The 509,788-nt window shown below is 42.2% G+C and overlaps 3 protein-coding genes, 3 non-coding genes and 5 pseudogenes across 12 annotated transcripts; 5 read left to right on the forward strand and 6 right to left on the reverse strand.

Moving 5' to 3' along the window:
* Positions 1-28,068: 28,068 nt before the first annotated feature.
* On the reverse strand, positions 28,069-52,027 carry LOC136377065 (developmental pluripotency-associated protein 3-like; annotated as a pseudogene).
* Positions 52,028-76,258: 24,231 nt separating this feature from the next.
* On the reverse strand, positions 76,259-86,105 carry LOC136376279 (small ribosomal subunit protein eS4, X isoform-like; annotated as a pseudogene).
* Positions 77,799-78,554, forward strand: LOC136375858 (ATP synthase F(0) complex subunit C1, mitochondrial pseudogene; annotated as a pseudogene).
* Positions 86,106-114,820: 28,715 nt separating the features above from the next.
* On the forward strand, positions 114,821-115,129 carry LOC136376573 (cytochrome c oxidase subunit 7C, mitochondrial pseudogene; annotated as a pseudogene).
* A 53,575-nt stretch (positions 115,130-168,704) lies between these two features.
* On the forward strand, positions 168,705-168,811 carry LOC136377754 (U6 spliceosomal RNA). Its single transcript, XR_010746387.1, has one exon. It is a non-coding gene; the product is annotated as a U6 spliceosomal RNA (small nuclear RNA).
* Positions 168,812-174,140: 5,329 nt separating this feature from the next.
* On the reverse strand, positions 174,141-182,562 carry SKOR1 (SKI family transcriptional corepressor 1). Its single transcript, XM_066342874.1, has 9 exons — positions 182,456-182,562; positions 180,055-182,233; positions 178,931-179,021; positions 177,890-177,997; positions 177,306-177,377; positions 175,799-175,873; positions 175,474-175,548; positions 174,900-174,965; positions 174,141-174,269 (listed from the first exon to the last, which is right to left on the reverse strand). Exons 1-9 carry the CDS (start codon positions 182,560-182,562, stop codon positions 174,175-174,177), a joined length of 2,868 nt encoding a protein of 955 aa, XP_066198971.1. The 3' UTR covers positions 174,141-174,174.
* A 20,342-nt stretch (positions 182,563-202,904) lies between these two features.
* Positions 202,905-483,369, reverse strand: MAP2K5 (mitogen-activated protein kinase kinase 5). 7 transcript variants are annotated; one of them, XM_066342714.1, is made up of 22 exons: positions 482,244-483,362; positions 475,894-475,942; positions 460,548-460,615; positions 441,661-441,730; positions 437,432-437,472; positions 436,257-436,324; positions 427,875-427,923; positions 419,231-419,295; positions 393,445-393,484; positions 379,791-379,859; positions 379,615-379,696; positions 365,168-365,229; positions 357,925-357,973; positions 322,760-322,833; positions 321,744-321,794; positions 311,288-311,359; positions 287,726-287,755; positions 268,804-268,830; positions 268,460-268,492; positions 242,559-242,620; positions 239,496-239,541; positions 202,905-203,363 (listed from the first exon to the last, which is right to left on the reverse strand). In XM_066342714.1, the coding sequence occupies exons 1-22, from the start codon at positions 482,376-482,378 to the stop codon at positions 203,259-203,261; spliced, it is 1,347 nt and encodes a 448-aa protein (XP_066198811.1). In that variant the 5' UTR covers positions 482,379-483,362; the 3' UTR covers positions 202,905-203,258. The 7 variants fall into 7 exon arrangements, 5 of the variants coding, with proteins under 5 accessions (XP_066198811.1, XP_066198813.1, XP_066198812.1 ...); XR_010746199.1 differs by lacking the exon at positions 202,905-203,363 and adding an exon at positions 265,050-265,110 and having other exon boundaries at positions 239,518-239,541; positions 482,244-483,367; XM_066342716.1 differs by lacking the exon at positions 287,726-287,755 and having other exon boundaries at positions 482,244-483,364.
* LOC136377837 (U6 spliceosomal RNA) lies at positions 275,864-275,969 on the forward strand. The gene has a single exon (XR_010746459.1). It is a non-coding gene; the product is annotated as a U6 spliceosomal RNA (small nuclear RNA).
* LOC136377676 (U1 spliceosomal RNA) lies at positions 326,596-326,757 on the reverse strand. The gene has a single exon (XR_010746353.1). It is a non-coding gene; the product is annotated as a U1 spliceosomal RNA (small nuclear RNA).
* On the forward strand, positions 386,377-388,572 carry LOC136375859 (small ribosomal subunit protein uS4-like; annotated as a pseudogene).
* A 16,111-nt stretch (positions 483,370-499,480) lies between the features above and the next one.
* Positions 499,481-504,628, reverse strand: C6H15orf61 (chromosome 6 C15orf61 homolog). Its single transcript, XM_066341966.1, has 2 exons — positions 504,164-504,628; positions 499,481-499,707 (listed from the first exon to the last, which is right to left on the reverse strand). Exons 1-2 carry the CDS (start codon positions 504,597-504,599, stop codon positions 499,580-499,582), a joined length of 564 nt encoding a protein of 187 aa, XP_066198063.1. The 5' UTR covers positions 504,600-504,628; the 3' UTR covers positions 499,481-499,579.
* Positions 504,629-509,788: the final 5,160 nt, after the last annotated feature.

Here is a 509,788-nt window from a genome sequence, read left to right on the forward strand (position 1 = left end):
GAGAGAGCTCTTTCAATAAGTATAAAATTAAAAGTATGAGTGATAAGAAAGTATTGTGTCATAGTTTATTTGGCAGCATTTTTTTTTCATTCTTAGTCACACATAAAATGAAGACGTATCTTATAATGGTTTCATAGATTGAGTGACTTAAAGTGGTAGTATTTGGATTTAGTATATCTGGAGATTTTGAAACACTGTCCTTATGAATGAAATAAACTTAATTTATTTGTTCTTTGTTTCTTTTTTTATTGTTTTCTTCCTGATTCAAACATATGTATATGTTATCATGAAAGATAAAAAATAAAATAAAAGAGAAAATCCCCCTAAGCCCATATACTATAATATATTTTAAATATATCAATATTTAAGTATTTGATACTTTTATAAGAATATATGTAATGTATATATAAATTATGAAGCATAAAACCAATAATCATGAACCCATCTCCCACCTCAAGAACTAGTATAACTTTCTTATAGATTACATTTCTTATATATTCTTTCCCAAGCACATTCCCCAGCCTCCCTACTGAGGAAGCTGATTTTTTGTTGTTGTTATTTCTCTTGCTTTCAGTATAATATTACTAATATATATATCAGAGTTTCTCAACCTTGACACCACTGACACATTGGCCTAGATAATTATTCGTTGTAGGGGCCTGTCCACTGCTTTGTAGTCTCACGTTAGAGTCTGAGACATAGTAGCTTCACAGTAAATATTTTCTCTTTGTAGTTAATACAGTGATTTGCACATCAAAGTGCTTAATAATATTTGTTGAATGAATGAATGAATAACCTAAGTTTTACTCTTCTGGGGGATTTTAGTAGGGCAGGTGCTGCTCTACCTCATCACTATTGGCTTGGTTCTTTTTCTTAACCTTTGAATTCCAACTGGATCTGAACTAAATAGTGCCCTCTCCCCACAGCTCTTCTGTCTGGGAGATATCACAGCAATCAGAAGAGTACTTGACCAATCCAAAAAAGTAGCTTCTAGGCAGCTCCAACTGAGTGTCAAAGGCCAGAATCTGCTGATTATTAGGAGAATTCCCAAGTTCTGGGTTACATAAATATCTTTGATACTTAAACATTGGCATAAGTATATCATGATTTTTTTTTTTTTTAACATCACACAGTACGAACTGGAAGTGTCTAAATTTGGCTTTGGCCAGCCAATTTATAGCCTCCATTTAGAGCCAGCCATCCTAGGTCTGCTTTCATGGAATCGATGTAATCGTGGAGGCAATAGCCCTTGGTCTTGAGAATAAGACCCTCACGCAGGGCTCCTAAACCTACCCTTTCCACTAGAGTTTCTCTGGGCTAAAAACTGAGGGAGGGAGAAGAGGACCAATATTTGTAGATGTACCCCAGCAAAATACATCTCCTTCAATTCCTACAGCAGCCTTGCAAGGTAGATATTATCATCCTCATATTGACAGAAACAGAAGATCTAAGACATTCTATCACTTGTTAGAGTTCCATTTTGCTACAAACTTGTGGGATTAGGGTTTGAGCTCAAGACTGACTAGATTATAAAACAGTGACTTATTCCTCTCAGAATCTTCCAAACACAGGCCTGAGCACGAAATCCATGCTCAATAAGCATTGCTGATTGACGATCAATTGACTAAGTCAAGGCACGCTTGTGCCTCTATCTTCTCAACACTTAAACGAGAATTTGAAATTCAGTTTGTCTATACCAGAAACACACACCTTGGTACCAAACAAGAAAAACACCACACATGAACAAATAAATTAAGTGATCTGAGTTGAATTGGTATCTAAAAGATTTAAATGAATAGAGCTGTGATTACCTACCAGCTTCTCATGAGCTTTTCCCATTTTCTCTGTTCCTCATCCACAGAAAAAGAACACATTCACATTAAAAAAAAGGCTCCAGTTTTTGTTTCAAAAGTATATCCTGAATGGGATTCCAAATACTATTAACTTCAGTTAGTATAAGTGGCTGGTGCTGATGACAATGATACCTTTAACTATGTACAGTGATTACTATCTCAATGTCAGTATTTCACAATATGAAGCTCAAGTTATAGACTTAATCCAATGAAAAAATATGAGAGGTATTTGTAATCAAAATACTTGTTGAAAGACTCCTCACCTATAGAAATATACAGAATAGCTCCAGGGGAGTATATCATGATTTTCCTAAAAATTTGGCAAGAAGCTGGTAGGAGTCACTACAAAGCTGGCAACATGGAAGAATATTTTCTCCTCATGGTAGCACCCAGCCAGCTTTTGACAGCCTTGTGCCAACTTTCCAGAGTTGCAAATGGCTTGGGGTGATTTTATCTTGTCTTTATTATCCAAATTCACAACCTATAGAAGAAAAAAAGAAGCAACACAACGGATGAAATGTGAAGCAATAGCAATGAACCATGACCAATTTAATTAAAAAAAAATTTTTTTTTTTATTTATTCATTTTAGAGAGGAGAGAGAGAGAGGGAGAGAGAGAGAGAGAGAGAGAGAGAGAGAGAGAGAGAGAGACAGGGGGGTGGAGCTGGAAGCATCAACTCCCATATGTGCCTTGACTAGGCAAGCCCAGGGTTTCAAACCGGTGACCTCAGCATTTCCAGGTCGACACTTTATCCACTGTGCCACCACAGGTCATGAGCCATGACCAATTTAAGATGAAGTTCACAATGTATAACCAAGCAACAGACTTCCTCCAAATTCAAGCTATAGGTACTAAAGTAGACAAGCTCCTAAAGAAAGTAGTGGCATTAGAAAAATACAAGGACCCTGGTGGAGTAGCTTAGTTGATGAGAGTGTCATCCCAAAACATTCAGGTTGTGGTTCAGTCCCCAGTCAGGGCACATATAGGAATCAACCAGTAAATGCATAAATAAGTGGAACAACAAATCAATGTTTCTCTCTCTCTCCCTCCCTCTCTTTCTAAAATCAATAAATAAAATTTTAGAAATACAAGGAAAAAAGGTAAACTATTCTTTTGATTCCAAGTGGGCCAGACAGGTAGAGATTCTTTATTCTCCCTCTTGGGAGGCTTAAAATAGAAGTCATGGATGATTAAAAAAAAAAAAAATTTCCATATAACTCATTGCACTGAAATATTATTTATAGTGATATCACACAAATATTAAAATATCATGAGACTGGCCATAATTTATTCATGCATCCATTTATGAAATATGTTTCAACACCCATTGTGCTATATTTCAGTCCTCAAATCAGTCACAGTCCAGGGAGGGGGCTCAGTCATGAAGACAAAATGTTAACTTATGAAACAGAAAGGTAAGACACAGAGGAAGGAACACACTGACTTCTCTGTTGAGAAGGAAAACTGGGGAAGCATCTGAGAATCTCAGGCTGGGCAGGGAATTCCCTATCATAGATAGTTGGGCCCCCAAACCAGAACTTTGAACCAAGTCTAGGATCTATGCAGAAAGCTAAAGTCTAAAACCAGAATGAAAGTCCTCAGCTACACAAGACAAAGGTCTCGGGGCAACTCTCAGTGCTGAAGCTCGGAACCCTAAATCTGGAGAACCAGGGAGGCCAGATTGACCAAAATCATCTGAGTATCCCCTACTGTTACTACACCCCTGTCTCTCCTCTGTGACCCCCTCCCCCAATCGAGCAACTGATGGATACATGAATTTACCAAAACTTCCAAACTGCCCTTTTGCTGTTCTGCTTGGCTATCTGACCCCACCCTTACTGGACTATCACCCCTGAAGCAGAAAAGTTCTAGGAAGCTGGTCAGCCACCCCGAGGAGAAGCGTTCCAAGAAGCCGATATCATAAAACTACAGAAGGGAGCATACCAGAATTGCTGACGCAACACACACTTGCTCAAAGCTCTCCGTTAACCCTATAAAAAATTTGCCTCAGAATCTGTTTGGGTGCACTTCTCCTGGAGTGGTGCCCCAGCAGGTCTTTCTCCTCTAATAAAGCCTGCACACCTGGTGTTCGAGTGCTGTCTCATTCTTCCAGCAACCAGTAGGTTAAGATGGCCCACCAGGGGCTTCCAAAACTGAGTTGCATGCTAGGTCTGCTTCTGTTTTGACTGCTTTTACATACCTGTCAGTGGTGTGTGGTGTGAGTGGATCAGCCAAGTTTAGGGATTGAGGATGCGATGAAGGGAGTATCTTGCTCTTTGGGGGGGGAGTTTCCTTAGAGACATTGGTAAATAGGCAGATATGGGCTGGTGGAAATGGTGGGAGGTGAGTGTGTAAAGGCAGTAAGTGTGTGAGGGGCTGGGCTGTTGGCTAGATGGACCATGACTATCAATGAGCCAGGGCCAGTGGCCTTGAACGGTGTGGGGGAGCCTCAGCTGCAGGTCTAGGGCTTAGACTTTATCTCAGGGGTCCCCAAACTACGACCTGCGGGCCACATGCGGCCCCCTTAGGCCATTTATCCGGCCCCCGCCGCACTTCTGGAAGGGTACCTCTTTCATTGGTGGTCAGTGAGAGGAGCATAGTTCCCATTGAAATATTGGTCAGTTTGTTGATTTAAATTTACTTGTTCTTTATTTTAAATATTGTATTTGTTCCCGTTTTGTTTTTTTACTTTAAAATAAGATATGTGCAGTGTGCATAGGAATTTGTTCGTAGTTTTTTTTTATAGTCCGGCCCTCCAATGGTCTGAGGGACAGTGAACTGGCCCCCTGTGTAAAGTTTGGGGACCCCTGCTTTATCTTGTAGACAAAGAGGAGAGCAAGGCTTTAAGAAGGAGTGGTTCTGAACCCTTGGGTTCCCAGGAGCTCTCATTGCCTTATGCCTGAATGCTGGCCATCACCATACTCTTTTCTGTGTCCCCTAGAACGAGCACAAGGAAAGAGAAGCAAGTTGTTTGCGGCTGTGTCACTACTTCTGGTCTTGAACATCTGCAGATGGAAGCTTTGCTGGTCCCCAGCAGTAGCCAGGGACCACACCAACCGGCCTCAGGAGGGTAAACAGTTCCTTTGTCCCAAGTCCTAGGATACAGCCATTTCTCTGGGCCTTGCCCTTTGACCTCTCAGGTCCCCAAGGGCTAAAGAGTCTGTAACTGCCCAGAAGGTAGTTTTCACAGGCCCTTTGTGGCAAAACAAAGTATCTTCACAATGAAGGAATGCTGCCTTACTAGGGCCACAGCCATCTATCTGTCCCTGGTTTGTCCCTTGGGGAAATAGCTGAATTATATCCAAAGTAAAAATATATCATCTGAGAATCCAGCAGACTTTCCTTCCTTCCCATCTGTGCATGAATTCACCTGTCCCACTACTTTGTCTCGCTCAGTTTCAGGGACTCCAAAGGACTCTTTGATGCTGCCGCATTGTCATCACCCCGTCCCACAGCAAAGGAAACTGGGCTCAGAGAGGGTAAGTCTCATCATTTGTGAAGCTGAGACAAACCCAGACTTGCCAGAAACCCCAGTCCACACACTCCACACTGGCCCAGAGGCCCGGCCAATGCAAGGGCCTGGGGTTCCTTCGAATGCTTACTTGGCAGGTCAGGTGCATTTAATAATCTTATAACTCAAATCATTCAGACTGGGCCTTGAAACATTTCATGAAGGTGAAAAGTGTGCGGGGAGGGGGTTCATAATAATATTTTGCATTTATAGGATGCTCTATGTTCCCAAGCATTTTACAGTTTCTACTGCACTGAGTCACCCAGTCCCGCTGTGAGGGAGCTGGATATTGTCACCAGCTCCATCTGAGGAGCAGGGAGGCTGCTTGAACTGGGCTGTTCCCAGCTTCATTGGCTTCCACTTTCAGGATTCCAGTCCTCTACTGGACATCAGATAAGAGAGATTTTTTTTCATGGCAGGGACCGCCCCTGCTCCAAGCACCATTCACTCCTCCCTGACAACTTCCGATGCCTGGAACCTTGCTCATGGTCCCCTTGAGATCAAGCTGCATTTCAAAGGGGGGCAGGCCACACTCACCCACTGCCCCCTCACTTTATTTTCCATGATGTCATCCTATGAGGCTAAACTGGGGTGGAGGATGTAGGCTAACTAGAGAGAATAGCAGTGTGGCAATGGAAAAAATTTTAAGCATGCATGCTAAATATTTTTTCCCCATAGATTGAGAGAAATCACCAAGAAGTTAAGCTCTTCATCCCAAGTACGTCTGCGGGGACTACAAGCCCCCAAGGCTGCCTCATTGCACAGCTCAACCCCACCTGGAGCCTTTCAGTCCCTAATCCTGTGCCCTCATGTTTCTCCGAGAATGTTTCCTCCTTTTTACTTCTGCCTGCAAATCTTTCCACTCTGCCTTGCAAATCTGCTCCTACTTTTTAGGAAACCCCACCTTCAAACCCTCGGGCTTTATCTCACCCCAAAACACTTCCTAACCCAGCAGTACAATTCCTTAAGTCTGAGTTATTTAGTCTGGAACAATGTCAGCAGGACAGAGCACAGAGGTAGTGGCACTCTGTTTCTCAAAATAGTCAGAGAGGTTGAGGTCCACCTCACCGATCTCCTGAAGAACTTCGCCTCCCCCACTGCTACCACCCTGTGAGTATCAGATATGCTTTTTCCTTTTTCTGATTAACCAGTGGATAACTATTAGATCAGATCACACATATTTATTTTTTCTTTTTATTGATTTAAATTTATTGTGTTTACATAGATTCAAGTGTCCCACCAAATACATCCCCCCCACCCCCGTGTTTCCCTCAACATCCTCCTTGTCCCCCTCCCACCAATGCCCTTCCCACTTCCCTCCAGGATTTGCTTCTCTGCTCTCTATAACACTGCAGATAACACATATTTCTAATGAACAGAGTTTTCAGTCTAAAGCCCTAACACTAGATGAAGTCTGCAAACATCTTTTATTTTGCCAGGGCTGTGTTTTTTTGTGTTTTTTTTAACAGAGTCAAAGAGAGAGTCAGAGAAAGGGATAGACAGACAGGAACGGAGAGATGAGAAGCATCAATCATTAGTTTTTCATTGCGCGTTGCAACACTTTAATTGTTCATTGATTGCTTTCTCATATGTGCCTTGACCGTGGGCCTTCAGCAGACCAAGTAACCCCTTGCTCGAGCCAGTGACCTTGGGTCCAAGCTGGTGAGCCTTGCTCAAACCAGATGAGCCCGCACTCAAGCTGGTGACCTCAGGGTCTCGAACCTGGGTCTTCCGCATCCCAGTCCGACGCTCTATCCACTGCGCCACCGCCCAGTCAGGCCAGTGCTGTGTTTTAATAAATGTTTGATATTTTGAATTCTTTTATGGAGAGCATGCCCTCTTAATTAGCCACAGTCCCCACTGTTCTTTTCACCTAGACTGATCCACTCATTTGTATCATCTGTGTTGCCCCTCTAGGCATCTGTGTTTCCAACCACTCTTCCAAACCCACAATGTAGTACTGGCAACTACCAGTGTTGCGTGAAAGAAACCTACTCAAGACACAAATTTACCTCAAGAGGGAGAGGGGGAGGCCTGCCAAAGGGGGCAAAGAAGACCTCCTGAATTTCCTTCTCCCTTAGCTTTTTATTGATCAGAAGCAGAACAGAGGTAACAGGATTACAAGGGAAGGAGGTCAAGTGATAAGGGGAAAGAATGATTAATGGCCATTTTTCTGACATAGAGAAAGGGCTAATCTGGGTCAGTACATTCTTTTTCTTTTGCTAACTAACAAACACAAAGAAGGGGCAATCTAGAGCCTCTAGGCTAACTTTCTAAAGCCCTTTAACATGCATTCCTTTGTGTCTGCACAAAGGTCACTCACACAGTTTCTTGGTGTTTGCATCCAAGAGACATTCACTCAGGGCTTTTAACTAAAGTTCCCCAATCCAAGTCTTGGAGGGTTCCTATCACAAGGAAGAAAAGAAACATTTTCCCAGTTGTCTCCTAATTTGCAAATCTACTTTTCTCTTAGTGGAGTTGGAGTTGGTACTGCACATTATTTCCGACATTGTGCTCCATCTTTTCTTTCAATCCCCTCCATCCTTTCAAAGAGGCTTTCTTGGCTCTGTTGGAATCTTAAAGTTCCATTACTGTGCTACTATCTCTTAAAGGTTGTTCCTCTCATTACACAAACACTTCTAAAGCTTTGAAACCAGCTGTGGGGTTGGAGCAAGATGATGGGGAAGGTAGGCTGTGTGTCATCCCTCTCACAAAACCAAGTGGGTGAGAGGTCCTGACCTTCAGATGGTGGTGGTATTCTTTTCCATGTGAGCACAAAGGAGTTGCCTGCAATCAATTCACTAAGATTGGGAGAGTGAGGGGGCAGCCACATCAGATGTAGTGGAGGATTCAGGTCAGGGTAACCAGGATCCCAGATGCTGCCATGTGAGCCACTCTTCACCCCCCCCCCACCTCCTTCCCACAGCCTAGCAGTCATGGTTTAACCATCACCGCACTCTTTCCCACCAAGCCGGCTACCCTTTCATGAGCCTTCTCAGTCCATCACTCTGGGAAGCCACCACAGTTTGAGCAAAGCCAACAGTAGTGATGAAACCCGTTCCCCATCCTTGATGTAATGGGAACACTGGTTGGATAATCAAAAGACCTGGATTCTGGATTCAGTGTTGCCATTGACTCACTGGACTACTGGGGCTTGGGCAAGGCTGTTGACTTCTGTAGACGTGGGTTTTTTTTTTTTCTAATCTTTTAAATAAGGTGGTTGGGCAGGTAATTAATTAGTTTCCAGCCTCACATCAAGGCTGAGTGAGTAGAGTGATGATTTAGGTGAGGAGGGCTGGAAGAGTACAGAAAAAAGAAGGGATCCTTGTGGGTCGGTGGCCCTGGAGAGGGTCCGTAAGTGAGTAGAATTCATGCCAAAGCTGCTGGCCACATTTAGATGAGCAGAAGGCTATTCCAGCAGGCATAACCAGCAAAGGCATGGAGGTGAGAATGTACTGAACAGGGAGAGGGCCCATAAATTAACAATAATCATGTAAATTTCTGTGTTAGATGCATGCATGCACTCTCTCAATAAACATTTTCTGTGTCTGCCCATGTGTTGGGCGTTGTGCTAAGTGCTGAGATCCTTCCTACTGTGAATAAAAAGCACCTACAGAGCCACCAGAGCTGTAAGCTGCCTCTTTCCCCACTCTCAAGGCACACACAAGACTGGAAGCCACTTGCCCGGTGGCCCCTTTCAGAGGAGTCCGATGATGCATTTCAATGGCTGACTGCTCAGCCCATTCACCTAACCTCTCTCAGCATTTGTGGAGAAGGTGAGTAGGGCACTTCATGAAAAAAGGCACCTTGTAGACTGGATGATCCTCCACAGATGTTGTCAATCAATCTTAATTGTAATAATAATAACAATAGGATGAAGCGCTGATGGTGGAATTTCAGGCAAGAGCCCTCAAGTGGCAGAAAGCACTCAAAGTCCCTGGAAACCAACTCATTAAAGTAAAGCCAACATCGATCTTTGCTTTCTGACCTGCCACCTTCAATGTTTTGACCCAGTTTAGGCTTCTCTTTTAAAATCTCATAAGAAATATTTCCTCACTATAATTACAGGCGAGGCTCAGGATCTCTGTCGTAAGGAGAGCTGGTAGAAAAGGGACAATTAACCAAGGCACATAATTGAAGGGTAGATAAATATATCCGGTGGCAGATAAGGCCCATTCTTATTGGATACTATTCTCAGTATCCAAGGGCAAAGATAGGAATGTGCTTCATTTAGACCAGAGGATGCTGAGTACTTTGTTATTAAAGGTGCCTGTCAAGAAGTGAAGTGCATGTGAATGTGGGCGATGGAGACTTCCGGGTGCCTCCCGCATGGACTGAGTCAACACGCTCCCTTCCCTACCCCTAGGCTTTCCATGCTGCTGGCTGTGGCTCCATTTAAAACCTCTGCTAATAATGAGACTGGAATGAATATTGGGAATAGAGACAGTGTGACTCTTGTTCTCTGAGCAGAACAGTGAAAAGTTCAAAAATTGTAGTATCTGCTAGTGGAAAGCCAATAAACATATAACTTCCAGGTAATAACCATCACATAATTAGCTCTCTGCTTTTATATGCCACAGTGGGAATTGGGTCGAGGAACAACTATAACATAGCTTAATAATCACCATATAATTCCACAGCAAAATGAAGACTTCCCCCCCCCCACACACACACACACACAAAGATGGAAGGCCAGAGAACACAGACACGGGCCAAGGCTAGGCCCAGTTCATGTTGGCTAGCACCTTGGTGAGCAAGATTTCTGGGTGAAGTCAAATGGGCTCTGAACTTGAAATCTGAAATGCTGGTGCTTATTCCAGCTCGGCCTATCCCCATGGGTGACCGTTCCGTCTAGCTCGCAGTGTCCTTTTAACTGGTAAGCTGATGATGTTGGCCTCATGCATTCATTCTCATCACACCCGTGGGGGTGGAAATTGGAGATTCTTGGGGAGGCAAGTACATCTTAGATATTACAATGGTTTGTGGCCCTCCAATGCTCAACCCTATCAGGCAAAATCTTATTCCTCAGTGTTTATTTCCCTTATCAGATTTTCTTTGGTATCAAATGAACAGCACTGACATTAAGTTCATGGAAAATACACAAGATGTGCTGCGAATGTTAGTGAATAGTTGGCTATTATTGGAGGGCTTCTCTTCATCGCTTGCTCCATCAAAACGTCCTCTCACCAGAGATGGCTTGTATGTTCCTATTGGCTGCCATTCGCTGTCTCTTGGGTGCTATTTATTTCTCGATACTTTTATGTGTGACTTGGGCTTTGAGAATTAAATAAAAATAGTTTATATTTTACAATTTCATTCTACAAAGTTATTCAACCCATCAATAATTATGTCAAGAGCTGAAAAGGAAAAATGTCAACAATATCTGAAAAAATATCTAGCCAAACACACACACACACACACACACACACACACACACACACACACACACCACAGAGGATATAAATGGATATACAATATATGTATGGTATAAAATTTCATAGGGGCAGTGATTAAAAATAAAAATGTCTAAAAAGTCCTTAGGAAGGTAATATTCAATAATAGGTTGGGAACACCAAATTAAATGATTCTGAGTTTCCTTCTAGCTATGAGATTCCACAATTGAGAATTGTCCTGTGAGTTGGTATCCACTCAGCACAGTAATGTCACTTATTGTCTTGTGAATTTGGGAGGGTTCTTTAACCACTCTGAGCCTTGAATTTCTAAACTGGAATGAAAGAATGCATATTTACATGAGCAAATAACAGCATCTTCTTTTGGGGGGAGAGAAGTAGACCAGTTTGACAAGTGTCTTAATTTGTGTTGTCCTAAAAGCAGAGCGTGAGACAACGACTTGAGTGCAGATAGTGTTTTGGGAGATAATCCCAGGAAGCAGGAGTGAGCGAATAGGGAGAGCAAGACAGGGAATTGAGAAAAGCCAGTAAAGGTGTGAGTTGGTTACTGCTGTGGACAGGTGGATCTCAATCCTAATGGTGAAACTGAGGAGTCATGTAGAATGCATCTCAGGATTGCTCCTTTGAAGGCTGGGAGGCTGGGGCATTTAAGCCCTGATTTTCATCCTCTGTGGCAGAAGATTACCCCTGGGGATGCTGACTCTTCTGCCCTTCAATGGTGCTCTGCATTTAGGCTGAGTGAGCTTCTGCAGTTAGTTTTAGAGAAAGATTTAAGGCACAAAAAGGGGTAAGATGCCTGAGGTGGGGCATTGTGAGTGTGTATGGAAATAGCCTTCATGGTTGCAGTGATGGCACAGAGCACCCAGAGCCTCTGCCATAACTACAACAGAGTGTTACTAAATAGTAGTCCTGGCCATGTACCATCTACATATTCATTCACCTATCCATGTATTATCTATACATCCATCCATCCTATCCTCCATCCATCCATCCATCCATCCATCCATCCATCCATCCATCATGCTCCTTCTTATTATGAAAAAAGATTTGAGGTGAACCACTAACATGTGCTAAAACCCTGGAAAGTAATTTCCTATTTCTGGCATTGCCTTCTTTTCTGAAAAAAAAAAAAAGAAGAGGGGGGATATTGGTATGGCTTGTCTACAGCTTCCTGCCAGCCTTAGGTTCTAAAGTCCAATTAAAGAACATGGATTGAAAAGGCAGGTGGTGAGGCACAGAGGTTGCTGGTTAGATTCCCAGTCAGGGCACATACAGGAATAGCTCGATGTTCCTGTCTCTCTTTCCCTTCCTCTCTCTTTAAAAGTGGAGGAGGAGGAAGAAGAAGAAGAAGAATGAAAAGGAAGAAAGGAAAGGAGGAAGGAAGGGAGGAAGGAAGGGAGGAAGGAAGGAAGGAAGGAAGGAAGGAAGGAAGAAAGAGAAGAGAAGAAAAGGCAGGTGGAGTATGCATTGATGAATTGTCAGCAGTCCACCATAGCAGGAGAATTGAAATAAAGATAAGTTCTGGTGAGGCTGGATGATTGTCTAGGAAAGGCCCTGGTGCAGTTCCTCCCTCAAGAGTCTTGTCCTCTGCACCAGAGCTTGGTATCCTCTGAACACTTGGTTAATTGAATCTGTCTGTGATTGAGCCCTGAAAATAAAAGTAAAGGTGGTTGAGAAGCAATAGCATGAACCCTGATTCAGCATCCCCAAGTTCATCAGATACACAAGAAACCAATTTATTAATTTACAATGAGCTATAACTGCCAAGAGAATCAGACACCTTTATGAGCTGATTAGCAATATTCTCTCTCTACAGAGAAGCTGGGAAATCAAATGCTAAATGCAGGCTATTTGGGGAGGGGTCTAGATTCAGATCCATGGGACACAGCAAGTGATCTTCCTGATGCATCCATCTCTCTTTGGGGGCAGGCTTGCAGGATGGTGACTTTATCTCTCCCAAACACTGTTGAGACATATGGCCAAATTCAGTTCTCTGATTCCTCACCCAAGCTGAGAGTTGTTTTGTTGTTGTTGTTGTTTTGAGAGAGAGAGAGAGAGTGGAAGTGAAAGAGATGAGAAACATCAACTCATAGTTGTGGCACTTTAGTAGTTCATTTATTGCTTTCTCGTATGTGCCTTGACCAGGGGGCTCCAGTCGAGCCAGTGACCCCTTGCTTAAGCCAGAGATCTTGGGCTCAAGCCAGCAACCTTGGGCTTCTAGCCAGCAACCTTTGGGCTCAAGCCAGTGACCATGAGGTCATGTCTATGATCCTGTGCTCAAGCCAGTGACCCCTTGCTCAAGCTGGTGAGCCTGGCTCAAGTCAGATGAGCCTGCACTCATGCTGGTGACCTCAGGGTTTCGAACCTGGGTCCTCAGCATTCCAGGTCCTCTGTCCAGTGCACCACCACCTGTCAGGCAATGCAATCAATTTTCAATCAAGTTTCTTAACTGCAATCCCATCTCAGTTCTGCATCCTGGGAATGACATACAAAACACGGTGGCTGTAGTCCTGGGTGCACTCAACCCTTTCTGTCACCTACCCAGGGTTACTTTAGATGGCTGATGACATCCATCATGTGTAAGTTTTTCTAGGTGGGCTCTCAGAGAGTGTGCTGGTTAACCATCCCCTGCTCCCTGGAAACATATACACATCTTACCCAGAACTGGTCGCTGCCCTACTCTGTTCCCCAAAGTCTACCCTTGTGGATGTGTCTCCTGGCTTCCCTTGCCAGTTTGCTTCTAGTTGGCAGAATATTGGGGACAGGAGAGATATAGGTCATGTTTTATCTTCTGCTCCATCTCCCTACTGTGATGGCCTGTCTTTGGCAGAGGCTGCCTCCCTCCATGGGCATAGCTCCTGACAGGCAGCCCCTAAATCCAGGTCCAGCTCATACTGGGCTCCATACCACTACTTACTCCTTTTGTTCCTTCATGCCTAAGGGTGGCAGCGGCTTCCCTCTCTCCCTCAGATGCTAGTCTCTGAGTGCCCAACATCCCTAATTGGTTCCCTGAACTTTGGTCATATCACTGTATCTCCTGTTATATGTATTAATTTGAACCATCTGGGGTGAATCCTACTTCTTGCTATAACCATGACCATTACTGAAGGTATCCTTAGTCTCAAAGTCTTTGTAGGCACCCATAGTAATTTTCCATATCTTCATGAGAAGGCCACTATGTTTTTATGTGACAACATGTAGAGCAAAAGCAATTGACATTGACAGGTTTAGAAACTCTCAATGAGTATAAAGTGTTTCAAGCAATGTCTTAGTTAGGCCAGAACATAAAAAGGGAAGAAACACTTATGACCATCAGTGACCTTCTCAATGTCAAACCAAGGAGGGCATGCCCATCCTGAAAGTAATCCCATCACATTTCACTTTATGAGAAAATAGAGGTATCAGGTTTAGAAATTAAATAGCTTATCAAATTTTAACTCTCAATCATAGATATTAAAGTTATTAATTATTAAAATTCTAATCAGGCATCAAAGTACTTTAAACATTTAAAAATACACTGAGCTCCTAACAAATTAAATTTTACATAAAAAACATTGGTTGGAGCAAATGGAAGTTAATTTCTCTGGGCCTCCCTTTCCTCTTTTGTTTGGCAGAACAATTTTTATTATCCTTCTTACTAGCTAAAAAGTCTAAGTCATTGTATGCCCTCTGCCACTCTGAACAAGGGGAAGTTTGTATGTATTACACATCCATTCACAGAACATTTATGTAACACCTACTATGTGCCAGTCATAAGTCTAAACTTTGGGTATATAAAGACGACTTAGATAAACTCTTATGCAACTCAGAATCTGAAAAAGACAACAGACTTGTAAATACAAAATTATAGTATGTCTTGATAAGTGCTCAGATGAAGTAATGATTATGAATAACTTATGATCATGGATAACGGAGAGCAAAGAAAGTGAAATTTGGCATAGATGTTGAAGATTAAGAAGACTTTTTCAAGAAGGGCAATGGTGAAAGAGCACTCCAGTAATGGAGAATAATAGGTGAAAAGACCTTGTGTCTGCAGAATAGCAAGATGTGGGGGATTTGGGCATTAGGGTCTCGAAGGGGTAGGGAAGGTGTGCGGGTGGGAGACGTGGCTCTGTAGAAGCCCTTCGTGGCTTCCCGGAGCTGTAGTCCTAGGATATAGGTCTAAATCCTTTTTTGCCTTTCCTCCTGTGCCATTGGGCACATCAACCTTGCAAGCCACCATTTCCTTATCTCTAACATGAGAACAATAACACCTATTTCTTACTGCTGTTGCAATGAGCCAATAAGATGATGAATGGGAAAGCACCATTTAATTTACTGCCATACCACTTACTGGTTATAGGACGTTAGTTACCTAATCATTTCGAGCCTCTGTTTCCTCATGAGATTATAACAATACTTACATTAAATTATGTTTAGCATTTCATGGCAAGCTTTCCTCCTTTGCATAACTGGTATTTTTTATTTTTATTTTTTTAGTGCGCACGAGAGAGAGAGAGACAGAGACAGATAGACCGGAAGGGAGAGAGATGAGAAACACTACTTGTTCATTGATTGCTTCTCATATATGCTTTGATGGCAGTAGGGGGCTCTAGCTGAGCCAGTCACCCCTTGCTCAAGCCAGTGATCTTGGGTTTAAGCCAGCAACCTTGGGCTTCAAGCCAGAAAGCATGGGATCATGTTGATGATCCCCTTCTTGGTGACCCTACACTCAAGCTGCTGAGCCAGCACTCAAGCCAGTAACTTTGAGATTTTGAACCAGGGAGCTCAGGGTCCCAGATCAACACTCTATTCACCATGCCACCACTGGTCAGGTGGTGTGCATCTTTCTTTCTGCTAAGAGGCATTTTGGAAGGGGTTGTGTTTTCCTTTCCCCTCCCCAGCTCTCAGGAAGCTCGAAGCAAGTCTGATGCCTGTCCCAGCAAACACATCACCTCTCTTGTGAGTGTGTCTGCCAGCTCCTCTTTCCAGACCACACTCACCATGGTATTGCTCTTTATTTGTACTTTGTTTAAAATTTTGATTCTTCCCTGACCAGTGGTGGCACAGTGAATAAAGTGTTGACTCAAAATGCTGGGGTCACTGGTTCGAAGTCCTGAGGTCTCCAGCTCTGACCGTGAGCTCATCAGTTCAGGGTCACTGGCTTGAGTGTGGGAATCGTCCACACATCCCGAAGCTTGTCAGCTTGAACCCAAAAGTCACTGGCATGAAAAGCCCAAGGTTTCTGCCCTGGTCAAGGAATGTATGAGAAGCAATCAATGCACAACTAAAGTGAAAACAACCACAAGTTGATTCTTCTCACTCTCTCTCTCCCTTCCTGTCTCTCTCTCACTTGTTCTTGCTAAAAAATAAAATTGATTTTTTTTGGGGGGGGGTATTTTTCCGAAGTTAGAAGTGGGGAGGCAGTCAGACAGATTCCTGCACGCGCCCAACCAGGATCCACTCGGGATGCCCAGCAGGGGGCAATGCTCTTCCCATCTGGGGCGTTGCTCTGTTGCTGCCGGAGCCATTCTAGTGCCTGAGGCAGAGGCCATGGAGCAGTCCTCAGCTCCCGGGGCCATCTTTGCTCCAATGGAGCCTTGGCTGTGGGAGGGGAAGAGAGAGACAGAGGAAGGAGAGGGGGAAGGGGGAAGAAGCAGATGGGCATGTCTCCTGTGTGCCCTGACTGGGAATCGAACCTGGGACTTCCACAGGCCAGGCCCATGCTCTACCGCTGAGCCAACCGGCCAGGGCCAAAAATTGATTCTTGATTCTTTTTCACTTAACCTGCTTTTTTCTCATGAAAATATATACTCTTAGGAGATGAAAGTTTTAATGCTTGCAGAATATTCTTATGAATGGAAGCAACTTTATTTAACTAATCTCATGTTGCTAGAAACTTAATGATTTCCTATCATAGAGGTAAGACAAATAGACTGACAGAAAAGTAGGAAAATAAAGATAAAGAAGTATAATCATATAGCTATCAAGATGCCAAATTATGGCAATGCAGCATTAAATAGCACCTGAACCTTTCAATTTATTATTATTATTAATATTTTTATGTGAGAGGGGTGATAGTGAGACAGACTCCCACATGAACCCTGACAAGGCTCCACTGGGTAACCCCTGACTGGGGATAATGCTGAAATCAATTGAGCTATTTTTAGCACTTGAGGCTAAAGCACTTGGACCAACAGAGCCACTGGCTGTGGGAGGGGAAGAGGGAGAGAAGGGGGAGAGGATGGGGGAGAGAAGCTGATGGTCGCTTCTCTTGTGTGCCCTGACCAGGAATCAAACCCTGGACGTACATACACTGGGCCCATGCTCTATCCACTGAGCCAACCGGCCAGGGCCTAATTTTTAATTATACAAATAATATATGGATAAACTCTTTCTGTAAAATGTTGAACATTGCTGATAAAGCTAAAGTCCTTTTGGTGTCCCTGACCCCAGATTTCTCCCTGCCTCCCCAGAGGAAACTATCATTAACAGTTTGGTGTGTAAATTTCTCTGCCTTTTCATATATACACAAACACACACATTTTAACAGCTAATCTTCTGGACTGTGTCTACGATTGCCCTTTATGTTTATGATTACTTTTTTTGTTGTTGTTGTATTTTTCTGAAGCTGGAAACGGGGAGAGACGGTCAGACAGACTCCCGCATGCGCCCGACCGGATCCACCCGGCACGCCCACCAGGGGCAATGCTCTGCCCACCAGGGGGCGATGCTCTGCCCCTCCGGGGCATCGCTCTGCCGTGACCAGAGCCACTCTAGCACCTGGGGCAGAGGCCAAGGAGCCATCCCCAGCGCCTGGGCCATCTTTGCTCCAATGGAGCCTTGGCTGCGGGAGGGGAAGAGAGAGACAGAGAGGAAGGAGGGGCGTGGGGTGGAGAAGCAAATGGGCGCTTCTCCTATGTGCTCTGGCCGGGAATCGAACCCGGGTCCCCCGCACGCCAGGCCGATGCTCTACCGCTGAGCCAACCGGCCAGGGCCTATGATTACTTTTTAAGACAGACCCCCATGTATATAAGTAAAATAATTTATGAACCTAAGAGAAAAAAGTTATCCATGGGAAATATCTTTTTTTTTTTTTAAGATTTTATTTATTGATTTTACAGAGAGAGGAGATAAAGAGAAGTGGGGGAAGTGAGAAGTATCCACTCATAGTTGCTTCACTTTAGTTGTTCATTGACTGCTTGTCATCTGTGCCCAGGGTTTCGACCCAACGACCTCAGCATTTCAGGCCGATGCTTTTTTCACTGCGCCACCACAGGTCAGGCGGGAAATATCTTTATTGAAACTCCACGACTACAAGAAAATAGCAAGTTTATATTTGCCCAATAACTTCTGGCTATTTTTTCTTTTCTGGTTTCATCTCTGAGTACTGAGGGCTTTCAGGAGTCCCCAGGGCAGTCGACATACTTTGTGCCAGAAGGATAAATGTGCAAGAAGAAAAGATCCCTGGAGACATTCCCAGCTTCCATTCTATAGACGTGTATATCAAAGCCCAGGGAGGAAGAAATGAATTTCCAAGGCCACACAACTCAGAATCAGCCAGGCTAAGGTAGAAACCCAGATTCCCAATTCTGTCAGTGCCCTTTCCACACTCACATAACCAGTTCTTGCTTTCCCTTTGTGAACTTGCCCACAGGCCAACCTGTGTGCAATCACTTAGAGATGCTAATCTAACAGATTGATCTTGTACACTCATTGCACACATTGCAGAGGATGTGGGAAAACTGTGAAATTGAAGGTTATTGTATGGACAGGTTCATTCATTCACTTATCTGGATGTTCAGGGAGTGTATTCTTTATGATAGAAGCTGTGATAGGTGACCTAGAGATATAGAGATGCATCAGACCAGGTCCCGCCCTGTAGGAGCTCACGGCCTACTTGAGGATACATGACAAGTACAATAATAGCTGCAGTGTTAAGTCTAAAGTGCACGGTGCCATGGGAGAGGTGGAGAGTGCAGAGAGAACTCAGATACCACTGCATTTACGAATGGGGAGTCAGAGAAGGCTTCTTAGAAGAGGTGGCCTCTGACCGGGCCTTGAAGGATGATTAGGTTAGATGAGGGGCAGTATGTGAAGGGAACTCCAGGCATGACAAGGTGTTGAGGAAGAAAAGCAAGGAGAGTTTCAGAGAAAAAGCAGAGTTCAGGTTAATAGGCAATGCAAGGATGCTTATAAAAGGAGCTGGAGCCAGGGCAAACTTAACCCCTTGCCCTGGAATCTAATCTCGTTGCCTCCACTAGAGTGTATGCCTCTGAATGAGAGACAGCTGGCCTCATATCTCTGAATACCCTTGATGCCTGGCAAAGTTGTGCATACATTATATTATTATGGGTTATATTATATTATACTATATAATATTACATCAATAATAATATTTAACATTATATTACAATGCACAAGTTATATGTTTATATTACACCATATATTATCTATGCATGTATATAGACTGCTCACAAAAATTAGGGGATTAGGGAACGTGCAGATACTTCAGTACTTTCAGCCTTTTGTATAGTGTATTTTCACCAATGAAATAAAAGTTGGTTTTGCATCTCATTTGCATAATCAAATAACTTTCTTTGATTTGTCATTTGCTTTTCTGATGTTCTTGTTTAATTAAAAAAAATCAAATGCTTCTTTTTTTTATTGTTTAATATTCATTTTTAAATATGCCCTAATTTTTGTGAGCAGTATATTTAGAAGGGGAGGAGACGTGTAGAGGGAAATAGGGGAATAAGTAAACAAACAGGCAAGGAAATTACCTCTTCCTGTCACCCACTCTTTCCCCTTCCCTAGAGATACTGTCAGTTAAACTGTCAGTTCAATCTTGTGCCGTAATGTAGATGTGTCACAAGTGATTTGACTAGGTGCTCTAGTATGATAATCACTATGTATTACTTCTTAGAAGTTACAAACAGCTTTGCTATTCTCACCCCCAACAAGTATGTGTGACTGTCACGAATCCCTCAGGAACAGGAACAAACATTTATCAAATTCATTATTCTTAGGGAAAAAAACCCATCCTCTCTAATGATCAAGGAAATGCCAGTTAAAACAATATAAAATATAATTCCCCTCAAATTAGCAAAACTTTTAAATGAATGAGACTGTGCATGAACATGATTGGGTTATTTTAATTCATATAACTAAAGTATGTATAAAGAATCTTAAAATGTTCATATCCCTAGAAAATAATTAACACTTCTACAGATTTATCCAAAGGAAAAATATCTGAAAAGTTGACAGAGTTTTAAATATAAGGGTGTTCATTTCACTATTGTTTATCATAGGGAGAAATTAGGAAATATAAAAATGTTTAACATGGCCCTGGCTGGTTAGCTCAGTCGGTTAGACTATCGTCCTGAAACACCAAGGTTCAGGGTGTGATTCACCGTCAGGACAGACAGGAAGCAACCAACGAGTGCACGACTGAGTGGAACAACAAATGAATGCTTCTCTCTCTTTCTCCCTCCCTTCCTCTGTTTCTCTAAAATCAATTTAAAAAAAAAGTCCAACATGAAGGTTATGATTAAGAGGCCCAACAATAAATATTACTAGAAATTTCTTTTTTCTTACAGAAACAAATAGGAGGGGGAGAATGAGAAGCATAAATTCTTCATTGCAATTCCTTAATTGTTCACATATTGCATTCTCATATATGCCTTGATGTGGGGGGGGCAGCCATAGCAGACTGACCCCTTGTTCAAGCCAGCGACCTTGGGCTTCAAGCCAGTCACCTTTGGGCTCAAGCCAGTGACCATGGGATCATGTCTATGATCCCACTCTCAGGCAAACCCACACTCAAGCTGCAGGCTCAAGCCGGATGAGCCCATGCTCAAGCTGGCGACCTTGGGGTTTCGATACTGGGTCCTCCGCGTCCCTGTCCAAAGCTCTATCCATTGTGCCACTGCCTGGTCAGGCACATGGGAAAATTTTTAATGGCATAAAAAGAGGTGCACATGTGGTTTGTTTATCCCTAAATACTTCATTTTTTTTAAACAGAGACTTTTTTTACATAACAATAATCATATCAGAAAATCAATAATGATATATCATTATTTAATCCATAGACATAAACATATCACCATTGTCCCAGTAATGTTTTAAAGCAAAAGGGAAAAAGAAAGTTTCTTCTGGTCTATGATACAATCTGGGATCACACGAAAGTTTCTTCTGGTCTATGATACAATCTGGGACATTCGAAAGATAGGGGGCCTATTTAAAACCCTGCCTTTCACCACTAGCGCCTTAACCATCGGAAGCCTTGCCTTAACTGGTACCCCCTTCCTAACAGGCTTTTATTCTAAAGACCTCATTATTGAAGCAGCTAACATCTCATACACCAACGCCTGAGCCCTGCTATTGACCCTTCTAGCCACTTCCCTCACAGCTGTCTATAGTACACGAATCATTTTCTTTGCACTTATAGGACAACCACGATTTCCTACTCTGATCCTAATCAACGAAAACAACCCCCTACTAATTAATTCTATTAAACGTGTGTTGCATTTAGTAGTCACATCTCTTTAGTCTTCTTTAATCTAGAATAGATTCTTACTTTTTTCTTGTCTTCTATGCTTTTGGCACTTTTGAACATTACAGGTCAGTTTTTTTGTGGAATATCACTCACTTTGGGTTTGTCTGATGTTTCCTTATAATTAGATTTTGGTTATGAATTTTTGTTAGTAATATGATAACTATGAAGTGTCCTTATCAAGTCAGGAGGCACATGATGTCTACTTGTCACATTACTGGTGATGTTAACTTTGATCACTTGATTAAGGTGGTGACTATTAGGTTTCTCATATGCAAACTACTTTTCTTTCTTTCTTTCTTTCTTTTTTATTAAGTGAGAGGCGGGAGGCAGAGATGGACTCCCACATGTGCCCCCACCGAAATCTACCTGGCAAGCCACTTACACGGCGATGCTCTGTCTGTCTGGAGCTGCTGCTCCACAGCTCAGCGACTGAGATATTTTAGTGCCCAAAGTGAGGCCATGGAGCCATCCTCACTGCCTGGGGCCAATTTTGCTCGAACAATTCAAGCCATGGCTACAGGAGAGGAAGAAAGAAAGATAGAGAGAAGTAGGAGGGGGAAGGGTGGAGAAGCCAATGGTTGCTTCACCTGTGTGCCCTGACTGGAAATCGAACCCAGGACTTCCACACACCAGGCCGATGCTCTACCACTGAGCCAACTGGCCAGGGCCCAAACTACTTTTCTCTTTATAGGCATCTTTTGGGGAGAAGCTTTGAGGTTATGCAACTATCCCATTCCCTGCTCAATTTTTACCCACCAGTTTTAGCAACTGGTGATAGTATTTAGTTGAAAGATTTATTACTATAGTGATTTTCTTTTTTTTTTTTTTTTTCTTTTTCTTTTTTTTTTGTATTTTTCTGAAGTTGGAAACGGGGAGGCAGTCAGACAGACTCTTGCATGCACCCAACAGGGATCCACCTGGCATGCTCACCAGGGGGCGATGCTTTGCCCATCTGGGGCGTTGCTCTGTTGCAACCAGAGCCATTCTAGCACCTGAGGCAGAGGCCACAGAGCCATCCTTAGTGCCCAGGCCAACTTTGCTCCAATGCAGCCTTGGTTGCGGGAGGGGAAGAGAGAGACAGAGAGGAAGGAGAGGGGGAGGGGTGGAGAAACAGATGGGTGTTTCTCCTGTGTGCCCTGGCCGGGAATCGAACCCAGGACTCCTGCACACCAGGCCAACACTCTACCACTGAGCCAACCGGCCAGGGCCTATAGTGATTTTCTGATTCCATCAATCCTATCTCATTTAAATTTTTTGTTGTTGTTGTTTATTTTTTTACAGGGACAGAGAGTGAGTCAGAGAGAGGGATAAACAGGGACAGACAGGAACGGAGAGAGATGAGAAGCATCAATCATTAGTTTTTCGTTGCACATTGCGACACCTTAGTTGTTCATTGATTGCTTTCTCATATGTGCCTTGACCGCGGGACTTCAGCAGACCGAGTAACCCCTTGCTGGGGCCAGCGACCTTGGGTTCAAGCTGGTGGGCTTTTTGCTCTAACCAGATGAGCCCGTGCTCAAGCTGGCGACCTCGGGGTCTTGAACCTGGGTCCTCTGCATCCCAGTCCGACGCTCTATCCACTGTGCCACCGCCTGATCAGGCAATCCTATCTCATTTATTAGCTGTAATTCTACTCTAAGGGAGGACTTTCCCTTTACCCCCATTTATTTATTTATTCATTTTTAAATATCAGCATAGATTCTTATTTTATTTATTTTTATTCTATGAGTCACTTATATCATTATTTATTTTGATGTTCAAATAATCTCAGATTCGGCCAGTGGGAACTCCTTCAGCTAACTCCTGTGTTGTTGTTTTTTTATATAACTCCATCATTTTTTTATGGCACTTCCATAATATCTTAAGCAACAAAATGTTCCAGGCTTATCTTGTACTGGCCTCAGTTCTAGAATTAGTCATTGCACCAAAGAAGCATGGTTACTTAGATTGGATAACAGAAGTAACAGCTAAGAAACACACACACTTATACTTGCATATCTGAAAATATGTTTTAATATAAAATTAAGTGATTTAAGTGGAAAAATATAGAAATATATGTGTATATATCATATATATATGGCAGGCTAAGCCCACTCACAACCTTAGAAAAGATAGGACAAGGTACATGTTCAAAATCCAGTAAGGTTTTTCTTTTTTTATTTTATTTTAGAGAGAGAGGAAGAGAGAGAGAAAGACAGGAACATCAATCTGTTCCTGTATGTGCCCTGACCAGGGATTGAACCAGCACCCTGCGTGCTTCAGGATGATACTCTAACCAACCGAGCCATCCGGGAGGGCAAGTAGGGCTTTTTTTTAATGGTCTAATAGTGTGGAGAATCTCTGTGATACTGAGAGTAGACAGGATTGGGTTAGAGAAGAAATCAGCAACAACAGTAGATGAAGTGAAAGGCCCAAGATGAGGGAGCAATACCAGGATGTTCTGTGTCTAGAGGTGATTGGCCAATCGAGGAGGAATTGATAGGGGAAGTGTAGCAGAAACAGCCAGGCCTATTGGCCTTGCATTTCTGCAGGTACTATGTGGGTAAAAGCTTAGGGGGTAAGTATGTAATCAGATTAATGAGAAAGGGCCATATACTGAGTGGTTGTCAAAGTCCAAAAGGAATGAAAAACATCCAAGCCTAGAAGACCAGCTGCTGAAGTTTCCACTCAGCAGCAGGTCTTGCCCATCAAAATAGTATGGAGTACACATTCTAGCAGCTGTCTTGCCCTTCCTTAAGCAAACCACTCAACCAGGGGCAGCCATCAGCCTAACAAGACATTACAACTTCAAAAATGTACATACGATCAAGAATCACCAAATATGTGAGGTGTATATTATTATTATTATTATTATTATTATATATTTTATTTATTTATTTATTTATTTATTTATTTTGATAGAGGCAGGGAGAGAGACACAGGAACATCAAGCTGCTCCTGTATGTACCCTGACCAGGAAATCAAATTGGCAACCTCTGTGCTCTGGGATGATGCTCCAACCAACGGAGCCACATGCCCAGGGCTTAATCATTTTTTAATTATTTATTATTATTTATTCGTTTTAGAGAGGTGTGGGGGAGAGAGTGTGAGAGAGAGAGGAAGAGAGAGAGAGAGAAGGGCAGGAGGAGGAGCAGGAAGCATCAACTCCCATATGTGCCTTGATCAGGTAAGCCCAGGGTTTTGAACCAGTGACTTCAGCATTCCAGGTTGATGCTTTATCTACTGCACCACCACAGGTCAGGCCCAGGGCTTAATTTTTTTTTTTTTTTTTGTATTTTTCTGAAGCTGGAAATGGGGAGAGACAGTCAGACAGACTCCCGCATGCGCCCGACCGGGATCCACCCGGCACGCCCACCAGGGGTGACACTCTGCCCGCCAGGGGGCGATGCTCTGCCCCTCCGGGGCGTCGCTCTGCCACGACCAGAGCCACTTTAGCTCCTGGGGCAGAGGCCAAGGAGCCATCCCCAGCGCCCGGGCCATCTTTGCTCCAATGGAGCCTTGGCTGCGGGAGGGGAAGAGAGAGACGGAGAGGAAGGGGCAGGGATGGAGAAGCAAATGGGCGCTTCTCCTATGTGCCCTGGCCGGGAATCGAACCCGGGACTTCCGCACGCCAGGCCGACGCTCTACCGCTGAGCCAACCGGCCAGGGCCGGGCTTAATTTTTATTGATTTTTTTAGAAAGACAGAGAAAGGGCCCTGGCTGGTGACTCAGTGTATAGAGCAGTGGTAGTCAACCTGGTCCCTACTGCCCACTAGTGGGCATTCCAGCTTTCATGGTGGGCGGTAGCAGAGCAACCAAAGTATAAATAAAAAGATAGATTTAACTATAGTAAGTTGTTTTATAAAGATTTATTCTGCCAAACTTAGCAAAAATCCGACATAAAGTACTTGGTAAGTAATTATTATTATAACTTGCTGTAACTCTGCTTTATAAATTTTATAAAGTAAAGTTACTTCCCTACTTTATAAATCACCATTACTGTGGAACTGGTGGGCGGTTAGAAAATTTTACTACTAACAGAGATACAAAAGTGGGCGGTAGGTATAAAGAGGTTGACTACCCCTGGTATAGAGCGTTGGCCCAGCATATGAACATCCCAGTTTCAATTCCTGGTCAGAGCACACAAGAGAGGCCATTATCTGCTTCTCTCCCCCTCCCTCTCCTTCTTCTCTACCTGCAGCCAGGGGCTCGATTGGTTCGAGCGTGGCCCTGGGCACTAAGGATACTTCAGTTGGTCCAAGTGTGTCAGCCTCAGGTACTTTAAAAATAGCTCGGTACACGAGCATGGCTCCAGATGAAGTTGCTAGGGTGCACGTGGGAGTCTGCCTCACTATTTCCTCTCCTCCCACCTAAAAAAAAAAAGGACAGAGAGAGGAAGGGAGAGAGAGGGTTAAGAGGAAAGGAAGCATTTATTATACTCAGTTGTACATATTTTTTGGTTGTTTTCCATGTGTGCCCTGACTAGGGTTCGAACCCGCAACCTTGTTGTTTCTGGAGGGCACTCTTAACCCACTGAGCTAACCAGTCAGGTTCTAGAGTGGTATTTAAAAAAAAAAGTATCGGCCCTGGCACAGTAGCTCAGTTGGTTAAGAGAGACAGAGAGAGGGACAGATAGGGACAGATAGAGAGGAAGGGAGAGAGATGAGAAGCATCAATTATTCATTGTGGCACATTAGTTGTTCATTGACCAGGTGGGGGGAGGGGCCTATGGCAGAACGAATGACCCCTTGTTCAAGCCAGTAACCTTGGGCTCAAGCTGGTGAGCCCATGCTCAAGCCAGATGAGCCTGCTCTCAAGCTGGCAACCTCAGGGTTTTGAACCTGAGTCCTCTGCATCCCAGTTCAATGCTCTATCCATTGCGCCACCACCTGGTCAGGCCCTTCATCTTGTCCCCTGTATCACTGTTGTCATTTATTTCCCTTATATATAAGCACACATAAGAATACACATAATGCCATGGTCAGATAGTTTGGTTGGTTATAGTGTCGTCCCAAAACACAGAGGATGCTGGTTCCATCCCGGGTCAGAGCATAAAGAGGGACAGATCGATGTTACTGTCTCTTTCTCTCTCTCTCTCTGTTGTTTTTGTTGAGAGGTGGGGAGGAAGAGAGACAGACTCCTGCATACACCCCGACCAAGATCCACTGGGCAAGCCCTGTCCAGGGCTGATGCTCTGCCCATCTGTGGCCTTTGCCCATCTGTGGCCTCTGCACAACTTGTTGCTCTGCAACCAAGCTATTTAGTGCCTGAGGCGAGGCCATGGGGCCATCCTCAGTGCCCAGGGCCAGCTTGCTTGAAACAGAGAGAGAGAGAGAGAGAAGGGGTAGGGATGGAAAAGCAGATGGTCACTTCTCCTGTGTGCCCTGACTGGGAATCGAACCCAGGATACTCACATACCAGGCCAACACTCTACTGCTGAGCCAACCAGCCAGGGCCTCTCTCTTGAAGGAAGGAAAGAAGGAAGGAAGGAAGGAAGGAAGGAAGGAAGGAAGGAAGGAAGGAAGGAAGGAAGGAAGGAAGGATATAGGTAAAATATATGCATAAGTATACATAATGGACTATATCATTGCTATTATTTTGAGCAAACTATTATCTGTTAAATCAATTAAGAACAATAAAAATGTTTTATTTTACCTTCAGTTGTTCCTTATTCAATGCTCTTCTTTCCTTTACGTAGATATGAGTATTATTTTTTCTTTTTAAAGATTTTATTTATTTTTAGAGAGGAGAAAGAGAGAGAGAAAGGGGGTAAAAGTGGAAAGCAACTTGTAGTGTCTTTTTTCTTGTGACAGAGACAGTGAGAGAGACAGAGAGAGGGACAGATAGGGACAGACAGACAGTAAGGGAGAGAGATTAGAAGCATCAATTATTTGTTGCGGCACCTTAGTTGTTCATTGATTGTTTTCTCATATGTGCCTTGACCAGGGGGCTACAGCAGAGTGAGTGACCCCCTGCTCAAGCCAGCGACCTTGGGCTTCCAGCCAGCGATCATAGGGTCATGTCTATGATCCCACGCTCAAGCCAGTGACCCCGTGCTCAAGCTGGTGAGCCTGTGCTCAAGCCGGATGAGCCCACGCTCAAGCTGGCAACCTTGGGGTTTTGAACTGGGTACTCTGCATCCCAGTCCGACAATCTATCCACTGCACCACCACCTGGTCAGGTGCTTCTTGTATATGTCTTAACTGCGGAAGCCCAGGGCCTCGAACAAGTGACCTCAGCATTTCAAGTTGATGCTTTATCCACTGCACCACCACAGGTCAGGCTGTTTTTTATTTTTAAATAAAGAACAATTAAAAATAATTTTTTAATTTATTGATTTTAGAGAAAGAGGAAGGGAGAAAGAGAGAGAGAGGAAGACACAGGAACATTGATCCATTCCTGTACGTGCCTTGACCAGTGACTGAACCAGTGACCTCTGTACCAACCAAGCTACCTGGCCAGGGCATAAAGAATAGTTTTTAAAAGGTCCCAAATTGGCCTCAAATTTTAATAAGATTCTCTAGACACACATTTAGTACCACTAAAAAATAAAAAAAGGAACTGAAGCCATTCAAATGCAAACTACACAGATTCCGTATAAGTTATGGACATCAGGTTAGACAAGGAAAAGATGCAAGAAAAAGACATCCCAGAACTTCTATCATAGGTTATCAGCATACTGGCACAGGCTGTCCTAGCAAAGTAGCTCCCAAGCTGCTGCCTAATACCTTAAAGCTACTGGCAAGGAAACAAAAAAAGTACAAGAAACAATAATGGCTAAATTGACTCTATATCCAAATTATTTTCCATGATAATATTATCAGAAGGATCTCCATGATCTAGGCACTAATGGAAGGTACATCTGTATCTTCTGAATCTTGATTCAGTCTCAAGTTTCCTCTCCTCTGGGATTGTTGGGTTTGGGGTTTGGTTTTTTTTTGAAGCAGGGAAATGATGCGGTATCTAATGATTTGTAACATCCTTTGCATCCTTTCTTTCTGAGCAGTTGCCAGAGTCCTCACTCCATGTCTCCTCCTGTAGATCATGCCTTGACCCAGCCCTGGTCTAAGCCCTTTTAAGTTTTTTGCTTCATTCTGTTGTTGGGCTTCTGGTAGAAGGAAAGGGAACTTGATACTGGGATTGAAAGTCAAGTTACTGAAGTTCTTTGCTAGTACTTCTGACTCAACTTGAGTGCCAGCTGAATCTTCTTCATGGGGCATCTCAGATGACTCCAGGGTTGAGGTGGGGCTAACCATTGGTGAGTCCATTGGAAGTCTAGCTAGAGCCTGAAGTTCCTCTTAGATCCTCACAAAAGGTTACAGCAGAAGGTGAGCTCAAAACTCTCAAATTGCTACAAAGTAGCAGCCTGGAGAGATCTGTATAGCCCAGAAATAGCGAAAAGAATTCCAAATTCAAACAAAAAAAACTAGATATGAGTTGTTTGATCTGTATTATTTTCCTTCTCTCTAAAAAACTTCTTTTAAAATTTTTTTTTCAAGGCAGATCTACAGGCAAAAAATAGCCTCCATTTTTGTTTATCTGAGAAAGACTTTATTTCTTCTTCACTTCTGAAGGCTAATTTTGCAGGATACAGAGTTCTAGTTTGCTGGGGTTTTCTCTCTCTCTCTCTCTCTCAACACTTGAAATATTTCACTCCACTCTCTTCTTGCTTCATGGTTTCAGAGAAGTCAGCTGTAATTCTTACTTTTGTTTCTCTATCAGTAAGGTGTTTTTTCCCTCTAGCTTCTTTCAAAACTTTGATTATCTGCAATTTGAAAATGATATATATATGTAAAGCCAGTTGCTGCAGCCACCATCACAGCAGCCTGGCCCATGCAGGTTCACATTGGATTCAGACAGATGGTAATGAAACAAAGGAGCCACAAACTGGTGGGCCATTGTAAGGCCAGAAGGCACGGCCAGGGCTACCATCACAGCAGCCTCCTGGCCCATGCAGGTTCACATTGGATTCGGACAGTCAGTAAAGAAACAACGGAGCCAAAAACTGATGGGCCATAGTCTTTAATTCTAGCTTGCACCCGGCGGGCAAGTAAAAATACACACTGGGCTCCAAAACCCACTCACATTCAGTGCTCACAAAGCCACTGACTTATCCGAGTTTCCTAGAATCAAAGGTTTCTAGCTCACCAGCCTTATTCTCCTCAGTTCCCCATCTCATTCCTTATCCCAGATACAAACACTACACAAACTGGCATCTCACTCAGCACTTCGCCATCTTGGCTGCTTCTCCTGGCCACATGGCCTCTTTCTGCTCTCTGCTCTGCTCCCTCTGCTCTCTCATGCTAATCATCCCAGGAACCAAGAGAGCAAGCTCCCGCTCCGTCCCCATTTTATAGTGTAGAAATCCAAACCCTTAATCCAATATACAAAATAGGAAAGTCTCTAATACAGTCACTTCTCTGAGGCATGATTGGATTGTACCACCCCACATCAAAACGGGTGGGAAAGGCTTAATCCCAAAACAAAGCCCCAGGCTACAAGAATTCTACCTGCCCACAGAGACACACATTAATATCACCTGGGCAGCGCCGTCTTTAACAAAGTGAGCATAATACAATTTATCTGCCCAAGAGCCATTATCTTTAATCCTAGCTTGCACCCGGCGGGCAAGTAAAAACACACACTAGGCTCCAAAACCCACTCATTCAGTACTCACAAAGCTACTGACTTATCTGAGTTTCCTAGAATCAAAGGTTTCTAGCTCACCAGACTTATTCACCTCTGTTCCCCATCTCCTTCCTTCTCCCTGCACAAACTGGCTTCTCATTCAACACTCCACCATCTTGGCTGCTTTTCCTGGCCTTCTCCACGTGGCCTTTCTCTGCTCTCCTCTCTAATGTTAATCTCAGGAACCAAGAGAGAGCAAGTTCCCGGTCTGCCCCACTTTATAGTGTGGAAACCAAAAATCTTTAATCCAATATACAAATAAGGCAGTCTCTGATACAAAGTCACTTATCTGAGGCATGATGGGATTGTACCACCCCACATCAAAAAGGGTGGGAAGGGCTTAGTCCTAAAAACAAGCCCCAGGCTACAAAGATCCTGCCTGCCCACAGCCTGCCTCCAACACACATTAATATCACCTGGCGATGGGCATCCACGTGGGCAGCGCCATCTTTAACAAAGTGAGCATAATATATACATATTTTATCTGCCCAACTATATATATATATATATATATATATATATAATTTATATATATAAAAAATTTCTTACTTGGTGTTCTCTAAGCTTCTGAGCTGAGTTCTGGGTTTCCTGAATCTGTGGATTTGTATCTGATATTAATTGGGGGAAATTCTTAGTATTGTTTCAGATATCTCTTTTGTTCCAACTTTCTTTTCCTTCTGGTATTCTCATTATATGTATGTCATACCTTATGTAATTGTCTCACAAACTTTGGATATTGTTTTCTTTTTTCAGTCTGTTCTTTCTGCTTTTTGGGTATCAAGGATTCTATTGATATCTCCTCTAGCTCAGGGATTCCTTCCTCAGTCATGTCCAGCCTACTAATAATCCCATCAAAAGATTTTTTCAATTCTGTGGGTTTTATTATTTTTATCTAGCATGTTTTTGTTCTTTCTTAGTATTTCCACGTCTCTGCTTACATTGCCTTTGTGTTTTTCCATGCTGTTGGGCCAGGAGCTGCCGCCATCGTGGCCATGCAGTGTTGTAAGGTACCAAAAGCTGAAAATTGATATTAATATACTGGGAGGAAAGGTCAGGCTTTCCTGTCCCGTCCCTCCTTTAGGGAGGGGAGGGAGAAGAATGTAGAAGTTTCTGGCTTGCAAGAACAATAGATCATTCAGTTTTAAATCTAAAATAAAGGTTAACCTAGAAACTTCTTCTCTTTCAATGGAAGACAACATTTACATACCACCTTGCATTGACTATAGTTCCTGCCCCCCCCCCCCTTCCTGGAATCTTGAGGTTGAATCTCTAGGCTAGTGTGGGAAGAGGAACCCTGAAAGATTTGTAAACATCTTTGATTATGTTGCCTTGAGAGTCTTTTTTTTTTTTTTTGTATTTTTCTGAAGCTGGAAACGGGGAGGCAGTCAGGCAGTCAGACTCCCGCATGCGCCCGACCGGGATCCACCCGGCACGCCCACCAGGAGGCGATGCTCTGCCCATCCAGGGCGTCGCTCTGTTGCGACCAGAGCCACTCTAGCGCCTGAGGCAGAGGCCACAGAGCCATCCCCAGCGCCCGGCCTTCTTTGCTCCAATGGAGCCTTGGCTGTGGGAGGGGAAGAGAGAGACAGAGGAAGGAGAGGGGGAGGGGTGGAGAAGCAGATGGGCGCTTCTCCTGTGTGCCCTGGCCGGGAATTGAACCTGGGACTCCTACACGCCAGGCCAACACTCTTCCACTGAGTCAACCAGCCAGGGCCTGTTGCCTTGGGAGTCTTAATGTTTCTGTGTATCCCCTAAACAAATGTTGCCAGCTCATACCATGATGTCATGCTCTCCCCTGCCGGTGTGTGATCAAGGATATATAAGCAGCCCCTGAACTATTTTGGGGGACTGTACGATTTGGGCTTGCAGATGCCCCGTGTCAGCCATATGCAGCTAGCATATTAAAATTTCCTCCTCTAATAAAACTCTTCAAAATTCATCTGGACTGGGTGTCTCTACGTGAACTCGATGAAATAAGGTACAGTGCCTTTCAGAATCTGGGGTGCCTTACTTTATAACAGCAGGTTCACACTGGATTCGGGCAGATAGTAAAAGAACAGTGGAGCCGAAGGATGGTGGGCCATTCTGTTTATTAAAGTCTCCAAACGGTGGACAAGCAAACGGGCAGGGCTCCCAAGCCCCTCAGCATTCTGGACTCAGTCAGACTCATAGGCCCCCTCCAGCCACAACACGCCTCACCCAAACAGGCCCGGTGGAAATCAGGGCTCCAAAACCCTGACTCGGTCTCCAGTTCCACAATCCAGACTCATTCTCCGGACTCACCCTCTGGCCTCCTCAGCCCCCACAAGCCTCAGCAAGGCTCTTTCTCTCTGAGCCCTCCCCCTCCCCCATCCTGGATTCTCTCTGCACTCCTCTGCCCAGCAAAACAGTCTAGGGGGAAAAAAACACTTCTCCAGCAAACAGTCGCAACAACAGCCCCTCTCAAGCAAGAAGGCAATTCACAATTTGCAACCTGCTGCCCTGAGGGCAAGTACCTGCAGCCTTCCACAGATTATACACACATGGCACATCCCCAATACAAGCAAACAAATCTAAATAAACTTAATACAAACTTGTTTGCCCAACACATGCATACTGTCTGCTTTATCTGTTAGAATCTTTAGCATATTAATTATAGTTGTTTTAAATTTTCAGTCTGATAATTCCTACATCCCTGCCATGTCCTGTTCTTTTTTTTTTTGAAGTAAGAAGTGGGGAGGCAGTCAGACAGACTCCCGCATGCTCCCAACCAGGATCCACCTGGCATGCCCACCAGGGGGCAATGCTCTGCCCATTGAGGTGTTGTTCCGCTGCAACTGGAGCCACTCTAGCACCTGAGGAGGAGGCCATGGAACCATCCTCAGCGCCCGGGCCAACTTTGCTCCAATGGAGCCTTGGCTGTGGGAGGTGAAGAGAAAGATAGAGAGAAAGGCGAGAGGGAAGGGTGGAGAAACAGATGGGCGCCTCTCCCATGTGCCCTGGCCAGGAATTGAACCTGGGACTTCTACATGCCGAATCAATGCTCCACCGCTTAGCCAAACGGCCAGGGCCCCATGCCCTGTTCTGATACTTGCTTTGTCTCTTCACATTGTACTTTTTGCTTTTGGTATGCTTTGACATTTTTCCTAGCCACCATACATGATATACTGGGTAAAATAAACTGTTTTACTAGTCATTAAACACAATTATTTATTTATCTATTTACTTATTTATTTTAGCAAGAGACAGACAAAGAGAAGAAGGAAGAGAGATAAGTATCAACTCAAAGTTGCAGCATTTTAGTTGTTCACTGATTACTTCTCATTTGTATCTTGAAGTAGGAGGCACTCCCCTGGAACCAGGGACTTCTTGCTCAAACCAGCAACCTTGGGCTTTAAGCCAGTGATCTTTGGGCTCAAGCAGGAGACCATGGGGGTCATGTCTATGAACCTACACTCAAGCCAGATGAGCCTGTGTGCAAGCCCGTGACCTTGGGGTTTTGAACCTGAGATCTCAGCGGTTCAGGTCAACACTCTATCCACTGCACCACCACCAGTCGAGGAAACAAAATTATTTTAATTACAACATCATTACTCTGTACAAGGGAAAAAGTCCAGAAAAAAGACTGAAAGGAAATATACAACAATGCTGAACAGTGTTGTTACTGGGTGAAGTGTTTATGGGTGATTGTCTGCTTTTTTTTTTTTTTAATTTGTTTTTGTACTTTACACATTTTTTGAAATGGCCATGTGTTGCTTTATAATTAGCTATGAAAATGGGAAATAAAATTAAAGGGCCTTTTAAAAACCCACTGTCAAATTCAATCTTTAAAGAACAGTGTTTACTCCCTTTTCCCCTAAAGGAGGCCCTGACATTTAGAAACAATATAAAACAGCCTGAAGCACCATTTAATCCTATTACTGTTCTGGACCTCTTACAAACCAGGGGATGATCCTTTGGCTCTTTAAAACTAAATCTCCCAAGGTCATGGGGCCTGTCTGTAACGGAGGGGGGTGAAACTCCCAGGCCAGTGCTCCTCCCCTGCACCATCTGGCACCTGAGAATTTCATTAAAGACTGCTTGAGCTAGCCAGCCACATGTTTAAGTTCGTCTAATAAGGGAGTATTACTCCCTCTTAGGATCATTCTGCTAACAAGCCACTGCCCTCTCTCTGGGCTCACTTTCCTCCCCTATAAAATGGGGGAGTTTGTTGTTCCAGCATTTCTGGCAACTCCAGGTTTCTAAGACAACCCATGCCTCCATTCTTTTCCTGCTCCCCCAAGGGTTCTGCTTCTCTCTGCTGGTACTTTCATGGTCTTAGCAAGCCTGTTTCCCATCCTGGTTCGGCCACAAACTCATGCGTTGAGTGTCCTTGTACAAATCAGTAGCTGTCAGGGGACTTCAGTTCTCCCACCTGTACAAAGTTTGGGCCCCGACCAAGTGTTTGCACATTTTGGGTGGTGCAACCCTGGAGTCCTGGAGAGGATGGATGGGGTGAGCAGCCCACTAGGTGTCTGCTTTGCATATTGAGATTCTGGGTAAAATTTCCTTTGAAACAAGGATCTGTTGCTACAAATCTACTTGAAAGTCAGTGGAGGCCCTGGCCAGTTGGCTCAGCGGTAGAGCATCAGCCCTGGGTGTGGAAGTCCTGGGTTTGATTCCCTGTCAGGGCTCACAGGAGAAGTGATCATCTGCTTCTCCACCCCTCCTCCTCCCCATCTCTCTCTCTCTCTCTCTCTCTTCCCTTCTTGCAGCCATGGCTCAAATGGTACAAGTTGGCCCTAGGCACTGAGGGTGGCTTCATGGCCTCGACTCAGGCACTAAAATAGCTCAGTTGCTAAGCAATGGAGCAGCAGCCCATAGAGGTAGAGCATCGCCTGGTAGGGGGCTTGCAGGTGAATCCCGTCCGTGTGCATGTGGGGGTCTGTCTCTGCCTTCCTGCTTCTCACTTTATAAAATAAAGAAAAAGAAAAAAAAAGACAGAAAGTCACTGGAAAGGCAAGCCCATTTCCAGAGCAGAAATTCTATTTCTCACTAGCTTCTGAAATCTGGCTACCAGGATGAAAGAATGGGGAAAGCTCCCTGAGTCCAGGACTCCTGCATGCTTCCCCCTGTAGGGAATGAGTTCTGGAAGCAGAGGAAGCTGAGATGGGTGCTACTAGATGGTGTTAAGATCTGAGAAGCTCAGATCCACTCAGCCCACTCACCAACTTCTCCCTCATCCTCCGCCCCTCCCTGTCACCTAGGCAACATGGCCAGGCACTGGGCCTGCAGTTCCTCCTTCCCCCTCCTTTCCCACCCACTCAAACTCCAGGCCCAATTCTCACTCCTCTGTCTCTGCCCATAGCTTCTGTGAGTTCCACCTTTATGGCTGCCTTTTGTGAATGTTCAAACCACATTCCACGCAGGGGCAGAGCACATACAGCCTGTGACTTCCCTTGACCAGGGAGCCTAACAACAAATCTGCTCAAACACAGAGCAGCCTCCAACCCCACCCCACTGCAGAAAACAATTGCACATCCCCCCACCTCTCCGCCCAACCCCTAAAATAATCCTGATTTGTATACTGAATTTGCCTGCTTTCCTGTTTACACGCAAAGGGTGTGACCTCTCCAGGGCAGCGTGTGCAGGGAGCTCTGGTGGGTCCGACTTAGTGCTTGAGGAGACCAGGGTTACAGGGGAGTGCGGGAGCAGAGGAGTTGGGTGACCCCAGCAGTTCTCTGCTCCAGGTCAGGGCCAGAGGGCCCTGGGGCTATTTTTCTTTTATTATTTTATTCATTTTTAGAGACAGAGGAGAGAGAGAGAGAAGGAGGGGGGGAGAAGTAGGACAAGCCCAGGGTTTCGAACCAGAGGCCTCCACGTTCCAGGTCAAAGCTTTATCTACTACGCCATGACAGGTCAGGTCCCTGGGTTTTAATTTACCTCCAGTTATCTCTATGACCAGGCAGCCAGAGCTGGGGGGCCAGGCTAGGGTGGAGTCCAGCTGGGCTCATGATAATAGTTAAATGGGGCAAAGGATCCTGTGTGTGTGTGTGTGTGTGTGTGTGTGTGTGTGTAGATTAGGGAGTTGCAAGAGATGGACAGGGGGTTTTGTAGAAGGAACTTGCTGTAATTTGTCCCAACAAATTACACTGAAAAAACTCCTGGTTCAATTAAGGGAGTGAGCTGGGGCTCTGAATGAATACTGAAGGGAAAGCCCTAAGCTGGGCTGAATCTGAGCCATAGGGGCAGCAAGACCTCAGGCAAGTCCCAGATACTTGGTTTCTTTGACAATTAAATGAGAGTGGGAGGACTTGAGCAAGGGACAAATATTAATAGCAATTAGAACTAATAAACAGATTTAGCCATGTTGTAGCATACAAGATGAATACAGAAAAATCAGTTGTATTTCTATATACTAGCAATTAAAAACCCAAAAAGGAAACTAAGAAAACAGTCCCATTTATAAAGCATCAAAAAGGGTAAAATAAAGGGGAATTTTAAAAAAAATGTATGAATAAATTTAACCAAGGAGATGCAAGACAGATGATAAACTTTGCTGAAAGAAAATAAAGGAGATCTAAATAAATGAAAAAACATTCAGGTTCAGGGATTCAAACATGTAATATTGGTAAGATGGCAATACTATGCAAAGCAATGTACGGATTCAGTGCTATTCTTATCAAAATCCCTGTAAGGCCAATAGGCAGGGCCACTATCACAGCCGCCCGGCCCATGCAGGTTCGCATTGGATTCGGACAGTCGGTAAAGAAACAACGGAGCCAAAAACTGGTGGGCCACCATCTTTAATTCTAGCTTGCACCCGGCAGGCAAGTAAAAAACACACACTGGGCTCCAAAACCCACTCACATTCAGTGCTCACAAAGCTACTGATTTATCCAAGTTACCTAGAATCAAAGGTTTCTAGCTCACCAGATTTATTCACTTCTGTTCCCCATCTCCTTCCTTCTCCAGCGTCAAACTGCACAAACTGGCCTCTCACTCAATACTCCGCCATCTTGGCTGCTTCTCCTGGCCACATGGCCTCTTTCTGTTCTCCTCTCTGCCCTCTCCTCTAATGATAATCTCAGGAACCAAGAGAGCAAGCTCTCGTTCTGCCCCCATTTTATTTATTTATTTTTTAATTTTTTAATTTAATTTTATTTTTTTGTATATATATATTTTTTTGTATTTTTCCGAAGCTGGAAACGGGGAGAGACAGACAGACTCCCGCATGCACCCGACCGGGATCCACCCGGCACGCCCACCAGGGGGCAATGCTCTGCCCCTCCGGGGCGTCGCTCCGTCGAGACCAGAGCCACTCCAGCGCCTGGGGCAGAGGCCAAGGAGCCATCCCCAACGCCCGGGCCATCTTTGCTCCAATGGAGCCTCGCTGCGGGAGGGGAAGAGAGAGACAGAGAAGAAGGAGAGGGGGAGGGGTGGAGAAGCAGATGGGCGCCTCTCCTGTGTGCCCTGGCCGGGAATCGAACCCGGGACCCCTCGCACGCCAGGCCGACGCTCTACCACTGAGCTAACCGGCCAGGGCTCTGCCCCCATTTTATAGTGTAGAAATCCAAACCTTTAATCCAATATACAAAATAGGGAAGTCTCTAATACAAAGTCACTTCTCTGAGGCATGATTGGATTGTACCGCCCTACATCAAAAAGGGTGGGAAAGGCTTAATCCCAAAACCAAGCCCCAGGCTACAAGGATTCTCAACACACATTAATATCACGTGGGCAGTGCCATTTTTAACAAAGTGAGCATAATACATTTTATCTGCCCAACAATCCCAAAGGCATTTCTTTGCAGAAGTGAACAAGGTGATCCTAAAATTCATATAGAATTGCAAGGGACTGCAAATAACTGAAATCATCTTGAAAAAGAACTAAGTTGGAAGAGTCACCCTTCCTGATTCCAAACTTACTGTAATGCTATAGCAATCAAAACAATGTGGAACTGGCATAAATTGAGAGTCCAGGAATAAACTCACACATCTATAGTCAATTGGTTTTCAAAGGATGCAGAGACCACAGAGAAAGAGTCTTTTCAACAAATTGTGGTGGGAAAACTAAATGTCTACATACTAAAGAATGAAGTTTGAACCCTGCTTCATACTATATTAAAAAACTAACTCAAAACGATTCAAAGACCTAAATGTAAGAGTATAAAACTCTTAGGAGGACGCATAGGGCAAAATCTCCATGATCTTAGATTTGCAGTGTTTTTTTTTAATGACACCAAAGAAAAAACAAGGAATAAAGGAAAAAAGGGATAAATTGAACTTTCTAAACATTAAAACTTTTATGCATCAAAAGATGCTATCAACAGAGTGCAATGACAACCCACAGAATGTTTGCAAATCATATATCTGATAAGGAACTTGTACCCAGAATAGATTAAAAACTCATCAATGAAAGATAAACACCCCAATTTAAAAATGGGTAAAGGTTGGCCCTGGCCAGTTGGCTAAGTGGCTAGAGCATCCGCCCAGGGTCTGGAAGTCCCAGGTTCAATTCCCAGTCAGGGCACACGAAGAAGCAACCATCTGCTTTTCTTCCCCTTACTCTCTCCCTTCTCTTCCTCTTCTCCTCCCACAGCCAGTGGCTTGATTGGTTAGAGTGTCAGCCCTAGGCACTGAGTGTGGCTTGATTGGTCCAAGTATTGGCTTCAGGTGCTGAGGATAGCTTGGTTGATTCAAGCATCAGCCCCAGACAGGGGTTGCTGGGTGGATCCCAGTCAGGGCACATGTGGGAGTCTGTCTCACTATCTCCCTTCCTCTCACTTAAAAATAAAATGAAATAGGCCCTGGCCGGTTGGCTCAGTGGTAGAGCGTCGGCCTGGTGTGTGGAAGTCCCGTGTTCGATTCCTGGCCAAGGCACACAGGAGAGGTGCCCATCTGCTTCTCCACCCCTCCCCCTCTCCTTCCTCTCTGTCTCTCTCTTCCCCTCCCACAGCCGAGGCTCCATTGGAGCAAAAGATGGCCCGGGCGCTGGGGATGGCTCCTTGGCCTCTGCCCCAGGCGCTAGAGTGGCTCTGGTCGTGACAGAGCGAAGCCCCAGAGGGGCAGAACATCGCCCCCTGGTGGGCATGCCAGGTGGATCCCGGTCGGGCGCATGCGGGAGTCTGTCTGACTGCCTCCCCGTTTACAGCTTCAGAAAAATACAAAAAATAAAAATAAAATTAAAAAAATGAAATGAAATAAAATAAAATGGGTAAAGAGCCTGAATAAACATACTCTAAAGAAAACATACAATGACCAATAAGCACATGAAAAAATGCTTGATATCATTAGTCATTAGGGAAATACACATAAAAACCACAATAAGATACCCTACTGGAATGGCTATAATTAAAAAAAAAAAGAAATAAAACAAGTATTGACAAGAATGTGGAAACATCAAGAACTCTCATACATTTCTGGTAGGAATGTAAAATGGCGTGGCCATTATAGAAAACACTTTGGTAGTTCCTCAGTAATTTAAACGTGTGACCCAGTGATTCCTCTCTTGGATATATATCCAAAAGAATTGAAAACAAAAACTAGTACACAATTGTTCAAAAGGTGGAAAACAATTGTCCATCGACTGATAAATGGATACAACAGTGGTATATCATACAATGGAGTATTTTTTTCCATAAAAAAGAATGAAGTACTGATGCATGCTACATCATAGATGAAACTTCAAAACATTATACCAAGTCCTGGCCAGGCAGCTCAGTTGGTTAGAGCGTTGTCCTGATACACCAAGATTGCAGCAATGTGTGTCTGAAAATTTAACTCAATTCTGACATCCCTACCCAGAGATAGGATCAGATTGCACAGGTTAAGGATTCAGTCCTATAAGACTTCCTCCCTGTGTCCTCCCCACCAGATGCCAACAGCAAGCCCAGGTTGTTACCTGTGCTTCTAACCATCTGGCTATAAATCAGAGGTGCCCAAGACCTCCTCCTTCCTTGAATTTGATCAGTTTGCTAGAGTGGCTCACAGAACTCAGAGAAACATGTTACTTACTAGGTTATCAGTTTATTATAAAATGATAGAGCTCAGGAAGAGATGCATAGGGCAAGGTATAGGGAAGGATTCCGAGCTTTCAGGAGCGCCTGTCTCCTAGCACCTCCAGGAAGTTCTAGCACTGACCAGGAACTTCTCCAAACCCTGTGCTTTTAGGCTTGTCTGGAGGCTCATTACATAGGCGTGATTGATTAAATCATTGGCCACTGGCAATTGATTCAACATGCAATTTTCTACCCTCTGAGGAGGTCAGGAGGTAGAACCAAAAATTCCAACCCTCTAGTCAGGGTGGCTGGCTCCACTGGCGATCAGCTCCCATACTTTGGTGCTTCCAGAAGTCACCTCAGTAACATAACAAAAGATGCCTTTATCACTTTTAACATTTAAGAGATACCAAGGGTTTGGGGAACTGTGGGCCAGAAACTCCAGGCAAAGACCAAATATATTTTGTATAAATCAGAATTTCACAGGAACCAATCTGCCTGGCTTTGATTCCTGCATGTGTACTTATTAGCTGTTTCCTGGAGGTTAAATTCTCAAACTGTCTGTCCATCAGGAATTAATAATACTAATTAATAGTACTACAATATATGGCATGATGGTGGTGTAAGGATTCAATAAATTGATTGGACTAAAGTGCTTAGAACAATGCCTGGCATATAGGAAACCTTCAATAATTAATCTTATTGTTATTCTAGAATCATCTTTGCTCCCTTTCAATCATATGATTCAATACAGTTAACCCTATAGTTACTGAGAATCTCTTACCTAGGAGGATCTGAGAGAGGGCCGTGGACCACAACTTGCCCTTCATTCTGGTTTCTCCTCTCTTACACATGGCTGTGGCATACTGAGGCATTCTCTCCAAATGTCTGCATCATTTGGTTGTCTTAAGTGTTCTTCAAACTGCTGGTCTTAACCCATTGGTCTGAACATCAACTGAGTGAGTTGCAAGCAGTTACAAACATTTCAAACAATGAAAAAGGAAAGAATAGAATGGAAAACAATCAAAGTTCATCATGGATGATTAAGATAAGTATTAAGTATTGTGTGTTAAACTTCTGTTTCAGTGTGCGTGTGTAGACTCATGCACTCTCAGGAGCACTTGGGTACCAGGTTGTGATATAACATGTATTCCTTGGTGAGGGTTGCAGTTTAAAACATTGGAAGGCTATAATCTAATCTGGTAACACCCAAGGACTGAGCTGAGGGAAAGAAGACCTGATTTGGTGGGCAGGACTGAAGGACCTTCAGCAATTTTTCTATCCCTAGCCAAGCTGGGGCATTGGCCTGCACTGGGGACTGGAGACAGGGAGAAGGAAAGATTCTTCAACTGGAAGATGGAGGGATTCAAAGGGTGAGAAAGGTGCCTTAATATTTGAATCACGTCATCAGAACTTGGAAGACTGCACTCCATACCCGCACACCCACACATACACATACATGGACCATTTAAACACAGACCAAGGGCCTGTCTCAGGTGTTTAGCTGTCTCTTTCATAGTATTTTGTATTTCGTAGGTTCCCTTATTACCCACAACTGGTTTGCGGCTCCAGAACTGCACACATACACACACACACACACACACACCTCCCATTTTTGTAATAAATCATGCAGACTCATTTCATAATTAATGGCTTTCCTGCTCTCCTTACCCCCTCCCTTCTCAGATGTCACCTGTTCCCCTGGTTCTAGCTCTTCCTGGCAGCTTTGGCCCTACACAGAATCCACCCTCTCCCCCAACCCCAGTATGAAAGAATAGCACTCCCTCTGCTGTATACAAACTTAGACTCATCAGAGGTCTGGAGTCGTCGCCACAGGCCAGGGCAAAGGCTGCCTCCCTCATGGCAGGGGGATTCTAGGGATTTCCCAGCTGGCGATGTATCCTGAGAAAAAAGTGGCAAAAGAGCTGGGAGTTAGAAGTGTTGTTGAAAATGGGGGCAGTTGACGAACTGAACTATCATTTGGTATCGCTTAATCCAGGATTAAGGGGGTGGGAGGTGAAGTTGCCTTTTAGTGCTTGGGACCTCAAGGCCTACTCTCCCTGCACCCTCACTTGTGTCCCCTGGCTGAAGTATGGCAATTCTGTGGACCCAGGACATTAAAAGCCGTAAGTAGAAGAACTTGACAGCTGGAGAAGAATACATTGAGACCCAGTTTTTAAGGATATTTATGTACTTCAAAGGGTAGTTATGAGATTGGAGGCTTTAAATCCACTTCTTACAATAACCTGGGTGTCACCTATGTTATCTACATCTTTATTTTGAATTGCCTATAAGCCATGACCACAGCCAGAGTCTATGGACCAGTCACTTTAACTCTTAAAGTTCCATCTTAACCTGTAAAATGGTTCAAAGGCCTCTATGGAGCGATGCTCTACCCATCTGGAGTGTTGCTCCATTGCTCCATTTAGTGCCTGAGGTAAGGCCATGGAGCCATCCTCAGCACCTGGGGCCAGCTTGGTCAAACTATTTGAGCCATGGCTGCAAGAGAGAGGGAGAGAGAAAGAGAAAGAGAAAGAGAAAGAGAAAGAGAAAGAGAAAGAGAAAGAGAAAGAGAAAGAGAAAGAAGGGGGGAGGGGTAGAGAAGCAAATGGTCACTTCTCTTGTGTTTCCTGACCAGGAATTGAACCTGAGATTTCCACACATCAGGCTGACACTCTACCACTAAGCCAATAGGCCAGAACCGTAAAATGGTTCTAATAGTATCTTTCATATGGACTGTGAGGGTAAAACTAACATGTGGAAATACTCTTATACTGTACAGTGCCTAAAGCAAAACAGGCAGGCCATAGATGGATCCATTTTCACAAACATCTTTGCAATGATATCACGTTTTATAATTGATATCACATTTTATAATTTGGTTGAAAATTAGTGAAAACACATAAAGAAAAATCACCCTTAACCCAACTATACTTAAAAAGAAAGAACTACAAATATTGATCGACTTACAACCTATGCAACTTACGACCATTCGACTTTATGACCATAATCGCTAGCCACGACTGCTCCACGTCTGGCAGCACAAGCGTTGCCCAGCTGGGCGTACAGCTTCTGGCAGCACTACCATCTCTGCGTGCACCATTTTAACTGTTATCCCAGACTCGGTACAGCAATTTGTGTTTTGTGTCTGGATATTTTTCATCAAACCCCTCCCAAGATGTCTACCAAGAGGAAATTGTCTTTGCAAATATTAAACCAGTTATACTGGTAATGCAGTGTTTTACTTAAACCTGACGACTGTAAAAATAAGAAACAAAATGGTGTAGAGATGATACAAATGGCATAAATTGAACAAAGAAAATGATGATATATAATAATAATGAAAGAAAATTATGATAAAATATGACTTAAAGATTTTTATAACATCATTTCACAGTACTGTACATATAGCCTACTCAACTTATGACCAAATCGTGTTACGACCGGTCTGTGGGAACCAATCGTGGTCGTAAGTTGAGCACTAGCTGTATATAAAGACACTTCCTAGATTAACAATTTGCTGTGTATCCTTCTTTATTTTTTTTCTTCAAGTGTAAAAGGGCCTACTCATTGACCATTCTCTGTCTCTTCATGTTTTTTAAAGTACCTGTACAGAAATTGAATCATGCTATCTGTCTAATTTTTCAACTTGCTTTTTTTCACTTAATATAGCATCAACAGTGTACAAGTGCAGCCACTTCCTTACTGGGTATTATCTGTCTTTTCAGTTTTTTCCTATCTCATGGGCAAAAATAGCATCTCGTTGCTTTGTTCTGCATTTCTCTGTCCCAAGTAAGGTCAATCATCATTTTCTGTCTTTTGGAGGTTTATATTTTCTCTTTTGTGAATTGCCTGTTCAAACCACTTTTCTATTGGGCTTTTCATATTTTTCTTATTGAACTGGAGAGCACTTTTTGCATAGCACATTTATCTTTTGTCTGTGAAAAATATTTTTGTGTCGCTAATAGTGTTTTCCACTCTGTCATTGTCTTCTGACTTTATTTATGGTATCTTTTGCCATTCAAGAATTTTAAATGTATTATGTAGTCAGATGGGTCCCTTCTCCATTAATGGCTTCTAGGTTTCTCTTTGGATAATTTAGAAAGCCTTTCTTTTCTGGCTTTCCTGCATACATTGTTGTGGATGTTCTCCTTCCGCTTCTCAGTGACAGCTGGCAATGAATGTCTTCACTGAGTCCTGCTCTATCCCTCACACCGGCCCCTTGGGTTCTTACCTGTCAGCACCCTGTAATAATGTCTGGTTCTGGGAAGCATTACATTGTATCAAAAGAACACAGAGAAAGGCAGGCCTGGAGGAGCCAAGACAGTCTGAGCAGGCAGTGAAAGAAGTGGGGTGGCCCATAGATCTAGAGAACAAGTTGAGGTTGCCAAAGGGAGGGAAATAATTTTAAAAATACACACACACACACACACACACACACACACACTTTTTTTTTATTTTTAAGTGACAGGAGGGGAGATAGAGAGACAGACTCCTGCATGTTTCCCCTACTGGGATCCTCCTGGCAACTCCTGTCTGTGGCCAATGCTCTGCTCATTTGGGATCATGCTCTCAACCGAGCTATTTTTAGTATCTGAGGTGGAGGCTGCACAGAGTGATCCTCAGCGCCTGTGGCCAATGCACTCAAATCAGTTGAGCAATGGGGAAATCAATTGAGTGGGAAGGGGAGAGAGAGAGAGAGAAAGAGAAGGGGGAGGAGGAAGGATGGAGAAGCAGATGGTTGCTTTTCCTTTGTGCCCTGACCAGGAATTGAACTCAGGACTTCCACATAGGCTCGGTTGGTCTGAGCATCTACCCCAGGCACTGAGGATAGCTTCATTGATTTAAGCATCGGCCCTAGATGGGGTGGCCCAATGGAACCTGGTCAGGGTGCATGTAGGAGTATATCTCACTATCTCCCCTCCTCTCATTTGGAAAAGGGGGAAAAAAAGAATAACGTAAGTTTTTGATTATTGATCTGCCATCCCCCCTTCATTCCACTGAGAAAAGTCACCTACAGGCCACCTACTTGTATAATCTCTGTGTGGTTATCATCAGGCTTATAGTGCTTTTTCCTGGTCTGTCGCAGACCCTGTTAGGACTGTGCCTTCAGACATGGGCTCCTGGCATAAATTTGAACTCTAGCTGTCAAAACATGTTTATGTTCCATACCCATTATCTTCACTCATAACTATAGCTTCTGCTACCCCTGCTGTTGAAAATAGCACCTACTAGGTATCAGCACTGTCCCAAACACTTTACATAGATAAATTCTTTGACAGCTTTACAATGCCCAAGCAAGGTGCCTGTGAAGGTGTGCTAATTCCACAGTAGGACAGATGGTAAAGCCTCGCAGAGAGTTAGCTGGGTAGGAACAAAATGACCTTTCCTAATCCTCCAGGCTGGATTGGAAGCAGTTTAACTGGGTGGTTCTTGCTCAGGCTCTCTCCTTTTTATTCTCGTTAAATATTTATAAAGTTGCTTTTTATTTCTGTTGTTGAAATCCCAGAAGAGAGCATTAAAGGAAGCCGCGGCGACCTGGGAGCAGGAGGGCCAGGATTGAGAGTGAGAAACGTCCACTTGGGGAGCAGAGTCAAGGCCAAGCCAGCATCCTCCTCCCACTCTGCCTCTCTGCTCGCCACAAGGCTGTTCCGGAGCTGGCCTTGGAGGTCCTGGCTTTGTGTTTATAAGGGAAATACGGTCCCTTCCATACATACAATACATACATTAGCCAGAGGATTCAACTCAGGATATTCTCAACGACCATTTGTTTAAAGACTTTCTAAACTCAATCTTGCATTTATTTGGATTCTTAGCAATCTTTTGGATTTCACCTTTTTTTTAAATCCAAAATCTTTATTAAAAACAGCCATATCTAAAAATTCTATGTCATTTCTAGACTGTATGTGTTACTCAGGATCCCTGCAGAGAGTCAGTGTAATTTAAGGAGAGTTGAATGAGGAGACTGTTTACAGAAGTGGATCACCCTGGGGCCAGCAACAGAGAGGAGCCATTACTACCCCTAAGCCTGGAGGAAGTGGTGACTAGTAACAAGACAAGGAGTGTATAGAGGAGTCCCCTTCATGGGCTCTGGCCTTAAGTAGAGACATGAAGTCCAGCAGAGAGGAAATCAAGAAAACATCTCTCTGTCACTTTCTTCTAGTCCTCCTTTCTTTGACCAGTATTTCCCATTTGCCAAACCCAACCCAAAGTCTGAGTGCAAGAGATATGAAGGTCAGTCTCCAAGGGCATAGAATAGAATGGAAAAAAGATGAGGGGTGAATATAGAGGGACAAATAGAAGATATTCAATGTTCCTGACAGCAATATTAATAATAGTTATATTATTATATTAATAAAGCCATGACAGCAATATTAATAACAGCTTCTGTTTAAGCCCTTGCTTTGTGCTCTTTATACCAGTCTTGTCTTTTGCAGATAAGGAAATGATGGTTCCAGGCTACTGTGCTCTTCAGTTCCCTGGAGAACAGAAGTTATTACCCTCTGAGAAGAAACTTCATAAGAATTAAAACAAAAAAAGCATGATCTCAGCCATCTGGGGTATATTAGTTATCTGTTGCTGCTAATAGATTACCCTAAAACAGGGGTCCCCAAACTTTTTACACAGGGGGCCAGTTCACTGTCCCTCAGACCGTTGGAGGGCCGGACTATAAAAAAACTATGAACAAATCCCTATGCACACTACACATATCTTATTTTAAAGTAAAAAAACAAAATGGGAACAAATACAATATTTAAAATAGAGAACAAGTAAATTTAAATCAACAAACTGACCAGTATTTCAATGGGAACTATGCTCCTCTCACTGACCACCAATGAAAGAGGTGCCCCTTCCGGGTGTGCGGCGGGGGCCGGATAAATGGCCTCAGGGGGCTGCATGCGGCCCGTGGGCCCTAGTTTGGGGACCCCTGCCCTAAAACTTAGTAGTGTAAAGTAATAAGCATTTATTGGTTCACGTGGTGTCTATGGGATAGGAGAAGTTTGGCTGGGTGGTTCTAGCTCAGGGTCTGCCATGAGATTGTCAAGAATTTGTCAAGGGCTGCATTCATCTGAAGGCTGGACTTGGGCTGAAGGATCCACATCCTGTGTGACTCATTCACTTGTCTTACAAGTTAGTGCTGGTTTTTAGCGAGAGGCCTGAGATCCTCCCCACATGGACATCCCACAGGTAGAGTGCCCTCAGGACGATGTGGTATTTGACTTCTCCCAAAGTGAGTGATCCAAGAGGGCAAAGCAGGGAGGAACCACATCTGACCTAGTCACAAGTTACACATGATTGCTTCTGCCATACGCTAAACATTAGAAGCAAGTCACAAAGCCCAGTCTACACTCAAGGCAGAAGGTGAGGTGGGGGTTAAACTCCATTTCTTTTTTTTTTTAAATCCATTTCTTAACGAGAAAATTAGTAAAGAATTTGTGGATATATATATATATATATATTAATACTTTATTCATTTTAGAGAGGAGAGAAGAAGGGGAGAATGAGAGGAATAGGAAGTATCAAATCCCATATGTGCCTTGACCAGGCAAGCCCAGGGTTTTGAACCGGTGAACTCAGCGTTCCAGGTCTACACTTTATCTACTGCGCTACCACAGGTCAGGCATGTGGATATATTTTTAAACCACCATAGATCATAATAACTATATCAAAGATCCTGGGGTTATTTGATTGAAGAGTTTGGAGAAGACTTGAAAGTACACTGTAACTTGACTGTCACCAGTTAAGGTGGAATCTCCCAAGCATATTGCGCTCTGTCTGAAGAAAGAACATGCTAACAGATGGTGCAGGAGATAACGGTGAGCGGAGAATGGTGAGCCCGGTGGACACAAGTTACCTGAGAAGAGGAGAGCCACACTCAGTTTGGGGACAGGGACCTATGATATTGGATGAAATATCTTTCAGAATTATTCAGTTCCCTGGGTAGGAGACACCTTTTGAGAAGGCAGTCAGCCTGAAGATTTCAGTAAATCTAAAGAATCGCCTCCATTTAATGTCAATTAATTGCTAGTTTTGGATGTTCATCAGTGCCATAAGAGTGCAACTAATATGATGTGGGCCAGAATATTTTTAGACCTGTAATGGTAGGGACTGGATAGTGCCATGAAAGTAGAGATCTCACCCTGTAGAGCAGTGGTCCCCAACCCCCGGGCCACAGATCGGTACTGGTCCATGGGCCATTTGGTACTGGTCCGCAGAGAAAGAATAAATAACTTACATTACTTCCATTTTATTTATATTTAAGTCTGAACGATGTTTTATTTTTAAAAAATGACCAGGCCCTGGACGGTTGGCTCAGCGGTAGAGCGTCGGCCTGGCGTGTGGGGGACCCGGGTTCGATTCCCGGCCAGGGCACATAGGGGAGGCGCCCATTTGCTTCTCCACCCCCACCCCCTCCTTCCTCTCTGTCTCTCTCTTCCCCTCCTGCAGCCGAGGCTCCATTGGAGCAAAGATGGCCCGGGCGCTGGGGATGGCTCCTTGGCCTCTGCCCCAGGCGCTGGAGTGGCTCTGGTCGCGGCAGAGCGACGCCCCGGAGGGGCAGATCATCGCCCCCTGGTGGGCAGAGCATCGCCCCTGGTGGGCGTGCCGGGTGGATCCCGGTCGGGCGCATGCGGGAGTCTGTCTGACTGTCTCTTCCCGTTTCCAGCTTCAGAAAAAATACAAAAAAAAAATAAAAAAATAAAAATGACCAGATTCCCTCTGTTACATCCATCTAAGACTCACTCTTGATGCTTGTCTCGGTTATGTGATATATTTATCCGTCCCACCCTACAGGCCAGTCCGTGAAAATATTTTCTGACATTAAACCGGTCCGTGGCCCATAAAAGGTTGGGGACCAGTGCTCTAGAGTAATTACTGCTTTGGGTGACATCCTCATCCCACTGCGCCTTTCATTAATGATGAGCCTGGTAAGGCCTGTGGTTGTGGACAGGAAAGTTGACATTAGATTCGGGCAGATGGTAAAGAAACTGTGGAGCTGGAAAATGGTGGACCATTTCATTTATTAGAGTCTCAGAATGAGGACGAGCAAGCAGGCAAGGAAGACTCCTTCACTTTCTCAGGGTTGATAAGCCAACAGGCCAGGGAAAACCCCTTCTCTGGCAAACAACAGCAATAAATGGCCCCTCCCAATAATGGCAGGCAATCAATCCCCAATCTACAATCTGCCGCCCTGAGGACAAACACCAATTAGGCAGAGTACAAGGGGAGCAAGTCTAACACAATTGTTTGCCCAATATTCCACCCCTTTTGTGTTCCTCGCTTCACAATTTACCCAACAGGTATCTTCCTCAATGATCCCTCTGTGAGGAGTGAGGTATGTTACATAAACAAACAGACTACAGCAACAGCACAAGTTATACAATCACAATAATTACAAAGGTGCCCTTCACAATGTCTCCCTGAGCACTCTGCCCAAGGCGCTACCTGGAGGCCCATCTCTAGCCCTCTACCCCACGGTAGGTGGGAGGGCCTGTATAGTCCAGGGCTGTGTCCTTGGAAACCATAAAGTGTCCTTGTTAGGTCTCTGCACCTGGACGAGAGCAGCTTCCTGGTGCAGGAGGCCCTCCACTGGAGCTGCCCTCCACCCCACCAGGGTCTCTCATACTGTCCAAAAGCGACATGTCCATCCAACAAGGGAACTGGTGCCCCTCTCTGGCTGCAGCCCAAGAGTCCATTATACCACTCAGTGATGAGTCTACAATAGACAACCCAGCTGTCTGTGCAAATCACCAAGGTAAAGGTCCATTACAGGCAACTAGGCATACAATTCTTTATTAATGAACCTCAGTGCCTTTCCATAAGCACTCTGTGCATTGCCACAAGCCCCATCCAAACCCCTTAGCATGCTTACAGGGCCTGGCGGGGTCAAACACATTCAAGACCTGTGCCGCCTTGATAGTTCTCTGTTGCTGCTGCTGCTGCTGCAGCAAAAAAAAAAAAAAGAACCTATTATCTTTTAATGCCAACACCTGCTGTACATTAGAAGGTGATCAATGGATTGTCAGTTTCACATGGGGCCTCAGGCTTCCCCATCCATCCCTATTAGGCAGGTCCCTCAGCCTTCCCTCTACTCAAACAGGAACAATGGGTCTTGGAGAGGATCTTTCTCTTCTGCAACAGTCTCCTGCACAACAAGTAATCCTGCAACCATGCTGCCTGCACATCAATCATATTATTGGTAGCTGCTGGGGCCTTTCATCTCAGCAGCTGGAACTTCTGTTCTGGCTCAAGCTGCTGCCAAAGCTCTAAGAGGACTTTATTAGACCTGCCATCCAATTTCTCTCTATCTGCCCCAGCTGCAATCAAATCTACCCACATCTGTGTTCGGGTAACCTTTACAGGCTCATTTCCCTTGTTAGTCGGGTGGGGGGTGTGGTGCAGCACGGGCAGCAGCCCTCCCTGCTTTATGATCCCATGCTGCCTCCAGCTCCCTGAAATCTGCTACCATCTGTGTAACTGTGTTGATGGGGTGTCCCATATAGGGGCCCAAGTTAGCCACTAGTGCCCCAAAAAGGGCTGATGGGGCTCTGCAGAGAATGAGGTTCTTCATCCCTGCTGTAAATACTTCTTCATATGGCCCATGGGACCTCGGGTTGAAAGCAACATTCTTCATATCTAGTTCCTGAATGACCTTTACTAGCTCACTATAGCATTGCCACCTACTCATTGCTCCTGGCAAGCCTCTGGCATTCTGCCAGACTGTATAAATGGTGACCACTCATTCTAATAGGGTATGGTTTCCTGGGTTGTCATGGTAGTTCTGAAGACGCTGCCTTAAGAAAGAGTGTGTGGTAATGGCAGCCCATTTCTCCCTCTCTGTTCTGGAGAGCATGATGCCATCCACCCTATGTCCCACAACCGCAGCAACCAGGCTGCCAGGGGCTCAGTGAGTTTATGCTTGAATTGTGCCCCCAACTCCATCAGCTCTGCCTAGGTGTAGGGCCAGACCACAAAGTGCTCCTCTACCTGTGGAGAGGGCTGTGGCTTCTCGAGGGACTCTTGGCTGCTGGGTTTTTACCTTCTGGGTGACCACCAGCTGGGCTCTGAGTCTGTGGACAGCAGCTTCAGCCCGAACCTCCTCATCCTCAGAAGAACTGGAAACGTCTGCTCCTGCTGGCTCAGAGCCACTCCACTGGCATGGGTGCTTTTCCTTTAGTGACCATTTTGGCTCCAGTGATTGCCAGCTCTCAATCTGAAGCTGAGACTCGAGCTCTTGACCCCGTAGTTGTGTCTCTACCAACTGTCAGTGCCAGCATTCTGCTTCTAGGACAGGGGTCAGGAACCTATGGATCGCGAGCCAGATGTGGCTCTTTTGATAGCTGCATCTGGCTCGCAGACAAATCTTTAATAAAAAAAATAGTAACGTTAAAAATATAAAACATTCTCATGTATTACAATCCATTCATTTCCTATTGTTCGTGTTCATGGTTGCAAGTGCCTGGAGCCAATCACAGCTGTCCTCCGGGATAACACCAAATTTTTATTGGATATAATGCCTAATGTACACGGGTTGTTGTATGGCTCTCACGGAATTACATTTTAAAATGTGTGGCGTTCATGGCTCTCTCAGCCAAAAAGGTTCCTGACCCCTGTTCATGGAGCACATGAACCTGTAACTCCTTCTCCAGAGATCACTCCAGTTTCAGGCACTGTTGGTGTTCTGCCTGTATCTCACACTGCAGCTTTCAAGAGCAGTGGGCCTCCTTCTCCAGTGCTTGCTTCAGTTCAAGCCTTCGCTGGTTCTCGGCCTGTAGCCTGACCTGCAGTTCTTAGACCTGCAGCCCTTTCTCCAGTGACTGTTCCAGCTCGTGCCATTGTTGCCGCCATGTCTGTGGCTCGTGCTGGAGCTTTCGACCTCAGGCAACTTCTCTCACAGAGTTCTTGGTTTCTCTCACAGGGTTGTAAAAAATAGCCAGCCCATGGTCCCCAAAAGTAGAGCCATGGGGAATCATACACTGGAGAGCAACAACCACTCCTCTACCTCACCCTTCAAGGGTGTTGGCAGCTCCATACCAATCTGATCTGAACCTTTACTGCTGCACTAGATGTAAGGCTGGTGGCTGTGGCCATGCAGGTTCACACTGGATTCTGGCGGATGGCAAAGGAACTGAGGAGCTGGAAAATGGGAGGCCATTCCATTTATTAGAGTCTCTCTACTGCGGATGAGCAAGCAGGCAGGTAAAACCGCTTCTTTCTTACAGGGCTGATGAGCAAACAGGTCGGGTGGAAAAACCCCTTCTCCGGCAAACAATAGCAACAAATGGCCCCTTCCAATGGTGGCAGGCAATCGGCAATCTACAGTCTGCCATCCTGAGGGCAAGCACCTGCAGCCTTACACAGACTATACACACACATGGTGCTGCCCTGTGCTCATGCTCCAATCAGGCAAAATACAAGCGAGCAAGCCTAACACACTTATTTGCCCAACAGATAGTGTTCTGCAATACATTGATATTAGATGACCTCCAGGATAGATTGTTAAGTGAAAAAAAGGGATGCAGGAAGCATCGGCCAGTGTATAAAGAATGTTACTTTTAGGTAGAGAAATAAAAAATTATTTATATTTGCATTAAACCACTGAAAGGATAAATAAAAATGATTACTTCTTGGACAAGGGGAACATGGTGGATGGGGATAGAACGAAAGTGATACTTCTCAGTGTATCCTTTTTCATATTATTTAGATCCTCAGACCATACAAAGGTATTGTCTATTCGGTAGGTAAACTAAAACAGAAAAAAACGTTGAAGGTAAAACGGAGAAAAACCATGTGAGGAAGTACTCAGCATATAAGTGTTTAGAATAGATCTCTCTCTTTTTTGGGTGCTCATTGACTTTCTGCTATTAGATAAGCAAGACAAATAAATCCCATACTTTCTTTTTGCCTTAGTTGCCTGGTAGAACAGAGCAAAATTTAAGACTTAGCTATCATGTCTTACATTTATCCAGGTCTTTCCCCACAGTCTTTCCCTGTACTTGGCTTTTGTTCATTTATCTGTCCTTCTTTTGGAGTTTTTATTGTAAGCCGATTTTTAATAATTTTAAGGTAAAATAGTTCAAAAAGGGAAAGAATAAACATAAAAACACTTAAGAAGACAAGAAAGTGGGCACTGTTGCACATTTCTGATAGTTTTAAATGATCATCTTTTTAGAATGTAATTTGAAAGTGTCTATTAATTTTTTAAATGTACATGGTCTTTGATTCACCAATCCTTCTAGGAATTTGGCTTACAAAATATTTGCGAAATTGTGTAAGATGTAAGTACAAACGGCATTCATTGTTCATTACAAATAATAATGAAAATTTATAAACAATCTAAATGTCCAACCATAGGGGAGTAGTTAAGTAAATTATGAAAAAATGTACACTAGCTAAAAATAGTGAGCTAGATTTGTGTTTACTGACATGTAATAATATCAAGTTTGAAACAATATGAAGGGCAACAGTTCTCTAACTCTTTGGTCTCAGGACTCCTTCATACTCTTATAAATTGATGAGGAATTTTTTGTTATGTCGGGAATGGCTATTGGTATTTACCATATTAGAAGTGAAAACAGCTTCATCTGTGGTGGAGCAGTGGATAAAGCATCAACCTAGAACGCTGAGGTCGATGAAACCCTGGGCTTGCTCGGTCAAGGCACATACAACAAGCAAGCAATGAACAACTGAAGTGAAGCAACTATACTTCTAGCTTCCTCTCACTCCTCTCTCAGTAAAATCAATAAATAAAACCTTCAAAAAAAGAGAAAGAAATGAAAACAAAGACATTTTAAAATGTACTTATTAACTTACCTAAAGTTACAATAATAAACTCATTACATGTTTACATTACATTGGTCACATCTTTTTAATGACAGTGAACTATATAAAAATATAATTTAGTGAGAAGGCTGGCATTGCCTGACATTTCTGCAAATGTATTAAATATCTGGCTTAATAAAAGACTGTTGAGTTTTCATATCTGCTTCTGTATCCAATCTTTTGCGATATATTGTTTTGGTTAAAGTACAAGCAGAAAATACAGCTTTATACACTTGTATATCTAGAAAAAGGGAAGATGATTCTAATAACTTTTTCAGGTAATAGTGGATATAGTTCTTGGTTGATGATCAAAATTCAACAAGTGGTATTTTGTTAAAGGTTAGTTGCCATGTAACTCTGAAACCATATCAATGAACTTTTCCTCTTCTATTACATTAAAACCCATTGGTCTTTCACTTTAAATGATTCTTTTACCCATGTATGATTTTATAACATAATGTTATGATTATTTGAAAAATATTGGTTCACTGAGTTATATAGATGTAATATTAACACATTTTATTAATAATATTAAAAAAACATATTTGTTATTATCACCACCAATCTCATCACTAAAGTCTTCAAGTGTTGGGGAGCTGTTGATGTGACATATAATTTTTTTGTTTAAAAATTTTTCTAAAAAAGAATATTCTAGATTTTGCTTGAAAGTTTTAATTTCATCACTAGTAATAAAAACTCAGTTTTCCCTGAAGTGATAGGCTCATATCATTTATTTTTGAGAAAATGTTGGAAAAATTCCCGAATTTGAACCATCAAAGTTTACCTGTTAGTCATTATTTCAAGTAAAAATGGTATTCCATGGGGGGAAAAGGATAGCTGAATTCAGTTTGCCACTCAAACAGTTGCATGAGCATTGCTCCTCCGGCGGGAATGCCGCTGAAGTGCTCGCTCTGTGTCTCCTTCTCACCCTGTTATACAGAACCTTAAAAATACAGGTACTTGGCCCTGGGCGGTTGGCTCAGCGGTAGAGCATCGGCCTGGCGTGCGGGGGACCCGGGTTCGATTCCCGGCCAGGACACACAGGAGAAGCGCCCATCTGCTTCTCCACCCCTCCCCCCCTCCTTCCTCTCTGTCTCTCTTCCCCTCCTGCAGCCAAGGCTCCATTGGAGCAAAGATGGCCCGGGCGCTGGGGATGGCTCTGTGGCCTCTGCCTCAGGCGCTAGAGTGGCTCTGGATGCAACAGAGCGACGCCCCAGAGGGGCAGAGCATCGCCCCCTGGTGGGCATGCCGGGCGGATCCCGGTCGGGCGCATGCGGGAGTCTGTCTGACTGCCTCCCCGTTTCCAGCTTCGGAAAAATGAAAAAAAAAAAAAATACAGGTACTCCAGGGTTGAAATTTAATAAAATTCATCTCCAAAGACATTCTTAGGGAAACTGGCATTTCTGTTGTCCTGAGTGTGTGGTGGCTAAGGATATGATGACCACTAGGACAGTTTGGTGCCAACACCTTGATAGAAGGCACCAGCCATTCTACTCTCTTTTGCATTTTGTAACATCAGTGCAAACGTCAACACTGTGGGGGAAAAAAAAGGCAAATAATGCCTTAGTATTATTATAAAAATAGCCCTGGCCGTGTGAACTCTCTGAAAAGATCTCTGGGACCTTCGGAATTCATAAGCGCGCCCTTTGAGAATAGCTGATGTAGCGTATAAATCCTTAAAAAAAAGGTGGGGGGCAACAAAAACCCCAAACTGAGATACACACCCAAGTGCTAACAGTGGCTACCTCTGGCAGTGGAAAGTGATAGAGTGATGTTTACTTTTCACTTCATATACTTTTCAATTTTTTTAATCCTGTACAATGAGTATGTATATATTTCTTAAGTAATTAAAAACACTAAAAAAGATTAAGTTAAATTTAAATGATAAACAATTACAACACACTCAGGAATGTAAAATGCCTTTAGAACTATGTTCATATTGAAAATATGAAGATTAGAAACATAAAGCAGGGAGCTTAAATTATTCAAAAACAAAACAAGGCAAAACAGAAACCTCACCCTAAGAAATACTTCATTGCCCACCGGGCTAGAGGAAGGAAGTGTCGCTGTGAGTGAAAGCTGAGGCCCCCACCGGACCCAGGTAGCTGAAATGAATGACCCAGCTGATACCTTTAGGAGCACTTAGAAAATAAATCTAAAACACATTCTCTTTAGAAGGCAACAGGATTAGACTTGAAGAGTGATTTGACACATTAGAAAGCTCACAGCTTCCTTCCCAGAGGAAAGAGAAAATCAGGTACAGGATCCAGGGCCTATACAGAGCAGGTATTAAATTTCTCTTTGGTGTCTTTCCCAGCTCTGTGCCCTTCCCTCTCTGAACTGGGCCCCAGTCACCTCTTGTCTTTGCAGGATCCAGTGCCCTTCTGATCTTCTCTACTCCCCTACCTAAACTTTGTGGTGTCAAAAACCATGATATCAGTCATCTATGCCCTACCATAAATGAGTCTCCTTTATCAAGCTCTCTCCCTGGTACATTAGCTTTTTAGGCAGATCACTGATGATGGCATAAAAGGCTGGGTCCTTGCCTGACCTGTGGTGGCGCAGTGGGATAAAGCGTCGATCTGGAACATTGAGGTCGCCGTGGAACCCCTGGGCTTCCCTGGTCAAGGCACATATGGGAGTTGATGCTTCCTGCTCCTCCCCCTTCTCTCTCTGACTCTCTCTTCCTCTTCCCCCTCCCCCTCTGAAAAATTAATAAAAAGTCCTTAAAAAAAAAAAAAAGGCTGGGTCCTTTGCAAGGCAGTTTAGGCTCATTAGCAACTGGTGGGGAAGACTCTGAAGTGGAAGCCTCTTTCCAGAGCTTCTGAATTCATGCTCCGTGAGTGGCTATCTTGAGCAAAGCTTATCCTTTCTGCCCTGTGACATCAAAGAACATCAAAGAAGTTTCTTCCCCTTTCTGGGCTCTGTAACCGGGTGGATTAGACTAGTGACCTCCAAGGTGGCCCCTGCTCCAGGGTTTTGTGACTGAGCCCCTTTAATGCAGGGTAGTGCTAACTCAGGGGGCCTAGGGAAAGGGCATCTTGTTTTCAATTCCTGAATTAAAAGAAGATTCAGAGGAAACTCCCCACATGCTCATTCCCTGCAGTGTGCCCCCTCCCCTTCTCTTCCTCCTGACCTGTGTCTCCAGGGGGAAGATCAAACAAAGAGGTTGCCGAGGATGGTGGAATGCTGTGTTTGGTTAAGTCCCAGGCTGGATGTGATTACAAAGTTCCTGTGACTGGGGAGACTTAGTGGGGAATGTGATGGAGGGATTCCGATCTCTAGGAACACCACCCACCACCAGCCACCACATATTGGCATGCACACGATCCTCAACATAATTATGAGTTGCCAGAGTTTGTACTCCAACTTTTACCCTCACCCCATGAATGCCGCCACTTCCTCTTTTTTTGAAAATTGATTACTAAATTATAGTTGACATGCAATATTATATTAATTTTGGGTGAACAATATAGTAATTTATATACCTTACAAGGCAATAACCACAGTAAGTCTAGCAACCATCTGTCCTGGTACATAGTTCTTATGGTATTATTGACTATAGTCCCTGCGCTGTACATCACATCACCACGACTTATTCTATAACTAGCAGTTTGTACTTCTTAGTCCCTTCACCTTTTTCACCAATCCCTCCACATCCTCTCCTCTGGCAACCATCAGATAGTTCTGTGTATCTATAAGTTTGTTTCTGTTTTGTTTTATTTATTTGTTTGTTTGTTTGTTTGTTTGTTTATTATTTAGTTAGTTGTTGTTTTGTGTCTTTAGAGTACACATCTCATCTAAGTGAAATCATATGGTATTTGTTTTTCTCTGTCTGACTTATTTCACTTGCTATAATTCTGTCTAGGTTTGGAACAACTAGTTGATGCCTCTCTCTTTCTTCTCCACCTTCCTTTCTGCTTTGTCTCTCTCAAAATCAATAGGAAAAGAAATAGCCTACATCTAGGTTGCCACATATGGCAAGAGTTCATTATCTTTCTGTCTGAGTAGTATTCCAATGTGTGTATATGTATATATGTGTATGTACCACACCTTCTTTATCTATTCATCTATCTATGGGCACTTAGGTTGCTTCCATTTCTTGGCTATTGTCAGTAATGCTTCAACTGAACATAGGAGGTACATACACCTTTTCAAATTAGTGTTTTTGATTTCTTCAGATAAATATCCAGAAGTGGGATTGCTGGGTCATGTGGGAGTTCTATTTTTAACTTTTTGAGGAAACTCCATACTGTATTCCATAGTGGCTACGCCAGCTTATAATCTTACCAACGGTGCAAAAGGGTTTATTTCTTCTATATTCTCACCAATACTTATCTTTTTTTAATATACTAGCCATTTTGACAAGTGTGTGGAGGAGGAATACACTTTCTTCTACCCTTCTACCCTTCCAGGTTCTTCTGGCTAATCTAATAATTAAATTGACATGAGACAAATTAACATGAGAAAAAGAACCAAATTTAATTACATATGTATATATTATATATGGGAATCCCATATATTATACGTAAGAGAGTCAGAGACCTCACATACATGAGAAGTTCAGGTATAAAATGTTAAAATGGGGGTATTTATGGCATTCTGAGCTAAGGATGAGGTATGGCACCGTAAGGTTTCAGAGGGGAGAAAGATTATTTGCAGGAAAATAAGAAGAGCAGATGTTCAATAATTAGATGTTTGTTCTGCCCTATACATAGGTCAGAAAAAGTGATCTCTGGTAATAACTCTTATTATGGGCATGGCCCCAAATTTAAATTCTTTAAGGGAAAGGAAAAAGTCTCTCTCGAGCCTGTGATCTTGACTGCCTTCAGCTCAAAATAACCCACATACCAAAGTAGCACATCTTGGGGAGGCCTGTTATGAACCCCTTCAGATGTGAACTGATATCTCATTGTTGTTTTGATTTACATTTTCCTAATGACTAAACATCTTTGCATGTATCCATTGGCCATATGTATGTCTTTTTCAAGAAATGTCTATTCATGACCATTGTTCTTTTTTAAATTGGATTGTTTGGTTTTTTGATGTTGAGTTGTATGAGGTCTTTATATATTTTGGATATCAACCCGTATTTGGTATATCATTTGCAAATCTCTTTGTCAGTAGGTTGCCTTTTTGTTTTATTGACGGTTTCCTTTGTTGTATAAAGCTATTTCATTTGATGTAGTTCCATTTGTTAATTTTTGCTTTTGTTCACTTTTGCCCTAGGAGACATGTGTCCAAAAAAATATTGCTAAGACCAATGTCAAAGTATTTACTGCCATTGTCTTCTAGGAGCTTTATGGTTTTAGGTCTAACATTTACGTCTTTAATCCATTTTGAATTTGTTTTTGTATGTGGTATAAGACAGTGATCTAGTTCCTTTTTTTTTTTTTTTTTTGCATATATCTGTCTGGTTTTCCTAACACCACTTATTGAAGAGACCATCTTTACTCCATTGTATATTCTTGCCTCCTTTGTAATAAATTAATTGACCATATAAGCATGGGTTTGTTTCTGGACTCTCTATCTGTTCCAGTATTCTATGTCTTTGTGCTGGCACCATACTGTTTTTATTACTATAGAAGAGGTCTTCTTATTTTGGGCATTTGTTTTTCTCATATGGATTATTGGAAAACTGAAAAACTTGCACAAATTAAAGGAATAAATAAGTGACTTTCCTCTGTGGTTGTGCCTCAATGTCTATCTTCCTGGTAGTTTCTGAAGGGCAAGAGTCATGGCCTATTTCCTTTCTTTACCACCCACGCCCTTCTCATTATGCCTAGAACAGTTTTATGCCTCACAGAATTTTGTTTGGTGTACAAATGCATGAACACATCAATGCTTCCACTAAGACTGGGAAAACAAAATGTTTTTTAAAGGTAATGGATTATTCCCCAACAAGTGTTGCCATGCTACTCAACATGTTATCTTGTCTCCATTTCCTTCACTAGAATTCACAAGAAAACTGGCCCTGGAGAAGTGTTGGTGTTCACTAAAGAAGAGTGAAATAAAGAGCCTGTGCTGGCACTTTTAGCTGTGTCATCTTTAGAAAGTCACTAGCCCTCTCTAGACCTCAGCTTCAAATCAAAAATAGGGTTAAACCTGTCTCAAGTCTACAGGGAAGCTATGAGACGCCAGATGAGTGAAAGAGCATTGCAGCCATTATGACTTACAATTATATTATTAGATGAGATGTCTAAGGCCCAGAGAAGCCAAGAGACTTGTTCAGGGTTACCCAGTGAATTAGTTATGGGCATTGACACCTTCAGGCTGTACTCCCCAGTTGGTGCCTGGTTTACCCACTCTCTTGAAGACTCACAGCAATGTAAGAGGAAAGTGTGCTTTATCTCATCATCCACCAGCTCCTTAGAGCAGTTGGGAACATCAGCTCAATGGAACTTCCTGGAGCTGTATGTAGGGAGATGGCTATCTGGCTGGGATGAGGCCAGGGTCACAGACTCAGGCTGTGCCCATCAGATAGCCTTCTGTGCACATGCTCCTGCAGACAGCTGGGGCTGGTAGTGAGGGATTGGGGATGATAGTGTAGACACACTGTCAGTGTCACACCCACATTCCCATAGCCCACCCTGGAGGTCACCTACAGCTGTGGTGTGCACTTCCTGCATTCATAGGCTTTCTATTTCAAAGCTTACTCCTCTCTGCCTGAGGACTTTCCCCAGAAGAGGGAAATGGGGCAGGCTGAAAGTGTGGAGCATCAATAGCCCCAAACTTGACCCAGTGAGGAGCAGTTGTTGATGGAAAACAGCTTCCTGGTCTCTCAGAGGATCTCTGGTGGGACTGAGCCCCAGCTGCCCAGAGGAATAGCCTCCTCATCAGTGCCCCTTAATAAAAAGGGTAACTTTCTTATCTTCCCTGTCTCACTTCCCCACTCCCTCACCTTGACTTCCTGGGATCATCTTCTAAAACAGTAATTACCAACAAACTCTTCTCTTAAGAGTCTGCTTTAGGAAGATCCAAGTGAGGACAATCGCCTCCATGCTCTCCAAGTGGAGAAATAGCTAAAAGGGCAGAATGAATATCTTCTTCATAAGCCCATTTGACAAATCCATTCAGTGGGCACACTTCCTCTGTGCATCTTCTCTGCAAACGCTACTGTGTTATGCGATGGGGACACCAAGATACAGATTCAGCTGGTGAAGACACAGGTAGCAGCTTGAGGGGCTTAGCTGCCACCTGGGCAATTGGTTTGACTTCAGTTCTCAAAGTGGCTCTTTGAGAGGTGAGGCAAGGTCAAGGAAAATCACCTAATTGAGAAGCAGGGCAACCACATCCAGGTCTTGCTTGGTCTGTTCATTCCTTCATCCATTCAATCTTCACAAAATTTTTGAGAGCAAACTATGGGTAAAGCCTTGTGCTAAGAGTGAACACACAGCAGTAAGAAGGTAGACACAGCTCCTCTTCCATGTGGCATTTCAACTCAGGCCTTGCCTAGCCTTGGGGTCTCAAACAAGCCCTTCCCCTCTCTGGTCTGAACTAGACCATCCAGGCATTTCCGGGCTGGAGCCTCTGTGCTTCTAAGACATACCCCCTGCCCTCCAGCAGCAAAAACTCTAGTGGTGCCTTGGCTGGGTAGTCTAACCTCAGTTGGTTAGACAGTCATTCCAGTATGCCAAAGTTGCAGGTTAGATCTCCACTTATGGCGTATAAAAGAAGCAACCAATGAATGCACAACTAAGTAGAACAACAAATTGATGTTTTTCTTTCTCTCAAATTAATCAATACATTTTTTAAAATCAACAAAACTCTAATGGTCCTTTGAGGACTTGAATATTTGTTGGGAACACTGCACAGCATAAAAGTGGTCGATGTTACAGTGCACAGTAGAATTTATTCTTTCAAAAGAAACATATAGCCTGACCAGGCAGTGACACAGTGGATAGAGCATTGGACTGGGATGCAGAGGACCCAGGTTCGAGACCCTGAGGTTGCCAGCTTGAGCGCAGGCTCATCTGGTTTGAGCAAAGCTCACCAGCTTGGACCCAGAGTTGCTGGCTAGAGCAAGGGGTTACTCAGTTTGCTGAAGGCCCATGGTCAAGGCACATACGAGAAAGCAATCAATGAACAACTAAGGTGTCACAATGAAAAACTGATGATTGATGCTTCTCATCTCTCTCTATTTCTGTCTGTCCCTGTCTATCCTTCTCTCTGACTCTCTCTCTGTCCCTGTAAAGAAAAAAAAAAAAAGAATTGATGCTTCTCATCTCCCTATCTGTCCCTACTATCTGTCCTTCTTTCTGACTTCCTTTGTCAGAAAAAAATAAAAAAGAAAGAGACATATAATAGACAGGAAGTTTTAAAAAATATTTAAACTTGCTGGATAAAGAAGATGTGGCACATATACACTATGGTATACTACTCAGCCATAAGAAATGATGACATCGGATCATTTACAACAAAATGGAGGGATCTTGATAACATTATACGGAGTGAAATAAGCAAATCAGAAAAAAACAAGAAATGCATGATTCCATACATTGGTGGGACATAAAAACGAGACTAAGAGACATGGACAAGAGTGTGGTGGTTATGGGGGGAGGAGGGAAGGAGGGAGAGGGGAAAGGGGAGGGGCACAAAGAAAACTAGATAGAGGGTGACAGAGGACAATCTGACTGGGTGATGGGTATGCAACATAATTGAATGACAAGATAACCTGAACATGTTTTCTTTGAATATATGTACCCTGATTTATTGATGTCACCCCATTAAAATTAATAAAAATTTATTTATTAGCCTGACCTGTGGTGGCGCAGTGGATAAAGCGTCAACCTGGAAATGCTGAGGTCGCCGGTTTGAAACCCTGGGCTTGCCTGGTCAAGACACATATGGGAGTTGATGCTTCCAGCTCCTCCCCCCTTCTCTCTCTCTCCCCCTCTCTCTCTCCTCTCTAAAAATGAATAAAGAAAAAAAGGAAAAAAAGATTTAAAAAAATTTATTTATTAAAACAATATTTAAACTTGGCAATAAAGCAGCCAACTCTGGCTCCTCCATGTAGAGGGTACCACAATCCCAGATCCCCAGCTGCTACAGTCCCATGCTCAGGGTTTACTGTACAGGACAAAGGTCTCTCTCTCTCTCTCTTTTTTAATTTTTAAATTTTATTAGGAAAATTAACTTTAACAGGGTGACATTAATAATAAGAGTACATAGGTTTCAGGTAAGCATTTCAATAGCTTTTAAACTTGATTATGTTGTATACCCATCACCCAAAGTCAAATAGTTTTTCATCACCTTACATTTGTCCCTCTTTATACCCTTCATCCCATCCCTATTCCCATCCCCCCAAAACACCCCCTTCCCCCTGGTAACCAGTTCACTTTTATCTTTGTCCATGAGTCTCAGTTTTATATCCCACCTATGTGTGAAATCATACAGTTCTTAGCACTTTCTGATTTACTTATTTCACTCAGTATAATGCTCTCAAGGTAAATGGCAATATATCGTCTTTTCTTATGGCTGAGTAGTATTCCACTGTATATATGTACCACATCTTCTTTATCCAGTACTCCATCGAGGGACACTTTGGTTGTTTCCATGTCTTGGCCACTGGGAATAATGCTGCGATGAACATGGGGATGCATGTGTCTTTATATACCAATGTTTTTGAGTTTTGGGGGTAGATACCCAGTAGAGGGATTGTTGGGTCATATGGTGATTCTATTCTTAATTTTTTGAGGAACCATCATACTTTCTTCCATAATGACTGTATTAATTTACATTCCCACCGACAGTGAATGAAGGTTCCTTTTTCTCCACAGCCTCTCCAGCATTTATTACCTGTCTTGTTGATAATAGCCAATCCAACAGGTGTGAGGTGGTATCTCATTGTAGTTTTGATTTGCATTTCTCAAATACCTAGTGAAGATGAGCATCTTTTCATATATCTGTTGGCCATCTGTATGTCCTCTTGGGAGAAGAGTCTGTTCAGGTCCTCTCCTCATTTTTTAATTGGATTGTTTGCTTGTTTGTTGCTGAGCTTTGTGAGTGCTTTATATATTTTGGATATTAATCCCTTATTGGAGCTGTTGTTTGCAAATATCATCTCCCGTTTAGTTGGCTGCCTATTTGTTTTTTGTTTTTTTGTTTTTTTGTTTGTTTTTTGTATTTTTCTGAAGTTGGAAACGGGGAGGCAGTCAGACAGACTCCCACATGCACCCGACGGGGATCCACCCAGCATGCCCACCAGGGGGCGATGTTCTGCCCATCTGGGGTGTCACTCTGTTGCAACCAGAGCCATTCTAGCGCCTGAGGCAGAGGCCACAGAGCCATCCTCAGTGCCCGGGCCAACTTTGCTCTAATGAAGCCTTGGCTGCGGGGAGGAGAAGAGAGAAACAGAGAGGAAGGAGAGGGAGAGGGGTGGAGAAGCAGATGGGTGCTTCTCCTGTGTGCCCTGGCTAGGAATCAAACCTGGGACTCCTGCACGCCAGGCTGACGCTCTACCACTGAGCCAACCGGCCAGGGCCCCTATTTGTTTTGTTGTCAGTTTCTTTTGCTGTGCAGAAGCTTTTTAGTTTGATATAGTCCCACTCATTCATTTTTGCCTTTACTTTCTTTGTCTTTGAGGTCAAATTCATAAATTATTCTCTATGGCCTAGGTCCATGAGCTTAGTACCTATGTTTTCTTCTATGTAACTTATTGTTTCAGATCTTATATTTAACTCTTTGATTCATTTTGAATTAATTTTTGTGCAGGAAAACAAACTAGTCAAGTTTCATTCTTTTGCATGTGGCTTTCCAATTTTCCCAGCATCATGTATTGAAGAGGCTTTCTTCTCTCCATTGTGGGTTTTTGGCTCCTTTGTCGAAGATGATTTGTCCATATATATGTGGTTTTATTTCTGGGCTCTCGATTCTGTTCCACTGGTCTGTATGTCTGTTTTTCTGCCAATACCATGCTGTCTTGATTATCATGGCTCTATAGTATAATTTGAAGTCAGGTAGTGTGATACCTCCAGCTTCATAACTGTTCCTCAGGATTGCTTTGGCTATTGCAGGTTTTTTATGGTTTCATACAAACCTGGTAATTTTTTGTTTTATTTCTTTAAAAAATGACAATGGAATTTTGGACAAAGGTCTCAAGGTCTGGGCAGGTCTAAATGTTATTTCTTGCTAAATGTTAAAATGTAGCATAGTATTTTGTGGCTGCAGCTGTAAACAGGAAGCACTGACAGGAACTCAACTAAGAAAAGTAGCCAACTGCAAAGAAATCAACATGTAATTGACCAAATAGTATATCTAAGCAATGGTTAAGTCTCTCTCTGAAGGCAGAGCATTAGGTACAAACCTCCTGCCTTTTTTACTTGTTGCATATAAATAAAACTACTTTGTGACAACCACATCTCATTTTTAATAGAGTACCCCCAAGTGGCAAACCCCTTGAGCTGGCTAACAGGTTCAGGGCCTAGTCACAAGGGATGTCTACATTGTTGGTTTGAACACAGTTAGCTGCACAAGACATCCTGGGAAAGTGGGAGTGGGTGGCAGACAATACTCTCACCACCAAGGGGACTTTGGCAAGGAGAAGTCACTACCATGGCCTCCAACTCAGGAGTCCAGGAAGGGTGTTTTGTGGTCCTGACCCGGTGCTGGGCTCCCAGGCCAGCAGTGTCAGGGGAGAGCCAGGAACACCTGCAGCATAGGCACTTAGGGTCAAGATGAGGTCATAGGAGCAAGTGACTGGGTAGCAGGTTTGGCCAGAGCAAGGCTACCAGCCCCTGTGCACAGCCTCTTCATCATTAGCTTCTCTGTAATTGATGATAATTTGCAGGCCGCTTGATCAGATGTGGGAGGTGTAGCAGCTGCCATCCCTATTTGTAAATACACTAGGAACAGAGTTGGTTTTGATACCAACTGTGGCGTCCAGAACCTGTGGCTTGCTGGTAGTGGGGGGCTCCTCCCCCTCGGTATGCCTTGCTTTGTCCCTCTTGTCTATACAATAAGTAGGAGAGGAGAGTCTCAGATCCAGCTGTTTGTCCTCAAAGCCCACAATCTTAACCTCTACAGGACAGGGTCACTGGGGGGAATTGTCTTCAGCTCCCACCGCCTCTCTGGGCCTCTCTCCAGCACTCCCCGCCCCAGGTGGCCAGGTCCTCTCGGTAAGCAAAAGCCTCCCATTGGGAGGAAGGCAGCAGACAATAAACCCATTCAGGCCGAAGTTTTGTGGACTTAATGTGTTCCCCATTCAGATCATGAGTGTAATATCAAAAGGGGAGATGGAATAATGTTTATTTATTTTAATTTTTCTATTGATTTGAGAGAGAGAGAGAGAAATCATTTCATTGTTCCAGTTAGTTGTGCACTCATTGGTTGCTTCTCATATGTGCTCTCAGTGAGGAACGTGCAACCTCCTCATGCCGGGACAATGCTCTATCCACTGAACAACCCAGCCAGGGCAGAATGATATTTTTTAAAAATGGCCAGATTTGCTGTGTGACTTGGGGTTACTTACTCAACCTCACTGAGCCCCAGTATCTTCATCTACACCATGAGAATAACATTATCTGTGCATTGTGGTTGAAATAATTAAATGTGAAAATTGCCCAGGACAAGATAGGAATCCACAGATTTAGAATCTTGGACAAATGAGAGATTTGGGCTTTCTTTACTGATCCCTCCATTATAAGACTCGTCACACTGATTTTAAGCTTCCTGCATTTACCCCATAGGAGCAAGGGCTGTCTTTCCTTAGTGAATGATTTTTAACAAGGATGCCTATTTTTAGCAAGGTAGCAGTAGGGTCTGTGAAAATCTGTCAGGCTAACAGGACTCAGAGAGGCCCCCATGCCTAGCCCAACTTAAAAGAAATTTGAGGGTAGACAGAGCCTTTGCAGTGCCATCAAAACTCCTAACACCACTGGTCTGTGTTTCTCTACATTTTTACCAAAGAACCCTTTATAGCTGCAGAGAAGAATGTACCGCCAAGCGGTTCAGATATGCATATGGAATTGGCTTCCTGCCAATAAAAAATTTCTTAGAATACACTTGTGTTCTCATAAAAATTCCTGCAGATTCTTATATTCTATGCCAAAATATATATGTATTTAATTTAAAATAAAACTAAAGAACATGTCTCCCCACCCGCATAAAATCTTCAGATTGGTACTTCCAGAAGGTGCAGTATGTTCAGCTTGCGGCTTCCTACGCTGCCTGGATGCACCACAGTCCCCCTTCCCAATCCGACACGTCGCTCAGGAATCAGTGTATGACTCCGACTGACCTCATCATCTCTCTTAGCTCCTAACTCTGGGCCTGGCCTGCTCAACCACTGCCCACTCCACATGCACAGCATAAATAAAACAACCACAGTGAGCAAAAATACACATACAAACTGAAAAATCTAACCATTGTTTGGGGAGAAAAGAGGGCTTGAAAGACCTGGATGGTATGGGTCCTGTATTAGTCAGGGGTCTTAGATGGTAAGCAACAGAAGCTGACTCTGGGTAACTTACTCAGAAAGTACTTTATTTTCCACTAGGCATTGGGAGCTGGGTCCAAGGTGAAACCTTGGGCTAGGTGGGGTGCAGACTGGCTTACAGGCTTGGGGGCTTCTGAGCAGGCTCTGGTCACATGGGCAGGCTGGTGGTGGGAGTGCAGAAGCCGCAGCAGCCAGGCTGCTGGAGGTGCTGGGGTCAGAAAGTACCTTATTGGAAGATGTGTGACAACGGAAATAGCAAGAAAGGCTGAAGCCCCGGGCTCCAGAAGAACAGGCAGGAGGGCAGGGTCAGACGTCTGGGAAGCAGATACTGAGGGTAGTCACTAGAACTAAGATGAATGGGCCCCAAACAGTTTTGGTTTCTGTATCATCCACTCAAGATACAACTTTCTAGAAGAAATATCTGGTTGATTTAACATGGCCCATACCTGGCCAGGAATGGTGGAGTCCCTCGATGGGCAGTTCCACCAAGAATACCAAGAATAAGGAGTCAATTACTGGGGCAGACTGTGGGCATAGAATTCTGGGCAGGAGCAATTCAAGGGTATACACGACAGATCCTACGACTTGTCTCCAAAGCCAGCCTGGCTCTCACCAGGGGATGCACAAGTCATCTCCAGGGAGGGCCTGCCATCACCAGACAGCTAACATCATTGGCTGCTTCTGTGTGTTCCTTTCTCAGACCATGGAACTTTTACCCTGAGCAAGAAGATCCAACAACAATACAAAGGGCCCTGGGGAAAGAAAGCCCATCTGGAGAAAACTTATCCTCGGAGGATGACCCACAATCATAATCAGAGCTATATAATACAGATATTAAAGACTATGGACTTTGAAGTCAGACAGATCTAGATTTTAATCCTGGATCCACCACTTGCCAGCTCTGTTTTTTGGGGCAATTTATTTAACCTCTCTGAGACATAGTTGCCTCATCTATAAAGTGGCATATAGTAGACACTTCTGGTGCCCTGTGTCACATCCCCACAACCTACCTGTGATATTAGCTGCAGCTGGGGGGGACAGTTTCATTCAAGCTTAGACTCACCGTGCTGGCAATGTCCCACCATTTGGAGGGGATGTCTGGACTTCTGTATGCTTCTGATTTCCCACCTTCTCTAGTGAATGCATCATACTTGCCACTTCTTGCTCATCTCGTCTCATTAACATGATGTCATTGAGATGGTGCGCTAAGGTGATGTTCTGTGAAATGTCCAGATAGTCTAGGTCCCTTCAGACTACATTATGATGGAAGGCAGGAGAGATTACATGGACCTGATGCAAGACACAAATATGCCCTCCATGTGAATGTGAACGGCTTTTGATTTTCCTTTCTGACAGGGATAGAAAAGGAGGCAATAACAGGCACCAGGTATTAGAGGCTGTGTTGACCTGCTCCAGCACAGATACATACTTAGCACATGGCAAACACTGGGGCTACTACTTGATGAAGTCTGTGGTGGTTTACTCTATCAGACATTTTATCCAGTGAGTTAAATGGGAATATGCTAGAGACCATCATCCCCGCATTCTTTCATCTTTGAAGGTGGTGCTAATTCCTGCCATTCCCCTGGGCATAGTCTTGTATTTGATTTCTGATCTTGGGCAGGGAGAGGAGGCAGTTTTTAGAGACTTTAGTTGGCCTGTCTTACTATTCCAGCTCTTATTCCATAAGCCATGGAACCAGTGTTGAGGTTCTGCCAACAGCTAAGTATGTTTATTCCAATAATACACTCAGAGGCAGTGATATAACCACTGTAGATTCATGGACCCAGTGAACTCACTGTGAGCCAGAGCAAGGCCAGGCCTCCATTATTACCTGGTCCCATACCCTCTTATTCACTGTCAATTCACACTTTAGGGTCAATAATTTTTCCTCCTTTCTCATGATCAGTTATACAACTAAATGGACATGGATTCTTTTTGGAAAGAACTGGGGGCCCTGGCTGGTTAGCTCAGTCGGTTAAGAGTGTCATCCCAAAACGACAAGTTGTGGGTTTGATCCTGGTCAGGACACACAGGAGAAGGCACCAAAGAATGCACCACTGAGTGGAACAACAAATGAATGCTTTCCTTTCCCCTCCCCTCTCTGTCTTTCTAAAAATCGATAAAAATTAAACCCTGGCCAGATAGCTCAGTTGGTTGGAGCTTTGTTTCAGAATGCAAAGGTTGCTGGTTTGATTCCCTGGTCAGGGCACATACAGGAGCAGCTTGATGTTCCTGTCTCTCTCAAAAACAAACAAACAAACAAAAAACCCCACAACCCCCTCCCTCCCCCAATAAAACTGGGGAAAATAGTACTGAATACATTTGCCTTGATGTTGCAGGTTCTTTAGTCAATGGCTCAGGTCCAGAAATAGGATAAGAAATTCTGACAGTTTACTGGGGGTGGCTGCTTTTAGCCCCCTGATCATCCATCCTTGATATCTTTTGATTGTCTAAATTAAGCAGTACACTGTTGGCCACCCATCTGCTTTGCCTGTAGGAACACTGTGTTCTATTAACCATATCCATAGCCCTCTATGGGTCAGGCTCTCCTGAATGCCACTCCAATTTGGCTGTTCGTTGCAATAATTGTACCCACCTGGGTTCTAAAGGTTAAGCGCCGCCACCTGACTTCTATTATTTTGGAATTCTATAATCCCAGTAATAGCATCTTCTGCTGTTAGTAAAAGCTGGTGTGCACTCCCCCCACCCCCATCTCATTCCTTATTGCTTTAGAAATAGAGTGTTCTCTAGGGCCCCCCACAGAACTGGGTTGGCTGGTGGGTTTTCTGGCCTTGTGTATGTTAAAAAACAAAATTCAACAGATTAAATTTGAAGATCTAATTTGCTTTATTAAGCCATTCCTGAATTGGGCGGCATCCCAGCTAGCAAATAGAAGGGTGCTCCAAGGAGTTGTAAAAAATGGAAGGTTTTTAAGGGCAGAGAGAGGGTGGGACTAAGAAGTTAAAGAAACAGACTCATAGATACAGAGAACAAACTGATGGCTGCCAGACAGGAGGGAGTTTGGGCAACTGGGAGATAAAGTGAAGGGATTAAGAAGTACAAATTGGTAGTTACAAAATAGTAATGTGACCAAGTTTTTTACAATGAAAAAGAGGGCAAAAATAAATTGAAGAAAGCAGTATCATAAATAAAAGATATATTGTATACATTGCAACAATAATATACTATATGATAAATGCATAATAAAAATATTTGTAATATTTTATATTGTAAATGATGCCTACATGCCTATTAATTTTTAATAATAATTGTAAGAAAAAAGTACTCATTTAGTAAAACTAAAGATCAAACAAAACCACTAACGGAGTGATATTCGGGTGTAGTTATTTTCTAATTAAAGAATGTCTGTTTTATACAACTAGTTAATCAAAATGCATTATTAACAGATATGGTTTGAAGTTAGATTCCCATTTTAAAATTCAAATTTCGGGAAAATACTTGTAAATAAAATTATATGTATTTGGAAATTATTAAATAGATGATGAATTAATAAAACGTGAATTGTGCTTAACTGTCTGTGATTGAATATTCACTGAGAAAGAAATAATCGTGAGTCTACAATGTCATATGCGCTGTGTCATGTTTCAGTAAGAAATACACAAAGCCATTTGCGTGTTCGGTAGATCGCACGCACTCTCAAAGTCTCCCGTGCGGAGCACATGCGTCTCATAATCGCATCTGGCCGCACTGTACTGATCCTTGATGAATCATCATGTCAAATACAAATACATTACATCACACGCAATGGATCAACTCTGCATCCATCGAATACGGACACTTACAAATTAGTCTTCCAATATCAAAAAGGAGGACATGTAGGAGGACACTTTTTAAGGGAGGACGGAACTTACAAAAGAAGGACTCTCCTTCTTAAAGGAGGACGATTGGTCACTTTAGTCACAGGGATGTAAAATACAGCATAGGGAACATAGTCAATATTGTAATAACTGTGCATGGCATCAGAGGGTACTAGACTTACTGGGGAAATACTTGGTAAAGTATGGCTGTAACCACTATGCTATACAGCTGAAACCAATATAAAATAATATTTGATGTCAATTGTAATTGACTAAATAAATAAATGGGAAAAAGTGGATTACTTCAGGCAAAGGAAGGGTGGCGGGCTCTTATCAAGCAGATAACCTCACTTTAATCAGGAAATTCCAGTCTGATTGATTTAACACTTCACTCCTGGGAGAGGCTAAAACTGCAATTAGGTTAATTATTAAGTTTTGGTTTGGGGCTGTACGCACCAACAGTAACTCCATTTTGGTTTATTCCTTTAAAAAAAAAAAACGTGCACTAAAGCGCTCTTGCATGCCCACCTCCATGAGCTGTTTGATCTCTCCCTCCCGTCTGCCACGGCAGTTCCGACATTTCTGCCTCACTTCATGTTGACCACTGCTCTCCCTACGCTTCTAAAATTCATCTTTTAAGTATGTTGGCACCATCTCCTGGGTTCCTTGCCAAGATATTAAGTCCTATATCATGGGAGAGTATTTCCATATCAATACCTGCTCTTGTCCAACCTTACCCTCCTCTTTTTTTGATCCAGCCCCCTCAGGATTCATGTCTGTGCACACTCCCTGCCTGACGGCATTAGCCAGATCCTGTAGTTAACTTCAGAGTACAGTCCTTCTCCTCCCTGAGCAGGCCAAACCCAACTGGGGTTTGATTCTTATTGTCCCAACAATCAGAAAGGAGGTGAAGGTAGGTTCTGAGGGAGACAAGCATTACCTCGTCGGGCACCTGCCTCATTTGAAACCATGTGTGGTCTTCCAACAGGTGACCATTTGTCAATAAGAAGTGCATCACTTCTGCAGGCCCAGAGGGTTCAGAAAAATCTGAGAATTCAAGGTTCTCCACTGCATTTACTCATATAGCCCAACCCAACTCTCAGGGCCCCACCTCTTTCCTAAGGGCTGTGACTGTGGCATAATAAGGCCTGTTAGGACTAAGAATTACACCTGCTCTGGAGCTCTGCTACTCTTACCATTAAGTCCTAAGGTTGGGTCTCCCTTTGCAGGAAGCATTTCCTTAAATGTTGTCCATAGGCCCTCTGGCTTTTGCCTTGGTGATTTTTCACTTGGAGACTTATTACTGCTTTTTAGCACCAATGGGCTCAGCAACAGTCATTCATTTCCATAGTTCTTAGACTCACTGCTTCCCTCAATTGCCAAAGTCACTGCACAAGCCAGTGACCCCCTTCCTTGCATATTGCTCCCCAGTTCACCAGCAGTGAGCTCTAACAAGCATGAAGTTACAGCACACCAGGGACTAACCTTCCTCTGTACCAGTAATGGGTCTTCACTAATAGCTGGCCTTCAAGGACAACTCTCCAAATCTTATCTCTGCCTCCCAGGGCCCCCTCTGGTACCAACTGTCTTGTTTTGGGTTTGCTAAAAGAAGCCTTAGAGATGGAGGATTGTCTGCAGGTTTATCAGGCAGTGCTCTTGGGAAATAACACCTGTAAATAAGTGAGAGGACAGCATTGGGAAGAGAGAAAAGCTAATCCCCAATGTGGCTGCACCTGAGACCTCAGCGGATCCTACAGGAAGATCTGGATTGGGGTGAGCTTGCAAAGGGTCCCAAATACAGGCTAGGAGGCCTGCTCTTTACATTCCCCCATTGGCCAGTCATTGCCCGAAGACTGCCCTTGGGCACTTGGCCTTGTTGGTGGAGGCAGCAACCTATGGCCAGGACAATTTCTAGAGAGGAAAGGAGCTGTGAGACATCAATAGCCAACATTGCCAGCAGCTGGGAATGGGTGTGTGGGCCCTGAAGGGGGAGACCAGGAGGAATACTGCTGTATCCATCCTGGTACCCATTTCATCAAGTTCTTGTGAGAGTTTAACAAGATAAAATGAGCTGTGAGCTTAACAATATGCCAGATACATAATTTTAATTTTTTAAATGGTACCTATTGTTCTTGTTATTTATTATAATAATCATAGTTATAATTTCATAGTAATATTAAACTGAACCATATAAATTGTTGACTTTTAACTACATTTGACATAAATATGGAGATTTTTTTTTTTTTAAGTGAGAGGAGGGCAGATGATAAGACAGACTCCGACAGACTCCCGCATGTGCCCCAGCCAGGATCCATCCAGCAACCCCTGTCTGGTGTGATGCTCAAATCAATTGATCTATCCTCAGTGCCAGGGACTATGCTCAGACCACTGAAGCCACTGGCTGCAGGAAGAGAAGAGGGAGAGAAGAGGGGAAGAGAAGCAGATGGTCGCTTTTCATGTGCCTTGACCAGGGATCAAACTCACGATGTCCGAACGCTGGGCTGACGTTCTATCCACTGAGCCAACTGGCCAGGGCCAATATAGAGTTTTCATATTGTTCATCCTGGTAATTACTAAGAACAATTAATCTAACAACTCTCTGCACATCTTATGGAATTATTTGAGGACCAACAAGAGATGGGTGTATATACAGACTGTCTTAAGTTGAAAGTTCTATTAAAATGTTGACACACTACATTATTGGTATTATCAATTTTTACTACTAAAACATCTAATGGAATGGCTATCGTCAGCTTCCCCAGCCAATGGTAATACACTGTCTTGTCTCCATCAAACATTCCAACTACAATGTACTTTGAACCCTGGCCCACACAGGAACTCGACCCCTGCAGCGTCCCTGGCTGTCCTGCGGAGCCCCTCAGGTCTGGGTTACACCAGCCCCGGAGCTTTTCCTTTATGTTCTTCCCCTCCAGCATCCTCAGTAGGTCCCCATACCCTCTGTGACTCTCACCCTGCTGGACAAGGCTACTCTCAATGGGTGGCTGCCACCACTGAGCCCACCACTCAGCCCCAGGTATGGCTAGGGCCCTTTGCTCAGTGTAACATACTTAATAGAAGCCAGGCACAACCCCTGGCAGGAGCTGACAAAATTTGGGGACCATGGTAAAAGAGTAAAACAAGAGAGATCCTCACAACCTTGATCGGTGTGGTTTTTCTGAGTTCACAGATCCCGGGCAGGTAGCCAGGTGCACCTACCCGTCCAGCACCAGCCTGCTCCACGTGGCAGGATGCAGCTCAACTCACCTGTAGGGTTGCTTGGAGCATATCTTCCTGAATAGGGCAGACTCAACATTCTTAAAACAGTGGGAGGGAGAGAGAGAGAGAGAGAGAAACGGACTTCCCAAAGGCCCATACCTTGAGTCCTCAATTTCTGCCCCAGGACAGTCTTCCTTTGGTGTGACCTTTCCTTTGGTGGCATTACCCTCTTCCTAAGGCCATGGCCTTGCTCTTTGTGAACAGCAGGATAATTACAGAAATAAGGAATAACCCAAAACCTCTACAGTCCAGGATACTGTGTATATGCTATGTGTGTTCAGCCCAGCCTGGTCCAGGCCCTTTCCATAGTTTCCAAACATGCTGTCCACAGTCCTCTGGATTGGAGTTTCAAAAATCTTCCAAAACATTTATTCAAAGTATCATATTTCCCCACGTATAAGATGTTCCCATGTATAAGACGCACCTTAATTTTGGGTCCTGAAATTTGGGGGAAAAAAATGTATTACATAAAGTTATTGAACTCCAGTTTTATTCATCGTAAAATTTATACAACTCCTCATCACTGTCAAAACTCCCATCCAAAAAAAACAAAAACAAAAAAACCAAAAAAACCTCCCATTCATTAGCTTGTCCTCATCAGTGTCTGATGATGAATCACTGTCTTCAACAATGAGCGCAAAAACAAGCTCGAAAAAGCAGGAAACGTAAGTAAAATAATCCACAATCACTTTATAAGACGTACCCAATTTTTAGACCCCAAATTTTTCCCAAAAATGTGCATCTTATACATGAAAAAATATGGTAGCATCAAGTCCATATGAACAAGTAACAGTTTATCACCCAAGTACACTTTTAAGACAGAACCAAGCAAACTTTCTCTACTCTCTGCATCCAAAAAGAGCACAGTATCACCTGAGCATCAGCTATATGCACCATATGCACAAGATCTCTGCTGTTTGAGCTTCCCAGTCATTCTGGGTAAGAGACATTAACTCATCAAGCTATCATTAAAGCCTTGGTTAAAAGGACAAGGGCCTGCCCAATGGACTGCTAAAGAACTGTGGTGGGCAGCTTCTGAAATAGCTCCCAGTGATCCCTGCCTCCTGGGATTTACACCTTTGTGTAATGCCCTCCTTGTGTGTTTGAATGTGTGCACCTGTGCATGGTGGTTGGGGTGGATTGGAGGTGTGGGGGGACGCTGGACCTAACAGTTTATTCTAAAAACCAGAACACAGCTAAAGCGCTGGCTGTGACTAAACTGTGAGAGCCTGGGACTTCCACCTTGCTGCACTCTCTTCTTTCTCAGCATGCTCACTTGAAGACATAAGCTACCTGCCATGTTGGAGAGGCTCAGGCAATGGCCAGGACTGGAGAAGAACTAAGTCACTGGTCCAACAAGGAGCTGAATCTTGCCAACAGCCTCATGATTGAGCGTGGCCTCTGATCTCAGTCGAGCCTCAAGAAGACTGTAAACCCGGCTGACACCTGATGCCAGCCTGTGAGAGGCCCTGCGCAGGGCACCGAGTAAAGCAGTGCCCAGATTCCTGACCTACAGAAACTGAGATATAAATGTTGTTGTGAGCCACTAAGTTTGGGGGTTATTTGTTATTCAGCAATAGATAATTAAGATGGGAATAATCTTTATTGATATATGTAAGTAGAAAAAAATCAAGGTACAGAAAAATGTGTATAATGTTATTATTTATATTAAAAGGTGAACTATATATTTTCGTGTGTGTGTGATCCATCTATGTGTGTATCCTATATTTTTTCTTCTAGATGCATAAAATATCCCTGGAATGATATATATTAAATTCATAATTTGAATGGGGGAGACATGCTGTGTTAGAAGGAAGGAGGATTTTCACTATATATCTTTTATATCTTTATTTTGTATCATGTAAAATTATTGCCTATTCAAAAATAAGCACAATATATATTTTTTCATGTTGCATTATCTTTAATTAAGTACAAAGACTCTTCCAATCATGTCAGTTAGAGCTCATCTCACCCACTGTTCTGTTTGGTTGCCAGTCTCCTGTCTCTCTCTTCAGTGATGAGGAGGTGATACCCTTTACATGGGGAAGAGAAATACAGGTTTTGTTGCCCTTGTCAATAATAAAAATGTTGGAGAGCTGGGTGGCAAAGCTGTGGCATCTTCACATGAACTATGTCAATGGAAGGAGTGTCTCTCTGTTGGAGATCACACCAATGCTTCCCAGGTTAGCACCTCTAGTCACCATACTCAGGTTACCAGTGTCAAACTTGATGAAATCAGTAATTTTGCCAGTCTCCAAGTCAATCAGAATGGTATCGTTCACCGTGATAAGGGGATCAGGGTAGCAGATGATGTGAGCATCACGGGTCAGCAGATGAAGGTTTCCTTTTGTGTCCACAAAGATCTTTCTTAATTTGCATTGTACCTGGCCTCCCCAGGTGTAATACAAAGAACAGCAAAGAAACCCTTGGTGTCACAGATCAGACGGAAATTGTTTCTAGTCTTGTCAATGCAGATGACATCCATAAAACCAGCAGGGAAGATTTTATTGGTTTGGACCTTGCCATCATTCATTATTTAAAATTTTTTTTTTTCCATTTATTGAGAGAGGCAGGGGAGAGGGGAAAAATAAGAGAGAGAGAGAGAGAGAGAGAGAGAGAGAAGCATCAACTCATTGTTCCCCTTAGTTATTCCATTTAGTTGTGTACTCATTTATTGCGTCTCATATGTGCTCCGACCAGAGATTGAACCTGCAACCTTGGTGCTCTGGGCCGATGCTATATCCATTAAGCAACCCAGCCAAGGCGACCACCATCATTTATTTTTATTTTTATTTTTTAATTTTTTTTAGCGAGAGGAGGGGAGATAGTGAGATAGACTTCTTCATGTACACTGCTGACCAGAATACACTCCACAACCCCCATCTGGGACCGATGTTCAAATCAACTGAGCTACCTTCAGTGGCTGGGCCAACGTTCAACCAATGCAGTCATTGGCTACGGGAGGGGAAGAGGGAGAGAAGAGGGAAAAGGAGGGGAAGAGAAGCAAATGGTCGCTTCTCATGTGTGCCCTGACTGGGGATTGAACCTGGGACGTCTGCACACTGGGGCGATGATCTATCCACTGAGCAAACTGGCCAGGGCCTACCATCATTTTTTTTTTTTTTTTTGAGAGAGTCAGGGAGAGAGAGAGAGAGAGAGAGAGAGAGAGACAGGAACATCAAGCTGCTCCTGTATGTACCCTGAGCAGGGATCAAACCGGTAACCTCTGTGCTCTGGGATGACATTCCAACCAATCAAGCTAACTGGCCAGGGTGCCATCGTTCTCAATAAACATCTGCATGCAAGTCCTCTTTATTTCATCTCTTGTCAAGGTGTACTTAAGCCTGTTCTTTAGGAAAATGATGAGAGGGAGACATTCTCTCAGCTTGTGGGGACTGATAAATGGATGAGGAGCAAACACACTGGTCAGTCTATCCAGCATCCAATGGTTTGGAGCTACTGCATGCTTCAGATGCTTCTTGGAATCACCACCATAGCTGTGCTAGGCATGGAAAGAGGCAGCACAGTATATTTTTATATAATAATTTTTAAAAATGAGCCAAGAGGCCCTGGCCAGTTAGCTCAGTTAGTTAGAGCATTGTCCCGAAACATCAAGGTTGCAGGCTCAATCCCCAGTCAGGTCATATACAGGAAGTGCCCAGTGAATGCACAACTAAGTGGAACAACAAAATGAATGCTTTTCTCTCTCTCCCTCACCTTTCCTCTCTCTGTCCCTCTAAAAATCAATCAATAAAAATTAAAATCAGTCAAGAAAGCTCCCAGGACAAGGAAACTGAAGATAAATTTTAAGCCCTGCTGAAATCTCGAGCTAAATCTGGGAGACTGGAGAAACACAGCCCTCTGGGGCACTATTCAGCCCTCTGCTCTGATCTGCTGTTGTACTGCGGTCTAGTCAGGCCTGTGTCTGCCTCCTTCCTGAGTAAGCCGGAGACCCCATCTCAGCGGCCTTCCTACAGTAGCTCCCCATTCCAGGGGGCCTGACGGGAGTTCCAGAACAGTGTTACCTCCAGGGACACTGACACAGAGGCCAAGTTTATTAGTGCTGGGGCTGCCACAGGGGTGTCACTGGTTCAGGGGCCGGAATTAGTACAGTGTTTGGCAGTTTGATCATTGGCTATTCCAGGGACCCGTCTCTCAAGCAGCAGCTCTTCTCCTATGCCATTCTGGGCTTTCCCCTGTCTGAGGCCATGGGGCTCTGCTGTTTAGTGGTCACCTTCCTCATCCTCTTCCCCATGTGAGGCTCTGTGGGAGGTCATCTAACCATCTCTGCTGATTCAACTCCAGGCCATGCCCAGTGCTGGCACGTGCTAAGCTTTACCATGAAACACAAAACTTCTCTTAAAAAAAAAAAAGTTAAGCCCCAAACTGAGGAACTATCGATATTATTTATTTGTGCCTGCTTTTCATTCCCCACCTTCAAGTACTATCAACTGTACTTTCAGATGAGCTCAGATCAGTCTCGCTTCTCTTTTTCCTACTACCCTAGACCAAACCACAGACATCATTTGCTTGGACTACTATTGCAATAGCTTCCTAACCATGCTGCCTGCTCCTGCTCCTACCTCTTTTTCTGATCATGTTCCGCTCAGCTGCCCGCAGGATCTTTAAAAATTAAAAATTGGATCATGTCACTCTATTCAAACTGGAGTTTTCAGGACAAATTTTCACTTTCTCTTCTGCTGTCTTCGGTATAGGAGATAGTGTCCAGTTTTTTAAATACTCCTGAAAAAAACAAAGGGAAAGGGGTGCTAATAGATATTAGGTGCTTATGTAAAGCAGAGTGTACATGTATTATGCTGTTTACTTTTCATAGCAGCCCTGTGGTGGGGCACAATTACTGTTCCCATTTTACAGATAAGGAGAGTTGAGGTCAAGGAGGCTGCAGTATATAGCTTTAGGAACTGTCTGTTCAGCATCCGCTTCTCCTGAGATTTACCTTCCCTTACCTCCATCCACTTGCTTATTATCGGAGCTGTCATCATCTGTAATTATCCTGCCTCCTGGTCACAGCTGATTGATTTAAAGGCAGTCATCTGACCCAATCTGGGCAGCAGAGACACCCTCTCTTGTAGGGACCGCTTCCCCAGCTGCTAGCAGCTACAGGGAAACACATGAGCCAGAACAGGAGAGGGGTCTTTGACAATCAACCCTCAACTGAGGAGATGCTGAACTGCGGTGGTCAAAATTCCCTGGATTTGAACCAGGAAATCTAGCTACTCCTCCCCCCTTCTACTCTGCAATTGAGTTTGTCACTTCTCTGCAGCTCTGTATCAGTGTTTGTAAAATAAGGGGATGGGGACCAGGTGGGTGGCTCTGAAATTATCTCGGAGGATCCTAACTGGCTATGTGACCTTGGGAACTTTGTATACCCACTCGGCCTCTGTTTCCTGAACTGTAAAATGAGTACTGAAGATGGGAGAGGGGAGGTGGGGATGGATAAGACGATCTTTACAAGGACTTTCCAGTTCAAAAAATCATGAGATCATCAGAAGTAAGAGCCTGCCTCCCTTCTCAATAGGAGAGACATAAGTATTTTCCCCTAACTTTTTTTTTCATTTTAGAGAGGAGAGAGAGAGAGAGAGAGAGAGAGAGAGAGAGAGAAAGAGAGAGAGAAAGGGGGGAGGAGCAGGAAGCATCAACTCCCATATGTGCCTTGACCAGACAAGTGCAGGGTTTTGAACCAGCCACCTCAGCATTCCAGGTCAACGCTTTATCCACTGCACCACCACAGGTCAGGCTCCCCCTAACTTTTTGGCTGAGCCCCTTCTGGCCTCTTTAAGGACAGGATGGTGGATCTTCTAATCCAGGACTTCTGACTTGGAAGGGGCTGATCCCACTCAGAACAAATGAACCACAGAGACGAAAACCATCTGTGGTGTGGTGGAGACCCTGCCAGAGGCCCCTTAGCAGCCTGCCTCTTGCCAGGACCCGAGCCCCCACCCCCAGCCCTCTCTGCAGCTCCCCCTATATTTGATTAAATGTTACATTTCCCATCATGCACTAGGGCCTGCTGCTCGGAGGTTATAACTGCTCTTTAGAGTTCTTTATACAACTGCGCTTGGGCTCCCAGCCACCAAATTCTTCCTGCTCATGCATTACTTAGATTAGCTAAGGATGTTGGCATTTAGAGCCAAACTCCAGCGTTTATCTCAGAAGGAGGCCTCATGACTGCCGCGGCTGTTATTCCGGGCAGGTCTCCTCTGCAGGACTGTTCTTTGTAAAGTGAGGTGTTATATAGGCTCTTGCTGTATCTATAATTCTGCATAGTTTTACAATTATTTGGCTATGAATACATTCCACCGTCGGCCTCTAGCATAGCAATTAGTCCAGGAGGTCAGGCAGCAGACTCGAACCTCTTTGTCCCCTGGCTCCTCTTCAGACGACCCAGCTAGTCTCCCAGCTGGTGCCCTCTGCTGCCCAGGACACAGAGAGGCCCTCACATTTGTATGACGTTTGACACTTTACGGAACTTTCACTTACACTCATGCTTCTGTGGTTGCCATTTTACAGATGAGTAAATTAGGTCTCACAGAGAAAGTCTTTTGTCAACTATGAAGCGAAGTACAAAATGTTCCTAATTTTCACTAAGCAGTCCAATTTCTTGGTGACTAGGGCTTTTTCCACTGTACCAAACTGCCTACTGTTTATTAAAAGAAAACCAGCTTTGAGAAATAGATGCCCTACCCAAGATGGTTTACACCAGATGTTAGGGCAAGCAAGGGTCAGCTGCTATAACAAAGAGCTCTGAGAAAATCATGGTGTAAGGAGTGAAAGAGTTTATTGTCTCTCATATAATAGTCCACGATGGCAGGCAGCTCTGCGGTTCAGAGCTGTAAGGGTTCAGAATGAGTCACCCAAGATGTACCTCTGTGGTATGCAGATTATTTTAAGGTAAAGACAACCAAGTCCTGTGGGCTCATAGGAAACTTCTGCCTGACCCTCCTTTAACTACTTAGAAGAATTTAAATTAGGGGTCTTGCCCATAATAAGAAATTATCAGAGATAATCTTTTGACCTATCTATATGGCAAAACAAACTTGTCATCTTGAAAATAACTTTCCTCTCCTCTGAAGCACCCCCCCTCCGTTGATCCTTCACTCAAACATCATATACTTCATATTTCCTTTCTGTCCTGCATATGGGGTCTCTGACTCTCTCATGTATGTAGGGTTCCCATATGTTCATACACAATTATATTTGGCTATTTTCTCTTGTTAATCTGTCTCATGTAAATTTAATTACTAGACCAGCTGAAAGAAACTTGAAAGGTAGGGAAAAGTTTCTTCCTCCTCCATACTGTCAAGACCCAGGTTTTTTCCAAATTGTTGCTCTGCTATCTCTAGAGCCCATTTATGATCTGCATGATTGAAGCTGGTTTTGCAGCCACATCTGGTTTGCAGCTGGTGGGAAGGGAAAAGAAGAGACATATTCACGGTCTTAAGGCCTGAGTCCCCAAATGCTACATTTCATTATCACTCACAAGTGGGTGATCACTTGGCCACCCTTAACTGCAAGGGGGGCTGGGAAATATAATCTAGCTAATTGCTCAGGAAGGAAGGGGGATGGATTTGGCTGAGTAACTAGCAGAATCTCCCACACAAAGCCTTGAAAATCTCCAACTCTTCTTTATACTCTTCTTGACCTTCTCCCGAGACAATAACTCTCTCTTTCTCTCTAGCTTCTACTTGTACCAGAAAACCAACCATTTAAGGAACCTCTTTAAATTTCGAAGTCCTTTTGGTCTTCTAACAACTATTATTTAAATATTTTTTCATTCTTTCAATTATCATCTATCCTCTATACTAAGCAACTAGTAGCATCATCTTTAATTCTCAAAATACCCTATTAAGAGACCATTATTATCCTCCTTTTTATTAGTGAGAAAATGAAGACTCTGGAAAACTGTCTGATCCAAAGCAGAATCAGAATTTGAATTCAGATCTGTTCAATTTCAAAGACCACACTCTTCCTGCCACATCATAATGGTGCTAGATGGGTGTATTTTGTCACTATAACTTTTCTTCTTATCCAGAAACAACTTCTGAAGATTGGGTGTTGGTCCAAAATCAAGGTCTGTGGGTAGCAGAGGAGCCAGGCAGGTGGATGCCTGTTTTTATAGACCTCTTTGAAGCCTCTTATAGACCCTCCTACACTGCCATGGGCCTGGTAGGAGGTCTATATATACCCCAGGATAGTAGCATACTGGGAGCATCTTTTATTTTGGGACAATGTTGTAATTCCCATGCAGAAATTCTCCAGGGCTATGACCCAGACTCTTCAAATTAAAAACCAATTTTTTTTTTTTGAAGCTGGAAACAGGGAGAGACAGTCAGACAGACTCCCGCATGCGCCCGACCGGGATCCACCCGGCACACCCACCAGGGGCGACGCTCTGCCCACCAGGGGGCGATGCTCTGCCCATCCTGGGCGTCACCATGTTGCAACCAGAGCCACTCTAGCGCCTGAGGCAGAAGCCACAGAGCCATCCCCAGCGCCCGGGCCATCTTTGCTCCAGTGGAGCCTTGGCTGCGGGAGGGGAAGAGAGAGACAGAGAGGAAAGCGCGACGGAGGGGTGGAGAAGCAAATGGGTGCTTCTCCTGTGTGCCCTGGCCGGGAATCGAACCCGGGTCCTCCGCACACTAGGCCGACGTTCTACCGCTGAGCCAACCGGCCAGGGCTAAAAACCAATTCTTAGCGAAACTAAAGTGCATGTTTTAGTTCCAGATATTGTTTTACAGAAAAAAGATAAAATAAGAAAAATATTTTTCAAAATCCCTGGAAAAGCCCACTTCTCATATTACCTGTGGATCAATCAATATGACTTTCAGCCGATGTCCACTGTGTTTTTGGACATTCTTGTAATTAACTCCTGGGACATCAATACTGGGCTCCCTGGCAAGGAGGAGGGGCCACATGTTTCATACCTTCATGTGACAAACTGTTTCTGTGCCTGCATCGGTCAACAAGGCTGAGAGTTTCCAATTCCAGACTAGAGAGAAGCTAAGGGTTATGTAGAATGAGACCCATGCAGAATTATCCTTTTTTTTTCTCACTGTACAAACCTCATTCTTTGGGCTCATTCACTCCTAAGTCACCACTGTACCTCTGGGCTGCTCCTGAGGCCTCAACATTTTTCTTTCAGCTGAACTGAAATCTTTTCCTGCAACATTTGTCTGCTAGTCCTGGTGTTTCCTCTTGCAACATCTAAACTAAATCTTATTCCTTTCCCATATGACAGCTCTTATCGGATATGGCCCCGTCTCCCAGAGGCTCCTTTCTCTCAGGATGAAGATCCTAGTTCCTTTAACCCTTTCCTGGATGAATAGCTCTGAGTTTCCTAACCCCACAAGAAGCTTCTCTGAACTCATTTTTCTTTTTTCTTTTTTTTAAGTGAGAGGAGGGAAGGATAGACAGACTCCTGCATGCACCCTGACCAGAATCCACCTGGTAACTCCTGCTGGGGACAACGCTCTGCCCATCTGGTGCCATGCTTGCATGGAGCTATTTTCAGTGCTTGAGGCAGAGGCTCCATTGAGCTATCCTCAATGGAGGAATCGCCCAGGGCCAATTCACTTGAACCAATTGAGCTACGGCTGAGGGAGGAGAAGTGGGGGAGGAGGGACAGGGCAGGAGAAGCAGATGGTCACTTTTCCTGTGTGCCCCGACCAAGAATTAAACCCAGGAAGTCCATGTACCAGGCCAATGCTCTACCACTGAGTTAACCGGCCGAGGCTCACTTTCCTTTTTCTTTTTCTTTATAAATTAAATTTGGCCCTGGCCGATTGGCTCAGTGGTAAAGCATTGGCCTGGCACATGGATGTCCAGATTCAATTCCTGGTCAGGGCACACAGGAGAAGCAACCATCTACTTCTCCGCTCCCTCCTTCTCTCTCCCTCTCTCTCTTCCCCTCCCTCAGCCATGGCTCAATTGGTTCAAACGAGTTGGCCCAGGACACTGAGGATGGCTCTGTGGCCTTCACCTCTGGCACTAAAAAAATATGGCTTGGTTGCTGAGCAATGGAGCAATGACCCCACATGGGCAGAGCATCACCTCCTAGTGGGCTTGCTGGGTGGATCCTGGTTGGGGCACATGTGGGAGTCTGTCTCTCTGCCTCCTCTCCTCTCACTAAAATAAAATAAAAAATAAAAATAATGTTTTAAAATTTAATTTAATGGGGTGGGGTGACATTGATCAATAGGAGTACATAGGTTTCAGGTAAACATCTCTATAGCATTTGAACTGTTGATTGGGTTGTGTGCCCATCATCCAAAGTCAGATCATTTTCTGTCACTGTCTATTTGTCCCTCTTTACTCCTCTCCCTCCTGCCCCCTTCCCCCACGTAACCACTTTACTTTTATCTGTGTTCAAGAGTCTCAGTTTTATATCCCACCTATGTGTGAGTGAGTCCACTTTTCATTTGTTCATCTCCCTTATGTTGCTCAGGAATCTTTCGGTAACAGGTGATAGATATCCAATTTAAATCAAAGTAAGACTAAAAAAAATAAATAATGGCGGAGTAGTTGAAAATGTATTGGCTCAGGAAGCTGAAAATTCCAGGAAATGGATCTTTGCCTTCAGGCCTGGCTGGATTCAAGAGCTCAAATGGTGTTATTAGGACTCAGTTTCAAAGAAAACAAATACCTCCTGCATCTCTCTTACCCTCTCAGCCACATGAGTCTCACTGTCTTATCTTTCTATCCCCCAGAGTGCTCAGCACAGTGGGACCCAAAAATTGCTTGCTGAATAGACAAGTCATGCTCAGAGAAAACCAGCTCTACACAAAAATGGAAATTACCCCAATAGGAGGCAAGCTACTCAACAAATTTATTGCATGCTTGCTCTGTGGCCAGGCATTGCTTTAGCTTGTATTAGAAAGAAGGGTGCTGTAATAAACCATAAATTTATTTCTTTCTTTTTTATGTGAAAGGGAGGGAAGCAGGGAGGCCGGGAGACAGATTCCTGCATGTGCCCCAACCGGGATCTACCTTGCAACCCCCCTACAGGACGATGCTCTGCCCATCTGGGGCTGTTGCTCCATCACTCAGCGACTGAGCTATTTCAGCACCTGAGGCAAAGACATGGAGCCATCCTCAACGCCTGGGGCCAACTTGCTTGAACCATTTGAGCCACAGCTGCAGGAAGGGAAGAGGGGGGAGGGAGGGAGAAGTATGTAGATGGTTGCTTCTCCTGTGTGCCCTGACCAGGAATTGAATCCGGATATCCAAATGCTAGGCTGATGCTCTACCACTGAGCCAATTGGCCAGGGCAATAAATTTCGAACTGGGCAGGTCATGGTGGGTAGTCATATCCCAGGCCTATCACTTTTTAGTAAAGGTTTTTATTATTATTATTATTATTATTATTATTATTTTGTATTTTTCTGAAGTTGGAAACGGGGAGGCAGTCAGACAGATTCCCGCATGCGCCCGACTGGGATCCACCCAGCATGCCCACCAGGGGGCGATGCTCTGCCCATCTGAGGCATCACTCTGTTGCAACCAGAGGCATTCTAGCGCCTGAGGCAGAGGCCACAGAGCCATCCTCAGCGCCTGGGCCAACTTTGCTCCAGTGGAGGGGAAGAGAGACAGAGAGGAAGGAGAGGGGGAAGGGTGGAGAAGCAAATGGGTGCTTCTCCTGTGTGCCCTGGCCAGGGATCAAACCCAGGACTCCCGCATGCCAGGCCGATGCTCTACCACTGAGCCAACTGGCCAGGGCCTTTAGTAAAGGTTTTTAAGCAAGCCCTGTCCTTGCTCTACTGTAGGGGTCAGGAACCTTTTTGGCTGAGCGAGCCATGAACGCCACATATTTTAAAATGTAATTCCGCCTGACCTGTGGTGGCGCAGTGGATAAAGCATCGACCTGGAAATGCTGAGGTCGCTGGTTCGAAACCCTGGGCTTGCCTGGTCAAAGCACATATGAGAGTTGATGCTTCCAGCTCCTCCCCCCTTCTCTCTCTCTGTCTCTCTTTCCTCTCTCTCCCTCTCTGTCTCTCTCTCTCCCCCTCTCTCTCCTCTCTAAAAATGAATAAATTTAAAAAAATAAATAAATAAAAAGAATCAGAATCCTTCTAATATTTCTTTTAAAAAAAATGTAATTCCGTGAGAGCCATACAAGGACCCATGTACATTACGCATTATCCAATAAAAATTTGGTGTTGTCCTAGAGGACAGCTGTGATTGGATCCAGCCACCCACAACCATGAATATGAGTGGTAGGAAGTGAATGGATTGTAATACATGAGAATGTTTTATATTTTTTAAGTTATTATTTTTTTTATTAAAGATTTGTCTGCGAGCCAGATGCAGCCATCAAAAGAGTCACATCTGGCTCACGAGCCATAGGTTCCTGACCCCTGTTCTATTGCATCTAGGTTAACACTCCTTTGAAATGCCAGAATACCCCCTGAGGGTATAACCACCTTTAAGAAAGCTCATTATCTTTTTTTCTTTTCTTTTCTTTTTTTTGTATTTTTCTGAAGTTGGAAACAGGGAGGCAGTCAGACAGACTCCCGCATGCGCCCGACCAGGATCCACCCAATATGCCCACCAGGGGGCGATGCTGTGCCCATCTGGGGCGTTGCTCTGTTGCGACCAGAGCCATTCTAGTGCCTGAGGCAGAGGCCATAGAGCCATCCTCAGCACCTGGACCAACTTTGCTCCAATGGAGCCTTGGCTGCGGGAGGGGAAGAAGAGAGAGACAGAGAGGAAGGAGAGGGGGAGGGGTGGAGGAGCAGATGGGCGCTTCTCCTGTGAGCCCTGGCTGGGAATTGAACCCGGGACTCCTGCATGCCAGGCCAACACTCTACCACTGAGCCAACCAGCCAGGGCCAAGAAAGCTCATATCTTAACTAACCTATAATCCAATTTTGCCTTGCTTTCTCCTTCATAAAATCTTCCTTTTGCTCCCTCCTTAATTTCAAATGTGTATAAGAAACTGCAAAATGTTATTCTTCAACACATTTGAGATCTTTCTCCCTCGTATATGTTGTCGGTTTGGCTCAAATACACTTTTTTTTTTTTGAGAAAGAGAGAGAAAGGGAGAGAGATGGGAAGATCAACTTGTAGTTGTTTATTAATTGCTTCTCATATGTGCCTTGACTGGGGACTCAAGCCAAGCAAGTGACCCCTTCCTTGCTCAAGCCAGCAACTTTGGGCTCAAGCCAGTGACCATCCCACATTCAAGCTTGCACTCAAGCCAGATGAGCCTGCGCTCAAGCTGGTGACCTTAGGTTTCAAACTTGGGACCTCAGTGTCCCAGAGTGATGCTCTATCCACTGTGCCAGCACAGTCAAGCTCAAATAAACTCTTATAAAATTTATCTATGGGTCTGACCTGTGGTGGCTCAGTGGATAAAGCACTGACCTGGAATGCTGAGGTTGCTTGTTTGAAGCCCTGCACTTGCCCTGCACTTGCCTGGTTAAGGCACATGTGGGAGTTGATGCTTCCTGCCCCTCCCTTCCTTCTCTCTCTCTCTCTCCTCTCTAAAATGAATAAATAAAATATTTTTTCAAAATTTAAAAATTATTTATGGGTCTGGACTTTCTTAAAGTTAACAAGATAAAGAAGCAAAACAGACAAACCTATTGTCCTCACACTTTACCTTCTAGTGGGATGGGGGTTGGCGGCCAACAATAATGATAATAAGTATGTGAACAAATATATAAAATGACAGGTAGTATGAAATTCTGACACATGCTGCAAGACTGATGAACTTTGAAGATATCCTAAGTGAAATAAGCCAGTCACAAAAGGAAAAATACTGTATGATTCCACTTACACGAGGTATATCTAGAGTAGTGAAATTCAGAGACAGAAAGTATAGTGGTGGTTGGTAAGGACTGGGAGCAGGAAAAATGGGAAGATGGCACACTGCTCACAAAAATCAGAAGATATTTTATCACTTAATATTCATTTTTGAAATATCCCCTAATTTTTGTGAGCAGTATATTTTATGGGTAAGAATTTCGGTTGGGGAAGACGAAAAGGTTTTATTATTATTATTATTATTTATTTATTTATTCATTTTAGAGAGGAGAGGGAGAGACAGAGAGAGAGAGAGAGAGAGAGGAGAGACAGAGAGAGAGAAGTGGGGGAGGAGCTGAAAGCATCAACTCCCATATGTGCCTTGACCAGGCAAGCCCAGGGTTTTGAACCGGCGACCTCAGCATTTCCAGGTCGACGCTTTATCCACTGCGCCACCACAGGTCAGGCCAAGGTTTTAGAGATGGATGGTAATGATGGTTGCACAACAATGTGAGTGTACTTAATACCATCAAACTGTACACTTTAAAATGGTTAAAGTGGTAAATTTCATGGTGTGTACATTTTACCACAGTTGATTGTTTTTTGGTTTTTTTTTTTACAGAGACAGAGAGAGTCAGAGAGAGGGATAGACAGGGACAGACAGACAGGAACGGAGAGATGAGAAGCATCAATCATTAGTTTTTCGTTGTGCAGTGCAGTACCTTAATTGTTCATTGATTGCCTTCTCATATGTGCCTTGACCATGGGCCTTCAGCAGACTGAGTAACCCCTTGCTTGAGCCAGTGACCTTGGGTCCAAGCTGGTGAGCTTTGCTTAAACCAAATGAGCCCGCGCTCAAGCTGGCGACTTCGGTGCCTCAAACCTGGGTCTTCCGCATCCCAGTCTGACGCTCTATCCACTGCGCCACCGCCCGGTCAGGCAGTTGTTTTTTTTTTAAAGGCAGATAATAATAAATGCTATAAAAAATAAAAACAGGAAAAGGGGATAGGAAATGCCATGGAGAAGAGAGGAAATGTTATTTTAGACAAGAACGGTCTTTCAGATTGGCTGACATTGAAGCAGAGTCGTGAATGAGACAGAGAGGTGGCCTATTGACTACGGGGATCCTGGGAGAATGTGCCAGGCAGAGGCAACAGTAAGTGCAATGGTCCTGAGGCAGCAGTGATGTTTTTGGTTAGAACAATGAGGAGGCTGGTATGTGGCATTGAGATTCAGGGGCAGTTGAGACCAGATCCTGACAGGGCCATGAAGGCCACAATAAGAGCTTTGGGTTTTACTTTAAGGGCTTAGAAACCATGGGAAGGCTTAAATAGCATATACTCCATTTATTTATTTATTTTTTGTTGTATTTTTCTTAAGTGAGAAGTGGGGAGACAGAGAGACAAACTCCTGCATGTGCCCCGCCTAGGATCCACCTGGCATGCCCACTAGGGGGCGATGCTCTGTGCATCTGGGGCTATTGCTCCATTGCAACTGGCACCATTTTAGTGCCTGGCGTGAGGCCATGGTGCCATCCTCAGCACCCAGGCCAGAAGCATATGGGTGCTTCTCCTGTGTGCCCTGACCACGAATTGAACACGGGACATCCACATGCTGGGCCAATGTTCTACCACTGAGCCAATTAGCCAGAGCCTATTTTTAAAGTGTCAAACATATGTAAAAATAGGGAAAGTAGGATAATGCATATTTACCACATGGCTTTAAAACCGATTAACATTTTGCCATTTTTACTTCATCTCTTTTGATGAGTTTTTGAAAGCAAGTTTTTCGACATCATGACATTTCATCAGGATGCAATATACAACTCTACAAAATAAAGACATTCATTATATAACCATGTTTATTACTTTAAAAAGTTAATGATTTTTTCATATCTATTTTCAAATTTTGCCAATTGTCCCAAAATGTCTTTTGATAGTTGGTTCGTTTAACTCAGGATCACGCACTGCAATTTTAGTTTTAAATTATTAATTAATTTTAATTAATGAGAGCAAGGGAGGCAGAGAGATAAACTCCTGCTTGCCCCCAGCGAGCCCCCTTTTGGGTGATTCTCTGCTCACCTGGAGCGTTATTTGGCAACTGAGCCATTTTTGTGCCTGAGGCAGAGGCCATGCAGCCATCCTCAGCACAAGGGATGGAGGACGTAAATGGTAGTTTCTCCTGTGTGCCCTAACTGGAAATCGAACCCAGGACCTCACCTTGCCAGGCCGACACTTTACCACTGACCAAACCAGCCAGAGCCAATTGATTGATTTTACAGAGAGAGGAAGGGAGAGAGAGAGAAACATGGATTTGTTGTTCCACATAGTCATGCATTCATTGATTGCTTCCCATATGTGCCCTGACCAGAGATGAAACATGCAACCTTGATGTCAGGAGGACACTCTAACCAACTGAGCTACCAGGCCAGGGCCCATGCACTGCAATTTTTAGAATGTCTCCCAAATATTTTAAATCTAGGACAGTCTCTCTTCCCATTCCCCACTCTTCTTTTTATTATGCTTTGACTATCAAAGAGGTTAGTGCAGCCCTGGCCAGTTGACTCAGTGGTAGAGCATCAGCCCAGCGTGTGGAAGTTCCAGGTTCGATTCCCGGTCAGGACACACAGGAGAAGCACCCATCTGCTTCTCCACCTTTCCCCCTCTCCTTCCTCTCTGCCTCTCTCTTTCCCTCCCATAGCCGAGGCTCTATTGGAGCAAAGTTGGCCCAGGCACTGGGGACGGCTCCATGGCCTCTGCCTCAGGCGCTAGAATAGCTCTGGCTGCAAAAGAACATCGCCCCCTGGTGGGCATGCAGGGTAGATCCCGGTCAGACACATGCTGGTCTGTCTGACTGCCTCCCTGCTTCTAACTTCAGAAAAATAGACACACACACACACACACACACACACACACACGAGGTTAGTGCACTGCCCTATGGAATGTCCACATGTGACTTACATGTTTAAAGCAACTCTCTTGCTTGTGTGTGGATAACAGACTGTAGAGGAACAGGATTGAGGTCAAGAGACCTGTTAGAGGACATTTTAATGTCGACATAAGAAACATCCAGCACTGGCCAGGTAGCTCAGTTGGTTGGAGCATCGTCCCAGTACACCAAGGCTGTGGGTTTGATCTCCAGTGAGGGCACATATAAAAATCAACCAGTGGCCCTGGCCAGTCAGCTCAGTCAGTTAGAGTGAGTTAGTTGTCCCAAAACAACAAGGTTGTGGGTTCAATACCCAGTTAGGGCATATATGGAAAGCAATCAGCAAGGGCACAACTAAGTGGAACAACAAATGAATGTCTCTCTCTTTCTCTCCCTTCTTCTATCTCTCTAAAATCTATCAAAAAAAAAAAAAAAAGAAAGAAAAATCAGCCAATGAATTCATAAATAAGTGGTACAACAAATTGATATTTTTTTCTCTCTCTAAAAATCAATACATTTTTTAATTAAAAAATGTTTTTAATTTATAAAAAGGAATGTCTTAACCCACAGAGAATTTTTTTTAAAAAACCTTATTTATTGATTTTAGAGAGGAAAGTAGAGAAAGAAAGAAAGAAAGAGAGAGAGAGAGAGAGAGAGAGAGAGAGAGAGGCAAAACATCTATGTGTTTCAGTATGTGCCCTGACCAGGAATTGAACCTGCAACCTTAGTGTTTCAGGACGATGCTCTAACCAACCAAATTTTTCAGCCAGGGCTGTAGATAATCTTCATAAGAGTTTATCTGAGACAAACTGACGACCTATGCCAGGCAATAAGCTCTCAAATACTCCAAAGAATAACAATTTTTCAGTTTCTTTTTTGCATTTGAAATTAAGAAAGAATTTAAAGAAGATTACATGAGGATGGGAGAAAGCAAGGTAGGGAATGGATTACTTGGTAGTTAAAATTATGTGCTCTCTTAGAAAACTGTTATGGCTTATTTCAAAGGCATCTTAACCTAGATGCACAGAAACAATAGACAGAACTTGCTTAAGGCAAAGATAAACCTTTTACTAAAAAGTTATATGCCTAGGGCATGGCAACGCACCATGACCTGCACAGTTAGGAATTTATGATCAGATCATGTTATGAGGTTACTCTCCATAGAACTCCCCTCCTTTTTTGGTCCACAGTAAGAACAAACTCTAAGCCTACAAAGACAGGATTACAAGATTGGAAACAATAGAGGAAAAGAGTTGTCATCACGTTGGCAGAATGAAAAGCTGAGAGAGGAATCTGGCTTTATTATCAGAGTAGAAGAAGCTGTCTCTTTTAAGAGACTATACATTGGTGATACCATGAGAAGCAAGCGATTCACCCTGCAGAAACCCCAAAAGTCTTGGTAACCAGAGACACCACGTTACATTGGAGAATAGGAAACCTAAAACAGCAGACTTAGTTAATAATCACTCTTAGGGGTTTCCTTCAGTAAGCTCTGTCTCCTTCAGTGAGAGGCTCACCAGTTGACAACCCTTTCTGAATACATACAGACTTTCATAATGCTTTTCAGTGTCTCATTCTTTAATAAGAATAGACAAAGATTATCAATAAGTTGAAGAAAATCTTCAACATTAAAGACAGAATAGGACAAATACAAAAACAGAAATTTGAGGCCCTGGCCAGTTGGTTCAGTGGTAGAGTGTCAGCCCGGTGTGTGGAAGTGCTGGTTCAATTCCAGGTCTGGACACACAGGAGAAGTGATCATCTGCTTCTCCAACCCTCCCCCCACCTTCCCCTCCTGCAGCCATGGTTTGAATGAACAAGTTGGCCCTAGGTGCTGAGGATGGCTCCATGGCCTCATCTCAGGCTCCATATGGGCAGAACATCAGCCCCAGACAGGGTTGCCAGCTGGAACCCGGTTGGGGAGATGCAAGAGTCTCGTCTTTTCACCTCCCTGCCTCTCACTTCATAAAAAAGAAAAAGAAAAAAAATAGAAACTTGAAGAAAACAAGGACAATGCAGGAAAAATACAATTTATAAATAAAAAAGTCCCACCCATACTTAATATCCTCAGAAGAGTAAGAGAAAAGATACATGAGCATGTAAAAAGAACACAATACTATAAAAAGCAATAGAGAACAATACAGAGCCTTGAGAAATCAAAAGTATGGTAGCTATCCTGACCAGGCAATGGCACAGTGGATGGAGCATTGGCCTGGGATGCAGAGGACCCAGGTTTGAACCCCGAGGTTGCAGGCTTGAGCACAGGCTCACCAGCTTGAGCGTGGGGTTGCCGGCTTGAGTGTGGGATCACAGACATGACCCCAAGGTCACTGGCCTGAGCCCAAAGATGCTGGCTTGAAGCCCAAGGTCGCTGGCTTGAGCAAGGGGTCACTGGCTCAACTGAAGCCCCCCTGGTCAAGGCACATATGAGAAAGCAATCAATGAACAACTACGGTGCCGCAACAAAGGATTGATGCTTCTCATTTCTCTCTGACCCTGTTTGTCCTTCTCTCTGTCTGTCTCTCTCACTAAAAAACAAACAAACAAAACAAAGTATGATAACTAGAATAAAAAATAATTTGAATAGAAGGGTTGGAAGATATAGTTTAGGAAATTACTCCAAAAGTAAATTTAAAAGATTAAGGCAAAAGATTGGGGGAGAAAATACCATAGTTTTCGCTTCATAAGATGCACTTCTTTTCCCCCCAAAGGGGAGGGGAAAATGCCTGTGCGTCTTATGGAGCAAAACATACAGTATTTTAATTTATTTATTTTATTTTATTTATTTATTTATTTTTTGTATTTTTCTGAAGCTGGAAACGGGGAGAGACAGTCAAACAGACTCCCGCATGCGCCGACCGGGATCCACCCAGCATGCCCACCAGGGGGGCGACGCTCTGCCCCTCCGGGGCGTCGCTCTGTTGTGACCAGAGCCACTCCAGCACCTGGGGCAGAGGCCAAGGAGCCATCCCCAGCGCCCGGGCCATCTTTGCTCCAATGGAGCCTCGGCTGCGGGAGGGGAAGAGAGAGACAGAGAGGAAGGAGAGGGGGAGGGGTGGAGAAGCAGATGGGCGCTTCTCCTGTGTGCCCTGGCCGGGAATCGAACCCGGGACTTCTGCACGCCAGGCCGACGCTCTACCACTGAGCGAACCGGCCAAGGCCTTTATTAAATATTTAAACACACCATTTGGTTCAGAATATTTTTTTTAATTTTCCTCCTTAAAATCCTAGGTGTGTCTTATGGTCAGGTGCGTGTTATAGAGTGAAAAATACAGTAATTAAGGGATAAATCCAAGAGGTTTAAAGCTAATGAAATGCTTCAGAATGAAAGAACAAAGAGGGGAGGAAATTATGAAAGAAATATTACAAAGAAATTTCTCAGAACTAAAGGACATGAATTCCAAACTGTGAAAGGGTCCACTGAGTGCCCAACCTAATGACTAGAAACTGGGCCTTGCCAAGGCACATCATGTTGAAATTTCAGAACATTAAAAGAAAGAGAAGTACATAAAAAATTCTGGGGAAGAAAAAACAAATTGCATACAAAGAATTAAAAATCAAAACTATATCACAAAAAATGCCTTATCTATTAAAAAAGTTGAAAAAAAAATGTGTGTGTGTGTGTATATACCGTATTTTTTGCTCCATAAGATGCACCCCCCCCCAATGGAGGAGAAAATGATCGTGCATTTTATGGAGTGAAAAATACAGTATTTTATTAAATATTTTAACACATTATTTGGTTCAGAAAAATTTTTTTTTCTTATTTTCCTCCTTAAAACCCTAGGTGTGTCTTATGGTCAGCTGAGTCTTATGGAGCAAAAAATATGAAATATATATATATATCAGACTTCTAACAACCTGTAGACTTCAAAATATTAAGGAAAAAAACTGATTTAAATCTAGAACTCTACACCCTGCAAAACTATCATTCAGGATATTTTCAGCTCTACCAAATTTTAAATTTTTATGTCCCATATACTTTTTCATAGGAAGTTACTAGAGGATGTATTCCAGCAAAATGAGAAAGTAAATCAAAGAAGAAGAGATTGGATCTGGGAAAAAGTGACCTAACATAGAAAAGAGGTCAAGTGGGTTTCTTTTTTTGGGGGGGAGGGCAGGGGTTCTTCTTTGTAAGGGAAAAGAGGTCAGAGGGTAGGAGCTGAGCTCAAGCCTAGAATGCCCTGAGCTTATGCTTAGTACCCAGTTCACACTGATACAGGGCACTAAAAGAAAAAAATAATAGATACACTATCTGTTTAACCTTGTAGAAATTTGTCTTAGAGACTCTGTTGAAGGTCAAAGAAACTATGCAAATGAAGAAAGAATGAGATAGTTATCAACTTCATATAAAAACAAAAGTTGTATGAGAAAGGAAATGTCACATGGTGTACTACCTAACTCAGCAGAGAACAGTATTTATTCAGTCATAATAACGCAAACATCGAATATTGATTTAACTGACAATATAACCCTGTTAGATAACTTAGGAGGACAAACAAGAAAGGCAAATTTTTGTCTAGCATAATAACAAGTGAATGGGTAATGCTTAAAATCGCAAATTAGGAAAATTAAGAAACAGGAATTTAAGCAATTAGAACAGATGTCAACAAACTATATCCCACAGACTAAATCCATCAGTGTAAATAAGTCTGCTTTTGTAATAAAGCAGTACTGGGACAGGTCCACTTCTACTCATTTATGCATTACCTATGGTGGCTTTCTAGCTACAAGCTGAGTTGAGTAGTTGCAACAGAGACTGTATGACCCACAAAGCTGAAAATATTTATTATGTGGCCCTTTACAGAAAAAAGTTGCCCTTTTACAGAAAAAGTAAACCCCTGATTTAGAATAATGGAGTTAAATGTATGAAGAAGTAGCCCCAAAGATTAAAAGTGGTTGTTCTTGGATGCTGTCTTGTTATAAGGCTCCAAATACTATTTAACTTTTTAAATTATGTGCATTACTACTTTTGATAAAAATTTTAAATTGTTGTTTTTAAGGAGTTGTCCTGATGCCCCTGGAGGAACAGAGAAGGAGGCACTGGGCTGACGTCAGGGTTCGTGCCTGAGCATCGCCCTGCTGTCTCCTGCTCTTTGCCAGCTATCCACCATCGCATCTAATTGGGGCTGAGTGAGTCAGAGCTGCCTGGCCAGAGTTTCACAGGAATTGGACCAAGGACTGTAGATATCAGACTTGGGAGGAACCACTCCCGGCCGCTTCCTGCCTGAAGCCATCATTCAGTATAGTCAATATCATCAATGAGTGGCAGTATAATACCACAGTCATCTAAGTGACTGTGAACTCTAATGTTAAACGGCTTAGCTTCATAAACCTCGGGCTCTCTCTCTCTGATTAGCCGTGATCTGGGCAAGTTACTTAATTTCTCTCTGCCTCAGTTTTGTCATTGATAAATGGGGCTAATAATGCCTCCTTATAGGGTTGTGGTCAGCTTAATTCAACTAATACATGTGAAGGCACTTAGCACAATGGCAAGCACGTATAAGTCTAATGAATGTGAGCAATTAGTGTTGCCATTTCACAGGTGACACACTGAGATCTAGAGAGGCACAGTGTCACACAGCAATTAAAGGCAGAGTTGAAACAGGTGCCTGGGACTCTTCTGTTCCATTGCAATCCTGTCTCCTCGCGCCACACCAAGAAGCTAATACACACCTAAACATCTGTGAAAAGATTTCTGAGAAATGAGCAGTGGTGGTTACCTGTGGGCAGGTGGAGACTGGGAGGATGGGGACAAAGTGGAAGGGAGAGTTTATTTTCACTTTGAAATGTTCAGACCATGTGACTGCATTATTAGCACAACGCAGGAAACAAATAAATGGATTAATTAAATAAAGGAGATGAATGCCTTTCTCATGGTGGAGATCAAAGAGGATAACAGAAGGGAAAGTCTTCGCTATACTAAAGTGGTATCTAGACCTAAATGGTTGTTACTGATAATCATGGTGCATTTTAGTAAAAGCAAACTTTGCTCTGGGTGTTTTTGGAACAACCTGTAGGAAAGGACATCAATTTCAGGATGTTCATTAGCCAAGGTCTCTCCTCTTTGAAGACAGAATAGGTTTCCTTGGCCACAGGTGAAGCCATCTTGGAATGCAATGGAAATTTCCACCTTGGCACCTTGCAAATGTAAGGGCCCCTCCCCCCAAGCTGGCTCTCCCAAGCCCAGCACTTTGCATCCGGGCCCCCAGTTGGACAACTCTTCTGGAAAACATGATTAAGGCTGCAAAAACTGGGGGTTTTATTGGGGATGACAGTGAGGGCCACAGTTTGTTTTTCAAGGGAGGGAACGAAGTCCCAGAAATAGCTGAGCTCGAGCTGGCAGGCGGCTGGCAAAGAGCAGGAGGCCCCAGGGCAACGCTCCCAGGCCATGTTGACTTTGGACAGGCTGCTTGAGCATTGTAAACAATTGCAGAAATGATTTCCTACCCTGGCAAATGTCTTGTTTGGACAAGGGGTCCCCCGCCCCCACTTCTTTAAAAGGCAGTTTTATCATTTGTTTGCAAAAATGCTCAATCCTCTCTTTCTTTTCTTGTTCTCTCTGTGGTTCTGGTCTCCTCCAGAGCCAGATGAAAAATCTTTGTGTTTCTTTAATGTTAACCAACCCCCCAATCCTTTTTTAAACTGTTCCAGGTCTGTTGGACAAATACTACCCAGCAACAGGACTTACAAGGGTCTGTTAAGAATTTTTTAGACTGGAGTCTTTAGCCAGAGTAACTTAAAAAAAATTTTTTTCTCCTTGTTTATTACATTTTAAGCTCCTAGCACAATAAAATCTGCACACAAGGATTGGGAAAGCAATAAAAATACAGCTCATAATGCCTTGGCCTGAACCAGCTAATGCTCCATCTAGACACTGAGGTAACAGACTTGGTATCACCCACCTTCCCCAAATGCCAGAGTAAGAAATAAAATGAGTTTTCTGTAAGGCAGAAAGCATAGGACAGAACTGTGAGTTCTGTCTGGCTGCTGGCGAGGGTGGGGTTTCTGGGGCTGGACGATGGGCTGCATACTCTGACAATCAGCCAGAATCTTGAGCAGTGCAGAATGAAGGAATACTCTGTTCTTGACCACCCAGGGACAAGAGCAACCACAGACCAGATGAGGAACAAGATATACTAACCTATGTACTTGCCTGTCACCTCGCTCCAAAAGGGAGAAGAAAGGAGGAGAATAGGGAGGGGAAAGAGTAAGGGATGGCCAAAGAGCCAAGGACCCGGGGGGCAAAAGGCATATGGAAGAAGAGGAAGCGAAGGCTGCTGTCAGTCATAGTTCCCATGGGAAACACGCCCCCCTCAAGCTGAGTGACTGAGGAGAGTTCAAGGCAGGGACTGTTGACAAGGGGTCGGCAAGAATTGAGGGAAACCAAAAAGGGATGGTGGCTGACTACTCCATAGTGAGTAATAACAGAGAAGCTGTGTCCATCCCCAGGCGGGAAGGGGCCTCCTCCAAAGACACCGCACAAGAGGTAGTATTCTTATCATTCATTCTATCATTAAGAAATCAATCACTCTATTTAAAGACATAATAAAAACCATCAAAAGATGAATCCAAATCAAGAACTCACATAGGAGGGAACTGAGGTATAATAAGAGTAGTAGTAAGCAGTACATCTATTTAAGCATATAATTAAGCATATTGTAACTGCAATGATTATGTCTACCAGGAAAATAACACAGTTGTTATAGTTAGTTTGAAAAACAAACTTACAGATTTTTTGTTGTGACAATAGGTTACGAGGGGTGGCAAATAGCAAAACCATCGTTGAAAAAGGAGATGGGAAAAAATAGAAGGAAAAGCAGTTAATGTTTGTTTTTTATTATGGTAAAATATACATAACATAAAATTAACCATTTTAATGATTTTTTTTGGTATTTTTCTGAAGTGAGAAGCAGGGAGGCATAGAAACAGACTCCCGCATGCGCCCGACCAGGATCCACCCAGTAAGCCCACGGAGGTGGGCGAGTGGGAGAGTGGGGGAGTGGGGGGGGGTGAGGGGGTGATGCTCTGCCCATCTAGGGTGTTGCTCCATTGCAACCGGAGCCATTCTAGCACCTGGGGCAGAGGCCATGGAGTCATCCTCAGTGCCCGGGCCAACTTTGCTCCAATAGAGCCTTGGCTGTGGGAAGGGAAGAGAGAGATAGAGAGAAAGGAGAGGGGGAAGGGTGGAGAAGCAGATGGGTGCTTCTCCTGTGTGCTCTGGCAAGAGATCAAACCTGGGACATCCACACTCCGGGCCAATGCTCTACCACTGAGCAAACTGACCAGGGCCACCATTTTAATGATTTTTAAATGTACAATTCCACATCATTAAGTACATTAACATTGTTGCACAATTTACATTATCATCCATCTCCAAAAAGTTTTCATCTTCCCTACTGGAACCCTGTCCCCATTAAATGCCAGCTCCCCATTCCCTCTTCCCCAGCACCGGGCAACCAGCTCTTTACTTTCTTTCTAAAGGTATTTGACTACTTTAGGAATCTCATCTAAGAGGAGTTACACACTATTTTCCTTTTGTGACTGGTTTCTTTCATTTAGCAATGTGTCTTTCAGGGTTTATCCCTGTTGACTCATGTGTCAGAATATCTTTCATTTTTAAGGCGGAATAAATAAATCCCACATTTTGTTTATCCATTTTTCTGTTGATAGATACTTTGGCTGCTTCCACCTTTTTGGCTATTGTGAGTTTGAGTCCCTGCTTTGAATTCTTCTGGATATGTACCCAAAAGTGAGATTGCTGGGTCGTATAGTAATTCTTTAATTTTTTGAAGAATTGCCATACTGTCTTCCACAGCAGCTGTGAGGAAGATTGTTTTTAAATCAGCAATGTCCTTATTTTCCATAAGAGAGAGTAAACGATATTGTTTCTTTCCCAGATGATAAATTGAGAAATATGGGTTAAACATTTTTTAAATGACAAGGGTAACCACCAGTAGAATGGAAAAGTCTGAATACCTTCCAAATTGCCAGAAAGCAATAAACAAAAACAGACCACACAGAAGCATAAAAGCAGAGAACACAAAATATGACAGCAGACTAACCCTATCTGATATATGGATAATAAAACTAATATAAACTCACTTTTTAAAAGAGAATAAGCCCTGGCCTGAAACTGGTGGCACAGTGGATAAAGCATTGAGCTGGAATGCTGAGGTCACTGGTTCAAAGCCCCGGGCTTGCCGGGTCAAGGCACATACAAGGAACCAATGAATAACTAAAGTGAAGCAGCTATGAGTTGATACTTCTCGCTCCTCCACCCCCCTCTCTCCTCTCTCTGTAAAATTATAAATAAAATCGTTTTTTAAAAGCGAAATAAGCCCTGGCTGGATAGCTCAGTTGGTTAGAGCATTATCCCAATATACCAAGGTTGTGGGTTTTATCCCCAATCAGGGCACATACAATAATCAATCAATGACATGATCGATGGTAGCGCTGTGGATAGCAGCAACCTGAGATGCTGAGGTCCCAGGTTTGAAACTCTGAGGTTGCTGGCTTGAGTGCAGGATCATCAGCTTGAGTGTGGGTTTTCCGGCTTGAGCGTAGGATTATTGACATGATCCCATGGTTGCTGGCTTGAGCCCAAGGTCATTAGCTTGAACAAGGGGTCACTGGTTTGGCTTGAACCCTCTTCTCCCCCGGCCATGTCAAGGCACATATGAAAAGTAATCAGTGAATAACTGAAGTGACACAACTACAAATTGATGTTTCTCATCTATCTCCCTTCTTCTCTCACTAAAAAAAAAAAAAATTTCAACCAGTGAATACATAAATAAGTGGAACAACAAATCATTCTCTCTCTCCCTTCCTCTCTCTCTCTCTCTCTCTCTCTCTCACTCTCTCTTTCTCAAGTCAATAATTTCAAAAAAAAGTAGGCTCTGGCCAGTTAGCTCAGTCAGTTAAGAGTGTCATTGTGGGTTCAATCCCCAGTCAGTGCACACAAAGGGAAGCAACCAAAAAATGCATGTCTGAGTGAAACATAAAAATGAATGCTTCCCTCCCCTCTCCTCTCTCTGTCTTTCTAAAAAAAATTAATAAAAATTAAGCCGTGGCCGGATTGCTTGATTGGTTGAAGCATCCTCCTGGAGCGTGGAGGTTGAAGATTTGAATTCCTGGTTAGGGCACATACAGGAGCAGCTCAATGTTCCTCTCTCTCTCTCTCTCTCTCTCTCTCTCTCTCAAAAAAAAAGTAAAGCCAGTTATTTATTATCAACAAGAAATACACCTAAAACAAAAGAACTCAGAAAGGTTGAAATTAATGGAAAAACAAACATATTCATATTACAGGCTATTACAAACTAACAAAAATGGGAAAATTTTGTTAATAATAGCAAGCTAAATTCAGGCTGTTAAAGAAAAAACAACAAAAAACCCCACAAGACCAAAATGGCATCACTCATGCTAAAAGCCCATGATACCAAAATCTAGATTTTCTAGCTGAACTAATTGCAATTTCAACCCCTTCCAAGTATAGTTTACTTTTAAATAATGTTTTATTTTTCAATTATACTTGACTCCCCCACCCTCAAAACATAATCTCAATCAAATGCTATGGAATTTTCTGGTCTAGCACTAGTAAAGTTATCTGTCACATGGGGCCCCTTCATCTCTCATACATAGAAAAGGCAGTCTACATTATGAAAATCTTTCCTTGGCCCTGGCCAGTAGGCTCAGTGTTATAGCGTCAGCCTGGCATGTGGATGTCCTGGGTTTGATTCTCGGTCAGGGCACATAGCAGGAGTGACCATCTGCTTCTCCACCCTTCCCTATCCCCCCCCCCTTCCTCCCACAGCCATGGCTCGATTGGTTCAAATGCATCAGCCCGGGTGCTGAGGTGGTTCTGTGGAGCCGACACCTCAGGCACTAAAAATAGCTCAGTTGTGAGCATGGCCCCAGATGGGCAGACCAGTGGCCCCAGACAGGGATTGCCAGGTGGATCCCAGTTGGGGCGCATAAAGGAGTCTCTCTCTGTCTTCCCTCTCTCACTTGGAAAAGAAAAAAAGTAAAGAAAGAAAACCTTTCTTCTTCTCTTTTTCCAAAGGAAAGATCCCCTAACCCAAACTCATCCTTTCTTTTCTTTTCCTAGTACCTCCCTTGCCCTCTATCCTTCTTCCTATAAAATTCTTCTATTTTGTACAAGTCCTTGTAGTGCCCTTGCAGTAGCTACATGGATGCTGCCCGATTCATGAATCACTTAATAAAACCAATTAGATCTTCAAAGTTACTTAGCTGAATTTTTTATAAACAAAGCTAAGAAATATTATAATAAATAATAGCATTAAAATATTTAAAGTAAAAATATAAAAATTATAAAGATTAATTTACAGAATGCAATGCTGAAATAACTACAGAAATAAAATTTTAATAAGGTGTTTTAATTCACCTCTCTCAGACCTTTACAAATTAGAGATAGAAAAAATGATATGATTCTGAGATTCTGAATAATACATATATATGTTATATATATATATATATTTTTTATTTTTTTCTTAAGTGAGAAGTAGAGAAGCAGAGACAGACTCCTACATGTGCTTGGATGGGGACCCACCCGGCAAGCCCCCTATGGGACAAGGCTCTGCCCATCTGGGGCTGTTGCTCCATTGACTCAGGAACTGAGCTATTTTAGTGCCTGAGGCAGAAGCCATGGAGCCATCCTCAGCGCCCAGGGCCAACTTGCTCTAACCAAGCCATAACTGTGGGAGGAGAAGAGAGAGAGAGAGAAAGGGGGGAGGGGGAGAAGCAGATGGTCACTTCTCCTGTGTGCCCTGAATCAAATCCAGGACATCCACACGCCAGGCCAATGCGCTACCACTGAGCCACTGAGCCAACTGGCCAGGGTCCCTGAATAATATTACTATATTTAATAAGGTTGATAATAGATAGCTAACTAGCTGGCTAGACAGGTAAACAAGTATCCTGAATATAGAGACCATTTCTTATTTGTAAGCCCCTATGAGACATTTGTAAAATTTGATAATGCAATAGGCCAAGAAAAAAAATAACATATAAAAAAATGAAAATAGAATCAGTCCTATTCTCTGACCACAATGCATCAAAACTGACAATAAATAGTAAAAATAGAACAAAAATTAGGAAAGCCTCTTAAGTGCCTTCTGTGTGAAAGAGGAAATGAAAACAGTAACTGTAGAATGTTTAGAAAACAAAACATCACATATAGAGATCTATGACCTTGAAAGTATTCCAAGTGATAGATGACAGACACAAAAAGCCATATGTTGTTTGATTCCATTTGTATGAAATCTCCAGAACAGCCAAATCCATAGAGACATAAAACAGATTAGTGGTTGACAGGGTCTGGGGGGAAACAGAATGGGGAATGACTGTTTAATGGATCTGAGGTTTCCTTCTGAGGTGCTGAAAATGTTCTGGAACCAGATATAGGTGATGACTGTACAACAATGCCACTAAGTTGTACACTTTATAATCGTTTAAATGATAAATTTATTTTCATGTGCATTTAACCAAAATGAAAAAAAAGAAGAAAAATCTATGAAAAGAGGGATTTATGTTTTCATTAATGATAGACTGGATAATGCAGACCAAACTGAGGATAACTGGAAAATCTGGACAGAACATCAAAAACATCTGATTGGAGGATTGAAGACCTAACAAGGCAATAAAAACCTACAGGCCCAAAATTCAGGAAAAGGAAATCTAGAGAGGTAAGCTCATTATGTCGTGTTGCGTGCAGAGTATTTGTCAGCCTTTTGGGGCCAGGGATGGAAACTGGAGTCTGTTCTGACCAGCTGATGCACTGATATCATTGCTAACCACCTGGAGTTAGCATCAGACTCCACAGGTTTAAGGACACAGTCAATTATCAACAAGACTATCCTCACTTCAGACACCAGCCACACTCTGGAAGTCCCCAGGCCACTCACACATCTGACCATCTGGTTACAAAATTCAAGGCTTCCCATGAGTCCCTCAGGTTGAATATTTCATTAGAATGACTCACAGAACTCAGGAAAGCAATATATATATATATATATATTTTTAATTTTATTTTTCAATTACATTTGCCTCCAATATTATTTTGTATTAGTTTCAGGTATACAGGCATAGTGGTTAGACAATCATACGCTTTACAAAATGTTGCCCTCAGTATTTCCTGTACCCACCTGGCATCATTCATAGTTATTACAATATTACTGACTTTATTCCGTATGTCGTACTTTACAGGAAAGCACTATACTTATGATTGCAATTTTACTATAAAGGAGCAGTCAAATGAAGAGAAACGTAGGGTGAGGTTTAGAAAGTCCTCAAACTCAGAGGTTGTGTGCCCCTGTCTCTCCATGGAATCAGCGTGTATCATTCTCCTGGAACTTCGGTATGTCCACCAACTGTCAAGTTCCACAAAGTTACAGTATCTAGAGTTTTTGTTGAGTCTTCATTACATAGGCACGCTTGATTGAATCACTGGTCATGTGACCAAACTCAACCTCCAGTCCTCATCTTCTCCCTGGAGATTGAGAAATCAGACTGATACCAGGAGGCTCAAATCCTCCTTAGTCTTGAAGCTATCTAGAGTCTCTCCAACAGTGACCTCATTAACACAAACTCGGGTGTAATCCCCAAGGGCACAAAGACACTGACCACGTGGGAAATTCCAAGGGTTTTAGAAGCTCTGTTCAGGAACCCAGGACAAACATCAGACAAATTCTCAGTTCCCTGATAACAGAATGATCAACCCTGTAAGAGCCTCTAAATTTGGTGGAACATTTATAGAACATATATAGCAATAGTCCAACATAAATATGCCTAATATTTAGAGGAGTCAGTGTGGAATAAGGATAGGAGGATTTTTACTCAATTTCCTAAAATATTTGACCATCACTATAATTAATATTACCTTGCCAACAATGCTATATCATTTTCACACTATAACAGATGTAACCTGAAAAATAAAAGTGAAAAGATATTGGCACATTACTAGAATCCCCTTCAGTTACTGATCATTGGTCTAGTCCAGTGGTTCTCAAACTTTTTGAAGTTGGGAAGCATTTAAAATCCTACAAATAATTGTAGGTGTACTATATACAAATTTCTGAGATATGTTATAATAATTAAGTCAAATATTAAAGAAAAAATATAAAGTCCAAGCGTGCTTTTATGATAATTAAATGAAATAAATATGACAAAATTAAATTTATTCTGACATTAAAAAACATTTTTGTTACATTTTTTGAATTATGCTTTTTAGAATTCATAAAAAAGAGGGGTTAAAAATAAAAAAACAACAAAAATGTTATCTTTTTATATATAGATAGATACATTCTTAGTAAGATTTAGTAAATTCGGCAAGTCCCAGCACAAATGTGTTAAGTTTTTTCATTCTTGTGTTTATGAGAAACAAGAGCCTGATGTGTCCTAGCGATTTCTTCAATATTTGGGCATATATTTGAAAGGCAAACTCTCATTTCCTCGTCAATACATTGAAGAATTCCTCTCTTTTTACTCTTAATTGTGTTGAGGGTAGAAAATCCCAATTCATATAAATAAGATGTTGAAAATTGTAGTAAAATGTTCAAAGCTTTTTTAGATATTGCCACATATTCTTCTTTTATAGAAATCCAAAAGGCTTCAAGAGACAATTCCTTATGTTTAATCATCAATTCAAAACCCCCATCATACATATCATCTTAACTTTACACCAAACAAAGGATAGAAGAAACTTGCCTCCAGTCTTTCCAGGGAACATGGGAGGTAGTGTAAAGTTTACACAAACAATCCAGCACCACAACTTAACAGCCTTTTGCAACCTAATCAGGCAAGTGAAGTGAGGGGTTGGGCAGACTGTCATCTTACAGCCAATTCCCCACACCTCTGTCCCCCCAAAATCTAAATTCCAAAAACCCTGTTGGTTTTTGGTCCCCAACAGGCACATATTTCTCTGGAATACCATAGGGTGCACCTGGAAATCTTCTAGGGCACACCAGTGTGCTCTGGCACACACTTTGAGAACCACTGGTCTAGTCCATTATCATAATATATATATATGACCAAAATGTGTCCTAGGGCAAGGTCACTCAGGTTTGCAGCTTTCCATTCCACTTAGTCAGGTTCCAAAAGCAGCAGTGGTCTCAGAAGTATATGGCTTCCCTCTTTCAGGTATCTCATGTAATTGAGCTAAGAGACAATATCATCTCTTGCTTTAAGCCTCTTTTGAGGTGTTAATGTGATATTGGATTTCCCTCATTGAATGCATTCATTCATTTCTTTTTAAAAAAATTTTAAATTGAATTTATTGGGTGACATTCATTAATAAAATTGTACAGGTGTCAGATGCACAATTCTACAATACATCATCTGTATATTGCATTGTGTGTTCACCACCCCAAATCAAGTCTCCTTCATCAACATCTGTTGGTCAAATAAGTTTGTAAATATGATATATATGTTTGCTCGCTTATAGTTTGCATTGGGTGTGGGGGGACAGGCTGTAAGCTGGCAGGGTCATTATAGCTTAAGGCTTAGTTTTAAGACTAACCCTTTCCCACCCTTTTAATAATAACATCTTTTCAAAACTAAGCTTTTCCCCACACCCTTGACTGTTGCATGTTGTGGGGTGATGCACTCTTATGAGGAATTCTATCTATGCCTCAGATAAGTGACTTTGTATCAGAGACTTCCTTATTTGTATATTGGCTTAAAGGTTTTGATTTCTACAATATAAAATGAGACAGACCAGAGGCTTTCTTGCTCAGTTCCTGAAATTAGCTTTGCAAGGAGAAGCAGCCAAGATAGCAGAGTGCTGAAGGAAAAGCCAGTTTGTGCAGAGTTTGTGCAGAGAGAAGGAGATGGGGAACAGAGGTGAATAAGGTTGGTGAGATAGAAACCTTTGATTCTAGGAAAACTTGGATGAGACAGTGGCTTTGGGAGCCCTGAATGGAAAGGGAAGTGTTTTCCCACTGTGTGTATTTCTTGCCCACCAGGTACAAGCTAGGATTAAAGGTAATGGCCCACCAGTTCTTGGCTCTGTTGTTTCATTACCGTCTGTCCAAATCAAATGCAAACCTGCACGGGACAGGCGGCTGTGATGGTGGCCGTGGCTACTGGCTTTACACCATCTATTCCCCCCCACACCTTCTTCCACCTCCCCCTTTCCCTCCTCCAATCCTCACACTATTGTCCATCAGTTTTTTTCTTTGCTTAATCCCTTCACCTCAGCCCCCCACACCCCATCCCCTCTCACAGCTGTCAGTCTGTTCTCTGTATCTATTAATCTGTTTCTATTTTACTTATTTTGTTCATTAGAAATCATATAATACTTGTCTTTCTCTGACTGGCTTATTTCATATAGCATAATGCTCTCCAAGTCCATCCATGTTGCTGCAAAAGGTAAGATTTTCCTCTTTTTTACAGCTGAGTAGTATTCCATTGTGTAAATGTACCACAGTTTTTTTATCCACTCATTTACTGATGGGCACTCGGGCTTCTTCCAAATCTTGGCTATTGTAAATCATGCTGCAATGAACACAGCATATATTTCCATGCCTATATTCTTTCAATTAGTGTTTTGGGTTTCTTTGGATAACTGGGGAACAAATTTTTTTTCATTTTCTGTTGCATAAGGTTTTAGAACTGTTTCTATATATATCTGCATCACTGATTCCAAATTTGAAATCCATTTTTTGGTGCATGTTCTAGGTTTTGTGCAATTTTAATTTCTTTTTGTTACAGTTAATGGCATGCATTTGTTTTTAAACTGGTGTTAAAGGGCAACGACTCTTGGATTGAACATAACCACAAGGAAATTAATGTTTTACAATGATTACTTTTACATAATTGCAGTTGTTTTTAAATGTAAAAAGTTATTATCTGATAAAAACACCTTCTTATTTTGTTTTAAGATCGAATCATGGCTTCTTCTAGTAGGCGTAGATGTAAGAATAGTCCTGACACCTTCTGTTATATATGTGGCTGTTACAAACTTCAACGTCAAAGGCGCAATATTTCATCATTTGTGACACATGCGTATATTGCCTATTTTCAAGTTTCCCTTGGCGATCAAGACAAGAATTGGGCTCCTCATATTGTGTGTCATAATTGTAAGGAAATGCTTCATAACTGGACAAAACAAAAATGCAAAGAAATGCCTTTTGGTATTTCCATGGTTTGGCGTGAACCTAAAGACCACAGCAGTGACTGTTATTTCTGTCTGATCCATACAAAGGGCTTCAGCAAGAAAACACGGCATATGATCGCATATCCTAATATTCCTTCAGCAATACGATCTATCCCACACTCTGAGACACTCCTGGTTCCAGTTTTCAATGGTTTTATTTCTTCTAAGGATGAAGAAAGTGAACAAGGTGATCAAGTGTATTTTGATAAGATGCATGAGGAAATGGTTGTAGAACCTGAAGGGTCTGCATCTGTTGCCAAGCAGTCATTAACCCCTCAGCAATTTAGCCAACCCGAATTGAATGACTTAGTAAGAGATTTGGGCCTATCAAAGAAAGCAGCTGAGTTATTAGCCTCCAGGCTTCAAGAAAAGAATGTACTTCACCGGTCAGCTAAAGTATTCCATTTCAGGATGCGTGAACAAATATTTGTGGACTTTTTTTCCAAAGGCAAACACGTTGTTTACTGTCATGATATCAGTAGTCTTCTCAGTCAGCTAGGTGTTACCACTTACAGTCCAGCAGAATGGTGGCTATTTCTTGACAGCTCTAAACGAAGTCTGAAATGTGTTCTCCTACACAACGGTAATGTTTATGCAGCAGTTCCAATTGGTTATTCAACTCATCTGCGAGAAGATTATAATGACATAAAAATTGTCCTCAACTTTCTGAAGTATGAGGAGCATAACTGGATCATTTGTGTGGATCTTAAAATGGTAAATTTCCTGCAAGGACAACAGATAGGTTTCACAAAGTATCCTTGCTTTCTGTGTTTGTGGGACAGCTGAGCTCGGGAGAAACACTGGACACAGAAGGAGTGGCTGAAACGTGAAGCTGTGGAAGTGGGGTGCAAAATATTGTGAATGAACCTGTAGTTAATCGAGACAGGATCATTTTTTCCCCACTTCACATCAAACTTGTCTTAATGAAGCAGTTTGTTCAGGCTTTGCATAGAGAAAGTGAATGCTTTCAACATATTATTTCTGCTTTTCCTGCTTTGTCTTTTGAGAAGATAAAAGCAGGTGTATTCGATGGACCTCAAATTTGAACCCTTATACGTGATGAAGAATTTGCCAGGAAGATGAACAAGGAGGAGAAAGCAGCATAGCAGTCTTTTGTGGCAGTTAGAAAGAACTTCCTTGGCAACAAAAAAGCAGAAAACTATGAACTTCTGGTTCAAAGGATGCTGTTGGCTTTCTGCGACATTGGATGTAACATGAGCGTTAAGATTCACTTCCTGAACAGTCACCTTGATAAGTTTCCTGAAAATCTTGGAGCTGTCAGTGATGAGCAGACTACTGCTGGAGCATCAAACGAGTTTGTTCTCAACAAGTACACAAACGCAAGAGCTACAAATGCAAATTTTTGCCTGAATAGAATTTAAATAAGTTTTGTACAAATTTTATGATTTAATAAGTGTTTTAATGTGTTCTATTTTGAAATTGTAGACAAATTCTGATGCAATTATATCTTTTAGTGTATTAGTGTATTTACTGCATTATACATATTATTATATTTTCACAAAGATGGTGCCCAAGAAGACATTCTACTTCATTATGTTAAACTAAATGTTGAAAATTTTACAATAAGATGAAAACCTAAAATCTTGAATTGCAAAAAAAACTGTAGCTTACAGAGAAAAACTAATGTCAGATTTGAGATTAGCACACTCGAATTAGGTAAGAACAAGTGTTTTTGTGGATGCAACAAAAATTTTGTTCCCCAGTGTTATTCATTCATTTCTTTACCCTCAGCTACTACTATTCCTAGTTCTCTTCATTTATACCAAACCTTTCCACCTTTGGAAGGGATGTTAGGCTGGGCCATTGTACTGGTCGAGATCAAAGGGAGAGATATTAGTCTAGCAACTGCCTCCTTCTCAGTTCACTCTCATTTATCTAGAGCAGGGTTGCATGGACATGGAACTAGTTGGCAATTTCTTTCTTTCTTTTCTTTCTTCTTGATAAATTAAAAAATGTTCAGTTACAGTTGACATTCAATATTATTTTAAATTATTTTCAGGTATATGGAATACTGGCTAGATATTTATATAAATTACAAAGTGACCCCCTGATAATTCTAGTACCTCTCTGGCACCATACACAGTACTTACAATATTGTTGACTATACTTTACATTCCTGTGACTATTTTGAAACTATCAATCTGTTCTTCTTGATACTATTTCTACCACTAAGCAATAGAGCTGCATTCACTGTTGACCTCAATTTTGCCCGATCAGGTGAAGGAACAACCTGTTCCATCAGGCCTGTCAAATGAAATTAAAAAGTCTGGAGGCTCTGGCTGGAAATGAATGATAAAGATTTATTCAAAGGTCTTAGAGTTTGCAACCTAGAAACACATCTGGGCAAAAACCCAGAAATGCTCTGAAAAAGAAAGAAAAGTTAAGAGTTCTTATAGTAAAAAGTATATTTTTGAGAATAATCAGTCCTGCATTCTTAGCCTATTTTCCCAGGATTGTTATCAGGCAGATGTCAAGAGGCTGGGTGATGAGAGCCTGGTGGTCTGGTCATGCCCGATGGACTGGATAATGGATATTAGGTGTTCTGATATGTGAGCCCCTCAGGGGGTAATCAGAACTTATCTGGAGGTTTTATGTATATCCGGGTATTTATGAAGGGCTGGAAAGTTCAAGTTTATAGTCTCAGGCTTGTTAAATCAAGAACAGGATCGTTTTCTCATGTCTCAACCTACATGATTTTAGTAATTTAGCAGATTGAGTACAGTTGACTCCACTTTATTTCTTCATTCTATTCCTCAGTCCCTAGGAATTCAGACTATAATAATTTTTGTTCTTTAATTTTTTTTTTATTTATTCATTTTAGAGAGGAGAGGGAGAGACAGAGGGAGAGAGAGAGAGGAGAGACAGAGAGAGAGAAGGGGGGAGGAGCTGGAAGCATCAACTCCCATATGTGCCTTGACCAGGCAAGCCCAGGGTTTCGAACCGGCGACCTCAGCATTTCCAGGTCGTCGACGCTTTATCCACTGCGCCACCACAGGTCAGACTCGGACTATAACAATTTAAAAAAAATCTTTATGTTTTCTCTTGTTGACATAAGAAGCATCCAAACCTAGAGAATTTGTATGTTTATTTGACCAAACTGATGACAATTGCCAGGAAGCAAAATCTCAATGTATTGAAAAAATGCTCCAGAGAATGGTAGTTTTACAGCTTATTTTATACATGATAATCGAAGGTGGAGATATGAGGGAGGGTTACATGAAATTCAGCAGTGGTCTTAGATTATGGAGGGAGGAGAAAGCAAAGCAGGAAAATATCTGAGACTGGATAAAGAGTAAAACGAAGGACACATATTTTTTACATTGGCAGGTATAGGATAGTTAACAATGTACATTTATAACACATAGAGATGGTATTCTAATCACTTCTCAGCCTTTTGGCTAAGACCAAGTGTGGAGATGGTATATGGAGCACAAGGTAACAATGAGAGGTTCTGTGGGCTCATGCCCTGGTGTGGTGGATGTGCCCTGCGAAATCTGGAAACGGAGATTACATTGAGATTCCAAAGATACATTATCCTAGATGCAAAAAGACAATAGACAGTTCGTTTAAAGTTAAGACTGGCCTTTGCCAAAGAAGCTACAGGCCTGGGATGTGACTACCCATTAGCCACTTTCAGTTAGGAAATTTTATGTCCAGACCACCCTATGTGGTTACTTTTGGACTCTGAGTTTGCAGGGCCCGCCATGCTGGCTGCCCCTCTGTTTGTCAGGTTTAGTATGTGTGAGGTCGGTTGGCAATGGGGGAAGGTCATGTGAGGAACCAGGCCCAGGAACTTTGTCTGGAACCGCCCACACCCATACGCGCCAAAGAAAACTTCCCAGGAGCCCTTAGAAAAAGAGCACTTTGCCCTGGCCGGTTGGCTCAGCGGTAGAGCGTCGGCCTAGCGTGCGGAGGACCCAGGTTCGATTCCCGGCCAGGGCACACAGGAGAAGCGCCCATTTGCTTCTCCACCCCTCTGCCGCACTTTCCTCTCTGTCTCTCTCTTCCCCTCCCGCAGCCAAGGCTCCATTGGAGCAAAGATGGCCCGGGCGCTGGGGATGGCTCTGTGGCCTCTGCCCCAGGCGCTAGAGTGGCTCTGGTCGCAATATGGCGACGCCCAGGATGGGCAGAGCATCGCCCCCTGGTGGGCAGAGCGTCGCCCCATGGTGGGCGTGCCGGGTGGATCCCGGTCGGGCGCATGCGGGAGTCTGTCTGACTGTCTCTCCCCGTTTCCAGCTTCAGAAAAAAGAAAAAAAAAAAAAAGAAAAAAAAAAAAAAAAGAAAAAGAGCACTTGTCTGTCAACCAATGAAATTTCACCACGTCATATCAACTTGACCACCCTAACAACCCTATAAATTACCCTCACGCAGGAGAATCCGCACTACTTCTCTGGCCCCTGTCTCCCCGACCAGAGAACATCGTCCGGGAACCACTCTACTAAATAAAGCTTTTGCTATTCCACACTTTGTGGCTATGCCCTTCTTTCTTCCTCAGTGGGGAAAAATACCTTACAGTATGTGGCTCTTTTTTCATCCACACTCCTTAGGAATCATCCCTTCTTTTGGCACTTATAGTTGCAGGCCTGTTCCTGGGACTACTTCATCAGTCAGGTAAAAGAAATTGAGGTGATACGGGAAAGAAAAAAAGTATAGTCATATCACCATCTTCTCCCCATAGAAAGACTGTATAGTTATACCAGCATCCTCCCCTACCAGATCTCATTCTCCAAATCCATCAAAAAGCAGAGGAATCTAGGGAGTGGGGATACTGCCATGGCATCTGTTATGCTGAGTGTGAGCACACACTCATGAAGGCATGTAACCAGCACTGCATGCCTATATCTCATCCCATTTTAAACAACCAGTGTTTTGACTGTTTATTTCAATTCTCTATCAAACTATTACTCTGAGGAGGATGTTGCTCTGACCACTGTTGAACATCAGGGTCTACAAAGCATGTTCCTTGATCTGAAGAAATGTGACCCGGAGGTTCAAACTAGTATAGTATCTTCAATTCCAGTTCTTTTATAGTACTCCGAGCATTTGCATCCACCACTAGGGAGGCAAGGCCCCGTCCAAAGTAAGTGTCTTGCTCTTGTCAGGACCCAGCGAGAGCCTCCCAGTGCTACCCATATCAGTCCCACTTGCCAGCCATGTTCAGGGCTTTCTCCCCAGAGAACCTTCCCCACAGTCATCTGCAACCTCTGCCTCTCGGTTCCTAATGGCATTTTTGTGCTTCAGGGTGTAAAAAAGGGAGGTTTCTAAATTCAGCCCGTATCTGCATTGTTGCAGCCCCCAACATTCATTCATAAGCCGAGGTGGCCATCTCAAGTGAGTACACCAGGAAATCCACTCACTTGGTTCCAGTGACTAGAATTTTGATCTTGAAAAGAGGTTCCTCATAGTTAGAACACCTATGTTTTCTTAGAGTCTGTATTTGTCTGTTTGGCATCCATTAATTACAGGGCCAAACTCATGGCCAAAGTTGTTTACATCTCCCCTGTGATCCAGAGCCCATACTCTGAACTACCTCTTTACCTTACTCCCATATGCCAAGTCAACAGTTCCCCTGCCTTAAACCAAACCAGAAAAGGTACCGTACAACTGGGGACAGTTTCTATGCCCCAAAGCCCACCAGAACTATTCAAATTAGCTAATCCTAAACTGTTTACCCTGCCCTGCCTTACCTTTCCCATTGAAACCCAAATAAAGGCTCTGGCCTAGGCCTTCCCCTCATTCTTTTCAGCCTCCTGAACCAACACTGGTGCTTTTCCCTGTGAACATGTATGGTATAGCATGCCCCCTCCTCTCAAGAAATATAAATAATAATTTTCTTCCAATGGCGCAGGCCTCTAAGTGTCATCACTCAGTCACTATTATAAATTACAACACAGGCACAAGTAAGATGGGCATTGACATTTTCTGCTTTAATGCACCCTTCAAACTCCCATGGTGGTTTTCATAGGGCTACCTATGCTCCATATGGGCATCCCCTTAATTGGCCAGTTTTTCATTGCCCTCCTGCCTGACCATATAGCCAGGCCATTGACTACTGCTTATTAGTCAATAGAAACTCAAACATCGGGGCAAACAGCAGGCAATTCAGTCCACTGAACTGACTTGTTTTGACCATTTTTCAATCAGAGTAGCAGCCTTCCAAGCAGGATGCTGTCCATTCACTTTGGAACCTCCATCCATAAACTAAGAAGCTCTTTGTTGGTCAATAGAGAGCTGTTCATAGGGCACCATCCATGTTGCAATAGGCTCCAGCAGCTCCTCAGATAGTTTCAAAGCCAGTCTTAGGGCAAGAGTCTACCTGCTTATGAATGTGCTGAATAACTCTTTGTATCCCTTATAACTTTATTAAAAGAACTAGGAACCATAAAAGAAGACCAAACAGAAATTCTGGATATGAAAAATACCGTAGCCACCAAATAACAACTCAATGTGTGGAATTAATAGCAGATTAGACAAAGCTGAGGAGAGAATTAAGGTACTAAAAAATAGAACTATAGAAATATCCAGATTTCAAGGAAAGAAAAAAAGGGATAAAACATAGAAGTAAAAGCAAGCAATACATTAAGAAGGCCTAGATTTCCTCTGCTTCTGGTGTCTGTGCCTTTTGCAGAGCTTCCAACAGTACAATGTTGGGACAGAGCATTTGGAGTTTCACAACCTCTGTGGTTTGTGAGAGCCACCATAACAAGGGCCCCAGGAAGGATTTGCCATTATCAGTGGGAAACAAGTTGCAGTTACCAGTTAGGATGACTGTGTACTTTGCATCTGGATTTGCCGTACCTTTCTTTATAGCAAGACACTGACTGCTTAAGAACTATGGATGTTTTAGTTAATCCATGGAACAGATATGAAAAGGAGCATTTTAAGAGATGCAATCTCTTTGAAAAACATACCAAACTGTTGAACTCAACATACTAGATGTGTTTGTAAGTAGACTTATGGCAGGAATCCTTAATGCCTCTTCTCTGAAATATAAAATGTGATAATTGAGCATGTGCATACTTTTTTATTTTGGTACTATTCCAATATTAGTTTCTTGATCAAAATATGTGTGATGCCATTTGCTTCTTGGTCTTAAATTCTGAGATTTTATTTTATGTTTGACTCCTAGGCCGTGACCTTATTGTTAATTTATGTTATAAAAGAGAATGTAAACTTGGGGGGAAGGGTTTAACATATGTGTAATTGGAGTTCCATCCATAAAGGAGAGAAAAATGAAACAGAAACAATATTTAAAGAAACAACAGCTGAGCATTTTAAAAAATTGATTGAAGATATCAAGTCACAGATGCAAGAATTCCCACAAACTCCCAAAGAGGATGTAAAAAAGATAACCACACCTGGACAAGTCATAAACTCAAACACAAAGAAAACATTAGAATAGAAAACAGTTTTCCTTCAAAGGAATAATAATGAAAACGACATATAAAATCTCAACAAAACAAAAACGTTCAAATTTTAATGCAATATCATCAGCGTGTTGACTACTACATCTAGCAGGAACACTCTTCAAGATTGAGGGTGAAATAAAAACATTTTCCAACAAATGAAAATGAAGAGGATTCATCACCTTCAGATATGATTCAAAGGAAACATTAAGGATGTTCTTCAAGCAAATGGAAAATATATCAGTTGGAAGTACAGAGATGTAGGAAGAAATAAAGAGCAATAAAATAAACAAATATATAGATATTGTGAGGTCGGTTGGCAATGGGGGAAAGTCATGTGAGGAACCAGGCCCGGGAACTTTGGCTGGAACATCCCACACCCATGAGCGCCAAAAGAAACTTCCCAGGAGCCCTTTGAAAAAGAGCGACTGTCTGCCAGTCAAAGAAATTTTGCCACGTCATATCAACCCAACCACCCTACCGACGCTATAAATTACCCTCCAGTGGAAGAATCTGTGCTACTTCTGTGGCCCCGTCTCACGGACCAGAGAACCTCATCTGGGGTGCGCTCTACTAAATAAAGCTTTTACTATATCCACACTTGGTGACTAAGTCCTTCTTTCTTCTTGGGGGTGGAAATACCTTACATTTGGTGCCAAAACCCAGGAGGAGTTTGAAGTCCACAGGGGACCGCTCCTCTCCCCTTCCTTGCCAAGGAAGAATAGGATCTCTGACCTCCCACCCACTTCGGCATGTGGTGCGGTAATTCCCCTGCCTCCAGCCTCCCCTCAGTTCTTTCCCCTGAGACTCTGGTCCGTAATCGCAGCTGCGTCAGGGACCTCTTATTCGGTCTGAGTGCATGTGTGCCCGTGGAGATGTCCCAGACACACCCACTCTACCTAACCATCCGGTGGCCAGACCTTGAGTTGCGGGATGCCAATTCTCATCTCTGATCACTCCGAGGGCTGAGGGCGGCCATAGAGGGCACAGGAATCTAAACCTGACTCAAAAAAACTCCTGGAGTGCTTTATCCGGAATATCTCCCACCCTAAAGAAGAAGAAACTGATCTTCTTCTCTGATGTGGCCGGGCCACAGAACCCACTGGATAATTGAACCAGGTGGCCTCCTGAAGGGACTTTCAATTTTAACACCCTCACCAATTTATTGCCAAGGAACTGAGAAATGGGTGGAAATCCCTTACATTCAGGGCTTCTAGTATTTGCGCTCCTGTCCTAAACTCTGTGCTGCCTGTTCTATGGCGCAGGCCCTTTTTGGCCAGAAAAACCTCAGCTAAACCCTCCACTCCTGATCTTTCTTCCTTCGCCGACCCCCAACTCTCTCCCCCTCCGCCCAACCCCTGGGGGCGCCCCACTCTTGGGACCCCTCTCAGGTCCCTCTGCAGATCTCTCCCGCTCTGGTCTCTTCCCTCCAGGAAGCCCCTCTCCCCTGCCGGCCAGGAGCCCCTCCCTTCTCTACTGTGTTCTTAAGCCCCTCCCCCATCAGGCCCTCCTCTGCTGGCAATTGGCCCTCACGTGGGTTTGCAGGGCTCCTGTCCCCACAGTCCAACCCAGGTCTTCTTGCAGGAAGGCCTGGCCCTATCCTGCCTCTGGCTCTGGCGTTTCCGGCTGGATCTGAGTGCCAGGCTCCCCAGGAGCCCCCCTTCTCTTCTTCTCAACCCCCAAACCCCTACCTAAGACCTGATGAAGATGGCATTTAAAGTTTTTAATGGTCACAACTAGTAGAAAAGGCCAAGGCTGCTCTCCAGGCCCACATGCAGCAGAAGGTAACGCTCCAAACCCAGGCTCTTGTGGCAGCCCTGAGGCCGGCAGAGCAACAGTGGCAAGGCATAGAAGGTGCCCGACCCAAGTCTGGGCTGCAAAGAGGAACCCCACCAGGAGCTTGCTTTAAATGTAGCAAGGAGGGTCACTGGTACCGGCAGTGCCCCTGCCCACGGCTGCCCACTGAGCCCTGCCCTAACTGCAAGCAGCCCGGTCACTGGTGGAGCGATTGTCCCTTTTGGGCAACAGGCTCTTACAAACCACCCAAATGGGAGGCCAAGCTAGCCAGGTGGGCCCATCGCTCGAACTCCTAGATCTCATGGATGACTGATGCGGCCCGGACTCAGAGACCCTCATCACCCTTGCTGAGCCCAGGGTAATGCTGCAGGTAGCGGGTAAGTCCATCTCATTTCTTGTGGACATGGGAGCTACCTTCTCTGTTTTGCCATCACACTCTGGACCTCTAGTTCTCTCACAGGTCTCAGTTATAGGAGTTGAAGGGACCCCTTCTTTTCCCCTTCGCATGCCACCTGACATGTAGTTTGGATGGATTCCCCTTCTCGCACTCCTTCAAATTCTTTCTTTCCTCAATCTAATTTTGCTCTCTTAGCCAAACTCCCCTCCTCTTGCCACCTACCTCCCCTTTCTGTCTTTACTCCGCCATCTTCTCAGGGAACACGTGGACCGGACCCTCCCTCCCATAGGGGGTCCAGATGAAGCACACCCAATGGTCCCCCTCCAGCCAGAAGACAGGGTTCTTCTGAGGGAGCTCCAGCCCGGCTCCCTACAGCCCAGGTAGATGGGACCCCATATAGAAATATTGACTACTCCTACTGCAGCCAAGTTCCTAGGGCAAACACCTTGGTACCATGTCTCTCGCCTCAAGCTTGCCCCCATGCAGGACTGCTGGCAGTCGGAACCACTGGGCCCTACCCGCCTCTGACTCACTAAAAGGTTGGGCCCTGCAGACCTTCCTGTTGCTTCTGTCCCTTCCACCAGAAACCTGCATCCAGAGTGAGTTAAAGCAAGAAGCAATTTTGTTCAATGAGACTGGCCCAATGGAAGAATACATCAATGTCCTCAACCGTCTGCGAGAGAAACTGAGCAAAAATCTCTTCTCCTACAACCCACTTAACTCCTGGTGGCAGCCACCCATCCTCACCTGGTCTGTCCCTATCCTAAATCCTCTTCTAATTATCAACATATTACTCATATTTACTCCTTTTTAAATCCTTACAGGACCGCATCTGAGAAGTTTCTCGAGTCACAGACAAACAGATGCTCCTACATTCATATACATGATTCCCCTCAGAGCCACCACCCCAAGACGCCCCTAACCAGCAGGAAGTAGCCAGACAAATAGCGGCGCCTCTATCTAACATAAAAGGTCAGAATGTGAGGTCGGTTGGCAATGGGGGAAGATCATGTGAAGAACCAGGCCCGGGAACTTTGGCTGGAACCGCCCACACCCATGCGTGCCAAAAGAAACTTCCCAGGAGCCCTTTGAAAAAGAGCGACTGTCTGCTAGCCAATGAAATTTTGCCATGTCATATCAACCCGACCATCCTACCAACCCTATAAGTTACCCCCCAGTGGAAGAATCCACACAACTTCTCTGGCCCCGTCTCGCTGACCAGAGAACCTCATCCGGGACACGCTCTACTAAATAAAGCTTTTACTAAATCCATACCTGGTGGTTAAGTCCTTCTTTTTTCCTCAGCGGGGAAAATACCTAACAGATATATCTAATTGATTATTGATTGACAAAAACAATAAGAATAGTTTTTGAGGTATAAAATACATAAGGAACTAAAATGCATTTGTAAAAAAAATCATATAACTTGCCTGACCAGGCAGTGGTGAAGTGGATAGAGTGTCCAACTGGGAAGCAGAGGATCTAGGTTTGAAACCCTGAAGTCACCAGCTTGAGCACGGGGTCACTGGCTTGAGTGTAGGATCATAGACATGACCTCATGGTTGCTGGCTTGAGCCCAAGGTTGATGGCTTGAGCAAGGGGTCACTTGCTCTGCTGAAGCCTCACACACACATCAAGGCACATATGAGAAAGCAATCAATGAACAACTAAGGAGCTGCAATGAAGAATTGATGCTTCTCATCTCTCTCCCTTCCTGTCTGACCCTATCTGTCTCTCTCACAAAAAAAATAATAATCACATAACTTGAGGTGGATGATAAATGGAGTTAAAGTGTTCTAAATTTCTTACATTATTTGGGAAGAAGGTAAGACTGCCAAGTAATATTAAACTTTGATATGTCACAGATTTATTTGTAATCATTGGGATATCCACTAATAGAATAATAAAAGTATATAATTTTCAAGTTAATAGAAGGCAGATATAGAATGACAATATATATCAATCCTAACATAGATAAATAAACCAATAAATAAAATCAGGCATACCTATTTGGTCACCTAATTTATAGCAAGGTTAACATTGCAGTACACTGGGGACAAGAAAGATCTTATATGGTGCTGGGCTAATTGTATGTCCATACGGAAAAAAGAATTTGTCCTCTATTTCACATCACACATAAAAAATAATTCCAACAGACTTCAGATCTAAAGTGAATGGAAAAACAAAAGAGCTTTTACAAGGAAACTTAAGAGAACATCATCACAACCTTGTAGAACGCAAAGATTTAAAAAACAGTACCAAAATAAGGGGCTAACTACAGAGTGAAAAAATTACACATCGGACTATGTTTCCATTTCTTTTGGGTATATTTAGGAGTGCAATTACGAGTCATATAGTAACTCAATGAACCAAATTGCTTAAAGTATAAAGGAATCCATAAAGAGTAGAAATGAATACAACAAAAAACAAACATACAAAACAAAGGATGATTCAAGTTGCTGGGCAAACCAATGTGTTTCAAGTGTGAAATGAGTTAGATTTGCTAGCTAGTATTTTGCATTGGTGGGGGAAGTGCCTTGGGTGTGTGTTGTTTGTAAAAGGCTGCAGGTGCTTGCCCTCAGGCTGGCAGACTGCAAATTGCGGATTGGCTGCCTCCATGGGGAGGGGCAATTGCTTGCTATTGTTTGCCAGAGAAGGAGTATTTCTGACTAGTTTGTTTTGCTTGGTGGGGGCCTATGAGTCTGCGTAGGGGGTCGGGGCTGAGTGAGAGGGAAGCAGCCTCCCCGCCTATTTGCTGGTCAGCCTACAAGACTTTAATAAACGGAATGGCCCACCATTTTCTGGCCCCACAGTTCCTTTACTGTGTGCCTGAATCCAATGTGAATCTGCATGGCCATGGCCACTGGCCTTACAAAAGTCAAAAGACTTTCTGTGAAAACTTGATAATAAAATGTAAAGTCCCTAAGAAAATTGATAAAGAGTAAAAGCATGACTTACAAATATTAGAAATGAAAAGACAACGTTGCTACAGATCTGATAGACATTATGTTGGTCAAATAAGTTTGTAAATATGATATATATGTTTGCTCGCTTGTGACTTATATTGGGTGTGGGGGACAGGCTGTAAACAGGCCAGGTCGTTGTAGCCTAAGGTTTGGTTTTGGGACTAAGCTTTTCCCCACACCCTTGACTGATTGTGTGATCTGGGTGGTGCACTCTCATGAAGAATCCAATTATGCCTTGGATAAGTGGCTTTGTATCAGAGACTTCCTTGTTTGTATATTGGATTAAGGGATTTTGGTTTTCTACACTATAAAGTGGGACAGACCAGGAGCTTGGACACACAGTTCCTGCTATCACAATTGCAGGGGCTTCCCTGATCCCTGGCCCTTCATGGGAAGAGCTGGTTTTCTGCTTTTCCCTTGTCTTCTTTTGTGGTTTGCCTGTCTTGGTGAGACACCAATAAATAGGATGGCCCCCCATCCTCTGACTCCGCCATTTCTTTATCGTCTGCCCGAATCCAATGGGAACCTGCATGTGAATGGCCACGATGGCGCCTCCTGGCCTTACACATTATAAAGATAAAATTATGAACAACCTGATGTCTTCAAATAAACTGAAATTTTAAGTGAGTTGAGAAAGTTCCTAGAGAACTACAACACAATAACCAAAAAAGGAAGAAATAGAAAGTTGGAATACAGTTGTCCCTAGCCATGTCGCGGTTCACTTTTTGAGGTCTCACTGAATTTTGGATTTTTAAACTGTATATATCTAACATTGTATCATGGATTTTTTTTGCTATATCACGAGATTTTGCAGTATATAGGTATTTTTATATATTTATTACTTAAATTATTTTTGCAGTAAAATAAGCATTTTCTAGCCTAAAAAATTGAAAACAATATAAATATATAAAAATATTAATTAAAACATATTAAAAGAATATTAAAGCAAAATAAAGCCTTAAATATATATATATATATATAATAAAATAAGTATAAGGTCGCTACTTGGCGGATTTTCACCCACTGCAGAGGCTTCTGGAACCTGACCCCTGTGATAGATGAGGGACCACTGTAGTACTCTATCCATTAAAGAAATGGAATAGATAGGTTGATTGATTGAGACAGGAAAGGAGAGGGGGAGGGAGAAAGATCAACCCGTAGTTGCTTCACCTTAGCTGTTCATTGATGGCTTCTCATAAGTGCCTTGAGGTGAGGGGGTCTCAGGCTGAGCCAGTGAACCCTTACTCAAGCTGGAGACCTCAGGGTTTTGAACCAACAAGCTCAGTGTTCCAGGTTGATGCTCTATCCACTGCACCACCACTGGTCAGGCTAAAGAAATTGAATTTATCATTTAAATTTTCCAACAAAGGAAAACAAGTCCAGAAGGCTTCACTGGCATATTCTAATAAATATTTAAGAAAGACAAATACTGTGATTACACATACTTTCCAGAGACTAGTGTAGAGACTAGATAAGAGGAAACATATCCAAATTCAAATTATGAGACCAGCATAACCCTGTTACTAAAACCTCACAAGGATAACAAATGGAAGGAAAAATATAAGTTAATCTCACTGAAGAGCACAGATGCAAAAAACTCTCAACAAAATAAAAGCAAAGTGAATTCAACAATATACACAAAAGATAATATATCCTGAAAGTTCAATGTAAGGTTGGTAAAAATTTCTAAATTATCACTAAAACTTACCTTATAGACAGGATAAAGAATCATATAATCATACAATACATTTTCAGTAGAAAAAGTAATAAATTCAACATCCATTGATGGTCATTCATCATCACCCAGACTCTTATGCACATCCCTTAATCTAATTTAATGTCTCGTTCTTCCTACTTCTCTCATTCTTCCACTGTGACCTTGGAACTCATCATCCACCCTGGGCACAATGCCCTAAATCCTCAACCTTTTCTGGGAACATTCATTTCCAGAACATAAAGCACAGAGAAAACAAAGAGTCAGTGTTACTGTGCTTTGTGTTATTCCTCACAGTGGGAGATGAACCAGAGTTCCTTGAGGGTAAGATTACACAGATGATTTAGTCTTTGATAATTTCCACAGTGCCTAGCTCAGGACACACAGTAGGTGTTCAACAGATAATAAATAATAAGAGCTGTATTTTATGGGTTTACACGTGGCGGTTTCTAAATGCTCCAAACTCTTTACATGTATCAGCTCATTTAATTCTCACAATAAGGACAATTATTATTCCTATTTCACAGATGAGGAACCAAGTCATAGGGAAATAAAAACATTGCCCAGGGTCACACAGTAAGTAAGCGGGGTGTCTGAGATTCAAATGCAGGGCTTGGGCAACTGAACCTTAACTACAAGATTCTGTCAGTGTAGACCAGTGGTAGTCAACCTGATCCCTACCGCCCACTAGTGGACATCCCAGCTTTCATGGTGGGCGGTAGGGAAGCAATCAAAGTATAAATAAAAAGATAGATTTAACTATAGTAAGTTGTTTTATAAAGATTTATTCTGCCAAATAGCGAAAATCCGACATAAAGTACTTGGTAAGTGTTGGACATGGGAGTCCGAAAGACCAGAGTAACAGCCTTTATTGAAAGGAAGAAAGGAACCCTGCCGGGCACTTCTCAGGGGAGAAGAGCACCGGTTACAGACTAGGGGCGAATTATATAGTGTTTGGGAGAGCCTGAGGGGATACTGAGGCAAAAGTCCTGGTATGTCCAGAGCCCCTTCTTGGGGCGGCTTGTCAGCTTTTTGGAATTCCTCTGTCTCAGGGGCGATAGTCCAGTAAGGGTGAGGTCTGACAGATAAGCGGAACATCAAGAGGGCAGTTTGGAATACACATATCTATCAGTAAGTAATTATTATTATGTGCTTTAACTTGCTGTAACTCTGCCTTATAAATTTTATAAAGTAAAGTTACTTTTCTACTTTATAAATCACTGTTACTGTGGAACCGGTGGGTGGTTAGAAAATTTTACTACTAACAGAGATACAAAAGTGGGCGGTAGGTTTAAAAAGGTTGACTACCCCTGGTGTATACAAACTACAATGGGGCAGGTTTAGAAGCTCAGAATAGGAGAGAACAATCTATATGGTCAACAGCGGGGCTGGTTAAATAAACTGTGATAGAATCTTATGTTGCCATCAAAATGATGATCTATATCTGTACTTATAATACCAAAAGCCATTCATAATATAACTGAAAAGAGCAAACTAGAGAAAAGTATAATAAACCTGCATATGAATGTTTATAGCAGCCATACTCATATCTGCCAATAACTAGAGGTAACCAAGATGTCCTTCCAAAGGTGAATGGATAAACAGACACATTCACACAATGGAATATTACTCAGTGATTAAAAAAAAAATGAGTGATCAATCCATGAAAAGACATGGAAGAACCTGAAAAGCAGTGGTGGGATTCAGCCAGTTCACAGTGGTCTGGCAGAAACAATATTTAATTTTTTGTTCAGTTTGGCGAACCAGTTGTTAAAATGGCACTTACAATCAGGGTTCTCTCTAAGGTGGGTGTGAGGTCGGTTGGTAAGGGGGGAAGGTCACGTGAGGAACCAGACCTGAAAACTTTGGCTGGAACCGCCCACACCCACGCACACCAAAAGAAACTTCCCAGGAGTCCTTTGAAAAAGAACAACCGTCTGTCAGCCAATAAAATTTCGCCACATCATATCAACTTGACCCCCCCAACAACCCTATAAATTACCCCCCCCACGTGGATCCTGCCCCACATGACTTCTCTGGCCCATCTCTGGGACCAGAGAACTTTGCCTGAGATGCGCTCTGAATAAAGCTTTTGCTACTCCACACTCCGTAAATACGCCCTTCTTTCCTCCTGGTGGTGGTAGGGAATACCTTACAGTGGGCACCTGGGCAACCAGCCGCCCAGTGTGGAAATCACAAATGTACATTCCTTACTCTTTTTTTTTTTCATTTTTTCGAAGCTGGAAACAGGGAGGCAGTCAGACAGACTCCCGCATGCGCCTGACCGGGATCCACCCGGCATGCTCACCAGGGGGCGATGCTCTGCCCATTTGGGGCATCGCTCTGTTGCATCCAGAGCCATTCTAGCGCCTGAGGCAGAGGCCACAGAGCTACCCTCAGCGCCCGGGCCAACTTTGCTCCAATGGAGCAGGAGGGGAAGAAAGAGACAGAGAGGAAGGAGAGGGGGAGGGGTGGAGAAGCAGATGGGCGCCTCTCCTGTGTGCCCTGGCCAGGAATCGAACCTGGGACTCCTGCACGCCAGGCCGACGCTCTACCACTGAGCCAACCGGCCAGGGCCTCCTTACTCTTTTTTTTTTTTTGTATTTTTCTGAAGCTGGAAACAGGGAGAGACAGTCAGACAGACTCCCGCATGCGCCCGACCGGGATCCACCCGGCACGCCCACCAGGGGTGACGCTCTGCCCACCAGGGGGCGATGCTCTGCCCCTCTCGGGTGTCGCTCTGTCGCGACCAGAGCCACTCCAGCGCCTGGGGCAGAGGCCAAGGAGCCATCCCCAGCGCCCGGGCCATCTTTGCTCCAATGGAGCCTTGGCTGCGGGAGGGGAAGAGAGAGACAGAGAGGAAGGAGGGGGGGGTGTGGAGAAGCAAATGGGCGCTTCTCCTATGTGCCCTGGCCAGGAATCGAACCTGGGTCCCCCGCACGCCAGGCCGACGCTCTACCGCTGAGCCAACGGCCAGGGCCTCCTTACTCTTTTTTAACGTTCATCTGTGCAACAGTGTATTCTAAACGCTCATAGTAATGTTCATTCCATCCATAGGTGAAAAAAATTTGATGGAACTATGCTTGTAATATTTATTTATTCACTTCATAAAATTCATTCTATCTTTGATGAAGTACTACATTTTAATTTTCTCGCATTTGTTACTTCAGTAAACAAACATATAACTTAAAAAGTGCTGAACAACCAGGGGGTGACAACTTGTATTATTTTTGTCAGGTGTTGGGCAGATAAAATGTATTATGCTCACTTTGTTAAAGATGGTGCTGCCCAGGTGATATTAATGTGTGTTGGGGATCGTTGTAACCTGGGGCTTGATTTTGGGATTAAGCCTTTCCCACCGTTTTGATGTGGGGTGGTACAATCCAATCATGCCTCAGAGAAGTGACTTTGTATTAGAGACTTCCCTATTTTGTATATTGGATTAAGGTTTTGGATTTCTACACTATAAAATGAGGACGGAGCGGGAGCTTGCGCTCTTGGTTCCTGGGATGATTAGCATGAGAGAGCAGAGGGAGCAGAGCAGAGAACAGAAAGGCCATGTGGCCAGGAGAAGCAGCCAAGATGGCAGAGTGCTGAGTGAGATGCCAGTTTGTACAGAGTTTGTATCTGGGATAAGGAAGGAGATGGGGAACTGAGGCGAATAAGTCTGGTGAGCTAGAAACCTTTGATTCTAGGAAACTCGGATAAGTCAGTGGCTTTGTGAGCACTGAATGTGAGTGGGTTTTGGAGCCCAGTGTGTGTTTTTACTTGCCTGCCGGGTGCAAGCTAGAATTAAAGACTATGGCCCACCAGTTTGTGGCTCCGTTGTTTCTTTACTGACTGTCCGAATCCAATGCGAACTTGCATGGGCTGGGCTGCTTTGATGGTGGCCTCGGCTACTGCCTTTACACCAGGTATTATTTAATATATTTTCATTAATATTTTAAAACTCTTATAACATAGTCTAGCTTTGTATACCTCATTTACTGTTCTTTTTTAAGTATTAAATGCATATGAAATAGTAAACTACCTTTCGATATATCATCTTTTTATCCTTAAAATGGTCATTAGAGTAGAAAACCAGTTGTTAAATTATTTGAATCCCACCACTCCTTAAAAGCATACTGTTTAGTTCAAGAAACCAGCCTGAAAAGCCTACTTACTATATGAGTCCAAATATATATGTTCTGGAAAAGGCAAAACTAGAGAGGCAGCGAAAAGATCAGTGGTTGCACCAATCAGAGAGGGAGAGACAACAGGTGGCACATAGGGGATTTTTAGTGAAACTATTTCCTATGATACTGTAATGGTGGATACGTAACATCGTACATTTACCAAAACTGAACTTCACAGCTTCAGAGCACAATTAAGTTATGAACTTTAGTTAATAATAATGGATCAGTATTGGTCCACCTATTGTAACAAACCAACCGCACTAATGTAAGATGTTTATAATAAGGAGAACTGGGGGGGGAGGGGGGGGCAAAAGTGGGAGTAAGGAAACTGCGCTCTCTTGGATTTTCTGTAAACTTAAAACTGCTTTAAAAACCTGAAGTCATTAAACATAAACAGTATAATAGCATGATCCCTTTCATGTCACTATACCTCTGCGTTTGGAGGCATAGAAGAGTCTAGAAAGACATAATCAAAATTGAGTTGTCTCAGAGTAGAAGGATTCATGAGATCTTTCTCTTAGTTCGACTTGTCCTTATTTTCCAAACAAAAGTATACATTAATTTCATATAAAGGAGGAAAGTAAGTAAGTGGCGCTGGCCGGGCCCAGCCCGGCCAGGGGCAGGAGAAGCCTAGCGCTGGCGCCACCGAGAATGCAGCTTTCGCTCAGTCCGCTGGGCATACGCCATCCCCAGCATCTGCTCCGCCCACCGCGTCCCTCGGTCTCCTCAGTTTTGCGTGCCCCGCGGCTAGGAAAGAGGGAGAGCATTCCTCCGGTGCAATTGCGTCTGCACAGCGGGCGGCGCAGGGGCCGGGAAGGGGCACAGGGGCTTGGCCCGGGGCGCAGACGCCGGGTGCAGTCGTGGGGGCGTGGCCGCCGCGCTGCCGGGCCATCAGTGGGCTGGAATGTTCCCGCGGCAAGTGTACTTTGTTCTGGGGGTGGGGGAGGGTGGAACGGGGGCAGGGCTCCAGGGCCCCTGGGTCTTGGAGGGCAGCCAGCTTTCCGTTCCCAGGGAGCTGGTGGGGGCGGGGAGCCGTCTAGTTCCCAGTCTGGGCAGCTGCGGGGCACCGGCGGAACCCCTGGATACTAGTGCCAGCCCTGCAGCCAACTAATTGCATGCCCTTGGCATGTGGTCTCTTAATCTCTCTGGGCCTCAATTTCCTCATCTACAAAACGGGGATAATAATAACAACAATAATAATGGTGCTTAGTTATTGCCAGGTACTGATATAAAGCGCTCTCAACGCTGTTACTATAATAAAATAATTATCCTATTAATAAACAAATACTCCTTCACTGCCCAGGCCCTTTGGACAGCACAGATACTCTGGCTGTAGAAAGCCAGGCCCAGCCAGCCTCCTTCCAGGGAATGACATGTGCACTATTATTATTTTTTCGCTTTATAGATGAGGAAAGAGAAGCTCAGGAAAGTTAAGTAACTTGCCCAAGGGCACACAGGAAATCCAGTCAGACCAAGACCCTTCAGATTGACCTTACTAAGTAGGTCAATCACTCTACTTAACCAGCTTCAGGAGACCCTTAAAATCTGAGTATTTGGATATACTGCAATCGTGCAACAATTCTGAGATAAGTATTACTACCAATAATAATTATTAAGTAATGATAGTTATAACCAGTTGAGGGCTGTATCCTGCATTATACCCTACTAGATAGGTGCTACTATTATTCCCGTTTTAGTGATGAAAGACCGAGGCACTGAGAGGTCACTCAGTTCTAAGGAGCAAAACTCATTCATCCTGAAGCCAGAGCCCCACAACAGCTTAGCTCTCGCCTCCTTTTGTAGTATATACATATTTTATAGGGAGGCGGACTCCACCAGAGTCTGATTATAGAGGCTAGCTAGGAAGGACAGGCCTTTCTTCTCCAAACTTTGTCAGAGCCAACTTTGCCTGGTAATCTGAGGACTTTTGGGAAGTGTAATGAGTCTCAATGATATCTAACGCCGCTGGGGAGATGCTCCTCTCTCTTGTGTCTGCTGCTTCCACGAGCCCAACTGCCTAGTGCCTGTGGAAGCATCTTCACCCAGAATCTTGGCAGAAGGCAGGTCAGTTGCCTAAATTGTGGATGATGGAATGCTCTGCAGTAAAATCTCTCTGTCCTGGTATCATTGTGTTCCCTTCCCTTTACAATCCTTCCATCACACTGACTAGAACGTCATTATTGGACTCCCTTCACTTCCCCCACTAGGGGCTGCCTTCCTTTATTTATTTATTTTAAAATTCCCATTGATTTGAGAGAGAGAGAGGAAAAGAGAGGGAGAAGTATCAACTAGTTTTTCACTGAGTTAGTTGTGCACTCATTCCTTGATTCTCATATGTGCCCTGACCTATATACACCTAGGATTGAACCCGTGACCTCAGCGCACTGGGACAACACTTGATCCACTAAGCCACCCGGCTAGGGCCGGGGCTGCCTTCCTTTAAAAATGCATGTATCACCTGACTAGGCAGTGGCGCAGTGGATAGAGCGTCGGACTGGGATGCAGAGGACCCAGGTTCGAGACCCCGAGCTCGCCAGCTTGAGTGCGGGCTCATCTGGTTTGAGCAAAAGCTCACCAGCTTGGACCCAAGGTCGCTGGCTCAAGCAAGGGGTTTCTTGGTCTGCTGTAGCCCCATGGTCAAGGCACATATGAGAAAGCGATCAATGAACAACTAAGGTGTCGAAACAAAAAACTAATGATTGATGCTTTTCATCTCTATCTGTCCCTGTCTATCCTTCTCTCTGTCTCTGTTAAAAAAAAAAAAAAAAAAAGGAAAAGAAAATAAAAATGCATGTATCCCGGTGTACCCTGAGCCTACTACCTTCTGGGAAAGAAAAAAACTCTCATTCTTTTTTGTTTTCCAATTGATTTTTAGAGAGAGAGAAAGAGAGAGAGAAACATTGATTTATTGTTCTACTTACTCATGTATTCATTGGTTGATTCTTTTATTTTTATTTATTTTTTTAATTTTTTTTTTTTTTGCTTAGAGAGACAGAGACAAAAAGAGAGGGAGAGACAGAGAGGGAGAGAGATGAGAAGCATCAACTCATAGATGTTCATTGATTGCTTTCTCATATGTGCCTTGACTGGGGGGCTGCAGCCGAGCCAGTGACCTTGGGCTCAAGCCAGAGACCATGGGGTCATGTCTATTATCCCATGCTCACTGGAGACCCCGTGCTCAAGCTGGTGAGCCTGTGCTCAAGCTGGCAACCTCAGGGTTTTGAACCTGCATTCTCAGCATCCCAAGCTGACACTCTATCCACTGCGCCACCACTTGGTCAGGTCATTGGTTGATTATTGAATGTGTCCTGACCGGGGATTGAACATGCAACCTTGGCATATCTGGACTATGTTCTAACCAACTGAGTTACCTGGCCAAGCCCCCCATCCCTTTTTTGAGAATTTTTATAAAAGTATATTTGAGCCTGACCAGGCAGTGGCGCAGTGGATAGAGCGTCGGACTGAGACATGTAGGACCCAGGTTCGAAATCCCAAGTTCACCAGCTTGAGTGCAGGCTCATCTGGTTTGAGCAAGGCTCACCAGCTTGAGTCCAAGGCTGCTGGTTGAGCAAGGGGTCACTCCGTCTGCTATAGCCCCCCCCCCCCCGCCCCCGGTCAAGGCACATATGAGAAAGCAATCAATGAACAACTAAGGTGCCGCAATGAAGAATTGATGCTTCTCATCTCTCTCCCTTCTGATCTGTCTGTCCTTATCTGTCCCTCTCTCTGTCTCTCCCTGTCTCTGTCACACACACACACACAAAAAGAGTATATTTGAGCCAAACTGACAACATATGCCGGGAAGCAAGATCTCAAATGCTCAAAAACTTTCATTCTCTGTAATAAGCACTCAGTGTTTGTTAAAGATGCTTTGGCACATAGCCACATATTGCTGCTGTTGTCATGTGGGCACATAGTAGGCACTGAATAACTCCTTTGCTATATGTTCCCTCTGCCTGAAATGCTCTCCCTCTATTACCTACATGGCTACCTCCCTCACTTCCTTAAGTTTTTACTCAAGTCACCTTCTTCTTGGGGTTTTCCCTGACCACATTTAATTACATCCTACACTACTCCTGATGCCTTTTTCTTCTTCTGTTCTTTCCCTAGCACTTATCACTGTCCTATACACTTGATTGTTTTTACTTATTTTGTTTATTGTCTGTCTTGCCTCACTAGAAGGTGAGTGCCATGAGGTCAAGGGTTTCGCTCTGGTTAGTTCATCACTTATGAAATGATCAACCTCACAAGCCTAGGACCTATCGGACATCAGAGGCCCTTAGTTTTATAGCATCACAAATGACTACAGCAGACAGAGGAATTTGTCCTTCCTTTCTCTCCCTGCGTTTCCCCAGGGTTGGCTGTGATGTGGGCTGGTGTCACATCTGACTCAGAAGTGGAAGGGACTGCTTGAAAAAGACAATCTAGTGGATGTGCAATTTTTATTATCTAGGAAAAATCTAAAATGTGCACAAATAAGCAGGTACCACGTGATTTGAATATGACATTTTATCATTATATTGCATGTGTGATGATCTTGATACCTGGCATCTGTTAAAATGATAGTAAGAGGTGTCATGGTGATTGGCTTAATTCTAAGAAAAGTACAGAATGGTCCTGGTTACAAAAAAGAACCGCAGGGTGCTCAGAGCTGTGTGGGAGAGGAGGACTGGAAGAAAGAATGGGGGGATGATAGATGAACTGACCTATGTATAAGTGGGTAAATGAGCAAATGTGTGAATGGCTGGAGAGCTGCACAAATGATTGGATTTGCTGGGCTCCAAATGTCCTTGGGGCCACCATAGCACTGACCATATGATTTCAAAGATCTTTTTTATACAATGGTCTTCCCTACCAGATATTGAGCTCCTTGAAGACAAAAAGTTAATTTATCAGTTCTTAAATTTATTGATTGAGTTTAGAGAGACAGGCAGAGAGAAAGAGAGAGAAATATTGATTTGTTGTTCCACTTATTTATGCACTCATTGGTTGATTCTTGTATGTGCCCTGACCAGGGATCAAACCTGCCACCTTGGTGTATCGGGATGATGCTCTAACCAACTGAGCTCCTCAGCCAGGACCAATTTATAATTTTTTGTATCCTGGGCCCAGCACAGTATCTAGCACACTGATGGAGGTATTAGGGTGTAGATTTGTTTGCTATTACACGCAGTATCTCAAAGTCCACTGTGTGGCCAACAGGAAGGAAAAAAAGAAGGAGGAAAGGCACATGGAAGTCACACATATCACTTTGGCTATCATCCCAAAGGTCAGAAAATTCATCATTTGGCCACACCTTGCTGAAAGGATGCTTGGAAATTTAGTCTTATCCTGGGTGGCCTTGTGTCCATCTAAAAATCAGTGGTTCTAAGAACAGCAGAAATGGATATTGGAAGGCAGTTAGTCTCCACTACTTCAGTGAGCAACACATTCTTGTTTGTTAAATAAACATAAACAAATAAATGAATCTCACTGATATCGCAAGTCCGTATTCTGAGAAGGAAAAACATGTTGAATCACATAGTTAAGTGGAAAAAGCAAAGTAAGATTGATGGAGATAGCATGCAATTCTTGCGGGCCTTCTTTGCTAAGAGACGTTTTGTCAAAAGTGGCAATGGGCCCAGATAAAATATTCCACTTCCCAGACTCCTTCCAAGTGGCCAGGTGACGCCACTGTAGCCAATGAGATATAAATGGAAGACAGCTGGAGACCTCTGGGGATGTTTTCGCTTTCAAGCATCACTTTCCCTCTTTCTTCCTACTTCTTGATATCTGAAATACAGATGTGAGGGTGAAGGTGGAGCAGTCAACTTGCGACCATGAGACAATAAACAAAAAAGCAAAAGCCACACATTAAGTTTGACAGTCAAAAGATGGAAAGTAGCTGGACATTGATGATGTCATGACAATGCTGCCTGACCTTGATTGCTTGCCTCCAGACTTCTCATTAATGAGAAACAGAAGCATGTACTTGGCTCAGCTGGGATAGTGGCCTTTTTGTCTCAGGCAGCCTAACTGATATACATATATGAAACTTACTGACTATGTTGAATGTCTCTGGCAGGATATACAAGAAACTGTAGCCAGAGCTGCCTCTCCTGGGAAGAGCAGTCATGAGAGATTGAAGGACAGGGGTAGACAAGAGAGTTACTTTTCATTTACAGCCTTGTATTTTTTAATGAATTGTTAGCATTTATATATTCAACAAAAAAGTGTTGCAATAACATCTTACAATGAGGACAGTCAAAAGACACTGTCTCTTTCATCAGTTTGATAGCTCAAGAAATACAATGTCTGGTAGTCATATTATTTCAATACCTTCTTATGCCATTATCAGAGGCAAAGTTGTCCCAAGAAATTTACAAGTGATACACCAAACACTGAATTTTGAAAATTATTTTTTTCCTCATTGATTTTGAGAGAGAGGAAGGGAGTGAGAGAGAAAGAAGCATCAATTCATTGTTCCACCCACTGATTGTTTCTTACACATGCCCTGACTGGGGCTCAAATTGGCGACCTTGGAGATGAGCCAGTGCCCATCTGATTGAGCTGGCAACCCTGGGATCAAACTGGCAACCTTGACACTCAAGGATGGTGGTTTACTCACTGTGCCACCGGCGAGGGTTGAAAATTATTTACTCATTAAAAATAAATTAGCAAATGTATGCTATACTTCAATAAAAATAGGAGGGTTTTTTTTATTTTTGGCTTATTTCTTTTATTTAAATCAGAGAGACTGAATAGTCTTGGACTTTAATTGTATCTCTAATGTTTTATCTCTTAAACTAGATGAAGATTATACTGTTTTTTGTCTTATCATTCACTATATATATATGTATATATACAGTGTGTCCGTAAAGTCATGGTGCACTATTGACCAGTCACAGGAAAGCAACAAAAGACAATAGAAATGTGAAATCTGCACCAAATAAAAGAAAAACCCTCCCAGTTTCTGGAGGATGTGGCAGCATGTGTGTATGCGCAGATGATGACATAACACCGTGTATACAGTGGAGCAGCCCACGGCCATGCCAGTCGAGATGTGGATGGTACAGAGGAAAGTTCAATGTGTTGTGTGGCTTGCTAAATTCGAATCCGTGACCAAAGTGCAACGTGAATATTGGTGCGTTTATAACCACATAGGAATAACATTACTCAGTGGGATAAGCAGTTGAAGGAAACCAGTAGTTTGGTGGAGAAACTCCGTTCTTGTAGGCCATCAGTCAGTGACGAGTCTGTAGAGGCTGTACGGGATAGCTACCTAAGGAGCCCTAAAATATCTGTGCGTGAGCCCACATCGAACTGCACTGGATAGGTATGAAACTGGGAGAGTTTTCCTTTTATTTGGTGCAGATTTCACATTTCTATCGTCTTTTGTTGCTTTCCTATGACCGGTCAAAAGTGCACCATGACTTTACGGACACACTCTGTGTGTGTGTGTGTGTGTGTGTGTGTGTGTGTGTGTGTGAGCTACCCCAAATTGCACACGACCCACAACTTAACTCAGCCACAGCTCATGGCAATTACTCCTAACAGTGGCACCACAAATCGTTGTGGGGATAATGAATGGTCTTGGTGCTTGTTGAGTTGTGATTCTTATATTCACTTTCATTTTCTTCTTATTTTACGCACAGAAAACTTCTTAATAGGGAAAGAGGCAGGGGAGAGGCATCAAACACAAAGGCTGCATCCACATCTAGAAGGCACAGGAAGGAGCATGTCCCAAGGATCATTGCTATTAGGAACCGCTTGGCAGTGATGATCACCAGGTCAAAAACAAACTGCTGGTGCAAGTGCAATTCGTCATAATCATAGTCACCTGGGTGCACATGTTTGAATTCTATTATAATTTTAAATATTGTAAAATTAGATTAACTCACATTTATTCTGCACAAGCACATACTTGTTTCTTTCCTAAGATTACCTATGGAGTGAAGACATGGGAAAAATGAAATTTATTAAAAGGTAAATTTAAATTTTTTTTTTTTTTGCAAGAGAGAAAGAGCAAGAGACAGACAGGGACAGATGGGAAGGGAGAGAGATGAGCAGCATCAACTCATTTTTCTCACACCTTAGTTGTTCATTGATTGCTTTCTCATATGTGCCTTGATGGGGGGGGGACTCCAGCTGAACCAGTGACCCCAGTGACCCTCAAGCCAGCAACCTTGGAATCAAGCCAGCAACCTTGGACTTCAAGCCAGTCCAAGTGACCTTTGGGTTCAAGCCAGCAAGCATGGGGTCATGTCTATGATCCGATGCTCAAGCTGGCAACCTTGGGGTTTCAAACCTGGGTCCTCAGCATCCCCTGTTGATCCTCCATCCACTGCGCCACCACCTGGTCAGGCAAGGTAAATTTTAATTTAAATAAAGCTTCATATTTAAAAACTCAAGTTGGGTATATTTATGTACCTTCCTTATAAAATGACAAGGTTTTGAAAAATCCTTGAAAGGGCTCATTTTACCACTCATATGTTTACAAAGTGCTTTTATAGCTATCATGCCAAAAGAAGTATGAGGGAGTATTTATTTTACTTCTCTGTGAAATGTTTACTATTCCTCAAAGATAGATTATGTGCATGAGAATGTGATGTTAGTGGGGTAAATAAGGCTGAGAAATAAAAGAAAAATTACCACACTATCAATAAATTCTAATAAAAATAATAGGCTGCCATTCAAAAGGGTGACTGAAAAAGATTACAGCTGTTCTTCTGAGTAGCAGTATGTGTGGTAAATTACATATTTATTTTGTATCAAGTTTAAAATCCTTACCATACTACCTGTAAGCCAAAAAAATCTCTGTCATCTCATTTGGAGGTGATTTGCTGAGGTACAGACACAAAGAAATATATTTTTTAGAAGAACACTAATATTTTATTAGGCTTTGAACAGGCTTAATAGTAAAGACGTGTGGGTCTTCTTGAAATAAAAAAAAAAATCATTTTAAACACTTAAACCTGCCTGACCAGGCGGTGGCGCAGTGGATAGAGCATCGGACTGGGATGCAGAGGACCCAGGTTCGAGACCCCAATGTCGCCAGCTTGAGCGCGGGCTCATCTGGTTTGAGCAAAATCCCACCAGCTTGAGCCCAAGGTCGCTGGCTCCAGCAAGGGGTTACTCGGTCTGCTGAAGGCCCACAGTCAAGGCACAGATGAAAGAGCAATCAATGAACAACTAAGGTGTTGCAACGTGCAATGAAAAACTAATGATTGATGCTTCTCATCTCCGTTTCTGTCTGTCTGTCCCTGTCTGTCTCTCTCTCTGACTCACTCTCTGTCTCTGTAAAAAAAAAAAAAAAAAAAAAAAAAAGATTTAAACACTTAAGCCTAGTAGAATTTAAAAATAGGCTATCTATCCTCCACATCACAGCAAGATAGAAGCAACCCAAGCACAATCTGCACAATTAAAGACAGGAAAAAGTAATTAGAGTCACAAACAATCATGAATCATAAGCAGATTACCAAAAAGGGTTACAGTTTTACACTGTGTATTACCAGATACCAAATACATAATTTAAACAATACATGTAAAGGCTCTGGAGGGGTAGCTCAGTGGGTTGGAGTGTCCTCCCGATATGCAATAATCAACCAATGAATGCATAAATTAGTGGAACAACAAATTGATATTTCTCTCCCTCTCCCTCCCTTTTTTTCTCTTTCTAAAATAAAAATAAAAATGTAAATCAGTTAAAACACTGATTAAAAGACAAAGGCTTAGCCTGACCTGTGGTGGCGCAGTGGATAAAGCGTCAACCTGGAAATGCTGAGGTCGCCGGTTCGAAACCGTGGGCTTGCCTGGTCAAGGCACATATGGGAGTTGATGCTTCCAGCTCCTCCTGCCTTCTCTCTCTCTCTCTGTCTCTCTCTCTCCTCTCTAAAATGAATAAATAAATAAAAAATAATAAAAGACAAAGGCTTAAAGTTTGGATTTTAAAAAAATCAATCATTTGCCTCTTATAAGAGATGTACCCAAACAAAATGACACAAAAAGATGAAAAAATACACACAGTACAACGCCCTGGCCGGTTGGCTCAGCGGTAGAGCGTCGGCCTAGCGTGCGGAGGACCCGGGTTCGATTCCCGGCCAGGGCACATAGGAGAAGCGCCCATTTGCTTCTCCACCCCTCCGCCGCGCCTTCCTCTCTGTCTCTCTCTTCCCCTCCCGCAGCCGAGGCTCCATTGGAGCAAAGATGGCCCGGGCGCTGGGGATGGCTCTGTGGCCTCTGCCTCAGGCGCTAGAGTGGCTCTGGTCGCAATATGGCGACGCCCAGGATGGGCAGAGCATCGCCCCCTGGTGGGCAGAGCGTCGCCCCTGGTGGGCATGCCGGGTGGATCCCGGTCGGGTGCATGCGGGAGTCTGTCTGACTGTCTCTCCCTGTTTCCAGCTTCAGAAAAATGAAAAAAAAAAAAAAAAAAAAAAAAAAAAGATACACACAGTACAAAACTGTAACCCCAACTTTCATGTGAGTTATGTCACCATGGTACTTCTCTGTTTGGGGGATGGCAGTGGTGGTAAATAACTACTGGTAGAATGCCAGAATATAATGATTAAGTATGGACCTGCTTATATTAGCAAACTGCCCGTCTCTCCTCGATGTGCCAGGAATCCAGTGTGTGTGAGCTGTCAACGTGCTGGTGGAGGGGCTGAGTAGGAGGGCGCCACTCACTTTCATCTTTGCACCACAACTAGCACTTGGATACATACTCTTTGAGGCCAGAGAAGGCCACAAATGCCAGAGACTGTTCCGGAATGGATTAATGGGCCTCCAGAAAGCCAAGCCAAGAACTATTTTCATAGTCATTAAGAGTGAAGACCATGGGAGGACTGGGAGGGAAGGGTTGCTTTTTAGGGAGGTACAATTCCTGATGTCACTCAGCCTCAGCTTGCCTCCACTTTGGCGATTCCCACCAGTGCTGCCGGAGTTGGGCCTTTTGGGAAGAGTGTGTGGTCCCAATTCCTCATTGTTACGCTGTGCTTCTCAATGTCATGTAGGAACCCGGACAAGGGAGGCAACTCTGCTATCTTCAGAACATGGTTTTTATACCTGCTTCACTTGTGGCTATTTCTGATGAGCAGGAAGGCAAGAAGGTTGGAGTACAGAGAAAGTGTCTTTAAGAATATGAAATCAGAAACAGCACCGTCACTTTTACTCATATCCTATTGGTAGAACTTAGTCACATGTACAAGCAGCAAGAGGAGGGGGGCAAGGAGGAGGTGGTGATGCTGAGAAATGTAGTTTCTAGCTGAGTTGAGGGGGCCCAGGAAGAAGGAAAGAAGACTTTAGCCATCAATCTGCCAAACATTGATGGCTTGTGCAACACCCCTCATTTGTTTCCATTCATTCGTTCGTTCATTTGTTCATTCATTCATTCTCTTTTATAGCCAGACCACACACTCTGTTATGCCTTGGCAATCGCTCAACTATGTTTAAAATACATACTTTTGTTTATATTTTGAAAAATATGTATTTCTTTGTGTGTGCATGATTTTTTTTAGTCAATTTTATTGAAGTAAAAATTTTTTTGTGTGTGTGGCAGAGACAGAGATAGAGTCAGAGAGAGGGACAGACAGACAGGAAGAGAGGGAGATGAGAAACATCAATTCTTTGTTGCGGTTCCTTAGTTGTTCATTGATTGATTTCTCATATGTGCCTTGACTGGGGGGCTACTGCAGACCGAGCCCAGCTACCGTGGGCTCAAGCCGGCGACCTTGGGGGTCTCGAACCTGAGTGTTCCACATCCCAGTCCGACGCTCTATCCACTGCGCCACCGCCTGGTCAGGCTGAAGTAAAATTTAAATTAAGTAATAGTCAACTGATCTTTGCAAAGGAGCAAAGGTAATTCAAAAGGATAGTCTTTAATAAATGTTGCTGAAACAACCAGATGTCCATAGCAAAGAAAAAAGAATCTAGACATAGGCTTTCCATTTTTCACAAAAATTAACTCAAGATTGGTACTAGACCTATGTAAAATGCAAAACTAAAAAACTTTTAGAGGAAGACAGGACAAAATCTAGGTAATTTTGGGGGTTAGCAATAAATTTTTAGATACAACACCAAAAGCATGAGTCATGAAACAAAAATTTGGTTGGACTTCATCTATTTTTTAAATTTTTATTTATTTATTTTTAGAGCGAGGACAGAGAGAGAGAAAGAGAAGCAGAAAGCATCAGTTCATAGTAGTTGCTTCCTGTATGTGCCTTGACCAGGCAAACCCAGGATTTCAAACCAGCAACCTCAGCATTCCAGATTGTCGCTTTATCCGCTGCACCACCACAGGCCAGACTGGTTGGATTTTATTAAAATTATATAAAAAACTTATGCTTTGCAAATGACACTGTTAAGAGAATGGGAAAGTCCCAGCCTGAGAGAAGATACTTACAAAACACTTATCTAATAAAGGGCTTGTATCCAAAATATACAAAAATTATTTTTTAAAAAATGTTGATTGATTTTAGAGAAGAAGGGCTAGAGAGAGAAACAGGAGCATTGATCAGTCCTTACATGTGCCCTGACTGGGGGATTGAACTGGCAACCTCTGAGCTCTGGAACAAAGCTCTAACCAACAGAGCTAACCAGCCAGAGCAAAAATATGCAAAAAATTCTTAAATCTTAACAGTAAATAAACCAAACAACCCAATTTAAAAACAGGTAAAACATCTCAGCAGACACTTTGCCATGAGGATAAGCAGATAGCAAATACAAAAGGATGCTCAACATCATTTGTCATTAAGGAATTGCAAATTAAAACAATGAGATATTCATAAGTGTTTATTTAACTTTATACAAAATTGCCAAACTCTATTCCAAAGTGATGAATCACCTTGCATTGCATTCCCACCAGCAAGGCATAAGAAGAGAGATACTTAACGGTGGTTGGTATTGCCAGATTTTTTGATTTGAGTCATTTTGTAATGTAGTAGTATCTCATTGTGGTTTTAATTTGCAATTCCTAAGGACTAATTATATTGAAACTCTTTTTATGTGCTAATCTGCTGTCCATATATTTTATCTGGTGAAGTGTTTGTTTAAATCTTTTGTTTGTTTTACTTATTATTGAGTTGTGAGGTTTCTTCAGCTATTCTGGATGTTGTCAGTATTAGATTGGAGTAATGGGAAATTGACTCATAAGAGTTAAAGACAATTCTGACTGATACAGAAATAGCAAAGACAGGGACAGCTACTACTGGCAGGCTGAGCTAGAGTGTTTGAGGAGAAGCTCCAGACCTTTTGGAAAGAGCACAGCATGGCTCACCAGAAATCTGCCATTTGGGTATTAGGGATGTTGTCCACAGGGATGTTGTCCATAGGGACGTGCCATACCTGGAACTTGTACAATCACCTGAGGGGTCCTGACAGAAGCAGTTCGCAGTCACATGCCTTGGGGGTCATACCACTTTGAAAAGGTGCTGAGGGAAGCTTCTAGCAGCTGGGCATTGCAGGTTGCTCTGTGCTACCAGAATTGGGAGCTGGGGGAGCTGGAGCTGGGCAACTGAGAAAGCTGCTTTCTTCAGGAGCCCAGGGCAGGAGAGCTGTTGCAGGACATGGCGAACAGGAAGAGAAATTCCTTCCTCCTTCAGTGTCTCGCCAGCACCCTCTACTGCCTGAACAGCATCCCAAGTCACAGGTGAAACCTTCCCTCAGCCCACCTCCATTATCACAGTGCAGGCAAAGAAAGATGAATTTGGAGCTGAGAAGCAATAAATTGATGACTGGCACAAAATTCTTCATCATATGTGTGTTCTTCCAATATTTCTTCCAGGCTGTGGCTTACCTTTTTATTTTCAGTGACTTTTGAAAAGCCTATGTGTGTAATTTTGATGATACTCAATGTATCCATTTTTTTTCTTTTCCCATTCATGCTTTTTTTTATAGTTGGGGGAGAAGTGGGAAGCATAAACTTATGGTAATTGCTTTCTGTATGTGCTTTGACTGGGCAAGCCCAGGGTTTAGATCCGGCAACCTCAGCATTCCAAGTCGATGCTTTATGCACCGTGCCACCACAGGTCAGGCTATTCGTGCTTTTTTTAATCCTAAAAAATCTCTGCCTCAGCCATGGCCAGTTGGCTCAATGGATAGAGCGTTGGCCTGGTGTATGGACGTTCCAGGTTTGTTCCCTGGTAAGGGCACACAAGGGAAACCACCATCTGCTTCTCCCCCTCTTCCTCTCCCCTCTCCTCTCCTCCTACCCTCCCGCAGCCAGTGGCTCAATTGGTTCCATCCAGCATAGCCCCAGGAGCTGAGGATAGCTTGGTTGATTTGAGCATCAGCCCCAGACAAGGTTACGGGTGTATTCCAGTTGGGCCACATGCAGAAGTCTCTCAGTATCACCCCTTCACTCACTTAAACAAACAAACAAACAAACAAACAAACAAACCTCTGCCTCACTCGAATTCAAACATTTTCTATTTTTTTTTCTAGAAATTCAACAGTTTTAGCTCCTAGATTTATGAACCATTTCAAGTTGTGTGTACATGCACTCTTTAAATTTTACTTTAAAAATATTAAAGGAATTTTTTTCTTTGAGAAGTTCTAGATTCACAGCAAAATTAAGTCAGGAAGGTACAGATTTCCCACACATGCATAGCCTCCTTCACTTACAACATCCCCCACCAAAGGGTACATTTGTTATAATTGATGAACCAACATTGACACTTCATAACCAGTAAATTACTAGAGCCAGTAATTTACATTAGGATTCACCCCTAGTATTATACATTCTATGGGTTTGGACAAATGTGTAAAGACATGTATCCATCATTATGGTGTCACAAAATATTCTCACTGCCTTAAAAATCCTGTGCTCTTCTTGTCTATCGTTCCCCCTGCACCAAAAGGTTTTTTTGTTTGTTTGTTTGTTTAGGTGAGAGGAGGGGAGATAGTGAGACAGACTCTCGCCTGTGCCCTGACCAGGATCCCTCTGGCAACCTAGTCTGGGGCTGATGCTGAAACAAGCAAGCTCTTTTTAGTGCCTGAGGCTGTGGCACTGGGAGGGAGCTAACCTCAGCGTCCAGGGCCACACTTGAACCAGTTGATCTACTGGCTATGGGGAGAGCAGAGGGAGAGAGGGAGGGTGAGAAGCAGATGGGCACTTCTCCTGTATGCCCTGATCAGGAATCGAACCCGGGACGTCCATACGTCAACCCAATGCTCTATCCTTTTAGCCACTGGCCAGGGCCCTATATGCATTTTTAAAAATTGATTTTAAAATGTATGCAATTAAATGGTATTTAGTTATTTATCTCATTCTGCTTCTTTTGTCACTCAGCACTTTTTTTTTTTTTTTTTTTTTTTGGTGAGAGAGAGAGAGGGACAGCAGACAGGAAGGGAGAAAGATAAGAATCATCAACTCATAGTTGTGTCACATTAGTTGTTCACTGATTGCTTTCTCACATGTGCCTTGACACAGGGGAGGGGCAGCTCCAGCCGAGCCAGGGACCCCTGGCTCAGGCCAGCAACCTTGGGCTTCAGGCCAGCAACCATGGAGTCCCCTGGCTCAGGCCAGCAACCTTGGGCTTCAGGCCAGCAACCTTGGGCTTCAGGCCAGCAACCATGGAGTCATGCCTATGATCCCAGGCTCAAGCTGGTAACCTGGCAACCCTGCACTCAAGCTAGTGAACTCCTGCTTAAGCCAGCAACCTCGGGTTTCGAACCTGGGTCCTCAACATCCCAGGCTGACGCTCTATCCATTGCACCACCACCTGGTCAGGCACTGAGTGCTCTTTTAAGGTCCACTCATGTTGCTACATCCCTTGCTTCTCTAACTGCTGCCTAGTAAATAAACCCTCAGTGAAATGAGGTATAGAAAAATCAGTTTTACTATATGCTAACTGATATAAGTAAGAGCTAGGTTTCTACAGCATCTCATTGACATTATAATGAAACGACATTGGGCAAAACATGTGCATCTTCCCCATTTTACTCATCTACCCCCTCTGCAGATGGACAATGGATTGTCTATGATTGCCCATTATTGGACACAGCAGTGAATGTTCTAATCCATATCCCCTGATGGACCTCTGTGATCATTTGTACAGTAGGTAGATCCGCCCAGGAGCAGATTCACGGGGTCCTCAGCTATGCAAATATCTGTTCTGTCTATGTAGTGCCAGACTGCTCTCCAGAAGGTTGACTGTTCTGCATCCCCACCAGGAACTCGTGAGGAGCCCACATCTCCACACACCTGCCACACTTAGCTTTCTCCAGCTCCTAAATTTTCAGTTTAATAGGTGTAAGGTGATTTCATTGTTGTCTTTATTTGAAACTCTCTGATTACTGATTATTTTAATTCTTAATAATTCTCTTCATATGCCTGTTCAGGTTACCAATTTTATAAATTGCCTGTTTTTCTTTAGGCCTGCCACTTTTTGCTTAATTTGGATTTACTTTGCTTTGCTTTTCCTAGTTACCTAAGATGGAAACTTAAAACATTGATGTTAGATCTTTCTTTTCCCATTACACATTGATATTATAAATTTCTAAGCACTGCTTTTGCTATATCTCACAATCTTTGATTAGTTCTATTTATATTTTCATTGAATTCCAAATATTTTTAAAGTTCTCTTGAAATTTCTTTCTCTTTGACCCATGTGTCATTTAGAAGTGTGTTGTTTGATCCCTAAGTATCTTGGGATTTTCTGGCTATCTTTACTATTGATCTCTAGTTTAGTTCCATTGCCTTCTGAGAACAGAAACATTGTATCATTTCTATTTTTAAAGTTTATTAAGGTGTATTTTATAACCCAAAATGTGGTGTATCTTGGTGAATGTTCTGTATGAGGTTTAGAATAATGTGTATTCTTCAGTTATTGGGTGAAATAGTCTATGGATATCAACTATATCCACTTGATTGATGATGTTGAATTCAACTATGATTTTCCGCCTCGTAGAACTGCTACTTTCTGATACAGGGGTGTTGAAGTCCCCAATTCCCTGACATATTAAAGAAGAGTTATCTATTTTTCAATTTGTTCAGCTTTTCACTTGTTGAGACAGAATGCAGACTCCTAAGTTTCTTACTTGCTAGACTGAAAAGTCTCTCTTTTGTTTATTGGTCTTCATGAGTCACTTGTATATTCTGTGTTAATCCCTTATCATTTTTAGATTTACAAATATCTTATCCCCTTCTGTCACCTATTGCCTGTCCATAGTATCCTCTTTTTTTTTTTTTTTTTTAATCTATTGATTTTAGAGAGAAAGGAGGGGAGAGAGAGAGACCGGAACACTGGTCTGTCCTGTATGTGCCCTGACCAGGGATCACACTGGCATCCTCTGTGCTTCAGGGTGATGCTCTAGCCAACTGAGCTATCAGTCAGGGCCATAGTATCCTCTTCTGAACAGAAATCTTTAATTTTAATGGCATCAAATTAATCCACTTTTCTTCTGGTTTGTGCTTTTCAAGTTTATGCAAGGAGTCCCTCTCCCAACCCAGGTCCCAAAGATACTCTCTTATATTTTCTTCTATTAACTTCACAGTTTTATTTTTCATGTTGAGGTCTTTCATCATCTTTTTATTTGGTGTCAGGCAGGGATCCTGTTTTATTTTATCTTAATAGTGAATTCGTTTAATCTGCCCCTTCTTCATTGATTGGTGATGCCTCCCACCATATACTCATATTTGATTGTCTGACTTTGAGTTTCCTATTCTGTTCCATGCTCTGTTGGCCTGGTTTTGTGCCAAAACAATATTGTTGTTTGCTTTTTCAGCTTTTTTTTAAAAAAACATGGCTTTGTAGTGTGCTGCTCCTTACTCTTCTTTTTTTTTTTAAGGTTGACTTGGTCCTGTTCGTCCATATACAGTTTAGAATAAATTTAAGTTCTTGCAAAGTACACATGGAACCTGACTTGTGGTGGTGCCATGGATAAAGTGTCGACCTGGGACACTGAGGTCGCCGGTTTGAATCCCTGGGCTTGCCTGGTCAAGGTACATACAGGAAGGAACTACTACAAGTAGATGCTTCCTGCTTTTCTCCCGTCTTTCTCACTCTCACTTTCTTTCTCTTTCTCTCTCTCCCCTCGCTACAAAAATCAATAAATAAAATCTAAAAAAAAAAAAGTACACGGGGAATTTTTATTGGAATTTCATTGCATTTATAGGTTAATTCATAAAAACCTGACTCCTGTATAATAAATATTAAGTCATTCCATCCAAGTGCATAAAACTTCCTCCATTTATTCAAGTTAATTCTTACATCCTTTATTAGTTTTAAAGTTTTCTCCATAGGTTTTTTTTGTGTATTCTTGGTTAAGTTCATTCCTAGATATTGTACATTTTTTTTTATGATTGTGAATAGAAATTTGTTATGGATTTATTTTCTTACATTAATCTTGTGGGTAATGATTTTACTGAATTCTCTTAATAGTTTTAACAGTCTACTTGTTGATTCTGTTTTTCAAAATGAATGAGAATATTATCTTTACATAATGATAGTTTTATTTCTTCTCTGCTAATCCTTCTATCTCTTATTCTTTCTTCCCTGATAACTTTGTCTAGAACTCCCATTATTATATACTAAATGGTAGTAGCATTGTTGGATTCCCTTTTTATTCCAGACCTTAAAGAGAATGCACTTAAAGTTTCTTCATTAAGTGTAACGGTTATTTTGAGTTTTTGCTATATAACTTTTAGCAAGTTAAGGATGTCTCTCTTATATCCAATTTGCTCAGTTATTATTTAATTGTAAATAGGTGATTTATCAAATGCTTTCTCTTCATCATTTGAGATAATTGTATGAGACTTTTCTCCTTTAATTTTTTTTTTTTTACAGAGACAGAGAGTCAGAGAGAGGGACAGATAGGGACAGACAGAAACAGAGAGAGATGAGAAGCATCAATCATCAATTTTTTGTTGCAACATCTTAGTTCAGCGGTTCTCAACCTGTGGGTCGTGACCCCGGCGGGGGTCGAACGACCAAAACACAGGGGTCGCCTAAAGCCATCGGAAATGCACAAGTTGAGAACTGCTGTCTTAGTTGTTCATTGATTGCTTTCTCATATGTGCCTTGACTGTGGGCCTTCAGCTGACCGAGTAACCCCTTGCTCAAGCCAGCGACCTTGGGTCCAAGCTGGTGAGCTTGGCTCAAACCAGATGAGCCCGCGCTCAAGCTGGCGACCTTGGGGTCTCAAACCTGGGTCCTCCGCATCCTAATCCAATGCTCTATCCACTGCGCCACTGCCTGGTCAGGCTAATTTTAATTTTAATTTTATTCTTTTATTAAGTGCGAGGCGGGTACGCAGAGACAGACTCCCACATGTGCCCTGACCAGGATCCACCTGGCAAGCCCCCTACCAGGAGATGCTCTGCTTGTCTGGATCACTGCTCCATTGCTTGGCAACCAAGCTACTTTAGCGCCTGAAGTGAGACCATGGAGCCATCCTCAGCACCAACTTTGCTTGAACTATTTGAGCCATGGCTGGAGGAGAGGAAGAGAGAGAGAGAGAGAGAGAGAGAGAGAGAGAGTTAGAGAAGAGGGAGAAAGGTAGAAAAGCAGATGCTTGCTTCTCCTGTGTGCCCTGACCAGGAATTAAACCCAGGAATTCCACATACTGGGCTGACACTCTACCGCTGAACCAACCAGCCAGGGCCTTAATTTTTATTTACTGATTTTATACAGAAATGAAGAGGGAGAGAGATAGAGAGAGAGAGAAACATCAGTTTGTTGTTCCACTTATTTTTGCATTCATTGGTTGATTCTTATGTATGCCCTGACCAGGAATAGAGTCCACAACCTTGGTGTATCAGGATGACTCTCTAGCCAGCTGAGGTACCTGGCTAAAGTGACGTCTGTTCTTTATTAATGAGGTGATATCTGAAGTTGAGCCAACTTGTAATTCCTGGAATAAACCCTACTTGATCAAAATTTATTTTTTAGGCCATGGCGTGGTAGAGCGTTGGCTGGCATATGTATGACCAGGGTTCAATTCCCAGTCAGGGCACACAGGAAAAGTGACCATCTGCTTCTCCACTCCACCCCCTCTCTCTTCTCTCTCTCCATCTCTCTCTTCCTCTCCCACAGCCATGGCTCAGTTTGAGCAAGTTGGCCCTGGGCACTGAGAATGACTTCATGGCCTCGCCTCAGGTGCTAAAAATGGCTCAGTTGGCAAGCAACAGAGCAACATCACCAGATGGGCAGAGCATTGCCTGGGAGGGGCTTGCCGAGTGAATCCAGTGGGGGTGCATGTGGAAGTCTGCCTCTCTGCCTCCCCACTTCTCACTTAAGAAAAAAAATATTTTTAGAATATATAACTATTAGTTAACTCTTATTTAGGATTTTTCTATCTAGATCTTAGGTAAAAATGAGCCCATTTTTTTCATTTATTGCTTTGTCCTTACAGATTTTGGAAGCAAGATTACACTCATTTAAAATAATCTGGGCAACCTAAGAACTATATGACTTCACACACAAGTGGGATATAAAACTGAGACTCATGGACATAGATAAAAGTGAAGTGAACACCAGGGGAGGGGGGAGTAAAGAGGGACAAACATACGACAATGGAAAATGATTTGACTTTGGGTGATGGGCACATAACGCAATCAACCGTTCAAATGTTATGAAGATGTTCACCTGAAACCTATGTACTCTTATTGATCAATGTCACCCCATTAAATTTAATCTCTAAATTTAAAAAAAGAATAAAAAATAATCTAGGCAGATTTTGCTCTTTTTAAAATTTTCTGGAAATACATTAACTGTTCCTTGAAAGTTTGGTAAAGTTCCAGATATACCTAAACTTTTTACTACCTTGACTCCCCCAATACCATTGTTTTCTACTATTAACGCATGTTTTGATTTGATTAAAATTAATAATACTTTTCCTTTCCCCAGATGGCTATACCCAGTAGAGAAAACACACCGAGCCTTTAAGAATGTTGCCACAACAAAAATATCAATCACTGTGACCCACTGTCAACCATTTTGTTCTCCTTAAGTAAAAAAGTTGCATCCCTCTCCTCAAGTCCCCTCCCTCTCTAAGCCTGACCTTTTACCCTTGCATAGGTGACTGAGCTTCCAGCTTTACTGAGTCAAGGGGACCCCTACGGACCAGCTCTCTTGAATCTCTCCTACTCATTTACAGCGACTACATAACCACGTCCAATCACACTTCTTTCCATCAGTCTCAGAAGATGAGCTGTCCTTTCTCAAGTCTAAGGCAAGCCCTATATAAGTGTGCTCCAACCTCCTCTCCCATTCTCCCAGGGACTGCACTCCTTCAGACATCCCCTTTTCTTTTTCCTGAAATTTAAACTCTCTTTCCCTACAGGACTTCTCCTCAGTTCAACAACATGATCAAATCTCACTCATCCTCCCCAAATCCCTCCTTTGTGTGCAGTGGGCCAGGCATTCTCACACACGGCAGGTGGGAGTGCAAACTGGCACGATCTCTCTGGGAAGCAATTCTGTAACCTGAATCAAAGCCTGAAAAATATTTGCACCCTTTGTCCCAGTAATCCTACTTCTAGAAACCCATCTAAAAAAGTAATCAGAAATGCTGACAAGGAGAGATGTTTAAAGATGTTAATCTCATTGTTATTTTAACAGCAAAAGTTGGAAACAATCTAGAAGTTCAACGATAGGGGATAGGTTAAAAAATTGTACTCAAACAGGATGAAATTTGTGTAATCACTAAGAATATAATTTTTAAAGAATAGTTGACATGAGAAATCGTTCCTGAAGCAATGTTACAAGTGAAAACAGCAGCATATAAATGATATATATAGTATGGTGCTGATTTTGTGATACATAAAATAGCTAACACTTCTGGAATGTTAGCTATTACTTACATTCTCTCACTCAGCCTTTACAACATTCCTGTACAGTTAATACTGTTATTTACATTTTGCAGAGAAAGAAACTGACTGGAAAGAAAACCATCCATATCTATGGGGGAGAGGATCATTGGCAATGAAATTTATTTTCTTTATTCTCTTTTGTGTTTTCCATTTTTTAAAGAGCATGTATTACCTTTTATCAAACAGAAATAAAGAATCTTTCTTCTTTCTGGTTTACATATGCTAGGAATAAATAATTTGAACAATACAGAGAAAATTAAAATCCTCTTCCTACTACTGCTGCTATTCCAACCACCAGAGGCAGCCACTGTGGACAGTTTGGCTTTTTCTATTTATATTTGCTCTTTATATGTGTATATGAACATATACACATTTTAAAAGCAAATGTAATCATTTTATCATGTCAATACGTAAAATTCAAACTTTTAAATCTCTGTATTTTGGTCTCTGTCCTGAGAGATGTACTGGGCCCCTTTCTGCTGGAACAGCCGAAGTTTAACTTTGCCTGTCACCCCAAGGGCTCTGGCTTTGGGGCCTGGAGAACTGAGTTTCTGTCCTATTCTACCATTTACTAGCTGTGCGACCAGAGGGTAATTAATCACTTCTCTTCAGGGAGGAGGTAATCACTTTCTCCTCTGAAAGATGGGGAAACAGTCCTTGTCTTGCTCACTTTAAGGGGATATTGCGGTGTTCCAAATGTCTGATGGCTGTGACTGGTTAAGTGCTGCGCCCTAGCAGCATTCTTGGGGCTCTTCCTTTATGCCTCTCCCTCCATTCCCCAGATGCCTCAGGGATCCCTCAAGTCTCTAGAAGGGCGCAGGAGAGCCGCAAGAGGGGAAGGGACCTTGTCCGCAGATAAGCACTAGCGGCCCAGAAGCTGGAGGCTGGCTTTAGGGCCCTGTACCCCTCACTCACACAAGTCTTGTGAGGAGCATCAGCAAAGGAAGTCTGCACTGGTGCAGGAGCACGCAGACGGCCCTGGGATGAAGCGGGGAGCAGAGGAAAGCAGTAGAGGGAACTGGGGAAAGCGCTGGAGGGCGGAAAGCCCCGCGTTATGGCCCCTTCCAAAGTGCGGTGTAAAGGCTTTGCAGAAGCGAGGTGGCGCAGAGGCGAGCGCCCTCCTCCGCGGAGCTGCCGCCCCCTGGTGGCCGCGCGCACAGCTACAGCTGCTCGCTCGGCCCCGCCTTCCTGCACTGGGATGGAAGGGCTGCGTTGCCACTCACACCTGCTGACAAGCAGCCCTCCGCGGGCCCTCCACTGAGACTTGACGCCTGCCCCGCGGGTGAGCCAAAGCTGGAACCTGGGACTCTGGATGCCCACCCAATTGACGCTTACAGCAAGCTCTGGTAATTGCGGAAGCAATTTATTCAGACTATTCCAATATGGAGAATGCTCATTAATGAGGAAGGTCTCTAAGAAAAGGAAGGGCGCCTGACGTTTAGAGAGGCAAGTAAACAAGGCAGGCATCTACGAGTCTTCTGAGTCTTACGGTAATAGAAAGGACGGAGAGGGTTTCTTTTCTTGGCCAGAGCAAGGTGGTTCTTTGCAGTTAGCTATTCCCCCAGAACTTAAAGGCATGGGGGGAATTTCTTAATCATTGCTGCCTTTCGGGAGCCCAGGACCCAGGTGAATTCAACGTTGACATAATAAATGATGTGTGCTGCAGGATGGCCATTTAAGAGGTGAGGAAAGTGTTGCCCACTTCACCCAGCTGTGAGTTTTAGTGGCTGAGGTAAAATGCCAACCTGACGATAACAACCTGAAGTTTAAAATTCCTGCTAAGAGTACAATCAGCAAGTCACAGTGCAGTGGATTCAGCAGTGAGGTGATTTTTTCAGAAGTGGGGCCCAGGACTTCCTTTCCAGTGTTTCTCACACGACTCAGGGTAGCAAGACAGCCTGAGTTTCAGTTCCCACTTTACCACATACTAGTTGGGCAAATGACCTCACCTCCTAAGTTTCCTAACTCCCTCAGTTTCCTCGTATGTAAAACGGGAATACTGATAGTACCTCCTTCAAAGAGTTGTTGTGAGAGTTAAATTGGGCACTTCTTAGCACAATTCCTGTAACACTGCATATGCTCATTATTTCATGATTATTATTTCTATTACTACTATCAGATGCCCCCTTGCTCCCCAGCAGAACTTGCTGCCAACCCCACGGGGCATGCAAGGGTCTCCAGCCCTTCAAGAACCATAAAACCATCATTACTCCATTCATTAAACAAAGGCTTAGACTTTTGCTTCACTGGACTTCTGTAATCAAGGTACCATCACCCCATTTAAAAAATATTTTGGAAAATATAATAATGAAAAATATCAAGCAGTCTAACACATTGGTTTGTCTTTTTTAGTCTTTTTTTCTCATAAGAATGTTAAATGTAGTTCTAATTATACTTTATATTTTAATTCTACTGTTCATAAGTAACATTATATCATGCCTGCCATGTTGTTATAAATTGCATTACTGAACTTTTCAAGAAGGAACTGTTAAATGATAGTTTTTCAAAAACCACAAAATCATGACACTTCTACAAATACAAAATGAACACATTAAAGATTTTATTTAACTAATTATGACCCAGGGATTCAGTAAGATGTTATAATCAATTCAGAGATGAATGCAAAGAACAGGCACATTTATAGGTAAGAAATGTTGAAATCAATGGGCCAATGGAGACAAAACTGGTTTCTCCTACAGTGAGAAGTCAATTGAATGTCCACAGGACTGAATTTTTGTAGGTCCCTAAACATTCCTGCTGTTGGTTGGACTTATCCATTGTACTGTGAAAGAAGTGACCCAAGAATATTCTACACAGTTGGTTTGCTATTCAAGGATGAAGGTATTATACAATTTCAGATGAATATAGCAGATCTAGCTGGTCACACACTATTCTTGATTGCCAGGAGGAAGCACAGATCACGTAAAAAAAAAGTGGGGTAGAAAGGGAACTCACTTCCATCAAGCGTGTTAAAAAAAACAGTATAGATAGTATGATCCCATTTTATTTGTTTTTTTGTTTTTTGTTGTTTTTTTTACAGGGTCAGAGAGAGAGAGAGTCAGAGAAAGGGATAGATAGGGACAGACAGACAGGAATGGAGAGAGATAAGAAGCATCAATCATCAGTTTTTCGTTGGGACACCTAGTGAGTTGTTCACTGATTGCTTTCTCATATGTGCCATGACTGCGGGCCTTCAGCAGACTGAGTAACCACTTGCTCGAGCCAGCAACCTTGGGTCCAAGCTGGTGAGCTTTTTGCTCAAGCTAGATGAGCCCGCACTCAAGCTGGCAACCTCAGGGTCTCGAACCTGGGTCCTTCCGCATCCCAGTCCGACGCTGTATCCGCTGTGCCACCGCCTGGTCAGGCTGATCCCATTTTAGAGTAATAAAAACATATGCTAGGTGGAGCTAGTAAAGATTTTCATTACCTTTAAGAGTTTTTTGGGCAATGCTTGTATTATTTAATTCAAACATTTAATGTAATTATTTAATCATTACTTTTATCATTTTTAAACTAAGAAAGACTATGGCAGTTTTACATGCTACACATTAAGACTTTTTGGATGCTTTCAAATAGTCACTCATGAAATCTTACAGAAGAATTACTGAAATATATACTATTAACTACCTGAAACAGAAACCAAAATCAAGACTTCAAGGAAATGCAGTGTATTTTTCAAAGGTGGCCTCATCTACACATATATGTTTGTATGTATATTATTTAAAAATATACAATAAATGGAACCACTTTAAAATGGAGTAAGAGCTGCCATGCCAGTGGAACTGCCTTGCATGTCTCATGTCTCAAACTTTAGAAGTGTTGCCTGACCAGGCGGTGGCACAGTGGATAGAGCGTCAGACTGGGATGTGGAGTACCCAGGTTCGAGACCCTGAGCTTGAGCGTGGGCTCATCTAGTTTAAGCAAAAGCTCACCAGCTTGGACCCAAGGTCGCTGGCTCGAGCAAGAGGTTACTCGATCTGCTGAAGGCCCACGGTCAAGGCGCATACGAGAAAGCAATCAATGAACAACTAAGGTGTCGCAGCGAAAAACTAATGATTGATGCTTCTCATCTCTCTCTCCGTTCCTGTCTGTCTGTCCCTGTCTATCCCTCTCTCTGTCATTGTAATAAAATAAATTCATTAATTAATTTTAAAAAAACTTTGGAAGTGTTAAAACAGGGCAAAATAACCTTTGGACTGGGCCTAAAGCAACCTTGTGTCCCAAAGAACTATTGGCAAGAATGACAAGAAAGCAAGTATCATGACTACTGAACTGATGACTATCAGACTGAAAATTAAAACATGTTTAGAATTAGTGTCACTATGTTATATTATCTGCAACAATAGGAATGTCTTCCTTCTATAGACGTACTTGTTCCCTTCCCTTTCTCATAAATACCCTTTGCCTTTGTCTAGTGATTGGAACATTATTTGGGCTTCTGCCTGAATCAATACATCCTGAATGACTATTCTTTTTTATCTCAAATAAATGCTCATTGCCTCTCATTTTGAAAGGCCTTTAATTATTAGGTTAAAAATATGTTCACGTACATGTGTGTATGTGTGAACATCCCACATGTTGATCTTACAAAATGAAGTTGACATACTTCCATTGAATCTGGGCAGAACTTTGTAACTGCTACAACCAAATGCAGCGGAAGTGACAATGATTTCTGAAGTTTAGACATAAAAAGCAATATGGCTTCTACCTGGCTCTTCCTGTCTCTGTGAAACGTGCCCTTGGAACTCAGCCTCTACTACCTTGCTATACTATGAGGAAGGCCAGGCTACATGAGGGTTCATGTGTGGGGTACTAGTTAATAGCCGCAGCCAGGGCCCCCAGCTGACTGACAGCCAGCACCAACTATAGGTGAACATGCCTTCAGATGATTAAAGCCAAGCTGGAGCTTTTGAGTCTTCTACTGAGGTCTCAGAAAAACATAGAGTATAGACAAGCCACCCTGCCTGTACCCTGTCTAAACTGCATAGAAACTGCAAAGGATAGTAAGAGAGTATTATTTTAAACCATTATGTTTTGGGGTAATTTGTGCAGCCATAGTAACTGAAACATGCAGTATACATGAAAACCACTTAAACTCAGAGAAATCAATATAATTATCATAAACATAGTGAAAACTTGAATATCAAAATCAAAACCAGTTTTTAAAAAAAAGATCTATTTAGTTTTTTAGTTTTTTCTGAAGCTGGAAACTGGGAGGCAGTCAGACAGACTCCCGCATGCGCCCAACCGGGATCCACCTGGCACGCCCACCAGGGGGCGATGCTCTGCCCATCTGGGGCGTTGCTCTGCTGCGACCAGAGCCACTCTAGCGCCTGAGGCAGAGGCCACAGAGCCATCCCCAGCGTCCAGGCCATCTTTGCTCCAATGGAGCCTTGGCTGCGGGAGGGGAAGAGAGAGACAGAGAGGAAGGAGCGGGGGTGGGGGGGGTGGGGGGGGTGGAGAAGCAGATGGGCGCTTCTCCTGTGTGCCCTGGCCGGGAATCGAACCCGGGACTTCCGCACGCCAGGCCAACGCTCTACCACTGAGCCAACCGGCCAGGGCCCTATTTAGTTTTTTAAAAGAGAATGATAACCTGAGCCTTTAATGGAGAGGCATGAAAGTAGAGAACTGGAAAATGCCTCATCTTATTTTTTTTAACTAACTGGTTGATTTTAGAGAGGCAGAGAGAAAGGGAAAGGGTATGAGGGACAGAGAGAGAGAGAGAACCATTCATTCATTGTTCCACTTAGCTGTGCATTCACTAGTTGCTTCCTGTGTGCCCTGACCAGGGATAGAACCCGCAACCCTGAGAGTTCAGAACGATACTCTAACCGACTGAGCTAACCAACCATAGCCTTCCCACCTTATCTTGTAAGGAAGCAAAAATTACAGATTTATCTGGGGTCTGATAGTTAGAGAAATGTGGGTTCAAGAAAGTTTTTAAGCAATTTTGAAGGTGTCAAAGAATTAAAATAGGCTATACTCCTTCCAACTCACAGAAAATAAAAACAAATCATTGTGCATATCACAGAAGACATAATGCTAAAGCAGCACAGGAAAGAGGAAGTGTAGAAACACCAAAAATGAAAATAAAGTCAAAACATGAAAATAAGACCAAACTTGCCAGAATAAATATAAATGCATTGTACTCTCCCACTAAAAGCCAGACTCTCCAATCAAGTTAATACAATGTAATTACTACAATGCATCCATATAACTGTAGTATATAAGATAAAGCTAAATAAAACTATTCTCTTTCCATCCATAGCATTTGCACAGTAGGCCAGCACACCTTCCAGCCCCCTCAGCAGTCCCACCTTGCTCCCTGTCCGCGGGTGCTGAGTGTTAGCCTCCAGATGGACGTGGGCAGACTCAGCCTAATGGAAGGGCCGCGGCTGACAGAAGTGACCACCTCCGAAAGCTATACCTGTGGAATAGGAGGTGCTGCTCACTTTTCTGACGCAGCAACCCCGAACAGTGAGTGGGGGTGAGATCTTCCACCTACAGATTTTGTATTTCCTGTCAGAGGTCCTGGGCCAGTTTAGAGAGCAAAGCATGTGTGGGCTACTGACCATGTGACTCTGTCCAGACCCACTGGCATGGCATTGAGGAACATTCCTCCTGGACCCCTGCCAACAATTTGACACTTTTTCTGAAAGGCGCTAAGTTTTTGTCTTTTTCTATGTCTTAATTAGCTTTTAAATTGAGAAGCTGGAAGATGGTATATAACAAGGAAGATTGTTCTAATGATATCTTAACTCTTTTTTTTTAACTCTTTTTTTTTAAAGGTGAGAGGAGGGGAGATATAGTAAGGCAGACTCCTGCATGCACATGCACCTGGAGGGGGATCCACCTGGCAAGCACCATCTGGAGCCAATGCTCCAACTAAGCTATTTTTAGCGCCTGAAGCTGATGCGCTTCAACAGAGCTAACCTCAGCACCTGGGCCACGTTTGAACCAATCGAGCCACTGGCTGTGGGAAGGGAAGAGTGAGAGAAGGGGAGGAAGGAAGGGGGAAGAAGCAGGTGGTCACTTCTCCTTTGTGCCTTGACTGAGAATTGAACTTGGGATGTCCATGTGTGGGGCTGTTGCTTTATCACCGAGAATTAAGGGCCCATCTTAATTCTAAAATCCTATTATCTGTCATTTTTAACAGAAGATGCTTTTTAAAAAATGTGTCTATTAAACATCAGGTGTTGGCTTCTTGCCCTGGGGAGGTAGGTGCTCAGGATCTGGGCAGGGGCAGGGGAGGCAAGCAAGTAAAAACTAACTCTAGGCCCTGGCCTGTTGGCTCAGTGGTAGAGCATCGGCCTGGTGTGCAGGAGTCCCGGGTTCGATTCCCAGCCAGGGCACACAGGAGAAGCTCCCATCTGCTTCTCCACCCCTCCCCCTCTCCTTCCTCTCTGTCTCTCTCTTCCCCTCCCGCAGCCAAAGCTCCATTGGAGCAAAGTTGGCCCAGGCACTGAGGATGGCCCTGTGGCCTCTGCCTCAGGCACTAGAATGGCTCTGGTTGCAATAAAGCAACGCCCCAGATGGGCAGAGCATCACTCCCTGGTGAGCATGCTGGGTGGATCCCGGTCGGGCAGATGCGGGAGTCTGTCTGACTGCCTCCCCGTTTCCAACTTCAGAAAAATACAAACAAACAAACAAACAAACAAAAAACTAACTCTAATACCAGGCAGGAGAAAATAAATGCTAAATATAGGTGCTGGGTGGTAAGAACAGGGAAGAGGAAGCAATGAATGCTGACAGAACAATGAGAGAAGGCTTTATGGCTAGTTTGCAGGGCTTGCCAGGAGCCCACAATAGTAACTATAAATGGAGAAAACTGCCCACATGCCCAAAGTGCCGTCAGCAGGTAGAGCCCAGGCCGTCCAGGGGCAGTTGAGCCACTCTGAGGGGAAGGCCCCTTCCCCTGGGGCAGAGAGGTAGTGACCCTTGGCAGGGGCAGGGGAGGAGGTGGATGAAATGGGTCACATTTTTCCGGGGGGAAGTAGTGGCCCAGGATGAGGCTGCATGATGCAGGAAACCCAAGCCCTGCGGATGCCGAGGGTTCTGACAGTTACCTACGGTGAAACAGTGGTAATGACCAGAAGGGCAAGTGTGGGCATTTTCTTAGTCGCAGGTTGGGGCAGGTGCTGGTTGGGTGCAACCCCAGGAAGTATGGGTGCGGTCTCAGCTAAAAGGGGAGGAGGAAGCCAGCACTGTCCTTTCAGTGCCAGGCACTCCAGAGTATTCTAATCTTTGTAACTGCAAATATTTATTGAGCACCTGCTATGTGCCAAACACTAGAGGTGCAGTGGTAAACAAACAGACAGACAGACAAAAATCCTGCTCCTCGGGCACAAATATTTGACATAATTTTAGTGATAGGCACTTATCACCAGTATTAAGTGCTGTGAAGAAAAATTAAAAGGAAAAAATGAAAGGGAATGCTACTGTTAAGAAGTGGGTAGGGAAGGCCTCCTTGAAGAGGTGATATCTGAGCAGAGACCTGAATTAGCAAGAGTATGAGCCTTTCACTTAGCGAGGTTTCCAGGTCTGAAGAAAAAACACACCTCAGAGAAGGGCAGTGGCTTTCCCTAGATTACAGAATTCCTAAGACATCTCCAGGAAAGGATGTTCCTCCTGCGATTCTGGATCAAGTGATGCACTCAGACGGAGCACCTGACCCTCAGGCCCTTCATTTACAAGTAGCTGTGGTCTCACAGACCCTTAGACCAACCTACTTGGTACTGTGGTAGGCAGTTAGACAGGCGAGCAGAGCAAGGACTATCGGCCAGGCACAGAAAGACACGATGGGGGGTGGGGGGAGAGACCTGAGTTCCTAGCAATGGGCAAAACTGGGAAAACAAGGACCTCACCTCCCAGGGTGACCTCTCCTCCCTTAGCTGGTCATGCAGTTTAGACCCCCTGATTTCATATCACTGGTCACGAATTTAGACCCTCCCTGACCTTTCCTTGCCTGCCATATCATAAGTTGTGGGTTAAGGAGGAACAAACAAGAAAGCCAAAGAATAGTGGTTTAGCATTAACCCCTAGAGATAACATCCAGGCCTCAGTTGTGTTTTAGCTCCAGGCCCAGAAAAGCAGCAAAACCAAATAACAGAAAGCCACAGCTAACCTCAGGACCAACTGCAATGATTGACCCCCTGTCTTAGTACTGCTCAATCATTGGAGAACATGACCCGGAAAGAATACACCTGGAAAGCTAAGGAATATTCTATTGAGATCCTCCCCTGGGACCTCCCCTTAAGATCCTTTAGAACAGAGGTCCCAATGAGCTCTCCCTTCCAGGAGCTTGCCCACACCTTTCTCTTCCCTCTTTTCCTCTTCTTACCCATTGGCGCATACTCCTGGCCCCTCTCTTTCTCCTAAACTCTCAGGGGCCCTATGAGACTTGCAATTAAGGGAACAGTGGACAGCAGCGTCCTGGACTAACTCCCTGAACCTGTTTCCAAGGCCCCCTTTCCCCTAACTTTCTTGTACAGCCAATAAAGTCTTCCTTTACTAGCTGTATTTTGTCTCTCGATTGAATTCTTTCTCTCAAGAAGAATCGAGGTCTCGCTGCTTCCCCGTAACAGTATCAGGTTAGCCTATTGATTCCTTCATTTCTCCCCCTCTCCCTTCCTCTCCCTTTCCTCTCTCCCCTTTCCTCTGTCTTCCTCTTCTTTTCTTTCACCCCCACCTCCTCCTTGTTTTTACATTTTATTATAAACTCTGGAAAGTGTATTAACCATAAAAATTCAGTTTAATGAATAATTATAGGGAGAACACCTGAGTAACTGGCACCCATGTGAAGAAGCAGAATATTGCAGCCGCCCCAAGAAGACTTTATGTGTTCCTACCCTTGTCATTTGTGGCAACCTCCTTCTTGCTTTTCTTATCATTTAACCACCTATCTGTGTGCCCTAAACAACATGACTTAGTTCTGCCTAATTTTGGACTTTATATAAATGGTATTGCTCTGTATATATTCTTTGTGTCTTACTTCTTTCACTCAGCATGTTTACAAGAGTCATCTGTGTTTTGGGGTATACTAGTTTGCTTAGGGCTTCCTTAACAAAGAACTGTAGACAGAAATTAATTTTCTCACACATTTGGAGGCTAGAACTCTGAGATAAGTTGTCAGCAGGGTTGGTTCTTTCTGAAGGCCACAAGGGAAGGATCTCTTCCAGGCCTCTCTCCGTGGCTTATAGATGGCCTGTCTCCTCACTGTGTCTTCCCTCTGCACCTAAGTCCGGCTTTCCTCTTTTTATAAGAACATGAGTTATATTGGATTGGGGCCCACCCGTTTGACCTCATTTTAACTTAATTACCTATGTAAAGACCCTATCTTTAAATAAGGTCACACCCTTAAATATGGCCAGTTAGAGCTTTGACAAATTAATGGGGATACAATTCAGCCCATAACAATGGATATAACTGTGATTGAGTCCTTTTCAGTACTGCAAAGTATTCTATTGCATGAATACACCACAATGTATTTATCCATTCTCCTGATGATGGGTGCTTAAGTTGTTCCCAGTGGGGTTATTATAAATAATGCTGCATTGAACATTTTTTACCTGTAACTCAGTGTATATGTGCATGAGTTTCCTGGGGTTTATAACTAGAAATGGAATAAATTAGTCATATGGTCAGCTTATCTTTTATTTTAGAAGATATGCAGTTTTCCAAAGTGGTTGTACCAATTTCTCCTCCCACCAGCCATATAGCCTCATATCTCCATCCTCCTAGTTCCTCACCAGCACTTAGTATTATCAGACTTCTCAATGTTAACTATGAGGTAGTATATTTTGCATTTCCCTGATAACTAATGGGGTTGAGTATGTTATCTGGAACTCCCATTTTGTGAAGTGCCTGTTCAAATCATTTGCCAGTTTTTCTATTGTTATCTTTTAAATTTATTTTATTTTCATCATTTTTTATTAATTGCTTTTATATTTTAACAACCTTTTTTTAATTTTGAGAGTGAGAGAGAGACAGGAGAGAGAGGATGAGAAGCATCAATTCATAGTTGTTTTCACTTTACTTGAACATTGAGCTTCTCCTATGGGCCTTGACAAGGGCCATGCCATGGCCCCTTGCTCAAGCCAGTGACCTTGGGCTTTTTATGCCAGTGACCTTTGGGCTCAAGCTAGCAAGCACTGGGATCATATGATCTCCTCACTTAAGTGAGCAACCCCACGCTGACAAGTCCACACTCAAGAGCCAGTGACCTTGGGGTTTTGAACCAATGACCTCAGCATTCTGGGTTGACGCTTTATCCACTGCACCACCACAGGTCAGGTTTGACTGCTTTTAGAGCAGCGGTTCTCAACCTGTGGGTCGCAACCCCGGCGGGGGTCGAACAACCAAAGCACAGGGGTCTCCTAAAGCCATCAGAAAATACATACTTCTGATGGCTTTAGGAGACCCCTGTGCTTTGGTTGTTCGACCCCCGCCGGGGTCGCGACCCACAGGTTGAGAACCGCTGTTTTAGAGAGAGAGCAAAAGAAACATTCATTTGTTGTTCCACTTAGTTTTGCCTTAGTTGTGCATTCATTGGTTGCTTCTCATATGTGCCCTGACTAGGGATTGATCCTGCAGTCTTAGTATTTTGGGATGATGCTCTAATAATCCGAGTTAACTGGCCAGGGCCTAAGCTATTAAAAAAATTTTAAAATATCTTCCCTTTCTATACTCATGGCTATTTTATTTTAAGGGCATAGTATTCACTTTCCTGCCAACGGACTTTGTTCAGTACTATCTGATCCACCCTGAAAATTTTTAATAACATGAACCTCAAAGAACAAGCTTTAGAGGTTTAACCCCTTCCTTTCCAGAACCATTGGGTTTCTCATGCAAACATTCAAATTTTCCCTCTCCAACTTCCTACCTCCACATGTGGATAGAGCCTCATACCTAGTTACAGCATTCTCTCTTACCTCACCAGCGGCTATGCCTCCCACACAGGATTATGATTATTGAATGAGATAATGTGTTCATGTCCAGCATGGTCCCTGGAACCCTGTATGCTATTAGTAAATAGTATTTCCCTTCCCCCTTCTTGATGCTCTGCAGGAAGGAAGAGCAACAACCAAGAGTAGCACTGACCAACTGCTACATGAGTGCCAGGTTGTGTGCCAAGGACTGCTCATTGCCAATTCTTTGCTATTTCCTTCTTTCTTAGCTATAGGTTTTGTTCAGGGCAGCCATGTGTGTCCTTTGCCCTTGCCACCTCCCTCCTTCCTGATGCCTGCAACTTGGAGCTCCAGCAACTATCTTGGACCATGAGTTGTTGCCCTAAAGCAACGGTCCCCAACCTTTTTTGGGCTATGGACCGGTTTAATGTCAGAAAATATTTTCACGGACCGGCCTTTAGGGTGGGACGGATAAATGTATCACGTGACCGAGACAAGCGTCAAGAGTGAGTCTTAGACTGATGTAACAGAGGGAATCTGGTCATTTTTTAAAAATAAAACATCGTTCAGACTTAAATATAAATAAAATGGAAATAATGTAAGTTATTTATTCTTACTCTGCGGACCGGTACCAAATGGCCCACAGACCAGTACGGGTCCGCGGCCCGGAGGTTGGGAACCACTGCCCTAAAGGGTAAAAGAGCCTAACCCTGTACCACAATGAAGCCATCAGACCAGACCTAGAAAGACAATTTTTTATGCAAGACAGAAATTAACCTCTATCACCTTAAAGCCACTGTTATTTGGTTTTCTATTATATGAAAAAAATACATGTTTTCAGTCAAATATAAACATTGGTTTGCTTGAGGTAAGTTTTCCTGCTTCCATTAAAATAATTTTTGCTGGTCAGTAAATGATATATATTTGTTTCCACACTCAAATATGTATTTTTCAAACAGGCCAGAATCAGTATTTTCAAGCTGATATCAAAATAAGACACAGTTTCTTAAATAGCTAAGAAATAGGTATTCCTGAGGATAGAAAGTACTGCTTACTCTTTTTAAGAAGCTGACTTGTTAGAACAGCTACACATAGGTATATATCAAGATATCAGGACGCAATGAACTCATTCTTTTTGAATTACATTAGCAGCCTCATCCTGCTCAAAGGCAGACTCTCAAGTCATGGTCCTTATTCTCCACGACTGAAACGTGATAAAGATATAGGTCATAAGTCACTGTCAGATAGCAGGCTAATGTGTTTGGTCACTGACTCATTATTAAAATAGCAACTGTTGAACACATGCACACACAGAAACACGCACGCACATGTGCACACACATGCACATTCTAATGAGGTCATGTGTGATGCAGGGGTGAACACTGGATTCTGACTGTGAGACCTTAGATGATTCACTTAGTCTTTTTGAGCCTCAGTTTCCTCATCTGAAAACAGTGACTTATAACTTGGATGCATTATGAAGATTAAATGAAAACATGCATATAAAATGCCTGGTATATGCATTATTATTAACACTCAATAAATGTTAGATAGGGTGAGTTTCTTTTTTCATTGATTTCAGAGAGACAGAGAGAGAAAAAGAGAGGGAGAGAAAGCAAGCAAGCATTTATTTGTTGTTCCACTTAGTTGTGCATCACTGGTGGCCTCCTGTATGTGCTCTGGGGAATCAAACCTGCACCCTTGGCTCTCGGGGCCATGCTCTGACTGAGCTCACTGGCCAGGACCAAGGTGGCTTTCTTTTTATTTTTAATTTGTCTATAGGCTAATTTGGGGCAAAGAAAACCAATATGTCACTTCAGCAGAAGACCTTACTCCTTACTCAAGCCACTTGAATCATCCCTCCAGCCAGGCCCAAAGAAGAGGCAGTTGAAGCCCTAACCCTCACACCCTACTCTGGGGTGGGTCTCAGAGCCCTCTACCTCCCCGAAGGCAACGCCACTCCACATCAGGAAAACCCAGAAGGGCTGGGTGTAAGTACAGATTAACCTTCAGTTTTTATTTAAAGATTCTAATTTCTGGACATTTATTTTGGGGATTACAGTGGTGGCTTAAGCTACTTTATTATAAGTTGAAGTCTTTCCTTCATTTGGCTGCTAAAGTTTAATTCAGTCTAATTATTTCATATGGCACCGACGATAATAGTTTCATAATTTCTAGTATATTAAGCGCTTAATATGTTGTGTCATTTGAAATCACATATTAAATTCAGCAAAGTACATTTTAATGAGAGTTAAGTGGTGTGAAAATATTAATACAATGTGATGGTTCATCTTGGCGCTCACACTTTAGAGGTGTGCTCCTGATGCACACATGCCTCGCTCACCAGGTAAGGGACCCATTTAACTGCCTGAGGCTAGACTCGTGTCTACCAAGCCAATACTCCTACCTTCTGCCATAGTGCACTTCACAGTGGGACGTCTCACTGGGCTCATGACCTTATAAAGCAAGTAGGGAAGTCATTATTTCCATTTCAGAGATGAGGAATCTTAGGCTTATTGCTGGGTTGTAAATGTGGCCTTTCTTGGCACAAAGTCATTGCAGTTTTCCCTGTACCACAGCCATTGTCAGCATAACCTGGAGGGTGAGTGCAGTCTGGACTCCAGGGCAGCGATGATTTGGAAGGGGTGTCACACTTCTCCTCCCACCCTGAAACCCCACATAGAGAAACTGACAGAACCACAAACTTGCAGGCAGACTTCACACTTGGACTTGGCAATTCATTTTGCACCTTCTTTCAGAGCGTACTTTTCACGACCTATACCTAAGCACCTTATGCTCTCAGGCCACCCTGGGATTGCCAGAGAAAAGAGTCTTGAACTAAATCACAATGGACCCTTAATATAGAAACAGCTCAAAATAACCATGTATTGTGCTGGCTCAACAGCTCGGTTAGTTGCAAAGTTAGTCCTTGGAGTCAGAGAGATGCGAAAGCAAATTCCAGTATGACTGACTAGCTGTGTCACTCCACCTCTCCAGGCCTAAGTTCTCCCCATCAGTAATACAGAAATCATAAACTCCCCTGTGCTTGGCTCTCTGAGACCCTGAAATGAAGCAGAACATCAGAAAACCCTGTGTTGAGCTTAAAGAGCCGAGTGAACAGGAGTTAGCAAGTCTACATGGTGTCCCCTCCTGGCAATATAACTGCATTTTAACAAGGGCCTTTGAGAACTCAAACTCAAAGGATTCAAGACTTCTGTGTGAAAACAGTCTCCATAGTAGCTAAGAAAAGGAGAGGAAAAAAAGTTAAGAGAAGGAGGTACCAGAAAATAAATTTTCATTGTAGCTAAGAAATAGTCCTTATAGTGGTATTTTAAAAAATGGAGCTGTTTACACTTTTCAAAAAGTTTGTTTCATCCACAGCTGCAAAATTCAGGAGATGAAAAATGAGTAAGGAAGTGGTTAATGTATTGAGTATTTTTATACCTACATGTACTTCCCACATGCCCAGGGTCTATTCTAAATACTTCACATGAATCACCTCATCTAACATGCTGGGGCCCTTCACATACAATCCTGCATTATTATTATTATTATTATTATTATTATTATTATTTTGACAGAGACAGAGAGTCAGACAGATAGGAAGGGAGAGAGATGAGAAGCATCAATTCTTCGTTGCAGCACCCTAGTTGTTTAATGATTGCTTTCTCTTATGTGCCTTGATGGGGGGGTGGGGGGCTACAGCAGACTGAGTGACCCCTTGCTCAAGCCAGCAACCTTGGGTTTCAAGCCAGTGACTATAGGGTCACCTCTACGATCCCACGCTCAAGCCAGCAACCCTGCACTCAAGCTGGTGAACTCGGGGTTTTGGACCTGGGTCCTCCATGTCCCAGTCTGAGGCTCTATCCCTTGAGCCACCACCTGGTCAGTCCAATCCTGCATTTAATCTTCAAATAAACCTGCTAAGCAGGCAGCCGACTCCTATCCTGTAGGTGGGGAAACAGCTAGATACTTATGAAGTTCTAGTCACAAAGAAGAGATCTGGGGTCTAGTGAAAAGTGTGGCTGGGCTGTGCATCCCCTCCAAATGCAAGCTAGGGAATGGGCTGGATTAATGTGCGCCATTGTAGTTGGGCATTCGGGCTGGGTTATGATTGATCTAACCACAGCAGGGGCCAAGCCAGAAAAGCAAAAGCTCCAGGTGTACAGGTTAGGAGAAGCTCTGTATACATGGTCTGTTGGCCACAGCTGACCCCGCCTCTTCCCTCAGGCCACCATCTGAGCTGTGGACACACAGATCCTGTTTTAGCTGACCCACCCTCCCTCCCAGCCTCCATTACTGGGAGGCAAAAGAGAAGACTTTGGAACAACTCATTCACCAGAGGTGATTTAGGTGAGGTCACAGCTGAAAGAGATGTTAAAACAACAAGGCTTAAGTCAAAGCATGAGCTGCTCAAAGGGACTTCTGGCTGCCTAGGGTGTGGGGCTTCTGTCACAGCCAGGCCCCTCCAGCTATGCTGCCTGGGACCTTTGGAGCTTTTGGGTCAAGCCTTTACCTCAGCATGTCCCTGCCCTACAATCTGGGAAAGCTATAAAGGCCTTTCACCCCAGAGCTCCCAGTACAGAGAAGGCCAAGGCTGCTTCTCTCCACATCCCTGCTGCTTCTTCCCTCTGACTGGGCTGGTGGGAGTCCCTGGCCCTTCTTACTTGAAATGAAATGATAGATGAAAACACTCAATGCTCTCTAGCTGTAGGGGAAATACTATCACTTTAGAGAATCGTAAGATCTCATGTCTTCAGACATATTTTCACTATGAAACAACCCAGTGCTTCATTGTTCAAAATCTAATTAAAGCTGGCTCTGTCCTCTCCCACTAGAGTGGTGGGAAGTATCACTTCAGACAGGATTAGCGGAACCACTCATCTCTTGGGGTTCTGCAGCTCACGACATTCAAGGAAGACTGTCGGGACTCATGCCATTTCAGGTCTAGGGTGGCGAGGAGTTGACAGCTCTGAGAGCTGGCAGGAGCGGGGCTCCCACCACACTCTGAGACTGTGACTAGTGCCAGTCCTCTCTGGCACCTACACATTCCTTTAGCATCTGTCCCCTCAGTCTATGGAAGTTTGAACTTCCCTGGAAGTCATGATCCCCTTGGCTTTTCCTGAGTCCCTCCATGTGTCTCCTTTCCTCAAGCTTCATGCCACATAAAATCCATTTCTTCCCTTCTCACCGCCCCACTCCCTTCCTCCACACTGGGCCTTCAGGGCTCAGGGGCAAGTGTTACATGGTTCAGCTGGCCCAGACCCTAGGTCCACAACAGTCCTGGTGGACTTCTTGGAGTCCTCATACCCCAAGGATGACCAGCATGCCCCACCTTTCTAGAATAGAAAACCAGGCCCTGGCCGGTTGGCTCAGTGGTAGAGTGTCGGCCTGGCGTGTGGAAGTCCCGGGTTCCATTCCAGGCCAGGGCACACAGGAGAGGCGCCCATCTGCTTCTCCACCCCTCCCCCTATCCTACCTCTCTGTCTCTCTCTTCCCCTCCCGCAGCCAAAGCTCCACCGGAGCAAACGATGGCCCGGGCGCTGGGGATGGCTCCTTGGTCTCTGCCTCAGGCGCTAGAGTGGCTTTGGTCACGACAGAGCAACGCCCCGATGGGCAGAGCATCGCCCCCTGGTGGGCGTACCGGGTGGATCCCGGTCGGGCGCATGCGGGAGTCTGTCTGACTGCCTCCCTGTTTCCAGCTTCAGAAAAAGACAAAAAAAAAAAAAAGAAAAAACGAAATATTGAATTTTTACTTCTCGTTAATTATGGTCTCAAATAAGTTTTGTAGTTATCTGTAAGGACCAAGAGAAGATCAGAAAATAAGCAGGGCACTAATGGAACAGGGAACTTAAAGGTTACAGGCAGGTCCTGCTCCTGTTCTGTTAGGAATAACATGCCCAAGGTCGTTCAAGAAGCAGAGACAGATAGGGACTCTGGGAGGCTGAGAGAGAAGAAAAAAAAAAGAAAAAGAGACAAACGTTTGCATTCTATTGGTTAAAAGACCCTTATCAGAAGTTTAGGTTTGGAATTCGCCAATGAGCTAGACCCCAGCCCCTGTTGCTATGCTATGTGCAGCCCCCCTTAGCAAATAGGTTACCACCACATCTGCTTCTGTATTAGGCTTGCTTGCTTAGCTTATAAAAAGATTTAGTTGTGAGCGCTAGGTGCGATTCCCATCTGCAGCTCCTTGTGAGCACAGTGTCTCTGGACACCTCGGGAATTTGCCCCTGCGCAGGTAAAACTGGCCAATAAAGTTACATCTATACTCCTGAAAGTCTCCGACGTTTGTTCTTGTACCCGGTGGATGCTACATTATCTAGTTATAAAATCACAGCATGTCAAAGTTGAAAGAGATGTTAAACATCATCTCTAGGGAAGTGTCCTCACTTTGCATAAGACAAAACAAGACCAGAGACGGTCTGGGAGTCGGCCAAGGTCACAAAGACAGGTATTCCGAGGAATAGGAACTAAAATTCAGCTCTCTCTCCTCTGTACCATAATTGCTCAATAAGAAAAAACAAACAAAAACCCACCTCTGGTTCAAAATAACACATGCCTGTGTCCTAGAAATGGCTGGATTCTGCAATAAGGCAGTTATGAACCCACAAGATGTACCTGTCACCATTACACGTGTGTGTACGGACTGTGTCGAAAAGGCTCTCCTTCTAAATAAATGAATAAGAACATTGATCCTAATTGAAGATTAGCATCTCCTGCCATCAGTGCTAATACGCTTTTTCTGTTTTTCCATTATTGGCAATTCCCTTTTGTAAATTTGAGGGAAACATCATTGCCCAAATTAGCTCTTCTCACTCAATAAAGGCCAGGTTGGCATTCTGAGGTTTGCGTTTACTTACGGCTTATTTAGGGAGAGGTCAGATGAGAAGTTGGGCAGCCTATGCCTCATTTCCACTTCACTAAAAACAAGTGTGTGTGTGTGTGTGTGTGTGTGTGTGTGTGTGTGTAGGGGGGGGCTCCAAGTCCCCAGGAGCCAGGCCCAGTGCCCCCTGGCTCTCTTACAAGTGCACCACCAAGTGCTTCCAGAGTGGCTCCTCTGAAGGGCTGACCCAGATGGGTGAAACTGACTCAAGTGGCTCCAAAGTCTACCTGTCTGGAACTTTCGGCTGCTGCCCAATCAGCGAATGACAGCTCAAATGCCCCCTCTTCCCTGCCCACCCACTAAAGTGGCCTCATTCCCTTCTCACTTTCTAACCCCCATATTTTTCTTCCTAGCCAGGCTCAGCCCTGAGAATGCTTTTCTCCTGGCTCCCTTGCTGGAGCGGAAGCTCCATTTCCACAGCAACTCTAACGTCACGGGTGCGCCCTATTTGATGAACAACAGATGAAGGCAGTACGGAAAGTCTGGGCCGATAAGGCCTCGGGAGTATGTCTAGGAGGTAACAGGGATGCCGCAATCCTGGTCCCAGATCTTAGTCCTGAGTTCCACTGAGAAGAGGAAACGATCAGTATTTGAAAGCAGACTTGCATCAGAATCCCAATTCCTTTCACCACTGGCAGGATAATTAGGGCCTTGATGGTTTAACCTCTCAGAGCCTCAATTTTCTAATCTGCAAATTGAGGGGAACGGCACTGATTACGTGCCTGGCCCACTGCTAGATCAAAGGGTGTGACCTCTCCCAGACAGCCACCAATCCCCCAGTGACCCTACGGAAGGCCGGAGGGACGGGACGGGGGGTGGGAGTGGGGGGGACGCTGGTCCTGGGAACCCAGGGGAAGCGGCCGGGAGCCCTGGCCCAAGCCGAGGTGGCGGCCGGTCCTACCCAGCCCCCTCCGGTTCACGATTTGTGGCTCCAGCCCTCCCAAAGGTCACGGGGTCGCGGCGCGCGGACCGGCCCGACCGGCGACTCACAACCCTTTCGGGGTCTCGTTCCGGACTTCTGTGGGGAACTCGTTGGCACTATAGCTCCTCTCTACAAAATGCACTCGCGCCGCGCATAGGCTGCGCCGCATAGCCTCGGGGACACTTCGCTGCGGCGTTCCGGAGTGGACCCCCAGGACCGACCCCTCCACGCGTATTAGGACAGTCATGGAAGAGACGCGCACCAACACGCACCACGTGACAAACGTGACTGCTACTGCCCTCCGCGAGCCTCGCAGAGGTACGGCGGGAGGAGGGCCAATTTCCCATGGTCCCTTCATTTGCATATAGAATGAAGGACGGTTAGGGAAACAATTAGACTTAATTTGGACATAATTGCAAAGATATAATTACAGTATGTATTACACAAGTATCCATAATTTCTTGGATGTTTTGAAATTTCAAAAAATATATATATATTTTGCAACTACTGTCACCATAAGTGTAAAAGGTTTTATGTTTTGGCCTTTATATACTGTCTGGTACCACTGAGTTAACGTGCTCGCTTCGGCAGCACATATACTAAAATTGGAACGATACAGAGAAGATTAGCATGGCCCCTGCGCAAGGATGACACGCAAATTCGTGAAGCGTTCCATATTTTGTACCGGCCACAAGCAATAGTCAAACTCCTCTTTCATTTGCCTTTCTTTTTCCGTATTCCATTTGCCTTTCTTTTTCCGTCTGGCCTTTGGGCCTCAGTCTTCCATCTTTTCCATCCTTACTCTGCTTCCCTCAGCACTATCCTGAGTTTTACCATAGCTTACACTTCAGGAAATGGTCTTGCCAAAGTTGATCCATTTTAGGTTCAAAACATACAGGGCTTTAGTGCTACGATTAACATAAAGCAATCTCAAACAGGAACTTGCAACAAGACTAACTCCTAATACTGCCCCTGAATCAAAAAAAGCATAATGCCCACTCCTTATCGGGCACCTACCACGAGTCAGGGGCTTCACCAACACCTCATTTTAATATTTCTGACAGCCCAGCCTTGCGGGTGTTACTGTCACTATTTTACAGAAGACACTGAGAAGTAAAGTAACCTGAGCAAGTTTATATAACTAGTAAGTGGCCTGAGATGTTTAAAGACAGAATCTGAAAGAATGAGGGTCCTGCTCCAAGGTCATTCAGTTGCAAAAAGTACACTTCTAACTAGTAAGACGAGAAGAAAAAGTCCATCAAAGTTCAGGTTTTTTGTGATGACTCAGTCAATGTTTTTTTTTTTTTGAAATATCAGTTGTTTTTTTCTAGGAAAAAAGTGTTGGTGCTTAATCTTTGCTGGTGCCTGAGCACCACTTAGTCCTCCTGGCTGTCCCTGTAGCCTCTGGGAGACCAGTCGGTGGGCCTCCTGCGCTCGCAGGGCCACAGCTTGGACAGGCAGTCAGAGGCGGAGCCCCAGCGCCCGTCCAGGGGCAGAGGCGGGTACTCTCCCCGGGTCCTCGCAGCTGCCACGCAGCGTTCCATTAGGGATCCATTTCTGTTTTCTTAACTGAAGGTGAAATGACCCTTTCGAGGTAACAGTCGAGAATAAGGGTCTGTGGGACTTCTCGTTGGCTTCCTCCTCGGCTCACAGGCCTCAATGCATAGAGTTAGAGGGCAATTTTTGGCTTTTCTCCCCCCCCCCCCCAGATGCCTGTGGTTCTTTTCTGGATGCCACTTGGGCAATTGGGTGAGTGGTTTTAAATGTCTTTTTCTGGGATGCCAGATAAAAAAACGACCAAACGTTTGTGTAGCAGCTTTCTCCTTCTTCTAAGAAACATCATTCTTGTCATGACTGTTGTCTGAGAGAAGAAATTAGATAAGATGGGCAATTCCTCATCCTGGAAAAGCCTGAGAGACCGGGCCGACTCTCCTGGCTATGCACAGTTCCATGAAGTAGGTACCCTTTCCCCTTCTTTTATAAATGAGGAAGCTGAGGCACAGAGAGATTCAACAACTTGCTTGATGTTATACTACTAATTGGTGGTAGAGAGGGGATTAAGACCCAGGAAATCTGGCTCTAGAGTTTGTGCACTTAACCAAACACTATGCACCTTGGGGGGAGGGGAGAGAGTGGTAGACAAAGATGTTTAGAATAAATGGAAAGAGCATGCAAGTCCATGCTGCCTTTATTGGTGTTCTGAATTCAAAGTCAGAAGTCGCCCTTTTGCAAAGGATGAAGGCTATACTTTAGATCAGGGTAGCTGGAAATGGGTGAACTGGTATGTGCCCAGGGACCTGGCAAAATGTGAGAGTGAAGGAGCACCCTCTTTGGGATGCATTTGGAAGAGGAAGAAAGTTTTCCTATTCTAGGTTGATAATCCCTCACCTGACACTTGCTCCCTTAAACTAATCCTCTTGATGAAGGATCTTCTGAGCAGTAAACCTGTGCTTAATTAACCTTATGCAAATAAGCTTAATTGCTTCCCAGTAGCTATTGTCCAGAAGCATCTAGGGATTCCTTCCCTCAGACATTTCCAGTACCTAGATTAACTACAAAGTTAAAACCCATTCATCTAGACAACTCTTAAGCACCTATGATGCACTGGGCCTTATGTTGGACGTCACAAAGAAGAGCAAGATGTGGCCCTGTTACATACACAATCAAGGATAAGTCAGGGAAATGATCATGAACCAAGTGCCTCATGAACCAAGTGCTATGGGAACACAGAGGTTAGTCACAGGAATCAGGGGTCTTTTGCCAACAGGTTGCCCCAATTTACAGAGGTGGAGAGCAACCTACTGGCTTCTCCCACAGGAGTGAAAAATCAAGCAACCTGATGTGGTCTCCACTAGCTCCTGCAGCTTCTTTCAGTTTCTCACCCTGGATTCACCGGGACAGGTGACGATAGAGGCCACCTGTCCCACAGCGCCTCCCTATAGGGGACCAAAGTTCCTCTTAGAATTCCTCTACTGAAAAAGGGAGTGGGAGGTCGAAGGCGCATTTCTGGTACTTTACCCCCAGCCCTCAGACTACAGAGCCAGATCTCCCGTGGGCACAGCCGGGGTCGAGGTGCAGAACCAAACACCCAGCAAGACCAGCCGGGAGGACATTCTGTGCCCTCCAGCCCTCTCCCAATTCCCCAAGCCCCACTTTTTCTCCCGTAAGGCAAGGCGCCTTAGTCTTGGGCCTTTGGACGCTGGATGTAATGTCTAAAATGTGTCGCAAGGTGGCAACATTGTGGCGAGAAATCGACCCCCCAAAAAATCCTGTGGGTTTTTTTTTTTAAAGCATATTTTCCCTATTAATGTTTCATTTAACTTAATTAGAATCTGGTAAACTAATTAAAGTAGCTACGAGCCCTACAATCAGCAATAATTCGTATAATTATTGATAATTACATCCATACCAATCGTTTGGTTGTTAACATTTAGTGGAGAACAAACCACTTTTGAAAGGACGCGGAACTCAGGAGGGTTTTGCGACAGAGCTTTCTGGGTCGGATCCGCCTCCACTTCCAATCCTCAGGGATTCCGTCCCAGATAGGGCGCCCTCTCAGTCAGGTCCCAGCTGCCTGCGGTTTTTCCCTCCACTTTGGGGAATTCGGAAAGGAAAAGCGAAAAGGAGTGTTTGCTAGGCTCTTTTCTGGGAGCCGCAGCCACTGAACTTCCTGCCTGGGTAGTCACTGCTTTTCCATTTTACAGAGAAGAAAGCGCGGCTCCCAGAGGCGCGGTTCCGCCGCGGGGAAAGGTTCCCGCACCCTCCAGCCCTGCTCCAGGTGCGCTCGCCCCCCGCACGCCCTGAGGACGCGAGTCACTTCTTCTGTGGACCCCAATTTCGCCTTGGGCGCAGCGCAGACGGACCTGGTCCGTTCCACCGATAGGACAAGCGCCCGCTCCCTGAAGGGTCCCTGTTGGGAGATCGTGCGTCTCGGGGCCACTTCCCTTTGCGACGTTTCCCTGTTTACCCGGCGCCCCCACCGCCCTTGTCTCTCGTGTCCCCTCATTGTCTAGGCCTCGGAGAAACTTGGGGCTTGAGGACTCCGAGCCTCGGCGCAGGGTGCCCTGGGGACCGGTTTCCCGCCTTGACAGCGCGATGGGGCTGCCCTTCCTGGCGGCTCCGAGCTCGACCACGCTCGCTGGCTCCGCTCCCGGCCAGTCTAGACCACCAGCCATCAAACTTCCCGGCCCCAGCCGCTGTGCGGGCGGCGTGGAGCCGCACGTCCGCTTCCAGGGTCTCGGTTGCGGGCGCCCCGAGTCGCCCCGAGCCCTACGCGCAGGGAGAGCCTGGGGTGGTGTCGGGAGGGCGGGGTCGTTGGGGCGCGGGTCCCCGCAGAGGACCGTGCTGCCTCACGCTTTGCTTCCCTCCCAGGGCGCTTCCGCGGGAAGAGGGGACTATTATTCTACAGAGATGGACACCGAGGCCTAGGAGCGACATGTCACCCTTGCTAGTCAGCCAAGGAGGTGACACTGGACGCCTGGGCTGCAGGGTCCCCAATTCTGTGCACTCTCCATTGCATTTACACTTTCCCCTCCCCGCCCCCCACCGCAAAAAGTGCGCTGCAGTTTCCATCCTTCATCTGCAGCCCCACTGGCAAGTGAGCTGTGGGGACGGAGCCCAGCCCGGGAGGCCCCTGGCCGGCTGAGGCCTCAGCAACCGCGGCCTCGGCGCCCTGCCACCCTCACACCGTCAGGGCCTGGCGAGCAGGGCGACCCGAACTGGCGGCTGGTGGGCTTCACCCTCCACGTCCTCCCACTCGGACTAAAATGGATGGAACGGTAAACTCTGCCAGGGCTCCTTCCCTTCGGGGAGTGGCAGGACTGGTGAGAGGGCGTCTGTGCCCTAGGGTGGTCTCGCCCTGCCTACCCAAGCCCACCCCTCCCAAGTCCAGCCAGCCTACCTCACCCCCCACCCCGCCCCACGGTGTCTGCGCCTCCTGGCAATTGTTTGAATCTAGGATTCCGGGCAGGGCCCCGTCTCTGAGCGCCCAGGAGGTTACTTCCCCGGTGGGACAGTCTGGAAATGGCTTGAATCAACTCTCCCGTCCCCTGCGAGCACTCTCAAGAATCAGAGACCAGGGCCACAGGAACCATGCCATCGTAGTCCCCTTTACCCGGGCCGGGCCCAAATGAGGGTCCTAAGTGAGGAGAGAGCGTCACTTGTGGGGCAAGCTGGGTGCGTGTTGAGAACTGGTGGAGAGGTCAGGAGCTCGCTGCTGCCCACCCGAGGGGCTTCGATTCTCAGCCTGGGTGGCCCCGGACCCTCGCTGCTGTCCCCACGCTCCACCTGTTGCGCAGTTCTTAGCCCATCTACGATCACCCTGCCCCAGCTTCCACTTCCACAACCTCAGAAAGTGACAGGTTTTTATTATTATTATTATTATTATTAAAAACAAAAGTCACGGATACAAGGTGGTCTCCATCTCGTGAGTCGTCGCCCTTTTTAAAGTGCTGTTACATCAAGAGGTTATAACAAATAATAGACAAAGCAAAACCCAAGAGGGACTGCAAAACGGGATAGGAAGTAGGCCCAGGAGAAGGAAGCAAAATAACCTCCAGAATAAATAAATGAAACTCAACGCTGAACCAGGAGACTCACAGTACACTTATATCCATTGCACGTAGCCACTTTGTCATTAGGAACAAGTTTCGGAAGTGGACGGGATGGGGAACGCGGGGCCAGCGCCAGCGAAGTTGCTACATTGTGATCACAATTGGGTGTCCGAGACTGTACAGGGGCGGAGAGAAGCCGCCCTCTTCCCTTTATTATCCCCTTCTGTTCAGTTAACCCCAGAGGTCCAGTGCCCGGGGGTTCAACCGCGGGGCGAGTAGTATTTACACTTGGAAACGGAGCCGGGGCCCTGGGCTGAGGCGCCCTGGAGTGGGCGGTCCTGGCCCAGGACCCCGGAGGAGGGCGGGCGGGAGGCTGTATTTACATCGGTCCGATCCCAATGGCTTGTTCCTCGCTCTCGGCCGCCTCGGCCGCGGGTATTTACAAGAAGAGAGCAGCATGGCTTGAGGGCGCGCGGGCGCGGCCGGGCCGGCCCTAGGGCAGCAGCGGGGGCTTGAAGGAGCAGTTGCCTGTGCAGTGGCGGGGAGTCAGCATCTTGCAGGAGAAGTGGTGCAGGGCGTCGTGGGCTTCTGGAGAGACAGTCAGGCAAGCCGTGTGGGTGCCTCACCTGCCTGGCTGTCGGGGTGGGGCCCACCCGGGGCCCACCCGTCCCTCTCCTCTGCCCGCCCGGCTCTCGCCCACCCTCTTCTGACTTAGGGGTTTTCAAGGGAGCAGATCAGACAGGAGGGTAGGAGAGAGATCCCGATGATTCAAAACCACTGCTCTGGTTCAATAGCCCCGTTTTACAGAAGAGGAAACTGAGGCACAGAAAGAGAAAGGTCCATCTGCCCAAGGCCAGATTTGGATCTGAGGGCAGATTTTCTAATGCCCAGAGCCCAAGGGGCTCTTTCTCCGTATCCCACCGGTTCTGAACTCATTTCCGCATTAAAAGCAAATCCTGTTTTCCTCGTTTCAGCTTCTGATCCATGTAGACCGGGATCATGTAGACTTTCCCCTCTCTATACCTGCCATCCATCCATCCATCCACCCACCCACCCATCCATCCATCCATCCATCCATCCATCCATCCATCCATCCATCCACCCATCCATCCATCCACCCACCCACCCATCCATCCACCCACCCATTCGATCGTTCGTTCATTCTCTGGCACAGCCAGCGCCTGGCACCCCTCCTATCTCTGTTCCTAGGCTTCGCACCTTTTAACTTCTGCTGGATGGCATAGCGCGCCTTCCGCTCCTGGTCGAGCTCGTTACACAGCGTGTCTGGAAGACAGGGGGAAGGGCGGGTGCTGAAATGAGCCCACCCTCTGGCCGGCAGGCGGAGTCACAGCCCCAGCTTCACCCTCTTCCCAGCCCTTCGCAAACACAAGTCCGGGGGACCGAGGGAGGGGGCATCAGCGTTCCAAACTGCAGCCTGGTGGAGGGAGGAAATGGCCTGGGATGGCGCTTCAAGGCAGACGGATCTAACCAAAATTAAAGCAAACTTAGGCATTACTTCCCAGGTAATTTTACGCCTCGATTTTTAATTTAGAAACCATGGAAATTGCCGCGATAAGAAGTTCAATCACTCCATGTAATGATGCCTGCAAGCCGTTTGCTGGGCTCGCTTGCCATTCTGAGGCTAATCAGAGTATACAAAGGATATTAAATAAGAAAAATAATTGTTAAATTACCTTCAATTTAAATCCAAATGACTGAGCCAACATTGCGGCTCCTGCCAGAGGAGAGGCAGTTACGGCCTGTGCACGCGCTCACCTGACTCCCGTCTTACCTCTGACAATTTGCAGCTGTTGCACCATTTCTTCTCGATAAGCCAATTCCCTTTTCATTTGATCCTGAAAATTATCTGTGCAAATTGATTAAGTGGGAGCTGTTAAGCATGGCCCCCTCCCTGGGCCCCGTTTCCCCACTCCCTATCCCCATTCCCACCCCCTCAGGCTTTGGCCTGGCTGGAAACTCCAGGAAAAGAGGGCTCCGCGGCTTCCGCAGGGCGCGCTGGGAAAGCTGCTTGCACTGGGGTCCCGGAGCCAGGCCCGCAAGCGGGAAGAAGGTTCTGGCCACGAGGGGTGGCGCAAGGTGCGTCGGGATGGGGGTACCTTTGAGGCTCTGAAATTCTCGCTCCAGCTTCTTGCGGAGCTCCATTTGCTCCAGGAGCAGCTTTTGCAATTCGTCTATAAAGGGGCGAGAGTGGGCGGTGAAGGAGGAGAGGATGTGCAGAACTCTGGAGGACCAGAGGCATGCAAGTCCTGCCCAGGCCAACAGTCCTGAGATGGGTGTGTGTGTGTGTGTGTGTGTGTGTGTGTGTGTGTGTGTGTGTGTGAGGGGGCGTAGGTAGAGGCCCTCAGAACTCAGTTTACCCATTTGCTTCCACAGGATTTGGATGAGGAAAAGGGGCTAGGAGATAGATTGCCTGGGAGAATCCAATCAGAATGGTAGAATGCATTTTCCACTTTTAGGTCCTGGCTCAATGCACTAAGCAGAGTGGCATCTGCTTTGGGTTGTTCCTAACTCCCTAATCTTAGAGGCTAGTCAAGGAGGACTCGATTTATCCCTTCAAAAGTCAGATCTAATCCCTCCCTTCAATAATACAGTGGAGAGAGAATCTGGTCAAAGCCTTGGACTCTGGCCCTGGAAAAATACATATACTCACAACAGTTTGTTTACCATTTCAAGAGGTCCCCAGACCCCAAACCCATGCTAAGAACACGCATATAAAGCACCGATGATTTTGAAGGTAATTGCATATCCTGGAAAATCTGTAACTATGCAGAGTGAAAGACCACCAAAGCTTTTCTTTCTCCCCACAACAATTTCCAAGCTCATCCCTGGCCTGGTTTGGAGACAGAGGAGAAAGCAGGTGTGGAGAACTCTGCTCGTGCCCTCAATAACCAGCTCCAGAGAAGTGGCAGGGGGCTGTCCTCCCCGTGGAGCTACTGGCATCTGGGTCCTCCCCAGGAGAAGAGGCTCTTTGAGAGATCCTTCCCTAACAGGTGCTCAACAACACGAAAATGGAAGATAAAGGAGTAAAGTGGAGTTACAGGTTCCCTTCTTTTGTGCCTGAAGTCACACTTTCCTTTGTAGGCTGAGCAACAACCCCAGGATCCTAATCTGCAAACAAGCTCCATCCTCACCCCCATTTAGGGTGGGGTGAGTGGTTATGCATTAATTCCGGGGGGGAAAAAGTTAACCTCTTGGACATTCCTAAAGTAAATGCCTCGTAGGAATCTTGCTATTCAGAAAGTCGTGTTTCCAGTGAGTTTGAGAGACCCAGGTTGTCCTATCTGATTCCCCATGTGCATCTAGTTCCGAGGGTCTTGACTAATTTCGCTTTCTCACTGGGCTGTTCAGACAGACCTGGCCTTAGAAACTCAAACTTCCAATGAACTTCTGGGGATTTGGTTCCTTCTAGTCACCCCTACTCACATACACACACCTCTGTGCCCAGACAATGTGTTTAGGGGGTTATCCTTTCCACTCACTGAAAATCGATTTCCCAAGAGCTCTATCTTCTCACACACACTCCTACAGGAATAACACCCCTCTACAAAAGGGGCCCATCTCCTACAAGCACAGGGTAGCCCCATTTCACAGATTTAACCTCACCTCTGGCCAGGTTCTCGATATCTTTCTCCACTAGTTGAGTTGCTGTCACATCCAGGGTGAGCCCATCTTCACCTGGGATACAAGGGCAGGTAAGAGGGGGTTCTGTCCTTGGAGAGGCCTTGGGGGAGGACGGATGAGCTTCCTGGGGACTATGTTAAGTCAGGAACCTACTTCAGACCCTCTGCCACTACGAGAGACAGTTGCAGGAATCTAGCACTACCCATTTTCCAAGCTATCATTTTAGGGATTGATTCACTATAGGAAATCCAGGAAGATAGGCTGTCTTAGGGCAGGAAGTGCCCTTTGACCTGCTTTATACGGGTAATGGTTCCCCTCATTTCCTTCTAAAGTGCCCTCTTCTCTTATCTGAAAGCGCCCCAAATCTAGCAAGGAGGTAAGCAACTCAAACTTGGCCTGCACCTTGCCCGCGCTATTTAAATATTTATCTACCAGCCGCAGAAGGGGATACACAGCAGCTTACGCTTGATTGAAAGCCTTCCTCACAAGCCAAAGCTGGTGGGAATCTAGACCACCAGGGCCCCCACTCCCGACTGGGGGTGGTGCGCGAGGATCCTAGGGCTCACCTCGGTCTGTATTTGCAGGACTTGGCTGGGAGATACTCCTTTGGTCTGGATAGGATTTCCTCGTTTCCAAATCGTCGGCGGTCGAGTGATTGTCTTCCTTATCTGGCTCTTAAGGCAATAAACCGAGTTTCAAAGAGAGGCAAAGAAACCGTGACCCGGATACGGCCAGAGCTGCCGCAGTCCGGGCGCTCGAGCCCTAATTAAAAGCTCCGTGGCCGCCGCTGTTTCATGCTGTGCGCTTGGGCTCGCACCCTCAGGCTTTCCGCTCGGCGTGCCCTCCCCCGCGCGCAGTTTGCTCTTCTCGGGCTCCACGCCCCTTCCCCAGCGCCTTGGAAGAGAGCAATACGAGCAGCCGAGCCCACCAGGGACAAGCGACCTACATCGCACGCAGATACTGGGGCACCGCGAGCGCGTGTGGCCGCGGGTCCCTCTGCGCCACTCCCGCGGAGAACGCGGCCCAGGCAGTGACCGCGGGGTGGAGGCGGCGAGGGAAACAGGATCCTAGGCTCGGCAAGTCTGGATTCCCTCAGCCTCCAGCCCCTCATCTGCGAGCCACGAGGTCCCTCGCGCACGTGCAGGGCTTCCCCACCCCCAACAGCTCTGGGCTACAGCTACCAGCGCGCTGCAGGGGGACCCAAGTGCGCAGCCAAGCGCCCCCACCGTTCGCGGGACCGGGCCTGACCACGGGGGTACCTCACGGTCGAAAACACTTGCTTTATAAATGAAAGCACTTGACAGGGGTTCCAGTGGTGATTTAAAAAAAGGTTTTAACCCAGTGTTCGAAGTGTACATGAGCATGTTTCTGTGCGGGAGAGGGAGGTTTGTTGTTAGGTAACCAAACGATGAAGTTGCTGAAAGTTCTCGCTTAGCTTCCTTTTTCTTTCATTGTCTTTCTTTCCCTCTCGTTCTGTCGCTTTCCCTGCCTGTCTCCATTTGACTTTCCTCTCAGACCTCTCCTGGCCCGGCCCTCTGTCGGCCCTCTGCCTGCTGTCCCCGCATCACATTGGCCAGAGACCTTCTCGGAAGGGCTGGGGGCGTTACCGTGGGCCTCAGGGGCGCAGAGGTAGGAGGCCGTGGGCCCCAACGCCGCAGCGGCGCTCTTCACGTGCTCGTCCCGGTCGGGCGCGTACACCTGCGTCGGCCGAGAAATGACAGGCGGTTAGAGAGGGGCGTTTGGCGGCGTCCGGGAGCTGCCGAGCCCTGCGCCACGGCTGGGAGGGAACGCGGAAGGGGTGGCGGAGGCTGGCTAAGCGGGTGGGACTGGAGCGCCCCGGGCGGCGGTGACGGACACCGCACAGCCTCGCGCCCTTGGGGGCCGCAGCACGGTGGTAGATTCAGGATAATTATTTGCACCTTCGAGAAAATCATCCGACACACAAAGCGGTTCCGAAAACAAGAGCCGTTCAAAGCTGCCCCCTCTTTCTTCGCCTGCCTCCTTTTCGACATCTCGCCTCCCTCCCGCGCCCGGTCCCGGGCATAAATGACGCCTTTTGCATCTGGCTAACGATTCGTGTTTTAATGGACCGAATGGAAAGGTACAAGTGTGCGCACCCACTTTCAAATGGCCAACAATTCCGCTTAGCTTCACCCACCCACCCCGTCCCCGAGCAGCGTCTGGACAGAGTCACACCACAAACCCTGTAGTTTTCAAGGCGGGAATTTGAAGAGACCCAGACAGCTATGAGTTGAGATGGAAGGTTCTGGGGCCGGCTTTGGGAAGAGGCGCCCTCTCCGAACCGGCAGCTCTTCCTCGGGGCTCCGACCCCCACTCGGACGGGGGTGCTATGGGCCCGGCCTCACCAGCGCTACTCTCTGGCTTTGGGTCCCTCTCCTCCGCTTTCTTTCTCCAGACCCCTTTTATTTGTCATTTTCTGCTTCTGTGTGACCAGCGGTCCCTCCCTGTCTCCCCCTCACCCCCATCAATGGAGACACAGCACAGGCGTTTCTCAGGCCCGCCTCCCGCCCCCATCTTCCGACACTCTCAGCGGAGGGTTCCCGTGCGGGGCTCCTGAAGCCGGGCACACTCGGAACAGCGAGGCCTGCTGCTCGAACGCTCGCTCGGAACGAAACTCCCGCCCCCCACCCGGCCGAGGCTGGCCGCGCATCCCCGCGGGGCCGAGGGGTCAGCAGGGAGGCCCGACCCGCGGGGCTCGCGCGGGGCTCACCTTGGCCGGCGCGGGGCCCCCCGGCGGCCCGCAAGGCTCTCGCAGCTCGTACCCGCCGCTCGGCGGGCTCCGCTCCGGTCTCCGCACCGCGTCGTCCACCGCCAGGTCTCCAAACACGGACCGGCTGGCTGGGGGCGGCCCCGGGCGGCGCCGGAGGCGAGGACTGCCGCCTTCCGGAGAGTCCGTGGGGCCGTCGGGGCCCGAGGAGGCCGTAGACGGGGGCCCGGGGGCGCGGTCGCCCTCTGGGCCGCCGGGCTCGGGCTCGTCCGCCGGGCCCTCCTCGTCGGGGAACCGGTTGGACTCCACGTCCACCTCGGGCTCATCCGCCGTGTCGACGTCGGGCGAGGCGGAGTGGTAGCTGGAGCTGCCCTCGCTCAGAAAGTCCGGGCTCACGTAGCCGCCGCCGGAGCCCGCCCCCGGCCCCGGGCCCCGCGCCGGCCCCGCGCCGTAGGCGTCGCGGGTGCTGCCGTAGAGCTTGGCGATGCTCTCCGTGTCCTTGACCACAGGCCGGAAGGCCGAAATGTACGAGCCTTTGCGGGCGGGCGGCGGCGGCGGCGGCGGGGGCAGCGGGGCCAGGGGCGGCGGCAGCGCCTCGTCCGCGCCGTCCTCGTCCAGCGGCCCGCGGGACAGAGCGCTCGGGCAGCGCTCCTCGGCTCCCAGGCCGCCCTCCTTGGCCGTCTCCGCACCGTCCAGGGGCTCGGGGCCGCCGCCACCCGCCGCCGCCGCCGCTGCCGCCGCCGCCGCCGCCACAGCCGCCGCCACGGCCTTGGCCTGGCTCTGCGCGGCCGGGTAGGGCGGCACCGGGAGGCTGCCCGCCGCCGGCCAGAACATGGGGAACGTCGGGTACACGGTGGCCGCGGCGGCGGCGGCGGCCACGGCGGCCGCGTCCTTGGCTGCTCCGGAGGACTGGTGACCCCAGAACATGGCGCCGCCCCCGGGGCCCGCCCCAGCCCCCGGGGGCAGGTGGCCGGCTCCTGGGCCGCCCGCGCCCGCGCCCGCGCCGCTCCCGGCGCCTGGGCCGCCCTTGGGCTCGCCCGCCCCCAGCACCGGGTCGTCCTTTTTGGGGCAGAGGCCGAAGGCCGTGGGGAAGCCGTAAGGATGAGGGAAAAGCGGCGGGGGCAGCTTCTGCAAGAGGCCGAAGCCCTTGCTGGGCACCGGGATCACCGGGTAGCTACGTACGCCCGCGCCTCCGCCAGGTCCTCCAGGCCCCGCCGGGCCGCCCGCTCCCGCGGCCAGACCGAGGCCCCGCTGCGGGTGGGGAGGCGGCGGCCCAGGAGGCCCGGTGGCCTCATCTTCGCCGCAACGCAGGCTTTTGTGGGGCGGCGGGCCCGGAGCCATCTCCGCGCCGCACCCGGGGCCACCCCCGCCGCCGCCGCCGCCGGCTCCACCTTTCACTTGCCCGCCCGACCCTCCATTAGCACCGCCGCCGCTGCCTCCTTGCAGCGAGAAGGTCCGCTTCCGAGTGCCGCCATTGAACATGGCCTTGACGTCCTCCCAGGCGTGGCTCAGTTCGTCCGTGGCCGACTTGTCACTGAGTTTAAGGTGACGACGCCACGAGTTGAAGTTGGCGGCGTCGGGCTGAGTATACTTGGCGTCGGGTGTGCGGTGCGAGTGGAAAATGAACTTGTTAGGCGAGAAGTACATGCTGCAGTAGCCGCACTTGATACACTTGGCACGCGAGCTGTTGTAGCGCGCGGGGATGAAGCTGCCGCGCGAGCCCCACGCGCACTCGTGCACCACATCGAAGGCGAAGTTCTCGGGCAGCTTGGGCGGCTTGTGCTCGCCCAGGAACGACTTGCACAGGCGCTCGGCCTCGCGCTTCGTGATCATGCCGCAGCGGCGCGAGGAGATGGGCATGGCCCCGGCGCGACGCAGGATCTCCAGCTGCACCGGCGTGCACTGCACACACGTGATGCCCAGGGCCACGCGGCGGTTGTGGATCTCATTGTAGCTGTAGTTCTTGAGGAGGGTGTTGGAGATCTGCGCCAGACACAGGCGCTCCTGGCCGTCGATGACCAGAGACACGATAGGCACCCCGTACAGCGACGTCTCGCCCACCTGGTTGGGTTTGAGAGCGCTGGAGCCCGAGTAGGGCTGCAGCTCCTGCTTCGAGTTGGGCGAGGAGGTACCCTCGCGCCCCGGCCCCAGCTGCGTGGTGAGAGCTTCCATGCCGCCGCTCCTGCGAAACAGAGAAAGCAGAGAGCAGATGAGCCATTTTCAGCGCCGCCGCGGCTCGGGCCCGCCCAGCGGGGCGCGCCGAGTCGGGCGCGCGGGGGAATCTTGGCAATGGGGAGTCCAAGCTCATTCGCCCCCTAGACGGGCGCCTTTTGTTATTCAGACGCGTGCTGGCGCCGGAACAAAAGCCCCCAGGGTCTGGAGGAGCAGAAGGGGTAATCGAGACCTCAGGAATGCCCAGGCAGCTAAGAAAGCAATCCTGTTTTCGGAATGGGGAAGAAGTGGAGCCCAGAGACGGAGAGTGACTTGCCCAAGGCCACACAGCAAAGACATTGCTGAACCCCGGCTTCTGGGTGCCGAGATCCGTGCGCCTTCCGACACCCTCTCAGCCTGCCCTACCGGCCCAGGTCCTCAAGCCCGGACTTCGGGGACCGGCCGCCCCTCAGCTCAGTGTTGCGTGCACGCGGGAGGGAGGGGGTAGCGCGAAGAGGGGTTGGGGGAGGGGCGGTCACTGCCCAGCTACCGACAGCAGGGGGCGGGAGGGGGGAGGAGGGTCTCCGGGCTGCGTGCGAGAGGGAGCGAGTCTGAAGCAACCGCTGTTCACGGTGCTGAACCCGGCTCCCTCCGAAGCACGCCGTGCGCGCCCAGCCCCAGGGCGGCCCCAGGTCACCAGCTCCGGCCCAAGCCGGCTCCCCGGGAAAACAACACTGGTTTCTACAAACGCGAGATTCTCCTCTCACGTCCGGAGCACCGCGTTCGTTAGTTAGAAAGATTTCAGCTGGGAATAGAAATCGTTTTCTTTCCAGCCATCAGTGGGACCAGGGTCACGCAGTTTCTAACCACATTTTCTGCATTTTTAGCTGCGTTCTAGACCAAAGCTGGTTTCCATCCGGGTCAGCGCGTGAGACTAAGAGGTTCTAAAGGAAGTTTCTTAGAAGCCACTTTTATCCTTCGCTTTTAACTGCCCACTCCCTAAGTTTTCCTCTTTCAGATACACCGATTTCCCAGGCCGAGAGCAGTCTCTCTAGTCTCTGGGCTTCTTCTTTTTTGGGGAGGCGAGGGCCGTCTCCTTTCTGAGTATCATTCGTGCTGGGCTCTCCCGGCTCTTACAGGCTGAAGGGAATCCTGGCCAGTCTCCGGAGCCACTACAAGGTTTCAGGTCAAAAGTTGCTGCGTGGTCCATGCTTTGCTCGCTGGCTGAGGAAGGGAGGCATTGGGCCCTCGGACCTCAGCAGTGGGAGGACGGGGGAACTGGTGTTCGGAGCTCTCTAGGTGGCCAGGGCCGGCCACGTGTCCTCAGACACAGCAGGCTCCCACCCGACCCACTGCTGCAGGTGTTCCTGCGGCCCAAGCAACCCAACACTGAGGGCCCCTCCTCTAACTCGGTAGAAAAAACAAACCCATTTTCACAGGGGCAGCTTCAGCCGGACAGAGGATCCGAGTTCAAAAGACTTCATTCATCAAGAAGACTGGGACCTTCTGTCTCCTTCCCTCTCGGTCTTGGCGCCCCTCCTCTGTCGATTTTATCCTCCTTAAGCTGTCTCTCTCTCTCTCTCCCAGCTCCCTCCTCGTTCTCCCATCTGTCTTCAGACCTTCTTCTAGTATCAAGCTAATTATCTGTTATCTGCCTATTTCATCTGTATCTCTGTGGATCGAATGGAAACAAGTTGACCCTCCTTTGGCGTTGAAGTCCCTTGTAACATTTTAAGAGGTAAAAACACTGTCCGAACTCCCCAGCAGGACAAGCCCCGCACCCCCCCCCCCCCCCGGGCTCTCAGGCAGGCTGGGGAAGCGGCCGGGGGTGGGATGGGGTGGAGAGCGCCAACGCTCCGGGAAATGACGCTATCTTCTCGGTTCCCCCAAATCGGTGTGTCCTGCCCGCATCCAGTGAAGGGGCCGCTCCGATCCGAGCTCGTCTTCTCCAAGCTGAGGGTCTGTGGTCCCCGCGAGGATTTTCCTAATGGAAGGAGGGGTCCCCGGGCCCCAGGGCCAGGAGAAGGGGGACCCTAAGAAAGGAACCGAATTTCGAGGGCCAGAACAGAAAGCCCAGGCGAAGGGCTGTACTCAGCGACAGGGAGCCGAGGCTAAGGCGGCGCGGGGAGCCTTCGCCAGCTCCCGGGGCTCGAGAGGTGAGCCGGGAGAGGACGGGAAGCGGTGAGAGTGAGGCGATAGAGTCTTTAGGTGTCATAATAAAAACAGCCACAAATCGGAACTAAACGAAAGAAGCTCTAGAAGCAGGGTGTGGGGGCGAGGGCGACCGGACGCGGATACTCACGGTGCGGCGGCGGCGGCTGGAGCCGGGCGAGCGGTGAGCGGAGGTGCGCGGCGCAGCCCAGGATCCGCCGGGCTCTCCGGGTGACGGCGCGGCCCCTCCCCGCGCGCGCGCACAGCCGCGCTCCCGGACTCCACGCGCTCACACCCGCGGCCCCGCCAGCCCCTCCCGCGCCGCGCCGGCTCTTAGCAGGTGCGGGGCGCCAGGGCCCCGGGCGCGGGGCCGTGTGCCCTGCGCTGCTGTCCCTGAGGCCCCGGGAGGGCCCGGAGCGGAGGCCGAAGCTTGGAGTTCATGGTGTGGCGACGGACCCGGCGCGGTCACAACCCGAGTGGCGAGGCCGGCGCGGGGCTGGCACTCCTGACAGCTGCTAGCCGGGGCGCCACACCCACCGCCCGCACAGTCACTAGCGCCCTCCCGGGGTCCGCCAGCCCGCGGGCCACGCGCCGCGCCTGCCTCCTCTCCGCAGCCCTTGGCCCGCGCGCCCCAGGTAAGCGGTCGCACACCTGCGCCCTGCGCCCGGCACCTGCGGCCCGCGCTCGCCAAAGGGGCAAGGACAGAGGAAGGGCCCGGGGCCGCAAAGTTAGCCCTCAAGAACGGAGTGGAGAGGTGTCCCCCTCCTAGGGGCCAGGATCGGTCCAAGCCAAGGCCGGGCGTCGGGCTAAGAATAGCTCAGACAGAGGGGTCGCAGGGAGGGGTACCGCGCTTTCGGGGCCGGGCTGGGGAGTCCGAGAGTGGCCCTGGACAGCCAGTAGAACTACCAGCGACCGGGCAGAGCCCACGGGGGTGGGGGGTGAGGGGTGGCCGCTGTGAAGAGGCAGAGCCCATTCCCCCGCCGTTTCTGAGTGGGATTGGAGGTCTCGGGGCGGCCCCAGCCCGGTCCTGCCTCTTTCAGTGAGCGTTAGACTCGGGAACTGGGCCTTTTTTGGGGGGCGGGGGAGGCCCCTTGGGCAGGTGCCAACGCCTCGCCGGGAGGCCGCTCGCTAGTTGACTGCTAGACTGCTCCCTAGCTCTCCTGCTGGCTCAGTTTCCCTGGGGTGGGGGCTAGCTCTCTGACGCTGCACACACCCCTTGGCATCTTCTCTCTTCCCACAACTTCATTTCTCTCCCGCTTCTCTGTGCCTGCCGGTTTCTGCCTTCGTTCTTTCCGCCCACAACCCCACTGGGTTCCCATGTTCTCCCCCTCTTAATCTTGGTCTCTGCTTCATTTGAGTTACCAGTCGCACTCCCTTCCTCTTTGCCCACCGGGCACCCCCTTTTCCTCCCCTCCCCCAAGTGGTATTAAGTGTCCTTAATGGACACGTTAATTAAACTGTAATTAATCATAATGTCCAGCCCAAGTTTGAACAATTACCCTAATCAAACAGAAGTTAATAATGGCAAGGATAGCCTGGGGCACGGCGGGCCCCCCGGGCAGGGGGCGCAGCGGCCACCGCGGTGACTGACTTCGGCAGCAGCGGCGAGCGTGGCCCGCCCTCGGCGCCCTTGGAATCCGGGCGGCGCCATAAATCTTCTCCGGCCAGCAGCGCCAGGTCGCCCGCCCCGCCCCGTTCTCCTTCTCCCTTTGGATTACAGGCCCTTTCTTCTCCTTCTGCGTTCCAACTCCTCTGGGGTTAGTCTCCCCTTCTTCACTTCTCCACTCGTGTTGTTCCCGTCTCCCCTGTCTGAAGGGACCCTGGGGAAAGCCTCTGGGGGTGCGAGCGGACCCTTCAGGCTTAGTCCTCGGGTGGAGGGGGCGGCCAGGGTTAGCCCCTTGGCTAACGAGTTCAGAAAACTATCCTCAAGTTTTTTGTTTTTTTTAACTTAAAAAAAAAATTTTTTTTAAACTACCCTCAAGTTTGAGGGCTGTTATCTCTGCGGAGTTCTTGCTCTTTCGCCTCCTTCGGTTTTCGTCTTTCTCTCTTTTGAATCTCTTTGCCTCTCTTTCTTTTCTCCCAGAGTTTGCTCAGCCTTTTCCTCTCTCTGCCTCCGGCCCCTCCGTCTTTCCTAGGCTGTGCCTCTGCCCCTCTCTAACTCTGCCTTTCTTACCCTCTTCTTTCCGAGAAAAAACAGAAACCTCTTTTCCCTCCCAGTGCGAGAGCCGCCCCCAGCTTCCACCTGCTCAGCCCCGCTCCCTCGGTCGTCCTCCCCCACCCCATAATTACAATCCCGGTCGGTAATTATTTCTAGCCTCTTAATGATTTTTTAAAAGGCATCTCAGACACTAGTGTGGTGGTTGACAATGATCACAGAGCCAGGACGCCCCCGGGGTGGTGGGGGTTTAAGAGGATGGGCAGGGTCCCCCCACCCCCGGCAGAATCTGCCAGTCCTGCCTCTATTGTACTATGAAGGCCAACAACGACCCCAGGGCCGGCCTCTGGGGCGTTCCCAGCAGCCAGTCCGCGGGGCGCCGGGGACTTCTCGGACAAAAGATCCCTTTCCGGGTTACTGCCCTAGGCGCGCACAGGATCCCCCTCGCGTCTCCGTTCAGCACCACGCTGCGGACAGCTCCCCACGTCCAACTCCGGCTTCGCGGGCGCGCCCGACGCGCGCACCCAGGTCTGGAGAAAGACTGAAGGCGCACGGAGGCGCCACCGCTCGCTGGAGGGGTCGTGGTCTCCAGGGAGCAGGTCTTGGGGGTCGAGCCTGGGCTTTGCTCTTGACCAGCGTCCAGTTGGTTAAGTATTAGCGCGAACCTCATTTGCAAAGCTGGTTCTCACAATGACCCTGGCAGTAAGTAGAGATAATTTATTCCCATTGTACAGGCAGGAACTGAGGGCCAGGCCGTGGAAGCCAACCCAGGTTCCTCGGCCAATAAGGGACTCAGGCTCATGTCCCAGACCCTTGCACCCTGCCGGCAGGCGCTCATTTAGGGAAGGGAAGGAGGATAAGGAGCTTTTATTATTACCACGAAGGAAACGGGCCTATCCAGGTCTTTTGCTTGGGTTCAGGCAGCCACTGCCCGGCAGCACTGGGACTTGAACTCAGGCTCAGAAGTGGCAGGACGGGACTCTTCTTCCCCAGAGGGGGTTCTGGGTCCTTCCGCCCTGACCAGAGCCTGGGGAGCCTGCGGGAGTCGGGGCCCTTGGCCTTCCTAACTCGCGTTAGTTCGGATTCTTTCTGTTTTACCCACTGCCAGTGGCACTAGGGTCGGAGGGTCGGAGGGTCGGAGGGTCGGAGGGCCGGAGGCCCGGACTCCGGATCACGCGCTGCCCCCACCCCAGCGAGGACCGCGCTGCCTCCGCGTCCCCGGCGTCACGTCCACGCTGCCCGGCGTCCCGCGCCCATTCCGGCTTGGGCTGGGGCTGGGTGGCCGCGCCTCCTCCGCAAGCACATATCTTTTACCAGTTGAATTAACGGCAGTTTTCGTCAGTTAATTAGGTTTAATTTACATAATTAGTACAGTATAAAGAGGATTGGGGATAATCATGGGGTACGTAGCGCTTACTGTGTAAACACGTATTCTGAATTAAAAATCAGATGTAATTAAGGCGCGCAGGCCCTGTTTAGGCAGGGTTTTAATTGTAATGAATTTCTAATTAACACTCAATGATTGCCAAATGCAAAGGGCTGTAAAATTTTCTTGTAGTTTTGCTAATTTATTGTTTACTTAATATCTGGATATTAATCCGACGGCCAGCTAGACCCGAGGCCCGCGCAGCGGCCCCTGCTCAGGCAAGCGCAGGCAGCTGGATGAGGCCTGCAGGGCTGTCCGAGAGCAGAGGTGAGTATGCTCCAAGGTGCTCAGAGCTTTGGGCCCACCTCACTCCGGCTGCCAAGGGGAAGACTGAGGCCCAGAGAGGCCGGGAACCAGCCGGAGGCTGCGCACTCCGGATTCCAGCTGCCTAGAAAGTCTCCTCGGGGTCAGAGGCCAGGCCAGTGCTCCTCCCAGCGGAGGACTCGGAGTTCTTAGGACATCAAAAGGAGCGAGAAAGGTCTCCGTTCAGATCCAGTTCTTCTACTGACCACTTGGTTCCTAACCTGGCCTCAATACCTGCGTCTGTAGGATGCACACGCTAATTGGCACTTAGTGGAAGTGAAACTGACTTTCAAGTCAGCACAAAAGAGGCCCAAGAACACTGCAGATGAATCTCTTTCTTCTGGAGCCCTGAGAGGGGAGGCCTGGCTGAGAGGAGGTCTCTTAAACTTGGGGTGGGTGTGTGGTGGTGGTGGTGGTGGTGGTGGTGGGGAGGTAGAGCCAGGGGCCTTGGGAGTGGTTTGAAGGTCATGGGGACCGGCTCTGCCCACCCTGGGGCTCTTTCTGCACTTGGGGAATGCAAGTTAAGCTGAAAAGGACTGAGGAGGGAGCTCAGGACCAGACTTTTTTTTTTTTTTTGCCCGAACCAGACATAGAAGCCCCCAAGACCTGAGCATTTGGGAACCAGGGTAAGTAGCTCATCTGGCCCCAGGACTCCTTCCCCCAAGTCTCTAGTTTGGGGTCTACCCATATTTCAGCCATATCTTCCCATACCTCACCCGTCCACCCAAGAGCTCCCCTCCTGTCATCCCCAGCTTAGCCACATTCTCTTTCCAAGTCAGCACAGAAGACACTCTGTGGGCACCTTGAAATTTCCAACCAACTCAGGGAAACACATCAAGAAGATTCCATGGCACCTAGAAGCTTGTGTCCCACAGAGCAGACTCTTCTCCCTTCAGTGCCTGCCTCTCAGAAGCTGCAGAGTGCCCCTGGACGCTGCCCAAGGCCTCCTCTGAGCCCGCCTGCGGGTCTGCACCCCTCATCCTCTCTGTCTCATGCTGTTTTTTCATTATTGGATTGCTCACTGGTTAATATTTCCTGATTAGTTATTTGTTTTGGAGCGTTTTCTGTCTCTCTCACTGGGATGTTTTGTTAGCTGATACATTCCTGTGGCCCAGAACAAGGCCTACTTAGCACACAATAGGTGCTCAACATGGTTGTTGAATGAATGAGTGAACAGCATTTAAGTGTAAGGGTTTGTGAGTCCCAGTCCAGATCTCAGCTGACTTACTGGCCATAGTGACTGAATGATGCCCTTGGTATCTAGTGACCAATCTAGTTCTTCCAGAGTAGAAGGTTCCTTGTTCCCTGGTGATGACTAGGGGGTCTTGGGATTCCCACCTTTCACACAGATTCAGGCAAGGCTCCTCAGGCAGAGACCTGAAGGCTGGTTCTATTAAGAGGTGGGCATGGGTGCTGGTGGGTCAGTGCGGAGGTCGGGGGGCAGCTGGAAGGCTTGCTGAGCAGTCCCTGGTTGCAAGGGCTTCCTTCCCAGGACCTCCTCCTCCACCAGCAACATGGGGAAGGGCTGGAAAGAGAACAGACTCAGGAGCCAGCAAGACCTGGGTTCATGCAAATCCCAGTTCTGCTTCTTTTGAGTCTCCAAACCTGCATCTGTAAGGTACTCTGATAGGTCTTATTAGGGATGTCATAATGACTAAATAAGGTGCTAAGTGTACATCACATAGCTAGGCCTGGGACTAGAGTGAGGTGCCAAGGGTGCAAAATGTAAGGAGGCATTCACTCTCAGGTCCTGCAAACCCTCCCCTAGTCACAGCCTTGCACAAAGCAGATGACACAGAGGAGGTGCTCAGCATGGGGGAGGTCCCCCTCCCTGCAGCCTGAGCTCACTTCAGCATAGCTACCTGAACATTGTTGGAGCCCGGTCGGCTTGCTGGGACAGGTAGAGCTTTATTGGGATATAAGTCACACACCACATAATTCACTTGTTTAAAGTGTACAATTCAATGGCTTTTCATATATTCAAAGAGGTGTGCAACCATCCCATCACTCTTAGAACACTTTCCTCACCGCAAAGAGAAACTCCATACGCGTTAGCTATCGCCCATCTCCTTACCTTGGCCAGCACTGCGCACCCAGGCCTAAGCCACCACTACTTTCTGCCTCTAGAGATGACCTATTTTGGACATTTCATAAAAAAAAAGAAAGAAACATGGGCTCAGTGGTAGAGCGTCGGCCTGGTGTGCAGAAGTCCCGGGTTCGATTCCCGGCCAGGGCACACAGGAGAAGCACCCATCTGCTTCTCCACCCCCCCCCTCCTTCCTCTCTGTCTCTCTCTTCCCCTCCCGCAGCCGAGGCTCCACTGGAGCAAAGATGGCCCGGGCGCTGGGGATGGCTCCTCCGCCTCTGCCCCAGGTGCTAGAGTGGCTCTGGTCGCAACAGAGCAAGGCCCCGGAGGGGTAGAGCATCGCCCCCTGGTGGGCAGAGCGTCGCCCCCTGGTGGGCGTGCTGGGTGGATCCCGGTCGGGTGCATGCGGGAGTCTGTTTGACTGTCTCTCCCAGTTTCCGGCTTCAGAAAAATACAGAAAAAAAAAAAAAAAAAAGAAACGTGCAATATGTGGCCTTTTGAGACTGGCTTCTTTCACTTAGCATTATGTTTTTAAAGTGCATCCAGGTTGTAGCATGCATGAGTATTTTACCCCCTTTTATTGTCCAATAACGTTTTATTGTATGGATATCCCACATTTTGTTTATCTGTTCATTCATCAATATTTATGCTGTTTCTACTTTTTGGTTATTATGAATGATGGTGTTATAAACAGTCACATACAAGTTTTTTTTTAATTTATTTATTAAATTTAATGCAGTGACATTGATAAATCAGGGTACATATGTTGGGAGAAAACATCTCTAGATTATTTTGACATACGTACAAGTTTTTGTGTGGTTGTATGTTTTAATTTCTCTAGGGTATACATTTAGGTATAGAATTGCTCGGTCATATGGTAATGCTACTTATCTTTTTAAGGAACTTCTAGACTGATTTTTCCCAAAGCACTGCACCATTTTACATTTCACCAGCAATGTAGGAGGGTTCTGATTTCTCCACATCCTTGATGACACTTGTTATTACACTGGGGAACAATTTTTTTTCATTTTCTGTTGCATGAGGTTTTAGAACTGTTTCTATATATTTCTGCATCACTGATTTCAAATCTGAAATCCGTTTTTTGGTGCATGCTCTAGTTTTTATGCAATTTTAATTTCTTTTTGTTACAGTTAATGGCATGCATTAGTTTTTAAATTGGTGTTAAAGGGCAACAACTCTTGGATTGAACATAACCACAAGGCAATTAATGTTTTACAAACATCACTTTTACATAATTGTAGTTGTTTTTAAATGTAAAAAATTATTATCTGATAAAAACACCCTCTTATTTTGTTTTAAGATTGAATCATGGCTTCTTTGAGTAGGTGTAAATGTAAGAATAGTCCTGACACCTTCTGTTATATATGTGGCTGTTACACACTTCAACATCAAAGGTGCAATATTTCATCATTTGTGACATGTGCATATATTGCCTATTTTCAAGTTCCTTTTGGTGACCAAGACAAGAATTGGGCTCCTCATATTGTGTGTCATAATTGTGAGGAAATGCTTCGTGACTGGACAAAAGGAAAATGCAAAGGAATGCCTTTTGGTGTTCCCATGGTTTGGCGTGAACCTAAGAACCACAGCAGTGACTGTTATTTCTGTCTGATCCATACAAAGGGCATCGGCAAGAAAAAACGGCATATGATCACATATCCTAATATTCCTTCAGTAATACGATCTATCCCACACTCTAAAACACTCCCGGTTCCAGTTTTCAATGGTTTTATTTCTTCTAAGGACGAAGAAAGTGAACATGGTGATCAAGTGTATTTTGATAAGATGCATGAGGAAATGGTTGTAGAATCTGAAGGGTCTTCTTCTGATGCCAAGCAGTCATTAACCCCTCATCAGTTTAGCCAGCCGAATTGAATGACTTAGTAAGAATGACATAAAAATTGTCCTTGACTTTCTGAAGTATGAAGAGAATAACTGGATTATTTGTATGGTTCTTAAAATGGTAAAATTTCTGCTAGGACAACAGAGAGGTTTCACAAAGTATCCTTGCTTTCTGTGTTTGTGGGACAACTGAGCTTGGGAGAAACACTGAACACAGAAGGAGTGACCAAAACGTGAAGCTCTGGAAGTAGGGATGCAAACTAATGTGAATGAACCTGTAGTTAATAGAGACAGGATCATTTTACCCCCACTTCACATCAAACTTGGCTTAATGAAGCAGTTTGTTCAGGCTTGGAATAGAGAAAGTGAATGCTTTCAACATATTATTTCTGCTTTTCCTGCCTTGTCTTTCGTGAAGATAAAAGCAGGTATATTCGATGGACTTCAAATTCGAACCCTCATACGTGATGAAGAATTTGCCAGGAAGATGAATAAGGAGGAGAAAGCAGCATGGCAGTCTTTTGTGGCAGTTACAAAGAACTTCCTTGGCAACAAAAAAGCAGAAAACTATGAACTTCTGGTTCAAAGGATGCTGTTGGCTTTCTGCAACATTGGATGTAACATGAGCGTTAAGATTCACTTCCTGAACAGTCACCTTGATAAGTTTCCCGAAAATCTTGGAGCTGTTAGTGATGAGCAGACTACTGCTGGAGCATCAAATGAGATTGTCTTCAACAAGTACACAAACGCAAGAGCTACAAATGCAAATTTTTGCCTGGATAGACTTTAAATAAGTTTTGTGCAAATTTTATGATTAAAATAAGTGTTTTAATATGTTCTATTTCAAAATTGTAACAAATTCTGATGCAATCATATCTTTTAGTGTATTTACTGCATTATATAAATTATTATATTTTCACAAACATGATGCCCAGGAAGACATTCTACTTCATTATGTTAAACTAAATGTTGAAAATTTTACAATAAGATGAAAACCTAAAATCTTGAATTGCAAAAAAAACTGTAGCCTACAGAGAAAAACTAATGTCAGATTTGAGATCAGCACACTCGAATTAGATAAGAACAAGTGTTTTTGTGGATGCAACAAAAATTTTGTTCCCCAGTGTTATCTGTCTGTTTTATTATAGCATCCTAGCACGTGTGAAATGATATCTTATTGTGGTTTTGACTCGCATTCGCTGATAACTAATGATTTTGAGCCTCTTTTCATGTGCTTATTAGGTATTTGCACATCTTCTTTGGAGAAATGTTTATACAAAGACTTTGCCCACTTTTTCTTCTTTTAAATTATTTTTAAAACACTTTATTTATTCATTTTAGAGAAGAGAGAGAGAGAGAGAGAGAGAGAGAGAAAGGGGGAGAGAGAGGGGAGGAGAGGAAGCATCAATTCCCATATGTGCCTTGACCAGGCAAGCCCAAGGTTTTGAACTGCTGACCTCAGTGTTCCAGGTCAACGCTTTATCCACTGCACCACCACAGGCCAGGCCTTGTCCACCTTTTCAGTTGGGTTATTTGTAATGTTATTATTGAGTTGAAAGAATTTCCTTTATATTTTAGATACAGTTCCTTATTAGATACAGGTTTTGCAAATATCATCTGTAAGTTGTCTTTTCAGTCTTTTCACTTTCTTAATGATGTCCTTTGAACATTACAAAAGTTTTTATTTTTGATGACATCCGCTTTAGCTATTTTATTTTTTTGCTGCTTGTGCTTTTGGTATCGTATCTGAGAAGCCTTGTGGACCCCAAGGCTGTAAGATTTACATCTATATATTTACATCTTCTAAGAGCTTTATAGTTTTAGCTCTTATATTTATGTCTATGAACCATTTTGAATTAATTTTTGTGTATGTTGTGAAGGACACAAATTCTCTCTTTTGCTCATTGACATCCAATTGTCTCAGCACTACTTGTTGGAAAGATTACTCTTTCCATTAAATTGTCTTGGCACCTCACTCTCTTTTCTGATCTGTATCAGTGACTATCCTCCTTTCCCCAGGAGAGATGGGGGTCTCCCCAGAGGAGGGTTCACCTAGCCTTCTTCCTCTGTAAATGCAAATGGATGTTCACTGTCGTCACTCAGCAATCAGGAACCAGCCATTCTCCAGCAAAAATTGTTGAGGCTTTCTCCATTCCCCCCCATCAAAAATCCCCTTCTTCCTACTGCCTTCCGATATATGTGGCACTATGGCACCTGCCTCTACAGTGTGTCCATAAAGTCATGGTGCACTTTTGACCAGTCACAGGAAAGCAACAAAAGATGGTAGAAATGTGAAATCTGCACCAAATAAAAGGAAAACCCTCCCAGTTTCTGGAGGATGATGTGGCAGCATGTGCGCATGCGCAGATGATGATGTAACACCATGTATACAGCGGAGCAGCCCCCGACCATGCCAGTCAAGATGTGGACGGTACAGAGGAAAGCTCAGTGTGTTCTGTGGCTCGCTAAATTCGAATCTGCGACCAAAGTGCAACATGAATATCGGTGCGTTTATAACGAAGCGCCACCACATAGGAATAACATTACTCGGTAGGATAAGCAGTTGAAGGAAACTGGCAGTTTGGTGGAGAAACCCCATTCTGGTAGGCCATCAGTCAGTGACAAGTCTGTAGGCTATACAGGATAGCTACCTAAGGAGCCCTAAAAAAATCTATATGTGAGCCCACATCGAACTGCACTGAGTAGGTATGAAGCTGGGAGAGTTTTCCTTTTATTTGGTGCAGATTTCACATTTCTATCGCCTTTTGTTGCTTTCCTGTGACTGATCAAAAGTGCACCATGACTTTATGGGCACACTGTATTACTACACCAGCCTGCGATGGCATTCTGTGGGGTGCTCTGTCTCTCTTACTAGAGTGAGAGTTCTTCCTTTTATTTTGACCAGGCAAGCCTAGGGTTTTGAACCGGTGACCCCAGCATTCCAGGTCAATGCTTTTTATCCACTGCGCCACCACAGGCCAGGCCTGGTGTGAGAGTTCTTAGAGAACATAGTTGTATCTTACATAAAGGCAACTGTTGCTGAGAAAATAGCCTTCACTTCAGACAGGTCTGGGTTTGAATCTTACGGGTACTACTTACTAGCTGTGTACCTTTGGGTGAACCACTTCACCTCTCTGATCCTCTGCTTCCTCGATCATAAAATGGGAATGCTGGCATCATAGGACTGTTGGGAGAATGAACTAAGACGAGAGATGCCAGGGGCCCAGCATAGTGCTGGGCACACGGTGGGGGCTCAGTTCCCTTAGCTGGTATCCGTGGAAATAGGAACATGGCCCTCTTCCCAGCACCACTGCTGTCACCCAGCAGCCCTAATCCTGTCTTTCTCTACCCCTTTACCCTGTTTTATTTATTCTTCATAAAATTCTGGCATTCTTTCTTGTCTGTCTGCCTGGCTGGAATGTCAGCTCCTGAGCACAGGGACTAGCTTGCCTCAGTTGCAGCTCTGTCCTCCGTTCCGGGCACACAGGAGGGGCTGAGGAAGTATTGGATGAATAAATAGTGCCTCCAGTGCCTGTGCTGGGCCCTACAAAGAATTCAGAGAGGCCCTGAGGATGTCCCCACCCCTGCTGGTACCCAGAACTGGTGAGGCTCTGTAAGCACCCAGCCTCCAGGGCTGAAGGGGCCTGAGCTCTGGAGAGGGAGTGGGGAGGGGAGTGGAGCTGGAGGCCAGAGGGAGCCTGCCTCTCGAAGACTGGGAACTGTGGCGCTGGGTGCATGGTGCTGGCGGAGAGTGTGTGGAGGTGCAGGCTGGTCGGTAGGAAGGCAGCTAAGGATGGGGGCCTGGAACATGGACTTTGTAAACTGTAAAAAGATGGACATATGGACGTATTTGTTCCAAAGGGATTGGGACTGCCTGTGCTGGGAAATGAAGAGGAAACCATGTATTAGTTTGCTATTGGTGCTATAACAAATTATTACAGTATTTTAAACCAGCACAAATGTATTATTTTACAATCCTGAATGTCGAAAGTTGGAAATGGGTGTCACTGAGCTAAAATCAAGGCATGAGCAGGGAAGGCCGCATTCCTCCTGGAGGCTCGGGAGAATCGTCCCCTTGCCTTTCCGGCTCCTAGAGGCAGCTGCGTTCCTGGCCCCGTTCTTCCTCCTCTTCAAGGGCAGCAGCACAGCCTCTCCAGCTCTCTCTGATGCTGCTGCTCCTCTCCTGCCTCCCTCTTCCACTTTCAAGGGCTCTTGTGATCACATTGGGCCCACCTGCATAATTCAGGATAATCTTATTTCAAGGTCAGCTGACCAGCAACCTTAATTCTATCTACAACATTAATTCCCCTTTGCAATATAATACAATATTAATATAATATAACATTAATATAATATAACATTAATATAATATAACATTAATATAATATAACATTATAATATAATATAATATAATATAATATAATATAATATAATATAATATAATATAATAAATTTATAGTTTCCAGGTATTAGGATGCGAATATTTCTGGTGGGGAGGGTGGTCATATTCTACCTATACAGATACGCGAACAAAAAGAGGCCATTGGAAGCTGGAATGTATGTGGGGAACTTGATTAACAGTTTATGGTGAGAGTGTCTCCATACTGGGATTGGAGGTGGGGGCACTTCTGTCCTCATCCTCGGCCCCCTGAGTCACTGCCTGGAATCCAGAGCTTTGCTCACATTGGGTGTGGCTAAAGCTGAGCTGGGAGCTACTGCACTGAGTGGCACAGACCTCCTGGGGAAGCAGAGGCAGGCCTGGGTGTGGGCTGGAGATCACACTGGTGGGGGCCGGTGTGGCCACCCGCAGGCACTGCCATTAGCGCCCAGAACACACATCCAGGCCCTGACTGGAGGTGATATCCTCCAGGCCCTCACTGGAGGTGACACATCCTACGGACAGGCCCTGACTGGAGGTGACACATCCTACATCCTCATCAAATGGAAAGTGGGGAGTCACATGGTCTGAGGAGTGGCTGTGTGTTGGTCAGTGCAAGTTGGGCAAGGGTGCTGGCAGGAGGAAAGGGAAGGGAACTAGCCCTTCGGACATGTTTTGTACATGTCATGGTGAGAAAACTCACATTGGATGCTGCCTCTCCCACTGCCTTGTTGACTAAGAGATTTAAAATGTTTGAAAAAAAATTATTATTTTATTTTATTTTATTTTATTTTAGTGAGAAGTCGGGAGGCAGAGAGACAGACTACCGTATGCACCTGACCGGGATCCACTTGGCAAGCCCACTAGGGGGCGATGCTCTGCCTTTCTGGGGCCCTTGCTCTGTTGCAACTGGAGCCATTTTTTAGTGCTTGAGGTGGAGGCCATGGAGCAAGCCTCAGTGCCTGGACCAACTTGCTCTAATCGAGCCAAGGCTGCAGGAGGGCAGGAGAGAGAGAGAGAGAGAGAAGCAAGAGGGGGAAGGGTGGAGAAGCAGATGGGCGCTTCTCCTGTGTGCCCTGACGGGGAATCAAACCCGGGACTTCCACATGCCAGGCCAATGCTCTACCACTGAGCTAACTGGCCAGGGCCTGAAAAACAAATTATTTTTATTATAAAAAATAATGCATGTTCATTGTGTTACATTAGAAAAGTACAAAACAGTAGAGAGGAAAGGAAAGAGCACTCACCCCCATCTTTGCAGTGTTTAGTTGGGATGGCGGAGGCCAGGTCACTGAGTTCTCTGAAGCCCTGCCCACGGCACTCCGTATTTAACTGCTGTTTCTCGAGAGCATCTCCCGAATGGCAGGCGCTGAGCCAGCTCCTGCCTTCCTGGGGCTCTCACTGGAACGAGGCGAACAGACAGACAGATGGTGTCAGAAAACAGTTAAGGACAATGCAGTGAGGTTGGACAGTGATGGGGAGCCCTTGGGTCCACAGGTGAGGTGTTGGAAAGACCTCCTCAGAGGAACTGCATTTCAGCTGAGTCTTGGAGGATGACCGGGGTTGGACATGAGACAAAGGGGTGGAAGGGAAAGGTACCTCGGGCTGAGGGAACAGCCTGTGCAGTGGCTCAGAGGCAGAGAGGGCTCGGCTCATTCAGGGAGCAGAGCATCATGTTCTGTGATGGAAACATGGAGTAGGGACAGAGGTGGGGTAACCATATGCTCACCCTGCATGGGCTGGGAGGACCAAACGAGCAAAGTGTGAGGAGTTTGCCAGGCTCAGGTATAGGATATTACAAGACAGCAGTGTTCCTTTTCTTTCTCAGAATTAGAGTGATCTGGACACGGGAACACAGTGAACCCCATACTCTGTACCTATCCTGCTGCCCTTATTACTTTTCCCAGTGTGTGCCCTCATTTTTCTCTCTATAACCCCACCACCACCACCACCACCACCACCACCACCACCAAAGTCGGGGAATAACAAGCAAATTCTTAGGAAGGACCAGCAGCCCAGCCTGACTTCCCCCAACTGGATGCTTTTAACTAAGTCTGCGGGCAGGAGAGACTTTTTATCCCTTGCAAGTTAATGCAAACTGTTAGGGAGATATATAAATGACAGAGCTGCCGATGGACTGTTGGGCTCAAAGGAGGGAAATTTGTCTCACTTTAGAAGAAGGACCTGGAGGGCTCAGCCCCATCGACTCGTTCATTGTGCTGTTATCTGCCAGAGAGGTGGTGACACCCTGGCAATTAAGACAAACTTTAGTCTATAAGTTCGCGCTTGCAATCTCCTGGCTTCAAAACAAGACAAATGATACCGCCAAGGGAAGAAACGAAGGCTTTTTCAGACTCTGTCCGAAGTCACTGGGAATATTTGCAGTTGTTCAACAGAAAATTTGTCATGACAAGGCCTGGGCTCTGCTGCCCCCCCGCCCCCCAACCTCGCACCACATTATAATCCATCTTGGGGGCTTGTGCCGGGCCAGGCTGTCTCTGGCGACTCCACCTGGCCTCCCACCCACTGTCAGTCCCAGCCACTTGCCTGCCCCGCGGTTTCCGAGCATCTCTGGTGGATCAGGGACACATGGCTGCCCACCGGAAAGGAGTTATGACAAAGCCAGGAAGTGCCACTGAGACTCAGCCCTGCCACGAAGGGCTGCTGGCCCCCTTCCACGTCTCTACAGCTGCCCTCACCCCCTGCTAGTGGCCAGTGCCCACAAAGGACTAGGCTCTGGGCTCCTTCCTGAACCATGTGCTGCTTCCACCTGCCTGGGGCGCCCCACTAGTTCCTTCTCACACCTGCTGGCCTTCGCCACTCACTCTGGGGAGAGCCGTGTGCTGCTGGCTCCAGCCTCCCTCCTGCCATTGGATGGAGCTATTTCTGGCCGCTAAAAGTAGAAACACCCTGACCCCTTGATTTGGAAGTTGGGACCTGGTCAGGTACAGTCTGGGAGTCCACCTGGCCCTAGTGTGGCGTGAGGACACTGCTGGCTGCCTGAGCCGCTGCGAGCTGTCAGCGCGGCCTCCCTCCCTGCCCTCCAAGGCTTGCCTGGCACTGCCCCGCCCCCATCCCAGGACTCCAGTCCGTCTGCTCCCTGCCCCGCCTCCCTCCAAACCGGAGAACAGAGACTCCAGTCCTGACTGGGGCCCAGACTTAGCTACGGGATGAAGCTCCAGCCCGCAGCCTGGGTCTCTGAGGCAGCACGGAGGCCCCTCTGGGCTCCCTGGCACACGTGGAAGCAGCTGCCCATTCCCAACCCGTATTAGACGGGCGCGCCTGGTACCATTCAGGGCTCATGCTGAGCTCATCTTCTGCTTCAGCCCTGGGTGTGCAGAGGTCGGGAGCACATGCCTTTCCCAGAGGACGCAGGTCTGTTCAGCTTGAGCACAGGCCTCCAGGAAGGAGTCCTGCAGCTCCCCTCACTCAGCCAGGTGACAGTGGTCAGCGCACTTTTCAGGCCTCACCGCCCCCTAGATGGGCTAAGCCCCAGGCTGGGGCCTCTGGGTCACTCGCTCTGGGCCACAAGGACTGCCTAGCCACACTTAGGGGACAAGGGTCCCACCTGCCCTCCCTCTGTCCCCATTGCCTTTTTAGAGGCTCCCCAGAGCCCTGGCATTTGGGAAACTTTCCCAGATGGGAAAACCAAGGGACAGAACCAGGAAGGGACAGTGGGCTCAGTGCAAGGGGCCTCCAAGCCTCCAGGGTGGGGTTCTGAGTTCCAAACTGTGCTTTGCTACTTGCTGAGTGACCTTGGATAAGTTTCTTGACCCCTCTGTGCTTCAGTTTCTGCATCTGTAAAATGGGCAGAATTCCACCTGCCTCTTGAGATGATTGTGAAGATTAAATGAGCTGATAGCAAGTCCTCAGCACAGCACTGGCACGGACCTGCTCATTTTCTTCCCCATCTCCCTGGCTTGGGATTTGGGAATGACAGGCTTGCCGGGTCCATCTTCTCAAAGCATGGACAAGAGTTAAGTCTGGGCGGTGGTGGTTCACATTCTGGGGTGGTCAGGACCCCCTGGGGAGCCCAAGTATTCCGCACGCACCGAGCGCGTTTTCTTCGGGAAGCGCACAGCCATGGCCCTGCAGCTCTCCCTGCGCTGAGCACTGACCCACGGAGCAGCTGCTGCGTGGCCTGGGACTCATCCAGTTCGGAGACCTTCCTAGCCCCACAGAACATCGGGTGCTCAGTAAGGAGACGAACACTGTGTCTGGGGCCCGGAGACAGCTGGAGGCCTGTACCACCCTGAAAAGTGTCACTAAAATGACGACGACTCTAACCCTGCCTGAGAGAACAAAAATGATGCCTCCAATAGGGTGGTCCCTGCACGGGTGGCACACTGAGCCTGGGCTGGAAATCACAGCCCTGTCACTGGCCACTCAGCCAGCGAACATTGGGCACTGGCTAGGCCAGGCTCTCCGTTCTTGGCACTGGGGATACTACGTTTAGAAAACACCAGAATCTCTGCCCTTGTGGAGTGCACATGGGGGTGGGGTGGGGAAGCAAGGAGACAGAGGATAAAAGAAATTGTAAAAAAAAAAAAAAAAAATCAGTGGCTGGTCACGTGGTTACAAAATGCAGTGGAGGGAATGGTACCGGCAAAGCGCGCATGAGCCCAGGGAACAGGTGTGGGAGGGCTGCCATTTAAAATAGAGTGGGCAGGTCAGGACTTACCGAGGTGCCATTTGAACAAAGATCTGAAGGGTACAGAGGAGCCAGGTGGATACAGGGGGAAGAGTGCACCCACTCCAAGTACAAAGGCTGAAGGTGGTTGGCATAACACCACCGTCAGTAACATATCAACAGCATGGTTTAGGTCTCTCGTTTGCCAGCCAGTGCAGGTGTTCCTGGGGTGGCCCGTGTGGTGGTTCAGGGATTCAGGCTACTTGCATTTGTGACTCAGCCTTCCCCGACCCTCTGCAGCAGGCATTTTACATTGAGCAGGGGGGTGGAGAGAGGGGGAGTGGAGAAGGCACATCAACATCGTAAGCTTCTCGGTCAGGAAGCAACATATCTACTCTTCCCATGGAGAAGCACTGGTCACATGGCTCCTGTTAAACGCAAGGGGGACCCTGGGTGATGTTGTCCTGCGCTGGGCTGTCCAGGGCTGGTGGTGGCTTCCCAGGAATAGCCCTCACTGCGGAGGGACATGAACCTTTGGGAGTTGGATAGCTGTCTCTTACATGGCCTGATGGGGGTATGCTTGGATGTTCAGGGATCAGTAAGGAGGTCAAGTGGCTGCAGTCGAGTTGGAGGTGATGGGAGTTGAGAACAGAGATGATAGGGTCAGACTGTGTAGGGTTACACGAGCCATTCTTGGACCGTTGTCTTGTCCTCTGAGTGAATTAGGAGCCCTGCACGTTCTGAGACTGGGAGGGACATGATCTGCCCTGGTTTAGCTGGCTCCCTCTAGTGGACATGTGGAGAAGACACTGAAGGGGAGGGGACAGAGTGGGAGCAGGGCCTGGTAGGAAGCTGTTGCATCAGTGGTCCAGGCATGGGGCCTTGGATAAGGATGAGTAGTGGAATCAATACATTTTGAAGGTGAAGACAACAGGACCTCCAGGAGGGCTAGATGTGGGTGTGGAAGAGAAGGAGTCACGGCCGAGTCCCAGTATGTAGCTGGGCCCGGGAAGATGGAGATGAGAGAGTGGTAGAGAAGGTTCTGGATGTGTGTGTTATCTCAGTAGTTTCTGGTGGGTTGGGATGCCACGCAGACCTCCAGGCAGAACCCGAGCCTCTCTGTGGCTCAGTCCCTCATCTGTAATATGCGGTAATGGCACTTACCCGGCAGGTGGTTGAGATTTCCTGAGAGGATGGCTATGAATGGCGCGAGGTGAATGAGGTTCACAGGGTGTGGGGTCAAGGACAGTGGGGGGCAGCCTGCTGTGGGAGGAGCTGGTGGTAGGGAAGGGGGGTGGGAGGTAGAAGAAAGGCCTCTTTCCAACTCTTGTGCTCCTGCTCCCCCCTCACTCACCAGCCACGGTCAAATCACCGTGGAAGCCTCTGTTGCCCTTCGGACCACCCAGCCCTCACATGTGGGACACACCTCAGGCCAGCAAGGAGCACGTGACGGGGGTCTGAGACCCCAGCCCCACTGCTGGCTCACCTATTCTTTGCTAAGGGACTTGGTTTGAAGACTCCATGCCTCGGTTTTGGTCTGCCAGCGGGCTGGGCTGTGGGCCCCATCCCAGAATGTCAGGAAGCACTCGGGCCCTTGCAGGTGCCCGGGGAAGGGCAGCTCCAGGTCCTGGGGCCTGGTGCTGCCACGTGACCCTAACAAAGTGGAAGCCCACACCCCGCCCCAGCCTTGGGTGGATAAGAGACACCATGAACAAAGCCGTAATACTTTTATTCCCATCAGTGACGCTGATGGCGCCTAATCCTCTACAAATAAAAATGTTAGGAAAAAGGAAGAGGGGCGGGGGCATAGCAGCCTCCATTCTCCATGCATCCCCCTCAGTCAGTGCCTCCGGACTGGAGGGGCGGGGCTCGCTCTGCAGCCACGCCCACCTCTGCTGGCTCCCCGGGCAAGGGCAGCTGCCAGCAGGGGCAGCGCTGAAGGTGAGAGCGGGGAAGCTCGGGCCCAGCAAAGCTCTTCTGCTGAAGACAGCAAATGGAAAGGGGGTGTGACAGGTGGGGTTTCCCCTCGGTGACCAGTCCTGTGTTTTCAGTCCCAGTGAAGCCTCAGGGGGGCCCCTGCTGGCTCCGCCTCTCCTCCAGCGCCCTGCACACCCACATGGACACCACGGTAGCGTTTCCATCGTTGAACTGCACGATGAACGGGTGGCCCTGTGGAGAGAGGAACCGGCTGTGACAGGCAATCCCCAGACTCTGTACTTCATGACACTTGCCAAGGCCTGTTCTCAGCCTGGATCTTATTTCTTCTCCCCAATACCCGTGCGAGGTAAGGAGGGCCGCGATCAACCCCAGCTCACAGCCGGAGACTGAGGCCCACGGCAGAGTGGACATGCCCCGTCCGCAGCACTCACTGCACACCTCAGACTCTACCTGGTGCTTGGCTAGGTCTGAAATCCCAACCAGCCCCGAAGCTCCCCAGGGGGCAGGGAGGGGCTGCCCTCACTCCACACCGCCCGCCCCTTCCTGGGCCCAGCATCACCCCAACAGCTGGCAGCCAAGGCCTGGCCCCGAGTCCAGTCCAGGTGCTGCCCAGAGACCACCCACCCATTGTCAGAGGTATGTTAACCCTTCCAGTTTTCTCTATGAATAGGTCCCAATCTACGAGTGGAGGGAAGGCAGGTGTGTCAGAGGGACGACGTGCTGGGTGTGCAGGTCTACTCTGGGTCCAGGGGGATGGATTTTGGAGGGGCCGGGTACTGTCCCCCCAGGGCTTGTCTCAGGCTCTAACCTACTTAGCCCACAGGCAGGCCGATTTATTTTTAGCCAGTGCCTCCCTGTTGCCCTGAAGAATCAAGATTCACATACAATTTTAGGGCTTCCTGGGAGTTCTCACGGAAGGCCAGGAAAAGCAGAGGCAGCCATAGGGTCACCCTGGCCACAGGTCAAAGGTTAAAGGTAAAGCATTCTCTTCCCTCCCCCTTCCCAAGTGGTTCTGCAGCTGAGGGATGCAGACCCAGCAGACCCCCCCCCCCCAGCATTGTGGGTCTGTGTGGCATCCCAGCCCACCAGAAACTACTGATATAACACACACATCCAAAACCTCTCTACCACTTTCTCATCTCCATCTTCCCGGGGCCCAGCTACATGCTGGGACTGGGCCCTGCCTCCTTTCTCTCCCACACCCACATCAGCAAGCCAGCGCAGGGGCACAGGGGCAGTGAGCAGAGAGGAGGCGGGCTTGCTGCACAGCTCCTTCCCCAGCTCCTTCTCCCCTCCTCCAGATTTCTGGCTCCAGCTGCCCTGTTCCCTCCTGCTCTTTGTGCCCTTCCTGGGCCTCTTCCTGCCCCCTGAGCTGGGCTCTCACGGCTGCTTTCCCCGTCCACAGCCATCTTGACTCAAAGGCCTGGGGGACGGCCCAGCCCTGGCCACATGCTCGAAGTCCCCAGCTGCTTCCAAATGAACTCATCATGTGGCTGGAGGGATAGGGGCGCAGGGTTCAGATGGCCCAGGTGCCCAGAGACTAGGCCAGGGAGGGGAAGGAAGAAAGCCCAGGCTCCTCACTCTGGGCTGACACTGTGTCCCTTTACCCAGCTTCCCCAGGTCAGGCCAGATAAAGCACCCTGGAGAATCCTGCATGGCCTAGCTCGGAGGCACACAGAACCTGTCAGAGGTGCAGGAGGAAGGACAATCAACCTACAGGGTGCTGAGGGCCCCCGGCCCAAGGCAGGAACTCACTGAGCCATCAGGCAGCTAGGCCGGGAGCCCAGCTGGGCACCTCCTGTGACCTGCCCACAGCACTCTGTGGGGGCTCCCAACATACCCGGGCCCCAAGGGAGCAAGCACCTGGTTCAGACTGCTGCAGGGACAGGGAAGCAGGGACCATGTTGGGAGGGTGTTCTGCAGGCAGCAGAGGCCGGGCGGGGGGGGGGGGGGGAGGCAGGAGAGGCCCAGAAGGGACTGACCGTGACTCCCATGTTCTCCCCCAACCCCATCTATTCACCCTGCCTGCACCTGCCTTCCTGCATCGCTGCCTTGATAGAAGGATTTCTTCCTGAAGTCAGTGTGCATTTCCTTTTCAGGAGGCTCAGGAGAGGCGATCTTGCGCCCTTGTGAAGAACAAAGGGAGAACCTGTGCTCTGGGGCTGAGGGCCCCGCCCGCCAAGCCCCGGGTAGCAGTGTCACTTTCCCAGAATGCCCGGTGACTTTGGGGCCCATATGCTCCATCTCTGTTATCATCTGTTCGGGAACAAGCAGAGCGGAACTGCAGGAGGAAGAGTAAAGGCATTCCTCTAGTTGGGCAGGCTGATGGCCACACTGCAGGGAAGCATTTTGCCCAAGTGCCCTGGGAGGTGGGAGGAGCCAGGAGGAGAGGGTGGGCATCCAGGGCTCTGGGGAGACTGCCCCTTCCAGCGCTCTTTGGCTGGGAGGTGGGAGGAGCCAGGAGGAGAGGGTGGGCATCCAGGGCTCTGGGGAGACTGCCCCTTCCAGCCCTCTTTGGCTGGGAGGTGGGAGAAGCCAGGGGGAGAGGGTGGACATCCAGGGCTCTGGGGGAGACCGCCCCTTCCAGTGCTCTTTGGCTGGGAGGTGGGAGGAGCCAGGAGGAGGGGGTGGGCATCCAGGGCTCTAGGGGAGACTGCCCCTTTCCATAGCTCTTTGGCTGGGAGGTGGGAGGAGCCAGGAGGAGAGGGTGGGCATCCAGGGCTCTGGGGGAGACCGCCCCTTCCAGTGCTCTTTGGCTGGGAGGTGGGAGGAGCCAGGAGGAGAGGGTGGGCATCCAGGGCTCTGGGGGAGACCGCCCCTTTCCAGCGCTCTTTGGCTGGGAGGTGACTGCATCTCCTGTGTGTCCCTGGTGCTTTACACCATCTTGCAAGGGAGTGACCTGGACAGGTGGTTCTGTCCCCAGCTACTGTTGACTGGTCTGGGAGGGATGAGAAGGGGAATCACAGAGGGAGAGAGAGGAGGGAGACAGACAGACAGACATGGAGGGGAGGCCCCAGCCTCTCCAGGCATCCAGGGCTGTATCCTGACTTTGGAAGCTGCTGGCAGCGTGGACCACCATGGGACTGAGGGTACCGAGAAGCCGGTGTGTGGGGTGTGAGGGCAGAGTCAGCTGCCTGAGGAAGCGGAGCAGGGCCAAGGGTGTTGGAGACCCCGGGGCCACACCTGGGCCTGCAGCATCTCTGCCTACGCTGTAAGGATTGGCATAGCAACATGTCATACACACAGGGCTAGTGTGAGGGGTAGGAAATTTTTTCATATTTTTTCATATTCGTATCAGTTGGTCGTATCGGAATCGATAGGAGCACCTCACAGTGGGCAGAGGTTCCAGGTCACATGGGTGTGGGCTCTTTATAGATAAGGAAATGGTGGACCTGCCTGGGCTGCACGAGCTGGGACTGGATCAGAAATCTGTAACCCAAACCCACTGGCCAGGGCTCGGCCAGGGCTGACTCGGGGTGGCAGAGGTGGGAGAACGAACATCCAATTGCAGTTCCCCCTCACCTTATCTCCACAAGTGACTCAGGCCGCCTAACCAGGGGCCTGACCGAGGCTGCAGGCTTCAACTCAGATTGTCCCAGGTCCTGACCTCTGACAGCACCATCCCATGGATACACTGGGAGAGTGCTGTCACAGGGGAGGTCACTCTGACTCAACTCTCCCTCCTCGCATCAGCCCAGAGAGAGAAGCAGGGAGAGTCCGCCAGCACCCGTCTCACAGAAGAGGAAGCGGAGCCCGGGAGGGGAGTGACTAGGTTAAGCGCGGGGGCTGAACTCAGGTTTCTGGTTTCTACTCTGGTACACTCTCAGGGGTGCACTCACTGTGTCCCTTGTGACCCTGGCAGGGCGTGTGTGCCCCCGCCTCCCCAGAGTATAGCTGACACCCCTCCAGTTGTCAGATGTGATGCCAGGATTCCGCAAGCAAACCAAACTCGATGGACATTTTTGGGGAGAGTATGAAAATCACTCGGCCACCTTGAGGTGCCTGAATCCCAGATGGCCTCCAGATAGGCCCGAGCAGACAATGGCCAGCCAGCTAGTTTAGGGGTCCTGGCAAGGCCGATGCCTGGGGTCAGATGGGGACACACACTGAGTAACACTGGAGAGCTGCACCACAGACCAAAGGAGGTGGGCCAGGCGTTTGCCGAGGGCTTTGTCTTGATTTTCCCACTGAACCCCACACTCACTCTGGAAGGGTACACAGTTATGCATCCCCACCTAGCAGGCGAGGACACAGACACTCAGGGACCCATCCGAGGTCACTGAAGCAAATGGCTGGGCTGGACTCACAACATGCGTCTCCTGACTCCAGATGCCACGCTCAGCCCCATGTATCCACTTGCACCTGCAACCAGAGAGCCGACCTCACAGGATCCTTCAGGTGCCGCTGAGGCTCTGCGAGGGCTCCAGCCCCCTGCAGCACTTGGATGAACCATATGTCCCCCCCCCCCCCCAGACAAAGGAACCAGGTGTGGTCAAGCTCTCCGCCCCATCATGCCACAAGGCACAGTGGGAGCGTGGTGTTGTCTCCATGGAGCCAGCATGCCCACACGCTGCTTGTCAAGAGCCTCTCGCACTCTAGCGGCTGCCCAGACACCCAGGCCTCTGTCCTCCTCATGGAGAGCGTGCCAGCGCCACTCTGCAGCGGCTGGCAGGGCGCACGCCGGGCTGGGGCCACCGACTGCTCTCGCTGGCCTCAGCGCCAGGCAGTGGGAGCCACACTCATTTCCTCGATTCTCTCAGGGCCAATTGTGACAATTAAACCGGTGTGGGATGAAGTAACATGGTCCACAAACTTCACCACAGAAGATGGAAGCATAATGAAGGGAAAAGGATGGGACTGTAAGAGGCAGGATGGATTCAAAAGTGGGACACGGGGGAGAGAGAGACAGCTGGTGTCACCTGGTGCAGACACCCCCGCCATGGGGCAGAGCAGCAGATCGTGCAGGGGCAATGAAGGGTGCCGGTGGAAACCCAACGACCCCTGAGAGGAGCTGCAGGTCAGTACACGCCCCCTTCATCTGGGCTGCAGAGCGTCCATCGTTTCACAAGTCTGACTCTCCTTCAGCAATACTGTCCCGAGTTTTTGCCCACTCACTGCAAGGTGATGCGATGCCTTCCCGATAACTGACAGCAGGACACTTCGGGCCCCTCCCACGTGGGAGCACTCGACCTGTCCCCTGAAGGAGGAGTGGGGGGATTCGTGTGCCCACTCTGCAGGCAGGAAGCGGGGCTCTGGCCTGCTGCGGGGGTGCGACCTGGGACTCAGCGTCTGGATGTCTAGTCCAGCGCTCATTCACTGGCACCTCACTCTCTGCTCTCAGTTGGTTTTTGAATTTCTTCCCGAATAGGAATTTACCTGTTTGGGGTCTCTACACGTTACTTCTCTCACATAACTTCTTAAAGAACAACATGCACTGAGTCATTTAATAGCTTGCTGATGCGGCTGCAAGGCCTGGCCGGTGGCAGCCCCTCAGTGAGCAGAGTCCTGGGGCATGAGGAAGGCATCTGCACTTCTGACGCCTGCATCTACTAACGGAGCGCCTGTGCGCCTCCTGGCTGCCTCACACCTGCACGTGACCTTGAACCTCAGCACCCCATTTACCGACAAGAGAAACTGAGGTGCCAAGACACGTGAGCGGGGCCAGGTTCCAGAGCCAGCAAGCAGCATAGTTAGGGTTTGCATCCGGACTCTTCTGCCATGAAGGACACCAACTACTGTGCTGAGGCCGGGAACAGTGAGCTTTAAACTTCTACTGTTTAAAAAGGGAATGTACATTGGCCCTGGCCGGTTGGCTCAGTGGTAGAGCGTCGGCCTGGCTCTACCCGGAAGTCCTGGGTTCGATTCCCGGCCAGGGCACACAGGAGAGGCGCCCATCTGCTTCTCCACCCCTCCCCCTCTCCTTCCTCTCTGTCTCTCTCTTCCCCTCCCGCAGCCGAGGCTCCACTGGAGCAAAAGATGGCCGGGGCGCTGGGGATGGCTCCTTGGCCTCTGCCTCAGGCGCTAGAGTGGCTCTGGTCCCGACAGAGCGACGCCCCAGAGGGGCAGAGCATCGCCCCCTGGTGGGCATGCCGGGTGGATCCTGGTCGGGTGCATGCGGGAGTCTGTCTGACTGCCTCTCCGTTTCCAGCTTCAGAAAAATACAAAAAAAAAAAAAAAGGGAATGTACATTATAGGTGCTAAGTAATTGTTAACTGATAAACCAAAGTTAGGGTAGCAAAAAGGCGTATCTGTCCTCCCAGTTCAAAGCTGTATGGGTCAGGTGCTTCCAAAACTCGCAACTCTATTAAAGTATTAAAATTGTCCCCATTTACAGATGAGGAAAGTAAAACACAGAAAGATTACACAACCTGTCCAAGGCTATAGACCTTGACTGTGCCCAAGCCCGCAGTTACTACGCTGCCTTTTCTCCTCAGGGCTGGAGCCAGAGGATGGCGGGGCCCACTCTGCAGGGCACCCGTCCTTGGAGGACAAGCTGGGCGGTCTATTTGATAATCCCAGCATCCCTGGTTCTCCACTCCTTCCCTTTGGGTCTAGACCAGGGGTCCCCAAACTTTTTACACAGGGGGCCAGTTCACTGTCCCTCAAACCGTTGGAGGGCTGGACTATAAAAAAACTATGAACAAATCCCTATGCACACTACACATATCTTATTTTAAAGTAAAAAAACAAAATGGGAACGAGTACAGTATTTAAAATAGAGAACAAGTAAACTTAAATCAACAAACTGACCAGTATTTCAATGGGAACTATGTTCCTCTCACTGACCACCAATGAAAGAGGTGCCCCTTCCGGGTGTGTGGTGGGGGCCGGATAAATGGCCTCAGGGGGCCGCATGCGGCCCGTGGGCCGTAGTTTGGGGACCCCTGGTCTAGACCCTAGAGAAGCAGGGCATGAAGGAAATTTTTCAGAGCTACAGAGACCAGACACTAGAGGTAAGGGCAGAAAGAACAATTAGAAACAGGAGATGCCCAGCAGTAGGCCACACCCCTAACCTAAGATCTACCTCTATGGAGCCTTCCTGCTGCCTCCAACAGATGCCATCTCTCCCAGATGGAACAGTACAAACTCCTTGTCTATCTCCCTAGAGCACGCACTTATTCTACTGCAGGTCAGCATGTCATCCTCATTCGAGCCCGTCTGATCCTAACACCAGACTGGACGCCGCCTGCGGGGTAAGCACACAGCAGCCGCCAGGAGTGAGCTGACTGCTGGAATGGGACTCGGGAGAAAGCTCCACGGGCCGAGGCTGCTCGAGACCCACCAAGGACTCTGCATGGGAGAGAATGCCAAGGACCCACAAGCCTGTTTTAAAAAATCGGGCCTGACCCAGTTATACCCCAGCCAAGTCCAAAACAAGTAATGAGCCCATCAAGCTGCTATGGCAAAGGGGCAGAGGCAGCGCCTGCAAGAGGTGACGAGAGAACCTGGAGGGGCCCCAGGGTCAATGAGATGCCCGTCACTTCACGTTTCCTTGCTGAGCCTTCCATTGTGGGCCTGTCTGAAGGCTCTCTGCACGTCCCTCTAGGATCCCCGCCCTATGGCAGGGGTCACAGTCCCTTCTCAGCAGTACTGGAAGAAGTAGGATTAGATGGGACCTCAGAGATCTGTGGAATCAGAGGATATGAGGTGGGTGGGGTCTTCTACAGATGTTTGGTTCAAATTGTTAAGAAGTATTTCTAACTGTATTTGTACAAACCCAATTAAAAATAACAAACACTCATCTATGTTCAACTCAAAATGTTGAAGTCCAATGGGTGACTTTATAAAGAATCTACGATGAGTATGGATACGTTCAGGCTAAAAAAAAAAACCCACCTTTTTTTTCTATATTAATATTGAGGCTCTGCATTAATTTTACATAATAAAAAGCACTTCACAGCTAAAAGGTTCACAACTATGTCTCTAATGCCTGTTTACCCAGGAGATAACTTCAGATTAGAGAGGTAAAATGATTTATGTAAGGATGCACAGATGTCCAATGTCTGTTAAACGGCTGACAAGTGGCAGAGCGGAGGGTAGCCTTTATAGTATGAATTACAGGAGCAAATAAGCCACCATCATCCCTAGGGGCAACACCTTCTCTCACCAGCCCAGGAGTCAGGATGGTTTGGGAAGGGCCACAAGTGCCTCACACACAGGAGAGACTGCTACAGGGCCAGCCTCCATTCCCTCGGCTCCACCATTCATTCTACAAGGAAGGCCTTCGGGTATCACAGGCGGAACCCTGTCCCCAGGGAGGTGTGGCCAAACTGGCAGGAAGGAGTGAGCAGGTGGGGCTCAGGGATCCCCAGCCCGCAGGCAGGGCACGCTCTGGCCTGCTCTCCAGGCGGGCCCTGAACCTGACGGGGCCTGCAGGTGTTCACCTCTGGGACTCAGAGGTAAATTCCCAGTCAGGCCATGAGGGCCACAGAGGTGAGTGCACCATTCAAACCAGATCTTTACAGAAGTGACGCCGTTACTTCCCTTCTGTCATTTCTTGAACACGGGGCGGCTGTGTGCCAGCCTCCTCACCAGCGGCACACTCCACTGTTCTCTCTTCCTCTCAGGGTGGGTTGTGACGACCAAACGGGGTGCCTGTCTGCAGGCGGCGCTTCACAGACACGCGGGGCAGCGAGGGGGTGGTTATTACTTGTCCACACAGAACACACTCGGGAGCAGCTTGTGCGGGACCTGCTGTCCCGAGCTGCGGGGCAGGGCTCTCTGAGGGAAGGCGTCTGGTTTGCTCTGAGACTGCTTTCTTAGCTCCTGGTTTCTAAATCTTTTCCACGGCTGGAGGTGGTGGGGGTTGGGGGTGGGATCCCTTTCCAGCCCTTCATTTTCTTTTAAGACCTCAGAAACGGTTTACAGCCGTGACATGCCTTTTCAATCAACCTTCTTGAGTTTATTCTTCACAACTGCTACAGAAATAGATGTTTCTCCCCAAATATTCAATTGTTAGCAGCAAATTGCTTACCTCTAGCCATCCTAGACTGTACACAGGCATCTAAGGGGGTCAAGGAGCTCTCCACCTTTCATCTGAGCAGATCTATGTGTTCCTACACAGAGTAATTGGTCAGAAAATGGCCCATCGAGAGAATGCAATGTCCTGAGGTCTCTGTGAGTCATTCTAGGGCTTGTGCTGACAGGGCAGCCGCAGGACCAGAGCAGTGCGGTTTGGGGAGGGGCAGGGGATGGCTCCAGCGAGCCTCAGTGAGGGGGGTGAACATGCGGGTGCCAGCATTCACGAGTTGATGTCAGAGGGAGTGTAGCGGAAATGAGTTTGTAGAATCTGTATTTTTGGGGTTTGCTCACTTTTATTGTTAAAAATGGCCGCTGCTCAGGTGAAACTGCTAATTACCTTCCTGCTTGGGAAGGGGCTTTGTTATGCTAATGTGTGCTGGAGGAGGGGTTTTCACACCAAAAGGTTTTAAGAAGAAGGAGGAAGAAGGAAGCCATGTTTTGCAGAGTTTGTGCAGAGAGAAGGAGATGGGGAACCAGAGGGGACTGAGGCTGGTGGGGGGGCCTTTGATTCTAGGAAAAACCGGAAAAGATTCTCCTGGTTGTGGAACCGGAGAATGTGTGAGGGGGTTTTGGTGTCCCGTGTGTTTGTTTTTACTTGCCGGCTGGTTGCGAGGCTAGAATAAAGGGATGGCCCACCAGTTTTTGGCTCTGCTGTTTCTCTACCGTCTGTCCGAATCTAATGGGAACCTGCACCTGCCTGGCAGTGACGGCGGCGATGGCTGAGGCTACTGGCCATACAGGGAGTCAGGCTATGTGAGTGGCAGGTGGTGCCTCTGGCCCATTTAAGGTGAACTGTGGGGGCTGCCTGGCAGGGAACTGAGACAAGGCTGGGGGGACAGCAGGGAGGATGTCAGCTCCCCTAAGGCAATCTCAGGCTGGGAAGATGCTCAGAGGAGTCAGGGTCAGAGGGTGCCAAAGGAAGAGGGGGGGCCTTGCTCCAACAATTCTGAGGACTCTCCTGGGAGGCTGAATCTGCTGCAGGTTCAAGCAGCATGTCAAGGTCCTGGGAAAAACTGTCAACCTAAACTTCTAAACCCAATTAAACTAACAACCAAGAGTCCAGGCAAAGTGAAGGCAAGAACAGAACAAAAACTCAGTTTTGCCACTCACAGACTCTCACTGACAGACTCTTAATGTACTTCTGAAAAACATAAGAAAAAATAACCCCAAAACCAAAATAAAACCCAAAACAAAACTCAGGAGGAGGAAGTAGGATACACTACCATCAAGGAACAAATACCAGGCAAACACATGGATAAATCTAAACTAATTTTGAAGATCTAAAAACAAGGTGACAATAAAATCCTGGACTATAATGACATAAGAAGGAGGGGCTGAGCTGACACTCGTAAAGTCCTCATGTCTGGGGGGATGGGGGAGAGGGGTTGTGGCAGACACAGTTAGTGTCTTTCCATGTGCATTCCCTCTGTCTCCTGAGTGATACGACTCCTGATTTTAACAAAGAACACTATCACCTAGCAAAGCAACTGCCTTCCCTGCCTCTCTTGCAGCTATTTTTGGCTCATGCCATGTGAGCACATATGCTGTGTGCCAATTCCTAGAATTAATTGTCTTCAAAAGAAGTGACCAGCTTTTCCACTTCCCTTTCTCATTTCTGCTGGCTGGAGCTCAGATGCCCCTCGCCTGGCAAGCTAGAAGGAGCTGCTAAACTAGTCTGGGTGCTCTTATTTCCTGCTTTCTTTTACTCAACTGGGAAAGACCCTGATGTCTTACTTCAGCTGCTGTTTATTTCTTTGTCATATGTGGCTGAAGCTAATTCTACCCAATATGAAAGGCAAGAGATTGAGCCTAAGGCTGAGTACGTTTTGGGAAGAGGGCATATTTAGTGATTAACTTTAGATGTTGCTGAATTAAGTTGAAAATTCAGGAGTAATCAATAAGGGCTAGAAATAGAATATAATTTCTAAACCAATGCAAAGAATAAAAGGGAAGACAAAGATTAATCTGACAGAGTGGAGGAAGGAGAAAGAAAAAGTCACGAGTATTATAAGTACAAAATGGATAGCAGAAAAATATTTATATACATTAATAAGCAATAAAAATAAATTAATCAATTATAAAACCCTCATCAATAAAATTAAAAACAAAATGCCTAGAGTCATTTAAAATAAAAGACCACAGGAATGATGAAAGCCAAGGGCTAGTAAAGCACAGAGCAGACAAATACTAAGCAAAAGAAGTGTTTTAATATCAGATGAAATAAAATTTAAAGCAAAATACATTAGAGATAAAAGTCACCACATAAAGATAAAAAAAAACCACTTTGAAACAAAGCTATAATGTTTTGACAGAGGTAACTAACATCACCACCTTAAAGCAAAACACTGACAGAATTCCAAGGAGAAAGACAATATATTTCAACACATCTTCCTAACTGATAGAAAAAGCAGGCAGAAAGTAGGAAGGTCATAATGCATTTGACTAATACAACAAGTTTAATCTACAGGACGTAAACAGAACATTCAGCAATTACAGAATACACATTCCTTTCAAGCAGAGGAAAAAAAAATAGACCATCTAGTAAAGGAATCTCAACAAATAAAGATCTGGTATTATATGGACCATTCTCTCTAGCCATGGTGCATGAAAAGTAGACAGCAGCTACAAGAAAACAAATACCTCTGAGTAGTTGCAAATAAAAAATATTTTAAATAATTCATGGGTCAAAAAAAAATCCTCACTGAAAGTGGAAATTAGTTACAACCGAATGACAATATAAAGACTACATATCAATACTTGTGAGATGCAGCTAAAGTAATACTTAGAAGGCAATTTATAGCTTTCTAATAGATCATTAGGGAAATGAGTGAAAACTTATGAGCTAAGTATCCAATTCAATAAATTAAAACCAGAACACAAAGTAAGTCCAAAGAAAACATAAGATAGCAAGTAATAAAAACACAAAAGAATTAAATAGAAAAATATCAAAGAAGTGAGCAATTCAATAAAATCCTGGTTCTTTAAAAAGATTAATAATGAGAGGACATAAGCAAACATTAGGAATGAAAAAAAGAATATATAACCACAAATACAGTAAAAACTTAAAAATAATGACGGTGCCAAGAAACATTGACAAAATATCACCCCTGACAGGTGAGTCACAGATGTAAAGCCCTGGTATCACACTTCTAACTTTTCAAAGCACTTCACATCCACTGGCTCACCTCACTTCAAGAAGCATCCAATTAAGTAAAGGCCGTTCCTCTTCAAATCTACCTTAGTAACAGCTTTCCTAGTTTCTTTTTTTTTTTTCTAGTTTCTTAATAAAGAGAAAAAACCATTCACACAAAGACTGAGGCTAAAGTGGACATTTTTATTGTTATTAAATCAACAACAACAAAAACAGATAAAAATATTGCTAAAGACACTACACATCAAAATTTTGGGCAATTAACTTTAACTGATAGGTCATCTTTTTTTTACTGTTTTGACCTACATTGCCCCAGTTATGTGAGCCTCATTCAATTCAACAGAACGGGTTACTGAGAGAGAGGCAGGCTGGGGCAGTCCTTATGGAAAATTTGAAATATGAGAATTAAGACCAAAGCCATCACACTGTCTGTAAAATACAGGACTGAAAATTTCGTTACTCTAGAGTTTATGTCAGCAACCAGCATTTTCTATTTGAAACTGCCCCTTGCTACCCCTTTCAAAAGAAGGTCCACAAAAAGGAAGCAAACCACTTGAAAATTCTGATCATTTTGTGTGTCAGCAGCAAATAATACTCATCAATAGAACCTACTTTTCGCCTTGAGCAATATTTCCTAAGACAAAACACAAAGAACCTGTGGTACTTAACTATTTTGTTATTGATTCACTGTGGTTTGCAAGGTAATGTTGAAGAAAATTAAATGTACAGAAGCCTGAAATGCGTTTTCTGTGGCGGTGAACGGTGTGGCCTGTGTTCGGTGAGGCGGTGTCGCCGGTCACGCGCACACTACATGCGAAAGGTGTGCACTTCATCTGGTTACAAATAAGCTGGCTGCCTTATGAAACCAAAGTCTGTCTTCACTGTTAGGACAGTTATTCAGTTACAAGCTTGCTTCTTCTGGTAGTTTTGCTCCAGTTTACAAGGAGACTTTAATTCAATAAAATTTAACATGGATGTGTTGAGAGGCTTCTATGTGCCAGGCTCTGTAGCTGATTTTTAGAGCCTAAAAACTTCCCTCGGTACCTTCCTGGCTTATCTGGTCCTCTCAGAAAACAAAATTAACATTTTGAAGTCTACCTTAATTATTCATTCAAGAGCAAAGTGGTCATATTGAGGTGGTTTTTTTTTGTATTTTATGAAGTGAGAAGTGGGGAGGCAGAGAGACAGACTCCCGCATGCGCCCTAGCGAGATTCATGTGGCAAGCCCACCAGGGGCCGTTGCTCCATTGCAATCCGAGCCATTCTAGCACCTGAGGCAGAGGCCATGGAGCCATCCTCAGCACCCGGACCAACTTTGCTCCAATGCAGCCTTGGCTGTGGGAGGGGAAGAGAGAGATAGAGAGAAAGGAGAGGGGGAAGGGTGGAGAAGCAGATGGGTGCTTCTCCTGTGTGCCCTGGCCGGGAGTCAAATCCAGGACTTCCACATGTCGGGCCGACGCTCTACCACTGAGCCAACCAGCCAGGGCTGGTCATATTGTTTTAAATTTGGGCATTTATATGCAACATTATCAAGCAATATGTTTTCTATTTAGTAAAACAGCCTATTTTCAAAACTAACTAGCTAGCACTTTACAGTCACCGTAATTTGATACCCTTAGCTAAGACCACAAATCTGAAATTTAAACTAAAATTGGAACACTACTTTTAGCTTGTTCCTCAGGCCTTACTTCAAGTAAATTTTCTGGTATTTTAGACTTAATGCTAACAAGCTTAGTATCTGGTTTCCCAAAATAAAGCATAAAAGAGAGTCAAATGGAAGAGAAGGAAAAGAGCACTGAAATAAGGACAGGGTTAAGAAATGACACCTATTAGCAACACTACCCAACAAAGACAGAAAACCAGGTTGGGGTCAAAGGCCTTACCCATGTTAATACCAGGGGATACTGGTATAGCAGCGCAAAGCAAACAGGCAATGTTCATGATGATGAACTAAAGAAATTTTTTGAAAGCTCCAGTTAGCTCGGTTGGTTGGAGCATCATCCTGAAATGCCAAGGTTGCAGGTTCGTTCCCCAGTCGGGGCACATACAGGAAGGCAACCAATGAATGAATAAAAAAGTGGGACAACAAATGAATGCTTCTCTCTCTCCACCTCTTCTCAAATCAATCAATAAGAAATAATAATCAATCAATAAGAAAAATTAAAAAAAAGCTAAATCCTGATGAACATAATCTGTTTAAGAGGGTAGGGAAGTATATCTTACATTTAAGAAGCCCTCTTACCTATACAGGGGTCCTCAGGTTACAACAGTCTCGACATACAAAGTTTCAAGTTTATGACACTCTCGCCCATAAAAACTTTAAAAAATCGAGACATTGCGGCTTACTCATTTTTTTTCATTTTTTTCTGTTACTTACTACAATACAGTGTACAGTATATTTATGTCTTTTTCCTTTTTCTGTGGCTTAGTTGGGTTTTTATGTTTTAGATTATTTCACAACTGTGTTAGAATAGGTAAGAGACAGGGTAGGGTGTGTTTCGACTTACACCAAAATTCAGGGTATGTCACTGTCATAGGAACGGAACTGTGTTGTACCCGAGGACCCCCCTGTAATCTTTTTTTAACGAAAGTTTTAATTTAAAAAAGAATAAATTTCAGTTATCTGAATAATTTCCTCACAGGGAGCTGCTCGCTCACCGATGGTGCTGAGTACGAGACACGTTGCCTGGCGGCTTTAGAATGTCAGAATTAAACACGGTGCAAGGTCTCACTGCACCCAGCTGCCTCCCTGCACAGTGTGATGTCACTGCACAGACAAGCCTGTAGATCTTCTGAATTCATGAAAGACATATGGGGCCATTTAGGGCCCAAGTTTATCTTGGCTTCCTTTGCAGAGTTTGATTACTTCTAAGATTTACGGTCAAAGTGGAGGGGAAAAAAAATACCTTACAGAGCAGACTTATAACCTCACCTTGTTTTTTCCCCCCTCTAACAATGTTAGCGATGACATCCTATGGCAGAGTCTTAGCATGATGGCAGGGCAACTCGAAGACTCAGTGGGAAGTTTTATATTTGGGGGTTTGTAGTATTTTGTACTCGCAGAGGTCAGGTAGAAAAAAGGACCAGGGAAATGGTTGCTGGGAGGCAGTCAGAGAATGAGTGTCAGCTGGTTTAATTTTCTGTGTCAACTCTGAAAATTAGATAAACAATGACAAACCGGGCTTTTTAAATGAACTTGTCACTCCTGGTTTTCTTGACACAGAGTAACATTTTTCAAGTCCTGGTAGTCCTAAAAGACAGATTTAACCCCTGAGAGGTTTACCTAAGTGTCCCCAAGTCTCCACATCTGAAAACAAAAGACTCAGTCCCAACACTATAACCCTTACAAGAAAAACTAATTATCCTTGAAACTGAAACACTTTTCTCCTAACAGTGAAGGAAACTTTGCTTAGAGTGAAAGGTCCACCCTTCTGCAGGGCAGTCCCAGCAACTTCAGACTTTTTTCTTCCCATCATCTCCTTGGCTCCCCAGACCAACTCAACCCTTCAACACGGTCCTCTGATCCTCCAGTCACTGTTCTAACCAGCCCTGCCCACCTGCAGCAGGTTCTGGTCCTTACACCCACTCAGCTCCGCTGAGTGGCCTGCTCGTGCTCTCTCTGCTGCTCCGCGGCCATGACGATGTGGGGTACATCTGTCCCGGCTTTTACGTGATTCGGGCTATTGTATTACACCCGCTCAGCTGAGTGGCCTGCTCGTACTCTCTCTGCTGCTCCGCGGCCATGACGATGTGGGGTACAACTGTCCCGGCTTTTACGTGATTCGGGCTATTGTAAGTCTACACTTCATCCAAGTCACGCTCCCTGGCGGTTTGGGGACAGATCAATCTTTTTAATAGCTGCCCTTATTAGCTTTACTAGAAGAATATTTATTCAAAGATAACCCAATTTGAATATGTTGATTTGGAGAAACACATATATTGACAGATAAAAGGTTTTTTTAAAAAAGATTTTTAAATTTACTCATTTAGAGAAGAGAGAGAGAGAGAGAGAGAGAGAGAGAGAAGGGGGGAGGAGCAGGAAGCATCAACTCCCATGTGTCTTGACCAGGCAAGCCCAGGGCCTTAAACTGGTGACCTTAGTGTTCCAGGTCGATGCTTTATCCACTGCGCCAACATAGGTCCGGCTGAGTAGGGTTTTTGATTCCACAAAGTGCTTTCAAGGTCATTATATAATTTAAGTGTCATAACCACCCCAAACAGCTGGGTAGCATTACTATTACCTCCAATTTATGGGTTCGAAAATTAGGTTCAGAGAAGTTAAGTGATTTGGCTAAGGGAGAGTTGGGACTTAAAATGGACATCCACTCCAAAGCCTGTGTCTTTTGTTATGATATGGTAATAACAGCAATATAATAGCTGACAGTGTGAGCACCGACCTTGTGCCTGGCACTAGTTAGGTGTTTTCTTTTATATTATTTCATAAAATCTCCAGCCTGGTCAGAAGTAGACATTATCCTACTTTATAAACAAGGACACTGAGCTCCCAGGCTGTCAGGACTGGCTGCGGCTAAAGTCTCAGGGCTGGCCTGAGCCCAGGTTCTTGGACCTCACACTGTCACTTTCCCCCACTCTCTTCAACCTGGAGAAGCATCCCCTGCCCGACACAGCCCAGGGGCCGGGCCTGCCCTGGAGGAAAGTATGGGCAGGTGATTTAACACCCTCTGATCCCAGTCTTTGCCTCATCCCTAAATCCTGATGCCTTTTTCCTGTTCTGGTGTAGAAGAGTCTCCTTTTCCATAGTTTCCCAACCTTCAATATCAGCTCTGCTGCCAGCAAACTGTTGCGAAGAAAACCACCCGATTAAACACCTCAAGGCAGGTATGCGTGAGGACTGGAGCACCGGGGCTGTGTGCCGCTGGCCCCAGCCGGAGGCATCTCTGATCTCAGGGACCAGAGTTCTTGGTGTGAGGGGCTCCTGGGCACCTGTGGATTTCAGTCTCCACGTGTAGCTTCCCCCTCGTTCTAGGAACTCTGCCTTCTGTAAAACAAGGAGAGCAGCACCAACCTCGCAGGAAGGCTGTGTGTGAGCAATTCCTAGCACAGAGGCTAACGTGGAAAAGTTACGACTATGTGCAGTTATCAATGGCCTGAACTTGGCAGTACTTACACTCCTTTTCTAAGGACATTTTTATAATACCTAACATGTTCAGTGCCAAGTGTGGAAGATTCTAAACCAGCTCTCTGGACAGCTGCACAACGCGTGGCTGGATGGGCTGCAGAGAATTAGGGTCCTGGCTGTCTTGTATTAAGCACAGACTCTCACCACTCATTGAGCAACCCCTTCCCTGAGCCTCAGGCCTCAAGAGCCAACTCATTTAAAACAAGAATGAGCAGTCTTCCCTGGGTTCAGAATTCCGTGTAACTAAAACACAAAATAGAAAAAAGACATCCCAACTGTTGCTTCCGTGCACAGACTATAGACAAGACGGCAGCGCTCTCAGACAGCATTTCAAATACAGTTTATTAGTGTGTGATATGAAAAGGGTATTTTTATTGCATGATATAATGCAATGGGACCTTGGGCGCTCTGTGGAAAGACCTCACACTCAGAAGTGTAATAAACCCGCAGTCCCCAAAACATTATACTGTACATTAACCTATCATTAATGGCACATTAGGGCTAGGGGCATTGCACGCTTGCTGGTCAGGGCTCCATCAGGACAGTGTTGAGAAAACCACACAGTCTTCCCAGGCTTAAAACAAATAGAGAAAATAAATATTCCTGATGTCTACAGGCAGCTTTAAAGGAAGTCCAATCCCAGCTCTCTGCCTTGTAATTTCCAAGCCTGCTTTTTTAAGAGAGGAAGACACACGATGAAACAAAAGAAGAAAATGGCCCTTTTGCAGTTCACCCCCAGCTCTTGGCTATGCAACCTCAATGCTCGCTGAGCAAGGTCACGAGCTGACAGGCACCTTGGGTGGCATAAAAGCTGCCCAAAGGACACTCGGCCTGGGTCACAGACCAGCTAGGTGAAAGGGGCCTTGGAGAGTGTGCATCTACCTCTCTTGCTTTCTAGATGGGAAAATCAGGCTCAAAAAGATGAAGAAAGAGGCAAACAGAAAAATGAGCAAAGTCTGTGAAAAATGACACATGGCCAATAAACATATGACAAAGTGTCCAACTTCACACGTAGTAAGAGAACGAGAATTAAAACAAGTAGATACCATTTACCACTGATCAGATTGGGAAAGATTAAAGCCTGATAATTTAATGTCAGAAGAGGAGGGGGGAGCTGGCATCCTCATATCCAGTATACAAAGACGGATATAAACGAAGATGGTCACTGTCTTAGTCTGGAAATGGTCAAAATGTTCAACGATGGGGTCTTGGTTAATAAATATGGCATATCCATATTATGGAATAACCCGCAGCCATTAAAAAGTACGAGGTAGACTTTATATACCTGGAAAGTTCTCTAGGTGAATACACAAACTACTATCAACAGTGCTTAACTCTGGAGTGTGGGGCTGGGCATGGGGGCTGGAAGAAGACTAACTTCTCATTGTATACCTTTCTGCACTACTTGAATGTTTAACTAGTTTTAGAAAAGGATAAGGCAGAAGCAAATATTCTGGGTGGCTTCTTATTTCCCATCTAGTAAGTGCTTTATATGTGCTTCATCTGGTCTGCTTTTGCACAAAAACAGAAACAGTAAGTTGGACACTATTATCCCCGTTCCATGAAGTGGTCTGAAGTTTTGAGGGACGAAATAATTTGTTCAAGGTGAGCCTTTGACCCATCTTCCTTCACTAATGAAACAGAGTATTTGTAAAATAGAGGAATTCTTTCCAAACTCTGAGGCAGCCCATGGCCACCTTCCTGGGGACAGCTTACCTAACTGGGCATTGATCAAAGATGTGGGAAGAAGGCAAGACAAAAGGCTGCTGACTGTGGCCGAGGTCAAGTCAAATTTCTGGAAACATCTCTATACCTCAAAAGGGGAGGGGGCCTGGGGACACCAGGACAACACACTGCTTAAGTAAATAACACTTGGCAAACAGGGCTCAAACACATGAAAAGAGTATTTCCCTAATTAAAAATAGATCAGCGTCACAGGAGACCCAGTTGCAGGTCCATGGAGAGGCGCTGCCACGGACCAGCAGAATCGCGAGGTGGCGTGGGGACTGGGTGCACCCTGGCAGCCCGGGCAGCCCACACCTGAGGACTGTCTGTGCCAAGTCTCCTGTCACTACAGAAACTTAGCTCTGTTTTCTCCTTCCTCCGTTTTTCCCAATAAAAGAGGCTTGTGATTTTTTGGGTAACACACTTTGCAGAGACATTTTAAAAATGCTAGATTTTATTTGTCCTAGGGTCTGCCAGCACATGCTGTAATTAAAATGTTGATTAGTAAACAGTTTAAATATATGACAGACAATGCAGTTAAAGCCTACAGTTAGGTCAATATGTGATTCAGATTTGCCATTTAAAAAATCTCATTTAAATTTTGCATACATTAATCACTACCACACTTCAAGGTTCTGATATCCACCTGACTACAATATTAAAATAAAACTTGCTGCCCCAGGGAAATCCTACTTATTCTTAATTGTTTCGAGGCTTTGATGGGCTTTTAATCTAAGATTAATTTATGCAATTTTAAATAACTCTTCTTATGATTAATAAGCTTGAAAATTAAAAGGAGTCTAAAGCAATTATAATGAGCATTTGGTCATAACCTCATTAGATGAAGGAGTGAAGGATACAACTCTGGAATTCTTGCAAGACTACAATTTAAGGTTACTTCTCGAGAAGTCAAACATAGTTCCTGAAATTGCAAAGGCAGGTTAGCAAAGGTCAGTGTTAAAATGATGGCTAGCTAGATTAGCATACTAATGATTTTCTCTGATAGTGACAGCAAGGACACGCAAAAGAAGATGCAGAAAGAGAGACAAATGACATTTTTCCAAGAAGCCACAGGCTCTGAACTCAGTTTCCTATTCTTTTGGTTGAAGACCCTCATGAAATTTCAGAAAGAGCCAGGCGGTTAGGGCATCCCTATTCATAGATCAGTTCTAGTCTGTGCGCTCCCTCCCCCTGTTGTAGAAGGCTCGTCTGGCCACTGCCCTGCTGAAGGACCAACAACAGTGTCTTGTAGCCGTACTCCTCTCCGGCCAAAGCTCTGCCAGATCCTGGATCTGCCCACCCCGCTGACTTTACCCCCTTCATTTCTGAAGGGTCTTCTTTCCTCAATGTCCTGTTTTCTTGGGTCTCAGCTTGTGCTGTTTCTTCTTCCTGGAACACCTCCTATCTTGTTACAGACAGAGATGATGGTAATACTAATGGTTACCATTTAACGAACTATAGAGATGATCCATGAAAGTACAGTCTTTAGTGGTTACCATTTATCTGGCCCTTATTTATGCCGGACACTGTGCTAAGCATAACCTACTTTTACCTCATTTAAATTATCTGCTTTGTGAGACCCCATTTTGGTAGGCAAGGAACCTGAGCCTGAGAGAGGGTCAATGACATGTCTGAAGATGAGGAGCTAGTAAAGAAGGGGTGGAGGGATGGGAGGAGCTGGCTCGCCTGAGCCAGCACTTTCTCATTTCTGTATTCGGACACATTGCAACAATCCTACAGGTCCAGGTGGAGCCCGAGCTACCTCCCTGACCACTGGGGCACCGTCCGCTGAGCTCTCACCATGCATGTGAGCAGCACACTGCCCACCCTACCTTCTCTAATGTCTCCTATGGGCATGTGTAGTCTGCTCCTTCAGGACCTGGATGTTTCTTATGTTCCTTTTGAACCCATCACAGCACCTCACAGATGCAGACAACAATTACCTGTTGATTAACTGACTGTTTCACAATAATTACCCCCAACAAGATGCCCATGGCATGTTACCGATAATAGAGGACAGACACAAAAAGTTAAGGCTTTATAATGACTGGGGAGGAATAACCCCCAGAGGTCCATCCACCCCTAGGAAATTACCAACTCCTTGGACATGAGCTGCAAACATCCAACATACATATACTCTGTTCTAAATCACATTAAACACATGTTTTCCAAGAAGCTACCGGTCAGAAATGCCCAAGAACGCGGATGAGAACATCATGACCCAAAGAGGCTAAATGATACAGTGCTCTACAAGCCTAGCACTTCACAGTTTACAAACACACTTTCATGAGTTCTGTCATATTAAAGAAAAAAAGTTCAAGGTTGGTATCACTACCCGCATTTTACAGATGAAGCAGCTGAGGCTCAGATAGCGAAGTAAATGCTCATCACCCAGTTAATTAGAGGCAGAGGTGGGACTTCAAATCATGTTTTCTGATCAATGCTCTCTCCAGTTCATCATGTTGCTTCTTGTCTCAGGTTCATGGTAGACTCATTTTCAAGTCCCAGAGCCTCTCTTCAGCCTCTGTAGACTTCACAGAGGACAGAGTTTGTCCTGCCTGTTGTGTGACAAGAACCTTTCTGCCTCTCCAGTTCTCCCGTTCTGGTTACAGAATTAGTGAGGTCATAGCTCCATGCCTGTGCTCCCGCTGCTCCCATTCCCTGAATGCCCGTGTTGGCGTGAACTCCTGCAGGCTGTCTTCCAACCTCAGTCTGTCTTCCTTCTGCTTGCCCGATGGACTCGGAACTCTGTTTGGCTCCCTAGTCTGTGAGACCTGACTACTTTGTTCACATGTCTCTTAGGGGACTCAACAGGTCAATAGGCTGGCTTCTAATTCACTTTGTTCTTCCCTCCCCATACCCCCCCCCCCCCAGTTTTATTGAGATATAACTTATATACAGCACTGTTTAAGTTTTAGGTATACAGTGTAAGGTTTATTTATATTGTGAAACGACTAACAGTAAGTTTAGTGAACGTTCATCATCTTACACAGATAAAAAGAAAGTTTGTTTTCCCTGTGATAAGAACTTTTTGTTCTTTCAACTTTCAAATACACACCATATAGCAGTGTTAACAATAGCCATCGTATTGTACATTACAGCCCTGCCCCAGTACTTATAACTGAAAGTTTGTACTTTCTGGCTACCTTCAACTAATCCCGCCTGCTTCTGGTAATCATAAAAATTTCTGGGATTTTTAATAGAGTCCACATAAGTGAGATCATATAGTATTGGTCTTTCTCGGCCTTACTTAACATAATGCTAAGGTCCAACCAAATTTCACTAATGGCAGGATTTCCTTTTTAATGGCTCAATAGTATTCGTGTGTGTGTGTGTGTGTGTGTGTGTGTGTGTGTGTGTGTGTACACATACAACTTCTTTACCTGCTCATCCATTGATGGATGCCTAGGTTGATTCCATAATTTGGCTATTGTGAATAATGGTGCTAAGAACATGGGAGTGCAGATATCTTTTTGACATAGTGTCTGCATTTTCTTTGGATATTTTCCCAGAAGTGGAACTGCTGGATCATGTAGTAGTACTACTTTAAATTTTTTGAGAAACCTCCATACTGATTTTCATAATGGCTGCACCAGTTTACAATTCCACCAACAGTGCGTAAGGGTTCCAACGTTTTTTCCCACATCCTTGCCAATGCCTGTTACTGATCTGTCAGTCAGGAAAGCCATTCTGATGGGTGGGAGGTGATATCTCTTTGTGGTTTTTCTTTGCACTTCCCTTATGATTTGTGACTTTGGAACAGCTTTCCATGTACCTGTTGGCTATTCATGTCTTCTTTGAAAAAAAAAATCTACGTAGGCCCTTTGCCCATCTTTATGTTAGATGATTTGTTTATTTATTTTTTGCTATTGAGTTGTATGAGTTCTCGACATAGTTTGGATACTCACCCCTTATCTGAGATACGGTTTGCAAATATTTTTTCTCCATTCTGTAGTTCTGTAGGCTGTGTTTAATTTAGTTCTTTTTTGACCATCTCCTCAAAAAAGAGTATGAACCGCTGCCTGGTGCTTTGTATCATGGCAGCTGCAGGGAATTCAGTGGTTCTATAAAAGTTTCACTTCTTTACCACACCACAAGCTCTTGAAGGGCAGGGGTAGTATCTGGTCAGCCTCTAGATTCCCTACAGCTGTGCAACGCAAGTAGTTGGTGCGGGAATTGTTTGCTACTGGTTTCCAACTAGATAAGGAACAATGCCACAATGTACCTCAGCACATACCTTCCTTCATCGGGACAGTGTCACCACAAAAAGAAAGTCAGTCTAATTAAACAGAATGCTTTGAGACATGCTTGATTTCTATTCTGGCACGAACTCTTTATCTTGTTGTAATGTTGGTGGTTGAGGCCAGGCAAGTTCACATTGGATTCGGGCAGATGGTAGAAAAACTGGAGCTGGAAAGGGTCGGGCCATTCCGTTTAATAAAGTCTCACAATGGTGGACAAGCACACAGGCAGGGGAAACCGCCTCTCAGGCAAACAAACAGCAAAACGGCCCCTCACAGCGGCAGGCAGGCAATCTGCGCATGCACAATCTCCCTGAGTGCAGTGCCCATAGGCTTATATAGGCCATACACATGTGCCTCTGCCATGTGCTCACACACTAATCAGACAAAGGGCTTGCAGCTGGTCTACCAGTGAGCAAGCCTAACACAGCTGCCCCACACTTGTATTCAAGAAAGAGTTCAGGCCCTGGCCAGTTGGCTCAGCGGTAGAGCACCGGCCTGGCATGTGGAAGTCCTGGATTCGATTCCTAGCCAGGGCACACAGGAGAAGCACCCATCTGCTTCTCCACCCTTCCCTCTCCTTTCTCTCTATCTCACTCTTCCCCTCCCTCAGCCAAGGCTCCATTGGAGCAAAGTTAGCTCGGGCACTGAGGACGGCTCCATGGCCTCTGCCTCAGGCGCTAGAATGGCTCCGGCAGTGGCAACGAAGAAAGGCTCCAGATGGGCAGGCTATTGCCCCCTAGTGGGCATGCCAGGTGGATCCCGGTTGGGCACATGAGGGAGTCTGTCTCTCTGCCTCCTGGCTTTTAACTTCAGAAAAATAAAAAAAAAACCCAAAAAACAGTTCAGGTACTACCACCAGTCTATGGTAAAGTTTGCTGAGTTAAAATTTTTCTCCCAAACTCAAGGAATAGTATACATTGGCAGCTGCTCATTTCCCTAACCGTGACAGCAGAACTTGGAAGGAAGGAAGGTCTGCGGCTGGATAAAGGGCAAAACACACTCCACCCTCAGTTTTGCTGCAAGTTGACAAGACCAAACAGCAGTAACTACAAATTCTCACAGCTCCCCCTCAGATGACTAACAGACAGACCAGGTGCACACTGCTGGTGATTACCTTCTCTCTCGTGTTTGGTTGGTTCGCACTGAGGACATAAGGAGTGAGCTGAACACTCGTCTCAGAGGGGCCTCTTGGCTTCACCAGCACCAACCACTGCAATCCTTAATGTTTCTTTGTGGGGTATTTGTATTTAGTTTCATTTCTGATTGCAAGAAATAGTCTGACAGCTGAAAATCTCACAACCCCCGTGACAATCCTCTGCTTACTATGCACCAATAGATACGGCTGTGACGTAATGCAGAAGGTCTCTGTGTTCTTCCTGGCTGCATGGCTCCGGGCACATCAATAACCCGCCTGGGCCCCAGTTTAACAGATCAGTAAGACAGGGATGAGAAAAACCCTTATCATGATTGTGTGAAGGTCAAATGAGATAACTATTTGAAAGAACTCTATAAACTCATGTGTTTAAAAAAAATTATTTGTTCAGATTAATTTCTCTCCAATAAATCTATTTTTTAGGTTAAAGAACAGAGGCCTTTCTGAGTTTATCTGCAGCTCTGTTTCATAAAATTTTTACTCCAGTTTCTTTCAAATAAATTCAAGAAAATAAGTTATAGTATGGATCTAGCTATGATCCAAGCTGTGTTTCACATTGTGGGCAGAAAGTAACGCACTCAAACAAACAAGTGTTATTCTGTGAGACCTGACATATTTGTTGCCCCATTCACAAAGTCTCTCCAGAAAACTCTGGCTGAAAGAAATCCAGAACATTTTTACCTGTTAAAGTCACACCATTTCAATTCAGTAACTATTTAGTGAACATTCCACTGGGGGCTGGGGACTGGGCTATCTGTGAAGGCCACAAAGATAAGTAATACATGACCTCGTCCTCCAGGAACTCATGGTCTTACTTATGTGCGGTTACCAGTGATGCAAACAAGTCACAGCCGCAGTGTGAGAAGTGCACTAACAAAGGTACGTGCCAGGAGGAAGGATGATGTAACGGGACACCATCAACCCTCCTAAAGCACACCTGGGAAGCTTCCTGGAGGCAGCGTCAGTTGGGTCTAGAAGGCTGAGGAGAGGTTCAGCATGTGGGCACGAGGGAAGGGCATTCCTGGCCGAGGGAACAGCACAAGCAGAGGTGTGACCATGCAGCATGTCTCAAGCATCTGGGGACTGTTGGGATGGCAGAGCATAGGGTGGTGGGAAGCAGTGTCATGAGGTGAAGGCGGCAGGTGGAGGAGGGCAGGAGCAGGTGGGGGAGGGTCGCTGGCGAGTCTCACATTCTATCCTGTGCTTGGCATGTACATATCCTCACCTTCCTGGTTAGACTGTGAGGTGGCTGAGGCCAGGGCTCAGGGCTGGCATACTGCTGCTTCCTGAGCATCAGGCAGATGCTCTGCAGAGTTCACCTAATAAAACGGTGAGTGCCACTGAAATGCACGTTGTGACGGTCAACGTGTGTTCTCTGCCACCTCACAACAGTAGAAAAGGCTGAAGCACGAATCTGCACCGGATGTGCAGTGGGCTGTAATTCAGCCAGTCCCCTAAAGGCTATCCCTGCCCCTTCCTCTGGCACCGAAACCACTTTCCAGACGCAGCGGTCGGGGCCTGCACAGGACAGCTGGACAGGGGGCCGTTCCGAAGGCAAGAGAAGGTGCCCAGCCAAGCTCTGCTGACCCCACTGAAAGGGGAGGAAAGGCTTGTTTTGGAGAAAAAACTTTCCAGCCTCAGGCCCTGTATCCACCGGCGTTCCAGGGAGGCCGACTGGCCTTCCTGAGAATGACAGCATGAGCATTCCAGAGGCAAGGCTGTGGCTTAAAAAAAAAAAAAAAGGAAAAAGAAATCATGTTTAATTTAAAAATTAGAAACTGGAGCAGGCTGTGAGCACAGGGGTTGATTGAAACAAAATTTAAATTCCTGTCAAGCCCATTTAAACACGGGGGCCCTTCATAGACAATTAGCTGCTCCCTGTGAATGCTGAATAAACTCAGGCCTGGTCACTGTGAGAAGAGAGGCGCCTACTGTGAGGCGCTGGAAAAAAAATTAACTAAAATCAGGCTGTATGAAATATTTAGCCTTCCAGTATATCACAGGGGTCTGAAAGTGTAAACAAGACAAAAATCGATTCCTTGGTGCCCTCAAATCAATCCCCCAAAACGGTGAGGGCATCTGTTTCTGCTGAATTCTGTTTACATCGGCAGATTTGCCTTAATTGCAGTTGTTTATCTCGTTGTCCCTGGGGCCCTAATCTCCCGATTACTAATACTTAACACTCATTTCACATCTAAAGCTACTTCTAATCCTCAACAGGTTTGGGGGGCTCTTAAAATTATTGAAACTGCAGAGGCAAGAGACACAGCCTCTTTGTGAGAGGAACGTTTTCTTATCCACTACCAGCTGGGCCCAATCGTCACCAGGGATGGTGACAACAAAGGTGCTAAAAGGCTCTTCCACAATGACTGCTGCTCCACTGGGGATTCAGAGGATAAAAAAGAGCTTTGATGGAAAAATCTGAACAAGAGGCTAAAGCAGTCCAGCCAAATAAAGTTACTGTCATAATCAAATGCTGTCAATCACCATGAAAATCCAATTAAAAAGGTTTCAGCACAGCCTTCTTAAGTGGAAAAAATGTACCCTATTTATACAAATTTCTGTCAACTCCACACCAATCTCACAATTAGAAAGTCCTGCTATTAATTGAATCCCCCTCCCCCCCAAGTTTGAAAAAAGATGCAAGTCATTCAAAAGCCTTCTCAGGGAGCTGAGACACGTGGGCTATTGGTATACAATTAAGAGTTAATCGGGTTACATTTGAAAATTCCATTTTTATTTGTGTCAAGGGAACCTTTGCACGGATAAATGAATGGTACCTATTCTCCTACTTCAGAATCAGTGACCATTTATATTGAGAGAACAGAGAAACGGCAAACCAGGAAACTGTAAAGAAACTAGTCCATGCTTCGGCAAATGTCTCTCGGTAGACCAAGGCCTAATGTTTAATTCTAATCTTGAAAATTAAATAGAGGACAGAAGGCCCAAATGTCTCTCCTGCTTTTCTGTAGTCTCCTAATGGCCAAGGGAATCTCAAATTCTTTGCAGGCATATCTGGCCCCCAAGTAACTGAGTATCTACAAAAAGGCTCACTGAAACCGCAAGACTTGAGGTCCCCAAAGGTCTCTCTCAAAACTGCTACAAATTAAAAAGCAAACAACCCATTAAACAAATCCAGCTGGTTACAACTGTAAATAGGAAGCTTCTAAGATTTTTCCAGCCCTTGAAATTCTCGGCTAGACTCATTAATTATTGATAAGAACTGCATCAATTTATTGGAGTGTGTTCATAGGAAAACAAGTTTGCTGCCTTTGATAGCAATTCCCAAATCACAGAGACCAGGTTTCAAGATCCTTTTCTGTTTCTCTGACAAATGGCTGAATGTCTTTGGTCCTTTTCAACCTAATCCATTATTCCTAAGAGCTGGGGGAGGGGGGAAAGGCAGTGGTGGGTGGGGGGTGGGTGGGTAGGGATGGGGTAGGGTGCATGCATTTGCTATGGTGCTGGCCAGGTGGTCTCCTGTACGTCTTGGCTCTCTAATGACCTCCTGATTGGGAATTAACCATGGGAGGTGAATTCTCAAGCGGTCAGAAAGTAAGCCAGAGACCACAACTGCTGCTGAGCACCGCTGCTCTGCCCAGATGTGCAGGGTGGAACCGACTCCTGAAGCCTGTTCTGATTGGTCAGGCCCATGCTGTACTGGCTGCTAAATGCTTTGAATGTTACTCCTACAAACACTGCAAGATTCCAGAAATTCCTTAATTTTGGCACCAAATTATTTTACCCATGTAAGCTTGCCTAAAACAGGTCAAGGAAAAACCTTTGACCATGTATTCTGGTGGTCACCCGAGCTTATACTGAACATTACAATGTCCAGGGGTGGCTTGCTGCTTCTTCAGTCAGTGTTCTCAGTGTTACCCGGTGAGGTCATGGAGAACAAGGGGCATGTCTTGTTTGTCTTTACCTGTTCAGTGTCTAGCATGGTGCTTGTTTTTTTGAAATGGATTAGAGAATGGCACATACAAAGTGTAATCAATAGTGATTTCTCTTCTTTTAATTAGGTCAGGGACCTCACCTGATGACAGCATAGAACCAAATTAGGCACTGAGTTCTAAGATGATGATCCACCTTCAAGGAACTCATAATCTAGTTGGAGAAAACAGGCATTTAACCAGTGAGTTCCACCGCTGGGGGCTCCTTGAAACCATCTGGAGAGCATTAAGAAGTAAAGAGAGTACTTGCATCTTGGACCAGATGCCAGGGGTTCACTGATCTGGATTCGGATCCAGATTTTTTTTTCTTCCTTTTTTTTAACCCACTCAGATAATTTTAATCAGTTGCTACGGTGAGCAACCAATGACCTACACGAACCCGCCTGTAAATATAAGCTGAATATGTAATTCATGTAATTAAGTGCTGTTCTGAGTTAGAGACAATACATTCTGGAGGGTTCAGAGAAGAGAGCAAGCACTATGGAGGGGGAGAGCGGGGGAAAGCGGCAGGCGGAGGATGGAGACCCTCAAGGACAGGGGAGAGGAGGGCATTCCAGGCCAAGGCCACCACAGAGATAGCAGAAACTGCTGATGAGCTGCGTAGCGTCCAATGAGGAACTAATGAACAACATACTCCAAAGTCACAGCTTAGTCCCCCATGAATGTGGCACAACACCGACGAGCGACCTGATTGATCCACTTTGCTGCCTCCTGGGTACCCAAACTAGTCCTGTGGTCACGGTTACACGGCCTCATTGTGCCCGGAAACACAATGCTGGGAAGATGACAGTCCGCCCAGCTAAACAAGAAAGCAGCCTTGTAGGCAGGAGTTCAAAAAACCGCAATCTTAAACAGGCAAATCACCGCCGTATTAAGAGATCTGACTTGACTGAGAAGGATAAAGTTATCGTTAACTGGGAAATTAAAACTGTCAGATCCCCATGATCAAGGAGTGACAGATTTTCTCTATCTGTATCTCTCTTGATATGTGCATGTATATAAATGCTCACACACACATTTATCTGCTAAAGTCTTGTGAAAAGATTAAGCAGTCACGCTTATGGAAAAACAAAGCTTGTTTTCTGGGGTTATAATCTCTCTGTTCTTGCTGAAGTGCTAACGTGTCATCAAAAATTCAAATTAAAGCTGTCTGATTTAGTGCGATCTCAGGCATCCAGACAGCGATTCTGCTGTTGTAATTATGTGCAATTAAAAAGCTAAAATCAACTTCTTACTAGTGGATTCCTATTTATAAGCAGACATAAACATATGATTTTAATGGCCTTCAGAATTTGAAAATTAAAAAAAAAATCATTATAGTTGTCAACTGGATCCAATGTGGAGCCCTCAGGCTTCTGTGAAGCCTTCCGTGCTTGAAGGAAATATTTAGTTGAAGTTACAATCCCAGCCAGGGTTTCTCCTTGCGATTTCTGGGTGCTTTGCTAATGAGCTGATTTGTACCTCCAAATGGACAGCCAAAAGCAAAAATATCTTTAAGGGTGGGCAATGAGACACATGAACGAGTCTGGCCCTAATGGTCTATTTTAAAATATGCTCTATAGAAGACAGGCAATAGCTAAATGTAATCAACTACAACTAAGTTCAAAACTGCTTATCAAACCATCATCAGTATCTTAAAAAGCTTAGATTGCAAGCACAGTGACCCATGAGCACACTGCAAGGGAGCTGGTGGAATATGCCTGTCTAAAAGAAACCGAAATTCACCTTGGCTCCATTCAGTATAAGGTGCTGATACTGTTGAACTTAGAGCCAGTGTCCCACTCTTTTGTTAACCACAAAGGACCACCCTGACCTCACAGAGATAAGACCCTTTTCCGTCCTGACTTCCACAGGACTGGCTGATGACCTCCTGGTTTAACTGCCTCCCTAACCGTGGCTCCTTCCCTTTTCTTTGAGACATTCCTCATTAATAAACATTCTCCCTATTGCAACAGACTAATAAATGATTTCCTTAATTGTCTGGTGCATTTTGTCTTTCACAATGGTCAAAAGGTTTAGATCCAATAGTGGTGAACAATGACAGTGGGTATATAAACCCAGAAGTCACACTGGAATTTGACTAAAGAGACAAAAATCTAACGTGGTGATTTTTCCAATTTTTAAAAGGGACCATAGAGATGCCTAATTTATCGCATACTTTTATTAATTGAGAGAACAACCAACCGAACTATCTGAAAATGTAATTACAGTCAGGTTTGGATAAGCAGAAAAGCTGCCCCTGACAATTTAATTTAGAGGAGTTAAATAAGTTAACATCTCTTTGCAAGTAATTAAATGTTTAAACAGATTTTTCTGGAGCCATTTGGTGTTTATTAGCCCCCAAACAAGACCACCTCTTATACACAAAGCCTTCTCTGAGAAATGAGACACCTTCAAGTTTGCAGCTGCTGAGATTTAGAAGGAAAAGAAAATCTAAAAGTACTATCTGATTATAACCGAAACTCCTCCTCCAAGACCCACACCTGCGTCATGTATTTCCAGTCACAATATTTACTCGCCTTCTGAGCAAAACGTCGTATTTCAAATAGTCTGCACTGTGTTTCTTCTTAGGAGCCTGAACTGAAAACCAAACTTGAGGAAATGCTAAACGAGGACACCCTGCTCCGGAACGTAGAAGGAAGGGCACAAAATAACAGGCGTTATTAGAACCGAAGGAGAAAACCCATGTTTTTAAACAATTACTAAAGCAGTACAGTAATAGCGTAAAGACAATTTCTGTGCCAGCTTGTTTCTCTGAAATTCCTCCCTGCCACTGAACAGCTAGAACAGATAATAACTATTAGTAAATCAAACTCCTCTGCAGTATCCAGCTGTGCCTCACGCATTTACATACAGATAGAATGGGTATATGTTTTTAATATGTATGTGATACGTACTTTTACCACAGCCAAAGTGCATGCTACAAAGGCGGAGGAGAATGGGAATCGGATCAGCATGAGATAATAAAGTGGCCTAGATAAAGTATTAGCCAGCGATTGATCTCAAACCGGGTGCTGCTGCTTCTGACCTGATTACTTACTATGCATAGATTCCATTAAATAGAGCTTAGACATGGAAAGCTTCTGGAAATGCTTTAAATGCATAGAAGGATCTATAGTACTCTGAACCCAAATCTTAACTGTAGAGGTGTCCATGGCCCACACCCTGCCTGCTGGAGTCAAGGCCCACAGTCAGGACAGGCTGGGAGGCTAAAGGGCTGCCCGACAGCTGGTGGGAAGCCCTGCACAGGCCTTTCCCTGCCCTCCCCCAGGCGGAGCAGGTACCCTCCCGGTGAGACGCCTCCCTCCAGAGCAGCTTGTCTGGTCCTGGCCACACAGCTCTAACAGAAAGGGAAGGTAACGGGGGAGCTTAACAATCATTCGGGGTCGTGGTCCCCTTTGAAAAATGGATGACAGGCAGGAATCTCTTTTCAGAAAATGCAAATCCCCACATGCATGTTGGGATGTAATTTCAGGGACTCTAGCAGACTTCCTGAAGTCACAGACCCTAGGCCAGGGACCCTGATCCAGTCCCTCCCCTTTGTTTTTGGGTGAAGACACTGTAGTGCGGAGGGACCGGGAGCTGCTAAGGGAAGGGAAGTGTGGAGGCCAGCTCTGCTAAGTCACAGCCTGACCCTAAAGGAAGACTGATTCTGCAGAGGGGTTTCTGTATGCTTTACACAGATGGTCTGTACTATACAATGTTTCTCATCATATCCCTTCTGTTTAGAAATATTTAACCACATACTTTGCATAGCAGTCAGCCTCAGACCTCTCCGTTCAATGCTCCCATCTAGGTTGTCTCTGTCCCTGAGTTTATGGGTCTCATGTTTCTTTTTGTGCTTCCCTCAGTCTGATTATTGGCATTTTGGGAAAATTTCCCTCCTCTTTGCAGTATCAGCTCCCCTCTTCTACTGCTGTCTCACTGATCCTTTCTGACTGGCAGAAGCTGGGTTTTCTTTTTCTCTTCATGTGAGCTGTGACATCCCTGCTTGGCTGTCTGAAGCCTGCTGAACATTGTCTGCCACCCCCACAGAGTTGCTACAGTCTGGAAATTTTTCTCCAAGTCTCTTGGACCCAGGTCACAGAGCTGGGGCAGCGGTGACATGGGTCTTTCCTGTGATATACATCAGGGTGATTTAAAAGTGGTTCTTTCATAATGGTACTGGTGTCACCAGAGCAGAAAGAGGGTGTGTCAGCAGGGCAAATGCTCCTGGCTGCACGTATGGCTGGTTTTCCTATGTTGGGTTTCAAGCTGACTTCGGATTTGTACACGAGCTCTTAGAGAAGTAATGGAAGTTAGATCCCCGACCCCCCCCCCCCCCAAGCAGGAAGGACCTCCCAATACTTGAATGGGATCCACTCAAGACAATTGACTCAAGGAAAAAGGTATGTGTGGGTGGGTGTGCTGCTTCTGTGTCGGGTCAAATGTTTAGGCCTGGACACTAGGGCTCCTTCTATAGAAAATAAAACTTCAGAAGAGGCTGCCCAGCTGGGGGGTAAATATGTCTATCCGAACTCCACCTTTGTGGGTGTGGGACTCCCCAAGGCCAACGTCCAAGGGCTTTCTGATCTAGTGACAGTGAGGTTTCCACTGCTCTGAAAAGGCCTGCCTCTACATGCATGTTTTCCCGAGCTTGTTTCCTTTGCCTGAAACGTCCCCTTGAAAACTCTACTGAAATTCAATCCATCCTCCAAAGGCGCCTTTCCAATGCTCCCTCTGCATAGCTTCTCCCCCTCCCCAGACGGATCCCACAGCACCCTGCAGTTCTTCCTAGCAGTTACTGTGCTCTAGCCATCCGTATACTTGGTGCACCTCTGCAAGACTGTGTGTGGCTTGGCAACTTCTGCTAAGTCTAGCATAGGACTTTGCATATAATGGTCTATAAGTGCTTACTGAATTCAGTTGTTTACCTGGTTCTGAGATCTCTCAAGATGATGCGAATCCCAATGGTAAAACTTTTCAGTAAATTTTTTATGTAGCTTACTTAATGGCTGTTGCTGGAAAAGTGAGCCACCTAACGTGGACCCTGGCCTCCCCAAAATGCTGAGGAAATTTCTTTGTCCAGTGTGAAAATACTTCCACTTAGAACTTAAAAAAGTCATCTTAGGAACAACCACACAGTATAGACAGAATTAAACAGCTAAACAACTAAATTAGCTCTAACACTAGGTTTTTAATGGCCTCAAGAGTCTAAACCTGAGTTGTACATTTCATCTTTAAGACTAACATGGTTGAAAATTGCAAAGATGATGATTTTAGTTTTTGGAAATTCTGGATATAAGGTGCCCACCAAATGAAATGACAAAACCTACTTGAGGACCCACTGTGTGCATGGCCCACACCTCCCTGCAGTCAGATTTACTCAGGCTGTGACTTCATGTGTTCACTGGTGGTCAGGGCCACACTGTTCATTTAAAAGCCCCCCGATGGCGAATCTGTAAATCTCAGTACTTCCACCCAACCCATCTGATCTTCTTCCTTTGATCTGGAAAACAGAGGCCCACAGGGAAACCTCAGGATCCTGCAAGCCTCACAGTTGATGCGGCCCAAGCTGTGCAGACCACGTTGGCACCCTGCTGCCTGGAGTTACTGCGTTTGGGAGATAAACTGCTCTTTTTGTGAAAGGCAGGCCCCCACCCACAGTGACAAATGGGCTCTACAGTTCAGGCATTCCAGAGGATGCTCTCCGCTTCCAGATGGGAGCACCATCAAATAGGTAGCAGGTGGAGAGGAAAACGGAAAAATTAAAGCCATTAATATGCTAGAAGGATAAAAGAGATTGGTTCCTTAAGATTGGGTCCCTAGGATGTGACTCAGGTTCCTCAAGGCAGGGACAGTCCACTTTCTTTCCTGTCCCCCACAGGCACAGTATTTTGGCCAAGCGCAGGCAGGGCCCCCCCACCCCACCACACGGTCCTCACACACTCGTTTCCTGTCTTGTCACTGAGCCTCTTCTAAGCCAGGGGCACCCTCACTATTGCCATACCTGAGGGAATCCATTCTCTGTGAGCAGAACTAGAAATAATGTTAAATTACGTAAAGGATGGTGCTTCCTGTGACTAAAATTTTCATTGTGTCTTGACTTATTGATATTTATTAATTAAAAATGTGGGAGAGACACACCACGGTGTATAGTTGTAAAGAGATATATCAAAATACGTATTTCTTGTCTCTCTTTCTCTTCTCTCTCTCAGCGCTGAAAGTACCCACCCTCACCTTACCTTTATGACCTGCCACCCTGGAACGGTGCTCCTCACCAGCACATTTGTCCGTAGGTACCGTCTTCAGATGTAGTATTTATAAGTGGCCAACTCATTGCAGTGCTGAAACATGCACTTACAAACATATCTGTTTTATGAAACCCTATTCCTTTGTTTTAATAGCTGAGCTATCCAGCCATAGCATAATAATGTACAAGGTAAATGGGTCTCCATCTCTGGAACCTGTTCCAAGTTTTCTCAAATGTGACTAACTGCAAAAATTTTCCAACCATCAAAGAGACACCCCTACCCCCGCCAACACCAGTTTATCCTAGACCTGCACAGCTACAAATCACAGAGGCTTAGTGGTGAACTTTCTTTAACTTGAAACTACCCTGAAAAAGGAAAATGTTGCTCCAGGGGTAATAGGAAGGAGAACACTACCTTCCTGCAAAGCTCTCATGACGCAAAAGGGACACGGACTATTATTTTATTTGAGGGATGAAATCTGTATTATACAGAAGTTTTTACACTTAAGAGTGTTTATTAGGATGAAATACAAAGGATAAAAACCTCTGAACCAGTATCTATAAAATGCTTATTGTTTAAAGTGGTAAAAGAAAGCTAGTTGGAATTTGCTCTGACTGCAATAATCTAAAGATAGGGAATAGTACGTAAAACATTAGATAGAGTAGACTATAATTATTATTTACTAATGCTCGATTCTAACGTTATCTTAGCAGCTTGTGCATTGTCAGATCAACAATCTGCACTAAATAAATGACCATTTAAGAATTGTTAGGGAGCATCTCTGTTCCTCTCCCTGCTTGACTAAAAACTGTCATTTGCAATCAAAGAAAGCAGCGTTGGAGCTGAGAACACAGCACCAGTAGCCTTGCAGTGGTCTCTTTCTGAGGAAAGACCAAAGATGCACATTAACTTGATCTTTTGCAGCCAATCTAATTTCACTCTACATGAATCCAAGAGGACTCCATGCCACAGTCAGCATTTCCTGCAGGATTGCAACTAAAAACTTAATACACTATCTTCCCTGTGACCAATCCTCTGACTTCTGAGAGGTTGTCACAGCAAATGAGGACAAGGAGTAGCCTAGATTAATTTATGGCCCCAGAATGAGAAGCAAAGGAAAAGAGTTCTCCATTAAGTTTCAATATGGTGCGGGCTTTTAAAAAGTAGACATGACCATGTGAAGATGTGAGCTCCAAATACACCTATCCAAATGTAGTGAATACTGGTGCCTCTCCAGAGCCTGTGGAGATTTAAACTTACATTCTGGTCCTTTTAACAGAATGTTAAACATAAATATGTAACAGAAGAATCCTAATTTTTTAAAATTAAGTGAGAGGAGGGGAGGTAGAGAGACAGACTCTGGCATGAGCCCCAACTGGTATCCACCTGGCAAGGCCCACCACAGGGGTATACTCTGCCCATCTGGGGCTGCTGCTCCATTGTTCAGCAACCAAGCTATTTCAGTGCCTGAAATGAGGCCATAGAGCCATCCTCAGCACCCGGGGCCAACTTACTTGAACCATTTGAGCCATGGCTGCAGGAGGAGAAGAGAGAAAGAGAGAGAGAGAGAGAGAGAGAAAGAGAGAAGGCAGAGGGGGAGGGGTGGAAAAGCAGATGGCCACTTATCCTGTGTGCCTTGACCAGAAATCAAACCCAGAACTTCCACACACTAGGCCAATGCTCTCCTGCTGAGCCAAATGGCCAGGGCTGAGAATTCTAATGTTAATAAAAGTTTTTACCTACCATCAATTCCTCAGGTGCTGGCCTTTCTTTTGGCTGTTTCCGCATGCTGTAAGAGAAAATAAAAACTGCCTATTATCTGTATACTTGTAAATTTGTGCTATAATTTCCACCAGTGATTATTTCCACTGAAACTCAGATGTTTTCAAAATCAGTCATGTTCCATTCTTGGTCCGAGTACAGGCACATCTTGTTCTAATGTGCTTTGCTTTATTGTGCTTCCCAGATGTGGTATTTTTTATATATATATATATAAACTGAAGGCAAGATCCTCCACCAGCAAAAAGATTATAACTCACTTTATTGTGAGATCTGCTTTATTATGGTGGTCTGGAACGGAACCTGTACTATCCTCGAAGGATGCCTGTATTAGCACCGATTCCCTTTCTTTTATTCTGGTGTTAATCAGATTTAGGGGGAATCTTAAGAATCAGAAATACAAAGTCTTTTTTTTAAATAACTCTTGCAATCAGATATAGAATGAATTTAAATTTATCCTAATTCTACTTCTGAAACTAATGTGAAAAAAAAGCAATATTTTCTTTCTGATTTAGTTGTCAATTTATTTCAAACTTAAATTTAGGGAACAACATACTTGTTTTAGTAATTGGGATAATACAATAAGAAAAGAAACATGACTATCAGCTCAAATGAGAAAACATCTCATTCCATTATTGTTACTCTGAATAACAGTATAATAAGAGGTCAGGAATCTAGATAATGCTGAAAAATTACAAATGAATTATTATTACATTATCTTGATTTTATTCTGGCTACAAGGTAAGTCTGTTTAAGCTGCCTAAAGAATCACATTCCTCATACAAAAATACTTCTTGCCTTACATGCAATAGGTATAATTAGCAGCTGTAGCATGTACCAGCTACATGATGAAACACCCACAAGATGAGATGACTGTATTTGTACAAAACTCAAGAGTGTCTGTGGGATGAAGTCATGAAGAGAGGTTATTGCTTCTATTGGAAAATCACACAGATGACTTTTCTTTATATAAGGCAACCTCTAACCTTCACACAACCTCTGCATTTGCTGACAGTACATATTTTTTTAAGTAGAGAGATTCAATGATCATTTGGTAAATAAGAACGGTAGTTACGAAGCATTAATGGCATCAAGGACATTTGCCTTCCCCATAAGTAACCATATGCACCTCTCAAATACTGTATCCATTAGCAAGTAATTCAAACTGTCTCACCAGTGGAGTTGGTAACCGTCCTAATCTGACATTCCAACATAGCTGTATCTCTTGGGAAAACAAGGCTATTACCCACTATCATTTCTGTTTCGGCTTGACATCGTGGAAATTTCAACACAGGTTATCCCTCCCTCTGTCTCCATAAAACTTTTACTTAACAGCTGATTAATTTTTTGGACAGGAGGAGGAAAGCAAAACCTTATCTGCTTTTTTCCCTGTCGGCCCAGAACCAGCCCCAGAGATAAGCATGGTGGCCCCATCACAAATCCAACATCTCTGAAGCCAGTGATGCCCAAACCATGTGCTCCAGGCAGTTTAGGAATTGCATGGTTTGTTTTTCAATTTCTGTATTTCAAAATGGGGCATTCCCATGATGTGCCTCTGAGTGTTTCTAGACATTCCATGTAACGGAAATTAAGAAAGATTAATACATATTTCTGAATAATGGTGCTAATGTTAATGAACTCAAGATTCCAGTGTTTAACCAACATATTTCTTTTTCCAACATGGCATGCTTTGGAAAAAAAATGTTAGCCGAGTGAAAACAAATTTTAAAAGCTATAGAATATTATGTAAGTATTTTAAATAAACAGAAACAGTGTTAATAAAATTTTCGGTCGGCAGGAAAATCCCTTCTCTACATATTTTTCTATGGAATATAAACTGGATGAGACATTTTTATTAATATCACGCTTAGTCAAAAAGGTGATAAAGGCTTGACATTTATATTAAGGAATATTTCTCGGTTTTCCTTTAGCATAATCATCAGATGGGTCATGGGGGTGGGGTGGGGACATGCACAGCCATTTCGGTTTAGCAGGGACTCCTGATCGCACCATTTCATGGCACCACAGGAACGGAGGGTTTGTTTTCCACCCGTGGACACGACTCTGGAGGGCTGATGAAATGAGGAGTTTGGTGAAGGGGGAGAGAGAAGAGCAGGTGGTGTGAAGGAGCCCCGGCATGTCCAGAACAGCTTCGAGTGGGCTCTGCCTCCTGCTTTGAGATGGCCGTTCCTCTGCTCCCAATTTCCTTCTTTCCCCACGCTGGGGTGAGGGGCAGGGCACAGGGAGGGCTGGGAGCACGAGGGCCTTCCAAGGCCACGCAAGTGCTGCCCACCAAATGGGGGAGAGGTGAGTGATGAAGTGAAGGGCTAATAAAAGAAAAACTCATTCTACTGGGAGGAAAAAGGCTGAAGGCTGAAAAAGAACCCTTGGCAGAAAAATGCCTGTTTCCTCAGGTGTAAAATGACCAGGGGCTGCTTGGAGACTCTGAGGGCCCCTCCAAGCTACATCCTGTGGTTCTTCTCAGTCCCTTGATGGTTCAAGTGGACCAACAAGACCAGGTTTTCATAGTCTTTCAAACATCAAAATTCACTGAAATGGGACACCAGTATTGCATTTAAAATATAAGCAAAGATAAAAGTTATGTACTGAAAATCCAATGAATTAATAAACTATGCTGCTTCCATTAAGTGACAGTTTTATGGGTAACTTGAGGTGACATTAATAAAAATAAGCTTCATAGGTCTGTTTAATAGGGGCTATAAAATTATGTATTTCTTAAAAAAAAAAAGTGGATAGCTACAGTGTCTGTGCTCAGAGAAGTAGCCTGATTCTCAGCAGTTTATTAAAACAGAAAAGCCTCTAAAGTACATTTACAACCCTTTGTGTAAATAACGTTTACATAATTTAAACAATTTCTTCAGCTTAGCTGCCCCATCTGCCCAAGGCCCTGAAGTCCCTCCCATCTCCAAAAGGAAGCAGGGAGAGCCATAAGGTCTCACGGAGCCTCCGAGTTAATGGCATGTATCATTTACATTGAGGGCATGGCATGTTTGCAAACAGGCTCACCACTGAGTGATGAAATGTACAAATGGCTCGGAGAACTCTCCAACCGGAAGGACAGGCGAATCCTGGGATGGAGGAAAAACAAGTCACCAAAAGTCATAACAATTCCTTTTCTTTTCTTATCCCCTTCCTCCCCCAGCAAAGTGACAGTAGAAAGACGAATATATAACAAGGATTCACCACCTGGTAGAAAGGACAATAAGGCCTCATCCAATTAAAATGACTGTTTACACCCTTTTCCACATGCTTATGTAAAATGCCAAATTTAAAGCCGCACACATTTAAAAACGGTGAGAAACAGGAGCACAAAGAGGGAGGGGAGGTGAAAAAAGGACAATGATAGCCACAGGGTAGGAAAGAAGGTATGAGAGTGTAAATGAGAAATTAATGATTATTTAAGTAACACAAATGGTCTTGTAATTAACAAAGAGCTGTGAAATTATTCTTGTGTTGACCTTTGTTTCATTTACTGGATTTGCTATTTATTTACACTTATTTGTATATTCAACTAGTTTTAACTGTTTGTCCCTAACACAATCATTTGGGCCCAGATTTTTTTTTATTTAACTTTAATAGAAAGGCTTTTACAGAAAAAGCTGTTTTCTGAAAAAGAATTTCAGCCTACTTGCCAGTCTAGGCAAACTCATCACATGACAAAGCTGGTGAATTAAGGACATGATGAAAAACTCCCACCTTGACCATCACACAAAACTGGGGTGGACGTGGCCTCACGCTCAAGAGCAGACAACCATCCAGCAACAAACCCCAACAACACCGCACAACACCCGCGGAACACAGGGAGCAAACCCCATTACCATTTGCAAAGGAAGGCTTTAAGAATTTAGGAGTTTTTCCAAGAATGACAGAGAGTGCCACTGTGTTTATAGTGTAACGGCTCAGGATGTAATGAAATTACACTGCAGAGTACTTTAACAGTCATCTCATTAGACCTACAGTTGGAACAAGAGAGCCACATAAAGTAGGCAGCTGCAAATGACTCCATTCTCATCTATTCTCATTTGCTATTAAAAATACCTTTCGGCGGCTTTTTTTCTCCCTGACATCCCTACACAAAGTGCCCTGCAAAGTATGATACATGCACCTATTTAAATTAACAAAGGAATGACTTATTTTAATCTCACTGTGCTTTGGAGTGCTTTGGCCATTTGGATGAGCAATATATCATTACATACAACCTTCCAGCGCTGCAGGCAAGAAACTCAGAGCATGCAGCATTTGGTGGGAGCCAAACAATTTCTCTAGCACACAACTGTGTCAAATGCATGCATGTATTCATTATTGAGAACGAGAGGAAATGGCTTTGATGTAGTGGAAAAAAGAAGATGATAAAAGCACCTCTGCAATATGCGTGTCATTATCAATGGTGGCAGATAAGATACAATTGCACAGCCCCCTATGTGATTAGTAAATATACATATAATTGCTGTGGCCAATTATCAGAAAAATGAGATCGGTAATTACAAGACAGAAAATTAACTAGAACTCTTATTAAGGCTTTGTTTCCAATTCAAACAACTGGAAACTGCTGGAAAATACAACTGAATCAAAAGGAACTGAGGGGGGGTCAAAGCAGCCAAAATAAATAAATAAAAAGAATAAATAAAATACATTAAAAAATCCCTAAGAGGTTAAAAGAAAAGGAATGTGAACAAAACATTTCTTAGATTTTGCCTATCCGTCCCCTTGAATGTCCTCTGTTCATCCAGAGAAAGGGGAGGTTAGTAATTATAAACTTAAAATTCTCAACAATAGAGAAAGGTTTCCAAGAGAAAAGGAAAACAAAGAAAAATGGGAATGAAATAAAGCCTTGCCAAGTTCAAAGGATTACATGCAGGCATTAGATAGAGAGGGCATGAAAAACGGGGCTGATGAAATCGTCTGCTCAAAAAAACACAAGGCATGCGATAATGTGACAACTCTTCGATAAAGGTACTATAAAATGGTCACAAAAGTCCCATCGGTTTGAAGAGCAAAAATAAAACATGATATCAATTTCAGCGCTGCCTGTTTTAGGAAAGCCATATATATCACCAAGCCTGCAAGATTCTACAAAGCCCAGTTCAAGAAATGACATTTTACTGTCTCAAAAACTATTAGTAAAAAGATAGTTCAAAGTCCGAGGTACAAAAATTATGGACTCTGATCAGGCTGTTAGTTCTCTAAGTCATTCATTCCTAAATTTTTTTGGAGGCTGTGGTGCTGGAAGTGTCTGAGTAACAACAGCTGCTTTAAAATGCAATGTTTAGGAAAATAAAAGCCTACTGTCTTAATGTGGCTGAATATTTACCAAGATGGTTAAAATTCTGGACTGGTTTTCTACAAAGATCCTGGTATAAAACATGATGCTAATGTGGGCCTCATTTCAAAGTATGATACCAAGAGTAAATTAATGAATTATAGAGTAGGCAACTTGATGAAGATGTCATTTTAACATGGATGAGAAACAAAACGAGAAAATGTGACATCTTCGCACGGATAGTTAATTTTATTTAAGACCTGATATTGTAGCCTGTTAAGTTTCTCATAACATAAAACTAAAGAACACTGGGTGGTACCCATGAATAATTTATTTCACTTGTGAAAATGCCAGCCCAAGTCGACTTTGCAGAACCTCGGAGAGTGGGATTCTCATCTCGGTGGTGCCTGCAAAGAATCACTCATCAAAGATGGGGGGGGGGGGGATTCTAATCTCACATACATAACGCCAGAGATTTCTTTTCATTTTAAAGTCCATGTCTCTTGCATCCCTCAAAGGAGAATTTCCTGAGATAGTGAAGAGGGACGCACGGGGTGGCGATGAGAGGGCCACCCAGAAACACCGGGCAGAGTCCGCAGAGAGGACCCAGGGCCACATAAGCATGTGGCTGTTAACATTTCAGAGGAAAGAAAAACGAACAGACCTGACAGTGTGCACAACACTGGCTGATTTTAAAGTATACCTTTCTCATTTCTAAGCAAGTAAAATCAGGAGTTGAGACCTCAGATATAAAAGCCCTTTAAGAACCTGCCTATTTTGTTATGTAACAAATCTGTTTGAAGGCGGGAAGGAGGCTCATTGGAAAGTGGCTCCAGCCTCTCAGAAGCTGGCAGGGAGCAAAAGCATCCTGTCACCACGGGTGAGGGGGAGACAGAGGACCGTGCCATGAGGCTCAGAGGAGCTAGTAAACTAGTGGCTGCTATTTAACAAAACTGTCCTTTGTGAAATGAGGGTTTCAGGCCAGATTTCAAAAATAAAAACACAAACTGGAGGAGCAGTTACACTAGTAACTCTCAGGACTGGCTGAAATGTACTCTAAATTGTTACTGAAAGTCACTCACTTTAAGACCCTGGGTGCCATACTTCACCTTGAGGATTTTGGGGAGGGGCTATTCTGCTGAGCTTCTGAGCATGGAGGTGTGGAGCAAAGCAATGGACACAACCTTAACCAAAGCCTTAACCTGAGACTCTGGTCCCAAATCAACTTTAGAGTCCTGCTAAAGGGACACAAGCTGGATCCTGTTATGGATAAGACAACTGTTACATAAAAACAGCTGCCATAAACCATTTCAGTAAGCAATTCTGGCCAACAAGGAGGACTGTCTCCAAGTCTCTGAGGTTCCAGTCACTACTGGGTCAGCCCTTTTTGCTAAACACAGAAACACAAGCAGGCCACACGCTAGAGAGCAGAGGACAATGGGAAAAAAGTTTGAGTGATGCCTTTGCCTTGTGAATAATGAACAGTTCAGGAAGGTCAACCCATTACAACTGAAACTGTTTAATTATTAATTATGCACAATCTATGAGCAAAAGGACAAGTTCAAAATGTTTAATGTATGCTAACTTCAACTGGACTCTCTCTGGGTATTTTGTTATTAGCACTTGTCAGCAAGGTACTCAGGCATAAAAAAAGCAAGCAGCAGAAAATTTGTGTGTGTGTGTACCTGTACCCTCAATGAGATGGGGGAGGGGAGGAGGCAGAAAGAGGTCCAATTCCAACCATAGCTGCTACTAGGTTCACTTGTAGAGTAAGTGTGCCAAGAAGTACACACTTGTGACCTTGAGAGCAGGCAGGCATAAATACAGAAAACATAAAAAACAAAATACGAAAACATAAAAAACAAAAATGCTTTTGAAGTGACTTACTCAAAATGGAGATCATTCTTTTAAAGGCAGTTTTTTTTGAAACATGATTAGTCTTGGCTTTGAAAGGATCCATGTCATTAATGTTTACACACACACACACACACACACACACACACACACACACACACACACACACAATCTATATTAAATCAATGGACTGTATCAATGTCAATTTCCTGGTTGTGATATTGTACTGTACTGTACTTAAGAGTTGTTATCATTGAAGGAAACTGGGTTAAGGGTACACAGGATCTCTCTATATTACTTCTTACAACTACATGTGAATCTGAAATGATGGCAAAACAAAGTTTTTTTTAAAAAAGGTGCCTGCCTGGCCGGTTGGCTCAGCGGTAGAGCGTCGGCCTGGAGTGCGGGAGACCCGGGTTCGATTCCCGGCCAGGGCACATAGGAGAGGCACCCATTTGCTTCTGCACCCCCTCCCCCTTCTTCCTCTCTGTCTCTCTCTTCCCCTCCCACAGCCAAGGCTCCATTGGAGCAAGGATGGCCCGAGCGCTGGGGATGGCTCCTTGGCCTCTGCCCCAGGCGCTGGAGTGGCTCTGGTGGCAGTGGAGCGTCGCCCCCTGGTGGGCAGAGCGTTGCCCCTGGTGGGCGTGCCGGGTGGATCCCGGTCGGGCGCATGCGGGAACCTGTCTGACTGTCTCTCCCCATTTCCAGCTTCAGAAAAATACAAAAAAAAAAAAAAAGGTGCCTGGCCTGTGGTGCAGTGGATAAAGTGGAACCCCGAGGCCGCCGGTTCGAAACCCAGGGTTTGCCCGGTCAAGGCACATATGGGAGTTGATGCTCCCTGCTCCTCCCCCCTTCTCTCTCTCTCTCTCTCTCTCTGGTCAAGGCACACATGGGAGCTGATGCTTCCTGCTCCTCCCCCTTCTCTCTCTCTCTCCCCTCTAAAATGAATAAATAAAACCTTTAAAAAGAAAAGAAAAGAAAAAGGTAAAGAGCTAATTTTAACAATTCTAATGCGGTCCAGAGTCTTAGAGGAGTTGGGCTGTATTAGGAAGAAACCTGGGATAATTAATCAACTGGAAAAAAGTTAAAAGGACCTTTGCTTAAAAAATAAATCTGAGGATTTAATTTTTGCCTTTAATTCATAATTGGAGATGACAGTAGAACTTGACAGTGATGTGGTGGTCAATTCAGACACTGATAGGGTGTAGGCAGAAAACCATATAAAAATGATATAATCATTTATTACTGGTTCATTCATTCAAGAATTTTCTTGACCACCTACCATGTCAAAGGCACTGAGCCTGGCATTGTGGGATGACTGATACTTGATCCATATCCTCAAAGAATTCATATATTGTTTGAAGATTAAGACATGTAACCTCATAAACAGCCCTGCTTATGGAGGAAGACGGTCAAGTCAGGGTACCCTAGCTGTGCACTCCGGCTGAACAGGGAGAGCCGAGGGTTCGATGCAGTGTGGCTGTGATCCGAGTTCAGAGGGAGCGTGATGGGGAACAAAGTCTGAGTGTCTGCAGGGCTGTCAGACACCTCCTCTGCTCTCCTGTATTCTTCCTTCCTTACTCCAGACAACACCTGGGGGAGAAGGGACCTTGACCATCTTAATGTGTCCTGTTCCCTTTATATTTGAAGGAATGTAAAAAACAGATATTCCTGCAAATTAAGATTTTATACTTATCAGGATTAAAACACAAGGAAGACAGAAGGGCAATTACTCAAAACTCTCAGAGTGCTGGCTAAACTAATGAATTCTAAGGGCACTTGTATTGTGGTTAGATTGAACCAGCCTAGCTGGTTAAATATAAAATATGGCAAGCCTTTAAGGTTTTTTTTTGTATTTTTTTTGTATTTTTCTGAAGCTGGAAACGGGGAGAGACAGTCAGACAGACTCCTGCATGCGCCCGACCGGGATCCACCTGGCACGCCCACCAGGGGCGATGCTCTGCCCACCAGGGGGCGATGCTCTGCCCCTCCGGGGCGTCGCTCTGCCGCGACCAGAGCCACTCTAGCGCCTGGGGCAGAGGCCAAGGAGCCATCCCCAGCGCCCGGGCCATCTTTGCTCCAATGGAGCCTTGGCTGTGGGAGGGGAAGAGAGAGACAGAGAGGAAGGAGGGGGGTGGGGGTGGAGAAGCAAATGGGCGCTTCTCCTATTGCCCTGGCCGGGAATTGAACCCGGGTCCCCCGCACGCCAGGCCGACGCTCTACCGCTGAGCCAACCGGCCAGGGCCAAGCCTTTAAGTTTTAAAAAAAGAGCCTATTTGGGAGGATAAATGGTGACGGAAAGAGACTTCACTTACAGTGGTGAACATATAATACAATATACAGATGCTGTATTACAGAATTGTACACCTGAAACCTATATAATTTTATTAATCATTGTTACTCCAATAAATTCAGTAAAAAAGAAAACACATATTTGGTGAGTTTCAAAATAAATTAATAAATAAAATAGCCTATTTCTAGACTTCATTGTCTCAAGCCATCAAACCAACAGGTACTTACATCACAGAATCACCTGGAGTCTCAGTATTGAGTTATGCTCTATATTTTAAAAAGAGATCCTCTGGCCCTGGCTGGTTGGCTCAGTGGTAAAGCATCAGCTCAGTGTATGGATGTCCTGGGTTCAATTCTCAGTTAGGGTCCACAGGAGAAGCACCCATATGCTTCTCCACCCCTTCCCTTCTTGCTTCGCTCTCTCTCTCTCTCTTCCTCTCCTGCAGCCATGCCTCAATTGGAGCAAGTTGGCCCTGGGCACTGATGATGGCTCCATGGTCTCTGCCTCAGGTGCTAAGAAGAGCATGGTTGCTGAGCAACAGCCCCAGATGGGCAGAGGATCGCCCCCATGTGGGCTTGCATGTGGATCCCAACTGGGACACATGTGGGAGTGTGTCTATCTGCCTCCTCTCCTCTCACTGCATAAAAAATAATAATAAAAAAAGATATTTTAATTCAAGTGTAATATTTCTTTGGCCTGGCCCAATAATTTCTAATCATACCTACTGGGGTCCATCCTAATAAAAACAGCTCTCTTATATCGCGTCACTTCTATCCACAATGCCAGGTCAAAGGTCATTAGTGACTCCAGTGGCCCTGTGGCAGGCAGAACTGCATTATGCTTTGTCACACCCCAGACTGCTTTTTGATTCTCCATTGTTCACTGACTTAAATGTCTTTGTGAGACAAAGGGCAGAATCCATACGACAAATCTGCTCTCCACTAGGGAGGTAACTTATTTTGAAAAAAAAAAGACACAAAACCCAAAAATAAAACCAAACCTAAAGAAAAAAACACCTGAACCCTCACTTTTAAAGATATTCATAGAAACTATTATACAATCCAAGAACCTATCAGTCTAAAATACAATCAACCCAATGATAGATTCTGGGATATTAGCTCAGTTTTAATATTTTGATGGTCCTCGATGTTCATATCTGTGTGTTTCTGTTATGACTGACTGTAGCCAGGGAAAAAAATCAGTCAATCTTATCAGAGAGAGAAAGGTGGACAATAGATGGACAGGTACTCCAGGTCAGTTGGAGAATGAGAGAGCCTAGTTTAAGATATGAGTAAACCATTATTACACATTAGATTTATAAAAATTAAGTCACTGCTTGTTAAAAAAAAACTTGCTTAAAAACTGTGGGGAAGCACTCAGTATTCTGATATTATGTGTATGTTTGATCTCAGAATGCAGACGGAACTGACCTAATCTGTGGGGTATAATAGGAACAGTGCTGGGGTGGAATGAGGCTTCTATTCAGAAGGCTTGCAAATGGACATCATCAGAGAGGAAGCCTCTGACCCTCCTCAGCTGGCGACCAGAAGGCCCTCCTGTCATCCCACTCCATATCAGGACCTGGGCACAGAAAGTGAAGGACAATTCAATTTCCTCTCTGGCTCAACCCGTGCTCTGGGTTGCCAGATGTGACAAATTATATGTGTGGGCATTTTGGTGTGAAGTTCTGTCCACTGGGTCTGAGTTGACAGTAGCAGCTCATTTAACTTGTCTCAAATGGACCTGGAACTGGGGGCAAAAGGCCTGAATTTCTGCCACTGAAACACCTAACTTACCTTACCCATAAACCCTTAAATCAAGTGAGAACCAGCAGTTAGCCAAGTAAACATTGCAACCAGATGGCTTGTAAAAAACCCCACAAATTTAAATGAACAAGTCTAAAGAAATCTGTCTCTAGGTAATTGAAATTTGAGATTATAAAGACTTTTCCGTTTTTATTTTCTTCTAAATAGGTTTTAGAAGTTCCTCAGTATTGGGATAAGAAAGAAGAGGAACAAACTGTCATTAACGTCAAAACTAACCCTTCAGTTAGCCTACCAATTTTCTTGTCATTTAAAGATTTACATTTACTTAGACATTTTCTAAACATACAACAAAATTCTTGGTGTTTTATAAAATTGCTTGGAAATGGGTAGGTAGAGAACTTGAAAATGCATTAATCTTTTAAACTATATTTGCTAAACTGCTTCCTTTCTAGAGCCGGTGAACATTTATATTTCTCTTTTTATTTTAGGTCTCTTGTTGGTTGTAAGCTAGAGTACACAGTACACAGTGTTATTTAGAAGCATCTATATGAACAGCTCTCACTTGCAAACTACCATCCACATACATATCCCTTTTTAATAGTGTAGGCAGAGCAGCAAAAAACATGCTTGTCTCATACCAAAGGGATTTCATTTACAAAAGTAAAACCCGTTATTGTCCTCTCTCTCTGTAGCCTCCCAATGTGTTTCTATTGCTTTTTCATAAAACACTGCTGCAAATAATCAAGCATGACCACTGACATCCATGAGATTGAGTTTTAGGAACCATTAAATGAGCTCACCCTCATGGGAAGCCTCCTGCTCAGGCTGGTCTAAAGGTAATTATTCAGCAATTCCTACCTGTGGTTTTACCTTGCCCCTATATAGTGTTTGAATTTCATACACTGGTAAGGTCAATTTTTTTTTCCTCAGGAGAAGTCCAGCTACATGTTTGATTCAGGACCTAAATTATGTTAATATACACACTGGTGTTTCACCAGGTTCTATGTACAGAAGTGCTGATTAAAAGCAATCTTAAAGGTAGATCACACATTATGTTTAAAAAAAGAGGAAAATCTAGGAGCTAAAAATAATCCTTAGCAGGTTTCCAAATGAAAGGAATGATTCCTCTTTTCATAGGTAGAGGTTAACACCGAAACATCTGAACTACATCTGCACACTGTTCACGGGCAAGCACCCGGCAGGTCTGTGTCCTGAAAAATCAACAAGCCATAACACTATCAAGTCAGACTCTGAGAACTCAACGAAAGCCTAGGTCCACATTGCCACACTGTATGTCCTCCTGGATGTTCACTCGACTGGTAGTTAAAATAATTACTGCCACTCGCCCCCTGCACTGCAAGCTACAGATGAGGGGAAAACAGAACTGTCAATGTGTTTACACATTCTTATAAACAAGCTCAAAGGCTATGTCAGTGGCAACTCAAAAGCTGAGAATTATATGTAAAATTGTGCCCTACCTGGTTCCATACAATAAATGCAGAGAGACGGGAGTTTAAAGCTGACTAAAGGAGATAACGCATCAGCTTAAAATTTGTCAATGTGAGAGGAACAAAGAGAGGGAGACAGGGAGGGAGGGAGGGAGGGTAAGTGAAAAAAAAAATAGAACTACATACTGTGAAATGAACAAGTTCAGTTAGAATGTTCATCAGGATTTGGAAAATCATAATGCCATCTGCTACTCTGGACCTCAGAACATCAGGGATCTCGTGGGCCCGGGCGCTTCCATTTCCAGGAGGAAGGAAGGAACTTACATTCCCTGGAATGCTGCCTCCATTCTGGAATAACGGCAACACCCCAGCCCACCCATTCGAAATCTCTTTTGAGAACATCGGCACTGCTCACAGATGCGTTTTCCCTGGTTTAGGGAAAATTAACGGTAGGCGAACTGATTACAGCAACTAGGCAGTGGAGCAGAGCAATGCCCCGGCCCGAGCTGCTGGCTAACTGACCCTGGCATCCAACTTGGGCTCAGGGTGTGTAGGTCCCATCATGGTGGATTAAATGAGCATTGTCCTACGGCTGGGTAAGACTTCACAATAGAGCAACACATGTTAAGTGACAGCAGCCAAAACTGGCCCCAACAGGCGACTGCCCATTCACAGAATGCTATTCACAGGCCTCCACCACCAAGAAATTAATTCATTAATAATACATCAGGCTTCACAGACAATTCAAAGAAAACAACACAAAGCTACTTGTTCAATGATTGCCTAAAGATGCTGAAGTTTTCCTGGTTCAAAAATAAACGCCCCCAAAACAACCCAAATCTAATTGACTTACTGAAATCAAAATTGTAGGGATATTTATGCTAATATTTTGCTTAGTATAAAAGAATGAAGAAAATCTATCCACTGAATTCACTCACTGCTACTAGAAAATAATGTTTCCCCCTCCAATAGTAGCTAATAAAATATGACAACTATGTATCTAAAAAATTAATTTTTCCTACTTTAAGTGACTTTCAGACTATCAGGAAAAATTTTGCTTTAACTTGTTTCTTCTGTTACATTTTTAAAACTCACTTCCTTTCTCCTCCCTCCCAACAACTCATAAATATGAATTAAATATAATTATAAATGAACAGAACATTAACTTTTGGATTACTGCTGTGTTTTGGAAGAATGTTAATGTCATTTCTAAAGTTATTACCAATAGAAAAAGTAATTACTAAAGAAATCATGGCCTTAATGCTAACCTATTTTCAATCTTCAAACCAGCCAAGCTGCATTAATTTGAACATACTGGACTTTTCAAAGGAAGTATTAGATTTCTAAAGCTTGCCTTACATAAAAGAGGAATATCGGTTTTCAGGCTTCCAATTATATATTCCCAACACTAGGAGACATGGGTCTAGTTAATATCACTGGAGGACAAGACTATTGTGTATCCACTTGGATTAATTTACCAAGTTTCTAATGCCTCCGTCATTAACTCATACAAGTTGCAAACGTCATGAAACCCCACATCAATACCCTTTGAGGGAGTGGTTAGAGTTGAGTCACCATGGCAGAAGCTCTGGGCCTGCACAGGTCTTTGGAGAGCTCAGGTCAGCAAGTTTGGTCTCACTCTAAACCTGCAGATATGTATTGTGAAAGAAAGAGGTCATACTTAGGATGCTGGGAGCTGGAGAGATGGGGGGGTGTTCCTTTTACTTTTTGCTAACTTCAGAAGCCAGAGTTATGGCCAAGTAATTGGATGGATGGATATTACTCCCTCGAATTGGTTAGCACCACTTTCTGATTCCCAGGGAGGTATCGTTAGGCAGCCACTCTCATACCCCACACCCTACTCTGAGAGCACCTGCTATGTTCATAGCCCAGCAGTTTCTCAGTTAACCAACCCTCAACTAACCAGGCCAGAAATGAGTGATTCTGCATGAATTCTTTTCTTTTTCTTTTTTAAGATAACAGTGGTTCAAGAGCCTAATCTTTTCTATATATAATTTTTTTTCTGAAAGGACTCAAGCTCTTCCCTGCTAACTTAAACAGAATATGTAGAGTAGAATTCAATTCATTCTTAAAGATATGTAGTCATTCTGACAGCAAAACTGAACTGTGTTGCAATATACCCACGCCCTTGAGGCATGTCTGTAATGCTTTCTCTGTTGTCTTCTTTTATGGCTTTTCAAATAATCCCTCCCCTTGATGCCAAAATGTTCAGCTGTTACTTTTGCTGCCACCAAAGTAATTATAATATAGTTGAAAGAACCCTATTGTCACTCAGTTTCCTCATCTGTAAAATGGAGTGTGAAGGAAAGCAACACGACATGAGAAAACTTGGGGAAACTTCACAAACTGTAAAGGTTAAGGCTAGAGTCTGGATTTTGATAAAAGACCACATGTATTACCTAAGTACTTCCTCATCATATTTTATTACTTTTTGGATTTGTTTTTGTGAGATATTGAAAAAACAAGTAGTAAGTTCTTGTAATTACACATAAATTTCATTTAACAAATATTTATGAGTGACTATTGTATACTGCGTGCAGCACTAGCAGGACAGAAATGAAGAACTCAGGAACTTAAGAGTCTCACTGATAAACTTAAAACTGGATCTGAAATGGGCATTAATGCAGTCTGAATGAGGCACCTGGTGCTCTCCCTCGAACAGTACGCTAATCACCTTCTTCCCACGGAGTGTGCATGCTCTGCTCAGTGAGGCCTGACTGCTCTAGAGTGGAGGCTTCCTCCCTGACCCCACCTCTCCACCCTCCCCTTCATCTAATTTCTCACCAAATCTAGCTTATTTTCTTTCCTAAGTACCTTTTAAACATGCTAAAGCTGTCATAATTTCTGATCAGAATGATAGCTTCCTAACCATCTTTTTTTTTTTTTTTTTTTTTTTACAAGGACAGAGAGAGAGTCAGAGAGAGGAACAGATAGGGACAGACAGACAGAAACGGAGAGAGATGAGAAGCATCAATCATCAGTTTTTCGTTGTGACACCTTAGTTGCTCACTGATTGCTTTCTCATATGTGCCTTGACCATAGGGCTACAGCAGACTGAGTAACCCCTTGCTCGAGCCAGCGACCCTGGGTCCAAGCTGGTGAGCTTTGCTTAAACCAGATGAGCCCACGCTCAAGCTGGCAACCTCGGGGTCTCGAACCTGGGTCCTCTGCATCACAGTCTAATGTTCTATCCAGTTGCGCCACCACCTGGTCAGGCCTAACCACTCTTTTAATAATCCATCTTCCATAATCCCATCAGAATGATTTTTCTAAAACACAAATCTGGTTCTGTGGATCCTCTGCTTAAAATTTTCAGCACCCCCATCCCACCCTGGAAATGCCTTCAGGCACAGTGTGGAAAGATCTTCTGAAATGTGGCCCTTGCCTCATCTCAATATTTTGCTTTGTAGCCAGAGTAAACTCCTGCGGGGTTTTCAGTGTCTCTGAGCTAACTCCCACCGGTCCTTGGCTCCTCCATTACCAGCTCTCTTCTCTATTTTCTGAGCACCTTGTCCATAATCTTATTACAGAATTTATACAGCTGCAAACATTATTAAGTGTCTTAACCTAAATACCCATTTATGTGAGTGGATAAAACGATAGTCACTGTGCTCCCCTGAGATCTCAGGACATCAAGTCTCACACCACTTGTTCTACCTGCAGTTTAGTTTAAAGTGATCTATTATATATACTGTTTACTGGTCTGCCTCCCTGACTCGAGAAGAAACGCTTTAATGATAGCAATCGCAACTTAGACACTGTTTCTCCCCAGTACCTAGCTCTGGAATTAATACATTCCAGAGGTTTACAGAATGGCTATTTGGGCTATCATCAATGGTTTAACTCTAAGGACTTTTATGTGTGCCAGGGGTGGGAATAGGGTGGAGATCTAAGCCTCCCACCCTCTGACCAAACTAGAATGGCTTCAAAGTCCAAAACAATATATTAAAAACTTCTGTGTGTCAAAGGACATCATCAAAAAATTGTAAAGAAATTCCATACAATGAGAGAAAAAAATTTAGTCTAGTGTTCAGAATATATAAAAAACTTTTACAACCCAATAATAAACACAAGCAACCTAATTTAAACATGGACAATGGCTCTGAATAGATATTCCTCCAAGAAGATAGTAAAAATGGCCAATAAAAATATTAAAATATGCTCATCATTAATCATAAGGGAAATTTAAATCAAAACCATAATGAGAGACTACTTAACATCTATTAGGATGACTATAATAAAATAAAAAAAAGTATTGACAAGAGTGTGGTGAAATTTGAATACTCATAAATTGCTGGTGGAAATTTAACATGGTAGTTGTGGTGAAATACAGTTTGGAAGTTTATAAAAAAGTTAAACATAGAATTTTCATATGACCCAGCAATTCCACTCCTAGGTACATAGCCAAAAGAACTGAAAATATATGTCAATATAGAAACTTGTACACAAACGTTTGCGGCAGCATTATTCATAACAGCCAAAAACGAGAAACATACCAAATGTTCATCAACTGATGAATAAACAAAATGTGGTTATCTCCATACAATAGAATATTATTCAGCCACAAATAGGCATGAAATATTAATAAATGCTACAACATAAACATACTTTGAAAAGATTTTGTTACCGTACTGAAACCAAACACAAAAAGCCAGATAATGCATGATCCAATTTATATGAAATGTCCAGGGTAAGGAAATCCTTAGCAACAAAAAGCAGGTTAGTTAGTGGCTGTCCGGGATTGGAAGGGAGAGAGGAATCCGGACTGACTGGTAACAGGTACTGCATTACCTTCCGGAATGATGAAAATGTTCTCGAACTGAGTTATATATGTACTTCGAAATGAGTTCCTCTATAATGGTCTCTGTACTTCGCTGCTGAGTTATATATAGGATGGAGGTCTTTTCTGGTGACTAGACTGGCCTCAGTAGAAGAAAAGACAAACTTATACCACATTCCATTTTGTGTAGGACTAGCCCCTCTTAGAGAAGTAACATATTTTACTTTACTTCAAGGAGCATTTGCTGAGATCTGGCTTGGGCAATGTGCTACCAGGTGCTGGGATAAATCGCTGTGTTGGATGACTTCATAATCTAGTGAGAGAAAAACTCATGAACTAAATTTGATTCAGTATGATTAAAAACTATAGTAAAGCTTTGTAAGCAATGCTATGCTGAATTCCGCCTAGCACTGGGCTGGAGTGTGGCAAGATGGGAGAGGCTGGGAAGGTCACAGAGACAGCGTGAAAGAGGAGATGCTGTTTGAGCTGGGCTGTTTGATGCTGAGGTGTTCACAAAGGGAAAAAGGGGCCACGGTCATTCCAATAGAGGGAGGAACATAATTACAGGTGTGAAAGTGTAGGCAGCTTTGAAGACTATAATGACTGAACCAAAGTGAGGCTGAAAAAAATATGGGTGTCTAAAATACCATGCTAAGAAATTTAGATATAACCCTACATGCATGGGGATCCCTGGAAGGTTTAATAGGTTGAGAGCTGTATTTTTACAAAGATGATTCTATGGAGGCTGGGGTTGTAGGAGTAACAACAAGGCAGAGAGAAAAGCTTCGAAGCTTTTTAAATTTACTTATTTTTAAGAAGATTGCATTAATTCATTTTAGAGAGGGAAGAGGGAGGGAGGGAGAGAGAGAGAAGAGGGGGAGGAGCAGGAAGCATCAACTCCCATATGTGCAAGCCCAGGGTTTCAAACCTGCAACCTCAGCCTTCCAGGTCGACACCTTATCCACTGCGCCACCACAGGTCAGGCTGGAGCTTTTTAATAATGTGATCACAACACACTCTTTCCTCCCTTTTCTTCTTCCTTTCCTGGTCCTCAATTTTCTCATCCCCTTCTTCACGTGTCTCCCTCTTCTAGAACAGAGATGTTACCTGCTCTTGGCTTGCCCAGCATATGTGCAAGTGTCTAGCTGGGTGATAACCTCTATCCCCTTCTTCACCGAGCTGCCTGGTGGGGCCGGCATCAAGTGCTGCTTCCTTCCAGCAATGGACATGTTTGCTGGCATTTATAGAAAACATCAGAGGAGCCATGTCCATGTGAAGAGTCCATGTGAGGCCTCTTGTGAGTTCAGGTGTCTGGTGTGGTAGATGACTGTCCCCAAGCATAACGACTCTTTTTAGCACCACTGTAACGATGTACATATACCAGCCAGGGAGATAAGTAAATATTGAAGGCTCTCTTATGTATTCATTAAATTTTATGATTTAATAGTCATAAGAACTCACAGAAGGCACAGACTTTTATAAATGAAATTCTGTAGTGATGGTCTGTTAAATATGTTTTTGGCCAACAGTCTGTTCACACCTTGAGCAAACCCACTTTAATCTCCATCACTGAGGACCCAAGGTCAGGACCCATGGCAGCAGCCCACCTCCTTCCTTCTCTTCTTGCTCAGCACTCAGCTGGCTTCTTCCTTTCCATCATCCTTCCCCCATCCCTACTGTGGCATTCCTGTCAACCCCCTTTCTCAGCTACAGGCATCACAGGGAAAGCCAGCATCTCCTCCACTCCTCACCTTGGGGCACAACGGTCCTCTTCTGAGATTATGGTTTGTCACGCTCTACCTGTCCATTGGCCTGAAACACTGGCATTTTTACAGTGATTCCACTATCTTGATGGTGTCATATCTAATAAACTGTTACCTAATGTAAGGTCACAAAGATTTACAGCTATGTTTCCTGTCAAGAGTTTCATGGTTTTAGCTATGTTTAGGTCTTTGAATCATTCTTTTGCATATGGATATTCAATTGTCCCAGCATCATTGGTTGAAAAAGACTTTTTTTTTTTTTTTTTACCATTTGAATGGTCTTGAGATTTTCACTGAAAAACAACTGACCATGGAGATATGGGTTTATTTTTGGACTCACGATTCTAGTCCATGTCTATCTTTATGCCAGTATCATACTATCTTGATTCCTGTAACTTTGTAGTGAGTTTTGAAATCAGGAAGTTTGATTCTTTCAACTTTGTTCTTTTCTTTTTTTTCCAAGATGGTTTTGGCTACATGAAGTCATTTACATTTCCACATGAATTTTGGGAACAGTTCATTCACTTCTACAAAAAAGCCCACTGGGATTTTGACAGGGATTGCACCAAATCTGTATATCAATTTGGGGAGTACTGCCATCTTAACAATATTAAGTTTTCCATTCTATGAATGTGAAATGTCTTTTAATTTATTTAAGTCTTTAACTTCTTTCTATGATGTTTTTGTAATTTTCTTTTTCTTTTTTTTCTTTTCTTTTAAGTGAGAGGAGGGGAGATAGTGAGACAGAGTCCCGTATGCACCCCAACTGGATCCACCTGGCAACCCTGGTCTGGGGCTGATGCTCAAATCAATTGAGCTATTTTTAGCACATGAGGCTGACACTTGGACCAATCAAGCCACTGGCTGCAGGAGAGGAAGAGGGAGAGAAGGGGGAGGGGGAGAGAAGCAGATGGTCACTTTTGTGTGCCCTGACTGGGAATTGAACCCGAGACGTCCATATGCTAGGCTGATGCTCTATCCACTGAGCAAACCAGCCAGGGCTTTAATTTTTATTGTACAAGTTTTCCACTTCTTTTATTAAATTCATTACTAAGTATTATATTATTACTTTTTAAAATTTTACTTATTGATTTTAGAGAAACACTGATTTGTTGTTCCGCTTACTTATGCATTCATTGCTTGATTCTTGTATGTGCCCTGACTGGGGATTGAACTCACAACCTTGGTTTATTGGGATGATGCTCTAACCAACTGAGCTACCCAGCCAGGGTGTATTTTATTTTTTTAAAAAGGTATTGTAATTTAAATTGTTTTCTTTTCTTTTTTTTAAAGAGAGAGTGAGAGAGAGAAACAGGGTGAGAGAGGGTGAGAAGCATCAACTTGTCGTTGCTTTCACTTTAGCTGTACATTGAGCTTCTCGTATGTGCCCTGACTGGGGCCATGCCAGGTCCCCTTGCTCAAGCCAGAGACTTTGGGCTTTTCATGCCAGTGACCTCAGGATTTTGAACTGGTGACCTCAGCATCCAGGTCAATGCTTTATCCACTGAGCCACCACCGGTCAGGCTTGAATTGTTTTCTTAATTTCACTTTTAAATTATTTACTTTAGATTGTTAGTACATAGAAATAAAACTGATTATTGTGTGTCAATCTATATTCTATAACCTTACTGAATCAATAGTTTTTTTGGTGTGAACTTTCTATATATCATATGTCCTGTGCAAATATACAGTTTTACACCTTCTTCTTTAACTTGCATGCCTTTCCTTTTCCTCGCCTAACTGCCCTGGCTAGATCCTCCAGTACAATGTTAAATAGAAGTGGCAAGAGCAGACATCTTTCTCTTGCTTCTTATCTTAGAGGGAAAACTGTATTTTACCATTACCTATGGTGTTAGTCATGAGTTTTTAGTAAAAGTCCTTTATCAGGTATATGGAAGTTCCCTTTTCTCCCAAGTTTTTTTTTTTTTTTGTATTTTTCTGAAGCTGGAAACAGGGAGAGACAGTCAGACAGACTCCTGCATGCGCCCGACGGGGATCCACCCGGCACGCCCACCAGGGGCGATGCTCTGCCCCTCCGGGGCGTCGAGAGCCACTCTAGCGCCTGGGGCAGAGGCCAAGGAGCCATCCCCAGCGCCCAGCCATCTTTGCTCCAATGGAGCCTTGGATGCGGGAGGGGAAGAGAGAGACAGAATGGAAAGAGGGGGGGGGTGGAGAAGCAAATGGGCGCTTCTCCTATGTGCCCTGGCCGGGAATCGAACCCGGGTCCCCCGCACGCCAGGCCGATGCTCTACCGCTGAGCCAACTGGCCAGGGCCTCTCCTAAGTTTAATGAGTGTTTTTTTTTTGTTTGTTTGTTTTTTTTTTTTCATTTTTCTGAAGCTGGAAACAGGGAGAGACAGTCAGACAGACTCCCGCATGCGCCCGACCGGGATCCACCCGGCACGCCCACCATGGGGTGATGCTCTGCCCACCAGGGGGCGATGCTCTGCCCATCCTGGGCGTCGCCATGTTGCGACCAGAGCCACTCTAGCACCTGGGGCAGCGGCCAAGGAGCCATCCCCAGCGCCCGGGCCATCTTTGCTCCAATGGAGCCTCGGCTGCGGGAGGGGAAGAGAGAGACAGAGAGGAAAGCGCGGTGGAGGGGTGGAGAAGCAAATGGGCGCTTCTCCTGTGTGCCCTGGCCGGGAATCGAACCCGGGTCCTCCGCACGCTAGGCCGACACTCTACCGCTGAGCCAACCGGCCAGGGCCTGAGTGTTTTTTATCATGAAAGGATATTGGATTTTATCAAGTGCTTTTTCTGTGTCTATTGAGGTGTCCACGAGAGTTTTGTCCTTTATTCTATTAACCCTTTGAGTAGTATTTTTCATGCTCACTGATCCCCAGGAGTGAGTTATTTTTTTAAAAAAAATGAAATTAGTTCCAGTTCCAGTTTTATTAACTTAAAATCATGTTTGTTTGATAACCAATTTATGGAAACAAGAAGAACATACATTTGCCTTTTTTTAATGTTGTCTTATACATGTATGATTGTACTCTGGATGGTCAGGAGGCACGAGGACATACATGAACGTTAGTACTACTCAAAGGGTATTACATTAATTTTCAGATGTTGGCTCAACCTAGCATTTGTAGGATAAATTCTACTTGGGCATGATGTATAGTTCTTATGTGTATTGCTATACATGTATTTAATTTTGCTGGCATTTTCTTGAGGATTTTTGCATTTATATTGGTAAAGATAACTGATCACTAGTTTTATTTTCTTTTGAAGTCTCTGTCCGGCTTTGGTGCAAAGTTATACTGGCTTTACAGAAAAAGTCAGAAAGTATTTCTTTTTCTCTATTTTTTGGAAAATTTTGAAAAGGATTGATTTTAAATTTCCTTTAAACATTTGGGAGAATTTACCTGTGAAGCCACATGGTCCTGAGCTATCCTTTGTGGGAAGTGTAAAAAAATTATTTACTTGTTATAAGTCTACTTAGTTTATGTTTCTTCTTGAGTATTGGAAGTATTTTTCTAGGAATTTGTCCATTTCTAATTTGGGTTATCTAATTTGTTGGCATACAATTGTTCATAGTATTCCTTTATAATGTTTTTTATTTCTCTAAGGTTGGTAGTAAGGTATGTGCTTACTACCTGATTTTAGCCATTTAAGTCCTCTCTCACCCTCTTTTTTTGGGTCTAGCTAAAGGTTTTTGTTAATCTTTTCAAAGAACTAACTTTTGGTTTTATTGATTTTCTCTGTTTTTCTATTCTCTGTTTCACTATATGAAACAGAGAATTATGTCCACTATAATTTTGTTTCCTTCCTTTTGCTTGCTTTTGAGTATAGTTTGTTCTTTTTCTAGTTTAAGGTTCAAGGTTAGGTTACTGATTTGAGATCTTTCTTCTTTTTTTTTTTTAATTTTTATTTTATTTATTCATTTTAGAGAGGAGAGGGAGAGAGAGGGAGAGAGACAGAGAGAGAGAGAGACAGGGGGGAGGAGCTGGAAGCATCAACTTCCATATGTGCCTTGACCAGGCAAGCCCAGGGTTTTGAACCAGCGACCTCAGCATTTCCAGGTTGACGCTTTATCTACTGCGCCACCACAAGGTCAGGCCATAAATGCTTTCTTCTTTTTTAATGCAAGAATTTATAGCTAAAAATTTCCCTCTGCATACTGTTTTTGCTACATCCTATAAATTATGATATGCTGTTTAGATTTTTGCTCTTCTCAAAATATTTTCTAGTTTCCCTTGGAATTTCTTCTTTTATGGTAGTGTATTGTTTCCACATATTTGTGAATTTCCCTGATTTCCTTCTGTTATTGATTACTTCAGTTTTCTACCTCCTGAGCCCCCTCCCCTGGCTCCTTGGCCAGTTGTCCTTTCAGTCTCCATACTCTGTACACACCACTGTCCGCTATCCAAGCCCTGATCCATATTCATCTTCCTTAAGAGTACGAACAAGAGTTAAACTCTCCACCAGACCCACCCAGATGTTCTACACAGAGTGCTATGCCATGCCATTCCTAAGACCAAATCCTACTGACTTTCTATACGTATCATGGAAGTACAATCAGTGCAACTTAGAATTTTTAAACTAGCATTTTAAACAATCAAGCTCATTATTTGTCTATGCATGTGGCCCAATTGTAGGCCATTGCTGACAACTAAAAGTTTGTGCTCATATTTCAGAACCATTTCAGTATTTTACAAATCTTGTAGTTAGTTCTTACTAGAAAGTCAACACTTTCATGTAGAAGATACTTCTGATTAGTATAAAACATGACTTATATGAATTCACTTTTTACTCGTAAATGAATAAACAGAAGTATAAATCAGGGATTTGCTAATTGTTCTGCTAAGCACTTACAGATGTTAGACAGAAATTTATTTCTAGCTGTAATATGCTTAAACCTATATATACTCAGAGTAATAATCTATTTTTCTGGTTGTCATATTTTAGACAACCTAAACATTCTAAAACACATCTATGAACTAAAAAATGATTCACAAGAAAGTTTCAAGCCCTTCTGTTTGACACTTACTTGTTTCCATTCTTAATCTGGCAAACTTCTGAGTAGAAGTTTAAATGTCACCTCTCCTGAGGGGCATCACCTGACCCACCCCTAGCACAACCCTCTCCTGGCAGAATAAGCCCGCCTGTCTCAGGGCTGTATAGTATGTACCCTACAATGCAGTAATTATTCATTTCTGTGTCTATAGCTTTCCACGGCTATGGGCTATTTGTGGGCAGCTCAAAGGGGGAAGTCCCCACTTTAGTCACCGCAAATCCCAGCATCTCAATCTACTGATGGCCCCCACTAGCTAGCTCCAGCCAGCCTGGCATTTGGTAATTTACATATCACTGCTATATTTTCACCTGCCATACCACCAGTGTGGCCAGCCCTTTCTTGCCAGCCAAACTGGGAGCCCAAACATTGGGGAGAGTGTTAGTCATCTATCTATATAGCCTCCTGAGTTCCAACACATTGTGTTGGCCCAGGATTTGGGGCTATACTTCTGTCTTCCTACTCTGACTCAGACCCAGTTTGTAGTTGGCCTGGGTACCTTGCCTAGAAGGACAGTTCTCTTCAGGCTTGGAGGCTGTCCTCACCATGGTCTGTTACCCTGGGCTAGCATATAGTGGGCGATTTTGATAACTATCTGCTGAATGAATGAACACAAGCCCACCCATTTTTCTTCATTAAAGAGTGGTTCAAGCACTCTCTCTCTTCTCAAGTGAGCATGTTTGACCTTAACATACCATTTAGGCATCTGATTTCATTTGTCACTTTTAGTTTTGCTAGGATCATTATCAGAAGTGCAAATATTGTAGACAGATGGTCAGACTGCTAAGGTAGCAGGTAGTCACTGACAAGAATGAGGAGTGACCACAGAAAGTAGAGGCAATCACAGACAGGACAGAGGAAAAACACCAAGCAGAATAGCACAGCCATGTGGGGCCACTGAGCCTGGGAGCCCATGCTACACAATGCAAGAGGCCCAAGCGCATCATTGAGTACCAAGGCCAAACATACAGGCAAAATGGTAAAATTCAATGAAAGAACAAGGCAAGCCCCATACAATTCTATAGCTCTGGAAGGCATCAATACATCAAAGCACCGTGGTCAAAACAAGGACCTGAGTCATCAAGAAAAGGTTAAATGGTATTCAGTGCACTCTGTCAGCAGGCTGCCAAGAGCAAATACATTTTAGAAACATTTCTTTCTAAAAATGCAAAGTTTCTTATTGATGTTAGAGCTTAACGTAGTAAACTGCAGAATCTAGACAATTAGAGCCTCCTTATTCTATAAAGATATCACATGTCTAAGGCATCACGGCACACACAGGCACACATCACTTACAACAAACCAAAGTTCTTTATTACACAGGTATTCAGGGACTTGGAGAGGGCCTGATTAAAACCTGAGGGTTTTAAAGTATGAAGTTCTTTTATTTTTATATTTATTGTGTTTACATAGATTCTAGTGTCGCCCCGAATACATCCCCCCTCCCTCGTATTCCCTTCAACATCTCCCTCGCCTACTTCCCAACATCTCCCTTCCCCCTTCCCTCAGGTTTATCCCATCCTATCATCCCCTTCCCCTCTGTCCTCTAAGAAGTTCTTTTAAAAGAAGCAACTCTGAGGAATCAGATGGTGTCTTTAAGAAATTGCTCATATCCTGAGCTAGCTAGCTCCAAACCAGATTAAACTCCACCTGCCAAAATTAAACTGGATGGTCCAGATTTCTGATTGGAACTTGAGTCTCTTGCTACCCTGCCTATCCTAGCTACACTTCTAGTTTCTATTGTGTGGTCCAAATTTCATGTTCATGATTCTTACTTCTCTGTTCAGCTTTTGGTGTTGTCTGATTGGACATCTGGTATCTGACTCTGGCTTTGTCCCATAATTCCACCTCCTGACTTCCAGGACTGACATTCACTTCTGTTAACTCCAGGGCTGGCTCCTTCCCACTGATCTTGTCTTACTACTTTTGCATGCTTTGCCAGGCTATGCCAGGAGGGTAAGCTGCACCCACCAATAATGAAGTATGTTGTACTGGGCTTTGCTTGGCTATTCTGTATATAACTCAAAAAAAGTCCATCTTGTTTGAATTAGGCTTCCTTAAAGGTAGTACTTTTTATCTGACTTTTTTCTAAAAGAAATAGCATGTACTATCATTGAATACTCTTTTCACAATGGAGTAGATCTCATGCCCACGGAGTAACGTGGTTCAAATCCTGGCTGGTTTTATTCACTCAGGACTAAAAGCCCTAAAAGTCTGATGCAAATAAACACAGTTAATTGCCCTTTGGGATCTAAAAGTGTTGCTTAGCCCTAAAAGGCCATTATGGAAGAGGTTCTCGCACTGTAACATGCAAAGAGTTACTTGGGGAACTAGTAAAAATGTAGATTCCTGGGCTCCATACCTAGAAAGTCTAATTCAGTGACTGGGTGCAAGAATCTGCATTTTTTTCTTCTTTTTCAATTGAGAGGAGGGGAGATAGAGAAATGGAGTCTCGTATGTGCCCCAACTGGGATCCACCTGGCAACCCCCATCTGGGGCTGCTCCCAACCGAGCTATTTTTAGTGCCTGAGGCAGAGGCTCCATGGAGCCATTCTCAGCACCCAAGGCCAACGTGCTCTAACCAATCAAGCCATGACTTCAGGAGGGGAAGAGAGAGAAAGGGGAAGGGGGAGGGGTGGAGAAGCAGATATTTGCTTCTCCTGTGTGCCCTGACTGGGAATTGAACCTGGGGCATCTACATGCCGGGCCAGTGCTCTTATCACTGAGCCAACCGGCTGTGTCCAAGAATCTGTATTTTTAGCAAGAGCTTTAGGTATATCTGATGCAGTTAGCCCTTGAACTACCTTTTGAGAAACACTGTATCACAGCAACAAGAAATCTGATAGACATGGGACAAGAACAGTAATGAAAGGACCTCACCAATCCTCTCTTTCTGAGAAGCTATGATGCACCTTGCCTAGAGGTCATCTGGACAATTCTTTCTTAATATTCTTGTTACTGAACATCAGCTCAGTTACAAAACCAACTTAGGATTGTTTTGGTGAGGACAATGTGAATTTTTCAAGTTTCCATAAAGAAGATATTTTAATACATTTTTAGAGTAAGTGGGAATAGGTGTCTAAATTGTATTTTTATATAGGAAGAAATAAACGATTTAAGTTATATGCTCTTGTCCTCCACTACACCAACCCTCCCTCCTTAGATCATTTTTCCCTGTGATAGTTTCAAGAGTCTCAGGAGTTTGTCCAAATCAATAATATTTTAAATTTAGTATCAATCACTGCTACTTTAAATAAGGAATGAATATACCCATTTGATCCAGAAAAACCCTTAAACGAGCTCCCCAGCAACACACACATTACTGGTGAAGAACAGCTGTTCCTGAGCGGTCTGATGCCGAGGAGCCTGGCAGGCCAGGAACAGCAGAGCCCAGGAAGCGTGGCAAGCTGTGCGTTTGACTAGATAGGCCCAGTTTCCCTGGGCACAATCCTATGCAATCCTGGAGGAGAACCTCAGGAAAATTACTTTATTTGGGAGGATTCTGATGGGGATAGGATGCTTTTGGAATCTAAGATGACAGAAGATATTGATGAGCTATTAGATCCAGGAGGCCTGTCTGATATTTGAGACAATGGGGGCTCCATTTGTTTCAGGACGATGCCTTCATTTTTACACCAACATAGTTTATGGCTTGCAGGGGATATGTGGACTGACGGATGCAACCATTAAGGATGTTAGAGCCCCCTTCTTACTATTATTGGAATATGTGTATGTGTTAGTTTTTCTCCTAGGAGGATCTTTAGTTCTCCCAAATCTCATAACTGGTTATACAGATGTTTAATTGAGAGGAATAATTATGAATTACGATTTTTTTTTCTTTCAAACTTTCCTATCTGACTCATTTATTGCCTTCATTACAAGTATTTTAAATATTGTAAAGTTAAAGTTAAAAGAATAAACATTGCTAGTAGGCAAGCCCAAGTCTAGAAAAACTCAGTTTTTAAAAAGTTAATGTTTCTTAATTGACACCCTTGTGTACTATAAAGACTGCTAACTTACAGAAGAAAAGGAGTTTAAAGTTAGAATAAAAAGAAGAAAAATTGATTGAGAAAGAAATGCAGGCACAGTAACTCCAGGAACGCCCAGGGATCAGGGAACTCAATGGCTACGGATGACCAGAGGTAGGACGACTTAAAATGTGAGAATACTAGTTAAATGTAAGAAGTTAAGATATTCTGGGGAAAATGCCTAATTTGGAAATTAAAGTTGAACTGTTGACCCAGAGCTTTTGAACACTTTTTTTTTTTTTATCACTCTGATATGCTTTGGGTAAATAAAGCAAGGAAGACAAATTTTATCTGGCTTATGTTTGCTGTTCAACTCTGACCCCTGCCTACTGAATGACTTTAAGTATCTGTTATGGAAAAAAATGATACCACTTTAATTTCCGGCTCCATCCCCATCTGGCTAGGGAGAGGATAAATTAATATTGTCATGTTTTGTCTTTAGGGTGTCTGATGCCCCCGAGGACGAGCCTGTGGGACAGTCTGTGTTGGCAGGGATTCTCGGCCAGACTCAGAAGAGCGGGAGTCAGGACAAGGCCAGTTCACGTAACAGCTCAGAGCCATACAACACAACTTGCTCCGAGGATGTTGGGCATTGTGCTTCATTAGGAAACAAAATATAAGCTTTCCACACCATTAGGAATGACTTTAGGAGTGAAAGCACATAAGACGATGCCTCACCTCATCAACAATGCACTGCAGAAGCTGGAGAGGCTGCAATGGGAAAGAAGAGAGGAAAAGTATTAGCCTCTATGCAATATCTTTACAGTGGAGTGGAAAGAAAAAATCATTAATGCAATAAAATATAGCAAGATTAATCAACAACAGCAAACTCTTATAAAAACATTGATGCTCAGGATGTTCTATTATTTCTAATGGTACCTAATCTAATACAGGCAGTTAAAGGTTTGCATTTTCTTCAAAATGCAATTTGCTAAGTTTAAAACAAGGCATTCAAGCATGCAAAGGAAGCAGCCATCAGGAAAAAGAAAAGTGAATTTTTTTTCTGAACTCATAAAGCTTACCATTAAAGATCCCTGGTTTTTCTGAATCTGAAAAAAGGCAATATGTAATTAGCATGTCATAATCAAAATGACTCACTTGGACACATTATGATCACTGAGAGAAAATTATTGCATTGCTGGTGGCAATTTGTGGGCATGTGTTAACACAATTTACATAATGAAAATACACAAATGTTAATAGCTCGCTTCTCATTTATAGGCGAAAGTCAGCAGAATGTTAATTTCACACAACACTTTTTAGTACCCTCCAGGTTGTATTAGAATAGGGAGAAAAACCATAATCCATTTCAAAAGGCTGTTTACGATTCAGATATAAATAATGTTTTATATTGCTAGATTGTGAACACTGGGCTTAATGTTGCAATCATTGCTAATGTTATGAAGCTCACTCTTTTTAAATTAAAAACCGATTTATTTAAAATTGAAATTAAATCATAGTCAGAAATTAGAATTTTGGATTCCTGCCAGTGTTTGCTCACAATCCCCTATTTTGTGAAGAAAACTTTAATTATGTGGTTGAAGTATTTGTCTCTAACTCAGAAGTGGGGTGAAGACTCCACCTTTTCCAACGTTCCTTCAGCCTGTTTCCAGGGCAGTGCTGCTTGCTGTCTGGGAAAATCAAATCCATGCAAAACTTGACTCGTTTTTCAGGGGATAAAGTAGAGTGAAAGAAGAAATGCCTGTTCCCAATCAACATTCTGAAGGCAGGCTGCTCACATATCTCACACTGATAAACCATCTCTATTAGAAAGTTACTAAAATGTGACACCAAATTAATAAAACATCCACTGTAATTAAAGTATTAAACACTTCAATACACCCCCCCCCACCCCACCCCCGCCTGCAGTTATTACAAACTCAATGAAAATGGGAGTCCCAGGTACTAAATTTCCTAAGGAAATTTTCAGGAATGAAGTATGACTGATGGTTCAGTTGGTTGCTGGGATAACTGAGCTGCGACCAGTTGGTAAAATACAGGGAAAACAGTGATAGTCCCCTATATGCTTCCAGCGGTGCATTTAAAAGTTCTTTCACATACACATTCTCCTTTGATCTCCACACCCACCTCGAGGCTGGTGGGGCTGGTCATCTATTCTATGATGGGGAAAGGGCTCTCGGAGGACGGGCCGGAGGGGCAGGCTGTGGTTGTGCAGGGTCTTCACCGGCGCTCCCTTCTCTCCAGTATCTATCTGCGCTACATCTGCCTACAGTCACAGTGCTGCTTAAAAACAATTAAATTTGCATACATACTTGGCATGGTAAAGTTGAGAAATTACCAATTTTGGCACTTGGGTTCTTTTCAACTAGACTGTAAGCTTCTCAAGGGCATAAGCCATGTTTTTTCATTTCTTCTGCATCCATATCGCTGATAGGCAGGCCCTTCCACCTAGTGCTTCAGTATTTTAAAAAGTGTTTTTCCATGTATTATCTTGCCTGAACATGGTGCCTACCATCACTGCTCTTGGCTTCTTATCGCCCCCTCCCACCCCAAACCTCTGTCTCTGACTCCCAGAAACCTGTCTCAGGCTCTTAGTCTACTAAAAAAAATTAAAACAAAATTTTTTTTTCCAATTACAACTGACATTCAATATTATTAGTCTCAGGTGTAGTCTCAGTCTACTTAATGGTGTCTTAGTTACTGCTCCTTGGTCCTCTGAGAACTTCTGGATAAGGCTCTGCAGGTAAAGAGTTACATTAAAAAGAAGACAGCTATTATCTACCACCCTGGTGTGGTTCAGGATTTTAGTAACAAGTCACACCATCTTTAAAAAGTCTTGAAAAACCCTGGTAGCTTTGCTTTTATGTCTTTTTAAGTGCACGTGGGTACCCCATCCCACCCCACCCCACCCCTGTTCTTGGTAAGACATGTCTACTTCAACAGGAGAGTTACAGGTAATGAGCAAAGAATTAGAAATCCATTTTGACCTCAAAGAGAATGCTTTTCAGAACAGTCATGAGGATTACAACATTCTCTGAGAAAAACGTGTGGCAAACGTTCTCAGTGAGATGCTTCAAAATGAATTCCGGACACTGTCCCCAGTAACACGAGTGGGGGAAACAGACGAGCTGAAGGTAGGACACTTCCCGAGGAACTGAGATCTTGGAGAAGGTGCCCCCCTTGCCTTATTTTGTGGGTTTACTTCATGGTTTAAGACAACTTACAACTCTGCCATTTTAGTGCTGGCTCTTTACTACAGGAAAGGGAGAAACAGAAGTAGCCGAGTCTTTTTTCTAATAATCTTACAGCTTTGTTGTTTTGCCCAGATTTTAGAAAGAGATGTTGTTACCAGGTTTTATTACACAGTTTTGATAGTAACATATTATATGAAATCATCTTCATAAATTTTGTATTAAGGTAGCAGTGTCAGTACCTGAAATTGATTCAAAATGCTTAAGATACTCAATTACTTTTTAACACTGTTATACAATGCGGTGACTTATATCTTCTATTTTACAAGAATTTGATGATGCAACATCATTGTAATTGATTCATTTTCTCAATTAAATAAAGCTACTGTGCTTTTCTTTATATGAATGCCACATAGACCATAGAGTTAGATGTATTATCTCCTTTCTCTGTTTCAGATATATTGCCTTAAAGGCTGTATTCTGTTTCTCTGTTAATTCCACCAGAAAATTTAATGCCACAGATATATTTTTCAAATTCTGACCTGCCATGTACTCGACTGTATTTATATTAGGCATATTTTTCACTGCTAAACTCTTTGTGTTTACCTTTTTCAAGATTGCATTACACTACAGGCGCAGCAACCATAAAACAGACCCAAACAACGTCAACCTCCATTCACTGCCTCTGCTTTTGCACACAGTTCATGAAAAAGTGAAGCCCCTAGTTTTATAGCACATTAAAAGTGGTGCTAAGGTACTCAATATAAAATGTTAGCTCTGTGGACGCCTCTTTATTCTGGGTCCGCCTTCCAAATGCTTAGCCGTGAGAGCAGAGTTCAGAGGAACACAATAATATTGTTAGGGCTGATGCATTGCCTGCACCTCACAACATATGAAATGCTGTTTATAACCAACTTGTCCAAGTCCACATTCTTGCTTGTACATTTTGCTTGTGCTGAGTTTTCTATGTCTAACTAGTGCTTTGGGACAATGAAGAGAACAGTAATTGCTGCAGTCATATCCTTTGCTAATCAGTCTCTAGAACTAGTAGCATTTTGATACACTAATTCCCTCTTCTGGGCATAGCTTTTCTCTTTTGCCAGCCCTTCCATCCAAGACTTTAAGCTGCACTAACAGGGTTAGTTATGCCTTATACAGATCCTCATGTGTTTAAACAGGGAAGTGTGACTTCTGGTGATAAAAAGCAACCCCGGAAGTCTCACAGAGTGCTCCTGTATCTGTAGAGGTACATACACTTCACAGGCAGTGGTAAACCTGACCTGGCTACCAGCCCTTTTACATTACATTCAGAAGCACAATCAGAAAACGAAAATGAATCCACCTATGTAACTTAGAGAAGACACCAGCTCCAGCTTTCATTTTCTCTTTTACTCCCTGAAATTATGGCTTGCCCTACAGCTCTTGTCTGAGAGATTTATGTGTGACCTAGGTCAGATCTTCCAATATCAGTTGACAAATTTTCTCTTTACATATTTACTGCTTTTCAAGCTTGTGTTATTTTTCTCTTAAATAGAAAAAAGAAACAGAAAATTAAATCATACGGTTGGGATTTTTGAAGAATAGCATTTTTATTTGTTATGCTACTGACATCGCACTGGAGCTGTCAGCGCTGAACTCTTCTTTATTCTTGTTTTAAACTTCAAATTTCAGAAACTGTAGCTGTTTTGCAAAGACTCCTTCCAAATCAGATGCATGAGAAAAATGACCTAAAGAATTTTTGAAATGGAAAAGACCTCAGAGATGATCTAGTTCAACCTACTCATTTTGCTGTTAGGGAAACTGAGGCTCAGAGGGTCACAGACAGAACCTGCTTGGACCTGACCACTGACTCAGGAGGCAGCCTAGCGTGGGGAAAGTGCAGAAATGTAGGAGCCAGAAAGACCCCTGGAATCCCACTCTGGTCCCCATGGCCTCAGAAGCTCCCTCACTTCACTGGGCTCAGGGTTCTCATCTTGAAGTGAAGGGATGAGCTAGAGGAGCCCAAAGTGCCTCAAAGGCAGAGCTTCTCATGCAGGTGCTGTGCCTTTTTTCTTACCTGAGGGAGAACTGGTACCGGCATTTAATCTCATTTTACCTAGTACTGTGCTGGGTGCTAAAACTTAGGAAAGCACCACCTCCAATCCATTATAAGGTGCAACCCTCCCCCGCCCCCCCCCCCCCAGTCTAACCAGGCGGTGGTGCAGTAGAACTTCAGACTAGAATATGGAGAACCCAGGTTCGAAACCTCGAGGTCACCGGCTTGAGTGTGGGCTCATGTGGCTTGAGCACGGGCTCACCAGCTTGAGCGAGGGGTCACTGGCTTGAGCGTGGGATCTCAGACATGACCCCACGGTCACTGGTTTGAGCCCAAAGGTTGAGGCTTGAAGCACAAGGTCACTGGCTTGAGCAAGGGTTCACTCGCTCTGCTGTAGCCCCCTGGTCAAGGCACATATGAGAAAGCAATCACTGAACAACTAAGGAGCTGCAATGAAGAATTGATGCTTTCCATCTCTCTCCCTTCCTTCCTGTCTGTCCTTACCTGACCCTCTCTCTGACTCTGTCTCTGTCAAAAAACAAACAAAATATAAACCCCCCAAACAGTGCTAAAATCTCAAAAAACCTTCAGTAAGAGAAAAAAAATCACTTCCACGTGACCACATGCTGAATACACATAGCTTTGTACCCACTAATTAAAGTAAGTGTTCCCTAACAGAGGACTGTTTTGAAAAAAGGAATAGAATAGAATTTACTCTGGTTATCCACAAGTGGCAATTTTGGAAAATCGACATTTTTAGATACTGATTATAAGACTAAATAAATAAATATATTCTAATAATATAAAATGAATAAGTCTAATTCACTGGTGCTATCCTATAACCTTGGTTCAGCCTCTTACCTTGTTCAAGTGCTTATCATGTCTGTGGGTCTATTAGCAAATTTTGTATAGTATAAACCCAAAAACTGAGTCAAATCACTTATTTAAACAAACAAAAAAGACAATATAAAAATAAGTCATAAGAGGATCTAGCAGAGAGCTCCTCACTAGACTATAAGAAAGTCCCTATGATTCCCATAGTCTAAGATCACTCGGGCACCTTCTTTCTCCCTACACCTGAAGCTCCAGTTGCATTCAGGAGTGGCCTGTTGTGAAAAGCTAAAATGATATGTCCCTGAATTTAACAAACAGATGGATGGCAAAGAAAGGCTCTAAGATGCCTTGAGAAGGACACCACTCAGATGGGACCATAAATTAGATCACTTGGCTCTGTGGCTTCCCGAGAATCAAGGACAATGCATTTTCCCACAGAACCCAAACCGAGGTGCGGAGTGACATGATTCATCTGCTGGGCCTGCCGGTCAGTGAGCTGGGAGAAGGACCCGGCTGCCAGTCTTCTTATCCCTCGTGTATTTAAAACTGACATAGCTCACGTCCCGTTCCACACTAGTATGCAGGAACCTTAGTAAATCATCCTCTGGGCGAATGTTAAATTTTAAGATTTTGAACCTAAATTTTGCTAGAAAAGCAGGAGCTTTTCTAATGTTCAAAATGACCAGTGTGAATTACAAAATTAACCTTTTCCTTAATGGAACAAGGTCTGGCCAAGGAATCCATTAAGCACTTTCCTTTTGAAGATTTTAGACATTTGCTTTATCAAACTGTTCTTTTTTCTTTGTTCCAAAAAAGGGTGGTCTTATTTCAGACTCGAGTTTATCAGTTATGTGTGTGTGTGAGGGTGAGAGTGGAGGAGGTGTTTTTTTCTGAGAAAGGTTTGTTGACCATTCCCTTCTTCATGGTCAAATAAACCTGCTATCGCAACAGTTTTATCTTTTTAAATATGTCAAACTGTCTGAAAGGGTTTTTCTCGTATTATCATTTAGTTTGCATCCCTATTACCTTCCACAGGCCAGAGAATCCAGAATGATGTTCGAGGTCATGTAGTCCAATTTCTTGCCCCATGAAAAATTTGTTTTATAATATTCCTGACAGGCATACTGTCTTTGGCTAGAAGACATCCAATGATGGGATTCCAATGATTCTGTCTTGGGTAGCTTAAATTGTTAGAAAGTTCTTTCTTATTTTGAGCCCAAATATGTCTTCCTATAGGATGTGTCCCTGGTTGGGAGCTGTAATGATTAAGTCTGATGTCAGCTCTTCATATGTTTGAAGATAGTTATCATGTCTCTATAATGTTTTCTTTCTTCAATGAACATCCTATTTTCTTCCTATGATCATATGCTAGGTTTATCCTCTACTCTCCTCCTCATATTAGCAGTGACTCTCTAACAACATCCCCCTGCCCCAAGCAGCCCCAATGTGCTTCGTGGGAAAATGACTTCACCCCTCGCTGTAGGGCGAGGCATGTGGTTCAGGACTAACTGCTAGTCAGGATCATCAAAATCCCCTGGGCACAGGCAGGTAAATAGGCCCAACCAAACGGAAGCCTAGGATCTCTGAGTGCATGTGAGGAAGAGACATGCAGGTCACCCTGGAATCCCAACAGCCGTTCTTGGTCTGTGAAGGTAGAAGTCTTCTAAGAATAGAGCCAAAAGTGACTTGTTGGATCAAGTTCTGCCTAAAACCAGCAAATACTCACTCAGCTTTTTGATCATGCAGTTCAATAGATTCCCCTTGTGGTTGAGGCAACTCCAAATGGGGTTTTCTACTTCCTAAACCAGCCGCCTGGAAGGACTCAGGCATGATTTCACATTCTCCACCATGGTGGTCACCCTTCTCTGGATATGATGTCATAGAGTATGATACTCACGCCCGAGTGCCCCTTGGGCTGACTGGCTTATTTCACCACCTTGCTCTGGACACCAAGCACTACTCAGAAGAAGCTGTGGAATCTACAAGTGCATTGACATTTCTGATGGCCATCACACAGCTGGCTTAACTGAGAGAAACAGGAGTACATAAATCTTGAACTGAGTGCTCATGTTGGCAGCACACAGGCTGAAAGTGGAACAGTACAGAGAAGTTTAATAGGATCCCTGCACAACGATGACTTGCAAATCATGAAGTGTTCCATATTTTAAAAAAATCTTGGACTGAAAAAGAATTCTTTCCCGTGAACTCTTATGTGTTTCATACTGTAAGAGTATTTGAGATTCAAAATGAGTGAATGACTGAACCAATTATAGAATCTAGACAAGTCTGATGAGATTTCTAATTGTTACTTCTCCCCTTAAAACAGACAGAACTGCATCAGCTTTTGTTTGGCTGAGGACAGGACTGGTCATCATTGAAGAAGAATCATACATTCTTGAGGCCTAAAAGAATTTTAATCTGACCTAGCTCCCAACAACCCGTCTGATCCTTGAATCCCTTCATTATATCCCTAGTGACCAGACTTCTGTGTGACGGGGAGGTTAAGTCTTCTGACTGTCCATTCTAACTTTGTTCAGGCTAAACTCCTGACAGTATAAATCCACGCCTTTTCTTACACGTTCGAACCCTCAGATAACTGAAGACAATGATCACATCCCCTTGGAGGCTGTTATTCTTCAGGTGTTAATGCCTGCAGTGTTGAGTGGGGGTATGAACATGGAAGAAAAGAAAGAGGACAAAATTAGTAATTTAAAGTCTAAGGATGTGTATTGATTCCTTAGTTCCTCCTTATCCTAAAATATGCTATGCCAACATGTAAAAAGTTAGACTAAATCATTAAATCACTGATGCATGTATGTTTTTCAAGTCCTCACTCTATGACAGGCACTGTGCTAGACTCTATTACCTAGATGATGGATAACATACAATTGCTGGACCAAATAATAAAGTCCCTGAAACTTAGTGGCAGAACTAAGACATAAGCATAGGGCTTGCACTCTCCTCGACAGGCCACTCAATATTCGTATAGAACACAATTTGCTGGTTTCAGGGAACTGTAGATTTCTAAAATAGCTTCTCTCAACAGGTGATATCTCTGGGATTTTTCTTGTCATAGTATGTTTGACTACAATGTTTGGCTTGCTGAGATTTTGAGATAAGCTGCCATTGTAGCCAATAGGTGGTTTGTATGGGATTAGAAAGGAAAGAATCTTGAAATCTTGAAATATAGTCACACATAACCATGTTAATTAACATGTGCCTTACTGGCTTGATTGTAAATGAAATTCAAAATATTCAATAGATTAAAAAACAAAGTTATGACCCTGTCTCAGTAGGTCAATTGGTTAGAGCTTCTTCCTGATACTCCAAGAAAAGAAGTCATGGACCTAGAATAAACTGAGGAAAGTTTGACTTCTGCTTTAGAGTTTTACTTTGCACCTCTCATATTTTGATATAGGAAAAATCAAGTTTCAATAAACTCCAAGAGAGTCCTGGGGGGATGGTGATGAGTAAGGTAGCTGAAGGTGTGGGAGAGAGGAAACCACTCACATAAGGTATGAAAGGAAACACATCTAATACAGCATTTTTTGGACTGTTTGCCATACAACTGCTAGTTCCTACAAGATATTATTTAGAGACATTTAAAAATATCAACAGATGGAAGCAGAACTGCTTGTGTGTTTGTGCACACATGTGTGTATGTATCAGAGAGTAGATTCCCACTCACTCTGTGTCCTGTCTTTCCATACTTATGCAAGTCACTGACCTAGGATTCTTCCATCAATTTCCAGATGAGGAAACTGAGATCTGAAAAGAAATAAGGTCAAACAACTAAAAAGAAAAGCCCAAACTAGAACTTGAGTTAGCTCTGTATGTGTGTTTGGGTGGAAACCATGTACTGACAATAGTTTAATTTGTGACTTGTTGGGTGTGTCACCTGCTGCCTCCTGGTTCCCTCTGCCTGAATCACTGAATATTTCCAGCTGCCTGGCTACCCAGAAAAAATAGGGCTGTCCAAAGAGCACAGGCCGGATTGAGGCCTTTGGCTGGAACTTTCCTTTGTTTTACTGTATTTTACCAAACTAGAACTAGGACTATGGTCAAGATCTTCTCATGCCCAGAATGGTGCTCTCTGCAACCTGTTTCTGAACAGAAAACAAGGCAAGGTTCATTAATCCCTTTAGTATTTCCTTCCTCTTCTGAGCTCCTTTCCTCATAAGACTATTTAATTTCTCAGCTTTTCTTTCCTTCTCTTGATGGTGGTCACCATGTATATAGACTGTGACAGTGTATACAGCATAACAGTCCATTCATACAAGAGTTGTAACTCGATGTCTCAGCTTCCCACAATTCCTTGGAGATGACGTCTTGGCTCTGTGCATAAACAAACAACTGCCTCCTTTCCGAGCTCCTAGCAGTCCCTGGAACCCCTCTTTCCAGCTGGTATGTCCCAGGCTATCTCCAGCCCTAAATCTAATCAGCTCTTTGCTCCTTTTAGGCAACTCATTGATTTTTCAATGAACTTAGCTCATATGTTTTATTGGCACTAAAGAGGGTTGGGTTCTTAGCATCATTAACATTTTAGTTGAGAAAGAATTCCCCAACCCCCTAAGCATTAATACAGAACTGTTAAACATCTAAAAAGTAACCTGTGCTCAAACAAAGCTTGGCCAGGACTGCCCCCTTTTTAACTTGTATGCCAATGAGCTCCTAGCCTCAAATCTACCCAAGCTTCCCTTACTGGATGGCGATTAAGTAAAGGCTGGAGTACAATAAAAGTTGATGTCGTTGTCCGTTGCTGCTGCCTAGGACCACTTCCCCCCAGGGATCCATATCTATCAGTAAATACCTAGCAGGTGGGGAGCATCCTGGGATAGTAATTTACATCTCTGCAGACATGCCAGTTGGAGGCAGGCAGTACCTAAGTGGATGGGTGTATAAAATAAGGATGGCTATTTGGGCTCAAAGCCACTGGGTACCTTAGTTCACTTTCTCCCCCACCATCCCTCTAAAGTGGGAGGCCAGTCTGACCCTTTTGCTGAATACCTGGTAATCAGGAATGAGTAATTTAATGGCTATGGACCCCCATTCCTCTTCTATAAAATAAAGGAGTTGGACTAGTTGTAAGATCTCTTCACATCCTAAAATTCTACGATTCTGTGAAGCAGCAGACAACACCTATAAAACCAAAGGGGAAACAATGGAAGGCCTCCCTGACCACAGAGCGAGCTTAAGAGAAAGAGAAGATGACAAAGTCACCGCCTGAAAGCCCACCTGGGCACTAAGTGTATTACTGCAAACTTCTGGGTTAACCCGACTATTTACAAATTATAAAAGTCATGGTTCCCACTTACTAAACTAAAAATGACTAGATTCTGTATATAATTCTATATACTATGATTGTGATTGTGAATGATAAATGATAACTCAAAAAAGAAAGGCTGTAACGGAAGGCTCTTATGGGATCAGAAAAGTAATTCATTTTAGTCCTACCAGGTGTGAGACATGGTCATATATTTTCAGAGTTACATAGGTAAATCCCTAAAGTACTTTCTGGAAATATAAATAATACTAATATTACCTTGTTCTTGTTTACCACCTTATACTTTTCACAGTGCTCTCTAAGGCATTAGCTTATATAACCATGATAATTCTGCTCCCCTCCTCACCCCCAGCAGCATAGAAAATGTGCTATATGTGCCAAGCCTAACTCATAGAGGGTGGCACGGAACCCCTCAGAGGCACGTGCCAACTGACCTTAGGGGCAGAGATCTTAAAATGCAATGATTTCCAACCTCAGACTGGTTCCCAGTCATCTCAAAGGGATTCATGAAATTCTCAAACCCAATTTCATTATCTGGTCTCTGCTACACTTGTCATCTCCATTTTAATATATCACTTCTCTCCGCTACTGTTCTTCCCTCCCCTTTCTGACTTCCCTCTCGGTGTTGCTATAAAAGTTATCTACAGAAATTCCTAAACTGAGCCCTGGCTAGTTAGCTCAGTGGTAGAGCATCAGCCCGGTGTGTGGGTATTCTGGGTTTGATTCCTGGTCAGGGCACACAGGAGAAGCGACCATCTGCTTCTCCACACTTCCCCCTCCCTTTCTTTCTCTATTTCTCTCTCTCCCCCATGCCCACAGCCAAGGTTTGAATGGTTCTAGTAAGTTGGCCCTGGGAGCTGAGGATGGCTCCATGGACTCCCCTCAGGTGCTAAAATAGCTCAGTTGCCCCAGATGGGCAGAGCATAGCTTAGTAGGGGGCTTAACGGGTAGATCCCAGTCTGGGCACATGTGGGAGTCTGTCTCTCTGCCTCCCTGAAATAAGAAATTCCTAAACTATTAGTGAAATGAAGGTAATGATAGTAGCAGTAAACTCCTGAGTGGAAGAACTAGAAGGACACCAAACACAACACACTGCTGACCTTCGTCTTCTACCAGACGATTCTCCTCTTGATGCAAGTGCCTGCCTGTCCTTGTAGCCTCTGAGCCTCAGCCCAAGCATTACCCACTCTGTGGAACCTCATGACTCCCTGAAGTGAGCTACCTCTTCCTCTTGAGGCCAGAGCATACCATCTCTTGTAGAGTTCCTTTTACATCAACTGGCATTTGTCTATGCTTCCCCCCACACTGGGTAAGAGTCTCTGAGAGTAGGGCCACATCTGTTTCATTTCTGTACGCCCAGTACATAGCACAGTATCAGGTAAATAGGAGATGTTCAATGACAAATATATGTTGAAGTAAATTGACATGTATGTCATACAATAGTTTAGAAAGTGTTATAAAAACCAAACCATGGGGTTATTGCTTAAAATAAATATCACTAACCTGGCTGGGTAATTAATATACCTCAATTGAGGCAGTAACAAGTAATTTATCTTTCATGGGAAACTTCACATTTCTAAGCTACCCACACTTTGGGGATGATTTCTCTTTCATTTTCCTCTATTTTAAAGATATACTAGGAACCTACCTCCTGTATTTTGCATAGGCTAATAAGCAGATAAAATTATAAGACCTCTTGATAAGGATGAGATAGATATTGGGAGAATTTGATGTGGCAATTAAAAGATTCCTGGGAAGAAGCAAATGTGTATAAGTAAACATATTCATAAAATCTAAATTTTACCTCTGCATATTATGGAATATAAACTCTGACGTTATGGCTTAAAATATCAATATATTTTAAGTGTTTATATACTAAATAGTGAGGGTAAAAATAAACAATGAATTAACATATGTAGGCTAGAAATTTGATTAGAAAAAAATGGCTTTCATATTGCTTTTTGGACTCTAATCAAGTAAAGGTGAGTATGTGAGTATGTGGGGTGTTACCAACTGCTGTTTTCTCTTTGATTAGAGACCTCTCAGAAAAAACTGGATACTTACAATTTGCTAAAGAATCCTTGGTGTTCTGAACTTCAAAAAGTTCATGCAACAAAGAATAGATTCCAAACACCTCTTTTTAAAGAAGGCAAACTTTTTAGGTATTATTTTGCAATTCTAGGTCAGTCTAGGCATGATCAATACATTAATAGATAAGTAAGATAGTGAAATCTATAGTCTAAATTTAACATTGACTATAAAACAATGTTAAATTACCAAAATTAGGATTAGTAACAATATAGTCAAAGGCTTTAAAAAAAAATAAAGTTCAGTGTAAAAATTCTAGTATTTTGACCTTAGATTTTATAGTGTTTAATATTTTAAAATAGTTTTCAGAACATATGCTTTCTATTCTACTGTGAGATACTCTATCCAAAGCACAATTTATTACTGCAAACTAAATGAATATTTAAAAGACAGTCTGTCAATTAAAAAAAAATTAAATAGTAGGTTTCAAAGCCAAGTTAAGAAAAATATTTTCTCTTTGACAAACTGCTTACATTTAAATGAAAACAGGGAAAATCTGGTCAATAATATGGATTGCATATAATAAAAGGACCTTAGATCATGTTAATACAAGGATCAGAAGGCAGTAACTTCAATTAAAACCACCCAATTATTTAGCAAACTTTCAGATACAGCAAATAAATTAATCTGTTTTAAATGAAAGTACTCAGATAAGTAGCTTGTTGACCTATGAGTAGTCTCAGTAGCAGCAATCACAGCAAAGCAAGAATCTGCTGGAGCAAGGCAAAGCCCCCCCATAAAACAAATGGTGTTAGTAATCAAAAAGCATCTGTGATACATACTTCCTTGGTTAGTAAGTAGCAGGGGGCTCTCAGCAATGCCACCTATAACTTCCCCCGTATTTTGATATATAGCGTATAAGGGGTAAACACATTTCTCTTACCCATGAACAATTGGGGTATTTTGCTTTTAACAATAAGATATTTTCATTTCTGTACTAACTTGTGAAAAAGACCAGTCGTTATATTATTAAGAACGCGTCCTTCACTTAAAATCCTCTATTATCCACTTATGTTTAACTTGCATTGGGATTTAAGAATGCCTCTTTATTGAGACGAGTAATATGTCATCATTTTGTTCAGCTAACAGGCCTGACAGACCCTGTCTCCTTGAGTTAAAGAACAGTAGATCTCTATTTCTTACACTGGTGGCAAAAGCTGGCAGAATGAATGAGAATTAGCCAATTGGTAGTAAAGGTTTTTAATGTTAAAGATCCAGACTTACCTTTTGCCTTAGCCTTAACTATTCTATTTGCCCAGATGATAGTATATTTTTCTCAATAAAAATGATCTCTATATATTGCAACAATTTATTTGAATGCCTTTCTTATGCATTTTTAACAAATAACACCACAATTCACTATATCTCTTATGTTTTTGATCTTTTTTACTACTTACCGTCATCTTTATTTGAAACAGATTTTTAACAGATAATTTTGATCTTACAACAATATCTTGCTTCCATTTTATTCAAATAATTCTTAAAAACAGCTTAAAAAGCCGTTTGGAATAACATCAAGCTTGCCATCAATCAAACGAAAAAATTCCGCTGGCGGTTGTATAAACATCAGATCAAGTCTGATGTCTTCAAGGATTTCAGAGTGAACCATAAAAAACTCCATTAACTTCTGACAAAGAATGCAAATTAATCACAACATGGGGTGAAATGAAATTAAAGGCTCTTTTCTAATCAATGACAAGGCAGGATGAAATATTTGTTACTCTCTCCGCACTCAGACTGCCTAGGATGTTTGCACTTCCCTTGCAAAGCCCCAAATGTAAGGTGTGAGTACAGATTCACCCACAGTGCCTGTTTAGCCCTCCTATCAACCCCCCCACACACCCCCAGAGCGATCTGCTTACAAGTCGTGGAGATTCACAAAACACACTAATCATCTGAATCTCAGGTGCATCCAATTTGTTATTCACACTCTCCCATGCCAGTGAAAAGCCTGGCGCAGACAGATGCACCAGGAACCCTAAATGACAGTTTGGCCTCCGGAAGCACGATCACTACAGCAGAATCTAGTACAGCCTCCAGGTGAAATGTCTGGAGCTCCATATGGAGCAGGGAAAATTAACAACAAGATGAAAATCACTGCAGCAGCAGGGAGTCAGAATTTTTGAAAAAAAAATGAAATTTAAAGATGAAGAAAGAGAAGTAATAAATTAATGGGGTGTGAAAACATTCAAAGCTTTACAATACCAGGGGCACTATTTGCTCAGATTTTTTTTTTCCTTTTTTTAACTTCAGGTCATTTTGATGTAATTTATTAACCAAGATCAGGAAATATAGCCAAAAGATGAACAAGATTTTTACACATGCAAAAGTACTTTAAGTACATTTGTATCTGTATTATCTTCATTTTCCTGTGGCATCTTGCTTACCAAAATTTCAAATACCAGAGCTGGCTCATCCCCTGAGAAGTCTCCTTAATGGATTTACTATCATCCTAATGCAGAGGAATACTGTAAAGTTTGAATGAAGGATGATGATTTTAGCATGCAATCTCTTTTCTTTATCCTAAATTATGGTGTCATTAAACAAACCATTGCCCACCATGTTTTTTAAATCAACTGAATTTGGATCTACATGATTAACTATACACAGCTCCAGTCCTTGTCCAGACCTGCACATCTTACCAGATTACTATATTGAAGCTAAATTGTTCAAGAAATTGAGATAATATCTGCTTGTAAGAGGTTTAAAACCACAATTTTTCATTATCCTATTGCTGAATATGCTTCACAGGCACCCAGAATGTAATGGCACTGGAGCCCTCCGGACCCTCCTGTCACCCTGCTAAACACATGGTAAAAAAAGCAAAAGGGCTCAAGGGAATGGTCTTGTCATCATCGACAATGGCACAACCCTCTGCTGTTCAGCATTTCTCATCGACATAAGAGGCCTCCCTAGGGCGGAGAAGGCAAACCCAGTGAAGAAAAAGGCTTGGTGGGGCTGAGGGGGAAGAGCAGTGGTACGAATAGCCAACCAAGTTCAAAATACACAGAGCCTGTCATTTGGTTTAGTTACCTGCAAATCCTAGACCTAGCTGTACCCGCCCTCACTGAGGCAATGTGGATTGCCTCTGTGAACCTCAGTCTGCTCACCTGGGGTCTGGGTTATCAGTCCCTGCAGGGCAGATGTATAGGCAGAGTCAGGTCACACAAAGTGCTCTGGAGCTCAGTGTGGGAAAGGTGCTAGAGCAGGGGTAGTCAATCTTTTTATACCTACCGCCCACTTTTGTATCTCTGTTAGTAGTAAAATTTTCTAACTGCCCACCGGTTCCACAGCAATGGTGATTTATAAAGTAGGGAAGTAACTTTACTTTCTAAAATTTATAAAGCAGAGTTACAACAAGTTAAAGCATATAATAATAATTACTTACCAAGTACTTTCTGTCGGATTTTCGCTAAGTTTGGCAGAATAAATCTTTATAAAACAACTTACTATAGTTAAATCTATCTTTTTATTTATACTTTGGTTGCTCCGCTACCGCCCACCATGAAAGCTGAAACGCCCACTAGTGGGCGGTAGACCCCAGGTTGACTACCACTGTGCTAGATGAAGCCAGGGCATTGTTCTTCCTAGAGACTGCATCGTTAGTGGCCCTCCATCTTTTTTTCTTTAGAGTCCTAAACTGCACGCCAAGGAGGCTATGCAACTTTAAGGCCTAAAAGAAACTAAAATATAGTATTTTCAAGTACCAAATAAAAACCCAACCCACAAAACAATAAAATTCACAGGGAATAATTATTTTAACAAAAATCCAGTCCTTTAACCTTTATATTGGTCCCAGGCCACTGACTCTCCTTGATATCTTCCCAACATGCCTTCCTCAGCTGCATCCCCACTGGGTATGCACCATGTCACCGGCAGGAAGAGGCGCTGCTAACAACGCTGTCAGCAGCACTGAGGCTGGGCAGGGAGAGGAAGTCTTGAAGCTGGCCTCTCCTCCCCATTTCACCTCTGCTCATTTGACGCTCGGCTCCAGTTGCGGCTGGCAGGTTGCTGAGCATACCGTTTTGCATCGTTCAGTTGATGATTAGAAATTGTTTTGTGCTACAGCCAACATCAAGGCCAGTGGGGTGGCCCTTTGTACTTTTCCAAGTGGTTTTAAATCCATCTCATTTGATCTGCATACTTCCTTTAATCATATAGGAAAGGAGTGACAAATGGGATAAGGCAGTTCCCAGCTCGGTAAACAGGACACTGCTTTGGAAAGTAGTGAGTTTCCTGTCACTGGGGGTGTTCCCGGATAGTGTGGATGTTTGCTTTTCAGGCATTGTAAAGAGGTCTGCTTCAATGTGTCTGAGATCACTTCCAATCTTGAGAGTTTACTATTCATTCTGGACTACTCCACTTGGGATGCAATGACACCAAACCACCTGCAGTTCAAGAGTGAGAAATCAGCCGTTCTGTTTGCCCATTTTATGAGGGCAGGCTCTCTCACAGAGTGGTTGGGGGTTCAAATTAGGTAATATGGGCCAAACAGAAGGAATTATTTCATAATCCAGTCTCTGCGATACTATAAAAATAAACATTTTGCTTCAAGGCTTTATTTGAGGATAAAAGAGAGGGGACCAGAAAGGAATTTATAAGGTACTCTTTCCCAATCTTCTGTCTACAGGACAAAGCCTGTAAAATAAATGCCAGCTCTATCAAAAGTCATTATTGATTGTAGCAATGAAACACAAACTTCTGTTGAAAAATGTGGGAAATAAGCCTGATGGCATCAAAGCTGCCTCTATTATTTGAAGTAAAGGTCCCAATTTGGTGACAATATTATTCTATTGTGATTCAAGGAGCATGGCTTTCCCCCCACTCTGACATAAGGGTTATTACTAACTAAGGAGTTCAGCACATTAGACTTTTCTAACTTCCACTTGACTGACCAAGTAAACACATATTTAGATATCCAAGAACACAATATTGCAAAGGTATATAGCCTCTTCCCAAATCTGAATAAAGCCTTCAAATGCTTCATTTGTCACACTCAACGACAATCTGCTTCCTAGACTTACCACTTACCCAGTCTCACTGAACAATTACGCTAGATGGTAGGAATCTCAAGAATACAGCCACATTCTCAGTGTTTGGAATTTTTATTAGATGGCTTACAAGTTTTCTACCACGATTTGTTTGAGATATATAGTGTACACAGCTTCTTCTTTTGATTTACAAAATTTTAGGGGATTTCAGAAATTGGCCAAATAGTGAATTATATAAAATTACTGACAGAATAAGAGGCTTACCGAGATAAATATTCTAATGAGCTATAAATCCTGAAAATGTGATTTTAATTTGATGGGCTACCTAGAGCTGAGCAGCCAGGCTGTATACACTAAACTCTCACTAAACGCCAGCACGCATGCCAAGCAATCACTGTATTTTAAACTTTTTCTTTAAGGAAAAGATTATGTTTAAACAAAAAAAGCCTACAAATTTGAAAAGTGAAACTAACACTCTTGTACCTAACAATTTGGACAATTTCTATTCTCCTTATCTGATGGCTTTACCTGTAAAAGAAAAAGGATATAAAACAGACATTTCAGTGAGTAAAGGGGTCTTTAAAAGTCCACATCATGTACCAGGAGAATTTGCTTAAAACCACTTAAAAAGATGGTAGAGAGAATGAATCCCATCCTTTTATTCAATAACCATGTTTGTGATGCATCTGCATAATCTAACCATGCATAAATTAGTATGTGTAATACAACACTTATTTGCATAATAATAGCAAGTTAATAGATGCTTAAAGAGCAGAGACCAACACCACCTTTAAATCAGACATGCCTCCAGGCACTCTGGCCTGTACAGACCAGGATGCCAGAAAAACAGTGAGCATCGACCATAGGAAAACAGTCAAACCATTCATTTTTCATCTCTCTAGACATTTCACTTATTTCTTCACACACACTGGGGAATCATTTTCAAACCACAAAATAGCTTTATATTTTAAGTGCTAGTACTCATCCATAATAAAAATCTTAAAGAAATTATAAAGGTTATCACCAGCAATGATAATCTAATGAACAATTTGTTGTCTTAGAAAAGGAACACATTTCTAAGGAAGGGACACATTTTTTAAAAAAAGAATATGTTCAAAATCACACCTACATAAAGCTGAGGCCTATTTGCTTAGCAAAAATAATGACCTATTTAGATATTTTTACCCTGCATCTCAATTCTTTAATTCAAACAATTTTAATGAGTCCAAAAGCTCAGTGTATCAAGAAAAGGCTGTGCTTGTCCCCCAGTCTCAATACGAGCACATGGCACTGGTTAGGATAAGGGAAAACATCATCAATGTCACACAAAGGAAGAGCACAGGATGGCTTGCAACCTTTAACAAAGAGGAAAAAAAAATCTGGAGTTTAAAAAAATCAAAAATCAATAGAGACTTCTAAATGACTCCTTTAAGATATCACTTTTCAATTTAACAGGACAGATTTATTTGTATGTGGCTCAAATGTTCACAATTGCTCCCTGCACCTTCATACATAGGAATGAATGTCACAGTGGCAAACAGCAGTAATGAACAATCTTACCTGAGGATATGGAAACCTCCCAAGAGCAAGCTGGGAAAGGAAATAATATTTGTCTAGTTATAGATTTGCATGCAGGGCAGATCTCCTTAAGACAGACAAGTACTAAATTTCAGAAATGCATCTGGCAAATATAAAAAGCTCACAACCTCAAATGCACGAACTAAATAATACTGTAATTACATTTAGAGTTGTATTTAGAATGGACATTTTCAATGGACAATGTTACATACCCAATAAAATATTCAAATTTTAACAACTAAACATTATCCTCATGTGGTTTCTCTTAGGAATACTCTCAGCTACATGGGCATTATTCACATGTACTTGTGTAGGGCGGTTTCTTCCAGACAAGAGATGCAGAACTATGGATTGTTCTTAGCCCACAGCTCTATGGGGCTTCAATGGCAAGTATACAGATAGGAAGCATTGCAGAAAATGGAAAATTAAGTATATAAAAGAGAGAATTTTGCCATTATTTCCATCTGTTAGTTTTTTTCATCCATTTTCTTCTATCCATAGTTAGAAGAAAAGAGAGGTACTTGTAGTGGGAAAATGGCCATTTTGAGACTGTGAAGTTGGAACTATAGGTCTAAGTCTGAAATTGTGAAAGTGAATCTTCAGAGCTTCTAATTTTGCTTGATTTGTAAACTGTTATATGTTTCTAGACCAGTTACTTGTGATCTTTGGATCCTCACCTGTAAAAACAAAATGATGTGACCAGGAATAGGACTGATAAAAAGTAACAAGATCAAATTTACCAGACATTCCATAACTTATTTAAAGAAAATAGTGGCAAAATTTTGCAACTGCATAATGTGGCCCATCCTCAGGCCTAAAATCCTTTGTATGTATTTGTAAGTACTTTCCAGTAGAATTGCTACATCAGGGAACTTAGAAGCTGGAATGGACCCAAGAGAACATCAATCCATTTTACTGATTAGAACCCCAGAGTCCAATGGAAGAAATCTGCATACAGTTCATCAGCAGAAGCCAAGGGACTGACCCCAAAACTTGCAACTTAATCCAGTGTTCATTCCAGCGTATTACACTGTTTTTTCAGGTCTTGAGAAATTGTGCATTTATTTCAAAGACACTGACACTGCCAAACATTTTTTAATTTCTCATTTTTGAATTAAGTTTAGAATTATTTTCAATAGCAGGAGAACACCTTCCTCATTTCATCAGAATTGCATCTTATCTTGAATTGAAAATTACACACCTCAGTTTTTAATTGTGTAAATTATTTGCTGACTAAGGTTTGAATAGCCTATAGGTATTACCAGACCCCAACTCCATCTTAAAATTTTTTTTTCAAAATTGAATTTATTGGGGTAACATTGGTTACTAAAATTATACAGGTTTCAGGCACACAATTCTACATCATCTGTATGTACACTGCATTGTGTTTATCACCCAAGTCAAGTCTCCTTCCATCACCATCTATTCCCTGTTTACCCTGTCTACCTCTTCTCCCCACCCCTTTCCCTCTGGAAATCATCACACTGTTGTCTGTGTCTATGTCTCTGTTTCTATTTTGTTTGTTAGTTTCTTTTGTTCATTAGAGTTCACATATGAGTGAAATCATACGGTATCTGTCTTTCTCTGACTGGCTTATTTCACGTAGTATAATACCATCCAGGTCCATCCATGTTGTTGCAAAAGGTAAGAATTCCCTCTTTACAGCCAAGTAGTATTCCATTATGTAAATGTACCACAGCTTTTTTTTTTATCCACTCATCTATTGATGAGCAACTTGGGCTGTTTACAAATCTTGGCTATTGTAAATAACACTGCAATGAACATAGGGGTGTACCCAACTCCACTTTCAAGAATAAATATTTTGTTCCTTATTAAGAACAGATACAAAGGTGCTCAGACTAATTTTCAAAGTTCTAAAACTAGTTTGAGCATCAGTATGATAGGAATAAACCATATAACCATGTAAAGTGACTACTTTGAAAGGGCGAAAAGGGCCAAACTCATTTGGATGTGTGTGCATATATATATAATACCTGATAATTTTCATTACCTTGTATTAATTTCTTATATATATATTTAAAGTTCATTGACTTTTTTTTTTTTTTTTGTACTTTTCTGAAGCTGGAAACGGGGAGAGACAGTCAGACAGACTCCCGCATGCGCCCGACCGGGATCCACCCGGCACGCCCACCAGGGGCGAAGCTCTGCCCACCAGGGGGCGATGCTCTGCCCCTCCGGGGCGCCGCTCTGCCACGACCAGAGCCACTCGAGCGCCTGGGGCAGAGGCCAAGGAGCCATCCCAGCGCCCGGGCCATCTTTGCTACAATGGAGTCTTGGCTGCGGGAGAGGAAGAGAGAGACAGAGAAGAAGGAGGGGGTGGGGGTGGAGAAGCAAATGGGCGCTTCTCCTATGTGCCCTGGCCGGGAATCAAACCCGGGTCCCCCGCACGCCAGGCCGACGCTCTACCGCTAAGCCAACCGGCCAGGGCAAAGTTCATTGACTTTTAAGATATAAAGTTTTATTATTTCATTTGGTGGATACTGCTAATCCCTTCAAATACAAATAATAAAAACATCACAAGATGGGATGAAGGAAAGGATGTGCATGTTAACCAAATTCCTTTTCAGTTTTGTGATTGTTTTCTAAGTACTGTTTTTAATTAGGATGGGGAGGGACTCAGATCTCCACTGCCCCCACTCCACCCCCATCTAATACAGGCCATTGATTTGCTTTATTTTGTAAATACAGTGTTTTTCAGGCTAACAAGAGTGTGCACATTGATTCAGGTGAGGTCACTGTGGTTTACCATGGTGGCAGTGGGTGGACTAGGCATTTGAACCATTTTGTACTAAACTGACAGGCAGTGACAGCTCATTAAAAGCTGTCACCTATCATTAAACTGATCGGTGAATTACGAGTCCTGCATATTCTTAATGTGGAGTTAGACAACTACCAAGAGGAGGTCTCTCATTTAAAAAGCTGACAGCTTTCTAACTACTAGAAGACATTGAGAGCATCTCAGGCCTTCCTGTGGATGCTGTGCCACTTGGGCACAGGTTGCATATTGTCATTAGGGTCTACAGAAGAATTCTGCCCACGTGGCTTACCAGCAGAAGAAACGTGTCTGCCATATACAGTGTGTCCATAAAGTCATGGTGCACTTTTGACTGGTCACAGGAAAGCAACAAAAGACGATAGAAATGTGAAATCTGCACCAAATAAAAGAAAAACTCTTCTAGTTTCATACCTATTCAGTGCAGTTCGATGTGGGCTCATGCACAGATTTTTTTTAGGGCTCCTTAGGTAGCTATCCCGTATAGCCTCTACAGACTCGTCACTTACTGATGGCCTACCAGAACGGGGTTTCTCCCCCAAACTGCCGGTTTCCTTCAACGGCTTATCCCACCTAGTAATGTTATTCCTATGTGGTGGCGCTTTGTTGTAAACGCACAGATATTCACGTTGCACTTTGGTCATGGATTCGAATTTAGCGAGCCACAGAACACACTGAACTTTCCTCTGTACCGTCCACATTTCGACTGGCATGGCCATGGGCTGCTCCGCTGTATACACGGTGTTATGTCATCATCTGCGCATGCGCACATGCTGCCACATCATCTTACAGAAACTGAGAGGGTTTTCCTTTTATTTGGTGCAGATTTCACATTTCTATCGTCTTTTCTTGCTTTCCTGTGACTGGTCAAAAGTGCACCATGACTTTACGGACACACTGTATATACAGGTAAGATGTAAATGAGCTGGGAGGTGCCAAACTGGCCATTGGTTCTTTCAGTTTAAAAAACTAAACAATAATAAATGGAAGACTTAAAAAAATAGTGGGATATGGAGGAATATGTGAAATTTTCCCATTTAAACACAAAGTTTCAAATTCTCAAGTCATCACTGTTCCATAGCGAGGCAAGGCCACGGCCGACTTGTGACCATGCCATTATCTAACTGGTCCCCTCTATCACGATTGGTACAAGGTAATAAAGATGGCTGATGCCATTCATTTACTCTGTAAGGTACTACCATGCAGGAGAACACAGAGAAAATTCAGTGCAGGCCGGTCAGCTAGGACCCTGTTGATACCAGTCTGCTTGGGAGAAGATGGCTGTGCTTGAACTAGTGAACTCATCATTCTTGGGACACACTTTGCTTTTTGTGCAATTTCCTGATGTCCTGTGGAACCTCAGCCTTGCTTGTCCTCGGAGAACTTCTAAGACATCTTATAGGTCTGACCTCTTTTGAGTCAGAGGACAGAGAATGGTTCCTTGCCCTTGACCAGAACAGCACAGCAATCATTTCCTCTGTCACGGAGTGTCACCGGGAGCTGCTCCAGCACAGGTCAAGGATTCTGATTCTGCACCCATGAAAACTGGCAGCAGCACTATTAGGCTGGCACCAAAAGCAGTCATTTTAAGGCCCCAAGAGAGGGAGCTGCCTTCCATGTATGTCCTTGTCCTTCCAGGTTTAATGTGGCTGCAATGTTTAGGTTCCACACTATTTGTCTTGTGGCAAAATAGAAGGAAATGTATAGCCAGGCCCTACAACCCTTTTATCAAGTTCAATTAGGAGAAGGTAAAAAAGGAAGAGGGTTCTTAGCAGATATGACTGTATAAAGAACAGGTTCTTCTTCATGAGGCTGTCAAATGTCAAAATCAGCACAGAACCCTTAGGGTGAGAGGGAGCTCGGGCTATGACTGAGTGCTTAAGAGCCGGGAGAACCGGGAGCCATTCTGTATCTTTTACCCTTACTGGTCTATTAATCTACTCGCATTTCCCCAGTTTTTATTGTCAAGGTATTATAAATTAGGAAACTTACAAAAGAGAGTATGTAATCTTCTTTGAAATGGCCTGCAGATATGTCACTGTACTAAATGTGTTTCAGATTTAATGAAGCTTTAATGTCCTTTTTAATTTTGCCTGTTTCTGTATCACCAGGGGTCGGGCAAGGCAATCAGCACTCAAGAGGGTGGTTTGGTTTAAAAGTAGGAAAAAACTCATTTGCTTATGAGTTGCACTGTATTTTCTTAATTAAATTTACTGAGTAAAATGGTTTAAGTTCAGCCAACCAGTGACCTTTGTATGTAGATTTAGATTTATAAATAGGTTAACAGTTAAAGGAATAGAAAGAATCACAACAAAGCAAACAGATTAGGGCTAAGCCAATAGAATTCTTTGCTCTCTTTATCATCTTTACAAAAGAAGCATTTAAATATAGGCAGCTTAAGTCCAGTTAAAAAAAATGTATTGAAAAACGTGGGTTCACATAAGTGCCAGCAATTCATCCAATGACTCTCGCATTCCTTTTCCCAGGAGTGGGTAAAAGATTCAGAAAAGCTTAATTTATTTTGGGGGAGGCGAAGGTAGAGATGGACGAGGGAGAGGATTCCATTTAATGTTAAATTTAAAAAGTGCACTTTAATTCCAAACACTCAAGATGCAGCAAACTGCTAAATACTCTGTTCTTAGTGGGAGATTTACTATGTAAAAAGCAGGAAAAGTATGCCCTGAAAACATTTACCATTTGGGAATACATTTAAATAACAGTAAACCACTAACATTTCACTGTAAAACTAGGATTGCTCCTTAGTGTCATCTTATTGATCTTTGATTTGTTTAGCCATAATTCATGAAATATTCTTGAGTTAGTAGCATTTGAGTATGTTTGGATTTTCTAACTTAAATAGCAAAAGTATGTATGTGGGTGTAATCATAACATTTGCTGAATACATTACAGATGCATGACAGAAGCCTTTGTATATTAACAAGAAGTTAGGATGAAGATATTTATTAACAAAGTGACAAAAACGCTTCTTTTGGTAATAAGAATAATTATCGACATGAAGTCAGAAATTATAAAGAGAAAACATACATTGTATCTAGGAAGTAAATGCAGGACACAAATTCAGACATTCAGGATATGTTTTTGATGACTGTCTCCCACTTAGAATATCAACAATGAGGGAGTAGTTTTAAATTTAAAGTTATGCAAAGAACTCTAAATTTTTAAATTCTTAATTTAGGCATATTCTATGTTTCTTGGCACAACTGTAAATTGAAAATAAGCGTTTTCAACATAGCCAATGATCTAGCTGAAGGAGGACTTTATAGTCTGAAATGTTCTAAAAGTTGTTCTTAATTACCTTGTGTACATTTCACACAATTAAATTTCCATCTCAGAATTTTGCATTTAGATTGTGCATCGCAGTTAAACCTTCATTTTATAAAAACACAGCCGCTATTTCGGAACATTCAGACACAGGGAAACTTTAAAAAATCAGACTTAACTACTGGATTACATAAAATTCCCTAGGTGAGATTTCATCTCAAGACCAATTTCCACAGTCCTAGAGCGAGAGAGTTTAAATCAACTGAAACTATGCTGGTGAAGAACCATAATAAATATTAAATACCTCAAAATCTAAGATTTTACTTTTTTTCCCATGGATCACTTTCACTGTCCTCTTATTGAATGGTTTAAAAACAATCCAAAAAATAGAACAGCAATTTAGCAGCATTAAAGTGCTTTAGAGGTTAAACTGACAACAAAGAACACAGAACACAGGGCGTCTTGAAGTAGGGTTTCAATTAAATGTGGAGGATTTAGTAACACAGGACAAAAAAAAAAAAAAAGAGTTACAAATTAATTTAATCTTCTGCCTATAGTTTGCAGCTGCACTCCAAAGTGTCTAGGGCTTAAGAACAAAGCCTTGAAAGGCCTCAGAGTGAGAAAAGCTTCAATTTTTAATGTATAACGCCATTAGCTGATAACTTGTGGAATCTGCAACCCCTGCAGAGGGGCATAAGTGCGAGTAACAGAGACTGATGAAGTGACATATTTGTTCATGCCTAGAACTGTGAGGAAGAGGGTTATTACTAACACCATCAGGCCCAACAGAAATATGCCCTAATAACCTCTGGGACCTCCACGTTATCAGTTCTCACTACATCAAATATATTAAAATCAAAACCTAATTCACTTTAATTAAAGACAATTAGTTTGTTTTACTATTATCATTTCAACATGTATGATATTATAATACGTTGCAAATTAAAGATGCGATAATAAATATAATGGAAGCATCAAACTGTGTACACCTCGGTGAAATTAGTTTATCACTAGTTTCTATTTAAGGAAATTCAAGGACACCATCATTACAAGTGGTGCAGAAACACTTTACTCCAAAAAGAATACGGTGAAACCATGCAGGTCTTTTCCTTATTCAATTTATACTTCTTTTCACATAACACTTTTCTATAAACTCTCAGGATTTCTTGAACACAAACCAGAATTATGGCCCAATGGAGGCACCAGAAGCTTAATTAATTTGCTCAAGGTCATACTGTAGGTTGGTGGCAAAGCTTGTTAGATTACTAAGAACTCTGGGCTCTACAGATGTTTTGGCAATGGCAAAGGACCCTGTCTGCAAGGGCCCCAGAGACGTCTGGTGCAGAAGGGGAACCAGGCAAACGGCTCATTACACCTGTGCTTGTGCACGAGGTGCCAAGTGCTTCTGAGAGCTCGAAAAGAACATTTGCTTTGTGTAGAAAGAGCCTAAATGGGAGGTTCCTATGAGGAGTGCTTCTTCGCATGTGCCAATATTTTAAAAAGAATTATTCATCCTCACCAGAGTCCACTGATAAAGAGAAAATTTATTTTAACTTAAGGAGCCTAAACACAGTAACACAATGAAATAAATCAAGCAACTCTCCATCATTCAGAAGGTCCTTCATTGTATCCCGCAGGTTACTACTAATAATGGGGAAAAGACAGCATTATAAGTAAATGTTTCTAATAGTGTTGTTTTTTTAAAAAAATTAGAAATGAGCTTATTACAGTGGACACTTAAATGGGGAGAGGGCAATAGTAACTCACAAGTACAATATCCTAACGCTGTTCCTTTAATTGCTTTATTTGTTTCACTGTTAAAAATGATTGCTTGCTGTAGCCTAACCACAAATGCTGAAAAGCATGATACATTGAGGTCTCAACCTGGGCAAACTGTACCTAAACTTACACTTTATTGCAGCTTAGTTCACAATCTTCATCTAATATAGGGTTATCTCCCAGTGCAGCAGGAGGATAAATCATCCCGGAATATTACTCTGGCAAAGTTTGCTGTGACTGGAGCATATGTGCTTTCGAGCCACTGAAGCAAAGGCCCATAAAATACACTAATTACTGGAAGTTATGGTCACTGAGTGATTGATAGCGCTCTGCAAAGCAACTTCCTCATTTTCAGCTCTTCTGACGGGGCTCATCCGCCACACAGCAATTATTAATTCATGACCCACCCCTCAGGCACTAGTACCTTTACTTCTAATTCTCCTGCTACCAAACTACTGCTACAGCTGGACACCGTCTTTCTTCATTTTGATGGCTGGGTAAGGATGATAAAAAGTAGATTTCATGCTAAATGCTATTGCTTGAATCTTTAAACGTTGCTTGGTCTTTCTAACCCTGATGTCCCAAAGCACATAATTCTCCTTCCTCTCCCATAATGCTATTTCACTTGCATCACTTTCTTTTTTTCCTTAAAAATAAGTATGTATATGTATATATATGCATAAGTATTTGTATGTGTATGTATGTGTGTGTATATATATATATGTGTGTGTATATATATATCTCAATCTATCTATACTTTTTTTAAACCCAAAACTCTTCGATTGAATTATGTTTTTGGTTGAATACTATGGTTTTAGTGCAAAATATAACTTCATCTAGGCCAGTGTGTTTTTCAACTGCCAGTCCATGGATTGATCCACCAGAAATTTCTTAATGGTCGCATCTTGATGTAGTATCAAGATTATAAATTATTTTAGTTGAATTCGCTTATGCTCACAGTGATTTCTGCCTTAGCGGTCCCTGAAATAATTCTCCTATTTTCACTGGGCTCCAAGTGCAAAAAGGTTGAAAATCACTGATCTAGGCTACAGTAAATATGAGGCAGCTAGTTGATTAAAAAACAACAAAACAAAAAAAAAAAAAGGAGAAAAGAAAGAAAAAAGTCCCTCCATTTAGAGACCCATTTTGTCAGAAGCCTTGAAGATACTCTAATTGTTCCAAGTTGATTTCCATTAGTAGCTCTACTCAGAGCAATGCTAATTAAAATATCTGGGTATATAACTAAATCTCTAAAAGTCACTTAAAAACAACTGCAAAGGACGCTTTTTGATGGTGTTCTGTGCACTGAAGAAGAAATTCAGTGAGAGACTGAATTAATGACAAAGTTCAGTCATGATAAATGGAAGCAAACATTTTACCTTTCTAACAGAAAAATGAACGTTCTTCAATTTTTGCACAACTCAAAATGCATCCTGAGGATGGATTCCCTATCTGGAATCTGAGGCGGTGTCCAGATGAACAGATGGAGCTCATGCTACCTGTGCTTCAGGACTTGGTTCAAAGTCTTCTCTTCTATTCGAAGTTAGTTTCAGCAGACAATTTTGAGGACAAAATTCACACCACTCCCTGTCTTATACAATTCACCAGGCAGTGTATCACATCCCACACCTGGTGACAGTTCCTAGTGTTCTACGTCTTCCTGTGCCTCTAATAGCAGGTAAATTATAACGTGCTGAAGGGAAAACTCGAAGTCATAAACATTTATATATTCTGACACCAGAAACAGTATTTTGCAGAAAGTCAATGCCAAGCATTACTGATTATGGTAACACTCCTGACAGTGAAGCCTCCTAGAGCCTGGATATCCTGGCGGTGCACAGTATGGTTGTTTCTATGTGACACTACTTTAATGAAGCTGGTGTACAGACTCTTCAGTATTAGAGGCTGATAGTCCTAACTGGCCAGGTCCTTTTACACATCACTGCTTAGAATAATCACTTTCACATATTTAAGCATTATGATTAATTTAGGCAGCTTATTTCTTATTAAAGACTAAAGGGTTGTAAGAAGGGGAAAGATTAGAATTAACTGCCCCCAATCCATCTCATGTGTTTAATAATCATTGCGATTTTCATAGTAAGAATTAAGAAATGACACTCTCAATGTTTGTGTAACACTGACCTGTGTCCTCTGACAGTGGGCAGCTTTAATCCTAACAGTCCCTAGAGACCTAGCTTGACGGAGCAGGTGTTTCCATTCCTAAACTGCTCCCTGGAGTCATGCAGCTGTGGATACCTAAGAAAACATCAGTGGTAGAGTATATAGGGCAGGGGTCGGGAACCTTTTGGCTGAGAGAGCCATGAACGCCACATATTTTAAAATATAATTTCGTGAGAGCCATACAACGACCCATGTACATTATGCATTATCCAATAAAAATTTGGTGTTGTCCCGGAGACAGCTGTGATTGGCTCCAGCCACTCGCAACCATGAACATGAGCAGTAGGAAATGAATGGATTGTAATACATGAGAATGTTTTATATTTTTAATGTTATTATTATTTTTATTAAAGATTTGTCTGCGAGCCAGATGCAGCCATCAAAAGAGCCACATCTGGCTTGTGAGCCATCGGTTCCCGACCCCTGATATAGGGTATAGTCTACTGAGCTCAATCTAGTCTGCACTTCTATTTCTAGACGTTTCAAAGTCAAGGGAGTATAATCAGGTAATATTCTCATACATCTGGACTCTGTATATGTTGCTGGTCCAGAGAGCAAGAGTGAGAGAGGGAGAGAGAGAAAGAGAGGGAAGGCAATGGATGGAGTGCCACTGCCACAAATGCACCATGTGAGCAAATAAGTCATCTTGAATCTTCCATTCTCAACCACTGCCTGACTGCAACCTCACTAGACGTCTCTGTGGATGCTATGTGGATTGGCTGAGCCCTGCTTAGACTCCTGACCCATAAAATCCTGAGTAAATAAATGGTTGTTATTTAAACCAGTGGTCCCAAACCTTTTTTGGGCCACGGACCGGTTTAATGTCAGAAAATGTTTTCACGAACTGGCCTTTAGGGTGGGACAGATAAATGTATCACATGACCGAGACAAGCATCAAGAGTGAGTCTTAGACGAATGTAACAGAGGGAATCTAGTCATTTTTTAAAAATAAAACATCGTTCAATCTTAAATATAAATAAAACAAAAATAATGTAAGTTATTTATTCTTTCTCTGTGGACTGGTACCAAATGGCCCACGGACCGGTACGGGTCCGGGGCCAGGAGGTTGGGGACCACTGATTTAAACCACTAAGTTGGGTCATTAAGAGTAACAGATAACTGGAATGCTTTCTTGATGTTGATCTCAGCCCTCCCTTTCACCTGCCCAGTCCTATGCACTTCTCTCTGTTGCACTTCCACTTACCTTCCTCCCTACTGATTGAGAAGCTCTTGACGGCAATGTCTGTATCCTCACCGCTGATGTGGGGCAGCACTACCTAATGTTTACAGTGATCCTCACCTATCTACTTTTTTTTTTTTACAGCAGAAGTGTTGGAGATTAGGTTAATTTTTTTTTTAAATTTTATTTATTTATTTATTTTTTACAGAGACAGAGAGTGAGTCAGAGAGAGGGATAGACAGGGACAGACAGACAGGAACGGAGAGAGATGAGAAGCATCAATCATAATTTTTCATTGCGCGTTGCAACACCCTAGTTGTTCATTGATTGCTTTTTCATATGTGCCTTGACTGCGGGCCTTCAGCACACTGAGTAACCCCTTGCTGGAGCCAGCGCCTTGGGTTCAAGCTGGTGGGCTTTTTTGCTCAAACCAGATGAGCCCGCGCTCAAGCTGGCAACCTCAGGGTCTTGAACCTGGGTCCTCTGCATCCCAGTCCGACGCTCCATCCACTGCGCCACCGCCTGGTCAGGCATTTTTTTTTAAATTTTGGTTAATTTTTGTATTAAAAAAATAAACTAGGCTTTAGTTTTTGAAAAACAACAGCAACTGTACATTTCAAAATATGGTAAAACTGAGCCAGCTGTAGGGTTAGAGTCGGTAGTAATGTTGTGGAAAGCAGTCCTAACTGATGACCAGAGTCTCGCTAAAGCAGTGCTTTCCTTCCTAACTTCCTGCTCATTTACATTTATCATTCATATCCTATGACCTCATCTACTTCTTTACTGCAGCACAATGGGAGAAGCAGTCTTTAATCCAGAGTCAGGATACGTGACTGCTGCTACTTGATCTAGTCACTTCGACTTTCTGGAAAAGTTCTTTAACTTCTCTGTACCTCAGTTTCCTTATTTGCAAGATGGGAACACTGATGCTCATACAATGGAACAATCTTGGGTGCCTTAAATTACTGATTTTTTAGTTACTTCCCAGCACAGCGGGGAGAAGCCTAAATGAGCCGGTGAATACCAAATGGGTTTAAGTGTTATGTACATATAAAATGTTATGCTGTTATCTTTCTTCTTAGAATGACATTGAGCAAAATGTCAACAGCTAGGAATAGGAGGGGAGAGCACTAGACTTCCCATGAGCAGTCCCAAGTCCCAGGCGCCTCTGCTCAGCACTAGCTGCGCACTGTAACTGTGGGCACGTTCCCTCCCTTCTCTGGACGGAGCTTCTTCACTGGTGAGAGGAGGGATCTGACCGAACAGATTAACAGGTTCTAAACCCTCTGCTAGTTAAAAAACAGCCTAGTCTCTAAATCAGGGGTCCCCAAACTACGGCCCCCTGAGGCCATTTATCCGGCCCCCGCTGCACTTCCGGAAGGGGCACCTCTTTCATTGGTGGTCAATGAAAGGAGCACATTGACTATCTCATTAGCCAAAAGCAGGCCCATAGTTCCCATTGAAATACTGGTCAGTTTCTTGATTTAAATTTACTTGTTTTTTATTTTAAATATTGTATTTGTTTCCGTTTTGTTTTTTTACTTTAAAATAAGATATGTGCAGTGTGCATAGGGATTTGTTCATAGTTTTTTTTATAGTCCGGCCCTCCAACGGTCTGAGGGACAGTGAACTGGCCCCCTGTGTAAAAAGTTTGGGGACCCCTGCTCTAAATATAAGATAAGCTGTGTAAAAGAATTTTCTAAGTAAATGCTATAAAAATATTAAAGTCATTACTATCCAGTTCAGAACCAAAGCATGTCATATGGTATGTAGGGTCCTCGAGTATGCACGGTCACGGGATCTGAGTCTTGATACAATTCTAGGAGCCGTGGTTTTTAGCACTGGACACCTCAAAGGTGACAGCAGTGCTTCCCTAAATTATCACACTCAAAGAATTTTAGAGATGACAGATCTCTCTAGAAGACTGGCCCACTTCATATCTTTTCGATTGTGACTTAAAAGCAACTTCCCATCACTCAGTTACCCCACAATGCTATGTCTAACAAGTTACTATTGTCAAGCATCCTTCTTTAAAATGGGATTTTTTTCAGATTGCCATTCACAGCAATGTCCCCAGGTGACTAGCACAGTGCCTGCGTGAGAGCCCAGCTACGAGCTAGGAGCTAGGAGCTAGAGCCGGAGCGCCTGCACAGCAGCTGTGCCAAAGGACCTGACTGGGAAGTGGGAGCGCATGCGCCATTGCTCCCACAGTTATATAACCTGCTGCCGTGTCTATAGTTTACTCAGCAGAAAGGGGGGTCGCGCATGCGTGAATTCTTCTGCACGGTATAAACACATGGCCTTGGGAAATAAAGGGCGTAGCTGCTTCTGTAACTTTCTCTCCCTCATGTCGACTCCTCATGCATTCTTTTCCCTTGGCACTGCCTCACCTCCTAAAGGACCTCTTGACAGCCTGCCACAAAACGGTCCCTCAACAAAAATTGTCTGAGTGACTAACAAGTAAATGAATGCATTTTGTCTAACCTTATACCTGTCTCTTCTGCATAGCATTTTTGCCTTAAAACAAAAACCCTGAGACAAGTGGTTATTCAGTCACTACTTAAATGCCCCCAAGAGATGAGGCAGCTTTCCCCCTTAAAGGCAATGATTCCACTTTGAGAAGAGGAAGGGTGTCAGGATCGATCCGGTAGAAAATTCTTCGCACTGACTAGAACACCGTGGGATCTGTTGTTGTTGGTAGCTTCAGATAGTCAGCCTGCCAGTCATAAGGCAGCAGCTCGCCTCTTCTCTGCTGACAATCCTTCAAACATCTGAATATGGGTTGTCAAATGCTTGCTTTGTCTTCTCTTTATTTCTTTATTCTTCATATCAAGACTGTTAATTTAATGTCTTTTTTATAAGGCCAATTGTGTGTTTGTGTGCATACACAATCTGAACACGTGCCATTGGAAAAACTTTAAAATCTGTCTGAAATCCATTAAAATAATAAAATGTTTAGCTGGGACTGCCAGCACCTGTTCCATCTCTTTTTGTCAATCTCATGGTTGTTCCCGGGCGCCCTGAGCACAAAGCACGCCCAACAATGCCTCATTCAGCAGGAAACTCTCCACTTTGTTGGCCAGCTTCACATCCACTACACTGACAGCCTTGGAAAATGCACATTTAGGCATGGTAATCTCAGACAGCTGGATCCCTTCACAAACCCTGCAAAGGGCTGAACTAGTCAATCCATCACATGCCAAAGGTCATTTTAATAGCTCCTTCTTGCAATAAGTTACAAAAATTTTATACAAAAAAATGACAATGGGAAAAATGAAGTTAAGACAGAATTACAGAAAGAGGTGTAAGAGTAGAGCAATGAGTGACAGAAACGTCTTCAATGAAGGAAAGGAGGCCGACAGCCAGGACTCGAGCTCACACTCCTGTCCCCTGTTCTACACAATCTTCCACTCAGCTTTCCCTGGTGCCTGGACCCTTTCAGCTTTGATCCTTTTGCCTTCTGATCGTTTTCAGCAGAAACTTCTGATCAACAGGTAAGATGTCTCACTAGATGGAGCAGCAGACTGAACCATATTATAATAAGACTCCACTTCCACTCCTGATCTTGACAATAATTGTAGAGAGAGAATATCAGCATTTAAGTGGACCCCACCACACGAGAGACGCCACTAGCAGCTGCTCAGAGGGCTCCCAGAGCCATCCATCACTCCTCAGCCCAGGTTCATCGTCACCACGGGCTAGAAGGGCAAACAAAGCCGCAGCTGTAGACCACTAAAGACAGCTGTGTCACTGGGTGTTTTTCTGAAGGGCGAGGGCAATGGGTTCTTCTGTATGCTTTAGAGGCAGGAACCCAGTTTAGATAATGCTCTATATGTTTGTTACCTGGTGAACACTCAATACACAGATGAGGATGCCATTTCAAACTGAAGTTTACTTCTCAAAGTAACCTTAGGGGGTTGTTAATGCTAAATGAGTGTTTATAAAAGAGCTGAGAACACTGAAAGTGCCCACTTAAAAAAAATGTATTTACTGTTATTGTTTATCATCTGCCTCCTTTATTACACTGTAGGCTCAGCAAGGAAAGGGAACATGCCTATTTATTGACCACTGTATTCCAAGCACTTAGTAAAGTGTTTGGTACATAAAGGTGCTCAGTAAGCATTTGATAAGTAAATGAATTCTAATGTTATCTTCATTTTACAGATATGAAACTGACAGAGTGGCAAAATGAGTTGGCCAAAATCATATTGATTGTCAGTGGTGGTGCCAACGTATCTGGTTACTTGAAAGTTTGAGCATTTAAATAGTTCAATAATTAGGATGACAGCCCTTGAATCTGGAAATAGTGCCACACACAAAAAACAACAACAAAAAACATACTCGTCATCAAATTCACCAAAAGCTTCTGTCCAGGGTGCTGGGCTGGGTGGCCCAGGCCACTTTTTAAAAATACTTTTATTTTCATTTCACATAGCTTTATTCACTATGTCTATAGTTTGTCAATGTAGAAGACCACACTTCATTTTCTTGGTATCTCATGAGTTGTACCTGGCAACTATTAAACAATATATGCAAAGGCAAAAAGACATGTGTTCCCAGCTTTTTACATTTTCATAAGACAACACAGTTATAGCCAACTATTTCTACTTTTTATGCTACATTTTCCTTGGGAAAAATTCTATTATTGTTATCTTCAGAAAATTTAGAAATTTATTATTCCCCCCAAAACAGCTTTCTCTGGGCCAAAGCACTGATACAGGTCACTTAGGAAAGTGGGTTCTGTTTTTTTGTTGCTGCTGTATGAATGCTGAGAGGAGGTGATCTCTAAGGACATGTAAATATTTCTCACATCATAAAAATAAAATGAAACCATTTTCTTTAATGATTTCCTCTCCTCTGCTGTCTCTATCCTATCCTTTCCTCCTGAAACTTCTGTTTTTTCATATGTTAGTCTTCTTGACCTGGGTCCCTAATTTTCATTTCTCAATTTGCAGTTTTTCTCTGAAAGTCCCTTTGTTACAGCAGCCTGTTCTTGTTTTCCTGGATGCAGTATTTTCTCTTACCTTGTGAGAATTTTATAGTAATTTATTTGAATTTGTCTCCTCAAGGTCATCCAAGTTTCTTTCTTTCCTTCCTTCCTTCCTTCCTTCCTTCCTTCCTTCCTTCCTTCCTTCCTTCCTTCCTTCCTTCCTTCCTTCCTTCCTTCCTTCCTTCCTTCCTCCCTCCCTCCCTCCCTCCCTCCCTCCCTCCCTCCCTCCCTCCCTCCTTCCCTCTCTTCTTCCTTCCTAGTCTTAAAAAATACTTTTAGGTCTCTAGTCTCACCTTAAAGGGCTTCCTCAGATACCTTGCTAAGAGTCAGGCACTAAGAATCTGACTAGAAATGGAGTGCTCATTGGAGGAGTCTGCTGAGGGGACATGACCTAGCTGGGCTGCTTCCGTTAGGACTTCACGGTCAGATTTCCCTACAGAAAGTCCCTTCCAATCTCCTGCCTGAAAGGTAATCTTGGCTGCCAATGTTCTAGGAACAGGGTGTCATAAGAAGGCTGGGAGGTCCCGACATTTAAAATCCAAACTTTCATTCAATGCATCTGTACTCAGTAATGGGACGCAGTCTTCTGCATAGTGCCAGGTATCACTATTTGATTCTCTCCAAAAAACCCTTTACCTAGTCTTGTGTTAGAGCTGGAGAGAGGCAACTACTGTGCTGAGTTAGGGAAAGAATCTGTGGGTCAAAGAGATTAACTGCTGCTGCTTTTTTTTTTTTTTGTATTTTTCCAAAGTGAGAAGTGGAGGCGGATAGACTCCCGATGCGCCCGACCGGGAGACACCTGGCATTCCCACCAGGGGGCATTGCTATGCTGCAACCGGAGACACCCTAGTGCCTGAGGCAGAGGCCATGGAGCCGTCCTCAGCGCCTGGGCCAACTTTGCTCCAATGGAGCCTTGGCTGCAGGAGGGGAAGAGAAAAACAGAGAGAAAGGAGGGGAAAAGGGTGGAGAAGCAGATGGGCGCTTCTCCTGTGTGCCCTGGCCGGGAACTGAACCTGGGACTTTCACATGCCAGGCTGACGCTCTACTGCTGAGCTGACTGGCCAGAGTGAGTAACCGCTTCTTAAACAGAGTTTGAAACAACTCTCTCCTAAGTGAATGCTGCACATTTACTTCTCCACGCAGATACGTGGCAGCACTGAATCCTGAGCCTTCTGGGTGCTTGTTCTACAGTCAATCAGGGGCCTCTTGCTTTATTGCTGGCATAGGATTCCGACATGCTCAGCCCTGCTAAGTTGTCTACAGTGTCCACCTGCTTCCCCACATCCCAAACTTGGTTGCCTTTGTCTCCTTTCCCTTTTGCTTTGCATTTACAATATTACGCCTTAAAATTCCTTGATGGTTACTTTTATTGGAGAGTGAGATGACAGCGGAAGCTAAAGTGTGCATTCCATGCTTTCACCAAATTAGTAGCGTTTTTGAACCAAAGACAAGTATTTCAAAAGTAAACCCCTCTTAAAAAGGGGGATAATGGCTTAATTTTCTTGTGGTGACCTTTGTCCAGAAGCTCTGAAGTAGAGTGGCCACCTACAGATGATGCAATTAAATCAATTACCTAAAATTTATACCAGGAGAGGTGGTATTTGAACCTAGGTCTGACACTGTGGCAAACAGAAAGCCTTCTCTTCACATGCAAAACATCTGGGATCTACTCAGCCAACATTTATAAGTGCTTATGTTACTGTTCACAGTGGCCAAGACATGGAAACAACCAAAAAGCCCTTCAATAGAAGACTGGATAAAGAAGATGTGGCACATATACACTATGGAATACTACTCAGCCATAAGAAACGATGACATCAGATCATTTACAGCAAAATGGTGGGATCTTGATAACATTATAAGGAGTGAAATAAGTAAATCAGAAAAAAACAAGAACTACATGATTCCATACATTGGTGGAACATAAAAATGAGACTAAGAGACATGGACAAGAGGGTGGTGGTTACCAGGGGTGGGGGGAGGGAGGACAGGGGGAGAGTTAGGGGGAGGGGGAGGGGCACAGAGAACTAGATAGAGGGTGGCGAAGGACAATCTGACTTTGGGCGAGGGGTATGCAACATAATTTAATGACAAAATAACCTAGACATGTTTTCTTTGAATATATGTACCCTGATTTATTAATGTCATCCCATTACCATTAATAAAAATTTATTTAAAAAAAAAAATAAGTGCTTATGTTAAAGGCTCCAATCAAAGTTTAAACTCTGATCTTTATTTTCAGAAACGCTTTAAAACCATTAGAAAAGTATGAGAAACAATGGGCCAAAAAGATTTCTTGAATACCCACTAGGGCAGTGGAATTGTGCTAGACAGTGTAGGAGATTTGGAGAGAATCACTTTGAATCCCATCATAAGGAACTATGATGTAAATGTAACACCAAGTAGGAAATCCACATGCCACAATGAAGGTCAGAAGACATTACCCCTTTAGCTGAGGAGATCAGTGTTGGACTCATGAAGAATGGGTATTTAAATCTTAAGGAGATGAAGAAAAATGATGTTCTATGTAGAGCGTATAGCACAGTAGCTATTCCACGGATTTATTTTTAAGTTGGTAAAGGTAATTCTAACACAAGAAAAACTCTCTTTGTCAAAACAATAGAACTCATAGAAATCTTCAGAAGACGGTGTTAATTTGATTACAATGACCTTGTGTGGCTCTCTAAATACGTTCTTCACCTATCTAGACATTTTTCTAAGCCATGGACCTTGCTTTCATCATTTAACACATCATTCAAACCACTTCAATAAAACAGTGATCATGCTGAAGAGGGGTCTCGGAGGACTAGATGACACTCCAATTAACCAAGCACATCAAGTCGGATTGTTCTATTCCTCAGACTCAAGGGACTGGCGGAGAGGGGAGGCAAACAAAGGCAGAAAGAGCAAGGACCCAAGTGAAAAGAGCAAAATGCATGTGCTAAAGATGAGGTTTCAGTGTGACTCCTGCAGAAAAGCCTGTCAGGGGTTATTCACCACCAATCTTAATAGGGTTTATAATTCCCACCGGTTAGAATCACAAACTGCAATGTGGACTTACAGAGTACACTCTGTGAGAGTAAGAACATTACAGGACTTGTGCCTTTTTAAATGTGTGTATGCATCATTCTGGATATTGCAAGCACAGGCTAGAGAAGGGTGTACATTGACTTAATTTTTGACCCAAGAAGGGCCAACTAAAAATCCAACTTTTGCAAATATGACTGTTTACCTCCCACCTACAGATTTATGTTGTGACTCAAATGACACAAAAATATACATGGCATAACTTATTAGTGAAAAACAACAGTAGGCCTTTCTCCTCAAGCCACTATGTGGGAGAAGAGATAAGTATTGAGCTGTCCATAAAATTTAAAAATTGTGTCCTAGAATGTTTTAGGTACTCCTCACCCCTAAGGATTAAATAAAATCATCAAACTTGGTAAAACAAAGTCCTTATTATATACCAAACTCATTTTCATTTTAAAGGTTAGCTCTGAAGTCCTTATTTTCTTCTATTTTTTAGCTCTGAGGTCTTGAATAGCAACCAGCAGGGTGAATAAACTCCATCAACTAGATCATTTACAAGCTTTCCAGAAGAGTCAAACAATTACTGTGGGGGTAGGATTAACCCTCCCATTTGTCTTAGTTCAGGAATTTTGTACCTTGTTGGTGGGTGTCGCTTCTTTTTCTTTCTTTCTTTCTTTTGCATTTCCACACTAATTCCAGTCACAAAGGTTCAAGGAACCCATGTGGGTTCTTTTCCCCATTACAAAGTGAGCCCACCAAACCCCATATATGGCAATGACTTTTGTTTGGTCCCATAACTAATCCACACAAAGAGAGCTACAGCACATTTAAAGATCTGAGTTAAAAACTATAAACCAAAAACTCAGAAAGGGGCCAAATTCTTCCTATCTTGTAGAACTGCCATGAGCTCAAGCTGAATTATCTCATTCTTTCCCCTTCTTAAACATCATTTCCATCTTTATATTATTTCTGCCAATTCCAAATAGTACATACAGCTGACATGATTCTGGAAGAGACCCACTTTATCCCACGAACAAAGGGATGCTGAACTGAGAAGATGGGGGGCAGTTTTGTCCCTGAGTAAAAAATAGTTTGATATTAAAGATTCTTTGCTTAAGGCACAAATATACCTGTCTGTGACTTTTTAAACGGCACATTTTAGTGGCATGTAGCACCATCTTTTATGAAAGAGTGTGGTGAGAGGCCTTGTTCTAACTCCCCACGAGGACAGTGACAGCATATTAACAAGAGAAGGGGCAGTATGAAGCTGGCAAGCAGGGCTGGACCTTGTTATGCCAGCGTTTAAAACAATGATGGCAACCTTCCGATCCCTGTACCACCAAACCTCAGGAACAGGTCAAGAGCTTATGGAATTGTGGGGGTCAGGGTTTGCTAGGTGGAGGTTAGGAAACTCTAGTTCCTATTTTGTGTCTATTTGTTTCTTGTGCCATTTTAGGAAAATTTCTTTGCTCGGTTTCCTATATTTTTTACCCCATTATTTTCTTTACCCCTGGCACCCTAGAGAAATAAATGGACGGACTCAAAACACTTGGAGGAAGGTATCTACACAAACAGTGGTGAAATGGCCTAGCTGAGACCTTGCATATGTTGATGTGATCTCTCTCGTTTACAGAGATCCACTGTGGAGTGTGTTGGGAATGGGGAGGGCCTCCTCCACCTCTTCTTTCTTTCTTCCAGTGGCCAAGTCCCTTTAAGACCAACCCCACTCTCATACACACAGACAACAGTATGGGGTAGGGGGAGTTAGAAGAGGGTAAAGAGGGGTTAAATGGTGATGAAAGGAGACTTGACTTGAAGTGGAGAACACGCAATGCAATGTACAGGTGATGTATTACAGAATTGGACACCTAAAACCTGTATAATTCTTTAACCGATGTCCTCCCAATAAATTCAATTAAAAAAAAAAGAAGACCAATCTAGCTCAACTGCCAACTCCTTTGACAACCACCTCACCGCCCTCTGTGACTCAAAATACTTCACAAACGTTTTCCCAAAGAACTGGTCACATCATTCAGGGTGTCATCTTCTCTATCAGAGGCAGGCTTTGGTCAGCTCTCTATGCTCCACCCCCAAGGCCTACACAAGGTAAGTGCTAAAATAATAATTACTGAATGAATGGAAGCTTCTATTCTTCACTGTGTAAATATAGGGAATCTTGTTTTTAAAAGTGAGGATAAGCAGAACAGAAGTAGTTCTTAGATGTTAACTATGTTTCAGAACACAGTTTGTTATTCAGAATTTTAAAATGCTATTGAAATTCACACTTCTATCTATAGTGATTTTAAACTAGCTTTATCATATCTACTTTAAGCGCACTGTTTTGAAAACAAAGAATTTGGCCTTTAAGTGCTTCTTTTGGATGAACTTCCCAAACTCTTCAGTTAATGGTCTCATCTCATCTGCCCCTAAAAGAATCTTAAGCATTCTTTTCACTATTGAATTGCCATAATTTCTCATTTATGGACTGAAAACCTCCTACTTCTTTTCCCTATCACATATTTTTCATTACCTTGTATCCTAAATAAATTTGGTATAAAACACAGGACTAATCACCACCTAGCAATTATATATTTAGTTGTCATTCTGTTTTCTTTCTCCTCACACCCCACCCCTCACCAAATGCAACTCTGTGAGAGTTAAGACTGGAGTGTCCTTTTATTACTACATTCCACTGCCTCTTACAGGCATAGCAGACCCTCAATATGAATGAAAAATAAATGTGAAAGGGATGACTGCTGACTATTTGTATGAGCTCTAACTCTTAGATCTATTAGTTCTGCTCTCTCACAGTTTTGCTATGCCTCTGAAAATTATGCCATGCTAGGGTATACTCTGGAGTTGTTGCAGAAAGTTAGAGATAATAGTGCACTGCTTAAGGGCCATCGAATGTTAGCCTGGGTAGGAGCTTAGAGATCATTACTTACAGATGAAGAAGCTGAGGCCCGAAGGGAGGCTCGCACAGGGCCACCTGGAAAACCAGCAGCAAAGCTGGAACTGTAGTCTAGGTCTTTGATTCCCAAGCTACAATTCTTATCTCTACACCATGTTCCACACTCTGCTGGTCATTTACTAAATACATTCAATGATGATGATTTAAAATATGCAAGGGAAAATTATATGACAGCAAGGCCTGAGCCCTACAAATCAAAAGCACTAGTTTTCCCCGAAGCTGGTGAACCGAACAATCCTTCAGGATTCTGTTGGGAGACTCAGTTTTGAGCGTCCGTCCACCATGACGGCTAATCAATAAGCTGAGGCACACATACTGAATTTCCTCTTAGATCCTCTTTTATGAAGATTCAAAAGAACATGATTTAATAAACATTTGCTTTTCTCTCCACAGTGTAGGTGAACTGAGTCTGAAGATATTTTCTTACAAATTCAGCGCATTCAGGCATTACGAAAAAATCAGAGAAAAAGTACTTGACCAAATAAAGGTAATAAAAGCAAGAATTCAACTTATTATCTTATTTAAGGAGTCCTTTGAACTTTGTAAAAAGTCCTTCCTTATCTAATCAATGTTGTGAGAAATGATTCTTGAAGCACTCTGAGTACCCAGACTCTGTAATACTGCAATTTGCACTGATCCAGATGTGCTTCTAATATAAATCATAAGCATTTTCTTATAGATCAAGGGTCACAATATAGAAACCTTAGCACAGAGTTCTAGTGGGGCTATAGGTAACCCACTAAGATAAAGTCCATTCTAAATATAGCCATAAAAAGTAAAGACATTACATGGTTTTAAATACAACCCTTTATCCTCCCTAAGATCGTATCACATCCCATCGTTCAACATGTGATATGACTATATTGAAAAAAGTGTTTTTTTCTTTATAAACAAACATACAGAACTTATACATCCAAATGAGTAGGGCTGTACTCTTTAAAGTAATCACCATTGGAAGTTATAAGTGCATTTCAACCAGGCTACCAGCACACAGAATTTCTCTGAACTCTCTTTTAGAACATAGATTCTTCCAGTTTGTGTGCATAAGGATCACCCAGGGAATGTGTTAATAATGCAGATTCCTAAAGATACGAATTAACGTGGATGGAGTCTGGGAATGGTATTTTTAAGAAGCACTCTAGGTTAACTTTTATATATTAGTGATCCATGAGAAATAGCACTTCAGAACAGCTGGTTCACAAGCCATGCAATAATATCAAAATAATGACTTTAAACTCTGTACACTCACGGATATGTAACACACTGGAGATTTCTTCCAGATAGAACATATTACTACATGCATACACAGAAACATCTATTTACAAAAAACAACATACCTCCATGAAAGAGATTCCTAAGCTCCAGACATCAGAGTGGATTCCATACTGCTCCCCTGAAATTCTTTCAGGCTGTAAGAAAACAGAAGGGAGCTTGTGAGCTGACGGGAGCTACTCCAGGAATCACATGCACTCAATGAGCTCAGCTGAGGCAGGGAGCCAGTAACATCTGCGTGGCACTTTATGAAAAACAAAGCAATTTTATATGTGTATGTGTGGATATTACGTAGATAAGATACTGCTCACAAAAATTAGGGGATATTTCAAGATGAATATAAAGCGGTAAAATACCCCCTAATTTTTGTGAGCAGTTGTATATAGACATTATTTAGAGTACATATAATTACACTTTCACTGAATCCTCACAAAGCCCCTGTGAGGAAAACTTTATTTATAGGCGAAGAAAATGCAGATTAAGATTAGTGACACCATTTAGGCAAAGCCTTAAGCTGGGAAATAGGAACTGAGACTTGAACCCAGGTCCTCTCCCTCCAAATCTAGGAGTCTTAGTTGTGGAGTAACAAACTACACTTTATTGCTACATCTATCGTAATAAATTATATGTTATCACTTATTTTCATTTTGAGAGATGGATCTGGATCACTAGAAATTCTTTCAAACTTTGGGAATTTGAAAGATTAAGATGAGCACAAAGATCATCCAAATTTTCTTTGCCCAGGTTCCCTGTTCAACATTTTATTCCATGTATCAGGGTTTCTGTTAATACGAATGAAGGAAAGTTTGAAAGATCCATTTGGGACTTTAGAGCCTTCATTCCAGATATGTAGCAAACACCTGGTCTAGAAAGCCAGTACACGCACAGTCTCTACTTCAACCGAATGAGTTCATACTAAAGTGCTGCCTGCCTGGTCTCTCTGTCCTTCCAGGACTTGGTGTTCAGTAGGATACTTCATAGAGGTCTTCTGAATGAACACAGGAACAAATGAGTAAGTCTCATAGAGGTGGAATGCTTGCTTAAGGCTACAGAGCTAAGCAGGGCAGGGCTGGGATCATAACCCACTTCTCTTGGCCCCCAGGATGGCATTATGTTCTTTGTACCATCCCTGGAGTCTCTGGCAGCCACCATAGTCATCAACCTTCAGGAGTTTTCTGTGCAAGTGCTTTAAGAGTAAATAGGGTCAGCGTCAGCCTGGTTCTCTGAAGATGGAGAAGGGGCATCCGCCACTCAGGAGCAGGAGACCCGCCAGTGGGGTGGAAGATATGGGCCAGATGCTCTCAGGCGAGCAGGTACAGTCCTACACCTTGGGGAGCTGGCTTAGCAGGGACCCAGAACTTTGTAAGCGCCTTCCCTCTCCCACCTACCAGGCTACCTTAGTGCCCTCACTGCCTTCTCCTGGGACCACTTTCCATAAAATTACATAAAGCCCTGCCCTGAGGTAGCAAGATGGATTGTCTTATTTCCTTTCGTTTATTTATTTCTTTAATTTGTAAAGCCCCTTTCCTACCAAGAATAATTCTTCCCAAGGGTCAAGTTATCATGTGACCATTTCTCCCAGCTGCTAATAGACATGGTCATTCCAATCCCCTAATACTTTTTCTTTTATGTCCTAATCCCCCACATCATCATTTCTCAAGGTTCTTGTTCATATGTGAATAAACCCATTATCCAATTCTTGCTAGTTCAATAGGTACTAGGATATATTCATATGAAACTGGCCAGCTAGTTACAGGAGTAACATCATCATCTTCATCATCACCATCATCAATAGCATTGTGCACTTATTGAAGAATTTCCATGTGCAAGGTATTGCTTCAACTGCTTTTCATGCATCTCCTATTTCAGATTGACAAATATCCATATCAGGTTGGTGCTATTATCATCCTCATTTAACAGATGAGGAAAATGGGGCACAGTGAGTGGTTTAGTTTGCAGCCATTATATAAGAATAGCGATAGCTAACATTTAATAACCACCTAGAATGGCCAAATACTGATCTAGACACTTCGCATACTCTATATTTTATAAGTCTTGCAAAGTTCGATATACTGCCCTTATTTTACAGATGTAAAAACAAGGCTTAGTAAGATTAAGTGACTTGCTAAAATCTAGAGCTATGGATTAGCCTTAAGTGTCTTGTTCAAGAACGCAGCCAGGATTCCAACCTTGTTATGTCTGACTACAACACAAGGGTTCTTTCCACTGTGTGAAACCCCCAGAATTAGGAGTCAGAAAAGCCACACACTAGTCTGGATCTAGTTGGTATTTCTCAAAATGCACTCTTTGGACTAGCCATCACAGAACTGCCTGGGGTGCTTATTATAAATGAACTTCCTGAATCCGAATCTCTGGGGTGGCTCAGGGATCTTCATTTTAAAAAATAATTTATCTGGGTGATTCTTTGGTACTCTCAGCTCCAGTCACTAAATATTTTCATGTTCCCCGCAGAGGCAATGACCTACCTTCTCCTTTTCTGCTTAGTGAATGCTTCTCTTATTGGTTCTACACAAGGGCCACCTTTTTTGGTGAAAACGTCCTCTACTCTTCAGGAAGAATTACAAATTCCTGCCTCTGTACCTCACTAATAAGTTGTTCATAACTTCAATATTAATTCGCTGTGTTGTAACCATCCATTTGCTAGTATGTTTTGCTTAAGAGGCAATTTAGAAGTGTCTTATTCATCTCCTATTCATACTAGTATCATGCCTGGCACATAGCTGGTGCACAATCAGTGTGTGCTGACTGAGAGCATGTGCACTGCATGTCTGGTTTGACACGTGAACTATTACGTTCCCTGGAGGGTTCTACCAACTTTCCACATACTGCCATTCATGTCCATCAAGAACTTCCTGCAAACACAAAAGTCATAACATCCTCTAGAACTGTTAAAGAAATAACCAAATGTTACTTTCCTCCCTGTCTCATCTTCCTTTCTTTTCCTTCCTTCATCCCACTGGCTGACAGTTATCAATAATATAGTAGTACTGCATGCAGAGTGTGGACAAAACAAAAGTGGAACCTGCATACAAAATATTTTGACAGGACCAACAACAATATTAAATATATTAGTAATATTTGCCCACGGAACTACCAAGTAAATGCAAACTGTTATATAAAAATAGACCATAGAAAAATTAAATTAAAAAAGAAAAAATAGAAAAAGTGAGAATGATCACAGATATCAGGTGGCAAATAAGAGAACTCCTTAATGACAAGACTCTGACAACCTCTCACTGAGAGATTTTTTTTTAACAAGAGAGACAGAGACACAGAGAGAGATAGACAGAAAGGGAGAGAGATGAGAAGCATCAATTCTTCATTGAGGCTCCTTACTTGTTCATTGACTGCTTTCCCATGTGCCTTGATGGGGGGGAGCCTTCAGTAGAGAGAGTGACTCCTTGCTCAAATCAGTGACCTTGGACTCAAGCCAGTGACCTTGGGCTTCAAGACAGTGACCTTTGGGCTCAAGCCAGTGACCATGGGGTCACGTCAATGATTCCACACTCAAGTTGGCAACCTCGGGGTCTCGAACCTGGGTCCTCAGCATCCCAGGCCACCGCTCTATCCACTGTGCCACTGTCTGGTCTGGCAAGACATTCTTCTTACAATAAGCTAACAAAACAAGATTATTGTTGTGATGTAATCCTTAAGTATGAATGCTTAGTAAAATCAGCTCTTCAGGTTGATCCTAAATAATTCATACAGTGGATAGGGAGATAAAACCCAATACATTCTGGATTTATAAAGCCAGGATTTGATGACCCGAGGCTGGAAAATTCAAAGCTGTTCTCACAATTGAAGCCAAGGTGGCCTGCTCTGTCCTTTCCCCTTGAAAGCAAAACAAGCCCAACACCATGCTACTGATAAAAGATCTGCGATGGATACCCTGCAGTTAAAAAGCTAAAGTTGGGTTCCTTCCTGACACGACAGCTGTCACCACTGTGGAAAGGTAAGTCATAGGAAGAACATAACTCTCATCTGTAGGATCTCTGTACTGAAGTTTAAGTGCAGGAGCAAAAAAAACCCCGGTCTGTTCTTGCTAATAACAGCAAGGAGAGGTGATGAGATAAATAGCTGAGATTACAGAGGATCTTAAAGAGCAGCAGCTCCAAGCTGGCATGCATACTCCACTTCTTCCAGCTACCCTGTGACTTGGCATTTACCCATGACCCATATTTAGTTAACTCATTCCAGAATTGTCTCTATTTACAACACAGTGCTCTACAGTTTACTTGCCAAGGGCAGGGAGGTACCAAGGTACATCCCTTATGTCTTCTGATGCAGGAATTTCTATTCCCTTAGGTTCTTCACAAAATTAAGAAAGCACAGGGGGTCCTTGGCTCATAACACAGTTCCGTTCCTGTGACCGTGACATAACTGGAATTTTGGTGTAAATTGAAACACACTGTAGTCTAATACAAATGGAACATTTGCCCTTATAACAGTCCAAAATGGGATGCCAACTCCCTCACTCATATGTCACATTACTACGTATTCCGCTGCATGCAACCAAACTAGTTCGCCCACGTAGTCCCCAAGTACGACGCTAATAGCGTAAACCGAAATACTCACATCTCAATTTTTTCAAGTTTTTATGGGAGTGACGATCATAAACTCGAAACAGTGTATGTCGAGACTGTCATAACCTGAGGACCCCCGGTCTGCACAATTACTTTAGGTTAGTATGTAATTAAAATGTGTATCAAATTATGGGGATATTTTTTAAGTCGACAAGATTCCTTTGTGCATAGCAGGGTACACCGTTAAACAAGGGTTCTGAAGTCAGACTGCTTTAACTCAATCTGTCTTTCAGTCCACTAAGTCTCTCCTCTTCTATGTCCAATGTGCTACTAAACAGTGAGTTTTAAATTTTAATCTAGTAGTTTTGTTTGGGACTTTCTCAAATCTATTCTGTCACTTTTGTGATCTGAAGTATGTGTGCAGCTATTTCCGCTACCTGCTGTTTCTTCATGTTGCCTTGTTCCCTTGTGTGCCTGGTTTTCTTTGACTAATTGCCAGTGTCTGCTCTTGAAAAAAAAATATTGGCTTGAGCATGGCCAACTTAGTTGGATCATGTGATGTGTACAGGTTTTATTCCAGTAAAGATAATTTCCAAGGATAGGAATAGCCTGGTACAAAGAAATGTTCAGGAGATTAAAAATGTCATTTAGATTCACTTTCTGATCTTAAGGTTAACAAGTATTTGGGTAAGATTTTTTTTTTCAAAACTTCAGTTATTCATAAAAATATCAAACTATTATATGTGATTTTAAAACTACAATAAAAACACTATAGTGACTGAACTGTGGGTTGAATATTCAGGGACTTCTATCTTTAAAATAAAGTAACATTTTTAGTGATTAGAACTGATGAGAAATGCTTTCATATAAGCCCCCAAAGCCTTCATAAATCCCTTTTATAATTCTTCTAAATGAAATCCTTTCAAAATGTAGTTGCAAGTCTTTCTTACTTTGGATTAAAATGTGTGTAGAACCTAATCATCTGCCTCTAAAATGTAATGTGTCCCTGAACATGCCACTTCACTCTCTGGGTCTCAGTCTCCTCATCAGTCAATGACAACATTGGATCACATGACCTTCCAAATCTCCTACATGGTCCATTGCTTAATATGCCATAAGTTATTTTTTTAATGTCTTAGGATCTTAGAAGAGCCTCCCTTTTTCCTAATTATCATTTTCTTATACCTTACATTTCAGCTTATGAGAACAAAATAAGATTATTTCCACATGCAGGACTATTTATTTTCTTTTCAATATGTGAGCTGCCTAGCTAACTGTATCTGAATAATTTGGGGGTCTTCTATACCCTAAAACAAAAGTAAGATACTTAATATGAAAAATATGAAAAAAGTGACCTGCTTATAATTAGTGAATAAGTAATTTTTGAAATACAGTTGTTTGGTTTTTTTGAGAGAGTGAGAGAGAGAGGGGTAGGGAAGGGAATGAGATGCATCAACTTCTAGTTGCATCACTTTAGTTGTTCACTGATTACTTCTCACATGTTCCTTGACCAGGAAGCTCAAGCTGCGCTAGTGACACCTTTTTAAGCCAGCAAACTTGGGATCATGTTGGTAATCCGTGCTCAAGCTTATGACCTTGGGGTTTTGAACCTGGGACCTCAGCATCCCAGGTAGATACTCTATCCACTGCACCACCACTGATCAGGCTGAAATACAGTTTTTATGAATTTATTCATTTAGCACTCTGTGAGGGACTGGATACAGAGAATGAGCAGAATAAATCTTCCCCCTGTGAAGTTCATAATCTAGATCTGGAGCAATATAAAAATAATTTAGATATATAGCAAGAGGCACAGCAGTAAAGAGCTTAGTTTCTGGATTCTGATTACTTAGGTGTGAATCCTGACTTCGCCACTTAATAGCTGTATGAAGTTGGGTAAGTCACTTAATTTCTCTATCCCTTGGTTTCTTCCTCTGTAAAATAAGACTATTACCTACCTCACAGGGTGTTGGTGAGGATTAAAAGAGTTAATATATGCAAGAGTTTATAAGAGTAACTAGCATAGTGTTGTTAGCTATAATCATTGTTCTTATTATCACTGTATAGAAGTATGTATGGATATAAAGTAAGGGCAATGGGTGTAAAATGAGGGCATTGCATCAGATGATCTCTAATTGCATAGTCCCACAATTTATTATTTATCCTCTAACCCAGTGGTCCCCAACCTTTTTTGGGCCATGGACAGGTTTAATGTCAGAAAATATTTTCACGGACTGGCCTTTAGGGTGGGACGGATAAATGTATCACGTGACCAAGACAAGCGTCAAGAGTGAGTCTTAGATGAATATAACAGAGAGAATCTGGTCATTTTTTAAAAATAAAACATTGTTCAGACTTAAATATATATAAAACAGAAATAATGTAAGTTCTTTATTCTTTCTCTGCAGACCGGTACTGGTCCACGGCCCGGGGGTTGGGACCACTGCTCTAACCTACCTCCACCCCACCCATGTCACATAACCTTCTACTTCTGAGTCGTTGCTCATCTTTTCACAGTGATCTCTTTCTTATCCATGTCCTTTTCACATACTGAATGAAATCATCATGTTCCTATATTGCAGGGGTCGGGAACCTTTTTGGCTGAGAGAGCCATGAACGCCACATATTTTAAAATGTAATTCTGTGAGAGCCATACAATGACCGGTGTATGTTATCCAATAAAACTTTGGTGTTGTCCCAGAGGACAGCTGTGATTGGCTCCAGCCACCTGCAACCATGAACATGAGTGGTAGGAAATGAATGGATTGTAATACATGAGAATGTTTTATATTTTTAATGTTATTATTTTTTATTTTTATTGAATCCTGAGAGAGAAAGGTGGTAAGGTTGAGACAGAAACATCGATCTGTTTCTGTATGTGCCCCAGCTAAGGACTGAACTCGCCACCTGTGCATTGCAAGACAATGCTCCCGCCAAGTGAGCCATCAAGCCAGGACTTATTTTTTATTAAAGATTTGTCTGCGAGCCAGATGCAGCCATCAAAAGAGCCACATCTGGCTGGCGAGCCATAGGTTCCCGACCCCTGATATATTGTATGCCTTCTTATTCTCTAAACTCATGTTTGGTACAGCTTAAGTTCTCCTTATGTCACACAGAAGTGGCGATATAGAAGACCATGCTCCTATTTTCCCTATGTCTTATGTAGATTACAGAGTGGCTCCACTGTACCTAATGGCGCAGAAGGTGCTTCATAAATATACTGGTTGATTAGCTGAAGGTACCAGTTTCAGATTCAGCTTTCACTGGCATAGATCAGAGGTTGGCAAAGTCTTTCTGTAAAGGGCCAGATACTAAATATTTGTCACTTTGTGGGCCATATGGTCTCTGCTGCAATGGTCACAACTATTCCACTCTGTCGAAAGTACGGACGCTGCCACAGACAGTATGCAAACAAGTGGTATGACCATGTTCCAACACAACTTTCTTTTTTTAATTTTTAATTTTGAAATACTTACTGATTCAAAGAAAAAATATATATATATAATATGCAGGAAGGTTCTGTGCACCCTTCACCTTGTCCCCCCCAATAGTAATATGTACTATAATACAGTATCATGGCGAGGAAATTGACACTAGTACAATTTACGGAGTTTATTCAGATTTCACTGGTTTTACATGTACTCATTTGTATGCTTGTTTTTACATTACTGTGTAATTTTAAAACTTTCTTTACAATTAGAGGTAGTAAGCCGAATTTGGCCTGAGAGCTTTCAAGTGTAGTTCACTGACACTTGGAAGAGAGCCTCATGTAGAATGCCAAGTTACAAAACAGACCAGCTGCAATGAGAATGAACCATGGTTTTAAAAAAGCTCAACCCTTCTCCCTCATGAGACTGTCAGCAGATAGAAGGCAGTAACCTTCTAGCTGATAAACAGCAGTAACAGAATACATGTTATTTCTCTCTGCTCCTACTCTCAGCCTCTGACCTCACAGCAGTCAGGGACGCATGTGGCCCACGAGAGCCTGCTGAGTGGTGCAAGCTCACTATCAGGCTGCCGCTCCTCGCCTCCTCGGAATCCTAAGCTTTTTACAGCTTGAACTAAAAAGTTGATGACTAGAATTCACTCACCCAAGAAGCAAAGCAATTTTAGCTTTGCCAATCTGAGCTAACGTTTCATAGTTTTAATCCTCACATTTCAATTAACAGATGGACGCATCACATTCATCCATAAACAAAAAGGAAAAAAAGTAATTTCTTTAATGTACACCTGGGAAAGACAACTGCGATTTGGGTCTGTACATTCAAACACAGAGCAATGTAATTATTAGAGCAATTTAAAACTACTAAGAACATGATGGGTGGTTGAGAAGTTGTTTCATTTATAGTTGTTTTTTTTTTTTTAAATCACAGTGTTATATCTTCTTTCAAAGACTAAAACTGTGGTATCTGGCAGGGTTTTGTTAATTATAAAGGTGGCTCACCAGTGTCAGCTAACCTGGTAGAGCTAGGAGGGTGCTTATATTTTATGAAAATACATTTGATGACTTCAGAGGTTAATGCATATTTTTCAACATACCTAGAACAATGAGAAAGAATAAATTTTCTTTAAAACAATATAATACAAAATCAACTATTCTAGTATCCCAATTCAAATAAATTGTCAGTACTGTTCTGAGCATAAGATCCAGGGTTCCATTCATATTAAGATCTTCTTTTTATCAGATAATATATGAGGCCCTGGCCATTTGGCTCAGTGGTAGAGCGTTGACCCAGCATGTTCGATTCCTGGTTAGGGCACACAGGAGAAGTGACTATCTCCTTTTCTACCTGTCCCCTCCCCTTCCCACTCTCTTTCTTCCTCTCCCACAGCCATGGCTCAGTTGGCCTGGGGGCACTGAGGATGGTTCCATGGCTTCGCCTCAGGTGCTAAAATAGCTTGGTTGCCAAGCAATGGAGCAGCAGCCCAGCCAGGCAGAGCATCGCCTGGTAGGGGGCTTGCCGGGTGGATCCCAGTTGGGGCGCATGCAGGAGTCTGTCTCTGCCTCCCCGCCTCTTACTTAATAAATAAAAAAAAAAAAAGAAAGAGAAATAAAAATAAAAGATAATATATGAACACAGATTATTGAGAATAAAATCAAGGGTGCCATCCATACTAACACTGTTTAAGTTTATGCTGTAAAGACTATTAGAAATGGAATGGACTATCTGAATAAATCTAAAACTATCAATAAAAATACTAACCTTAAGATGTTAAAACTTTGCTCCAAAAATAATACTAGATAAACTTCCTGTTTTTCCTGCTTAATCCCCTCCCCCAACTTCCAACTCTTGAAGTGGCTGTGGAAACCAATAAATTAAAGCATTTTTATGGGCACAAATAATTTCTCTTCTTGAAAGGTAGAAAAAAGAAAAAGGTCAATGCTAAGTCCATGCTGGTCCTTAAAACAGTTTTATGCTTCTATATTTTATTCTTGGTTTATTTCAGTGGAACTAAATAAGTTATAATAGGCATGAACCCAACAACTAAACAGAATATTGACGTACAAGTTCTAAAGACAACTGCCTGCTATAATCCTTATATTTGGTGATCCATAAGTAAGAGTTAGTCACATCAATAATTTAATTTTGATCTGGTGACAAAGCATGTTTATATTCCTGGAAAAAATAACCAATTTTATTGACTGACAATTTAGTATAGCTGAGGTTAGTTAAATAAGCAATGTGCCAAAGTAGCCAATATGCTATAAGGTGCAATTTTTCTGTTGGATTAAACTTCAAAACTCAGCGTTTTCGCACTTGACCCAATCAGTTAAGCCAACAAAGTCAGATAAGTTGGTTGCTCCTGTATAAATCCTGATGTCTTTTATAAAGGTTTAAAAATCAAATCATGACTGAATTGACTTTGTAATTTATGATCAGTTAGGGTAAAGCTGTGGAATTAATTCAAGAATTATACATTACCAAGTATATAAAGATGTTGGTTTTAAACGTTATTTTTGCATAAGTTTACTTACTGCCATATAAGCATTTGTTCCAACATACGTCTTGGCTATAGAATTCACCAGCTATGAGACAAAACAGTCTGTTAGAACAATATAAAGATAATGTGGAAAGAAAATGGGCAATTATTCCTCATTTAACCTACAATCAACATTTCTATAAATCAACTAAAAATTATGGAAAAGGGAACAAATTTATTTACAAAGGCATTAAAAATGCTTAAATCTCTTTTCTTTTGAGTGTAATTTCCACTTTAAACAAGCACACCATTACAGTTTATAGCAGATAACCTTAAACAATTCACTTAAACAGGATGCTTATCGCTTTAGCACCCCAAACCAGCCTGATATAAAAAGTCAATTTGAAGTAGAATTTGAACACACTCATTTTTTAGTCAAATGGTTCAAGATGTGAATGAAGCCCTGTACATTTACTAGAACGAAACGAACACTAAATACGCTGGAGGGATAACAGACTTTGACAACTCATAATACAATGATGACCTTCGCTTTGGTCTACGTGTTTGCCTGGGAGTAAAGGTGGCTGCAATTCAAATCAACATCACAGCACGCTCATGGGTCACTATCACTGGAGTTCCCAGGGGAGGGCCAAAATGGAAATTAATTAAAATTTGTGCTGCACATTGTAATGGCCCTCCACCATTGTTGCTCCCAATATTAATTTTTACTGTGGGCCAGTTGGGCTCCCCAGGCACAGCTCCCTCTCTGCCCTCCCTTTTGTCTGGCCAAACTGCTTTCATATCAAAACTGCATATCAATGAAGTTTGCTATTTGTAAGTAGTAATTACAATATCAGCAGTTTTTACTGTCATTAAACAATGAACAATCATATTGTGATGAAGGAAACTCGCCCGGAGATTAAAAATGAACACCACACTCCCAGCCGAGCAGGAGACACGGAGTTCTGTTTGCCTGGCAGCTAAGGTGATTTTTCCATCCGGAGAGTAGACTGAAAAGAAAACGGGGATGTTGCAGAGATGAGAGCAGATGGGGAGGAAAAAGAGACCTACCTGAGTGCTAACTCCAAAGTCACACAGCTTGACCTGTCCTCTTGTGTTTACTAGCATATTGGAGGGCTTCACATCTAAAACGGGATGAGAAAAGTCCATATAACTAATTCCACATCTACAGTGCTTGTTCTAAAATGAGCACACAACGCATACCGTACGTACTATATTGCAGAAATGACATCATCTGTTCAACCTGGAATTCTAATCACAGGTTTCATGCAAAAGCATTTTATCTGGAGGCAAATAAATGTAAGGTCCTAACTCCTCTACTTCTAATCATTTTTGGTTTCTGTAGAAGCAAGGGCTTATGTCAAGCGAAAGTTAAAAAAAATCTTGGCTTCCAACAACAGTAAATACACCTATCACCCTATCCCCAGACTTTTAGTAAAAGTAGGTAGAAAAGAAAATGTAATCTTGAAAAGAATTTGCCCAAAAAGGCTTATTTTGTTCTCAGTATGAAACTACTACTCCCATTTAATAAACAGTAAGGCCAAAGGAAAACAGCAAAGAAGAAATTCATTTGTATGTTGCTGGTAACAGGTTACAGCTGAACACAACAATGAAAAAATAAAGGCAGTATTGCTTCTTCCCGGTCTTATGTGACAAACGCTACTTCAGATGATCCTCAGAAATTGATCTGAAAGATGTGTATGTGTGCGCCTGTGTGCACTTCTCAGTCTTTGTTTCCTTTTCCTTCTCTTCCCTTACATCATTTTTGACTGCTGTTATAGTTAACAAAAGGATTGTCATAGCTTTTGCCAAGGCAGTCAGTTGCTAAATAATGACACAAAGGGTTTCTGTGAAGCATCATCAGTGACAACAATGAGCCTTTTCAGGAATTCAGGGAGCCCACAAAAATCACCCAAGCAGGACAAGAGCACGCTGCTTCTGACGGTGCAGAACAGCACCTGCTCGGAGTTTCATCTTCAATGGCAGAAATAGTCAGAAACAGACAACTTGTTATATTTAATCTCAATCACTCCTAAGTGGAACATGGGACTCATAATTTTTAAAAATCTGTAACTGAGTTAATCTCCTCCCCTCTAATCCTGCAAAAGGGTACCCCGACCCCGACCCCGACCAATGGTCCCGCGGAGAGTTGGTAATTAATTCAAACGTTAAGTTCAAGCTCTGCTACTAACACTTATTGAACCCTACCTACTATGTGACAGGCAATATGCTACCTACTTTCCTATACATTAACTATTCAGTGCTGCCTGACTGACACTAAAATGTAAACTCCATGAAGGCAGGAACTTGTCTTTTTTATTGACTACTATATTCCCAGTCCCTAGAAGAGTGCCAGGCATAGAATGAATGCTTAATAAGTATTTGTTGAACGGAGGAGAAAATAACTGAATGGAAACCATAAACACACAGTATGTTTTCATGTTGATTCTGTGACAGTGATCAGAGGGTAACTTTGGAACATGTTTCTGGAACATGTCCTTCAGATAACACACACTGTAGACTTCCTTTAGGGGGGGATATGTCTCTTTGAATACAAGTTGGTATGCCTCTGCAGGTGCCAGTTCTTTTACCAAATGTCTTTCTGCCTTCAGTTTCCCCAATTTCAATTTAAATGTTACACCACCACATTAAATATAGCCCTTACACTGCATCATTTCTCTCCTTGAGGAGGAAATGAAAGATCCTGACACCCTTCGCCCCACCAAAATGTGAACTTCTTTTTTTTTTTATACTTTTAATAATTTCGTTGGCATGCTACAGAACATCACACATTTACATAGGCTACAGAGTTAAAATATGATGTATATTGTGGCTTTGAAATTATTGACATTGTCTGCTATAATATGGAGCAAAATACTAGCTCTAGATAAAATAACTTATTCTCCAACCCCTTTTGACAAGTGTTAGAAGTTGAATATCTATTTTTTGATCTTGTAACACCCTGGAAAATTTGAGTAATTGGGGGATGTGAACTTCTTAAGAATAGGGTTGTACTTCTAAATGTACCCAGTCTTTAGCACAAAACATATAAATCATAGACAGACACAGTAGACACTCAGTTTGCTAAACTGAGGGAAATGTTAGACTCTACATAGCCTGGTCTTTTTTTCCAAACCTAATTCTCATTATAGGCTCTCAACTTTGAATATTTGCTTTTCAACAATCTGCTCTTTTATATATCGTCATCCTTAAACCACTCTTAAGCCACCACATCAGATAGAGACAGTTAATGAACAAATATTTTAACCGAAGGGGCTGCCTAGAAATCATGAGGTATGCTAAAATGAACAAATCTTTAGCTTTAATCAGACACATATTTGACTTAAGTGGATCAATAGAGAAAGAATAAAACTACGAGGTTGTTAGAATATACTGTAAAAGGCAAAGCGTGAGAACTTGACTGGGTTTCTCGGCTCCCTGACCTCTTGTTTAACCTACCCATGTGACTTCTGCACACTCACCTCTCAGCCTAGTTCTCAGGAATACTTTATGTATGAAAGCAGTAGTCACCCAGTTATCCTCAAACCAACCTTTGTATTCCGACTACACGGTTAATCATAGTCTCAAAAAAACAATCTCAAACAACTAAAAAAAGCCCACCGCTAAGCCTGTGTTCATTCTGCTTGTTCTTCTCCACCCCTTCACCTCTCACCCCAGGTTTAGAAACCCTTCCTCAGTATTCTCTGACTGAATCTTGCCCATTCCTCAACTCAGGTACCTTGCCTCCCTGTTGCCCTAAGTACTCAGGCCATCAAAATCACTGCTTCCTTTGAACTGCTAAAACATTTACTATTTACAGTCTGTACCATTTGATTGAAACAGCATTTTTTATTTTACTAGTAGTTACTTACCATATTTACTGTTACTAGTATCACCGCTGCAAGTAGTAAGTTCACAGGGTAGGAATATGCTTTATACATCTTTGTATATATCCCTGCCAAGCACAGTATCTTGCTCACTAGTTGATGGGTTTTTAAACAATATATTAAATTTGCTATATTAAGTATCCCTCTTCCTACCAACATCTTGAGACATCATTTGAACACAAAAGAGCCCTTGAAACAGAACCAACCGATGGGTTCATACAAGGAGAAAAGACCCGAGTTTTAGTTCTTTTGGTACCCTGCCACAAACTTGACATGCAATGTTTGTTTCTACCTCCGTAGGGAGATAGTGACCACTGTGTCAATCTTAAACGCCTATGAGGATGAAATGAGATAATGAATTAAAACTGCTTTTTAAACTTTCAAACACTCTATAATTTTAAAGTATTATTTTCCATTGGTGATCAACCAAGTTACAAAAGTGGTATATTTCAGTATATTTAGAAAGTTGTCTCTATTGCTACTGTAGCAAATTTAAGCTGTTGAGTAAAACACCAGCTGACTGAAAATAATTTCCAAAGCCCAGTAAGCAGAACTTAGAACTATAAAACCAACTTAACGTTTATGAGGAGGCATTTTTGGCAGACCACACGCACTCATGCCTGTACAAGGCTACTGAACCTGTCCCCCTAATTTATGTTCGCTCTGCTATTATCTATGTTGAACACAGCAGCTAGTGATCCTTTTAAAATAAATCAGATCATGCCATTTCTCTGCCGAAAACCTCCAAGTGCTTCCCAACTCAATGCAAAATGCAAAGTCCTCATGATCATGTCTACGGCCTTCTCTGAGCTGGGCCTCACTGCCTGTGCGCTCCTCCTTACTCCTCTCCTGCCCATTCATTTCGCCTCATCTCCTCTGCCAGGTGCACTCCTGCTTTCCAATTCCATATCCCTGGAATACTCCACTCCCATACATACGCATAGTTTGCTTCTTTTAGATTTCTGCTCAAAGGTTATCTTTTCTTTTCTTTTTCTTTTTTTGGAGAGCGCGAACGCAGTCCCCCACTACCACAAATTATGCAGTCGAGTTTCCCACATTTGGGGAAATCGCAAGGGTCAGCACATCCGGAGTGCAATGGATAAGCCTCGCCCTGAGAAAACCACCTTGGTGATGATGGTATGTCCCCTGCCAGATAAGTATCAAAGGTTACCTTTTTTTAAGAGAAGGTTTCCCTAGCCACCCAGCATGAAGAGCAGACCTTACCGCCCCAGACACCCCTTTTCCTCTCTGTCCTGTTTAACATTAAGCACCATCAACACACTATATCTGAATAACTAAATCTGTTCCTCACAATCCCTGCCTTTTGAAGGGAAGCTCCATGAATGTAAGACTTGATTTATTTCGTTCACTACTCTATCTGGAATGGTGCCTGGTACAGACAAGACATGACATTTGTTGAGCAAATAGTGAATGAATGATATAACCCCACTAAATAGATGGGTGAACACGCTTCTCTGGAAGCATGAATCTGGCCTGAGAAGGAGCTGCCTCTTTTCCATACTTGATGACATATACTTCAGAATGAATACATTTCACTAATAATGAATATATTTCCAAATGACATTTTTCATTCTGAGAAGAATCCATGTGTGTGCTGTGGAGAAAAACATGAGTAAGGCCCTGACCTTCAGGAGAGTGCAGAACATGGACCTATTGGTATATTCTTTGACCAAAATACTGCACATGAGATTCCAGATAATAATACTGCTTTTGTATACTCTAAATGGGGTCTTCTTCCTGAACTACTGGCACACTTCCTATATAAAGACAATGAGAGTTATGTAACTAAATAGCTCCCAAGCCTGCTGTGCATTAAAAAAAAAAAGAAAAGAAAACTTTTTGGGTTCCACCTTATATCTATCTACTTAACCAGAAACCAGTCACATACAGCCTGGTCTTCAGGCCAGCATTTAGAAAAACCAGTATAACCTGCTATATTTCCTTTTGATATATTCTGAACATTCAGAATACCTGAGGAAATTTTTCTTCTCTTGTTTGCCTTTACTTTAAAAAATCAATTGTATCCGTTCTAAAAAATAATTTTATTGCAATAATTCGGAATGTACAGTTTGACAACCACACCACAATCAAGACATGAAACATTTCTATCACCCCAGAAAGTTCACTGTGCCCCCTTATAGTCAACTCCACTCTGACTTTTGGCGGCCACTGATTGGTCTCTGTTTTTTATAGGTCAGTTTTGCCTTTTCTCCATACATTAAAAACTCCATAATAGGTTGGTATAATTTTTGCTTTAAAAAGTTTAGATTAGTGTTTACATGATATATATCTTTGTCAATATTCAAAGCGGGAGTCTTGCATCTGCTTTACAGAGTTGGGTCTCGCTTTTTTTTATGTGGTCTGACAATTTATGCTTTTAATTGGAGTATATAGATCCTTTACATTAAATGTAATAATTGATGTGGTTAAGTTCAATTCTACCACCTTACTATTTGAAAAAAACTCTATTCTTTGTTCCTTTCTTTTTCTCTTGCCTTGTTTTGGGTTAGTTGGGCTATTTGGGGGGGGGGCATTTCACTGATCTTTACTATTGGTTTTTAAGCCAGAGGTTTGCAGACTTTTTCTGTAAAGAACAGTATTTCAGTCTTTAAGGGCAATATTGTTGTAACTACTCAATTTTGTCACAGTAATGCAAAAGCAACCATGGGAAATATGTAAATAAATAGGCATGGCTGTGTTCCAATAAAGTTTGTTTATAAAAACAGGCAATGAAACAAATTTAGTCTGTGTGCTAAAGTTTGCCAGCCTGTTTGAAACTTCTTTTTTTTTTTGAATGGTTGTTCTAGGATTTATACAGTATGTTTCTTTAAGTTCTCAAAGTCTACTTTCAAATAATTTTAGAATATTTCATCTACAATTTAAGAAACTTACAATAGAGTATTTCCATTTTCTTTCTCTCATTCTTTGTACAGTGTTATATATTTTACCTCTATAGGTGTTACAAGCTCCCCACTATATTGTCTTTATTTCTGCTTTAATAAGAAAAAAGTCTTTTATCTGTCTACATGTTTACTACTTTTGCTGCTATTTATTCCACTGTGTACATCGATCTAGTATCATTTTCCTTCTGCCCTGCAAACTTCCTTTAACAATTTTTATAATGCTGGTCTACTGGCAATAAATTCTTTTCACTTTGTTTGCCTGAAAAAGCTTTTATTTAGCTGGTATTTCTGAAATATGTATCACTAACCATAGAATTCTGGGTTTCCGTCCCCACCCCCTAACGTTTGAAAGATATCTTTCCATTATCTTCTGGCATTACATAGCTTTCACACTGTTTCCTGTAATTCTTATTTTTGTTCCTTTTATTTTGTTTTCTTTGAATGTTTTAAAGATTTTAAAAATCAACCATTTTCAAAATTTTTGTTTTTATATGCTTTGGTATAGTTTTGTGTTTATCCTGGTTAGGGTTTGTTGAGCTTCTTAGATTTACAGGTTTCAACAACTAGGAGACATTTTTTCATCAAACTATTTTTTGGTCCCTTTTCTCAGTCCTTTATTTCTTAGATTCTAGTTACATATAGATCCTAGACTTCTTGATACTGTCTCAAAAGATACTGTCTCTAAGACTATGCTAAATTATTTCAGTCTTCTTTGTAGTAATTTTGGATAATTTCTATAACTCTAACATCAAGGTCACTAATGGTTTCTTCTGTAGAATCTAATCTGTTTATTTCATTAAGTGAAAATTTTATTTCGTATACATTACTTTTTACTTTTTTTTTTTTTTGTATTTTTCTGAAGCTGAAAACGGGGAGAGACAGTCAGACAGACTTCCGCATGCGCCCGACCGGGATCCACCCTACACGCCCACCAGGGGCGAAGCTCTGCCCACCAGGGGGCGATGCTCTGCCCCTCCGGGGCGTCGCTCTGCCGCAACCAGAGCCCCTCTAGCGCCTGGGGCAGAGGCCAAGGAGCCATCCCCAGCGCCCGGGCCATCTTTGCTCCAATGGAGCCTTTGCTGCGGGAGGGGAAGAGAGAGACAGAGAGGAAGGGGGGGTGGAGAAGCAAATGGGCGCTTCTCCTATGTGCCCTGGCCGGGAATCGAACCCGAGACTTCTGCACGCCAGGCCGACGCTCTACCACTGAGCCAACCGGCCAGGGCCTACTTTTTACTTTTAAATGTTCCACTAGCTTCTTTTCTTTGTCTTCCATTACTCTCTGTGTAATGCTCATGTTTTCCTTGAAATCCTTGAGTATACTTATATTTATAGTAACTGTGCTTAAGTCCTTCTTTGCTAAGTCCATTATCTCAGCAGGGGGGAGGTTTTTATTTCTGTTGACTGATTTTCTCCTGGCTATAATCTTTCATCCATTATCAGAAGAAGAATTCTCTCCTCACATAGTAATTTTTATTTGAATGCCATATATTATAAATCTTAAGTTGGGTGCTAGATATTGTTATCATCCTTTAAAGAGTGTTGGACTTGATACTGGTAGGTAGTCAACTTACTTGTAGATAGCCAGATCATTTTGAGTCTTATTGTATTATACAGACAGCCTATAAGTAACCCCCTACTTTAGGGCTAGCTTAGCTCCACTATTAAAGCACGCCCCTTCTACAGGCTCTCTTGAATACTCCAACAAGGTTTCTCTACTATGGTTGGTTGGAGTTTCAAAAATTCCCAACCTGTGTAAGCTTTGTAAATTGTTTAGCTCAGGGGTAATTAACCTTTTTATACCTACCGCCCACTTTTGTATCTGTTAGTAGTAAAATTTTCTAACTGCCCACTGGTTCCACAGTAATGCTGATTTATAAAGTAGGGAGGTAACTTTACTTTATAAAATTTATAAAAGCAGAGTTACAGCAAGTTAAAGCACATAATAATAATTACTTACCAAGTACTTTATGTTGGATTTTCTCTAAGTTTGGCAGAATAAGTCTTTATAAAACAACTTACTATAGTTAAATCTATCTTTTTATTTATACTTTGGTTGCTCTGCTACTGCCCACCATGAAAGCTGGAACACCCACTAGTGGGCGGTAGGGACCAGGTTGACTACCACTGGTGTAGCTCATAGCTGCCCCCAATTTTCTTTCCCCGATAATAGTTCATTGTCTAGCTTTGTAAGATTTCATCCTATGAATCCATAGGTTGATATCCAGTCAAAAAATCAAGGAGGTTTTTATACAATTTCTTGAGCTCTTTTTCTGCATAGATCCTGCCTCTTGTAGGACTCGGCCCTATAAATTCCAGCCATTTTGGCCTTCTTCGTCTCTAAGTCCTGTCTCTTCATTTTAGTAAGACCTTTGGGGTCGCCCTGGCCGGTTGGCTCAGTGGTAGAGCGTCGGCCTGGCGTGCAGAAGTCCCGGGTTCGATTCCCGGCCAGGGCACACAGGAGAGGCACCCATCTGCCTTTCCACCCCTCCCCCTCTCCTTCCTCTCTGTCTCTCTCTTCCCCTCCCGCAGCGAGGCTCCATTGGAGCAAAGATGGCCTTGGCGCTGGGGATGGCTCCTTGGCCTCTGCCCCAGGCGCTAGAGTGACTCTGGTCGCGACAGAGCGACGCCCCGGAGGGGCAGAGCATCGCCCCCTGGTGGGCAGAGCATCGCCCCCTGGTGGGCGTGCCGGGTGGATCCCGGTCGGGCGCATGTGGGAGTCTGTCTGACTGTCTCTCCCCGTTTCCAGCTTCAGAAAAATACAAAAAAAAAAAAAAAAAAAAAAAAGACCTTTGTGGTCTGTATGAGTTCCCTCTCCCTATACTGCAGTCTAGAAGTTGACTCCAGGCAGAGAGCCTGGATGATGATAAGGCTCACCTCATCACTTTCCCTCTCCCAGGATTTATAGTCCTGTACTGCTTGTTATCTGATGTCTGAAAACAGGTATTCCATACATTTTGTCCAGTTTCTTAGTTATTTTTGGTGGAGTGCAAGTCCCATAGCAGCGATTCCTTCCTAGGCAGAAGTGGAAATATCTCTTTATCTTAATAATCTTGTTTTTTATCTTTTGTTCATTTTTTTAACGTGATATTGTAAAATGCCTCAAATTCTTTTTCAAAATAGACAGGATATAAATAATATTAAGACTTTATATAGTTAGGCTAGACCTGAATTCATGTGGCAGCATATTAAGCAAATGAAATGTCTATTTTTTTTTTCTTAAGTGAGAAGTGGACAGGCAGGGAGACAGACTCCCACATGTGTCCCATCCAGGATACACCAAGTAAGTCCCCTACTGGACGATGCTCTGCCCATCTCAGGCTGTTGTTCCACTGCTCAGTGACCTATTTTAGTGCCTGAGGTGAGGCCAAGGGGCCATCCTTAGTGCCCAGGGCCAACTTGCTCCAACAAAGCCATGGCTGTAGGAGGGAAGAGAGAAACAGAGAGAGAAAAGAGGAAGGGGGAGGGGTAGAGAAGCTGATGGTCACTTCTCCTGTGTGTCTGAACTGGAATCGAACCTGGGACATCCATACATTAGGCGGACGCTCTACCACTAAGAACTGGCCAGGCATGAAATGTCGTTCAATATTGGAATGAGGATAGTGCCTGTGATTTAAGTTTCACTTTATCTGAATAAAATATTATACCTGAGGCCCTGGGCGACTGGCTCAGTGGAGGAGCGCTGACTCAGCATATGGATATCCCGGGTTCAATTCCAGTCAGGGTACACAGGAGAAGCAACTATCTGCTCCTCCGCCCCTCCCCCTTCTATATCTCTATCTCTCTCTTCCCCTTCTGCAGCCGTAACTTGATTGGTTCGAGCACATCAGTCCTAGGAGCTGAGGATGGTTCATTGAGCCTCCACCTCAGGCACTAAAATAATTGCTTGGTCAGAACACCAGACCCAGACAGGGTCGCCTGGTGGAGCCTGGTCAGGGTGCATGAGGAAGTCTGTCTATCTCCCCTCCTCTCACTTGGAAACTAACTAACTAAATAAATAAAATATCCCACCTGATACCTGATATAAACAATCCTACCAGCCCTAGCCGGCTAGCTCAGCGATAGAGCGTTGGCCCAGCGTGTGGAAGTCCCGGGTTCGATTCCTAGCTAGGGCACACAGGAGAAGCGATCATCTGCTTCTCCACACTTTCCCCATTCCTTTCTCTCTGTCTCTCTCTTCCTCTCCCACAGCCAAGGCTCCATTGGAGCAAAGTTGGCCCGGGTGCTGGGGATGGCTCTATGGCCTCCGCCTCAGGCACTAGAATGGCTCCAGCTGCAACGGAGCAATGCCCCAGATGGGCAGAGCATCACCCCTGGTGGGCATGCCGGGTGGATCTGGTTGGGCGCATGCAGGAGTCTGTCTCTCTGCCTCATTGCTTCTCACTTCAGAAAAATACAAAAAAGAAAAAAAGAAAAAAACCCAATTCTAGTACATAGTCACTGAACTTACCACTTTCAAGTTTTTGTTTAAAACATACACATACTACAACTTTCAAAATAGCTCTAGGAATATTGAAATAATTTAATTATTTTCTTTTTGGGGTGTTTGTTTTCAAAGCGATAGATAACAGCACAACACAGAAGGTAGAAAGATTACTTTTAAGGAGATAGTTACATTTATCCTTATTTTAATGCAATCTCATACAGAAAACGAACAACTGAAGGCATACAAGCTTTCCATTCAGCTCACTTAAAAACACTGTAGCCTTTCTTCTGTAAGCAAACCGCAGAAAAGATGAGTCATTAAAGTGACTGATTATAAATGGCAATCATCAGGGCAGATGTAAGTCATTTTGCTTTAATCAGGCCATTAATTATTAGGGTTTATCAATTAGTTTTATTGAAGGCAAGGGAGCTTAAATGAATGCTAAGGCATTGATTTTAACTAGGACATTTTCTCAAAGAAAATACAAATGAGGTGTGTAGAATCCTGGAATTACAAGTTCCTTTCATATGACAAAAAGAAGTAAGCTTTGTCTAATATAAAACATAAGCCTACAGTGAAAAACCAAATTAACTCTAATGTCCTTTGTATTACATATGAAATATCATGTTTTGATGTTCCCTAATTTGAGGTGTGATTTTAATCTATCCTGGCCAAGAGGTCAGTATCATGTTGGAGAAAGTGAGATAAAGGGACAGTGCAAAGTAACCTGTTTTTAATATTACATATTTATCTCCTTTTAGAAAAAAATTCAAGCATTTTATGCAGAGACTTTTTATAGGATCAGAATAAATTCCTGTTGGTCAGACCCTCTCAGAGAATGCAAAAGCAATATGGAAAGTGTGTGTGTGTGTCACCAAGGTGAAGGGTAATACTTGACCTGTGTACAATGACAAAGTTGTTACGAGAATTAAGTGAGACTCTATACCTAGCAGTGCCGGTCACAGAGCTGGAACTCAATGAATTGTTGAATGAATAAAATGAACAGAAAAAGCATCTTGTACTCTTAAATGTACTATGTATACTGGAAGCTACATGTTTTGTAGACCTAGTCATGACAGTGACTCTTACCCTACAAAGGCAGCATGTGGATCATTTAATATGCTAAATAAAATGCACTTGCACTATATGAGCTCTACCTGAAGGCAGGCTTCTTCCAGAATGTTAATCCTAACATGTGTCTACTGTCACAATATTTTGCCACTCCTTCGTTGAGATTTCACAGTAAGCTGAATTTTTTAAGGATGATGTGAATATGGATATGTGAGCAGTGATAGCCCGCATAGATAACAGGTAGTTATGATGCAGTTATCTTGAATAATCTGAAATGCTTAGAAGATTATTAGAAAAATATCAAGGAGTGGAAAGAATAAAAGAACTTACAAATAGGGTCTTGTGACATGCAGAAGATAATAGGTATATTAAAGGAGCCTGTAACTAAATAAAAATCAACCTTAGTCATCACTTACCTATTCTATCTTTAACAAAGTATGTAATATCAGTTCAATACACTGATCACATACTATTTAACAATGGCAAATGGTTATTTCTTCACAAAAATGGTTGTGTACTAGATAGCCTGATTCACTGTGATTACATATATTTAAAGAAAGATGTTAACAACCTCCAAGTAGCTACTCAAGAGAAATGAAAATGTAAAACCAAATAGACTTGTATATAAATAGCAGTATTATTCATAATAGCTCCAATCTGGAGATAATCCAAATGTCCCTCTACCAGTAAGTGGATGGACAAAATATGATACATCCATATAATAGACTAATATTCCACAATACAGAGAAATGGAAAGACTAAAAGAAAAGCCCACTGATATTTGTAAAGAGATCAATCCAACAAGGGGAAATAATATTTGAAGATATAATATTTGAAAATATTTATGTACCCAAAACAGAAGCACCTAAATATATAAAGTAAGTATTAACAGACCTAAAGGGTGAAACAGCACTACAATAATAGCATGGAACTTTAATACCTCACTTACATCAATAAATAGATCATCATCCACACAGAAAATCAGTAAGAAAATGTCGGCTTTATTGACCCATCAGACCAGGTGGACTTAACAGATATACAAAGAACATTCCATTGAAAAGCAACAGAATACACACTCTTTTCAAGTATACATAGAACATTCTCCAGGGTAGATATGTTAGGCCACAAAACAAGCCTTAACAAATGAGAGAAGACAAATCATATCAAGTATCTTTTCCCAATAGCATGAAACTATACATAAATTACAAGAAAATTAAAAAATTCACAAATATGTGGAGACTAAACAACATGCAACTAATAAGTCCAGGAAGAAATAAAAAGTGAAATAAAATACCTTGAGATAAATAAAAATGGAAATATAACATTCCAAAACTTATGAGATGCAGCAAAAGCAATTCTCAGAGGGAAGTTCATAGCATAAATGCCTATCTCAAGAGGCAAAGAAAAGAAACTAGACAAACAGAAAACCCCAAACCAAAACAAAAAAACCCTTAAACAATCTAACTTTTTACCTTAAGAAACTAGAAAAAGAAGAACAAAACCAAAATTTAGTAGAAGGAAGAAAGTAACAAAGATCAGAGCAGAAATAAATGAAATAGAGACGAAAAAGACAATAGAAAATGCCAGTAAAACCAAGAGCAGGTTCTTGGAAAAGGTTAACAAAATTGAAAAACCTTTAGCTAGGCTTACTAACAGAAAAGAGAGGGCACTCAAACAAATCATAGAGGAAAGAGATGTTACAGCCCTGGCTGGTTGGCTCAGCGGTAGAGCATGGGCCCGGCGTGTGGAAGTCCTGGGTTCAATTCTCAGCCAGGGCACACAGGAGAAGCGCCCATCTGCTTCTCCACCCTTCCTCCTCTCCTTTCTTTCTCTCTCTCTCTTCCCCTCCCGCAGCCAAGGCTCCATTGGAGCAAAGTTGGCCTGGGTGCTGAGGATGGCTCTATGGCCTCTGCCTCAGGTGCTAGAACAGCTCCGAATACAGCAAAGAAACACCCCAGAGGGGCCGAGCATTGCCCCCTGGTGGGCATGCCAGGCGGATTCCTGTAGGGCACACGTGGGAGTCTGTCTGACCCCCCCACCACTGCTTCTCACTTTGGAAAAAATAGAAAAAACAAACAAAAAAAGGAAAGAGATGTTACAACTGATACCACAGAAATACAAAGGATCATAAGAGACTAAAACAAGGTTATTTGCCAACAAAATGAAAAATCTAGAAGAAATAGATAAATTCCTAGAAACATATAACCTTCCAAGAATGAAACATGAATAAAAGAAAATCTGAACACACCAATTTTTAGTTAGGAGATTGAATTAGTAATTTAAAACCTCCCTATAAACAAAAGTCCATGGCCTAACAGCATCAACTAGTGAATTCTACCAAACTTTCAAAGAAGAATTAATACCAATCTTTCTCAAGCTCTTCCAAAAAAACAGAACAGAAAATACTTCCAAACACTTCTATTTTACAAAGCTAGCATTACCCTAATACTAAAACCAGCCAAGGATACCAACAAAAGAAAATTATAGGTCAATATCACTGATGAACACAGATGCAAAAATCCTCAACAAAATATTAGCAAACTGAATTCAACAATACATTAAAGGGATTATATACCATGATCAAAAGGGATTTATTCCAAGGACATAAGGATGGTTCAACATCCACAAGTCAGTCAATGTGATATACTACATTAACAAAATGAAAGATAAAAATTATATGATCATCTTAATTGAAGCTGCAGGAAAAGCATTTGACAAAATGCAACATTCATTTATGGTAAAAACTCTCAATAAAGTGAGGATAGAGGGAACATATTTCAACACAATCAAGGTCATGTATAGAAGTCCATAGGTAACCTCATACTCAGTGAAAAACTGAAAGCTTTTCCTCCAAGATCAGGAACAAGACAAGGACACTCACTTTCACTTAACACAGTATGGAAATCCTTGGCAGAGCAATTAGGCAAGAAAGAAAAATAAAAGATCCAAATTGAAAATGAAGAAGTAGAACTGTCACTTATTTGCAGATGACAGGATACACTGCTCACAAAAATTAAGGGATATTTTATAGCTTCATATTCATTTTGAAATATCCCCTAATTTTTGTGAGCAGTATATTATATAAAAAAAAAACCCCAAAGACTGCAAAAGAACTGTCAGAACTAATAAATAAATTCAGTAAAGCTGCAAAATACAAAATCAATATACAGAATCTGTTGCACTTGTAGATACTAAACACAGACTATCAAAAAGAGTAATTTGGGGGGGGTATTTTTCTGAAGTTAGAAGTGGGGAGGCAGTCAGACAGACTCCTGCATGCGCCCGACCAGGATCCATCCAGCATGCCCACCAGGAGATGATGCTCTGCCCATCTGGGGCATTGCTCTGTTGTGGCCAGAGCCATTCTAGTGCCTGAGGCAGAGGCCGTGGAGCCATTCTCAGCACCTGGGGCCAACGTGCTCCTACGGAGCCTGGGCTGCGGGAGGGGAAGAGAGAGATAGAGAGGAATGAGAGGGGGAAAGGTGGAGAAGTAGATGGGTGCTTCTCCTGTGTGCCCTGACCAGGAATCAAACCCCGGACTTTGCCTGACCTGTGGTGGCACAGTGGGTAAAGTGTTGACCTGGAATGCTGAGGTCACCAGTTTAAAACCGTAGGCTTGCCTAGTCAAGGCACATATGGGAGTTGATGCTTTCTGCTCCTCCCCCTTTCTCTCTCTTTTTGTCTCTGCTCTCTAAAATGAATAAATAAAATCTAAAAAACAAACAAACAAAAAACCCCGGGACTTCCACATGCTGGACCAATGCTCTACCGCTAAGCCAACCGGCCAGGGCCCAGAAAGTTAATTTTTAAAATACCATTTACAATTGTGTCAAAAAGAATACAATACCTAGGAATAAATTTTACCAAGGAAAATGAAAGACCTGTAAAATGAAATGAAAAGTATTAGAAACTGATGAAAGAGATTAAAAACACAAATAAATGTAAAGACAGTCTGTGCTCACTGACTGAAAGAATTAACATTGTTAAAAACGTCCATACTAGCTAGGTAGTGGTGCAGTGGATAGAGTATCAGCCTGCAACGCAGACAACTCAGGTTCAAAACTCTGAGGTTGCCAGCTTGAGCTCAGGCTAATCCGGCTTGAGCATGGGATCACAGACATGACCCCACGGTCACTGGCTTGAGCCCAAGGTTCGCTGGCTTGAAGCCCAAGGTCACTGGCTTAAGCAAGTGGTCACTCGCTCTGCTGTAGCTCCCCCACCCCATCAAGGCACATATGAGAAAGCAATCAATGAACAAATAAGGTGCCACAACGAAAAACTGATGCTTCTCATCTCTCTTCTTGTCTGTCCTATCTGTCCCTCTGTCTGTTTCTGTTGATCTCACTAAAAAAAAAAAAAAAAAAAGTCCGTACTACTCAAAGCAATCTGTAGATTCAATGCAATCCCTATCAAAATTCCAATGTAATTTGTCACAGAAATAAAACAAATAATACCTTGTTTCCCCCCAAATAAGGCAGTGTCATATTAATTTTTGCTCCTAAAGACACGCTAGGTCTTATTTTCAGGGGAGGCCTTATATTTCTAAGCTTGAAAAAAATTGCACTAGGTCTTATTTTAGAGGGATGTCTTATTTTCGGGAAACAGGGTACTAACCTGTATGGGACCACAAAAGACCCCAGATAGCAATGGAAGAGTCTATATGAGTAGTATGCCATTATAGAGTGTGTAATCATTGGGTCTACAATCTTCCTACAACATCAGGGTGGTTAACTCTCTCACAGACTGGCAAGAAATTTCTGGACCAGCACCAGTCTGCAGATGGTGGTTGAAACCACTGGTGTATAGCATGGTAACTGTAGTTAATAATATTACGTATCTGAAAGTTACTAAGGTAGTAAATCTTAAAAGTTCTCATGGCAAGAAAAAAAATTCTCTATGTGATGGATATTAACTAGCCTTACTGCGGTGACCATTTTGTAATATATACAAATATCAAATCATCATGTTGTATACCTGAAATGAATATGCTGTTGTATATCAATTACACCTCAGTAAAAAAATATTTGAAAAAAAGAGATGAACTGTTGACACATGCTACAACACAGATGAACTCAGGCATTATGCTATGTAAAAAAAATGAGATTAAAAAGATTTTATATTGTTTGATTTCACTTATAAAAAAAAGTCTTAGGAAAAACAAATCCATAAAGTCAAAAAATAGATTAGCTGTCTCTAAGGTTAGGTCTGGGAACAGAAAGTGACTGCAAATCGGCAGGCATGAGGGCTGTTTATTGGGGCAATGAAAATGTTCTAAAATGCATTATAATGATTGTTGTACAATTCTATAACTTACTAAAAATCCTTAAATTGCTCACTTAAAAATGGATGAATTTTATGTTAGTTACGTATCAATAAATCTTCCAAAAAAAAAAAAAATCAGCCTCAAACACAATTTAACTTCTTCATAGTTTTCCAGGTGCTTTGTGATCACTGTGGTGGCTTTCCTATTCTATAACAAAATATGGAACCTCAATTAATTACACTGATCCCACATTACATATCAATGGTAAAATGGTTACTGCCTCTCAAAACTGACATACAATGGAAGGCCTAATTATAAGTATAAATATTTAAAGAAAGACATTTGAAAATGTCACTTCTGTGTTTTTAAGATTATTTCCCCAAACGACTAAGGCTATGTACACAAAGTACAAAAGCAACTGATTCAAACATGAAAAATCTTGTCAAGCCGTCTAGATGCCTCAATAACCTCCCATAACTGCTGACTGATTTTCAGGCTAGACTGATTCTTTTTTTCTTTTTCTTTTTTTCACTGAATTGACCAAATTGACTGTGGAAATTGGTATCATGTTGAGACAACCCATGTCGCCACCCATAACTGCCTCATGCAGGAAACTGTATCTTCACACACGCTGCATCAATTAGCCATTAAACAATCCAAATAAACAGCATCAAGCTGAAGCTCGCTAATAAAGGCCAGAGCCAGCTCTTCACAAAAGACTCCTCTGCCCCCTGCCCGAACCCCTCCCCCAACACAATCCTGGGTCCAGATATGGCTGGGTGCCCAGGGGGCTGTTCAAAACAGATAAATAAAAGCTTTCACAAAACTCCAGATGGAATTACCCAATGTGCTTTGTATAAGGACCTATATGTCAATTTCCTGGTAAGTTAAGTTCCAAAGAAAACTGTAACTTTGTACATGGTACTATATGCTTTTTCCTGTCAGGAAAGGGGAACCATGCAAATTGAGGATTACCTTTTTTGCAGTGATCTACTTGTATCAGGTGCTGGTGACATCTTCCACTTTGGTTCCCTTTTGTTCTCCGTTTTGTATTACACTTAAAATATTTCATTTGTTTTGTGCTTTCATGTGTAAGCCACATTGAATGCTTTTAGGAAGAGGCATGGTACAATTCTTAGGAAGCAGAAATAAACTTCTCTTCAACTTTTTCCCTCTCTACAGTAATTACACTATTTTGCTTGAATGCCAGAAAGCCACTGCTTACCAGGAGCCAGAGGACACATTAGCAGGTCCCCACTCTTAGCAATCTCTCCTAGCACTGTGCCAGGGTGCTTCAGCAACCTTCTTTCATTATGCTTAATTATCTTATGAAAAGACAACAACTAATATATCTATCTAGTTATTTCTTGGGGACTGCATTCTAATGAATGAGAACAGCAGGTACAATTAAATATAGACTATGCTGACATTCTGCATTACAAATTCATCTGTGCACAACAGGAACACATTTAAGAGAAAACCACAATGCAATATAAAAGTAGTCTAATCATTCCATTACATAATAAAGGGTAGGTCATCCAAATATTCTTGCAAAAGCCTTAAATAAAATTAAGTGGCATAATTTGCCATCCTAAATAGCTGTTATTATCTAGAGTCCCAGGATTCAGTTGAGAATGGAGGCAACAAACATGGCTTTCTCCTTCATGAATGATAAAGGCAGGAAACATACAGCATTTTCAAGGCTACTACCAAGGGCAAAAATGCCTGGGCTCCTCAATTCTGCCTTCCCTCAGTCCTTTCACTGTAAGTAAAAGAGGTTCCCTTCTAATGTGGGTTATCTTAGATTTCTACTCAAGTCTGGCCTGTGCAGGGAAACATTAGGTTTCCTTACAAGTTACTGGGAGTCAGAGGAATCTATGTTCTGCCTCAGCTCTGGAACAATCTACTTCCTTGGGTGGAAGATATCACCAATTTAAAACTCCTACTGACTATAAAAGCTTTCCAGTGAAAAAGTAAAGAAACCCCCCCCCCCCCAATGGAATACTACATTAAATGCACAAATAAATTTAAGATACATTTTGATTGTAGACTTGACTTGGAGCAGCATGCCCTGAAGACCAACTCAGGCAAACTGTTCTAAAGAAATAATGAAAATTATAGCAGATAACACTTCTTTGGCACTTGCTATGCGCCAAGCACTGGGCTAAATGCATTGTTATCGCATGCATCATCTCATTTAATTCTCATTAGAACCGTTGATGGATACTATTAAACCCATTTTATAAGATAATATGTCAAGAATCATATATTAATAAAATTAGGTGCCCAAGGCCACACAGCTGCAGTCACCAATTCTAACTCTTAAGCCTTAACAAACTCCATTATATTTATGAGATTAATCTCATCTGAATTTATGGGATGGATTATTATTCTTGCTTTGGCATTGAAGAGCTGGTTGATCCTTACATGTTTTAGATTTTTCTACTGTGCACAGAAATGTAGGTATAGAAGAGAAGTTTGGGGAAGGTTCTAACTATTCTCTCAATCTCTTGCTGCTTCTCCTGAGAAGCAGTTACCTGAATTCTAACAATAGCTATTATATGCCAGATACAGTACTATGAACTCAAGGAGTTTAAAGAACTAACCCAAGGTCATATAGCTGAGTTCAATTAAGAGGCAGGGACAGCACTTAAACCTGGGGCTGCTGACCCTAAAATTAGAGCTCTTACCTACCAACCACTTACTACCTTTCTTAAGACTTAATTTTTAAAATTCTTTTTGAGCTTAGTTTTCTCGTCTAAAAATGGGGATACAATGATACCTTCTTTGCAAGGTTACCATGAGGTTTAAATAACATATACAAAAGAGCTAACGCAGTAATCCACAGAAGGCACTCAATGAATGATAGTAACAATAATTATTGCACCCAATCCAGAAGGAATTCAATCCTCCAACAGCAAAAGAATGGATTGGATTCCCATGGTGCTGATCACCTTAAACCTTAGGAAAAAGGGACAGACGCAGAGGTCTTCTAACTATTAAACATTCTTGGCAGAGTGTTCTATCTAAGCATAAATATCTTACTTTACTACTAGAAAGAAGAACAAAGGATGACTTTCAATTAATCTACAAAAAATATGCATTTGGCATACAATCAGTGTCATAAATGAACTGTGGCCTCCAACCTCTATCAACAGAAACGACCCCTCATACAGCTGTTCTCCTCCCTCTGATGAGCTCCTAAACTCAAGGTTTGCTTAAGAGACAAAACTACAATCAGAGCTACCTGTGGGGTTTGGTGAATCAAACATATATCAGACCACATACAGAGTGCAACTTGGTAGGTGGTTGGACAGGGGGTCACCAAGAAGGTGAGGGGCTCACTTTAGGGTACCATAAAGACCTGTGAGTCAGACACACAATGATCACATGATATGCTTTAAATCCCAATACCCAGCAAGGCAGAGGATCTTAGGGGAAGTTACAGGGGAACTAACTACCCTCTCTCATTTATATTCCTTTCCTGTATAGCACATGACCTCTTTTTTACTTTCTCCTCTAAGGCTTTCACTGATACTCATATTCAGAATAAAAAGAGCAGGCGGTTTGCATGGTAATTCCCGTGGGTTCCTCATTATCTTAGAGATTTCCTAAAAGAGATGACTGTTTATGATAAATCCTATTACAGATGCAGGGGGAAAGAAAAACTAAGTCCAGGATAACCCTTCCTGATTCAAGTATAGACAACTATAGAGAGATGACACATTTTTAAAAAAATTGTTTTTTCTTCTTTTTCTAAGTGAAAGCAGGGAAGATAGACAGACTCCCACACACCCCGACTGGTATCCACCCGGCAACCCCTGTCTGGGGCCAATGATCTGCCCATCTGTGGCCATGCTAGCAACTGAGCTATTTTTAGTGCCTGAGGCAGAGGTTCCACATGTTCATACTCAGTGCCCCGGGCCAATGCACTTAAATCAGTTGAGCCATGGCTGCAGGACAGGAAGAGAGAGAGAGAGAGAGAGAAAGACAGAGAGAGAGAAAGACAGAGAGAGAGAGAAAGACAGAGAAAAGGGGGAGGGAGAAAGGTGAAGAAGCAGATTGTCACCTCTCCTGTGTACCCTGACTGGGAATTGAACCTGGGACATCCACACACCAGGCTGATGCTCTACCACTGAGTCAACTGGACAGGGCCACATTTTTTTTTTTTTAATTAAGGTTTTTTTTTAGGTAAACTGTAGACTCACATGAAGCTGTAAGAAATAATATAGACATCCTGTATACCTTCTATCCACTTCCTCCCAATGGCAGCATCTTGTAAAACTATATATAGTACAATATCACAATCTATCACAGTGTATTGACACTCATACAGTCAAAAAAGAGATTGTGTCTATTACCATATGCCTTCTCATAGTCACACCCACTTCCCTCCCACCCCTTCAACCTCTCATTAGCTCCTGGAAAACACTAATTTGCTCTCCATTTCTATAATTTTATCTCATTTCAGGAATGTTATAAAGATGAAATCATATACTATGTAACCTTTTGTGACGGGCTTTTTTCACTCAGCATAATTCTCTGGAGATTCATCCAGGTTATGTTATCAATAGTGCCTTCCTTTTATTGCTGAGTAGTATTATATAGCATGAATGTACCACAGCTTATTTAACCATTTACTCATTAAAGGACATCTGAGTTTTGGGTTATTATGAATAAAGCTGCCATAAACATTCATGTACAGTTTTTGTGTGAACCTAGTGTTTATTTTTCAGGGATAAATGCCCAGGAGTACAAATGCTATGTACTCATATGGTAGTTGCATGCTTAGATTATTATTTTTTTCTTTTTTATTTCTTTTCTTTTTTTTTAGTGAGAGAGAGAAAAAGAAAGAGCCAGAGAAAAAGAGGAGAAGCACAAACTCATAGTTGTGGCACCTTAGTTGTTCATTGATTGCTTTCTCATATGTGCCTTGACTGGGGGCTCAAGCTGAGCGAGAGACCCCTTGGTTCAAGCCGGTGATCTTGGGCTTCAAGCCAATGACCTGGCTCAAGCCAGAAACCATGGGGTCATGTTGATGATCCCACACTTATGCCAGAGACCCTGTGCTCAAGCTGGCAAGCCTATGCTCAAGCTGCATGACTCTGTGCTCAACCTGGTGACCTTGGGGTTTTGAACCTGAGACCTCAGCATCCCCGGCTAACGCTCTATCCATTGTGTCACCACTGGTCAGGCTGCGTGCTTAGAGTTTTAAGAAATGACAAATTGTTTTTCATTGGGACTGTATCATTTTATAGTCCTATCAAAAATGTACTAGTAATCTAATTTCTCTGCATTCTTGCCAGCATTTGATGTTGCTGGTTTTATTTTAGCCATGCTGATAGGTGTGTATAGTAATATCTCCTTTGGTTTTAATTTGCATTTCCTTAATGGTTAATGATGCTTAAAATCCTTTCATGTGTTTATCTGCCATTTGTATGTCCTCTTCCGTGGAATGTGTCTTCATGTCTTTTGCTTATTTTCTCATTGAATTTTTTTTTTTTACTGTTTAGTTTTGAGAATTCTTTATATATCCTACACATATTCTTTAAAAGAGCACTGTTAAGTAATGCGATATGGGGTTTATTGTCTTTTGAAAATCATTACCGCCAATACAGAAATCCCCAGTGATTACCCGAGGCAGAGAATGAATGACCAACGCGGGAAGGAGGCTTTATTTCCAGAGACGTTCATTTATGTGGAGTCAGAGCTGGAGAAAAACCAACAACCCAGAGCCATTAGACGAGTTTGTTTATATCAGTTAATGGGCTAAGCCTATTTCTTTTTCAAAAACACAAATGTTCATAAGTGATGATCTCCTATGTACTGGCATGTGATTAATATTTACAATTAAAGGACAGTATTTAAAGGATGTGAAAACAGGAGCCAAGGTGTAATTGTTCTACCATTAGCACCTGCTTGACATAAATGTCCCCCTCCAGACAAATTTGACAAGGCAGCCACAAGGCTCAGGAAAGGAGCCCCCACATCTCAGCTCTCTCATGCTGCAACATAAAACCAACTGGGATTATTCCTTTCAAAATGACTTGGGTTGCTCAAACACTATCTTGTTCTTTTAAAAAACTGTCTGGCCTGACCTATGGAATGCTGAGGTGGCTGGTTCAAAACCCTGCACCTGTCTGGTCAAGGCACATATGGGAGTTGATGCTTCCTGCTCCTTACCTCCCCACCCCTCTTTCTCTCCTCTCTAAAATGAATAAAGTTTAAAAAAAAAAAGATTAAAAACTGTGTCTGATGCTCCAGATAGCAAAAATGTGGCTAAGGCTATTTTATTTCAAAACTCACTATAACCTATGCATAGCACAAACTAGGTAAATCTTTGCAGGAAAGGTTATAAAAGTTTTGTGCACATTATATTTCTTTCACAGTTACTTAAAATTAATCAGGTTACTTTTCTGTTGAGAGTAATGCTTTCTAACAATGCTCTCCCTAAAGAATCACTTTATCCAGCAAATGATTGATCACTCATTCCCTGATTTATTTTTTCCACCAATCCCAACTTTTGACATTACAGTAAGGCAGTAGTTTTTAACCACTGATCTGTGCACCTGTGCAGGTCTGAGATCCTATATAATCTTCATACAACATCAGGGTGGTTAACTCTTCGAGAGCCAGCATGATATTTTTGGCAGATTGGCACTGGTGTATGGATCAGCAGTTGAAAATCACTGCATTAAGATAGCCTTTTAACACTATCATCTTGACATCAAAATTTCTTTCCTAAGTCAAAGGTTTCACTTCTACCATATCATTCCTTTTCTCTCATTTAATAAATATAATAATTTGGAGACATAATATAAATATTCTTGTAACTTTTTTGAATCTTAAAATTTCCACTGACCTCATTTAAAAGGTATTATTAAATATATGTAACATTTATTTATCTGCCTATACTCTTTTGGATTATCAGTCTCCAATTTTCTTCCAAATTCCTTCCTTAAAAAGGATGCCACCTGACCTGTGGTGGCACAGTGGTAAAGCGTCAACCTGAAATGCTAAAGCCCCTGGTTCAAAACCCTGGGCTTGCCTAGTCAAGGCACATATGGGAGTTGATGCTTCCTGCTCCTCCCTGCTTCTCTTTCTCCCTCTCTAAAAATTAATAAATAAAAAAAATAACATTAAAAAGAAAAAGGATGCCCTTGCACAGGGACCTTCTTGTACCTTTCTGAGGCAACTTTCTGTGGATCTACAATCATTTCAAAATAAAAATATTTTTAAAAAAGAGTACCTTTGCTTTCCATCTAAGTTATGATTCTACATGTCCCTTTTATAATTTTTTGTTAATGATAAAACTTAATTTTCAGTATACTCTATAGCTTAAAAATCCTTTCCCCTTAAAAAAATGTTTCTTGATTTGCCTGACCAGGCGGTGGTGCAGTGGATAGAGCATCAGACTGGGATGCGGAAGGACCCAGGTTCAAGACCCAGAGGTCACCAGCTTGAGCGCGGGCTCATCTGGTTTGAGCAAAAGCTCACCAGCTTGGACCCAAGGTCGCTGGCTCGAGCAAGGGGTTACTTGGTCTACTGAAGGCCCGCGGTCAAGGCACATATGAGAAAGCAATCAATGAACAACTACGGTGTTGCAACGCGCAACGAAAAACTGATGATTGATGCTTCTCATCTCTCTCCGTTCCTGTCTGTCTGTCTCTGTCTATCCCTCTTTCTGACTCTGTTTCTGTAAAATAAAATAAAATAAAATAAAATGTTTCTTGATTTGATTACATGGGTCAGCTTTAGAAAACCACCATTTCCTCGGCCAGATCACACTGTTTAATTCTCAATTTGTTTACACTGCAGTCTCTGGTCCACAGTTCTAAAGCATTTCCTATTCCCCAGAGTTCCCCACTTTGAAGCTACACAAAATAGTTCATACATGTTAGGCACTTAGAACAGTACCTGGTACAGAGTAGATGCATAATAAATACTATTTTCATTATTATTCTCATTCTTTTTCTTTATTCTCCCATATGCCTCCCTGATTTGTCCTGTTCTCTTCTCCTGTCAACAGGCCATACTGCCTTCAGTCACAAGTCACACGGCCCAGAATCCTGGTGCTTACAGGAAGCTGAGTGACCTTCTAGCTTTCCCTTATTGTATATGAGGAAACTGAAGCCCAGACAGCAGCGATGAGCTGCTTTTCCAGAGTCACACAACGAGGCAGTCAGTCAGTTGGACTGAATTGGAAATTCAAATAAAGCTTTATTCCTTCTTAGAAACTGAGCTTTTTGATTTGTCCAAGTCATGCCAAGTCAGTGCTTGTGCCTCTGGTGTTCTTTAATAATATCTGAGGAGGCCCAGGCCGGTTGGCTCAGTGGTAGAGCGTCGGCCTGGCGTGCAGAAGTCCCGGGTTCAATTCTCGGCCAGGGCACACAGGAGAAGCGCCCATCTGCTTCTCCACCCCTCCCCCTCTCCTTCCTCTCTGTCTCTCTCTTCCCCTCCCACAGCGAGGCTCCATTGGAGCAAAGATGGCCTGGGCGCTGGGGATGGCTCCTTGGCCTCTGCCCCAGGCGCTAGAGTGGCTCTGGTCACAACAGAGCAACGCCCCGGAGGGGCAGAGCATCGCCCCCTGGTGGGCAGAGTGTTGCCCCCTGGTGGGCTTGCCGGGTGGATCCCGGTCGGGCGCATGCGGGAGTCTGTCTGACTGTCTATCCCCGTTTCCAGCTTCAGAAAAATACAAAAAAAAAAAAAAAAAAAAAAAAAAAAAAAATCTGAGAAAAATATAGCTAAACTAAGGAAAGAAAAATTTGTGCAATTCCAGATGCTCCAAGTTGCTGGCCAGTGATAACAGCAACTTTTAAGTTTGTTTCTCTCCGGCCACCCTGTCTCACTTTCTTTAATTTTTTTTTTTCTTTTTTCATTTTTCTGAAGCTGGAAACAGGGAGTCAGTCAGACAGACTCCCGCATGCGCCCGACCGGGATCCACCCGGCATGCCCACCAGGGGGCGATGCCCTGCCCCCCTGGGGCCTCGCTCTGTTGCGTCCAGAGCCACTCCAGCGCCTGAGGCAGAGGCCACAGGGCCATCCCCAGCGCCCGGGCCATCCCCGCTCCAATGGAACCTCGTTGCGGGAGGGGAAGAGAGAGACAGAGAGGAAGGAGAGGGAGAGGGGTGGAGAAGCAAATGGGCGTCTCTCCTGTGTGCCCTGGCCGGGAATCGAACCCGGGACTCCTGCACGCCAGGCCGACGCTCTACAGCTGAGCCAACCGGCCAGGGCTGTCTCGCTTTCTTTTTCACCCTTTTGAGGTGTCCAGTTCTATGTGGTCTAACAATGTGCACTTGTAGAACCAACACCAAAATCAAGATATAGAACATTTCCTTCTATATATATTTCATTGAGTGTTTTAAACATAAAATGGATGTTATATCTTATCGAATGCCTTTTCTGCATCTATTGATAGGATCGTATGACTTTTGTTGTTTTGTTTATGTGGTATATTACATTGATTGATTTCCATATGTTGAACCATCCTTATGCTCCTGGAATGAATCCCCATTGATTGTGATGTCTTATTTTTTTAATGTGTTGTTGTATTCAATTTGCTAGTATTTTGTTTAGGATTTTTACATTTGTATTCATTAGAGATATTGATCTGTACTTTTCTTTTTTTGTGTTGTCTTTGCCAGGTTTTGGTATGAGGGTTATGTTGGCCTCATAAAATATGTAGGGGAGTGTTGCTTCTTCTGTTTTTTGGAAGACTTTGAGAAGGATAGGTACCAAATCTTCTTTGAATGTTTGGTAGAATTCACCAGTGTAGCCATCTGGTCCTGGACTTTTATTTCTTGGGAGGTTTTTGATAATTGTTTCTATTTCTTCCCTGCTTATAGGTCTATTTAGTAAAGGCCATATATTACAAACCATCAGCTAATATCATACTAAATGGTAAAAAAAATGAAGGCTTTTCCTCTAAAATCAGCAACAAGACAAGGCTAGCCACTCTCTCCACTCTTATTCAACATAGTTCTGGAAGTTTTAGCCAGAGTGATCAGGCAAGAAAAAGAAATAAAAGGCATCTATAATGGGAAAGAAGGTATCACTTTTTGCAGATGACATAATCATAATCCTGTATATAGAAAACCCCAAGAACTCTACCAAAAAGCTATTAAAAACAATAAACCAATACAGGAAAGTTGCAGGATACAAAATCAATATACAAAAGTCTACTGCTTTTCTATATGCTAACAATGAAACTTTGGAAAATGAACTCAAAAAACAATTGCTTTTACAATTGCAACAACAACCACAAAAATACCTAGAAATAAACTTACCAAAGGATATGAAGGGCCTATATACTGAGAACTACATAACACTACTGAAAGAAATTGAAAAAAGACACAATGAAATGAAAAAATATTCCATGTTTATGGATTGGAAGAATCAACATAGTTAAAATGGCCATATTACCCAAAGCAATGTACAAATTTAATGCAATTTACATGAAAATCCCTATATCATTTTTTAAAGAAATAGAACAAAAAATTACCAGTTTTATATGGAACCATAAAAATCCCCAAATAGCCAAAGCAATCCTAAGGAAAAAGAATGAAGCTGGAGGTATCACACTATCTGACTTGAAATTATACTATAGAGCCACGATAATCAAAACAGCAAGGTACTGGCAGAAAAACAGACATACATACCAATGGAATAGGATAGAGAGCCCGGAAATAAAACCACATACATATGACAAATCATCTTTGACAAAGGAGCCAAAAACACATAACAGAGAAAAGAAAGCCTCTTCAATAAATGATGCTAGGAAAACTGGAAGGCCACATGCAAAAAAACGGAACTTGACTAGTTTGCCCCCCTGCACAAAAATTAATTCAAAAATGGATCAAAGACCTAAATATAAGATCTGAAACTATAAATTACACAGAAGAAAACATAGATTCTAAGCTCATGGACCTTGGTGGTAGAGAACAACTTATGAATTTGACCCAAAAGGCAAAAACAAATGAATGGAACTATATCAAACTAAAAAGCTTCTGCACAGCAAAAGAAACTGACAACAAAACCAATAGGCAGCCAACTAAATGGGAGATGATATTTGCAAACAGCTCCAATAAGGGGTTAATATCCAAAATATACAAAGAACTCACTAAGGTCAGCAACAAAGAAGCAAACAATACAATTAAAATATGGAGGATCTGAACAGACACTTCTCCCAAGAGGACACACAAATGGTCAACAGATATACGAAAGATGCTCATCTTCACTAGCTATGCAAAAAATGCAAATCAAAACTACAATGAGATACCACCTCACACCTGTTAGATTGGCTATTATCAACAAGACAGGTAATAACAAATGTTGGAGAGGCTGTGGAGAAAAAGGAACTCTCATTAACTGCTGGTAGGAATGCAAATTAGTACAACTATTATGGAAGAAAGTATGGTGGTTCCTCAAAAAATTAAGAATAGAATTATCATTATGACCCAACAATCCTTCTACTGGGTATCTGCCCCAATATTCAAAAACATTGGTACATAAAGCACATGCACCCCCATGTTCATTGCAGCATTGTTCACAGTGGCCAAGTCACGAAAACAACCAAAGTGTCCCTCAATGGAGGATTGGATCAAGAAGATGTGGTACATATATACAATGGACTACTACTCGGCCATAAGAAATGATGACCTATTGCCATCTATGACAACATGGATGGACCTTGAGAACATTATACTGAGTGAAATAAGTAAAGCAGAAAAAACTAAGAACTATATGATTTCACACATAGGTGGGATATAAAACTGAGACTCAAGGACATAGTTAAAAGTGAAGTGGTTACCAGTGGGAGGGGGATTTGTGGTAGGGAAACAGGGGTGGGGGAAGTGGGAAGGATGTAAAGAGGGACAGATATAAGGTGACGGAAAATGATTTGGCTTTGTGTGATGGGTATACAACATAATCAACAGTTCAAATGCTATAGAAATGTTTACCTGAAACCTGTGTATTCTTATTGATCAATGTCACTCTGTTAAATTTAATTTTCTAAATAAAATTTTTAAAAAATTTCCAACACCACCTCCCCCAAATTCTGTCATACTTTATTGTCAACCATTCCTCTACCCTTTTGCAATCACTGATGTATTTTCCATCCTTATAGGTTTGCATTTTCTAATATGTCACATAAGTGGAACGACACAATAGGTAGCCCTCTGAGTCTGGCTTCTTTCACTCAACATAAAGGATTTGATATTCATCCATGGTGCCCTATTGTTGCTAAGTACCATTTGACTGTATCAAGTCTATCATGGCTGGGTTGTTTTCAGTTTTGGGTATTATGAATAAAGCCACTAGGAGTGGGATTAATAGATCACGTTGCAAGAAAAGTACTAAACTATTTTCCACTGGCTGTACCAGTTTATATTCCCACCAGCAATGTAGGTGAGTTTCAGTTGCTCTGTATTCTTATCAGCTCTTGGTGTTATTACCCATCCCTTAATTTTAGTGAAGGTCTTTTAACATAAAAAAGGTAGCAAGGCCCTGGAGTTTGCTCAGTGGATAGAGCATTGGCCCAGTGTATGGACATCCTGGGTTCAATTCTTGGTCAGGACACACAAGAGAAGTGACCAACTGCTTCTCTCCCCCTCCCTCTTCCCCTTTTCTCCCTCTTCCCCTCCTGTAGCCAGTGGCTTGATTGGTTTGAGCATTGCCCCAGATGCTGAGGATAGCTCAGTTGGTCTGAGCGTATCAGCTCAGGTGCTAAAAATAGCTTGGTTGATTTGAGCATCATCCCCAGACAGGGGTTTTGCTGGGTGGATCCTGGTCAGGGTGCATGCAGGAGTCTGTCTCTCTATCTACCAACCTCTCACTTAAAAAAATTTTTTAAAAAGTAGCAGGAAACTTTTTAGCACACTGAACAAGTGCTTAAAGTTCAAGCAATCTTGACTCTTCTCTTTCTCTTAAAACCCACAAGTAATTCATAAAAAACATTCTATTGACCCTACATTAAAATATACCCAGAATCTGACCATCTTCACAACCGTCTTCCTTACCTAAGTCTCCGTAACTCACCTGAATTACTGACTGCCACAGTTCCTGATAGCTGATTCTACCCTTGCACTCTTCTTGGCTGTAGGCACACTGGCCTGCTTGCTGTTCCATGAACATTCCAGGAACCTTTCACCTGGCGTCTTTGCTCTCTTACTGTTCCCCCATATACCTACTTGGCGAACAACTCTGCTCCTGCAAAGCTATGCTCAAATCTCATCTTCTCTAGGAGGCCTACCTGGTGAACACTGCAAACTGCATTGCCTCTCCTGCACTTGATCTTTTTCTTTTCCCCATATTACTAACCACCTTCTAATACACTATGTATTTACTTCTTTATTACATTTATTATTTATGGACTGTTCCCCAATCCTGGCCCACTCCTGCTTAGATTATTTCCATGATTATGGAAATCTTTTGTTTTTTACATTGATGCACTCCAAGTACTTAGACCAGTACTTGGCACATAGTAGGTATATGAAATAGGTGCTAAATGAATGAATGAACTAACCACACTGGCTTTGGCATTTAATGTAGCATCAACTGGAAAACGTGTGTGAGGCCAGGTTTATAAAAAGTAATGCCAGGAGTAGAAAATCAAATTTCAGACATTCATGGTGGGAACTGTAACACTTAGGTTCTTTAAATACAAATTTATTTGGGCAGTATTTGCCTTCATAATAATATAAACATTTTTTAATGTATAAAAAAATAATACAAAGCTCTCCAATTAGAGAAAAATCAATGAAATTAACCAGGTTCATAAATACAAAGACTGTCCCGGGACACCAACTATCTAGGTTGCTTGTTTCTATAAACTTCTCCATCTGTGTAAGATTGCCCCAGCTTGATTGCCAATTTTATTTTCTTAATCTAAGTTCTATTCTCATTACCCTGCTATTTCTATTTTTTATCCCCAGGGAAAGAGAGAGGAGTTATTGCCAGGGCATTCTCACATCTTCCAAAGAAATGGCATAGGTGTTAATCTTGTATTTATGTTTGATGTGGGTAATGATGGCTATGACTAGAGCTGTGGGCTTATTAATATGCAGGGCTCTCACCTCATTAGTGGTGATGTATGTTTTGAAGTTAAGCTGAGATGTTTGCTATAATGTCAGGTCTGGCCTAACACACGTTCTCACTGTTCATTTTCTTTGTTTTTAACCAGTCAGTACATGCTATGTTTACAGGGCTAACACATATACTTTTTTAATAAAGATAATTTCCCCAAAGTACTTAATCTTGGTGGAAGTTTCAAACATTTGTAATAATTATGTCCTCATGTGATATATACATGTTTATCTTAAAGAAAAGATTTTCATAATTCTTGACCCAGTAATACAAAGTATAATAAACTATTTCCCTGGCTTGATTTGTGCTTATTAACTGATAAAGTCATTAATTCATAGTTACTGTATAATGAAAAAATACCTGATTACTTGATAGCTTATAAACCACTTTCACATATGTCATCTCAACCATTTTTTTTTTTTGTGACAGAGAGAGACAGAGAGACGGGGGTGGGGACAGATAGGGACAGACAGACAGGAAGGGAGAGAGATGAGAAGTATCAATTCTTTTGTTGTGGCTCCTTAGTTGTTCGTTGATTGCTTTCTCATATGTGCCTTGACCAGGGGGCTACAGCAGAGTGAGTAACCCTTTGCTCAAGCCAGCGACCTTGGGCTCAAGCAACCTTTGGGCTCAAGCCAGTGACCACAGGGTCATGTCTATGGTCCCATGCTAAAGCCAGTGACCCTGCACTCAAGCCGGTGAGCCTGCATTCAAGCTGGATGAGCTCACTCTCAAGCCAGCAAACTCGGGGTTTCAAACTTGGGCCCTCTGTGTCCCAGTCTGACACTCTATCCACTGTGCCACATCCTGGTCAGGCCATCTCAACCAATTCTTAAAAAGAACAAAATAAACAATAGTAAAACCTGATTGAATATACGATTTGATGACTCATTATGATGGCAACTATTGTACCTCAATTTCTAAAAAGTTTCCAGTTGACATAATACACTATCAAATAACCTAACCTGAACCAGATTAATAAGCCTCATGGAATGGGCAGCTTGTCACTGCTTGGTGCTCTGATTTCATTTTCTTCTATAATCCTCACTGGATATGCACTATAGGAAAGACTTGATTTTCAACAACATGTTTGGAAGTCATTAACTATGTTTTATAAATCACACAACATACTGTTTTTATATATATTTAACAACTAAAAATACAGGAACACTGTATTCCAAGGAAGTCATTTAAATGTGAGAAACAGGTTGTTCTCTTTTTGTATTAGGTAAATCAATACATCTCCATTTCTTAATCTTTTAAAATTTGTGTTCATAAGTACAAGACCCTGGTTTTTAGGAGCAGCATTTGGTAGGGAAGAAAATGAAGATCAGAGGGGAACACAGGTACTTAGAGAAGAAAGACAAAGGAGAAGAGGCTTAAATCACTCATTATTCTCTTTCACCATCTTTTTCTCACTGTCTTCTCAAGGCTCCCGCCCCAGGCTTCTCTTTCTGCAGAAGGGACACCCATCTTTGATCTGACAATGTGACACATATTCAGCTATAATTCCCATCATCATTCATTAAGAGAAAGCAAAAATGAGTAAGTAGTATATGCTTTTAAGAAACAGGAATGAGCTTATCCAGTTGCAAAAGTGTATACACAAGTATATTGGCCCTGGCTGGATGGCTCAGTGGTAGAGCATTGGCCCAGAGTGTAGATGTCCTGGGTTTAATTCCTAGTCAGAGCACACAGGAGAAGCGACCATTTGCTTCTCCGCTCCTCCCTTCCCCTTCCCCTTCTCTTTCTTCCTCTCTCTCTTTTCTCCTCCTGCAGCCATGGCTTGGTTGGAGTAAGCTGGCCTCTGGTGTTGAAGATAGCTCCCTGACTTCGCCTCAGTTAAAAATAGCTCAGTTGCTGAGCAACGGAGCAATGGCCCCAGATGGGCAGAACATCGCCCAGTAGGGGGTTTGCTGGGTGGATCCCAGTTGGAGTGCATGTGGGAGTCTGTCTATCTGCTTCCCTGTTTCTCACTTAAAAAGGAAAAAAAAAAAAGAAGTATATTACCTATTTAATTGCTTTAGCTGAACTTAAAGCTCTTATCTTTAATTGCTTGATTGAACTGATCTAAAAAGCTACAATTTTTTAATCAAGGAGAAAATGAAATAGCTTTTTGGTAAATAAAAAGGCATACTTAATCTTATTTATATGGAATTTAAGTTATTAAATATGAACAAAACCTCTAAAATATTAAGTTAACACTACTCAATTTAGAATAAATGTCTCATTACAATGCTTTACAAAAGTCTTCAAGGACACCTGGCTTATTCCACTCAATAAAAACACATGTTTTTAAAAATCCAGAAGGTAAAAAAGTTTCCACGAATAACTATGAAACTGAAAAGCTAAACATATAAATACATTTAATGAGGTGTATTACCACAGCATATTATTTCTATAGTTGAGTACCCATAATTACTAGAGAATAATCATTCATTTGCATTGTAATTCATTAGTCTTTCCATGTAGACAAAATGCAGTTGCCCATTCACTCACTGGTATTTATTTAAAACTGAAATCCCTTGAGAGGGTTTGTTGGCCCACTACCACTTTCCCGCTATCAACCCCTAGCAGATACCCTCTTCCCAGAACTAGGAGCATTTTATAGTGGGTTACTTGCTGTAGGAACTGAGTTGGCCAGCATACACTATAGAAAGAAGTACAGGCTTAAGGTTCCTTTATGAAACCTCCTAGTTCTTAATCAGGCAAACCAGAAAGGCCCTTCTATGTCACTGACCAGAGCACCCTCTCTTAGCCTGGGCTGCCTCTAGAGCTGCGAAGAGGGCATACTTGCCTCTGAGAGGCTCTGGTCAACTTTCCCTCAGAGATTACAAAGTGGTTGTACTGAAACTCTGACCAACACCTTAGCTTTCCATTTTAGGCCCAGACATAAATCTATTAGAAATATGTCTACCAAGATCCCATTTCAAATGAAAAATTCAATTATTTCTCCAAAACAAAGAGTAAAACTAAAACCAAATAATTTGGATACAGGAAATATTAGCAGTCTATCAATCAATATCTATTTCTGATTTTAAAGAAGAAAAATAAAAATAATTGCAGAATAACTAAATAGCATTTCCCTATCTACTATGTTCTTCATGCTACTAAGATTCCTAGTAGAAAGTTACAGCTAGTGAGAACTTGTTCTAAGCCAGAACTGGGCTGCATGTCCAGAGTACAGGATGGTGCTAAGAACCACTTTAATAATAATAACATTTGCATTTCCATGACAAGGTCCTTTTAATGAAAAATTTGCTATTGAGAATTGATTACTTTCTTGAGTTCCTTTGTCAAAAAAAGAAGAGATGTCCATTAAAATCAATTAAATGACAATAACTGACCGCTGTGTTAATTCCTGTGAAAATGGCTATAACCACTGTATGGGCTGGTGTGTGTGTGGAGGTGGGAATACAGGGAATAGAAGCAATATACGTCATATGCATCATGTTAAGTACTCTTTCTGTTCATCTTGGCAGTGAAAAATGCTCCATTTTTCTCCCACCCACCAGATGTGTTTACATGCTTATTCATACCCAGCAAGAGTAATGCTAACTCTACCTACATTTACGTTATGCACCAATTACACTCTAGAAAGAGAGTGAACTGGCTTAAAAAAAAATTTAGTGTAAGATTCCATTTAATCAGTATAAATATCTTTAAGATCTGAACTGATATCTTACTTACCAAAATCAACATACCTTCTTCAAAAGAGGAAGGAGTATTTAAGAGGAAATTGGAATCACTAGGATATGAAAATCACCATAACAAAAAAACAACCCTTAGTGACAGATGTGGTACTACAATTGAAGACATCAGTTGTTTTTTCTCTCTCATAGTTTATACCTTTTCTTTAAAAAAACTTTTCTTTAATCACATCTAATGTGCATGCTGTAGCATTCCCCAAATGTACATTAAGCTAGGCTGAGCAGATGTGGAAAATTAAACAGTACTATTAGTAACATTAGGCCCTGAAGTTGCTTTGTTATAGTCTGTTTCTCACTTAATAACTTGTTCCAAATGAATTCAGACATTTTGGGAAAATTAAAAAATGCAAAGGGAGGTTCCTTTTGCAACATTCAACAGTTATCCAATTATTCTTCTCATATGTTCTGTTAATAGACAAGGAGACTAGTTTCTGATGCTTTCATCAATTCCTTATTTAAAGTTTCACTTTCAAGGTATGTGAAGCAATCTCTTAAGGAACTGTATATGATGATATCTGAAATGTTAATAAAAAGAAGGGATGCAATTGTACAGAAGTGAATGAAGGTTTTGTATTAACCAGAGTTAAGTAAGAACAATAAGAACTGTCATTACCAAATGCTATGAAATACCTATTTACATATTTGATAAATATTCACAAAAATGCAATACCAAGTTTATCATCTAAATCAGAGCAGTTGAGTGAGAAAATAAGAAAAATAACATCTTTTTTGACTACTAAATATATTAGTTGGCTTAAACATCACACGATCTATTCACTTTAAAACTCAAAGGATCTGAAGAGCTCCCACCCCACCTCAAGTTAAATCAAAGTTTGTAAGCTCAGTACATACCTCTATGTAAAATCTTTAGACTCCACAAGTAGGTAAGGCCTTTAACAACCTAAATTTAAGAAAGAAAGAACAGTACAATGATGTTTTTGATAGGGAACTTTCCACATTTAAATGTATAATCATATCAACCATAATTCTTTCTTTAAAACTCTGTCAACCAATAAGCATCTCCCCTTTCCATGCCAGGTTCTGTGAGGATGCCACCTGTATAAGGTTAAGGTTCCTTCTTTTAATGAACTTTCAACGTTCTGAAGATAAGGTATGAGAACTGAAAGAATTAAGTGTATGTGCATAAAATGACCTGGAAATACATCTACTAAGTTCTTAGTGGAGAGGGACAGGAAAAAAGGAACAAAGACTCATTTTTTAATTTTTCTCTACTTGTGTATAGAAAAAAAAAAATTAAAGTCATGACATTTACGACCAAAAAGGGACATTAAAAAAAAAAAAGTTAGTGCCCTGGCCGGTTGGCTCAGCGGTAGAGCGTCGGCCTAGCGTGCGGAGGACCCGGGTTCGATTCCCGGCCAGGGCACACAGGAGAAGCGCCCATTTGCTTCTCCACTCCTCCGCCGCGCTTTCCTCTCTGTCTCTCTCTTCCCCTCCCACAGCCAAGGCTCCATTGGAGCAAAGATGGCCCGGGCGCTGGGGATGGCTCCTTGGCCTCTGCCCCAGGCGCTAGAGTGGCTCTGGTCGCAATATGGCGATGCCTAGGATGGGCAGAGCATCGCCCCCTGGTGGGCAGAGCGTCGCCCCATGGTGGGCGTGCTGGGTGGATCCCGGTCGGGCGCATGCGGGAGTCTGTCTGACTGTCTCTCCCTGTTTCCAGCTTCAGAAAAATGAAAAAAAAAAAAAAAAAAAAAAAAAAAGTTAGCTAACAAAGGCAACGGGTAAAAAAGAGATACTACTTTTCCTGCCAGTAGTCAGGACGGCTTTAGCATGGTGCTAGGCCTTGAGTAACTGATGTGAACCAAAGAGAAGAAAGCATTCAGGCCAAGGTAAGAATATATAATTAAAGTATTGGGGCAGTGTACCCTTAAAAAATATCAAAGTTAGTGAAGACAAACGCTGAGACGCTGTTCTAGATTACAAGAGACTAAGGAGACATGACAACTAAATGCAATGCATAACTCTAGACTGAATGCTGAACCAGAAATTTTTTTCTTCTGGTCTATAAGAGTATTACTGGACAAGTGGCAAAATCTGAATAAAGACTGTTGATTAGATAACAGTAATGTATCAGTGCTAATTTCCTGATTTTGATCAGTATACAGTGATAATCTAAGAGAATATTCTTGTTAGGAAATTCATACCCGAAGTAGTTAGGGGTAAAGGGTCATGATGTCTGCAACTTATTTTCAAATATTTCAAGAAAAAATATGCGGTATTTTTGATTGGCATTTGAGTGTTTTTTTTTAATTATTTTTATTTATTCATTTTAGAGAAGAGAGACAGAGGCAGAGAGAGAGAGAGAGAGAGAGAGAGAAGAGAGAGAGAGAAGGGGGGAGAAGCAGGAAGCATCAACTCCCATATGTGCCTTGACCAGGCAAGCCCAGGGTTTTGAACCGGCAACCTCAGCATTCCAGGTTGATGCATGATCCACTGAGCCATCACAGGTCAGGCGGCATTTGAGCTTTGACATACGTGAAGGGCCAACTTAAGTTATACGCAGGTTTTTGTCTGGCAGTGGTTAGTGCCCTTAAACTCCATGTTGTTCAAGTGTGAACTGTGTATATATAGAATATTAACCAAAGGAGGTTAACTGTTAATAACTGTGGAATCTGAATGAAGCTCTGTGGAAATTCTTGGTATTATTCTCACAACTTTTCTGTAAGTTTAAAATAATTTGAAAATAACAGGTTTCCCCAAAATGTTTTAAATAATATTTAAGAAAGAAGAAAGTAGACCATCTGACTGATGCAGATATCAAGTGTGGAATCATGCAGTCAATACTGAAAAAGCATATCAAGGAAATTAAGTGAGACAACCCAAACATCCGAATTAGATTTGGATTGCAGAATTTAACAACCTCAGTTAGAATAATTAGTCAAATAAGATACTGAAAAAAAGATATTTCTAAGACCCTAAGTCCATGGGTCACAAGTGCTACCCTCTATGTGGGAAATTTAATCATTTTTAAAAAGTTTAAAAAATATTTATATAGAAGTTGTTGAAAAAGAAGATGCATACATTTTCTTTACACCCATTGACTATATGCACATGAGTGTGGACTTGCCAATTTCAAGGTTGACTACTCACAATTATTTATCAGATACAATAACTAAACACTTATATCCCTCAAATTTACTACAAGAATTTAAAAGTACCTATCACAGAAAATTTTAGGTGGGTCAGGAATGTAAGAACAAAAAAGCTACCATTATGAAAAGTAATAGAGTGAGTTACACTTCTTTTATTTTTTTCTTCTTTTCTGAGTGAGAGGAGAGGAGATAGAGACAGATTCCCACATGCAAACCCCACCAGGATCCACCCGGCAACCCAGTCTGGGGCCAGTGCTCTTTAAATTTGGTGCCATGCTTGCAAATAAGCTATTTTTGGCACCAGAGGCAGAGGCTCCACAAGCCATCCTCAACGCCCGGAGCTGATGTAATCAAGTCATAGCTCAGGGAAGGGGAAGGGGAAGGGGAAGGGGAAGGGGAAGGGGAAGGGGAAGGGGAAGGGGAAGGGGAAGGGGGAAGGGGGGAGGGGAAGGGGGAAGGGGAAGGGGAAGGGGAAGGGGAAGGGGAAGGGGAAGGGAGAGAGAGAGAGAGAGAGAGAGAGAGAGAGAGAGAGAAAGAAAGAAAAAGGAGAGTGGGAGGGGTGAAGAAGCAAATGGTTGCTTTTCCTGTGTGCCCTGACCAGGTGTACTATGGTGGACCGATTGTCTACTACTGAGCCAACTGGCTAGGGCCTATATTTCTTAAAAATGATGAAAAGAGGATTGGTGGCTAAATATATAGGGGTTTTAGTTGATCAAGAAAGACTAAGAGAATATTGAAAACAGAAATGCAAAGGGAGAAACCCAATTTCAAAATAGTAAAAACCTAGAAGATAAAACCTATATCAATTAATGCTGAGCAGAGGTTAACATATTTTAATTGTTCTCATAGAGCAGAAAGTACTCCTGAAAGATACTGAGACAGTATAATCAATTCCACAATGTTTGTTTATTTTAAGAGAATGCATTTTTATAGCAAATGATTTCTTCCTGGGTTTGTAATAAGTAGCATTATAAGAAAGCATATAGTCCTGGCCGGTTGGCTCACTGGTAGAGCGTCAGCCCTGCGAGTGGAAGTCCCGGCTCGATTCCTGGCCAGGGCACACAGGAGAAGCTCCCATCTGCTTCTCTACCCTTCTCCCTCTCCTTTCTTTCTCTCTTTCTCTCTCTCTTCCCCTCCCACAGCCAAGGCTCCCTTGGAGCAAAGTTGGCTCGGGCACTGAGGACAGCTCCATGGCCTCTGGCTCCGATTGTTGTGAAGCAATGTCTCAGAGGGGTCAACCATTGCCCCCTGGTGGGCATGCCGGGTGGATCCTGGTCGGGCACATGTAGGAGTCTGTCTGTCTGCCTCCCCTCCCTGCTTCTCAATTTGGAAACACACACACACACACACACACACACACACACACACACACACACATTTCTGGACAGTAAGATGGTAAAAAAAATATATATCAAAAATAGTAATAGTATCTTTAGCACAAAAGGAGGAAACAGGACAAAAATATTTTCTTAAATGCTCATAAAAAATAACAATAATAAAAAAGTCATCTTAGTAAGATAAGGTCATCTTATTTAGCATAGAAGTAATCATCTTCTGAGTTCTAGAAGTAGGGTTAAACTTCTCTATTAGAAGCTTAGTTACATATTAGAAAACCCTCCCATTAATTATAGCTCAACGTTAAGCATGGTCTCATAGAAAAGGAATATCAAAAAACACACAAGGAAATGGCAATCCATTATATTCAGATGATCAGGCAGAAACAAAGTAAAGCAAATACTGATTTTATATACCTGTTGAAATGACAAATTTTGTTAGGAATTCAAAAAAGTTATTATTTTTCCAACTTTGTCAAAATAGACTACATTTTCCTTTATAAGTATATAAGGATCGAGGTAGAATGAAGTAGAAAATCTGTTTGATTGAAAATGTAGAAAGTATTATTGGTATTCAGAAGGCTAGGTTTCACAACAATAACTTGACAAAGCCTTGACACTAGAAGTACTTATATCTGCTGTCAATCACTCACTCCTTGAAATGTCAAGTACACATCCTTTCAGGGACAACTTCAATCAACACTAGCACTCAAAACAGAGTACACAGTGTCACTGCTTCAGAAATGAGAGGAAAAATAAAATGTGTTAGGTGGCAGGGAAAGACAGGCATTCTTGTTTACAGGAGACCAAATTCAAATGGAAAGTGGATAAATATCATGGAGCAAGCTTGAAGGCTGAATTCAGCCAGTTTATGTGGATTTCTTTTTCTGGGAAAAATCTTCTCCTACCATACATCCTACAAAAGAAAATTTGAACAACATATCATAACGGCTGACAGGGTCATCCTGTAATAACCTTGGCTCTCTGGAAAATAAGGTTAATTTGTGGAGGGAGAGCAGCTTAGATACGGTTCTAAGACACAAAAAGAATCTAAAGCGATAGTATGTATTATTCCACTGTTCTCTCATTCACACTTCTCTATTTTGTTTTTTAACTTTGTTCTCCCTATCACCCCTTTCTCTTCCTTTTTCTCATTCTCTTGAGAAAGCAGAGTGAAAAAACATGGGGCCTAAAGTCCAACAGCCCTCAGTTCACATTATTACTGACCAATTATACAACTCTGGGCAAGTTACTTAACTTTTCTAAACCTCATCTCATACATGTATAAAACATGTAGAATAATCTACACTTTACAGAGTTTCTGTAAAGACTGAATGATGATATTTGTATGTAAAACACTTATCAATGATTGGCACAAGGTATTCACTGTATACCCATTTCTCTCCTCTCTCCTGATTCTGTAGATTCTGACTTGAAAATAGTGCCCATGGGCTCTCTTGGCCTCACTGAGAGAACTAAGGGGAACGATGCTGAAGCTGTCTTCGAGACACCAGAGGAGAGGGAGTCAAGAATACCGAGAATTGCCTGACCAGGCGGTGGCGCCGTGGATAGAGTGTCGGAGTGGGATGCGGAAGGACCCAGGTTTGAGACCCAGGCTCATCTGGCTTGAGCAAAAAGCTCACCAGCTTGGACCCAAGGTCACTGGCTCGAGCAAGGGGTTACTCGGTCTGCTGAAGGCCCGTGGTCATGGCACGTGTGAGAGAGCAATCAATGAACAACTAAGGTGTCGCAACGAAAAACTGGTGATTGATGCTTCTCATCTCTCTCCCTTCCTGTCTGTCTGTCCCTGTCTATCCCTTTATCTGAGTGTCTCTCTGTCCCTGTAAAAATAAATAAATTAATTAAAAAAAAAAAAAGAATACCAGGAATCCAGGTAAGCTGTGAGAACATTTACTTCACAACCCACCGATTCCTAGTCTTATTGTAACTGGTAGAATCCTTCCACTGGTGTTTATCAGCTGCAACAGAGGATTATCCCCGTTTGTAGCCTACTTAAATTACCTTAAAAAAATACACTTTGGAGGCATTGCACAAGCTTAGGCCCCAGCAGACTTTATAAAAAGTGGCAGATGAAGAGCAAAATTATCAAAAGCATTTTTCTACTCTGGCCACAGGCAGTTTTCATTACTATGACCTGATGAGCCATAAAAGTTGGAGAAACTGGACACATTCTAAAGGAAAAAAAAAATACCCTTTTAATTTTTAAAAATGTAAGGGAAAATGTAAACAATGCTTTGGGCTAGCACTTATTTTAAATGCCTTTCACTAAAATAATTTTTGTCATATTTTCAATTACCCAATAGGTTACCTCTGTACTTGAAACTGGATTATTATTATTTTTTTCTATGACTTCACTCACTGCATAGGCTTCCCACTCCAGTAGAATTGAAAAAATGAGTGGCCTTGTGTGGCTGCCCCATACAAGAGGAAGGTGAGATTTGTGAGATTTATGAGGTCCAGAAAAGACATGCCTCTCTATCGAAGGAGTCAGATCCCTATTTTAGCCAAGTTCAACAGATAATTGAGTATATAGAACTCATATGTTTTTTCATTTTCAATTGGCATCCTTGCCTTTTCTCGCCCTTTATTATACGTGTTATTAAACTTTAGAGCCAAGAACTGCCAAAAGCCACAAAGAATTCATTCCCCTCTGAGATTAAAAGAGGAAATGAAACATTTTTATTTTCATCTAAAATAGTGATTTAAGCACTCAAATTTCATACCAAACTAATCTACATAAACATGTAGATTAGAAGCTACTTAACAGCAATACCATCAGAAAAGAAAGTTCTCATCTCCCTGGGCAGTTCACACTAATAATTAGAAAGAAAAAAGGAGAGTTGTGAATTACAATAAACTAAAACTAAATAAGTGTCTATGTTGGATTAAAGGATTTGAGTTGTCAGCCTGATGTATAATGAATGTGAAAATCAGCCATTTAATTAAATGGTACATGGTATAATTGCTTTGTTCTGCATTAAACTGCTTAGCTTATCATATCAGAGTGCCTTTAGTTTAGCAATTGTTTACTATTACACCACCCCATGACGTCTCTTAGACACTGTTTAACCTACATTATTCCAAATTTGAAATTAGTTGATATATTTTATCAATTTATTGGTGAATACAGAAAATAGAAAAACTGCTTTTAATCACAAAAGGAATAAATCCTAGAAGTAGTGGGTGAAGAAAATTAAAACCCAAGAACATAAAAAGACTGTAAAAATCTTTAAGAATAAAAATTTCTTATAAATTCATTTTAATAATGTAAACTTTAAAAGTACTATTGTCTAATACATAGGCGTATAATTATAAAATGTCCGAAAACCAGTTTGCTTTTTGAAAGACATGGAAATTTCACCGGTCAACAAGAGCACTAGGGTCCTGGCAAACAGGACCAGAACAGGTCAGAATACCTGTAAGCCTGAAGGATGTCATGTGACTATGTATTTACAGTGGGTTGGAGAAAAGAAGAAAGTGCAAAAATGGTAAGAAGTTAAGGAAGGTTCCGGCTGTCAACAGGGATTGAAGGAAAGAAAAGAAAGCAGCCTGAGGATAGAAGAAGAGTAAGGCTTGACTGACTAGAGATGAAATCACCCAGATTTCTTAAGGTTGAAACCATATACTCACTGCTATAGCAATCCTTCCAAGGACATGTTCTGGAATTTTTCTATATACATCCAAAGATCCCCCTGCAGAGAGAAACATCTTGTGTTACTGCAAATGAAACTAAAACAGTGCGCTGATACTTTCCTCTATGCACTCATTGCGAGAATTTTTTTTCTCATCTTATATCATGCATTAAATGTCTGGAGTAAAACTGGTTTTTGTCCAATTTTATTTATAACATAATCACACTTCCAGAGGAAGCATAACTGGATACTTCTTTTTTATTTCCAAGTGTCTAAGCACATACACAGTAATACTGAAAATACCTAGTCAAGGGCAGGCTGAGTTTAAATACATGTACAAAATTGAAGATCAACAGGACAATCACATTGTCTGCTGTTTCCCAGTTTTCTCAAATGTAAACCAGGATCCTATCTTAAAATTCTCACATTAACCAAACAAAAGTTGGTGACTATAAGGTCAAAATACACATAAAAACAAAGTACTAATGTTACTATTCAAATTGGGTGCCAAGACAAGCAATAAATCTATTCCACAAAGACTATCTTAGTTCAAAATGTTTTTTTGTTTTTTCTTAATTTTCTTTTGATAACACTTTGAAAATCACTTTATGGGATAAATGAGAAAACTCAATCTCTTAGGTCATAACATTTTTCACTAAAATGGTATTCACCGACACCCTTCACCTTTATCAGTTCAACAGCCAAAACCACTAGACTGTGAACGTAATATAGGCAAGTGCCATGCTGTTTGCTTGTTTGTTTTTAATTTTCATCAACTTAAAAGATAGCACAACTAGCAAATACTAGATAGTCAATAAATATCCCTTAGATGGATGGGTGGATGAATGAATGAGTGAATGAATAAAGAAATAAATATCACCACGAATTTCACTAGATAGGTATAGCTGCTCTCAAAGCAGGTTCAGAAGAGACTGCAAACCATCACTAAAATAGCTGCATAACTTTTCTAGGTAACTATTTTAAAGAAATCAATACTCACTTGATAGTATAAATCTGGTATGCTTGTTAATTTCAGGAAGCTATACAAAGACCCTTCTACTTTATTCGTATTAAAAAGAGGGTTACTGAGGAGCTGTTTTAACAATGTGGGATAGCCTACCTGTGAGCAAGTGGAGGGGTACAGTTCTTCAGCTCTACGACAGAATTACCCAGGATATTTGAGAAGTAATTTGTTTCTATTAGAGGCTAAAACTTCATATTTAACCACTTTATTATCAGATGGTTTAAAAATATACTTCACAAGGGATTAATTAGCATGAGATATGTTCTTTTGAAAAGCAATTAAGTCTATCTTGTAAGAAGAAAATTTTTATATGTCAAAGTTTTCTAAAGCTGAACATTAGAGAAAAAAATTAAATACTTTTTCCTGTAAAAAAATATAAGTAAAGCTACTAGTTTTATAGTTATCCTGATTAAAGCAGGAAGAGGGTCACTTCTTTAGGTAACCTTGCCTTGTAGTTTCCAGATTCTGACAAGAAGCTGGGAAATCACGGTGTGACTAAAACTTAAGCTTTGGGGGGAGGGGGAGAAGAGGGAGGGGAATGGGGGAGGGGAGGGGCACAAAGAAAACCAGTTAGAAGGTGAAGAAAGACAATTGGACTTTGGGTGATGGGAATGCAGCATAAGCAAATGGCAAAATAACCTAGAGCTGTTTTCTCTGAACATATGTACCCTAATTTATCAATGTCACCCCATTAAAATAAAAAAAATAAATAAATAAAAAACTTAAGCTTTGGCTCCAGGTACTCCTGGGAAAATAATGAAAAGACGTACTTCTGCAATGAGTTGAACCATCTTTATTTACTCAAATAGCATTTCTATTATAGATACAATAAAAGTGAAAGTATGATAGAAAAAATATTTTATGTCCTCTTTGATCTTTTCAATGAACTGGTACAGTGGTACGTTGAGATACGAGCAGACCAACATACGAATTTTTTAAGATATGAGCTGTGACTCGGTCCATATTTTTGTTTGAGATACGAGCAAAATTCTGAGATACAAGTTGTGATTCGGGAAGCTGTCGCTAGTTGGCACGTTGGCGCACGGGTCCTGTATCAGCAGCACAACACCAGCATCTCATTCTTTCTCACGTGTTACCTGCAGAATCAAGTCGAATCTCGTGTGCTATACTCATTCTTGCATCATTTTTGCGTTTTTTACTAACTTTTTTTGTGTGTGCTATCATGGGGTCGAATAAAGTGAGTGTAAAGGACAGTGGTGAGAAGAAGAAGAGAATGATGTAGACAGAAGTAAAGTAAGAAATAATAGAAAAACGTGAGTGTGGTGTACAAGTGATTGAACTGGCAAGGCTGTACGACCACAATACATTTACAATTTGTACCACCCTTAAACAAAAGGAGGCCATCAAAAGTGCAAATCCAGCAAAAGGAACTACAATTCTGTCCCAATTAAGGACAGATGTCCATGAAGAAATGGAGAAGCTTCTGCTGGTGTGGGTGAAAGAGAAAGAGCTGGCAGGAGATAGTGACGGAGACTGTAATATGCGAAAAGGCACGTATTATTTACTGTGACTTTAAGAAGAAAGAACCATCAACCTCAAAAGAGGCAGCAGAAGATATGTTTAAGGCAAGTCATGGCTGATTTGAAAATTTCAAGAAGAGATCCGGCATGCACTCGGTGGTGAGGCATGGTGAAGCTGCGAGTGCTGACATTAAGGCAGCTGAGGAGTACATTGCACGTTTTGCTGTGCTTATCGCAAAGGGAGGTTACATCCCCCAACAAGTGTTCAACTGTGACGAAACAGGATTATTTTGGAAAAAAATGCCCTGGAGGACTTTCATCACCACAGAGGAGAAGAAGCTGCCAGGCCATAAACCCATGAAGGACCATCTGACCCTTGCATTGTGTGAAAATGCTAGCAGTGACTGTACAGTAAAGCCACTGCTAGTGTATCATTCCAAAAATCCTCGAGCCTTTAAGACTCACAGATTCTTTTTTTTTTTTAATTATTTATTCACTTTAGAAAGGAGAGAGAGAGAGAGAAGGGGGGGGGAGGAGCAGGAAGCATCAACTCCCATATGTGCCTTGATCAGGCAAGCCCAGAGTTTCGAACTGGCGACCTCAGCATATCCAGGTCGATGTTTTATCCACTGCACCACCATAGGTCAGGCAAGACTCACAGATTCTTAAAGAAAAACTAGGTTATGTGGCGTGCCAATGCTAGGGCATGGGTTACACCACAGTTTTTTATTGAATGGGTAAATCTCGTCTTTGATCCTGCAGTGAAGAAATATCTTCAAGAAAATATACTCCCGATGAAAGCATTACTAATCCTTGAAAATGCTCCAGCCTACCCACCTGGTCTTGAAGATGACATTCTCAATGAGTTCAAATTCGTGAAAGTCCTCTACCTCCCACCCAACACGACTTCAATCTTGCAGTCTATGAATCAGCAGGTCATTTCCAACTTTAAAAAGCTTTACACAAAGCACTTACTCTGCCGCTGCTTTGAGGTGATTGAGAATACAAATCTAACCCTTCAAAAGTTTTGGAAAGATCACTACAACATTGTGATACGTTTACGCATTATTGACTTGGCATGGCAAGAGGTTACAAGAAGAACCTTGAACTTGGCATGAAAAAAATTATGGCCTGACGTTGCAGACAGGGACTTCAAAGGATTCGAACCAGAGACTGCAACTGAGGTAGAAATGTTGGAGGAGATTGTGTCCCTTGGAAAGTAGATGGGTCTGGAGGTAGATGGGGGTGACATAAACAAGCTCGTCGAGGAACATGAGGAGGAACTCTCAACTGAGAAGTTGAAGGAGCTACAGATGATGCAACATACGGAGCTTCTGCAAGAGATTAGTAGTGAGGAGGAGGTAGAGTCAGAGGAAGTGATTTTTACAAGTGAAATTAAAGACATGCTGGCAATGTGGGAGAAGCTTTCAAGTTTCACTGAAAAGAAACACCCAGAAAAAGTTTCAACTAGTCGTGCTTCAGCACTTTTTAATGACACTTGTTTGTCACATTTCCATAATATTTTAAAAGGCAGACAAAAGCAAACTTCTTTGGATAGATTTTTATTCAAAAGTTCTGCAAGTGAAAGTGCTGAAAGTATAGCCAAAAAGGCAAAAACAGGTGATGATTAAATGAAAATATGTAATGTTAAGCTTAGGTTAAGTTTAAAGTTAAGAAAGTGCATTTTTTTACAATTAAGTTTTTGTGGTTTCATTCTAAGTAAAGAAAGTGCAGTTTTAGTTTTGTTTAAAGTAAAGAAAATGCAGTTTTAGTTTACATTTAGTGTTAAGAAAGTGCAGTTTTAGTTTTGTTTAAAATAGAGAAAATACAGCTTTAGTTTTACATTTAGTGTTAAGAAAGTGCAGTTTTAGTTTCTGTGTCTACAGTGCCTGTATCCCTTCCTCCCTCCCTCCTCCTCTGCCATTCACCTCCATTAGCCGTACTTGTCTGTCTCCAAGGTAAGAATACAGTACTAAATAACACTTTTTTCGTTTATTTCATATATTTTGTTATGTATTGGTAAAGTATGCATGTGTTTTTCTTAATTAAAAACATCTTTTTTCATATTTTAGGATGGTTTGGGGATGTTTTACAGGGCTGGAACAGATGAAATCTATTTCAGTCATTTTAAATGAGAGACATTTGTTTGATGTATGAGTTGACTGACTTATGAGCTCGGTTTCAGAACGAATTAAAACTCTTATCTCAAGGTACCACTGTAGTTACAAGGACGAACAATCTCAAGAAGATCAAGCTTCACGTGTTGGTATTTGGAATACTGATAAATGCAGTTTACTGTATCAATCTCTTGTGAACAGCAAGTAGGACGTGCAAATTCACTCACAAAAGAGAAAATGTATTTCTACATGGAGTATAAATCAGGGCTTAATCAGCTGAATGGACAGTATTCAACAAGCTAAACCAAAAAGCCAAAGATTAGGTTACTACCATTGTCAGTAGAGCAAGCCAAAGAGTACCCTATCTTGAGATGGTTCACTGGGTTCTATAAATATCCATTTAATCTCGGTTGTATCACGTTCTCCTTAGCCATCCATATTGGTCCATATTTACAAAGCTCGCTCTGTGTCAATACATATTCATCCTGTCCTTGACATACTACTAGAGATAACTGTCAGAGGCTTAAAAAAAAAAGCTGTGGGAGAAACTGAGTCCCAGAGAAGTGAGTCTTCTAGCCATGAGCATAAGTGAGTAAAAGGCAGAGCTCAGAACAGATCTGAGCCTTTGAACTCTCAGAACTGCAAAGGTCTAAAAGGTTTCCCTATAACATCATGTAGTTTTAGAATCACATATAAACTTTTTACAGTTTAAAATGTCTCGCTACAATGTGGTCTTATTATGACACAAACTCAGATAGTTTAATCATACACTGCTCACAAAAATTAGGGGATATTTTATCGCTTCATGTTCATTTTGAAATATCCCCTAACATAGTTGAGACGCTGGTATTCTTATGCATGAAGAAACTCACCTGTGTGTGGTACGGTTGGTTTGAACTGTTTGCTCATGATTCTAAGGTCACTGGTTTGCTACCTGTGACCTGTCCTTTCCCAGTGTCCCCTGGCCTCAGATCATCCCTTGCCCATCATTTCATTATATGCCACTATCCACCATGGGAACTAGGAGGAAGAGTGCTAACAGATTAGCAAAAACCCAATCTCACCTGCCAGACAACTACATTTTTCTGTTGATGAATTAGGGTGATTATCTTCATGTAACAAGGCCAAAAAACTCATGGGGTAAGGTTGGTGCTAATCCTAATACAAGGCCTAAAATAGAAAGTAGTATCTTGCATGATGAACAAGAAGCCACATTACTATAATACCTATCCCAACGTCTTCCCTAAAATGACCATAATTATTATTAATACTAACAAAACTGAAATCTGGACTCATAAACAAAAATTTCAGAAGATGCTCTCTTAGTCTCTGTTAATTGAAAAAGTAAAAAGACCTTTTTTCTTTGCAATACAAGTTTTTAGAAAAACAAGTTATTTCCATGATGGTAATCCAATACATATACATATATTCTGAGATGCATATGGGTGTTTGTTAGTGGATTTAGTTTTTACTTAATGAGAAGGCATGTCACACCACTCCCCTGGAAGACACTACTTGCAATTCTGTCCTTATTCCACCTGACTTGATGCTTGTCTAGTACAAAAAGCCTTCTCCTTAGGGGTATTTGTTGAAAACAATGAGAAGCAATTGATTCATTTTGTAACTGACTGAGGTAGTAAATAACAGTTATGGTCAACAGCAAGTTAAAGAAAAACATTAAAAGGAAAAGCTAGGAAATGAGATACCCACAGAGGCTTTGAAAAGCTCTGGTATATACTTAGGACTCTAAGACGTGCACAGGCATAACACTGTTCAAAGGTGGGGACGAAATGAAGCCATAGATAAGCAACGTTATTGTACAATATTGAAAGGAAGTTGGTACTAATGAAATGTGTTGTTACAAGTTAAGAAGCTAACTCTATTTAATGTAAAATAAGGTAGTAATGGAAGATTAGTGGAACATAAAAGACATCAGGCTTACAGAAAACACTCTAATTTGAATTAAATACTCTAATTAAGTAAGAGATTGCCAGAATGAATTTTTAAAATGATCCTAATATGTATATATACTGCCCATAAGAAATGCACTTTAGATTCAAAGATCCAAATAGGTTGAAGGTCAACAATGAAAAACATATAATAAGCAAACAGTAATCAATAGGCAGCAAGAATGAATATATAACTAATATCAAACAAGATAAACTTTTTTTTTTTTTTTTTACAGGGACAGAGAGAGAGATAAACAGGCTCAGATAGACAGGAAGGGAGAGAGATGAGAAGCATCAATCATTAGTTTTTTGTTGCAACACCTTAGTTGTTCATTGATTGCTTTCTCATATGTGCCTTCATGGGCCTTCAGCAGACCGAGTGACCCCTTGCTGAAGCCAGCGACCTTGGGTCCAAGCTGGTTAGCTTTTTGCTCAAACCAGATGAGCCCGCGCTCAAGCTGGTGACCTCAGGGTCTCGAACCTGGGTCCTCCTCCACATCCCAGTCTGACGCTTTATCCATTGCGCCACCGCCTGGTCAGGCCAAGATAAACTTTTAAATAAACATATTGACCAGAAACAGAAAACACATTTTATTATAATAAAAAGTCAATTTTCATCAAGAAGATATAACAATTATAAGCATTTATGCACCTAATAACAGAACACAAAAATACATAAAGCATTAACTGACAGAACCTGCTACTGGCCATGAACTGACACTCACTACTGAAGCTGATCTCTCTCTTTCTCACATGTGAGTAAAGCACTGTTAAATCCAATGCTTAGACTTCTCCTGATGATAGGCAACAGATGCCACCTGAGCAAAAAACTCCTCACAAAATTAGACCCAGGACCACCTGGCTTCACTGGTGAATTATATCAAATGTTTAAAGAAGAATTAACATCAATCTTCACAAACTCTTTCAAAAAAATAAATGAGGGAATACTTTCCAACTCATTCTCTGAAGACAGTATTATTCTGATACCAAAACCAGACAATGACATTACAAGAAAAGAAAAATGCAGACCAATATCTCTTAACAATATACAAATGTAAATATCCTCAATGATATACCAGCAAGCTGAATCTAGAAACATACAAAAAGTATTATACGTACGTACATCATGACCAAGTAAAATTATTCCAGAAATGCAAGATCAGTTCAACATTTAAAAAGCAATTAATATAATACACCATAATTATGGTACAGAAGACAAAAATACCCCCCATATGTTCATTTCAATAGACACAGAAAAAGCATTTGACAAAATCCATCATTCTTTTCTAATTAAAAATACTCAACAAAGTTGAAAGAGAAGGGGACTTCCTCAACCTGATAAAGACTGCTACCAAAAACCCACATCATTCTTAATGGTGAAAGACTGAATGTTTTCCCTCTAAGATCAGGAGTGTCCTCAACACTTATATTATTCAACATTGTACTGAAGGTTCAAGCTTTGATAATTTTTTTAAAAAAAAAGGCATTTAGCTTGGAAAGGAAGAAATAAAACTACCTCTATTTACATGATCTTTTACATAGAAAATCCTAAAGAATCCTGAAAAAGCTATTAGAGTTAAAAACAAGTTTATAAAGGTAGGAGGATACAAGATCAATATACAAGAAACATTTCTATTTCTATACACTAGCAATGAACCATTCAAAAATGAAATTAAAAGAGTTCAATTTATAAAAGCATCAAAAATAAAATATTTAGAAATAAATTTAACAAAAGAATCACAAAACTTGAATACTCAATTTCAAATTTTACTACAAAGGTACAATAATCTAGAGCAGCAATTTTCAACCAGTGTGTGGCAGCTGCCCCTTAGAATGTCAAATAAAAAAATTACAACAGCCAATACAACAATAGCTGTCTGGTGCGAATAAATAAAAATTATACCTATTTTTTTGTTAGACTGGCAAAATTTTTTTTTGGTGTGCTGCAGATATTTAGTAATTAGTTTATGAGATGAAAAAGGTTGGAAATTGCTAATCCAGAATAATTAAGTAAAAGTAAGCAAGTATAGGGCGGTACTAACATGAGAACTAAAAACTAGAATGGAATAGAGTGGAGAGAACACAAATACATTTTATGGTCAATGAATTTTCAAGAAGAGTGCCAAAAACTTCAATAAAAATCATCTTTTTAACAAATGGTGCTAGGACAACTGGATAGCCACATGCAGAAGAATGATTTGGGACTTCATCTCACACCATATACAAAAATTAACTCAAAATGGATCAAGAACTTAAATATGAGAGCTAGAACTATAAAACTCTTAGAAGAAAACATGTAAATTTTTATGACCTTGAAATAAATAACAGTTGTTTATCTATGACATGTACAGCATAAGCAACCAAAGTAAAAATAGATGAATTGAACTTCATCATATTTAAAAAGTTTTGTGCTTCAAAGGACACTATTAAGAAAAAGACAGCCACAGAATGGGAAAAAATACTTGCAAATACTACATTTACTACAAGCCTGATATCCAGAATATATAATAAGAACTCTTACAGCTCAACAACGAAAATACAACTAACCCATTTAAAAAAATAGATAAAGGACAGGAATATACATTTCTCCAAAAATGTGGACAAATGGGAACTCTCATACACTGCAGGTGTGAATGCAAACTGGTATAAAACAGAAAGGAACAGTTAGGCAGTTCCTCAAAAAGTTAAAAACAGAGTTATCATATGACCCAGCAATTCCCTTCCCAGATACATACTTGAGAGAACTGAACACACATGTTCATACAAACACTTGTACATAAATGTACATAGCAGCATTATTCATAATGGCCAAAAAAGTAGGAACATTTACTTGCCCATTAACTAATAAAGCAAACAAAATTTCAGCCATGCTTAGCTGATTTTATTGTGCGAACATCTGAGAGTGCACTTACATAAACCTATATGGTATAGCCTACCACACCCCTAGGCTATATGGCAGGGGTCCCCAAACTTTTTACACAGGGGGCCAGTTCACTGTCCCTCAGACCGTTGGAGGGCCCAACTATAAAAAAACTATGAACAAATCCTTATGCACACTGCACATCTCTTATTTTAAAGTAAAAAAATAAAACGGGAACAAATACAATATTTAAAATAAAGAACAAGTAAATTTAAATCAACAAACTGACCAGTATTTCAATGGGAACTATGCTCCTTTCACGGACCACGAATGAAAGAGGTGCCCCTTCCAGAAGTGTGGCGGGGGCCGGATAAATGGCCTCAGGGGGCCGCATGCGGCCCGCGGGCCGTAGTTTGGGGACCCCTGCTATATGGTATAGTCTATTGCTCCTAGGCTACAAACCTATATGGCACGCTATTGTACTGAATACTGTAAGCAACTGTAACACAATGAAAAGTGTTTGTGTATCTAAACATAGAAAAGGTACAGTAAAAATACAGTCTAAAAGATAAAAAATAGCACACCTGTACAGGGCATTTACTATGACTAGAGCTTGCAGAACTGGAAGTTGCTCTGGGTGAAAGGGTGAGTGTGAAGGCTAGGACATTACTGTGCACTACTGCAGACTTAATAAACACAACACCTCCTTCCTTCTGAGAGGGCCAAAAATAGAACATCAAAGCTGTCAATGCTGCTCCATGTACAGAGATGTGGACTAGATTGACTGGAAACACCATGCAGACTGACTGGTAAGGCACAGATCACCATAATAGCAATCTGTAGGGAGGAAGTGAAAGAGATCTTAGTAGCAATGAGAAATCAAGGAGAGATAAAGGAACACAGGGGATTGTTATGGCAATGTGGTTTTGCCTATTGCATGTTTGAGCAGTGGTCAGATTAAGGAACATTATGGTATTCATTAAAATAGAGGGTGTAGAATTGAGGACTCAATTTTGTTTTCTTTTGTTTTTGACTGCAGAAATTTGTTTTTGGTTCCACTGATCCTATCTGGTGCAAAAGGCTCTCCCAGGCATTGAACTGATAGAAGATAAAAGACTTATTTGAGCATTATATCATTACAACCTGAAAGTATTTCCACAGTCAAGGGACAGCTTGCACTACCACAGCAAGCTTTTATTACAGTGGCAGTGGCACTTAAGACTTGTTAAGGTAGTTCCTGTGGACCTGTGTTCCTGTACAGCAGGGGTCAGGAACCTATGGCTCGCGAGCCAGATGTGGTTCTTTTGATGGCTGCATCTGGCTAACAGACAAATCTTTAATAAAAAAAAAATAACGTTAAGAATATAATACATTCTCATGTATTACAATCCATTCATTTCCTACCACTCATGTTCATGGTTGTGGGTGGCTGGAGCCAATCACAGCTGTCCTCTAGGACAACATCAAATTTTTATTGGATAATGCATAACATACACAGGTCGTTGTATGGCTCTCACGGAATTACATTTTTTTTTTTTTGCTTTTTTTAAAATTTTATTTATTCATTTTTTTAGAGAGGAGAGAGAGAGGGAGAGAGAGAAACAGAGAGAGAGAAGTGGGGAGGAGCTGGAAGCATCAACTCCCATATGTGCCTTGACCAGGCAAGCCCAGGGTTTCAAACCAGCAACCTCAGCATTTCCAGGTTGATGCTTTATCCACTGCGCCACCACAGGTCAGGCCTCTCACGGAATTACATTTTAAAATATGTGGCATTCATGGCTCTCTCAGCCAAAAAGTTTCCTGACCCCTGATGTACAGGATCTTAAGTTCTCAACAAAGAATTTATAGCAAAAGGCACTGAAGACCATCAAGCTTGATCTGGGAGAGTTGTAGCACCCTCTGACCATGTAGGGATGGGGAAGAGGCTCCTTTGTGCTGAAAGAGGTCAGGCTGACTGATTGGGATATAATCTGGACACTCAAAACTGAGGTGCTGTGCGAGGGAACCTATTGCCAAGCCCTAAAGATACTGCTCCTGCCAGAGAAAAAAAAAATTCCTCTCAGCCACATATCATTCCATTTCTTACAGGAAATTTAGCTCCATTATAATCTTATGAGACCATTATCATTTTTGTGGTCCAACATTGACTAAAATGTTGTTATGTGGCACATGATTGTACTCACACATGACACAACATGAATTAACCTTGAGAATATTATGGTAAGTCAGAGTTTTCAACCTTTTTCATCTCATGGCATGCATAAACTACTAAAATTCTGTGGCACACCAAAATATATATATTTTTTGCTGATCTGACAAAAATAATAGTAATTACCTACCCTTTTTGCTCCAAAGTGACTTTTTTTGTTGTTGTTGTTTTTTTTTTTTCCTGAAGCTGGAAACGGGGAGAGACAGTCAGACAGACTCCCGCATGCGCCCGACCGGGATCCACCCGGCACGCCCACCAGGGGCGACGCTCTGCCCACCAGGGGGCGATGCTCTGCCCCTCCGGGGCGTCGCTCTGCCGCAACCAGAGCCACTCTAGCGCCTGGGGCAGAGGCCAAGGAGCCATCCCCAGCGCCCGGGCCATCTTTGCTCCCATGGAGCCTTGGCTGCGGGAGGGGAAGAGAGAGACAGAGAGGAAGGAGGGGGTGGGGGTGAAGAAGCAAATGGGCGCTTCTCCTATGTGCCCTGGCCGGGAATCGAACCCGGGTCCCCCGCATGCCAGGCCGACGCTCTACCACTGAGCCAACCGGCCAGGGCCCCAAAGTGACTTTTTAAAAAATCAGGTGCCTATATTGTATATAAGGACTTCTGGTACCAATGAATAACCAATCAGACGCAATCTTATTATGTGACATGATCAGTAAGATGCAGCTTTATTATGTGACCTATGTATTTATGGTTCAAGACAGGACATTCACACCAGATGGCTATTGTTGTGTTGGCTGTTGTCATTTTTTATTTGACAATATAAGAGAAAAGAGGTGACTGCCTCTGACTAAATAGTCAGATATTATGTGTTTTAAAAATTCTTACAGCATTCTGGTTGAAAATTGCTGTGCTAACTGAGAGATACCAGACAGAAAGGACACATATTATATAAACCCATTTGTGTGGAAATGTCCAAAATAGGAAAATCCGTAGAGACAAAAAATATACTACTGGTTGCCAGGGACTAGAGGGAAGTGGGGGTAGGAAATGACGGCTAATTGGTAGGCAGTATGGTTCTGAGCATAATAAAAATGTTTGCAATTGCCTGACCAGGCGGTGGCGCAGTGGATAGAGCATTGGACTGGGATGCCGAAGACCCAGGTTCGAGACCCCAAGCTCACCAGCTTGAGTGTGGGCTCATCTGGTTTGAGCAAAAGCTCACCAGCTTGGACCCAAGGTTGCTGGCTCCAGCAAGGGGTTACTTGGTCTGCTGAAGGCCCGCGGTCAGGGCACATATGAGAAAGCAATCAATGAACAACTAAGGTGTAGCAATGCGCAACGAAAAATTAATGATTGATGCTTCTCATCTCTCTGTTCCTGTCTGTCTGTCCCTGTCTATCCCTCTCTCTGACTCTCTGTCTCTGTAAAAAAAAAAAAAATGTTTGCAATTAATGATAATGGTTGCAAGACCTTGTGAATATACTAAAAGCAATGAATTTCTACAGATTAAAAGGGTGAATTTTAAAGAAACTTTTTAATGTAACTAAAAAATTGAGGACTTCAAAAAAGAATGATGGAAAGTCATAAGATAACATGTGCTGGCTCTATGAATCCACTTGTTCTAGTCAATCTCCTTGAATAGTAATTGTCACACTACTCATTATGGTTGTAATTCTAATTATGGTTCTAATTCTTAGCATCCACTATAATTCAGAGCACATTATACTCATTATATTATCAAGGTATCAATGTTGGCTCATTAAGAAGTCTTTCAGGGCATGAACTAGTTGTTTCAGTAATGTACTGAGAATTCCCAAAATGAACTAAGTATATTTTAAAACGCTGAATTTGAATGGGCCAGACACTGCAAAATTGAATATGTAAAATTTAAGTAATTCTTTGATTTTAAATGGGTAAACAATAACAATGATGACATAATTTCACTGATAGGGTACCAAGAAATCTGAATTTGCCATAATATTCAGATCAAGAAAAGTTACCAAACTGAAAATGAATGAAAAAATAAAGAAAGAGAGAAAGGGCTAGAGTGCAAAGAACACTAAACACATCTTGGTTAAACAGCTGTGGTGAAAAACAATTTCTTGGCCCTGGCCGGTAGGCTCAGCAGTAGAGTGTTGGCCTGGTGTGTGGAAGTCCCAGGTTCAATTCCCGGTCAGAGCACACAGGAGAAGCGACCACCTGCTTCTCCACCCTCCCTCCCCCACAGCTATGCCTCAGTTGGAGCAAGGTGGCCCCTGGCGTGGAGGATGGCACCAAGGCCTCGCCTCAGGCATTAAAATAGCTTTGTTGCTAAACAAGCAATGGCCCCAGATGGGCAGAACATCACCTAGAAAGGGGCTTGCCAGGTGGATCCTGGTCAGGGCACATGCGGGAGTCTGTCTCACTGCCTCTCCAGTCTCTCACTTAATTAAAAAAAAGAATTTCTTATCTTGCAACTAACCATTTTGTTTCTAGAAGACATGGGACATTGGGTTAATAGGTTTCTTTAAACGTAAATGTTTTGGCTACTGAATCATTAAAAGAACAGAACATCTGTTTTACAAGTAAAGACATTGTATGGAAGAATCAAATATCAAACCACTGATTAGACTAGCATTTAATTTGTTCTATTTAAGTTTTCAATAAAAGTCAATGAAATTACATTCTTGAAATTATAGGTCAGCTATAAATATTTAACACCAAAAAAACCCTAACACTAAGATGCTTTAGAATATAAAGAAGGTAAGTATTAGTACATTTTAATTATTTTTCATCCTACTTCACATTTATATCAAAATCAGGTTACAAAGCACTCCCTCACAAAAATCATGTTTAAAGTATTATAAAAGGGAAAACTCACCATCCATGAATTCTGTACATATTGAAATCCTGTTTTCTACAAAAAATGCACCATAAAACCCTATGATATATGATGAATCACACTGTAACGAAAATAAGACAAAAGTAGTTTAAAACCTGCAAGCCAATACCATAGGCATGCTTTATAAGAAAAAATGACCAAGAAAAAAAATTTACCTTATAAAGAATTTCCAATTCAGACATAATTTGCTTTTGAAGTTCCAGTGTAATATCTAGTAGTATGACCTAAATAGTGAAAGGAACACATCGACACATTTATTCACCTTTAAATTAAATACAGCTTCAGTCACTAGGAAATATAAAAACTAAAAAAAAATATGGTGTTTCCTTTATTCATTTCTCCTTTCTCCTCGCCACCATTATAACCCCCAGTAATATAAACTGTATCCACATCTTGTCTAAGCCTTTGTATTGGGGGAGGTGGTATACAAGTGATTGATGGGACCAAGGAAAAAGCCAGGTCTCAAAGGTCAGTATTAATGGCTTTAAAAGTCAGTTAAGTTATAACACCCTTAATTTATACACCCTATTTTGGCCACATTGGTTATTTTCCAGAAGAGAAAGATAGGAGTGACCCTGAAACCATTAAAAAAAATTGCCTTGTAATTCAGACACTAGGCGATACACAGAAGAGGAAGATGAGTAAAAATGACATTTAAAGTAGGGTCTTTAGTTATAAGAGAAATAAGGAGTTTTACAAATACATCATCTATTTATTCTTCCAGCTGCATAATGTTTCTTTGCTAATAAAGTTATAAAATGTTGGAGCCTGAAGGAACCTCGGAAATTATTTCATCGAACCCCCTTCTCTTAGAGGAGAAAGCCCAGGCTCTGAGGAGCCACATGACCTGGCAATGGCAGGCCCCTTGCCTGACTCTGAGGACAATATGGACAGATGTTTCTGGTTTTCTTTAAAATACCAACAACCACTGAGTCAGGTTCATAATGCAAAAATTCAAAATACTTTATTAACTTCCCTAGAATAAATACTAGTTTATTTCAAACACCAGTTTTTTAAGAAAAAGACCATCAACTTGTTCAAATTTTACTTAGCACTTCAGTAAAGCCAACTCAAGGGGAAACTGTTTCTAACTTAAAAAAGACAGTGATGAGAATAAAATAGTTGGAAGACAATTTTAAGATTTGTAGCAGAGTTTCTGACTCTAGACATTTCTAGATAAAAATTGAACATCCAGGATTACCATGATAGTGTAGTTATACACCATCCAACACTGAACTACATTTTGTATTACAACTGCAGAATATATATATAATCATACTGGAGGAAAAATCCATAAATTATGAATTGCAGACTGCTGATAGAGCAATGAAAGAAAAGGATAATTCTGAAACACATTTTATAGTAATGACATCCATTTGGGGGGGGGAGAGAAAAAAAAGCATAGCTTGTTTCTATGAAGAGTTTGCTTTAGGGTTATTTATAAAAGCTCTCACTAAACTAGACTGTAAGTGTAATACAAAACTGCCAAGAAACATTTCTCCAGATCAATAGTCATTTTGCCAACAATATTCACTTATGTTTTTGTTCCTGTGTAAAACTTAGCAACAAAATAAATCCATCTAAGGCTGTTTCAAGTCTATGCCATATAATAGTAGAGCTATTCACACCAGTGTGTCGAGTACAGGGAATCTTTCATCCTAAAAAACTCTGCTAAACAGAGTGAAATCATTTCCCTTAAAGCAGTGGTTCTCAACCCTGGCCTCATATTATAATTACCTTTATTTAAAGCTATTAACATAGCTTGACCAGGCGGTGGCAAAGTGGATAGAGTGTCAGACTGGGATGCAGGGGACCCAAGTTTGAAACTCCTAGATTGCCAGCTTGAGCGTGGGATCATAGATATGACCCCATGGTTGCTGGCTTGAGCCCAAAGGTCGCTGGCTTGAGACCAAGGTCACTGGCTTGAGCAAGGGGTCACTCACTCTGCTGGAGTCATCCCCCCCACACCCCATCAAGGCACATATGAGAAAGCAATCAATGAACAACTAAGGTGCCACAACAAAGAATTGATGCTTCTCATCTCTCTCCCTTCCTGTCTATCTGTCTCAATCTGTCCCTCTCTCTGTCTCTCTGTCTCTGTCACAAAAAAATAATAAAGATATTAACATAAATATATATGGCCACTTTAAATAAATCCTGATGCACAGGTATAATGGAATAGGAATTTCTAAGGTTGGATGCACCTCTTAGCATCTTTCAAAAACTTGTCAGGTGATTTCTAACACACAATAAGAACCACTTATTTAAGGTTTCAAAAATACACATACTCAGTGCTTAGTATGACTACTAAACTATATTGCATCTCTAGGCCCCTGATCTAGAAATGACATGATTCCACAAGGCCAGCCAACACATTAGTATTAACTCCAAATGACTGGATGTAAACATATCATTCCCTTGATCAAAAACCTTAATTGGGTTTGCATGGCCTAGCATAAAGTTAAAATTCTAGCATGATATTCAAGGACTTCTATAATTTAGTTTCAACTTGTTATTCTAGCTCCTCCCACTATTCCCCACCACAAACTCAACCCTCAAGTGAAACCAGATGATTTTTACTGATCCCCACAGTCCTGAGATTTCCCCCACTTCCAGTCTTTGATCCTGCTGTTCCATCTACTTGAGGTGTACTTCGTCTCTCCACTTCACAGTCATTGATCATAAAATCTTTTCTATCTTTTAGACCCAGCTTGAATGCTGCCACCACCTCTAGGAAGTCAGCTCCAAAGCCCTCCATCGAAATTTATCTTTAGCTTTGGGCCTTTATTTTTCTCCTTTTCATGTTTGTCTTTACCATTCATGCCTCATCTTCTAAAAATAGAAGCCTAAAGAGCAGAGTGGTTGGAAGCCCCTCTAGGGCAAGGGGTGAGTTTTGTGCATCTTCTTCTTCTAGCCCCTCCCCCATACCTGCATAGGCTCTTACAGTATGGGCCATTCAGTGATGTGGGATTTAATTTAAATGATTTTTACAACCATAATTCTCTAAGTAAGATTCTATTTCTGGATAGGAAGGAAATTGATTGCTTAATTTCTACAACTGAATTTAAAACCAAAGATATAAATACCAAACTAAATAAAATTGTCACACTAATGTGAAATGTATGTAGCAAGTAATACTGTATTTGTGGGGCCAATCTACTGCACTCTAATGGGTCTTGATCATCCTTGGTATTTGTTGTAGCCCAGAACAGTAGAGATTCCATAATGGTAGAAAAGTGAATAAAGTGATTTCTGGGAACTTGAGAAGGAAAGTAAAACTCACCTTAAAATAACTACTGAAATGCTCTTCTATTTTCTGGAAGAACTGGCACTCTAGGTGGAAGGTTAATTCTCCTTCCCTTGGGCATTTCTGTGAGTGAGCTTTAAAACTGCTAAAAATAAACAAGTCCAATTCCTTCTTTGAGGGTAATGGGGAAAAGCAAGGAAATACTAATTTTCTTTTTGAAGTACAAGAAAAGAATGGACTTCTTGAGTTTTCACTATTATCATTACTATTTTTCTCCTTAGGAAGAGCTAAATTTTTCAAACCCGAGAGACTGCACATGAAGCACTCTGTGGAGAAAGGGTTAAGTGAGAAGCCGGAATACCTGCCTGCGCTCCGCAGCTCTGCGCTGCACCTCCAGGACAAACAGGATGAGTTGTCACGTTAAATATAAGCAGTCAAGTGACTGAATTATAATTTACTCTGTGCTCAATTTAAATTAGTGTGAGGCTATTAAAATATACAGTATAAATACGGCAATTCATCACAACCTGTCATGGATGACTTCATTTATTTGCTGGAGTGGCACACGCTCCACTAAAGGGAAGGAGAGCAAAATCACAGGTCAAATTAAGCCGCTATTCTGTTTTAATTTGCTTATTTAATCTGTGGCAACATAATTGTCTTTTACAGTATGTACAACTCAGAAAGGAAATTTGGGAGGATTACAGTCAGTATACAAATGATTAATCAAATGGTCCATTTAAATGCTAGTTTAAAAGCAGCAGAAACCCAAAACATTCAAAGAATGATAATCAGCACATGCTATATACAATGCTAAGAAATTTCCTGTTAGAGGGATTTTTCCCAATTAGAAAATACGTAATACCGGGAAATCTATTAAGCTCTACTCTTTGAAAGGTTTTATAGACTATATTAATGGTATAAACAGGGTCTATTTGCAGGGTGGCTAACAGTATTTTTATTTGTTTTCTGCTCTACTTGTTCACAATTGTCTTGCTCACCTAACTACTCCTCATCTAAAAAACCCCAAAAAAACTACTTAGAGACACATTTCATGAGTTACAAATACACAATCACATCAAATACTTATCTTTAAAATATCATTAATATCATTTTCAAAATGCTTTCTTTGAGGCAGACATTTTCTAAATTCAGTAATATAAAATAAAAATTCAAGGTATTTCTACTGTCCCCAAAATTTAACTTACTTTTAAATAGATGTAAAGTGTATTTTCCCATCTTTAAAGTCTGAAAAGGGAAACATTACAACATAGGTGGGGTTTTTTTGTAAATAAAAATTTTAAAGTATAAAATTTTTAAATATTTTGAGTAGGAATTGTAACAGATTTTTCAAGGACTCTCATCTAATTGCTCCCACAGATATTCAAAGTGTGGTCCCACTGACCGCTTGACTTGGGAAATGAGATTTCTCCCACTCTCTGCAAGCATCAGAGCCCCTCAGGTGATTCTGTTCAGACAAGGCTGTGATTTGCTGCTCTTCACAATCCCTCTGTGACACCAGGCAGCCCTGTTTCACAGCTGAGGTCACCGAGAGGTTCAAGTGACATGCTTGAAGTCACACAAAAGTCAGAAAAGGGTCAGGAAAAGATCAAATGTGCGTCTAACTCTTAACCTTTCATTTCACCCTATAATATTAAAAAAAAAAAAAAAGTTAAGGAATACTATGGCTGAGAGCAATGGTCCATACAAAGAACATCATGGGATATTTTGTATGTGAGCTGAACGTGCTTTCAAGATGTTACTTCAAAAGAATGAGTAAACTGAAAGAAACAAATGAAAGAACAAAATGTATTTATTTCGGTTAGTCATTCAACAAATTACACTGAACATCTAATCATTGCCTACAGCACTCCACACTAGCCCTCCATGCAGTGTTCTCCATGAATCAGCAAGTAAAATAAGATAGGACCTGTTCTCCACTTACAAGGAGGCTTCAATACGATAGGGGAATATACATGTATACTAATAGCAAACTATAAGGTAGTATATAATAACACCTATAAGAAACAGAGAATCATCGATGTGACATAATTTGTCCAAGTTCAGCAGAGTGGCTTTGGAGCTGACCCTTGAAGGGTGTTAAGGATTTTGATAGGTGGAGACACAGGTGAAGGCATCTTATTAGAGAGAAATACATGAATCAAAGTGTTGAAATGAAAGCTCCTGCGTTCAGATAAGGCAACAAATTCAACTTAAAAGCAGCAGAAGGTTCAGTCACATAGAAAATGCTATAAAAGTAGGCTGATGACATATTGTGGAAGATTCTGAGTTCCACCCCATAAAGTTTTCAGTTTACTGGGAAATGTGGGGCCTTTGATGACCTTTGAGTGGGAAAGAGACGTTACCGGAACTACGCTTCAGGAAGCCAAATCCTTGGGTAGTGAGTGACAATTACAGTACAGAGGTCAAGAGCATGGACTTGGGGCAAGACTTGCCTGGGTTCAAATCCTGGTTCTATTACTTATTAGTTGTGGGACCTTGGGCAAGCTATGTAATTTCTCTGTGCCTCAGCTTCTGCATCTATAAAATGGGAGTCAATAATGGTAACAATGGCCAACAGTTGTGAGGTGAGTATTTAATGAGGAAAATGTATGTAAAGTGATTCTATTTCTGAGAGAACAGATTAAAGGCTTGTCAACATGTCTGACAACAGATAAAAACCAGCATCTGGATTAGTGTAGTGACAAGAAAGGAAGAGATACTAAAAACAAAAACAGAAGCAGAAAAATCAACAGGCTTCCAGATATGTGACATTAACCAATACATGACAGTGATCCTTGAGAGATGGAAAAATAAGAGACGAGTCCTATGATCGTCCAGGTGACTGACTAGGGAGTTTCCAGGCCCCAGGGCAGGAAGGAGAGCCCAGGAAGAGCTCAGCCGCCTCCCTAAGCTGGGGAGACAGAACTGGGACCTAAGGAGACCAAGGCGCTGGAGGCCACTGTGAGAACAGAACACCAAAGGGAGAGAGCTCCAGAGGTCTGGAGAGGGCGCCCCGGAGTCTTCAGCTGAGTAATGATCAGGACGTGATGTCGGGAAATACCTGAGGCCAGGGAAAGAAAGGACCAGAGGGGACGGTGTCCACACTTCACTCTAGACAGAGAAATTTGTGTTTGCACCAGCCGCGGTGAAAAACCTTGTAATTGGTGGGGCACTGGATAGAGTATTCAAAAGACTACTGCCTCAGCGGGGTGAGGAAAATTAGTTCTAAACCAACACTGGGTGGGTCCCATCAATAAAGCTTAGAAGCAAGTCTTGTAGGGATCAAACTGTTCAAAGTCACTAAACAGCATTTCAGAATAAAGTTGAAGAATGTTTATAGACATGCAAATATATCTAACACCTATGCCACATGACTGGTAATCAATAAAAAAACTATAAGGTATTAAAAAAATACACACAAGAAAACACAACCTAAAATGAGAAGAAAAAGCCATCAATCAAAACTGACCCTAGTAGGATATGTGTCCACCATGGGGAAGAAGCGGGAAGAGCTTGGCAGAAACGAGAGCCCAGCTCAGGGGCCCTCGTCCCTGGTAAAGTGTAAGCAAGATGACAGCAGGAGATGCCCGTGCATCAGCCTGTGTTCTCTACTCTGACAGGTCTGGCAGTGATGATGAGAGGACACTTAAGAGCTTTAAAAAGAAGAATGAAAAAGCCAGAAAGAAGGAAAGGCCTATGAAGAGGAAGCATATCAACAAAACGGCTTAATTGATTTGAGTAGTTCCCCTGAAGAAGGTGAAATAACAGATTCTAACAGTTCAGAACCAGACTCTTCCTCAGCACACCAAGTTCTGTAAAGATTTTGGAGAAGGGGAGGTTAGTGCCCATTTAGTACCAGTGACAGAGAGGTAGAGAGAATCAGACCATCCAGCCAAACAGAGAACAGGGAGATACTGCAGAGAACACTGACCTCAGATGGGCCACAGACGGTGGTGTCTCCCATGTCTCCCAGGAGGACAGCTGTGTGTCTGCTCTGGCGCCTCCTGCCTCCCCTGGACCCACACCAGAACTCTTAGAGCTCCAGGAGTGAAGCCTCTCCCTAAGATTCCACTGCTCTATAATAGAGGTTTCTGTGAACTCCTGGGCATCGGCTGTAGCCTGCATTTATATAATAGTAACGTTAAGCTGTTTTCACTGGTTTTTGTATGCTTTTATATTTTAAACATTTTTTGAATAAATGAAAAGTATGATCTAAATATGAAAAAAGACCCTGAAATGATACACTTGATGAAATTAATAGATAAGACCATTAAATTCAGTTATCATAACTATATTTCATATATTCAAGAAAGTAAAAGAAAGACTAAGCATATTAACTAGAGACATGGAAGTTGTAAAAAGACCCACGTAAACTTCTAAGGATAAAAAGTACATTGTCTGAAGGAAAAAATACACTGAACAAAATGAGCAGCACACTAGACAATGCAGATGAAAAAATGAAACTAGAGTATTTGATAACAGATACTATCCAAATATGAAACATTAGAGAGAGAAACAAAACTAACACAAACACCAGCATCATTTTGCTATGGGACAACTTCAAGAGACCCAATATATACGCAATCTGTCCCTCTCTCTGTCTCTCTCTCGCTATAAAAAAAACTTTTCAAAAAATTGTATTTATTGGGGTGATACTGGTAAATACCGTATTTCCCATGTATAAGATGCACCCTTTTCCGAAAAATTTGGGGTCTAAAAACTAGGTGCGTCTTATACAGTGGTTGTAGATTTTTTTACTTGCATTTCCTGCTTTTTAGCACTTGTCATTTTTCCAAATTTTGGGCCCCAAAATTAAGGTGTGTCTTATACCTGGGAGCTTCTTATACATGAGGAAATGTTTCAGGTGTACCATTCTATAGCACATCATTTGTACACTGCACAGCGCATTCACCACTCCAAGTCAAGTCTCCTTCCATTATCCTTTATCCCCCTTTACAAAATACTGAAAGAAAAGAGCAATCGGCCTAGAATCCTCTATCTGGTGAAAACACCTTAAAAAATGAAAGTCAAATATATACCCTGCAAACATGCAAAGCAGAAAGGATTCATTGCCAAAAGACTCAGGCACTACAAGAAATGTATAAGAGCTCCTTCTCAGTAATGGAGAAGCCAACAATGGTGGACCAGCGCTGAGTTTGTTGCAAAACCTACGTGACCCTAGGGATTCTTCAAGAAATCCCACTTTGACCAAGAGCTGATACTGATGGACAAGTATGGGCTCTGGACAAAATGGAAAGTCTGGAGGGTCAAATTTACCCTGGCCAAGATCTGCAAGGCTGCTCAGCAGCTGCTGACTAACGCTGGATGAGAAAGACACAAGGCGTCTGTTTGAAGGTGATGCCCAGCTGTGGTGCCTTGTCTACATGGGGGGATGAGGTCAAGATGAAGCTGGATTATATCCTGGGCATGAAGATGGAGGATTTCTCGGAGAGGTGTCTACAGACCCAGGTCTTCAAGCTAAGTTTGGCCAAGCCCATCCACCACGCCGTGTGCCGATCTGCCAGCACCATGTTAAGGTCCCCAGGCAGGTGGTGAACATGCTGCCTTTCACTGTCTGCCTGGACTCCCAGAAGTACTGGATTTCTCCCTCCTGTCCCCATATCAGGGTGGCCAATGCCAAGAAGGGCCAGGGTGGGGCTGGAGATGGCAACGACAAGGAAAACTAGACATTCCATCAGTCCAGTCAAATCATAAAAGAGACCAACACTTAAAAAAGAAGAATAAATGTAAGAGAAGGAAGGTCTTTAGAGGAAAATGATACCAGATGGAAATCTGGATCTATATAAAGTAATGAAGAGCACTAAATTTGGTAAAAATGTGAGTTAATATAAACACTTTCTTTCTTTTTCAATATCTTTGACAAGTAACTCTAATGCAAGAATGAATAGTAACGCCCTGGCTGGTTGGCTCAGTGGTAGAGCGTCGGCCTGGTGTGAAGGAGTCCCGGGTTCGATTCCCGGCCAGGGCACACAGGAGAAGCGCCCATCTGCTTCTCTAACCCTCCCCCTCTCCTTCCTCTCTGTCTCTCTCTTCCCCTCCTGCAGCCAAGGCTCCATTGGAGCAAAGTTGGCCCGGGCGCTGAGGATGGCTCCATGGCCTCTGCCTCAGGCGCTAGAATGACTCTAGTTGCAACAGAGTGGCGCCCCAGATGGGCAGAGCATCGCCCCCTGGTGGGCATGCCAGGTGGATCCCGGTCGGGTGCATGTGGGAATCTGTCTGCCTCCCCATTTCCAACTTCAGAAAAATACAAAAAAAAAAGAATGAATAGTAACAATGTATTTTGGGGTTTATAACATATGAGTATATAAAATGTATGATTACAAAGGCCAGGATGAGGGAAATAAAAGTATACTATGTACACTATGTAAGGTTCTCATATTTTAGATAAAGTGGTACAATATTACCTGATACTATATATATATATATATATACTATAATAAGTTAAAGATTTATACTATAAACTCTAAAGCAACTACTAAAAAAAAGTGACAAAACAAAGAGAAAACAGAGCAAGATGACAGATTTGAATCTAACCATATAAATAATCACATGAAATGTAAATGATCTAAATACCCCATATAAAAGAGATTATCAAAATCGATTAAGATACAAAACCCAACTACATGCTGCCTACAAGAAATCCATCTCAAACATAAACAGTAACATGGTCAAATCTAGTAAATATATCTTCAAAAAACATTAAGTAAAAAATGACAGAACTGTCAAAAAAATCTACAATTATCCCTGGAGATTTCAACAACCCTCTTTCTTTTTAAAAATTTTCTTAAGTGAATAGCAGGAGGCAGAGAGACAGACAGGCGTGTGCCCCAACCAGGATCCTCCTGGCAAGCCGCCTACAGGGCGATTCTCTGCCCATCAGGGGCTGTTGCTCTGTTGCTCGGCAATCAAGCTATTTTAGCACCTCAGATAAGGCTCTGGAGCTATACTCAGCGCCCCGGGGCCAACTTGCTCCAACTGAGCCATGGCTGCAGGAGGAGAAGAGAGAGTTAGAGAGAGAGTGAAGCGCGCGGAGGGGGGGGGGGTGTCGAGAAGCAGATAGGTGCTTCTCCTGTGTGCCCTGACCGGGAATTGAACTGAGGACATCCATATGCCAGGCTGACGCTCTACCATTGAGCCAACCGGCAAGGGCCAACACCCCTCTTTCAATAATTGATAGACAAGTAGATAAAACTCAGTAAAGATAAAGAAATTTCAAACAACATTATCAGCCAACTTCATCTGATTAACATTTATACAATATTCTATACAACAGACTATATATGCTTTTCATGTGCACAGAAAACACCAAGATAATTTATATTTTTCATATAAAAATCTCAATAGATATAAAATGATTCCAATTATATAAAGTATATTCTCTGACCAAGACTGATTTAAATTAGAAATCGATCTGCAATTAGAAATATATCTGGAAAATCCCTCCATATTTGCAAACTAATCATTGCCAAGATTTAATGAAAAATTGCCAGTTTTGAAGTAATGGCCCATTTGTTTTTCCTAGATCGTGACTATTATATAAGTAACATGTTTTTGCCTTTGCTGCCAAAAATGCTCAGGGATAAGCAAAAAAAGTTTAAACACAATCATATCTACTCTTAAATAATTCATTCACTGAACTCAGTTTGAGCATCTAGTATTTATTTTATAAAATTTAGGGATACAAAGTGAATATAATACATTCCTTCCTCTAAAGCTCAGTTTTATTGTCAGGTCTAATGAACTGTGTATCTATTAACTCCTACTGTTTTCATTTATTGAAAGTCTCTAACACCTCTTAAAATGTGTCTTCTTTACAACTGCTTTTAATCCTTTCCAGAAACAACTGTAAGCCCCTTGCCATACCCAACTAGTCATGCACAAGAATTTTAGTATTAGCCTAGGTTAAACATAATTCAAAATGTATGAAATTATGAATAGTTATACTACACGTGCAAGGCCAAATAATAAATTTTTTGGTTGATTTATAGCAGTATTCCCTCTCTTAGAGTGAATTATGTACTTAAAGTTGACTGTCTTTAGATATATCATTGGCAATAATCTAAGGGTTTTGACATTAAATAGTACTGGAGTTGGTGGATATCCTCTGAGTGCAGAGGGAGATCAGGAGGTGTGGAAAAGACAAGCCATTACCATGGTGGTACACAGACCTATCCCCGGTGAACTGAGGAAGACCGCGATGGGGACTGGCCCTACAGCACCAACCCTGTGAAATCTGTGGGTCTCAGGTTCCTCCTCTATAAAACGCTGGGCTTCAACAGATAATCTCTAAGATCTCCTTGAGTTCTGTAATTCTTTGAACCTAGCTTGGTTGGAATATCAAAGAAAATATTCCGATAACTCTGTTGTATCTCCTCACCAAAGGCTATCTGAGTTAATTAAAACTAGTCTTGATAATGTCACATAACACATTCCAGGTGCTGAACTAGGTGTGGTGTGGAAAAAGAACTCTGGACTACAAAGCCATCAGAAGACCTGAGTCTTAGCTTTGGCTTAACCTTACTAAAAGGTATAACTAACTGCAATTTAATTGTTCAGATTCCCAGTTTCCTAGATAAGGTAAAAGATGCAGAAATGCAAGTGCTAGAGGAAGAGAGTGAATTCTCAACGGGGATAGCTAAGAAAGCATCGTGGAGGAGATGAACCGTGAAAGGATACACGGAAACCAGAAAGAGGAGCTATGGTAATACTTGTATGAGGCTTCACAGTGAGGCAGAGGACATGCACTCATGCACTTTAGAGTCAGATGGATTTTGTTTTAAATCCTGTCCCTGGCTCCTGCAACTGTGTAACCTTGGATAATTTATTTTTCTCAAATCTAAAACACATAGGCTTACTTTGTAGTTTCAAGGATTAAAGATAATAGTTGCACCTAGCATAATATCAGGCATATAGTAGTCACACAAAAAATAAAAGCTTTCATTACTAAGGGTCCAGAGATAGGAGACACAGCGTGTGAAAAGGTAACAGACAGGTAAAGCAGAGGATGTGGCTGTGAAGGCAGGAGGGGCCGATTCGCAGAGGACTGACCAGTTTGTGAGGAGGGTGAAGAACAAAGCAGGCCTAACCAGTTTGTTAACTATGAACCCAGGGTTTGAAGTGGGGTTCTGTGGAACTTAAGGTAGCTTAGGGGTCCTGGGCAGTTTGCTCAGTGGTAGAACGTCGGCCTGGCGTGGGGATGTCCTGGGTTTGATTCCTAGTCAGGGCACACAGAAGAGACCATCTGCTTCTCTACCGCTACTCCTCTTGCCTCTCTCTCTTCCCCTCCTGCAGCCATGGCTCCATTGGAGCAAAGTTGGCCCAGGTGCTGAGGACGGCTCCATGGCTTCCACTTCAGGAGTTCGGCTGCTGAGCAACGGAGCAACACCCCAGATGGGCAGAGCATTGCCCCCTAGTGGGCTTGCTGGGTGGATCCCAGTCAGGGTGAATGCAGGAATCTGTCTCTCCTGCCTTCTCTCCTCTCACTAAGTTAAAAAAAAAAAAGAAGGTAGCTTAGGGTTCAGTCAGAGGTACAATTCAAGTGAGTCCATTGTGGAAATCTCAAATAAAGTAATGGGGCCCTGGCCAGATAACTCAATTGGTTAGAGCATCATCCCAGAGCACAGAGGTTACTGGTTCGATCCCTGGTCAAAGCACACACAGGAACAAATTGCTGTTCCTCTCTCTCTCTCTCTCTCTCATCAATAAAATAAACATTAAAATTTTTTTTAAGTAAAGTAATGTGAAGATCAGGCACCAATGCCAGTGGTTAGACCCCAAGTGTCATGGCAGGACAAGGATGAGGTGTGGATTATGAACAGGATGGCAACAAGTGAGGAGTATCTTAGGCAACTGTCTAGAACATCCGTGAGTTATGTGCAGCTGGATTCCTGGTGGGTGTGGTGCTGGGGTATTTCAGAATGCAGTAAAGGGTCAGGCAGCTTAGGCTTTATACTGTACACTACTGGGGAGGCGGGGAATGCCAAGACAGTAACATGGTCAGATCTGTGAATCTGACCAAGGGAGAGGAAAACGACTGAAGGCACAACAATGAAGTTATCATACAAAGGCCCGGTAGAGGGTATGTGAGCCCAATACGAGGCCAAGGCAATAAGAATGAGAATGGAAAGTGAAAAAGGGAAAAGTTCCAGGAAAAATTTCTGACAGGATATGGTGACATACAGGATGTCAGAGATAAAGGAAAAAAGGAGTGACTAGCTCCTAAGGTTTTGAGCCGCAAGACGGGAAGACAGTGATGCCACTTAGCAGGGCACAGAAAGAAGTGCAGCCAACAATGGTGAGAAGAATCACAATGCAAAGTGCTTACTCCTGACCATTCCAAGGCATATTTAAAACATCTTCAGGAGCTTGAAAGTCACAACAGCGCCATAGCTTCCGCCACCTACCATCCAAACCTAAACCTTTTCATTTCCTTTTTGATACTACCTGTGACTCATGCTAAACATGGGGTAGCGGTGGGCAAGGAAAAGTGGTAAGCATCAAGAATGTCATGAATTTCATGAAGTTTATCCAGCACTTACCTTTACAGCTAGTATTTTTCCACTTGGGACATGATATGCTCTATGGGGAAAAAAAAATAACAAAATGACTTGGGATCACTAAACAAACTACAAATGGTTAAGGACATAAATGTAAACCTGAACACATCTGCAGCAATGGTATATATGATACTTTCAAAGCACACTAATAACATTAGTAATTTACAATCTATTGAGCTCAATGATATACAAAACGATTCATTATACATTACCTTAAAATAACCCCTTGAGGTATGCTGGCATTATTATCCACAGAGAAGTTAAGTAGTTTACACAAAGTCAGTAACTGGCAGAACCAGACCTCAAACCCAGGTCTTCTGGATTTCGATGCCTTACGCCATACTGTGAGTGTGACTTCATGTACAGGTCTCCAATAGCTCTCTGCTAAGCACTATAGAGAGCCACACAAAACAGGAGGTTTTCCTTCTGTTTATTTCAATTATACATAAAAATCAACTATATTCGCACATCTTATCAAAATAAACTCAAAACACATGGAATTAGCTATGGCTTAAGACATAAATTCATAATGAGTCACAGGGTTATAAGACGCAGAGAAGTGGTTCATCTTCTCTTAAAGCTGGCATCTCTCAATATTAAAAAAAACTTCAGGAGAGATACTAGCTCAAATGATCAAATACAGTGAATACGATCTAAGTCAAGGAATATGAACACATTCATTTGTGACAAAGAGAATAAGGTTTGCAGAAATAAATACCATTATCTCATCCAGATCTTTTGTGTTTAAATGAAATGTGGCCTTTCATACACGTACTGAGGACTATACATTCTGACCATTATCCAGAAACAATGTCTGATATAAAAATTGCAAAATGAACCACACGACGTGAACAAGCACTGTTACTGCAAGCCCATAAAAGTATAAAGAATCAAATTATTTTAGAAGAATTGAAGTTTTGCTCCATAGAGGATTCCGCACATCAGCCAAGACAGCCTTTGCTCTTCCTCTTGTCTGGCCAGTGTTAAGACGTGAGTGGGGGTAATGGGGAGGAATGTAATTTAACTTCTCAGAAATCCCCTGTTCTCAACTGCCAAGTTTGCAATAGTTGCTCATTTATTTTATTATTTATTAAAATATCACTGGCATGTAAAAATTACATTGATTACAGGTATATAATATAATGATTTGATATTTGTATACAGAGTGGGGCAAAAGTAGGTTTACAGTTTTCATGTGGAAAATAATACAATAATTAATAAATAATACAAGAATAAAAATCTGTTTTGCATACTCCCAACTGTAAATCTACTTTTGCCTCACCCTGTATTGTATATTGCAAAAGAATGACTCCAATAAGTCTAGTTAATAGTTAACATCACTATACACAGTTACAAAAAAATTGCTCATTTATTAAAACAAAAACAAAACATGCATTCCACTATTATCAAATGAAAACATCATTTTCTGTTGATTTGGCAAAAATATTTGTGTGGTTGCTCTGTCAAATTTTTTAAACAGCTTTATTGAAGTATAATTACATGTGATAAAATTCACTTGTTTTAAGTGTACAATTCAGTGATTTTTAGTAAATTTACAGAACTGTTCAATCACTGACAAGTATTTTTAAAGTGACAGACATGATTTAGTTAAGAACCTACAAGTATTTACACCTTTTCATATATAAAATGTTACAAATTCAGGCAAGACTAGAAAAGAACATATGAAAATGTATGTGCAAATACATATATATGAATGTTAGAAGAAATTCCTTCTGCTTTTCCTAGTTGAGTGGACAAAAGTTGAGCCAATTTTGTATGATAAACAACCTTTATTTTGTCAATTAATTATAGAGAAATTATATTTTATTTAAAGGAAAAGATGATAAAAACTGGCAATTGTTCATTTTAGTAGAATTTTTTAATCTGTAAAAGTACCTATAGACTTTCTCTAAATATCAACCTCCCTAGTATATGTAAATACTATTAAATTTATAAAAAATTATTTTAAATTATTTATACTTTATAAGTAGAACTCACATATTATAAAGGGCTTGCTATCTGTGTTAATATCAAACTTTTACAACGTGAAACTACATTTCAGGTTATGATTTGATTTAATATTTATCTGAATTCATGTAATAAATTGATATATAAAGACATACACTGTATTCTCCTTAGTACTTGACAGAGAAGTTGTTGGACTAAGCCCATCTGATATGTGATTTGAAGAAATTTAATAACTTTATCCCATGTAAATATAGATAGTATGTAAAAATTTAATGATATATTATGTTTTCTCTTGTATACCACAGATTCTTACTTCAACTTTTTTTGTTGTTGTTTTAGGAAGAGAGAACAAGAAAGGGAGACAGGGAGAGAGATAAGAAGCATTAGCTCACAGTTGCATCACTTCAGTTGTTCACCGATTGCCTCTCATACATGCTTGACAGGGGGAAGAGGGGATACAGTCAAGACAGTGACCCCTTGCTCAAGCCAGCAACCCTAGGCTTCAAGCCAGTGACCATGGGATCATGTCGATGAACCCATGCTCAAGCTGGTGACCCAGCGCTTATGCCGGCAACCTCAGGGTTTTGAACCTGGGACCTCAGTGTCCCAAGTTGATACCCACTGTGCCACCACCAGTCAGGCCCAACTTCAAATTTTGCAAGTACTGTATATTAGAATCACTAACCGAAGACTCAAATATGAAGACTAATAGTTGAGTGCGTACACAAGGATTCAAAAGTTGTAAAAAGAACAGTGTTGTTACTTTGGACAACAAGCAACACCTGGACTTTTCAGACCAACAGCAGCAATAAGTAAACAATTAGCAGTCTAATATATATACCACACTGAACAGTTTGGCAACTTAATTAGCTTGTCAAGAAATCCGATCTCTTTTCTAAAAGAAAGGTCTCCTATTTCCAAGTGAAATAAAAAGGGAGGCTTGATGATTTAATTATGATGCACGCTAATTCATCCGTGGAAGTTTGGGTTCGATTTCAAGCAGTAAAGATACTGTGTGGTTTGGTTTACAGTGCAATGACAGTACGATGTAACATTTAATCATCAAGGAGAAGTGGATGACAAAGGCAATGCCAGGCATGAGTGGAGTGTGCCCCTTAACTTTGCAAATGGCATTCCACCTGGAGAAAAGGAATTTGTTTACTTTCAATGGATACTGCATCTCAATTGTCTTGACCTTCTTCAACACATTAACTGTAAAGTGATTAATGAAATTTGAATGGAGAGTCAGGTTACACCAAAAGACAACTATACACCTCTGCATTCTTTTAATTAACAGCTAACACTTCAAATTAGTTTGTTGTTGCCACAGTCATTACCTGTTCCAATGAGTGCATGGAGAAAGCATTTTATGAGATATTTTTAGTGCTTAGTCTTGAGTGTTCCATTTTGTTTGCGACCAGCACAGGACTTAAGGGAGTATTTTCCCAGGCCTTAAAACTAAGCACACAACATATACACTTAGGATGGCAAAAGCCAGTACTTTGGTATAAATTTTTTGAGTATTTAAAATAACAAAGAGCCCAGAAAAATAGAAGAACACTTTCTATCTATACTTTATTTCTTTTTTCATTTAGAATAGGTTCTGGCTGACTGATAAAAAAAATTAGTTATCAACCTTTAATTCTGGAAGCATACAAGATCAGAAAATTTACTGAGTTAGTATGAAATATAGAAAATTGTCTACTCTAACCCCTTCCTTTTAAACAGTGGAAACACCCAAAACCCAGGTTAAGAAAAACTTGGCCAAACTCACACAGTAGTCAACGGTAAAGCCAAGAACGGAACTGTGGCAGAATATATATACATATTTTAGCAGCTAAAGGAAATATGTAGAAATGTTCAAGTTTTATTCACTGTGTTCTAAAACAGGGAAATAATTCAAAATTTACAAAGGTGCTGACCTCTTTCAATCAGGCTGAGGACCATCACCGCTGAGTCTCTCCATGAAGCACTCTGCAATCACTGCCAATCTATCTCGGCAGGCAGAGCATTAAGGGCTAGGCTCTGAAGTCACTGTCTGGGTTCTGATCCCAGCCCTGCCCCTTCTTAACAATGGGAACCTGGACTGTTAGTAAACCTCACTGTGACTCAGTTGTCTCAGGTCTGGCATGGTGACATTGGTCCCTACCTTATAGAGTTGTGAGGATTAAACAAGATAAAAAGGCAAGACACTGAAGACAGGCTGGTATGTTAAGAAACTAAGAAGTTTTCAGGATAGGTAGGTGTTTTAAGAGTAGAACCTGCTAGAATAGAGACTAAAATAGCAAGTTAGCTTTAAAAATGAAGACTGGAAAATGGCTGCAATATATCATTTATTAAGAAAAAGCAGAATTACTTCATGTTGAACCAACTTTGAAGAAAAGCATATACTATGGCTATACCATGATTCAAATTTCAGATCTCTTACCATGCTTACTTCTTGCCTGCTACTTTAACTTAGTTATACTACAGACAAATGTGAATGCCACATTCAGGTGTTCATCTCAGCAGAAACATCATGGCTGAATGAGAAGCCTATATTTTTCATTCTTCTTGGGTTAAATAAATAGGAAAAATAAAAGCTACCTTAAAAAGAATCCACATAGGCCCTGGCTGGTTGGCTCAGTGGTAGAGCATCGGCCTGGCATGTAGAAGTCCTGGGTTCGATTCCCGGCCAGGGCACACAGGAGAAGCGCCCATTTGCTTCTCCACCCCTCCCCCTCTCCTTCCTCTCTGTCTCTCTCTTCCCCTCCCGCAGCCGAGGCTCCATTGGAGCAAAGATGGCCCGGGCGCTGGGGATGGCTCCTTGGCCTCTGTCCCAGGCGCTAGAGTGGCTCTGGTAGTGGCAGAGCGACGCCCCGGAGGGGCAGAGCATCGCCCCCTGGTGGGCGTGCCGGGTGGATCCCGGTCGGGCGCATGCGGGACTCTGTCTGACTGTCTCTCCCGGTTTCTAGCTTCAGAAAAATACAAAAAAAAAAAAAAAAAAAGAATCCACATAACTTCCTTTACCATATAGTTGACCCTTAAATAGCACAGGGGTTGAGGGTACCTACCCACTATACAGTCAAAAATCTATGTACAGTATAACTTTTGACTTCCCCCAAATTTTTTTTAATAAATAAATTTTTATTAATTTTAATGGGGTGACATCAATAAATCAGGGTACATATATTCAAAGAAAACATGTCCAGGTTATCTTGTCATTCAATTATGTTGCATACCCATCACCCAAAGTCAGATTGTCCTCCATCACCTTCTATCTAGTTTTCTTTGTGCCCTGACTTCCCCAAAATTTAACTACCCTCAGTATCCAAGAGAGATTAGGTCCAGAACCCCTACAGACACCAAAATCCATAGATGCTCAAATCCATTGTATGAAAAGGCAAAGAACAATGCATAGAGTTGGCCCTCCACATTGTTGGATTCCCAACTGTCAATCAAATATGGTACAGGTATTTATTGGAAAAATATCTACATATAAGTGGACCCACACAGTTCAAACTTGTGTTGTTCAAGAGTCAGGTCATAGACTATAAAATTTTGAGGACTCTCTTAGTCTTATAGTTCTGTTATTATAGCTTCTAGAACACAATGCAGAATATTGTTTGAATCTGTCTCCCATACTGGGTAGTAAGCACTACCATGTCTTAATCACCTTTATATTCTTTACACTTTGTACAAGTCCTGGCCCATGGTAGGTGCTCTCTATTTAATAAATATTCAACAAATGATTATTACTTCTGATGAAACAGAAACCTATCATGTGGATGGTACTTTACAAAGAAATTCTACATACATTTAATTAATCCTATAATCTTATGAACAAGAGTTCTTTTCCCCCCCAGCTTTATTGAGATATAAATGTATTGATATATAACATGAGCAAGAGTTATTGTTGTCATCATCCCTGTTTGGGTATATTTATAACTGCTGAATCAAAAGTCCTTAAAAAGATTTCATGATCTAGATCTTGGTTAACTCACCAATCCCTGCTTTTTCCAATCTTCCTTATTCACAATACTCACTCTGTTCCACCAAACATGATCCTCCCTCAGGCCCTGTGCACCTACTCCTCAGGCCTGAACCACTCTCACTCCAACATCCACTTAGCTTGCTACATCTCTTACTTCAGGTCCAATTGTTACTTAACTATCCTGTAGAAAATAACCCATTTTCCTTTTCTTTATTCTTCATACAATTCATCAACACCTAATTGATTATCTGTTTCCCACCACTAGAAAGCAAGCTCTATGAAAACAGGGATTTCTGTTTTTTGTTCACAACTGTATCTCCAGTGTCTTAAATCTGTGCTGAGCACATTTCATAAATATTTACTGACTGAATGAATAAATTTACTTAGTTGCTATTGGTTTGCTTTTTATTTTTCTTAAAACAGTTTTAAGATTTTTCTAGGAAACTGTCCATTTTCTGTTTTCAAATTTATTGTTATAAACTTATTCATTGTATCTTTATTTTAAAAATCTCTGCTGTCTAGAAATATGTACCCCCCCACACACACACCAGTTTTAGTGAGATATACTTGACACACTCACTATACAAGTTTAACGGTATATAGCATAATGTACACCCTTAAACTTATATGTATATTGTAAAATAATCTAATTACGTATGGTAAATTAAATATATTTTAATTATATATATTATAATTTATTTACATATATTTTAAAAGAACCACTGCTATAAGTTTAGATACAATAAAAAGAGCAAAACAAGAAAAAAATTCACATTGTGATGAGAAATCTTAGACTTTACTCTCTTAACTTTCCTTTATATCAGATCACTATGGTCATCATTGCTGTACATTACATCCCTGTATTCATTTATCTTATAACTGAAAGTTGTACTTTTTGATCATCTCCTAAATTTGTTTTTATGTGTTTTCTCTCTGTTATATGAGTTTAGTTTTTCCTAAAAAACTAAGCTTTTCGTTTTCTTGAATTTTAATTCAATTCATTTTTTTCTTTAGTATTTTTTTCTTACACTTCCATTGAGTTTAACCTCTTCTCTATAGAAAAAATTTTTTCAGGTAGCTGCTGAGCCTGTTAATATCCAATTATTCTTTTCTAATGTATAAAAACTATCTTTTGAGTATGACTTTGGCTGCATCCATGAGTTTTCATATATGGTATTTCTTTATTGTTCAGTTGTAAATATTTTTATTTCCATTATGATGTATTATATGACCTATAAGTTATTTAGATGTGTACATTATTTTTATTCAGTGAGAGGAGGGTAGGCAGAGACAGACTCCCCCACGTACCCCAACGGGGATCTCCCCCAGCAAGCCCACTAGGGGGAGTCTGCCCATCTGGCGAGTTGCTAAGCAACAGAGCTCTTAGTGCCTGAGGCAGAGGCCATGGAGCCATCCTCAGTGTCTGGGGCCAACTTGCTCCAATTGAGCTATAGCTACAGGAGGAGAAGAGAGAGAGAAGCGAGAGGAGGGGTGGAGAAGCAGATGGGTGCTTCTCCTGTGTGCCCTGACCAGAATCGAACTCGGGGCATCCACATGCCAGGCCAATGCTCTACCCCTGAGCCAGGGCTAGATGTATACGTTTTCATTTCCAAGTGTCTGAGGGGATTAACTTATTATCGATTTCTAAACTAATTGTAGTGTAGCCAGAAAATGTGACCTACATGTTACAGACAAAATTACAAGGAAAATTTGATAAATCCACAGACATAATGGGAGAATATGTCTCTCAGATTAAAATTAATATAGATCTTAACATCACAATAAACAGGCTGGTCACTGATCATATATGAAATTCTTCATCAATCAAACTGAGAGTATCTACTACTTTCAGGTACAGAAAATTAATTTTTTGAAAACTGATTAGGTACTAGGGCACAAAGCAGGTCTCAATACAGTCTGTAACATATGGGTCACTTTTTCTGGCTATACTATGTCAGGAAAAGCAGCGTTTTTCAAACTGATCCACAAAACTCTTTTTGTAGACAGGCACAAAAATTCTGGTGAACTGGTGGTTGACAAACACTGAAGGAGAGGAAAAGTAATGAAAAAGAATAAAGGTAAGAATATAGAAAGTGACCAATATTAGGGCTATTATTATTTTTTTATATATTAGGGTGGGGAGGAGGTCAGGGAATGCCTTTCTCATCAGGTTACATGTGAGCAGTAAGGGAGCACAACATTTAGCTATCTGGAAGAGGAGGACTCCAGACAGAGGAAATGGTAAGTTCAAAGACCCTAAAGAGGAAGCGTGTGATTGATGTGTGTGCAAGTAGAATGAACAAGGGTGCTGGTTGTGAGAAGCGAGGTTAGAAAGGTAAAGGGAAGACAGGTTGTGTAGTACCATTTAGGTGCTGGTGAAGACTGTGACTATTTTTCTGAGCGATAGGAGAAGACATCAAGAGAGGAAGGAGAACCTATAGTTATTTTAGTAAGATCATTTTGGCTGTTGGGTGAAGAGAACACACTGCAGGAAAGTAAATAGAAACTGAGAGACTAGTTTGTAGACTACTGTAATAATTGTAGCAAGAGATTAATAGTGGCTTAAATAGGGAGGTAGGAAAAGATTGGTGAGGTGTTTGGCTTCTTAAAATAGTTGTGAGGAAGACCCAACAAGATTTGTGGGTAAATTGGGTGGTCTGAAAAAAAAAGAAGAATAAAGAATGACTGTCAAGTTTCTGCCATGAGCAACTTATAGAACAGTTTCCATTTACTGAGACTGGAAGAACTATAGAAGGAGCAACTTTCAGAGGAAACCAAGAGTTCCATTTTAGATACTTCAAAAATGCCTAAAAGACATCTAACTGGTAAGTAGATGTAAGTTCAGGACAAAAGACAGGGCTTTACCAACAGAAGATGACATGTAAACCCATGAGCTATAAAAGCTCTTAGGACTTAAACACAGACAAGGTATGAGGACTGGACCCAAGGAATTTCAAATTCAGAAGTCAGAGAGATAAGAAGAAGCCAGCAAAGTAGATGAGAAGGTGCAGACAGTAAGCCAGCAACAGAACCCTGAGAATGGTGTCCCTGAGGCCCTAAATGTTAGTGTCAGACCTCCCATACTGCCAAGCGAGTACCTTGCAGTGAGTAGGTATTCAAGAAAACATGTAACTGATTTCAAAAGTAGTACTTGGGGACAAGTGAAATTAAGTATAATATCTGTTCTTTGAAATTTCAAAGATGAGTCTAGTACAATACATATAAGGCTAGAGGTTGTGCTCACCATCTAATTACTAATAAGAATTTTAAAAAAGATAGATCACTCCAAAAAATAAACTGAATTTCTCAAAGAATCCTTAAAAATGAGAAAGGAAGGCCTGACCAGGCAGTGGCACAATGGATAGAGCACTGGCCTGGGATGCAGAGGACCCAGGTTCAAAGCCCTGAGGTCACTGGCTTGAGCATGGGCTCATCTAGCTTGAGTACAGGCTCAGCAGCTTGAGTGTGGGGTCGTCAGCTTGAGCATGGTATTATAGACAATGACCATGGTTGCTGGCTTGAGCCCAAAGGTCGATGGCTTAGAGTCCAATGTTGCTGGCTTGAGTCCAAGGACACTGGCTTGAGCAAGGGGTCACTGGATCATCTGGAGTCCCCCCCCCCCCCAGCCAAGGCACATATGAGAAAGCAATCAATGAACAACTAAAGTGCCATGATGTGCAGCCCCATGTTCATTGCAGCATTGTTCACAGTGGCCAGGACATGGAAACAACCAAAAAGCTCGTCAATAGATGACTGGATAAAGAAGATGTGGCACATGTACACTATGGAATACTACTCAGCCATAAGAAATGATGACATCGGATCATTTACAGCAAAATGGTGGGATCTTGATAACATTATACGAAGTGAAATAAGTAAATCAGAAAAAACCAGGAACTGCATTATTCCATATGTAGGTGGGACATAAAAGTGAAACTAAGAGACATTTATAAGAGTGTAGTGGTTACAGGGGGAGGGGGGAGAAGGAGAGGGAAAGGGGAGGGGGAGGGGCACAAAGAAAACGAGATAGAAGGTGACAGAGGACAATCTGACTTTGGGTGATGGGTATGCAACATAAGTGAATGACAAGATAACCTGGAGTTGTTATCTTTGAATATATGTATCCTGATTTATTGATGTCGCCCCATTAAAAATAAAATTATAAAAAATAAATAAATAAATAAATAAAAATAAAATGACCTCTTTCTCAAAAAAAATAAATAAATAAAAAACAAAGTGCCATGATGAAGAATGATGTTTCTTATCTCTCTCCCTTCCTGTCTGTCCCTGTCTGCTCCTCTCTCTGTCTCTCTCACTTAAAAAAAATGAAAATGGAAGGGAAAAAAAAAATTGAAAACAAAATGTTAAAAAGGTCCTATATTCATACAGGACATAAGGGAGAAACAACCTGTGTTCACAACTCCAACATCTGGACTCCCATACAAGTTTATGTCATGCGTAAATCAATTGCATCTGTATTTTACAATGTTTACTGAAAGAATTTATGCTTAGAATTTCAAATCCTAGGAGAACCAAAAAAAAAAAAAAAAATGAATTGTCCCAGCTGACTCCTGTTCACAAAATAAATAACCTAGAGCTGATCATATATTTTCTGATAAAGCTTGTAAAATCTCATACAATTAAAGTAGGCATCTAATTTCTATGGTGCTCTTCTGCATGTTAATTTCTAAATTCATTCTAATCAATTATTTTAAATTATGAGAAGAAAGAATTTATAATAGGGAGTATCTGTGCTTCTCTAATGATTGTGAGGGAGAGTATAATTTAAGAATGAAAGGGTTGACCTATGATCCAAATATATTTCATATTTCAGTAGAACTGACAATATGATATATTATAAATGTCAAGTTGTTAGGAAAATGGTCATCAAAATAAGTTGGGAAACACCTTTCCCCCTTTTTTTTTGTTTCTAGGAGCAAGAATCTCAGGAGCACTTGCATGTATGGTGACTTTTAATTACAATGGCAAAATAAGAATGCTAAAACCACAGTACTGCTGCTGTTCAATGAAGGGAGCAGGGCAATTCTTTCATGGACTACGTGGAATAAGTGCTACTGACTTAACTTCTACTTCTCACATAACATATTTCAGAGAAAGTTGTGAAAAGCGGGATACAATTACTATATGAATTGTTTACAGAGTGATATCAGTTGTTGGAAAATTCTCTAAATGAATGGGAAACCTAAGAAAATAGGCACTAAAATGGTTAAAGCAATAGTTAAGAACTAGTTGGTAATTAGAAAGGAATGGTCTTACTCTAAGTATACAGGAAAGAATGTGATGTTTGTTTATTTTGCTCCCTGGGTCTCTTAGAGGCAATAAAGAAGGTAAGCAAAGGCTGTTTTAAAATAAATAAAAGTTAAAAATGCATTGTACTATTAGCTCACTTCAGTCATAGGAATGGCTTTCTGGAATGATAAAATCAGTTCTCTCTTTTTCAGGCATAAATGTCACAGCTGGTAGGATTATCCTGGATTCCCTGATTCTCTGCTCATTGAACACCATTCCAGAGGCAGGGCGAAGGACAGGAGAGAGGGGGAAAGAGAAATCTCTCTGAGATCCGATTTGTATGACAAAAAGTTTGACCGAGTAGACAAACATTGTCTAAAATAGGAATTTTGATTGGTTATCCATTTTAATTATCTATGCAACTCTTAATTCTTGTTAGCATAGAAAGTTAAGAGTTGGCCATATTGAGATTTAATTATTAAATCTATTTCTTAACCAAAAAAAAAATATGGTATCTATTAAAGTCAATACAATGTAAGTTCACTGATTTCCATACTTAGAGATGCTGTTTTCTTGCTCTTTAGATCACTACATATATTCCACTACATATATGTTGTTTAGAATAACCAACAGAAGTCTTTCTCCAATTTAGAAGTTTTTCCATTCCAAGACTTTATAGCCTTGGCACAAAAGAAAATTAAAATGAAAAGAAAAGAGATGATGGAAATTAAAGAGCTAAACGCACCACTAGGAGATAGATACTCAGCATGAGGTGATACATTTTGAGTCTTCTATTTAAAATAAGGAAGCTGAGAGTTGGCTGTATTATATTGTGCCAAAAGATGAGAAGGCTGAACAATATTGAAGTCTACATCAAACAGGTAGTGCCCTTCTTTGCCTTAAAAAGTCAAGTGCATAAATGCATTTGAGTATATATTATACATACATATACAAACAAAACAAAAAATCTTTTGTTACCCTGGCAGATTAATTAACACTCCCCCCCACCGGTCATCTTTTAATATAACAATGTTTTCAGTAACCAAACGTAAACTAGCTGTGGTTCAGTTAATGAAAAACTTGTTTTATTGCTTGACTGTTTTAGAGATTTGTTCTCTTTGTAGGTTTCTTTGGGACTGGATTTTACCAATACAGTATGTCACATACTAAAATGGCCATCCACAGAAAAAATTCAAATAGTTTCAGGGAAATCAACATTGACAGTTGTTGCCTTCCACAATAAACACATTAGCCAGGCTCTAGCTGTTAAAATAGGAAATTCAAAGTAAACAGCAACTGTAAAAAGAAGCTTTTACGTAGACTGTACTAGTTCAAATAACAGTCTATGCCAACCTTCCTTCTGCCTAAATTCCATTACAGATGCTTGACTACTGATTGCAAAATGCTTTGTTGTTAAACAATGCCCCACACACAGGGGCCCCCAACAGTTTAAGTGTCAAACCAAACAAGTTATTAGGTTACAGATAATAACAACTCTCTCAAGATGGTGATCATACACAGGGCTTACAAACCAACGTAACATGATATGGGGAGCTTGGCTGGGTTAGAAAGATTTCCAATCAGAGAAAAGCTACCATAACCCTACACTTTATCATGTCTTCTTCTTTCTATTTACTCGGGTTATAGACCCCTTTTTACTCCCACACCTGCCTCAAAGTTAATGTGGTCATCACTGCCTCCATATTTCTTCCATAAACTGATATGGCTTGGTTCAAGCCTCTAACACTCCCCACATCAACTAGAGTAATGTCTTTTAATATATGGCCTAAATACCTTTGAGATCAAGGAAACTACCGTCACAGTGATCTCTTAACAAAGGTTCTAAAAAAAAATGTAATGGGCAAAACAGAGAGGCAAGAGAAATAAAGCTTGATGGTAAGAATAAAAGAAAGAAATGGAGTAGTTAGGCAATACATGTGGGGGAAGTAGGAACACCTTGAGGATTAACTAGCTAGGCAACTTCTCTCCATTGAAATGGTTTCATTACAATGTAATCTCTGCTCACAGTTTCTTGGTGGAAAGCTAATAATAAATCCCTTTCCAAAATCAGGTACAAAAATGTCTATTTCAGAAACTTCTTCCTACTAATAATATTCTATTGTGCTTTATAGTTTATAAAAAGTTTTTTTTTATATAAAGAGAAGCTACTTGCTTTGCACAAACATTTGTAAGGTAGATATCCTTATTATCCCCACTTTGCAGGTAAGCAAAGGATGGGCTTCGTGAAGTTAACAGGCTTCAAGGTTCTTATCTGATAAGCATTGGGATGGAAAGGAGATACAAGTTCTTTGAAGCCAAATCCAACGCCTGTCCCAATAAGCCTGTGTGAATATAAACTGGCTGCTTCTAGATCCTCTCCGACTCCAGCTGTCTTCAAGGTTCTCTGGATATGGTCAGTGTTGATTTTTAAAAAGCAATAGAGAGAATCGATTGAATGACTCACTTTTCAGAGTTGCATTAACTTTTTCAGGCCACTGGAGTACAATTTACTAAATTACCTCTCCTAGAACACTAAATAGGACCCTAGTGGGTCAAAGAGTAAATGCACCTCTGAAAAGTGAGCCATTTATTCCCTTCTTCCCTGTAGTACCAGATGTAATATGTCCCCTATGACAGAAATATTAACCCATTTCCATTAAAAACTCAAGAAATTGTCCCACACTAGAGAAAATGAGTATGGGGAAGCTTCCCTGGGGAAAAAGCAAAGACAACAATCTCTCTTCTATAACCCAGCCCACAATACTGGTGAAAAGTCAACATGTAATTATGTGAAAATATTTGTTTTTTTTTTAATTTATTAGAGATTGATTTTAATCCAGACCTTCAAACAAAAAAACATAAATTCAAAGCTAATGGTTTTCATGGGGAAGATACACAAAATACTGTGGTGGCTAATTTCAGCCTGTACCAAAGTATTTAAAAAATAAGATCAGGTGTTCGCCTTGTTTATGAAGTAAGATACATATTACAAATAGCTGCTCTTTCACATATCTCATTGTACTACAGGTTAGCCCTTTGCCTGAAAAAAAATAAAATTCCTTGGCTAGCAAGTAAGTATATTATTACTTCTAATCTCTAGAAGGCCAAAATACTCTGAATACATTTTTGAGTTGCCTTTAGAAATAGCTATTGAATTAACATTTGCAAGATACCTTAACAAAGCCAAACTAAGTTTTCAGCATTGTTAGTCCTTTACTCTTCTGGAAGATGGTTACACAATGAAAATAAGACAACTTTAATTTAAGAATCATCCAGCCTCTAATTAAACTGCCATAGGCAGCTGGTTGGATAAGTTTTAATCAGTTTCAATCACCTATTGATTGGTATACTGAAGCCTAAAAAATTAAAAGTAAAAGATGATTGGGGAATTGTCCCATCTCAGAACAACAGTAGAGGCCTCTGTAAATAACTCCTCTTTTAACCATCAGCTAAATGAACACTTCAATACTGCAGTACAAAGTCTTCTGCAAAATTACTTTAACTAACAAGCAGAAATTTATCAGCTTCAGCCAAAATCAATGCTGAAATCAATTTGAACACTGGTTGTGTCTAAAGGGGCTCATTGGCAATTTAGGGAAATTACACCATGTAAATGCCTGTGCTTTAATTGAACAGTTTCATCAACTAGGCTGTGATTGCTGTCCATTCATTTATTTACTTTCACTGCAGCTACCATTCTGCAAAGGAATAGCTTTTGTCAGGCTGGAGAGAGGCACTTTATCTTCATTTTGTGCACTTTTGTGCATAACAGACTTCATCAAATGGGCGTATCATGACTAGGGTCAAAACAAACCAGGAAGGACTATTTCTTTTAACATAAAATCTGAACAACACTCAAACTACCATCTCCTCTTCTACCATCTAGGAACAGTCATATTTAAACCCCAAAACAGGAAGGAATGTCAGTGACTTCCCTGAGCAGAGCACTGTGCCTCTATGTTGAGGAGCTATGTTTTGGACAACAGATGTAAGGTACTCAGATTCTAAACTCAATTCCATAATTTTTTTGAGCTATCTTCAGTGACTTCCATAAATACATAAACTGTACTAAAATATTCTCTTGAAAAATTAAGCAACATTTTGTTTGTTTTACAGCCTCTGAGATTAGTCAAGAAAAGGCGGTATTTGCCAATCCGTTCAAGAGATTAAGGCTTAAAGATGTCACACATATTTTCCAAGTAAGATTAATGGAAGCACAGAGGAAGTACGGTCTGTGTGGGAGGAGGAAAACTGACTTCCTCTTAAAGACTAGCAGCCAAAACACCATGATTCCAAAGATGATTTCAATACACACAAAATATACTCACAAAATCACGGGCAATGAAAAAAAACCCAAAATATAATTTCTGGAGAATCATATGGTAAAGTGACATTTTTAACACTGGGTTAAATCAGTTACTTTAAAGATTCCAAGTTCCAGGGAAAGGAGGAAAGACAGGAGACAGCTGCTTGCTCATGTGGGTCATCCATAAGTTACATGCATCCGATGGAAAAAATAAAAAATGCATCTGTAGTGTATTTGCTAGAAAATGCCAGCAAAAATTCTTAGGCTTGCAAACAGCTTGCTTTAGTTCTCACAGAACCAAAATGTAGTTATGTACTAGGAAGGGCACTGGGAAGGGGTTAAGAAATAAGACAGTACTGAGGTCCAGTGGCAATGCCTCACCTACCCAGCTACTTTCTAATGCTGCTGGGGGATTAACCGTGTGCACGTGATGGGGCCCGGTTTGGAAATGGAAATGCAGCCACCATGATCCTGCGCACCTCTGTGTTCTCGGTGTATGTAGGCAGGCAAGACCTTGAAATATTTTACTTCGATTTCCAGGAAGCAGAGAAACTTCTCATTTGCACTTTCCGTCACTTACCCCGTGGTTATACTCTGCTACACTAACAGTCACCTTCAAAACAAGTTAAAAGGGAAAAGAAATAAATGGTGTACAGACACCTAACTTGGTACACGTGTTTATGGTAAAAATTCATTCTACTTTTTATCCCATGTATCATTTTTCTCTACCACTATAAAATTTCATTAGCTATACATTTTACTGCTGAGAAATGTAAAAACATATTTTATTCAGTTTTTAGATAACTTTTTAGAAAACTTAACTATGGTTTAATCAGGGCTTTATGTTTATTGACTAAGTATATTGTTACATTTTGCTGCTACAGTTAGCAGTCATAATAGAATCAGTATGTTTGAGAACCTTACACAATACATATTTTCCAAATACACTAAGCTTGTTAAAATGCTTTATTGATTATGCCTTAAAGCAAGTTCTAATTTTGTCTGAACATTTTTCATTTCATTATTTGAATCCACAAAACAAACACCACAAACTCTGCTTTCAGAAATAATATTGTACATTCTTTTTCATTCTTTCTTTCTTTTGTAATACTGACAAGGAAAAGTATGGAAATTTTAGAGTCAAGAGGATAACATAATACAAAGTCACACTTAAAACAAAATTAATGTTTTAAACTTTATAAAAAAAAAACGCTTTATGATTAATATCCATAGCCTAAATCTCTACTGCTATTGCCCCTCTAATTTAGTAATCTGCCCCTCCAATTTAGCGTTAGTGCACAAGTCAGAAACCGAACATATTTCACTCCAGTAAAGCAACAATTTAATGGAAACATGGTCTTTTATATCAAAATAACCAACAACAGAGCAATGAAAAAAACTAGCAGAAAGTTATACACAGTAAATGCCTTTTGGACTTTCCAGTGAATTATTTTCCAAAAAAGCAATTTAAGTAAATACCCTAGATGCTATGGTATACAAATATTTTCTTGTGCTGTATGCCAACCATAGGACTACAATTTTCTAACACATCAGATACTGCAAAACAGCTAAAGAAAAATTAATGTGCCTTATAAGTCAAGAAATGCACCACCTCCACTAGTATAACCATACAATTAATCTAGTTATTTAATTATAAAACTCTAGGTTTATAAAGGTTATAAACTATAACCTTTAGGTTTATAAACTATAATTTATAACCTTTATAAACCTATAGTTTAGGTTTATAATTCTAGGTTTTAGTAAGTGAAGTTTAGTAAGTTTAGTTTATAGTTTAGGTTTATAGTTCTAGGTTTTAGTAAGTGAAGAACCCAATGAGTAAAAACCAAATAACAAGTTATATTGCAATAATTGTTAGCCAAGGAATGGTTATTTTAATATCTCCCAAAAATTCTCTAAAATTAACAATTAGAGATGACACATCACTAACTTTCAGAGTTATCTATTAATTTGTATCTTATATTCAAAAGTAATATGGGTTAAAAATGAGGAAACTCACAAGAGTGAATGACAAACAGAAAAGCCCTGGCTTAAGAAGTAGTCCCAAAGTACTGATCTAGGTGTCAGAAGATCTGAGGTCTAGTCTTTCTTTCCTCCAGCTTTCATATTAAGGTATAATTGACAAATAAAACCTATATGAATTTAAGGTATACAACGATGATTGCCACTAGTTCTAATCTTGATTTGACCTTGGGCATACCATTTAATCCTTCTGGCTTCGTAATCAGATTAGCCATGCCTTCTTAGCACAGACTTAGCAAGTTCTGAACGAAGCAGCATGATCAGGCCCTGCCCATCTCTCTGCTCTCCTGAGCTCACACTACTCCAACCATGTGGGTCTAGACACAAGATGTTCACACCCATCTTAGGTTTTGCTGAGAGTGGTTCCTTCTGCCTGCAAGGTTCTTTTCCCAGATTCCCGTGACTGCCTCCTTCCTGTCCTTCAGGCCTCAGCTCAAATACCACCCCCTCAGAGAAGCCTTGCTGACCACCTACTTCACATTCTTTACAGCACTCGCAAGGTCTGATAGCATCTTACTTAGGTATTCATTTCCTTGATTACTGTCTGTCTGGCCCACGAGTGTGAGTCCAGGAGCACAGGGAACTTGTCTGTCTTCTTCACTAGCAGACTTCCATGGGCTCAGAACAGTCCTTGGCACAGAGAAACCCTTGGTAAGTATTTGTTTAATAAATAAATGAATCTACAGTAAGACAAAATTTGAAAGAACAAAATCAAGCAACACCTGACCTAATATTTCTATGACAGGTGAGTGCTGAGTTCAGTCCTGGAACACCAGATGCCAGAGGACCTCTGCAGTCATGTCAGGTCCAGGTCACAGTGGGAACTCCTTTCTCAGCAGTTCTGAACAAGAGCCGTGTCGTTCTGCCTAAGGTAGGAGAATCCACACCTCCCAGAGCCACCTAGCAATGGACAACACTTTGTGTCTATCCTTAGGTTCTTCTGAAAGTTAATTCCTGAAACACTAAGTGGTCACAGTAGGTAAGGCACAGCCTTAGGCCCTGCGAGGAAGCCCACTCAGATGACCCAGACACAACCCATACTAACCTGTGCGCAGAGCTTCTCCATCTGGACGCAGTCCAATGAGAGCTGGGCTGTCCCCGACAGCCAGTACACTGCCCTCCACACAGCACATGCTCAGAACATGACAGTTCAACAGATGAATGAAGGAGGACCAGACGGACACAATTCTGAGACCCTTATATTCTCTCCATGTTCCAGTAGGTGGTCTCTGAACTATCCACATCTCCCTGTAAGCTTAGTAGCCAGAACCAAAACACTTTTGAACCCAAAAGTGGCAAACTACAACATGAAGTCAAACCCAAATGTTATACTCTCCTAATGCAGACAGAGAATAGGTTACAAATGGAAACTAGATCTCTCCCTATAAAAAACAGAAGTGAGCTTATGCTGGGGAACTTTGAAACACTTCTGCTGGGGACTTTAAATTTCTTTATCAAGAAAGCATTTTTATAAAATATTAGAAGTCTTGCCACTTCAAAACTACATTTCCTTGAAAGGAGATGGTGTTGAAATACTTAGATTCAGCAAATTCACACATGAAATATTACCATAATGTATTGATTTTTACCAGACTCAATTGACTGAAAAGTTGTTTGTATAGCAATATTGGCCAAAACAATATACTAGAACAATTTTGTTACCCGTAGTAATCAAGTGCATTTCTGAAGTATAATTACACTGTCATAAAAATAAAGCCAAGATACACTTTTCCAAGCAATAAAAAAATAGGGGCTATAAAATAGAAAGAAGAAAAGGCTAAATAAATGAGATTTTAAAAAATGAAATTTAGCGTCTTTCAAAAACATCGCCTCTTCTTCCTTCCCTTAAGCCAAGGTTAGCAAAAAATGATCAATACTTCAATCTCAATAAACTATTTCAATAATAGTTAATTCAAATGGAAACAGAGTCTGAAAATCTCTGCTCAGCGACCTGTGACATCCTGTCATGTTGGTTAGATGCCAATAATCCATCATTGTAATAATGGATATGAACACGTGTGAAGCTATAGGAATGTGGAGGGGGGAAGCGAAGGTGGGGAAGGAATAGAGAATCACAAGCTCAGGTTCATTCTTTAAATTCTAATCAATACAATACATATTATTGTATGAAATAAACCTATAACAGGGAATACTGAGAGGAGAGGGAATCATACATAATTAATTTCATTTGACAAATACTCATTGATTCTAGAAATATTAATGTCCTTGCTTGCACATGATACTATAATGCAATCCAGCCATATGTAAGTATTTAATTTTGCATTAAGATGAAGTCTTGTTTGCTTGTTAAAAATATGATCTTGGCTGCAAGGAAACAGCTCTTCATTTGATTGGAAATTTAAAGTTAAAATAAATCAAACCATCACCTTACTCTTGGGTCAATAACAAGACCATTTAAAAACTACTCTTAATTTATAAGATGCACTTCAAGGAAAACAGAAAGGATAAGGGAGCTCCTGATGCAGTAGTGGAGATGCTGGGGTCAGCCCTACTGCTGTTCAGGTTTGACAACTCAAGGTCAGCTGGTCAAAGAAGAAGGGAGAGTTTTCGGAGTACAGTGTGGTTCCACATAGATTTCATCAAGGGCCCTTGTTATGTTTCCCCTTAGGATTCCCCTGATTTGAAAGTTTTGTTTACTAAGCAGCATTTAATTATGTAACAATGTATTTTCTTATTTTGTATAACCCACTCTCAGAGCTTCTAATTTTCATGCAATAAATCATGTAACTGATAAAATTTCAGCTCCAAAACACACACGTAAAGTTTTAGTTGGCCTGAACAGTCACAACACAAGGGCAGAGTACAATTTAGCAGTGCACGTGATCTCAGTCACCATGTCCAAGGACCATCCTAACCTTACTGCCCAACAAATACCTCATAAATTTATTATCCCTTCCTTCCTCTGTCTCTAGATATAATCAAATTAGTTCTTAAATAATGGCATATATCCAATCTTCAAAACTTCACTTAGACAGCATATATGCTACCTATTATTTCACTGAGAAAATTCTTCCACAAATCTACATTAGACTTAATTGGAGGTAGAAAATTCACTACTGTTTTCAAACACCTAGAGGCTAGAATACATAGCCAAAAAGCTGACAACTTGAATCTTAGCCTGAATAACATACATATAGGAAAAATATAAAAATGATCCTAAGCGCTTGTTGGCTAACTGGCTTAGCATGACTTAAGTCCTAAGAGTTAAATGTTACTGCATTTCTGGACCCAAAGCTTAAGTTACTCCAGCAAACTGTGAGGAAGGAGCAAAGAACCTGAGTGACTGGCCTTCCTTCATTATCACAGTATTTCCAAAGTAACCAGGGCTGTTAATTACTTTCATTTCAATGTGACATAATAGCTAAGAAAAGAGAACAGTAACTGGTATATTGGGTTAATGGATACTAAGTACTCAAAGGTTTAACATTTGCAAGATAATTAATCATTTGAATACATACCCTCAGTTTAAAAAATCCTATTTTTTCTAGGTTAATGTTCTAAAACAATTATGCAGCCTCTATATTACACTGTATCTAAAACTAGCTAGATATGGGAAGGACTCAATTAAAGGGCCTTACTAAAACCTGCTTGAAAAAACCTCCACTTGTCTCTTCCATTTCAGGCACCCTGTATAAAGCATCTATGCCAGGGGTCCCCAAACTTTTTTCACAGGGGGCCAGTTCACTGTCCCTCAGACCGTTGGAGGGCCAGACTATAAAAAAAAAACTATGAACAAATCCCTATGCACACTGCACATATCTTATTTTAAAGTAAAAAAACAAAACGGGAACAAATACAATATTTAAAATAAAGAACACGTAAATTTAAATCAACAAACTGACCAGTATTTCAATGGGAACTATGGGCCTGCTTTTGGCTAATGAGATGGTCAATGTCTGGTTCCATATTTGTCACTGCTAGCCGTAACAAGTGATATGACGCGCTTCTGGAGCCATGACACGTGCGTCCCGTGTCACCAGAAGTAGTACTGTACCTGAGTGATGCTGTGCTTTGCGGTGCCGCCACATACGGTGCTCCAAGAGCACAGGATCCTGTGCTCCTCTCACTGACCACCAATGAAAGAGGTGCCCCTTCTGGAAGTGCAGCAGGGGCTGGATAAATGGCCTCAGGGGGCCACATGTGGCCAGCGGGCCGTAGTTTGAGGACCCCTGATCTATGCTATCCTTAGGACTATGCAGGGTACAGTAGAAAAATAGAAGGAAACACAATGGATTCTGCTTGACCTTGAGAAACAACACTGCCTGAGGGGAAAAGAGAGTGAAAGGAAGAGGTGCTGTGAAGAGGTGCTCTGCTACTGAATGGTCACAGGAAAGCGAGCCCTGGCTCTCTCCAGTGGTCAATAGGCTTACCACTATACCAGCTGTCCTGAAGCAATTATAAAGTAAACTACAGCAACACAGAGGAATGTTGTGAAACTTTTAAAAAATCATTGTAAGATAATATGCAAGATATAATAATCATACTATTGAGACAACTAGAGAAGAGAATACAGAAGTATACTACATATAACGCAGATCTTCTTGAAGCTAATTCAACACAACTCTAATTCTGTGAGATGTTTATAGCTATATCTCAGAAAAAGAATCCCACGGCCAAGTAAGCATAGGAAGCACAAGGCTTAATGCTTTTTCTGTTATCCGTACTACTATTAACCAGCAGCTAACATTTAGTGCCAGTCACAGTGGTAAGCCTTTTCTATGGAACATCTCATTTAACCTCACAACAACTTTGTAAGACAGGTTTTATTATTACTCCCATTTTGCACATGGAGAAACTGAGGCAGAAGACATTATATAACCTTCCCAAGGTCACACAGTAGCAGATACAAGACTCAAACTCAGAGGCCCCACACTTAACCAAACATATAACTGTTCTCTCTTTCTCAAAGAATTTGAAATTCACTGTGGCTCTCTCAGAGGGGAACAGAACATGGGTCTTTCCTGAATTAATTTTTTCTGGAACAACTTGTAGCACGGTGGTAAATGGAGCAATAATGAAAGTGCACTCATTTCTTTTTCCTAAATTGTTCTTCATCCAAGACTTGAGCTATATTTTAATCTAAGGTATGTCTTTTATTATTTATTTTACCCAAATTAGTAATCCAAGGAATAGGGGACATACACAGACTCCACACTAGGTTCAAATGCCTGGGCCCAGAATTTCATATTGCACAATTGGGAGAACATCTAGACTTGGGGGATGAAAATGTGATTGACAATTGAGTAATATATACTGCAGTTTTCCCTTGAAAATCACAATATCCCATCAAGTAGAGCAAATATGACTAAAATATTAAACTTTTGCTTTGCATTTAATTTGCTTTACTATACTTTATAAAAAAATTTAAATTGGCCCATTGGCAGTTTTGTCACCAATGAGTGGATTTTTCCAATATTTTCTTCATCTAGTTTATGTAGCATGGCCTGTAATATAACCATTTTGTTTAAAAAAATCACAATTTTTATAGTCAACACCATTAAGGTAAACTTAGTGTAGGAAGAAGTCAATTATAACACATTTATAGAGACTTTAAAGTGGATTTTCATTTCTGATGATTACACCATTTCTTTGTGCTGAACTTAAAGCCAGGAACATAAGAGCAACATACACTGAAGCCCAGGAAGAAATGAAGGCTAGTGATCAATGACAAGTAGTGATACGACTTGGTATCTTCGTGTCCTTTCCCCTTAAGAAGCACCTACTAGGTCCTAGGCAATAACTGAAATGTCCTCTTTCCATAAGAAATCAATGACACAAAATAAAGTACTAAAATGATCTTGATACTGCCACTCACCCTCCATAAACAGCCTCTCTCAAAAAAATTAAATCTTACAACATGCATACTGAGCCAAAGAAATGGTAGTTAAATGAACTCTTAGGATAAGCTGCTAATGTCACTGCAGCAGTCCAGCATAGAGAACCTGGGCGAAGGACATGTGGGAGGATGCTTCCTTGAATATGCTAACCCTAATAAAAGGAGAAGTACTGGCCATGCTTCTTGCTAAAAACAACATAAACCAGGCAAATGGGGCACAGGGTGTTAAATTTGCAAGATGAAAAGAGTTCTGCAGCTGGACAGTGGTGATGGGTGCACAGCAATGTGAGTGTACTTAACACCACTGAACTGTAGACTTAAAAATAACTGCGATGGTGTATTTTATGTTATATGTATTTTATCACAATAAAAATAATATTTTTAAAAATACTAACATCATTTTGTTATAATTTTTTCCTTCCTGGGTAGACATGTTACCTCTATTTCTCTGTATCTCCCCTTTTTAATATAAACCTGTGATTTAAGATAAAAGATAAGAATTTTAGCATTAGAATATTATTTCTAATAAAAATTATTTGCTGGGGTTGTGTGGTCTTCTATTTTCTCCCTTCTGGAACAAACTAGGATAGTAAATTCATAACAGGCCTTCAATTTAAAAATACGAACATTCAAGACAGTTACACATTTGGTGGAACAGCACAAACAAGAAAAGGGTTAGGAGTCTAAGGAAATGTTTTTGGATTCCATTTGAAGCCAATAAAAGGAATCCAAAGAGTTGCTAGAAATAATTCTTGTGTTACTGTATCTGGCTATCAGCATGAACGCATTCAAGAGAAAGGTTGAGGCTTTGAAAACAGCTCCCTTCAGGGAACTCAAGAGAAGAAAATTGGAGAGTACATGTTCCTTCTTTCCTTTCCAAAGGTACCAAGAACCTTTGGAATAGGGTAAAATTCAATTCTGCTAAGAATAAGGGGAAGAGTAAAATGAAGAGATGCTATTTGTGCAGAACTGCATGGGAAGGCTGCATTTGTGCAGGCTGCATGGGAAGGAATGCTAGCATGATCCAGGGAGGCCATGAGTAACCTGAAACTCATTAAACACACTAGCCATCAAATATTTTATAGGCAAGACCCAAGGACTATATAAGAAATATGTCACTACTTAATTTTATGAATAGCCCTAGTGGAAGCACTTAACATTCAGACCAACTATTCACAGTACCCAGTCACCTCTAGGAAAAAATATTCCAAATATGTAAACATAAGTTCTTATAGGACAGTATTCAGAAGAAGGAACTCACATCCTGGATCTATCTGCAGAGGAGACTGAAGCTCTGGGTGGAGGACTGGAGCAGATGACTTCAAAGGAGCTTCTAACTCTGATAAATCTAATTCTATGCCAAAGCTGCATCTACATGTGGAGGTTGTTCTGCGATTTTAGGATGTGCCCTTCATGGTCACAGGGCAACAGGGCAATTTTTATCTGTATTCACGTGGTTAGCTAGAACTTAAAATTCTAAGAACATTAGTAACCAATTAGAAAACAAATTATTTTGCAACTTTGAAAATATATATTAATATCAGTGGTAAAATATCTAAGATAAAAACACAATCATAACGTGATGCAGGGTTAGCGTATATCCAGGGAAGAGCTCTCTGGAGGAAAGCTTTATTAATCCCTCAGGGCTTTCATAGAGAGTATGGATTTTTTAATTCCCGGTGGAATATTTTTCATACACCATTGCAGACTATTAAGTATCAGATATTACATTATGTAGTTTAAACTTTGCACTATTGCATGAGAAAGACTTCCCTGTCAAGAGAACTATTTTCTATGGTTACTATTTTTTAATATGAAAATGAACACTCCCTTAGGGAGTGCAACTGAAAATTTGGGAGAATTTTATAACAACATATTCATCAATGTGTAGAAATTCTCTCAGGGGAGTAAGGGGAGGAGAGAAGAAAATACAACAGGAAAAGGCTTTTTAATAACTTATAGTGTCGGCACAGGGCACAGCAGAAGTATTTATAAGGTCTGTCTTCCACTGGGCAGAGCTGTAAACAGGCAGGGGACTAGCACTGGGTGCTGGCAAGTTTTAAAAAAAAACCAGGGTGTTAAAGAGCGAAGGAAGAAAATGCATTAAACTTCAGGCCAGTTAAAGGTACACTGGCTAATGGTGAACTATTAACAGCTCACCCAGGAGAGATGCAGCCTCGGAAATATTTAAAAGGCAATATAAATGCACTTTTCCAAGCAATTCCTGAGAAAATAAATGCCTTGCAGAATTTGGGGGTCAAATGTGGAAATAAAATCTGAGCACTGGTGGTCATTTAAAAATCTTTGCCAAGGAGAACTTGGATACACATGTGACAAAAGTGGATAGAAAGTTTAAACAAAATTGACTACTCACTTGTAGACTGTGCCTCCGTTGCCATGACCAAGAGTGTCTCGATACCGTATGTCTTGTTCATTCATCTCCACAAGAAAGAAAGAAAAACAAAAAAGGTGTCATGCTGTGGATGGAAATGTCAAGGAAAAGCAACTCTGGGCCATAAACAACAAGCAGTCTGGGTCATTTCAAGTTCAGCTGCAAGAACGAGAAGATCAATACAACATTTGCTGTCCAATTTATAAAAGACGATACCAAGGGACAAAGTGATGGAAAGTTTAATGACAATTTGTTTGCCTGGGTCATTTCATTAAAGTTTGATAAAAGGTGTCAAAATGGAATGATATAACATAGCTCAAAAGGGTCAGGTCAGAGATACTGATAAGAACACAGTCTCCAGTACTACAGATAACCAATGTCAAACAGTGCTGCACATAACCAAAGTCAAACTTGGGGAGACAACACACACACCCCAGTAACCTAATACATGATCTGTAAATAAATGAGCCCCTGAAAACTCTTCAGGTGACCCTACAATTAACATTAAACAAACTGAATAATGTTAATGATTTTCCTAGAGTAGACACAGTTTTTCTCTGGAAATGATAAATTAGTATACAGCAATAACCGGGTAGGAATCACATTATGCTGATGGAAAAGTGCCAAATCAATGCATTTCAAGATGCACATATAGTCAAATATTATAATGCATAAAGGGAAAACATATAAGCGTGTGATTCTTATAAATTAAAGTCATTTCCATAATTTTATAGAACAGCAAACACAGTTTCCTAGGTTCTATAAAACCATTATTACCACAAATACGCCTCTCATTTGTAACACAAACAGTAGTGAATTATTTTAACACCAACAAAGTAATGTTTTAGAGTTTTAAAGAACTCCCTAAATAATTATTTATCAAATGACTTTAACACTAGTCAGATTATACAGTACTTGATGTATTCAGTAATTTTCTACACACTGGTCCAGTTGCTTAAAAATTACCTGCCAACCTCAGTCACTAAGTGGCTTCAATAAAGGTGTTATTTTCCATATAGCTAAAGCTTGGGATAAGCCATACTAAGCCCTGAAAAAAAAAATCAATTTCCAGGGAATTGCACTGCCTTGCATGGGCAAAAAATGGATGGAGTTTTTAATTCAATATCACTTGGAAAAAAAAATAGTTTGCTTTCAGACCATTATAGTAAAGCTTAACTATTTCGCTGTACTCTAAACTTCACCAATTGAATAAAGCAAGGTTTCATTTATCAAGGGAAATATTTTCTTCTACACATTTCTGAGGCTGAAGCTTCCGAGGGCTGTGATAATTAGGAGTACAGTGCAGGAACAGAAACAGCTTCCTTTCCAAGCAGTTTTGCCAATCCTAAAAGAATACTGACAGACTAATATGTGAAGGCCAATTCTGTACCCAATTTAATTGTAGTAAAACCTGATGGATGCAATTTGCAATTAGCTTATTACTATATTTAGGGTCAGTGGAAAAACGACAGACAAGTCAGACAAACTGGTAACTATTTCCCCATTTCAGGAAAATTCTGTTCTTCACTACTTTTATATTACTAACACTGAAACAACAACAACCATAGTTTAACCTGTGTAAAGATGTGGCATGAAGAAAAGAAATCATTACTCTAGATCCCTGGTCGGCAAACTGTGGCTCATGAGTCACATGCGGCTCTTTAGCCCCTTGAGTGTGGCTCTTCCACAAAATACCACATGCGGGCACTACCTCGATAAGAAATGTACCTACCTATATAGTTCAAGTTTAAAAAATTTGGCTCTCAAAAGAAATTTCAATCGTTGTACTGTTGATATTTGCCTCTGTTGACTAATGAGTTTGCCCAACACTGTTCCAGACCAAATGATAAATTTTAAGACAGCATTTAAAAAATAGCACATAAAGCAACTTGAGGTCCTCAACTAGCAAAGTTGTTATTGTGTTTCCTTTGATACATGGATGAAGGATACACATGTAAACAGCAGTGTCTACTCGTGGGTACAAATATGCTAATTCCTTATTCCTTTAAGATATTTCTCTAGGTAGTCTATACCAGTGGTTTTCAACTGCCAGAGAGTTAACCACCCTGATGTGTATGAAAACTATACAGTCTATAATCATTGGGTCTGTAATCTTCATCCTTCATGGTGGTTAACTCTTTCACAGTCTGGCATGAAATTTCTGACGAACTGGCAACAGTCTGCAAACCCGCAGTTGAGAAACACTGGTCTACATGACTAACAATCTAATCTGTATCATTAACTTGCTTAACAAGGTGCACACTCTTCATGGCTTGAAGTAAATTTGTAGAAGTAAATTTCACTCAAGCCTACAAATTCTAAATTAGTGGCACTGAGATTTAAGAGTAAACAGGCTGTAGTTATGGAGGATATATATATAGGAGCTGGGCTCTAGAAGGCCACATCAGTGGTCATATCCCCCTCTACTTCCATCAAGCCATCAGGGCCTTCCAGGTAAAAGGACCAGTAGTTTCCTTTCAAAAAAATACACACACCAAGATATACTGATATTACACAGTCCATACTACACTGGGATAAACCTAGGACTGTGGGGGGCATTTGATTTTGTGGTATTTTATTGAAGGAAGAGTAGGCAAAGGAGTAAGTATGAAATGTCTCTGAGAAGACTCAACCATTACAATCCTGACATCACAGTCTTTTACCCACTAGGTTGAAAGAACTGAAGAGGAGCAGGCACCCACTCAGCACTCCCAGCACTCCAACCTAAGCAGGAATGGTAGGCACCCAACACAGTCAGAAGATAGGAAATGTTGTATGTTGTGTGTATGTGTGTGTGTGTGTGTGTCTGTGTGTGCACAAGCACGCATATGTGCTAAGCACTTTGCAAGCAAATTCAAGGATGGGATCCGGCATCCCTCAGATAATGAGGAAGACGGTATATGATGCACAAAGATAAAAACAGTTTTGAACAAGTTCTAGAACAATGTCACTTAAAAAGACAGTATCCATTAAAAAATGGGTAAAGTGTTTCTACAATGTTTTAAAGTTTTACAGACAGGTTCTTGGCCTGTGAACTCACTGATAAATTTTTCTATTCTAAAATATCAGATTCTTTTTCTTTTTGCTTATTTGAATTTTCTAATTTTATATAATATACAAATATCATTGATGTTAAAAAAGTTTCACAAAGGAAAACTACTAGAACCAATTAGTAGAAACAAAATTTTCAGAATTTCATAACTCTGATCAAAATGTATTATTTTCATTGACCTGAGCAATATGAAAAATCATTAAAGGGATCAAGAAACAATATTTTAGCCTTATTAGCATAGACCAGTGTTTTTCAACCAGTGTGCCGCGGCACACTAGTATGCCGTGAGACATGGTCAGGTGTGCCATGGGGAAATTAAACATGGGTCCCCAAACTACGGCCTGCATGCTGGATACGGCCCACGGAGGCTATTTATCTGGCGCACCGCCAGCCGCCTCCATCCGAACATAAACATTCCCCTCACAATCCATCTAGCTATCAGCGACAGGAAGAGTGGAGGCACAGGGAATGCTCACTGGCCAATCACCTTCTAGGATTCATCCCGACCACTAGCAATGAACCAATAGTAGGCCACCTCTCATCCACACCCAGGAAGGTCCCCGCTCGGGCTGCTGTGCACTTGTCATTGTGTGGCCGTGGCTAGTAGTTGAAGCTGCTACTCCTCCCCATGGTCCTGATTTCTAATCCTGGTCAGGACTGAAGGTAAAGGTTGCCACCACTAGATGAAGCCTCAGCCTCAGCTGGTTATGTCTATCCTGATGGTGTATATAGATATTTGACCTTTTTCTTTTTAAAAGAGGCCCTTGCAGAGGGTGATATACAATGCATCACAATGTTATCTAACTTTAAAGCTAAAGTTTGCTGATCTTCCTTTGGACAGTTTTTGGTTATCTGTTGCCAAGGAGTTCCCCATTCTGGCCAACAAAGCTATTTTGACATTGCTCCCGTTTTCAACCACATATCTATGTGAGCTGAGCTTCTCAAGCTTGACTGCGATAAAAACTAAAAACAGAGAGAGACTGAGAACTGTTGAGGAAGAGCTTCGTGTGTGTCTTTCTACCATTCCTGCCAGGATATCCCTTTTGTATTCATCAAAACAGGCCCAGGTTTCACATTAAGTGAGTATAAATACATTCAGAAACTATATTATTAACTATATGTATAATATGTACTGTGTTAAAGTGTCATTTTGTGTCATTTTGGTAGGTGGTGTGCCCCAGGATTTTGTAAATGTAAAAAATGTGCCGCGGCTCAAAAAAGGTTGAAAATCACTGGCATAGATAAGCATATTAATCCAACTTTTAAAAATGAAGCATAGGAAGAATGCACATTACAATGAAAAGGGGGGGTTAAAAACCACAGAGTACAATGTTTAAATTGATAGAACCAGATATCATAAAAATCACAGAATTTTACAGTATTTAAAAGCATTTATCCCAACATAGGTCAGATAACTAATCAATAACAACTAGTCAAGACTAGAATTCAGTCTTTCATATGCTCCGCTAGAGGCCCTATCTTAGCAGTTTCTCTCATGTGTGAGTACAGAGCAGTGGTAGTCAACCTGGTTCCTACCGCCCACGAGTGGGCGCTCCAGCTTTCATGGTGGGCGGTAGCAGAGCAACCAAAGTATAAAATTTAGCAGAATAAATAAAGATTTATTCTGCTAAACTTAGCAAAAATCCAACACAAAGTACTTGGTAAGTAATTATTATTATATGCTTTAACTTGCTGTAATTCTGCTTTATAAATTTTATAAAGTAAAGTTGCTTCCCTACTTTATAAATCATCATTACTGTGGAACCGATGGGCAGTTAGAAAATTTTACTACTAACAGAGATACAAAAGTGGGCGGTAGGTATAAAAAGGTTGACTACCCCTGGTATAGAGGGATGACCTCTTCATCCACGGGCATGGGCACACAAGGAAAATCAACTGACGGGCACTCACAGGTGAAAAGCAATTTCATTAGTATGGTAGTTGTTTTTAAGGAAAAAAACTTTTAAAATCACATAACTCATTACATAGAAACGAGGTGAAATAAAATTTTTATTCAATAAAGATACCAAAATAAATTTTAAATATAACTCAGTTCCCTTGTTTTGACTAAAAAAAGCAAATAAAAGGCAGAATAACAGATGTGAAGGTGGAAGAAGAAAAAGCCATGAGAGCTATGATTACATGTCACCTGCCAAGACAGCAAATGACTTGGGAGAGATGACTGGCACTGGGCTCTGCTCCGGCTGGAAGAGGCAGGTGCCGTGACAGAGATGTAGATGTGACAACCCAGGGCAGAAAGGCTGTGTGGGTGCGTGGGGGTGTCGTGTCATCTGGACTTACATACACGGTCTCATTTATGTTTCCGTCTCCATATGGGAGCTAAGATGAACTGTAAGAACCTAAGAGCTTTATATGTTGGTGAGAATTAGTTTTTAAAGCTAATTTTATAGTACAATACCTAGTTTTCTTCCTCTACTTTTTTTCCCAAAAACACAAGTTTTTCTAAAGGCATTTGAAGTTCTCAAAATACCAGCCAAACAGGCAGTAGGATCAGAATTAGTTCCAGATTTGTGACTTCTCAGTACATTTATACTTGATTTATTAAGAATAAGAAAATACTGTGACAAAATCTCCTATCAAATCTAAAACATAAAAAAAGAAAAACAACTTCAGAAATGAAAAGGTCAAAGTTACACATACTTGGAGTAACTGTCCTTTTAAAATGCTTTAAATTGACCTACTGGGCCATTTTTAATGTCTCAAATCAAGTGTCAAGGTTAAACAGATGTTACCACACTAAAGCTGAAGTGGAAAAACACATTCAGAAAACACATAATTGGTACTGATTTACAGTTCTAAATAAAACATGCCAAAAATACCTTACGATTTTTTAAGCTAGAAAAAAAGAGTCCTCTATTTAAGCAGTAACAGAAAAATGGTATCTCTATTTCCAAAGACTAAATGTCAAACTTTTTAAAAAGTGCTTGATTTAATAAGATATTAATGAAATTAATGGGAAAAAATGAAATGGAATTCAATTATGGATTGGCAAAGAAAATATTCTTTGTTTATTGTCTGCTTGTGTTAATAAGAATCAGTACCTATCGCTTATAAATCATTAAAATAAAAATGCTCAATTAATCCTTATTTTATATGTAAAGGTCTGACAGAAACTAGTCCTATCCCTAGACCTTTGCTTCACAAATCGAAGCAATAATGGTTTCAGAAAGCAGTCACACTCCATGAGCAGACAATTGGAGAGATTTAGTAAATCCCACTTTATAGAGCAGAGACTAATCGGAAAACACAAGCCAGTCAAATGTTTCTTATGAACTGTTGACACTATATCAATGCTGAATCAATTGGTGGCATTTACTCTGAGTGACAGAAAAGAAATAAATATTTATATCACATAACCTATATCAATGAACCCAGGCAGAAAGCTATTTCTAACCTGTCAATATTTGATTATCTTGAAGAATCATGTCCCTTTCTTTTAATGATTAATATGAATTCCTTATTAAATCTAAGTGGAGGCTAGTGGAAAGGCAAATCATTATTAATGCTTGAGAGCATAAACCACTAAAATAAAAAAAAACTATGCTCAAGTGTTAAAGTATCGTTAAATGTGACTTACATCTTCCATATCAAATGGTGTCAGTGTTCAGCCCAGAAATTTACTGACGCCTACAGCTGTGCACATTACCTCATGCAATGCAATCTCGCTCACTCTTTAGTTACCTTATGGCACAGAGGAATTGAGGAATTAGGAAAAGAAGGAGGTATTTTTGAAGACTTTCAATAGTGGGGAGGGGGTAGTTTAGTTTGTTTTTATGAATGAAAGTAAATATAGAAAAGGCTAATCCTTAAAAGAAAGAAAATATAACATTCCCAAGGGAAAGCAATAAATAATCTTTAAGTGTCAAAAATCACTGCCATTACAATCTTCTACCATGGAGAATCTCATCACTGAGACCACTAAGATATTTATGATACTAGGTTTGTTGTCAAACCACTAGGAACATTTCAGAATATTTATTTTTGCAGTAGAGATCAACTTTTTCATTTTTGAAAGGGGAATCTATGACAGGTTATTTTCCATTGTCTGCGTTGAACAAATGTAGTTAAAGCTTCTTAATTTATGTCAATTTTGAAATATCTTTTCCAGCTGAAGAACACAAGTGGCTCATACATAAATTACAATTAGTAACAAGATGCTGAAGATACATAAATATCCCAGGCTTAATATTTGTTTTTCATCAGTTTTGTTTCCTGCTGGGTCTGAATACATACAGGGCACCTGAGGGACATAAATGTGAACCTCAATCTAAAACAAACCTTTGACTGCTTGAACTCAAGAATATCAGACAAATACGACTTAAAATTCTGAGGCTGTGAAGATTATACATATAACACCAGATTCTCCTTAGCTGCATATACAACATGTAAGAACTAGAATTTATTCACACACTCTGGATGATGATCAGATATCAAAACCAGATCAACTTCCTGTATCTAACTGTATTCAAGAGATTGTGTGCTAAGTAAGGAAGGCTTCCAGAAGCGCCACCATACAGTCACCGTTTTGTGGCACATGCATCCATTAGGCCACAAAGTTACAGGTGATATTAAAGGAGAAGCACAAGGACCCAGCTTTGTCTTCTTGACATGCTCCACTACAAGTACTTGATTCATGAAATGCCAATGAGGCTTGGAGAGGTCAGCATGTGAAGGCACTGAATAAGCATCTGAGATAATTAAGATTTCAGCCTTCGAAACATGGACGGGAAGTGAACAGCAGTTAAGAAAATCAATAAGAGTCTTTTATTTGCAGTGACACAGATGTCTCAGTCAATAGAGCCTAATAGGCAGGCTTAATCGCAATGGACAGGCGCCTGCCTCCAAGGCTATCAAAGGGCTCCCTCTATAACAAACATTAGAACACATTTATGTTGCTATTGAAGAATCGAGGACCCTGTAGGTAGCTTAATTTACCAGTGTATGTTTAAAAGCACTATACTATTTCAGATGTGTCCATTTACTTGAATCAAAATTAGTGAGAAATAAGTGGCCTGCAGGCCCGTTTGCCCCTCACTGGGTGGGTTAGGTCATGCAGCTTTAAGATGGCCAGTCAACTAGGCAAACCAGGGCTCCTAAAGCTTAGGAATTTTAAATGCCAAAGGTCTGCTGCCATTCCGTTTCCTGAAAATCCAGTGTTAGTTTCAGGAGAAAAGAACTGTGCTAAGGTGAGAAAGTAACAGTTTGGTTTATTTTTTTCTCCCCAAAGATAATGAAAGAAACAGTCACCTCAGGATACAGGGCCATTTCGACAACCCATGGGTTGACACACTTGTTCAGAACTGATTAACTTTTTTTAAACTGAGATGGCAGCAGGGTGTGTGCATGGTACTTCAATCTGTCGGGAGTGAAACCCATTAGCACAGTTTGAAAAACGGGCTGCAAATTGTTCTGCCAATCAAATTAAGCCGTGTAATTCATTTATGACAAGAAGACATTCATAGACTCTTTATCTGTTTGTTAAGTTTATGGATACAAAAACTAGACATAATAAGTTACTACTACCTGAAAATATTAATATGTAATGACACCTACCTGGCCATTGGCTAATATTTTTTTCAGTTCAGCAGAAGACTTCTTTAAGCTGGAAAGGGAAGACATAATTTTTAATGGCAAGATTGTTGACACCCTTGAACACCATTGAAAATTCTAGAGTAAAACAGATATATAGGGACTATACTCTTTACATCCTTCTCACTGTATACTATTTTTTCAAAAGTAACTGGCCAAATGGCAAAGATATTAATAAAGAGACTGGAACCCTGTTAGTATATAATTTAAAGCAATGAAGAAGCCGACAGTCAAAATGAAGCTAGAATACTGATGCAGATTACATCAGTGACCATTTTGGCTATTAGTTCTGCTGCCTTTGGGCAGCCTTTCAGTGGCTATTTCATGTGGACTCTTCCTCTGCTAAATACAAAGTACTTATCAATGCACTCTTGGACTGTTCACAGCACTCAAAGATTACAGAACTTCAAAAGATACAATGGTTTAAATCCTGATCTTTTACTCTAATTAGTTACAATTCAGTTCCTGGGAAGCAAATCTGTAGTAGAAATAAATCCTGGTCTTCACTAGCTGTGTGTTCCACGATAGGCTACTCATTCTCTCTGAATCTCACCTTCCCAAGTAACTGTCCTCCCTGTTAGTCATCTGTCTTTCATCCCAGCACACCTTCCACAAGACTGAAAGCTCCTTGAGAACACAGGCCACATCTCACTCACCTGTCTATATATTCCACTCTCCTCCTACCCTTGAACCTAGCCCAGTGGCTTGGCATGTGCTAGTGTTTGATAAATAGTCACCATTGGTACTCTCATAAATTATATTATTTGAGAAAAATCTCAGACTTCACATTTGACCACTTACTATTCCAAGTCGTAATTCTTTTTCTTTCTAAATACTTCTGCTATGGTCATATGCAGTCTATGAAGCCTTAGTCTCGACTTTCCCCAGATTTTATAAAACATGACCTCAAACAAGGGTTCTAAACTTTAATAATGTCCTCCCAAGTCTAAGAATCCATGCACTAAAGTGGCAGTTAAGAATTTTGTAGCCTGGAACTAAAGCTGACACATATACCAAAAAATAAACAACTGTTTAAATCAGTCCAGTTTAAAAATAAGAGCAGCTACCATTTACTGAGTGATGACCATGTGCCAGGCACTTCGCTAAATGCTATTACTTATTTTCCTGATTTAATACTTACAATAACTATTCCCCTGTGCATGAGTTTAGGGAAAATGGCCGGTGTGGTATATTTATTCTTAATTTATAAAAAACAACAAGGAAGGTACAGACCTTGCACTAAGTCAGTCTCTCTCTCTTAACACAAACACATACTTTCTTTTCCCGGAGAAACATTGAGATCCTTCTATTCCCAAAGATGACTCCTAATTTACTAGTTGCAGTTATTGTTAAAACAAAAATAACCAAACCATGCCCAGGCAATGTTTCTCCACAGAGATTCCATTTTATTATACAATTTGAAATAATAACATTTTGATTCACTACATTTACAAAACACCTTTTTCCAAGAAACAAAGCATGATTCCTTAATACAACTTCATCAATCTTCTAACATCAGAGGTAGATAAATTGAAAGTCTAATCATCCTAATTTTACAGAAATGAAAACCACTATGTTTGGGAAAGGCCTTGCCTTAGCAGTGGGACTTGGATTCTGTAATTATGGCCTAGGAACACCATCAGTACTAGTAAGCTCAGTTTAACAAACAGCCATCCACCTAATGCAAAGACCAATTCAAACTCTGAGAGTAACAGAGGAAGAAGATGATTTCATTCATTATGCCAATATCTGAATACCAACTTTGTCTTATTAAAATATATATACCATTGGTATTTTCTTTGTGTCCTGTTTACTCGATATTTTCTTTATCTGTATGGTCACAGGGACTTTTAAATTTTTTTTAAAAGCTTAAATGTGATATAACTGTAACCTGATTATGACACTTTAGGAGGGACACTGAAACATCCAAAGATCAGTAAAAGGGTGAGAGGGCTAGAAATGTCTTACCAGAAAAGCGGAATGAGTTAAGACAATTTAATTCAGAGACAAGACTTAAAGGTTATCTTAGTTAATTAGTTCGTTCATTCATTTATTCATGCAAGCATTACTATTTCCTATGTCCCAAACATCATGCCAGGAATTGGGAATTTGACAATGAGTATGTTACAGTCATTGCCCTCAAAGAGCACAGACTCTCCTGGGGACAGAGGCGATTATACTATGACATGCTAACTTCTCCAGTAAGGCATACATGGGGGGATTATAGGAATTCACAGAAGGGGTACCTAGTGTAGACCAGGGTAGTAATTAGGGATGGTTTTTAAAAAAAGAGAACAACTTTGTTCCTCAGAGATGACCAAGGTTAGCCAAACTGAAGGTGGAGGGGGGGGATTAACAGAGGGACAAAGCAGGAAAGCTGAAGCAGCAGGTGTGAAAATCCATCAGCGAGAAGAAACGTGGTCCACTTAAGGGCACTGCACAGGCATCAGCAGATGTGGAGTGTCAGGTAAAAAGGGGCAGAGTGGCAGGCCAGGGCACTGGAATGGGCAGAGGACACACATGTGAAAGGCCAGTGCTTACCCACTGTGGAGGGCACTCTTACCCCTAAGACTGCGAGAAGCAGTGAAAGGGGGAATGATGGGCTCAGAGCTCACATTAGCAAGATAATGCTGACTGTGGAGGAGGGACTTCACTGGGCAAGACTGAAGGGAGGAAGCTAGTAGGAAGCTGTAGCAGTGATCTAGAGCCTGAACGACCTTTGCAGCAACAGGGGTACTGACAAGCAGACATACTCCAGAGTGACTCAGAAAGCAGAACCTACAAAAGTAGGGATGAACTAGATGTGGGGATGAGGAAGCCCCAGGAGGAGTGCGGGATGACTGGCAGGTCATCTGGAGTAAGCAATGCGTAGGTATGGGAGAATTTATTGAGACAGGGAATCTTGGAGAAGTATGTTTAGAGGGGAGACAAGTGGAAGAGTTATCACCTAGATGAAAGAACAGCCCCGTTCTGAGGACTACGCCAAATCTTTATGAGTGAGTTGCAAAGGGAGACAAATCTCAGCTCATGAAAAAGAACATTCTAAGATTTAGCTGCATGAAAATGGAAGGGGCAGTTTAGGCCAATAAAGTGTATTCCTGCCACAGAGATGTTCAGGAAGAGCCTGGTCGATCACCTGACTAGGAGGGGGGAGTCAAGCAAATAAGAACAGCAGGGTTAGACTGGGCTTCCCCTTCTCATTCTCCACACCGCAGGCAAAGGGTCTTCTATAAACCCAGAGCTGGTCATGGCACTCGCCTGCTGAAAGTCATCTAATGGTCTGCCAGAACACGAGAGAAAAACTCAAACACAGCCCTGCACGATCTGGCGCCCGACAACCTCCTCTCCTCCCATTACTCCTGTTGCTGTCCTCCCTTCTCTACACAACTTCCCCCGACTCAGCACCCCTGCCCGAGCGCCAGACAAACTTGCCTACCTACAGAGATGTTGAGCCTCTTCCATGTCAGGGCTTTCACATACATATGCTCTCCCTCCCTCTGAAATGCCCTTTTCTGACTCTTTGTATGGCTAGGTCTTTCCCATTCTTCTGGGGAAGGTCACTCTTCCTCAGAATCCTCCCTGAGCACTCATTCTAAATCTAAATCTAAATATTCCTGCCCAGTCTGCTCTCTCTTCAAAACTTGAATGTTTTCAGCCTTGGCCGGTTGGCTCAGCGGTAGAGCGTCGGTTTGGCGTGCGGGGGACCTGGGTTCGATTCCCGGCCAGGGCATATAGGAGAAGCGCCCATTTGCTTCTCCACCCCCCCCCTTCTTCCTCTCTGTCTCTCTCTTCCCCTCCCGCAGCCAAGGCTCCATTGGAGCAAAGATGGCCCGGGCGCTGGGGATGGCTCCTTGGCCTCTGCCCCAGGCGCTAGAGTGGCTCTGGTCGCGGCAGAGCTACGCCCCGGAGGGGCAGAGTATCGCCCCCTGGTGGGCAGAGTGTCACCCCTGGTGGGCGTGCCGGGTGGATCCCGGTCGGGCGCATGCGGGAGTCTGTCTGACTGTCTCTCCCCGTTTTCAGCTTCAGAAAAATACAAAAATAAATAAATATATATATATATATATATATATATATATATAATAAAAAAAAAACTTGCATGTTTTCTTTGTAACTAATTATAAAGTATAATTATCTGTATATTTGGATTTTTTCTGTTTGTATGCCTATAAGATAGCAACCTCTGAAGAACAAGGACCACACCAAATTTCTAGTGCATAGGGCAGCACCTAACGAATAGAAGGCACTTGATAAATACTTTTGATTAGTTATCAAAATGGGGGACAGAACATGGCTAACCCAGGGTGGCATATTAAAATCACCTGTAGGACTTTTTCAAATTGCATTCCTCCCATATCAGAAAAGACTAGTGGAACAAACCACTGTTACTGTTTGGGAGACTGTCACACCCTAAGGAACAATGCTATAACAAAAGGCTAAGAACCACTCAATCAGACAGTCTCTGTCCAACCTGAAGATTTTATAATACTCTAGGAATATAAATGATACATTTTTCAAAACCAAGCTAATTAACTCTTGTTGTTAAACCAAACTTGACAGAAGTGATAAGTTCTCCCGCTTCTTCTCTGTCTTACCATCCTCTTCAACTCCGTCCTCTTTTCATATCATTATAAAATTTGACTTCGAACACCAGAAAAAGTCCTGGTTTTTCCTCAAGACTTATGGTCAGACTGTCTGAACAACATCTTTTCTGAAAGTAGTGATAATAATTAAGTGTCCTGCCCTCTTTGAATTGAGTGTAACGAGTGACCCCCAGTCCCCCTGCATCCACTCTGTTGGGCCATGGCTCACGTGCCCAACAAACAGGAAGCGAGAAGCTACAAAGCATTGACTGGCAGGGTCAAGCCTCTGGACAGGAACTAAAAGACCTACCCCATGACTACAAAACAGATGATCCGTTGGTGAATAACCTCCAGATGTATTTTAAGACAGAATGAATTGTTTAGGAAGAGAACATATTTTAAGACAGAATGAATTGTTTAGGGAGAGAACATATTTTAAGAGTAGCGTGTTCACAGTAGGAAAGCTGGTGGGTAGATACACTGACACTATAATAAAGCAATCAAGGAAGTGACTTTTGCAGACGGGTCAGGAGAGTAAAGATAGAGATTAAATTACCTACAGTCAAGTCCCCTGGCAAAAAAAAACCCAACAAAACAAGACTCAAGGTTAAGAGGGGTATAGAAGAGGGGAGAGGTATAGAAGGGCATATAGAAGCCTAAACTACATCTCAGCTGATAAAGGGCTGTGCAAACACTGGCTACAGCCCCAAACCCAGAAACAACCTGGCCACAGAATAGAAAGGTTTGTGGTTTGACGTTGGCCTGTCAGTCACCAATGTGAATACATACACACAGAGCAATCACCTTCACAGGGTCCTAGTCAAATACAGGCACATCTTGTTTTATTGTGCTTTGCTTTATTTTACTTTGCAGATACTGTGTTTTTTTACAAAGTGAAGGTGTGCAGCAATCCTGCATTGAGCAAGTCTACTGGTGACATTTTTCTAACAGCATTTGCTCACTTTGTGCTTGTGTCACATTTTGGTAATTCTTGCAGTATTTCAAACTTTTTCATTATTAGCGTACTTGTTATGATGCTCTGCGATCAGTGATCTTTGCTGTTACTATTGTAATTGTTTGGGGGAGCCATGAATCACACCCATATAAGACAGCAAACTTAATAAACGTGTGTGTTCTAACTGCTCCACTGACTGGCCATTCCCATCTCTCTCTCCCCTGGTTTCCCTTTTCTCTGACACAAAACAATATTGAAATGAGACCGATCAATAACCCTACGATGGCCTCTAAGCATTCAAGAGATAGCTAGAGAGGAAAAGTCAATGACAGCTTCAAAGCTTCAAAGGACAGGCTGACTTTCTTGTTGGGGGCTAATGCAGCTGGTGAATTGATGTTGAAGCCAGTGCTCATTTACCATTCTGAAAATCCTAGGGCCCTTAAAAATTATGCTAAATCTATTCTACCTCAGTTCATAAATGGAACATCAAAGCCTGGATGACAGCATGTCTGTTTACAACATGGTTTACTGAATATTTTAAGAACACTATTAAGAACTACAACACAAAAAAATTTTCTTTCTTTCCTGATATCACTGCTCGTTGACAATGTGCCTGGTCACCAAGAGCTCTGATAAAGATGTACAATGAGATTAATGTTGTTTTTCATGCCTGCTAATACATCCATTCTGCAGCCCATGGATCAAAGAGTAATTTTGATTTTCAACTCTTATTTAAGAAATATAGTTTGTAGCTGCCATGGTCAGAGATTCCTCTGAAGAATCTGGGCAAAGTAAATTGAAAAACTTCTGGAAATAATTCTTCATTCTAGATGCCATTAAGAACATTCGTGATTCATGAGAAGCTGAATCCAACCCTCATGGGTGACTTTAAGGAGTTCAAGACACCAGTGGAGGAAGTAACTGCAGATGTAGTAGAAATAGCAAGAGAATTAGAATTCAAAGTGGAGCCTGGTCACTTCTCCTATGCACCCTGACCGGGAATTGAACCCAGGACATTCATATGCCAGGCCAATGCTCTTTACACTGAGCCACCAGCCAGGGCCATCTGCTTCTTTCCCCTTTCTCTCCCCCTTCTCTCCCTCTTCCCCTCCTGCAGCCAATGGCTCAATTGATTTGAGTGTGGTCCCAGGCGCTGAGGATGGTTTGGTTGGTCAGAACATGTCAGCTTCAGGCACTAAAAATAGCTCAGTACTCAAGCAACCCAGATGGAGTTGCCGAGTGGACCTGGATGGGGCGCATGCGAGAGTCTGCCTATTTCCCCTCCTCTCACCTTAAAAAAAAATGGAGCCTGAAGATATGAGTGAATTGTTGCAATCTCATGATAAAACTAATAAATGAGGAGTTTTTTCTTTTGGATAAGCAAAGGAAGGGGTTTCTTGAGATGGAATCTACTCCTGGGAAAGGTACTATGAAGATTGTTAAAATAACAACAAAGATTTAGAATATTACACAAACTTAGTTGATAAAGCAGTGGGAGAATTTGAGAGGACTGATTCCAATTTTGAAAGAAGTTCTACTGTGGGTAAAGGCTGTCAAACAGCATTGCATATGACAGAGAAATCATTTGTGAGAGAAGGGCAATCAATGCAGCAAACTTCACTGTTGTCTTATTTTAAGAAATTGCCACAGCCGCCCCAACCTGCAACAACCACCACTCTGATCAGTCAGCAGCCATCAACACCAAGGCAAGATCCTCCACCAGCAAAACAACTGGGACTTGCCCAAGGCTCAGATGATGGTTAACACTTTGTAGCAATATAGTATGTTTTAATTAAGGTATATACATTTTTAGACGTAATGCTACTACACATCTAATAGACTAAAATATAACATAAACATAACTTTTATATGCACAAGGAAACCAAAAAATTTGTGTGACTCACTTTACTGTGGCGGTCTAAAATGGAACCCACAATATCTCCAAGGTATGCATGTGCAATAACACGTTTACTAGCTGAATATGAATGTATAACAAAGATGAACTAAGACTCTATCAGCGTAAGCAGGTTGCTCCTTCTACTTGAGCACTGTTTACAAGCTTGCCAGAAAAACACTTTGAAAAGGTTCAAGTCTGTAACATCCATCACTGTGTGGGTCAATGTTAGCATGAATTAATGAAAATTATCTTCCTTCCAAAACAGCTCTGATCTCATGTGCAACCAAAGATACAAAAATGAGCAACATGGCCAATTTAAATTTTATCACTTTACTCTTTCTTTGCTTCTTTCTGCTTAAAATGCCAGTAAATAATGATACTGCTAAAAAATGGACAAGCAAGAAAAAAAGAGCATTAAAACATTTATAAACCAGATCATCAAGACATGAAATAATCAAAGGCACTGAGTTGTCTGTATAATTTGGTGGCTGAAAGAAAACCATTCCATAAACCAAAATCAACAGTTTAACACGTTGAATTTCTTTCTTTCATTTTTTTAATGTTTATTTTATTGAGTTTAGAGGGAGAGGCAGAGAGAGATAGAGACAGGAACATCAATCTGTTCCTGTATGTGCTCTGACTGGGGATCCAACTGGCAACCTCTGTGCTTCAGCACGATGCTCTAACCAACCAAGCTATCTGGCCAGGGCTAACATGTTGGATTTCATCTTTCTCTGTGAGGTTCTTTCTTTTCAGCTGATATGTAGCTAGGGTTACCTAACTGATCAAATTTCTACTTAGCCATATACACATTTCTTTGGTCCTACAGAAAAGAGACATCCCACACACCTCTTCCCCACCCCAGCTTTGTAGTTAAGCCTGCTTATGGGCACACTTCACTTGCTTGCTCTCACCTATTGCTTGGAAGAGCATCTGAGACTGTTGGGCTGTTGTGCTGAGAGGGTCCGGCCCGGGTATTCACCTACAAGTAAAGAATCTTGATCAGTTTTGTGTTCTGAGGATACAGTTCTAATTAACCTATAATTTGCCACAAGTTTCTCATTTCACTACGAAGGTTAATTAGCTTGTTGCTAGATAGACCATGGTTGGATTCTATTTAGTATATAGGTTACAGAATTATACAACCTGTATATTACATAATACTCTATTACTGTCATTATTCAAATTTTAAACAGTGCTGAAAAAAGAAGAGATAACTAGTGAAAATTTTCAATTCATTAACTAGAGCTGAATTCAATTCTAGAGAAAAAAAAAATTCCATTTATTGTTTTGTTTTGTTTCATATACAGAAACCCAAGAGCTACAAAGGTTGGGGCAAAAATAGGTTTACAGTTCTTCATATGGAAAACAATATACTGTAATAATAAATAATAGTAAGAGAATAAACTTTTTCATACTCACAACTGTAAACCTACTTTTGCCCTACCCTGTGCATTCGAAAAAGCACAGTAAGTATATATCTGGGGTTAGCAGTAACCCTCCAGCTGTCATAGCCTACCAGCTCTAAAACTGAGCAAAGCTGTAGAATGTTCCTTGTTCATACACAAAAAATAAAGTTCAAGTAATTAATTATTAAATGTTTTGACTCTAAAAGCTAGCTTTTTCTTTCAAATGTAAAACCTTAAACAGAAACCTAGAATTTGAAATGCACAGAACAATGAAAAGACATTAAATAGATATATGTTTCTAGCATAAATATGTCAAAAGACGAGGGGGGCATTCTGTGTGCACTATGCTTATGTGCTTAATTAATCACTAAAATGAAGTCTATATTTTCATTCAAATAAATCTTTGCAGAGACCAGTACCCAGGATTATTCTGAAGAAACAGACTAACAAAACAATTCCAAATAATAAAATATACGGCAACAATACCCCTGTATCCAAATATATACACATATTAAGCAAATACTACAGATGTATCCCCTTTCTCCTCCCATTTAAAAAAAAAAAAAAAAAGATCGCTTGTCAGAGCTTGAGAAAGTGCAGTTTTATTTGACATTTCAATAAGTGGAACACAGCATTACAAATCCATCTAACTTTACTGAAACAATTATTGAAATTCGTACCTTCAGGCCATGTATGTTCCGTTCCCCAGGAGGCTTGCAGGCTGAAACAGTAATTGACTAAATTGTAGAACACATCAGGGCCATTTACAAATTTGCTCAAAATGAATCGTTTAAAAAGAAATGAGGGTGACACCAAAATTAGCAGAGAGAAATGATTGAAAAGTGGCTCCCAAGACCCAAAGTGGGAATTATGAACCAGGGTTTTTAACTTGCAGGAGTGAGCATTTATAAATGCAAAGAGCTTTCTGACACCACCTCATATAAATTCCAATTTCTGCTTAAAACATATAAAAATCAAGTTAACTGAGCTAAAATGATTAGATTCCTTTCATAATTCAAATTTTCCTCACTCGATTACATTGTGTATCTGCTATCACTTAAAAGACTTTGAAAATAGCCAGTTGTTTTTTGGGGTTTTTTGCGGGGGGGGGGGTGAGAGAAGGGTTTTTTAATGCCAAAATGATTATTAGACATTCTAAAATGGAATATTTAAGTCTGAACTATTAGTTTGCACAGCAATAAGCAAATTTATTAAAAGAGACATCATTGATATTACTACATATCTTGTAAATCCTGACATCTGGTTAATATTTAAGTCTACAGATAAAACAGTGCCAAGAAAAATAATATTAACTTCCTGATATCATACTGAGTTAGAGTTAATCTTTTTCCAATTCAGCAAATGCTTCTTCATCAGATGGTAAAAATACAAAGCTTCCTGCCCATGTTATATGCTGCCTCCATCTGAACACTGCAGTGCCCTACAGATCATATGTTAAGAGGCTGTCAATTTTGATAGATTGTCTGGGAAGGATGAATTTGATTTTCTTTTTATTTATTTATTTATTTATTTATTTATTTTTTGCACTCTTCTCTCGGACATATATTTTTCCTGTTTCTGTCAACCAGAAATACATCTGTTTAATAATATGTGAGTAGTAATTAATTACAAAGCACCTCAGTGATTTTAATTTTGTATATTCCAAGTGTATTCAAATTTATTATTTTCCTAGAAAATATATCTAAATCTTAATAAGAATTTTTGTTTTTCTAAAAAACATTAAAATGGAGACTATCTTCTTTCCTTAAAATGATAATTAAGTTTTTGAATTAAACAAGTCACATATATTTGATGCTTGGTCCTTGAGGGACCATTAATACTTCCTAAGACAACATTTCTGAGTATTTCCACTGAAGTACCTAGTGCATCATAAACTTCACTTAATAAGAAAGTGGCTAACTAAGGCATTAGAGACAGGCATTAACTCTTATCTCCTTCCTTACCATCTGCCTCATTCCTCAACTGGCTTCTCTCAGTTATGACTAAAAATCTAAATAGTATTCAGAAGACCTATTAACCTCATATTTCCTCAAATTATAGGGTCAGAAGTTACTGTAAAGCTAGTATATTTTCATAACTATTAACATTTAATATATTTTTAACAACAGAGAGGACTTAACCATGAGCTGGGAGTTACCATCCAAAGCAACTTTTCTTCTTGGAGTGAGGAGAACATCTGATGTCTGGACAGATCATTTATCTCCTGTCTTTCTCATTTACTCAGTCCAGAGATGCTTTTTAACCTGGGGCCTGAACACAGAACCTAAGGTCTGAGGGCCTCTAACCAACTACATAGACCCAGTTAATATACTCAATATGTCTATATCTTAATCATACAAGTTTGCATAATCTCACTTATGTATATAATGTATGTAAGTATACAAAAAGCAAGACTACAAAAAACTAAAAAGAGTTGTACAATAGCATGCAAAAACCCCCAAAACTTAGGGGTGGAGTGACTGAGTCTCATATTTTTAAAAATTTAAATTTGGCTTGGGAAAACTTTATTTATTTAATTTATTAGAGCCTGATAGGTTCTGTGCTGACTATACATATGTGGCACTCACATCTCAGTTACTTTCTTTTTGGTATCTTGTCCCTACATGACACCCTCCTCCATACTCCTACAAAGCCCTCCAAACTATCCTCATACACATCACTAATATTTTAACTTCCATGCCATTCTACTTCTAGCAAATTATATTTCAAACAAAATTCTAACTCAAAGGGTATATTAACCACTGCTAAGCTATGCAAGTCTGAAATTACTTAACCTCCCTGAACTTCAATATTCTCATCTAAACAGTCAAAGCAGTAATACCTAATAGGCAAAACTGTTGGACACTTAAGAGCAATATTAGTACCTGAACAGAGGAGATGTCTAAAAATGGTTGTTATTATCATGGGAGGGGGTACAATAGTACAGACAGTAATGCTAACAAGGACTGCTCACAAAATTAAAAAAAAAAAAACTTGAAAAGATTTTAGGTTAAAAGAAGTAAATATCTTATTGAAGAAAAGAAAAAACAACAAAGGGCCACAGCATTGGACCTGTAATGTTCTGGGATACTGTACCCCAGGGTTTGCGATAACAGCAGAGCTAGAATGCCATCAAGTAGGGAAGTAATTTCAGGAAATTTTTCAACTGGTAAAATAAATATTCCTTGTGGGGAAACAATTTTGAAACTTGACCAAATTCTCCAGTCTCTAAAAATATTATGACACAATCTTCATCCTTGTAATTGGCCTAATATATAAGAATGCAACATTTCTTTTTCCTTTTTTTGCTGTTTTACTTTTTAGTCCTCAGGTGCAACAGAATCAGAGTAATCATAATCCTTCTTTCAGACACACTATCAATGGCCAAATTTTATTCACTTAGCTCCTTAAGTTATTATTAATAATTTACTAAGTACCCCCAATCCTACTGCCGGCATCAATACTAGAAAGAGCAGCACTGCTCTTGAACCCAGATCTTGTAGGCTGGCTGAGTCAGCTGCCTTTGGAGACTTTATCAGTGCAAATCAGAGTCTACTAGGTAACTGAGCCATTCAAACTTCACAGTGTTACAGGTAATGAAAGTCTAGAATGTGTAACTGGAAAACTCATACGATGATTATTTGTACAGTATCAGTTAACGAAGGTAAGTTTAACTTTTAATAATTTTTTTTTTTTTTTTTTCATTTTTCTGAAGCTGGAAACAGGGAGAGACAGTCAGACAGACTCCGCATGCGCCCGACCGGGATCCACCCGGCACGCCCACCAGGGGCAGCGCTCTGCCCACCAGGGGGCGATGCTCTGCCCCTCTGGGGGGTCGCAGACGCGACCAGAGCCACTCTAGCGCCTGAGGCAGAGGCCACAGAGCCATCCCCAGCGCCCGGGCCATCTTTGCTCCAATGGAGCCTTGGCTGCGGGAGGGGAAGAGAGAGACAGAGAGGAAAGCGCAGCGGAGGGGTGGAGAAGCAAATGGGTGCTTCTCCTGTGTGCCCTGGCCGGGAATCGAACCCGGGTCCTCCGCACGCTAGGCCGACGCTCTACCGCTGAGCCAACAGGCCAGGGCAACTTTTAATAATTTCAATTAAGTTACTTCAAGAAGAGTTACTTAAGAGAATATCCTTATCTCCTTATCTGTTCCATCAGTTAGAAAACATAGACTCCAAGTGGGACCATGTATAATGGGTAAAAGACTTCATGGTTTATATAATTAACTGTTCTTTTTCTCCATTACTCAAATTTGGAGGGAATGTTTATATACATGTGAATAATCATATCTGATATAAGGCTAGTACAGTAGCGACAAATCTAAAAGGGAAAATGCAAATTACCTGACCGAGTGATTCACCAAGACTTACCTTAATCAGCTTATATGTTTGAAGACTTAACAATTAAATTGCCATTTATGAGGACTTTCTCTTATTAAAAAAAAAATGCCAGCTCAAAAAGCCACGTACCAAACATCCTACCAAAAATTATCTCCTAAAGCTCCTCAGTGAACCTCAGCTTCTGTACTAGCTGAAAGCTTTCTCCACAACAGCAGCTTTGGCTACCATCATGAGCCACAATTTATAAATATCCAAAATTAAAGTCATTCATTTGCCTTGGTTTACAAACCATGTGGACCCCCAAAGAGTTCTTTAAGCGAATGTAAGTATGTACTTCAAAAACAAAAAACAATCTAGTTAGTTTAATTTACTCTAGTAAATTAGATATTTTATCTGCCATAACTATAATATTGCCTGCAATCCCCACGATAATGAATACTTCTTTTGTTTTTTCAAATTAAGAGCGAAACATCATATTATGTGCATTTAAACCTTTGGAAAACATAACTGTTGATGAAACAGTTTACTGAAATAATCATTGTTGATTAGAATTTGTTCAACATTACCTCTTGGAAATATCTGCAGAGGCTCTATTAACTGTCCATTTACTTGCTGTTCCATTACTGTGGAATAATACTGCAAAGAGATTACAGAAAGAGATTACTCAGTAATGTATGAATACTGGAACAGGCACTTATGGGTTGCTTAATTCATAGTACTTTTGAAAATTGCTGGTATATCAGCCTTGAGAATACTTGGTCCCGATTTGCACATTAAAATGACAACAGTGAATATTCAGGATTGAAAGTCCAGTATAGTGTTATCCTCCACATTGTCATTTATCTTTAAAAGTAAAACTGTTGAAGACTTTAGATTAGTATTTGAGCTGTAGAAATATTTTGAAAATAATATGTATTAAAAACAACACAATGGAATGAGACTTGACTTGGGGTGGTAAACACACAATGCAATATACAGGTGTACTTTAGAATTGTATACCTGAAGCCTGTATAATTTTATTAACCAATGTCACTCCAATAAATTCAATAAATTTAAAAAACCACAAAGATTTTAGTAGAAATTTCTCAAATTGCCTCTTTCTTTTCCCCTGGATTTTATAAAGCAAAATGAAGATGCCTCGCATTTAGCTTGGACCTCTTTGCCAGTTACTTAATGAAACATTATTCATACTTGCATATAATGCACAGATAATAGAAATCTAAGTCATAGAGACTGTGGAATGAGCAAACAAGATATAATCTATCCAAAGAAGAAGGGATAATTTGATTAAAAGGCAGCCCAGTTTCAAGCAAACATATCTTTTATGCTTTAATCTTTAAAACAATTTAATATAGATAAAATTTCACTTTACAATTCTGGGCACAAAAAATAAAGTTCCAAATGAAAAAGCTTTCACATTCCGACAGAAACACAGATTCATTCAATAGGTTGTATTATGGTCTGATTCCCATTTTCCTCAGTATGCTAATTGATAAGCCTAGGTCCACCTATCTTGAAGCTGGCTTCTGTGCCCTCACTTCCATAACACTTGACAAACAACAAAGTGATGCTCTTCATGGCAAAATATCAACAATGAAAACCACTGATTTTGTGTCTTGAGGAGCTGTTACAGAACAGAACTCCCCTTTAACCTTGCTGTTTTTATATTAAGAACACAGACGTTATTTAACAGTACTACATTTTCAGGAAATTCTTCCTTGATCAAGGTTATTTTCCCTTTAATTCTTTATTTCTGCATCATCTTGGGAATCACAAGTTAACAAGTCTAAGGCTTTTTGCCATAAAATCAAAGTAAAGGTAAATTTTTGATAGATATGGACCAACATAAGTATACCCTGCTCTGCCAGGGCTTTCAGACTGTAAAGGAAACCAATCCTGTCCTTTGATGTATGTAAAAACTTATATACATACAGCATAAACATCTGTGACACATTCTCTGGAATACTTACTAAGGTGAATGTCTTTCAGGAGACTGTATTCCTTAAAACCACAGAAATATACTGCTCGCCATTACTCAAACAGTGATGACAAGTAAGTGAAATATCAATCATGTAGGCTGTCAACCTTCTGGGACAGCAATAACTGTTAACAAGTAGTCTGGAAAAATTGTCCGAAAATGACTTGTCCTCGGCACACCAGTGTTTGAGGTTTCCATGGAAAATTAAGATGCCAGTGGCTATTTGGAACATTGCTCAGGTATTCTTTTTAATGGGAAATTTGCCGGTTATTGATCCACAGCATGTACCCCCTTGCTTCTGGAAGGCTGCAAGCAACTTTCCAATCAGTGGCTGTCAAAAAAATTACTGCCTTTTTATACTGATACAAGACAACAGCAGTGGTGGTGTTCTCCTATAGTTAATGCTTTTCTTTAATTAACTGCTATGTACAGTAGGTTAGTAATTCAATTACTACTCCATCACACTCCTAGAAATCAAAACAAAATATCCTTATGCTTTATCTAACAAATTAATTATAGAATTGTCTGAAACTGGTGCTTGGGGTCAAGTTTGAAAACAAATAACCTCAAATTTTATATTTGTTATGTTGGGTCAGAACAGGTGCAATGCATTTTTTTTTTCCTACTATAAAACCTTGCATGCATGAAATTGACCTGTTTTCCAACCTTATTTATTTACCTCACAAAATAAAAAAAATAAATAAATAAACAGTTTCCCTTTCATTTCAGACCTGTGCCAAATCAACTAGTAAACAATATATACTTTTATAATCACTGGAAAAATTTTGTAGCAATCTATAAACATCTCTTTGTCCTATATGATTAACTCAGTCACAGTAATGATATAAAGTATACCACTTGCCAGTTTCTCTAAAGCAAGTAGTTAGAATTCTTTTGTTTTCTACAATTCTTCCAAACCCAAGGAACATTTTCTCCTGCTGAAATACTGGGTTTGATTTGTGTTTGCATTAACAGAGAATCTGTGTCCCACAGAGCCAAGTAATTCACCATCAAGGACAAACCATAAAGGGCAGTAATTAAACCCATGGTACAGGCCTACTCTATGCAAGTGACCTCTGAGGGACAAGCCTGGTAAGGACCGAGGGGGCCACCAACAAGGCACCAGGCCCAGGAGCTCAGGCTACCAGTTACATGGCATTCCCCAAAGGACAGGAAATCGCGGGGTCACACATAGTATCTCCTGGCACAGGGCAGTCCTGACAGGCCACAAGGCTTATGCTGAGCAAGGAACGTGGAGGAGTAGAGGACCCACCCCGGGGGCCTCAGTACAGCCCTTTCCCAGCACAGCACCTCAGTGGGGAAACACTGCACCTCGCTTCCTCCTCTGTGAAATGACGGTGGTATCTATCCACAGAATAAACGTGGGATTTACATGAGAAAATTTAAGACACCACTTGATAAGCTGCAAAACAAGTTGTTTTTAGATCTTGATCCTTTTATATAGTCACCTTTTACAGGGATTCTTTCCAAGTTTGTTCCAAATAGTGATAAAATATAAACAATGATGATAAAGATATCTACTAGACAAAAACAAAATGAAAAACCACCAACCAACCTAAATCTTGAATGCCAACATACTTAACATGGTTCATACCAAAAAGTAACAAAGTGACCATAATAATATTAATGTAATTATAATCTGAAGTTATCTAAATAACTTCCTGAGCTTAATCTCTATAATCCTATCCTGTCTCTCATTACCCCTAACACAAATCCCTGCACATGGTAGGCGCTTGAAAAATAGTATGCTTGAAATGGGGTCCAATCTTGACTCTGCCACTTATTAATTTGTAGTGACCTTCAGGAGGTCATTTAACCTCAGTTAACCTTGGTTCTCTCCAAATGAGATGAAAAAGATTTACTCTGTAACATATGGTTAGCGTGAAGCTCAAAATTAAACTGCAGCAAAAGAATTAGTGAAGGAACTTTGTAAACTGTAATGCATTATCAGTAGTTGAGAAAATAAAAAGTGAATCTTCTAATATTGTAACAATATTAAACATAGCACTGCCTGAGAAGTGTTCCAGCTTTAAAAATACAGAAAGTTATGTATAAAAAGTACAAAATATTGTGCTCAAGTTAAATACATCAGTAGCGGTTATGAAATGTTTTCTGTTGGTATCCCTTGTAGAATCCACTACATGTAGTAATTGAAGCAATAATCAATAAGCTAACTGAGTAAAAGATTAATCAGTTTTGTGATTGCTAATGAACCAGACTCAGATTAGTTTCAGAGTCCCTTTGAGATGTTCTTCAAAATTCTTAAACAATTTAAATAAGGATGTGACAAAGTTTAGCATAGTTATCCAAAAATCTAATTAAGTTGAAACAGAGGGCCAGATTTAACAAGGGGATAGCAAGTGCAATTTTTGGCTTTGTTTTGTTTGCGACTTTATCAAACAGTGCTCCTATTTGTTATGAACCTAATTCTAATTCTAATAGCACAATTCAATCAATAATACAACATTTTTTTCTTTATGGAAATCTGCCATTGAAACACTTGAGTTCCAAATCAGCAGTTTAATTTTACAAGGCGTAAGTTCTCTATTAAAAGAGAGAAGGAGGAAGAGAGACAGAGAGAGAGCAACATACACACAGAAAAATAACTATCACTCACTGAACTCAGTGAATACCTACTGTGTGTTAGGCTCAGTACGACATATTCACGTTTTTCCAATTACTTTGTCACAACCCTAGCCTATTGTGTGAGGATTATCCTCACCCCTATAGTTCACACACAAAGCAAAGAGCTTATCAGTGAATCAAGAAAAATACTTCTTTCATTCTAGGCCATGCACTCAGAATGTAAAATGTACTGTTTACTATTTAAGAGCCAAAAGATACATTATCTACCGCATTTCCCCATGTATAAGACTTTCCCGTGTATTAGATGCACCTTAATTTTGGAGCCCAAAATTTTGGGAAAAAAATGCATAACATAAAGTTATTGAACTCAAGTTTTATTCATCATAAAATTTATACAACTCCTCATCTGCACAAAAATGCAGGAAATGGCCTGACCTGTGGTGGCGCAGTGGATAAAGCGTCAACCTGGAAATGCTGAGGTTGCCGGTTCAAAACCCTGGGCTTGCCTGGTCAATGCACATATGGGAGTTGATGCTTCCTGCTCCTCCCCCTTCTCTCTCTCTGTCTCCTCTCTCTCTCTCTCCTTTCTAAAATTAATAAATAAAATAAAAATTAAAAAAAAAATCAAATGCTTTATTAAAAAAAAAAATTAAAAAAAAAATGCAGGAAATGCAAGTAAAAAAATCTACAACCACTATATAAGATACACCCAGCTTTTAGACCCCAAAATTTTCCAAAACATGTGCATCTTATACATGGGGAAAAACGGTATTTCTCCTACCTCGAATCATTTAGCTAGGTAAAGCGGGCCACTGGGAGGACTGTTGAGCAGGTGGAGAGCTTGGCCTCTTCATGCAAACCCTGTGTGGGTAAGGCTCTGTCACCTGATCTTTTGGAGAAGGCGGATGCTGGAGGCAGCCTAATGCAATGCAAAAATTTCTGTGCTGAGGAAGGACTACTCCCTCCTACTTCAGTGACCCTTCCTGGTTTTTCTACCTCCCTAATCACTTTACTCAGTAAGTAGTTCTTTCCCCATCCCTTCTTTAAATGCTAGAGTTCCCCATGATTTTTCATCAACCTTCTCCTCTTATTTTATACTCTCCTTGAGTTAACTTCAGCCACTTCAAAGGTTTCAATTACCGGAGGAGTCATTGAGACTAATTAGGACTGATGAACCACAAATCTTTATTTTCAGTCCAGATTTCTCTCCTAAGATTCGAAGCATACCCAACTGGTTGTTCACAGGTTCCTCAAATTCAACAGGTCCCTACCTCCTACCCCTTCCTCATGCCTTAGACCAGTCTTTTGCTACTTGGGTTCAGTATCTCGGACAATGACATCACAATAACCTAGTTTTTCAAACCAGGTATCGGGAAGTAATCCACAGCATCTCTCTTTCCTTCTTCCCCACAATCAATTGCCAGTCTTATTAATTCTGCACCTTCCCCACTTCTCATCCCTGAAGCCAGGGCCCGCCATGATGTAGCCCATCTTCTTTCCCAACCTCACCTCATATCCTTGCTCCCTCACTGCCCACACCACAAGGATCATGGGTAGCTCCTTCTGAACGCACCAGGCATCCATTTACCTGAGCCTTTATCTTTTCTCCACCCCAAACACTCTTTTCTCCACCCCAAACACTCCTCCCAGGCCCCTTGCCCTAGCTTACTCCTAGACATCACCCTTTTCAGGAAGGCTTCTCTGCCCCCAAAGAGAGCAGGTGCTCCTTCTTTGTGCTCACAGAGCACCTAACACAGACTTTTTACAGCATTTCTCACTCTGACTGGTGATTATGAGCTTTTCTGATCCTCAACACTGAATGGTTTCCTTTCTTGTTAATCTCCCTGACTGAACCATGAGTTCCTTGAAGAAATAAACTATATGTTCATCACATCTCCACCACGTGGCATAGCACTTGGCCAGAGAGTTGCTATCCCACAAATATTTACTGTATGAAAAACTGGTTTTATGAATAAGTTGACAAATCAATGAGGGAGTGATCTCAGGTCCCAGCTCTACATGTACTCGCTGTGTGACCTTGAGAAAGGTGTGCAATTTTTTTTTTTAATTCATGAGAGGACAGGAGGCAGACAGACAGCCTTCTACATGTGCCACGACTGGTATCCACCTGAAAAACCCACTAGGGGGCGATGCTCTGTCCATCTGGGGTGTGGCTCTGTTGCTCAGCAACCAAGCTCTTCTTAGTGCCTGAGGTAAAGGCCATGGAGCCTTCACCCAGGGCCTCAGCACCCGGGGCCAACTCATTCCAATTGAGCCATTGCTGCAACAGGAGAAGGGGGGGGGGGGAGGAAGAGAGAGAGAGAGAGAGAGAAACAAGAGAGGGAGGGGTAGAGGAACAGATGGGCTCTTTTCCTGTGTGCCCTGACTGGAATCAAACCCAGGACATCCATATGCCAGGCTGACACTCTTACCACTGAACAACTGGCCAGGGCCACTATAGTACTATAAGTAACAAAATAAGTAAAAAGGTATTATAAAGAACATGGTCTGTTTCTCTTCTGGAAGTTCAGCAAGGGCAGGGACCATGTCTTGTATACTTTCTCTTAATGCAGAGGTATTAACCTTGGGCCTATACAAGCCTTAGGAGATCCTTAGGTTCCTGAAATTATATGAAATGTCACATCATGTGAATTTTCTGGGAAAAGAATAAACAACTTCCCAGATTTTCAAAAAGGCCTGTGTCTCTCAAAACCTACACAGGTACTGTCATATAAAGCCTACCACTGTGCCTTACACATAATAGGAGCTCCCCAAATGTTTAATAGAAGGAGGCAGATAGGAACTAATATAGACATGGTAACTATTCTTATTGGTTGTACCTTCTAACTTAGTGGCAAGTCTTACATATCAAAAGAGGTTTATTTATTATTTTATACATTTATAACAAAAGTTTCCTAAATCTCTCCTTAGCATGTCTTCTAATAGAAAACATAATTAGTGCAGTATTTCAACTTACAAGAAATAGCCTGCTGTCTTTTCCCTACTAATGATAAAAATTTCAAATTCCTGTTTTGTCAATACTGCAAGCATACCCCATTATATGTAGCTCAGTCAGTAATTACAGCAATAATCAATAAACTAACCAGCTATTTGCAGTCCATAGTTAATTTATTAGTTTTCCCAGTGAAGAATCCAACAATCTTCACTCTGTTAAATGACTACAGATTCAATTACAACACTACTCAGATATGTCATCCATAATGCCCTCCTTCAATTATTTTTTATATTTTACATTAAGAGCTTTCCCTCTGTGATGCTGACCTCTTAGGAAGCATGTTCTGCTGCAGTGGTCAAAATAACATATAAAGCCAATCTATGGTGAATATCAAAATAATGGCCCCCAGACTTCCTTGGCTTCAGGTCCCCCCACTTCTCACTCACCTCACTGCCCCTGCAGAGGTAACTACAATGTGCACATGTTCTTCCTTAAATGACTCTAAACCAAAGAGCCATACATATATGGTCATGGATTACTTAAATGATAAGAAAGAAAAACACAATGAAAAGTTTTCTAGTGAAAAGTTGATATGGAACAACTCGGGGGCCTGTTTAGAGGCTAATGTTATTGGATAGATGTATTATTTATTAATGGGAGTAAAAAAGTCAGTAAGTTGGCCAAATAGTGATAACACTATTTATTTTGGATAGTAAAACCATAAAGGATGTTAAGGAGTACCAGATGGTAATAATAAAGGTTTGGGCAGCCAATAGCAGATGAAATTCAACTTGGACAAGTTTAAAGTAATGCACATTGGCAAAGGAGTGTAAATTTGTATTCAGCAATGGGTCTAAAAGTTGTGGGATCCTCTCAGCTGCAGCTTTCAGAGTCATCGCCACCATTAGCTTGAGGCAGTGACTACACTAACCTTTCACCTCTGCCTAGGCCGCAGCAGTTCTGCTACTCTTCTACTGTAGAAGTTTATATAGTAGCTTCAGGGAACCTGCCACTTAAATAAAACAGGACCACCAGGCCAACAGACAGCAGGCCCAATGGGGCATTCCCTTATGAATAGACGGCTTTATTTAGCCCGTTCTGATAGTACTTTGATAAAGATCCTGACTACTGCTCAGCTGCTATTAAAAAATAAATAAACCAAATAACAAGCTTCGGTGAGGATGTGTAGAAAAGGGAACCCATGTGCACTGTTGGTGGGACTGTAAATAGGTGCAGCCATATGGAAAACTATAAAGAGGGTCTTCAAAAAATTTAAAAATTCAGAATTACCATACAACCCAGCAATTCCACTTCTGGGTATTTATATGAAGAAAACAAAAACACTTACTTTGAAAGACATATGCACCCCTACGTTCATTATAGTATTAGTTACAATAGTCAAGATATGGTAGCAACGTAGGTGTCTAAAATAGAAAAATGGATAAAAAAAGATATGATGATATACATAGAACAGAGTGTTACTTGGCTGTAAAAAAGAATGAAATATTGCCATTTGTAACAACATGAGTGGATCTAGAGCAGGGGTCGGGAACCTATGGCTCGCGAGCCAGATGTGGCTCTTTTGATGGCTCGCAGAAAAACTTTAATTAAAAAAATGTTAAAAATATAAAACATTCTCATGTATTACAATCCATTCATTTCCTACTGCTCATGTTCATGGTTGCGGGTGGCTGGAGCCAATCACAGCTGTCCTCCAGGACAACACCAAATTTTATTGGATAATGCATAACGTACACGGGTCATTGTATGGCTCTCGTGGAATTACATTTTAAAATATGTGGCGTTCATGGCTCTCTCAGCCAAAAAGGTTCCCGACCCCTGATCTAGAGGGTATTTAGCTAAATGAAATAAGTCACACAAGAGAAACACAAATACTGTATGGTTTCACTTATAAGTAAAATCTGAAAAAAAAAGAACAAACAAACAAAACAGAAACAGACTCACAGATACAGACAAACAAATCGATGGGTGCCAGGGAGGGGGATGTAGGAATTGGAGAAAAGGTGAAGGGGTTTAAGAAATAAAAACTTCCAGGTAAAAAATATATAAGTCATGAGCCCTGCCTGGGTAGTTTACTTGATCAGAGCATCATCCCAATACACTACGAGTGTGGGTTTGATCCCCAGTCAGGGCACATGCAAGAATCAACCAATGAGTGCATAAATAAGCGGAACAACAAATCGATGTTTCTCTCTCTCTCTTAAATTAATAAAATTTAAAAAATATATAAATCACGGGATGTAACGTAAAACACGGGGAATATAGTCAATAATGTAATAACTTTGTATGGTCACAGATGGGCTACTATACTTACTGTAGTGATCACATCGTAAGGTATCTATAAATATCAAATCACTATGCTGTACAACTGAAACTAATATAATGTTGTACGTTGACTATATTTCAATGTATACCCTTCTGGACATATGTCTTAGGTTGATAAGATACTGAACTCCTCTAACTTTACTGTATTGCAGCAAATTTACATTCACCTTTCAAATATAGATGTAGAAACTCCCCGTCTAGTTTGCAGTAATACTGGCCCTGAGAGCACAGAGGCTCATAAGAAGCTGCCGAAAGGGCCTGATACCTCGGTGACACCCCACAGCAATCCTACTGCTAGAGGGCCAGCATTTCCCTAGCCACAGCCCCCAGGGGGCTAACTAACAGCACAACACGGCTCTGCCCCCTCGTGCCAGCTGTCGGACATAAGACCCCAGAGGAATCAACCTAAAGGCCACCCTGAACCCTCCACAGAGATGGCGCTGAACTGGGAGCATGGCCACACAAATGACACAATATGGTGCCATCTGGCTGAGGCCTTCTTGTGCTCATATCCTCCTTTGCTACATGGGCCTCATAATAAACCCCTTGTTTGGTTGTAAATTTGAAAATTTGAGTATCCTTCTGCATCTTGCCAGCACAGGCGCCCCAAGATATTTCAGAACAGGGGCTAAGTAAGGGGCTACTACATTTTTATCACCATTTCAAGGTAATCCAAATGTCCCAGACAAAATAGAGGAGGGAGTTAAAATAATCTGCTTCTAAAAAAAAAAAAAGGCTTTGTTCATTGACTAGAATGAGAAAACAAAAGAAAAACTGTACTTACTGTTTAGAGCATGTTATTAGTTGAGAAAAAATGGAATAATTTACAAAAGAACTTATTTCATTGAATTTCTCTCTCTTTTCACCATTTCTCCACCCTTACCTGCATTATCGATTTATTTGGATGGCCTGCACTGAATTAGGGTACCACCTACTACCTGCTCACTGAAGACTCCGCTGATTTTCCATGTACAAAGTAAGTTCAAAGTCAGACCTCCTTAATATGAGGAATATTTAAAAGCACCATGTGGAAAATGAGCTTTCAATCTCTTTGCTCTTTGAAGGAAACTTTCTAATAGCAAAGGTCCTGAGGCTATTAAATGTTCAACTCTTACATAGGCAAGAAATTCTGGGGTAAAACTTAGCCTTAAAGGTAAGGAGAAATATCTTTAAAACTTTAAAAGCCCACAGAATAATTTTTACATTAAATAATATTAATAATATTACCTTAATAGATGCCAAAACAAAAACACCCCTTAAAACCACCAGGAGAAACGGAGCCAAAGACTTAGGTCTGTGTCCAGACCTTCCTATTCATTAGCAAAGTGACCTCTGATTGGATCTGATCTCTTTGGGCCTCAGCTTCCTTCTCTGTAAAATTGGACAAGATTTTTCCAGCTTCAGAAAAAATAAAAAAAAAAAAAAAAAAAGGACAAGATCTCTAGGCCTCCCTTCCAACTCTGCCTGAGTAACTATATGATTTTAGAGGCAATCTCCAAGTTATGCATAGTACTGGGTAGTATAAAGCTAATTATATCCCTATTTACAAAGTGCTATAGAGGTCAAAAAGTATTTTCCCTCATGGTACCCAGTGTCTAACAAGGTACATTGTGGTCAAGTGTGCCACAGGGAATACTTACACTCGACTAAAACACAAGGGCTCGGCCATCATGGGAGGCATTACAGTTAAAATCATCCCATACTTTTCTGGCAATGTGGGGAGAATGGTATAAAGAAAGACAATGGGCAGAATGAAGAAAATTATTCTTGTTACTACTGTGCTGTACTTGTGCAAGCCCCTCAGTACCGAGAGAACCAGGTGTACTAAATCCTTGACTAGACACCGGATTTAGTAGAAAAAAATATGAATCCATTTACAAAAGCAAGATGGACTGCGGAGTTTCTTAATGAAAGGTCACCCAAAAGCAGACGTTAACATTAAAATCACCCGTCCTACAGCTAGATCTCAGAGAGAGATAAAGCTTATGATGAATTAATAAACAAGGCCCAGCACTGCTGTTTGATACAATACGGAAACGAAGCCAGCACTACCAGACAACAAAGACTGAAAGATGGAAAGAGAAGAGCAGCATATTATCTTCAATCTTCCTAGGAAACAAAAGAGAAAACAAACCAAAAAAACATAAACCACATTAAGGGAATTTTTCACAGGGTCCTTTAAGTAATTAGCAATGATCGGGTATTTAGTTTTCAGAATATGCAGGTTGGGTGTATTTTCTTCCTAATAAAGCATTTCAAATTCTAATTAAAAAAATACTTTATGGAGGAATTAAAAAGATACAATAGTGTCATGATCCCAGAAGTGGAATATTCTAACAACATAACTTAGAAGAAACTACGCTATAAAAACAGATTGTTGATTAACACAAACTCATAACAAAACGCAGAGCGCTATCACAATAGTGCCGTAATAACGCTTGGCTGCTGAATTCTCTCAATACGTTAAATATCTCCTCGGAGACCAAATTACTTTAGATTTTCTTAAAAGACAATTTATTATAGCTTTGTTTTCTTCTCGTTATCTCTTAAAAATATATCTAATGAAGAAAAGAATACAACTTCTAAATAACTTACATAAAATAGCGCTAATGTGTGACAACAGACTTTAGTTTAATATGTTGGTTGTTATTTAAGCAGCACACAACAACTTATTGTCATGGCAAATCCTTACCACAATGCGATATTCCATGTGTCACATGTATCAAAAACCACTGTATGCCACTGTTATAGGACACATAAAATTAACAGCCTAAGGCTGCTAGCAATTTAAATAATTGATAAGTTTTCAATTAAAAAGTCAACATTTTCAGGTCTAACACTGAAATCTATTTAGATTACTGATAAAAATAAAAAAAAGGTATGCTTCTGTTGGCCCAAAGCCAGAAAACGCTTGTATCCAATAGATTGCGGGGGGGGGGGAGATTCTGCAAGTTACAACTTGGATATTGCAAAAAATTTTTTAACTTTAGGCAGAGATTTGGGTTGTTAATTCATTTAACTTTTGTAATCAATGGAAAAGAATAATTAAAGGATTTATGGTAAAGTATCTTAGTTTTGTTTTGCTTATATTAAAGAAATATTAAGGTGAATGCAAATTTAATGAATTCCACATGCAAAACTATGCTATTTTTGTATGTGTGTGTTTTTAATAGTTAGTATGTGGTCATCCTTAGTATCTTTCTTACGTCACCACCCAAATCCTGGAATCAAAATTTCTCAGAGCCAGCCCTGGCCGGTTGGCTCAGCGGTAGAGCGTCGGCCTGGCGTGCGGAAGTCCCGAGTTCGATTCCCGGCCAGGGCACACAGGAGAAGTGCCCATCTGCTTCTCCACCCCTCTCCCTCTCCTTCCTCTCTGTCTCTCTCTTCCCCTCCCGCAGCCGAGGCTCCATTGGAGCAAAAGATAGCCCGGGTGCTGGGGATGGCTCCTTGGCCTCTGCCCCAGGCGCTAGAGTGGCTCTGGTCGCAACAGAGCAACGCCCCGGATGGGCAGAGCATCACCCCCTGGTGGGCATGCCGGGTGGATCCCGGTCAGGCGCATGCGGGAGTCTCTCTGACTGCCTCCCCGTTTCCAGCTTCGGAAAAATGAGGAAAAAAAAAATTCTCAGAGCCAAACTGAACCTAAAATATAAAGAAAAATGCAGGTTTCTAATAATAGGTTGGAACTGAGAACTATCAATCAAAATCTATTATAGGATTAGGTCCAAATGGTTCTCTTTATGGCAAAACTAGAACGCAATGGAATTTCAACCATGAAAACCAAGAAAGATCAAAATGACAGCCAACCAATCTTGTCTGTGTTTTTTGAGAAAGAGATTCCCTTACTGTCTACTTTTTTAAACATCTATTCAGAGCTTGACTCTACTTAAACAAAGGGTATGTGATCTTAGGGGCTGCTGCAACAAATGAAAGAAAAAGAAAATCCACTAAAGTCTTGAATGACTTAAAACTTATCTCTCTCAGGGATATTTTCATTTAATAATATTTTGCTCAATCACTCAGAATCAGGTAAGTGTTCTACTTTATGTTAAAATTCTCTGGAGGCCTTAGGTTCCCATCTCTAAATATTTGTTAATTACTGAGAAAATATGGAGTCAATCAGCCTGACCTCAATCCACAGACCACTATCAACTTACGAAAAATGTTTTCAACATCCATAGCAAATTAATACATAGAATAAGGTATTGCATTTTTACATTAAAATTAAATTTACTTACTTTAATGGTTTTCTCTACTTTTGGGATTATGTACAATTAATCTTTAAATAACTCCCACTTTTTTTATTAATAAAATAATGGTTAACAGTACATAATTTTATTAGTTTATACACTTTTTTTTTTACTTGGCAAAATTAAAAATTACCATGCCTATGTTTGTCCTTTAACCTAAAAATGAAAAATTGATTCATGAAATTCAAATATTTGGGAATCAATGAGCTAGATCATTTCAGCCTAAAAAGTGGCTCTCAATGAGACTTTGTCAAGATGGTGGCATAGGTAAACTCAGTACTTATCCCCTCCCACAACTACATCAAAATTACAATTAAACTACAGAACAGCTATCATTTAGACCTGCCTGAAATCAAGCTGAATGTAAGTTCTACAACCATGGAATTCAAGAAGCTACATCAAGAATGGTAGGAGGGATGGAGATGGGGAACAGGCTGGTCCCACACTCACGTGTGGAGAATAAAAACTAGGAAGGGTATCTCAGCTGCAGAGTTTCCCCCTAAGGATCAAGCAGTCCCAGCCCCACACCAGTCCCCCCAGCCCAGGGTTCCAGTGCTGGGAGAAGTCCCCATAACTTTTGGCTGTAAAAACCAGCAGGGATTGAGGCTGAGGGAGACAGCAGCTATGGAGTCCCAGGTACTTCCTCTTAAAGGGCCAGCACACTGACTAACTTGAACTCATTATCTCTGAGGTTCAGTGATGGGGCAGCAGCTAGAAAGGCACTAGAGACAAAAAGGAGGACTGAATTGTTCAGCATCAGGGAGAAAGCTGGGAGGCAACTTTCTCAAAGACAGAGTGCTGGCAAAGGCCGTAATTACTTTGGTGACCCTTCCCCCAACAGAGCCAGCAGGTGGACAACATATCTGAGACTCACAGTTTGCCCCATGCTGGTGAGTCAACCAGTGGCTTTTTTATACGCATGGCCTATCTTGGCTCATGCTTCAGATTTTCCTAAAAATCTCTCAAATAAGCGGCACCTGGCCACAGCAAACCATTCCTCTTGCTAAGTGGCTCAAGGCCCGGCACTAGCAGCAGTTGGCCTTGGTTCAAAACTTGGCCTCACAATGGCACCTTTAAGCCCATCAAAAGTAACAGTTATCTGCTGGTCACTTTATAGCTCATGCCAGGTGGCCACAGGGAAAACGCAAGCAATGGCTGACCTTGGCCTGTACATCCTGGGAGGCCCCAGAGCCAACACACTCAGTGAACAGCTTCAGGTCACACTGAAGCACCTCCACAAGAGACACACTCAAGGGACAGACTCAGTGGGCACCAGAGCCCTGCTGAAGTAAGTCCTGCTCTGTGGGGTGGGCCCCAGCACAGCTAAATCTCCATGATGGTCAAAGGTCAACAGTTGCAGCCAGTCTTTGCAGCTGATCAGCATGGAGGTAAATCCCTCCAATTGATGTTCCAATATCAATCAAGGCTCAACTCAAAGAAGAGGGTGTACACAGCCTACATGGGGAGGGATATACCTCGAGTGCACAGACTGGGTGGTCAGGGAAGCTGTGCCACTGGACCCTACAGGACACCTACCACAGTAGGCCATGCTCCCAAGCCTATTCATGACATAGTAGCTCTACCTCATACATAGAAACCAACACAGAGAGGTTGCCAAAAGGAGACGATAAACATGTCTCAAATGAAAGAACAGAACAAAACTCCAGAAAAGGAACTAAACAAATAGAAACAAGCAATCTACTAAATACAAAGTTTAGGACACCGGTGGCTCAACGAACCTCATGAGAACCTCAACAGCATAAAAAAGAACCAGTTATAAATAAAAGATACACTAACTAAAATGAAGAATAATTTACAGGGAATCAACAGTAGAGTACATGAAGCCAAGAATCAAATCAGCAATTTAGAATATAAGGAATCAAAAGACACTCAATTAGAATAGCAAAAAGAAAAAATAATTCAAGAAAATAAGGATAGTGTAAGGAACCTCTGGGACAACTTCAGGAGTACCAACATTCACATAATGGGAGTGACAAAAGGAGAAGATAGAGAACAAGAAATTGAAAACCTATGTGAAAAAATAATGACAAAAATTCCCTAACTTGGTGAAGGAAATTGACATACGGCTCTAGGAAGCACAGAGTCCCAAATAAGATAAACCTAAAGAAGCCCACACTAAGACATAACATAATTAAAATGCCAAAGGATAAGACAAAGAGAAAATCTTAAAAGCAGCAATAGAAAAGCAGTTAGTTACCTATAAGGGAGCTCCCATAAGACTGTTAGATGATTTCTCAACAGAAACTTTGCAGGCCAGATTGGATTGGCAAGGGTATTCAAAGTGATGAAAAGCAAGCTAGAAACATTACCCAGCAAAGCTATCATTTAGAATTGAAGGACAGTTAAGAGCTTCCCAGACTGGAAAAAGCTAATGGAGTTCATCACTACCACACCAGTATTATATGAAATGTTAAAGGGTCTTTCTTTAAGAAGAAAAAATTAAAAATATGAATAATTAAAATGACAATAAATACATATCTATAAGCAATTGACTCTAAAAAGCAATATAAATGAACAGCAGAATAGAAACAGACTCATAGATACAGAGAACATTTTGATGGTGCCAGATGGAAGGGGGTACTGGAGGGATTGGTGAAAAGGTAAAGGGATTTAGAAGTACAAACTGAATGTTACAGAATAGTCTTAATAGTCTTATAAGCATAAGAAATATAGTTAATAATATTTTTATAACTATGTATGATGTCAGATTGGTACAAGATATATCAGGACACTTAGACTATGCAATGTCTAATCATTGAGATGTACATTTAAAAGTAATATAATAACATATGTCAACTGTAATTGAAAATAAAAAAATGATAAAAAGTGGGTCTCAAGAAATCTCAAAAACTTTTAAGTTTAAAAACAATTACATAACTCTAAGTTTCCTGCAACAGAAAAATAAACATTGCATTTGAGAAAATAAGCACAAATCATAAGGAATGTATATTATATCTCCACTAAGGTATTATATAAACACACATCATTCAGAATTTAACAGTAGTGATAACATAGATCCCCATACTAAGGTGCAAGGAGGCAGACAGGAGAGAAACAGTATAAAACAGTAAAGGATCATGGGCTTTGGCATAAGAAGAAACTGAACTTAAATTCTATATCCACATTCATACCTGCCCTAAGACCCTCAGCATGTCTGTTAACCATAGCTTATCTAAAAAGTAGAAATGATATCTACCTCACAAAGTGATTTTTAAAAACTATGAAAATTAAATAGCATAAGCATCTAGTATATTGAGTAGGTAACTAAAAAACAGAAATGATTATTATCAATATGATCACATGCAATAATATTCCTAAAAGGCACAACTTTGCCAGATCTTCCCAAAAGGAGATTTTTCAAAACATATCTTTGTGTGTGATTATGTCAGAGATATAATGAAAGCACACTGTCAGTAATGTACTCTCTGCACTAGATGTATGTGAAAAAACTAGAACCCATCTGTGTGTGTGTGTATTTTCTAGAAATAAGCAAGTCCCATTCTCAGGGGAGTTAGCAATCTATCAATACCAGTGCTAGACCTTTCAGCAGACCATCCTACTCTGCCTTTCAAGGTGCTGATGAGCCCTACTCTAAATTCTCAAAGCACAAAGACTCTCAAGTAAGTTAATGGGAAGTCAATGGGAAATTGACTTTTCCTACTCTGTGCAGCTCTGAATGCAATGCTCTGTTAATCATGCCATTCTTCTTGTTCTCTTTCCTCCTACCCTAAATTAAAACTATTGGCGGAAACCCATACAGATATTTTACAGTTTTCATTACAATGAAACAATATCTTGGGTTTAAAGTTAAAGTCTATCAAAAACCTACAACCAAACTGTTGGCTAAGATTAGAGTCTCACCGGAAAGCAAGGGCCCTGATTTCCCAATTCCCACCATAATACCACTTTGCATTTCTATAGAACTTTTAAGTTTTCAAAGGGTTTTCATGGCTATTCCTCCATTTGATCATTACAATGACCCTGTGCATAGAAAAGACAAGTAGTATTATCCACAACTGACAGATGAGGCAACTACAGAACAGAAAGGTTAAGGGAGTTGCTTAAGGCCAGGAAGCGAGAAGAGATCAGAGGTCTCCTGACTTCCAGTTCAATGCTCTTTCCACCAGGCCACTAGAGAAGGTTTTGTAAACACATGACAAACTCAGATAAAATAAAATAAAGCAGGCCCTGGCCGGTTGGCTCAGTGGTAGAGCGTCGGCCTGGTGTGCAGGAGTCCTGGGTTCGATTCCCGGCCAGGGCACACAAGAGAGGCGCCCATCTGCTTCTCCACCCCTCCCCCTCTCCTTCCTCTCTGTCTCTCTCTTCCCCTCCTGCAGCCAAGGCTCCATTGGAGCAAAGTTGGCCCAGGCGCTGAGGATGGTTCTGTGGCCTCTGCTTCAGGCGCTAGAATGGCTCTGGTTGCAACAGAGCGACGCCCCAGATGGGCAAAGCATCGCCCCCTGGTGGGCGTGCTGGGTAGATCCCGGTCATGTGCATGCGGGAGTCTGTCTGACTGCCTCCCTGTTTTCAACTTCAAAAAAGTAAAAAAAAGTAAAAATAAATAAAATAAAATAAAGCAAATAAGAGAAAATAAAATATGAGGAAAAGTGCAAATCAGGGCTCAGGGAAGCTATATCCCTTCATTATAGTTCAATTTGTCAAGCTTATTATTAAAGTTTTAGAAATGTAGTCTTTTCTCATTTATCTACTTCAATCTTGAGACAAACATTAATGCAAATTTATCATTGAAATCCAAAACACAAAAGAAAAGTCATTTCAGGATATATTCAAATCACTATGATTCAGTAAGTAACCCCACAGGAGTTCATTTGGGATGAGTATAGGGGGTGGATAAAATAACTGAGAGTACATCTTTAAATCGTGAATCCATATTAAGCCTGCAGCTACATTATAACCATAGTCTGCTTGGAAGGGTGAAAGAGATCTCCAGTTGAAAGTAGATTTTGAGAAATTTTTTAGAGCCCAGGGGTTCATTTTTAATGAGCCGTTACTTTAAGTACTGCATAAAAAATACAGAAAATTGATAGTCCATTTAGTCTGCACCATACCTAATGCAAGTCATTAAGATGCATTATTCTTAATGTTCATGATATGATCAGTGTCTTTTGGAAAGAATGCCCTTAACTTTCATGTAAGGGAATCTTTGAAAACCTTATATACTATATAGAAAAATGTTATGGCAACTGTGGTTTACTTTTATATTTTCACTCTGCCAAGAACCAGAATCTTCAATTACAGTAACATTTTTAAGACAGTCCTCATTTGTAATATACTTACATATGACAGCATTGCCTTCATTTCTTCATCACTTCTCACTGTAATTCGATCACCATCTTCATCTTCATCTGTTTAAAAAGCAGCATAATGCAAGTGATAAGATTCATATTTTTTTAACGGACAAAAACCACATCAGCTGGAACAAACTGGTTTTAAAAACTGATATCCAAATCCTCAACACCCTATTTTGGGGAATGTTCAGGTTTGGTTTTGTTTTTTTTTGTTCAGACTATAACCAGAATCTCAATAAAGAACAAAAAATTTTAACGACAGCTAAAAATTAAAATATTGCTCATGCCATTTATAACATGTATTTAGGAGCATAACTGAAACAGGTTTGGTTTGGAGAACTTTAAAAACTGAAGACAGACCAGTCCTGTTCTACTATCAGTACTTTTTTTTTTTTAGGTAAGAGGAGAAAGATAGGGAGGCAGACTCCCACATGCTCCCTAACTGGGACCCACCCAGCAACCCCATCTAGGGCCAAGGCTTGAGTACCAAGCTATTTTTAGCACCTGAGGCTGATGGTTCAGACCAACCAAGCTATCCTTAGTGTCCAGGGTCACACTCAAACCAATTGAGCCACTGGCTATGGGAGGGGAAGAGGGAAAGAAGGGGGAAAGAAGGGGGAAGAGAAGCAGGTGATCACTTCTCCAGTGTGCCCTAACAAGGAATCAAACTTGGGATGTCCATACGCCGGGCTGATACTCTATCTACTGAGCCACTGGCCAGGGCCTTTTTCTTCTTTCTGACACAGCTCCCTATTCCTTTATTTCTCCATTCTTCCTCTCTTCTAGGCAACCCAACATGTCACAATAGCATGATAAAAATGGCTGGCATTTACTAAACACCATTATATACATGGCATCATGATTTGTGCTTCATATGCAGTAAGTACCTCCTGGAAAACTCCACAATGATCCTATAATGTGAACAGGATGACTTGATGATGATGATGATGATGATGATGAATTCCCTTTTTACAGAAGAAAAACTGGGAGCCTAATGTAAAGTTAACTTGCAAAGGAACTCTAACACAATTCTCCCTATAGACTCTATCTTATATCTTATCTAGCAGCTCTCTTTCCCTTTCTGAACAGTTTCATTTATAATGGGAACTCTGACCATAAGCTTCACATGACAACTCATGATATTTTGAAATAGTTAAGAAACTAGAGGATAATAAGGTTTTACAAAATACATAACCAGAATGTATACATTTGATTAACTATCATTAAAGTAGCCACATCCAGAAACAATGTACTTATTTCAACTATGCTTCTCTTCTTCAAAATAGATTTGAAACAAACTGCTTTAAGAACTAGAAGAGAGACCACATGTAAATATCAGATGCATCTCATTTTTAACCCAAATTGAAATTGTCCACCTGATCACTCACCGACACTACCTGCCAAGTAGAACTCAGAATATTTTGGCTATTTCTAAATATTTAGTTAGCTACTTCACCTTTATAAAGGTAAAGATCTGTCAACAGGAGAACAGCCTACGTGGTAGACTCTAGCTGTACAGCTGAAAGAAATATACCAAAAACATTCTGAGCAACAGCAGCATTGTTGGAAGAAGTACACAAACTCCCAGGGGACAACTTGGAAGCGGCAGCTCTCTCACATTTGGATGCCTCAGCTCTGGTGTGCTTACGAAACAATCAGTGGCGTTATTTATTTTGGTCACTCTTGGGTATCCAATAGTTGATCTGATCATATGCAGAGAAACTGATCCCAGGCCCGAAGAAACAGACGAATCCCTCCTCACGAAGAGAATAAGCTTACATCACATGCTCTGGAGAGTCTTACTGAAAATACAGCAGAGTTCAGCACAAGGATTTCACCTTCAGCCCTACCTTCCATCCAGCTGCAGTTCTGAAGATATACCCCTATTCACTGACCAGGCTCTGAGAACCCCAGGAGGGAGCCTGTACTGTCTCCCAATTAGCCTATTTCAGAGCAAAATGCTACTTCCTTTTTCTCTTCAGTAGCCAGTAGCAATCTACCATCATGAAGGAAACTAGCACCTGAGCCAGACCTGCTCAGTGATCAAGCCCACAGCTCTTGCTGGGGTTTTCTCTCCAAAACATCTGATCCTGAATCCTAGTTTACCCTCAGAGTTCCCCAACTCAATGTAAATCAATACCAACAAGTCATACTGTTTAAATATCTACATAGCCAGGAGCTGTCTAATGTCACTATTGGCGTTAGGCTTCCAAGAGCTGCCTGTTTTCAGTATAAAAGGCACACGGTGGTCCTTAGGTAACAAAGGTGGCACATTCCTAGGAATGTTACATATATAAAGGATATGTAGGAATCTAACACTTCCCTTCTTTCTTCACTTTCTTTGCTTACTTTCTTTTAAGTTACAGAATCTATAAAGCCGACTTGGGGGGAAATACTATTCTAGTTTTGGAAACAAGGAGTTTCTACATTGGTTCTAGAAACTAGTACTATTTTCAAAGTTAAGCCAGAAAGTTTTCTTAGAAATGCAGGAAACAAAGAGAAAAGACAGATATAAAAAAAGGAATATCATGTTGCATATTATTACCACACATGAAAACACTTTACATTTTTGTTTTAAAGCCAAGTTAAATTCTCTGTTTGTATGTGGGCTAAACTGATTTATTCTTGATAAAGTCCTGAACTTGGTAAAATTTTCAACCTGAACAAAGTAGCTTTTGTCATCTCATTTCTACACCATAGCCAGCTACAGAGATGGGGGTTAGGAAGGAACTGCTTATATTCCAATTTCAATATACACAAGACCTCAAAAGGCATTGTTCATACGGGATGCTGAAGTGCTTGGAGTTTAGTAAAACAGGTGAAAAACCCTTTTATAATGTGTAAAGAGAGGAAACAGATTCCAGAAAAAAACATTCAAATCACAGTCTCTCTGAATCAGGAGTAACAACAAAGAGTTCCCTAAACACTCAAAACCAGGCTTGAATCTTTAAGACTACTTAAAAAAAAAAGGTTCTAGAATTCTAGAACTCTATAAAATCTCTTAGGAATTATTTCAGCCAAAAAACTGGGAGGGAAGTCAGCCAGCAGAACACTTTCTTATTTAGCAGTTCCATAAAAAACAGTTATGAAACGCTACAAGGTACTTTAAGTGGACAGAAAACTGAGGCCAAAAGGCCGGAATAGCCAACCTAAACGTAAAGTGTTGGGTACTGTCCTATGGGATCTGACTAAAAGAGAAAGGGTTCTGAGAAGATGAAGGAGGCATCCTAAGTAAGCCTGAGGACAAATCAGGCTTACGTGACACAGTGACTAAAGTTCTTATGGGTTAATAAAGACCTCATTTTGTGTATGTATTGGTTTTCTTTACAAATTGCTCTTTGAGGGACTGCTTGATTCACTCTAATAAATTGTGATTAGTAGTTTTAACGAAGACTTCTTGTTCTTGTTAAAGAGGAGACTGAGTCAGATAAGGTAATCACACTTAGGAAAAGACTGATGATTCCAGCCAAAATGCAAAATCCTAGCACTCTAACCCCTGAGGATAGCTCAAGAGCAAACCACTGGCTCTGATGTTTAAAGTGACAATACACTTCTCTCTAAAGACAGTGAATTTCAAAGAAGACAACAGGTACATGAAAAAATGCTCAACATCACTAATCATCAGGGAAATTACAATGGCTATCATCAAAAAGCTAAGAGATAACAAGTACTGGTGAAGCTGTAGAGGGAAAAAAATCCTTGTGCACTATTGTCCGGAATGCAAATTGGTGCAGTCATGAAAAACAGTATGGAGGTTTCTCAAAAAGTTAAAAATACAATTACCATGTAATCCAGCAATTCCACTTCTGAGTATGTATTTAAAGGAAATGAAATCAGGGTCTTATAGAGATATCTACACTCCCATGTTCACTGCAGCATTATTCACAATAGCCAAGATACAGAAACAACCTAAAGGTCCATCAAAGGGTAAATAGATAAAGAAGATGCTACACACACACACATATACTCACTCACTCACAAGAATATTATTCAGCCATGAAAAATAAAAACACCCTGCCATTCCTGACAACTTGTATGAAACTTGACGGTAATATGCTAAGTAAAATAAGTCAGTCAGAGAAAGACAAATATTGTGTGGTATCACACATGGAATCTAAAAAACCCAAACTTAGGGGCCCTGGCCAGTTGGTTCAGTGGTAGAGCGTCGGCCTGGCATGTGGATGTCCGGGCTTCAATTCCCGGTCAGGACACACAGGAGAAGTGCCCATCTGCTTCTCCACGCCCCCCCTCTTGCTTCTCTCTCTATTTCTCCCCCCTCTTCTGCAGCCATGGCTTGATTAGAGAGAGTTGGCCCCAGGCACTGAGGATGGCTCCGTGGCCTCCACCTCAGGCACTAAAAAGAGCTCGATTGCTGAGCAATGGAGCAATGCCCCAGATAGGCAAAGCATCACCCCCTAGTGGCCTAGCCAGGTGGATCCTGGTTGGGGCACATGCAGGAGTCTGTCTCTCAGCCTTCCCTCTTCTCACTGGATAAAAATTATATAAATAAAAATTTTAAAAAAATCAAACTCAAACTTAGAGAAACAGAGAGTAAAGTGGTGATTACCAGGGGTTGAGGAAAATGAAGAGATATTTGTTAAAGAGTACAAACTTCCAGTTATAAGTATAACAAGATGTGGGGATCGAATGTACAGCATGGTGATTATAGCTAATAATAATGTATTATATACTTGAATATTGCTAAGAGTAAATCTTAAATGTTTCTACCACACACAAACAAAGTGGTAATTATGTGATGGGATGGAGATGTTAGCTAACTACATGGTGGTGATAATCCTGCAATATATAAGTGTATCAAATCAGCAGACTGTACACCTTAAACTTATACAATGTTATATGCCAGCTATATCTCAATGAAGCTAAAGAAAAAAATAACAAAGACAATGAATGACTTGATTGAAAGGAGAAGTTAATAAAGGGTAAGAAAGTAGAAATAGATACAAAGCAATTTAGTATGACAATAACTTAAAATACTTATCTCAATAAAAAGTTGAACACACAAAGCCCATCTAGCAAACACTCTGGCTCTTTGCCTATCAAACTGGATTAGCTAAAAAACAACAACAAAAAAACACTAATTGTAACTGTAAATCATAAACCCTTACTAAAATGGCACAAAGAGTTTCTTTCTTTTTCTTTTTTATTCAGTGAGAGGAGGGGAGGCAGAGACAGACTCCCTCGTGCACCCCAACCAGGATCCATCGGCAAGCCCTCGAGGAGGCAATGCTCTGCACATCTGGGGCTTTGCTCCATTGCTCAGCAACTGAGCTCATTTTAGCACCTGAGGTGGAGGTCATAGAGCCATCCTCAGTGCCAGGGGCCAACTCACTCCAACTCACTCCAATCAAGCCATGGCCACAGGAGAGAAAGAGAGAAAAAGAAGTGAGAGGGGGAGGCGCAGAGAAGATGGGCGCTTCTCCTATGTGCCCTGCCTGGGAATCGAACCCGGGACATCCACACACCGGGCCAATGCTCTACCACTGAGCCAACCAACCAAGGCCAAAGAGTTTCAAAAGTATAAATATGTTGGTGAAGAACACTAGAAAGTAGTGGTACTAAGTAGAGAGAAGTAGAAAAATAATTTGAACTCTTTTTGTCTTATACATGGAGGTTCTTTGCCATCTGACCAAAAAAGCATTGCAGATAAGACCAAGGAGGGGGGCGGGTGTGACAGATCTGATATACTGGTTCACAATGAGAATCCAGGCTTCTCTAGTTGCCTGGAGCATAGTAATATGATTTTCCAGCACATTAGGGAAGCAAAAGTAGAACCAGAAAGTCTATGTACTGGCTGGATTTTGTTAATGTCACTTAAAATGGAGGAAAAAGTCCTAGCAAGATACCAAATAGAGTGCAGCAGATGGTAAACAAATATTATGAAGCAATCTTCACAAAATCTGCAGTGTGTCACAAATATACAAAATGGCAGAGTTTGGGAAAAGGGAATCATAACAGGCCATATGTTGTTAGCAATTTTATTTGAGGCAACACACAATCCAAAAGAGAAACCAAGAGAAGGAGCATAAAGACCCAATAGAGGAGGAGAGGCAGCCTCAGGTAAAGGTGGTCAGAATGGCAAGCACAGTGCCTACCAAGTAAACAGCAGACGGTGGGAGATCTCAGTCAAACAGCACCCACTGCAGTGACAGGACTTAAGTGGCCTTTGGAAAGAAACAATCTAGCTTCTACAAAAAGCAACAGAACGTTAGGCAATATATTATATGTCATACATCAATTCTTCAGTGCCAGGTGAGAGTCAATTAGAACTACAGCAAAGGCATTTTTCCAAGGTAAGAGGAAAGAAATGAAAACACAACTGCAGAGGTTAGAAAGACATCAACCGGAAATTACCAGAAAAGTTGTCAAGTTTAGAGTCCTTCTCAGGAGTGGAATCTAAGATCTGGACAGGACTACAGGCCAGTTTCTATGGCCAATTCTTCATATCCATGAGTTTTAATTTAGCTTCATGTCTCCTACTTTCTGGTTCCTTCTTCAGTTCTTTGCTCCTTTTTTTTTCCCAACAAATATATAAGTGCCTATCTGGTAGCAGGCAGTTTTCCGAGCACTGGGGACTAACAGTAGGAAAAGAAAACCTGATCTCATGGAGCTTTCACTCTAGTTGAGAAAGACTGAAGAGAATGAGGGAGCCTGGCTGTACAGACAGGTGGAGGAAAAGTGTTCCACACAGAGGGAACAGCTAATGCAAAAGCCCTGAGGCAGAAGAATACCTGACATGTTTAAGAGACTGAAAGAAAGCCAAAGTAACTGAAATAGAATGAGAGTTGGGAGAGAAATAGATGACTTCAAAGAAGCAATGGTGGAGCAGAGTTGGGGCAGATGAAAAAAACGCAGAGCCTTGTCAGGCATTTTAAATACTTGGCTTTTACTCCTGAGTAAGATGGAAACCACTGGAGGGTTTTGAGTATTATGATCTCACTTAACTTCTAAAAGGATTGCTCTGGCTGCTGCAGGGAGGCAAAAGCAGAAACAAGGAGACCAGTTAGGAAACCAATGATCTAGTCCAGGTGAGACATAATCATGGCCTAAACCAAGCTGAGAGTTTGAGCAGTCATCACATGATTGATATTTTTTAAAGATAGAGCTAATAGGTCCTGGCCGGTTGGCTCAGTGGTAGAGCGTCGGCCTGGCGTGCAGAAGTCCTGGGTTCGATTGCCGGCCAGGGCACACAGGAGAGGCGCCCATCTGCTTCTCCACCCCTCCCCCTCTCCTTTCTCTCTGTCCCTCTCTTCCCCTCCCGCAGCCGAGGCTCCATTGGAGCAAAGATGGCCCGGGTGCTGGGGATGGCTCCTTGGCCTCTGCCCCAGGCGCTAGAGTGGCTCTGGTCGCAACAGAGCAATGCCCCGGAGGGGCAGAGCATTGCCCCCTGGTGGGCAGAGTGTCGCCCCTGGTGGGTGTGCCGGGTGGATCCCGGTTGGGCGCATGTGCGAGTCTGTCTGACTGTCTCTCCCCGTTTCCAGAAAAATACAAAAAAAAAACACAACAAAAAAAATACAAAAAAAAAAAATACAAAAAAAAAAAGATAGAGCTAATAGAATTTGCTGATGGATCTGATTTGAAAACATTGTCCTATTACTTCATTCCTTCAACCATCCATGCATTCCAGAAAGACATACTGAGTGAGTATTACATGCCAAGCACTATGTTAGGCTTTCCAGGGATTCAAAAATGAGCAGTATTGTCTACTGCCTTCAAGACACATCCAGCCTGGTGCTTGAGTAAAAGAATCAAACTTCATAATTCTCATGCAAAATAGCAAGACTACTATAAACAATTATTCTCAAAAGACTCATTGGACTTTTGAATCAATATTTGGAAACAAAATTCCAATAAATTAAAGCTCTCTTCAAATCATCTTAAATTCTAGGATGCATAAATAACTAACTCTTACCTATTAAGTAATTTTTAGACTCAGTGTAGGTCTATTGCAAATTACAACTTCTCATTAACCTAATTTTACTTATACACAACCACTTACCTTTTACATATACTATAGTTTAAGAAAATAAACTTTATTTTTCCAAATATTTTAATTTCCATATATTTTATGATTTTAGACTTTCCTCCAAAGCAAAGTGAACCATTAATGAGATCGCCTTTATTATTTGAACCTGGGGAGTTATCTCCTACAAGTATCTTTCCAGTAATCAGTTATAATTGTTTTCTATACTCTTAAGAATTTACAGCTTATATAATTGCAATTAGATTTAAGTGGTCATATTATGCCAAATTTATTTATTTATTTTTGTATTTTTCTGAAGTGAGAAGCAGGGAGGCAGAGAGACAGACTCTCGCATGTACCCAACCAGGATCCACCGGCATGCCCACCAGGGGGCGATGCTCTGCCCATCTGGGGTGTTGCTCTGTTGCAACTGGAGCCATTCTAATGCCTGAGGTCAAGGCCATGGAGCCATCCTCAGCACCCCGGCCAACTTTGCTCCAATGGAGCCTTGGCTGTGGGAGAGGAAGAGAGAGAGAGAGAGAGAAAGGAGAGGGGGAAGGGTGGAGAAGCAGATGGGCGCTTCTCCTGTGTGACCTGGCCAGGAATTGAACCCAGGACTTCCACACATTGGCCGAGACTCTACCACTGAGCTAGCTGGCCAAGGCCATATTATGCCAAATTTAAAATAATATGATGTACTGATTTTAAAACTTCCACCCAAAATAATCTTCCAGAAATTCATGAAACTGAAAAGTATTCTGAAGTAAGTATAAAATGGTCATGGTTAAAGAAAGACGTTAAGTAAAGATTTATCCTATGACCATTTTTCTGAACTCAAGTTTAGACATACGGTTTGACAAGTACGAAGATATTTATGAGCGCTACAGACCAAACTCTGTGAAGTCAGAGTGTCATAGGAAAGTGGTGTCACATGGTATTTCTAGGTAGACGTCAGCATTTGTCTCCACAGACTTTCGAGTCACCAGTGAGATTTTACTATCCAGCAACCAGCCCCACAGTGATTTTACAGCAGTAACTCGTCTAGAGAAAATTCAGGGAGAGGAACGTATGGAACAGTTATGCACAGGAAACTCATTAGTGGGCACAATTGATTTTCATCACCTCATGTGTTGGTGTACTCATTAATCTGTTAGTGAACTGAAAATCGGCAGGGGTCTTTGGGCCCATATAAATGTCAGGCTCCTACAGCATATGTAGGGCCCACACATGCAAATACACAAGGTTTTTTATGGTTATAGAATTTAGCTTCATCTCAGAAGTGCTCTCACATCTGGGAAAAGACGAATTATTCAATAACTGATATGGGGCCAACTGTCTATCTGCTTGAAAAATAAAGTATCTCCATATGACTCCTCCTTTCACCAAAATAAAATGAATATAGTACAATAAAAATCCTTTTTAATAGAAATTAAATGCACACTGTTAAAAAAAACTAATACACATACAAACATACATATATATGTGTGTTTGTGCTTAACCCCATTAAAATAGAAAAAAAGAGAATATCGATGAATGTTTTTCAATATCCGGGAATGTGGAAGACCTTTCTAAGCTTGACATAAATCTAGAAGTCGCCTGACCATGTAAAAACTTTAAACTTCTCCGTGGAAAAAAAATAAACCAAAACTAGCTGAAAGAGAAGTAGTAAACTACACAAAAATTCTGTAACATATAAGACAAGGGGCCAATTCTCTTATTATTGGAAAGCTTTTAAATCAGAAAAAGACAAATAACCTAATAGAAAAACTGGCAAAGGTAACAAATAGTTCACAGAACTTAAATACAAATGACCAAGCTACAAACGAAAAGATGCTCAGGCTCATTTATAATTGAAGAAATACAAAATAAAACAATAGTTAATCTTTTTCACCTATCAAATTGACACTGACTAAAAAGTCTGCTAATACCCAGAACTGGTGAGGGGAGAAGGAAACAGGCATTTTCAAACATTGTTGGAGGGAGTGTAGATTGGTTCTACCTTTTTTAGAGCAACATGGTAATAGCTATTAATATGTAAAATATGGGTACTCTTTGTCTCAGTAGTTCCAACTCCTAGGAATTTATCCTAGAAATATATTTCTATAATGTGAAAAGATACAAGACAACACTGCTGACCACAGCAGTTTTTCTAATACTAAAACACCAGTAACAAACTTAAAACTGGTCCACCAATAGTTAAATAATTAAGTGACAGCCATAAAATTAAGTATAATGTAGTTATCCAAAAGAATTAGGCTGTGTACATTAATGTTGAAAAGGGGCCCAATGTATATACTATTAAGTGTGGGCAGGGGAAACTAGTTCCAGTATAGTATATATATAATATCAATATGTACAGAAAAAATTTCTGTAAAGATACAGAAGAAACTATTAATGAGTGACTTAGGGAAAATGGAGACTTTTACATTTTGTTTTAGTCTATGCTGCTTGTACAGTTTTTAAAGATCATCTATAACTTCTTAATTTAAAAAATATTAGCCTGACTAGGCGGTGGCACAGTGGATAGAGTATCCAGTTGGACTGGGATGCGGACAACCCAGGTTCGAGACCCCAAGGTTGCCAGCTTGAGCGTGGACTCATCTGGTTTCAGCAAGGCTCACCAGCTTGGACCCAAGGTCACTGGCATGAGCAAGGGGTTACTCGGTAGCCCCACGGTCAAGGCACATATAAGAAAGCAATCAATGAACAACTAAGGTGTCGCAACGAAAAACTGATGATTGATGCTTCTCATCTCTCTCTGTTCCTGTCTGTCTGTCCCTATCTATCCCTCTCTGTGACTCTCTCTCTATGTCTCTGTAAAATAATAATAATAAATAAAAAATTTTAAAAATATATTAATCACTAGCTATTGAAAAGTACTTTCATTTGTACTCTCTTAAGGAAGAAAAAATTAAGGAGGAGTAAGAAGAAAAAGAGGTTTCGGGCCATCAGTCCAAGAGGTGAATTCAGCATAAATGGGCCTCCCTCCTCTCGTCCAGCCCACCTCCCTTCAGAAACACCATCCCCAGAGACTGAAGTCAGAAAGAATACAGGCCTTCAGTCCCCTCAGGACATAGGGTCCAGTCAAGTGTGAGAATCTGAATTTGGAGCATGAATTGTCCACTACCAACCAATTATATCCCGCGCTGGGCAACAGAACTAATAATCCAAAAAAGCAAATTACTTACTTGGCTTTAGGTCACATGCCTTTCATAATTTCCATTTCAATACAGACATAAAATATTCCATTTTATTCAGTAAGGGTGTTTCCACAAGGCACTAAGCTAAATACTAAGAGAGCAAGAGTGAAATAAAACATGGTCCCTATCACCAATTCATTCAAAATCCAGCGAGGCAAGGGAAAGACATACAACCAACCAGAAAGCAGGCCCAAAGGGTAACGTGCTCCCATAAATGTGCACGGAGGAATGAACCACTCTGGGGGAACAGATTTAACTGGAGAGCATTTCTCAGAGCCAAAGAATGTGTAAGATTACCTGACCTTTGACCTCTCTGCCACTTAGTCAAATTCTTTTCTCTACATTTAGGTAAAATAGGTCAATCTGACGGTGCCTGTCCTTTCTCTAGTTGCTACTTCTGTATCACGAAATATAATACCACCTCTTCTGTATAAGAAGTCAATTGGTGCGAGGTATACTTTTCAGTAATAAATATACTACTGTAACTATATTCTTTGAGCCTGACTGGTGGTGGTGCAATAGTTAGAGCACTGACCTGGGACGCTGACATCCCAGGTTCAAAACCCCGAGGTCACTGGCATCATCGAAATGATCCCATGGTTACTAGCCTGAGCCCAAAGTTAGCTAGCTTGAAGCCCAAGGTCGCTGGCTTGAGCCCCCCAGTCAAGGCACATATGAGAAGCAATCAATGAACAACTGAAAGCGACACAACTATGAGTTGACGCTTCTCATATCACTCCCTTCCTGTCTCTTTCTCACTAGCTAAAAAAAGTATATATATATTCTTTTATTAAAGTTTTATGTACTCAAAAGTTGTTCTATCATACCCATAAACCACTGAAACAGCTCAAAAATATCAGTAAATTAGCCTGCATACTACATCTTTCCAACTGTTTCTTATACATAGATTCCATTTATTAGTTCAGATCCTTGGTTCAGAAAATAAGGTCACCTTAGAAAAATCATGAAAAAGCCAGCCTTGGATTTTAAGTCTATAATAGAAAGTATTTGATAATCATTTTTAAAAATTAAATAATTTATTTTTTTTTAGAAAGAGAGGAAGGGAGAGAGAGAGAGAGACAGGAACATCCGTTTCTGTATGTGCCCTAATCGGGGATCAAACCAGCAACCTCTGTGCTTTGGGATGATGCTCCAATAGAGCTATCCAGCCATGGCAGAAAGTGCTTGATAATCTAAGCACAAAAAATTATCATTATTTGTCTGTGTGTGTTTTCGGTTTTATTTTTATTTTTTACCTACAACTGGTCCAGACGCAGATGGGTACAGAGCTCCTGCCCATGTTGGAGATAAAAAGGAATGAGATGTCTAAGGACTTAAACTACACTGCTCACAAAAAGTAGGGGGTATTTTATCACTTCATATTCATTTTGAAATATCCCCTAATTTCTGTGAGCAGTATAGAAATGTAAACATGTTTTTCTGTTAGATTTAGGCATACTTTTCAGTATTAAATATAATACCATAAGTATTTCTTTGATGCAAGTTTAATTTTTCAAGAGTTGTTCTATCAGACTCACAAATCATAACCACATAAACCACATAAAACATACTTAACAGACTTCATAGGCTTTCAACATGCTTGGCTTACAAAGAATGCAAGTTTTATATTCAAAAAGAACTGTGTTTGAAGGTGGGCTCCATCACTTCCTAGCTGATCAACTCTGGCAATCATTTCATGTCTCAAAGCTTCAGTTTCCTCACAGGTATAATTTTTGTATAATTTTCCTACCTCAAAGAGCTGTTGTAAAGATTAGCAACAATCTAAGTAAATCATCTAGTACAGGGGTAGTCAACCTTTTTATACCTACCGCCCACTTTTGTATCTCTGTTAGTAGTAAAATTTTCTAACCACCCACCGGTTCCACAGTAATGGTGATTTATAAAGTAGGGAAGTAACTTTATAAAATATAAAGCAGAGTTACAGCAAGTTAAAGCATATAATAATAATTACCAAGTACTTTATGTCAGATTTTCGCTAAGTTTGGCAGAATAAATCTTTATAAAACAACTTACTATAGTTAAATCTATCTTTTTATTTATACTTTGGTTGCTCCGCTACCGCCCACCATGAAAGCTGGAACGCCCACTAGTGGGCGGTAGGGACCAGGTTGACTACCACTGATCTAGTACATTACCTGGCAAAGAGCAGGTCATCAATAAATTACAGCTAAAGTAATCGGTATTATTACTACAAACCTAACTCTTGAAGCCTGTGGGCACAGGTAGATTGAGCCACTTTGGGGGAAGGAGGAAGTACAAAGCTTCTCTTATGCCACACTTAAGGACAATCAGAATACATGATTTCAAGAATCACGACAACTCTCAGAACAAGTCTCAGCAGTAGTTGAGACGTATACACATACTCTGGAGCCAACGTTTAATCTTTACTAGCTGGTAAGACTCTGAGCAGGTTGCTTAGAGATGTCCTTTCCTCAACTGAAACAGAGCTAGTGACAGTCTGTCAAAGTACTTTGTAGGGATCTTGTGAAGGTTAAACTAAATGAGGCAATCCCAGGAATGCTCTCAGCACAGCATCTGGCAACAGTAAGTACTTCAAATGCTAACTATCAAACTGCCCATGAACTCCCTGGCACCCCCAAGGAGTTACTGCAAGGGCAGTAACTAATATGTAAAGAGCAACACTAATATGTATTTGAGATATATTTACTATTTTTTAATAGTACATAGAGTCCAGTGTGGCCAATAAAATAGTAATTATTTTAACCCTTTCAGTAGTATGAATGTTCATGTATGTCCTCACTCAAAGGGTTAACAGAACTCTCACTACTCAAAGGGTTAAGAGTCCTATTCAAGTAGCTTTTAAGACCACGTAATAATTGTTGAAAAATATTCAAACAATAGAGAAATACATAAAGTAAAAAGTGTGCTAATTCAGCCAACCTTGCTGCCACTCCAGCCCTCAAGTTGCCTTTCCTGGGGAGACCACTGGAAAGCTCTGGAGTGGGCAACTTCAGATCCTTTCAATATATTCATGAAGTTGGGAGGAGTTAGTTTTACCAAATGGGACCATGCCATATAGACTATTTATTTAATAATCTATCATGGATTGCTTTTCATGTCAATGCATAAAATCCTAACTCATTCTTTATGGCCACTGCTTAATGATTCAGATTATCAATAAATAATTCTTTAATCTGTTATTTTAGGCATTTAGCTTACTTCTGATTTTCTGCTATTAAAAATAATTTCACAATGAACACTTTGTTTGAAGGGCATTCAACATATGTGCAGGTCTTTCTGTTGGGCAACTTCCTAAAAGTAGATCTGCTGAGTCAAACATTCTATATTTTGGTAAGTACTGACAAATTGTCCTCCAAAGTGAACATAAATAAAACAGAGGACAGTGTACTCTCTCTCTGTCATTAACCATCTGCTTAAACACAAGAATAAAAAGGACACTGTCATATGGAGAAACCATTCATTTTCCACATGGAAAGTGGTACTCACCTTAAAAAAAAAAAGATGAAAACTGCAGTTACTAATCCATTATCCTTCTCAATGCCAGAGCTACGAACAAAACTCTCACCTTAGCATTACTCAGACCCTGACCTCTCCTGCAGTGACCTGGCTCATGTCAAAACCAGCTTTCTAGTACCCTGCCCTTCCCCCATCCCTAAGCCAACTGATTTGGTATGGAGGGTGATGGGGGAAAGGACTCCAGACCTGAAATGTTGCTGCACCATCTAGAGCCATGCCAAGCCCCATTAAAGCAGAATTACTCCATTCAGTGTTCACTTAAAAGCTCTATTCTGTTGCTATTTTAAAGCAGCAATGGATTAAAACCTCTTAATCAATAATCATTGGCCTATAGGTAGTTTACAGGTTTCATTTTACCCTGCAATATTATTGCAGTGAGGAGCAAGAGCAGATAAAGGTCATGCTGGTAATTAAAGCTATATTATAGAAATATGCACACCCAAGATATGATTAAATAAGAAAATATTACTCAGTTAAGTATCATCATTAAACATGCATTAATTTATAAATATTTAAATGTACCATATGATGATCATAAATAATCGGTTTTTGTCAGTTTCTAAAGTAATGCAACCCATAAACCCTTTGAAAAATTACTGCAGAAACAGTGAAGAAAGTATACAAGCCAGACTTACATTCAAATGCTGTGGTTGTTGCTTCAGGCAGAACCTGGCCTATCACATCCTAAACAAAGAAAGAATAAAGAAACACAATTAGCCATCTTCTTTATTGCTAACATGTGGCAAATCCTAGAGGAAATATGAGAACCTGGAAAAGATTTTTGAAATGTGGGCATAAACTATAAAAACATTAGCTCATAATCACACTTAGCTCAGCAATGTAAACCCAGAGTTTCAATCTCTATTCAGGAGGTAAAGGTGGAAGCTGTTGGGGGGGGGGGGGGGTAGATCTTTACAAAATCTTTTCTATTTCGTATTAATAACACAATCTTTCACTCTCAATTCAACAGTGTATACAAAGACACTGTTGTATATTTACAAAAAAATTGGTTTCTTTTATGGCAGGCTGTGGAATGTAATGCAGTGTCAAGAATATAAAGTTTGGAAGTCAGACTGGCCTGGGTATGAATCCCAGCTCTGCACTCAACTAGCTGTGTGATTGGAAACATACTTAACCCTTCTGAGCCCAATTTAATTATCCTCCAATATGGGTCTAGTAATACTTATAGAGGTAATGTGAAAATTAAATTGAAAATATAATAAATATAAGCTAACCTGACACATTGTAGATAGTCAACAAATAAAATTCCTGACATGTAACGAGTAACATCGTGCCTTGCATTCATAGTGGGAAAAGCTCAAAAAACAAGTTTCTGCGATGATAAAAACCTATAAAGCTACAATTAATAATACAAACAATTCTTATCAATCTTTATTCTTAAGCAACAGAAAAATATATCTTTAAACACACTAAGATAAAGTTGATCTAGCCTACAAAAAAATTTTAAAAACTGAATATAATCTGTTATCAATGTTTAAATGAATCTATCACGTTAAAAATACTCAAAAATTAGTCTACAGAGACAGCTTGAAGAGGCACAGAACACCTTTGAGAAACCTTCAGTTCTGGGGAAAGTGACCCCAAATGGCCTGCAAACCTGCTTGCTCTCTGGGTAGCTCTGCCACAACGTCCCTCTGGGCTGTGTCAGAACTGACACCGAGCTGACGCAGGGGAAGTACTTCCCAGCAGGGAGCCCGCAAACTCCTCTAAGCGGGACACTCAGCCGAGTGCCGCTGCAACTTCTTTCTGAAGGCAGTTCAGAAGCTTTTGCTGCAGTAGTAATTTGCACAATAACCTTGCCTCTACAGTGCTTTTATTAATTTTTTTTCAAAAATAAATCTGCATATAAAATTGATCAAAGGGAACTATCATAGGCAGCCCTCACTCATTAGGGCCAAAGGAAATTATTTTTTCCATCTGACTCATCTTAGCAAGTGAAACATCAACTTCTGGAGGAATTATTTGTCAAAGGGTTAAAATATTTCTTTTGACACACTTGTAGGTAGAAAGTATTTATTGACAGGTAAACGGCAACTGTAGAGTGAGTATGAAATAAACTATACAGGCAGCCAGTGTAAAGCCTGAGAGTGAGCACCTGAGCAAACTGCTAGGGTTTGACCTTGGCTCTGACACTCACTAGCTGAGTGATCAGCCTCAGTTTGCTTCTGTGTAAAATAAGATCACAACTGTACCAACCTTGTAGAACTAAATTAGTTAGTATTATATAAAGTGCTTAGAAGAGTGCCTAGCATGTGCCCATATGAGTATCTGTTAAATAAATAAAACAGGTCACACTGATGGCTAGCATTACAAAGCTTACATTCATAAGGAAACCCTAAATTTCAGCACCCAACAATCAGTGGAGGATGGTCATTCGTTCCTTACTTCAGCCTTCCACAGTACTTACTGAGGACCTTCTTCTAGCCAGTGGGAATGTGAAAAAACAAAAACGAACACACAAAAAATCCCTACCCCTTCAAGTCTAGGTTATCACTGGCTTCTTCCAGGAACTCTGATCATTCTGACAACCAATCTTGATATATTAACTCTGCAGTATTACCAAACTCACATAGGGCATTTCCTACTTAAAGAATGGGGTCTGAATAGCAGACCCCATCAAAAAGCAGATCTCTAATAACTAACTGAAAACCCTGCTGGGCAACAAGGGCAACTTCTGCCCATCAAAATAAACGAGGGACCACATGTGTTTTACAGCTAATGTGGGGAAAGAAGAAAGGAAAGCAAACCTGCCTGAGAGAATCATTTTGTTTGGTTAAAGCAATTAAAGGGGGGGGGGGCCTATCATAATGACCAAACCATAAAAAAAGAAATCTGAAAATTAGTCAAGATCTACTGGTCATCTCTAAGCAGGGCACATCTAATACTTTCATTTGTATTTTCCAATTATATTCTAAGTTATTTATTTCAACATGGCCCAGTCTTCGTTTCAAGATAACATTTACCTAACCTAAAGAGATTTCAAAGAAAACATAAGTTTAAACAACTTGAAAGTCATCATTTTATCATTCTTTCCTTCGCCTTCCTTTCAATAAATCAGTCAAAATTCTGACAAACCAAAAGTATAATTAAGTATTTACAATGTATCAGGATCATTAAGAACACAAAGAGGTAGGGGATAGAAAAATATAATTTAGGGAGATTATAATCTGGTCACAGTGATAGAGACAAACCCAGAAGACTAACAATACAGAGTACAGGTATTTACAATACAATAAGAGCCAAACAAAAATCATAAGTAGCAAGTAGTATTTGCTCACTCAGGAGGAAGAAACAATCACAGACTCGGTATAAACAGAATCTCACAGATGAGGGGATACCTGAACTGGGACTCGGGAGACAGGACTCAAACAAGGGGAAAGGGTAACATGCTCTCCTATGACTCACTAATTCACGACATTCAGATCTCCTGCACAATTCTCCTAAAATTGTACTACATCTCCACAGAAGAGAAACTTGCAAAGATGAAAAAGAGATAACCCAAATATGTTTGCCCTTGAGCACCAGCTAGGTCTTACTCACAATGCAGCCAGTCCCTAATTAATTGAGGCAAAGGGCACAGGCCCAAAGTGGCAAGTGACTTGCCCAGGGTCTCCCAGCTATTGGAAGGGTTGTGACTGGAGCCCTCAAGTCCTGACTCCTGTTCCAAAGCACTCTCAGTCACAGCTGACTCAGTGAGTACAAACTTGTTCTGGCTTCTGTGTCTGGTTCTGCCAAAAACTAGCTGTGTGTCTTTAGCATGTCCCCCCTCTGGCATTCATGCCTCTTCACTTGAAAACCGGGCTGAGGAGGGCTATATTAGATGAAGGGGATGCTTTCAGGTTTCATTTGACTTTAATTTTTTAAAGTTCCAAGCTAGAGTTGCTGATGTATCTATTGGTATTTTGCCAATTTATTGATGAACAAATGAGATCAGAGGAGTCCTCCAGGATCTGGGCTCCCAGTTCAAAGAACTTTAAGGAGCACTAGGAGACAGGGCAGCAACCATCGGCACAAGCCCTTCATCAGACCTTCCTGACAGAACATGCTGCACCTGTGCTTACCTGAGCAAGCATACGGCAGTCTGTTCTCTAGTGAGACCACTTGTACCAAGTTCACTTGTAGGCCAGTTGGCCTTAGGCCAAAGTACAGTGGAGAGATGATCAAGAAGCAGAAGACACAGCCCCTATCCCTTATGTTATAACCATCACTACAGAGCATTTACTATGGTTTAGATTTTTCTGAGTGCTTGACATGCATCAACTCCAGTAGTCCTAAGAATTGTGAGATAGCCAGTATTTTTATTCCCCCAATCCTTTTTAAAAAAAATTTTTTATAACAGATGAAGAAACTGAGACACAGAAGACACTTACCCAAAGGAGTCTGGGAGAGCTTGCAATTTAAACCCAGGTAGTTAGCTCCAGACTTTGTTTTTAAACACTGTATCATTCTACTTAATGCCTCTGATATCTTAAATAAGTAAAGTGAAAGGAAGCTCATGTCTCTCTTATCAGAGAAACAATCTCATGTAATCTTTACAAGTCTCTGAGATAGTTATTCCTATTTTACAAGTAAGGAAACTGAGGCTCAGAAAGGTAGAGTGACTTGCCTAGTTAATGGAACTGCTTGCCATTAAACCCAAATTTTTATATTCAAAACTCAGTGTGCCACCCACAAAACCATAATTGCATGCATCCTCTTTGAAGCTCCCTCATTTAACTAATATTTCAGGGTCCTGTGAAGCACCAAAACCAGAGAAGAACCAGAGATGGCTGTCTCCTCCAGAAGTTTATCATCTCGTGGAGGAGACTAACAAAATTATGACACAACAGATGTGCTTTGCTGGAACAAAGCTGTGGGAACACAGTGGAGGGGCAAGTAACCAAGACTAATACGGAGGAAAAGTAAAGCTGGGCTTTGAAGGACGGGGTGGGAGTTGGCGAGCTGAAGAAGGGCCAAGTGGGCATCTGGGAAAACTCAAGGATAATTCTAAATGGCTGAAGCACAAGACGCTCACTGGGCTGTAGTGAGAAATGAAGCTAGTGCCAGGCAAACACAAGCCAGTCAAGGTGAGTCCAGAGGACCATATTACATAGCTTGGACCTTACCATGAAGGGAAACCTACGTTGTTTCCCCATGTATAAGACGCACCATTTTGGAAAAATTTGGGGTCTAAAAACTGGGTGCGTCTTATACAGTGATTGTCAAGTCATTTAAGAAGTGTGGCATTTCAAATGCCATAGATGGAACTGAGGATGAGGCAATATATGAAGACGGTGATTCGTCATCAGACACAGATGAGGACAAGCTAATGGATGGGAGTTTTGACAGTGATAAGGAGTTGTATGAATTTTATGATGACTAAAACTTGAGTTCAATAACTTTTATTTTCAAATTTCAGGCCGCAAAACTAAGGGGCGTCTTATACATGGGGAACTATGGTATGTGGATATGAGTGTGTGGAGAACTCTGGCTGCAAAGAGGATGGTATTTGGTGTACAAGAGTGGAGGCTGCTGGTTTACTCTAGCCTTCTGCGCTCCTAGCCCAGAAAATCTGAATGGTGGGTGGTCAGTAATATCCAGAACTCAAAACAAAGGTATAGGAATTAAATTCTGACTGGGTAACCTCTGACAACCGAAAATCACATTACAGATCTTCCTCTTGCCAAGACCCTCCACCAGGCTCTATCTTATCTTGCAAGTAAGTTCCAGTATGGATCTGGTACTGTACTTACAATGTACTTCTTGGTATGTGAGCGCTGCCTTTGATGCCTCTGCTCTTCAATAAAATGACACAGTACACTGTCTATCTCAAATGAATGCTAACAGACGAGAAGGCCACTACAGTATGCGGAAATAAATACTAGTAAAAGTAAGGAATCTGAGCTCTGGTACTGACTCCCCAATTCACAAGCAAGAGGGCTTTGGAAAAGTTATTTCACCTCACTGTTCCTCCTAACTATCTGCAAAAAAAAAAAAAAAAAGAGGGTTCAACAGGCCACCTCCAAGCAGATTACACTGGCTTCTCACATTCCACGATTTTATTTCAAACACATTTATTACGAAAGCAAGAACACATCACTGATTCTAAAATGCACATTTCACCCTATTTCAATATCTGTGAAATCAGGCTATTTTGTATAATGTGTGGCATGACACAATTTAATGAGCATAAAATAATATCTTAAAACCAATGACACTCTGCCAGACTGGCGGTGGCCCAGTGGATAGAGCATCCCAAATTTGAAACCCCGAGGTCACCGGCATAGCACAGGCTCACCAGCTTGAGTGTGGATCAACATGATCCCATGGTCACTGGCTTGAATCCAAAGGTCCCTGGCTTGAGCATGGGGTCACTGGCTTGGCCTAAGACATCGCTTCCCTCAAGGCAGGTATGATAAGCCATCAATGAACAAGTGACGCAACTATGACTTGAGTTGACGCTTCTCATCTCTCTCCCTTTCTGCCTGCCTCTCTCTCCAAAAAAAAAAAAAAAAAAAAAAAAAAAAGCACCTCATGTTTGATGAAACATGGTAAGTTACAACTGTCTTGTTTCCCTTTCTTGCTGGTCACCAAGTTCAGGGAACTCAGTGGAAAGACATGGCTGGAATTTGGCCAGGGACATTCCAAGAAACACTTGGAGAAAAAAATCTTTTCTAGACTCAGCTTTCTATATCCCAGTTGGTTGTTTGTGGGCCTATGCCCCAGCCTAGTCCGTGAGCTCCTTGAGGGTAGGGGTTCAATTTGATCATCTCTGTTTCTCCAGGGCCCTGCACATCTGCCAGATTTCAGTCCGTGCATCTAGTTGGTGCTTGTGGTTGAAGCAATAAAACTGCCCTCCCAGGCCAGGAATGGCCACCGCCACTAGCTCTGGCCACCAGAGTAAGGTTCAGTGGTCAGATGCTGCCTACTCCACAAATCCCTGCGCCCTCCTGGCTGAGAGTTGGACACTGAGATTGACACTCACCAGCACATCCCTGAAGAGTAACTGCGGCCCCGAGTTCACTGTCCAGTCCACCGCGCCCCTATTTGGAATCTTGATGCGAATCACCAGCACCTGGTTCTCCATGGCATGGAAGGGGCCAAAGGCCAGCCACAGCATTACAGGTTAACAGGCTCACATCCTGGGATTAGGGGTATCCATGACCCCTGGTTGGGCGGGGTCTCCAAGGGGACCGAGGCGAAGAGGACAGAGGGTGAGGAATATCAGAGAGGAGGGGCGGTCAGGAAAGGGGCCGCTGGCACGGACCCAGGCCCAGATGTACGGGGTGGAGGGATGTCTCCCTGTGAGCGTGGACGGGGTAAGGGGCAGGGACCAGTAGGAACCAGCGGAGGTCAGAAGGTTCTAGAGTTGGAAAAGGGAGCAAAATGGGATCGTGCAACTCCCGGCCGTCTGTGTGGGTGTGAGGAGACGGCAGAGAGAAGTTCCCGGTTTAGGGGAAGACAGCGGCAAGTGTCCACTCCTCCTCAGAGGACGAGGACAGGGTCCCAGACTAGAGGGGACTCAGTCTAGGACTGTCAGGAAGAAGCCCCGGGGCCGCCAGACTGACTAAGAGAGCGGAAGGGGGGCGCTGTCCGCAGGAGGATCGGAGGTGAGCCCTCTACCCCAACCCGAGCCCCGTCGTGGTGCACACGGGCTCAGCCCCGGCCACCCGAGCTCGTGAGTCCCAGCGGTGGTAGCAGCGGGAGGAGGAGAAAGGCGGCAGCAAACGCGCAGTTACTCCGGAACCAAAATGCGCGGCGCCGGAACCAGGGGAGCCGACGAGCGGAACCCGCCTCCCGCGGCGCCATGTTGGAAGAGGGCAGCTCCCAACTGGCCCCGCCCCCACGCCCCGGAGGGCGGGACCCAGGAGCGAGCGCGCGGCGCGGGGCGAGGAGTGGGGACCGCGAGCCTCTCCTTACACGCCCAGTGGCAGTCCGCGGCGACCGAGAACTGCCTTTCCTCTCCTGACTCTTGTTAGAGAAAGCTAGCTGAAAACATCTAACACTCGAAGAAGGAAACAGGCATCGCTGGAGTCCGCCAAAAAAAACACTGAAGGCTGAAAATTGCGTCCTGTTTAACTTTGCAGACGCCTCAGAAAGCCGGAACTGCTGCGCTCTCTGCTTGTCAAGCCGGGTACCTAAACGTTGGGGGTTTGTGCCCCAAATCGGCAAGAGCAAGGCAAGGGCTAAAAATGTAGTTGTCTTTTTCTTTTCTTTCTTCCTAGTCACAGATCTAGAGGCTTGACAACTTTCACCCACATTAGCAAAGCATATGACTTTTTCAGTGAGGGTCTTCCTCCCCCCCACCCCAAAGTCTCCAGGGAGGGTCTTTACCCCACGATTGCCCGGAAATAGCAAACAGCTCCCAATTCGAAAGCAACAGTACAGAAACTCAGAGCTGTAACTGCCCGGAGCCAGCTGCACCAGTGGTATCATCTTCTCTTATTAAACGGTTGCAAAAACTATCCGGTCTAGTCCATCAGTGTTCAGGTAGATAGCCATGTGTATGCAATCGGTGATGTCACAGGCAGTAGCAATGACCCTTGGTTATTTTTTAAGTGCCTTGTTAACCTCCGATTTTTAAGTGCGTAATTTTGTTGATCTATGGTGCCTGTACAGACATGTGTTTAAAAATGGCAAAGTATAGGTTTGTCCACATATCGCTTTACTTTGGGGGCTGAATTCTGTATAAACTGGTGGGGGGAGGGTGTCGTTTCCCCTCTCCAACAGTCAGGTAGTTAATTAATGCAAGAGAAAATAATATTTTAAATGTTGGTTAGCTTCAGAATAATATCAAAGATTTTTCTGCATATATTTTTTCTGCCTGGGTTTCTCATATTTAATTTGAAAGGTCCATGTAGGAGACAAATGATCTCTTTTCAGTTATTGTAAATTAATAACTTAGGTAGAAATTAATTTACTCAGATCCTCCGGATATTCTAGGAATTGCCCCTTTCCACCTGCACTTCAGCCCTGTGAAAAATAAGCCATTTGCTCAAAGTCCCCATGTACTCTTTATTGAAACTTCATTTCCTATTATTAGCGAAAATAGACCACAAAACTAGAGATTTTCTATGAACCTATGAGTTGTTAAAATGGCTTTTTTATTCATAGTGCTATGGGGAAAACCAACTCAATTTATACTTTCAATTCTTTTGGTTGTATACCCAGAAGTGAAATTGCTGGATCATGTGATAATCCTAGTTTTAATTTTTTAAGGAACCTCAGTACTGTTTTCCACAATGTTGGCACCATTTTACATACCTACAGACAGTGCACAGGGTTCCAATTTCTTCACATCTTCACCAACATTTCTTTTCTGTATCTTTGACAGTAGCCATTCTAATGGGTGTGAGGTTTTGATTTGCATTTTCCTAGAGATTAGTGATGTTGAGCATCTTTTCTTAGGCTGTTGGCCATTTGTTTATCTTCTTTGGAGAATTATCTATTCAAATCCTTTGCCCACTTTTAAAAACGGTTATTTATCTTTTGTTGTAAAGTTATTATTTATTTTTATTTTTAATTTTTTTTGTATTTTTCTGAAGCTGGAAACTGGGAGAGACAGTCAGACTCCCGCATACGCCTGACCGGGATCCACCCGGCACGCCCACCAGGGGCGATGCTCTGCCCACCAGGGGGCGATGCTCTGCTCCTCCGGGGCCTCGCTCTGTTGAGACCAGAGCCACTCTAGTGCCTGGGGCAGAGGCCATAGAGCCATCCCCAGCGCCCGGGCCATCTTTGCTCCATTGGAGCCTCAGCTGCGGGAGGGGAAGAGAGAGACAGAGAGGAAGGAGAGGGGGGAGGGGTGGAGAAGCAGATGGGCGCTTCTCCTGTGTGCCCTGGCCGGGAATCGAACCCAGGACTTCTGCACGCCAGGCCAACGCTCTACCACTGAGCCAACCGGCCAGGGCTGTAAAGTGATTTTTTTAAATTAGGGAAATTACATTTTACTATAAATTCAGAGAGGTGGGTTTTTTTTCATCTCTTTTTACCTTGCTCTCAATCTTGAATCCTTTACCCAGAATCTGACCCCTTCCCACCACTTCATTGCTATCGTCCAAACTACCATATTTCTCTTCTAATTTTCTGTTTCCACCCTTGCCCCTACTCCCAACAGCCTATTGTCAACCCCTTCGCCAGAGTTAGATCAAGTCACTCCTTTGGTCAAAATTCTTCAGATGGCTTCCTAACTTGAGCAAAGTAAAAACTAAAGTCCTTTTCTTGACCTACAAAACTCTACTCATTCTGTACTCCACAACCTCTGAACACTCAAACCTCATTTCCTACCACCCTCCCTTATTCTCATCAGCCTCTTTCTCACTGTTCTTGAACGTACTAGACATCCCACCTCAGGGCCTTTGCATTTGCCATTTCCTCTGCCTGGATTGCTGTTACCCCCGATATCCACATGGCTCACTCCCTCACATTCTGCAGGTCTTGACTTAAATGTCACCTTCTGGCTGAGGCTTTCCCTTAGCACACTATTGAAAACTGCAAACCAGCCTCAAACCCACCCCACCCACCTACACAGGCACACTGGTGCGCGTGATTCCTAGTTCCCTTTCCTAGTTTATATATCTCATGGCACTTACTACCATTTAACATATCACAGGTTTTATTCATTTGTTTGTCTTCCCACTAAACTATAACTTTATGAGGAAATGGAATTGTATGTGTTTTATTCCCTGCCATATTCCTACTACCTAAAAATAGCACCTGGTACACAGTGGGCACTTCATTTTTGTTGAATGAATGAGTGGATTTTGAAGGCAAAGTGGATTGAGTAATAGGAGTGTAACTACTATGAGTGCCTCCTGCCTGTCTTGAACCTCACTTGCTCCTTTGCCTTTCCACCAGCACCAAGACTGAGACAGCCATTACAGTCTCCCATTGAATGGCAAATTTTAAAACAAAATGTTGACTGCCTTCTATGTTTAAGAGTTCCACTTGTCTCCCTCAGTGCTGAATGTGGGCCCTTGCATATAATACTCAAATACTTGTTGATTAACTGAGTTTTTAAAATAGAAAATGAAAACTAACTTTTCATTGGCGAAACCTGGCTGATACTGTCCTAACGAAGTGATCAAGGCTAACCAGTCATGTCATGCTGATATCGTGGACTCTCTGATATGTTGCAATAAGAAGGGCATTTGACCTCTGTGGTCTTCTTCCCAAAAAATCATAATCCGATCAAATCATGAGAGAAAAATCAGACCCAAGTTAAGGGACATTTACAGAATACTTGACAAGTACTCCTCAAAATTGTCAAGGTCATAAAGAAAAACCCAAAAACAAATTGTCACAGACCTGAGGAGACTTACAGAAACATGATGATTAAATGTAATGTAGTAACCTTCAATGGAATGCTGGAACAGAAGAAGGACAGTAATGAAAAACTGGTGAAATTTTAATAAAGTCTGGAGTTTAGTAATAATACACCAATGTCGACTTTTTGGTTTTGATATACATATGTACAATGACTATGTAAGATGATAATGTTAAGGGAACCTAGATATAGTATATGGGAACTCTCTGTATTATATTTGCAACTATCCTATAAATGTAAAACTTACAAAATAAAAAAGCTTTTTTTAAAAAGTATGTTGCATTTCTACACACCAGCAATAATGTCTTTGAAATTTTAATTTTAGAAAGATACAGTTTACAATAGCAGTAACAACCAAATAATAAACATCAGCATTTTCTTCACAGTACTTAATTATATATTAGTTTTTTTGTTTTGTTTTGTTTTTTACAGAGACAGAGAGAGGGATAGACAGGGACAGACAGACAGGAACGAAGAGAGATGAGAAGCATCAATCATTAGTTTTTCGTTGTGCATTGCAACACCTTAGTTGTTCATTGATTTTTTTCTCATATGTGCCTTGACCATGGGCCTTCAGCAGACCAAGTAACCCCTTGCTTGAGCCAGCGACCTTGGGCTCAAGCTGGTGAGCTTTTGCTCAAACCAGATGAGCCCGTGCTCAAGCTGGCGACCTCGGGGTCTCGAACCTGGGTCCTTCCACATCCCAGTCCGATGCTCTATCCACTGCGCCACCGCCTGGTCAGGCTATATTAGTTTTTTAAACAAAGAATATTAAAAAGAAATGGACAAAAATCATTAGACACACACCCCTGAAAGTATAACAGGAAAGTCTACTTTCTTTTGTTTTGGCAGGAATGGAAAAAACAAAAACAAACAACAGACCAATTCTGGCAGAAATGACATTTCAGTAGATATTCAAGGAGTGCCTACTGTGTGCCAAGTACTATGCATTTTAGATGCTTTAAAATGAATTAGTTCATTAAAATGTCAGTAGATTTCATTTCCACATAATACATTTTCCTTTAGGTGAAGTAGGCTGCTGTTCGCACAGATCACTTAAGCTTTGTTATTTCTCTCTTTTCATTATTTAAGCATTTCTATATTATTTTCTTTATATTAATTAACAAAATATAGCTCATGTTTTTGTGGCACTTTACAGCTTGCAAAGCACACATCTATTATCTAACAGTCTTATCCTGTACGTTATAGAAAAGTATGGAGGAATGGTTAAGAATGTGAACTCTTTAGACAGACTGCAGGGATTGGAATAACACTTTCCATGTGTGTCTTTGGGCAAGACTTTGATTTCCACAGCTAAAAAGCAGACATAAAAGTATTGCCTAATTCATAAGGTTGTTATGATAGGATTAAGTGAGTTAATATGTGTAACATGCTTAGTCTAGGACCTGACATAAATAAAGGCTATGTGTTAGATAATTTTCTTAGTGTATACGTGAAAATACTAAGACTTAGAAAACTCTAATTTTCTTCAGTAATAGTACAGCAAGACACCTTAAACCATATTTTTAAATTTTCAAATCAAGTCTCTTTGCATTATACACATAGTGGAACAGCAATAAATACCAAACTAAAATAGTGTGATTGGGAATCAGACAAAGGCATTCAAGAATGATAATAAAATTGAAGAGTTAAAGGAAACTTTACAAAATCACCAGTCCAATCCTCTGCCCAGTTTAAGAATTCTCTCCATATCTACCTAGGGAATTTTCCTGCTGCCTCTCTGAACCCCTTCAAAAGGACTCACTGCCTCAAGAAGAACCCATTCCATTTTTTGCCAACTCAATTAAAACCATCTTGTTTTTAGTTTTGCTTTAAAAAAAGTAAGTCAAACTGATCTTAGTACTAAATTTTGTTTAATGTTTCATTTCATTTACTTCTACACTTCTGTTTGACTTTAAATGGCAAAATTCCTGTATGAGAAAAGAGATGGCACCTTTTGAAATGTCTCAAAAGGATCATGCAACAAAATTACAATCTTTTATTTTTTGGAATATGTAATGTAAAGTCAATTCATTACATCTGAGATAGTATTTCAAAACTTGTTGCCGTTCTTATAAAGATTTCATATGATCTCCAATTAAAGTTTCTCTTTCATGCCCTGGCCAGTTTGCTCAGTGGTAGAGCGTAGGCTCGGTGTGTGGATGTCCTGGGTTAAATTCCTGGCCAGGGCACATGGGAGAAGTGACAATCTGCTTCTCCACCCTTCCCCTTTCTCTCCCTCTCTCTTCCTCTCCCACAGCCATGGCTTGATTGGTTCAAGAAAAGTTGGCCCAGGGTGCTGAGGATGGCTCTGTGGCCTCTGCCTCAGGTGCTAAAAAAAATAGCTCTGTTGCTGACCAGTGGAGCAAGGGCCCCAGATGGGCAGAGCATCGCCCCCTAGTGGGCTTGCTAGGTGAATCCCAGTCAGGGCACATGTGAGAGTGTCTCTGCCTCCTCTCCTCTCACTACAAAAAAAAATAAAAAAGGTTTCTCTTTCTTAAATCTCTAAAAAGTAAAGGCAGGTTTTCTTTCTTTCTTTATTTCTTTCTTTTTTCTTTTTTAGACAGATGCAGAATCAGAGAGAGGAACAGACAGAGATAGACAGACAGGAAAGGAGAAAGATGAGAACTATCAACTCAAAGTTAGAGCATTTCTAGTTGTTCATTGATTGCTTTATCATACATGCCTGCACCAGTAACCCCTTGCTCAAGCCAGCGACCTTGGGCTTCAAGCCAGTGACCTTTGGGCTCAAGCCAGCAACGACAGGGTCATGTGTATGATCCCACGTTCAAGCCTGAGACACAGTACTCAAGCTGGTGACCTCAGGGTTTCAAACCTGGGTTGTCAGTTTCTCAGGTTGACAATCTATCCAGTGTGCTACCACCTGATCAGGTAAGTTTTTAATTTTGAATCATCACATATTCATTCAGTTGATATAGAGCCTTCATTATATAACAAATACTATACTTGAAACACATAAAAAAATAGTTAACACATGGTTCTTATCAAGCTGTGTAGAGAAGTAGTGTAGGTTCAGAACTGCTAGATTTTGTTGACAGGTAAAAATTATTAAAATTTGACCTCAACATGGTCAATGCAAAAGTATTTGTAGGATGAATGAATGACTGTTGATTGTAAATGTAATTTCTTTTTTTTCTTTTTTTTTTTTTTTAGAGAAAGAGAAAAAGGGGGTAGAAGTGGAGGGGGTAGAAGTGGGAAGCATTAAATCATAATAGTTGTTTCCCATATGAGCCTTGACCAGGCAAGCCCAGGGTTTTGAACCAGTGACTTCAGCATTCCAGTTTGACATTTGATCCACTGCGCCACTACACGTCAGCTCTAAGTGTAATCTAAAATTAAGTGACACTTATTAGATTTTTTTTCCAACTTTCAAATTCTTGGACATTTTATTTTACAAAATTTGGAGATTATTTTTTTAAAAACCATGTGAAATAAATTTTGGCTTCATTTCACAGTAAAGACCTAAATACATATATAAAACATATTTATTAAGATAATCTACTTTTATGAGTTATTTTCATCCATTTATTTTTTATTTATGTTGTATTTTTATTTTTTGATAGAGACAGAGAGAGTCAGAGAGAGGGAAAGATAGGGCCAGACACAGGAAGGGAGGGAGATGAGAGATGAGAAGCATCAATTCTTCGTGGCACCTTACTTGTTCATTGATTGCTTTCTCATATGTGCCTTGACTGGGGGGCTATAGTGGAGAGAGTGACCCCTTGTTCAAGCCAGCGACCTTGCGCTCAAGCTGGTGAGCCTGCACTCAAACTGGATTAGCCCACACTCAAGCCGGCGACCTCAGGGTTTCGAACCTGGGTCCTCCGCATCCCAGTCCGACACTCTATCCACTGCATCACCCTCCTGGTTAGGTTTCATCCAATTCTTTTTTTTTTTTTTTTTTTTTGCATTTTTCTGAAGCTGGAAACAGGGAGAGACAGTCAGACAGACTCCCGCATGCGCCGACCGGGATCTACCCAGCACGCCCACCGTGGGGCGACGCTCTGCCCACCAGGGGGCGATGCTCTGCCCATCCTGGGCGTCGCCATGTTGCGACCAGAGCCACTCTAGCGCCTGGGGCAGAGGCCACAGAGCCATCCCCAGCGCCCGGGCCATCTTTGCTCCAATGGAGCCTTGGCTGCGGGAGGGGAAGAGAGAGACAGAGAGGAAGGCGCGGCAGAGGGGTGGAGAAGCAAATGGGCGCTTCTCCTGTGTGCCCTGGCCGGGAATCGAACCCGGGTCCTCCGCACGCTAGGCCGACGCTCTACCGCTGAGCCAACCGGCCAGGGCCTTCATCCAATTCTTAAACATCTACTTCGTTGAAATAAAAGTATCTACTTTCATTAAACAAAGTTTTAAGTTTATATTTATTTATTAGAATATCAATTTTTATATTTTTATTCTGTGGGGATTTGGATAAACAACTTTTCAAGTATGATTTTAAATGAAATCATTAAATTATTCACTTTGTGTCTGATAAATCCAATGTTCTGTTTATAGACAGATTGTCATAAAATTACTGATATACTCTAGTAGAAACAGTAAAGGTTACATCAAATAACTACTAAAAAAATCATACTACGTAGTGTTAATGATGTTACCTTAACTTACCAGCTTCAGGGGCTGCATAATTGTTTCTGCTAACCCATAAATTTTTGAGTAACAACAAAATTATTGTGATTTTTCTTACTAAATAATTCATACATTACAAAGCATGTATGTAACAAGGTCCATGAATCACTAAAGCATATAATGATCATATATCTAATGACATATCTCTTCTCATAAAATGAATTCAAATAGATTTATGTATTTAGGTTAACTAAAAAATACTGAGTTTATAAGGTTCATAATTCTATCAACAACAGAAAACTTCCTATCTTCAAGAAGTACAGCTTCCATCATTTGCTTTTAAAAACTGAAAGCTTTTGTTTATCAAAATCTTTGTTTAAGCTACTTTTATAAAGTTTTACAGCCTTTAAATTGATACTATAAATATCTCTAAAGAAAAATTAATAATATAATGAAGTAGCACAATGTTCAGAAATTGTATTTAAAATGATATAAGTGCAACTAAAATAGCTATAAGCAATACTATATAAAACCTCATTTAGTAGTAGCTGATATTCTTTATCTAACAACTAGGATCTAAAAGAGGATATTTTCATTTACCAACATTTTACATACTTTTCTTTGGTCTTATTTTAAGTAATCTCAAACAAAGTAGATATTTTCCTTTTTTTGTTGTTTGGGTTTTTTTGGGTTTTTTTTGTATTTTTTCTGAAGTGAGAAGTGGGATGCAGAGAGACAAACTCCCATATGCGCCTGGCCAGACGGGATATACACAGCATGCCCACTAGCAGGCGATGCTCTGCCCATCTGGGGTGTTGCTCCGTTGCAACTGGAGCCATTCCAGCACCTGAGGCTGACACCATGGAGCCATCCTCAGCGCCAGGACAACTTTGCTCCAACGGAGCCTAAGCTGCAGGAGGGGAAGAGAGAGATAGAAAGAAATGAGAGGGGGAGGGGTGGAGAAACAGATGGGCACTTCTCCTATGTTCCCTGGCCGGGAATCAAACTCAGGACTTCTACTCACTGGGCCGATGCTGTACCACTGAGCCAACCAGCCAGGATAATATTCTTTTCTTAATGTTACTAAAAACGATCCCAACTGAGATTTATTTAATTTAATTTAAACTATGTTGCATAACTAAACATTTTTACATTACAAGACTGCAACATATGGCCCTGGCCAGTTGGCTCAGTGGTAGAGTGTCAGCCCAGCATGTGGATGTCCCAGGTTCAATTCCCAATCAGGGCACACAGGAGAAGCTCCCATCTGCTTCTCCACCCCTCTTCCTCTCACTTCTCTCTCTCCCTCTCTTTTCTTCTCTGGCAGCCATGTCTCCACTGGAGTGAGTTGGCCCCAGGTGCTGAGGATGACTCTATGGCCTCTGCCTCAGGTGTTAGGAAGAGCTCCATTGCTGAGCAATGGAGACACACCCCAGATGGGCAGAACATTGCCCCCTAATGGGCTTGCCAGGTGGGTCCTGGTTGGGGAGCATGTGAGAGTCTGTCTCTGCCTCCTCTCCTCTCTCTAAATTGAAAAAAAAAAGACTGCAACATATAAAATAATGTTAAATTCACTCACATTTTACCTAACACTTTCCCAAATTCAGCTATTTTCTATAGAAATCAGTTCTATTTTAACATAGTAATATTGAGTTTACTAATTTTTGTAAATTATTTGTGGTAAGATACACAAGGAACACAAAATTTACCATGTTAATTATTTTAAAGTGTACCATTCAGTGGTATTAAGTACTTTCACATCACTGTGCAACCATCAATGCCATCCATCTCCAGAACTCTTTTCATCTCATAAATTTGAAACTCTGTGCCCATTAAACACTAACTGCCCATTTCTTCTCTCCCCTTTACTAGTCTTTTTAACAGCTTTATTCAGAGATAATTCACATCATACAATACTTCCATTTAAAGTGTACAATGCCAAGTATAGAATAGTGCAACCATTACAACAGTTTTAGAAGTTTTATCACCCCAAAAAGAAACCCTCTGCCTGTTAACAGTCACTCTCATTTCCACTCAACCTCTCCAGCCCTAGGCAATGGCTAACCCACTTTCTGTTTCCATAGATTTGCCTGTTCGGGACATTCCATATAAGTGGAATCATACAATAGGTAGTTTTTTATGACTGGCTTCTTTGCTTAGCATAATGTTTTCATGCTTCATCAATGTTGTAGCATGTATGAGTACTTCATTCCTTTTATTTTTATTTTTTGGCCAAATAACATTCTATTGTATGAATATGCCATATTAATCCATTCATCAATTGATGGATATTTGAATGGTTTCCACTTGGCTAGAATGAATAATGCTGCTTTGAACATTTGTGTACAACTTTTTGTTTGAACATATTTAAATTCTCTTAGGGTATATATCTAGTAGGAATATAATTGCTAGGTCATGTGATAACTCTATGTTTAATATAATATACAACTGCCAAATTTTTCCAAAGTGACCGTACCATGTTGTATCCATACTGGCAATGTGGCAATGTATAAGGGTCCCAATTTCTCCACATCCTTGTCAACACTTGTTGCTGTCTTTTTCATTATAGCCATCTTAAGGGTATGAAATGGTATCTCATTGTGGTTTTGATTGGCTTTTTTTTTTTTTTTTTTTTTTTTTTTTAGCAAGAGAGACAGGAATAGAGAGAGGGACAGGAACAGACAGGCAGGAAGGGAGAGAGATGAGAAGCATCAATTCTTCATTACGTCACCTTAGTTTTTCATTGATTACTTTCTCATATGTGCCTTGATGGGATGGCGGGGTTACAACAGAGCAAGTGATCCCACACTCAAACCAGTGACCTCGAGGATTGGAACCTGGGTCCTCTGTGCCCCAGTCCAACACTCTACCCACTGCACCACTGCCTGGTCAGGCTTGATTTGCATTTTCTAAATAGTTAATGTCAAACATGTTTTCACATGCTCACTAGCCAATTTGTATAACTTCTTTGGAGAAATGTTTGTTCAAATCTGTTTTTAAATTGGATTGTTGAGTTATGAGTTCTTTATATATTCTGGCTACAAGTCCCTTATTAGATACATGACTTGCAGATTATTCTCTCCCATTCTGTCAGTGTCTTTTTATTTTCTTCTTTTTAAGACCAATTTTTTAATTCTTTTAACATTTGCTTTTATCAACTGCACTTTCCCCAAATAGAATTTTATAATAGTTCTATATGAAATCAATTTCTTTACAAGCTAACTGAACTTTTAGAAATACACCTTCTAAAACCAATCTAAATTTATTTTATCCCAGTTGTATAAAATGTACTCTCAATTAGCATGGTGGAATTATAAGTAGCTGAATAGCCAACCTTGTGTCAGTGGAAACTATGTTAGCCACATTTTCATTTAAAGAAAAACAATTCTCAACATCTGATCTCTACTTTATATTGGAAAATACTCTGTGGACTGTGGTAACTTAGTAACACTTCTTATTGTTGGGAAAGCTCTTGTGAAAGAATTGTCAAGCACATAAAATGGTAGAAAGTGAAATATAGTAATTAAGACTTGTATTCTATCGATTGTGTAGCTAAAGTAATTTTTCATTACTAACATAAGATTTAATAAGTATAAGTAAAGGTTCTGACTTGGCACTAGTCATTAGCATGTAATTGAACTAGTAAAAAAGATCCGTTAAAGCTGTGTTGATTACCACCTTATCTCTGAAAGGCAATTAAAGACCTCAATCATTGCAACAAGATTTGATTGTGCAGCCTTTATTGGACATTGATCTTTCCGCAATGTGCAGTTACATTTTCCATTAATTTACAGTAACACAGTTTAACTTTGATACCCTAGACTGTTGACCCAGGTGAGATGTAATGCTAAATACTTGTTTAGGTTAAGATGCCCCAAACGTCATTACAGTCTGAATGGCAAGTGCTGAAAAAACAAGATACCCGATCCAGTAGCTTTAGGATAAGGTTTCCATTATCTGCATTAGCTTTTAAATGAAATGAAACCAAGATCCTTGTCTTTATGTCACCCTACTCATTCAAACATCATCCATTCTTTAATAGAGGTTGTGTTTATAGTTTTGAGTAAATATAAATATGACACAAAATGTGTATTTTAAAAGAGATACATAGGGCTTTTAAGCATTAAAATTGTTTCAATTTTTACTGAAGTCAATAAAATATTAGTACTAAATATATATAATTTGGTATGTTAAGACATTAGCACTGAGAAACTAAAGATTTTTATATTAGTGACTTCTTTCACACTCTCAATTGTTACTTTATCTTTATTTTGGTTCGCTGCTCTTTATTTGGTTCATGTGAACTAGAAATTTTGACTAGAATTTTCTTCCAAGACTGAATAATTGATTTAGAAATAACAAAAACTGAGATAGATTTTATAATAAAAACACACTTTCATTAAAAAAGAGTTTTGCCTGGGCCCTGGCCAGTTGGCTCAGTGGTAGAGCGTTGGCCTGGCGTGCAGGAGTCCTGGGTTCGATTCCCGGCCAGGGCACACAGGAGAGGCGCCCATCTGCTTCTCCACCCTTCCCCCTCTCCTTCCTCTCTGTCTCTTCCCCTCCCGCAGCCAAGGCTCCACTGGAGCAAAGTTTGCCCAGGCGCTGAGGATGGCTCTGTGGCCTCTGCCTCAGGCGCTAGAATGGCTCTGATTGTAGCAGAGAGACGCCCCAAGATGGGCAGAGCATCGCCCCCTGGTGGGCATGCCGGGTGGATTCCAGTCGGGCGCATGCAGGAGTCTGTCTGACTGCCTCCCTGTTTCCAGCTTCGGAAAAACACAAAAAATAAAAAAATTAAAAAAAAAAAAGAAAAGAATTTTGCCTGGATTATTTTAAAGGCAAAATCCCGTTTAAGAGTTATAGGCAAAAAATTGTCTTTGGTTATTTCAACTTAGAAAACTTCTGGCCTCACCAGGCGGTGGAGCAGTGGATCGAGTGTCAGACTGGGATGTGGAGGACCCAGGTTCGAGACCCCGAGGTCGCCAGCTTGAGCATAGGCTCATCTGGTTTGAACAAAGCTCACCAGCTTGGACGCAAGGTCTCTGGCTCGAGCAAGGGGTTACTCGGTCTGCTGTAGCCCCACGGTCAAGGCACATATGAGAAAGCAATCAATGAACAACTAAGGTGTCTCAACGAAAAACTGATGATTGATGCTTCTCATCTCTCTCCGTTCTTGTCTGTCTATCCCTGTCTATCTCTCTCTCTGTCTCTGAAAAAAAAAAAAGAAAACTTCTGATACGCAGAAACGCAGGGTCCGCTTGGAACCCTGCTAGCCGTCTCAGGCACTCACACAAGACTCCATCAGCATGTCTTCTTTCTTCCTCTCACATTGTTTTAAAAATCTTTATTAATGGAGTCTTTTAAATATAAATATATATGGAATAGAAGAATGAGGATTACAGAAACAGCTTTTACTGAAATAGAAAACTACATTTGCTTACAAGCATAGTCATGATACACTTTAAGGTTGAAAGGTTTCTTGTTTTGTCCTTAGATGACAGGTGGAAAAAAAACAGAAAAGACAGAGGAATAGTGGTTAGCCTGAGGTTAAAAGACAGCACTGATACTAAAAATAGAATCAATCTCCTGACTTTCTGCATTCATACTTTATCCCTTTTAGGCCACAATGCTTCAATGTAATATCCAAATTTAAATAAAAAAACTTAAAACCATTACTGTTCAATGGGGAGCATTTTTTTTTCAGACTAAAAGTTTCTCCGCAAGACTTAATAAATCCATTGTATATTTTAATATGATATTTGAACCATGCCCTGAAGCCACCGCTGAGTTCATCCTTCACCATGATCAACTCCACAAGATCAAGAGGTCTATTGATTTTCATGTAATACAAGAAAATATTACATTTGCTTAATTGTTACATAGTGAGCACACCAGACAAGAAATCAGGGCTCTATTTAATGCTGCAAGCAGCAGAGAATTACAGAGATCAATATGGTAGTTTGTCAAAGATGTTTTCCAAGGAGACTTACCTATCACCATATGGACAAGAAGTCACACTGACTATAGCTATTGAAAAACAGGTAAGCAGAGTCAGCAGTACAAATTATCAGAAATCAAACTGGCCAGTGTGAAAAGAAGTGCAACTCTACTGAAAAGCTGTATTTAGTTTCGTAATTAAAAACCATTTTATCAGCCTTGTGTTGGGACCAAATCTTTACAAGTATTGACAAGACCAGCAGCAATGAATGAGCAGTATTTGACTTAAAACTTATGAGCTATAGTTATTTAACTTTGCCCATTACAGAGGAAATCAGTTCTAGCCTTCCTTGCAAAATGCTAATAGTCACTTTTATTATTAATGAAGCTTAATGTAACACTATCTCCTTTGTGTAAACTATTCATTTAACTACTGTCAAGTATATTCTTCTGGACTAAATATATTGGTCTAAGTACTTCTTTGATTAAAGTATTACTTAGAATTGCTTTTAAACAAGTGAACAGTACATATATTTGAAGAGCAGCTCACTTTCTGTAGCTCATTTAAAATGACTACCTTTAACAAGGCCAGTTTGTATTCATTATTCTGGTGCTTTCACCTCAATCACTTCCACTCATTTTCTCTTCTGACTTGCCAGCAGCAAGCACCCAAATGTTGGTTAGATTGAATTTTATAAAATATTTTGCTCCAAAAATATGTGTAAATGTTGTCGAGTATCAGCAACACATTAACATAAAATGATATATATGTTTGTAATTATGGGAGAGATCATAAATCTTAAACACCCATTGGTTTAGAAATTAAATAGTTCTAGTTCTCCCTAAATTACTCCAAATTTCTGAAATTTACCATTCGTCTGGGTATTTTCTAACTACCCCCAAGGATAAATTTTTTAATGACTTTGCTTTCAAAAATACAATTAACTTAATAAAATTCTAATGCAAAACTGCCATCAGGTCTTTAAAATTTCAGTCCACTTGCCATTGCCAGTAAGTCTATGGATATGTACTATTTTAGCTAATTGCTTTTATAAAGTTATCAAATTTATTTTTCTGGGTATTTCTAGATCTTAATTCTTCTTACAGCTTTATCAGTATGCTATTTTAACTTTTAATAAGTCTTCATTTCATCTTGCTACATTTACATTAACCAGTGTATTATAGTTGGTGTTGGATTCTTTAGGCAATAAGAGAATAAACTAACAAAATAGACTCACAGATACAGAAAACAGACTGATAGCTGTCAGAGGGGAGAGGGGTTGGGGGATCTGCCTAAAAAGCTGAGGGGATTACGCAAAGAGAAAAAAACAATATGGTGATTATCAGAGGAAAAGGGGGCTGGGGGAGGAAAAAGAGGGAAAGGGGATAAATGGTGATGGAAGGTTAACTTTACTTGGGGTGGTGAACACACAATACTATATACAGATGATGTATTATAGAATTGTACACCTGAAACCTGTATAATTTTATTAACCAATGTCACCCCAGTAAATTCAATTAAAAAAATGTTTCCACATTATACCACCCAGACCTCTTATCCAGGTAAATGGCACATGGGCTTTAACAACTTTCCATTTAAAATCCTGGCAGCTGAATGGTTTCGATTTCAGATTGCAATTAGAATTCTCATCAATTTTGGATTTACCAATGATACTACGATACTGTATTATCTCTACAATGTATTTTAAAATTCCCCACTTCTTTTTCCAGTTTATACAAAAGATTTTCTCCTTCCTTGTTTGTTTTTTTTTAATTCAGTGAGAGGGAGGCAGAAATACAGACTCCGGCATGCACCCTAACTGGGATCCACATGGCAAGCCCCCTAAGGGGTGATGTTCTGCCCATCTGGGGCATTGCTCTGTTACTCAGCAATCAAGCTCTTCTTAGCACCTAAGGCGGAGGCCATGGAGTCATCCTCAGCACCCAGGGCCAACTTGCTCCAATTGAGCCATGGTTACAGGAGGGGGGGGGGAAACAAGAGGGGGAGGGGGGGAAAAGCAGATGGGCACTTCTCCTGTGTGCCCTGACAGAATTTAAACCAGGGACATCCACATGCCAGGCCAACGCTCTACCAATGAGCCAACGGGCCAGGGCCTCCTTCCTTCTTTGTGAGGGTGTCTATATTTTCTTTCAAAGAGAATTCATTAATACCTAACTATAGAATCTATATATGTTATAATCATTTTTATCTGTAGTTTAATCTAGTTCTAGGAAAAAAATTGGTATAAACATCATATGTTTCTAATACCCATTGGCTAAACAGAGTATGTAATATATAACAACGCATAAAATACTTTGCCTCTTCAGGGCCATGATTCATTTTAAAGAACTAGACACCACAGAAGGGAGAAGGTATTTGCAAGTTTTATTTTAAAGGATCAAAAATAAATATTGCACATATACACAAAAGAAAATCCACTAATATTTATGTTCTCCAACGCACACTTTCAATACATGGCACCTTCATCTTCTTTATTTAGAAAATAAACTGTTATTGGTCCATAACTGGTATGCACAGTCTCTGTGACTCTAGCAAATAACCAGGAGCCAAGTCCATATAATAAAGTTGGAATACCTAAAAAACAAATGGAAGTATTATTTCTGAACATCAATACTTATCATGCACCCATATATTTGTCAAATCATATAGCACTCTTGGGCAATGTCAACAAATTATAAAGTTATACAAATATGAGTAAATACTGACTCTAAGAGCTCAATTTTATCTGTTTGTGGAACATGGTACAATTGTAAAAGCCTAGAGATTTTTAAAAAATTATTTTTATTATTTATTCATTTTAGAGATGAGAGACAGAGAGAGAGAGAGAAGGTGAGAAAGGAGCTGGAAGCATCAACTCCCATATGTGCCTTGACCAGGCAAGCCCAAGGTTTTGAACCAGCGACTTCAGCGTTCCAGGTGGACACTTGATCCACTGTGCCACCACAGGTCAGGCAAACCTAGAGATTTTTAATAATATAGATACAGCTAGTATAAATTTTAATTCAAAGCACTTTACAAGCACTAAGTCATTACCTCCAAGTAATTATCAAATAATTCTATATTCACAAATAAGCAAACAGAATATTCATGAATTTAGTTGTAGATACTCCTGGTTGAGCATAAATCACTAGGTCAGCTTTAAGTTAGGCAATAACACTGATGGCTAAAGTAATTTTTTGGTACAACTTAAACTGGGTCAAACAGCTGTCTCCAAAACTAAGGCAAAACCTAACTCTAAAAGAAGATTTTAGTATAACAGGCATAAGAAATAATCCCACTAGTATTTTTACATTTGTTTTGAAAACAATCTTATTTTAACCTAATCGAAATAGGTACACATAATAGACTCCAACATGTTTCTTCCTTGGAATGTTTCTATCTGATAAGACTTTGCTGATATGAGATTATCTACCATTTGTCATACATGAAACTAAATACATATTACTGAGATCTAGACATGCATATAACTACTCATATGCATATGAGACTATGTTAGACCCCAACTTTCACAATTCTTATCTTCTTAAAGCATTTATTTAAAATCAATGACCATGAACATACTAAAAACATATATAAAACCACAGGCACATAACTCAATAACAGATACTGTATGCTCTACACAAGTATTAATTTTAATTCTCCTATGTAGAAATTGGACAGAAAATGACACTTTAGAGGAAGAGCTGAATATTTGGAAAATCATTTATTCCTAGTTAATAGGGAAATCAACACATGCTCGGGGCTAATATTGCTAACTTTTCTTCTTATTTTTCTGCAAGAGTGTATTTTGCTGTGTTATGCTCTTTTTGAGTGTATAAGTGCTTTGAACTATATACTTTGTGCTTATTCCCTGAAGCTGCATTCCAGCCACTGTAATGCCAAAGATTAGTCAGGAGAAGCATCACTAGTTGGCAATGAGAAGAGGCAAAAATGTCTATTCAAGCTGGCACCTCTCTATTTTTAGGAATATACTGGGTCACAGCTTGCAACTATCACAGGGTTCCCTGAAACTGATGTGGAACCTTTTACAGTATATTACCTTCTTTGCCTTGGTAATACCCAAAAGAATCTCTAAACGGCCCAAGGGAATGTCAGAAAAAAATCCTAAAAACTAGCAACATAAAGTTATTTATAAATCATTTAACTAAAGAGGAAAAAAAAGGCAAGTGGGAGGGACATGGGGAGTGGACAAGAGAACAGGACAAGTAGAAGCGAGAGACGAGTACAGGGAAAGTGGAAATGAAATTTTAAATATGATATCATATCACAGCTTAAAGGTTGCATTGAAGGTGTAAAGAGAAACAGGCTATAAAAACAATTATTATAGTTTTCTAAATATACTGAAAGTAAAATAAATAAAATGTGTCTTTTGCCAATTCTAAGGACATAAAGATAACTGGTGACACTGAAAAATTTGTTTTACAGTATTTACCAGTTTTGTTAAATACTGACACTTTCAAAAAAAATCACACAAATACATGCTTAATATTTTTTCAGCTGATCAAACGTTACTAGCTATAACTAACTTATTTCTTATTAAGACACAACTAAGAACGATTCCCAGTAATACTGTGTCACAGGGAGTGGAGGTGTGATATAGAAGTCAGAAATTCTATGTATATTTTTTCCTGCAGAATATTTAATACTGTCATGCTAATACAGGAAGAAATACCACTTATACTATATAATTTACACATAAAAAACATAATTCTCTTTATCTATAGCACATATGCTTTAAAGTCTTTAAGATTCTATAAAAAATTACATTTTTTCCAGCCTGTCTGAAACATATCATAACATCAAAATGAACTGGAAAGTCAGTTCTTTGCATAATAATTAATTTTGAGTCAGCTGAACAGTAGGTAAACAAACCACTGTCAAATTAAGCACTTAAAAAAATTAGAACTTCCTAGCAAGTCTCAGATTACCCATTCATTCCAATGGCAAGTTGCTTTTTCTTAAATCTCAATCTACTTCCCAGCAGGATACCCAGACTGATAAACCATCAGTAAAATGTCAGCTTCCATCGAAAGAAAAGGCAGAGGAGAAAGAACAAATGGGTAAGAGATAAATCTTTATTATTTACAAAATGGAAAAATGAATTACTCTGGTAATTTCTAATTTGGAAGGGAAGAGGACAAATAAAATCCTGAGTATTTTTATTAATTAGACTGCGTACATACTTAATGATCCGGAAGGGCAACTGTACATCACAGAGTAGGAAAAAATCCTATTATCTAATTCACACTGCCTACCTTTACACACAAAAAAACAAAATAAACATAACCAAATTGGTGAGTACTCTACTCTTTGAAAGTCCAGTAATAAATTCCCTTTATCAGCACAGTTCAATTTGTATTAAAGCATGAATAAGCAGAAAGTTTCCCTTTTTGTTTAACCTAAAACTCTTATTCCCATCTAAGCAGAATTTTTGGAATTTCAAAAAGACCACAAAGATCATTCAATCACTCTTCAACCTTCTCTTCTACATAAAAAACCTGCAACTGTTCTTTCCTGACAAGGTTTTATTTTTCGATGTGAGAATGTTCTGGGCATCCTTTTTTTTATTTGAATTTCTTTATCTAAAAAAGAAGCCCCTAATCACTGAGGTGTTCTTAAAGTGTTAGGTTTTAAATGGTGAGAAGTTATTTTTTTAAAGGATATTCATTCTGCTCATGCTGTACTTTTCCTAACATATTACTCTTTACATTTGGGAAGAATGATTTTTTTTTATTCTGAAAATGCCAAAGTAAACGTTTTTTTTAAAAACATGTTCTTCTTAAATCTAGTCAGCACGCCAGTCTTAACAAATACTTGTTTATTGAATTTACTAAGTCACCTCACCCTTTCAACTTAGTATCAACCTCTGAATTAGTGGGTATGCTCTATAATCAGCCAAACAATAAGACATATTTTAAAGGATTACACATTGCTAAATAACCTGCTCCTTACTGGACTGAACTCAGGACAATCCCATGGAGCAATGGCTGAAAAATCCCATGACTGACATATGTGAGTTATTATAAGGAAAAATATACATACCATATTTAAATTTAATGAACAATCAGGCTATCTAACACTAATGAAGCTGCTTTAGCTTTAATTCTAGTTTTAAAAAACTGGTGGGGTAAAATGGTTCAGCTCCCACGTCTAGATTCTGAATTACTGAAATCTAGATTAATATGGTATCAGCTATTAACAGGTTCAAAATATCTTGGGGGCCTATTTTTCACTGATCTATACAAGATGACACCCATGTCGATGTTCATGCCTCTTCCTTCATTAACCAAAAGAAAGTAAACATCCAGCAAGAGTAAACACTCTCAGAATTAGAATATCCCCATGAAAACCTACAAATATTAAAAAGGCAGTCTTTAAAGTATCTTTTAGGTCTAGCACCTAAGGAAACTAATTTAACTGGTGCAAACATTTAGTGCTTGCAGTAAAAGGAACATAATGGGATTTTCTATAATGAAAACAAACTTAAAAAGTAATTCCAGTTTTTAGAACATGAAGGCACGGACAAAGTAATGTTCCTGGGTACAAATCCTGTCCTGGCTTTTTTTTTGTTTAACTTCAGAGCCACTTTCTAGTGGCTTACACCCTCTTCTTACCGCCCAATGTGGAAGAGCGGCAGGAAGTGGGGATGGAATGCCCCTTATCAGATGATCCCTTAGTACAGGCCTGTGGATAACGCCCACTTTCCAAGGAAGATTAAGTAGCAACAGAGCCCTGATAAGCACTTTCTGGGTGAGGAATATACAGACCAGAGCCAAGGCCAACACTAGAAGGGTGCAGTGTGGCGGGACGCGGAGAAGGGTCTGGCAAACCCAACAGCAGGCGCGAGAGAGGCGAGCGCGTGCCGCCGCCCGGCCCCCGGCAAGCCTGCTCGGGGCCGAAACAGGGATCCCCCCGGGCCAACGCCTGACCTTGAGCCGGGGTCTCGGCCTCTGAGCGAGGTTTGTCAGCGTGCTTTGCAAACAGAGGGACCGTCGTCGGTGGGACGTGCTTCACGGCCCGGGCCACTCACCGAGGTTGACAACCTTGAGCGCCGTGAAGAACCGGTCCTGCTGGGTCAGGTCCTGCCAGGGGGCCTTGGAGCAGTGATACTTGATGAAGGGGAAGCAGCCGGTGCGCAAGACGTGGTAGTTGGCGCCCTGCACCGGCCAGTTGAAGTGCGAAAGGCCGAACTGGTCGTTGCGGACGGCGCTGTAGGGTACGCAGAAGGAGGTCCAGTGCGGCAGGCGCCGCTGCAGCAGGTGCCGCGTCAGCACCTCCGAGGCGCGCGGCTTCGGGCGGGAGGCGGCGCCCGAGGCCCAAGGCCGGCACAGCAGCAGCCGGAGCGCGGCCTCGTGGGCTCTCCGCAGGGCCTCCATGGCCGGCCTCGCCCGCGGTCCCCGCCCTTCGGACGCCGTGGGGCGCGCGCTACTGGGGGCGGGGCCGCCGCAGCGAACGAGCGCGCCCATTCCCCGGGGCGAGCGGCGGGGACGCCTAATGATCGCCGCGCGAGTGCGCGAGAGACCCCGGGGAGCGGCGGCGCGTGCGCACGAAGGTCCCGGGGCCTCCGGGGTGGGCTCAGTGATCGGCGCTGGGGGTGAGCGTAAGCACCACGGAGGAGGTGGTGAAATCGTCACATATGACCTCATGTAGTCGTTAATAATCCTGGGGCTGGGGGACGGGGTCGGGAGCTTTTTTTATCAGTTTGGATATAAAGAAAATTAAAGATGAAAGCAATATAACCACCTTAGTGACTGGCAGAATTCACACCCATCTTCTAGCCCTAGCTTGTGGCTCAAGGGGAAATCCTTAAGTTGGCGTTGTCTTAGGAACTCTTAAGGTGTCCTCAGGGAAGTGTGTTAAAAGCCAAGCCCCCAGATTTGCGTTGGCTGTAAAGTTAAGGGGAGTTATGTTTAGATCTTCGTGGTTGTGTTCATTGTTTAAAATAAGTCCCAGTATTTCGAAATAAAAAGTTTATTTTTAAAAAACGTCCCAGGTTTTCCATGCGATGCCCAGATGCGAACTACTGGTGACCTAAGAATCTATGAAGGTCAGACCAGGAGTCCTCAGTCACCCATTATCAACCTACTACTTTAGGAAATCATTTTCTTAAATTTTATAGCCTCTTGAGATAGCTTATACACCTGCTTTCTAAGGAAGCATTAAACTCATCATCTGTGTAGAAACCATACATAAATGACATGATGTGTCTGTAAAGAAAGCACTGTATGTAAATGAGGTAATTATGTGTAAGCAGCATATAATGATTACTATTATTGTTTTTGAAACTCAAGAAAAATATAGGTTAGTGTGGCTAGTTCTTACAATTCCCAGTTTTTATTGATTTCTTCAATAAACAGTGATTGAGTACTCACTGCCATGTGCCAGATCTTGAGGGTCCTTGTCATCATGCAAATAATTTGAACTTTACCTTATAGGAGTCCCTATTAGGTATAAGTTTGGAAAAGATTTTGGATAGAGGCATTAATGTGGTTAGACTGGCACAGAAATGACTGGAGGGAGGCTAAGTTAAGACAGGAGTTAGGGAGGTGATTCAGTACTGTGATTTTCAAATTAAAATTTAAAAGACAGAGTCTTATTTCAAACAAAATCTGTCACAGAACCTCAACATATGAAGTAGATGAAAACTTCTGTTTTATTACTAAACATTTTTAAGCTCAAAAAAAAATTTTTTTTTTTTGTATTTTTCTGAAGCTGGAAACGGGGAGAGACAGACAGACTCCCGCGGGTGCCGGACCGGGATTCACCTGGCACGCCCACCATGGGGCAACGCTCTGCCCACCGGGGGGCATCGCTCTGTCGAGACCAGAGCCACTCCAGCGCCTGGGGCAGAGGCCAAGGAGCCATCCCCAGTGCCTGGGCCATCTTTGCTCCAATGGAGCCTTGGCTGCAGGAGGGGGAGAGAGAGACAGAGAGGAAGGAGAGGGGGAGGGGTGGAGAAGCAAATGGGCACTTCTCCTGTGTGCCCTGGCCGGGAATCGAACCCGGGACTTCTGCATGCCAGGCTGACGCTCTACCATTGAGCCAACCGGCCAGGGCCTCAAAATTTTAATATTAACATTATAGGTAAATAAACAATGAGGCTGGTTTGTTGCTGTCTTGGGGGTTTTCTTTTTGTTTTGTTCTTAGCAAAAAATTAATTTATTGGTAGAAGATTGAGTAGCTAAAATAAGTGAGATAGTGTGCAGACCACGCTCAGAATATGTATTTTTTGTCCCCACCCCTAGTGGACTCTTGACCTTCCTATTCTGTGCTTGAAATATTTTGAACTTGAGTGTTATGGACAACAGTTAAAGCAGCCGTGGGACAGTTTATTTCTTCTTCCTCTGTTTTTTATTTATTTTTATTTATTAGTTTTGAGAGAGAGAGAGAGAAGTGGGGGAGGAACAGGAAGCATCAACTCCCCGTATGTGCCCTGACCAGGCTCCAAACCTGCAACCACAGAACTCCCAAGTCAACGCTCCATCCACTGCACCACCACAGGTCAGGCCTTCTTCCTCTGTTTTGGTTGTATACTTTCAAGAAAATAACTGATTCCTCCAGAGAAATAGGTACAAATAAGAATGAATTTTAAATGATTCAGAATGAAATCTTGGTCATTTGCTTCTATTACAAAGATGGCAGATGGAGATTAATTCTGAGATCTACACCGAAGTGATCTAACCTCAAATTAATGTGTGGGCAGTTTTGCAATATGTTAACTTTTGATTAAATCTTTTTTGACAGCATAAAAAGTCTTTTTAAAAATGAAACTTCAATCAAATATTTGGTGGAGCCTCTGAAATATATCTCAGAAACCCTAGGTTCTATGGCATGTAAGTTAAAAACCAATGATAAAGAGATTTAGGTAGGTTTCACTGCATTCTGTCATGAAGGCTTGAGAAAGGGCTAGGGAACTGAAGGATTTCTGTTGGAAGATTTTCTCTTGGAAAAACTTCATCAGTGATTATGATTTCCCTAATCCAAGGCTCTTTAACTATCTTCCTTTTTCTAAGGTAGAAATGCCTCCAAACAGAGCAGATAGCTGGGGACCACACCCAGGGAGTCAAGAGTGTTTGAATAAAATATTACCCTAACCCGATGATACAGAGCTGGAGAACATGACTTCTAGATATCTTTTCTAACTTTAAAACTCTACAGTGCCGGGCCCTGGCCGGTTGGCTCAGCGGTACAGCGTCGGCCTGGCGTGCGGGGGACCCGGGTTCAATTCCCGGCCAGGGCACATAGGAGAAGCGCCCATTTGCTTCTCCACACCCCCCCCTTCCTCTCTGTCTCTCTCTTCCCCTCCTGCAGCCAAGGCTCCATTGGAGCAAAGATGGCCCAGGCGCTGGGGATGGCTCCTTGGCCTCTGCCCCAGGCGCTAGAGTGGCTCTGGTCGCAGCAGAGCGACCCCCTGGAGGGGCAGAGCATCGCCCCCTGGTGGGCAGAGCGTTGCCCCTGGTGGGCGTGCCGGGTGGATCCCGGTCGGGCGCATGCGGGAGTCTGTCTGACTGTCTTTCCCTGTTTCCAGCTTCAGAAAAATAAAAAATAATAATAATAAAAATAAATAAATAAAAAACTCTACAGTGCCACTTCCATAACTGAAAGAACACAATTTCTCAAAAAAGTCACAACTCAGTTCAGATGCTTAATTTTCTTTTCAGTTCCAATTCTTGATGGCCATGAAACATGGGGGCTCAGAAGTTGGTATTCCAAAGCCTCAGTGTTTAAAGAACATTGTGTTTAACAATTAAAAAGTAAATACTTAGTTTTCTACAAAGCATGGAGAAATGGCATATCTCTTAGAACAAACCCCTAAAATTATAAAGAGTGATGCTGTCTACAGCACTTAGCCCAAACATGGCTATATCATGCTGCTCCTAGACAGGATTTAGCCTTCTTGTTTTTGTTTTAAAGACATCTAGGATATTGTTGATGTTCAAAACATGCTAAAGATTTGTTCTACAAAATAGATAAGGTAGAATATGTTAAAATTAAGACCTTTTGTTCACTAAAAGGCACTTTTAAGAGAGTGAAATGGTGATCCCCAGAGTGAGAGAAGTATTTGCAATGCATACATCTGACAATGCATTTGGAATCTAGAACAGATCATTTAAAAAAAATAATTCATAAAATATTTGAATGTACACTTCACCATGTGCATGAATCTCACAAACATCAGAGTGAAAGGAGCCAGACCTTAGAGTAAGTACTTACTCTATGATTTCATTTATATAAAGTATTAAAACTGGCCACAACTCTTTTATGCTAGTAGAAGGCAGACTAGAGGTTACTCTTAGCGGGGTGTGGAGGGAGACGGCTAATGACGGGTAGGAGTATGAGGAGACTGCTGGGAGATTGGGGTTATTGTCACTCTTTCTCTTTTTTATTCTATAGTTTTTTTAAAAAGTGGACTTTATTTTTATTTACTGATTTGAGAAAGCAAGAGAGAAACATCGATTTGTTGTTCTACTTATTTGTGCATTCATTGGTTGATTCTTGTATATACCCTAACCAGGGAACAAACCTGCAACCTTGACGTGTCAGGATGCTCTAACCAACTGACCTACTCCACCAGAGCCAGACTTTATTTTTTTAAGTATAGTTTTTGGTTCAAAGCAAAATAAAAGGAAGGTACAGAGATTTCTTCTATATTCCTGCCTGACACATGCATAGCCTCCCCCATTACCAACATCCCCTACCAGAGTGGTACATTTGTTATAAATAATGAACCTACAAATTATTTTCTTTCTTGAGCTGAATTCTAGTTAAATGGGTATATTCAATTTGTAGATGAGTTCTTTTAACTGAACATGTATGGTATGTGCACTTTTCTGAATGTATATTATACTTCATTAAAAAGTTTGAAAGAAAAACAATGAAATCTACAGTAGTGTTATATATTAACACATCTTATTATTAGTGTTTATAAAGAAGTATGGAGAGCTTGACCAGGTGGTGGAGCAGTGGATAGAGTGTTGGCCTGGGATGCTAAGGACCCAGGTTTGAAACCCTGAGGTCGCTGGCTTGAGCACGGGCTCACTCTGCTTGAGTGTAGGATCAGAGACATGACCCCATGGTTGCTGGCTTGAAGCCCCAAGGTCACTGGCTTGAGTCCAAGGTCACTAGCTTGAGCAAGGGGTCACTCACTCTGCTGGAGTACCACCCCCCCAACCCCCCCACCGCCATCAAGGCACATATGAGAAAGCAATCAAGAACAACTAAGATGCCGCAATGAAGAACTGATGTTTCTCATTTCTCTCCCTTCCTGTTTGTCTGTCTCTCACTAAAAACAAAACAACAACAAAAAACAAAATGGAAGTATGTAGAGACCATATATAATGGACACGATCCAAACGTGACCTTGTACATATATATAACACTTATTCTCATGTTGTTTTTACAACGTTACTGTGAGATCCTGATTTATTTGCATATTTATAATAGTGTGATTTAAAAGAAAGTAGGGTAGATTTAAATTCACTGCTTTTCTCAGAGGGAAAATTAAAGGTAAGAATTGGGTGAATATGTCAACATGTTAGTAAAAGATGAAAGACTTATGACAAAGGGATAAATAGGTTTACATTTAGGATTTTATTTACAATTTCCAGTTTGAGGCTTAAGGACTTTTGAGTGAAGGAAAGAAGGACCATGAAGA

This window comes from Saccopteryx leptura, chromosome 6 (genome assembly GCF_036850995.1).
Source record: "Saccopteryx leptura isolate mSacLep1 chromosome 6, mSacLep1_pri_phased_curated, whole genome shotgun sequence".
NCBI classification, from domain to species: Eukaryota; Metazoa; Chordata; class Mammalia; order Chiroptera; family Emballonuridae; genus Saccopteryx; species Saccopteryx leptura.

Bases quoted from the DNA above. Each gene is read 5' to 3' on its own strand.
- SKOR1 (XM_066342874.1), bottom strand. From the start codon at position 182,562: ATGTCTTTGCTGTGTGGCCTTGGGCAAGTCACTCTCCGTCTCTGGGCT. The intron at 177,378-177,889 runs GTGAGCCCTAGG...CTTGTATCCCAG, and splicing joins TCCTGCAAATACAGACCGAG to GTGAAGATGGGCTCACCCTG. The intron at 175,874-177,305 runs GTGAGGTTAAAT...GCCCCTTTATAG, and splicing joins TATCGAGAACCTGGCCAGAG to ACGAATTGCAAAAGCTGCTC.
- MAP2K5 (XM_066342714.1), bottom strand. From the start codon at position 482,378: ATGCTGTGGCTGGCCTTTGGCCCCTTCCATGCCATGGAGAACCAGGTG. The intron at 475,943-482,243 runs GTGAGTGTCAAT...TTCTTTGTTTAG, and splicing joins TACTCTTCAGGGATGTGCTG to GATGTGATAGGCCAGGTTCT. The intron at 393,485-419,230 runs GTGAGTAGTCAA...TTTTCCCCATAG, and splicing joins AACGGAGGCACAGTCTACAA to AGCATATCATGTCCCAAGTG.
- C6H15orf61 (XM_066341966.1), bottom strand. From the start codon at position 504,599: ATGGGCGCGCTCGTTCGCTGCGGCGGCCCCGCCCCCAGTAGCGCGCGC. The intron at 499,708-504,163 runs GTGAGTGGCCCG...TTTGTTTTTTAG, and splicing joins GCTCAAGGTTGTCAACCTCG to GTATTCCAACTTTATTATAT.